The sequence below is a fragment of the Neopsephotus bourkii genome, unplaced genomic scaffold, assembly GCF_033783945.1.
Source record: "Neopsephotus bourkii isolate Nb327-2 ecotype Australia unplaced genomic scaffold, CSIRO-AGI_Nbou_v1 NB_1346, whole genome shotgun sequence".
Taxonomy (NCBI): domain Eukaryota; kingdom Metazoa; phylum Chordata; class Aves; order Psittaciformes; family Psittacidae; genus Neopsephotus; species Neopsephotus bourkii.
Genome location: NW_026901826.1, coordinates 941,666 through 1,518,381, shown reverse-complemented (window position 1 = coordinate 1,518,381; position 576,716 = coordinate 941,666). Strand labels below are relative to the sequence as shown.

Here is a 576,716-nt window from a genome sequence, read left to right as displayed (position 1 = left end):
CAATAAGATTAAATCCTATCAGAAAGAGAAGTTTAATAGTATTTGTATTTGGGAATGAGAATGTTCCCATAGGAGGAGTATTTTTGTTTGTTTGCTTATTTGGTTTTAGGATTTGTATTTTAAAGTCATGCCCTGTCTTTAAATGAATGAACTAAGAGCAGACCCTTACTGGTAGCAATGGCAGCTGTCCAGTAACATCCTTGAAGCTGGAACTGCTGCTAGGAAGCAGCTTGTGAAAAGCATTGCTTCTTTTTCTATGCCTTATGGAATTTTCTGGCACACAGTCTGTCTCTTTTTGTTATCTGCCAGCAGATCTTTGAATGCATGCCCCATACCAAAATTTACTTACAGGGTGAAAAACCTGAGTATCATTTAGTGTTAAGCTGATTAAAAAAAAAAAACAAAACCAACAAGCTAGTGCTTGGAGAGACAGAATGCTGAGTTTGAGGGTTTTTTTTTCTTTTAAAGGCTCTAATTATGTTTCACTTCATCAGCAGCATCAACTAAGAAGGTGTAAGTGCAGGAATTAATATTTACAGAAAAAAATGTCAGATTTCTAGAATAATTCAAACAATTTGGTTGTGATAATTAACCATTAAAGAGAAATATTAGCAGCACCACATAATAGTAGGACCATAAATATTCATAATTTAAAGCCTTCTAAAACAGTTTATCGTGTAGAAAACTAATTCAAATCTAACCTCATTTTTTAAATCAGCATATTCAGTCAGGCTTAAAAATGAATATGTATAAACTATTTATTAGATGCTGGATGTGCAGAATGAAGTGACATGTGTTTAGCCTACTGGTATGAGGTTTTCATAGTAGTCCAAGAGGTCTTACTGCAAGAGGAAGTTTTGCATGTCACTTGAAGCAGCTCCTTAGCCAAATCTGTCCCTATGAAAAGCATAAACCCCACGGAGCTGTAAGAAATTCACCGAACTGGGGCTTTTCCAAGAAGCAGGCGTGGCTCTGAGATTTGTGCATCACCCAAGCTTGGCTTTGTGTCCCCATCCACATGTTACTGTATCCTAGCTGAAGCCTTGCCCTGGGGCTCTGACACCCTGTCTGATATCCTAACACCAAAGCAGAAAGGAGCAAAGAAGTAGCAACCAAGGATTTAGGGAGGAAGACAATCGCCCAGCTGGCTGTCAGAATGACAAAACCTGTCAAAACTTTAAATCAAAGCTTAAACTCCAGGTACCTGTATAATGCAGACAGAGCAGTGCCAATGTCTTCCTGCTTGGAGTAACAGCCAGGAGAGCGTCTCTGCTCTAGTAGCATAGTTTTCCCATTTTCGTCATTGTCTATATTCAACAACTTAACATCACCTAAGAGAACCTCTATGAGGGGTCATCTGGCCCTGTAGGTGAAGGTGACTTTCTGTCTACTTCTTCATGTCTTTACTATGTAGAACAGATCTGAAAGGGTAATAACATGGCCTTCTATATGCCATTTATCTTTTATATGTTATAGGACTGATACTGTTCAGCAGTTGATCACAGGGAAATATTGATTGTGGATTGCTAGGGCATCAGGAGACCTTAATGGTTGTATCAAAACATATTCATTGTTAGCCCACTGATAGAGGTTTTATTGTTTTAATAAATCCACAGAAAACACAACCTGGAGATCCTTGTAGCTCAGCTATGCTCAGAATTGTTGAAAATTTTCTCTAAAAGTTAAGTCACATGAATCTGCACAATTACAGCCCTGGACAGGTCTGAAAATGTAGGTGTTAGATTAAAGCACTACAGGAATTACTGATCCTCCTGGCCCTGTGTCCCATTGGACCTTTAGTGAACTGTGGCAGCAGAAATGTTTCATGGCAGTTATTGTAGAGGATACAGTGGCCAGACACGGTGGAGGCTTTTCAGAGAGATTTATTGCAGTTATATTTATAGGATTAAAAGAGAGGAAAAGCCCTGCAGAGATTAGTCATGCGGATCTCCAGGAGAAACCCCTCAGGCTGTGAGGTTCCCACCTTCCCCTGCCCACCTTCGTCTTGACAGGCAGTGCTATCTCAAGCCAAATGTTGTCTCCCTCTCCCTGAGAGAACAGCTGACTTTGGGACATTACCTCTGGCTGAAGTGACACACGAACCGGTGAGTGTTTCCCTTCCCAATGCAGTGGTTTTGCCTCATGATCGCAGCTCCTTAGCTGGAGAGGAAGCCTCTGTGAGTGCAGTTAATGGATGGGGAGAGTCAAGGGAACAGCCCGGAAGGCGATACTTTGCAATCAGTAGAACAATCTAGTGCTATTGATCCTGGCTCTGCTCTTGAGCTTAATTTGGAGATTCTGAAGGCATAAAACCCCATTCTGGTACACTAATCTGATTTCCTGTACATCACAGGGTATACAACTTTGTGCATTAAATCAATTCTGAACTAAACACTTTTATTTAGCTGGAAGTACAGCAGGCAGGAGCTCATTCTTGGCTAAAAGAGTAATTTTCAAAGCAGAAATCTGGGGCTGGAATGTTGGTACAGCATCCCTTTTTTACAGTCCAAGCAGTTCTTCACAAGTCTTACTTGTCCGGTTTTACCAAAAAAGACACAGTGTCTTGATCTTAAACCAGTGCCAAAGTAGCTCTCTTTCTATCGAGTTTTTTACTGAAAACATGTGCTGGTCCCAGATTAGCAATATTGCATTGTTATCTATGTTACATTGTTATCTATTTGTCGCAAAGTTATTTTTAAAGATACTATGCAACACAGGAAATATGTGTATTATTTAAATTATAATTGGTTATTATAAAAATCTATTTTATTTTAGATAACAAATGCTAGAGCTTGCTTCATGACATCACCTCTGGAACAGAAGAGAGCACCATTAATTAACTCCTTGAAGAGAAATCAGAACATCAAATTGCCTCATGTGTACACAAATATTTCTTGTGACGTAGGCAACACCTCTGCACGAGGAATCTTTACACAGGGATTACGAGACATCGTAAAGGAGATTACTGTCGCAGAAGCAGCTGTCCATAAATCCTTCTTGATGCCAGTATGTGTAATCTGTTCCCCAGGTCTCTAGTAATGTATGTCTGGTCTTCAGGCAAAATGTGGCAGGGAGCCATTTTCCCTTAATTTCTGCAGAAGAAAAAAAGGTACTACTCTGGGTATAGTAAAAATGACATTTTTTCTGAATTCATGAAAACCATTTAAATCTATAAACCCAGCAACATGAGAACTTGTACCCAAATTAGTCTAACAAGCATAGATCTTGGCTGGTTTGGGTGAGTGTGTTTGTCTGTACTGACCTTGAAAACTTCCTTCTTCAGGAGAGCGCAGGTTATGGCTCTGAATGATCTGTTATTTTGGCTGTAGTTTGGCCTGTTCTCTGCATCTTAAGGACTGAAGAATCAGAAGAGCCAGAGATGGAAGAGTTAAGAAGAAAATGCACAGCTGATTGGGTCTCATCCCTCCTTCCTAACAGCTGTCATCTGCAAAGCTGGTAAAAATGGTATGTAGTCCAGAACTCAAGGGAGTTTTCTAAGTCTCCCACTATGACTTACCATGCAAAAGAGACTGCGTTTATGCCTGTCTTTACTCCCAGTGATTCTTCCAGGTATCACTGGGGGCAAACTCACTGAAACTGGTGGGCCTAGCAATCACACTGGCAGCAACAGCAGCTGTCCAAGGAAACAGTGAAATGACAGTCTGTTTAGTAAGGCACGAACAGATGCTGGAGCATGAATGCCAAAGAGTCTGATGTATCAAATCCATGTTATAGTTCTGCCTGTTGGAAATCATTGGTATAAATAGGAGGAAATGCTCAGCAAGCAGAAGTGGGGATGTAGTGAAAACAAGTTACATAGTCCAACAGACTGAGAGAAAAATTCATGGATTAAATGCTAGGTGACAAACTGTAATCAAGGACATTCAAGTCAGAAACAGGAATCCCTTAAGGGTGCTTTGACCAGCTTCTTGTGAAGGGAGAGACCTCTCCCACCTAACTGGAAGGATCATTGCCAGAAAGTAAGTTAAAACTTTCCCTCTGCATTCTCAGCAGAAGCAGAGACTAGTTTGAGAAGGATTTTACTAATATGTATGTATCAGCCAGATATGTTCAAGTCCCACAGAGCTGTCACAGTACAGATTTTCCCATGATTAAACTGCACAGCATAATGTAGTGACAAAGCATAATTTGCAGTTCTGTCATAAGGAGCATTTTTCTGGTGACTACTTAAAACATGTTCATTCATATGTATACCCACAGAGCAAAATGTTCATAAAAAATGTTCAGTCACTTAGTGTGTCTTATTCTACAACCTTGAATTAGATACACATGAAAAGGTTGAAGTTTTTCTCAAAACCAGGATAACATGCAAAATAGTTATACGTCATTCTCAGAGGATCCTCAAATTTGGACAAACCTCTAACTTTCCAATCTGCCATATGTTTTCTTTCTAAATTTTTCTTTTATTTTTTTTTAATGTGGTGATAAATTGCATAAAGAACCAAATTTCTAAGATATGAAAAGTCTCCTGAAAGACCTAATTAATCTACAGTATCCTGTAATGTACAGTATCTTGAATCACTTCAGAAACAGACTTTGGCAAATCACTTGCGGCAGTATGCTATGGGTACATGTGACACTTTGCCAGATTCAGCTCCCCTCAAGTGCCCTTCTTATTTGACAGAAGATTCCAGGAGTGCCAGAGGCTCATAAAATAAAAGCAGTGTGGCCTAGAATAATATTCAGATGTACCGCATCTACACCAGTTTTTACTTTACTGGTATTCTCTGCATAATAGTTTATGTCTTCTTTGGGTTCATGCTACGAAGTCAGCAGTGGAGGTGATTCATCTAACTCTAGACTGCCTTGACAAGAGGCTGACTCTTTGCTTTGTTTGTTTTGTGAAAAGAGGGTATTCCCACAGATGATCTAACACTGCAGCTCAGCTCTTACACCACTTGCAGCATTTGTCATTTGTCATGAGATACATCTGAGGAGTATTAGCAGCCTACTGACTCCAGCAAATTATTTTTTATCCTATTACCATGACCTCATTCCCATAGAGACCCCTGTTTCTCATTACGAGGGTTCTCCCCCTTGTTTTCATGCTGTTACATGATCACTATAGAGTCCTTTCAGCCTGTCTAGTATTTAATGAGGGAGGTCTGATTCTAAAATGACTAGTCAACAATGAAAGCTCTATCTTGAAAGCCAGCAATGTAAGGAGAAAGTGAATAACTGCCAAAAAATCCCTTTGAATTAGCTCTTGCAAAGAAAATTAAGCAAACAAAATTTTAGACAGGCAATTAAAAGTAGCAGAAATTTAGAATAAAATAAGTTACTATTCAGCATGAGGCACAAATGGAAAGTAGCTTTGTTACTGTAAGCAGAGGAACATCACATTTGTTCATTCACCATCTTGCTTAGAGCTGAAGCCTACTCCTGCGTGGAGGAAGAGATACATGGCATCCAGCTAACACAGTTGGTGCATGAGCACTGAATTGAGAAGAGATATAACACAGCAGTGTTGCACATCCTCGTATGTTGGATAAGACCAGCGCCAGTAAAGTTCTAGAAAAACTTTACTCAAAAAAACCCGAAACACAGAAATCCAAAAATAATCTGTTCCCCTATCTAGGAGAGAGTGTCAGAAGCACACTTGCATACATTAGGTGCTTAAGCAAGAAGACAGCAAAGTACATCTTATCGGAGAATCCATAAATAATGGAAATGGATGCTAGTGCTCAAAGTGCATTCCTTTAGTTTAGCTAAACTTCCTTCTAGAACTGTGAAATAATTACCAGAATAAAGACTGCTGATTCATGAGCAAAGGTTGCAAATAAAACCGAGGAGGGGAGAACCAAAATGAAGTGGGGAGGGGGAGGGTAGATGGAAACACAAAAATTGTTCCTAAATTTCTGTAATAAAACCATCTGCAAAACCACAGTCCATTAGTCTTACCCCAATTCTAAGTGAGGATTTGGAAAAAATGTGAAATCTGTAATGTGAATGGGAAATGAAAAACAGGGCACAATGGGTCTGACAATGTTCATTTGTGCCAGATTAATCTTTATATAATAAATGCTGTTATGGGCTATTCCATCATAGGGCTTAGATGAAATGTTTGATATGATAACCAAAAGAATATTGCATGTTTTACTGGAAAAGATGGAGGGGTTTTTTAACAAGTCTTGAAACTGTCATGGAACTTATGAAGACAGATTCAATACATTATTCTAACAAGACACTTGTTGAGCTGAAGCCAGTTTATCAGTCGAGTTCCTAGAGGATGACGCTTGGAAGAGTCAACTGCTTCCTTAATGGCTTTGGCAGAAGATGCTAGTGAAATGAATGGAATAATAACATCAGGAAACATCTTGTTAATACAAAAGATAACTGGCATATCATTTAACGAGAAGTAAACTAAAATTCTCAGAGTGATAATGGCTCAATACTGAAATAATAACATAAAATACAGGATTTGGACCTCAGAATTAAGTGTCATGAATAAAGAACTTGTCAGTTAAGAGCAATGGGAAGGGGGAAAAGAACTGTGTGCACCTGTTGGTCACAGGATGAATATGACCATTAGTGAGATGTGGCAATGAACAGGATAAATTAAATCCTAGGGTACAGTGGGAAAACATTTGCAGTGCAGATAGGGAATGATGAATAGTGCCATATAACTCGTAGTGAGATGTAATCTAGGAAACAATGTGAAATTCTGGTTATCATTGCTGAGGACATATTAATTAAGACAGAAACAAATGTCAGGAGGAACAGGGACAACATGAGGACAAGAGCAAATATATGCCCTTATATTAATTTAGCCTGAACACCAAAGGTGTGTTCAGTGTACAGAGCTAACACAAGTGGTGGCCAGGTAATGAGCATGGTTTCATGATTAGACTCTGTGACAGTCTCCCGAAGTGCCAGAAGAAAAAAATTGGTATTTCATAAGACCTACCATATTCCAAATCTGAATATTTGCTCTGGTCTTCTGTTGCCTTGTTAAATTCATTTATTATGGTAAAAAGGGAAAATAAAATACAACAGTTCTTACTCATGGGGAATTGATAGCTCAAGTTCTCAGCAAATTTTCTCTGAAACTTCACAGAAAATATCAGCCTACAGCCATTTTAATGAGCTCCTTCTATCCTTGTATTTCTAAATATAGGAAAGAGATCTCTACTAATTGCAAGTCTTTTTCTCTAAGGACTTTGGTTCAATGAAATTATTTCAAAATCTGAAAGTGGAATCATATGCTAAGAATATCCAGTAATATTTATACAGTAACTACTACATTCTGATTATGCCATAATAACAGTAATACTCAGGATTTTCACTTGTGTATGGGAGAGTGATAATAATTAAGATGATTGAAATTTTATTCTTTCATTAAATAGCTAAACTTTCAAAATTTTCAGTTACTGTCTTTTTTGTGCCTTCATCCAGCTCTATTTTACCCATTATCATTTCACCAGTGACATTTTCAGTAATGTCATACAGAGTATGTCTTTCTGTCATAAGAAAGGAAACATAAATCCACTCAGCATGGCTGCTGTTGTTTTTTACTTCAGCTGCAGGGGTACTTAGGCTATCAAACAGGGATCAATACCCATTTCAGTGCACTAGACCCTCCATGGACAGCAGCAGAAAAGCAGCTCCTTTCCTGAGAGCTCACCTTATGATATGCAGGGTGAATAAACATGCAAAGTAAGGAATAGAGGACAGATAACAATAGAGGCATGTACTTACAATATTATTTTAATAATTCACTGCATTATTTCAGCATGCTTCATCAAATCTTTTAATCTTTTTTTATATTGCTAGCGATGATAGTTATGTATTAACAGTTCATGTTGCCCCTGAAAGAATAAGGAAATTATATGAAAGTTCAGCTTCTACTGCTGACAATTTAGTGCAGACCTGGGAAATATGCTAAAACCCGTAAGGCAAAAGTAGCCAGTATATGATGTGAGAATGTGCCTGAAGGCATATATTTTCGCAAGAAAAAAGAAAACTCACCGAAATTTATTAATAAATATTATCAAATTAGTTGAACCACTCAAACAGAAGACACTACTCCCACAGCAGCAACCACATTTACCTCATGGCTTTTCTGCAGTATCTTTATGCTCAAATATACTGGCAAGCTCCTCTCCATTGCTGTTCCTCAGGTTAGGTACAGGCACATAACAGAGGCAGAGGGCTGACTGGGAGGTTTGCTCTCTTTCAGCATAGCAAAGTCATGAAAACTGTCAGACTTTGAAAATCACCTACAAACACTGAGAGAACCGGGGATATTTTTCCTCAGAAAGAAAAGAGAAAAAAAAGGAGAGAGAGAAGGCACAATAAAACATAAAAGGCTGCCGCAAAGGTAAAAGGAATAATCTGTGCTCCACATCCATGATGAATAGGGCAAGAAATAGAAGAACTGAATATCTACTCTGTATCCTTTCCCTCTTGCTGCCTCCCTCCCAACCATCAGGTCCCTGTGATCTCCCCTAGGATTTGAGTCTTGCTTGATTTACCAAATAAGGTTGAATGGGGGACAAATTCACCCTCTTAATGCACACAGCCAAAGCTGCCACTGTTACATGAAGGGTGAGAGCTGGAGAAGTGAAATCTGCACTGACCCTCAGGCTACAAACTGAATGCTGCATTACTGAGTATCAGCTGGGCCTCTAGGATGGCTGTATCAGATGAAACATAAACAGCAATATCCAATGTGACAGATCAGAAATTAAAAACTGAATCTGTCTGAGCAATTACAGAGGTGGGTGGTTTTATCCCAGCTTTTGCTTTCAGACAAGAAAAACCTTCACTGCATGAAATTATCTGGTGAGTCTGAGCACAGTCCTGGACTTTCATGAATATAACAACAGGTATTTTTTGACAGTAATTTTAGGGTGTATGGATGCTTTGGGGGCTTTCTATTTATTTATTTATTTATTTATTTATTTATTTATTTATTTATTTATTCAAGCAGTACTGCCATTGTTTGTGCTTCATTTGAAGACAGGAAAAGAAGATGCACTCATTTTTCATGGCTTTCATACCTTATTATCCTACACATAGTTTCTTGTAGCATGGTCATCACATTATCACTGGAGTCTCTTCAAACAGTGAATTGAGCAGCTTGAGTGGCAGCTGTCTGCTTTGTCTTCTTTCATATATTTCCTGATAGATGTTTCTTGAGTGAAGGTATTCGGCTTCATATTTCAATAGCTTTACATAAATGCTTCCTGTAAGTAAGCATACATTGCTTTATGATCAGTACAGGCAACTCGTACAGGAATGACGTGGTAGGTGCTAGTAATCCTTTGGGAGTCATTTCTTAGCCTCTGGGACTGCAGTGGGAGTCAATCCTCTGCCTTTCTAGATTGGCCTCACCCGAAGAAAGGTTCATTAGGAAAAATTAGTGGTCGTCACTATCTTTTTCCTCAAACTTTGGGTGATCATTTATATTAATTGAGTGCTTTCTGTGGAGCACTATGACAAAGAAAATGACTGAAATAGTGACAATTTTCATGCCAAGCATAGTAATTTGAAAATATCACAGTATTTAGGATATTAATATTGCAAGGAACACACAGACCTTGAAGTGCTTTAAAAGTAGTATGGTTGGTATCCCACTTACTCCCCAGTTTTATTCATGTCATTCTGAGATTAATTTTAAGGTTCAGAGAGCCAATTTCTGGCAGTGGTCCAAGATTTTATCTATGTCAATGTCAGCAAGATGCCCAGCACAAAAGAAGTGCATCAGTAGTAGCCATTAGTGCTGAGCATCCCCTATCCACTCTACATGCATGGAGGATACAGGAGGTGGAGGGTTGACCCCAGCCAGCAGCCAAGCACCTACACAGCTGCTTGCTCATTTTCCACTCCCAGTGGGACAGCGGAGAGAACAGGAAGAGCAAAAGCAATTAAACTACTGATTCAAGACAAAAACAGCTTAGTAAAAGGAAGAAAAGAAGTGATGCAAAAGCAATCGCTCATCACCTCACACAGGCAGACCGATGCCCAGAGAGTCTCCAAGCTATGGCCAGCCTGGAAGCTAAAAACCACTTTTGCTTTTCCACTATTTCAGTTTTTATCATTGAGCATGATGTTAAATGATACGGAATATCCTTTTGGCCAGTTCAGATCTGCTGCCCTAGTTGTGTCCCCTCCCACCCTCCCTGTTGCCCACCCCCAACATATTTGACTGAGTTACAGAGTGAAACAAGTAAGCCTTGACCTTCTGTTCAGCAACTCTTTAGCAAGACCCAAAATACTGATGTGTTAACAACAGTTAAGGCACAAATCCAGAAAGCAGCACCATATGGTCTACTATGAAGAAAGTTAGCTCCATCCCAGTTTGACCTAGTATGGGGATGGAGGTGTTAGAGTAGCTGTTATCTCACATAAGTAGTGACATGATGATGTATATTATCAGCTGGAGCATCTTCTGAGTACAGTTTTGTAGAGAACATCTTCCAGCTCAGTTTCATCTGAAAAACCCCAGTTTGTGCACTCCTGAACTCTACAATCTGAACCACAGCCTGGTAAATGTTTCAAAAGAGCACAGGTCACCTGAGCTGCAAGACTAACATGGAAAGCATGGAGCATGTTCCCAGTTGTTAAACAGCCTTCTGTCACAAATTCATACCTCCTGGGAGTAGCTGTACAGTGGCCACAGTTTGTGGGCCACGTATTAGCCATCATGCAAAAGAGCTAAATAAGAGTGTGAGCTTAGAATCATAGAGTAATAGAATAGTTAGGGTTGAAAAGGACATTAAGATCACATAGTTCCAACCCCCCTGCCATGGGCAGGGACACCTCACACTAAACCATCTCACCCAAGCCTCTGTCCAACCTGGCCTTGAACACTGCCAGGGATGAAGCATTCACAACCTCCCCGGGCAACCCATTCCAGTGCCTCACCACCCTCACAGTAAAGAACTTCTTCCTTGTATCTCATCTAAACTTCCCCTGTTTAACTTTTAACCTCTTACCCCTTGTCCTACCACTACAGTCTCCAATGAAGAGTCCTATCCCAGCATCCCTATAGGCCCCCTTCAGATACTGGAAGGCTGCTATGAGGTCTGCACGCAGCCTTCTCTTCTCCAGGCTGAACAGCCCCAACTTTCTCAGCCTGTCTTCATACAGGAGGTGCTCCAGTACCCTGATCATCCTCGTGTCCCTCCTCTCAACTTGTTCCAACAGTTCTGGTGTCTTTTTGATCCTGCAGACACCAGAACTGCACACAGTACTCCAAGTGAGGTCTCACAAGAGCAGAATAGAGGGGCAGGATCACCTCCTTCAACCTGCTGGTCACACTCCTTTTGATGCAGCCCAGGATACGGTTGGCTTTCTGGGCTGCAAGCGCACACTGAAGCTGTCTCATGTTAAGTTTCTCATTGAAGCTGTCTCATTTAAGTTTCTCATCAACCAACACCCCCAAGTCCTTCTCTGCAGGGCTGCTCTGAATCTCTTCTCTGCCCAGCCTGTAGCTGTGCCTGGGATTGATCCAACCCAGGTGTAGGAACTTGCACTTGCCATGGTTAAACTTCATGAGGTTGGCATCAGCCAACCTCACAAGCGTGTCAAGGTCCCTCTGGATGGCATTCCTTCCCTCCAGCGTATCAACCGAACCACACAGCTTGGTGTCATCGGCAAACTTGCTGAGGGTGCACTCAATCCCACTGTCCATGTCAGTGATGAAGATGTTAAACAAGACCGGTCCCAACACTGGTCCCTGAGGGACACCATTCGTTCCTGGTCTCCAGCTGGACATTGAGCCATTGATCACAACTCTTTGTGTGCGGCCATCCAGCCAGTTCTTTATCCACCGAGTGGTCCACCTGTCAAATTGATGTCTCTCCAATTTAGAGACAAGGATGTCGTGTGGGACAGTGTTGAATGCTTTGCACAAGTCCAGGTAGATGACATCAACTGCTTTACCACTGTCCATCAGTTCTGTAGCCCCATCATAGAAGGCCACCAAATTGGTCAGGCAGGATTTCCCTTTAGTGAAGCCATGCTGGCTGTCACCAAGCACCTGGTTGTTTTTCATGTGCCTTAGCATGCCTTCCAGGAGAATCTGCTCCAAGATTTTGCCAGGCACAGAGGTGAGACTGACTGGTCTGTAATTCCCCAGGTCATCCATTTTCCCCTTCTTGAAAATGGGGGTTATATTTACCTTTTTCCAGTCATCGGGAACTTCACCTGACTGCCATGATTTTTCAAATATGATGGACAGTGGCTTAGCAACTTCATTTGCCAGATCCTTTAGGACTTGTGGATGGATTTCATCAGGTCCCATGGGCTTGTGCGCGTTCAGGTTCTTAAGATGGTCTCAGACCAGGTCCTCTCCTACAGTGGGCCCAAGGTCTTCATTCTCACAGTCCCTGTGTCTGCCTTCCAAGACTTGGGTGGTGTGGTGAGAGCCTTTGCCAGTGAAGACCGAGGCAAAGAAGTCATTCAGAACCTCAGCCTTCTCCAAACCCAGCTGTAGCCAGCTCTCCTGACAGCTTCCAGAGAGGGCCCACATTGTCCCTCGTCTGTCTTTTAGTGCCTACATACATATAGAATTCCTTCCTGTTATATTTCACATCCATTTCTAAGTTTAATTCTAATGGGGCTTTAGCTTTCCTAACCTGGTCCCTAGCTTCCCAGATAACATCCCTGTAAACCTTTAACTTTTCTGCTGTCCATGAGAGATAAGTTGGGATCACCAGCAGTGAGGCAGGTTTAACAGCTAGAAACAGTGTCCAAAAAAAAGCATTACAGATGAAAAAATTAAATCCTTTCAGTAGACTAGAAGGTGAGAGGAAATACCTCCAGTACAAACTATGACCTAGAAAACAAGGCTTTCTCTGGACTTGCTTCATTATGACTTTTTGTTTTGTTTCTGATTTTTTATAAATCAGGCAAATTGAGAAGGGTTGCATGAACCCAACTGACTGTAAAAGAGGCAACTAAACAGTGTTATTAACACAGGGACTTCTCAAGAGGTGGCTGAGAGTGTCTGTATGCATTTCTCTGGGAGACTGAAAAGCATCCAGAGTATATCCAAGAACACAGTGAATACTGCCTGCGTGTCATATGCATAATTAGGTTGAGCTTTCACTTACAGAGGAAAAAACAAGAAGATGTTGATCCTTTCTGATACTTTGTCTCAAAACATAAGGCCTCTCTGAGAAAGAGGCTTTGTTTTATTCTCTGTAAGAGGTTTCTGATAGATTCTTCTGGGGAAGACAAACCAGCTCCTTAACTGCTATTGCTTATTGCGGTCACTCACTGTTGTCCTCAGAGGCTTACCTTGCTGTTTCAGCAGTGTTGACAACTCGCCAGCCAACTCAAAAAATGGGGCTGGGTGCCAGGTGGGCTCCCAAGGCAGGGCAACGCAGTCAGGGGAAAGTTGATGTTCAGGGTGGAAAGATCTGCTTGCTGCATTACACACAACCACGTTGCCAGAGAGCTGCCAAGTGTTTTGTTCTGTTTTTCCTGTGGGTATATATGAAGAGAGATTTCTGTTACAATATAGATTCTTTATGAGAAATAATTAGGCACAGAAAGGGCCTGAGGGAAGCCAGGGGGGGAATATCCAACACAGGGATATCCCATTGCAATTAGAAATTTACAGAGATAGTGTATATGCTAATGAACATCTTCTCAGTTGCCATTTCACTTCTTATATACCCAATGCCTTAACCAGGGAAAAATGTCTTCACGCTTTTCTACCTAAAAAGAACCGTACTTTAGAGTATAAAAGGACAAAAAGGAGAAGGATGGCAGTGCAATTTCAAAAGAAAAATGTGGCCCCTAAAATTCCCTAATATAAGCCGGTGTGCAAAGGTGTAAGGGAGGGGGAAAAGGAAAGGAAAGGAAAGGAAAGGAAAGGAAAGGAAAGGAAAGGAAAGGAAAGGAAAGGAAAGGAAAGGAAAGGAAAGGAAAGGAAAGGAAAGGAAAGGAAAGGAAAGGAAAGGAAAGGAAAGGAAAGGAAAGGAAAGGAAAGGAAAGGAAAGGAAGGAAGAAAAAGAAAGAAAGAAAGGAAAAAGAAAAGAAAAAGAAAAAGAAAGAAAAAAAAGAAAGAAAAGAAAAGAAAAGAAAAGAAAAGAAAAGAAAAGAAAAGAAAAGAAAAGAAAAGAAAAGAAAAGAAAAGAAAAGAAAAGAAAAGAAAAGAAAAGAAAAGAAAAGAAAAGAAAAGAAAAGAAAAGAAAAGAAAAGAAAAGAAAAGAAAAGTAGTGTTGCTCAGTTATTGTTGTTGGGCAGGATTCTTACTTCTTTAATCCTACTATTATTGGGGGGGGTTGTTTGACATAGTGTCTCACTAATCCTCTAGAAAATGCCAAGGTATCCCACATCTTTTCCTATTACACCAGAGGGAGAGGCTGAATCACAGGGAAAGATGTTTCTTGCCTCGTTAGGAGATGAGACTCTCAGAGAAAGAGACATGAGTTGGTACAAATAACCAGCCAGGATACCTGTGAAGCATTTCTCATTACTGAAGCACACCCAGCTAGCTACAGAATATAACGGGGGAGAGGGGGGCGGGGAACATTAGGGGATAAAAAATAGCTATACCACTACTGAGGTAATTTCTTTTTGTTATATATCAATAAATAGAGAAAAAAGAACATAAATAGAATGCTATTATATATTAACCTCTTCTGAAGCAGGATCATCTTTCAGGTATCCTTAAGGTGGTTTTGGAATGCCCCTTTGCATTTTATAGTAACAGAAAGCACTTGGGACCGGATTTCAAGCTGATTCCTACAGACAGAAAGACCACTGTTGTCACTGTCTGGCAGGTTAGATGTAGATTCAGTGAGTGACCCTTATGATGCTTTGTGTCCACGTAGATCAGCCACCATAATTTTGTTTTCTTTCCTAAAGATATAATTAAAAAGGAAGCATGGATCTTACGGGTGTCACTTTCTCTTAAATAATAAAACTATCTCTACAAGTTAAGGAAAAAAAAAAAAAAACCAAACAAACCCAATACAGAAAGAACAGAACAGTTAACAGCATAAGTGAAGGGATAAAAGCCTTTTTTGACTAGCTAACGCAAATCCTGCACTCACACTGCCGATGATATTGGTAGAGATGCCACCTGTCAGGCTGGAGAGGCAATAAAGTACAAAGAGAGATATTAAGGATGTCAGAAGAGTGTTTACAGCTACCAGCCATGTACGCTCATCTGCACAAAAGCAAGAGTAGCAGCTCAGTTTTGATGAAACCAATACCGATAGGAAAACAGCTTCCACTACTCAAGAGGAGACAAGAGAACAGGAAGGAGACAGTTTTAAATGAAGCCTCAAAAAAGCCTTTCAAGTGATGCAGGCAATTAAGACTTCACACGATGATACCTAGGAAATGCTCTGGTTATACTGCACCTGCCTTCTTTATGCCCTGAAACAGAATGCATTGCAAAAAACACAACTGTAAATCTGCCTCTAAATATCCTCTTTACTGTTTTCCTGGTTAAAAATAATGGTGTGTGTACTTCACACTACTTTTGGTATAGAATATATCATAGTGGTGTTTTACAGCCCAGTTGCTCCTCTGTTGAGAGCAAAAAATACGTTTGTTTGGGGGTTTTTGCCATGTTATTAGGGCTGGAAGGAAGAGCTAGTAGTCAGGGATTTCTTGCAGTATGTGATATGTAGGGGATTGAATCACCTTTAGGGAATTGTTTTCACCTTGCAAAATACCTCTCTTCCAACTTTTCTATCCCTCTTGTGCTTTTCGCTCTTCATGCACAAGGGTAACAAGAAGGAAACATCCTGACACACAGCCAGGTAAATAATGCCACTAATCATACCAATGTTCAAAGTCAAACTGAACTGCTCTTATTCCACTCCTCCCTCCTCCCCCTGATTTTTCCAGATTGCACCATTTCTTTTGAGGCTTGGGTCAGCACCACCTTCTGCTGCCAGCCGTTCCCAAAGCCACCCCAGCTCCCAAGATACTGATGTTATTCCCTGAGAAAGCTGAGGAAGGGAGGAGAGCAAATATATTCAATGGCAAGGAAAGGTCCATATATTTCTTTTTCTCTGGGAACCCTGATACTGTGGGATATTCTACCATGCTGGCAAGATGGTTCTTCCTTTTGCCAGTGATAAGCGCTGTTCACCTAATGGGGGAGCAGGGAGGCTGGCTCCTTCAGCACTGTGTGTGCATGTTTTGGACTGGGCATCTTTGTGTCTGGGCATTTTTATGAGTGGGCACTGTGGCAACAGCTGTGATTATGAAAAGGGCCACACTCATTTTTCCTCTCCTTAAGGCCAGGAAATTACTCACCTTTCTGTTTTTTAACTCTGGTCTGACAGATGTCTTTTTTAAGATGTTCCTAGTCAAATAACCAGGAATGATATGAATCTCCCACTTTGCCTGCTACAAGCTGCACAGCCACAGCTGTCTCATGCTCTGCCTCACCACCCCTTGGGAATTTCCCTCCTGAGTCCTTCCATCAATGTTTGCAATGGATGGGAACAGCTTTCCTTTGCTTCTCCCTTTTCTTCCTTCTTGCTCACTCATGGAGCACACTGCTCCTCAGCTTTAACCTCTCCCACTGTTCCATCCAGTGACACTTACGAAGACACTGTATAACACATCAGGGAGCCCCAAATTAGGCAAGGATTACTGAAAGTCTTGAGTTTCCTTCTCTCCCGCTCTATCTTCATATTTTTGTCTGAACTCCCCTAGCTGTACCTCTAAACTCACTGATCCTATCTTCTGTTGGGCAATGTTTTATACAGAAGTAGTTCCAGAAAATCTTACTCATGAATAATAGATCCCTTAAATAATTCACACAGGCATTTCCACTCTCTCTTCCCTGGCTGGGGTCAAGATGTCAGGCTAAACAGAGCAATGACTTGGGGTAACATACTCAGTGTGCCTTTTATCATGCTTCTGTTTGGTTTTGGTTTTCTCCCCAGTCTTTGTCTTGAAAGTAAACATGATTATGTTTGGAGCCCAAATAAAATTGACAAAGCACAACATAGATGCTTTTTTTGTTGCCATTTTCTCCAATTTATTTATATTTCTAAAGATTGTCATAACAGTTTGATAACCCCCTGGTGATTATCTTGACAAGGACTTTAGTTGTTAATTAGGTATTGCTTACAGATTATAAATATTATAGACTTTTCACTCAATTATATGACGGCATCAAATATATATAGAATTAAATCCAAGCAATTTGGATTTATGAGCATGGCAGGTAATAACTGGAGGTTTTATCAGAGATCAAATGCTAGCTTCTGAGCTGGGGAAATGAAAGTAATTACAATTCTGATGTTTTAAGAAGAGGAACACAGACACTTTCTCTCAGACCCTCTTTCTTGGGCACTGGCTGTAAACAGATCTCTTTGACTTCTGAACCTCCACTTACAGATAATTGAAACAATTCAGAGCACACATACTTCAAACAGCAGTCTTTTCCAAGGGTGGTGGAAATACAAGGATGCTTACAGTGTGGGACAAGGATTACGTTGAAGGCATTGAAGAAAACTGATTCGATCACATAATTATTTTTCTTTTAAGTATATATTTCAGTTCTTTGAAATAAGCTAAAAGGTCCACCATCAGAATTTGCTAGCAGGCATTATTTTGAAAGCTGGTTGGAGGCTGAAGGAAAGGAATATGTTTCTACTTTGCTGGGGTATGAAATAAATAGCAGAAAACAAAACAAAACACACACACACACACACAAAATCAACCGAACAAAAAAGACCACCAGAAAACCCAAGAAAACTATAAAACACCCAGGACAATTTGCTTCCATTCATGTCAGAAGAACAGCAAGAGCTGATTACAGATGAATTGCTGCAAACATTGTTTTCACTTTATGGAAGAAGGAGGCATGCATGCCTTTCCCAGTTCAATTTGAAATAGCATATCATCCTGACAAGCTAAAGTAGAGAGACAGTATTATTTATAATGGTCCCTGTTTCTTTTCCCCAAATTTCCTTTAACTGTCAAATGTTCATTCTTTTTCTGAATGTCTCTAGAAATATAATACTCCTTTATGTCTTTTCAAATTTACTAAGAGTTCATACCCTTTTCCAGAGCAAATCTGCAAAAAGCTTTCATAATATACATACAGATATGATATGAATACTGAGATGAGATTGGGGAGATAGCTCTTCAATGAAACATCACCTTGTTACCTTAGCAACCTGCCGTCATAAGCCTGGATTTTTTAATATTTCCAAAGAGCTACAATTCTGTGAGGGGACATAGAAAATAAACAAAGGGTCAATAAACAAAAAAGTACTGTAAGTAGTCTTTTCATACTGTATGTTGGTGTCAGTATCTCACCCTCTTTTTATACTAAGCAAAACATTTCACCTGCCATATGGCCCACTCCTCCAGCTGAAGGGTACTTCATAGCTACTGGTGAAGAAGCCACAGCCAGTAGCACACCCCCTGTGCTTTGTGCTTTGCTGGTGGTATTTACTGCCCACTCTTTCAGACACCTGAAAAAGGACTCAGTGACTTCAGGGAGTTGCACTTGCACAATAAAATGCAAATCACACATGTTTAGGAGCCACCCAGATCCTGTACTGGAAGCTAATAATTGTGATCTAGGCCATTGGTAACAATTCCTATATTTATCCATGTAAGGCTTCTTGTTGCGATTTTCATTCACCTGTAAATCTGACAGGTCTTAATCACTGAGGCTATATTCTTGTGCTTAAAAACTGCCTGGAAAGGATTTATCGATAATTCTGTGGGCTCTCTTAGGAACATTTCTGTGGCAATTTTTTTGTTTGCAAAAATCCAAGATTTAGAAGTTCCTTAGAGAACAAGGGTGCCTTAAAGAGCACATATTTTTTTCTTGAGGAGTAACGGAGGTGAAGAGATGGAAGTGCTTCAACCTTTCTCTAATATGTTTCCCCTAAGTGGATTCACATGGTACATTAAACTAAATGGTATTGACTTGATATTCGGTCTAGACCTTTGAAGTATACTGGATGCTGTTCAATATTAAGCATTTATGCTGAATCAGATGCTTTGTCTTGCTGCACCTCTGAGTTGGGCAATGTGCCATGAGCAATAAAGAAATGCACCTACCAAAAATAATTGTGTAGAAGTTCCTGAGGATGAGAACCAGCCTCATTACCACAGATTTAGAATAATACTTTAACATAGTTCAGAGCTATTGTTATAAGGCCTTATAATCCTAGGAAGCACTTAGACTTCGTTCTTTCTTTTTTCAGGAAGAGCTGGTTAGAGAGCTGGCTGCAAGATGCATGGGTCTGTGTGGCAGCCCAAAGCATGCTAGAAGCTCCCACCAGCCAGTCCAGTCCTCAGCCACCTGCCTGCATGTTGTTTAAATCATCATCCTCAATCGCTTCTCATTAGGTGCATGAACACCACATCACCTCTTTCTTAACACTTTAGTCTGCTTTTCAGGCATTTTTGCCAGCCACTCACAGGACGTGCTTTCTTTCCTTTTATCATCCAGTTAAACCACCTAAAAACCTACCAATCAAGGAGCAGCAGATAAACTCCAAGTAACCAATACAGTGTTTGTCATCACATTTGTGCACATTAGTGTAGAAATGATGGTTAAAATGGGAGGGCTGAATTAGGTCCAAAATACATGACATCGGCATAAAAATTTTGCAAGTGGCTTTTTGCGCAAATAGGAAAATGCAGTAAGTATGACAGGCAATGCTCCTAATTAGCAAAACTATTTATATTACATAATGTCTGGGAGGGATGGCATGCATGAAATGTGTTTGGAATTATGCGGTACCTATAGTGCAATTTAAAAGCCATTAATAAGATTTAAATGAAGAATAATTCTATAAAAACTAGAGAAATGAACTGTATTCCTGTGTGCATCTGGTGAGTCACCACTGCAAACAGTAGCAGCCTCTAAGTGGAAACCCATGCAATGGCTTTCTAAGTGGAAATCAGCACGCACCATCCAGCATAATGAAAAAATGACTGTTACTAGAGAGCACTAGATAATCAAATGAAAAATGATGTTGCTATATAACTATCATAGGATCATCTACTTTAATTTCCATAAGAAAAAAAAAAAGAAAACAAGGAAACTAAATGTGCTAGTGAAAGAGTATCTCACAGAAGTCCCTGAAATTATTTGAACAACCAGGTGACAACTGCAGCAGCCAGTATGTAGAGTATGTATGTAACAAAAAAAAAGTTTTCTTAACACTGGCTTTTGCTACTTTTCCTGATTTCAAAATGAACTGAGTTTGTAGAAATTCTTCCAACTGTCTTACTGACTTAGTGCATTTTAAACCATATCAACTTTGATGGGTTTAACACATCTTAACTGAAGCTTAAGTTATAGATTTGGAACCACTGTCCTCATGAAACGAAAACCATTTTCCTCGATGTGTGTTTTATAATGCTGCAACTTTATATTATCTATACCATATATCCATACCACAGCTTCCATCTTTATAAAAGCACATTTGCAATATGGATAGACCACTTTTAAGGCAAGAATCACCACCACAGAACCTACCTTCTTCATAAGACTATCCCCAGTGATACTTTTGAAGTGAAATCCAGATTCACTATCCATCCTTATAATTTGCCTGCTAGAGAGCCTCTGAGACAGTTCTGGGACAATCTTAACTATGTTTTAAAAAAAGTCAGCATGGCTTGAATGGGCTAGCATGAGATTCAGCCTTGGAAGGCACCATCTCTCCTGACCCATCTGCAGTAGTACTGCATGGCCACAAGTCACTCTGAATTTGCCCACTTTCCACTTTCAGCATCTGTATCTATCCTCTTATGCACTGTTGACGGTCCTATGTGAAATTGTCAATCAGGAAACAATCACAGCTTAACTGATCATTTGCCCTGAACAGCAAGGGAACAGCAGTCTTTCACCCAAGATTCTGTTTGAATCCATGACACCAAAATGAAGAAAACTGGTTAAATAGCACAGGTCAAGAGTCTATCCCCTCCAGTCTGTAAGACCTGCCTTCTCAGGCAGTGCCTGTTTACAGTTAAATTTTGAGGCTGAACAACTGAGTATTTTTAAACTAGCTACTGTGAATACTGATTCTGCTCCTCCCTAATTTCTTAATTCAAATGTTGTTTGCTGTCATGTCAAATGTCTTTTGTAAGTCACTATATCACACTGATGTTAACACAACAAGTAATGTGCTTAAGTATATACCAAAATACTTAATGCTAAATTGATTGTCATTATAAATTGCCCTCCTTTATTACTTATTAAGGGACATATTTACCCACCACTCCACTGTTTTGTCTGAGATTTACAACTGCCTCTGCATCATATTTACTCTCTGAAATTCAGGCACAACATTAACTCATTGTTTTTCTAAGGTATTTCAAAATGAACATTAATGACTGAGGAGGGCCCCTGTAGAGCTCTTCCAATATTCTAATTTTAAGCAGAAGGTTTAACTACCTAATTAAAGAATTAGCAAGCAATAAATATTTATGAAACCAAGTTTCAGTGGCTAAGAAGGACAATGAGCAGTTCTTGATGGATAAACTTGCTTTTTTCAAACATACATTTTCAGCAAAAAAAACCCTCCCACTTCCTCCAAAATCATTTATGTTGATAGATCACAGTATCACTTTATGAGAAAGTCCAGGAGAAAGGAAAAGTAGAAGAAATACATGAAAGATTTTCCTCTGAGGTTTTTCCATAATTATTTTATGGCAAGAGGCTGTATGAGAGTGCGGTGAAGTGATGTGCTTTGGAGCTGCTTTTTGAAGCTCTCAGCAGCAAGTGACTTCCTCTCCAGCATATGTTTTAAATGTTTTGTTGGATTACAGTCCACCTGCACAGTACTGTTCTGACCTTTTTACCCTTCCAATATATGAAACATTTGACCTGCTTTCCTTCCTGCAGTTCTGCTTCCGAGAATACTCTTGAAATAATTATGTAAATGTCATCTTAATGCATTTTCACTGCCATGTGCATTTTCAGCCCCCTTATGATGTTATCTTTTCAAAATGCCAGAAAAACGTGAACCAGATGTGCTTCACACAAAATACCACAGCAGGGATTTCCCTCACAGTAATCATGATATGGAAGTTCTTAAAGGCTTGCCATGAAGTAATAGGGCTATTTTTAGCAGCAAAAATATAACACATGAAATAAATAGAGTTTGAAGTATATTAACTATATATATATGTATATATACATATACAAAAATTTACTGTGTTGAATAATACTGGTCTGCAAGCAAACTCTTCAAGGATGAAAGAAAATCCAACCTAAAATATCCTTGCCACTAGTATTATGGGTTTCTTCAATATTTACAGTTAGCTCATGTACTGCATTAATTTATAATATAAGGACAGTAAAAAGGTGAGTAACAAAGTTGAGCTCTAGACTGCTGGCATCCCATATAATTGTTTATTGATATTCATTAGTCAGTTGATTCTTGAAGTTGTGCCAACTGACTAAACACTGATTCTATATTTGATTGCTAAAGATCTTTGTTTTAGACCTCCTGGCTGAAAGCACAACCAAGCCTTTCAGTCAAAGTGTCTGTTGGTTGTGACAATTTGTTTATATGTGTTGGACTCATTCCTAAATATCATCATCTATTCACAATCCGGTTCTATAGTCAAAAGTGAGACTAGTACTGGCTCCTTTCTATCACTCTTCAGCAAAGAGTGATTTTTATTATTTTACTTGCTTATATAGTACCTAGTGCTGTAAAAGCTACACCGGAACTGAGGCCTTTAGCAAATCCTGAAGTTCAAAGGATGCATCAGGACTCTGCAGACAGTACTTTGCCATGTAACCCAGTCTTCTACATCCTAATGCTAATGGCGAGTGACCTACCCCATTTCTTCTTCTGCATTAATTCCATATCTAGGTGTAAAAACAGTAATAATATCAATGACAGCTGCAGAGTGACTATAGTTTCTACTAAAGCTGCATTATATGGAGTCTATCCTACAATTTGACGCAGGGTATTATAGGGTGAGGCAGTGCTGGTGACATCTGTGCTTCCATGTAGGTCTTTGCAGCCACTCATAATTTGTAAAGAGGTCTTTCTCATTTTTGCCACACACAGATTTTGGGTTGGTTGGTTGGTTTTTTTTTTCTTAGAAATGGTATGAATACTGTGAATACAAAGAGGACAAAAAGGTGTAAAAAGTTGTAGAGGGTTACCAACAAAACTCCTAGTTTAACTCAATGAATTAAACTCCTCAATGTATAAAGTTAAAATGAGATTTTATAGCTTTTTGCAGGTACATGGAGATCTTCTGCTCAGTGGTTTCATTCCAATTTTTTCCTTTCACTTTTAAATTATGTTTATACTGGGTCTGAGCCTTGTCCCATAAAGCCTGACACAGATTTGGATGGTTATTCTATCTTTTGACAAAATGCTGGAGCTGGCTGTGAGCTCACATGCATTTGCCATTTGACCTCTGTGAATTATAGCTGGATTAAGGTCTGCCATGTCTTATTAGCTTAATGGTAGCTGCATTAGACAAATCTACACTCTAATGCACAGATTTCTTTAGTTGTTCATGATCATTCTGTTGAAGCTTCTCAGGGTTTTTCTTAGCACCAGTTCTAAAGTTTGAATAAAACTGGTTAAGAGACCTTGAGATGGACAAGTAGGACTGTAGTACAGTGTCCTCAGACCACCGTTTTTATATCTTCAATAAGACTAAATGTTCTAAGGCACAAAGAACAACTTCAGCAAATTTTAGAAATCTGTGATAGTCGTAAAACTTGGTTTTATTTATATGACTATAATAGAGCCTAAACATTTCAGAACTGGTGCTGAATATATCTGATTTGGACTAATGTAATTTCTGTGGGTAATGCCTGTTTGTGATGGAAAGAGAAAAATCACTGCTGCGGACTGTGAAACAGTGACTAAACACTGCTGAGAGGTTTGACAGAGGTTTGACAAGGCTCTGATAGACTGGCAAGAATATTTCAGATAGACGGTGCAGGGGTGTAGTCTTGCAGTATGGGTGTAAAAGGAAGAGAAGCATGGGAATATGTCAAATTCTGATTCTCTGAAATCACTGGCAAAATTCCCACTGAATTAAGTAGGAGCAGAACTTCATCCTACATATTAATGTGTATGCTTATTGAAAAGAAAAAGTATTGAATTTACAATTCTAGATTAGAGAACTGGGCAAATTAAAAGTGAGAGTCCTGCGTAAACTTAGTTCTGTTCTTTCATCCAAACACCTTCTGACACAGGTCTTCACTAACACTGCTATGCAAGATTATTTCCATGGTATCTCTGATTCAAACTGAAGAGATTCACAGATACAGACCATAATAATAATAACAACAGGTTTTAAAACTATTTGTAATAGGAACTGTAAGTCAGCTTAAAACCTAATTATAAGGATTGCTGGATAATATATTACTCTCCAAGTCAAAAAATCATTTTTCAGCTGTCTTCAGAAAACACCTCTGAAACCAAGCCCACATTCCAACAAGTCTGGCTTGAATTCAAGCCTCAAGGCAGCACTTCTAGCTCTCTTTTCTCTAAACCCTGACTTCACAGACAAATAACCTTACAAGGGAACCTTAAACAGAAGGTGAGAGTAGGCTAAAAGGAGCATAGTCTGAGAGGGCAGACTGTGAAGAAAGGAAATGAGACATTTCTTAAGCTGGTTTCATTCCCCAAGCCCTTTTCTAGTGCCAGACTGGGAGACTGGCCATGGCATCCTCCACTCCTCTCAACAGTCTTCACCTTGTGCTGCTCAACAATCAAGACATTATGTTCTATTGGACCACTTGGGCTGGCGATAGCTTTTCGTTTTGTAAGCAAACAAACAGTGCTTGCTTTTCCTTCTTTGATTTGAAATAAATGGCATTTTAATTTTGAATACAAATAAAACTTAACATAGATAAAATTGTGCTTGCAGATGCCGAAATATGCCCCACCACTCTATTAACTTTTTTTGCACTTTCCCTGCAGAAGTTGTTTCTGTCAATTTATTTTCATTTCAGCTGAGCAAAATGGGAAGGAAGAAGCAGGTTGACACAGATGGTTGTCAGCAAAGTGATGACTGCAGCTGAGAATGGGTGTACAAAAATATACAGCTTGCTAAACTGTGTATTGTTTAGCTTCCATGTGTATCAAATGTCAAAAGAAATAAAACTTGGAGAATATATTTAGAACTCTTTTTTTAAAAGTTGTTAAAATTGTTGCTGCAAAATGGAAGGGTGGTCATATGTAAAGGAATTACAATGCAGAACACAGAAAATGGAACAAATCCTGCATCCAAAAACTTCTAAAACCAGAACAAAGAATAGCCTCTTAAATGCAAAGCTAAGCCCCTAAAAAAGTGATGTGGTTTTAGGGTTGTTTGGGTTTTTTATAATTGCTGAGCACCAGGAGTCCTAATTAGGTCACCCAGGGAGTGTTCATTGTTTGAAAATCAGACCATTAAGTCTGAATACAGATTTTTGAATCCAACCTTTAGGATTCTGCTTTTAAAAGGTTTCTTGGATCATGCAAATGATCACAACATTGTGCTTCAATAAAATAACAAAACTTACTGAGGAGAAAAATTTAAAATGAGCTAAAATAGTTTCCCTCGAGTTTTTAGAGTGCTGCCAACTTCAAGGTGAGGGCAAGCTTTGTCCACACTGGAAAGCTGCAGCATTTAAACTACATTGATCTTATTTTAACTTAGATCTGTCTTGAACTAAGGCTAAGCCTAATGTAGACACACTCAAATCGATTGTAATGTTGCCTGTGTCAATTTAGCTAATTTAAATGTACATGCATTAGCAGATTGCATCAGTTCAACTAGACTGATCTTTAAATTGCTTTGTCTAAAGTTGTGTCATTTCTAGGGAGCTAAGGATTGTGTTTGGAAGAGAAAGCTGCCAAAGCTACTTGCCTTTCTCCTACCTGTCAACTCTGCAGAGTACTACCATGATCAGTATCAGTATAACACTCATCAACTGATACTCATAAAACTGTGCTAAAATATTCCCAGAAAAAAAAAGCCATGGAGTTAGTTATACACGTCTATTGCAACTCTACCAAAATTAGTTAAATTTTACCAGGCATAAATTTGGACCATGGCAGACATAAATCATTGTCAACATATGCTTTATAGTCAGAATTTAGGTAAATAAATCAGTGATGGCTTTTGAATGTTTTATATTCTTTCTGTTCTTGAGTTGCTGGCTCTATGAGCTTCAAAGAAGACTGACAACCAAGCATAAACTCATTTTAAATTGCATGTCCTTTCCCTACCAGCTTTCAGAGCAATGTAATCTCACCTTCATTTTAGTTGCGTAAAAACCAGGTACAGAAAATAAGTGTGAGATAATGAATTTCTCTTACTTTGCCTGATCATTAATAAATGAGGTTATTTTCTCTCTTGACTCTTGGAATTAGATGCGACACAACACCTTAACACAATCAGTTTGTTCTGAAACCCTGATAATAGGAACCCATCTGCTTAGAGACATAAAGGAGAATTCATTATATACCCAGTAATTACTTTCAATGCAACATAAAGAGATTGCATGCACAGCTTCTTAGAGTTAAACACGCTGTCAGAAAGAATACCTTGATGTGTAGGAATAAGAGAAGCTCAGAAAGGTGATGGCTAATAATGACATTTAAAGATTTTTACAGGAAAAAATGTATATTGTACCTTATCGTCCCTGTCCCTAACAGCAGAGAAACCCAACATCTTTGTGTAGGATTTCTAAAAGGGCGCTTCTGAATACCTCCACTGAAGACAACTCTTTTCTGTATCTAACTACATTATGACAGATAATAACTTGTATAAAATGGATATTTTCTTATAAAATAAGGGAGGATAAAATGTCAAATTTTGAGATACAGGTTTGATGCCTAATCCTTGTGTCTTCCCCCCAAAGCTGGCAAAACCTCCAAGTGCTCTGTCAGGAGGCAAGTTTTGCACATGATTGAACATCAAGTGTTAATGCCACATAAAGTGTGGTACCTGTCAGGCTACAAAGCAAACCTTTTTTTCTTTCATTACTAGAAGAACAGGACCAAAGCCTTGAAAGATGAAATGAAATGAGCTGGGTCAAGTTGCCAGAAGAAGGTGACTGGAACTTAATCTGGGAGGAGATAGAGAGAAAATAACAATCCTTTGGTCTTTCTGACGTACTATCCAGATGGTCCTTGCTAATTACATTTCCTCTTGTGGTTTTACTTATCAAACATGTACAAATATTTACAGTGGATGAAAATACAACTTTGTTTAAATGTCACTTTTTAATTGTGTTTTATCCTTTAAACAGTACAGTCCCAACACTTTTTTGATTATATTTTCACCTTGTGAGCTGAAGTCCTCCAGTTTGCTTTTCCCACTTCCATTTCATTTATATCTTTCATTCTAATGAAACATGGCATGCTAAAGGACCATTACTTTTTTAAATTAGGCTGCATTTTAAACTGCTTAAATCTTCCTTCCAGCCAGGCATGAAGTTGCTAAGATAATTAACATGCTTGGGGTTGAAAATACACTTAAGTGGTTTGTCAGATCAGGCCTTAAATATGAGCTTGTGCCAATAAATTTAAGATGCTCTTTGTTGATTTAGCTCTTTACATCTAAGACTTTCATTCTCAGTAAAAACCAGTTTTTCTGGGTATAGTGCTGAAAGCATTTGCTGGAGGATTCTGTAGCACTTAGCTTTTCCAAAAGATAATACCTTCTAAACATTATTAAATATCACTCTCCCAGAGTATTTACTTGCTCGGCATGTGTTCAATATAATTATTTGGCCTTAACAGAACTCTTGGCCTAATGACATTTTTCCTTCTTTTTTTAATTATACGATAAAAGCTCTCACATTTGCTGTAACTAAATATCCAGTGACACTTTAAAACAATAACATTAATGATAGATTCTTGACAAAACTGCAAGTAAAATCATCTCTCCTCCAAGAGAGATGGTAAAGCTGCCACTATCTTCCTTGAGACCAGGATTTTGCTCTTATATAAAGCTATTACTTTCTGCATATATATAAAAATTCCTCCTACGTTTCAATTTTTATTGTCAAGGGGATGATCAGACTTCTACTAGGGTTGGTAGAAAGCCAATTCTGCCACAAGCAAATATATTACTTTGTCCCAGTGATTATCTAAAGACTGTGTATTTTGTACCCAGCATTTCTTGTTCATGACCAGGTCTATGAGAAGCAAGGTTTCCATGAAGTAGAGAGGGGAAAAGAATCCCCAAGATGACACATCTGGGGCAGGGGTGAGATGGAGAAAAGAACAGTTATGAGAAGGCTTTACGGGGATAGTTTGGGTTTCCACTGGTCCTACAGCTAAGTCTTAGCAGGTTCCCCAGGACAGGTGACTGGTCCAGTCACACGGGCCCCAGGGACTATGAGGGTGGTGAGTTACTGGAACAGAGAAGTTGTGGATGCCCCATGATTGGAAGTGTACAAGATGGGGCTGGTTGGGGTTTTGAGCAACCTGATCTAGTGAAAGATGTAACTCCCCACAGCAGGAGGTTGGACTAGATTATCTTCAAAGGTTCTTTCCAACATAAATCTTTCTGTGATATGATGATTCTATGACTTCTTGAAGCTTCCGAGGATCCAGCTTATCCCTTCTATGCCGGTTCTATATGCTGCTACCATCCCTGTCCCCATCTGACTGCTTTCACCCTCACTGCCGTCACAAGTCCCTCCTCCAGCAGCTCCACAGCCCATCTCCAAACATCTCTTATCTGGAGGACAAGCGCACAGAGAAGAGGTGCAGATGACTACATGCCTTCGGAGAGGAGGTGTGTTGCAGGCAGCTTGAAAAGCCCAGATCTAGCCTGCACCAGAGGGGCTGCATCTACCTTGGAGTTTAAAGGACTTGAGGATGCTGTCTGCAGTTAAACTGAAATTTTTGTTTAATATTAAATGTGTCATAAAGGGATTATTTATAACTAGTAACACTTATCTCAGCATTTTTTAAAATCCTTTAAAGGAATTCAGAAAGTTAAAAACAACTTTCTTAATTAATTGTTGCATTTTAATGCTGTTTCCTTTAAGATAAACCCTGTGAGTTTGTACACTGTCATTCTATGTAATCTGTTCTGCTGTTAAATACAATTGAAGAAAACTTATTAATAGATGAATGAGTTTCTAATATTAGCTGTTATCAACTGTCTAGTTTGTCAGTCAGGAAGAATGATGGATGGCCACAGGGGATATTGGAGATACAGGGTATGCAAACTGTACTGCCATCTACTATGATTAAGTTATATCTTACATATTTCAGCATGAAAATTTGCCTTGGTAGTTTACCTATGTCAAATTTAAAACCCTTGACATGAAACCATAAAATACTAGGGGCTACTTTTCCTCTCTTACAGAGACAGTGAAAATGTCCACCCAAACACAAAAGTTGCCTAAATCTAATAGATAAACAACAGTTCTGGTTTTGAGCAATGACTGCTAAAATAACAGTAGAAATCAAAGCAATACCTAGCAACTAGTTTTGACCATGTGTATGGATTGTTTAAATGATGCCATAATACCGGATGTTCCTCTCCCATTAAATCTCTAGTGTAACCTTTTTTGTTCTTCTGTGACTGATGTCAGTATGAATGAAAGAAGCAAAAGCAGGGCATCAAAGCTGGAAATCATTCAGGGTATTAATTACCTTTATAACACTTCCAACTAGAGAAAATTTCCAGTTCCAAAAAATGCTCATGATGCAGTGGAAAGAAAAATCCTAGGAGAACATTAGCTGTTCGTTGTCTAGGGAATTTTACCTCACAATTCAAGTAGAAGGAATCAATAATCTAAATCCATCTGTGCCATTCTGAATATTTACCTCCTGAAGTTGGCTAACAGAGATGAAAGACCATGTGCAGGTTTTCCCTTTTAAAAAGAAATAAATAAAGAGGTTTCCAACACCCAAAGGGCAAAATCCAGGCATACTTCAATAGTTTAGGAGCAGAGCCAGGTTCATACTAATATGAATGTGAGATTTCTGTGTTCTGTTTCAAAAGCCTTTCATGCCAATTTGGGAACTAAAAAAAAAAATAAATCCCAGCATAACTTTAAGAAATTAATTTGAGAATAAAATAACATTTGTGTTTGAAAGAATTTGTTCATCTAATTATTCAGGTCAAAACCATGTATATTTACTGGTTTAGAACAAATGTGAATACAATTCAGTCTGTTTCCCAGAGGTAATGAAGGAAAGTTTTTCCTGCATCTGGATTGAAGGGTTTTTTACCCTTTTCAACAAACAAATCAGATCCCTTGGGAATCCAGATCAGTGGATATGGTGTTTTATTGTAAGCTCATACAATATGAAATGTCATCTTTCATGGTGACATTTCAAAATCAAACTGTCTGCCAATGAAGAATCTGCCTTATGAAGTCGTTTTCAAATTCCCACCAACACAGTGTACATTTAGAAAATGAAAAGTCTTTCTGCTTATAAGATGTCATGAGGTCTCCATACACAGTCCTGCCAGTCCTTTTTGTGCTCAATTTTAATGTCAAGCAATTCTCCTCATTCAGGCATAGACCTGTCAGATACTTTTAGATGATCGTTATCTTCAGCTGTGACAGCAGGCCACAATGTGCATCACAGAATTAGATTTTATTTTGTCTCATGTTGCCACATAACCTGACACATCAACATGAGTTCATTTAACTTAATTTATCCTTCACTGGTTTTGGAATGAATATTAGCAGGAAGTCAATATGTATTTTCTCATTGTGGTCTTTAAACTCTCTAGTTCTGTGGTTCTGGTTCTGCAAGCCTGGCAGTATAGCACCCCGTAGCAAACATTTTTTCTTTTCAATCTTTAATTAGTTTCTAATGCCTTGTTTATCCTTGATAAATAAATCTGTAATTTTGGGTTTAAGTCTTCAAAATTTCACCAAATACTAGTTTTGAAGACTAAATTAGTTTTTGATCCTATGGAAAATGTCTCCTATACAGCTATAACGTTGCTATCACCATGTATTAGGAGCAATCTGAGAAAATCACTCTTCTTTTTATTTTTCAGTACTGCAGTTATCAAAGAAGGCAATTTTATAACACTCCATAAGATCCCATGTGATCCTTCCAAATAAACTTCCGAATGTATCCATCAGGCCAGTTATGAAATCAAACTCTTTGAGCTTGATACTGCCCTGCCTGTGGAGCTGTGCCTCTCACTTAGATTCAAGTTGCATCTATTTGCATTGGATCTGCCTCTTTCATGCTTTTCTCTTCAAAAATGGGAATATTGACAGAAGTGTCAGCATAAGTCTGTGATCTTTAATTTTCAAAGGGACCGACCCTTTTTCCACCTCTATATAGACAAATACATAAGGAGCTTTTTCAGGTACATGTTCTGTGGTCAATAGTGCTGTAAAAATCATTTTGGTATTATCCAGCTTATGAGCCTATCTGTCTGCTGATTTTATTAATTTAAATAAGGTATAGTTTAACATATCAATCAATTGCAACTTAACCCTGTGAAATTTACAGATTTTAGAGAACTATATCATAAACTATCATCAGTATCAGTGGCAGGTTTGATTTTTGGGGGGAGGGAAGGAAATACAGAAAGGTCAAAGACTAAATCATAGTGTTGCAAAGGGAGGTCAGTGGGGTCACAAGGATTTTCTGCTTTCACAAAGGACACTGCAATCAGCAATCTGCTGTCATGCCTCATGTATTGCTCTTTAAATGCATTTGACACTGATGCATGGGAAGCAATCTGAGTAGGGAGCTAAAAAGATACCACAAACATATGAAAAGCACACTGCAATTGTGATGATGTTCAAACAAAATTAAGACCAAAACCTTACAAACAACACCCAAAAAACTCCCCAAACCCAACCCAATAGACAAAAACACTATTTGCCATTATAAATGGCATGTCTTAATATACAAAGGATGGATGCTAAAGCAAAACTGGCTTAAACTATAAAATTAGTATCATTAGTACCATCACAATATGGGTAAAACATTGGAAAGGAAAACCAATGAGCAGCAGGGACCAGCATAAGACAATGTTTACCTGAATAAGCATCGACCCATTTCATCTGTCTCATCAATCTAAATAGTTTGTTTCCTACTAGGCCACATGAACCCTAACAAAATTAGATATATTTTGAGCAATGATATTTGAATAAGTAAATCGCAATCAATATGAGGGCTCAAATCTGGAGCTGATCTGTAGAACCAAAAAATGACATGAGTTTACATGATTGATTTTCAAATGGACATGGTTAGATCAGACATGAGGGCTCAAGCTGTCCCATTCCCCCAGCCTGGTGATAATTGCAGCCTTGCCATTAAAGTTTTAATTGAATGTTAATGGTGGGGTAGGAGTCAGTACTTGCGTGAGTGGCACACAGCCTGCCTTAGCCTTAGTCGCCCTTCCAAACCCTATCCAAACAAACTTTCGTCCTAACAATGCTTCTTCTTACATCACAGACATAAATACACACCTGAGCTGAATTCATCTACCCAGATGAAGCTCCTTATTTAAACACCAAGCTATCTGGACAGAAATGTGTTTATCCTACATCCTTTTCTTTTTACCTCTGTGAAATACAAAATATTTCTACAGTAGTTTGCTCAGGCTCCCCTGTTGACACATATCTCTACCATGTGTCACACCAGTATCTTGCAATGTTGATATGACTGTTGTCAGAAGTATGACATGGCATATACAGCTGAGAGGTGACAGTTGATCTGAAGAGCTGTAGATTTGCATCCTTTGAGAGGGGAGTTTGAGAGCATTCTCCTTTCAATTAGAAAAATGAAAAAAAGAATTAAAAGTGTATACCACATTCTGCACTTACGTATAAAAATATTAAGTGGTTTCCTTCAACAGAGTATTTATGGGGTTTTTTGTTCCCTTGTGAGATCAGTGATCTGACTGAAAACAGCCCAGAGCATAGGCTCAGGCTGCTCAACCTGCCCAAATGTGAGTACCTGGGAAAAGCCCTAGAGAGCTGCCCCTGAGCACGTTTCCCATGAGCAGTGCAAAGGGCTGGAGGCCTGGCCCCACAGAAATCACTGGCTTTATTAGGGCTAAGGCTTCCTCCCTGATCTGTGCAATCGAACAGCTGGGGTTCTTAATTCCTTTTCTTTTTCTTGCTGGTAGTAAATTTCCAAAATTTCCAGGTCCCTACAGCCTTTTCAGACTAGGCTGCAAGCTTCAAAATCAGTCCAGCCAGAACTCTATTTTAAGTCTTCAGAAGCAGGGATTTCTTTTTTTTTTTTTTTTAACTCAGATAATTTCATGGCTTAATGCTCCCAGTCAAAAGTGACACTGCACTCTTACAGTTGCACAAACATAAAATGAAAGAGTCAAAATCACTGCAAAGATTTAGGAGGGTGATGGTCACTCTCTCTACCTCATTGTCTCAGTAAAAAGGATATTTGTATTGATTCTGCCTCTAAGAGTAATTGAATTAAAACAATTTCACTCATCCCTGTTCTCTCTTTTGTGAGCCCTACCAGATGCTCTCAGACATTTGATGCTGAGAAATGCACTTTGCACTGTTACTCAGCAGCACTCAAAATCCCTAACAATACCACACTGTAGCTGGGTGAAATCCAAAGCTGAATGCTTCAAGGGACCATTATGACTAGTAGGCTTTTTTATCTGAAACTGTGAAATCCAATAAAAGTGGTAGAAATTTAAAGTGCAAGGAAGAGAGGCATTGAAGTCTGAGAGTATCATTAAAGAATAATGTTAGTTTTATGAGATACTTTGGTCAGGTTACAGCCCATCACAGAAAATGCACTGAGAATTTTCAAAAACATCCAACTATCTCAGAAACATAGTGTAGACTTGCAAGCTGAAATATGGCTCTAGTCTAATTTAAAGTATCTGATTAAAAGCCACTGACCCCACCCCATAGTTTTGCTGCTAAATGAAAGGAGAAAATACAAAAAAGCTGGGAACAGAATCCAGATAAGCTGCAGTATCCCTTGCAAATATTTGCTTGTCAGTACAAATATTTACCTGTCAGTACCTACATTACCACTATGCTAAGAGATTCCATCTCAGAGTATAGCCTCAGCATCCCAGACACTGCACAAACACCTACAAGGAAATAGTTCTTCTGAAGTTCTTAGACTTAGACAAACACTGGTATCTGAATGTGTATGTTTCACTTTTGAGAGCCTGGAATTTCAGATATATCATGTGCTCGTAGCCCCAATTAAAGGTACATTACTCAACACATTCGAAAACTTCATAACAAAAGGCAGAGGCACTTCAGTTCAGGGGCAAGGTTACTGAATTTTTACTATGTGAATAAGGAAATGATATATCAGTGTGAAAAAAAAAACAGCTGAAAGGCTTTTACAGCTTTACACAACTGCTACTCATGGAGCTGTTAAGAACTAATTCTATATAGAAGCTACTCTGAACCTCACTAGTATAGATGACTAAATAATACTCTTTGATAGAGCAGATTGCATATTTCAGCAATACCAAGAAAAACAACTTCTTACCTGTCATTTGTGAAAATTTGAAGTAATCCCAGGCAGAAATTCACATTACACAGCAGGAGTATGTTTATCACTACACTGTCACTGTTGCTTGGACAGTATGTGCAAAAAATATTTCCCAAGAATTCACATGCTGTATGTCATCTTGATGTCTACCTTTCTTTAAAAACAGGATGGAAAACTCTACCCTATTATTAGAACTTCTCCTTCCTGGTGCAGGCATAATTATGGGAACCAAACTTGCACTTCACAACCACTCTGTAAATGCACATCATCTTGTCATTATGAATACACATGAAATGTATCAAGTTGTATTTATATCCTTCTTTCTGCAATTTAATATACCTACAAAAACACCCTAATGTGAGCATGTGAAGAACTTGTGAAAGTACATCAATCAGACCAGTCTCAGCTGTTAAGAGCCCCATGAGACATACTGTACACCAGCACCTGGGGAAAACCTAGTAAGGGAAGAAATAATGTAATCTTCTGCAATGTTGTGAATCTCCACCATGTAATCTAGGCCTATGATTCCCCCAGTAGTCTTATCTACCCCAGGACTATTAAAAGCAGCAAGTACTTCATTTATGTAATCTTTAACCAGGAGAACTAAGTACCTTTTTGAAAAAGCCATGAAAGTGAAAGACTGTAAAGCGCGCAGGCAATCTCGTTTATGTTCTGAATGCTTTCATCCCTTTTATGTTACTTTATTCATCTGCAATAGATAACATTGGAAAGAAATTAGAAACTGTACCACGCTTAGAAATTTTAAAAAGCAACAATAGCAAGATGGTGTCTAATAACAGGGACACAGGAACATGATGTGATCACTAGGTGTAATGAAACAATCTCACAGTTTAGACAATGCCGTATCGATCATGAGGCTTTCTATTGTAATTTTGGGCTGGAAAGCAGATCTAACAATTCAGTGCCAAATACAAAAAGAGGAAAATAGCTATTGAATAAACAGCTCAAAATTTAAAAGGCAAAATAGATTTTTACATTATTTGTCACTTCTAACATTCGCATGGGTATGTTCCTAGTCACAGAGTTTCTTGGAGCTTATGTAAACACCCACTTTGCTACTAAGTCTATTATCCAAAAAAAAATCAGATCCTTGGCTTGCAAAGGTGAGAGCTAAACCATTCCTGAATCTATTTATCCTTCAGATTTTCAGATGTTCAGGTTTGTTTGTTTTCACAGGCAGTACTGCATTCGCCTTCAGTAACCTGGGGACTCAGATTGGAAAATCTGACGCAGGTTACAATAATAAATGTTAAAGAGTGATAAAATGCATCTGGTGAGTTGCAGCAGGATTGCTTTGAATAGTTCTAGGTTGTTGATGTCATTGCTCTATGATACCTCCAGCTGTATTAATATATAGTGCATAAGAATGCCTGTAGCAGACCAGCCCATGGTGTTAATTAGTCTGGTGGCCTGTCTCTGGCAGTAATTAGCAGTGAGTAATTAGGGAAAATCTACATGGCACAAGAAAAGTTGGGACAGTCAGGATGCAGCCCCTCAGCCTGCAGTAATCAATATTTAAGGGACTGCATTGGGCAAGTTATACTTAATAATTGATGCAATCTCTTCATGTGTTTGGCCTCCATGGATCCCATGGAAGAGTTGTGTGGTTTTGTTAGATTTGCTCAGAAAAAACGGTGTTTCCTTTAGTTCTGTCTCAAAAGGCATCATAACTCTTCTACGACAAAAAATGTTGTTATTAGCCGTCTTCCTGCCCTGCCATATTCCCCTTGGAGCTGCCTTTTCCCAAGCCTAGAAGTTCTTCTTCTAGGACTTCCCCATTCAGGTACAGATATGGCCTACTTCTGAGTTTGATCAAAGATTATCTACACACTTTTCTTTTACACTTACAGACATTAAATTTTATCTGTCATTTCACTGATCAGTACAATACACATGCATTTCATTGCATGCTATTATCCTTCTGTTATTCTCCGAATCACCTTTACATCTAACCAGCCCAGTATTTTGCCACTGTGCTGATACTTTTTTATAAACAGCAAACTTTATCATCTCACTGTTCAGCCCCCCTTACAGAAAACAGGAAAATATGTGGAGACAATCCCCATTCCATTTACAAGACTGACTGTTTAATTTCCAGCCAATCATGTAGTCCCCTAATTTAACTACTCTCCCACACTGCAATTTCTGGCAGTATAACTGGCATAGAAATCAAATGTGATGATCTGTAGTCATCATGTTTCCTTCTAATTATTCAGTAGGCATCCAGGAAGCTTTTCGCTTCTCTAAGGAAAGACTGCAGAAAGTCAACGTCCTTCGGTTGCCTTCTTGCAAGTGTAGGGAGCTTCTGTTTCCAGCCATATTGAGTGAGAACAGATGCTCTTTGGTAGCTAGAATATTTGATTTCACAATTAAGTTAGCTAAAGTCAGCTGTCCAAAAGTGTCAAGTCCAAAGCAGTCCTTTAAATGTCCTCTGTCATCAGGATGGAGAATGGCTTCTTCAGAAGGCAATTCATTTCACCCCTGGATGGACATCATGAGTGACCCCATGGAAGTACAGTCCCTATCCATCTTCACTGAAATAAAAGGATCCAGACAACTTGATTAGAAGATTAAACTTCAGATGGGTAGTGCAATGGATCTCATCATATATGCTTCCAGTGAAGGAAATGCAACTGGAGACAAATATAACAGCATCACCTTAAAGCAGCAGCTCTAATGCAGGTGTGTGCTACTCTGTACCCTACATGTCTTCCTCCAGTGCCCTATTAACTGCTCCACCTCACCCCTCTCTGCGCTCCTTTTTCCCTGACTGAATGAAAAGCAGGCAACACCACATCTTGTACCATGATCAATACATAGAGACTGGCCAGCCAGGACAAGCATGTTGTTAGGCAACAGGCACACAGGACAGAAATCTCTATTCCTGAGCCAAAAATTACTTCTTTCTTAATTGAAATTTGTTCTTTTTCCTCTACATCACTTCATTTTTTTATGTATATAAAATTAGTAGAAGCTTCTTGCTTCTATTTCAGATACAACTGAAGCTACATAATGGGTTTCAAAGTTACAGACACAACTGAATTAGCTTCATTTCACTGGGAAGTCAAGCTAAAATATGTGTCTCAAGCATAATAAATGATACATTTCTAGCCTTGTCTGTTATGTACTCTCCTCCCATCCTTTTCCTATAATGCTCATTTTTCAGAAAGGAGAAAAGGGTGCTTGGCTAACAAGCATGTAGAAAGCCCATGAAATAAGTCTCTAATCTGAGAAATAGCGTCATGTTTGATCTTGAGTTCTTCTGATAGAGATTGAATTATTAAAAGGCTATTGTCTGCTATAGAGTGACATTCTGTCTGAACATATTGTACTTCGCACAGTTCATAAAGAAAACCAGTGTAATATAACTTAAATAAAAATAGTAACATCTTTAAAGCTCTTCACCCTGTTCATTTCATGATATTCTACCCGTAATCCACTTCAGTACTTTCACTTGTCATGCTTTAACTCCAGCCATCAACTAAGCACCACCCAGATGCTCACTAGCTATTCCCACATTGGGATGAGGAAGAGAATTGGAAAAATTAAAAAATTCATGGGTTGAGATAAGACGGTTTAGGTAAAGCAAAAGCCATGCATGCAAGCAAAGCAGAACAAGTAATACTTGTTTCACATCATCAGGCAGGTGCTCAGCCATTCCCAGGAAAGCAGGACTGCATCACATGTAACAGTGACTTAGGAAGACAAACGCCATCAGTTGAAACATCTCCCCTTCCTACCTTCTTCTTCCCCAGCTTTATATGCTGAACATGACGCCATATGACACGGAATATCCCTTGGGTCAGCTGGGGTCAGCTGTTCTGGCTGTGTCCCCTCCCAGTGTACTCACTGGTGGGGTGAGGTGAGGACCAGAAAAGGCCTTGGCTCTGTGTAAGCACTGCTCAGCAACAACGAAAACATCCCTGTGCTATCAGCAGTATTTTCAGCACATATCCAAACCACAGCCCTATGCTAGCTACTACGAAGAAAATTAACTTTATCCCAGCCAAAACCAACGCATCACTAAACAATTAGTCAGTCAGTTCCTCAGGCTGTGTTTGTGGGTATTTCATACTGCAGTGGGGAAAAGAAATTATTAAATATAAGCTTAAAAATAAAAACGCCAATGACATTTAGTTGCAGCTAATGTAAGTTACGTTTTATAAAAACAATTAGTTTTCAAATACAAGATGTCTTAAGGTGGTTTCCTCCTTTTTATGACTTAAAAACCTTTTCAAAACACAATTAGCATTATTCTCATAATTGTAAATTACAAACATCTTAATAAACCCCTTTATTCATAGAGGTATATTGGATTTACATGTGTTACTTGTAAGATAAGTTGACTTCTCTCGGGTAATTATTTATATTCAAGGAGTTTTATCTTTGCTTTCTTAGAGTGTCTGACAATATTTTCACATACATTTAAACAGATTTCTTTGCAGGGGAAGTGAAAAGGAAGAAAATATTGTGCTGTAGAATTTTCCTGCCGTGGTTCAGTAGATGAGTTTTGTCCTTTTTTTAATCATTTAGCATATACTTTATTTTTGGCTTTATGTTTATTTATGTTTGAAAGTTTAAGTCAGTTTGGATTTCCTCAACAGAAAATAAATTATTGCTGCATTTAGCAGCATGTGTGTATATATGTATATATGTATTATGCATATATGCATACTCTTCAGATAATTTTTTTTGTTGTTACATATTAAAAATCAGGCCCAGATTATTTCTTGTCCTGAAATAATCTGTGTGCAGGAGGAATCAGACACTAAACAAATGTGTTCTTGAGTCTCAGGATGCCATGTTTACACCATTTTTAGTGTAGTTTTATAAAACTCCCCACAGATAGTGTGTAGTTATAATTTTGCTAGCATACGTGTGATGTATCAGCACAGCTGTGTTCTGTCTACGTTACACAACAAGGGAAGATCCCCTGCCTGGCACACCTTCACTAATGCTGTGCTATCCCAAAGATTTTTCCTAGACCAAATGCTGGCAAAGAGCCACTCTCACTCCCTGCATAGTTACCTGGCCTTGTACTCAGCATCTGCAAACTGCAGCCATCATTAATGGTATCTTCTGCAGAGTATGGAACTCTCTGCCCAAGGAGAAGAAATGAAGATTCAGGGATTCCTGAAGACATACTGTTGTCACAAAGACATTTTTGAAAGCCATCACTACTGAAATAGCTGCTTGACATAAAAACCACAAATCCAGCTTATAATGCTAATGAAGAAGAAGTTTCAGATGTTCTTCCCAGGGAAAAAAACAGGATCACAAGAAATTACTATATTGAATATCAATATCACAAGGCATTGACCAGAACTTAGTCTTACAGCAGTAAGGAGAAGCAGACATAGCTTCAGCCCTCAAAGTTGGTGGCAGTTCAGGAAATCAGGACCTCTACAAAAAAACATGATGAAATAAAACCTGAAAGCAGCACAAGAATTGAGGCAAACCCAGGACAGTTGGGAAGACCAGACAGAGCCTTGAATACCCAGCTTCTGGGCAGCATGGGTAACCACATCTGTAGGTACCAGCAGTTTGCACAGGAGTGTGTGAAAAGGTGAACTGCTCATCTGAACTCTGTTCATTGGAATTACAGTTTGAAAATAAAAAAGAGTACTGTGTGTCGTGGCATTCACTTAGCTTTGTTTAATTTTTAGTGCACACTGGGTATCTTTGTGTCTGGGAAGGTGCCATTTTGAGTTTCATGCCTGCTCCCAACTAGCAGAACTATTGGTTGCAGTAGGAGATTCTGTCCCAGATTAGCTTCCGTGTGTGTGTTTGAACACCCTCAGCACTCCACCAGAGACCATTGCAGCCCCCCAGCCCACCTTGCAAGCCTTCCTTTTGGACTCAGTCCAGTGACTCCCTCAGCCCTTGCTCACACATTCATGATACAAAACCTTAGAATGGAAACATGCCTGTGGAGGGACATGAGGGAAGAACGTTAAATGTGACAAATGCCACTTACAGCTTGAACGGCTACTACCTAATTGTTTTGCCTTTCTTGGACACTACAGCTTTCATGAGGTTTTATTGACTCCTTTTAAAAGCATTCCATCTTAACATACTTGGCATATTTCACAGCAGCCTTTTCAAGTATGAAGCACAGGATTTCCATGCTATTTTATTTCATTTTTATGGACACAAAACGCTGGCTGAATGCCTTTAGGAAATAAACAGGTTGCATCATATCAGTAAGTCAGAAATACAAGATATTGTCTGCCTTTAAAGTTGTGAACTCTGTGCATGTCTGGAGGGATAAAAGAAAATAGAATTTGAAGGTGGCAACATTTCAGCACAGACCTACCATTCCACCCACACTGCATGTGCAACCAGCAATGGAAGATGAGGGGAGCTGGGAGTTCTAACCCAGTACAGCCTGTGGGACTCAGGGGATATTGTCACACCATTCAAACCACGAACCCTTGGCAAGACATTGCTGGAGTGCAACACAATGCAGTGCTTCTTAGTGTCAAGAAGCACATGAGGCAGCATAAGAAAAAACAACATTCATCATCTTTATGCGATCTCAGTATGCTTAAGAATGGCAGCTTGAAATTATGGTGGAGAGAGCAGGGCTTAGACAAGAGAGAAGAAGAAATGGTAAAAAAACAATTTTCCTTGTGCTGCTGCGTCTCCGGTGTTACAGACACAGTTCCTTCCATAGGAAGTCAAAATGGTTTCTGAGAGCCCCTCTTCAAGCAGTCTTGCTCCATCTGGGTTGCTGTCCCGATATTATACTTCTAGAGCTTTCTAAAGGATAATTAGACTTAATGTTTTAAAATGATACAGTTGCAAGCTTTAATGCAGAAATCACATGTATTTTTAATAAAATGCTCCAAAGGGCAAGCATAATATCACAGGAGTTCGAAATTATAATTTCAAATTTTCTCCGTTGTCTCAGTTTTCCTTTAGCCATAATTTTGTTCTAACGTTTTCTTATGTGCAGTTCATGACTCCACCGAGCTTGAACTTTTGCTAAAAATTAGCTTCACACAGTGGAAATATATTTTCTAAAATTTTCCCTAGACATGCTCCTCATAGGCACACGACTTCAGAACTTCAGAAAACCATTTCAATGATTTTTAAGCTTCAATATTTTTACTGAGAAGCAATAGTATTTGAAACATTGCCTTTGACCTTAAAATTCATCAGAAAAACTTACATTAAGAACAAAAAAATAAAACATGCTCCATGAGGAGATACGTACATCGTATATTTAAAAGATGAAATATTTCATTAAATTATTTTTTTATATTTTTTGTAACAGAAATGTATTAAAAGCTACACAAAATATAAACAATACACATAATGTCACAGTAAACATTTAAAAATTATCTCTCTGCTGTCATGCCATTAGAAAGCATCTCTTATCTAGCAGCCATTCTGGAGCAAATGTGCTTCCAGAAGTGAAAAGGGACCTTCTTCAGTCCTCCCCTAAGTTCACTTCCACCTTTCCCATACTCTCTAGCCTGGCTCTTGAGGGTCTACATTGCAGAAGCCTCCATGGAGTCCTGTTATCACACACTTAACAAATATCTTACTCATCACTGGCTGTTCTCAGGACCCTAAAAGACCCATTTGCCAGTCTACTGGGAGGTCCTCTGTGTTTCTTTGGCATACAGTGTGCCATGCACACTGTGCAGTTATGATCTGAGGCAGACTCTGCTCAGCAATCTCTATCCTTGCCACAGAACTTTAGCACCTTCCCTTTGATCTCCCAAAAGCAACCCCTGCAGTTGTTCTGCAGATGCTCTGACATCAGTTAGAGAGTTCAATTTTTCCATCCAATTGTTCAGTCTTCATCAGTAAAGAGAAGATATCTTTTATTTTTTCCCTGAAGTTCTGTGATTTTTTAGCTCCCTTGACGCTCATTACAGCCACTTTGGAAAAAAATTGTTATTTTTCATTAAAGAGAAAAAGTTGCAAGTTCCTATAGTAGTGACCATCAGAAAGTTGGCAAATTTACCAGGGTGGTGAGCTGGACATAGTGACAAACCAGAGAAGTACCCCTTTCTCTTCATAAATTGAGTAGCCTTTTCTAAGAGCCACTGAGTATGAGATGGGCAGCACCATGGGGCAATGGAAAGGGGGAAGGCTCAACGCACGCATGGTCTTCCACAGCTTTTTGAGGACAGCAAAAGGTTGAAAATATACATGTATCTCAATGGCCCAAATGTACTAGTGTTCATACTAAAATAGCTGCTGACTGATGACTTTCAGGCAACAGCGGCCACATGCTTCTGCACAGCATGGGAGATGCTGAAGTGCTGACTCAGCAGATCTGTGGGAGTTTCGCACAGCTTCCTAAGAAATTGCCCATTGCCATTAGCCATGATGGGCTGTGCCCTGACTGAAACTGAACCCTGAAAATGGCTTTATATTCCTTTATATCCTCTTCTTCTCTATTACTGTTCTTGCAGTGGGTCTGCTGCAAAGAGATGGGAGGCGCTGATGCTATCAAAAATTGCCTGATAATGCTGTTGGCATTATTTGCTTGCAAATACATGACCCAGAAATGATGGAAACTAAATCCTGAGAACAGCCCAGATCCTGATACCATCACTGCTTTGATCTGACTCCTGCACATGCTTTCCAACGTACTGAGCACACAGAGTCAAAACCAAGCATGTAATGCTGAGGTTACTCCTGTAATACGGATGCAGTGACTGCATTACTGTACAGCAGACAAAACTATTTTCTATACCAGTGTCAGCAACTTCAGCAGAAAAGGGGCACGTGGTCCTCATCATTTTATTGAATATAACCTTTTTGTGTTCTGTTCACTTAACCCTAGAAGTTGTGACAGCAGAAGAAATATAGGGAGTACTTCCCTGGTTTAGCCATGGGCCAAGTACAGTCATAAAAAGAATAACCTCCTTCCTATCATCACTAAGCAGGGATCACTAGGCCATTTTTAATTTTCTTGGCAAAGTCAAAAGGTTGAGCCTTCTGACATTATATATCTGCCGTACTGACCAATTTACAACACCTTAACAGAAAGTGTTTGGCCAAGTCAATAAAATGTACCACTGTCAAAGATGTAAATTGTGACTTCATGTTGCTAGCACCATTGTAAAGGAAGGTACAGGATACAGGAAGTATCTGGCTGGCCTCCATTTGGTTTCCACATGCAGTGAGCTCTGCCATCAGTGTTGCCCTAGCAATAAATAACAGCGTTTGTCAATACAGATGCATAGAACTTAAAAGAAGTATGAACTTTGCAGTCATTAAGTCTTACCATGTTACTGAGAACAGCAGAGTGCATATGTTTCTGTATTTATATTTCTGTCTACAGTCAATAAATCAGACTCTGTAGTACCTGCATCATCCAAGCCATCTGCTTTACCGCATTAAAAAAATGAGTAGGTGGGAAAAAAACTCATGATAGCTTTTTTTTTCCTGTTCCTGTTGCTAGAGAAACCAATTCTTCAAAGTATTTTCTGATGTCTGAAGAGGAAGCTGTCATGTTCCCTTTGCCCCGCAAAAAGCCTGAAATGGTGCGTGTTTTATGATAATCCAATAGGTGGTGGGAGAAGGAAATCAGAAGCACTGATTTTTCCAGCTCTTCAAGCTGACTTGTTTACTGACCTTGGGCAAATTGTTACGGGCTCCTGTGAGTATAAGCTATATTAGGGAATCATAACAAGTGCAGAGCACGTTAGAGGGAATGGTGCCATTCAGAGAAGGACTGAAATTGTAAAGCAGAACATAACGGTATGTTTTTAGAGTGCCCATGCTGGCTTCAGCTGCAGGGCTGGATGGTACTACCATTAGTGGGGTTGGTTCATCTTTGTTAAAATACTTTGGCCCAAACAAAATCTAACCAATAAGTGCTGGAGAAAAAAAACCCAACACTTGCTTTCTTCCCAGCCTATGAAAGGGACAGAGAAGGTTATTCATTCCCCTCGTCTGTTTTTACACAAAGAGGGCTAATAGGTGTACTAAAGCTGCAGTGATAGAGATATCATTGGCAATATCTTTGGCTCTTTCCATAAATTTATATAATTACTAAGTGACATAATTGATAGTATTCTCCTCAGAATTTTTGTCCAGCTCCCGCATTACTTTATAATGATTTTGTATAAGATGGCAGGATGTTCATGGAGTACTGAAGACTTTGTTGCTGGTATGCACTTCAGTAGATATTCGCTGTTTAAATGAGCTGTGAAAAGTGATCACACAAAGCCAGTTAATATTTCCAACTACTGCCCTTTTTTAAACTTTTTTAAATTTCCTGACACTATTTGTGTCTCCTATAATTTCAAAGACCATTTTTCAAATCATTAATCAAATATGATCTGATTTTGGCATTAATTTAAAATATGGTTCCTAAAGGACAGGACACCAGTTTTCTGAAACCCTCTTTTTTATTATTGTCTCCTCCTCTCTTTTGAAGTTCAAATTAAAAGGGATGGGGAAAAAAAAACACCCCAAAAAAAAATAGCCAAACCAACCAATTTCAGCCTATCTTTGCACAATTTATTCACTATTCCAGGACCATATGGAGGAAAGTTTCATATTGAAGTTTGTTCTGTATTTTGGGAGACAAGATTAGAAACTGCATTGCACTAATATTACTGCCTGAATATGTGTCATTGTATAGAGAAGGGATATTCTTTTGTTAGTTTACCTGCTACACTCTTCTCAAGACTTCAGGATTTGCTGATCAAGTCTCAGAAGCATTCTTCATAAGCTTAACATGACTAGTGATTTTCCTCTGGAGATTGGTTTAGCTGGCATTGTTTTTTTCTAATCTAGCCATTTCTTTGCCATATAGTATTTTGGCAGAGGCTCTACTCGGACAAAAAATGGAAGCCAATTCATGTGATAATTCTGTTAGGATCCTTATGTAGCTGTAGCCTGACATGAACCACATACATGTGGAAGAAAACTCTAACATGACAACAAAAGAGAAGTTCCTCAGCACTGCTAAACCAGCCACACACAGTATTTTACTGCATTTTATGACAGTTCATCTTTTCCTTTTTTTATTAAGAATTTTAGGAAACATTTTGGGGACTTCATGCTAAATGTGGGATTTAGGGATATGAAAGCATGAAAATGTGGAATTCCTCCTCTTGGAGTGCTGGACAACCAGCTTGTAGCTTTGAGATGACCAGATACAATATTAATTTCACAAACGCCCAACTTCCATGAAAGCTGAGGACTGACTTCAAATAACCTGAATGGCTGCAGGGCAGTTTTCTTAAGTTTATAGGTTTCTCATGCAGCAGAAACTGGGGACTTTTATGTCCCATAAATGGGTGAAGTTGAAACCAAGGAACTTAATTGTTGATGGGAGTTCTGTTACTTGCCTACCACAGGTAGCATCCAGCCAGTTGTTAGGCTCAGAAAAAAAAAACAGCCCAGAGTAAATATGTAGTGTGTAGGCTCAGAAAAATAAGTGTATTGGCCACAGGGCAGGACCTGGTACCAGGATGCTCCTGTCAGGGCTGTCATCCACAAGGCAGCTATGATCACTGCTGATGGGATATCACACCAGGCATTTCTCCAGACCTAATGCAACCTGGGACCAGAAAGCCAATCAGTACCTTACAGACACCACGGCTTTCCTTCTGCTGGCATATATGTTATGCTGGGAAGCATCCTGTCCACTGCCTTTACTTATTTGCAGTACAACTAAGAGTAACATTTAAGCAACATTTAAAATTCTGTGTGGACATGCATTCATGTTTGTATGTTTATATGGGTATATATGGGTATGTGTATATACACCTACAGTTTCAAAAATACGCCCAGAGCTGGTGAAATGAGAGGTCAAAAGTGTCTGGGCTGCATTTCTTAAGGGTGCATTTGCAGGATCTTTCTTACACTGCAGAATTAATCTTCCCCATGTATTAGTCCTTGTGTGGAATTCCTCCCATGCTTTGTACTTTCCACATTAGCAAGCAACCTACACTAATTATACACTTTCTAAGTCATCTGCTACCTCAGCCATGAACATGAATTTCAGAAAACGATGCCACACCAAATGGCAGTTCTGAAGAATGCTAAGTTTAAATACATAGATTTTTAAATACCTGAAAGATTTAATATACACTATCCAACACATTAAAGTTCAGCAGCACGTCCAAGAACCAAGGCTGGCTTCTATGACAGAAAATCTTATTGCTTTGGGAATTAAGGATAAAAAGTTATTCTTAGTTCCCCCTGAATATACTTTGCCTCACAGTTTAAATACCTAAGGCCAAGTCTTCTTTCAATTACCCTGACACAACCCTACTGAATCCTATGAATATGAAACAGCCTAAATGGCTCCAGAATCTGGTCCTTAAGGTCTACTCAAATACCATTTATTCAGATTCCTCACTTTCACCAAGACTGTCAACATAATAAGTGAACTCTCTTACACATATCTGCATATTTCCATTATACAAAATGAAGCTTTCTCTTGCCCTTTTGCCCTACTATATGTTGGGAAAAATATATTCAACATTTCAGTGTTTGAAACTGGTGTTAATCAGAAAGAAGTTCAGTGTAGAATTGATTTTGACCAAACCTCTTAATAAGACAACAATAACGACTTCACATATTACTGCACATATTCAACCTACATAATGAATATATAAAATAACATTGTCTGTTCAATTTGCAAATTCATTGTTGCTTTCCCAAACACTTCAGTTTGTGACTCTTTAAATTAAGCTGAAGCTTTTGATTTCTATTACATTTTCTACCACACCTTACATCTGGAGGTGGCTGGCTGGTGGAGTCATGTTGAGCATAACTGACAAATCTAACCATTTTTTCCTGTTCTTAGCTAGTCCCCAAAATAAACAACGCTTCAAAAATCTATGTTTTTCACAACAAATCACTGAATAATCCATATGATATTAATTTAAGATGCTATACTGTGAAGCATATCGTGTTTATCTGCCTGCATTGCTATTGATTTATTGGTGTTAATTTATTACCGTTATTCATTATAAGATTCCCCTAGGATACCTTTTGGTTTTATTCTGCATTGAAGAGAATAACCTTTCCCTAAAGACAGTGACTGAGTGAAGAGAGACTTAAGTGAGCCATGGAGCATGGAATGGCAAAGAGGATTGACTTGCTTAAAAGAATTTTTCCCCGCTTTGCACAGGAAATGTACACACCTGCAGCTATTTTCAAGAATGCCACATTTTAAAACAGACCCTTTCCTGGCTGAGAGAGAAATTAAAGACTTATCAGTGTTTGCATTCATTATTTTTTTAATAATAGGACAACTCCAAACATTTATTACTGCCCGTATTATCCAATGTTGTATTATGGAAGCTCTTAAAGAACTAGAGGCTGGGTTCCAGGAACAAGGCTAACGTGGTGTTTGGTATTCAGGATAGGCAGGCTCAATTTCTTTGCTCACCACAAACTGCTGTGATCATGGGCAAGACAGTTATCCCACCATTCCCCCAGCTGACATCTGCTAGACAGATTTTATGACAACCAAAGTTTGTGAAGTGCTCAATAATATAATTTCAGCCCTCTGTAAATTCTTAAGACAGAAGCATAACAAGAGAGTCCCTGACACAAACAGCTCAAAAAAGTGTGCCTTCATGTATGAGAGCAATCCTGCATGTAAAGGCAATGGATGCTTCCCACTCCACCATCTGTTGAACACATTTGAATTCTGCCACAAGGGGTGATTTAGGGATACCTACGTATTTTACATTAAACTAACATTGTTATAAAACACAAGCCTTTTTTTTTTTTTTTTCCTGAAATCTGGCAAAAATACACATCATCTGGAATCTGCAAGATTTACTTTCCATTTAAAAAAATAATCATTTCATTCAGAACCAGCTCCACCTTTTTTCTTCAGTGAATCCATTTAAAATTTCTAAAGCTGCTTAATTTCTCCTTGCTTGTCATATTTGCTCCTATTTAAAAGTATAGTCCAGACTGTTAGTTCACGCTTGCTGAATAGAACTGACTTGTTCTATTAGTCATGAATTTTGTCACTTTTTGTTTATGAAATGTAAAGCTACTTGTATTATTGATACCTTGAGTGGTATTCATTTGGCCAGAAGTCAGTAGCATTAATAATAATTAATTATTAAATGTATACTAACAAAAATAAAATAACAAATTATAATAAATAATAAAATTATTATTTAATAATAAGAATATTTACATTAATAGCCACCCTATTTAAGTGGTTTACCTAAGCTCTTTCAATAGTCAATAGAGACAAGAAGATACTTTGGCAGTTCAACTTACCTCACACTAACATAGATGCTGAGCCCTAAGAAAGCTTCTTTCTCCCAGTTAACTTGAAAGAGGTACAAGGGAGATTAACTCAGATTATGACATCTATATTGCAGATATACCTGCAATACATTGCAGATATTTAATGCCTGGCGGCATAAAACCCATCCTTTAACTCTACTGAAATTTCACATTTCAGAAACCAATGATCTTGGATAGTTTCCTCCTTATTTACCTACTAAAAATCATATTTCAAACTTAAAGCATTTTGGTAATCTTGGCATAACAGTATTATCAACCAGTTACATCTATGGTGAAGAAAACAGAGGTCCTTTGTGCATACTGAGCCTTTTAATGATGCCATCAGCTGCCCAGTAAAGACCTTGAGAAGCTGAAATTTGGTCTTTGCATTTAAAATGACTACTGATGTACAAAGCAGTGCTATTTATGCTCTGCACACCTCAAAAAGTGCAAATATCTCATTCAGACCAAGACTATAAAGGCAGATTTTAAAACTTTCCAAACCTTTCTAAAATGTTGCATCCCCCCACTCTCCCCACTTTCCGAAGGTCTGACGAAAATGAAGTACAGGGGGTGCAGAAGCTCCACGAAATAGTGTGCAACATTCAAATGGTGGGATTTTGGTCCAAATTTCAATAAGTCAAAGGAAGCTAGAAACTTCAGGCACAAAAGCAGTCAGCAATCATTTTCTTCTTGTGTGCTGTCATTGACTGTGATACTCTCTTGTGTTTAATGATTTTCCCTTCCTAGTCTCACAACAGAGCTCTGATGAATGAGGCAGTTTGTTAAACAGGAAAATCAGCATGAAAAGGATTGTATTTAAGATTTATAAGGGACACCAAAATGCAAGTTTCTCCCCCTCTGCCTCCCCTCTTTGTTACTCAGTACTTACAACAGATAACAGAACTGTCAGAAATTCTTAACAAAAAATCTACCAATATCACCATTAACTTTTATTTGACACTCAAATATACCTCTTTCTGTGTTTCAAAAAAGTGGAGTTGGTTATTCAATACAAAGAATTAACAAGCAGAAATTTTTGTTCTGAAATATTTATCAGTTTTCCTCACAGAGTCACAGGAATGCCCATTTTAATTATACTTTGGAGTAACAGAATTGACCAGAAGAAAAAGTTAGCTCAATCTTACTTTCATCTTGCACAGATGCCCCAAACTTTACTTAAAGTGAGGTTTCCTTTGCTGCACTGTGAACCTGGACTCTTCTGTAGGGTTTAGGTTTAGCCCTTCCTGCCTTCCAGGCAGAAGCAGCTCTATCCTAGCTTCAGCAGCCTTTTACAGCTTTCTTTCAGGGCAGGTCAAAGAATGGGGAACATGTTAATGTCTAGCTTCCTGCACACTAATGCTAATGTGCGAGTCTGATACAGGGGAGAAATGTCTGCAGCAAACAGGAGGTAGGGAAGATAAAAATGTCTTCATACATGATCTGTTGCTTATTCTTTGAATCCAGACTTCTCTTCCTTCACCAACAAGGGAAGCAGTTTGCAAAAGCTAAAACCACCTGAACCACTTGAATTGGAAAACAATGAAACAGTAAACCTTTATTTAGCATTAAGTCGTATCAAATTACGTTAAATGAGCACCTCTGCTGGAGTACTGAATAGATTCATAGATACACAGAGTATGTCAAATCCTTGACTGTTTCTGTAGGATAAGCATAAGCACTTCACATTGCTCTATACTGTCCATAGCAGCCTTGTGGGTATGGAGCTTCAGTCTGATCAGTCTCACAGCACTTCAGCTGTGTTTGAACAGCACGTATACTTTCTCAAATAGTTTTTCTGGTAGGAAGAAACAAGAATGTAATTTTTCTGAGAAAGGGCATTTTCCCTCATGTCTGAGGCTAACAATAGCTTTAATGCTAATAACTGAGAATATATTTTGGCACATGGCAGCTGGAGAGACTGATTGGCAGTTAATGAAAAATGAAGATCCACTTCATGGAAAAAAATTATTATTGAACAACTGAACCAGTGCTCGCTACACCTTGGTTTTCCAGTCCCAATCTGAGCCAAATGTTACATCTCAGTCTGCAAAGTGTGCAGTATTTTACAGATGTCTACGGAAATAAATTGTCATGTGTATCAATTTTCATGTGACATTTACTCCTCATAGCAATTGATCTGAAACCAAATGCATGTTCCAGGAATTAAGTTGACTGAAACGATGTAGAACGATGGTGATTTCAGAGGCTCCCACTCTTCCAATTCAGGAAAAAAACAAAACGAAACTATATTGTAAGGGGGAAAATTCCAGCTTTCCAAATTCTCCTCACTGAGTATCATTGTTTTGCTTAACAGCATTGGAGGCTTCAAGATTTAATAAAAACATGAAGAAATATTTCATCTCTCTTTTAATGAACAGTCATCCCATAACTTAGGATAAGGGCAATCCTGCCAACACAGTTATTATTTGTTAACAGGAAGGGGAAGTGAAGGCAGTGGCACACAGCATTTAGTCCATGGTCAGCTGCTTGTCAGGTGAGTTGTACAGTGTGATACGCCAGGCTTCCTGTATGTTTTTTAATGTACTTTTTATCTGGTGGTGTGAGAGAAAAAGAATGCAAAACAACAGGCTAACCTTCAGTCTTCCAACTAATGCACTAAGCAAACTTGCTTCCATAGAAAATGTGTATTTATCAATAGGTACACAATTTATCTAGAGAAAAAAGACCAATACTCAGTGAAGTGTCACTGCAAGAAATGAGAGTATTTTTCCCCCTGTCCATGAACCAGGACCAAAACTTATATCCATCATTTTGTTTGCAGCACAAAAAAGGCAAATGAACTGAGGAATTGCCAAAGGGATATAGAAAGGAATGGTGTAGTCTGCATTTCTGTTTCTGCATTTAAATGTTTACATTATTATAGTATTGCCAGTTTTCCCAGCTCAACTATCTGCAGCTTTTGGCTTCAGCCCTGTAAACACTCCATTCTCGTGCTTAAATTTCTTCATGTGAGTAATCCCTACCGAAGTCACCATAACTATTCAGGTGCATAGTTATACTTGCAGAGAAATGCTTGGAGGCTTAGGGTCTTGGAAAGAAAGATTAAATGAATAAATGAAATATGAGTTTATAAGAGAAGCAGTCATGCCTACAATGATCACAGCTGAGCAACTGCTATTTTACTCATGTATAATGGATGCCGCGTTGTAAAAACACATGGTGCTCAGTCTCTGTCTTGCCATCTCTCTCAGTCTCTTTTTTTTCCCCTGAGAAATTTTAAGATGACATCAGACAACAAGAAACTATGTTCAATAGCATATCATTGTATCACTTCAATATGGCTTTAAAGAATATTGTAATCAGATGGGGACCACTTAGACAACCTACTGCATTTCTTTTTTTAGCTTCCCATCCAAAACACTGCCAAGAGTCACTTTAGCATGTCAAGCTGTATCCTCAAAAGTCCCACATGTTCCACTATCAGAAGTTAATGTATTTGACCTTTGGTACATGTGAAGGAAAGTCAGAAATTAGTTTCCTAGAATATACAAAAAAAAAAGTTATTTTGAGACTATCATTTAGTAGCAGCATCAGTGTTTTATCCAGCATTCTTTCTTTGAGTTCTATCTATCTAACTTCATTTCTTTGAAGAAAGCATCTGTGAGAAGTATGTCTTTTGTGGTGCTGGCCAGATGAACTGGATCCAGTGTCCCCAAATGCATCTTGTGAAACATAACGAATGGTTGTCAAGGCATCAGATGATCCTCACTGTGTATTTTAATTACATGTAAAAAGTCTTATTTTTATTTGACTAGCTTTGCCATTTATATTAGCTTTGCTGTTTATACCACCTAGGCATCTCAGTGGGATTCTCTGAATTTTTGTTGAAAAAGGGCAGGATTTTGCCTTGCATCCCATTTGTAGTGAGCATCACAAATCACATTATTTGTGTATAAAAAGTAAGCAATAAGAGAGCCCACCTTCAGATGGAGAATGGCAGGTTGTCAGTAAGGTGTCTATTTGAATGGTTATATGTAAAGCTTTTTTTGTAAGTGCATTTTGGAGTTTGTTTCGTATTTAACGAATAAAACTGTTTTAAATGTTGGAAAATGCAGAAGGATACAGAATTACTAGAATATATTAATAAGTCTTTCCTTTTCTAGCCAGCTCCAAGACAATAAAAATGTTTTCATTGTTCTGAAATGAGATATGTGTTTTTCAAGACTTTCTAATGATACTCATTTTCCACTGATGGCTCCTGAAATTCTAGGTCAAGCCTATTAACTTCTGTGAGGTTCTGTGTGGCTTAGAGATGGTTTTGGGGAATGCAAAATCAGTACTTCAGATTTACAATACTTTTGGAACAGAGCGGATAACTGAACAGTTACATATAAAGAAGCTGTTCTGAAATAATTTACCATGGTGTAATAAAAAAAAAGCTGGAAAGATTTCATCAAAAATCTAGTGCTGCTTAAAAAAGCTAACCATAAGTCAGTCAGTGATGAAAGGAGCTAGGAAAATGTCTTGCTAAGGGCTGACACTGGCTTTTTCCAGCAGATTTTAAAGAAAAGTTTTCATCGTTTCTATTGTGCTTGAAACTGGCACAACATCAGCTTTTATTTCCACAGGACTGCTTATCTGCTTTCACAATAAATGATAGGTTTTATTCCTTTACAGATGTTACATATGTAACACATTCATTTTCATAAATTATAATAAAATCCCAAGAGAAAATCATTGTTAGGCAAGTGTTCTACTGAAAGATTGAGTATTCATATAAGCAAGTATTCATATATGCAAGTGTATGTGTATGCACTTAGGGTTTTTTTACTACACAAGATATGCTATCCAACATTACACCAATTTTTCTATAACTTATCTAAACCAATATGATATAGTAAGAGTATATGAAAAATTATAGACCTCTTAAAATTTATTTCCCTTGAGGGAAAAAAAAAAAAAGATATAAAAAGTTTCATTTTTCTATCCTGAGTATAGAATCTTGCTTCCATTCTGGATTCCATCAAAACTAAGTCATTATGGAACAGGCATAAAGGTCGCACAGAAATTCGGATGCAGGATCAATTCTTTAATTCTCTCCTTTTCTTTAGGATAGCTAAATGATTGTCAGTTCTACTTCCACTACACATTATAGTGCTTTTCCACAAGGAACAGCATTTATAACACTAAAACCCATGGTCTGGTGTTGTCAGGAGCATTTTATTTGTTTAAGTGCAAGTATTAGCTGCATTAAAACTGGTCACAATCTATTGCAAAGGATAAAATACCAGCTGGAATGGAAAAGACATGCACCAGCTGGCATTTTATCCTATGCTCACTGGAGGCTGACTTGATTCACGTTTGATTAGGTCTCTAGAGATTCAATATTCCCCAATTTGTCATCTATTAAGTGTTCTATTTATCACCAGAGAGAATAAAATCAACCTTTCCCGCCTTGTCCTTACTACTGCTAGACAGACTCATGTATAGCATGGTAAGAAGGTAAGCAGAAGTAATGTTGGTAGTAGGGAAAGTCAGTTTTATTTACCAAGTTTTCTAGACAGGTAATTAGGTTTGTTTTGTGGGTTTTGCTATTGTTCCAAGTCAGCACATCTACATTTTTCAATGATAAGCTAAGCTTTATTTACAACTTCCATGGTTCGAAATAGATACAACTACAAGCTGTTACAAGCTTCTCACAGAAGATGGTTACTTTCACAGACACTTCCCTTGGTGACCAGCCTTCCTGTATACTGACACTGGCATTCCCATTCAACCTTACAAAGAGCGGAGGTGCTCCTTACCAAAACACTGTCTCAAAACGAGCTGTGTAGAAAAGCTCACTGAGCATAGTCTATGCTCCCATTTAAATAATGAAAAATCATTGTCTTTTTGATGTACATGAACATATGTGATTGCAGTTAAACCCAAATGCTGTGAGCACAGCCATCACTACTAAATCTGCACACATCAGTTGGTAGGGTGCAAAATTATTCTCATGTCTCCAGATGCAGCCCATGACGAGGGGCACACTGCAAAGAGTGGTGTTGGTAAACGTGACACTATTAACAGACATGGATTTTCTATTTTTCAACAAATTGGAACTATTTGATTTATACATCTATTCTTAAACCTTACAAATTGAAATTACTTCAACAGTTACTGTAAATCTAATAACCCCTTCAACAAAGGAGCTCCTTTTTACCTAGATTTTTTCAGCATTTTTAACCTCATAGGGTAATAAAGGCACTTGATATTTAATTCAAAGCTACTGGAGCTGCTACCACTCTTGCAAAGGTGTGAGAGAAAAGCATGAAAGAAAGCCTTCTTAAAGCCACTGCATATCCTGTAATAATATACCCAATAGGCCATTGCTTATCTTCTGAAAGCTGGGAATAGGCAGGCTGTCTGACCCACAGATACACTGGACCCCAAGGAGTACCACCAGACTATTCAGAGGTTTTGCTATACCCCCAGCCTGTCTAGACACAACAACTAATTCAGCTTTGGCTTTTCATTTCCATCTCCTTACTTAAGGTTGAATATGTAAAAGCGGTGTTCTGTGCACATCAGGTAACTTTTAGCTTTGCTTTAATAATCCTAGATCCACAGAAGACCAAACACTAGGAGAGCAAACAGCACAATTTGTCAGCACGATATAAGGCCTTTCTTTTTTTTTCCCCAAAGACAATTTGTGAAGTATATTTTAGGGAAGCTAATGTGGGGGAAAGGAAATTTTATGTTGCTGTGGCAACTCAAGTGAAAAAAAGAGATTCATGCTGCAACACCTATGTTCAGCACAGCTTACTTTTAAAATACCATTGATTTCCTCAGCAAAGGAAAGCAGTCAGCCAATTTTATAGATGACTTTTGCTTCCCAGTCCTGTAGTGTTAAAGGTTCAAATTAAAACAAAGCTCTTCTCCAATACAATTCCTTGAGACTTTTCAAAATGGGAACCAACAAGCACTTGGCTGATGCACACAGTCTCGGTGAGTGGAAAGTATTCAGTTCTTGGTCCAACCTGCAGCACATGAAAAATGCTGGGAAATTCCACCATTCTATACATGCTTAGGCACAGTCCAATCCTTTTTTTCCTTCCTATGGCCCAGCTGCAGCTTGTCAAAGACCTCTCCACTAAGTAAGTTGTAGCCAAATCAGTACTAAACCTAGAAATAGAGAAAAAGTCAGTTTTCTCCCCAGAGAATGGGGTTTGTAAGAAACAGCTGCAACTCGAGAAACATAGAAAACTCTCAATTACACAAGAGATCAATTAGAGGAAAGACTTTAAGGAGAAGAGATGGTGTTCCACTGATCATTATAAAGAAATGGGGCTTCATGAGAATGAAAGTCTGAAACTAAAAGTGGAAAAAGCAGATGCAGAGAGGAGCAGGGTGAAAGTACAAGGATGAAAATGTAAAGTCAGAAAGAAACAGAATTTTCAAGCACATTGAAAAAAAGATGTGCAAACCATGTTACAGAAAGCTTAGACAATGTGAAGACAGGTTTTTTAATTCAGTGAAAAAGATTGAAAAACTATGAAAGGGATTTGGTGAATTGAGAGATAAAAAGGTCAGGGCAGGAAGTACAGAGATCCTTGTCAGCACCTCTTTCATATATTGAGAGGAAGATAACTAGAAAGCAATAAGGACGTACAGAAAGGACCACAGTAATTCAGGAAGAGGTAGCAAAGACAAGAGCCTTGCATGCTTTGATGATTTCTTGTTTATAGGATCAGTATCTGCAGGCATGCTTGGTGTCTGGCTTAGAGTCCTCCAGACATGAAGAGTAATAGCCCCAGAGTGGTACAATCATGATCTGTGGCTCTCCAGGCTCCAAACCCAGTACCTCCCCTAGTGGAATGAAGCTTGGTGGGCAAAGCCCTGGACATGTTTTGGTACATTTGAAACCCTAAGCAGTATAACTGCATATTTAAACATCCTGTAAAAGATACAGATGCTCACCTACCGTAAAACACATGTAGTCTTAAGGCTGAGGATGACAGTAACAAAAATCATGCACGCACAGTCTGTGGCATAGAACAAACATGTCATTGAGAGACTCATTGTTTCACTTTCCAAGAGTGCCTAGGAGTACAGGGTTGTTTTTTGCTTTGCTTTTTTCTCTTCTGAGAAACAAAAAGGCTCTTCAGTGGAAAGAGTGAGCAGCAGGCAGGCCCTGTTCCATACTGGCACTTGAATATGCCGTTCCTGAAGCAGCAGCTGCTTTCCAGAGAGGAAATACTCCTGCAGTGCTCTTGCTTTCTCCTCTGATACACAGCAGGCTTCACGATATTTGGCCTTTTCTTTGTTTTAAAAAGTTACCTGGTAATTACAAAAATCATTTGGAATATTCTATTTCATATAGTTTTATTTCTAAATTGATGTTAATTCAAAGTTACTTACCTAAGAAAGACTCAGCATTTACTACAGGAAAAATACTTTCCTCAAGGAAGTTTCTTTTATTTCTTAGCCAGAGTACTGGCAAATAACGTGGCCTTTTCTGATGGTAATCATCTGTTTTTCGCTGAACAATAAGCCATTTCCAGTTAGCAAAGATATTGTTTGAATTTTTTCTAGTGTTTTGATGATGCTGTTGGTTGCATTTAATTATATCCCCGTGGAAACAAAGAGATAGATAACATCCTCCTTTCTCAATATATCTCTCTCACACACATGCTAGGAACCAGCTTCCTAATTACCAAGTAAGGCTACTGCTAACGACAACATAATCAAAATGTAGAAATTCATTTTTCAAATGCATGAAAAAACACCATCTGCATGAATCTTTTAAGTGAGACATTAAAAACCTGACTCCGTCTGTTCTGTGGACATTAAAAATCTGTAAAAATTAGGGCTTTCCCTGCTGTCTGTGGCCAAAATCTCTTTTACCCAAAATTGCTCAGTCTGTTCCATTCAAATTATTCATAATACTACATCTAATTTTTCTTTCTTTAATTTCATGTCATTGCTTCTCACCATATTCTTTCTCAGCACTTAACCCTTTCCAGTACAGATTGTTATGAAATTCGTTTAATCATGGTTCAGTCAAGCTTGGTACTCTCCATTCTCTTTGTTAGCTATTTTTGCTGATTTTCTCTCTTTCTCTTCCAAGCACATTCTGATAATGTATTTTTTGGTAACAAGATGCTTAGAGCTTAATGAAATAGTTTCTGTCGTGTCACACAGGGAGAGGCACTCTCACTTCTCCCTCGTACCTTCAGATAGCCTAAGGGTAGTTCTCATCTCTTTTATTGCAATACCACATAACATACGAATGAGAGGTAAAGTCATGTCTTGTTTGCTGTTCAGTGTCACCTCTAGATCCTTCTGTTACTGCCAGTTCTTTTCAAGGCAGCATCTTGGGCTTTCCCTTTATCTGAGCTTTTGCTACCTGAACTCTTTCCTTCTTCATCTATGTACTTATTCTAAGTTAAATGCTTGATTTATCTTCTCTCTGCAGATTTGCTGCTGAGGCTTTTATTTTTTATTCTTTTTTTTAATGGGAACCAGTTGTATTTAATATATTTTTCTCTCACTAGTATTTCTATTTTCTACAAATTGGTATAATCTGCAAATTACATTAATAAATTTATAAGACTGGTCTTAATTGCCTGTGCATCTGCCCTTATTCCCTGCTGATTATTTTTGTGTTACTGCCTAATGCTTTACTAAGCCCATATGAACATATCTCAGCAAATAAGCAAAGATGACTTTGGGGAAGATTTTTGCTGGATATTTAGAAGCTGCTTTGACACCCACTGAATTCAGCTGAAATATTTCAAGTAACACTGAGGGTGTCTTAAGTCAAAAGAAATGGCACAGCTGGTCTGTATGCTTCGGTACTAACGCTCTGAGCAAAATAATCAGCAGGAAGAGTCAGACCTGTGGAAGGGACTAGAGAAACATTTGGCAGAGCAGCATCTCTGAGAGGAGAGTTCCAGGCTACCCTGGAAATGAAAGGAATGCAACATAAGTATATTTTATTAACAGAAATGCCTCAAGGAATAACACTCCAGCTACCAAAACTTTGAACAGCCCTTTCAATGTTTCTCTTTGGATGAAATTGAATTTCTCTCTCATTAGAAATTTTTTCCAGCCTCTGTAGACTACAAATTGAGTTGAAGAATCACCAACAATTTTGCACAATAGACTCCTAAGAAAATTCTGTACCCAGTGATGAACATTTCATAACCAAGATGAAAAACAAATTGAGATATTTCTTTGCTCATACACAAAACCTACTTTTTTCATGCTGTACTCTGGCTTCTAACCAGCATACCAATGATTTCTGATATTCTGTGTGCTCTGTGTTTCAATTTAATTTATGAATATGTCATATCCCAGAAAAGGCAAATAGCCTAAAATTAGTTCATTTATATGTGAAGGTATTCTTATTAATAAATATACTTTTTCATAGCACCATTTAATTATTCTCATGGCAACAGGTATTTTTCCCCCTGTAAATTATAACATTTTTTAATTGTTTGGAATTGTGAGTAAGAGATTAGCAGTACTGAGCTAAAGAACTTCCTTCGGGCTGCAATTCTAGCCACAACAGAGAGCTGAAAATAGCAAGAGAAAAGAGCTACTTCTGTACATGAACTCACTGAGCCACAAGGCACAGAATCTAAGATAAATGGCAAAGCTAGTTCTTATAGAAGACCAAATCAAAATAACTGCTTTTACATCTAATGACAGTGCACAATGAGGATCACCTGGTGCTTTGACAAACATTCATTTGTTATTTTTCATTGCTCCAATTGAAGAGTAACTTTCTTTGGGTAATGTATTTACTTTGAAAAATAAGGGACAGAGAGCAAAAGGGAATATCATTATTTCTGTTTAGTTAAAAGACAGATCCTTTAGACAAACATGTCAAAAGATCGCCCAGGGGAAAAAAAAAAAAGTGAAAGAAAGAGAGAAAAAAAAGAAAAATTGTTCAGCTGTAAGCCTAACCCTGCATCTAAATATTGTTTAAGACCATTACAGAACCCAGGGTCATTTGAGGAACTTATGTCAAACCAAAATTCACAATCTGTATAGATTTTCATAGTAAGCTTGGGTAAAAGTTGTGGTAACATTTATTCCACCCATCAAAAGCAGCCACTTAAGCACTAGGAAATGTATTGAGAAGCAGTTATGAGAAACCAATGAAAGCTGCTTTCCCACAAATTTGTGTCAGGAAGCTGAGGACAAGCCTCAACTGCAGCTTCTCCTCAAGCAGTGGCATTTAGAAACCACCCTCCCAGGAGACACTAGTATTCTGTGATGCTTTATAAAAGCTCTTGCTGTAGCTTTTCTCTCAGGCAGAATGAGAGGAGCTTTTTCTACCTCCCTTCTAATAATTTGTAAGGTCTTCAGCTTTACATCTATTCTTCCTGCATGGGACCCACAGACACAGTCATATCAAACTAGCTACAGATTATTGTTTTAACCATGCTACAAGCAGCACGGAGCACAGATGTTTCATTGTGTTTTTTCTTAAGTAAATGACAGGTAGGGTAGTGGGTTGGGGTTTTTGAATGGACTGGAATATGTTTTCAGAACTTCTTTCCCCAATCCCCAAACAAATGGTAGATTAAAAGGGGGGGAAATAGAAATTAATGTCATGTTTGGTTCTGTACAGCAATCACTCAGAAGTCACTCTTTCTCTCCTATCCCACAGGCACTGGTATGTATGTAAAGTAATAAATTTCTATATATCTCCACATTAGGAGTCTGATTCTCTCTAGAGAGGGATATAATTATTTAACAGATTTTAGATTTTAGATTTTTAGATTTCACTTAAAAGACTAAGGCTTTCACTGCAAACTTCATTTGTTACTACTCTACACTGCAACGATCAACAGTGGCCTCAGACCCAGGAATGGGGGATCTCCAGTTAACAGAGGATGGAACAGTTTTTTTCATGTCTTCTTAACCAGCCCTGTGAAAAGAATGTGTCAACAGCACGCACCATAAATAAAGAATGGTTTCGCCTCTTCTACCCTCAAATCATATTCTACAAGTATGGTTTTGCAGTTAGGTTAAGCCAATCCAGAGTTGACCACCTACCAGAAGAGTTTCTCACTTTTATATACCCAGACTTTAGATTGAGCCCCTGCCCTGTGTGTCAGCACCATCATTCACCCAGTGGTGCAGGGAGCTGCAGCAACTCAGATCTGGCTGATAATCAGGACTTAACCCATTCCCCCACCAGATCATATCCTATTCTCAGCCAGATCAGATCTGAATCCTGATCTGCATCTTCATGTTCAAACAAGGAAGGGCATGGGAACCTGCAGATGAAAGCAGGGGTAGAGGGAATTATTTCATTCAGCAACACCACATAGGCTGGCTGAATTCACATTTTAATCACCCCTCACTGGAATACATTCCTATAAACCAACATAAAAACTCTCATTTGTGTGGTTTATGACCTAAGATGAGAGCTAAGTGACATTCATAACAGATATTATTATGCTGATTTCTAACTGCACCCCAACTTTTGCTTTTCTAACACTGGTATAGCATTTCCAACCATCCAGTTCCTGTGACTGAACTTCTACTTTGCACACAGCAAAGTAATTCCCAGGAACATATCCGATTCAGAAGGAGTGAGATAAGAAGAGCAGTTAATAGATTTTCTTACTAGCACACTTTTGAAGTGGCTAGTGAGAGTTTCCATTTTCCTTTGTCATCTGCCTGTAGCAGAAAAAAAAAAAAAAAAAAGAGCAAGAGAATAAGTTTCTGAGGGCTACAATTGTCCAAGCTGGATTTACAGACTAAAATAAAACTGAGAATGCCTTGGTGGTATTCAGGATCTTTTAGTTGGTTCAGAATAAGGACGTCTATTCCACAAAAAAAGGTATGCTCTCATTTTGGGATGCTGCAACCAGTTTGAGTGTTTCAGGCTAAACTAGCAAGGTTACTTGGGAGCTAAGGTGGAATAGCAGCCTGGGGCTGAAGCACATGGCTCAAATTAAAATCCACATTGCAAGAATAGCACTGTTATTCTAACCTGTGTTTAGAACATGCTTCTTTTGTTGAATTTTTGAGGAAAAAAGGGAGATATACCTATGGCAGATAGCCTTTTGTCCTAGACAAAATCATATTAGAGACTTCATCTCTGTATCTGTTACTATAATATAATCTCTGTTTAAATGATTTTCTATTTGAAAGTCTTAAATTCAGATGTCTTTTTCATCTTCATTCTTCATGTGCTATATTGACCTATTGCAATAAAGAAATTAAACACATTTGTTTACAAATTTTATTAAGTAATTGGGGGGTGGGGAGGAAGTGATGTAGACTATGCATGTATATGCTTTCTTTTATACCTGTGCCTAGGAAGCTTCTGTATCCGTCTGTAGTGCCAAGGAGTACAAGGGAGAGGTCAGGCACTCTCCTGCTTCAACTGAGGGCTCTGGTGGGCTCTGTATCTCTTAACAGGAAGGTCATGCTTCCACCTAGCTAAAACAGGCTCCTACAGTCACCAGTGGTTTTTCACCGTCAGGCTGAGAACCCTGCAACACTACCAGCACTACATAAATGTGCATATAAACCTCCAGATTTCTAACCATGCAAAACCCCTCATTTCCAGGGAACTGTTGTGTTGGCTTCTGATCATCACAAAATGCCTGCCTGCCTGTTTTCTCGCATTTCTAGGCAAAGCACTGAGCAAAACTGATCAAAAGCAAATAATAATCAACTATCTAAGACAACTCCTCTAGCTGCCTTGGTGGCAGTTAATGCAGTTATGAAACTACAAGGAATTAAGAAAACCAGAAACTTCTGATAATTTCTTTTCAGAAACCATTCACCAAGATCTCACAAAAAGGGTGGTTTTGTATGACTAAATATGGGAGTTTACAATGCCTACATCTAGGCTAAGAGATGCCGTCAATATAATCAGTCTTCATAGATTAGATGGCTTTTACCTCATTCTTGAAGTAGCCACCTACATTTGCCAGATTAGTCACTCAGTTGACCATGTTAACCGGATTTCCCCTTACTAACAGAGTTGGATACTTAGCTCAGATGCAGACATCATTATAGATGGAGTCTGGGAGATGGATATTTATTTTTTATTTTTGAACTTGACCTGCCAAAGGATTTTTTGTCTTCTTTTTTTTTTTTTTTTCTCCATTTTCTCCATTAAAGAGGACTATCTAAAATGCGCTCTCACTATTGCATTCCTAGTTCAGCATTATACTCATTTGGCCATTCATGAGAGTGAAAGGGAAAGATTACAAAGGAGCTCAGCAATTTACTCCTAATGCCAAGGTTAAACACCCCTTCAGACCAAAAGAAACTTCTATTATAGCTTTGATGAAAGCTATAAAGGGAACATGAAATGCAAAACATAGAGTTCAAAGAGAGCACAATTCGGTTCCATTACAAATTATACTATTCTTTAGATTTCTTTTCTCCTACAAAACACACTTCTTACAATCAATCTGCAATGCGTACCTCCCCTTACTGAAGCTAAAACCTACCTTCATGCTCAGTAAAATGGGCAAGGAGATGCTCCTGAAGTCTGAAGACATAAAGTCAATAATGATAGAAGGGAGAGTGGGAAAGAAACCAATCTGGACAAATAAGCAGGAATACTGTACCGGCAGGTAGCTTGAAAATGATAATCCAGAATTTGGATCAGCTGATTTTACTAAATACTTCCAGGGTTTCAAAGGTTTTAATTACTTATTATAAAATGTTCATCAGTCTTACAGTTACTTCAGAACAGAGACAATCATTTACAAACTGTGGAGCTTCTAGCACCTGGGAGCAATTAACATGAGATTTTTAACTTTCAGTTCTGCTGCAGCATACACATTAGATAATGATAGCTCAAAACATGAGATTTGGCACCCCTGGTTCTGATGCAGCTCATGGAAGAACTACAGGAATGGTCTGTGCACATGGATCATCCCTCCCACTCACCGGTTTGGTTCTTAGGGTGAGTCTATTAAACAACACGTGATAGCCCATTAAGTGAGTGCTCGATAATTTAACAACTCTGCTCAGCAAGGTTATTAAAAAGGCTGATTCACTTCGTATATTTTAAAGACAGATTATTTTGGTTTTATTTTCACTGGGTGGCTTGATCAAACCAGAGGGTTGCCCTTTTACTTTAAAATTTTGTCCTTGCTTGCTTTGAATGCTTCTCTGCCTATACTCTCATATTCTGGGAGAAACAATTCTGGATGATATGTTACTCTCCTGAATTAGTTTAACTTTCTGGATCATTTGTTTCTCTTAAAGCACTCATACAGTTTGACAATTGCAAGAAGATCAAGACGTTCACATGATAAATGGAGGTCAGTCCTTTGAAAATTGAGCCCTTTAATCCAATTGACAAATGGTTAAATTTAAATCAAAAGAAATGGATTCAGGATAATTTCAAACCCATTTGAAATCTGTTCAGACTACTTGCAGGCAGAGGGGTTGAGATGAAAATAAAATTGTTTGAACAGAAATTTAGCTCCTAGAATTTGAAAAAAACAAGAAAATATGAACTTTTTTATTCAAGGTAGAGCTAGAATTTACTTTACTGTTTTTCTTTTTGATTTATACTGTCTGAAACTGAATGGTTGTACATTATAAAAATAATTTCTGAAGCAATAACTTTATAGGTTCCAAATGTTGCCAGTGTCATAAACAGTGACATTTGTAAGCTGCTGAAGGGAAACCTCAAGAACAGAAAGCTCCAAATTTCCCAGACTAATCTTACTCGGACAGACCCGAAGCCAAATTCAGAATTACACTCTCAATAAATTCAGCCACTGTTTCTGAATAGCTACTGCCTACCTAATTAGGACTCTTTCAAATAAGAACGAAGCCAGAAATGAGTCTCCATTAAACGGCTCAGACTACTAATATGTTTAAAGTTAAGAGTACATGGTATATATCTGCTTTATTCTTACTACTAATATCTTGAAAATAGGCCAATTATTATTTTGCTTAACTTACAGTCTTACCACCTCTTGTCACCTTCTAAGCTCCTCAGAGAAAGGGGTTGGGGAGAGAGAGAGGGAGAGAGTGGGAGACAGACTGTTCCTTTGATTCAGAAAAAAAGATGTAAGAAGTACCTTTCATCTAATAGATGAAGCAGGAGGAATTTTCACCTAGTCAGAGCCAAAGGTTTAGGTGAGGGTTTTCCCATCTATTGCTGACAGCAAAAGCCACAGGAGAAGTATCTTTTCTCTGAAACTGGAAAAGGAACATATAGAAGAGAGAAAATGCACTGCGTTCACATATTCACAGACCCTCTCCATTTCACAGCTAAATACATCTACTTTCCAGAGTTGCCTTTTATCATAGCTTTAAAGAAACTGCACCCACCCCCACAAAGCTACATGCGTTTTGACCACATCCACTGAACAGCTAAAAGCTGCTCCACACCCTGTTAGAGTGAACATTTCTTTAAAAACAAGAATCCAATCTATCTTCATTTCTTGCCAACTTTGTCTCCCCTCGCTCTCTGCACAGGTACATTTCTTACCACCACACCTTATACAATTTGCCTTACTTTTGTAAAAAACACAAAGTCTATCTGGAAGACTGTTGGTAGCCCTCCTGCTTCAAAAACACCACCATTAATTACCTGGACCTGAGAAAGCAATGAAGTGATCAATCTGCTTCTGTGTCCTGCACCTGCCCATGGTTTCTAGCTGGAAGGAGAAAGGAAGAAGCGGAAGGCTACAAAACCCATATGGTAGCACTACTGCCACATACACCTCATGTACCAAGAGTAACTGGGTTTGGTTTGTGAAGAAAACATTAGGAGAAGACAAACCCCTGTATACATACCAACCTATAAATCTAGGCAAAGAATTTTTCACAGTTCCGGAACACATATAAATAAATGCAGCTGTACACTAAACCCTACCTACACCAGGACAGAAAAAGTTTATCCACAGAGGGGAAAACCAAAATATGTAACTCTATCTTTCCAATATAGTACCTGTTTTATACCAAGACTTCTTCAGGAATTTGTTTCTTGTACGCACCAAGGGACTGGAGTGGCTTAGCTTCTAGGAAAAGGAAAGGCAATTGCTGCTTTTCTTTCACCTACAGTCCAATTATTCTGTGGGTGAGGAAAATGTGCTTAAGAAGAGCTAAATAAAGATCCTTCTCTAGTACGGAATAGCATAAAGACAAAATAGACTATGGGCAGAAAAAGTGAAATATTATCATTCCTGCAAGATGGAATTAGTTTGGTGAACAAGAAAACAGTTCCTTTAAGATCAACTCACCAACCAGAGTGATGCTGCTTATTATTAATTTAGCCTTCAATATAACCCAATTTAAAATTTGCTTTCCTTCAGTACCAAAGCTTTGAGTTGCTTTCCTTTGTGTTTTGGGCGTTTAGGCCAAAACTATTCACTGGGGCAAAGAAAGATTTTTAAGCAATTTAACACTTTCAGTAGTTCAAAGTTTTTTTCCTAGTAAAATGTTTTGCCCAAATGCTAATCACCTGCTATTGAATGCTATTGATTATGGAGCTCATCCCTTGCACTGTGATCTATGCACATAGTAATAATATTTCTTTTGCAAATACATTATTTGCAGAGCTATATGTAACAGTACTCCCACATCATTCCTACTCAAATTCCCATAGGAATGTGATGTCGTATGAGAGGCATTAAAGTGATGCACCAGTTAGGAAGAGCAGAGTTTCAGCTTAGCAGTATCTGTCTTATTGCAGTAACACTCTGACAGTTCAATTCCCCAAAACAAAATGGCAAACGCAGAAACTACACCACAACTTGCTCTTCTGTTTGGCTTCAAAAAGACCCTTCTAAAATTATTCTGACACCATATACACAGCCACGAAAAGCAGCATTAACCTCTACAGAGCTACTGATTTGGAAGAGCTGTATCTCTCATTCTTCTTTCTGTTTGATTTTTATTAGTATAATGAGTGATAATAATACACCAGTTAAAAAAAAAAAAGTTACATCAGGGTTGATTATTCAAAAAAAATTTTGAGCCTTTTCCCTTGTCTTTTTGTTTTACATTGTATTAGTGCAGCCCATTTCCCACCTCCAATCTCTGCCCAGTTCCTTTCAGTCCACAGAGCTTGGGATAGCATCTTAAAATCAACATCTACAATGAATCTTCCAGCCCTCTATGTATGGTATGAAATTCCAACTCACAAAGCAGGGGAAAAAAAAACAAAAACCCAAAACAAACCCATCACAGAAAATAAAAGGAAAAATTAACAAGTTTCATGTAACACTTTGCTGCTTTCTATCTTGGGAAAAAATCTGACCCTTAAGCTCCCTGACTGCACCAAGAGGGCCCACTGCATCTGTTAAACTCATTGACTGCGGCTGTTGCCTTCATATGAAGCAAAATTTCACCTTTATGAGCTTTATGCGAAGCCCAGCAATAACGTCATCAGAGCCCTGTGGGTATGGCAGGGAGGACAGACAAGTATGACGCGCCGCAGACTTTATGGGACCAGGTCCAACAGGGCTACACACTCCATCTGGAACACTGCTGAGCCTCAGCACAATCCAAAATACCATTCATGTTACAATATTTTGAGCTGCCAACCACTGGTAAATTTATTGACTGTCAGGGTAAAAAAATACAGAGAAGTCAACCATTTATTTTACTATACCTTTAGATGTCCATTACAATGGTAAAATATAGTAGGAGAAAAAATACCTTCCCTCCTCTCCTGAGGGATATTTCCAGGTTATTGGAATGGCTTGAACCCTTATTTGGATAATTTTTGTGGTGTACATGGAGCCATACAGTATGTCATATATTAAAACACAGCATGGATTTATGGATTTTTGAATTGGAGGTCTGCTTCAGAAATTTCCCTTGGCCTTCACACAAAAATACAGGGAAGATAAATAAATTCTGTTGTGCTTTTACTGCCCCAAGCACAACAGATAACCAGTTAATGCATAATTACAGAACACGACTAAGAAAAAAGATCATCCTTCTGAGAGTCCAATTTTAATTATGCTCCAGCCAATGACTGTGTTCAGCACTGACGCAACTGGAGAAAGGCACATGACTTGCAGACTGTGTTACCCATACAGATTTAGGAACCAAGATCAGGCCTGGAGTGTAAAGTTCTACCCTTTATTCATCCAATTAATTCACGGCTGTGAGTACTAACCTTGAGGGGAGATTAGATAGTTCTTTCTAAGTGGTGTTTTGGTTTTTTCACTATTTCCATGAATGGAATTCCAACAATAAAAGTGATTATCACCTTAAAAATTTGTGGAGAGGATGCACTGCTTGGCACATCAAATTGTAAAATCTCTAATTATATGTTACAAGCAGCAGCCAAATGCTGCTGTAGCAACACACCACTAAACACAGTCTCCTTTTTGAAAGGTGTAAATATAAACAACAGACTTTTGCCACAGCTGTAGTGGCTTATCATAAGTAACCAGTGCTTTTTATTTTTTTTATTCTCTAAATCTATTCACCCAGAGGACACAGTTCTCCAGTGACTGACACCACTGTAATTTAACTGACTTGAACAGCTCAAGTTCCCTTATCCACAAATGAGAGCAGAATCCAACCATGAAACAGGTAAGGGTTTCTATACAGAAGAACATGTCTCTCCCTCAGCATGCAGGGAGAAGTTGCGGCAGATTTCTTTCTCCGAGAGTCTAAGTAAGCTTAATCTGCTTTATATGTATTTTTTCAGCTTGGACAGAAAACTGTCCAGCATATCAAAGCCAGTGATGTCAATCAAAACCATTGCTTTTTTGTGTGCTGGAAGCAGGAAAAAAGAATCCTGAACTTTAAAAAAAAAACCAAAAAAAAAAAAAACATACATTGAGGGAAGAATAAGTTTCATAGATGAACAAATTCACACTCTTCCTTTCATTACTTTTACCTTTCTGAAAGTCTATGTCCACTCACTTGTGTTGTGTTTTACAATATTATATTTTACTCTATTTCTTCATTGTGAAAGAGACAAGGGTAGGGAATATCTTCTTTGAAAAGTTGCTATTGTTGTCCAAGGAAAAACAAAAAGCATGTCTTCACAGTATGTAGGAAGACTAATGCAGAAGTCTGTGCTAATCAAGGGCTCTGCTTTCCTCCTGGTGGTGATTCTGGAAGATATATCTTACACACCAGAAGTGGCTGAAAGGAAAATCTGGATTTAATCTGGATTTAAGACAGCCCTTGGGAGTGGTGGAGCAGTTCGCCTGGCAGGTCTGTCTGGGAAGCATCCAGGCCCTGACCCCAGCAGCATCTGCCATGAATCCAAACAGGGTTTATAAAGAACCTACCCTACCATTCATTAAACAGAGGCAAACCTGAGGCACATTTTAGGCTCACAGAATTGCTATTTCTCAAAATAACTTCAACTAAAAAATTTCCAAGGAGTCTTACGTTTTTAGTTTTCTTCTTCATGAAGATAGTAGAAAACGCCCCCCCCATCTCGGGGTAAGCCAAAAACCTCATCTACAAGGCAGCTTTCAACATTATGATGGCTACCACAAGGCTTTTCTTTCAGGATTGGGCTACATGCAGCCACATTTCCCAAAGGTTTCTCTTTCCTTTTTGGCATCATAAGAACTGAATTTTCAGAAGAGTTTCTCAAATCATGGGTTATCCCTCTGTCTGCTGAACTTTCCAGACACAGCATTTAAAAATGCTCTTCAGAATCCCATACATAGACCTGGGCCTTTTATCTATGTTTTCTTGCATTTGGTTTTCCTCTGCTTGTTCAGTGTTCTACACAGTTTCACATTTATGACATCTGGGCTTTCCTGCGGAGCCTTTGTAATCATATCCGTACTGTGCAAATAAAAAGGTTACCTGTAAGAAAAAGAGACAGAAATATCTGTACAAATCCTGCAAGTTACCTACGGAATCTGGATAAAAAATTGGCCCCACAACTATTTTGACTGCGCTCACAGCTGCAGGTCTGTTTCCTCCTGGGGCTGAAAATCAAATTGCAAAGAGGTGCTGAATGAACTGATGATCCCTTTCCTGCAGTATGATGTTCACTAATACATGGTTCTCAGACTCAAAGACTGCCTATATATATATATCTTATAGATTAATATTTAAAATTCTGCAGATGCGTAAATGCTGACTGTTGAATTGTAAGTATATTCAAGTTTGTGGTTAAGAGACATTTTACTTTGTTTTGATCTGAATAGCTACAAGCACTATAGTAACTTAAATCTCTGCAAAATGCATGGTTGGCTGTTTTCTTTACAACAATTACATTCTTTATACTAAACTGTAAAACCTAAAGCAAGGAAAATACTGCAGACAAATGGACATATTTTGAGCTCTCAGCCTTCAGACATCCAGGTCTTGACTAGGGCTGGACAGTCATAAAGAAGTACTAAATGCATGCCTACAAATTTTATATATTTATTCCCTTGTTTAAGAAAATGTTCTAATATGGTTTTTGGATGCATTTCTGCATTTTATATGTGCTACTATGCCACTGGATTTGGTATACTTCATGCAGAATCCCTTACGATTACTTCAAATGTTTCCAGTAGGAAGGGAAAGCCGCAGTTGCAGAGCTCATGCAATATGATAAGAGGTAAGTAACAACGGAAAATGAATTACTTGACCTCTCAAAAGAGAAGGCAGAAGGAACTGCATTAGGGTCTCTGCTTCAGAACATGGTCTGAAATGTTCATCTTTGACAACAAAAATGTAATTTGGTTCTCCTAATCATTTGGTTTGGGTCATTTAGGGACAGTTCCTGACGCTATCCCTCAGAAATCTTTATTCATTTCCAAGAAACTGCAACAGAGAAAACAAACACCCTGAAATTTGTCAAGTCATTACACGTAACTGAAACTGGCTCCAAGGTGATTAGCTAAAGGACTCGCGACTCTGGAAACTCATTTCTTGTGAAGCAACTAGTATGTCCCAAAATAGTTACACATTGATGGAAAAACCGGAATTGAAATTGCTGCTTAATAAGGGAAGCCTCAAAACTTAAAGAGCACCTGTATAATGAAGCATGTCACTGCAGAGTGAAATGAATCAGCAACTACTGAACTTAACATAACTGATTTCATTAGTCTTGCTTTCCCCTTACACTTTCTCATTCCCACTCATCCCAGCTAACTCAAGCACTTCTCTCATCAGAAGAAAGAATGCTACATGCATATGAAAATCTTTAGAAGACATGCTATAATAAAATATCAGTCAGAAAGTTTGGAGGAAAAGCCTATCTCCTGAGTGAGGCAGGCACTCGTCTACCATGAACTGAAGTTGTCAAATGGGATTTTCTGCAATTACTCTGGTAAAGGATGAAAATTAAATTTTTTTCTAGAATTGAAAAGCTCAGTATCCCATTATTAAATCCTTTAGCCAGCCAACACCCCGTGAGATGGGATTATCTTGAGTTTATCAGCAAATAAATCATCACCTTTGCCTGAAACTACTAAAAGGCAAGGAATACAAAAGATCATTAATATTTAGAGCAGCAAAATCAGCAGATAAGTATCAAATATGACTGGCTTCATAGCATTTTGTTAAGGACAAAAATCTTTCTTTCTCTTTTAAAGCAAACCCCATTTGAATACACATAGCAGTTTAACTGCCTAGCAAGATTAATGATCAAAGCAAACGTGAAATAATTGCTCGTGTTTTGTGCAGCAAAATGCCTCATACAAATAAAGGCAATAATATCAATAGAAACTACTTTGGTTCAAAATGTAAGGAAATAGACCTCATGGGTGGGAATAAAAAATGTATACATTTATGTTATCAGTTCACAGTTATTTTTAAGCTTCCATTGTGAATTGACAGCACCAGCAGAAATGAGTTTTCCTGAACAGCACAAATGTGATCTGGGTAATAAGGATTTCAGACTCTGTTGGACATTCCCACAGTTATATAGATATATATATATAGTCTTACTAAAGACTTCCTGGGGAGGGCTGGGGTAGGGGGCAGACAAGAACAAACAACAAAAACAGCAAAGTTCACCTCTGGTAGTCAACATCTAAATTAAAATAAATGCAAAACTCCACTCACTTTTCTGCAAAATTCTGCTATCACGATGACAACATCTTACTGTTCAAGAGGAAGTCATGCAATAATAATCACTTTATAGTAGTTGCTCTCCTATGCCTAGAATAACAGCTTCAACATGAGATTTAATGCTTAAATGCCATTTTAGTTTTTGCACTGCTCTAAACAGTGCAAATAATTTCATAGTAATGAAAGCAAGATTTGTTTTCAAAGAGTCTGTGGTATTTTATGTATCACTGCATTATACCTTGGGAGTCCCATAGCACAGCATCTTTCTCTCTGAACTGGAGAGATAGGGATTTGATGGATGGACTGTTTGGTGGATGATTAATTGGCTGGATGGTCATATCCAGAGGGTAGTGGTGAATGATGCAGAGTCCAGACAGAGATCAGTGACAAGTGGTGTCCCTCAGGGGTCCTTATTGGGACCACTACTGTTTAATATCTCCTCAATACAGTTGGATTGACTGCACACTTGGCAAGTGTGGATCAGGTTCTTCCCTTGACCAAAATTCTTGCCCTCCAACAAGTTCCATGTAAAGAATGGTAAAAGTCAACATTACTCCCTCTAAAGCATAGGAGTGAAGGAAATCATGGTTCGTTGTCACTGAGCACTGAACATGCACAGCTTGGCTGTTATTGACCATGTACTTTTTGGTCCTCCGATACCCTATGCACAAAGAAGGATGGCAACTGACATGCTGACACTACTTGAAATGCCTGACACAGACAAAAAGAAACATAACAGATTTTTAAAAGCCTGTTTCATACCCAAAGAGAACAGTTATGTTAGCCTCGCTTCACTGAAAAGCTCACACTTGCTAGCAAATAGCCATTCTATACATGTCCACTAAAATTTATGGTATTACTAAATTCCACAATATTAATTCAACATAAGAAGGTCTAGCACTAGGGTTTAACTCTATGCACTTTCTAACGTATGAAAGACATCTTGGAGTAACTCTAATCCACATACTTCAATCTTTCAGAAACCACTTCTGGACATCTATTCTCTCCCCTCCAACCTGCCCTGCCATTCCTGAGTGAGCTTGTAGTGTAGCTAAACAAAGGCCAGCTACAACTGCATCCAACTGATGCTTAAAATGTGAACATGGAACAATCTGATATCATGCCAAAACACAGAATGTAGCCTTTTTAGCAGCACAGATGATTCTCTATCTGTGGAGGGAACACAGAAGATGGTCTCTCATCTGGGGCATATCTTTAGCATTTGACTGTGAGTTACATGGTCTTATGGAGTTTGTGAGACATTTGCTAAAAGAGATGACAGGAGCAAAAGGTAATTTACTAAAATGTTTTGAGTCTTTCTGGAGTGATTCCACCAAAACCTGATGGGGAAACCTCACTTTCATCTGGCATCTATGATTTTGGTGTACCATATGAGGTTTTCTTTACTACCTATTATATGGACTGTTTAGATGATAATAATGTAAATGCCCATAATCTGTAATGTGACAGAGAGCTATCTTTCACACACAGTCATTTCCTATTGCATAGGGTAAGGTGATGCGCTTCATGGCTGAAGCACATAGTTGAAGATAAGACTTAGCATGGAAGAAATTGCTAGTGCAAAAATCAAAGAACATTCTGAAGATTTGTTGGGGGTCTTCAATAGTCCGTTAGTGAACAAATACAGGTGAGATTCATTTGCCCTAATGCAGGGCATTTATGTTGATGTTTAAAGGATGAGAGTGTCTCCATTTATATAATCAATAGTGAAAGATTCTTACCTCCTTAGAGCAACTAATTTCATCTACAGGGCAGATAAGTCATTGTGTGGAGGTGTATATCTCTCTTCATAGATTATATTGAAAGATCCTAAATTATTAGGTCAGGGTAAGAATTATAACATTTAGATACCTATATTTAGGTAATTTGGGATTTCTCACTAATACTGACGAGTGTGGTAACTACACGCTCAGAAAAAAAACTGTTTTATCAGGTTGGCAAGAAAACCCTAGCTCTTTCTGGTGAATGAGACAACTGCAGCAACTCAGTGGTTTTCAGTTACAGCCATACACAACACTTCTCAGCATAAAACACCAGTGCCTATGGAAATCCATCTAAAACAAAGCATCTTCAACCACTTACGCAGCCACATTCACATAAAACTGTATCTCCTGTGTCTATTTTAGCTTGCCAGAATATTTGGAATCCCAGCTATCTTTATGGTCATTATGGTATGGATTCTCCAGGTTGCAGACAACCAAAAAAAAAAAAAAACAACAAAACATCGAAAGTTTCAGGATAATTATTTAATATTTGCTTCTTTGCCAAATAGAACTACCTGTAGCAGAGACACACGATTCTAGATTTGTGCCACTGGTTAAGTTTCAGCAGATCTTGCCATGAACCCACATATTTGGTAGTTTCATGTTCCTGTGAGAGAGACTGTATTGCTCACTATCCCCCTGGTCACTGGCAAGAACTACTCCCCTGTTTCCGGAGAAAAGTGCTATCTCTGTAAACATGGAAGCAATCCACTAGTTCCTGCTCCAGCTCTTGTGAAAATTACTAAGCAGAACTCTATCAGAGCCAGTGAACCACAGAAAGTAACTAATTATTTGTAAAAATAAATTTAGTAGCCGTGCTCTACAAGGAGGGCAAAGATCATTTCAGGAGATGATCTACAGTTGTGGAGTGGATTCCTAAGAAACTAAGAACATTCACATCCCTCAGCACCCCCTGAAGACGAGGCACATATCTTTGACCTTGCCCCCACTAACAGTAATGCATAGCATATGTATTAAGAAAACACCAGAAATTTTACCACAAATGTTTCTCTGTCCCACCCAGGGAGTAGATGAGTGTGTGACAGATATTAATCATGTTCTTTAAAATGCTACTAGGAAGCACATAATAAAGAGTACCGTATAAGAGCCTTATTATAACAAGTTTCATAATAATAAAGCTACTCCAATCTCAATGCACATTTTCCACAGAAAAGAGCTTTCTACTGCTTATTTGTCATGTCTTAATATGGGGGAGTAACAGTAGGAAAGGTTCTCAAAGCATTGTTGTGTTTAGGAAGCAACAGGTGAAGTAGAAGGAGCAAGGTCCTTAAAGAAAGCCAAGACCTGCATTATCCCTTAAGGCTTACTCTTAAAATACATGAATCATAAAGGCAAATAAATTATTCATTGTGTTTCAAGAAGCAGTCTATTCCTCAGATGCCCTTCTCCTCCAGAAAAGAACGAATTTCAGGTGAGAATATACAATGAGAGAACTACTAGGTTTTTCATCTCTTCCACTCTCAGACCATAAAAGGATCCAGGTTCAGAGAACAAATACAAATAAATGTAAGGCTAAGCTGAGGAACAGCATATAGAAATTATGCCATTTACAGACATCCTACCAGTACCACATGATGGTAAAAAAGTAACAGACGTAAAGTTCTAGAGCTGCTAAGAATGAATTTGAAAAAAGTAATGCTGAACCCCCCAGATTCAGAATAATAAAGAGAATATTGATACCACTTTGAAGAAGGAGTAGGACCTGGTAATCTCCAGAGACTGCTTCCAACCTGAATAATTCCATGATTTTACATGAAAAGCTACAGGAGAGTCCTAAGTAATGTGGAGGTTATGTTCTTGGTGGCAAGGGACATCTCGAAAACCACACATAAACCTGCAACTTCATTTTTGTTTTTTCAGAGCCTGAGTCTTTCAGGCATTCCTCATGCTACTATGTTTTTCCTCTTAATGAAAACTTATATTTGAGTTGCCAGGGACCTCTGTGTGCCTGTGTATGCACATTATGACAGTCTATGCTGAATCGTTCACGTTTAAAAGTCTGAATTTTTACAATGACCTGAAGCAATGCCCCAAAACACTGTGTAACCTAATGTAATGTAACATAAGATTTTGTTTTCTTTCCATCATGACAGAAACCCCACATACCAGCACTGCAGAACCCAAAGGCAGAGAGACAGTCTTTCCACCTAAAGCAATGTATCTTGAAAAGCAGGTTGCCTGTTGGTTAAAAGCTTTGTTAAGCTGACCCGTTGCACTATCATGTGTTACAGATTTGATAGCACTTATGTGTAATTTTAGAAGCATCCACTGATTTTAGGGTATTGTGCTTTTCTTCTCCACTCAATACTAGTGTAAAAATGTGCTAGCAAAGTGTCACTTTTTACATTGCCATAATGGAATTTCTTTTTTTTTTAGCACTGAGCTACTATGTCAAGGCAAGGTGCTAAAATCTTGTGAAAAATTACTGCAATAGCTTAAAAAAACCTGACATCCAAACTTCTAGTGGCAGATTCTACTGAAAAAATAAGATTTCTCTTCATCTTTGCCTCCAAGGGCTCAGAAATATTTATCTTTGAACATTCCAGCTTTAACATTAAAATTTGGACAAAGGGACTGTAGTGGTCTATAATTACTGTGACTTAGATCATTGCCTTTTCTAAGCTTTCTGCTCCAAACAACAATCTAGCCTCTTCCTGAAAGGATTTCAGCACAGCTGTGTTATGTGCACATAAATTTTCCCTGGTTGGATCTCTGTAAAAGTATTATCAGTAATAATAGACTCTTCCCTTTTTATAGGACTGATTTAAGGCACAGTTAATTTCAGATTTTTGCCATAACTTTCTTGTTTGTCTCTACTAATGAAATTGTTTCCAAACAAAGCAGGCGACAGTCTTAAAGGCATTAGTAAAAAAAAGTATTCTATGCTTTCTAAGAGTTAATGTGAGTAAAAGCAAATTCTATATGGCAATTATTTTTCAGACCCAGAGGCTTATTGATCCACAACCCAAGCCTCTAGAACATTGATTCACTGCAGAATTAGAAACCAGTCATCTTTAGCTTAAGGAGGTTTTTTGTCTCAAATCCTAAAAAGCCCCAAATCTCTGTTTTGTACGTAATCAGCACTTGCCATAGATTCAAAAATCAGCTGTATAACACATCTCCTCTTTTGCAGAATATTTATGCTGATCTAGCTTGGCCACAGACCTGTTAGTGAATCCAGCAATAAATAACTGCAGCAATAAGCCAAGGTGTTTGTATTCTGAGCCAGTACATTGAGAGCTGTCTCTATGAAGTCTGTCATCTTACACACATCCCTGCAGATTGATCAGAGAAAACCATTTTGGCCTGTAGATTTCAAAGTACTTCTAAATGTTTAAAAAAAGATAATGCTTATTGCTTTGCAACGAGCATACACATCATGGTAATACTTTGAGTCCCTTCATACTGCAATTTACAAAACTTTTCAGAAACAGGAATCCAATGCCAGCCATAATTTAGATGTTTACCTCTACTGCATATAAGCAGCAGAGTGGTTACATATCTGGACAATAGTTTGTTTTAAAAGCTTCCATTTGTTTGCAAAAATGGTTCTTTTACTCACATCCCTCTGACATGAAGCCTCTGATTATTTGGCTTTCTGTGATTTCTGGAAAGTGCTCACTGTTACGTTTTTCCCTTTCTTTGATATAGTCTTTACTTGGCTTTTAGTTTCTGCCAAAGCAGACTGGTAGCTTTTATTTCCTAATACATGAAGGTGCTTTGGCATCCCCCACGTATTTTCAGATTTGTTTTAATCAACCGTGTAGCTGGATATGTTTTTTTATCTGGAACAATTATTTTCTTAGACAGTAGTTTTAGCTTCTTTTTGATCCTCGAAGTAAAAAGTTATATTTTTCTAGTCTGCAAGTAGAGGTCTCCACACTTGTGCTACTCTGGAACATTTCAGAGGACCTAAGACAGCAGAAGGAGAAGCTCATGAATGATGCATGAACAATGCTCAGTATGGTGCATGCTGAGATAGATGTACACACGGCCTCTCTATTTCACTGCCAATCCAGTACCTGGACATTTATGTACAAACATACATCTATACATATATGTGTATGTGTGTTTGAATGTATAGATGCATATTTGCATATAATTTGTTTAAATGTTCTGGGGACAATTTTAGTACAGGAAGATCTGATTGTGAGGTATCAATTTTCAAACACATTATTAGCTGCTTAAGATAGGTGGTCATTTACAATGAAACTTCTGGCATTTAGCTGTCTTTATCCAGGCCAGTGAGGAATAGAAACGCTGTGACAGTTCTTTTTTGATCCAAAGAACACAGACAGGCTCCATGTCACCCATCACCAGTGACATCTGCTGATCACTCAGAAGCACAATAACAGAAGGGAGACATGCAACTAAACATTCTGTGCAATTGCCATCATCATCCACATCATCACAAGCAAATCTGTGCTTTCGTCTCTAATTCCTCTTTGCTCTCATGTAAATTTATTCCAGAAGCAGCTCCAATGTATTTTCCACAAAATGACACTGTAAAACTGCCAGATTTCTTCCTGCTGTCACGGTGCCTAATATAGATTTCTAGCCCTGCCATTAATGTTTAGGAGAGCTCTAGAGAAAGAGGTCATCACTGTAGAGTGCTATTTGTTTATGATTGCAATTATGGCTTTACCAGTATTTCCTCTAAACCGCCGTTTTCAGGGAGGGCAACTCAGTAGGAAATCTAAACAGGTATATGAGCTGGTTTGAGACATTTTTCTGAGCTGAAATCATGTAATTTTGACCAAATCTTTCACTATGGCTAAGGAGCGTGTAATGTGGCTCGGGATAGAGATGTGCCAAGTTTTTCTCAGTTGAATTCTGCCTAAAAAATGTTGGACCACACTTCCTACAAAAACAGCATGGGGGAGGAGCAGTTGGAGGTAATAGGATGTGCCATAGCTGGCTGCTTTGTGCTGGCCATTTGATGCAGAGTCATTTGCCCTGCAGCATAGGACTGGGCTCCATTATTATGAATGGTTTTGAAATGCTTATATGCCCCAGGAGACCAGAATGGAGTGTTTTAGTCAATAATGCATGCCTCAGCCCTGTCTGCTCTTGGAAACAGCCCCATTTCAGCAACTGGCTTTGCTGAACTGAAAGGAGGAAGACAGAAGGGGTTTCACTATACAAATGTATACAAGCAGAGGGAGTATATTTATATATTTATACGTGTTGTTCTATATATATCTACCACTTTGCTCTGTACTGTTCATTGAAACTGTGCAAGAGTTGGTTTTTTTTTTCCCACATATCTGAAGCCAAGTCTTTGCTATATTTTGTACTGCCACTGACTAGATCTTCTCTGTCATTATAAAGCATATTAAACCATCATCAGACATTTACTTAATTAGGGGCAACTGTCATGTAGAGCAGCAGTTAACTCCAATCAGCTGCAGTAGGAATGGCCACTGGAATTTTTATCAGCACTTAAAAATAAAATATTGTCAGCACCAGCCTGGACCTTTAACTACGATGGCCGGAGTAATGGGACTTTTAACCCTAAATCATGTCCATGCATAGGTCATTTGAAAACAAACGAAAAAGAGTTTGACCTTCTCTTCAAACAGATACACAACTTGAATCAAAATTTTGAAAGAGAATTGCTTATTTTGTCTTCATTTGCATTCCCATCACATCACATTTGCACCATGGCTTAAAACACAGCCATGCATTAAGGCAAGAGCTGTCACTTACAATTTCCCCAAAAGGACTAATTATTTCCCAAAGTGTGTTTAATTATTTAAACACACAGTACTTCCTCGTTCTACTGAATTCATCCACTGCCTCACAGAAATTTAGGAGCACAAATTCTGCAAATTAGCCTCCTTCAATGCTTGTCTTTTTTTTTTTCCAGACTCTTGATGGATGAACTCCAGCACTGATGACTCAACTCTGCTGCACCAACACTTCCTGCTGAGGGCATGATGATATCACAGAAAAAGACCTTGTCTTTTTTCCTATTGCATATGCTGTTCCTACAGTTAGTTTCCATCACATCACAGCAAGTCAACATGACAACACTTAAGCATTTACTTATCAGACCACATGTCAACAGTTGAAAGGAAGCATTTCTCTATGCTTGCCTATCCCCTCTCTGAACGAAACCGTGGTAGGCTGGTAGTGGATCATGCATATCTACAGAAGCAAGTAATTGAAATGATCCATGGGTCAATACCCAGGCATCTGTAATTTGAAATTGCAGTGGCTTGTGTTGCACATGTTTTATAGATCAGCTTTTTTTTTTTTCGACCTTTGCATGATAAGATTATCATCAAGATGCAACAGCAGTGTCGACATAGTTAAGGATAGCCCTGGAGCTTTTTATTTCAGATTGAAGGTAGCTTTTGCAGTTTATTAATATCTCAAGTGGAAGATAGATTGCATTTTGAAGATAACACAATGTCAGTGCTAATGTTAAGCCCCATTCTTGTCTAGTGCTATACCACTAAGTCAGACAGTCTGTGAAAGTCTGTGTGCAGGAGGGTGTTAGGAGAAATGTGAGAGAATACTCTCTCATAAAACCCTGTGCGTAGAGTGAACGAAAAAGGAAGCTGTAAGTTTAGATAGGTGAATGCAACAACTGAACTCTAGTCAAGATAACTTTCCTTCCTTAATTCGGAAAACCTTCTGCTTCTGCTGTTACAAGAAATAACAAAAGAACCCTTCACCTCTATTCATTTTGTTCATAACTCCACTGGGGAGCAACAACTCTGTAAATAATACTCATACAAGAGGAAAATCTTGTGTCTTGTTTTTTTTCCCCTGACTGTATTGTCTCATTTAGGAGGAGGGAGCCAAGAGGAGTACAGTCGTCTATGTTACTCATATTTCCAAGTATGTGCATACATTTGCTTTACACTTTTGGAGAATTCCAGAAAAGTGTAAATTTTGGCCATAAGCCTGCAAGCAAATCCTAGCATTTTTCCCGCTCCCCCTGCTGTCACTGAAATTCTTGCAGACGTGCTTTAACCTAATTTTAAATTAAATCCTTTCATTATTCTTTTTTAGTCAAGACAGAGATGACATTTTTGTTGCTCTTCTATTCACCCAGTTTCACAGATGGATTTGCAGCCCAAGATACATCTCACAGAAAAGCAGTAATAGCATTTGCCCAGCTTACTGGGAAAGGACCACTGTAGAAAGAAAATCATTAGAGGACTTTCCCATGCATTAAGCCATAGCACGGTATTCTATCTGTGATTTGTAAGTCACATAAAGTCAATCAGGAAAACCCATCTTGTTTGCAGTTCTCTTCCATGAACACACTTGCCCAGGTTGCCTTTGGGAAAAAAATGGCAATCTCTTCCACAGCATCTTATAGTTTTCTCCCATCATACTTTCACTTACAGTCTTTCTCTGATCCCAAGGAAAAGATTAGCAAAGAAAAACCTCAATTCACTCTTCTCCTGAGAACTTGCATGCTGAGAGCATTTCCTCACAAGAGCCTCACAGCCAGGTACAACCCATCTTGTGCCAACTAACCTTTTCTGCAGTCTCTCTAAGGGACTTGTGACAATTTGTTGTGATTTGGTTGTTATATCATTAATTATTTCCCATTGTATATCTGTGATTTAATTTCATCCTCCTAAATAGAGCATTGGAGGCATTTCCTTATCAAATTCCATTGCAATGATTTGGGCCATCCCTCCTATTTTCCAAACATGGTCTGATTTCTGCTCTTTCCTTTAAACTTACGATATACCCTAAGAAGCTTCCATATTTTAAATTAGTGAATTGTTCCAGCCTGCATGCTATTAACAAACTTTGATTTAAAAGAACATAGTCCAGAGCACACTCTGGCAAGACCTCATTTGAAGCTTTGTTTCATATTTGTAGAGATGTTGATAACCCTGCTGCAGTAAGGAATTTCTAGACTTGGCTGTCTCCTCAAGATAAAATTTCATGAAATCACTTACAAAAAATTCAAGCTGGATAGTACCAATAGTCTTGCTGAAGACATGAACCAACAGACCTATCAAAGAACAAAACCAGAAGCAACAGACATGTTCAGAATAGTGTCTTGAATATGCTAATAAACAGTCCTCTCTGTGAGGACATGCCCTTCCAAAAGCAGTAATCTTTACCTTTCCTCAGTTCCCTGCCTCATTCATAACACACTAGCTAATACTTGCAACAAATCAGGCACCAGCACAACAGCCAAAAATGTCCTTCAGCTCCTCCACACTCTTGTTCATGTCTCAGTCTCTTCTCCTCTCACTGCTCCTTATGCCTCTGTCTTCATGACAGGTTATGTGGGTATCCTTACCTGACTGCAGAACGTAAGTTGTCTGTAATAGCAAGTAGTAGGATGATGCCAAAAGGTTGGTTCATTGATCCTATCAGGGCTAAAGGGAAGCAGTTTTTCTTTTTTTCTAATTCATTCAGTTTTAGTTGTTGCCAAAGTCTGGTGCTTACACTGAATGGATCATTAATCTATCTAATACTGCACAGGGGATCTGTTGTTTCCCAGCTGTCTTTAGCTATGCCCATTGCTCCACTGTGTTCTTACAAATAAATGAACAGCACTAAGAAAGACAAGAACTAGCACTGCAAGCCCTGTATTCATATACTGAAATGAGAATATGTTAAAATATGAAGCTAAATAAAGTACTGACAACTACAATGGAAATTGCTTATGCTAGACCCAAACCAGTAAAAAACTTTGTGGAGAGTGTGGCAGAAAAATACCCAAGTTGCTTTACTGCAGGGTGATGTGCAAATTGAAGTATTGGTTTACATGAACTCCCACTTACAAATGATGTTTGCTTTGTAAGAACGTAAGACAAATATAGACCCCACATGCATGCACATAAACACATACACGTACAGGTCTTCTTATGTCTTTCTGAAGACTGAAAAGTCAACAGTTAAAAAAAGAAAGATAAATACACAGAAAGAAGTTAGCCCAAATATATACATAATGTATTTGCTATACTCTGAGGGGAAAAACCTTCCCAAATCAGTTTTGAAAGCCAAGTCTAAACAATATGAAAGCCTCCAGCAGAGGCACTCATCCAAAATCAATCAAATCAAAACAAACTCAGTTAAAAAAAGTAAGTTAAGAGTTCGTCTATCCTGAGATTATCTTATTGTGTGGTTCCTTAAAGAAAACTCATCGTTAAATCCATCAAAAGAATGCTTAAGATTTCATTGTGTTTCCCTGTCTCCACACATTTCCTTGTTACAACGCAAACTCCTTCTCAGAACAAAATCTCCAAGGTACAAAGCAACCCCACAACTCAATTTCCAGATGAGTCAGTTCAGACAGAAACAGACTCTAAGTTAAAAACAAACAATCCAACACGCGGGGGGGGGGGGGGGGGGAAGAGAACCAAACAAAAAAAAAAAAAAACAAACAAACAAAAAACCAAAACAAAAATAGTGTTGGGACTTAAGACTCTCCTGCTGCTGGAACAGATTTTTTTTTTTTCCCAAAGCAATAAACAGTCTCAGCTCAAAGAAACTATTAATTCACAGAGCTATTTAAGGCTCTCCAGTGTCAGAAGATTAATCAGTCTCTTTGCACTCTTATTCTGAAGCCAGTCTCCAAGTTTGAATACCCTCCAAAAACAGTCCTTTACTTAAGCTGTGCTTTGCAATAAGCATTTCCCCTTCCAGTGTGAACTTTCAACAGATTACTAGGAAATAATCACTGATGTCATCCCAGCAGCTTTACTATAGTGGAGACCAAATGGACCTTGGATAAATCTGTCAGTTCACTGGTGTGAAGCCCTAGGGTAATTCAGAAGGAGCGCAATTATCCCTGCATAGTGTATGAGGTTAGTGGTAAACTGCTGTAGCTCAAATTCCTGCACAGAATAAGCATGGACATGTTGCTGCCAGGTCAGCAAAGCCTTTGTAAGAGCTGATCAGAATGGTGTTGTCTATGCAGATGAAGACCAGCTCCTTGTTTAGAAAATATTTCATATCTTCTGAGACTTTTTAATTGATCCTTGATCTAGGAGCTACCTCTGTGTCAATGGATAAATGATAAATATTTTAAGTAACCTTTCTTTTTCTTTCCTATATTAAACATTTCTGTGTACTAGAAGAACTCCACCCCATCCATACTCTCGGCATGAGAGTTTTGCACACACCTTGTAAGACTAAAATAAGACAAAATTGCTGTCTCTTACAGTTGGCATGAGTATACCTTTTCTAAAATATATAATAAAGACACACACAAAAACAGAGCTTCAACAGTTAAAATTCTAAGCAGACTAGCTAGCCAGCTGGCAAATTGTTAATGATTCTGTCCATTTGCAAACATCTTTATGCTGTGACGAGGTGATGTGAAATTGTAGCCAGTATGTGTTTGTCAGGAGGAACCATATCAGATTAAATTAATGAATTTCCTTTAGACCAAAAATAGATGTGTCCCCTCTTCCTCCTCTCTCAGTAATTGATTTTCACTCATTTAGTGGTGTGATGGAAACCAAATGAGTACTTAGATGAATTTCAGTGGAATTATAAAGCAAGGGGACTAATTCCTGCATTGAAATCTTCACACCAGGAATCACGTTTATAGGGATGGATCCTGAAGGGACTGTGAGGGATTTCATGGGTCAGAGCAGACAGACTCCTCTTTGCTAACCACACAGCATATTGTTATATCATTATTTATAAAGGCTTTTCCTAAGACAGCACATGCAATGACCACAGCTCCACGCAGCTAGGATAATCACGGGAAACTCACTGGCAAGTGTCAGCTCACATTTCCTCCATCACACAAAATCATCCAGCTCTGCCACAGCACAGGAACATGGATTGTACAGCTCAGGACGTAGCATTTCCAGATCAGATGATTATTTCTAAAAATACCTCAAGCAGCAGTCAAAACATTTCAAGGAATTCCGTCATGATATTTCATGTAATACTCCTTTTCCCTTGAGTAATTCTGAGTATTTGTATACCAAAAAAACATTCAATGAGCAATACTCCAGTGAGCAAATAGTCAAAAATCTTGAATTTGAATTCTCACAATAAATGTGTTGCAAAGAAATAAATGTTCTTATCCTTGTTAGGTTATAGGTATCCTTCAGAATGCTTCAATATTGTGAAGTTTTCAGTCTTGGGAAAAGTAAAATGGGCTTGTTTTCCTAAACCATTTCCCACAAGTGTACATAGGCTCACTGCAGAATAAAGCATCTGCAGGTCCAGCATTCAAAGTCCAGGTCCAGATCTTAATTTTAACCTTCTGTCTCCAGAGCCTAAATTTTTTAGGTGGTGTTTAAAGAAAAGGTAGGGTTACATTTTTTAATCTATGGCAGAATTATTAAAAGAAGAAAGAATGCTATATAAACTGGAATTTTCTTGAGCTATATTACAAGCAGCAGCAAAAAACCCTGAATGCACATCTGTCTGACCTGTGTTGGTAAATCTACCTATTTATTCTTACCAGTCTCTGACATACTGCCACTTCCTGAGGGCAAGTCCAGTACTGCACAAGCAAGAGTAAACAAGAATATATTGAAGACATAACAACTAAACAGAACAACTAAATAAACAAGAAGAAAAAGGAAAAACAATTTTTGGATTCACAAAATCGACCCACACCTGATAGCCAAAACCATCCCCAAGTCAGCACGTAGGAAAGACAATGCAGATGCTCCACCATCCTGCAGCAAAATACAGCAACAAAATTGGAAATAGTCACCTGTTCAGTTTGTCATAATCTATAGGTCACTGTGGAAAACACTCCTTTATTTTGAAATTTGCCTAATTTTGAAAGAATGTAAATGATAACAGTTAATAAACCCTTCAAAATTATGCCATGTATGAACTGGTTGTGCATTTCAGACACTGTACGCTTGTCTAATAGAACATTTTCAAAAATCCACAACAATTCCTAACATAATGCACTTTAACTAAAAGGTAATGACAGAGGATATTATAATATTTAGGGTTTTTTGTCAGTTTTAAATATTTTTCTTATCCTGCTTTGAAGACATTGTTGGTGAGTCTTCCTGATGTCTCTTTAATCCCAGATACATACTTATTTTTCACTACCCAGGAAATGTGCATGCACATCTTCATGCGTGTTTGGTCCTTTAGCTCAGAAATGAAAGGCAGCACATTCTTCAGGTTGCACTAAGTCCTCCAGCCTGTACAACTGGCAGAGCTGACATGCATGAATGCATAGGATCTCCACTTCCTCTAAACCCCTGGGAAAACAGCCATAGCAGTGAAGCTAAAGAAAATGAAGAAACAATTCCATGGTATGTTTGCAGGGTTTCCACACATGGTGCTAAATGCTCGGCTGGTACAAACTCTTTTAAGACAGAACTACAGACTCCTGCACATTGGAGGTTGTCTGGTGCAAGCCCCCGCTCCCAGCTAAGACGCTTAGGATAGCTGATCCAGCCCCCCATTTACTTGGTCGCCCTTCACTGGACTTACTCCCAGTATGTCAGTATTTCTTCTACTGTCAAGCCCAAACCAGGACACAGTTGTCCAAGTACAGCTTCACAAGAGCTGAACAGAGGGCAAAAAGTCACTTGACCTGCTGGCTAAGCACCTTCAGCCCAAGGAGGGGTTGGTCACCTTTGCTGTAAGGTCACACTGTAGACTCATGCTCAACTTGTCATCCACCAGGACCACCAGGTCTTTTATTGCAAAGCTGCTTTCCAGCCAGCCAGTCCCCATCCAGTACTGATGCATGCAAGTACCCTATCCTGGATGCAAGATTTTCCACTTGGCTTTGTTAAAATTCATTCACTTCCTCTCAGACCACTTCCCCAGCTTGCCAAGGTCTCTCTGGATGGCATCCCCCACCCTTCAATGCACCACATGCTCTGCCCAGTTCAGAATCATCTGCAAACCAGTTCAGATCATGCAGATCACTAATAAAGACATGAAACAACAGCTGTGCCAGCACTGATGGCTGTGAGATACCAGTGAGAACCGACAGCCAGCTGGACTTCATATCACTACCTGTACCCTTTGCACCTGAGAGTATAACCAATCTTCTACCCACCTTCTTGTCCACTTAGCCATCTCACCTTTCACCCGCCTGGCTAGGGGAATGCTATGACTGACCACACCACAGGCTTTGTTAAAGTCAAAGTTCATATTTATTCAGTTGGTTTTGGATTACTATTTTTTTTTAAGAAATGAATTTGTTTTGGCAGGGCAGTGATGAGTCAAATGTCTTTTGCCTTCCCTGGGTCAGAATAAAGCTTAATGTACACAGAGCTGTGATCTAAATTAAATGTGCTTATTCTCCACAGTTCTGCAGACTCCTAACTGTCCAGGAAACAACCTCATGTATTATTGTGAATAAATGGAGGAGGCAACAGTTCAGACAGAAAAATGCTTGACCATGAAAATGTAAAATCTATTTACTCACCTTTTTCCTTATAATAAGATGGGTTTCATATTTTAATAAGAGAACAAATATATTCTGGCAATTTATGTAATTAAAAAGTGATAAGAGGGCCAGTACAGAACGGAAACCTGCAGGTAAAATAACGATGTTAGAAAGCATTTTTACTCCATCATAGGTTGAAAAGGAGAATTCTATGCAGAAGGAAAGCAAACCCAAAACAATGAAAAGTGAAGAACAGTAAGTTTTCATACTTATGTTACAGCCATCAAGCTATCAGCTATTCCAGCTGCTTTTATTATTATCAGCTAACCATCCTGCAAAAAAATAAACCAGTATTTTCATTAAAACCAGTGGATTTCCAGGAAACAGCATTACTGGACAAAACATAATTCCCCATTGATATTTTATTCTTTGGCGATTATTTAAAGTCCTGGGTATCATGATATTCTGGAAACATTTTTTCTGTAGGCTACAGCCTTAGCATTCTGAGTGCCACAGGATCCCAGTCTTATAGTGACTGGGTTAAACCTGACACGTCAAATCTGTCTTTAACATAACGTAGCCTTTAAAGACTTCTGCAAAATTGAATGGGTCTGAGGTCAGAAATCCCATATATGTCTTCATATTTGCTTCAATTATTTTTCTTCTCCCTTGATAAACAAGCGAAGAATTTGCAGCATAATTTAGATCTTATTTCATTGACAGCAACACACAAAACCCTTTCTTAACACCAGACTCACCCACATTGCTTTGTGACATGATTTGACACACTGGCAGATACTTTGGGATCTCATTTTTTCTTCGGTTTTCTTTTACTGTGGCATGTCTAAATCTATTTCAGTAGGTTTTCTCACTTACAGATTTTTTCCATTTGCAACAGAGCACATTACTCATCTTTTTTCACTTGTTTGTTTGGGGTTTTTTCATTCTTTGGGCTCCATGGACACTATTTTTATTCAGTTTTACAGTTAATTTTACTTTGTATCTTGGCCTTTAAAATGAAAAGGGAGAGACAGACACAAAATCTCTCTTTTTCAGTTGTCATGCCCTAGAAACCAGTTTTCCAGACTGCCAGTAGCACTAACATCATAAAAATGTTTCATTTTTTTACTTGTAATTTATCATATTCTGCCTTGAGAGAATCCAAAAATTCACTAAGTCAGAGTTCAGTGAGCTTGTTCCTAAAACTTCTGGCCAGATAAAAATGTTTACTGCAATTATATGACTGTAATGTGTTAAAAGTCTGCATAAAGTCGCACAAAGCCTTAAATGTATTAACATCTTTACACTAAGACCTTAACATCATAAGTTGACATATTGCTTTGTGTCAAAAGATGGAAAGTTTACAAAGTCTCAGACTTTACTCTAGGTTCTGCAGCAGGGTCTTGTGGATCTTGTGTAAGTGCCACTCAAAAAAATGTCACCAAAAAAAACCATTCTGTTTCTAGAACTGGACTGGATAGCCCACTACAGAGTAAGAGTAATGACAGTGCATTTCTAGTTGGATTTTCATATGTGTTTTCCTAATGTAGACATGCAAGTAGTTTGTTTTGATCTATTTTTCTGTCTTTCTAACAGATGAGTATACCTCTATCACTCACTCTTCAGGCAGGTGAGGAAATGCTTTGAAAGCATCACTGCTGAGGAGGACCACACTACAAATCCCACAGCTTGCTATTGCATGTCGGGATTTTATAACAAAAACGGCTGTCTTCGACCCTCTGCGCTCGCCTTCCCTTCGTCTTCCAGGCTGTCTGGGGTTTTTTTCAGCAGCAGGCCTGCAGACAGAGCTGGCTCTGTGGTGGGGATGACCTCATCCACATGCCACACAGCTGCAGAGGCAAGCTGTGCACTCTGTGCTCCAAACAGCAGACTTCTGGGGAATTTATTTATTCACACATGAACAGTAAATCAGCATTCAACACTTCTAAGTTGCAGAGGTTTTTTGTTTTGTGGGAAATGCCTAAGTATGAGGTTTGTATTTCACTGTTAGGAATGAGAAATAAAATGCACAATCCATCTAACAAAGATACGTTAGAAACAACTTAGAGAAACACAGAAAATCCTGGAATATAAACAGCTCTGCCTGGAGAGTCAGATACTTTGCACAGAGGATCATCTGCCAGACCTACATATTACAGTTAAAAGGCCAAATTTCAGTTCACATAAATAAATTTAACTTAAATGCCTAAATAAGCCATTATAAATTAAAACCCTTCTGAGATTTGCTATTTTCTCTTTCTATTTGCTAGTACAAGCCGAGCACTAAATCCTACAGGAGACAACCGCATCTGCCCACCTGCGTGCTTTCCATCATGTAACTGAGGCCACCATGAGTCCCTGAGCTCCCCAACCCTGCCCAGGGCCCAGGACCACGTGTTAGCCCCAGAGGCCAACAGCTCCTGCCTCAGACAGCAGCAGGGCTGGTCTCCAGCTGCCCACAGCCCTGCCCTGCCGGGCCTGCCCACAGGCCCACGTCCCAGCCATAGTCTGTGCCCAGTGCCCAGGGCTGAGGCTGCCCCGGTGCCTCCTGGCTGATCTGATCCTGGCTGGAGTGGGACGGGACCTGGCTGCCAGGCCCTGTACTCACCCACCATAGGTAGCCCCCCAAACTCCTGCATTGTGTACCTTGATGGGTTTGTGATAGAGACACATTTGGGCAGGTTCATGCTACATTCTGGATGTGTGACTGAAGGCTGTACACATGGATGTGAAGTGACTTGCCAGTAAAGAGAGCTCAGCTTTGGGTAGGTGTCTGATGCTAAAATTCTCACTAGGATTAAAGGCAGCTGCACGTTTCACAGGCTGTGTAGGCCTCCCATCCATCTTAGAGATCAGTCACTCAGGTTGTCACAGCACTTTGGGCTTTGAGATGGGTGCCAGAGTTGATCATGGGGACAGGTCCCCAGTGGGAACTACCACAGACCCCTTCTGGTCTTACAAGGTGGCTTCAGACTGCCCAAGCAGCACGAGCCAGCTTCAAAAAATACTTTTTCTGAATAAATTTCCAAACACAGCAGGACTGACACAGCCATTTCTTGGTTCTCTGCATAGGAGACATGTCTGAGAGGACAAAGCTGTTGTAAACTGGTTTGGCGTGTATCAGTGTAAAAATCCAATTTTCTGACTCAGGGAATGGCCCCACATCAGAACTGCAGTGCCTAACAGTGGACAAACTACAGCCATACCCCCCCATCCACAGCCTGTCCATGCTCCTGCTGCATGTTAGCCCTTACACAGTGATTTATCAGCCTTTCTTCTATGTCATTGAAATTTGTTCTCATTGGAGTGTGAGGTTTGGAATCTAGACTGCCTCTTCAAGTTTCTGTTAGTGATGGAATTCCAGAGAGGTGAAAATAAGCTGTACAGGGTACTTACAACAGACCTACACTCACTGACAAGCCAGTTAGCTGCAATATTTATACCTGCTGTGTGGAAAACAGCCAGGCTTCCACCACCTCCAGCCTCTGCCACTGCTTTTCATCCCTGTAACAGCTCTTCACAAGCCCCACACAGAGGGACAGAAAGGAGCAGGCAAGTGGTCTTTGAGCTATGAAAAGCTTCCTGTGTTTCAAGCACTGACTGGAAAGGGACCTCTAATATAGTGGAAGTAACACAGTTCACAGTGGGCACTAGCTAAAATCTAAAGCCTCAGAAAGGCACAGAAAAACCTAAACAGGTGGAAATAAGTTTCCCTCACAGTTTTCTCCAACTCTTCGTCACTTGATGTAAGGTATAGAGAAAAGATACCTTAGTGTGATGGAGGTAACACAGATGACTGACAATTGTGAAAATTTCAAAAATCAATGTTCAAGAAGTGTGGGATAGCTGTGGAAGTGGCACAGTGCAAAGGGAAACATCTGTGAAGTAGTCAGGCACAGACATACAAATATGATGGATATTTATAGTTGATGGCAATTCTAAAAAATCGGCGGCAGGAGGAGAAGGGAATGAAGACAGAAAAAGCAGTTGCTGCTGAACTGAAAATCCTGTCAGTGTTGCACGCATCATTTCAATTTTGAGCTTTTTTCATTTATTTTTTTTTTCATGAAAGCAGAGTTCTAGGCAGGAAAACCATTTGAAACAAAAAATTTAGTTTCATTTTGAAAGTCAAGGCAAAATATTCAGATTATTTTGGCATGTGTTGGATTTTCTTTAACATGAAATTCAACAAAGTCTCGCAAGTCCATAAACTATTTTCATGCCACTGAATCTGCATCTTTCCATAGAAAACATTTCGGTTTTAAATATTTATCCAAACCTCATCAGTAGCAGAGATGTTTTGTCATGACAGGAATCACAGTAGAAAATGTTTAGTATTCTTAGCGTCCACCCTTCACAGCATATTTTGCATAATGCGCATTTTCTTCTGCTATAGACGAGTACTGTGTGTCTTCACAATAATGTAACAGATTTCAAAATAAAGATTACTTGCTGTATACAACACAGCATTATATTATTTTTAACATCCTGTGTGAATATTAAGTATTTTACAGCCTTTTAAAATAAATAACCTTTTACTTTTAAATAAACGAACAGATTCCCTATGGAGATGCATGCAACTCCAACCGCATTCCAATCACAACACTGCATTTTTAAACAAAGGCAAATATTAACTCATTTTATTTTAACCACGTACCTCCTAACTGCATACTGTGGCAGCAATTAATAAATATGTTCTATATTTAACAATATATAAAGCAGCAATGTGAATACAGCTAAATTTCACTGAAATTGTAATGGATTTTTCCAGCTTCACCTGCTCTAAATGAACACTATTTCTTACAGGGATACAATGCAACCAGAGCAGCTTAGTGAGAGGTCTTTGTCCTTGTTGCTCACAAAGACCAAGGACAGGAAAAAACTGTTACACTCTGCCATCAAAAACTGACATTCCAATGTGCCCTGGGATTACCTAGGTGCCTAGCAAGCTGTTCGATACAAAAGAATTATAGCCTGCCCTTTGACACTCTGAAACATGGTTCTGGAACCAGCAACACAGGTTACGGGCTGCCTCAGATCTAAGTCAAGACACAGGAAGCATTACAAAAAGATTCCTGTCTAGCCACGGCCTCATGCAGGCACCCAACAAAATTAATAGCGCATCATTACTGTTAGCAATGTTCCCTACACAACACCCACCTGCACCTTTCTACACATATATAGATATTCCACTGCAAATCAAGGTGAAAGTGGATAGAGAGGTAGAACAAAGGGAAACCTGCCTCTAATGAAAAGTCTCATATTGAGGAACACAGCTCAAATCATGCATGTGTGTGCACGCACACACACACACATATACAGACACACATTCTTGGTTCCTTCAGCCTTCCTAAAAGTCAAGCTCCTGGGCCTGCTTAGGGCTGAACCTCTTGAAAGGGTCCAAAGGTGATTGACGACGGGTCTTTCCAAAAGACTTCCTGCCAAATTTAATGAACAATCATCTTGGTCCCCCCAAGATTCCCAACCCAAAAGGAAAGAAGTGAGAATCTGGCAGGTGGATACACCTCTAGACACACATGCACTCCCACACACACACATGCATTTATTAAGGAGGGCATTCTTTGGAAGTCTTTCTAAGGAAGTTTTTCCTGCAGCAAAAAAGTGGGGTGAAATAGAGGTAGGGGATTTTTAACTCTTATTCTCAACCATCTTCTTCCTTCAGCTTGCATTTGATATGCAGGTTGAAAATGCTAATCCACTGACATTACATGCCTGTGCCAGGCTTCTTCCTTGCAGTTGTGCTGACGGCATAGGCATACTGCCAGCCTTGACTACTGTAGTAATTAAAAAGCCTGCATCAGTCTACATCAGCCACCCTGCCACCACCAGTGACACAGCAACAACAGTACTGGCAAAACCATGAAGTTCAGTCAGGCAAGGCAAGGCAAAGCAAGAGCACAGGCATAATCCTTATCTTCATTGCCTCTTACTAATGATTTTAACATGTTGCTATACAGATGCTGAACTGCCCAACATTCAACTCTGCTAAGCCCAGTGATTCAGACAATGTAGCAAAATTAATTGATCATCTTCTACCAATTGCAGCTGTCACCCAACTTGCAAGACAAAGTACATAGCAGGAACCAGCAACTGGAGATCTCCACTACAGCCCACAGCACCTCTAAGACTGGAGGGGAAATTGCTGTCTGCTAAATATGACAGGGGCCACTGCCACCACAGCCACCACCTGGACGATGACCCTCTAAACATGTGGATGCAGGATTATCAGGAGACAGTAATGATGAGGATGAGGGCTGACTCCTGCCAGCACAAGAGCAGCACAATGTGTTGTTCTACTTCCACCTCTGCTCACTTATGCCTCCCCTTTATGGGCAGCTCCTGAGATCTGTAAGTGGAAACAATATGTAACTTATCTTGTCTCTGAGCTGTACAAGCTTTGTAGAAAATGAGGTAACTACTCCTGTGTTCTCTCTCAAAACCAGCCTTGCATCATGCTGAGTGCTGGATCACTACAGGAAAAAATTCCCCCTGTGAACTTAACCTCAGGCATACTAAGCATAAAGAAGAAAAAACATAGTGTCATTCAAAATACTGCTTTTTTACAAGCATAACAAATCCTCTGTGGAGTAAAATTACCAAATTGGTTGATTATGTCACAATTACGTATACAGAAATGTAAAAAATGTGTGTGTGCGCTTTTCCTGCATTCTTTTTTCAAAGCTGCTCATTGGTCGTGTGTGTGTAAATAAAGCTTTCACATTCATAATCAATCACCTCCTCTTTCTTCCTCCGCTCCTGCCTTATTCTTTTCATATTGCTTCAGTCCTTTGTTAGTAGGAGTACTCACACAATGAGATTTGCGGAGAAATTTCAGGAGAATCAAAATGAAAAAAAAGAAAAAAACCCACAGAAAAAAAAAATCTTTTCTTCACATTTTCATGTAAGTATAACATTATAGGCTCTTCTTCCCCTATGACTGAACACAAATTCACACTTCCAAAAAATATACCTATAGAAATTTTGGGCAAAGGAAATTGAAATTTTTTTCCCCAGCAATGTGAAAATAATAGTGCTACTGCAAAGACCAGGCTGTAAAAACTTCCAGAAGAGACGGCATAGCAATGAAACACTTCCTTTTGCTCTCATAAAGATGTAGGCAATGAACAACCGGAATACAGAAAATACTCAGTGTCAATTATTTTAAAATATGCATATTTGTTCAACCCTCTCATGCTTTCTTTTTTCTCAGGAAAAGTGATGTGAGAATGGAAAGAGTCTCCAGACCACACATTTCTCAGCTGGTGGAGTTCATTGCAGAAATGACTTGACTCTGTTCTTTCCCCTCATCTGTTCATCCTCCATCTACTCCTACTGTATTGTACCCACTAATACTACAGAAAGTAACTCAGTAACTTGGATATTCTTCTCCTGCTCTTGGTTCAGGTCAGAGAGGAAGAAAAATATACTTCCTCTTACATAAAAGTTTTGGGGCTTTTTTTCACTTTTGGTGAAGGAAAATAGAAATGGGAAACAGGAAAAGAAAATACGAAGGGGAAGGGAGAAAGAAAGAAAAAATGGAAGAAAGACAGAAAACGAAGAGTTCCTTTTCTGATTCAGTGATTCAAGCTTTTGCAATGCTTTTCAAGCTCTAAATCATACTGCCATCCTTACCACCCACAGTAATTTATGCTCATAATGTTACCAGGTGATCATGAGATACGTCACTTTAGCCTAGCTTAAAACTTGACGAACTGCAAGTATATAATTGTTCTTTAGTTACCCACTAAAGCCAATGTTGAAAAGACAATTTTTTAGGTTAACCTAATCTGTTTTCACAGGCTGGCTACTAAACCTTGAGTTAAACTGTGGCATGTAATACATTAAGAATTCTGAGACCTAGAAAATTTTCTTACATATAATCAATGTACCAGTTAAAAGCCATTCAGCTTGATTTGAAGGCTAAAACCAAGAGTAACATGGCATTTTTAAATAAAAATGGTATATTTAGAAGTTAGAAGCCATTCAGCTTGATTTGAAGGCTAAAACCAAGAGTAAGATGGCATTTTTAAATAAAAATGGTATATTTTCTCCCAAATCATACTAAACTATTTAGATTCATCAATCCCAAATTCACAAGGAATTCTAGAAACAATGGTTTGGGAAAAAATATAGTAGCATTCAATGCTGACTAGTGAAGGATAATGTGAATTAAAAGAAGCAGTTTAAGGTGCTCAGAACCATGACTGGATTACATGCTAATTATAACACACACAAAAAATCAAGGTGTCCTTGACCTGCACAACTAATCACCAACAGTTCCACACAGCTGAAATACGTCTGCGAAGTTTTCCCGGTAGAATAATTTGTTTGTGTTTATGACTATAACAGCTTGTCATAATTTTCTGTTAGGTTTTTTTATCTGTGTATTTTCTAAAATGCTTTATAACGTTAAAAAAAAATCAAAAATAAGCCTTTTCCTCGTAATGCTTTCATAACTATTGGAAGATTCATACGGTACCTTAAACTGAAAGTGCAACAGATGGACTACCAGCAGGAAACCAAGAAAATTGTCAGGAAGACACAGTAAGAAAAGGAAAAAACGCAAAAACTGCAAGAGTTCCTATATATAGTCTGTGTTTGATCTACTCTACTACTCTTCTGTCAGCCTTGTGAATGCTTATTCTCCTGGAAAAGCATATTCTTATCCTAGCAGGAAAGTACAACAGCCCATAGGGCTTCCCACATTATAAATAAGGGACCTGAAGCAATGCACTGATTGTCATGTGCACTGATTTTTATTATAGTGTATTCATGTTAACCAAGATCCATCATTATGACCATAGTAAAAGACAAACAAGGTAATATTTTTTAAGTTGTTTGTATTTTTTTAATTTCCTATTTTTCCATCTTTAGGTATGTAGGAAAATGTCTGCATGTGCCATGGCATAAGAATTTAGCCTTTTTCCCTAAGTATATCCAAAGGCTTTTGAGACCCAGATTTATTCTTTTTATACAACTTAGCTAAATCATTTAGCTGAGGGTTCTTTTTCTCTGGAAAACAACATACTGGCTATTTTTTTAAGAAAAACCCTTTCTGCCTATGCTGTTATAAAAAAGTAAGAAGTTATTATTCTTACCAAGGATCAAATCAAGGTATGTAGAACACCATTCATTAAGAAAAAGCCCAGATGTATAGGGAGACCATATAAGGTAACAGTGAGTAGCTGAATCATTTAAAAAAAAAAAAAAAGGGAAAAGCCCACAAGAGAGAGCTAACAGGAAGAGGAATTTACAGAAAGGCTACTTTTTAAGAGATTATATTCACAGGTGGAGACACAGAATTTATTCTTAATTACTAGAAATGTAAGGGGATTATTTCTTTTTTAAGAGAAGGAATTGTTTACATGTTTAATACTGAATGCAAAATGGTTTTGAGCACAGTAAAAATCTCTTAACCATTTTGGAGACCTGGTGTTCCCGTCAGCAATACTATAGGCTTATACATCAGGTTCTAAACAGCTTCTCCCCTGGCATTAAACATTTGGATGTTTCACAGGTATAAAAACATGTAGTGCACATGACAGCAGCTACTACAATCAGACAATCTGGGCAAAATCACCTCCAGGACTCCTCACCCTCCCTGGCCACATTCAGGAGGGAAGCTGAGGTAGAGCAGAGACCCAGGAGACAGAAGAAAGGTCGGAAGCTCACAGACACCATGATGGTGCCAAATGAAAGCAGAACAAGTTGCAAAAAGTCAGGGCTGATGTGCACTGGCAGAGCCTCCTGACTGTGACAGGAGTTGCCAGAGAAAGCTGCAAGCCTGCACAGTGCTTTATGAAACACGCAAATGACAAAATCTCTGTTCCAAAAAGGGCTCGATCACCTCAGTTCCACAGAGCCAGCCAACCCCAACTCCTGAAGCCAGATCAGACACCACCCCTCATCTCACTGCACCACCTTGGTATGCCGTTTTCCAAGAGGTAATCTATTTGCCAACTTCTATTTTTGTCAGATCAACCTGTTCCCTGAAGCATAATGAAAACTCCTTGCCAGATCAATTTGTTTCTGAAGTTTCCTGATTGCCAGCTCCACTCTGAATTATTTCATTTTGTTGCATGTCAGAACCATTAAGCTGGCAACTGCTTAAATCATTTGTTACTGTCACAGGTAGGGGGGAATGGATGCTGGATAATCACAAAGCGAGGCAAAATGTCTCCCCTGCAGAGACAGCACTCCAAGTGATGTGGAAGCAAAAGAAAGTACTAGCAGTGGGTGCTGCTGGCACAGACATACTGCCAGCCTTGACTACTGTAGTAGGAGTAGGAGGAGAGGTGAAGGGGGTTTTAGCTTTTATGTGTAGCTGTGTAGGTGGCACAATGCCACAGGAAGCAGGACTGAGCTTTTAGCACTGGCTGAAGCACCCTTCCGCAAGCAGCCCTCTTGCAGGGCCCTGGGAGACACGGCCAGGAGGTGCCAGCTCCTGGTGCGGCTGAAACCTGCTGCTCAGTTGGAGCTGCAATTAGATGAGTAATCCTACAACATTAATGTTCATGAATGGAATTTTTTTATTATTTTTGGAGCCAGTGGGCTATTTTGTACTGTCAGGAAGTGAGTGGCAAAGGCCACTGTCCAAGAAGAGATGAATCAGGTAATGTGGGCAGACAAAGGAAGCAGATCCTCACAAGAAATGCAAGGCTATTGGCATGTTAGAGAGAGGCACGGGGGTTTTATGAAAGGTGGTGCTGAGTCATGAATGACAGCAGGGAGCCAAAGGGAGATTGAACGTGAAACAGAGTATACACAGAGAGGATTACCAGGAAAAACCCTGCATTTCATATTATCCCTTCCATTCTTTAATGCTTCACAGGAAATTATGTGCCTTGGTTTTTGAAAACTGTGTTGCAGCAGCTCTGTGTGCTCTGCTCTTGGTTCACTGCATGCTTTGCTGTGAACTAGGACAGTGCTGATTAGAGTTAGACAGCTCATAACCCTATTCAGGATTTTCCCCCTTAGGAGAAAACAAAAACCAAAAAATCGAAAAAGAGCTGATGTAATTCCCGAAGGCTCCTTCTTTGGCTTTGCTATTGCGTAGCTGCACAGTCTCCCAGAGCAATTGTCTTGAACAACATCCCAGCCCCCCTCTAGACTGAGGGACCTCTGGCTGCTTCTCCTTGCCCATGTTTTATGGTTTTGTAGGAAATGAAACAGGGAGAGTGAAATCAGAAGAATAAAAAAGGTGATGAAATTTTCAGTTCAGATACAGAAGGTACATTCAGTACTGGATGTCAGGGGGAAATCTGAGAAAGTATCTTTTGCATTCCCAACTGACTTCACTGATGGGGTGAAATTGAAGTGGGAGGAGGAGAGTAACAGGCTACTGATCCTCTGCAGCAGAGACCCTTTCCAAACGGTATCAGACATGCAGACACACTGCTCAGATCCTCTGCCTCCCTTCCCAGCACACTATGCCATCATTTAATTGATTCTGAAAACCAGCTGCTTGATCACACCCACAGGCCTCATAAATGGGCTACGGTTAAATTCATCTTGGCCTGAAGGTTGAAGGATTACACATATATCTGAGCCCTTGCCTGAACCCCCCAAAATAGGAATCCAGAAAAACAACAAATCTGCTTTCAAATAAGCAGGAAAAAACAGACATGCTGAAGACTTGTTTTAAAGGAGCAAATGCTGCATTCCCCTTAATCTGTGACCACTCACTTTAAAAAGCAACATCTGAAGAATCAGAAGTGACACTCAGGATTTGGAAGGCCAGTCATATTTGAATGTAAATAATGTTTATATACTTGTGGAGGGAAATCATTTTACAGTACATTACAAAACAGCTTGCTGCCTCTGTGTTTCTTTTTTCCACCTGAAAAAGTAGGTCAACAATCCTTAAGGCTCTGAAAAGAAGAAATGAGGAATGCCTGAAAACAAGCAGGATGTAATTTCCGTTGTAAACAGAAAGAAATATTAGGTTTACCTTTCATATGTGATATTTCAGCTTATGGTCAGAAGCCAGACTCCACTGCATATGTGCATGTTCACACCAAGAGCCAGCTGCACCCCAACTCTTCCATACCCTGCTTGAGTGCCAATACAAGTGGATGAGTTGCAATATATAGCCTGTGGTGACATAAAATCAGAATCTCTCTCTTGCGGCATAAGGGGGGGGGAGAGATGGGCTAGGACAGCCTAAAAACAAAGAGCTATTTGGGAAAAGTAACCTTGATGGCAAGGTGGCCAAAGGTTCTGATGATTCAGCATACCCCACTGTAACTACCTATATAATACTACTACTACCGTAACATTACAGAATGGGATCTTACTATTTATGGATGTTCACATCATCACAACAAAACCGAAAGGGAAAATAATAATAATCACATTTCTTGCCTTCCCTTGGAATAAACATCCACCAAGGGCACTATGGATTTCATGGTCCCAACCCCAGCAAATATAAGAGAACTTGTATTTCCCCTGGGACAAAAACATTTCCCATTTAACAGGATTAGCAATTGATATGTTTTTAAAAGCAGTGATCAGCTATTGGGAAGGCTTCTGTTTGCTGCTATCAGTCAACTTCCAGTACCAAATGTGACAGAACTAAGTATCTAGACACATACACCAGTACACATACACACACAGGCAAATGCCATCATCAGTCTATAACCATGACTGATGCAGTTGCATATTTTTAAGTTTTCCTCATAGCCTACTGAGAGCACTTTATTTTACTTAAACAAGAAGAGAATGCCTAGAACCCTGTGGTTCTGGCTGCCCCACTTCATTCCATCACACAGTAACCGCTCAGAAAAAATCCTGGGCAAAGACTGAATCTTATTGATATTCTAGCTTAGATAAACAAAACTGCATATTCATCCATGAGGCAAACTGCATCATAAAATCCCAAACAATGCAGGATGGAATATTTGTATTCTGTTAGCATGAATTTTCAATACAATGACTTTTCAATAGCCCTTTAAATAAAAAAGTATTTTATGACTTTGTTTGAGATTGCAAGCACTGGTGGTGTCTGTAATGTGTCCAGTAATTCTGGTGTATCCTTGTCAAATTGCAGGAGGCTTTCCATTTGGATTTTATCCATCACTAGGTCTTATTTTCCTGTCAGTTTGCCCATTTTGTCATGAGATTCTTTCAGACAACAGACTGGGCAACATACCTCCAGCAGCAAAAGAAATCAAACAGTCTATAAAAATAAAAATATGCTTTAATAATAATTTCCACAGAGGATGGTTTATCAGAATGTATAATATGAATGCTAGACTCATGACTGATAGACATTTCAGTGTTCCCAAGCATACACAAAAGCTTTGCTTTTCCTTATTTTCTTCTTTAAAAGAATCGATACACTAGAATTATATTTAGGACTCTTGAAATGTGTTAAAACAGCTCAACAAAAACTAACCTGCCAAATTCAGCTGTGATGCAAGTTGGGGTTTTAAGCTGCATAGCAAGTTTAAATTGGTAAGAAAAGGGGTGGTTTTCCACCAGTGCCACCCTAACACTTGAAGTTCATTGCAAAAGCTTTTAAATCACACTGGTAACTTGTCATGGGTTGAACTAACCCTATGTTAATTACAGACACGATCACTGTTTTAAGTATCAGTTTACACCAAACCTAAACTTGAGAGTCCCCTTGCTTTTGCTCAAATACTGCTCTCATCGTTCCAGGATCAGAGTCACTTCTTCTGTTAATCAGTGCAATTTTCTGAGATTACTGGAATGGCATTAGATTAGGTCAGCAGAGAAATTGGCCCTCTGTGTGTATCCTAATTTTACATCCCCATGAAATACCACATCACTCACATCAGTCTTTTACCCTTGGAATGAGCTTTACAGCGCACTCTTGCAGAGAAGCTTCATACCATCGACTTCACTGAATAATCTGTCCCAGGGTCTCTGGAGAGACCTCTTTGAATCCGTTCACTCCAGACAGCATTTGACAGACTTCAGCTTTTTGCTTTTTTTTTTTTTTTTCAGTGTAGTGAACATTTACAAAAAACATTCAGGAAAGCCAGGAGGTGATGCATTGCTATCACAAAGAAATTATATCCCTTTTACTGTTTTGGCTGAGGTTTCAGAGGACACTGAAACTCTGTCATTCCCAGTAGGTCCAGTGATGACAGGTAGCTCTGCACACTGTTTCTTCTGCCAGATCCTTCTGGGCTGACACAGAAGACCAGGGTGCAGACAAGCTAGAGTGGGGTTCACAGATTTTGGTACTGCAGAGGACAACCGGTGTAAGAAAAGTGAGATCGCTATGTGTCAGAGGAGTCACCTCAGAGTCCCTGCCATGACCTGGTGAGGGAAAGAGGGGAACTCACTGAATCCAAATGTTTTTAAGCCCCCTCTGCTTAAAATCCCAACATAATTCAGGTAAAGCCATCTGTGACATATTTTCCCTGTCGTCAGTGCACAAGGGCAGCATCTATGTGCTGTCACCATCCAGACCGGAGGGGCATTCATAGGTTGCCTCCCACGTGTTAATGTTTCTAAAGCACCTTTCCTTTTTCTCACTTTTTCATTCTTCTCAAAGTTCAAGGAAATACTTTTAATAAGCAGCATTTTCTGAACATAAATGTGACCTGCTGAATGCATAGCTTTCTCAGCTAAACACATACTTTGCACCATTTTGCAGCACCCGCAGTGCAAGCAGCAAGTTACTGTCTAGCAAGGAAAGCTTCTAGGTGCAGAAACACACTTATCTTGTCTTTTGGCTTGGTTTTGACCCGAAGTAAGGAGACCTACAGTGATGGCCATCCCAAGTTGGGACACCATATTGAGCAACCTGTTTAGTGTGAGGTGTCCCTGCCCATGGCAGGGGGCTGGAATGGGATGATCTTAAGGTCCTTTCCAGTCCAAACCATTCTATGCTTCTATGCTCTGTTACGCCAACTACCCGTCCATGTGAGTGCTCTGAACATTCCACAGGACAACCTGAACGACGCCTTGACCGGCAACCGGGAAGCCCGGCACAGGGAGAAAAAGGGCTTTGGCAACGAGGGAGCTCCAGGGCGCCCGGCCTTGAATTACCCCAGGACCGCCCTTCCTTCCATGTTCTCCATTATTTTGGTAAACCTCCCCTACAGCCAGAGCAGCCCTGCTCCTTGCAGCGAGAGCTGCTGGAGCTGCAAGAAAGCCCCGTGGCGGGAGGGTAAAATGGCGGCCGCCCCCTTCCGGGTGCCTCAGCCCCAGGGGGCTGCTGTTCCCTTAGGTGGCGGTGTCTTTCCTCCGCCACCGGGCGGCCCGTACCCAGCTTCCCGACAACGGATTTTAACACCGGCTTCCAGAGGAAACTGTAAATTTAAACAGTCTGGTTGAGAAAAAAACAAACCCACAAAACACCCTATTTCGCCTCAGGACGAGAGAGGTCGGGGCGGCCCCTCCCCCGCCCCGCGGCCGGGCGCTCGCCCTTCCCCCGCCCGTAGGAGTGGGGGATGGGCGGTGGAGCAGAGCCTGCTCTTCGCAGCGAGGTCAGCGCCGGCGCCCGCCGCGCAGGCCGGGACCGACAACCCTCGAAGAGAAGCGCACTCCCCACCCGGACCGGGCCTGCGGCGGTTTCGACAGCCCGGCTGGTGAGCGGGGGTCCCCGGCTTGTGCGTGCTGACCCGAGGGGCAGAACGGTGCACGGGCCTGGGCGAGTGTGGCCCCCGCCCGGGCTGCCCTTCACACTGCTCGGGCCAGCCTGAGGAGGCGCGGGGCACTGCCTGTGGAAGAACCATCCCCCACACGGCTGCTTGTATTAGCAAATAGTGCTGCACCCTGTGGGTTCGCTTAGTGCTTGGGAGCACCCCCAGCCACATCGGCTGCCGTATAGTCCTTGCGTTTCGTTCACCAGCGCCTGGGACGGTGCGTGCTGGGCACACGGGCACAGCGGGTCCGGCCTCACCAGAGAGGCCGGTATGCGAAGCGTCTAGCGCGAAGAGCAACAAGCCCCTGGTGTGGGCAGGGACAGCCGCCTCTTGCCCCTGCAGGGGTGGACGCCCCTTCAGACCAGCCTTCCCCCTCGACCTCAGGGGTTTGCGGCTTCACCGACAGCTAAACCTGAGGGTGCTTCAAAATAAAGAGGGCAGGATGGTTTCTGGCTTCTGTAGGGAAATACAAACACGATGAAATCCCCTCACAGGCCTTTCCTGTCCTCTGCCTCCTGGAGAGCAGCATGGAGTCAGACGTAATTTCTCGAAGCATTGCTAAGATTTGACCCACTGAAAGTAGCAGAGAAAAAGTGCTATTATATCAGCATGGATACACAAAGCGCCCTAATCCCCATCGCTTTCTTTGCCTGCAGGAAAACTTCTTCGATTTTCCTCTCCTTTCCAGGCTAAATGATCAATTAAATAAATACCAGCTTCAAATCACCTTTCCTACACTTCTATTCCCCTCCCTCCCCCAGCCCTTGCGTTGCAGACATCTGTTTCTGGCTGCCTGGGTTAAACTCTTCCCTTTGAGCCTCGGTGTGCTGGGGGCCGGGGCAGGGAGAGGCTGGGGGCGGGGAGCCTGGTTCTTGCCCTTTGACCTCTGTTGGGATAAGAAAAGCGGGTTAAAAGGTCAAGGAAAACAATTGCAAGGCTCCTTTTGCGTGAATAGCATGCCAAATAAACTTATCCCGGGGATTTGGAATGATCCTTTTATGGGAATTTCTACCTCCCCAGGGATTGTGCATGCTGACTTTATGGGAGCTGAGGCCATGCTCAATTATTTTGGGGGAAGGGAGCGGCAGTGCTTGAGCTCTTCTCAGCACCCTTGTTTGAGGACACAGAAATACAGGGGGAGAGAAGGAGGAGGGCTTTGAAGCCTAGTTTAACTCTGGTGAGCTTCCCTGAAATTTGTCATCTAATACGTCCACTCCTTCATTTTTTAATCATTCCTAATCTGTAACATCAATGCTTAAGGACAAAAAATATGGGCCTGGCTCATTTTCTAAGAAGGTGCGCCACTCTGTCTGCATTTACAAAGATACTACTGTATATGAGAGCAAACGTTTCCCTAACTCTATGTAAGAGTTTTTTATTATCAATAGCTGCCTGGTAGTCATAGGTGCTAAGAGCTTTCTTTGCAAAGCTTCTCTAGAAGTACATTTTGGTGGTCCTACGCTGTTCAAATCTCAGCTGTGTAAACGGGCAAGCCAGAACCTTCCTCATGGCTTAAAATCCCTTCTGGGGAAAAAAAAAAAAAAAAATCCACTAAATATTTCTCATGCTTGGGTTGTATTTTTTTCTTTTTTTTTTTTTTTTTTTAGAATTATGAAACAAAGGGCATTTAAAAAAAATCTGAAGGCAAAAAATCATTTATTTACAGTCAGGTTTTCATCTAAATCCTTATTCTTTTTTCTTTGTTGGTAAGAAATTCCAGACAAACCCCTATGCGTCTTGAAGGAAAGGAAAAGGAAAGAAAAACTGAGGAAACCGCTCAGCATGGTTGGTTGGTTCCAGCTGGCACCACCAGCCTTTGATGTGGACCTTTCCCGCCAGGGATGCCAGCCGGAACAGCAGGGGGAGTGCTGGTGAAAGGGAAACCCCCAGAGTACAGACTCTCCTATTGCTTTGCCCTCTCCTTTGCTGTTGGGTCAGGGCCTGATCTACCAGTTGTACCGGTTAGCATAATGGAAAAAAAAACACAACAGCCTATGTGGGCAAGACTTTGTGTAGGCATAGTTCTAGCCTGTTGTCAAAATAGGCGCATACATGCCAGTCTGGCACACCAAATGTAATGTGCACACACTGGGACCATCAATTTCCTGCATTTGTGCATGTAAGAATTCATACTGGGGTTGTGAGTACAGTTCCGCCATGCTGGTAACCAGAATAAAAAAAGTCCGTTTGATGCAGGGAATTGATTAGAAGTATTGGATGAGGGAAGAACTGCAAAAACTGATATATCAAGTAAGCAGGAACTGCTTAGTTAATTAAAAAGTGAATAAAACCAATGATCTTTTTGGATAACAGTGAAGATTAAGTAAAAAATATTTCATGATGTTAAAACACTGAAGACACCTCTATTGCCTGAATGTAGACACAGTGCATAGAGATCATGTAAATTGTAATATATAGATCTATATTTTCAGTAAATTTTCATCCTAAGAAAAGAGTAATTTGTTTACATGTACTGGGAGAGGCCGGTATTCTGAAACACTTTGTTGAAGTATGGACACATGAATTACTGGATCTGGGTTTTTTAGTGTTACAACACGCTTGTGTTAGAATCATAGAATCATAGAATAGTTAGGGTTGGAAAGGACCTTGAGATCACCTAGTTCTGTGCCCCCTGCCATGGGCAGGGACACCTCACACTAGACCGTGCCACCCAAGGCTCTGTCCAACCTGGCCTTGAACACTGCCAGGGATGGAGCATTCACAGCCTTCCTGGGCAGCCCATTCCAGTGCCTCACCACCCTCATGGTAAAGAACTTCCTCCTTATATCCAATCTAAACGTCCCCTGTCTAAATTTTAACCCATTACCCCTTGTTCTATCACTACAGTGCCTAATGAAGAGTCCCTCCCCAGCATCCCTATATGCCCCCTTCAGATACTGGAAGGCTGCTATGAGGTTTCCACGCAGCCTTCTCTTCTCCAGGCTGAACAGCCCCAATTTTCTCAGCCTATCTTCATATGGGAGGTTTTCTAGTCCCCTGATCATCCTCATGGCCCTCCTCTGGACTTGTTCCAACAGATCCATGTCCTTTTTATGTTGAGGACACCAGAACTGCACACAATACTCCAAGTGAGGTCTCACAAGAGCAGAGGGGCAGGATCACCTCCTTTGACCTTCTGGTCATGCTCCTTTTGATGCAGCCCAGGATATGGTTGGCTTTCTGGGCTGCAAGCGCACACTGAAGCTGGCTCATGTTGATTTTCTCATCAACCAACACCCCCAAGTCCTTCTCCACAGGGCTGAAAAAATATATTTATTTTTTTTTTCCGAGGGACAGCTCATGTTGGGGACCCACGGGGATGACACACTCCAACACCCACGTGTCCCGGGGGGGGGGGGGGGGAAGACCCACTTGGGGGCAGGGATGGTGCAGAAGTTGGCATAGAGCAGAGAGGGAATGGGCCAAGGGTCCCATGGTGGGTATTTAGGACCTTTGGGGGTGTTTGAGGTCCCAGGTGGCAATTGGGGTCCCGGAAGAGGGGTTTAGGACACCATGGGGGGGGGAAATGGGGTTTCCCAGGCAGGGCTGAGGTCGTCCGAGGTGGTTTCAAGGGGGCTCCAGGGGTGCTCCATGGAGTTGTTCCGGGATGGCCCGCTCCTAGCACAAGTCCTCGAGCACAAAGAGGCCCATGGTGCACTGCAGCACCGAGTCTTGTTGAGGTCGTAGGGGTGCTCCTTGCAGGAGATCTCGACCACAGCGGGCAGCAGCTGGCGGTGAGCCTTCACGGCCTGCCAGATGAGGTCAGCCAAGCCCTGGTTGATCAGGATGAGGCCGATGTCCTCCCAGCTCAGGAAGCTCCGGAACACCTCCTTGAACTCAGCCATGCTCGTCTCCCTCCCCACCACCAGGAAGTTGGGCTTGCAGTGCTTGTCCACCTTGCCGATGCCACCCAGCAGGAACCCAGTCACCATGTCCACTGTGTTAGAAGGTGTTCTTACACTCATGCATAAAAGTCTGTTGTAAATAAAACTTCCACAATACCCAGAGAAGTGTGTTAACCTCAGGACTGTTAACTCAGTTCTGCTAATCGCAGAATGGTTCTGCGATTAGCCATTGCATTCCTGAAGGCAACCACAAAGGACTGGGTAAACTTGTCTTAAACTAGGGAGGTCTGAGTAGGATATTTCACTTAACCTGGTAGCCTGGCCCATTGTTTCTGTATGAAAGAGAAAGTCCAAGCACTGGGTATCTTCTGAGCAAGTCACACAATACTGACCAGCACCAATGAGGGGGCTGTAGGATACCCCAGAGTCCCTGAAGAGACACAAAGCCCCTTGGGAATATACCAGTGGCAGGGAGCAACAGTGGGGCTCTCAGGCAGGTGGACCCCACCTGCTTAGGTGCAGATTTGAGGGAGCTTCTATGAGAAAGTGGTCATCAAGCCTCATTGCTGGCCTTATTTGCAGTATAGGGTGTGCATGTGTGCAGGATGTTGTTTTATCATTCTTGTTCCTGAGGATAAAAAGAGGTCCTTTGTCCTCTTTAGAAGGAAAATAATATAATAGTAATTTTAATAGAAATGGCAGTCATCTCTTTGGAGGAGGGGGAAGGCAGTAAAATATTCTCCCTCTGTGTGAAATTGCAAAACAGAGGAGATCTGCTCGGCACAGGAAGGGCCAGTCTACCACAATTGTGTGGTGTTGCCATTCACCCGGGGCTAAGAGAAAAAATAGTCCCATCTCCCTGCTGTTGCTATGGGAACTTTTTTGGAGTTCTTGCAACTCTTCTTTCAGGGCTGTTGGAACAATGAAGAATATTGAGCAAAGAGTATCAACCGTTACCCAAAGCATTTTAACAAATACCAAGTTTTATTTAAAATTGCAGCACCCTCAGTTCTTGCCAGCTCTTGTCTAATTACTGTTGCAGCAAATACGGTGGTTTTCCAAGAGCTCCACAGCAGCTCCCCACAGCTCTGTGGCTCATCCGTTTGGGTCATCTACCAAGTTACACTCTGCCTTGTGGTAAAGCAAATTCCATGTGTGTTTCCTCATGATGGTGCAATTAATTTATTTACTCAAGCAATTCACTGAAACATTAGATTAGGAAGGCATATGGTGTGGACTAGTTGAGCAAGTCAGAGTCAATTTGTTACTTTCAGCACTGGTAACTTACTATATTTGATACCTCTCAATTGATTCACTTTTGTGCCCAGCTCTGATCTTTAATGCATTAACCTTAAAAAATTTGGACTTTAAGTATGCATATCTATTCGGTAACAGTGCAATTTATTTCTTGGTACAGTTAATTTCTTTACCTTAATTCTTTATACTATGTGGGCCACATTTTCAACAGCCTACATCCAGGAAGCTACTGCAGCATGAAAGTCATGACATTCCTGTGGACGAAAGTTGCTTATTTCCCAGATATGAATCAGTCACAGGCTTATATCAGGGCTTTTTTTTTGGTTTTCACTTAAGGGGAAATTCAGATTTTTTAATTGTTTTTCCAGGATCCACCCTGTGGATAGCCTGTGACTTTTTTATAACTGTTTATTCTGAAGCTTAGAATTAGTAATATATCTCTAACTTTATGCAACATCATGAGCATGCCTAGTGACATCATCACAGTACTGACCTCTTGCACTAAACCAGAACAAATTTTCAATGTTAGATTTGGAGAGTAAGAAAGAGGAAGGGAGTTTTTTGATACTAATTTAACCTCTCCTTGAGAATTATTTCATCTCTTAGGAAAAGCAGAAAAAAGGACTAATTTGTGGTATAGATGGTAAAAAGAAACAGTAAGATAGGAGGACTGAATGTGAAACCGTGCTGTTGTTAGCTGCAGTTTCAGAGGTGCGAAAAACAAACAAAAAAAGTCACGTAACCAGAATAAAATTGTTATTCTTCTTTTAAAAATGAGTAAAAATGGAAAGCTCTGTATTAGTACCATTTCTGTGAGTGAGCTTAAATGTAAAGAGTGTGGTTTTGTGCCAGTGAGTATTTGAGAATGAGCTGTTAACCAGCTGCTGGGCTGAAGTCTCCTAGGGTTGCGTGAAGGGTTGCTGTGAAGATTAAATATTACAACCCTCTGCTGCAGTTTGCATAGGTGTGCATACCGTGCTATTTCTTGGCTTTCTGCCATTCTTAAATTTGGGCAGAGAATGAAAAACATAAGACATCCATCTCATCATTTGGGAGGAAAAGAGCCCTTACCCTCTCCATGTCTGTCTGCTCTGGACCAGGGAGCTGCACGTCTGCTTTCATGGTGGTGGCAAATCCTGCTCAGAGGGAAATCAGAACTGAAATTCACTAGATCTGCTGGAGATGAATGGACCAAGGGCTGCTGCATGGAGAGAAAGGCTGGATGTCACTGAGCTTCAGAGAGCTCCCGCAATCTGGGAGCAGAATGTCTATTGCCACAACTGTTCAGGGGGGCCGAGTTACTCCCGTGCCACCCCATGCAGCGGATGCACATTTCAGTCAAGATCTTGTACAGTGTACACTAGCATAATCAAGGATTTCACTCAGCACGCCTCATCTGTGGCACCCCCCGCATTGTTTTCCCACATTGAGGGGTGTGCTGAGTGGTAATTATACATGGGGATGGAATGAGGTGACCTGTCTCGTTGCACTTGGTTTAGGACTGTAGGGTTTGGTGGGAAAGTCAAAATCCTAATAGTGCACATTCCCACCAAAAAAAAAAAAAGAAAGAAAAGTTACATGGTCGTAAACCTGCCCACATCTCTGCTAGCATGCCTCCTTCAACAGACCACCTATCCTCCCTTCCACTGGAACACCAGATGTCTCATGTATCTGGGAAGCAGCTGGGTTTACCCAGGAGCTGCATCTCTGCTGGACCACCACATGGCTAAAGCAAGGAGAAAGCAGAGACTGCCTGGCACCCTGAGGGCATGGGGTCAGGTCAGAACTAGCTTGGAGGGGCAAAGCAAAGAGAAAATGAAGCTCAGTTCACAGTTTCAGCTCAGCTGCACACATTTTATGCTGTCAAAGATGAACAACTCTCTTCCGGTCCAGAGCCTCAGCTTGACAGGCTCTGCTCACAGGATTTAGCTGAAATAAAGTTAAATGCATCTGCTGGAGGGGCAGAGAGAGAATGACCCGTGAGGCCAAGTTCTAAACCAAAACCCCACTCTTGTATCAGCATGGTTGCTGCTGCAGGGTCACACAGCAAAGGAACGTTTTCCATCCTGAAGTCTTTATTGTAAAGATGATACAGATATTTCCCAGGATCAAGGAGCAGAAGAGGCAGGAGTGATTTCAGGGCGGTGTTTTCGGAAGCGTGGTTTCAGCTGACCTCACCAGCAAAAGTCCCATCCACTGCACCAGAAAGTAAATTAAACCAGTGCTGAATGCCTTTGAAATTGCCACTTAGGCTGGCATTTAATTTCTATCAGTGTTGATAGCAGCTGCTTGTGTACTTATTTTTTACTGCAAATTTGTCCTTTGTTTTTTTTCATACTGTTTGGGGCTTTTTTACTGTAAGTTAGATCTCCCTATCCCATTTAATCCTGTTCCTCACCCTTTCTAACTTTCATAGCAATGAATTCTTAGAGATTTTTAAGGGTTTGTCTATATTTATTGTTACTGGACTTTTTCAGTTCTGTTAAAACAGAATTTTGGAATATATTCAAAATGTAATTGGCAAATATGTCGGGTACACTCTTAGAATGGCATTTAAAAATGCAGTAACTAATGTTTCTGTAAATTATGGGAAGATGAAAAAATATGGATTTTCCATGAATTTCATACTAGCCAGCTGAACACAAGTCTAACATCCCTACATGCAATTATTTTTCATACTGTAATTCTGTTTTCAGCAGTAGTGAACAACAAATTCAAAGTTCACATTTTTTCCAAGCGGGGTGGAACTTTGGAGTCTCAGAATAGCTCAAAATGTGCTTCTTTTGCTTCTTTCTGTTAGTACTTCGAGTCAGCAAAGCAGGAAATGTCAAGAGATTGTTGAGGTATGCTCCAGTTATAATAAACGGGTAAAACCAAATTCTCATCTGTTCTGTGTATCAAGAAATCTCTGGTGGATTCAGGATACACTGTTAAAACTGAAGGACAGTTCAGGTATTCTCCAGATGAAAGAGAGATTACCGTTCAGAGAGCAAACTAATTCAAGGGCAGACAGATGTGGTCGAAAAGTAAAATGCACAGAAAATCCTCCCTCAACTACCAGACTATGCATTAGCCAGACTTAGGTTTGCAAAGAGCGGTTTGTTATAATGATCTAAATGCACAAAAGATGACCAGGCAAAGTAACTTTTCCAGGTGAATCTGTACTTAGGGTTTACAGGGTACTGTAGATCTCACAGAAAAGAGTTTAAGTTATTTTGGCTCAGATTCCCTCATATAGTTATCCAAAAATTAAGATGAAGTCTGTCTCCCAGAGTCAAATAAAGCAGACTTAAACTGGACCGAGATCATAGTTTGTCTTGTGGTCTCCTGTTTAGACTAGTCCTGAGGTTTGGTTTGAGTAAGAACTGAAAAATTACTAAGGAGAGGAAAAAACATGATCAACAATGACAACAACTGTAATAACAATAATAATTACCGCATTTTCAGGAAACAGTGATTTACAATGTCCGCAATCCTGGAGTTTTACTGACAGAGTTATATTTGTCTGCATGTGAGTAAGATCTAACAAAAAAATAAATAGTATCCGCGCTGCTCTATCAATCAGTCATCTGAGCTATGGATCAGCCATCCATAGTCTGATACCATTTCTTAAGTATTTTTGTATTTCAGGAAATAGAAGTATCTCAGCTAGGCCAAAAGCAAATCTCTAAAGTTCTGAACTTTTAGACATTATTAAAAATGCATAAAACCCAAAGTTCATTTTAATGTTTTCATTTACAAGTAAACATTTACTTAATATTTGATGGTCACTTCAAGTGCAGTTGAAGATCCACCTTTGTTAAAAACCTTTAATTTATGTTACGTGAATTTGGTACTATCATCACTTTTGATCTGGTCAGCACTCACTGCTAGAGATGTCTTCTCTTTTCCAGATGTTCTCTTACAGCCATAAAATCAATCACTGACAGTTCTGAAGTTGCTATAGGTACATTATCCTATTGCTTTTTTCCTGTTTTCTGTTTAGGAGCCTCCAGAAACAGATGGCATCTCTAAGGAGCTGAGGGCAAGGTAGCCATTCCTGTACTACAGAGCAACAGTTCTGTATTCCCATGGCCATCCATTAGGTCACCATCCTCAGTGAGCAAAGGTAAAGCTTTCACAGGTTAGTTAAGATGCTTCTCTGCATTCACACAGATTCAAGGAATTCCTCTGCCACTCATTGCCTGTGAGAGTTTTAAAGGATTTAAGCTCAGCTGCCAGAATTCATTACACATTTACTCGTTACACTCATTACTACATTTCATTTGTTTCATGTGTTAAAATAGAAGAATGGGATAGAAATTCCTTCCCAAAGGGACATTGAGACACCAAAGCACAGGCTGTGAATGCTAATGCTATACTGGCACCTAACTCAAGATGTATACAGTGATGCCTAAACTTGGAGAGAGGCAGGACTTCAGTATGTCTGTTCGACACCTACCATGTTGCCTGGTTGACTCACTCCCAGGCCCTTAGCCATTCTTCAATACTCTGAATTTTTGGCTTTTTATTCATATTCTAGGTCACCTGAGAATCATCATGATTAAGCCCCTTTGAGAACCAAGTTGAAGCATCTCTAGGAAGCTTCTAAACTCTAGAGCAGATACATGCCATATGCTATGACCCAAAATCCTGCCCTGTAAGGCATCCAGACCAGTGAATATATTACAGTACTCCACAGCTGTCTCTCCAACCAAACACTCAGGGTTTTTTCCATTGGATATCTGACTGGGGGAAGGGAGAATAATGCATTCAAGTCTTATGGCAATATGCTTTTGGGAGGCATCTGAATGTGAAAACTGAGAAGCTATTCTAGGTATTTAGATATGCATCCTATTTCTGTTCTTTATCACTGAAATGAAGAAAACAGCAACTTTCAGTGTGTTCAAACAAATTTATTGGTTTTGTGACATGAGAATAATTCCAATGAATATTACAAGGGATTCAGGTGCTATGAGCTTGGCCTCTGTGGCTTACCATCGAGTGTCATATCGAGCTTTAACAGCTTAAATGTGAATTGGATGGCCTCTTGTCCTGCTTTTTACCACCTGCCTGATGTAATATAAAGGCATCACAGACCCCTGGAGAGAACCATATGTAAAGGCAAAGGAAAGACCCATAAATCCAGATGTTTCTTTGAGATCTTATATCTAGTTCTTGGGAAGTTACTCTAGCTGATGTTTTTTTTTTCTAGTATTCATGTATGGCATTTAGCACAGGAGGGAAGAGACATCCTCACATTGGTGGGATTGCATCTTTGTCCATCATTATATCTTTTGACTCAGATTTACTTTCAAGCTATTGTCCACTCCAGGGTCAGGAGGGTCTGCACCCCAGGTTAGGCCCATGGGATCCCACTGCTAGTGTCAGCTGTGGCTTGGTCCCAAGAACCAAGTCAGTCTATAAAGGTACATCTAAACTGCACCACTGGTATTTTCTTCTGTGTATCTGCAGTCCCAGATTATGCCATCTGGAGAGCCTGCTGGAGCAATGCACAAATGATTTTAAACACAGAAGGGGAGAACTGGGAAGTGGAATAGAATAGCGAGCATGCTGATCTCTTTCAGTATGCACAAGGGATGCAGCTGGAAGATGCTCACATACCTGAGTAGTTGGCATGGTTTTGAGTTCCGTAGATCAGTTGTAGCTAAATGTCTCAAAATAGGAGGGTTATTTGTCAAGGCCTTCAGTCTGATATTCTTGGTCCTTCTCCTGTATGTTGGTATCTTGTCTGAAGTCGTAAAGGCCAATAAAAAGCTGCAGAGGACATATGTGAGGCAACGAAGGACCACACATCACTAGAAGTGCTCACTGTCTCGGTCTCACCTTTGATCCCTCTTGTGTGGGATTGAGAGTTCCTAGCACAAGCATAGAGAAATGCAACCAAAGCAGTGAAATTCACTCATCTATTTGGGGCAATTTCGCCCAGAATGACAGTTTTAAATATACTTATTCAAAAGGCTGTCATTTGAAGACCTAGAAAGTTAAACGTTCACTTGCTTCTTCAAAACATCTGTATTTGCAGCAGGTTTCTTCAAGCAGCTCAGATCAGTCGGATTGTCTTTACTCCATCTCAACAAAATGCCACAGGTTGATTGCAACATTTCTTAAGGAAAGAAAGGGCAGTCATTCCCCAGAATATCTACCTTAATTACATGATTTCTGAGCTGCAACAATATGGCTTATAGTTCAGTGGCTGCATGAACTCCCCACTGAGAGATCCATGCGATATTTAATTAGCCTGGTCCTGCTGTGTGATACTCCAAACACCCTGTTTACCCAATTAAGACAAAGGTTGTGTGATCTTACAGTTAATACGTGTCTCTAAATACTAAGCCTTGCAGCTGCAAACTGGAAATGTTAAACTCTCTTTGTAACTCTTAATTGTGCTACATCTAAATAACACAAAGGAGATACAGATTAGGAGAGTAAGGAATCCTTTTCAAAACACCTGGTTAAAACATCTAGATGATGTATAGGAGGCTCAGCTAGGAATAGGCTTCAGATCCATGGTGTGTTCTTTCACTATAAAATAAGACTAAGGATATTTCAGATGAGTTTAGATCTCTCAAGATATGCCCATGAGATGGATCTTGAAAATAAAAACATTCTCTACCACAATCATAGAATCACAGAATGGTTTGGGTTGAAAGGGACCTTACAGATCACGCAGTTCCAACCCCCTGCCATGGGCAGGGGCACCTCCCACCAGACCAGGTTGCTCAAAGCTCCATCCGACCTGGCCTTGAACACTTCCATGGATGGGGCAGCCACAGCTTTTCTGGGCAACCTGTGCCAGTGCCTCAGCACCCTCATAGTAAAAGAATTCTTCCTAATATCTAACCTAAATCTCCCTTCTTTCAGCTTAAAGCCATTCCCCCTTGTCCTGTCACAACATGCCCTCGCAAAAAGTCCCTCTTCAGATTTTTTGTAGTCCCTGGAAGTAGTACTGGAAGCTGCTCTAAGGTTTCCCCTAAGCCTAGGCTGAACAAGCCCAGCACTCTCAGCCTGTCTTCATAGGAGAGGTGCTCCAGCCCTCTGATCACCTTCATAGCCCTCCTCTGGATTCACTCTAGGAGCAACATGTTCTTCTGAACATGAAAGCTAAGTGAAATTTACCTGAGATGGATGCACATTGTACTAGGAGATGGAAAGGAAGGAAGAAACTGCTTAGGGTTCATATAACTGTTCTCTACTTGTTCCAGGAAAATGTTTTTGTCCTGAGTTGAATAAAAATAGAATATTCAGATAACATGATGCAGCTTTTGCAAAACCTTTTGTTTTATTAATGGTGAAATAATTGTCTCACTTAGCCACAAGAGAGTCTTGAAAATGTCTCTCTCACCTCGTAGTTCTTCCCATCCAGAAGACTGCCTTCCTGACTCTAGCAAAATCTACTGCAGGTTACATTCTTATTGCCAAGGGAGGATTTTAGCTTCAACCTCCATTTTGATACTATTACTCCAACTGTGAGCTCCTGATTCCCTCACAAAAATCTAATAGTAATCTTCTCTGTTGTTTTAAAATAGGAGATCTTTAAGGCCTGCTTCAGTGTTTAACAATATGATTAGAATCTTAATTTTCTTGAAAAATGCTCTGAAAAAAAGTTGAAAATGGAAAATTTGGGGGAATAATAGAAAATTTGGGTCCACTGGATTTTCCAAAGAAAAATCAAATTTAAAAGATCACCAAAATATAAAATTCTACTTTACATCAAAAAGCTATTTCCAAGCAACTCTAATAGCAACATACACACCAGAAATCAAGAGTGTGAGCTTTTCTTCAGCTCACACAGAATTATGCTGCATCAACATTTAGGTGGAAAATCTCAAAGGAAAATCCCAGTCCTTTCAATAAAATCCAAGAGATTTTATCCCTGCATGTTCAAAAGATGTTTTCGAAATAACATTACAACTACAGAATATTTCAAAACCTGTGCAATTTACTTTTTACTTATTTACCCCAGAAGGTATCTATTCTATTAGTCTTTACTTTCCAAGAGTTTTCTTAATGTAAGTATGAATTGTTGATTTTGTTTCATCCTAGAAGCCACTCTTTTCCAGTGGTGGGGTACGGATAGGTTCTCGTGTGTGTGTACGTGTATGTGAGTAGCATCATCCACTGCCCTGTCACACTAGTTGAAGTTAAATGTGGTAGGTGGCAAGACAGCTAAAATTTAGTTGTTGCCATGGCCATAAGCAACACACACGTATTGATCTAGTCCTTCCTACATTATGCAAGTTTTTTTGAACATAACAATGTTTATAGAGTTACTCGTGTGCGAAGCCAGAAGCAGTTTGGCAGCATTTGAAAAGGTTGGGAGAAACAGCTGAGGCGTGGAAGGGGGCTCATTGTCACCGGCATTTTTAGTCTGTGAAAATTGTTTGGCTAATACATTTTTGTGAGAGACACTCAAAACTGTCTCTACTAGGTGGGTGTAAACACTAGTGATGTGTGTTAAGGGTTGATGACTAACTCTAGGAGGATGCAGTAATCCCTAATTTTCAGCAAGTCCCTGAAGTGAAGAAGAGCTAACCAGATCATAAAACCTTATCCCTTCTGAGAATCCAAATGTAAGTACTTTTTAAAGATTTTTTAGGCCTTGCTTTCTGTAATTACATATCTAGCACTTAATTGGCTAATAAATAAGGAGAAAAATGCATTAAAAAGATGATTGAAAGATAGCCACTGATGTTAGAGGCAAATTGATCATCTCTCAGAGAGTAGAAGGCAAAACCAGGTAAATCACGCTGGCAATAACTTTTACAACCTCAAGCAAAAACTTATCAAAAAAATTTGTAGGATTGATATCCACTGCTCAGCCATACAGAGCTAAATTCAAGAAGTGCTGTTTCTGGTTCCCCTTTTAGACACCTAGGGTGGTGAGGTACTGGAATAGGTTGCCCAGGGAGGTTGTGAATGCTCCATCCCTGGCAGTGTTCAAGACCAGGTTGAATGAGGCCTTGGGTGATATGGTTTAGTATGAGGTGTCCCTGCCCATGGCAGGGGGGTTGGAACTTGATGATCTAAAGGTCCTTTCCAACCCTAACTATTCTATGATTCTATAATAGAATAATATAATAGATAACAGTTAAAAAACTGCAGGCTCAGATGCTGTCTAAATCACCTTCACATACTGCTATATCCATACTAATAACTAACTGTGCAAGGGAAGGTTCCCAGGCACTGGCACTCAAATATTCTCTGAAATGGTCAGAGTGTTCTCTGACTCATGGGTCTGGATCCACCATTGCCATCCCAAACTTTTCCCTAGTTTAGTTCAGGATTTATCACAAACAAGACTATCTTCACATGACAGCATTGGTGGGGATACCCTCCTTGGAGGCTAAAATAGCTTAATGAAATAGATTTGGGTATGGGAGTGTGACCAGCAGGTCAAAGGAGGTGATCCTGCCCCTTTATTCTGGTCTCATGAGACCTCACTTGGAGTATTGTGTACAGTTCTGGTGTCCTCAACATAAAAAGGACATGGATCTGTTGGAACAAGTCCAGAGGAGGGCCACGAGGATGATCAGGGGACTGGAGCACCTCCCATATGAAGGTCGGCTGAGAAAGTTGGGGTTGTTCAGCCTGGAGAACAGAAGGTTGCTTGGAGACCTCATAGCAGCCTTCCAGTATCTGAAGGGGGCATATAGGGATGCTGGGGAGGGACTCTTCATTAGGCACTGTAGTGATAGAACAAGGGGTAATGGGTTAAAACTTAAACAGGGGAAGTTTAGATTGGATATAAGGAGGAAGTTCTTTACCGTGAGGGTGGTGAGGCACTGGAATAGGTTACCCAAGGAGGTTGTGAATGCTCCACCCCTGGCAGCGTTCAAGTCCAGGTTGGATGAGGCCTTGGGTGATATGGTTTAGAGCGAGGTGTCCCTGGCCATGGCAGGGGGGTTGGAACTTGATGATCTTAAGGTCCTTTCCAACCCTAACCATTCTATGATTCTACGATTCTATGGTTCAAGGAACATTTAACTTGCTTTTACAGACACGACCTAGCTGTATGGGAGAGAAATGCCATTGGTTTCTGCTTTCAGGTATGCATAAATTTGCACCCAGTTCCTGGACATGTTCAGAAAGTGGTGGATTAATCTTGTGAAGAGAAGCATCCCCCAAACCTAGATCAAATATTTTTCCAGGAAGGGAAGAGGCTTGAATCTTCATGCCCTGTAATGCACATACCTCGTTCCAACCAGCCATCTCAAAGAACTGCTTGTTAGTTGAAGGGACATCAGGTCTCAGACTAGGTGGTTTATTAGCACAGCGCAAAGCATGGAAGTGAAAATTAAGACCTGAATATATGTTTTCAATTAAATTTCCCTTCCAAACTCAAAATTTACATTAAAACCTTTTGATACTCAAAAATAACTTTTGCTCTGTTATTATTATGGTATGTATAGTCAAGGCAAAAGAAAGACATCTTTCAGGCAGCTCAGAGGATCCATGCATACAGAGCATTTATTTTCTTTTTAAAAAGTGGTCTTTTGCCTGCAATTTGGCATTTAGTTACAAAAATAAATAGTCTTCCTTTCAAAAATGTTGAGTGCTCTTGAATCCTACCACAGTCATGTTCCCACATATTAAAAACGCTAGGCTGGAAGAATTTCTAAGTACTGTTTAGTAGACAAAAGCCTAGAGGTTTTGTTTATAGGCTCTTCACAGAAGAATAATCAAACTCTGTAGAGAGCTGCTACTCTACTTTCTTGCTAGCCTTATTTTGACAGCCTTTGCTAGTCTGCCCTACTTCGAAGAGGGTGGGTTCATGTGGAAGCCAAAAAAGTGAAATCATATTTACTGTCAAAAAAATACGTGCGTTTTAAGCTTTTATCTGCCACTAGCAAGTAATCAAAGATGGCAGTGGTAGCAGCCCTTGTAGTTAACCCAGTGCATGTTCATTAAACAGCAGGGGGTACCCAGAGTGTTTATTTCAGTAAAAACAATTAAGCATATATTATTTTTTTCAGTGTTAATGATTCCCTCTTGACAGAGCTGAAAAGGGAGTGCTTCTTGAGTTTCCGAGTGATTATTAAAGAGAAATAACTGTCAGTCTCCTAGTTTGGGTGAATGCCAAGCAGACCAAAGGTGACAAAAAAGGGGGAAAAAGAAAAGAAAGAATATTCAGGGCTCATTATCAGCACACTCCATCGTTGTTTTGTTGGTTTTTTTTAACTTAGTCACAAATGAGCTTCACAGCTTTCCCTTCCTTACCAAACCACCAGCTGTAATGCAGTCCATTTTCCATTATACCACAGTGTTGTTCCATGTAAGCCTGAGATGATTTCTGCTTCCTAATTCCTTTCTTGGAATCATTCATCATTTTCTTTATAAAATATTACTTCTCATACTGCTGTTTCTCAGACTTGTCCCCCATCTGTGGAGGATTTTGCTTGCACTCCAGCGAGCTGTTTCAGTAAAAAAAAAGATGGGAATTTTCAGGCTTTCCAAGGCTGTAGAGAAAAAAAAAAAAAATGCACCAAACTGTCATGGTGCCAGCACACCATATTTTGTGGAAACTGTGGTTGTTAGGACCCAGACAAGGAACTGGGTGCGCAAAAGATGAGCAGAAAGAGGCCATGCTCTTAGTGTTGTTTTATAAAGTAAAAAATATGTGAATGAAGAAATTCGTAGCCCTACAAAGGAGAGGTGCACTTACAGTTTGGCTCATCCTGTTATTCAGAGTTAGTAAATGCTCATACGCTGAGCCTTTCATATTGCTGCAGACTAAGTTCTGCTGGCTCATCATGATTGTTATCTCTACTGGAAAGCAAGCAAACCTCTCATCTGTATGAGATTTGATGTGACATTCTGCATTTTAGCTGATTCCAGCTGACGGCTCCAAAAAGTCAGGCAATGTTTCATAGGTACCACAGCTATTTCTCTTTCTTCAATCCCCTGAAGCAGTAGCTGTGGGGCTATACTTTAAGCTGTGAGGTAAGGAACCATAAATTCATATTCTATTATATATAGATTTCTTTACCACCTCTTTTGCCAGCTTTGTAGTAATCCAGCTGTAGCAGATGATGTGGCTAAATGACTCCTTCTCTCTCTCTCATCTCTTGACAATCTCTCCTCTTTGATACATCCCTGACTGTATTGTATGTATTTCTCTGGGCTTCATAATCAGTTTAGAGCCTAAATTACAAATCCCAGCCATACAAACACCATTCCTCTCTCTCTTGCTCATTCCTACCTTAAAACAAACTTAAAGAAAGTTTTCATACGATCACTTTAGGCAAAAATGGGGAGGCAATTCAGAGTAAATATTCCACTAGCATAAGTGTCAACTGCAGTCTGTTTATTTCAGTAGAATTACGGCTGACGATCAGCTTCCTGGTAGATCATGTTCATTCAGGCTTTCAAGCAGATGTGTAAGACGTGTCTTACATGATCACCCCATCATGGAGTGACTATATTATAGCATTTAGTAGAAGCCAAAATAGACTCAGGAATATACTCTGCATTGACCCCTGTCAACAACAAAAGGTTATGTAAGTTTGAAGACATGGACATAAGCAGCTATCATGTGAAGGGGTAGTATCAAACCAGATTGTTTCTATAGTTTGGTTACATGCAGTCATTGGGTAAAACCAAGAAGATTTAGGATTTGAAATGAGGTACTAGCTTTTTTAATGGTAGATGAAAACTTCTGACTGGTGTGTAACATTGTGTCTGTAACTTTAAAAAGTTGGTTTATTTAATTTGTACAGTATAATGTGTTTTATGATGTGAAATGTTCTAACCTATATATTAAATTGCTTTCCTAGTTCACAGAAATTATTCCAGTTCTTGCCATTGCCAGACATTTTCTCTCTTGGTGGTAGTGCTGGCAAATTAGTTCAATGGATATGTTTTGCTCATATCAGTATGTGTGAGATCATGTGGAAATGGGGACTGCCCTTGTCTTTCAAAACACACGGTTTTATAAGACAGTCCTAGCTGAGAATTCGGCAGTTATCTGAGTCAAAAGGTTCAGTTTGACTTTTTTCGGACCAGAAGGGACACACTCAGCTGTTACACAGCTGTTCTTCACCAAGGACCATCAAAACAAATAATTCCGCCTCACTTTGTCCTCTGGAAGAGCAAGTAGGCCACAGCAAGGTTGCTGCAGCAGTCACTTGGGGCAGTGCAAACAGGTATGACAGGTGTCCAGGGATGTTTCTTCATCCCCATTTCCTGGCATTCCCCTTGCTACCTGGTGTACCTCCTCTTAAGCAAAAGCACGTCACCATATGGTTTTGTTTTGCCGAAAGGAAATCCGTCATCCTACCCACCTTAAGATAATAATTTCCTCACCACTAGTCATCACCTCAAGGCTGACACAACAGAGATGTAGAAAGTCTGTTGGTGAAAACAGACTCATTGTGTGGAAATCCCCAGCCCAGTTGCAATTGAGCTATAAAAATGTGAGAGTTGTTCTGTGACCTGACTGAGAAAAGAACCTGCTACTGCCTGGAATCACATTAATAAGGTTTTTAGTGTCCTAATACGGTTATAATTCATCCCAATCTTTCCAGTCTGGAAATTAGAATCTGGGATTTTACAACCATCAGTTCTTTGTATCGATTCTTTGCATGCTCATGTTATACAATAAAGCTCCACACATTTACACATTGGGCCAAATCCCAGTGCCACACCTATGTAGGTTCATAGTAAATCTATTTATGTCAGTAGTGACTACAGAGTTCAGGAGCTTTATTGTAGCTTCTGGATTCTGTAATGATATTTTGATTTTAAAAAGCTATTTCTGTGACAAAGTCATAAATATATGGTCAAAGTAAATATAGCATAGAACTTAAGTAAAATGTAAAACATATTTTGTTTAACTGTGAAATGTACTGGGTAAAATAGAAGCTAATTCATTCTCATTTAAGAAACAAAACCAAACAGAACTAACTCTCACTCTTCCTTTTAAATTTTAATTTAACTTTCTGCATGCAGTGAAAAGTCCTAATAATACTTACTTCAAAGTGTTTCCTTGCAAAACAGTAGTTACATATGAACAGATTCCATACCTTTATATTTTATCTGCTGTACTGCCTTTTTAATATACTTTACAAATGCACTAACTACATTTAGGGAGTAATGCGCTAGTAAAAAAATAATTACTAACAAAGAATGGCCTTTAGCTAAAGCTGGAATTCTTTGCACTGGTGGAATAAGATATATTAAATGCTGTAAATGAGGCAGGCTTAGTTTTTATTATTGTTATTTACTTAGGACTTGGAATAAAGTTCCATATACCCTGAAGACAATAGGAGGTTTGCTTTTCTATTTGATAACGCTAATACTGGGTATTTGATTTCCAATTTAGGGTATGGGTTGTTATTCATATATCATGATTCAGCTTTTTGATTAATGAATAAAATTCTGTCTTCTGTGCTTTACACTTTCCTGAGCTGCTCTGCTCTACTATATAAAGCAGGTTCACATGACACAGCTTTGGGCCAGTCTGCATTACAGGAAAATATCAGCAGTGTTCACCTTGCACAATGGGCTTGGGCTCCAATTATACAGTACATCTGTGCTTTTGTAGGGAAACCCTCTTTATTTATTCCAGATTTTCCTTAGACCTTGTTCACATGTTATCAGACTACATGCAGTGCAAAATAATGGTAAAGGGAGTCTCTGTTACTAAGAAATGAAGAAGATTTTGAATTTTTGCATTTTTTTTCACATCCTTCTCAGAGAGTCACAGCTGAGAGAGAGGCATCTGCAGGGATATAATCACATTAATTAAATTATTATTGTGGTAAACTTTTGGAACAATAGTTTATACTGGCTGTGATTTTTAGCATTCTAGCTCTATATTTTTATGGAAAGTAATGCTTTCTGATGTTGCACAGGCCCTGCAATTAGGATTGATTTTAAGATGATTATTTCTTAGCTCCCAGGTAGGCCAAGGCATGTGGTTATTAGAAAAAGAACTCTCTCTAGATACTGCTATTCTGGTCTAAGACACAACTTTGCACCATTCCTTTAAAGCACCTAGGTTACTCAGTTTGGTTTACTAAGTCTCATGCTTTTCTAAGATTTCAGTTTTTTTCCCTTTCATTGTCTGGGCCTTTATTCTTTGATATGGTGTCAATCACAGCAGAGTGCCAGAACCTGACCTGAGGATTAAACAGAGAAACTTCAGTACATACTGAGTCTGTCTGTGGAGCCTCTCCTATGCGGGGCTATGCTGCAGCAAGGAAATTCTTCAAAGTGTGTTCTGTTTTCACTCTCCTCTAGTGCTGAGTGTTCTTTTCTTTTTCCTTTTTTTTTTTTTTTTTTGCTTTCCTTGTACTGTATTATTAGTGCTGACTCTGATCCATGAGGAGAGCAAATTTCCTGCTTCGGCATGCAACACACTTGAAAACCTTTTTACTAGAGCCAGTAAGAATGCTCTTGCATTAAAGAGAAAAGCAAAACAGTATATGAGTGCTATTTGTCTTTACACAGTACTTTCACATACAAAATGCAGCAAGACAAAGCAGTGTACATACCAGTGAGTGTCACAGCAAGCAAATCCCACCGTTTATCTCCACAGCTAACAGCTCAAAGTTGAGCACTGTGCAGAACCAAATACTAAAATCCTGATGCTCTATGTGAACTGGTCTTGAAAGCCGGTCCCTCTGAAGTCAGGTCATATACGATGACAATGTAAAGGACAGTTTGTTTATTTTCTCTCTGTTGAGAAATATTGTTGATTTCACACGAAGAAGAGTGATACTGACATTGCAGATGTGCCCTTTGATTTCAGGATGTAACTCTTTTCATGCTTCAGCATTTTGGGGCTCTTATGAAGTGCATCCATGACATTTGAATGCTCAAAGATTGTAGCTGACTTCTGTTGCACAGTGGTGCCTTAGCATGGTTTCATGATTCCTGTGTGTTTGCAGAGAATAAAAGTCATCTTCCAGTTTGAACTGCTGTATTGTACATGGAAGGTGGAGTCTACCTCTTTTCACTTTAGATGTCTACATCTGAGCTAGTCACCATAAGCTTTCTTCAACGTCAATGAAAAAAGAGGCAGCTCTAGACTGTAATGTTGATATCTACAGTAGGTTGAGATGAGTCACACTCTAGAAATTATAATCTTTCTCACTGACCATAAAAGAAATTCATACAGCAGCTCAGTTATAAATACCTTCATTTGGTCATATAAATCTCACCCACAGTGTCCTGTTTCTGTACTGCATAATGTTCATACAGAAACAATTTATGGTTGAAAAACAGTTCTTTGTTCTTAAGGACTCATGACATCAGGAGTCACGGAGTGTGAGTTCAGGCAGAGAGACGTGCTTCTGTGACAGTTGTGCTTCTGCCACTGAAACCTAGTCTGAGCTATCTGAACTACCTATATAGCACTGCACTGTGCACCACCAGCATCCCTTTTATTGCAGAACATACATAGAAGTAAGTCATCTTTTCATGTGTTGCACTTCCATTCTGTGGAGGAGTGACTTAAAATTGGGTCATAGAGATGGGCCTGGGATATCTCTAATTACTCCAACAAAAATCTTGATCCAGCTTGGCTGTGGGAGAATTCACAGACCTTCACTGTAGAATATGTGTATTACCAAGGAGTGTAGCGTTAAGTACCTTCCCAGCAACACATGGGTTTTTTTCGCTTTCAACAGCTACTACCACTATTGTGATGCTTAATGTTGAAACTAAGAGTTGTCTCTTGTGCTTATCATACCTTTGTGTTTCTGGCAATGAACTCAGTGGAGGAGGGTGGTAACTGATTAAATGCAGAGGGTGAGAAACACAGATAGTTAAGAACAAAGACGATGTGAGGCAAGAAGAAAAAACTCTGAGGAGGCACCAAGAGCAGAAATAGGCAGATAACAAATATTTACAGAAGTAAATTGGGTATTTAACAGAAGGATAGATAGCTGGACGCACAAACCAGGTCAAAAAATAAAAGTAAAAAAATAATAAAAAGAGAAAAATGAAGGGCAAGTGCATGTAATAGGCTGAGGCAGTAGGCTGAAGAGAAAGAAGGGGTGCAGGGGCTAAGGAGAAGAGAGAGAAGTATCTTATATTTCTAGAGCCAAAGAACCTGGGCATGTCTGTGGCCACCAAGCATAAACACAGTCCTAATATTTTTCTAAGGGATGATTCAGGTCTGTAATAAGACCACATCAATAAATATCATTTATTTAAACTTGGTTGTCTGAGGTCAACATTTCAATCTCAAGTTATTTGTGACTATGCACTTCCCATGTAAATCTTCTTCCTCAGATTTTATTTTCCTGGTGGGTTATTTGATAGAGGGGAATGCAGTGACCAAAACAAGCAAATGGGGGCTTGTCTGTGCGCATGAAACCATAGGAGTGAGACAAATTTCCATACACTAGGTAGACAAGTGGTGTGGAAACATGCAGATGGGAACTGAAATTACCCTAAAAATGTTAACATACAGTTTATCTTCTATATTAAGGAGAAATAGAATTACATTAGTTTTATCTTTCATTCTTCTTGTAATGTTCCAGTGCAGCCATTCACGAGTCTGTCGTGGTTTAACCCCAGCCAGACAGCTTTTCACTCACTCCCCCCCTTCTTGCCCTCCCCCTATTCCTGGAGGAACAGAGAGGAGAATCAAAAAGAATGCAACTCCGACGGGTTGACATAAGAACAGTTTAGTAACTTAAGTTATAACACAAATCACTACTGCTACCACCAACAATAGTAACGATAAAGGAAATAACAAGGGAAGAGAATACAACACCCCATCACCAGGTGACCGATAACTCGCCCCCCCAGCCCAACCAAGCACCGACCGATACCTCCTCCAACCCTGCCGTCCCCTAGCCCTTCCAGGTCCCTCTCCGTTACCTCCTGGGCATGACGTGCTGTGGTATGGAATACTTCTTTGGTCAGTTTGGGTCAGGTGTCCTGTCTCTGCTTCCTTCCAGCTTCCCCTCCTCCCTGGCAGAGCATGAGGCTCACAAAGTCCTTGGCCAAACCAAAACATCATTTTTATCAGATCTGTTCCCAGCCTGAAAGTCAAAACACAGCACTGCACCAGCTACCAAGAAAGAGAAAAATGACTGCTACTGCTGAACCCAGGCCAAAGTCTCACATGAATATTGCATTCAAGTGAAAGCAAATTCAGCTTCACTTCACATGGCTATGGTATCTTTGAAAACTGTCTCAATCTTTCCATCCTAAGAGTACACCATCAACAGAGCCAAACTCAATAATATATTACATGACTCCAGATAAAGCATATATCTTTTACCAAAAAAAAAAAAGAAAAAAGAAAAAAGAAAAAAAAATTATAATGGCACCGGGTGAGCTCTAAACTCAGATATAGAAAATAACGCTTTCTTTCTTCTTGTGCAGTTTAATATTATCCTGAATGTTTCCTTGTTTTGATACAGCTTCTTTCTTCCATTCACTGGAATAAAATGTGAGAAAAAAAGCAACCTGCACTTCTCCTTTTCTCCATCATTCAAACAAAAACGCTACAAAGCTCTCCTCTTACTCAGATGAAAGCTTAGTCACCTACTTTAGCACCTATATTTCCATTTCCTTCTCCCACTGTAAAAGACACCCTTCTTGCTTTCTTCATTTATACACTTTGCAGCTGAGCTGTAAATAAGCTCCAGATGCATGAGCTCAGTAACCTATTTTTCCTAACCTGAAGGTGTCCTATGAAAAATGGATTATGTGTCCCAACTGAGAACTGCTGTGGCCATTGTCTGGAGAGTTTCCTGTTGCTAGAAAAACTGCTATAGAGCCACTCTGTTTTTACAGAAATCTGCTTGTAAGAAAAGAGTGTCTTGCTGGCTTGCACACCACCTTCACGAGTACAGCCTGCAGACACTCCTCGGAGCCTGGAAACATGTAAATAATATAGTACAGAACAGAAGACATGGAACTTCAGCAATGTCTAGAGAAACCATGTGCAGTCTGGATCCAGACTGGTCTTTCCTAATTTAAGTGTAGCCATATGATTGCATGCCCTAGGTAATAGCATTGATGCTGAGCAGTCCACAATAGCATCTGTATTTTGAAATTTGTTGCTAGAGAGATGACAGGAGTATAATTTAGTAGGCCATTCTTCTACTTAAGGTACTACCAGTCTTCAGGCCAATTCCTCTGTTGGCTGACATGCAGGGACTGTTAAATGTGTCCACATTTCAGAGTTAATATCATTGAATTAAGAGTTAAGAATATCTTTGAATTAGTGTCTTTCCTCTTGAAAGTGCCAAGTGTGGAAATGATCCTGCTACCATGTAAACTAATGGCAGTATTATAGATCAGACTGTCATGGGACATGGTCTTTTGTGTGCAACTTCATGGTGCTGAGCAGTGGGATGCCTTGGGATGCTCATGTGTGGGGCTGAGACATGATCTCTTTGAAATGGAGGCTGGGGCTGGGGGGGGTGGTACCAGTGCAGAGAGCATTTACTGATCACTCTCATGCCTGCCTGCCCACCAGGGCCACCTACTGCTGCCTGTCTGTGTCTCAGCCACCCGGAAACCCCACAACCTGCAGTGTCAGCCCATGGAGGGTGCCCAGGAAGTTGTACACAGGAAAAGGTTTCCATCTGGCATCTGTGGGGGAAACATCCATTAACAGAGGGGTGAGAAGGAGGCTCAAAGAGGGAGAAACAGGTCTTTAAATGTTCGGTATTCATTTTCCTTTGTTCCCTTTTCCTTCCCAAGTGTTTGAGCTCTCTGCTTTTAAAGGGGAATTTATTGCACAAATGTATCATTTAGTCATGGTCCTTCTCAGGTTGCCAATGCGGGAGAGAGAAACACCACAAGTTGTCCATGTTATTCATGGAATAAATCCCAACTAAAAATTCACATCTATCACTGGTATTTGTAAATTAGGTAAATTTACATTCAGTAATAAAAATGAAAGCATGTCTACTTTGGTCTGCATGTGCTCACCTTGGGGAGTAAAATAGCTTTCAATTAAAGGAGTAGTATGCAAATCAACTGAATTTTTGAGCAAAGTTTAATGGGTCTGAGAAGGTGAAGGTAGGACATGTTCAGCCTATTAACCTGCCCTCTGTCCTTCAGCACGACTTAGAGGTGACCTTTCTCTCAGCAGATGAACCAAGAAAACCAATGTATAGCCAGACACACACGCATTCCCACTTTAAATTCTTAAAGCTTGCAGCTTCTTCTGCTTCCCTTGGAAGTTTTTGATTGTTCTTAATAATCACAGAGGTGGCAAAAGCTCCTATGACTGATATATATTAAGGGAAATATATTCAGTCCCAGTTCACCTCCACAAGTCTTTATTTATTATCATTCTGTTTCCAAGCTAATAAGTCTTATAAACTAAATTTTATTTTTTAAAATAACCTATGAGTTTTAAGATTCAATTGGAAGCTTTTGAAGCTTTACGAGCTGATCTCTTATTCTTTATTCTTTAACCTACAGGTCAAGCAATTGTTACCTTTTGTCTCTTACTCTAATTTGGCGCCAGTCTATTTTAGCTTGCTGGCTGTCGTGTTGGTGAATTGAGCTTTTCTGTAGCTCTGCATAATATGTTTCTAGTCCAAAGAGTGAAACATTTTTAAATTAAAATGCATAATTTGCTAAGAAAATGGTTAATATGAATACCAACTAAATATAACAAAGCTATAGTCCATTCTGATGCTGGCTTCCACCATTCTGACTAGACCTAAAATTAAAAACACTTGTTTCTGTTGGCTTTAAAACAAAGATCCAAAACTTAAATCCTTTTTCTCTGAAATCAGGTTCCAAATTTTTTTTTTTCAGCACCAGAATAAATCATTATCTTTTCCTGGTTAAGTTATGTGACATTTGTAAATGTGGTCACTTGCATCAAAACATTTGATTTGTTATGTCTGGCAGTTAAAGAAGTAGGCCTCCATGGTAAAGCTGCATGGACTTTCAGTAGGGGAAGGACTGGATTAATGGGTAAATTATGTTTATTGTTTTGTAATCAGCTTTTGTTGCCTGACTTTTTATGTCAACACTGGGTAAGGAAGTGCTAAAAAGTAGCTGGTGAAGGTTGTCTTATCTGCTCTTGCTGTGTTACACCTATCTGCTTTTACCCATCGGGTGCTTGGTTGTGCTGGATGTATGCCTTGGGTGCTATGCACTGAAACACAGTAGATAGCTGTGTCTCTTTGTGCCAGGTGCCTGACCGGTCTGGCTTCCAACTTTTTTATTTTGCACCTTCCATCCTTTCCTTGTTGTGTGTATGTGTGCTCACACACATCTGTCTTTAGATACACACACATATATGTATATATAAAACACGCATGTGTACACTGAATTTCTGTACGCTTGGAAAGCAGTATTGTAAATCACAAGAGCAGAACAGAGGATGAAATGCTCATGCCTGAGACACCTTTTTACTGTGACCAGTATTAGAAAAGTAGCCTTACAGTGGGAGACCCTCTGCTATGCACAGTAGAAAGATTAACAAAAATAAATGGGCTACTGGTGACAAGAAAAGCAAGATGATATAATCTCCAAGTAGGAAAAAAAGGCAGCATGGTATTATTTTTTATCTTGGTCTCATTTATACTGATCTCTAAATTACACAGTGCCTGAAGGTATGCTGAGTACTCTGTAGACACTTTCCAGAGAGAGTATACAAAATATATATAGACATTGCATAACTGATAGGATTTGCACTGAAGGAATGGTGAAGTAAAAATAGTAACAGCAAGACCATGAGCATACTTAGGCTTCTTGTGACCATGGGTTAAGCTTTCTGCTTGAGGCAAGATCTCTTCATGACCAGTGCATGAAATAGGGATGTTGAAGAGACAAAAGCATGTAAAGAGGAAGTGGGGTAGAAGTAAGGAATGAACAAAAGCGTCAAGGGCATAGAAAATCCAGATGGTGATAATGGGAAGACAGGCACCTGGAATTACATGAAAACATATTCAACAAATTGTGGTGAAATCCAAACTGGCAAAGAGAAAATTTTGTAACCATCCTAGTGGCAAACAGAGTGCTGCTGGGTGGGCCGCGTGGCAGAGGACCTCTGTCATAGTGGGACTATGCAGTTTCCCACATGAGTTACTACACTGACTTAAAGGACTGCCTGACTTTTCATGGAGCTGTATTATTTTTAAGACAAAGGAGAACATGGTGGCTGATTAAATATTAGAAAAAGATTCTTCACTGTGAGGGTGCTGAGGCACCAGCGCAGCTTACCCAGAGAAGCTGTGGCTGCCCCATCCCTGCCAGTGTTCAAGGCCAGGTTGGACGGGGCTTGGAGCAACCTGGTCTGGTGGAAGGTGCTGCTGCCCATGGCAGGAGATTGGAACTAGACGAACTTTAATGTCCCTTCCAATCCGAACCACTCTATGATTGAGAAGTGAACAAAAGGCAGGAAACAAGTTGCTAAAATTAGGAGATCAGCAGGAAGTAATTTTAAGTGGTGAAACAGGCACTATATGGTCAAAAGGGAAGTATATGGGAGGTTTAAAACAATTTAAAGACTTCACTGAAGAGATTTTTTTTATTTGTACTATAAGTGCGTGCAGTGGGACAAAGAAAAGAGGATAAATAAAAATATATGAATCCAGAGAGGATCTGAACATCACATCACATCTGATCAGATTTGACCAAACCATGCTGAAGTAAAAAATTTAGCAGCTAAATGTGAAGACTAATACTTTCAAAGAGACAGAAGTAGATGGTAGGGGGGGAGGGAGAAATGAACTTACTTATTAAGTGAGTTATTTATTTTTTTTTTATATCTCCATGGTACAAATCATGCTCAGACTGTTTTAAAATACATTAACCAGTTGCATATGGAATTTCACACTTTTTACATTGTCCCTGCTATACAAAAAGATAAGGCAGACAGATTATCTAACAGATTTCCCATCCTAGCGAGGACACCATTTACACAAAGCTAGTTATCCCATACTCGGTAGCCTGTTGGAGATGAAGTATGCACATGGTATATGATCTGCTCCCAAGCACCTGATTATCCCCCAGGGACTATTCCAACCCAGGTGCAAGTTAGAGCCTCTGAAAAACGGGAGAGTCCCAGAAGAGCAGGTGGTCTTTTTGTGTCCAAAAGGGCAAAGAAGGCTGTTAAAATAACACATCTGTGTTTCTGTCAAGTAGAAGACAATGAGGAAAGCCTTAATCCATCTTTCAAAGGCAGTCAGAATCAAGGCTTGGTAGAAGATCTAAGCAACTCCAGACATTCAAGTACAGAAAGTAAACAGAGAAAGACGATATTTATCTGATGATTTGGAGGAAATAAAGCTGAAGATAATGATGAGAGGTATTCAGTTTTAGGCAGTTTTTCCTTCCACTTGAATTACTGGGAGAGTTTTATTGCCTGAAAGGGAATTTAGAATATTAAAAACCAGCGGTTAGATCATGAAGACATAAAAGTCACTGGCACAGCTTTTTAAACATAACATGAAATGTTAATGCTGGGGATTCAGAAGTTTCTCTGACTTTGGTTCCAAAAAGCTGTTGGGGAGCCAATCCTGAAGTTTAATTTATGCAAAAAAACTTTATTTTCTAATTTTTCTGTAGTCATCAAAGTCATCAATCTCCTCAGAACTGAAGTAAGTCTTTTGCTAGAGCTTCCAGGACAGTTCTTAGATCTTTGTATCTGCCAGATCTCAACCATGCTTTCTAAAACCACATAGCAAGTTTTTCTGGCCTTTTTTTTGGTATGTAAGCTCTTTTCAGTTCCAGTTCAACAGAAACATAAGCTAGATGCTATTTCCAATATTGTAGTGCAAAACCATCAGCTCAAGTGTATAATACTTGTGTAACAGAAGATAAAACTTGAATAAATTCAACCACATTTGGAAATGTTGTAGCCTCAGATTTTGTTATTGCACTACTTCTTGGGGGTAAGCAAGGGCAACTGTTCTCTACCTATTCCTTTTACCTAATCTGCTCGGAGTACTGTCTGATAGCTGCGTAATATTACAAAGTCCTTGAAAAAAGATGAATGTTAAGTATTGTTAGAGGAAACAACTAACTGTTGTATTTAGCTTTGGCAGAAACACAAATGCATTTTTAATATCTTTTTGTTTCATCTAAACCCATTACGGCAGCTTTTCCTTTTTTGCCTGTTAAAAGAAGAGACTGCATTTTGCATCGTGATAACACAAATTCCACAGAAACTTTACAATTACTGTAGCTTAACATTGCAAAATCCTACAGGAGCTGACAATTCTGTTGCTTTGTGTTGATCGATAGCTCAGCAATTCAAAACAGTACGGCTTTTAAATCCAAAAATGAAATATGCAATCAACATAAAACAAGGTCAATGCCTTCAAATATAATGTAGCCAAACCTTTAGCATTTTCCTTGACTTTTTCCTTGCTTTTGTGATGTAGCAAGGAACTGCCACCTGGCAGAAGCAGGCTGTAGAAGTCCCCATTCTCACTTCACATTCCAGGTGCACAGGCTGCAGAAAGGTCTCTTTGTTCCTTCCTCAAATGTGAATTAACAGTAGCAGCTTTTATAGCTCTGACATGGAGTGTGAGCCATAACAAGAGAAAACATGAAATGCCAGTGTACTGCGAGGCAAAATCATTCCTTGCAAGGAGATAAACATTTTAAAAATATAGATGTAATTTCCAAACAAAGCAGGGAGATTTAAGTTAAAAAAAATAAAAAATCAAAATGCCTGTAAACTCATGTTTGCCAGCTAAAGGGGAAGATGTTTACAGATTGGGAAAGAGTGAAGACAAGAGGGGATTAAAAAAATAAAGAAATCCTCTCTTTTTAAACCAAATCAGACAGATACATTTTCTGCAGTCTTTTAAGATGCTCAGCTTCTCAATTCAGATGATCACCAGCTCCTATCTCATAGTCTAAACCAATTACACACATAAAAAATGCAAGGCCAAATCCCATGCTCTGCTTGCTGGCACTGCTCTCTTGGCTTCAGTGGCACTGGGCCAACACCACCATCTGAAGATCTCACTGAGAGGCAGAGTGCAAGTGCATCAGCTTGAAGTTGGCACCATGCTAATGCAGCTACATGGCTTCTCTCCCCCTCAGAGCCAGTACCAGGAAAGAGCGAGAGCACCTTGGTCTGCAAAAGAGGATGTAAATCAGAGATGGGGAATCACTAGCCGCAGTTTTCTTACACTCTTTGTTCACCACCACAAGTTTTTGGGTGCATGCAGTTGTTACGGATGCTGGATAATAGTGAAGTATGTATGTTTATATATGTATATGTATGTGCGTATGTATGTATATGTGCGTATTGAGGTCTGTTTATCTCTTATTGAATAGTTTCCCCACACTTGCCAATGTGCTCTAAAGGAGACACCGAATCATACAGCAATGCCTATTTTCTGCTTTCACCAATATGAGTTTTAGTAAGTTCTATGGCTATGTTGACCAAGTGTAAAAAAGCAAGTATAAAAAAAAAAACCATCACATGCCAAGGACTCCACAGCTGAGCCTTCCCTTCAGATTGCTGCAGGTTTACATAACCATTGAATAGGCAATAGGACTTCTGATGCAAAGCAAAATGGGACCTCTTTTTTAAAAACTAAACTCAGTAGGCATGTCAAATAGACAAAAGGTGTAAGTGTGGCTGACAAAAATAAGGATCAGGCAGGACCGTTGGTTCTCCTTCCTCACTTGGAGCAGACCATGACCACTTTAGCTCTCACACACCTCTCTGCCTGAGTTACTATCAGAGCTTTCAGGAGTCTGAAGAGTTACAGAACTGATTCATCACAGACTTGATAATGAACTCATCCAAAGCTGGAAGCTAGAAACATCATCCATGACCTGGATTGTTTGTCAAGTGTTGCTCTCATGATCACTTTTTTTAACCACCAACTGACACCCATGCAGTCCTTCCTTAGGAACTAGGAGTCATCTACAGGGATGGCACTGCTCTGCTGGTTTTCACTAATGGATCTCTATGTGAATCTAACACAGTAGTCATGGACTTGCCCACAGACTAAGGCACCCATGCAAAGAATTCTTTTTTTATAAATTTCATTTTTTTAAGTGGCACATGTATGTTCCTGATTTCTCTTTCTGAGCTTCAAAGCTTTTTGCATTCTTCCCTTCCCTTTTCCATACCCTGATTCTCTATACTGACCCAAATATCCCTTTGCAATTACAGAACCACCTCTGACTTCTGTTCCTGGAGTAGATTATATTTCATCGCTGAGATTTTTCAAGAAACATTGAAGCATTTCTTTCTTAAATTTGACTTTTTGTTTGCAGTATGAATTGTAGTGAATGTTTGCAATCTTTTTGTTGTTTGTTTTTTGTTTTCCTTTCTTTCATCTTTCTTTTTTCAGTTTTTTTTTTTTTTAATTATCTCTTTTCTTGCAATCAGAAGCCAAACAAACAAGCGACAATGCAGAACTACACTGAAAGGAGGATCGGGGGAGAGGGAGAGAAGATGAAAAAACTTTAGGAAAAAAGTGAATGTACTCTCCACAGTTTGAATCTGACAAAGAGTTTCTTGTAATTTTAATTCCAGCCCAATCTGATTCAAATTATGTGCTTTTTCGTTATATGACTGCCTCACAGTGTTTATCTTTGTACCCACGTGTATTTTGTATACATACTGAAGATGAAGCTTTATTCCATGCTTAGCCATTAGTGAATTAAGAGCTGGGGGAAGGAAGGGTGAAGATGGTTGCACTCAGTGTGTTTTGATGACTCATTTTACACTGAAAAGTTGCCAGATATGCATCATTTCCATTTGCTGGGAAATGCTGTTTCAGTCAACTGAAATTGGTTTTGATCTAAGGTGGGGGTCTTCAACCTACAAGCAAATGGAGACCACATGGTAATTATCCTCATGTTGATGCCAAAGCCAAAAATGCTGCTGTTTTAAAAAACAGCAGAACCAAAAGAAGAGAAGCTGTGCAGCTAGAATCTGTTTACATCTGGAGTATAATGAAAGAGATGCCGAAGACCACAGAGGAGATGGGATGAATCAAGAAAATTAACGTGTATCTTCCTCAAGTGATCAAAACCAAAGTCAATGACAACGCAGCACCTGAGTATCAGTACTGTCTTAAGTACAGTAAAACTAAACAAAGCTTTGCAAAGGTAATCTGAGTAGCTGAGAAACCAGAGTGCTTTCTGGTTTGGAAGGAATACACAGGTTTTTCATAACCTCTGTTCTTTGCACTGTCTTAAAGATGAAGCTTAGATACATGTCAGAGATCTGATTTCAAAGAATTTCTGAGGCATTTTTATCGCACTACTTTTGAAAGAGGTGGAGCTGCTAGTGGTTTTATAATGGAAACATTTGCTATTTACAGGCTTTAATTTAATTGCTTAATTGCTGCTTCAGAATGCAAAGGACTGGAACTGCAGCCAAGAGTAATTTTTCTCAAAGAAAATATTTATTAAAAATAAAAGCAAACGTTAACCATATCATGGAAATCGAAGCAGGGCTGGTTAGGGAAACCAAGTCAACTGCTGAGCCACACTGGAGCAAGAAAAGAAGAAGATGCTTCTTTGAATTCCCCCACCCCACCCCCCCACAACAGCCCATCCTTAATTTTAGTGACTTTGTGGGAAGAAACCTCAACTGTTTTCTACCTCTTCAGGAATGTCAGACTTCAAGTTCCTTAGGGAAAATACACTTTCTCTTAATGGTTAAGAACAGGTCAGGGGAAGGATTTACAGTGTTGCCTAAGGTACATACATGCTTAGTGAAATTCAGAAAGAAATCTAAATGGGTGCAGTGGCTAACTTCTTTTGACCATATTATCTTACTAGGTACCTTGCCTATCAAAAAAGCACACCTAAATGCATATGTAAATTCAGCATGTGATTGGAGTAATATTCTGCTGGTCATCAGCTAACAAAAAAACCCCCAACATATGAATCAGGTTTTCAATTCAGGGTAATAATTTCTAAGGCACGAACAGTATTGTCTAAAAAAAAGTCTTCTCTGTTCAGCTTACAGCTTACAGCTGCCTCTACATGTTAGAGATAACAGGAGGAAAAAATAGATGTATGGAAATCAGACACGTTATAGAGATAGAGCTATCTTATTTCACAGGGGTACCTCACTAGATGATCTTTTCTTGGCTCCCATCTTGTATGACACACATGCATGTGAACATCCAGCCGTAATGGACTTGATTTTTATTTACTCACATCCTCAGCTGGCATTGAGCCGAAGAGTACAGGTGATTCCAAATAGGTTGTTCATTGCTTTTCTTCTTTGGAGAGCTTGATTTTCATAAACTTACAGAGGTTTTATCTGCAAGCATGGGAAGCAAGGTGGTGTGCCCCCTGGTTATGAAAGAAGTATTTAACACACCAGCACAAAGTGTTCCAACGATATATTAAGGACTATCCTGTATATATTTGCTACAACAGATTCTGGGAATGAACAGATTGACATTTGAAGAGCCTAGTGGGTCATCTAACCCATCCATGGAATATGCAGAATTAATAACTATGGGTCCTTGGATATTATCCTGAGAATAAGATCAGGAACAGTAAACAATTTATAGTCCATTTGTAGTTCCAAGTCTTTCATTCTTATAGATACACTTGGAACAAGAGCAGAATTTAATAGTGCAAGAAGCTCAGTAAGAACAGCGGCAAAAAGCTCCTCTTCAGTGTTATCTTTGGACACAACTGTCTCTGCTGAGCTCTGCATAGCTCAGCCAATTCTCACTCTTGCACATTCAGGCATGAAATTTAAATTCTCAATAGGCTATTATAAGCTCCCACTGAAGTTGGTGTAAATCCAGAGTAGCTCCAATGATGTCAGTGATTAAAGTTGCTCTGAATTTATTGCTGTGTAACTGGGAGTGGATTCTGATCTCATCCATTAATTCTTTTTATAAATTATGCCAAATCCTGATGGTCTCACATAGGCAAAAACTCCTGTTTGCCATCAGCAGAAATTCTGACTGAGCAAACAGTCCTAGCTTGCCCTTTAATCCCTTTTTACTTTCATAGCTTAGACATTCACTTCTAACAACTCCCAGTATCAGCTAGTCACCCTTTTTGGAAACTGTGGCAACAAGGACTGAGGATGTAGATACTGGACATCATTAAAGTCATTTTCAATCTGTGTTTCCACTGAAAGAGCAGAGGTGCTTGATAGTCCAGTGCTTGCTATGTCACCATCCCACACCTTCCCTAAAAAGAGGGGAAAATTTCTGTTTCCCATCAGGTCTGTCCCCACCTCAGGAAAACTTACCCTTCATTTCTTCTCCACTATTCTTTATCCCTCAAAATGTCACCCAGGTGCACTACATTACTACTGCTGTGGCTGAGCAATGCAGATTGGCAACCTAAAACTCATTTTTTACAACAGAGCTTATCTGCAGCAAGCTGTCAGGCTGCTGAACTCCAGCATGCAACCTGACACCCTGGCATCAGTGAGTAACTTGTCCCCTAACTGCATCCTTCAAAAACCTTTCCCTCTTGCAAGCAAGCTCTAAACTGCATCTGAAATGAAATAGTAAACTCTTTGGGCTTGTACTCTGAAGTGCTATTACAAGCGTAGGGGCTGCAAAATAGATGTTTTATACAGCAAAATAATTCTTTTCATGAGAGTTTTATGTTAATTTCTTCCACTTCATTGCTATCTACAGGAGGACCTCATTTCATTAATTTTGTAACAATAGCCATATCACTTCATGTTTCTATTAGATCTAAAACTGGTATAAAATGAAAGATGCTCACAGTTTCACCATACAGAAAATGGAAGAAAGACTTGAATACAAAGAAGTTATGTGAAACCTAGCTAATTACTATCCATAAAACATGTAGGTTTGCAACAAGAAAGTAGTGCAGGAAATAGTGAATCATAGAGGGGGAGAATAGCTAGATATAATACCCTACATGCAGCATTGGAACTATCTAAAAACCAGACAAAAGAAGAACACTAAAAGCTTGACACAATGATGTGTCTTTCTAATGCACTGAAACCTGAATTTTACTTAAAAAAGTAGAAAGTTCTTCCTAAAAATAGGCCTGCAGCTCTGTTCAGATTCTCACAGTTTGCTTAAATGAATTTTCTGTCTATAACCCAAACCCCTTCAAACTGGTGGTTTAGGGAACATGGCACAGTCCCTCTTTTTCCTTGCCTAAGTTGTGCTAATTTGGTGTTGAAAAAATGCCTCTCACTGTGCCTTGAAGTCCATAGCTGTAATGATTGATGACTACAAAACTGTCGATTGCAACATCTTGAAGGGTTTAATAGGTTTAGCTTTAAATGTTTCTGAACCAAAGGGCAAAAGAAAGTTTTCTATCATCTCACGTGCTCAAGTCTTAGATCTGTTGTAAGATGGTCCCAAACTCCTACACAAAGGAACTTGCACAATGCTGAAGAAGACAGGCAGACTGGAGTGGTAATCACACATGTCAGGGTGCATCCAGGCTGTTGGGAGCATGAGGCATTTGCCAGTGGTACTGTCACCAAAATGTTTGAAGTGATGCCATTCCTGTATAGACGTCTATGATTCTCCCAGGATCAAGTGGAGCTCATAAATTTGTACACGGGGTGGGTTACAGCATGACTGTGGCCACCCCTATTCATTTTCAGCTGTATCTGGGGGTATAGCATTTTGATGCTGGCTGGATTTTGCCATTCCCTCTTGAGCAAGAAAAGTGCCAGCAGCCAGCGCCTGCAGCCAGAACTGCCTGATGAGACCCCAGAGCATCACAGTTCATAACAAGGACAAATGCACCCTCTGGAATCCCACTGATGTTACTGAAACATTGCTTAATCAAATAAGTTAAAATATATTTTGCCAGTTTTTCATTGCTCTTGAAGCTTCAGCTGGAGATGATTTTGTTCAACTATCTTCATCAGTTAGTCAGTGATACAGAGGGCAAATCAGGCTAGAACAGACGTGCTGAATTCTTTCTTTGTCTTCCTACTGAGGAAAACCCATGAAGGATTGCTGCGCTAATTTAGACTGTTTTGCAATGCCAGGCCTAAGCTGGTATCAACAGCAGACGAAAACAGCCATGCCCAAAACCTCTTGTATTTCCTTTACAAAGTCTTCACTTCTGGAAAAAGATTTAAGATTTGCAGTTCAACTACAATGTTACTTAATCTGGCTAAGTGACTTAGCTGAAGTCAGAGGTGCTGCATTGACAGCTGCAGCTCTGAAACAATTGGGTTTTGCAAAGCAGAGATAAAGAAGCTGATGCTTGTCTAGAAGTTTGAGATATTTTTTATTATTTTGCTCATGAATGTAATAATTTTTTATTAACTCTGGATGACAGAAAAGATATAGCTGGCTTTTTAATACCAACACTAGAAGAATATACTTGCAGGATGACTGTCTAATTTTATTTCTTGACATGCATTTTATTTAGGGAATGATATATATCTAGCCCACTCAGCACCTGCTGTCTTCAGACATACCATCCGTTTGTGTCAATTATTTAGGGTACCCCTTTAGGCTCTGAAGAGCAGTTCTTCCACTTCAGAATCCCCTTCTGCCCTCATTCAGTTTTTATCAGATTCTCATCTAAAACTTCTACTGCTGCTGGTTGTGCTGGAGAGGCCAAGAAATAAGGAACAGACTGCTTCCTGTGTGAGTGAGGTACCCCAAGGAGTTCCAGCTCTGGAATTCAGGCTCTGGAAATGCATCATTCCTTTCATTTCATCACATATTCCTGTTTGTTTAATGAAGGGTTCAAAATTGTGTTGCACCAGCACACCAATTGCTTTGCCACAGTGTAATCTTTGTGAAGATCTACATGGACCTGCAACAAAGACTTCCGAAGTCACGTAAAACTACTTATGACAAGCATCTTGAAAACAAAACAAGGACCAGACCTTTTCTTTTATGGATTTTTAGGAGGAAATTCTTCCAATTTTAAACTAAAAATTACTTTACACAAAATGTTTCAACACACCGATGCACATTCATAGCAGCTACAATTTAAGTGAGAATAGTTTTTGCAAAGGACTCAGGTGACACTCGTCTATTCATTGAGAGCTGCAGGACTTGAGAATGTTTCCTGCTCTTCTGCCTTGGTGCTACCAGCTCTCAGCTCTACAAACCAGCTGTGTGCTGACTGTGTGCCGGACCACAGCTATGGGTTTGTTTTACGTAATCTTCCTGTGGGCTCGTACTTCAGATGTGCAATTTAGGGGGTGAGTCTTCATGGTGGCTCAGGTTCTGGTTTTGCTTAGAGGGTCTCTAGTTGTAGCCTCAGTGATACAAGTCAGTGGACAACAGCAGCATATACTCATGGTTAGGGGCAGAGATTGTTACTCTGAAACAAGGTAATAACACAAATCATTCGTGGTGTGACTGCATGTAACTTAACAACATCTTTTCAGACTTTTCACAGAGCAGTAAATACTGGTAACTGCTTCTAAAATAAATCCTAAAAGATGTAAATAATTTCTCTGAAAATGGTCTCTATATTATTCTACTTGTAGAAAGAAAGGCTGTTATCTGCATCAGAGAAGTGCTAAGGGCAGATCTGCATTAACTCACTCCAACTGTTGTGCTCAGCAGCCATTTACAGCTCTTGGTCCTCAACCAGCTCTGCGTCCTTCTAGCATATTTTTGGATGAGCAGGATGCATAACTTTAGAAAGAAAACATTTGCCAGACCACACATCATTTCATTTTTGCAGCCCTTATTTTTAATAAACTATTACTTCTTTTACAACACTGTAATATTTTCCACAACACTTCACTTTTCCAGAGCATTGTCCAAACCTCCTCTGGGCTCTGCAGCAGCCAGTACTGAAATTCTCACATGATTTATTTTCCCAGGCACCTTTAGTGCTCTCACGGATATTAAAAGAGTAAGAGGTTTAAATGAACACATATTCAAAAAAGAAAATATTTTTTGACAATTACATAAAAGGCCTATTTTCTTACATGATTCACCTTCTTTATTTTAGTATGAACCTGACTTAATATCCTGTGTTTGCTCATGCAAGAATGTGTCCTGTTTTGCTTTTGATTTCCTACTTAATCCATTCTACAGGTTGGGGGGGGGAGGGGTGTTAAACAATGATGATACAATGAACCTGATCTTGGAAGATCTGCCCATCAAAGAATGATCACATTGCATGGTTGTTCTAATCTAAGTATAAGGTCATACAAGGCAAAAATGGAAATACAGATGCTGAAAGTACTACACTGTGCCAGCTATTGAGATTGCAAAAATTAATTGTAAATGTTTTCACAGCTCTATTTATAGGCAGGAAAAGTTAGTTCTTGTTTGCAACAAGACATTAAAAATAAATTTGATAAGAAAAACCTTAAAACAGTGTCAAGTATGGCATTTCACGGTAAAGTTTTCTATAATTTTAATGTCCAGAATTAGACACATTAATGACTTTTTTAAAATCTCTGTTTTCCAAGTTCATAAAACCCTGTATCCACCACCATTCATTTCAGGTATGTCTGAAATTTTCCATGACTCTATGAGTAAGTTCTCCATAAGTGTGGAAGAAACTGCCAACATTTTGTCACCAAAGTTTGAATTATCTTTCTTGGGAATGTCATGTGAGGTACCAAATATGTAAGACTAACTTTTACTCATGGAGGTTATAAGCAACAAATAAACCCCACTTCAGCGACTGTACTCAGATTTAGTGTGGCCTGAGAATATATGTGTATTAGGTAATACTGAGCAAGCAAACTCCCAGATGCACAAAAACATTGGTTGGAAGGGATCTCTGGGGGCTGTCAAGTCCTCCTTCCCGGTCAGAGCCAGCAAGGTGCTTCTTTATCGATGGCCATGTTTGCCGAATGTAATATGGCAGTTCCCCTCAAAAAAGACATAAATTGGAGCATCTGAAATTTTGGTCAGGTTGCTTCTCCACATCATGGGATGAGGTCAGCTCCTTGATGTGAGCTCAGCAACACATCACAAACCAGGATATGAGATGAGGTTCTGCCAAGCTAGACTGGGAGAATACACTGATTGCAAACACTAGCCACTGTCCGTATGTTTGTCAGTATTATTTCAAAGAATTATTTTGGACATTTTTAAGTCCAGATCATCCCATAGAAATATCAGACTCTCCCCATAAATTCTTACCATAAGCTCATAATCCTGAGCTAAGATAGTGTATATTGTAGAGAACTCTGTATATCCTGATTAGAGATGTCAGGTTCTGCAGACTCAGCTACACCTTATTAAGTAGTTTCAGTGGTTAATTAACCTCACTACACAAACCATGTCTGTTATTTTTATTCTAAATTCTTCTGGCTCTACCTCTCTGACACTGTGTTTGCCAAAGCAATTCACCTTTAGAATTTCATGTTTCTGCCCTGATAGTACCAGATAGCAAGATAGCTTTTTACATGCCTTATCTTATGGTCACAGCCTTATTTAAAGCAAGGATTTGTCTGACTGTGGTTTGTTAGATAAATGCCCCTCTATCAGAAATGTTAACACACAAGTCCCCTGCCGTCGTGCACGCACACACATGCATGTGCATACATTTCACACACACACAGGTATTTATGTTCTTTTTACCCCTCCCCACCGAGCTAAATTAATCTACTTATTTATCACTTTCAAGAACAGATTTTTTTATGTATTTTACTATGTCCTGATTCATACTTTATCACTAAAAAAAATGCAGACTATCAAACCACAATAACAGTGCACACAGCAATCACACAGGAGTACTTTTATTTGAAAAACTGGCTTTTCTCTTTTTTGTCCCTATGCGCTATTATGGAACAGTTGTGGTGGGTGACGGTGCTGACTCAAGTAATGTTCATCTTAGAAGTCAGGTTAATACCCAAATAACTTGAATTAGTATTTTGCTAGAGGAAGAGTCAACCAACTTGTCCAAGTCTCACTGAAGATGCTCAGAGGAGATGTTAATTTCGAAACCAGTAATTTTATGTCAATGTGGATCTTATCTCCCCCCTCAGGATAAGATACAGTAGGGGAGCTGGGTGACAAATGCAGAGGTAACCCACCTCCTGGCATCACCAGTATGGCCTACCCTCTTCCTTATTATTCCTAAATCTGCTTCCTCCAGCAGCTTAGCTCCCAGCAGTAAATGAAAGACCACACTGGCTTCATACCTTTTATCTAAATAAACTGACTGTAGATGAGTAAATTAAATAGTGACATACATACTAACAACACACTAACTAGTATCTATCCTATCAGCTCAACCTTTTTGTAATGATCACTCTGCTAAAAGGGTAAATGGCAGGTGGGTCATACCTTATAAAGGAATTCTCAATACACCTCCACAAAAGTTCTATTACAAAGATCAATCCATTTTTAATGTATTTCTAGGGAGGGTTTGGGATTTCTTTTTAGGAATTTTGACCCATCTAAACCCAAGATCTATTTCAACAGCATGAAACAAAGACTCCTAACAATGTGGAAAGTTTTGCCTTCAGTAGTGCATTTGGTGTTTTGTGAAAGTCTTTCTATTTCCTTAAAATGTAAAAGAAACAGATTTACCAGCCTAGGTAAAAAAAAAAAAAAAACAAAAAAAAAACAGTGGACATGATAAACTTGGCATTCTGAAGTAAACAGTTGATAGATTCATTTGAGGTGTGAAATATGCTCTAACAAAAAGAAAGACAAAATACATACACACAATTAATGTGATTAGACATTTCTGTTCATTAAATGAATATGTTAGTTTAGATGAGTAATGAATTTGTAATATAATATTATTGTAGACTTCATTTATGCTTACTTTTAGGGTTTTTTAAATTATTTAAGTGTAATGGTTTGATTACTGCAATTGTGTTATCCTTTGCATTAACTGCTTGCCATGATCATTAACATAAAAGCAACAAGTACATAAAGACCAAGATGGTTTAAATAATACAGAGGTTATTCTTACCTATTTTTCTGGGCTTTTTTGTCTTTGTTTAATCAGAACATGTAGATTTTCTTCCATAAATTAAAGTCAAATTTGAAATTGTGGCTGGACATAAATTTCTCACCATTTCTTGAGGAGCAAAAACATGGTGGCAGAATGGAGAATCCGGTAGAAAGATGATACCAGAAGTTAATCATCTTAATTACATCTTATTCTGAGGTTCCATTTCCCAAACTCCACTTCCCAGCGATTAGATTTTATTATGCCTTTATGGAAAGGTCAGAAAGCTCACAGCACCAAATAGCTGTTCAGTGTTTAAATGTCTATCCGTAGTAATCTCTTCTGAGCTTGTAAGGTTAATTCCTTGCATATAATGAGATTTGCTTTGTAGTTTTTATTCCATTTTATTATATTTTCATCTTTTCTCAAATTTCCAATCTGCTCCTGAAATGCAACTATCCCGCTAGGACATTTTATACTCAGCATTACATGTATGGGCACAGCCACTTCTCTACTCTGTTTTGTTTCTCCAAGATATCCAGATATGCCTGTGAGACATTTGCCTTCTTGTCCATGGAGTTCTTCTGAGCATTCCCCTTGAGGCAATTACCACAGGACTAAATACGTGTGACTGTTTTCCAAGACAGTCTCCCATCCTCAAACAAGAAATTGCAATTTTGCTCCATGTGTATTTATTTTCTATTTCATTCTATTGAAATACATTGTGTTCATTGTGACAACCTAGTAAAGCCATTCAGCTTGCACAGCACAGGTAACTTATTTTCCTTATTTACTACCCTGCCAGTTTCTGTCACCTGCACACATTGTTAAGCACAGATGCAATGTCAATGCCTACAAAGATCTTTCATCAGATGGAGCCACTCCCTAGAGAGCCCACTACAAAGGCCAGGCTTTTTTTATATGTTCCTAATAATTCCATTTTGTATCTATAAGTGACCTGGGTTTCAATCCTTTCCATATTAATTCCATGTAGTACAAGCTTTTTAATTAAATCATGATGTAATTGTAAGTTAGTATTGCAATCTCAGATAAAACCCTGTCTTCTGGGAAATAAGCTTTTCTATAAATGCTGCATAGGTGAAGACTAATGGAGATTGATGCTACCTTATTCAGCTTCTTCCTCCATTCCATGTTAGGGAGGTCCAAGAGCAGTGTCCTGTGTTGAGCCAGTATCCTGGCTCAACAGTGAGTCAGCAGTTTGGCATATTCGGTCTTTCATGCCACAGTATGTGTGCCTTGTCTGCAGGGGCCAGCCTGAGAATTAATAAATTCAGAGGGTTGTCCATATCTCCTTCCTTACTTGTTCTGTTCTGGTAGAGTTCAGGATGGTTTAAGATGTGGCTAGAAGTTTCCTATGTGCACACAGGTATTACATTATTTGAGTGGTGAAAGCTGATAAACACTGCAGCTGCAGAGCTAGGCTTAAGCATGCTAGGTGTCAATTAGTCCTGGTCCAAAGGGACTTACACAGCCTCAAAGCCTAGGTATGTGCCCTTTTGTTCCACATGTGCTTTCTAGTACTCTCACCTCTTCATAATATTTCTCATTAGTTATTTTTCACTTCAGTGCAGCAAGGTCATTACCTGTGGAACTATCAAGCAAAATGCAAGACATGAACTTTATATAAGATGAAAATGAAGGGTCTGGTCTTCTACAGTGCAAAACATGCTCTGGTCAATTCTGAAAGCTTTGAGGCTACATTGTTTCGAGTGTCAACTCAGGATTTTCAGCATCTTTAAAGAAGTACTCGAACCCTGCCAGGTGGGGTTCAATAAATGGAAAAAGCAGTGTATTAATAAAACCCTGAGAGTGTGAAAGTCTTGGCACAATGTGAGCAAAAAAGAGCCAAATGCTCACCTAAGGTAAATGGCTATATTCCCATCAAACATAGGTGTGCCAATTTATACCATTTCCTGAATGTATGCACTTTCCGCTGCACTTTAAAAGCAGCCCATAGTTTATACATACTTATATTCACACTTTTCAAAAGACTGCATTTAACTTCATTGAGTATCTTTTCCTGTTTCCATTACACATATGAGTAAACTGCAGCCAAAGCAAGAAACGCCAACAGCCACTGAAAGGATGTCTGCAAATCAAAACTGTCCTAGAAAATTCTGCCAACTATAGTCTCCCAGCCTCCTCATAATTATTGTTTTACCTGTGACACATCCCATTTACCTTCCCTGCAATTTTTTGTCAGCTTGCTTTTGGAGAGAGCCATTATGTTCTATACCTTGTCTTAATTTTCAAGTCATTCATACTCTGGCTACAGACCTGACTCCTGTCTCTTCATGTACCTTAAAACATCCTGATTTGAAAGCTAGCCATGTTGAGCCTTCTGCTTATGTCTGTTTTCTCTGGCCTTTTTCTCTTTCCTTCCTCTACTCCTAGGCAAGTGCTTCCAAAAAACCAGGTACAAAAGACACACTGGAAATCCTGAGCTTTATATTACTTGTTTTTCATACAAAGTAAGTCTTCATTGTGGTCATCCCTGGCCTCTTTCTGATACACTTACTCTACGGTGATTTTAGGCCAAACCAAAGGAACTTCAGTAAATATTTTAAAGGCCTTTATAACAGTCATGTTAGAGGTTTCCAACCTTTTGCTCCAAAATTGCCCTACGTTTGTTAGCCTGAAGTTAAATTTCTATTTCTTATTTAAATGGGCAATGTACACAAAGTGCCTGCCATGGAAACATAAAGATGTATCTACCCTGAGCAGTGCAGAGTCAAAGATGTCAAAGGCAGTTTGACTGTTGGTAGCAGCAGACGGCACACCCCGCTCTGCAGCAGTGGCTATCTCTAGACCTGTGAGAGGTTCTGCAGGGCATCCCGTGGTGGCATGCAGGCACATGACTGTTAGCTGTTTTCAGGTATATTACTGTGATTTCCAAGAGTTTTCAGGCAGATTTGAGAAACAGAGAAATAGGCTTTAAATGGCCACTCGTAATATTTTTTCTGAATCATGTAAAGTGGGGGGAGTTATGCTGTCCTTAAAATAGCCAGAAGGTCTGACAACTGTATAGAAACAGTCCAGCTGAATTCCCTGAGTACTGCCTTCTTCTTGGTCCAGTATGGCTATAAATACTTAATATTCTTGGTGTGACAAAGATCTGAATAAAAATATTTGGCTGACAGTCTTGAATGTCAAGAGCTTTTCCTGAGGACCTTATCTCCCTAAATGCAGTCAAACCTCAAAGAGTAATTGGGAAAAAATATGGCGGAGCAGGTAGGGTTATCTTAAAGCAACACCAGAGCAAGGAAATTAGAGATTTATGCTAGCTGTTACGTCTGGCTTGGAGCCCAGATTTGGTGACCCAAGCTACTAGAGCATATATCAAAGATTACTGTCAAGTGATCTTTTAAAGTACACACCTATACTCTCAAATAAAGGAATGTTTCATGTTGTGGTTAATATGGCTCAGCACTGTAGCTAAGAAGGGGATACTGACACCTTTAGAATTGTGCTGCTCTCTTGCCCTTTTAAGATAGTTTTACACTCGCTGCTCGTGCAGTAGAGGTGGCATGGGTATGGACCTCAAAGTCAGCAGAGTCTACTCCAAGGGCTAATGAGGCTGGTGGAGAATCCAGGCTTTGGGTTGCCAGTTTAGAAATGTAGCAAGTATAAGGTAATGTAAGGGCTTTGGGGGGTAGGGGAAATATGATCTGAGATTAATTTAACCCTCATTTACCTTGTTGAATCAAGGTCCTCTCTCAGTGTGGGCTATAATCAGTCCTGCCATCTGTGGTTCTTTGTTAAACCAGAGCTGACTGTGTTTAGTCAGATGTGAAAAGGGACTGAGAAAATAGTTTCTCTAGTGCAAGGTATTAATGTCAGTCTCCCACACACATCCACTTAGAAACAGAACCAAATTTCCTTTTAGAGGCTGTTCAACTTAAAGGTGAACAATCTGAATCACCGTTCCACCCAGCGTAGGTGTAATTTCTTTTTACATGGCAGCAACCAAACTCAGCTATCACTAATATCGCCTTTCCCTTCTTTTTTTATCCAAGTTTTAAAGTTTTATGTATGCTTTGCTGTAAGACTGAAGCATGAAGCTGATCTATGAAAGCTTTTTGTTAGTGTACTTCAACCGATACAGCTAGCAAAATCCAAATATATAGATCATATATACGTATATATAGATTATATGTAGAATCATAGAATGGTTAGGGTTGGAAATAACCTTAAGATCATCTAGTTCCAACCCCCAATATAGATGCCGTTGTTCAAGCAAAATGCATGCCTTTTATCAACACATTTGGTTTGGAGAGCTAATACATGATTTAAGTACACTGGAAATAGAGCCCTTTCTGTGGCATAAGGAACACTACCAGCAGCAGGGGTTTTGCCATTTTAATTTCACAGGCATGTCCCTTCAGCTATAGGCTAGGTTCAAGTAGCTATTAAGGTTTAATAATGAAAATAATAAACCCTAAATACTGAATAAATCCAGAGCATTCAAACTTTCTTGGAGGATGTCAATGTAAGCAGCAATTAAATGTTATTAAAAAGAAAAATCATTTTATTATGTTTCCAAAGACAGCTAAAAAGGGAAAAGCAGTGCTATAGATAGACAAAGACAAAAGTTTAAAAGGTCAAGGTTTCCACCACTGTAAGTACATAGCTCCACAAACCACAGGGGATTCATAACAACACACACTTGTTGAAAAGCTGGCCTTATTTCAATAGGTACATCATTGGAGAGCCAAGGTGCAGTGGTGTACAGGATGAGTCAAAAGATGTATCTTTTTTCCTCTATTTCTGACCTACCTTAGACCCTTTGACTCCTCACAAGAGAGGGTTATGTTGTTGTTTTTACAACTAAAAGAGATCTTTTTTCTTCCTATACCCTATAAGAGGCAAATCTTTTTTGGTTTTATCCTAAAATACTTGGATAAAATCTCTCTTGTCGTAGAGTTCATTGCTGGCCTCGCTAAGGTACACTGTAGTAAAAACTATTTAATGCTTCTGGGCTTTTAGAGCAGGATAGTAATGCATACTGATTCCTCTCCTTTAAAACAGACATCTTTTAGGTAGTAAAGACATACCACAGTCTGTGTCCCAGCTGACAGCAAATCCCACAGCAAATGGGACCATTTGTTATGGCTTGTGGAAATGTATAGCACTCCCTAATGTGGGAAAAAAGTAATAAAAAGGTGGATGAATGCCATCCGATTCTCTATTTGTTAAAAAAAAAAGAAGAAAAGAAAATAAAAATAGATAAGAATGTTTTAAAAGACAAACTGTTAATTGGCATGTTTCTCATGTTCCTCGATAATTTATGAAGAAGGTGAAATGCATGATAAAATGTGCATGAGGAAGGGCTTTTCTTTTTGTTTTTTCACCTTTAAGCTACTAGGAAGGCTAATTCTCTCATAACTTTGCTCAAGGAGTCATCAGAGACCTCACATGTTCGCTTTGAACTTTTTCTACCCTGAAGAAAGACAGGGAGATAAATTTTCTCCTGTGTTTTTCAGTAATTGAGTTAAAAGTCAAAACCAAACAGTGTGAATAAAACTCTCCTTCCCTCTAATTACCCAGGATTTATTTGCATAGATTTTTCTGCTGTCATAATTTCCTCCTCTTCTTCTTTGTCCAGAAGTTGGGAGACTCCGAGGAGTCACCAAGGAAAGGGTGATAAGAGATGAATTGCTACCATGACACACACATATAGATCCAGAGATATATATGTCATCTGATCTTTATACTTAAAGAAAAGGAAAAAGAACATAAGCTTGACCTTTCCTTCCTCCTTTCATAATCCATTATTGGTAACAGTACCTTTTTCTGTAGAGTTCTCACATGTGTCCTTCATTATTCTGAAAGAATAGTGTAAGATTAGCTTGATTTATCATTGACATTGCTCCCCAACCTTAAAAAAATGCTCTCTTTTAATCCACCCCACAGAAAAAAAATGCTGAATGAATTTCTCCAAGGTGGGTGAAATAGTTGCCATAGCCTCGAGGCAGCAACAATGGAAATGCTAACGAGTTATTCTGGTTTTACATGTCTATTCACCTCTATATAGATTCTACCACCTCTGCATGTGTTAATGCTCGAGAAGTTCTTTTGGGCCCTATAAACAGTCCCGTAATATACTTGAATGTAAACTGAAATAGTTGCCTCTAATTCTCTGTTGCCTATTTAAAAAGCATATTCTTGCTCTGCACATTTACCCAGCACCCAGGTTTGCCAGCCATACACAGTCTCCCGTTTTATAACCTTCATTTTTTTTAAATCCAGCACAATAGCTTTGATTCAGAGAAAGTAAAAAATGCAATATCCTTCTGCAAGACCAGCCCACATCTTGAATCCATATGTTTTGAGAGGTAGGAAAACTGGATCTGATGCCCCCACCATGAGCAAATTAAAGCAGGAAAGGGTGACAATAGTGATGGGAAGAGCAAGTAGTGATCCAGCCTGTAACTGTACCCTTAAGAGTGGCTGAAGAGTGGCTAAGAGCCCTCAGGGAAAAGATGCTGTGTTTTATTATGACCCGCTGTATAGCACATTCCCCTCTTTCCCAAGTCAGGAATTTCAAGTCAGAATATCCTTACTTAGGGCTGACAAATAGATTTACATCCCAGGCCAAGTGCTTCACAACCTATTGGAGGACAAAACCTCCCAGAAGTAAGAAAACCTTTCTGTGAGCTGAGTTACATTTTCACCACAGCCTATGCAGACACAGAATGGCTCTTATCAAAGTCAAAGCAGTAACATCCACTGGTGCCAGCAGTCAAACCTTTCACCCAGAGGTGAGAAGTCCTGTACCAGCTGCTCACCACAGCTGAACCCCCTGTGTGCCCAACATCAGGGCACCCCGAGGGCTTCCCCACAAGACACCCAGTGCTCAGCAGGGTCCTGGCATCCGGAGCACCTGTGACAGTGTTACTGACTCTTTTACCTACAGCATAACCTAAGAACTCCAAGTGATTTCAGGAACAATATGACATGGTGCTTTATTCTTAGTGGGGACATGCTGGTACAATTTAGGGAGTAAATCCACAAATGTCAATGCACCTTAGGAGGACCACGGGAGCAGAAAATGCTGTATTAGCTGTAGCAGAAAGAAATAAGAAGGAAAAGGCAAGCTGGAGAATGGGTTGGAAAGGGTAAGTAGGCAGCAGAGCTCATATCACACCCAATAAATTTCCTTTAACAGATAGCATATAAAACTCAGTGAAAAAAAAAATCCAGAATTAAAAGAGAAATATTTTCCACACTTGTTTCTTTGGTGACTAAGTAACAAGCAGGCTACAAATTCAGCTGATGTGAAGGGTTGCACAGATCAGCAGCTGCACACCAAAACCAGGGTCTCACTGCCAATCGTGGTAGGTGTCTCCAAACTACCAGAGGTTCTGAGCTGCTGCGGCTTGCACACAGATAAGCACAGGCTGGAAAAGGGACACTGACAAGTTTAACCAAATAACGTATTTGTGCAGACAGCTGTGGCTGTGCTAGACCCAAATACCTCTTCAGGCACCCACCTGTTAATGATCCCGTACTCTATTTGAGCATGGGAAGGGGCAGATTGCAGTTAGAAACATTGAACCTGCTCTTGATCTCTCTTACGCAAAGCACATGAGCAGTTACAGGGCTGTAAATGTTTGAGAAGGGGGAGTTGGCAGTGGGAGAGGGGTGGCAAGTCTCAACCCGGGTTTCACAGGCACAGGAATGAAAAATAACAAGGGAAAGAACAGGTTTCACATTGACAGAGCAGCTGGAATTTGAGCCTGAAACATTTCAGGCTTTCCCCCCCCCCCCCCGTTTATATAAAATTTATACTGCAAATACAAGTGTATTTTTGTACACCGTGCCTCTCAGCTCTATTTATAATTTGACCATCATTTTCAAACCTGGCTGATTAAAATTAGGCCCTTAAAATCATGCTCAGATTTCTAAACAAACATTCTTTTTTATTGTTGTTAGAATTGTTGAACTCCTGCCTTTCCCTATGGCATGTGTAGGATGGTTTTGCCTTTCAGCAGACTCTTAGAGTGAAGTAAAACACTTTCCCATCATTAAGAGTCTCAGATGTTAGGCTCCTGGGGATATCCTGTTGTAACATCCCATTCCCTGTGCTCCAGCACGGTCAGCCTGTGGGCTTGGAATCACACACTCACACAAATTTGGGTGGAAAGGGTATCATCTATCCCAGCCTCTGTCCAGCATGGGGGCCAAAGCAAAGCTGAGATGCTACTTTCTCCCTCCTCTCCCAATGGGTATTTGCAGGAGTGACAGGGTGTCCCCTTCTACAGGCCAAGCTACTGCCATGCTGCCATCCTCTCCTTGAAGGTGGTGGTCTCCAGACCCCTGGGCACCTCTGTGGGTCTGCTCCACTCTGCCCTTGACTTTGTCCTGCCCCAGTTTCTGCTGCAGTGGCTTAATCAAGCCCTGGGACACGGCTGTGCTGTTGCCTCCCTTGAACTTCACATTGTTGCAGCCTGCCCAGGTGCCCTGAGCAGCAGCTCTGCCTGCCGGCATATTGACCATCACCCCTGTCATACCCATTTCATCCCATACCGGTTCAATTTCTTTGCCTGTTTCACATGCAGGTAGATAGGAAGTGCCACTAAAATCCAAATAACCTTTGCTGAGGTATAAAAGCTCATCCACATGAGTGAGCTAAGTCTATACCTCTCTGACTTGTTCCCAAATGGTTGTTCATGCCATCTGCATCCACAGTAGCTGCTTACAGGTTCACACCACATGTACCCTGCTTTAAACTTAATGATTCACCATCAAAATGTCCTGCCCAAGATTGCATTGTTTTAACTATGGTAAAAAAACCTACTGCTTTATGAATTTGCCACTTTCTCTGTAAGATAAAACCCTCACCTTATTTCACAGAGGATCAGGAGGATAAATGCATTATTGATATGGAAAGCATTCAGATTTGGGGGGAGTGAAAAGCACTAGCACTTATGAATGATCTTATAAATACAATATAAATAATTCAGGAACTGTACATCCTTCTCACAAAGGAGACCAAAGGTTTTGGTACTACTGAGCTTACAGTTCCTAACTGGGGGGGAGAGGAAGGGGAGGAATCCTAAGCCATAAATGCAAACAAAACAAAAAATATATATACAAATGAAAATACTTTTAAATACCTCATTGGCAAAGTTTGCCCACATGTCACATTTTACTTTAATAGTGACATTGGCCACTATGACAGGATAAAAAGCGCTCATTTCTAATGATGTACCTAGTTTTACTTTCATCTCCTAAGCTTTTTTTGTTTTGTCTATTGATGTTTTTGGTGGAAGGAAATCTCATACATTCCCTAACATGCTAACTTTCATTAATTAATGAAAACCCCACCAAACAACCAAACAAAAACCAAAACACTGTTAAGATTGAAGTGCATTGCTATGCCTGCAGTAATTTTACCATGAATCTTAATAAAGCCAGAGCTCCACCCCTAAACTTTCAGAAGCCAGGGGAATGTCTATAGAACCCCCTGGATTTTACATTGGTGTTCTTTTTGAGCTCATGCTCTTTCACAATTGTAGAGGCTTGTGGTTTAAAACAGAAAGGCAGCTGCTGTAAGGTGAGGTCTTTTGAACTTGGAATAGAAAATCATTGATTATTTTTCCTTTCCAAATCCTACACAAAGTATAGGAAGAAAAAATCCTAAACCATTTATTTCCAATTTACTTTGTTAGCTGCAATCTCTCCTACTCCTGGGTGTATTTGGCAAGGAAATCGCTCTGCCAGCTACAAGTAAAGCCTACTGAAAGCACTTAGCTGATCTGTTGATGGGTCATGTAAATACACTCTCTTTAAAGGGGTACTAATTTTTAGAGATAATTACAAGCATTCTATGTGCCTGTATTTTTCTTGACAGCATTTCTGGAGTATCAGCAACCCATTTTGGGAATGACAAAATCATGCCAGTGAGATGCTTACATTCACTGCAAAAAGAAAAAAAAAGAAAAAAAGAAGAAATTGCAAAATTCAGTTGGGGGGGGGGGGGAAGCAAATTAGGTATCAGCTACAAGATGTCCTTTTTTCTCTTGGTCATTCTTTTGTACTCTGGGACCATCCCTACGTAGTACATCAAGCCTGCAACCAGCCCACTACTTCCTAATAAGTATCTGAGATCTGCTTTGCAGAAAGAAATCAGGGGCAAGCCCCTTGGCTGTTGTAAATGGAAATAACTCCATTGGCTTTAATCGAGCTCTGCTGCACTGCACTACTTCTGAACACCCTCCCTGCATTTTGAAACATTTCTGATGCAGAGGAAAAGGGAGGGGGAATTTCCCAGTAGCTGGAGAAGAGGGCCTGGGACACCATTTGGATACCTGTTCTCTTTGCCGCCTCTAAGCAGTCACTTCAGATTGAGCCACGTTAGAAAAAATATACTGCTTTAATTACATTCATCAGGAATGTGATATTTTTTATATATTTTTATGCCATCATAAATCATTGTTCCTTACCTAATATAGTTTATTTTGCCCTCTTGTTGAGGGAAAGACATACGGCTGCAATTACCTCTACACAGTGGAAGTTTCACTTAAAATTATATTTAATAATAAAACTAAACCTGTAGCCATTCCAGTATAGGCAAGCCCCTTGTTTGTCTTTGCTTCAGCATGCCTTTGAGGGATGAGTAAGGTAGTATTTCATCTGGGAGTCATGTATTGCTGTTGCATGAACAAGGCTGCAATTCCTGTTCACTAGTACCTGCGTGGGGGACCTTAACCTGACCGAGTGGGGCATGGATGGGGCATGGATGGCAGCACAACTTTCCACACCAGTGACCCAGGCCTTCAGGAGACTTGCCCTGTTGTCCTTACTCACTGCAGCACCAAGCGGGAAGGTTCATTCTACCATTTGATCCTCCATGAGACGATCCTTGTGGCAACACACCTTTCTTTCAGGCAAATAAATGTGTGTTGTCATCTCTGCACACACATGCGCACCATCCCCTCCATGGTCTTCTCTGTGTTCAGCAACAAATGGTACGATCAACAATGCTAATGTACAGATTGGAGTGGGTAGCTACATTTCAAGTTTGTTTTAGTAAGCTGCTGGGCTTTTTACATAAAGAAGTAAGCTGTTGATGTTTTGAGTTTTTTGTTTGGGTTTTTTTTTTTTAGTTTTAGAAATAAGAAGGGGAAATTGCTTCTCTACAATTCTGTTACTACAGCATCTTCTGAGATAAAAAGAAATCTCAAGCTAAAATTTATTTGCTACCCTCAAAAAGAAGGAAAAGCAGAAAGAAATGATTGTTGCTCCGTTCCTGGATTTGGGTAGATCAGGGACTGAACACAGATTAATCCCAAGTTTCAAGCTGTGACGACTCTTGAGAAGTAAGGAGCATGTGGCCATAATTGGATGGATGTTATTAAGGGTCCTAGTATAACGCTACACAACAGAAGCAACTGGAATAACAAAGCCTTCTCTTTGAACCAATAGGATACAGTAAAGGACTGTTGGCATGTTGATCCCATTGACTTCAGCTGGACTCTTTATGAGGCAAAGGCTTAGCTGATGGGTCCAAAGTGTGGGTTTTTAAATGAAGCATGGTTTGTGTATCTTGTGATGTATGCAAATATATACATAAATATGCATTTATGGTTGCAAGCCCGCAAATAATACTGTAAAATAAGTAATTTCACAGCATTTTTTGGTTGATAAATAAGATGACTGCTTTTCTGGTTTACAGCAGTTTGTAGACTTAGTAAAAGAAATAACAACCAACGCTAACATACATCCTATGAAAAACACAGGCAATCCGTGCCTCTGCAAGCAACTGGGAAGCTTCCATGGAAGCTCACCCTTACGGCAGTCAACCTGGTTAGCTTCTCCTGGCACTGGGCAAAGGACAGAGTGAAAAGTAATTATGTTCTATTTAGTGACCACACTCCAGTTGCAAATGCTCACATGACTCTAGCTTGCAGATAAATGTTTCTGGCTGGGCTACTCATTACTCTTACAGTAGTAAATATAAACGTTGATGAGTACAACTGTAGACTGTTACGGAAATAGTGTGATATCTGAAAATCTTGCAGCTGCTCTTACTCCCAGTTAAGTCCACATTCATCTGGAGGGACTGGGGTTTGTAGAACTGAGAGTCCGTAAAAAAAACCAAACAAAACAGTCTTTTATCTACCTGGAAAGTTACAGAGCAATCAGCTGGAGCGACAGCGCGGTCTCACCCTAATCTTGAAGCTGATTCTGTGAACACTTAATGCTGAAATGAGACACCATTTTAGTTGCTATCTTTTTAACCTCATAGTATCCCAGTGTTGCAAAAAATCCTCTGTATATTGCATATTGGTTTAAGTATTTTTGCCTCAGGGTAATTTCAGTATCAGGCTCCTTCAAGATCTAATAGGGAAGCAAGTGAATAAATGAACAAGTATGCCATGGCAAATATGTAAAGACAGTGCCTCTTATCACAGAGGGCTTGATCTAGATTTGTTAACATATGGAAATGGAAAACATTGTAATTAGTGTTACACTAGAATGCTTATAAAAACGTTGATTTTCCATCTAATCTTACTTTTAAAATAATTTTATTTTTGAAAATTTATATGATGGTGATTTTCAATACAATTTTATTTTTTTATTTTATTTTTGTTTTAAAAGAGACGTGGTAAGTTTAATCATTATATACCCAAGGGTACTTTCAGTTCCACTTTTGGTATATTTATGAAAATTCTGGGCTTACCTTGTATATATCAGTGATGTTTTCTCCAATCTTTCATGGTTGACAAAATTGTAACTTAGACAAGTTAGTTAGCATGAAGAAGGGAAGGGAAGGGAAGGGAAGGGAAGGGAAGGGAAGGGAAGGGAAGGGAAGGGAAGGGAAGGGAAGGGAAGGGAAGGGAAGGGAAGGGAAGGAAAAGGGGGAAGGGGAAATGAGAAAGGGGGAAGGGGGAAGGGGGAAAGGGAGGGGGGAGAAAGGAAGGGAAGAGGAGGGCAGGGGGGAGGGCGGGAAAGGGGAAAGGGAAACGAGGAACAGGGAAAGGGGAAAGGGAAAGGGGAAAGGAAAGGAAAAGAAAGGAAAGGAAAGGATAGGAAAGGAAAGGAAGGGAAAGGAAAGAGAGAAGAGTATTTTAATTCTATTCTAAGTAAAGAAATCATTTTAAATAAAGAAATAATTTTTAAATGAGGAATTTTATGTAAATAATTCAAAATATTTCAAATTGACTCACACTTGCATCCTTCATGATGCAAAAATTTTAATTTCACTTAAATTTAATCTTTAAAGTCTTGAAAAGAACAGAAGTTTGTACAGAAAACACAAACCAATGTAATCTGTTATGATGTCATCTTAATATTTCTCCTCTTTATCAACAAAAACAAAACCAAACAAACAAAAAAACAGCCAGGAGCCTACACAGACGGATCATAAGCAACAGCAGCTTGTGAAAATGTTGGCAACCACAAGTTTCCCATGACACAATGCAGAGGAAGCTATAGTTTGAAGCCCAAGCTCTCAAGTCTTATGTTGGAAGTCTCAAAATGCATAGTTAAACATAGTTACATTGCGAAGATGTTGAAGGGAGACAGTGAAGTGGCATACAGCAACTACCTCATTCCTATTACCTTTCCTAACTTGTGCTTCTAATACCAACATTAAAGGATATGCTGAATTTAGTGAGAAAAAATCAGCACTGTAGAATTCAATGAAAAGGAGGAACCACAGCATCTGTGGTGTGTGGGGCTGCAGCAAACATGGGCTACCTGGGGAGCTAATGCAATGAGATTTATGCTGTAACTTGGAAGGAGGCAGGCAGGAAGGCAGGAAGGAAGGAACTTTTCACTTAGTATGGACAGATGAAGTAGGAATACATGATTTGAGAGTAAGGACAGTAAAGTATTTAGGAATCATTTTGGTTGTAATGGAGATTTGTACTCATTAATTGAAACTGTTTCTCCATTGCTGCTCAGTCTTTCAAATTACTTTGTTATTTAGGAACTGCAATAGTACAAAAAGATTATTTATTAGAGGTGCATTCATTCCTATTGTAGGCACTATTTTTCCAGTAGTTGTAAGCATTGAAAATGAAGGGCCTTATACTCCCACTGAAGTAGTGGCAAGACCACTGCTGATTTCAAGAGGAACAAGACTGAGACTAAAAATAGATTTGGTACCTGAATGTATTCATTTAAATACACAGTTTTAAATACAGCTGGGTAAATTGTGTAATTATGAAGCATATTTTGAATTTTTAAATATTAATTTTAACTGCATTTTGAATACTATAATGCTGTCTTTAAAACTTTACTAGCACTGTGTTTTAAATAAAATCATAGAAAATAAGCAGATTTTCTTTTCCCTCTACCTTCCTTCTCCCATTCATTTTTATTCATGTTCGTGTAGAACACTGGACCCTATGAGTAGAGGCTGTAAATTTACAAACATGGAAATTAGGACTGAAAAAGCAGGTCTGACTCGTTACCCTTGTAATAATTTGTCTTGCTGACAAAGTGAAGGCTTTGAATATTGCACTTTCCTTTGTTTCTTCTCTTTCTTGGATAAGGTCCTGAAGAAAACTTTTGGAATACGAAAAAAAAACCAAACCTCCCAAATGTGAAACTGTTTGTTTTATACAAAGCCATTACTGCTAAAAATAGGGCAGTCACTTTGCACATACCTGTAGAAATAATGTGAGTGCAAACTGGGAAGTCAAAATAATATCTGTCATCAGGATATCAATAAGAGTTTTGCCAGAAATTTGTATTAAATATACTGACAGATAAATAGTTAGGCAGCCATACTCCTGCTTCTCCACAATGTCACTTCTCACAGGGCTGCGTCTGAAAATGTTAAGGCTACAAAGCACCACTGTGATAGCTTGCTGTAAGCGTGTATGGTCAGTCACAACATGGGCCATAGGACTTCTTTCTTCTTTCTGCCTTTTGAGACTCAGTAGCCATGACGGAGCTAAGATTCCACTTAGAGAATATTCACACCAGCTCTTTCAATGGTTAATTTTCTGTCCTTAAAAACCTGCTACTTTGTAAGTCTGAGCTGTAGATCTCCCTAGGTTTGTGTGACAGATTGAAGAGTCCTCTGCTAGCTCTTTCCCCACACTCTGATTCTTCCAGGGGCTTGAGTTACTTCATTGACAAATTAAACAGATCACTATCTTTACAAGTAAGCCATTTTCCAATTCTTTCATCATTATCAGAACTCTTCTCTATAGTTCCTCTAATTTATCATCATCCTTCTTGAAGTGCAGATAATTGAATGGGACTACTTTAGTAGTAGTCACACCAGCATTACCAAGCAGAGAGAGAGTATAATGTCTGTTCTCTTTCCTCACATGTCCCTTTCTGTGTACCCAGTGATCACAGCAGCTCTTCTGGCCATGGCACCACATGAGGTGCTCACAGTCAGGTTAGTTTCCTGCCAGCATTAGGATCATTTTCAGAATCCTTCAGCCCTCTATTCATTGCTCCCCAAAATGGCAGCTCACATCTAGAAATGATACAGCATACAGTGTGCGCTTCAGTAGCCATAGAGATTGTGTAAAGAAAAGCCATTTTAGAACTCTTGAACAAAAACTTTTGCATTTGGCAAGGGAAACAATCCATATGTCTTACATTTTACAACAGTGAATCATGCTTTAAATCCTGAGTAATCCCACTGAATTAAGGGGAAACTTTTAAGCTGTAAAATATTATACAATCCAATGTCAATATAAACAGGGAACTATCCCAGACTGCACCTACACCACTCAATCTAAATCAGGAGTGCACTTCTGAAATTGATCTCCTTACTCTCCCTCTATGCTGTGCTTTGCTACACAGAGCAGAGAGGCTTCTGAGCATTAGAACTGCTTTACCTTTGGGTGAAACTAACCCAGCTGGCACACTTCTAATGAAGTGTGTGTCCAAGGCACTCGGGATGACCACTGTCAGGCAGTCTGTGGGACCAGCCTGGGGCTAGACACCTGGATGCTGTTGTTGGTGCCACGCAGATGTCTGGTCCTTAGAATCACTGTTTCATCTTACCCATCTGTGCCAAGCTACTTGCTTATCTAGACATAGACACATCTTGTTCCATGAAACTCTTGTTTACTTGCTCTTCTGTGTGCTTTCTACTCATGAGAGGGCCTTGGCTCTCCCTGATGCTCTCCTGACAAAGTGTTGTGGTTTAAGCCCAGCTGGTAACTCAGAGCCATGCAGCTGCTCACTCACTCCCTGGCAGTCCCAGGTGGGATGGAGAAGAGAATCAAAAGAATGTAAACCCCATAGGTTGAGATAAGAACAGTCCAGTAACTAAAGTACAATATACTACTGCTAATGATAATAATAGTAATGATAAGGGAAATAAGGAAAAAAAATAAAACCAAAAAGAAAAAGGGAAAAAACAATAATAAACACACTGTGATGCACAATACAATTGCTCACCACCCACTGGCTGATACCCAGCCTGACCCAAGCAGTGATCTGGGCTTCTGGGTGACTTCCCCCACAGCTTAGATAGTGGGCATGTCGTGCTGTGGTATGGAATACCCCTTTGGTTAGTTTGGGTCAGGTGTCCTGTCTCTGCTTCCTCCCAGCTTCTTGTGCCCCTCCCGACTGGCAGAGCGTGAGACTGAGAAGTCCCTGATCAGGGTAAGCGCTGCTTAGCAACAACTAAAATATCAGTGTGTTATCAGCGTTGTTCTCAGACTAAAGCCAAAACACAGCACTGTACCAGCTACTAGGAAGGAAAAAACCCAGCCACAACCAGGACACAAAATCTCTACTGGACTCTTTCTGTGATCTGCATTAACAAGAACTCTTTGGGAAGATGAGGCTTCTTGAGGGGTAGACTGCCAATTCCCATCTCACTTTAGGCACTTTGAGAAGTATGTTAGCAGGGATGCCCCTGCTGCTGGCCTCAGAGGGTAAGATTATGCTCCCAGGACAAGAGGAGACATCTGACAGCACTGTCACAACCTTCTTGACTTATGTATCTCCGGAATACCTGAGCAACTAAAGGAGATGACACATACCTAACACCTCTCAGGACCATAGCACAACCTCTGCATAAGTCTGGCTTCTCTGCAGCAAATCTGATCATGTTAGTTCTCTAGGTGTTTCACTCTCCGCAGACAGCTTCTAGGTAGAACTACTTTCTCTTCTGAAATCTTTCATAGGATAAAAAATGGCTTGAAATCACAAGCTGTCCCAGGCATTAATTCTGCACAGCTGGGGCCATGCAACACTGCATGGATCAGGAAAGACAAGGAAAGAGATGATCACCTCCCTGTTCTTTCTATCCCAGACTGGCAGGAGGCCAAACTGTCTCTAACAGTAAATTAGAGCAACATAAAAAAAATCTCTGTTCCATCTGAGGATCCTAAGGGACCAATATAGCTAGCTCAGCCCTTTGTGTCAGCCCACTAAATAGATCAGAAAAGTGTAGATTACATACATCAAAGTTTCTGATTTATTTTACCTTAACTAATAACAATTACACATGTTCCACGCACTAAACAATACCTTCCATATAGCAGATAGGAGTGTTGCTCTAACTTATTCAGATTTTTCCAACTGCACTTTAGAAGCATTGCCAAATACAGTCTTATCACCTTACATAAAGAAGCAAAAATACACTTGGCATAACGTTTATCTGGTATACAGTGTTCCTGCGCAGCAGCAGATGTGTATTTATTGTATAATGGCACGGGGAAGAACCTATGAATAGTACATCCTGGTTTGCAATCTCTGCAACAGCGTAATAGCATCAAAATTATTATCAGAAACAATTAGATTTCTATTAGATAAACTGAACTCCTGTTAGAGCCCAAGGAATTTAGTTCTTCACATTGCAGAAAGGTGGATGAAAAAATACCAGCAGAAAGTGCAGATGATGAAAAAATACCAGTAGAAAGTGCAGATATTACAAGCCACATGAAGCAGACCATGGGGAGAAAAAGCACAGAGAAGATAGACAAAGGATTAGACCATGCTTGCTTTGCAAAATCAAAACATTTTTGACAGTTTCACCTTCAAAAACCTTTGAAACAAGATCTCCCACTTTGCTTTTTCATTTCTGATAGCCTTGTTTTACTCAAGAGATCTGCTTGCACAAGTGCTTGTGAATTAAGCAAAGGCTTTCAGTCTAGTCCAAAGATGCTAGTGAAGTAATATGCAAAGAGAAAAAAATACCAGCAATGGTCTCAATTCCTGAAAATATTTTAGTCAATCAGAATGTCCCTTAAAATTGAAACTCTTGGTATTAACAAGTGGCTAAAAGAAAAACTTTTTTCGTAATGCAGAGCAGTTGCTTATGAGTGACTCTGTAAGAACATTTATCTGAAAAACATCAAATACTGTAACGATGCTCACAGAAGAGAAAGCAAAACTTGCCACCACAGATGTGCTAAATAATAACTATAATTAATAATAATAACAACAATAACAATAATACTATTTCTATTACTACTAATAATAATAATGTGATAAAAGTCTTTACTTTCCTATCACGAATTGTCTGGCAGGACAACTCATAATACAAAAGCTAGGCCTTAATGTTTAACATTTCTAAGTGTTGCAGAAATAGTGGCTACCATGTCATGTTTCAGTTTATAGAATATCTACGTATTGCAACATAAGAATTGCATACTTCACCTGTATCCAAATAGTTTTGAGGCATCTATCCAAGTTAAAACACCAGTTCAGTTTTCACCATCATATCAAAAGTTTGTGTATTAATTCTCTTAAAAACTTAATTAGCAGATTGGCAGATCCACATTTTTTAAGGTTCACAACAGGAATAAACAATCCATACAACAGACTTTTGGGGAGGAGAATTCTTTAACTACAGCTATGTAAAAGTAGAACTAACTATTTCTTTTTGAATGGTTCGTTTATTCAAGAGGACTTACTTTAATGTGCATAGTCAGAGAACAGAAAAACATGGGGGGTGTGTGGAAACAGAAATAGTTACCAACACAATACACAGCAATGAAGCACTAGAAAAAGTAACAAAATAACAATGGCTTTCATCTTTTAAAATGCAAAATATTTTGTCTCATGATCTCATTATCTCCCCAGTAGGCCAACCCTGCTAGCCCTTGACTTTGATTGTTTCAGGTTTGCGTTTCCATTTTAATGAGGGTAAGAAACCACAGCTCCGGCTTGCTTCGCTTGGAGCTGCAGGGCCGCAGCACTGCCACTGATCACCGTCCCTGTGTCACAGGTTATGAAACCGAAAAAACAAGGCTCTTAAAAACCTGTGGTTACTTTTACACGTGATTGCTTTGGGGTCTCCTGTTATACAAAGACCAAAATTATTGTAATGGCCAGAGCAGCGATTCACTCTTCTTTTACTCTACCACCACTTTATAGTTGTTTTGGAGGTCTTTTTGCCATTTTAAGTGAAAAATAACACAAGTCTTTCTCATGGGTTCTGTGCTGCTCCCCTTAGCCAAGCATTGCTTGAAAAAAAAGTGCCTTCCTTGATAGGCTTCATTTTAAGTTCTCAGCAAGCATTGCATCAATATTTAACCTCATCTCCCTGGGGGCTAGCTGAAGCCTGCCTGGCTTCCCGGTGTAGCTGAGCCCATGCCTGCCACTGCTGAGATACTGCTAGGTACAGGCGATTCGATAGGAACCGGTTCAGAAAGTTGAGGAGAGGCAGGCAGGCACAGCCCTTTCTTTGGACTTTCCCTCCTCTGCTTGTCCTGCTTGCCATGCTGGTTAACAGGCAGCAGTTGTGCCCAGCTGGTAAAGAGCAGAAGTCACTTCACTGAGCCTGTATGAGGGCACAGTTTGATCTCCCTGCTGTGACAGTACCTTCAGTGCCCCACCACCCTGCCTGTCCTTATCCACCCCGGCCTCCCCACCCGCTCAGCAGAGGAGTGCATGTGACTGGGCTCTGGCCACTTGGGGCAAGCTGTCCTGATGGCTTCTGAGCTGGAGTTTTGGCTGCTGTGGTAGGCACATGGCCAGAGCATCCCAGCAGCTCCTCAGCAGTGAAGAACCAAACACACAGCTTGATTACAAGGAAGACTTGTAATGCTTCCTCCCCCTCAGCAGAGGCTGCTGCTTGGGATGTCCTGGTGGCCCTCACCTCCCTCTTGTGCTGCTGCTGTACCACTAATTGTGCTTAACTGGTCTAGCCAGGCTGAGCAGTGAGAAGTGGGCCTGGCGGAGGGGTGAGAGCTTCACTGCTCCCTGCAGAATGCAGAAGGACTGGGAGTGGGCCCAGCCTCCTTGCTGGGCAATCAAGCTTCCAAAGCTACCCAAGGCTTGACCTAGGACCATTTTGTGACGAGGTTGCCTCGTCTGTAAGCCCACCAGACTGTAAAAGCAACTAAACAGACAAACAAAAGCTGGGCTGCATCAAAAGGAATGTGATCAGGAGGTTGAGGGAAGTGATTCTCCTGCTCTGCTGTTCTGAGACTACACCTGGAGTCCTGTGTCCAGCTCTGGGGCTCCCAACATGAGAAAGACAAGGAGCTGTTGGAGTGAGTCCAGAGGAGGGCCATGAAGATGATAGGAGGGCTGTATAACCTCTATACAACATCTCTGGGCACAGGCTGCCCAGAGAAGCTGTGGCTGCTCCATCCCTGGCAATGTTCAAGGCCAGGTTGGATGGGGCTTGGAGCAACCTAGTCTTGGGGAAGGTGTTCCTGCCCATGGCAGGGAGTTGGAACCAGATAATCTTTAAGGTCCCTTCTAACCCAAACCATTCTGTGATTCTGTGATTCTATGAAATAGCACAGGAACTAGAAACTGAATGCCACCACACCATACATCTGGAGGAGTTTTTTGTTTGTTTACATTGCTGAGTAACAAAAATATAATGTAGGTTTTGCTTTTGGAAAAAAACAAAAACAAAAACACCAACCAACCAAACAAAAAACAAACAAAAAAAGCCAGTCCAATGGGAGCTTGTTTAAAAGAGGAGACATTTGTATGGATGCTTGCTGAAGTGCTGATGGCCTCGCACTGCAATTGCTGGGCTTGGAATCTGAAAATGAATCACATCAGCCGTAACAACATTTTCCAGTATTTCGAGAGTTCTCATTTCAACACATACATGAACGTATGTAGCAACGATCTTTGTTATGCTGCCTTGGATGACATCATGTTTTTCCATCAGAACTCTTGGGTGACAGCAAATAGGTAGGCTTTGGGCTAAATGTATAATGAGCATGAAATTCCCCTTAATGATAAGATGAAAAAGGAGAAAGTGGAAAGGACATTGGGAAGAAACAAATAAACAAAACAAAGCAATAATAAATCTCACTTTCAGGGTCAAGTGAGGCTTGCAGTCACCAGGATCATAGAATGGCTTAGGTTGGAAGGGACCTTAAAGATTTCGCTTCAGCCCCCTGCCATGGGAAGGGACACCTTCCACTAGATGAGGTTGCTCCAAGCCCCATCCAGCCTGGCCTCGGGTGAGCCCACCGGGGCAGACACCCAGAAAAACACTGATAATCTTATTATTTCCATAACACTAGCCATGAGGCCGGAGGGACCGAGGGTCACAAAAAATCTCGGTAGCCCCTTGTGACCGACGGGACCCCATTCCGGCTTTGGGAGCCTAGATGGGCCGAGCCGGGTGCGGGATGGTGCACAGGATCCGTTCGCTCCGCGGCCCTGGTTTTGGGGTGCGCAGCTACTCGTCGCGGCACGGTAGCGGCTTGTCGCGGCGGGGCACTGCGGAGCGCGGTAATGATGTCAACTTGTTATTTACTTTCCAACCCCGAATGACTGAGCAGGGCGAAAGGAGAATCAATCAGCCGCCGGGTGACCCGCCAGGCGGAAAAAACACGGGAGCACGGCGCCGGCCGCGGAGGGGGAGGGGAAGCACATGGACCCGGGGCGCGTTGCATCATCCGTCCCGGGGGGGGGAAGGGACACGCGGGACTGGGGCACGCGTGGGGCAGCACAGGCAGGATGGAGACCCAACAGCAGCAGCGTTTCTGCCCCAGTGGTGCTGCCTTTCCGGCCATAAGCAACAATGTCTGTTTTTGCTGATTCATCGCCGTGGAGGCCGCGCCCACCGCCCCCTTGCACCCCGGTGATGGGGGGGAGCGGTGATGGAGCAGAGCCCCCCGTAGGGCCGCCCCGGTGTGCCTCGGCGCCGGGCTCCGGTGGAGCGGAGCGTGGGTCAGCGCAGGCTGCCCTCGTCGGTGTGCGAGGCGGAACGCCAGTGGAGCTAATAGCAATGTGCTGGGCTTGCTTCACCACCGAGGGCTCGGGCTATGCGCCCCCGCGCCCCCTCCCCCCCCAGCCTGGAAGTTGGTAGTGACGATAGCAACAATAATAATAACGATGATAGTAACGATGGCACCAACCATGGGGGGGAGGGGGGGGCGCAGGGGGGAGCGTACGTGCGCTGGTGGGCAGAGCGTGTCCCCGGCCGCTCGAGGTGGCTCCGCTGCTGGGCTCACGCAAGGTTAACAGGGGGGAGGGGGAGGGCGGAGGCGGCCCCCGCTCGCGTTGCTGGGTGGGCTCGTGGTTTCTCGTGGGGTTAGGGGTGGTTGGGGGACACGTTAACGCACGACACCACCGGCTGTAACGCGTGAAAGCGAGCGACGCCCGTCACCTGCGCGCTGCAACACCCCCTCCATACCCACGTACACGAGGGGCGTTGGCGGCGTGGGGCACCCCCGTGCGGGACACAGGTTGGGGAGGGCGCGGCAGGTTTGCCCCGCACCCCGGCCCTGCTCGCCCCCTTGTGTCTGCCTCCCTTCCTCCCTCCCTCTCCCGGCGGCGGCGGCAGTGTTTGGTGGTGGTGGTGGCGGCGGCGGGCCTCGGTCGCGGCCGGCTCCCCTCAGCGCCGCTCCCGCCGCCGCCGCGCACCCGCACGGTCCCATCCAGCCAACCGCTCGGCCGCCCGCCGGCTGTAAAGCCGCGCGGAGCGGCAGCACCTCCCGACCCGCCATTCCGCCCCAAAACTTTCCGTTTTCCCCTTCCCACTCTCCGGGACTTCCTTGTGCCGCCTGTGCGCGCGGAGGGGGAGGAGGAGGCGTGTGCGGCGGCGGCGGCGGCGAGGGGGGATTTACAGTCTCCTCGCAGGCTGGCCGGGACCCCGGGGGAAGAGGAGTTGCACCATGCGCGGCAAGTGAGGGGAAAGTCTCTGCCAGCGCCGCCCGCAGAAGTTGAGGCTTTCCCCCGCCGCCCGCGGGAGCTGTGCCTTTAACGCCCGCTGAGCGAGGTGAGTTTCCGAGGCGGATTATTCATCCCGGGGACCCTTTTTTCCCCCCCTTCTCCCTTTTTTTCCCCCCTTCTCTCACTCACGCCGAGGTGACAAACGTCCTTCCCCGGCAGTCCCCCGAGCTGAGCCCAGCCCGGGGCCGGGTCCCGCTGCCCCGTCCCCCCCGCCGCAGCCCGCCCTGGCCTGGGGGGGGATGGGGTGGGACGGGAGGGGGGTCGCTTAGCTGTTACGAGGAAGTTTTTTGGACCTGAGCGTTTTGGGGTGTGTTGGTTGTTGGTTTATTTTTCTGGGGGGGGTGGGGAGCCTTGGGCTGAGGCGATGTGTGTGGGGCTGTCGTCTCGGCGGCTGGTGTGCTTTCATCTGCCCCCGAGCACACCGAGTCCCCCACCCCCCGTGGGGGGGGGGCAGTTGCTGGAGCGGTTCCCTACTTCTGAGATAGGATTTAAAATGTATTTTTTCTTAACACACACACACACACACACAAAAAGGAGAACTGGTGGGGGTGGGAAATGCGAGGTATTCACGCTCAAGTGTGGAGTTTGCAGAGCACGGGTGGGGGAGGGGATTCCATTCATCGCCAGGGCTTGAATCAGCAGCGGGCGGAGGGGCCGGTCGCTCCGTACATCGAAGTTTACTTCCAAGTAGGTAAACAAGTTACACCCCCCTTGGCCCCCGCCTCCTGCCAGCACCCCCACCTCCCCCGGTGCAGTGTGCTGCTGCCCACCCGGGTACCGGCGCTGCTGGCTACCGGAGGGGCGGCGGTGCGGCCGGGGGAGCCCCGGGGCGGGGGGGGGGACACACGGGGACTGGACGCTATAGGCTGCAGACCTGTTGCACACCCGTTGCACGGCCGTTTGCTCGCTCCAGGCCGGAGTGGCCAGCGTCGGTGCGGTCTCCGCAGGGGAGGGGGAAAGGCGGTGGGTGCAGTCACCCGCCGGGCGGGAAGCTGGTGGACACCTTTCTCGCTGCTGCTGTCATCCGGCAGAGCCTGTTCCCCATTTTGTGGTGCTGGTTTAATCTCGGCGGTTGGTCCGATATTTCGGTGCGGTGCGCGGCTCAGCACTGGTGTGGTGTGATGTAAAGCGAATGACCCTTGACCTATTTAATTATATGTTGTTGGGTGCTCGAGGAGACATCCTGCACAGCACAAAAAGGGGAAAAAACACAAAGCCACACCCTAGAAGTTAGGCTTGCATATTAATTTCTCAAACTCGGTGTGTAGGCTGAATAAAGGCTTTCCTTTATGTTGTCTTAACATGTCTGTTGCTCTTCTCCACAAGGATTTGTACAGCGTTTTTCCTTTCTTGACGCACAAGACTTAAAGTGTAGATGTGTGTGTGTTGGTGGGGGAGGGGAAGTGGTCTGTCTGGTGGAGCTCATTGAGTTTCACGGAAAAGGAAAATATTGCAGCATAATGTTGCAGAAAACTAAACTACTCTGTTGAAAAGGGTGCTCCTCAAGCGATGATTTGAATAAAATGGAGTGTAAAATTAAAATTTCAAGACTGGTATTTTAAGCTAATAGCATAAAAATAAATATATTGTGCCAGAGGGAGATCTGATTGTAGGTAATAAATACAAGGTCTTTACTTGTGACAAATATGTTGTCACATCTTTCTTCCTTAGCCCATTTATTTGTGATCCTTTAACTGAGACTGTTGGAGTGGCACATACAAGATTTAACATAATATTGCTTACCATGTGACTGCACATGCTGAATTTGGGCCTCTTCCTGTCCCATGGTTAGCGTACTGTCACATACAAGCTCACTGGGCAGGTTTTGAAGTAAATATATTCATTCTGTAGTAGCAGATGTTGGCAAGAGAATGGGATTGTCCTGGTGTGTTTCACTGTTGGTTTGTTTTTTGTAGTTGGTTAAAAATATGTTACACCTTTCTTGGGCTGCACGGTGGACATATGAGCAGAACTGCTGTAGTCCTCTCAGTTTAGCACCTTCAGTGAGCTAAGCAACAGCCAAGGTAAATTTCCTCCTCAAGAGATGAAGAAATGCATTTGAGAAGCAAAAAGGGTTAAAAAATACAGATTCATGTAAACACTGGCAACCGCATGACTGTCCAAGTCTCACAAGACCAAACAAAACCCTTTGCAGATAAGTTTTCATCAGAATACATCCCCTGCCCTTCCCTGCCCAATGAAGTAAGATAACTCCAATGTCCTCTGCCATGCTGCTGCGCCGAGTTGTGTGGTGAGTTGTTCTTTTCAGCAGGTGGCAGGTATTCTCCACAGTAAGCGTATTGGAGGAGCAAAAATACATTAAATCCTTCATGGGGAAGGGGGATGTGTCTGCGCCGGAATTGTCAGGCTTCGGCTTTGCCAGTTTGCCCAGTTTTAGTCCTGTCATTGGTTTGCAGATGGGTTTTCCCATTTCCATGAGGACAGGGTCAGAAGTAGATGTGTTCTCCACTTGGTGTGCCGAACTAATTGCGCTATGCCTCCTGGAAGAGCTTCCTGAACGGAGACTTCCGGCAGTAGCAGTCGTTAAAGGCCTATGTCCCTGAGCTTGGAAGGAGCTGAAAATGTCCTTCATCGCAGATGGGTCATTGTTTCATGGTAGCTAAGTCAGCAGTGCGATATGCTTAGGATTTAGCGCTATGCTGAATTTGGCTCATTGTGGAGATGAGGCTGGAAAACCCATCCCAGGGCTTCAGCCTGGTAATTGCTGTTGATAGAGTGTGGGTGTGTGTCTTGGTGCCTTTAGCTCTGGCTGTTTTCTGTTGGCTACTGTTGGAGTCCAGTGTTAGAATTCATGGTGTAGTTGGTGTTGAACTGCTGTTGTTTATATTTTAGTAGTGCCAAGGGGCCCCTTTGCAAATCAGGGATATTTGGGGGATGTTGTGGACAACGGTTCTTGCCCTGGTAAGGTGGTAATGCAGGTAAGTGAGGGAGACAAAAAGCCAGGAGAGTAAATGGTGGAAAAAACTGACTCAGGGGAACAGCAGCTGATAGTAGTGCCTTGTCTGCTGGACAACAGTGTGACCTCAGCTGGTAGGAGAGATGAGAGTTGTTAACACCTGGCAGGGCTGCTGCCGGTAAATTGCTGCTCTGTGTAAAGAGGGTGCTGGCATCCCTTTGCCTTCATGATGTGCGATGTGTATGCTGGGTCCTCTCTACTACTCCTCTTTTAATTCTTATCATTATTTCAGATTATGTGTACAAGCCTGCCTACAAAACAATCAAGGTTTTGTAACTCTTGAGGGCAGATTCTATTTTTTATTTTTATTTTTTCCATAATCTTCAGTATGAGTTAAGATGGAAGTAATTTTGTAAACTCTTTCTCAGCTGCTAAATTAAACTCCATTCCCTCTTCCCCTCCCTCATCTTGCCTATTTTTAGTTAGGAGGAAATAGTTGACCTCTTTACAGCAAGAACCCAGACCCCCTGGGTGCCATTTATAGGTTTCTATCAAATGGCCTACTTGGACAAGTTGGTTGAAATTAAACAAAAACATTGGAACTACAGCTCTACGTGGAATAGCAGCCTTGCTGTCAGTACAAAATCTGTCATTTTAATGGTACTGAAACAAACATCCAAAGGTGAAAAATGGGCTTTAGGTTTTCTTTGGTAGACAAGAGAATACTTTAAAGGCTGCTTTTTGTGACAGTCTGGTCATTAACATAATGGAATTTCTTTAAGAATGACTAACAGTGTTTTGTTTTACAAACACAAGAAGTTCTCCGAAGTTAGGGCTGTGTAAAAGCTAGGGGGAAATCAAAGAAGGTTGCTCAGTCTTGTAAGAAAAGGTCATAATTTCTTACCCATTTTCCTTTTGTGTAGAGATCGTATCCTAGATGGAGATATATAAATTACAGTTACTAATGTTTAGTAATTCTATGGAAACTCAAAATTTCTTCTGCTAGCTTAACTAAAAGCAAGATAAACTGTGGGTACATTACTTTTCAAAGGTGAAGGAGCATGGGCATCCTGCATCACTCTTCTTGTGCTTATTTGCATTTAGTTTTAGTGGTATTGATGCCTTAAAAATATTCGACCCCAGCAGCCGATACTGAATTTCCTCATTTGTTGAGTGTATGGGTGTGCATGCAATCTGTGTATTGCCTCTGTAATCCTCTGTCTAGATCCCAGCCACCAGTCCCTTTCTTTATTCTATGTTACTAGTATGCCTTCAGGAGGAAAAGAGGCTTCGGTTAGGCATATCTAATGATTTGGCTTCCATTTTTATAATTTTTCTTATAATCTTGTTGACTTTACGCAATAAAAAGGGCGTCACAGTGTTTAACCCCATTTCTCAACCTTCTCTGTTTGTAGCATAGACAATCAATGCATGTCTGCTTGTCCTGTTTAAATTAGAGTGCATGTAAAGATACATAATTTTATATGAAGTTACAACATGATTTTATGCCAAGAATCTTGTAGTACCCATGCAGTATGGAATCATGACAATAGTACTGTAGTAAGAAGAAGCAGTTATTTTGAGATTTTAGCTAAGCACATTGCCTAAATGCCGTCTGGCTTGGGTGTTGGATCTTACTCATTTGCTGTGAGAAGTTACTCAGTGTGTTAAACACGTGGACAAAACACTGCTTCTTGATGCTTAGGTGACACGACTTGTGGCCTGTTTATGAACTGACGAGTAGCACTAATAATGTGTAATAACCGTGTATATATATACTCATCAAAATACTTCTGTCTAATTAAGTGCTGAGTTTTATTGACTTTGCCATTGGAGGGTGAAACAAGGCTTTTTAAAAAGCAGTGTTCTCCATTAATATGTAACGGTTGCTCTATACATCACTCTGCCATTCAAAACATGATTGCATTTACTGACCTAAATTTCATTTAAGCTCCTAATTCTTAGTTACAGTTTAACCTCTTACTACTATATAGTGGGTTTAGAATGTGCTTTGTTACATAAAGCCATAATTTCGTAAGGTGGAAAGATGTGGTAACATCAAATGTGATTTTATTTTATCCTGTTGAAACACAACTCTCCCATAACTCCAGTAAGTTAGAGATAAAGAAGCAATGTTTTTTGCTTAGGCATTAAAAATACTTAGAAAATATCCTTTGACATTATGTTCAAGAAAACAAAGGGGATATTTTTTGGTGGGTAGATTCAGTTTGTCATTCTGCAGAATAATACGTTTGTTGTGCTCCTTTTTGAAGGCAGCAAGCTGCACTGGATATGCAACTTTTTCTTCCGCTATATTATGCTGTTTAGCGCTATCAGCTCTTCATTAATCCTCTACCATTAAATGAAAACTCTGCAGAATATTCTCTGTAGTTCAAGAGAGAAGCCAACTATTTATGATTTATATTTTTGAACAGAATAATTATGTTACAGTAGCACCGCTGAAAGGAAGGTGTTGCACTGTTAGGATTAGCATGTATACAGCTGTTATTGTGTTTTGTGCTTAGAAATATCCACTGATGAGTTTGTGCTGATTTCAACACAACTCTGTAGCCTACAGCAAAATCATCGTAAGAATGTTCTTCCAAAAGAATTGACCTTCACAGCATACAGTTAATATATACATGAGATTTTCACACGGTAAAGTAAAAATACGGATTTTTTTTATTTTTCCCTGAAGTCCATGTATGTTGGTAATTTATGTTGGAATTGCTACAACCATATGATTACTTGAGTGCCATTTAGCAGCTAGGAGTTGCTCGTTGTCTATGCCAGTAGGTTTAGTCTAGTTGCTGCTGGCAGAGGGTATGTGTGTATCCAGAGACCCATTAGTATTAAGACTTTTGTTAGCACATAGTCTCAGGTGGGATTGTTAACCAGCAATTAATTTCACAAATACTAATTGTTTAAAATGAGCTATACAAATTGCCCTATCTGTGTACATGTGCATGTATGTATATATACATAGACAGCCTTAAGGTCGTCTGATGAGTAGCTTTGCAGTGGATAGGCTCTGAAACCCTGAACTGGGATATGTTCAGGCTTCAAGTTCTAGTCAGCAACACCTGAGGTCGTGCAGAGCCAGTGAAATGGATGTAGGACTGGGCCAGGCCGGATGTCAGGTTTTGGGAGAAGGTGAGGTGCAGCACCCTTTAATTATGTGCTTGCTGAAACGAGGCAGTCAGGAGTGGATACTATGCATCTGACTGAGCAGGAGGTGACAGCTGGGGTACCATTTGTAGCTCAGGGATGCATTCAAACTTCAGAGTTGTGATATCTTCAATTTTTTAATATCTTTTCTGTTTTTTTTTTTGTTTGTTTGTTTTTCCTTTTTTATATTATTCTGTTTGGTTTTTTAGTTGCTCTTAGAGGTAAAATCTCAACGCTGTTCTCAACAGAATGAGGCAATATTACCTCTTCCCTACCATTCTCCACAGAAAGGGTAGATATTTGCTGACAGGGTAAGATAGAACCCAAGCACAGTGCCTGTTTGTATTGTGGGGGATTAGTTTCCAACGATACCTATCTGGTGCTTTTTACAGTCACAGAACAAACTTAACTCTTCTCATGCCCATTTACATGCACGCATGAGTTAGACTTCTAGGAATAAATTTGGTTACAGAATTGATTGAAACATATCAAAACTTTTCTGATTTTTTTTTTCACGAGTTATTGTTAATGCTTCCAGTTGTATGTGTTCAGCTGTCTTTCATTGTAGCTTAACTTTGCTAGGTTTTTTTACTTTTTTGATTGAGGTTTGTCCTTTTAATGTAAGAGCTCTTGTAGTTCTATGTAGTTAATATAGTTTACTTTTTAATTTACTGACTTTAAAGTAATGTAATCTGGAAGGCACAGGTAAAAGGCAGGTTTGAGGATTATTCTGAGGAACAGTTCTTGCTTCCTATTAAAGTTCTCAAAAATGAAAGTAAAGAACAGGAGCATGTGTATCTTTAATAGCATTTTATGGTGTTCACAAGGCAGATTTTGTATCATTCTGTGAAAGTTACTCAAGGTTTCTTCATTTCCATTTTCACTATTTACTGCTTTTTGTGTTGATGGTCTTATAAATTAGCATTGTTAATAAGTTGTATTTGTATCAGTCTGGTTTGATATTTAAAAACCCCAAACACTTGGCTCTGATACTTTTGCTTGTCTCCATAAGTATCTTACGTAACCAGTTAATTTAAATGAGCCAATTTGTTTAAAACTAGTGCATGACAGTGTATCGTAAAAATTCATCCAGCTTCTTTCTCTCAGGATTTTATGTGCTTGGAAAAAAACGTAAGTTGAAAGGATGCCCCTAAATATGATATTAGAGTGGAAGGAAAGAACCTATTTATTACACACAGCACAAATTTACTAACGCATTACCATAATGGTTGCTTTTTCTGCTGATGAATGAAATCAACTTTTAGGGGATCACCATCGTGTTTTTACTACTTAGTCTGGTAATGCTGGGCAGAGGTTAGGGAAAAAACAGAAATCAGCTGTTCCTGATGGGCAGTTTACAAGGAGGAGGAAGAAGAGTGGGAGTAAGTTATCTCAGAAGTTTTATCCTGCAGACCATCAAGTAGCCAATGAAATTTTTTTAGGAATTTTCTGAACTTATATTTTTGTCTTGGCTAAAATGACATGCCTTCAAAACACTGATTCCTGTGCATTTCTTCAGTATCATGATGGTAGTGTATGTGGTATGTGGGTATTTCCTAATATGTTAGTGGTGTTTCGTGTTTACAACAATGGCATTTTGTGTCTCTTTCTTTTCTAATTTTTTTAATGTTTGTATGCATATGTACTCACTGCTGGATTGAATGTTGTATTTTAACTTTTTCTTTAGGCCAACAAATTCTTCATTGTGTCTTTTACATTATCAGCAGCATATATTTTGCTTTAAAAATACACTTGAAACATGGAAGGGTTCTGTGTTCTCTAATGGCAACATGTTAAATGCAATTATACATTGTCAATTTGATCATACTCGGTGAATGGTGGCTTTGTAAATAAGGTCTGTTGTGCATAGCAGATGTTTGTGTATATGGAGTCCAGTGTGAAAGAGATTTAAATACCTCTTACCAAAAATATAGTGACCTGTATCCTGTACGTATTTAAAAAAGTGTTCAGATAATTACAGTCAATACTTTTGTAGTTGTTTGTTCCTATATTTATATTGCCATAAGATTATTTTGAAGTAAAACAGTTTTCCTTTGAATTTTTTAATATATATCTATTAAAAGAAAAAAAAAATCTGTTCCTTAGCATGTTTACAAGGCAATTGATAGGGCACTCCTTTCCACAGCCAGATAAATCATTTACGTTCTGCTTATAGTGAAATGTAAATGATTTATCTGCATACCATCCTACAGAACTACTATGAAGATTTTATTAATGACTAGTTTTGAAGAATTTAAAAGGCAGAAGCACATTCTCAATTTATTTTGTTGCTAGTTCATTAAAAAGCATGAATGTAAAATTCTGTTTATTCAAGTCTAATTCCATTTTCTATAAAATTATAAATTAGGATAGCAAAGTATCAAAAGCAAATTAAGAAATAAAGTTTGGAGTTAGAAATAATTATTGTTTTAGTTTGTTAATCTTCTGTTAATCTGTACATTAATTGCTTGGCTATCAGTTTGGTATAGGGTATTAGATTGGCTCTGAAGAAGCCTCTGTTGGGGTTTACCAAGCTTTTTGTAGTTGCTTTTAAAATGTTTAAACTCTTCTTTCCTCCCCACCTTTAGTCCCAGAAAACCTATTGAAGTTTCCAGTGGAGTTTAAGAGATTTCATTTTAACAGATATTTTCTGTGTTTTGTAGCTGTTCTTTGTCAGTAACATGATAAAATGGGCAGCACCAGCAAGGACAGAATTGATGATGCGTTTATGTTCTGAACATTCAACAAATCCCGTTACAGCTATGGCCTGATACTGGGAAAACATGCTTGGCGTGTGCAGAAGACTTCTAGGATCAGGCCTTGTATGATGGCACCACAGATTCTTGACTGATTAAGTAAATGTTTCTGAGCCTTTTTTTATAGTAGCGCATGACATGGGATTTTAGCTTTTATCATAACAGTCAATGTTCTTGTAATGAAACAGAGATTGTGGTGTCCCTTTCCTTTCCTGAAGCCCACATAAGTAGTCTTTTTTGTATGGCATAACTTACACAGTCTATTTGGAATGCCATTCTTATCTGAATCCTCACAAGGTTCTTTGAAGTTTGTGTAGCTGATAAACATGAAGTTGAGATTTAGAGCTCAGTTTCTTTAAAATGTGCAGGAGCTACACTGTGTATGTTGAAATTGACTTAGGCTTAGTATTTTCCAGTATAAGAGGTAGCAATTTGAGGTTGCAAACGCATACATTGAAAAGAGACCAGCTTAGATGGATGCTTGGAAGCTATGACTTTTTTTTCAGTCAACTGCCCCTTAGTTTTTCAGGCCAGCCACATCAAAAGGGCTAAATAGCCAGTAGCAGCCGGATCCAAAGCAGCTGGCAAGCAGTGGTAGCACGCTCTCATCATAGCCAGTCTAGATTATGTATAGTCTCAAAATTATGTTGCCAGCTGTGACCTACCATGTAAGAAGCCCAACATGTCAAGTCTAGCACCTGATCCTTGCATTTTGTGTAAGGGTGACGAGTACCAATACACTTCATTGAGACCACGTGCCAGCCTTCCCACACAGCGATAGATATACCCTGTGAGTTTCATGTTGGCTGGAAGCCAGAGCTGTGCTTTCTCTAATCCCTTCTGAGATGAGTCTCGGCAGTCTGGCTCTCACTGCTTTGTACACAGAACTGTGCCTACCTCAGCTGGGCAAAGCCCCTGGAGATGAGAGTCCTGTGGCTAGCTTGGCTGACACCAGGGAGGCTCAGTTGGAAGGCAGAAGTGTGACATTGTGTATCACAGTGCTTCATCCTTCATATTAGATGCTGGCTATAGAAAGAAATAGGAAGGTTTTTGCTCCTTAATGCCAAAAAAAACCAACCCACCATAAAAAAAACACAGCGTAGAATGAATATGTTTGTATATTGGTGATGTGTGTTTTTTACACATTTACTTTTTTCTTTTTTTTTCCTTTGGGGTGGTTGCTCTGTGTTTGTCAACAGTGGATAAGAAAAATTACACAGAAGGGACATTGTTTGCTTTTCTAACCTTAAAAAATAAATTTTTTGACTCAAACATTTCTCATTTAATGACTCAAACATTCTACAAATAGTTGTTTTGCATAAATATATAATTATTTATGCTGTTAGTGTTGTCTTAATTGTTATTTTTGTCTTTGGAAATATGTATGGTTATTTCTCTGGTGTCTCAAGTGGAGTGAATATCTTGCCAACCTATTTAACGTGCTAACGCATGTGAGAAAGTATGCCCTGTGGCCTGAAACATCATTTATGTATTTGCCAATTGCCTCAGTCTTTTAATTTTTGCTTGTATTTGGTTAGGTTAAATTTATTATTGATTGCAACTTTTTGCAAGTATTCTACTGACAGACCGTTTGGTTGTGTCTTCTTTGAGCCAGCATTTTGCCTCAGTTTATGGACGTGTTCTTTTGAATGTTAGCCAAATGCATTCATAAAACCAGTAAGATTAAAAGAAAGGAGAAGTAGGAGAGCTGTGTGACCTATTGTTTGTAAACAGTGTTATGAAACTGCCTTTCAGGGTTTGACTCTCCTATTTTTTTTTCAAGTTTTCCTCTTTTATTCTGCCCATTTCTCTGAGCTTCCCATCATACACAGCCGTTTGCTCAGATGTTCTCATTTTCTAATTGCTGTTGTTTTTTTTTTCTTGTACATTCTTGTTTAGTTTGTTTTTGAAGACTAAAGCTACTAGGTAAATAACAGCAGTTCTTTAATTCTGTAGTTTCAAACTGTGGCCTGCAAGCTGCTAGGGAACACATGGACTAGTTTTTGAGAGATCTTGGGAGGGGGAAGGAAGGAAGTCCATTGTAATTCTGTTCAAATTCTCTGTACAAGGTATCTTTATAGGTCCACAAATTTAAATAGATTAAACCCCACTGATCTAATTATATTCTAAACTTCTTGAGGATGTGATGATATCTGTTTTTATGACTTAGCGCTTTGTGGGTGTATATATCATTATGCAAGTAATAGTCTTTGTTTTCACAGAAGGTAATTTATACCAACATTAAATTTTGGCATCGGTTTTGTTACATTGTATAGATTTTTACGAAAACATCCCTCCGCTTTTGTACGTGTGTGATCAGTGTTCTCTGATAGAACGCAGATCTGGCTGATCTTCATTTGCACAAAGAATAGTCTAGAGAAAAGCATTTGGATTCTCTTAGTTTGTGTTTATCAGGTCTGTCATACAGCAAGCCCACTCTTTTCATTTCGGGGTGAGGGGTTTATGCAGTACTGGTTTTGTTTTTAGATTCCAGCCATTTATGTATGGAACCACTGCATTTTAGTAAATCCAAATTTTTGTATGGTGAAATGTCAGGAACTTTGTTATTTGATGTTACTATGTATCTGTTCTCTCCTCTGCTTGAGAGCAGCACTCCTTGCTAACGTTAGGAGGGGTTAGGAGAGGAGGTGTGTATGGTGAGAGTGGGGGTGGGAAGTAAAACAGGCTCTGGCTGTTTACACATTCCAGGCAACCATAGATCTCTCTTTGAGGACCGAAATATTTTCCTTTTCACTATCAGTCTTGCAGATCTGGGGTATTTGGGCACATTGCCAATAAAAATAAATAGTTATGTGTTAATCTCTTAGATTGAAATGTAATAAACTGTATTTTACCTTTTTGTGTGTGTGTTTAATGATTTACAGCACTTTGAAATTAGAGTGACATTTTTAGAAATACAGAAAACTGTGATTATTGCTATACTTTCTTCAAGAATTGCCTATAAAAGGACAGAATAAGTTTGACTCCTTCCTCCTTGCTAGTTTATTCCAAAGGGAAAGTCACATAATCAAAATATTTTTGCTAACTAGATTTTCTGTTTTCAGCATGATAACCTTTGGCTAAAGGAGCTGATGACGAGTTCCTCTTTCTCATTTCCATGTACTGTGTGTATGTACATGCATTTCTTTCATTTATTTTGAGGTGGCTTTAGTCTGCTTTGTGGACTTCCATTTGATTGTTCTGGTTTCCAGCACTTGTGTTTCAGAGTTCTGATGAAATCAGATACACAAAGCCATCCACCTGCATGTCTTTTTTTTTTTTTTTTTTGTAAATATTGGAAATAATTTCCTGCAGCCTTCACTAACAGACTGAGCAGACAGGCAGATGAATAACGATTTCTTCCAAGTTCTGCATAATGTAATGAACAGACCTTCTGTTTATTATTATTTATTATCGATGTTTGTATACATGTGATTTCTTTCCCTGAAGCTTGTTTTCCTGGGTTTCTTAAAGCTGTATGCTCTGTGCCATTATCATTTTTTCCCCAAGTGATGCAGTAATGCCAGTGTCACTCCAGCAGCTTGCTTTGTTGCTGAGACTTAACATGGCTCAACTTTTTATCGTTTCTGCTTTCTAGATAAAATTTGTTGCCCTCCAGAAATATTTCCTTGTAATTATGACACACACAAAAAAGAAAGTGCCATGGAGATAACAGCTGTTACCTTCAGTCTTAAGACCACTAGCACATGCAGTGCAAAAAGTATTTCAGACTGTACAGCCTTTTTCCCTAAGACAGTTAATTCCTGAAAACATCCTTGCATAGCTGTGACTGTCATCTAATTGGTGTTTAGTGGCACTAAACTGCTTTGGAAAAGCTCTAGGCTATTGCAGCTAGACCACCAGCAACTTGGATAAACACATGGTAATATCTCTCTCTTGACTGTTTTCAGGAACAAAGTAGTGCTCTTGTCGTGTAGACCTGGATCTAAAGCCAGAGGTTGTTTGGGGTCGCTGTCAGGCAAGATCAGACTGTTGAGTTTAACCTAAATAGAAGTAAACACATAAGGTTACATGCACTTCATTATTTCTGTGCTTTTATGACGCACTCAAGACTGTTTGTACACTGGCTATGGCTCATGCTGATTACGTTCTCAGTAACTTGTGTCTCTAGCATATGTGCTAGGTGGATGCTTTAAGAGGCCAACGTTTCTGAATATAGATATCTAAAAAAGTGGCTTGGTTTTCAGAAGCTTTTGGTAGGTACAGTTCCAATTGAAATGGGAGGAATTAGTGGCTGCTTAGTGCCTGGATAAGTAATCAGTCTTAATAGAGGGGTGCATTGTAAAATTCTGACAACACACGATCACCTCCCTCTTTTTCACCCATGTTAAAGTAGTATTTTAAAAAGTGTTTTAAAGAAGATACTACCAAGTGAGTAATGCCAATCTGTATATAGATTTCATTTTATTTTTTCAATCTTCATTTTTTTCTTCAAAGGGCAAAATTTGGTTTTGACACTCAGAAGCAGCTCCTCACATATAAAATATGGGTGACTATCAAGGCAGTGTATAGTTTGTATTGAACTTAGAGGGTCTTTACTGTAAATTGGTAAAAAGTTTGTTTCCCATGTGTTTAGTTCTATTTAACAGATATAGTGGGAACATGTATTATTATTGTAGTGATGGTTTGATTTAGTATTATTGCAAATATTTCCTTCCTTAAAAAACATGAAAAAATGTTTTGTGGTTGGAATAGTAGGAATTGGGAACCTTGTCCTTTTTTGAGCAAATAAAAGCCCTAAAGAAACAAGAATATGAGGTACAGTGACCTCATGCAAATAACCTCCAAATGCTTCTGAAAATTAAACAGATTTACATATCAGTTATGTGTATAAATATCTAGAAATGAGTAGTATCAGAGTATGAAATGTACTATATAGGAATTATATGCAAATTGCACAGGCTTGGTGGTTGGGGGTATTTTTTCTTCTTTTTTTTCTTTTTTTTCTTTTTTTCGCAGTAGCTTAGAAATATCAGCAAGATGTTTGAGGAGAATTTAGTAAAAGATATTCATTAAAAGGAATCTGATGTGATGAGCGGTTCTTGTCCACAGACAATTGAGGACCTGTAAAATAGCTCAGGCTTCCTTCTAATTTCTTTTTCTTGTTTATGTTGAGAATGTGGGCTTGTATGAAGCGTATTCTAGGCTGCGTATATATCGACAATTAATTTTAAGCCACAGAAAATATGATTATTATTATTGGGGTTTTTTAGATACACATTTAAAGTTTTTATTATCATCTTTTTGGCTAATAACAACAGTCTTTGACAGCTGATTATAATGTAACAAGTTTTCTTTGTTGACCTAGCAAAACAGCCTGGGATTGTTCAACACTACAGATACTACTTACTTTCTTTACAATTGTTAATTAGTACTTACTCTTTTTGTTTCACAAAATTTCCTAGGAATCTTATTTGTGAATCTGATGCAGTAAAAAAATAAGTGGACAGTGGGGCCCTGTTATGGGAGCATGCAGGTTGTGGTGGAAAGGGGCCGTTACCATACTTTGTTTTCTTTCCTCAACCCCAGCTGATCAATGAGTAATAGGTGCGTTTACATAGTTGTACCAGCATTTAACTCTATATCGTTATGGGTTCAAATTAGGAAGGAACCCCACCTTCCCCATAAATGTGAACAGTCTGTGGTGTGTCAGCAAGGTATAGTTTCAATAGACCTTTCATAGTTAAATAATAAGCTTAAGAAAAGGACTACAGCGCAGTCCTTCAGGAGGAGCATGTTGCCCAACCAATGGTTCTTTTGTTTTTGGTGTTGCTTTTTGTTTTTTTTTCTGTTTTTTGTTTTTTGTCTTTTGCAACTGCTGTTTCAGAAAGATTTCTCTCATTATTGGTTTCATGATTTTTGAATGTGATAGTTTCAAAGCCTATTCTAGGCTAGCCTGCTTCCTGTGAAGAGTGATATTTAGTGAGGTGCTCGTATATTCTACATTGTGCTGGTGAGAAATAAATTGTGTTTTGATCCTGCAGGCCTTGCTTCACTTATTGAGTTTTGTGTTCCTGGGGGTAGAGAGGGTGAGAGAGAGAAGCAAACAGTGCTGTTTCAAAGTGGTTTTATTGGAGAGAGAGGCATGCATGCCACCTTTCCCCCAGGTTCTTATCAGTGGTAGGTCTGGCTAAGACTGGTAGCAAAACAGTAGCTTGGAGAGACTGTGATCTCTTGGAAGCTAAGCATTTACACAGCACTGGTTTTCAACCTTTAATTGGGAAGTGGCCTTTCTGAAAGAGGAAATTGGTTCTGCAAGTGTTAAGAAATTGCTACAAATTGTCATGTTCATGTTGCTTTAAAAAAGACACAAACAAGCAGAAGTAAACCAAAGCAAAAAAAAAAAAAAAAAAAAAAATCCCAAAACCCAAACCCTCAATATCCCTCACCAAACCAAAATTAAACAGATAACAGACTTGTTAACTGAGCACTGAGGGTTGCCTTAGGATGTAGGTGCTTGCATTTTGAATTGATTCTCAGTTGTCAACTTGACGTGTGTGGGAGGTAAAGTGAACTTTTCATGAAAAACATTCTCACAAGAACAGTTGCTATTCATCGTTCTTCTGGTACACTAAGGTGACTGGGAGAAGGGAAATGGCAGTGTTTTCAAGTCTTCTAAATCAAAGAATTGCCTCACTTTTTTGAAGCAGTGATCTTTAGATCATCTCTAGTTCTTTAGCTGCTGGAAAGATACACTGAATTTTCCAGTAAAGACAGTTTTCTTATTTTACAAATCTGTAATTTTGTCATTATAATTGCAAGTATTTTAATTGAAACGCTGATGATAAAAAGAGTATTTATGTAAAGGAGTTGATTATGCCTGATGATACAAGATCAAAATTAGGCCAAAATTTGGATGTTCTCCATCATGCTTCCTTACATAGACATGTACGCCTTTATTTTAGTTGTCTCTAATAATTTGCAGAGCATTTCGGGTGTTGTATGATTGCCAGTACTGTGCAGGTTGACACTAATCTAAAAAGCAGCTGTGCTTAGAGCTGAGAAATGATCTTTTTGCCAGTTACAAATATGTCTCTTTCCTCCTTGAACTGTGCTCAGTGTAGAAGTAAACTTCATAAAGCTGTTTCTGCCCTAATATTCCAGTTCTTAAACATCAAAATCAAAGTGCTGTTAGCTGCATTTTGATCAGTATGTTGAAGTTGAATCTTTAAGAAGTTTGACTTGAAAGAAAAAAAAATCATGAGACTTCACTTCCAAATGTATTTATACGCTTAAATATTTTTTGTGAGTGTGTCTATTGTAGGCCAGACGTTTCTTTCATGTAAGATATGACCATAGGTATTTAATAATTATGCCTTTGCTTAATGCATATGCAGTAGTTTTACCAAGTACACAGCAGTACTTGTATGCAGCAAGTTCAGTGTGTGCATATATGAGTGTATGTTTAGGACATGGCCTCAATTGCTAGTGTATAATCTCTAAGAATTTCCTGTCTATCTTCTACTTTGTAGATTTTTAATTCAGTGCCCAGTAGCTGAAAACTTTCAATGGACACTGAACAACTAGTTGCTGGGCCTTCTGGTTTATCTTTGTGGTTTGTGTTTTATCTTTATCCGTGCACTTCAGTGCCCTCTCAGTGAAAACTGGGTAAAGGGATGTTTGGCTGCCACCTGCAAGGCTCTTAAGGAAGAATGTCTGTGAGGCTTCTATGTGAATAACATGGCATTTAGTAATGGGAAAGTTGGCAACTCTGTTAATTGCTCATGATGCATACCTATGTAGAATTGTGCTTTGAAAGTTTCTTTCAAGTAATCTCTCTATCTTGAGGCTGAATTTTTATATCCAGTAGCAATACAGCCTCATTCTGCAACTGAAAGCAAAAAAATGCATATTCCAAACATTGTCTAGTCACAGTTACTTCCTCCTGTTACAGTCCTTAGAGAAGCTAATGCTCTGCTTTAGAGATGGAGGCCTGTCACCAAAGGAATGAAATAAATTGTAGTGGTATTCAAAGGATAAAATGAAAAAACAGGTGTGGAGATCACAGATGAAACTTTAGTCAGATGAAGGAAACAGTTGTAAATATGCAGTTTAGTTCATCATGTAGGACAAAGGGAATTTGTGTACTTCCCAGGCAGTGTATAAGTGGAGTTTTGAGTGTTTTATAAATATCCGGGGTACTTTATCCCTTTTGCATTGAACACAGGCTTTTTCAAAGGCTTTCTGCCTGAGTTGGGCACTAGACTTCATTTACCAAGCTGCTTTGAGGAACAATATAGATGTTTCTGATATTGTTAAAATACAGTGTTTACAGTATTTTCCGAAATTGCTCTGAAATCACTTTGCTGGGCTCTGTCTTTCCTGTGTTCCTCATAGCAGGGTGGACAGAAGCCATATTCATAAGCTGCTGGGCCTTGCAGGCCACCTGCTAGTGTCACAGCTGGCTCCTCGCTGCTTAGGCATGTTGGTGTGCACAGGTCTCCTCTGACTTGGCTAAAGGATCTCCTGGCACAGTGTAATGTGTTCGATGGACCCTTTGTGCCCCTCCCCAACGACTGAGGAAGAAAACTGTGCAATGGATGTGTAATGTGGCAAAATGCATCTATTGGGAGGTGTTTGGGGAAGTCAGGGAGGGGGTTAACAGCAACAGTATGAGGCAGCAAGGCCAAATTTGCATGGCATAGCCATATGGCTGTTGAAACACAACTGTCAAATTGCTTCCTGTTGGTGGGTAAAGAGGGCTGGGGTGCACCCTGTGGGAGGTGTCACGCTTTTTGTGTGGGGACCACCCTTCTTTGTGGAGTAGGGACTGCGTGAGGTGCCCTTCTCATTTCCTACTCACCAGCAAGGGCTGTCAGTCGGCTGTGGCTATTGTTTGATGCAATTAGTTTTTATTGACTAAGATGACCGTAATAGGTTCCATTTATGTACCTTGGTTTTACTGTAATTTAGCCCTCTAAATACTCAGGAGGCTCTTAAAATAACAAAGATAATATTAATTAGAAGCTAAAAGGAACCTAAGGCTTTAAAACAATATTTCATTTTCTTTGCTCATTTTTTAATACATGTACGCATTTAAAACTGCACCTTCAATCTTGGAGTTGTACAAGAGCTAAAATGTTTAGACAAATGATAGTTGAGGTTACTATAAAAAGTAAATCTATGTAAATATCTCTCAGGTGTTGTTTTTGTTTTTTTTTTTTCCCTTCCCTTTTTATTTTCATATTTGAGACACTTGTCACAGTCAGTTTCATTGAGGCCACCAGGGTTGCTGTTTTTCCCATCCAGTCTGTTGGATGCTTTATCCAATAGTAAAGTTATTTTTTAAATATTAAGAATAACCGGAAATTATTTTCAAATCCATAAAAGCAAACATAAGGATTAGGATGCTTTACCCTCTGAAACTGTTCTACCCCATTTGTTTAAAATTGAGCAGATTTCACACTGACAGTATCTCTGAAAATGAAGGAAAAGGGAAAGAGAAGAAATAGCAATAGCTAAACGAAAGGGCTTACAGCTAAAGGCCTAATGTGCAGTAGAATATTTTTCTGCCATTTTTGCATTCAGCAACAAAAGAATAAAGGCAGTACATTGAACTAGAGGCTAAACTCTTCTGGTTTGAGATGAAAATTTATCTGGTTTACTCTACTATTAAGAATATGTTGTTTTTGTTTCTGCTAATGAATGCATGCCAGATCATTGTTTACCAGTTATTGTTATAAATCTACTGTCCAAATGGCTGTTGAATTTGGCGGAACATAAAGGAAATTTCAAGGCAGCTAAATATCTTTGTCCAGAGCTTCATTTACCCTATATTTTTATAACTTCAAAATGACAACAGATTGAGGAATAGGCATGTTATGGTCACTAGCCCAGTATGGTATTCAGTTCAAATAACTTGTATTTTTATGGATTCATCCTATTTAAGCATTAATTGAAATCTCAGTTTACTACCTTTAAAATTAAAAATCCAATTGTCTATTAAAAATAGAGTGCCTTTAGAGTAAGATACTAGTACAACTTCTCTGAGACTTGTTTCTTGCCCATTGGTTTGAATTCACTGTTTTTCTGCGCAGCCTGTATGTAGTTAACTAGTAGTAGAAACCGAATAGCTGAAAATGAAGTCTTGCGGACAGTAACCATTTTTTGCCCCTCAGTGAGCGAGTACACATAAAGCGCCGTGTGCTTTTCCCTCATGAAATGCCCTGACTGTCCATGGTGATATGAACTGGTACATTATTTAGATATTTTGTTCAGCCATTTCACTGGGTGTTATCTCGGACTGCCTGAATGTAAAAGTATGAAAAGGTTTAGAGGAAAAAGAAACCGAAATCATCAGTTTGTGTGCCCTGGGGACATTGATGGTTAGGGCTACAGTGACTTCTGCTGGATTTCAGCACTTACCGGGAGAGCTTGAGTTTGTGTGGTGAAAACTAAATGGTAGGTCAGTCCATAAACTTTCCTGGTGCAGTACTAATGAGCTTGGGGACCTTGAATTGGTATGCATCACTTGTCTAAGTGTTACAGAGGTTTCCGCAAGAAACACACTTTGTGTGGATTGCATTCACTGAGTACCTCAAGTTAGAAGGAACCTATATAGATCAAGTCCAACAACCTGCTCCTTGCAGAACCACCTACAAGTAAACCATAAGGACTGAGTGTCATTCAGATGCTCCTTAAGCTCTGGGAGGCTTGGTTCTGTGACCACTTGCCTTGGGAGCTTGTTCGAGTGACCAGCCACCCTCTCAGTGAAGAACCTTTTCCTAATGTCCAATCTAGCATTGTCTGTCTCTGTCCACCGCTCCCATAATAGAACACAATGCTCTAGTAAGAAACATCAGCCATGTTCAGCAGTGTTAGTATGTTCAAAGATGGGGGATTCCTACAGATGTTGTGAGAAGTAGTGGTTGAGGTGATGGAGACCAAAGTCATACCATTCCCTCATAAGATGAGAAAAGCACAGCTCTTGGTTCGTTCTGTGGGGCAACCACCAATTTGGCAGGCGACTATGTGTGTACTGACTAGTCAGGCAGTATGTGGCATAACTGCCTGGTTATAGTGGAAGTTTGTGGGGCTCTTCAGCAGACATGGAATATGAAAGTGTAAAAAAGCAGATTCCTTCAGTTCTGCTGCTTATAGAACAACATATTTATTCATTGTGTGGGCTGCAGTCTGGTATGAACTTAATTCAAAGGCTGTTGCAAGTGCCTATTTGCAGAAGGGATATGAACTTACTCTGTTTAAAATACGTTTTCGACTGTAATTGTGAAATGCAGATAAAGTTATAAATCCATCATTGAACTGACTATTTTAAGCCCATCTAGTCATTTCTCCAGAGATTAGATTTTAACAAATGAGATATTTTTGGAGGGATTAAATGAGGATATACCACATGCCAGAGGTATGAAGCAGCTTTGTAAGTTTTAAGTTTAAAGCCTTGTGTTTACAATCTGAGGTTTGAAATCTGATGGTTTACAGAATTTGTCATGTAGCGTACCATTATAGAAATGTAACAAAGCTCTAAATGTCTGTAAAAATGTTGTACTGAAGTGAATAATCATTAGATATATTTATTGTTTACTAAGCAAACAAAATATATAATGATAATTAAGACATCTTACATAGGCAGTTACTCTTAACTCTTGCACAAGGACTTTCTTTTGTTAAGCTATATGCAAAAGCATCTATAAATTCCATTGAGAAGTCAGTGTGTAATGTGCAACACATAGACTTCCTGGTTTTTAGATGGTATTTTCACCCTAACTCTCAATAGGTATGTGGATTTTTTTTTTTTTTTTTTTTTTTTTGCTTGGTTTCTATTATGGCCCAGATGGCATTTGAAAATACAACTTGCACATAGCAAAATGTCTATTTCTGTCAGTATGTACATTTTTTGAAATTAATTGTGATATGGCTTTTGTCCAGGCTGGTCCAAATATGGTAAACCGCACCCTGGTGCACATCCAACACAGCATCACTAGCTTGCCAAAAGAGGTGATTAGCTCGCTGCATTCAGTGTTCGTGCAGCCTCGCCTTGAACACTGTGTGTAGTTCTGGGCCCCACAATTTGAGAATAATATTAAAGGTCCTTGAATGTGTCCAGAGGAGGGCAACAAAGCTGGTAAAAGGGTTGGGAGGAATGTCCTGTGAGGAGCAGCTGAGGACTTTGGGCTTGTCTAGGTTGGAGAGGAGGTGGCTGAGGGGCAACCTCATTGGTCTCTACAGCTTCCTGAGGAAGGGAAGTGGAGAGGGAGGTGCTGAACTCTTCTCCCTGGAATCCAGTGATAGGACATGCGGGAATGACTCAAAGCTGCTTCAGGGCAGGTTTATACTGGACATGAGGAAGCATTTCTTTGCCAAGATGGTGGTAATTGAACAGGGGATCAAGCTTCCTGGAGACGTGGTCAATGCCCCAAGCCTGTCAGTGTTTAAGAGGCATTTGGACAATGCGCTCAATAACATTCTTTAACTTTTGGTCAGCTCTGAATTGGCCAGGCAGTTGGACTAGATGATCATTTCAGGTCCCTTCCCAGTGAAACAGTCTGTTCTCTCCTTTGGCATTCTTTAGTTGTGGAGCTGCTATTAATTTTGTTACTAGACCTGTAGAGCTTGGATCTCATAGATGAGGCTGAACATAACATCCTATAAACCCACAAAGCACAATAAAAAAACACGCATGCATCCCTGTAGACTGGGTCTTGATAGAAAGGTTGCTTTGAATGTGGGGACGTGACAGTTCAAGCATTTTGGAACATTCATTCTTGGCAGTCAAGTCAAAGAATTTGTTACAGTCTGTTCTCAATATTGTTTTCCAGGCATAAGAAGCTTTATGCTCTAGTAATGATGACAATCTAAAAACCAGTGTGATAGCCTGTTCTGCAAGAGGTGCTGTTGTGTGTGATTTTGATTTTAGTTAAGTTGTAATCTGTTTAAACTTGGTCCGTTTACCTGTCCCCTTGCTTTTAAGCCAGCAAGTATCAAGTGGTTTGATTAATGTTATACTGGATTATACAACACCTCTCTAGTAATGAGGTGCTTATTCTTAGCAGTGATTCCATAAAGAAAATGTAATAGATGTAAATATATGACTGTACTCAGAGCTGGGAGGGAGAAAGGTTTTGTGAAAGGGCAATATAGTGGACGATTCAGCAGCTATTTTTGTTCCATTTCAAGTATAATAAGCAGTGTGTTATGAAAGCATGCAGATCTTCCTGCAAAAAATTGCCAGACTTTTATTCTGGAGACAAGGGATTATGTTGGTAACTGGAAGAGAAAAATTGGTTGTCCAGGATTAAGCTTGTCATCTGTTATCATGATCTTCCCTCCACTGACACATCCAGGGTGTGACTAGTACTTGCTTTTGTTTCCTCATTGTGCTCAGCGTTAATTACCTGTATTTAGAATGAAATTCCTTGAAACTGAAAAGTGATTTACATTACTTTGTACCCATTTTGAAGTGCTACACCCACAGCAAGTTATTTCCCTCTTGTTAGGTACAGCAGTGAAGAAAGGTGCTTTAAGTGACTGCACTGTGTGGTTGGATGGGATGTGATCCATGGATGCAATGGTTAAAACTTAAAAGCCTCCCTTCACCTGCTTTTGCTCTCTATCTGTTCCTCTGAGGAATTATTAACAGGTGCTAAAGGCACAAGTGCTGCATGGCCCCGAACTTTCAGTGCACAAAGAAAAGATCAAACATACTCTTTCCTTTTAATAAAAGGAGACCACTGGAGTTAGAATTGGTTGTGACTTGAGGACTAATCTGACAGTACTTGCTAGGTTTTAAGTGAGAGTGAAATATAGCTGTTAACAGTCACATCAGCTCTTGTTTTTCTGTTTTTCATCTTCTACGACAGGTAGGACACTAGCAGAATGAGGAGGGATCACAAAACTATTTTAATAAAACGTTAAGCACTGTTGAGAGAGGTATGACTGGGGGTGCTGCACTCAGAGATGCAGACACTCTTCTAAAATAAGTAAGATTATTTTTCCCCTCCTTTTTTCCTTCGTAGTATCCCATCCTCCACATCGTGTTTGTTAGGCTGAAGATTTTGAAAAGATAACATTTGCTTTCTCTCCATATCAAGATCTCGGTCCCATCTGCGTTGACATTTTAACTTTATGAGGGACAATGCATTATGTAGAGTTCCTATTATCCTGCAGAATATTAAGTTTTGAAAACGTGGTGTTTTTTGTGAGTGAAGCAGAGCAAGCCACAGAGATGGTTTGTGCTTGTCAAAATTAGTTTGCTGTTTTTCTGAAAGTTGGACTTCAGAACTTAGCCCACCACTTGCTTTCCTTCCCTTCTCTCTATCTTTGTTCAGAAAATATAATACTCTGAACAAAGGCGAAGTTCTTAATAGCACAAGTGAAAGTATAACTATAATTTGTAGTTGGGAATACTGTGAGTAGCATATGTGGCCGTACATTCCTTTGGCAAGATGTTATTCACATTCTCCTTGAACATATAATTATGTATCATTGCTTAATAAGGAGAGAACTTCTTCGTCAAACATTTCTCTGTAGTGTTAAGCTTTCAAACTCTATATTGTAGTAGAACATTTTGGAAGGTATCAGAAGATTCAACTGCTGCATTTTTTTTCCCCTGATATGGGAAGTAACATTGCTACAACATTAATTGTAGTCTAAAATAGGTAAAAGTGTAATATGTAGTAGTGTATTTGTGCATAAATAGTACAGGAATATAAATGAAATCTGTCTTGACATGCACTCATGATAACATTTTTCCAGCTTGTTTACAAAATGAAAGACTATCTGTCTCTGGTAGAAAATTCTGTTTAAAGCAGTCTCCCACTATCCTTTGAAGTGTTAAATCCTCCTAGGTTTCATTTTTTTTGGCACAAGAGTAGTGGATGTTTAAGAAGCCAACAACATTAGCTTGCACAGGAGCATTCCTGTCTTATTTTTGTTTCTAGGTCTGTTTCCTGTGTTGGGGGAAGGGGAATGAGAGCACAGCTGCTCCCAAAGTTCAAGATGAAGCTGCTTCTTTAGTGTGTTTTAAGTCTTGGTCACAGTTTCTTAATGGAAGTCTTTAAATGAGCTTTAGTCTGATCTTCAATTGCTCTTTTACAGGCATGAAATCTCCCTCTTCTCTCTTCTTTTACCCTCCATCCCAGTTCCCAGCAACTAAACCCAGTCACTAATAAAACAAAACTCCTAATGATCTGCACAATAGAGATCTAAGAGAACCCTCAGGAGCAGAGCATTTTGACATACACATTTCTGAGACCGAGTAGTTAATTGGCTCAGCATCAGCTTGACGAAATTGATCAATATTTGTTTTGAGATTACTTCCCCCCCCCTCATTTTTAAAATGTTGATGCTTGCCAGCACAGAAGATTGGCTCCTTTGGATGTCAAAGTTGATCCACCTGAACTTTCATTTCTCAGATAAGCTGAACATCACATAAAAGGAAAGATAAATTTTTTGCCCCTTTTTCTATGATACCTCCAGTAATTCAGATGGAGAGGTAACAGCCTAGTCCTCTCTTGCATTTCCTTATATGTATTTTAAACAGTTTTCTATCTCTATTCTGGTATACATACTTAACGATCAGAAACTCTGCTGGGTTGTTTGGTTTGTTTGTGGTTTCTTTTTTTATAGTTTTACAAACAAACTAAAGCATCTCCTTCTGTTTGTCCAGTTAACATTTCTATTGGCCTGTTTTGTGATCGTATGTGTATAAAAGAAATGAATGAAGCCTGCAAGGAGAAGAATATCAGTGTTGCAAGTTTTAATTTCATGCACTAGTAGGACTTTCTGTTAAAGTAGCTTTGGTTATATAGACTAAAGTGTTTGGGTGAGAAGGAAAAGCACATGTTGTTAGTTATATATTTTCCTACTTGAGAGCAGTTTGGTGGTTGGTACAAGAAAGGTGTGTTTTGTTTAAAATGTATAATAATGGGAAATAAAACTGTTGTTGCCTCCCAGAGGCATACAGCATGGAAAATTGGGTACATGGATAGAAGTCCAGTTCGCAGTGTGGCTTTGTTTTTATTTTTGGTTTGTTCTTTTTTGTCCTGAAGCTGAATGTAGTTTAATCTCCAAAAAGCTGACAAAGAAGTTAATGCTGGACCCTCACTGTAGATTTACTAAAGTCTGGGCACTGCAGAAAGGTAGTAGAAACCATTGTAGACCAGGTGATTGATGTAGTTATAGCCCAGATACTGATCCAGGTAGAATGATGAGATAACTGGTGTAGGACTTGGTTAATACCGGACAAAGGAGAATCCCATGAGGTCACTAATACTTGTCATCATGCATTTATTAAAAATAGGTCTTGTTACACTGCTACCATTGCCATATTGTCAAGGTGCTTATACTTCAAGCTGTTGACACAGGGTGGTGTAAAAATACACATTTAGACTTACATGAGGCCAATCCCTTGACACTATTTGGTGTTTTCATGAAGAAACAAGAACGGTGCACAGCGAGAAGGACGCATGTTAGCTGAATCAGGCCTAAAAGAAGATTAATACAGTTATTTCTGAGTTCCTTGAGTATCTGTATATACTAGTGGGTTGCCAGTCCTCCACACTTGAACTTTTTTTCACCTGTGCCCTGGTAAAAATAATCACAGGTTATAGATGATTCAAAGATTAAGAAAATAATAACAAATAGAGCAAGTTGCTGGGTGACTGCTTGTCAAACTGGGCAAAGTGAGATTGTTGCTTTAATATAGCAAATGTAACATTGTGCTCTGAGCGACAAAGACATAGGAGTTCTTTTTAGAGCAAGAGACTCCATTCTGCATGAAACATCGGCAGCCAGAGGGCTGACATGATCTCTGGGTGCATAAGGTAGAAGGTTTGGGAATGAGAAGGCAGATGGTACTCTGGTGCTGAGAGGAGTAAGGCTTTATTGTTTTCTTTAGTTCTGGTGTCCATAAGTAAAGAAGAAAATAGATGAAGGTTCAAAGAAAAGTCACAAGAATGATTAAAGGGTAGAAACAAGCCTTAAGTAAAAAGATTCTTTGAGTTTAAGGTACTGAGCTTAACAGAAAGCTAAAAGGTATTCTCTTTGAACCTTCATAATGTATAAATCTCTGAACTTCTGGTGTTTAATTCTAACTGGGAGAATAATGGAGCCCCTCTATTCTGATTCTAGTTCTGTCATGTCTTGACAGTTTTAAAAGCTTCACAGATTTTATATATAATAAGGTCTTAAGAGTATTCAGCTAAGTAGTTAAATATAATTACCTGATTTTATAGATGGAGAAACTGGGATAAAGTCACATGCTTTAGTTCTGCCTCTGGATTTTTTTATAGAGTACATTTGCAGAAATCTCAGGGTAAGGGTATTGTTTAATTGTGTTGCCCATTGAAATGGTTCTATGAATTTTCCAAATCCTGGGTAATGAAGTGTTCTGGGGCTTGCGTAAAGAAAATTTATATTTGTTATGTGAGCTGTGGTCATGAGGGATTGTATTAGTACCTGTGATCCTAAAACTGAAATTCAGAGGAAATTAAGATGGAAGTGAAAGCAAGGGGGTTTGATAATTATCTGACAACAACAAAAAGTGAGCAGTAGCATACATAATAAAAATATTTTAACTTTATTTAATAATCCAATGGCATACCCACGTATAGCTTATTTGGAAAAAAATCAACCAGGTAACTATGTGGGCTATGGCAGATTATAGAGGAAGCTGAACACAGGACAACTGTGAAGTCAAGAAATGTGTGGTCAGAGTGAAATACATGGGGAATACACTCAAGGAAGAACAAATAGTTCAGCTCTTAACTTTTAAAAATGTCTCGTCTTATTTATAATGCAATCAGTATATCACCCACTGTGCATATATATATGTATATATAAATATATATGCTAGTTCTGTGGAAATAAAAATATTTCTTTTTTATGTATGAAGTGCCATATGCTGATGTTGGAAGAAAGTTTTATTGCTGTTTCTTAACCATTAAAATATATATTGCAGAAAAAGTAATACAACTCCTAAATTATCATTGTAGATTTTACACAAATGTTCATTTTGCACTGTCTTTTCCTATATAAGTAGCAGGAGGCAAATACTGATCTAAATAATTAATGCAGTATACTATATGGTGTTTTCAAGCAAAGTGCTTATGGTTACATAAACCGGGAAAATATAAGTGAAACCCAGAAGCAGGGAGGGGGGAGGAAGACTGGAAACAAAGGAACAAGGCATGGAAAGAAGACCTGAAAGTTTGTATATAAGAAATTTTCATATTGGTACATAAATATATATGCATTTTATCTAAACAGAGTTTGACTAATCCTTTTCAATTTGAATTTTCTCAAGGATATCTGAGTACTTGCTATCCTATGTCAACTGAATTATTTTTCAGGTATAAACTTGTCAGCAGATGTTCCAAGGATCCATTCTGCTTCCACCCTCATGATATGATGGGGTGTGGTGCTTCAAAACTTGGCTACTCTATAGCTGGGAAGAGTGAATCAGCTTTAATTAGGTCAGTCTTTTAATGTCAAAACCCTCAAGCCTTCCACTGTCCCTACAGATGCATGACAAGAAATTAAACCCATTAATCCCAATGCTGTGAGCATATACATAAACTCCTGAAACTTCAGTGTTGCTAGAGCTGTAAAACCAGATTTGTTTAGAATACCACCCAACAAATAACACCAAGTCCTGCCTTCAGCCTCTTCTGAACTCCAACAACCAAGCAAAAAAAGTTCCAGGCAAACTGTGAATGGTAATAGTCTTTCAAATGATAAGAATATTGAGATCACATGTTTATGAAAGTGTTTGGCAGATAATCCAGTTCAGTGCTGAAGTTTGTGGGTTCAGCCCTGCAGCCTGACATACAAGTTGTGGCTGATTAAACCTGTACTAACTTAGCTACTGTGTCAGAATTATGTCCTTGCTCAGAGCTTTTCTAACTCTATCCAGGTGAAACAGGGCTCCCTTTTTCCTTTTCTCAATGTTGTTACTTTAAAAACCAGATGTTTAATATAAACTGTACAGTAATGTTGCTGTCTGCTATGATCAACAGGGAACATTTTCTCACTCGTACTCGTGTATAGATGGTGGTGATTGGGTGTGTAGAAGTTTTTTAGAACTTGAGTGAATTTTACTCTGAGTGGTGTGTATGCTGTGTACTTGTCACAAAAGTCACTGTTCATTAGTGTAAGAAGTAATAGAGGTGGAACATGTGAATACATTTATTGCTGTGGTTGCACAAGTCTTTTCTAAAATGCCTTATTCTGTTGTGTAATACTTCTGAGTAAATATGGCGTGCTTTTTTTCCCCCCTACCCAAGAGTATGTTTTTTTAACATGTGAACAATACAAGCAAAAAGTCACAGTTTTTTAGATGGAGTGATTTATGGAACCAGGGAGGTGCCATAGAGTCTGTATCATTATTTGAAGATGGGGGGGAGGGACAGAATCCGGAAAGGAATCTGCTTGTTTCCCCCCCCCTTTTTATGTTCTCAGACCACTGCAGAGTTTGATGTAAATAATTAGATGTTGTGCCTATTTTGAAACTAAACTTCTCAGGTGCAGGTATATTTTAATGCTGACAGTTAGCTTCTATCTACTTCTGTTCAGCACTAACCTGTCTCATTTGGTCTGCATCCTTCTGTGATGTGTACCTGGGGGAAGGGAGGGTGAGATGCCTTCTCAACTGTCCTGTGATTTATAACAGTATATGAAGAAAATGGCAGGACCCAATGATACCACATTGTATACAGTTGTTGCCATCTTTCCTCTTGGTATACTTTCTCTTCCATTTTTCATCTTGGTTTTCTGGGTCAAAACTTAAGTGTTAACCTGATTGTCCCCCTGACAGCTGGCTATCCTCACAGATGAAACAAATCCCATTTTTAGCCATATGATTTTCTTGAAGACATCTATCCTACATTTCAAGGTTCTTGGAGATTAAATCATTATTTAGTACATAGAAAGTTATCTAGTGACATCCTTACCACCCTTACGTTTTTAGAGGAGCAGGGGATGGGTACAGGGTCAGGAATGCCCTTCCTCCCAGCCCTTATTGTAAAATTCAGTTGTTTGGTTTTGTTTGTTTGGTTTTCCCCCCAAACAAATTCTGTCAGACTGACCATGGGGGGAAGGCTAGCGTTTTCTTTTGGGGGCTTTGTTTTCTATTATTATGAATTGAAATGTAAAGCTGGTATTTTAAAATTCAACAGTAAAAATGAGCCAACCAAAATGCTTCATTTTCATTCAAGTTATCAGTCTCGGTTGTCGTGTTCTTTACTTCGGTTGGGCCATTTCTACAATATGAAGCATGCATAATATTAAGGTAAATTATTAAAAATACAATATGTTTTGTAATACATATATGTCAAATCAATGCAGTATTGTAATCCATCAATACATAAGAAAATAAATGGTTGTTATTTATTAACGGGAAGTGTTCTTCTGTCAAAATTTCTAACCAGGTGTACTTACAAGCGTTTTACCAGAAAAATGATTTTTAATTTTATGGGTGTTGAATAACTACTTTGCATTTATACCAGAAATAATAATGAAAAAAAATATTCCTGACAGCAAAAGGTATCACATACCGTCCTTCTTTCTACCTTTTCCTAAAACCTGTCTGCTTCCATTATGGACTGAAATACCATGGAGCCTCTTGGTATGTTTGAGTGCTGTAGACAAGTATTCTCAAGGAAGTAAAGCTGTCTTGTGATTTCTGTGTGTCCCTCATATTAAAATGCATTACAGAGAAAAATGGATTGTTTAATATTACGTGCTTAGTTTTCGCACAGCTGTGGATGTTAATTGCTGTAGGCAGCACTAAAAAAAAAAAAAAAAAGAAAATCTGACTTTTAATTTTGTCTGTCTAGTCTCTTGCACACTATTATCTGTGCCCAGTAGATTGAACAGTGAACCGTATTAATTCTGGAAGCAGCTTTAGGCTATTCATCCTTGCTGGCTATATAGGTACAGTTCAGTTATCAGGAATCGCTAGTAAAATTATTCCTGCTGGTTCAGAGATTTGTCAGCTCCTTCTAGCAGGTGGTTCCCTTAAAGCACAGAAAGCTAATACAACAGGAGAACTTACTAAAATATAACACAGTGTGGCAATGGCAAAGTGTTGTAAACTTCTGCTTGCTACAGTTTCATTTATTTCCCTAGTCCAAAATGAAGTCTCAGATGCACCCTTATTCCAGAATCCACCAGTGATGTACAACTGAATATAAAGTCAGGTCGTAGTGTACTGGCTATTGCTTTAAAAGGTCATTTGAATTAATATAATAAAAATCTATATGATCATAGCAATGTATAAAATTTCCATAGTTATGACATGCAAAGCTCATTTTTAAATTTGAAAGCATTATTAAGTGTTACATAACACAGGTCATCAGAGCCTGGCTGTTACTGAAGCCTAAAGCTTCCTATACTCTAGATTCATTAATCCCAAAATGGAGAATAACATTTCATACATTCATCCTTGCATAGTAACAGTAATAAAGGCTGAAGTGAAGTACTGCACTTTCAGCACTATGGCATTTCTGAGTGCTGAACTGTCACTGGCAGAACAAGTTTAAGTGCTCATGAAGAACTTGATCTTTCAATCTTTCTATTTACCTGTAAAATGGCTACTATATGTGGTTGTGTGCAGCTGTCTGGGGAATCATTTTGTGATCTATTTTGCAGTCTTTTCACAAATGGATTTTTTGAGTGAAGACATACTACCACACCAGAAAAAAGTACGCATATATCAAGTTGTTTTCAATCTATGAACGCAGAAATAAATTGAGTAAAATGCTAATAAGCACACTAAAATGTCATGCATGGAAATCGGTCTTAACCTTCTTGGCGAATTATCCAGTGTTGCTTCTTTGCAGAAGCCAGCAGTATTACCATGATACAAGATGCTCCAGGCTTCCTGTGAATTTCAGCTGTCCTACAGATGGAGGGTGAACGTGCCTGTGATTTAGCTATTATGTCCCATTTGTTCATTGACTAGAGGGAGAACCGTCAATCTAAGCTATTTGGGAAAATGGAGTTCTTCCTCTTTTTCTCTCTTCTGAAAAATAAGTACCTTCATTTCTGCTACATTTTCCTCTAACAATCTGATCCTTACCTCAGGCATAGGAGGGTAGATAAACAAGCCTGGGACCTTTGTTATGCCTCACCTCCATCTTGCACATCTAGAAAGGAGGAGAAGTTGACCTCATTTCATCTGTCCTTGATGTGAAAAAAAGGGGATTGAATAGGCTTTGCCACAGGAGGAGGGACAGAAATCATTTAAGAGGCAAGAGATGCATGTGGGTGCAGTTAGCTGCTGATCTGAGCTGCAAGGAAATGCAGTGTTGGCAAAACAGATACCTAGTGAGAAATTCAGGGAATAACAGGGATCTCTGCTGCACTGCTGCATAGCCAGAGAGCTGCAGCGGGGAACAAGGTTACTGCGCTGTGTAAAATGGCAGCCCTGTAACTGCTGTGTGTGTTACAGACACGCAGGAGTAGTTCAGAAGTCAGAGGGGGTTAGGAGAAAACTGAAGCGTGTTCATACAAAAAAGGAGGCTATTTTTTTTTTAAGTCAGGTATTTCTGATTTTTTAATAGAGTTAACAATGCAAGGGGAAGACTTACGCACATGCTTAATGGTAAACACGTCTTTCAGCATGCTACCTCATTTGTTGTTTTTTTTTACATATGGTTGGTTTGTTCACTGCTGATGAGAATTGCATTTCACTTTGGTTAAAATAGAAAAGAAACCTGATCTGCTCCTTCTACCTTTAGAATGATCAGTCGGTTACTTTCTAGATTGATAGGTATGATTCAGAGTTACAGTGGGGTTTTCAGCTCCAGCCAAATCAAGATAGAAACATATATGACTTCAGAAATACCTGGGAAATCCTGCAAATAGTGTTTGTGTCAGTTATCTTTTGTGGATGGTTGTGGTGTGGTGTTTGTCGTTGTTTAGTTACTGGTATGTTGTTTTTGTTTTGTGGGTTTTTTGTTTTAAGAAGAAAAGACTTTCAGAAGCAGGGTACTTAGAAATAGCTGTACCTTTTCTGAAATCAGCACTCTGTGTAGCAGTGCTACCTAAAATTTTTAGGCATTTTGGTCTGTATTGACTGTTTTAGACAAATACATTTAAATTCACACAAGCTGCTGAAATTTATAAAATCTGTCAGTCTGACAGAAATTCCTCATTTATCTTATCCATTGGACTAAAGCTAAGATCATTCAGTAAAACAAATATCTTGTTTCTCGTCCAACCTGATCTTACAAAACTTTGAGCCCCCACATCTTCTCCTCCCAGTTAGTAGTTCTCTGTGAAAGATAAATATTTTGTGAGGGAGCATATGTGTGAAACTCGATTGAAAAAGGAAGTATTTAGGGCCTATGAAAACTTGCATAGTGATGGAAAGGATTTTCACAGCAGTGGGAATGCAGCAGGAACATATTAATACGTGTCAAGATAATGTTCACAATTCAACTTCTTAATAAAATTCCTGTATTAGAATAAGTTTTGTAACTGCTGGTGCTGTTCTGCAGTCTTAACAGTTATGCAAATACTGGTGTGAAAAACAAAACCAAAAATTACCACAGATTTTTTGTTCCCCAAGTAAAATCAGTAAGACTTACACTTAATTAGTCCTGCTTGGGAGCACTCTACTGTCTATGGCTCTAGCTCTGGGGTTTGTAATGCATGCCTTTGTGCTGCCTGAGACAGTGGTGTGGAGAGAGGTGTGTTGCCAGAGACCAGGCTGGTACAACATGTGCTGTGACTTCACACAGGCTGTGAGGTGGCCACGGGATACACTGTCATGTGTGTACTGGATGGCAGGAGCCACTACGGTGACTTTGGAAGTTGCAGGCTTTGTTAGGATATTCTACAGTCTGTTTTGTAAATCCTATTTAAAACTCTACAGAAGTGAGTCTGCAAAGTTGTATGGCACAATGTTACCACAACTAAATGAGAAATAACTATCTTTAAAAAAAAATCCAACAGCCCAAACAACATTGCCGCTGTAAAGGCAGCAGCCCTGGAAATCCAAAAACCTCCAACAATTTCTGATGAGTCTGGAGCTGTGTTTCATTAGGTAGGCAATAGTGAGCTTCCCAGCTCCAGTGAAAATGGAGGCAACACACCTTCCCCTCTGTAGAAAAGCTATGGATCATGTTTTGATAAAAAAAATGGGATGATTCACATAAACTGTTTTCCTGCATCCTTGGGAGGTCGTTTGTTGATGCTGAGCTCTAGTTATGTGCCATTTGTGCAACCTGTTTACCTCTGTTTTCCTTTTTTTGGTGGACAATTTAACAACAGGCTATCTCAGTGAAAGTAGGACACAAAAAAAAAAAAAAAAAGAAAAAAGAAAGAAAATCTGAGTGAAAACAGGAATGGAGATACTTCCCAAATATTACAGTGGTCTCCACTATTTGTTAAGACTACAAAGGGGTTTTTTTGAACACCCACCTTCAATAGGAAATGCTCTGTGAGACCAGGCAGTGTCTCTCAACTGGTAATGCAGTTTTGTTTCAGAGCCCTACTCGTTCTGTAAGGTTTTTCTCATGCAGTTAATAGAACAGATTTGCAGGCTGGAGGAGTATGTGGAAAGTACAGTTGTATTCCTTTGCTACTCTAAAATCCAATGTCGCATTTCCATAGTTAAGAACTTTTTATTCAGAAAAAAATGCTGCATCAGCTTTCTGAAAGATAAAATAAAAATAAGCTCAATTGCAGCTTTCTGCTTTAAAGGGAATCCAAGAAAGATTCTCATACAAGTCGTTAACGACAATGTTGTAGAGGAATTTGGGAATAATACTTGTATTGACCAATGATGAATTCCAGAGGAGACCTCCCATAGCAGAATTTGCCTGATCAAACTCAAGCAGTTAATTGATCTACACCTAATATAAACAATTAATTACATTTTGATATGATTTTGTCAAGGGATATCAAATTGGTGATCAAAGATCTGCAAGTGACTTTTAAAAATTAAATTATTAGCACCCCCCATTATTTTTTATCCTCAGAGATAAAACTTCAGAATATAATTTAGTCACTTGGACTGTTCTATTCCAATTATAAGGTTAATTACAGCATTTATTTCTATCGAGATAACATGGTCAGCTCCCTTCCCTTGTAGGTGGCACATCGTCTAAAAATTTGCTTATCCCTCACAAATATGCTCAACGTAACTCATGTACATGGCAAGGCTGTTTTTTGCTGCTTCAGAGAAGCATTAAATGTCTCCAAAGAGTGATCCATGAAGAGCTCACATACTGCAGAAGAGGCCGCAGAGGACCAGGCAGTAGGAGTCACTGGACCACATAGAGTTTGATCTCTGGTCTTGGGTGAAGGGTGCACTAGTCTCCCCAGCCCTATCAGTGCAAATTTAGGCAAGCCTTGTAAGTTCAGGCAGAATTTGTAGACCGAAGGGGAAGATATGCATGAGATGAAGTAGTTTGAATTCAGGTAATCTAGACTGCTTTCTTGCGGTTCAGGTTTGGGTAACTGTAATCCAGTTTAATCCTATTTTACATGCCACTGTGGGTCTTCTGTGCACTTAAGGAGAGAAGGAAACCTAATCCCGGCTACATGAGGACTGGGGTAGTGAATGGAGAAAACACAGATAGTGATCACGGTGCCTTCCTCCCTCCTGCCCTGCCCTTTTTTCTGCGTCACTCAAGACTTGCAGGCTTTGAGGTGCTAGCAAGTTTTAGAAATAAGACTGGTTACTCTAAAAGGCTGGGAAGTTGTGTGCAAGTGCCTCCCTCCTTTTGGTTGGGACTGTGAGGGAATTGCCAGGAACTTTCCAGGTCAGAAGGGGAATAATATGTCCATTTTGCAGTTGCTAATTCCCAGTTAGCTCTATAGTCCTTAGAAATTTGACTTGGCTGTAGAAGACGGATGGGAGGTGGTGTGTTCTTGGTTTGTGTTTTCATGTTACCTGCTGCTGCTGTAGGCTGGTACCAAAAGGGACATCCTTGTAGCTATCTTCTTGATGACTTTAACACACAAGCCCTAGTGATGATGCAGCATGACAGAGTCTGATTAGAAGAGTTGTCACAAAAGAAAGTTATTTGGGATGTGTGTGTGAAGGAGTCTTTTTCTGTTAGACTGATTGATCTGCCTTGTACTTCCCCCCCAACTCCTGCACTGCAGCCATGGGATCATGTACTCTCCAGTGTATTTCCCAGTGTTTCAACCTGAGTTGTTTTAGGTTGTCAGCCTTCCTCTTCTGCTCCTCAGCCTTCATCTCCATCCTATACTGTGGATTTTCCCAGGGAACTGTAGTGTGGTGGTGTAAGTGTCTGTCCATAGCTCTCTGGATGACCTTGCAGGCAGGTCCATGGCTGGCTCCCTCCGTGTATGTTTTTCTCCTGCTGAAATCCATGAGAGGAAATGATGGAAAGGCTCAGTCAGCCTCCACCTGAGCTCCTAAGGCAAAAGACTGTGCTATGTGTCTAATACCTCTAACTGAAAATGATGCTTCAGATCCATTATTTATTGGTGTACTGTGTTAGCCTGAATTTTGTCTGATATAGAAGTTCTGTAGTTTTGCCCTATGTGCTGGACATATTTAAATTTTGGGGGTTTTCCTTTTGCCTTTTTAGTTTCGTTAGGGAGAGTGGAAAGACACAAGCTCAAACTTCTGTATGGTGTTTTTGATCAGCTTTTATTTCTCTTGTTCTTTGAAGTATGTATCTGTGAGAGTGGAAGGTACTTTAATTTTTCTGCAAGCTATTTTAAATGATTAAATAGTGGCATTTTCTGTATACACATGCAAACTTGCATATATGTGCAGGAGCATATTATGTGCATGCATGCATACACATATAAACAAACACGTTTAAGCACCTTAAACCAAACTTTTTAAGAAATTGATTTTCCTCTGTATTCTTTTCCTGCCTCACTTTCTAAAAAGTAGTAGCCTGGAAGGTTTTAGTCCATTTTCTACATCGTCATCAATTACAGTATTTCCCTAAGTGTTAAGGTGTCACCTGCTCTATTTCCTCTTGACACCTACAGCAATTCTCTATTTTTCATACCAGAAATATTTGCGTTAGTCTTAAACTTTGCCAGTTCACTGCTGTCCCATGTTTCTATAATGCTTTATTTACAGTATGATTCTCCCTTTTGATATAAAAAGTCAACATGTTAGCTCAATAGGTTAATTTAAGTGATGTCATGACTTTCTCCAAGTAAAGAAACACTAGGCTGTCAGCTGAGAATATGATTTAACATAATCCTTACCTGTTATGATTATGCTGGAAGTAAACTTGTAATGAAAACAGGATGCTGAACTGAATTAAAGTTTATCTCTGGTGCAGGGAGGAATCTCTCCACACAAAAAACTTAGCATGTGGTGGATTTTTTTCTTTCAGACTGAATTAAATATTATAATAATCAGAAGGCTGTTGTTTCCAGTAATAAGTTGAAATAGTTGAGGAGGAGTGCATTAACACTGGCACATTCGTTTTTCAGTATATGCACTAATGCTATTGCAGTTTTTGGCCTTTTAAACCTTTTTGATAATTAATACTGATGTTCAGTGCTGCTTTACATCACCTGATCATACTGCAGCGAGTGGTGTGCAGAGAAACTCCTAAATGGGTACTCCACATAAAGGTTAGTTGAAGAAAGTGTCCAGTGTAGAGGTACCTGTTTTGGTCTGGCAAATTGGACAGATTACATAGTGAGGTCTTAATTAGTCCCTCTGGTATGCTGAAATGCTGAGCTTGTAATAATACCTCATTGCTTGTGACAAAACTGGTGTTTACAAGGAAGTAGAAAATGCTGAATGTATAATCAGATGTATCAACATAAACATCTAGCTTTTCACTCTTTTTTTGCATGCATTGATGGTTTTCACATTTTGCTGAATAACTGTTAGTGGGCCTTTCTTAAATTCCCCTTATCTCCCTTGATCATTAGACCGTATTGAGATAAACTATTTTAGGTGTTTACTCTTTTATGTCTTGACCTTAAGCATTACAGGGTGTTATTCAATGACGATGTAAGACAGTAAATGTGGTAGCCACTGTATTCTATACCTTGTGATGGTTAAGCATACTACAAGACAGACCTTTTTGCATGTGTAATTTGTTGGTAACTTCCTGTGTTAATTTTTGGTCTTACGTTCTCTGAGTCATACAGAAATAGTTTTATGTCATGTGTGAAAGGGAGCGAGGATGGGCTGATGTGTGCACTACCGTCTGTGCAGGCTCAGTGGGAAAAGGGGTGGTTGGAGGATGGTTCATTTTGATGGTTTTCAGACAATGGAAAAACACCTCTTGGGCAACCACTAGCAGCAGCAACTGTCTCACCTTGATGCTCTCCCAAGAAGAAATCAAGTGCAAGAGGCTCACAAATAGTTTCATTAACAATTAATTTGTGTATTACTTCTTACTTGCTTAGTACTTCTGACACATCAAATACTACCCCTATTTGACAGGGCAGGAGTACCTTATTTTGAGCTACAGGAAGCTATACTGCCATCCCTTGTTTTTGTTTGCAGCAAGTACTGCATTTGTTTATCAGACATTATGTAAGGTCTCCTTTGAACTTGATATGTGTGATATTTCACAGGAGCATTGGAATATTGTTATTTTTCAGAAGGCACTGTCAGACAATGCAAATAATATCAGTTCTCAAAATCCCAGTTTATAGGAACATAGTATTTTCTTAAATATGCTATTTTAAAATGGTGATGTAGTAGTGACACAAATCAATAAAGCTAGGGGATTTTCAGAGAGGAGACACGTTCAAAACATAACTCCTTCAGTCTTCCTGTTGTGCGCTGGTACTAGCTGCTGCTCAAGCTTTAGTTTTAGTGTCGGTTCTAATTCTTTTGAACTTATCTGACAGGTTTATCTCTTTCAACCACAGGATTTGTATGCCATCTCATACTTTAGTTTCTGATGTCTGTACTTAAGTGATTGGTTTCCTATCTGCCTAGTCCATCTTTTCATTTTTGGTAAAATGGATTTATCTTGTTTTTGTGATTCAATGGAAGGAGTTGCTAAGGAATCAGATCTGGATCCTTTATGACATTTTAGCATTGTTCCTTGAAAATATGATTATATTTTGCAAATTACAGTAACATCTCGAAGGTAATAAATCCTGCATAGCTTGTTAAATATTCATTTTTTTACTTCTAGCTTCTTACTGAAGCAGAATGGTGTTATCCCAAAGTTTGCTGGGTGTGAAGTGTTCTGCTGTTGCTCTGGATGTTTGCTAAGCATTTGCCATACTAGGACAGAACTATTTTGTCTCAGAGACGTTACATTCAGAGTATGATTTCATAACTGTTAGGTAAATAATGGCTTTTTATTAATGGTATTTAAATTATTGCCTCAAAAGTTGTGCAAAAGCAAGGGAAATGCTTTTCTAGACAAATTCCAAATAATTTCTATTTAATCTGTTTATCTTCCATTTTCAGCTACATAGCTGATACCCGTTTTTTGTTATATGATGGGCTATAAAATACACTTGTGTGTCTCATGCATTGAAAATATGTAGCGTATGCATATTTCTTGTTACTGCTGATAACCAAATTAGAGTTTTACCAGTAATAATTGCTTCTGAGAGTATAAGGTATAGATCCATTTGCATTTATGAAATAATTTTAGTAGGTGTTTCTCACTGGGAACTGTTCAGAATATATGTGTGTATTTTCTCCTGCTGTTCTGGCTTCTGAATACCTTACAGATTTACTCATGTAGGCAGCCTTCATTAATGAAGAATTGACAGTCTCCACTCTGAGATGTTTCTTGACATTTCTCAGTATTTTTTTCCAGTGAAGCTCTTGTTGCTACTGACAATGACACACTGAAATGGAGAAAATGGAGACAGTGCGGAAAGCTTATTGACCTAGTATCAAATGCCTTTGGCCACAATACATTTTCAGTCATCCTAAATTAAGACCTTGAAAATAAATGTCAGGGTTTTTTTTGTTCTGTTTGTTGTGGGTTGTTTGTTTTTCTTAACATCACTCCCATTTCAGATTTTGGCTTTTTATCATCGGTAATGATGTAGCTGCTTAGTTTAGGAGAGTAAATATATGATGTGGTCGCCTCTGAGAGATTGAACTCAGTGACTGAACTGTTTCTTCAGCAAATCAAATGTGATTACTTGAAACTTACGCTTTTGATGGAAGCTAGAGGCACTGGGCAGGAATTATCATTCCATTTGGCAAGGAACAGGAAATCAAAGTGATGAACTGAAAGATATGATTAGGAAGTTAGACCTAAAAAAAAAAAAAGAAGTGTATTTAGGGAGGAAACGGGAGTGGAAACAAGTAAACAGAGCACACAGGCATGCACTGTAAAGGGAAAAAAATCCTGCAGTAAGACAGTGGACCCAGGAGTATTTCCAAGCCATGAGGTGGTAGCCAGGTTCATATACCACCTACCTCCTGACCTGTATTAGATGGGAACTAAGCAGTCACAAGCTCTTTCATCTTGATTTCCACAGCAAGGAAACACTGAAAAATGAAAGTGCTGCATCTTTTGTGGGCACAGTTGGCCACTGGTGTTGGTGACATATGGCCAAGCACCTTTTGCTCACTGACAGAAGTATGGGAGTACTTAATGTCTTCTTCTGGAGCTGTAGAGAGATTGTGAGGTAGGGCAGGCTTTGGCACAGCAATTGTTGTTTAGATGCTTGTGGTCACTATGGGTTGTTGGCCCGAAGGGGAGTTACTTCTGATATAGAAACAGTACTGTCACCCCAGAATAAACAGAACATCCGTATGCTGGGCCAGCAATTGTAAAGTGAAAATCATAGAAGTACAAAGAAGCAAGTAAATGATGAATTATTTTTGCTTCACTGAGGGATCTATAAAAGACTGCCCTCTGTACACGAACAAGCTTCCAATAGTTACTGAAAACATATTTCACAGCAGCATTTTTTACAATTAAATTAGAACTTCCCAGTGTCATGTAATGAAACTGGAGATGAAAGTTGGGACATGCTATTTCTTCACTTCTTGAATTTCCTAAAAAAGAAAAAATGTGGCTTTATTTCCTTTATTTTTTAATTTATATTTTAGCAATTTGAATACATATTTTCAAATTGATAGTAGTTCATAATGAGCATCGTTCTTTTAAGTATTTTTCTTGTCTCTAATCTCCCCTTTAAAATGAGTGTGACTGACATAAGACACTTCCCTGCTGATGAGGCATACCCAACAGGAGCAGCAAATATACTGTGTGAAGGGTAAGGGTTCCAGGCAGCAAACTCCTCTTGTGCAATTTCTTTAGTAATTGTAACTAACAGCAGCCTAAGGTTTACTCTAATTTATACCCCTAAGGTATGTTTTTTAGCGCAACATGGTGAAAGACTGGTGGCCTGGGGGATCTCTGGCCCAGCTTCTACGTATTCCTGTCCCGACTGCCAGGGAATAGGGGGGTTGGAAAAGTCTGCCTTGTCACTTTTGTTTAAGGTGAGCATTCACAGGCTATAGCAGGGTCATCTTGCAGATAGAAGAGTTTTCAGCTGCCTACTTGCCTTAGAAATCTGTCCATTATCTGTTAATTGAACTCCAGGTTAGGATCGGGGTCTTGCTGCCCTAGCAGGCTAGCAATTTCAGTGTCCCTGCATCCCTAGTGTATTATGTGTTTATATTGTAGGCTCTCACTGTTCTGAAATTGTGTGCTCTTGGTCCATCAAGAGTTGCTAATTAGGGAAGACAGGTGGAAAAACCTCATGTGTGTTTCAGTTTCCAAAAATTCCCTGAACCCTTGGCCCATAATTCATTACCAAAAGAACTGAGAGCTTTCACTCAAAAAGATGGGATACTATTATGCTGCCCTTTTTAAGGCTTGTATTGGGAATGGAGAGGAAGAAAAGAAAAAAAAAAAAAGGATTAAATGACTGGAAGAGTAAAACTTACCTCTTTCCCTTCACCACGGCTTGTTTTGGTTTGCTTTTATGTTAAGGTCAAGACAATTACTCATTTACAGGCAGTACCTAGCCGTGTCACCTAGCTGCTGCTTTTAATCTGTAGTGCATGGGATGACTAAATATAGGAATGCACATGCAACATTTATGTTGCTGTGAGACAAAGATATGCTCTTAACTTGGCCTGATCTGAAAAGCTTTTGTGTCAGGAGAGCTCTTTTGGTCAAAATCGCTATTGCTTTTTCAAAGTCCCTAATCATTATGCTGCAGCCCCTAGTATTAACAGTGTTTACAAGTACCTCCCTTTCCATTAGGGATTAAACATATAAGCACACACTGTGTCTTGATGAACAATGGTGCTGGAATACGATTCTTAATTCATGACCAAGTCTGCATTTTCTCTTCGCTTACTCTTCATGGCTGTACTTCTGTTGCTGTGAAGAGCTAGTAAGTAATTAACATCAAAACAGTGGCTTGCAGAGTTTAACCACCTGCTCTCAGAGTAGGTCACTGCAGAAACTGTGGCCCTTTGCAAGAGAAAAAGGTGAAACTTGAAGTCAGTGGAGTTCTGCAGCAGCTCTGGAGAGGGCTATAGCTGACGTGATGCAATTCTGATGAAAATCTGGGGAAAGCTGAGCATCAGATCATGGGGAATTCTCCATTTCTACATGCCCAGGAACATCTTAATCCCAATAACATGCACTCTTTGAGATGAAGAAGATACCCTTGTTATTTTGAAACTGATTATAGTTGCAACCATAATGTCACGTGGTAATGTTATCAGTTTAATAAGGGCGTTTCTTTCTTCAGTTTGCTTTTTGCATTATAGTTAGGGTCTCTGCTTGTGTATTGCACACATGTCAACTCATTCTTTCCTTCAAACTGGATAGGGTCAACATGACTGTGAGGCTGCAAATATTTTGATAAGGGCTATTCTGAGAACATGCAAAAATAGTTCTTGCAAAGGATAAAACAGGTGAAGAGAAAAAAAAAAAGAGAAAAAGAATCCAATTTCCTTGGGACTTCATAGGATAGAAAATTTAAACCCGTGATTAAATTTGTCTTACTCTGTTTTTAAGCATTTCACTTACTTCCTCTTTTATTTGTGTCTTTGAGAGGAGGAAACTTAGAAGATGGGAATCCAAAGGTGGAAAAAAAAAAAAATCTGTTAAAAGTAATGCACTAAAAATATATAAAGGTTTTAAAAGAAGTAATTTTAATGGCAAAAAATAAACCCTGATCCCAAACCACCAAACCAAAAAATCATCATATGGTTGGTAATTGCTTTTACTTCAGTATGTTTCCCTTGAAAAATTTCAGCGTTCTCTGTATGTTGAATTGAGTGTGTGGGTATCCTGCAGTGAAGTAATTTGGAGTGGAGTTTTTCTGCTTTCTTTTTCACATTTGCCTTTCTGAATCTCAACAGGATTTACCTGAAAACAATATATTGACTTGGGTTTTTTCTGTCTTTTGCTACTACTTTAGTATTCTAACATTGACTTATTATCTGAGATCAGGCGGAATTAACTCTGAGCAGTGTCTAGGTAGAAGTCACTAGTGCGGGTGAAATTGGAAATCTCTCCTTTAGAAAGCCCTTCTGTGTGTATCTTAAGTTATTTACCAATATTTTCAGTGAACTTAATACGTGCAAGAGATACTCTGGTGTTAATTGAACTGGATCATAGCTCTTTCAGACGGCATGGGTTGATTGATTGTTATGATGATATTTAGGATAATTGTGATGTAGACTGCCATTAGCATGCTTGGTCATCAGGATGATGTAGATGTCCTGAAGTAAATAATTGGTACACTACATTCTTCTGTTCCTCTAGCAAGGTAACGTATCTGGCCAGTATGCTTTTTAACAGATATTTGACCCATGTATCAGGTAACCGCAAACTAAAAACCTAATCCTGCAAACACCAAAGCATACATAAAACTTGCTCAGATAAGCATTTTTACTGACATAGAGATTGCTGAGGTGATTTTGCATCTAGTAAGAAATCCGTAAGTGGAATTGTTGGCTCTTAGAATTAAAGGTGTCTGGAAATTATGTTTTAAAATATGTTTTATCTTTATATAAAGTATTACTTTGGGGGAAAGCACTCCTATGTGCCTTATCAAGAAGCATAAGAATTCTCGAAAGTGTTACTTTTCAAAGCCTTTCAGGAGTCTTACTATGCAGAGTATACCTCTTCTTGTGTCTAGACTGATTTTCCAGAGGTCTTGACTGGGCTGTTTAGTCTGATACGCACCACAGGAGTCTATTAAATAAAATATACATAGATTAAAATTCCTATGAAATTACCTTTTTTTTAATATATTTTATTTCTTCATCAGTAGGTCCTACATGAATAATATGAAACTGTATTTTTTAAACATTTTTTCTTCCTCATTGGTACTTTCTGCTTTTCATTAAATTAACCTAGTTTAATAGCCTGGCTCTTACACAGTAACGAAAAAGTACCGCATGATTTGGCTGGAGCTGTATCAGCAGGTATTTAGGTCCAGCCAATTCATAGTAGGAGTTATTCAGTTTCTAAGTAATGCAAGTATTTCTACTGATCTTTCAACAAAGCTGTAACTTTGTATCTCAACATCCAACTTTGTGTGTTAAATATCAGGTACTCTGTTCAGTGGCAACTTGCATATACTTTCAATGTATTTCACTATACTCTAATGTGTTCCTTGGAGGCTAGGTCTGCGTGATGTGGAGGTTCAGCATGGTTTAGTCTCATACTCTGAATGTGGACAACCTTGCCAAATGTCACCTGTGATATTAATTTATTTGGTAATACTGAATATTTTTGCTGGCATGTTATAAACAGTCTAAAAAAGGTTGGAGACCTAGTTTATAGTCCACTGCTCAGTGTCTGAGTGGCCAGCTGGTTACTCCGTATGGAGAGCTTCAGTGAATATGTGTGGCATGAGTAGTTTTAAGAAATCTTAATTGCCTGTGTTGTTGCTTTGATGCAAAATGCAAGACAGTAAACCTAAGGAAGTAATTTTGGTCTTGTGTGTTTTGCTTTTGATCCTCTGAACAAATTTAAATTTACTATAAATTGATCAAAGTTAGGAAACTTAAGCCAAAAATGTCACTGAAGTTATGCCCCTAGCAAACCTGGTAAAATACTAGTAAAATTTTAGAGTGCTCCTCCTGTAGTTTCTTGCTTCCTTTTTATGGCTGTTAACTACACTGTATTGTTTTCTGGTTTGGAGGTTACTATCCCACCTAACATTTGCATATGCTGGGCCCTTAGCTTGTGTCATACCTGTACTTTTGTCTTACTTGATACAAGTAAATGCGTGCTGCATTCACAAAATACATTAATCACACGATACTTCTCATTGTCCATGAGAAAGCAGTGTGCTGTAGATAAACATAAATTTAGAGGCTTTAGTGTGCTGTAGATAAACATAAATTTAGAGGCTTTAGCTTCCCAGATTTTAAAGGGGGTTAGGCTCTTTATCGTAGTCACAGTGTCTCTGTTGGGCCTATGCTTAACGTTTTTTCTTACTCTGATAGTTTTGATATATAAGATTCTAAAGATAAAAAGTTAAAGTGGTAAGGTCAGTCAGAAGGGATGAGTGGGACTTAGTGACTAGAGATGGAGCAATGATGATAATTGAATCTGTTCAAGTGTGTTGTGATTTTAAAAACCTGTTTCTTTCATGCTAACATCAAAACCAAACAGTGCTTAGATATAGATAATTCAATATTTTGAGATCAAGCACCATAAGGCAGCAACGCAAACTTCTTTAATTTAGTCTCATAACTGTTTATCAGCCCTGGCCAGTACAGGTAATTTACTGTAAATCACTTTAATTCTTGTCCTTCCTGATAACACCGAACCACATTGTCAATTTGAAACACTGCCTGCTCATTTTTGCTTGCAAACTGCAGTGTTTCTTTTACCATGTATACCTATGAAGATTTCAGTATATGTTTGCATGCAACCTGTATGCCTTGTTTGCAAATGTATCTTGGCATATGTGTTTTCCAACTAGGAATCTAAGTGAATTTTGCTGGTAGGACCTTACAAGAGGTACATGCATTTGTATTTAAATAAAAGTAATTTCTGAAGTCTTCTTGAAATCGTGCTGGTTTTCTCAACAGAGATTCCATATTGGAAATAAAAAATACACTTCTGTTTTACCAGATTTATGAACTCTGAAATTTTAATGTATAAATAGTATTTATATAGATCCAAACTGCAGACATCAGGAGATAGTTATCCTGGTTTTCAGATTACTGAACTGAATTTTACTGGGCAAGTCAAGCATGCACTCAGCCAAAAGAGTGTGTATTTCATATGCTGTGTGTCATAGACTAAGAACCAGAATTATGCCTGATACTCATCTACGATTTCAGTAAAGCATAACCTTTTCCATTATCAAAAACCAAAAGGGCCGAATTGATACATTCACATCTTGCCACTGAGTGCACATGGCACAGAGGACAGAAAATCATCTTTACAGCCTTGGGCAAATTGTGCTACTGCAGATTAATAAAATGCAGGGTGTTACTGCAGCTTCACATGAGATAGGTCATCATCAGGCTTGGCATCACTGGCTGTGTGATGGCTTTTTCATGTCTTCAGTTGCAAAGAAGAAGACGTGCTTAAACCACCTTGGAGTTATTTTTTCCCCACTGCTGGGCAGTTAGCTAACTGTGAAGAATATCTACTGCTTGTTGTAACTGACTCAGCTCAGCTGAACCAGCTAGGTCATGTCAATTCAGTTGTTCGTGGTCCATACCTTCTTTCAGTGATGCATGAAAGTGCTCTGGAAACATAAATATCTAGAAGGTATTTATATTTCATCTGTAGAAGTGATGTAGTGGGTTATATGAGTCTACAATTTCTGTAAGGTAATGCTTGAGGCTTTTCACAGCTACACTCTCATTTTAGTGCAGCAATGTTACTGACTTTTACACCGCAAGGCCCTAGCAGTAGTCATCCCATCTGCCTTAGGTATTCGTAAGCTTTTTCATTTACCAATAAGTTCATTCTGCGACAAATCTAAATGGGAAATGGTTAAGGTAAACGTGGTAACGGGCAAAAAAGAGAAACAAAGTTCAGGTATAACTAGGATATTAATTTCTGAGAAGCAGCAGTGTATTGCTTGACTAAAACACTTGTTTTATTTACAGAAAAAGACTCATGACTTAGCTCAGGGGATAGTTCTGGCTCTGCTAGCTGTTGGAAGAAAAAGCTTTTTTTTTTTTGGAATGTGACTACAGAACATGCATGGAATTTCATGCAAGCAAGAGATCCCGATCTTTATGGGAAAATAATTCATGTTCTGTCTAGTTCAAGTAATGTTTATGTTCTGGGTAATCTTTTCACAAAGATAGGTTTTTATTAATACCATTAGAAGTATTATGACTGTGAAATTAACACTATGATGTGAGTAGCTACAACACACTACCTTGTGTAGGAACTGCCAAGCTATTTGCTTGGTAACAGTCAGCTCCTTTGTCCATCATTATTTGAATTTGTGCTCTTGAAATTTTAGACATTTTCTTTTTGTCTCTTTGTTGTAAGGTGTCACTTTCAGTGTGATCCGAACTTTATAACAAGAAGAGCCTTCAAAATATATTTAGAATCCTGAAATGTTTTCCAGGAAACGCAAGCTTTCGTAGAAGTGGTTATAACTGAGCAGCTTTTGCTGTGGCAGGTAAGAGCAAATATGTGCAAGAGGGGGTGGCCTAGCACCTGGAAGCTTATTTAGGTGGGATCATAGCAAGAAAGATAATTTCATTGTCAGCTGAGGACACGAAGATGAAAGCTGGCAGTAGGGAGGCAACCTCTCTGTCAAGGTAGGTGGAGGTTTGGCCTTTCTGTGTATCTTCAGTGTGACTTCTCAGCAGGCTAATGCAGTTGCATGGTACAGGGGAGCCTTGGCCATCTATAACCATCCATTTAGAAATAGGCACAGGCATGGAGTAACAGGAGTACCCTTGTTACTGTACACTGTGTAGTTCGTCTGTTTGCTGCTAGTGTTTGGAGGTGCATATTTAGGATGAAGAACAAGAAAGTCTCAGTTGCTAATTCAGCTCTGCAAGACCCCAGTGTTTGGTCTCAGACAGGTCACGTTAGTCTTTATCTTGATATGCAAATATTTAAAATGAGAAGAACATCTGTGGACATCATAGGATGTTGTACAGATAATTTAATGGTTTTAGTGGTCTGAATTAGTAAAGTGCTCTGATAATGCCACTATGATGGCTCTAAACCACCAGTATGATGTAGCTGTGAAAAGCTAATGTGCTTCTATGATGCATTAGACATGATATTTTTGTAGAGAGAGGGAGAAATGCTAATAACATTTCAGAGAGCCTTCTTGAGACCTTAATTGGAATATTGTGTCCGACACTCTTCCCTTGCAGGGAACAGAAAGATGGATTTAAATTGGAGCAGGTGCAAAGACAGACTACAAGGCTGATCAGAGTTAGAGAGTATTTATCTTTCAAAGAGCAAATTAGAAAGCTTTTGTCATTCTTAGTATACTCAAATGTGGAGAAGTGATAAAGTTATTCTTTGTAAATAAATTTATGGGTACACATTGACGATAAATGTTTCAGCTAAAGTATAACCAATTTTTCTGGTATTGATATTATAAATTCATCCTAAGTGAATGTAGATAGGAAATTATAAGAACTTTTCTCCCCATTTCTTTCAGATATGACAGTGGGGCAAAGAACCTGAACAGTTTTAGGCCTGAGTCCCATAAGCTGCACAGGGAATTTTATTCTAGAATGACTATAGAAAGTTAAGTGGATGAATCTTTGGATTTGAAGCATTGAGTTCTCCAAGGGGTCTAAAGGGAAACTGAAACCATTCATTTTCATTAATTTGGCACTAGCAACATGCTTCAGCATTTCCAGTGGTTGCTTGTGGATAAGAAGTATGTTTTTGCTGCACTTCTCCCAGAGCCTTTAATTACAAGTTATCTTACTTGTTTTCTGTTCTACTGCCCATCTTCTCACATTTGCCATGGAACCGATTGCAAGATCTGGGATCAGGAATGAATGGCTCCTCCTTGGGAAATAGGATAAAATAGGTATATTTATCCGTTTTTGATGTGTGATCCACTTCCTGTGATTGTTTAGAAGAAGTTGTTACTTGGCAATTGTTAAAAAAAATATGGAGCTATTGCAAAGACATATGTATTTCAATCTCTTCCTCTATGGTACTCTGTAATTATAGCCTCTCCTATAGCTATTTTGCCTATTTTAGGACATTGAGAAGCATTTTGTGGTGTTTAGGGTGCATGGAAGCAGGTATCTCATGCAAACTTCAGAACTGAACATTATGAATCACACGGTTGCCTGTAGTTGCGCATCCATCCCGAGGGGCCCATCCTATATCTCTGAACTGTACTGAGGCACACAGTGAAATGTCGTGCTGGTGATCCAGACAATGTTTGCATTCTTCCTGCTGCTCAAACTTTGCTGTTCGGTGCGGATAAGTTTTCCTGTCCTGTTGCCTGAAGAATATATGTATTTGCCTCTTGCACCTCAGAAGGGTTGTTCTCAGTGAGTGATGTCTTGCAGTTTGGTTATCCCTCTGCCTTTTCAATGGCAGGATTGCTGTGAGAAAGTGGACTTCCAGGGAAATCAGCACTTCATCATGACCTCAGGTTGAAAGGGGAAGTACAGAAGGAAAATGAGATGTGAAATTCTTTCACAGGGTCTAACTTTCTTAATGTATTAAGTACCCAGAATGTGGGCAGGAAGTAGAGGATGGTAAAGAGCAGCGCTTCCATTAGGTCGTCTTGTTTTTCAGAAAGCCGTGCAGCTTGAGAGATGCATAGTGTTTGTAACACATTCATGGCATAGCTGCTTCCTGGTAAGTGTGCAACAGAAAGAAGTGTTGTTCCTAAATTAGTAAGTGAAAAAGCAGCTGGTAAGGCATGGGCTACAGCTTTCTAGAATCTATTCTGGAGAGGAATTAAAGAGAACGTTTCTTTTTAGCGTTTCATTGGAAGCTCAGATGAAAAAGTAAAATCTGTCTTTTTTGAGGTTTTAGGCACAAGGCAAATCATGCCACCAAACATTCAGTTAACTGTGAAAGGAGCCCTGTGCTTTAGGTGACTATTGTCATAATAAAGAACTGATTCTGATAGGGAAATTACTACAAACCTACATATTTATAAAATATATTGTCAGGCAGTGGAGAACCCTTAAGAAAGTGAGCTAGTGAAGTAAGATATTCCTGCTTCTACCAATAATTTGCTGTGTAGTTTTACACGTGTTATTTGAAAAGGAGAGAAATGATTTTGAGTAGCTCATTTGGGGCCAGTTGAACATCACTTCTGTTTTTTTTCCCATAAACTGCAGCTCTCATTTAGGATGAATTCTGAGTTCAGCAGAGTGTACTTGCTGGCCAAATTTAATAGTCAGCCGTTTGAAAATGTTAGCCATAATATTTATAGAAAAGTAGACCATTTAAAAACAAAGGGATTTATAATTTACTTTGAGGTCAAACACACAAAAAAAACCCAAACATGCTAGGGAATGCATTTTATTGGAAGGGACTTACACTGTGGTAAATTGCTTTCCTGTTCAACACCTTACAGATTGTCAAGCTGGGGGCAGAAAAAATGTACTGAGACCTTAATCTTTCATGGACAACTCTGTGACAGCAACAGCGCTGTTTATATTTAAACCACTGGATTCTCTCTACTCCTTTCGGATGGTCTGAAGCAAACTTCTAGTAGTGCCCTTCATGATGAGTTCCTATAATTAATGGTTCCTGAAAGTACCAGGCCTCCAGCACCTCCTCTCTCCCACAGCCCTCTGAAGTCTGAAGCTCATGGATGAAAGAAATGTTAAGTGTATTGCCTTTAGGCTATACAAAGCATAAACCCTGATCAGTTGTTTGCTGGGAAGTTCTGGAACTTGTCTGTGTGAGCAAGTTAAACTAGCATCAGCCAGACTATAATAGCAGTAGTGATTGTGCTAGGATCCTTATTCTAGTAAGAAAGACATTCTGAGGTGAGCTGGATGAAGATTGTTAAGCCAAAAGCTGATTTATTACCACAAAACCTCCGCCGACTCCTTCATGGAAGAATTAAACTAGTGCAGTATTTGATTCTGTCACCATTATACTGGCAAATTCTACATGTGGGGAAACCATTAGATGGTAAGAACAGTTCTTTTCCTTCAGCCTTGAGGGCTTTGGGGAGGCACAGGCACTTGTTAATGTGATGAGGTGTGGATGGGGCAATTCTTGGCTTCATATGGGTAATTTCTGGGGGAAAATGGGAGACCTTCATTTGTAGATTATTCTCTTAACCTTTCTGGCAAGGAGGTATGTGTGGGTGAACCAAGTGTCTTTTTCATGTCACTGGTCTATTAGTAATAGTTACAGATATTTATGTTACTGTTACCCTAATTGGCAAACAAAGGCAAACACACTGAATAGGAGAGATTCAGAGTGCCAACTTTTGAGAAATGTCTGGGATCACCAGTGGTAACAGGCTTCTGTGTGAGTTACAGCCATTGGATTATTTAGGTTTTGAAGCCTAGTTCGAGGGCATGACTCATATTGACAGGCCTGCTTCCCCCACGGGATGTGACAGCGGTGGATTTTTAGGGTCAGGCCAAATTGGTGGTGGGAAGCAGGGTAACTGAATCTCGTTCTACCTCAGGCAGTAGATGAATTTGAATAACAAAAAACAGTACAAAACTAATACACTCATGTGGCAGTTTGAGACCATTTCAGAAGAAATAAATACCATCTTACATTATCCTGACACACACCTGAGTGCTTATCAGCAAGATCTAAGTGTTTTGAACATTTTTATTTCCCTGTCGCATTTGGGGTCAAATAAAGATAATTAGCTACCACTTTCAGCATTAAAGTGTACTTAACGCAGTGTGGCTCAACAGAAGAATTGAGTGATTTATTTGTAAATACTGTGTTCATTAATAATATAAAAATTAGGTATAAATTCAATATATTGGGCACACAAAAGTGTTGTTGAAAGGCTGCCTTGTTGTAGTCTGTACTATCTGTCATTTGTTATTTAAATATAAAAAATATGTCAGATAAATAATACAGTATCTGAAAGGTGGGTTTTTTTGGTTGGTTGGTTGTTTTTTTTTCTTTTTAGTTTCAGTATTGGAAGAATCAAGATGTACGAGAAATGCCACTTTAGCAGACACCTTCTAGCACTAAATCATTCATTTATACTCAGTAAATCAAGTATACCGTTACTAAATAGCCCCTCAGTAGTAGTGTCTCATCATAGGAGGGGTAATGTGCTTCCTTCACTGGCTCTACATCATTTCAGCAGAGGTTGAAATTTTTAAATCAAGAAGATTCAGTTGCACAGCTTTTATTGCAGGCTGTGAGGATCCTGAGGCTTAAACCTAGTATGCAAATATTTCACTCTGAGGAGAGGCTGCCTCCTTTTCCCTCTCAGACGGGCATTCGCTCCTGTTCTCTTACATGCGCTTGCAAACACGTGCACACACTGGTCAGCCTCCTGACTTTCAGCACATTGGAGGATTCAGGAACAGACCCCATTAGTTGTTTAGGAGGAGTCAGTCATGAGCAGCAGCAGGGCATAAGGGTAGACAAGAAAGAACTGAGATTGCTGTGGTCACCCTGAAGGAATGAGTTTCCATTTGATGGAAGAGAAGTCTGGATCTCCTGCTCTGCTAGAGAAAAGGAGTGATGTGACTGAAGGTGGTTTTATTATCATGAGAAGGGAAAGTATAGTGGCTAAGAAAAAAAAAATGAAAAGCTATGTAACAATTTGCATAACTAATAGTGCAGATGAGAAAGAAATACAATGCTTAAGCACGGGGAGTTTATCACACATGAAGCAAAATGGCATGTAAAGTGTGCCATAAAAGTGTCACGTGTATTTGAATGAGGTGGGGCTGGAAGAGGGAATAATAGTGAGATTAAGCTCAGGATAACAATCAACAACAGCTCTGGTTTTAAATCCAGTGTGACCGTTCTAGATGTTTAATTTTCCAGAACTGTTGTCTCTGGGCAAACAATGTACAAGTTATGTCAAACAAGTTTATAAATCTCAAAATTGCAAAGATAATGTGAAAGATTAAATTAAAGCTTTCACTTACACTGATTTAGTATTTTGCTTTACATTGAGCAATACTGGACTGTATTGAAGCTAAGGAAAAGCTCCTGAAGCATTTGCAGAACATGTGGGTTATGCAAAGTACTGATTATGCTGTGCAGAAAGACAACTGCATTCTTCATGATTTGAAAGTTGGGTTGTGTTTCAGTGAGGAAATTATGGGGAAAAGGAGGAAACAAACACAGGGAGATGAATGAAAGAGGAGGAGTTGTGTGAGACAGGAGAATGTATAAAATATGGGAAAAGAAGAAATAAAGTAGAAGGGCAGATAAATAGGAGAGCTGACAGGTTTAGACAGGTTTAGGATACTGATATGCAAATCCATGTGAAGAATAATCCTATGGCTAGCTGTTAGTTTTCATTGATACCAAGTAGCTGATACCACCTGACCTATACTAATCTATATTAAGGTTTATATGATCTTTTTGAAAGATGACTGTTACAAATAAGGCTAAAGTCATGAGGTAATCAAAAGAACTGTTTTTGTATATTCAAAGATTGGAAGAATGTTCCTAACTTAATTCTCAACATACTTGAATTTATTATATGCTTCTTATTTCTGTTTGTTGATTTCATTCATAGTCTGTTACCAGCTCGTACTGGTAACAAACCCTATTGTTACCAATTCTAATATTGAAACTATTCTAAAAATAGGACTTATTCAACAATAAAATGTCCTTTAATTTGCCTGCCCCTTGCAGCTTGTTTGCTGATGATACCAAACCGAGTAGGGAAGTGGACACTTTAGAAGGGAGAGCCACCCTGCAGGATGATCTAGCTAGGCTGGAATAGTGGGCTAACAAGAACATTATGAAGTTCAATAAGGAAAAGTATAAGGTCTTGCACCTGGGAATACGGAGTCTCAGAGTGCAGCAGAGGCTGGGATCTACCCAGATGGACATCAGCTCTGTGGAAAGGGACCTGGCTGTCCAGGGAGGCAGCAAGCTGGTATGAGTGAAGAGTGTGCTGCTGCAGCAAAAAGAGGCCAACAGGATGCTGGGTTGCATCAACAAGGGCATCACCAGCACAGGCAAAGATGTCATTATCCCAGTCAGTGCTTGTCAAGGCCACACCTGGAATTATGTGTTCTGTTCAGTTTTGGTTCTCACTACACAAAAAAGATGTGGACAGGCTGGAGAAGGTCCAGAGAAAGGCCACAAAGATGATCAAAGGACTGAGAAGCCTGACTTATGAGGAAAGGCTGAGAAGTTTGTTCAGCCTTGAGAAAAGGCAAGACCTTGGCACCATGTTCCAGTATTTAAAGGGTCGCGTTAAAGAAGATGGAGACTCCCCTTCTAAGAGGAGTCACGTGGAAAGATGAGGGTTAATGGGCACAAATTATTCCTGGGAAGGTTCCGGTTGGACACAAGAGGGAAGTTTTTACAATAAGAACAGCCATCCCCAGGGAGGTGGTGGATTCCCCAGTGTTGGACACTTTTAAGATTTGCCTGAACAGGGTGTTGGGCCATCTTGCCTACGTCATCCTTTGGCTAGAAAGGTTAGATCAAGTGATCCTTGAGGTCCCTTCCAACCTGGTATTCTGTGATTGTATAAAATAATTTTAAATTCAGTCTTAACACCCTCAGGCTCCCTCCCCTTCCCTCTGCACTCCTTCTTCCCACCAAAGAGAAGAAAAAAAAAAAAAAAAGAAGTGGGGAGGATGCTTGAGAAAAGACAGGAAAATATCTTTGGTTGGTTCATACTTTCTGGGGAAAATAGGTAAGGGAATGCTATCATCTGCTTTTGTCCAGTGGAATGAAGATAAGCAAACTTACCCTTGGTAAACGGTGCCAAGAAAACCATGTTCTTAATTAAAAAAGCATTTCTCTCCCCTCCCCCAATACTTAATATATTTGACTTCACAAAGAATGGCTTAAAGAAGTAATGGTAACTGTGTTAACTGAAATGTAGAATGAGTTTGGTTTGAGATGTAGGGTGTAACTTTTTTTGGGGTTCTTGCAGAAAGATTAAAAAAAAATATTTGAAAGAGTAGATGGTGTTACTCTAACATCAAGACTGATGTCTCTGCAGTCCACCAAGCCTTCATGCAGCTGCCTTGACATCTAAATACGTAGGTTTCTGGTTTTCGATAGTGAGGGATTTAAGTGCCTGTAATTCTACTTCTGCACAGACAGCTCCAATGGTTTGGCTTGTCTTCTGACCAAGTCCTTCTGGGATCCTGAAATTAAGTGTTTCTGCTCATTAGCCCTTGTACAAATCTCTTTAACACTCATCATTAGAAGGGAGCTCAGCACAAAGCGTAGCAGCCATAGCAGGATTGGCAATGATACAGCTTGGATGAGGAGGAGAGGTGGCCAAGTTTTGAGGGAGACTCTGAGTATCTGTATTGAACAAGATGGAGCTTCTCCTTTTCAACAGTTACTGTCTTCAAAAGAGCTGGAAATTAATCCAAGCTCAGAAAGCTGTCTTGAATGACGTTGTTAGAGTTACAGAGATCAAGCGCTGAAGAGCTGTGAAAATAAAGAAATATGGTTGTCTAGAGTATGTGAACTGAGCTCCCTTGGACATATGCATTGTGTTATAGTTAAAGTTACGCAATCTTAGAATTGTACTGTCTTTTCACTGGACCAGAAGTTTATGAAGACTATGAGGAAAAGGAGACAGATCTTTGAAAACTTGTTTTGATTTGCTATAAAAACATGGAGACAGATAGTTTAGGGGGTAAAGTGCTACAAGAAAGGAGAGATGTGTAGCTTAGTTAAGGCAGATTAATACAACTTCCCTAGATAATTAAAGTATTATATAAGGCTAGGTACTCTGATAAATAACTTTTAGGAATCTCTGGTTGAACATTGAAGTTTGTAATGTTCCTAATTCAAAAGTTTTGCTCTTTTAAGTTCTCAGATCATATGGGGATCATATGACGTACTTTGCAGAGACTGTAATGCAATCTGTAGTTATCCTGAGAGCACCAGAGAAGCACTCTGTGTGAGAATGAGCATTCCTGTCTTCAGAGTGCTGCTCTGAGAAAGCACAGAATAACCTGGAGTAGATAACGTGTAGAGGTGTGCTGTGACTATATGTAATTCAGTTAATGTGTAGATTTTCAGTACTCACTTCTAGCCACTGAATGAGGTTGGGGCCCTCGAAAAAAATTGTGTCGTCTCCTAATAAAAAGACAGTCAGTCTAGATGTGAAAAAGGAGGCCCAATTAACTCCAAATCCTTAACAAATAAAAACAAAAATTGGGACTTACGAAGTGCTTGCCTCAAAAATTTGTTAGCTTCTGCCTCGTCAGACTCCTTTCTTATTTTAACCGTTTTAGGGTTGTTGAGGGGGTTGATGTTTGTATGTAGCTTGTTGAGTGTGGGTTTTTGTTTGGGGTTTTTTTGATTGTTTTGTTTGCATTTGTTTTGTTTGTTTTTGTGGGTGGTGGTGTTTGGGGTTTTGGGGATTTTTGGGTGTTTTTTTCCCTTTTTTCTGTTAAATGGTATGCTTTCCGTATATTTATCCTGGGAATGCAGTATGTAAAGAAAACTTGAAAACCAGGAAGCATAGTTAAGAGTCAGTTTTTTAATTTCCATTGACTTCTGGTAGAATCTTCCTTGAAAAAATGTACCTTGCTTACTTTTCCAGTTACATATTTACTTGCGTGACGAAGATGACAAATAATTTTCCTTTGATCTGATGTAATTGTATTTTAGGGGAACTAATTCCATCTTGTCTGGTCATGTTCTGGACATGGTCAAAGCAACTGCTGCTTAAAGAGACTAGTCTCAATGGTTGTGTTATATGAAATGCAATGCTTCTCTACTCTGTTATTGTTAGATGGGGTGCTCTAAATTAGATGGTCTAATTCTGGAAAATTTGAATATGTGCAGGTGGACTTTTGTGTCAGCAAAGCCACGCTTATTTAATTGGAGCTCCATATGTCTGCAAAAATTGATTCCATATGGTTAAATAGCACATTTTGAAAATGTTTCTTTAATTCATACTAGTGCCAGGAGAAAGTAGAATAACCTTATTCTTTGAGCTCCTCCTTAACTGACAAGTGCACCTGTACACAATCCTGCTTTCAATTTCTGAAGTGGTAATTGGGTATGTAGGATTTTCTTGTCACACATTAACAGTTCTAAGGTAGCTTAAACCTGTTGCTAATAAAGTCTTAACTGCGTTGCTCCCTGTTTTATACTCCTAAAAATAAGTGATGAAATATATGCGAATCATGCAATCTTACCTTCTACTAGGTGGAATTTACATGAGGTTTCTCACAGAAAACTTTCATTTAAGGTTAAGCTATGTCTAATAGATAGAGATACATATATATATATATATACACACATGCATATATATGTAGAACGGGTCAAATGAAACCCAGTCTTTTTGCAGGGGTAAAAAAGCTTTGTTTCCGGTTAAGCAAATTGATGGGAAATGATCCTATTAGAGATGTGAATTTTGAAATTACTGAGAACCGTGGGCTATAAGAGTTGATATAATCAAGAGATGAACTTATGAGGAGGTACATAAATTGTCTTTTTTTTTTCTTTTTTATTGTACACAGGTACCTAAGGATAAAACTGGCCTGAAGGGAAATCTCTGGGAAACTGGGGAGCTTGACTGTTCTTGCACCTGAGTAAGTGAATGCTTAGCTGCAAATCAGCTTTACAGAATGCTAAAACTGTTGAATATTTTTCAGCACCTACGTGCCTAATTGTAATCTGTAACTTGAGACAATACCTTGGCTTTTGAATGAAGAAAGACTAGAAGTACTAAGGCTAGGTAAAGGGAGGGAATGTTGTATAGAGCCTTCAGGGCTCTTTATTGCTACCCTTAAAGCCTCCATATAATTAAACATATGCAGGATTTCTTGGTGTTTTGGTGGTTTGTCTTTTCAGTTCTTTATCTTGAGACTAATTTCTGAGTTTGAGCAACCTCTCTTATTCTTAAAAGTTAAAGCATGATCTTGCTGGTTTGTGATCATAACACACTGAGATGCAGCAGGATTGAAGTCATAGGAAGGCGCCGTGTCATGTATGAGGTCATCAGGGGAGGAAGGCTGATCAGACAACCTTTGGAGGCCTAATATGGTTGTCGTGTAAAGGGGGAACGCTAATTTCGCATTGTTTGAGACAAGTTTGGTTGGGTTTGCACCCATTGAAATAGTCGGATGAGCTTCCATTGAAATAGGACAGAGACAGCTTTTCTTCCATCAGTTTTGACAGGGCATGTGGCAGACATTGTTGGGTGTCTGGAGGTCTGAAGTGCCAAACCCAGCCTACACAGGTTTCTAAAAAGGCAGGAAGAATGTTTTTCAGTTACTCACCTAGCTTCCTTTCCTGGCAATCTAAGCACTATTCTGGTTACAATAAATTACATGTAGAAAAGATACTTTGTTGTTTTATTTAATGTATTTATTTATTCGTACATATTCATATATTAAATGCATGCAATATGAATGAGCAGATTAGTACTGCAGAAAACATCTTTCTACTGGTAACAAATTTTTAATAATGGGCAAGTTAATTGAGTTTTCTGAAAGAGTTACCAGAGCTGGAGTCTTTCTTCCTGCATTTATCATGCTAAAAGAATTATGTTTAGTTTTGGAAGGCTTCAGTTTGTTGAATATCCTTACTGGTGTCTACATTATATTTTACAAACTCTACTTATCAGCTGGGAGTCTCTTGATTTAATCTGGTCTAAACTTGTTATCAGTGCATTTTACTCTTAAGTCTGTGCTGTGGTTTAATCATATTCTTGTACTGAATGCATGAACTCATAAATTGCTATCTGTCACGTCGCTGTGTAAAAAAGTACATTTCATTTTGCCATGGTATTTACCATGTTTATCTCTTTGCGATAAAGTAGTGGACAAAAAAGTCTCTCATTGCTTTTAATATTAGAGAGAATTAAATATGTAAGTTAGAACTGTGCCAGGCTTTGTGAGCCACACACACATAAGACTTCTAATTCATTCAGAAATGCATCATGGAAGCTTTTAGCATTATCATTCTCTGATTTGTAAGTTACATAGTGAATCAAAAATAGTGCCCCAGTCTGTATTATAAGTAACTGATTGTTTTCCCATGCAATTGTAGTTCTCACTGAAGTTTTGGTTCCTGCAAATACTGTGCCTTGTCATACTTAAGGTTTTAGGAGCTGGGGTCTGTGTACTCGTGAACAGGTGTAAGGTTTATTAAAGGAGAGAAGTTCAGTATTCTTAAATGATAATGACATGTTTTGAAATCAAAATTGGCTCAACAGCTCTGTTTTAAATCCAGCAGGGACCTTTGAGAGAGGCTTTTGTCTTGTTTCTTTTAAATTCTGTACTAACATGCAGCAAATGTTTTCATTTATTTCCTGTGTTATCAGTCCTACTCTGCATATTTTAGTCTATTGCTTTTGACAGTGATGAAAGACAGGTATTTCCTGACCGTTTGTATTTTGGGTGCTACATAAGCTCAGCTGTTCGTTTCAGGAATATTTTCTTCTCCTGTCTTGTTCCCATTTCCTCATTTGGAAAGCAGCACTAGAAATTCCAGGTGCAGTTGCAGTCTTTTCAGAGTTATAAATTTTGTGCTGTGTACATGAGCTTGCCTATACAAAGAAAATGTGATCATTCTGCTGGGCTTGAGGATTTGTATGTGTGGTGGCTTCTGCCTTGACAAAGATACCATGTCAGTGTTAACTTACTTTTTGCTTGAAAATTGTGCTTGGTTGTTGCTTGCAGAAGTCAAGAACCATTCAACTCAGAGATGGGGATATCCGAATTAAATTGTGTAGGCTATTCCTTTATGAATATAGGATTGACCTCTAATTTAGCTGTTTTACCCAGTTCGTTATTTGCCAGTTGTTGTAGTTACTGCATCACCTACAGATACTCTAATTCGGATTTGAAATTTAGTGCCCTGGGGCAAGATTCTCAAGTTAAGCATGGAAATGAACTGGCCTTGTTTTTGAGAGTACCCTGCATGTAGCACTTTTGTGCCTGGTGTTCTGGAAAGATCAACGGGTTTGTGCAAATCTACATCTGGGTTCGAAGCAAGATAAAACATATCTGTGACGCAACCCTCTGTGTGCTGCATTGTTCTTTTTTGGTGATTGGTAGGTAATAGTCCATACCATATTTAGAGGCTGAAGTGAAGCCAACTGGTGTTCTTGCTATACAGCCTGTTGGTACTGCAGGGTGGAGCTCTTCAATTTCATTTAGGAGTTAATTTCAGGGAGATTGTGATTATTTTTGTAAAGCGTAGTGTATAGTTTCTGAGATTTTAAAGATACCATACACTTTGCTGTTTGTAGATTAGAAGTCGCTGAGGGTTTAAAACCCTTTCTCCTCAGTCTCTCTCACAGAGATCTATTAAGTTTCTAATCAGAATCATAGAATCATATAATCATTAGAGTTGTATCAATTTAATATTCACTGAAATCCCAAAAAAGTTGATATTTGATAATTCCAGGTTTTTTAATCTGATGAGAATTTTTGTTTGAGGATTTTTTTTTTAATATATTTTTGAGAAGGATTCTTCGTTGTTTGGATAGTGGTGCCTGAGAAATGGAAAGCTTTAAGTAGCTGCATTTTTAATAAAAAGGAACCAAGCATTTATTCAGAAAATTTTATTTATTAAAATAGCTTGTTTTCAGACAGCTAACAGAACTGTAGTTACAGCCCTCCCCCACACTTTCTGTTTGTGAAAGACAGCTTATTTTGATCAGACCTAAAATGTTGATGAAATTATATCTCCTTGTTTTGCCTGGAGCCAAGTGTCACAGCCTTTCATTGGTGTTTGGAAAGCTGTATATCACTAAATTTGAAAGGTACCAGAGTTCTGTGGCTGGCCTCAGCATTAAAATATATAGACATTTCTGCTTTATGAAGCTGTAACCAGATAATTCATCACTAGTGGGTATCTGGACGTAGACATGAGCTTTTAAAGAACAGTATGTTATACTGCGAATTCCTTAGGAGGGGAAGTGTTTGTTTTTAGAGATTCCTGGAGAGTGGAAGCCTATTATGGTGGTATTGTGCATGTAATAATTGTGTTCTTTGCCTAGGTTGTTGTTGGGGTTTGGTTAGTTGTTTTTTTGGGGGTTTGTTTTTTTCTTTGGTTTGGTTTTTTTTTTTTTCTTAAAGGTCTAAGACCATTCAAAAATTCCATCATAATAAAAATAAACAAGTTGTGTCCTCTCTAAAAACATAGAGGAGGGTGGAAAACATGCCTTTTTTTTTTTTTTTTTAAGTGTTCTACTCTCAGTACCTATGCAGATAAATGGTAGTGTGTCACACAATTCACGTGAACAGCAATGCAGCTGTATTTCTGTTGTCTGCTAAAATAGCAAGGAGTGAGAAGGAAAGAGAGGATGACAAGGGGGATATGTATCGGAGATTGGCGTTGCGTTGTGGTATGAATGAAGTGATGCTGTGGTTTTATTGGGGGCGGGGGACTCATTACAGAAGGTTTCATCTGTTTGCTGCTCTTCAGTATTTAGAAAGCCTCTTTAGTGATCCTTTCTGCAAACCAGCTCATGCAGTAACTGGCAAAACAGAAGCAATTAGTGGTGTAATCTCAAAGGGGATCTCAAGCTTCACTTTAAGTGCAGTGATTAAATCCACTAAAATGATAACCATTGCTGCCAAGAACTCCTGTAATTGGTCACTAATGTATTTTATTTTAGCAGTTGATAAGTACTGGATTTCATGCATGTAATTAGTAATGCATACACGTTTGGTCAGTAAAATTGAAAACCCCAATAACCCGGGGTGGAGGGGGTGGGAAGGAACACAGAACTGGAGAACTGAAACAGTGCTCTGTTGATAGTACCTAACTAGAACTGTGTGCTTCAATAAAACAAGTGTCCTACTGTGCTGGAATACAAATGGGCTGTCTGTGGCAGGATATAGCAAAGACGTTTGGCAGAGAGGGATTTGAAAGCTTCTGGCATAATGTAATTGAATTGGCCATTTCTTTAAAGATAGAGCAAATTGTTTGCTGTGGCATTCATCATCATAAGGAAGGTCAGACAGCTTGCCAAACATACGATATTCATAATAAAAAGTAAAATGGTGATGCTTATATTTAAACACAAGTCATGTTATCATATTTGTAAAAGCTGGGGAAATGAATGGGAATATTTTTGGTGGTGCTGAGGCATTAGTAATCTAAGTAAGATGGTAATTTAAGAGGGGGAAAGCATATAGTCAGGGAAAAGACCCCCAAGGGAATGCAGTGAGTGAGCAACATATGATCCCCCCTGACTTGAAATGATAGTAGGTGTCTTGGCAGGAGTGTTGCTGACTCTTTCTTCTGATCACTTAAGGGAAGATAAGCTTGTGTGATCCTATTTTTTCCCTTTTAGGAAAATAAAGGGAAGAATAACAAAGGAGGACTTAAAGAAGCCTTTAAAAGAGACAAAATCTGAGTGTTGCTGGGTTTTGTTAGTTACACTGTGACAGGACAAGATGGAGCAACAACCTGTAGCATATCTGAAATGTTATATGAAATGCTTGGTATTGGTACACTGGGAAACCCCTCTCGAGTCACACCCAGAACACTGAACATAAATTGCATGATGACAGGAGCTTTAGGCCACACAGTGATGCCTCTGCAGATGAGTAGCTGTTAGCTTTCAGGTTCCAACACATTCGGGAGACTGGCATTTTGATTTCTTGCACCACTACACCACTGATAGGGTTGGAAATGGGAATCAAAATAATTGGATTGGATATATAGATCCCAGCAAGTCAGCCAAGAAAGCGGCTGGGCTGAGGAGGGCTGCTCTGAATTCTAAAATGTGCCAGTGCTTTTTTATGAGAGGGTGAGGATGGAAGGAGTAAACCAGAGTGCAGGTGCCTGCCATTTGTATTCAGCACATGTAATAAAATAATTGAATATATGCTTCCTCCTATTAAAGTCTGTTAAAATCAGGAATAAAGCACATTAACATTATATTAAAAAGGCAGCACAATTTTTCAGCTAATGTATCTTACTTACAGTATGCACAGTGTATGGACAGGCAGACTGGGAAGTAGTCTTTTACATTTCAAGGCACTCCTCGTTGCTGGTACAAGACTCTTCCCATCAGTGCATTTTCTGTTACTGTGTCCAGCAATAGCTTTCCAGCGTTCACACTGGTAGTTTTTTTCACATGCCAACAGTTATTCCCCTCCAGAAAGAATTTCCTGCTAGTCACTCAATATTTTCCATTTAAAAAATCCCCACCAATGTTTCCATTTACTCTTCCTTGAGCTTACATATCAGATAGAAAATGTCTTCCTTCTTCTGCTCTGCAGATTCCTCCTCTAGATATTTGTAAACTCTTACCCCACTTTCTCTTTGCGCCCCTTTGCCATTTTTCACCTGTACAAATTTATCCGTCTTCCCTCAAAAGTCAGTTCTTCAGGCTTGCTTTTTAGAGATACCTTCCCTCCCCCTTCATTTAGCCAGGGGATATATTATGAAGGATATATGTTTTTTCTGTTAGCATAATTTCTGATGCTTTTCTTTAAAAAAAAAAATAAAATTCTACTATGCAGCTTGCCTGCCTATAGTATTTCCTGCTTGAGGTATGGTGCAGTGCACTTTTTCCCTTCCTTCCTTTGCTTCCTTATTATGTTTTGCTTTGTTTTGTTTTGTTGTGGGGTTTTTTGTTTGGTTTTTTGTGTTTGTTTTTGTTGGTTTTGTTTGGGTTTTTTTTTGGACCAAACTTGTATCTTGCATTTTCCTAAGTAGTGTATCTTTGTTACTTTCCATTTGTATTTCTGTGTTTTCTTTACATTGCATTAAATCCCAGTTCCTGTCTCCAACTTCTCCTAGTCAATGTTAAGCATCAGTGCAAAATAGCCTAGTGGTTTATGTGCACATCTGCACTGAGGAAAGCAGTGGCTGCAGTACCTCCTGTGCTTTGAAGCCAGATGGGCAAGGCTGTGTCTGTGCTAATACTATATGATGAGAACACATGCTTAAGTATTTCTCTACTTTTGCAGTAGCCTGTCCTGTGTCCTGTCCCTAAAACACAAGGCTGAATTTGTAAGCAAATCCAGCAGTTATTGGCTCCAGTTGTAGTCACTGGAAAAAGCTACGTTGAACTCTTTCTGAACATCCTCGTTCTGAACTGAATACAAGCATTTGCCTTCTGCTTCCCCATTCCCAATTTCCACGCAATTTGAGACACTAGTTTTCATATTGTGCTTTCAGTTCATTATTTCATGTTATCCTGCTCACTTGTAAAGATGGTGTAAAGGTGATCTCTTTCTGTTTTCATCTGTGCAAGCCAATATTACCTAAAGCTCCTTCAGAAGCTGTCATTTGCATATCTTGAGGTATGCTGTAGCCATATTATACGTAAATCTACCATTCAGTCATACGGTGTTTTGATGTAGGATTGCAAGACTAACAGATAAAAAGTGTATTTACTATCCATATGGAATGGATGCTATTTAACTAGTATGGTGGTGCTGTGGAGGTGCAGTGTGGAGAAGCAGTATTGAAACTTGGAGCTCAAAGTGTTTGGATGTATTGCGAAGAAAGTTTGGGAGCTCATCTTTCTGTTAGGAAACTGATAACATCCAATGCATTTTGTCAGATAGACTGAAATTATGAGTTGGTTATCATGTGGTAATAAGTGTGTGCAGATTTATCATATGAGGAGGCTCTTTTGTTTGGAAATTATAGATATAAAAAGATGCACTGGAAGTAAACTAAAGGTAGAAGAAGTTAAACAGGAAACAGAGTTTGTTATTCCCTCCATGTTGATAGCTATTTTAAACCTGGAAAATAACTGAAATTGAGATGAGAAATTGTCCATTAGCTGAAATTTTTACATCCTGTTCAGATTTCTGTCTATGTTTCAAAAGTCACATGTAATACAGGAATTCCATGTTTGAGTTTCAGAACTTGTGCAGTTGAGGAGCCCAGTTAGATAATTCACTGGTGACCTCTTTTTGCCTTTGTTCTTATGAAGGTTACCAGTCAAGATTAGCACTTTCATACAAGCAAGATTTTTTTAGCCAAGATGATGGTCGTGTTTCTGGAAGACAGTTGCAACGCAGTAGTTACTGTGCAAGAAACTGAAGAAATAGTTCACGAATTTGTGCTGCTCCAAAAGTTACCTCTATGACACCGTGGCCTTTTTCAAGGTGTCCTTTATTGGACAGTGCAATTGGCTGTCAGTATCACAGAAATATTTTATTTATAGTAATAATTCTATAGAAGAAGAAATGGGTTTGGGAGAAAAGGAGAAAGGAAAGAATCTTAGCTTTTTTATGTTAATAACTTCCTGAATGTGGATGAAATCAAACGTTGCGGATTTGAACAAAGAGATCAAATTAAATACCTTGCGCAGGTTCCATAAACTCTTAAGGGAACTGTGACACTTGATCCTACATATTCTGACTACTTTCATTTGGTCAACAGCATAGCACTGTATTTTACACAGGCTCTATAAACAAGGCAGTGGGTTACACGGGTAGTATTTTCTGTACCTGTTAGCAGGTTAAATGCTATTAAATGTTTCCCATTCCAATGCATAAACAACCTTCCATGATTTGAATTCCAGGTAATGGAAGCACCTTATGTATTTCAGGACATATTTCAGGATAGCATTTGTTTTGTTTAGGAGACCTGCAGATTTTTGGTCTTAAAATCATGATATAAACAGCAGCATGTGCCACATAGCTAGCTTGACTGTGCTCAGGTAAGCTCAGAACCAGTTGAGCTGTTTCTTCCTTCTCAGGAAGTCTTTTCTCTGCTTTTTGGTGTCTTATCCTTGGTTACTGAAACCACGCTTATGTTCCACTTCCCCAGTCTTCAGAACTAGTTATGTTCAGTGAGTATCTTACCCCTTGCAGTTTTTCCTATTGCACATTATACAGGATGAGTTATTTTGCTGTACAACTAATGAACTCAGCTCTTTATTATGGCATGTTGACTGACGTTGCTTTTGAAGGGCATCAGGAAAAGGTAGAATAATATTAAAATTATTTTGCTTTTTCTGTTCTTTTACACCAACACTTAGAAACATGGTGAGTAGTCTCCTCTTCTGAGATTGTATACAGTCAAGGAAATGTTTAGATGGTGGAGACCTTTCACTTACATGCAAACTGAGCTGTAAAGAGATGCATATAGTTAGTTATTGGGAAAAAAAAAAAAGTATTGTGGCTGTGTAGGACTGAATTTAACCATAGGATATGGAAAATGTTTTTGTGGTTTTGAAACTAACCCCATTATTTTTATGTGATCTTAGGGAATGTGTTTTTGAAACTTCCTTTGTTACTGTAGCAGGTTTTTTAGCCTTTCAAACCATTAGTTCTTAAATTAATAATGCCCTTCTGCTAGCCATGTATTGTTTGGAAAAATGAGGCTTGTTTAGGAAATGATAAGTGACAGCACTGATATCCTAGCTCCCTACCTTGGGAAGTGCTTCCCTTATTTTCCTTTTCTGTGCCCCTCTCCAGGAACAAAGGCAATACAAAAATGCAGATGTTGAAAGGCATGAAAATATGTTTAAAGTATTTTCCTTCTGTCTTGGAACAATGGTTGCTGACAGCAGAAGGCTGGCTTGCTTGTTAAAATTAGATTTGAATCATCAGTGTAATAGCGGTAGGAAATTGTAAGATGGAAGGGTGCCAGGAAGCCTATCTATATCTGCCCTTCCAGTACATGTAAAGTGGACCCTGAATGACTTTAGCTGGGTCCTCAGTTGAGCAAGCTTGCCCTGTGTGACAAGTACTGGTTTGAGCATCCTTGAAACAAAATACTTTGTGCCTGGGCAAAAGCCATTGAGGTGGGATACCAAGCACAGACACAAGCACAACAATGCAAGATGGCTGTTACAGGTTAGGCTTCCGAAGTGTGTGTTTCTTGTTCAGGGTTCCTTACATCACACTGAATTGGGCCCAAGCTCATTACCTCTCAACATTTTCCTGGACTAGGATAAAAAAAAAAAAAAAATAAAAGCTGTGTTTTGAAGGCTTGGCTTATTGGATTTTATGGTTGTAAAAATACTAGGAAGTTTTCATGAGCTAGCTGTGAGTAAATTAGAGGGCAGTGCCTGCTCTGAAGCTGTGTCATAGCATCATTCTGGCTCACTCTGTTCAGGATGTTTTAAGGCAGGCCAGCACCCAGTTGATTCTTTGCTATAGCTATTACACCTTGGCTTTGCAGTAACCCCATATATGGAAGACAGTGACCTCTCCATGCACCTTAAAACTGTTCACAGAAATGGCTGTAATTCTGCTGATGCAGAATGCAGCTGCCCGTTTTGTTACAGAAGGGCTGGTTATGTCTGTGCTGTGTACTGGCTTCTGCTTCATTTCTAGTGCGGTTTTTACACTACTTCCATAAGCAGCTTAGTTCCTGATGACTTCAGGGAGTGCTTTGCATGATATAATGGTAATTGATATCAGCTGAAGTGCTAAAGCTACCAGTCCCCTAATTTAAATTAGCGCCAGTCAGATATGGGAGAGCCAAAAGCAGGACTGTGCATGGGAGAGGGCTTCCCTCTTGGAAATGATTTAGTTTGCTCTCAGAACAGAGTAAGAATTTTCTGACCTTGAGGTCATGTGATTATTCTTGTCCTGGGTGGCAAAGTGGAATCAAAGTGGTTGTGAAGGGACGATCAAGGAGGAATTTTAGTTTAAGTGTTTAATGATGTTTAGTGCGTTACTGTTCTTTTCATCAGTGCTATGAATGCAATCAGACATATTTTAAAATAAATCTACATAAATAACTGCCTTATAATAATCCAGCATTCGTTTATATCTTTTTATATCATTTGTTTATATCTGCTCCATTTAACACTCTATTGTATGTATGTATGTATGTATCCATCTATCTGTATATATCTGGAGTTTATATATATAATGTTTATTTATTTTATGGAGACATAAGCAGTTCTCCAGCTGGACTGTATTGTGTATAGATATTATTTAATTGTTGGCAAATATTTGGAAGGTACAGGACCACCATAGTTTCATAAGACTCCAATAGCAAACTTGATTGTACTCAAGAGAAGACAGAAAGCATAGCATGAGAGGCCACCTTGAGTTGACCTGCTTGAGTGTTCAATTTATAGACTACAATCTGTAATCTGCATGTGTGCCAACTGGAAGAACAGTGGGTTATTTGAAAGATTTTGCTGAAAGTTACTGATGTATTTGTGTTTGAAAAAAATGGATGGGGATTGATCTAGGGTGTTTTTTCCCAGGAGTCCTTACAGGGCTGGTAGAATGATGGAGCTGTCAGGTAGGCTTTAGGTTGCCCAGATGATGGTGGTTTGCACAGCTCCACTAGCTCCACTGGTAGCTGTTCTACTTTCTAAGATGTTTCCAGAAATGTGACTCATGTTTTCTTTTATGTACAATGAGTCCATTATTTATTGTTATATCTTTGCTGATTAATTTAATTGCTTGTCCTGTTGGTGATATCCTATGTCATATTTGTAGACAGTTGCTTCCCGTGTTTCTCAAGACAAGGTCAAGATCCATTCCCTTAAACAGCCCAGATACTTCTGTTATGTAGAGCCTTTTCTTAAGTGTTCTTCAATTTGTCTTGTAGTTGTCTATAAATATGTAAGTCTAACCTAGAATAATAAGGTTTTTACAGCCTTACTACTTACATTCTAGTTCAACTTGGTGCCACGTGATATTGCACATACTCTTAATCATAATGTTATCCAGTTTCATTTTTTAACATGTTCCCTGTCTCCTGGGTGTCCACCTACCATCTGTTACTTCATCCCATTACATTTCCACTGGGTTTCCCATTTTGTCTCCAGCATACTGTGCAGAAAAAGCCCTCCGTATAGTTTCGCTTATTGATTTCACAGTTTAATTACACAGCTAATCAGATTATGGTGACTTTTTTCTCCCTGTGCTTTCCATTGTGACTAAAAGCATATATCGGGAGCTGATTCTCTTAATTCTGCACTCAGGTATTTATGTGCATGCAGGACAAGCATACAGGATTCTTCTAAACACTGTTTTCTGTTCCATTCACTTCACATAGTGCGCATAAAGACATAGTCAAGGGCCCATTTCTTCACAACTTCAGCAGCCTCTCATGTTCTGCTTCCTACTGTGACTCTTCGCAGTTGACCTGAGTTGATTCAAATGCAGTGGCTCCAAAAGGGCCTGTCCTGGCCTCCCTTCCCTCCTCCTTGACCTGTGCTCCCTGGGTGCTGTTGGCTCTGTTGTGCTGAAAAATGGCTATATTTGTGAGGTGAACTTCCAGTCAGATCAACAGTCTGATCCATCCTCTGTCCCTGGCACATGGCAACAGCAGGGTCTGAAATAAGCTTTGTTCGGCTGTTAATACACAATGCTGAGTCACTGCTGAAATGCTTTACTTTGTCATGCACCTTTTGAAAATAAACTACTGCCAGATCTGGTCTACATAGAACAGGATATGTATCACCATCCTGGGCCATGCAATGGCAAGCAACTCAGCTGTTTGTGCAGAGAGGTGTGAGGTAGGGATGCATGAAGAATTACCTCAGCGGGTGTCTGCAGCCACCCTGCCTGTGCTTGAGCTTCATCCGCCAAATAAAAACCCGGGGAAGTGCTCTTCAGGCAGAGAAAGTGGCTTTCTGTCTTCTTTAAAACCTGTGAGAAATCTAGTATTCTGGGAACATGGGTGGGAGTTATTTACAAACACTGTCAGTCTTCTCAGCAGATGACTGATGTCAGTAAACTGTCATAATGATGATGATGATGATGATGATATAGAAATAACCCCAGCAGGCTGGAGCTTGGACCTGGTGACAGAGCATCTTTACTGTTATCTGACATTAACTGACATTCCTGCACCGGGGACCGTTATTTTATAGGGCAGGAAGAGGCTCGTTCATTTACTGCTCATTTTTTGCACTGCTGGACAGAAGCTTGTCTGATAAATCTGCAATGTTTCATGCTAATGAACTCAGCCAGTCCTTGGTTTCTGGCCATGTACTACAGGAGTTAAACCGTATGGAATATTACTGTGAAAAATTTAGGTTCATTTATAAATACAAAGGTCCATGTGTACAAATTGGCTTCAGTCTTAACTGATTTAGAATACTTGATTAGACAACACAGCTGAGCCAACGTAACTCTCGCTGCTGCTGAGAGAGGTGGTTCGGCCCTCACTTTTGTCTTCCCTCCCTTCTGGCCATATGGTGCTTGTCTGACTCCTTGCTCCACTGCTGAGCTCCTTCCTTCCTGGAAGAGATCAAGCCATTTTGTCTGGTTTGATGGTATGAAACAGGTGTGAGGAACTGAGTTTCAGCACGAGGGTTACAGGTCTGGTGAGAAAACCTCTAGTGCCAAGAGGTATGTGCTAGATCAGCATGGGGTTATTTCTGCTTACTGTTTTATCAAGAGTAGTCTGGTTTTACATATCTCTTCTGTGATATATTTTTAGAGGTTACACCTGCACATGATGTAATAGTCCTGTGGCAAAAAAAAAAAAGAAAAAAAGAATGGCATTTCTAGCACAGATGGCATGATTGATAGAGCTGTGGTTTTACATACTTTGAATTTTAGTGGGGTGAGAAGACTTTCTACTCTTACACTATACTGCATTCCAAAATAAAATATTAAAAAATGCCTGGTGCATGTATACTTGGCAGAAATACAAGACTCGCTACTTTATCCAGTAAAAATCAGTGGTCACAGAACAAACGTGTTCTTCACCAGCTAATCATGTAGAACATGGCTACGTTTCAGGTTTTTTGGTACTGATGAGAGCATCACACATTTTAAGTGTTGGTGCTCTGCTTGCATTCATTTGGGCTTTCTGTCCTATCGGGGGGTTCTGCAAAACTAGTAAGAGTTGCCTCTGGAGTTCTGCCATCCTTTACAGTTTCCCCATTGCAGAGCATCATGTAAGGTAATGCAGTAACTCTGGGAAACGGTTACGGAGTTGTCCGCATTAAGGATGGTGGCTAGGTACCATCTTGATCCTTAGCAAGCACATGTGAAAGTGCAAATGCAAAAGTTGCAGGGGCAAACTTAATGTTTGCGCTTAAAAGCTGGAGCAAGCACTAGGGCAAGAAATGTCCTTGTTAGCGTTGCTTGAGTTCAGCTACTGCTGTTTGCCCAGTGTGGGAGCAGCGGCGGGTGGTGTCAGGAGCTGCCCATAACCCCGGGAGGTGGTAGGAAGGGGGGAGGTCAGAACAAGATTGTGCCTTTGGCTGGAGGAAGCAAGGGAGAGGAGGTGCCTTAGGTTTTGACAGCTTGGGTATGCTTTTTCTCATATTTAGGGTCACCACAGTCTTAATAGCATTTTCGTTCATGTATCATCTCCTTGGCTGTTTCACTGTTTTCTGTAGTGGAAGGAAACTTACTAGGTGTAGTGATAAAAACATCCAGAATGACAGCAGTCTCAGTCTGGGGATTCCCAGCCATTGGCACTGTTTGACAAAATCTCTGAAAGCTGACCTAAATGAGTGCATTAGGTAGCAGGATTGTACTGCTATCTCTTGTGGACCAGACACTGGAAAAAGATGTCTGAGTTGGATATAATGAACTAAACATGCCTGTGCACCAGAAGAACCAAGCCAGGCAGGTCTGCCAGAGCCTCCAGTGTATCAAACTGAGCCTGGGCGTGGGGACTTGAGTGGCTTCAGGGAATCGCCTTCCATTTGTGCATCTTCTGGGTGAAGGAGCCCAGCACAGCACATTGACTCCAGCCAAGCAGAAGCCATCCCCAGGTGGCCAAATGGGGATATGTATCCATCCCCCCGGACCTCCCCAATTGGGCTTCCTTCATAGCCGGGTGAGCTGGCAAAGCTGCCTGCTGGCTGGATCCTGACTTTGTGCTGAGACCAAGATCCAGGGCTGGACGGTAGCATGTGTGGGGTAGTGGGAGACTTTAGCAGCTGGCTTTCGGTAGTCTCTGCTGACAAAACCTAAGTGTGATGTTGGGTGTTTTTTTCTGCAGCAGCTTTGAGCATAGCTAAGTGAACACATTTTGAATGGGACTGGGCTTCTCGTTGCCGGTTTTAGAACTCTGCTGCAAATTAGGGAGTTTTAGGAAGATTACGAGAAAGAGGATGGTAATAGGAAACAGAAGTAAACACAAGTATAGGTGTGATGGCTTCTTGCTTTACATATAGAGACAGACATTTATATTCTCAAGTGATAAGTGATTTTGAATTTCCGGCTTTGTACACTGTCAGGGGTTGGGGTGCTTGCTGGTTTTGAGAGTCTGGTTCCCTAACAGTTTATTTGAGAGCGGTTACTTATGTGTGAGAAATGTTGCTTACAGCTATGTTGCTTATGAAAGTTGTGTGCATATAGGTGCATGTGTGTCTGCCAGTTGCACATTAAAATCCCTTGCTTCCTGTACTGGCTCCAAGGTTGGGGGCATTTTTCATACCTGCACAAGGCAGTACCTTAGACCCACAGGTTCTGCAAAAGCAAAGTATTTTCATACAGAGGCTGTTATTTTTTGGGAGCACAGAGCTGTGAGGAAGCAGTACTATTTTGTGGGTCCATGAGGCTTTGCAGGGATGAACTGAAGGATCAGCAGCTGGGGCAGGGCAGGGCAGGCACTTGCCATGCATATTGATGTGTTTGCATCCAGGCCTCCCCGTCCCTCCCCTCTGCCGGCCCCATCTGTGCGGCTGTGCCCTGACTCATAGCAGGCAAGTACAGAAATGGCTGTGGTTGTACCTGTTTGTGGGTGATGGGTTGTTTTTCCCCTCGATAGCTGCAGGCACGGAAGAGAACAGCAGCTTATCAAGCACTTCAATCTGGTTTGCTGAGTGTAACAGCTTATGAGAAAATGGCTGCCTTGTTTTCCAGAGCTGTCCCAGGGATGACCATGCAAGAGAAAATGAGGATCTGAGCATGAGAAGTCTCTCAGCAGTTTCCCGGGCCATTTAGCATTTATAAATACACTATGAAGGATCCCTTTTCTTTACAGGTAGCTGCCTGACTTCAGTCCTTGCAGATTTGCCATACAGCACTGTCAGTTTGGATGGTGTGCTTCAAGGGAAGCTGCTCCTGAGGAGGGGGTGGAAGAAGCCATTCCAAACCCTCATTAGGGCTCCTTGGGAACCCTTCAGAGATGGGGATGTGCAAGATAGGGGTGCATGCGTGTCTGTCTCTCTATATGCATATATATACAGGGTGAGAATGAGGGTTGAAATTTGTCTCCTAAAGGGCTGGTACTGTAATCACTCACTTTTTACTGATTATGTTAATGAAATGTTGCTTTCTAAAGCATTTAGTGCTTCTAAAAATGACTTTCTTCATTTTCTCACCTTTTGAGTGACATAGCATTGCATTTTAAGCAGACATTATGTGATGTGAGATAGAAATGCATATAACCGTTACATTGAAGTTATCTCTAGGCCAAGAAGGTTTTAATATTAATGCAGAAATGATCTGCACAAAACAATTCACTCTGAATAACCCACTACAAAATTGTCTGGTATTCAAGTGCATTATCCCATTATTAAGTAGCATAATAAAAACAATTTCTAGCAAATTGTACTAGGTTTTGTAGCAGTTTCCTTCCATTCTTCAAATGGTATCAATGCTTTGATGAATTCCTTCTCTCAGTAGCCAGTTGGAAAAGGCAGAAATTGCATAAGGAACTCTAGGAGAGCAAGAAAATAACTTATTTTGAGTATCATGGGAAGTCTTTCAAAAAGAGTGATTAGCTCCTTTGGCATTTGGACCTTTAATGTAAACAGCTGTCTCATAAACTCTGGGAGATTTAGCTGTGGTGGTTTAAGATGTGACAATTATCTGTTGTACTCATCTGCTGGGCTTAATCCTTCATCGACTGCTCAAGCAAGTGCAAGGTAGCCTGCGAGCTCCTGTGGAAGCATGTGGCTCTGGGTTTGTGTAACCCCTTCTGTGTGGTAGGTTGTGCATGGGGGCTCTCTGGTCTGGAACTACCAGAGCTCTTTAACAGCCAGGCTCCTAATCATCTGCATCTGTTTATAGTGATAAGGGAGAAAAAAGGAAAAAAACAAAACTAAAAACACAAACAAAAACCACAGATATGTTGCATTTAGCTGTGGGCTTTCCTACCAACTTCCAAAATGTGTTGTTTTCAAATAACTACCAGCAATAGTAGTATTGTGGCTCTGATGTACGTTGTGTTTCTGAGGTCTCATTTACTCCTGTGAATAGGCTTTTCCTCTTCCTCCCAGTTATCTCTTTAACACGGTAGTGCAATAAGCCTTTTCTGCAGTACCAGTGTTGTTTTTGAGCATAATCGCAACCTGTGCAGTCCAAATCAGGTGAAGGCAAAAGGTAGTGTACTCCATTTTGTAATTAAGAGATGTTTTGGCTTCTTTTCTCAGTTAAACATAGTCCTGTAAAACCTGTGCTAGAACACCTCCAATTCTGTGAATGCTACGTTGCACATCATTTGGAAACATAAGTGTCCATGTAGCTGATTCCCTCTTCCAGAGGTCAGCTGTGCTACTTCAGTGTCACAGCAAGCCCAGGGAGAATGCTTCAGAGATCACGTTAGCTGTACTGATAGCAAACAGAAGATGTGTTCTTGTCAGTCAAACCCTCACTGTGTTTCCTTTGTATTTTCTAGAGCCGTCCAGATAACCTTTTTTTTTTTTTTTTTTTGTACTCAGGGAAAAAAGGGCTTTTTCAGGGAACTCCCCATTCAAATTGTGTGTGTGTGTGTCAAAGGAAAAGGAGGGATGTGATTTGTAGGTGTTACAGTTTGCTTCACGTTTATTCTTCTGCCACTCATTTCTTTTTTTAACAACTGGAGCAGAGGACTCTGAAAATGGAACTGGAAGGAAAACTGCAGGTTTTGTTTTGAAAAGCCCTTTGGAAAGAATACCTGTTTCATATCACTGTGCCAGCATGGAAGCTGGCAGAGCTGCTCCTTCCCTCTGAGCAGGAGGGGAGCTGGCTCCACTGCCGTGCTTTTTTGGAGCAGGCTTGTTACCCACCCAGCTGCCTGCTTTCATTATACCCCATTTTTTGGATGGGTCCCACAGGGTCTGTGACAACATGAATTTGGGCAGAGTGTGACATCCAGATCAGGTGACTCCAAGAGGCAGCCACTTTAAAACAAAGAACAAATTATGGCGTTGAAAATGCTGAGCAATGTTTGTTTACTGGTACTGCACAGTGTGGGGTTTTGTACGGAAGCCCAAGTTAGCATGGTCAGTAAAACAGTGCGGCATCTTGAGGGCAGTGCTTTACCTGGGACTGTTACACTTTACTGTAGAAAAAAATTAAATAACATGGAACACAGTGTGTCTTGAGTACTCAAGCTAGTATGAGTATGTCTGTTGCAATGTGGCCTGGAGACACATGCATTGTTTCGTTAATACTTCTCATCTACCCGAATATATCCATCCCATATCTCTGCTTTTATTCTTAAGTTACAACTTCTGTGGATAAGGATTATCTTGTCTTTATTTTATTTTTATAATAAAATAAAAATATTTTTATTTGAATTTTCTGGATTTTAGTATCATCTTGCATATAAGACTCATGGTCAGGATTTCTAGGCAGCAGCTTAATACAAATAATGATATATTATTATTGATCAAGGCTTCTTGTCTTCTATTGTATCCTGGAAACAGCTGGCTGGATTGTATGCTTCTGAACTGCTTTATACTGATATCCACTGGCTCGTAATTCTGAAGAGAGAAGAATAAATAATTCAGATGAGGCTAGGAGTTTTTATTTATCTTCTAAAAGAATGTTGCAACAAAGTGGTTTGAGCATTAGGCCCATCTGATGTAATTCCAAAGATTTTAAAAATAGAAAACTTATGAGATAATGTTATTGATGTTCTGTCTTGCCAAATAAATATTTCAATGGACTAATAATGTGGAGCTGCTTTGGAGAGATCTCTGCTGGCATTTTTGCGACGCAACGTGAATGCTAGGCTTCCAGTGTTAGATCCTGAACCTGACCTACTGTGAAATGTTTACAGTTTTGTGTTCTCTGTGTTCTAAAAATGGAGCAGCTTTCACAGTCTTTTATTCTCATATAATTTCTCCCTTTCCACACAGTCGAACCTAGGAATCAGCTGCTTGCTTTGCAGGGCTGACATGCACGTTGCTTTATTTTTCAATTTCATCAGTAGTAGGTTTTTCCCTGATTGTAATGGTGTTCCATTGACATAATGATGTTACTCCTTATTCTTCTGTAGAAGTCTCTCTACAGATTCCACAGTCTTTACAGTGGGATTATAGAAATGAACAAAATTATTCAGATTAATAGCTTTTATCGCTTGGCACGTTATTTTAGGTTTTACTGAAATGAGTATCTGTTTACAATATTACTTTAGGATGTAGTGAATCTCCCTGTCCAATACATCTATCCCCTCTGGCTTCTATGTTAGCTGGTTTTTGAGGTGATAGTATGCTGTACATGTTACAGTACTGGGGAAGAGAAAAGTAAGGCTCTCTTCAGGACTGAACCCTCTTCAAGTCTGTATCTTCAGTAATGCTGAAAGTCAGGATGGCCTTGCATGCCCACCTGAATACAAAACAAATGCATTTAAATAGCAATGATTGTTGAAAAATAGCTTGTGAGCACAATGCTGAAGCCCTTCACATAGAAGGGAATTTCACCGTCCTCTCTCCTGCATTTGGCGCCACTTCTGGGGTGTTTAAATGAGGGAGTCTAAACTGTACTTGGACCAAAAGTCACAAGGATGTCAACAGCTCTGACACACAACAGAATTTGTCTTAAATAATATTCTCACACAAATGGGTGTTCTCACTAACATTACCAAGTAAATTCTGTATCAGTGCTCATGTGTGCACAGGGCTATGTGTGGCTTAAGAAGGCTGTAAATGGATTTTCTTTTGTTTCAGATAGTGGTTCTAGATTAGGGAACCCAAGGGACAGAGCTTGCTTTCAAGTTTGAACTCTAATCTCTTTAAACTAATAGAGAAAAACCTTAAAGTGCATGTAGTTTGGTTTGCTTTTCTCTCATTTTTTGTTTATGGGCTTTTCTGTTGCTCTTCATTTTGTGTGCCTGCATGTTGCGTTCTTCAGCCTAGCTTTCGAGATTCACGGCACAATCCGGCGTTGTGTTGCTGCCTTGTTCTGCAGTTCAATTTGCTGTCCCCTGAAAGTACAGCTGCCCATTCTGGCTTGGTCTACACCATGGGGTTTTGCTGATGAGGAATGGACAGGAAAAGGAGAAAGGGCCCTTCTCGGGCCCAGAAGAAATGTTGGCAGAAGCCCTATGTGCCAAACTGTGGGTGCTTCTATTGTTGTATGTCATGTCATTTGGGAAGATGGTGTCCTTGATGGTGAAGAAGTACTTTCTGGTCTCATGCGTGGCATCGCTGCTAGGCCCGAAGAGGCTCTCTAGTGGAGACATGTCCTCAGATCATAGAATCATAGAATCACAGAATGGTTTGGGTTGGAAGGGACCTTGAAGATCATCCAGTTCCACCCCTCCTGCCATAGGCAGGGACACCTCCCGCTAGACCAGGTTGCTGCAAGCCCCATCCACACTGGCCTTGAATGCTGCCAGGGATGGGGCATCCACAGCTTCTGTGGGCAGGTCTGAAGGTCAGATCTACTTTAGAAAGTATGGCCACCAGTTAAGCTAAAGTGGGTATGTTATTGCTACTTGTCTGTTTTGTTGGTGAAGTACCGTCTGGCTGATAGCAGTCCAAGGCTAAAGGTTATTAACACCTTTTGGCCCCAGCAGCATATCCACGTTAGCATTGTGCTATTAGCAGCACATAACTGAAGGCTTTTTAATTTGTATGGCTGTGGTTTCAGACAGGATTAGGTTTTATTATATTGTTTGTGTACAAGTACAAAGAGATTTATTTCAAAAGGCAGCATAAATCTAAGTAAAAAGAGGCCATTTTTATTGTCATGGAGCTACTCAGATTGCTTTATTGATGCCTACACATGGGAGAGGTTTTGTTTGTTTGTTGGTACTTCTGTTAGCCCTGAACCTATGAGGAAATAAAACTGAATTGTATTTTTTCTGGAGCACAGATTTTGAAACTGAGGACACATATGCAAGTTACCGTGGGCTAACAAGTAATTTCATGATGAGGAAAGAATACTAAGTTTACATACACTACTCTTTATGTGCGATGGGCTTAGAATATCTGCATAGACACACCTCTCTATTCCTATGAGTAGTAAGTTACAGGATGTCTACAGGACCTAAGTTACTAAGCATTAAAATGCAGTTCTGTCTTGGGATCCAGCTTATGGAGTCATACTGCAGTCATTGATAATCACAACCGTACACATTCACAAACAGTAAGGAATATACAATTTCCCAGTGGTAACTGGGAGCAGAATGAAATATATTATCAAGGATGTTCTAAGGTGAGGAAGGATACTTACCTGAGTTTCTGACAGAGTCAGCAGTTAGTTGTTCTTACTAGTAAATTGGACAAATCTGATCTGGAAGTAGCAGAACACAGAAAGTGTGGAGCACAATAATGTTGTCACTAGAACTAGTTTTCACTTTAAGATTCCCAGACCTGGATTTGGAACTCAGATTCACCAATGAAAATCTGGAATAGCTTAATCTGTGATTCCTTTGATTTTCTCCAGACACCTTTTGCTGGAACTGAGTGCAGTCACAGCCAGCCCACTTCAGGATAAATTGTTCACCTGTTTATTTACCTATGCATGCATTCATCTCCTCACTCACTGACACAGTTCCTAAGAAGCCAAAAGACAGGGGCACATTTTATAAAAGCATGGAAATCTTGAAATTCATAACTTTGGAGAGCCATGGCAAATGAACCATATCAATTACCAGTCCCCAGAGTTATTGAGTATCCTTTCTTTATGTAATTTCTTACAATAATTTTATTTTTAAAATTAGTCTTCTTTTCACTTGTTAGTTATTCATAGCATTTAATTTACTACTTGGCTTTTATTTTCATCAATGTCTTGGATATTTAACACAGTAAGTCCTCTTGGTTTGTTTCCTTGCTGTAGATGTTTTTGTGCCTTTTTTTCAGCATGTGTTTTCCACTTTTATCATCTGGAAATATTATTAAAGATATTATATACCTTTTCCTCATGCAAAGACATGATGCATCTGTTGGCCTCCAGGGCATATTGCTGGGGCCATCTGGTTTTCAGGGGAAGTGGGGGTTGGTGAGGAATGGGAAAGGATTTAAGGCAGAAGGAGATACTAAGTTATTTAGTATTTGATTAAGCTTTTGTTTTGTCAGAGGATAAGACTAATGGGTACTTTGTTACAGTGTTTGACTTTCTGTAGTCTTTGTTTTTTCTTAGTTTGTTTTGTTATTTTGAAGTTGTGTTGGACTAGGACAGCTCTCTCTGTACATGTGCTCAAGTGTATCCAAATGAACAAATCAGCGTGGCCCCAGACTGCAAGTATTACCAGTGCTGCTGTTGTAGTCTGTTAGTACCAGGATTAGAAGACATTGGTTTAGATACTGTTCCTAAACTGTGTTCATCTCTCAGTTGCAGAAAATGTTACTGGCCAGTGAGAAATGAGCAGGACAAGGTACCAACCCCATTTGAACTAAGGAAAATTTGTATCTAGAACGTGTTTATGTTCTGGAAAAACACTTTCCCCAAGTTTTTCTGAAAGAACCTGACAGTCTTTGGGTTTTTTTTCTAGTGAATTCTTAGCACATGGATAGGAGACATCTCATCGTTTCTGCTCTTATCTTTCCAAAATAAAGGAATCTGGCATATGTCTGTGGGTCTCACTGGGGGCTGGAGGCAAAGCAGGAAAAAAGGAATGTCCTCGACCTTTGCTCTTCCCCATTTCCAGTACAGCCACGGTGTTCAGTGATTTTGATGGGTGGTTTAACATTAAAACCTTAACTTTCTTTTCTCTTTTTTCTAGTGCCATTAAGAAAACATTAGCTGGCAATACAGGATATAAATTGTTAATTTTTCTTCTGTTTTTCTGTGTATGTGATACATCACATTATGAATTACACTGCAGTGCAGAAAAAGCTTTGATTTTCATATGCTAAGAGCTGTTAGAATTCAGTTAACCAAAGTCTCACACATGAACTAAAACCATGGCACATGTTTAGAAGAGAAAGAAAAGTTCTTTTAAGTAAATCTACAGGATAAAGTATTTGTTTCAGCTGAAAGCAAAACATGACTTTGTTGTAAGGGAAAAGTTTAAACTCTCATATTAGAAATAATCTTCCCGAAGTTAACAAATAACTAATTAAAATTAAAGCAGAACTTCCCACATCAAATTAGTGTGTTTTCATAGGTGTAAGTTCTGAGTGATCTGTTTAAAAAACAGAACAATTGTCCCAGGAGGTGGGAGGGGGGTCTGCGGGATGGTGTGTTTATAGAGGTAATTGTAAGGAAAGTTTTCATTCCAGTGCTTCTTCTCACTGTATAGCCTCCCATACCTGACCTCACAGTAAAACAAAATCTGCCCTCAGTGCAGCCGCTCCTTTCCGCATGCACATTTTCTGGTAGCCTTTAGCAAACTGCATATCTGGGTTACAATTATGAAAATCCCACATGAAGACAGGCTGAGGAGAAGAGAAGGCTGCGTGGAGACCTCATAGCAGCCTTCCAGTATCTGAAGCGGGGCTATAGGAATGCTGGAGAGGAACTCTCCCTGACTTCTGTGAGGAAAGAGAAAACTAAGTAGCCACGCCACAGTAGTGTCTTTCCAATCTTGTTCCTATGCCTTTTCTCTGGTTTCTTTTAAATAAGCTGTAAATTTGACAATGAGTTTTTGGAAGTGTGGTGCATATGTTAAAAACTTGCTTTGATGTTTTCCGTGTAACCTAATAAAAGCATTCAGAGGTTTACCTAGATCCTCTCTGACTCTGACCTGTCTTGCTACTTTTCTTTGGAGTGTTTAACGAAACTTGATTTTGTTAGCTATTGTGGAACAGCAGAGAACAAAAAGTTAACAGGCTGTTGTCTTTGCCTGGGGATTTCTGATGTCCGTAATGAAAAGGCTTTCTCACAAGGCCATACATAGGTTTGCAGAAATTTCACCTAGGGCTCAGGGCTGCCCAAGTTAGAGTTACCAAGACTGCGTAACTTTTCTTAGGAAAACGTTAAAATGTAAAACATCTGTCAGAAGAGCTCTTTGTTTGGAAACGTCTTGAAGCACAACTTGGAATTTCCTTCCTGTAGTGAGTTTGTGCAGTAAACATGAAATAACCAGGAGTGGTGTCACCTGGATTCAGCATCTGAGGGGGATGTGAGGGTGTTTGAGAGACTGGGCTTTCAAAGGATTTCACTGTGCCATAAAGCATTGCCTGAATACTCTCTGATATAATTACAGGGTTTGCTTTTTTTAGCAACATACAGTAGAATCACACACAGTAGTGAACACAAACAAGCAAGAAATCGTGTTGTGCTCAGGAGCATACAGTACAAAAAGTTTAACGCTTAACATTTTCTTTTGCAAAGATGAAGGCCTGTACCCTGATTTGTCGTTTATTCTGTGGCTCAGATACTCATAGTCTTTGTATTTTAATATGCTGAGTTCCTGTTTACTGCTCTTTTGCTCAAGCAAAAATGCTTATGGAAATGTAAATTAGATTTTATTTTCTGGCTCAGACATCAACTAGATAGTTAACTAAATTCTGGGTGTGGAGCCAAACCTTATCCTGGCTGCCTCTGTAATGTTAATGGAATTAAAACAGGTGGGGTAGCAAAAAAATTTTACATGGAAAATCTTGGTTGCTTTGGTTAGCCATAACAGAGAAAGTTTGTTTGACTTTCAAGTCCAGAATGAGTTTTCAGGATGCAAATCTGGAATAACACTGGTAGGCTGAACAGATCTAGTGACAAGTCACTGGAGTCCCTTAATGGTAGCCGTTCTTCCTATGCATTTTTGAAGGCACATGTGAATGAATAAAATGGCTTAAGGTTCTACTTGAATTTAAGAAGTGTTTGTTTTTCTCATTAGAATAACACATTTTGGTTTTCTTACCAGAGCAACATTCTTCATAGAAAATGTTCATCTTTTCTAAAGTTCTGAAGAATATAAAGGACCTTAGTGCAGTAGTTTGATGTATGTCAGCATCCCAATAAAAGGGGTGATAGGAAAAGAAACATGAAGATTACCATTTGAAAATGTAGTAAGTAGACAAGGGCACTAATACACACATAAGGTAAAGGAGTTTAGAAAGGGACTATGCAAGTCCTTAAAAAAAAAAAAGATGTTGATAGTACTTAACAAAAGTAGTGGTGTAGCAAGAAGGGCTGTAGAGCGAGGGAAGAAAGAACATAGAGTATTCAATATCATTCTGGAGTTGACAGCCAAAAGTCTTGATCACATCAGAAATGGGTAAGGACTTTGGTCTTCAGGGATAAAAAGGAAAGTCTGGAGCACAGTATATATGCATAAGTGATAATTAAAATCACTTTTGAATGAGATTCACTTGTGAGTGGAGAATAAGGGAGTCAAGGACAGAGCTCTGTGAAATCCCCAAATAAAGTATAAAATACAATTAAGTATAAATAGGAACATTTAAAGCAAAAAGTAGTTCTGTACACTTTAAGAAATGTAAGAAATAAGCAGTTTCTTTTTTTTTTTCAGTTGAAGCCATGGATACATGCAACATCCATTTTTCAATTAATGTTTTGATTGGGTTTTTTTTTTGTACAGTACAATCATATTTAAAAAGTAGAAAAAATAGGGGAGTATGTGGAGAAATGCTAAAAGTTGGAGTAAATGTCCTGCCATCTTCTGATACACATTTTATATGTGCATTTATGTTGATTGCAAAGGAAAAAGCTGTCGTTTTACCATTTATTGAGTTAAATGAGAGACTGAATTGAATTAAATCTCCATTAAACAGGAAACAATTTTGAGCAAACCAGTATATTTACATGAGAAGTTTGATTAAACCCTATAGATACTAACAGTGAGTAAAATAAACTGTATAAACATAGAAGCAGTAATTTTTATTTTCAGGGTGATGCTGCCTTTCTCGTTTTGCCTGAGAAAAAGATACACACACATACGTGAGGAAGACTCTATTTCTAGTCTCTTAGTTGTATCCCTGTTACTTATTAACGTAGGGGCTTTCTGGTGGGATCGTCTCACCTAACTTCTTGGCTTACTTGGATGTCAGGTAACAGAACAGAGGTGTGTCTCCCTTGGAGCCATCCCTGAATGAAGCTTAGGTGCTCCCAGCACACAGCCTCTCTCCTTCTGTGCAGTCTCACCTGTCAGGTGTATTGAGCTCCAGAAGTGCCTGTAACCTGACTTTTAGAGGAAATGCTACCTGTCAAAGAGGCGTCACCTCTGCTATTAACTTCTTCTCCTTCTCACCCAAATATTTGACTCCTTATTGTCCCTTAAATACTTGGTTTAAAATACAGTGGAGATTGCATTCATTTTGTATGTGTTTTTTAATCAGCTATGCCTACTAGCCAAGGTTTTTATTTGTTGTATTTGGTATCTGATGTTATGATCTTTCTGAAATAAAACTTCTATGAGATACTTGCTAAGAGAAGAAAACTAATGTAATTTTTAAGGCAGAGAGAGGTCACTAAAGTAAGAGTACGGGTTCACTATCAAAGAGACCCCAAAGGAAGTATTACTGAAAGGGTATTGAGCAAGGTCAGCAGGGAGGAGCTGAGTCGCTCTAGGCATGTTTAAAACTAATTTTTGTAATAATACAAGTGAAGCTTACATTATAAATAGCCATATGTTCATTAAATAACTAAGGAAGGAAAATCTGGGAAAAGTTTGTCCAGACATTTATAACTTTTTTTAAAGGGCAGTTGATTTTTTCCATATGATTTTCAGACTAAGAAACTATTTTCATCTCTTTAGGCTGCTCATTGTTATTGAGAGCTGCAGTAAAAGTAAAGAGCAAAGCTATCATCCAACCTGAAATGCAAAACATGAAACATTTGGGATTTAAGCTGGTTGCTTGACATACCTTTTACATTATAGCAGAAGTCTGTAGCAAAGCTACACTGAAAATTTAATTGAGATTTTTTTCCCCCAAGTTCACAGTGGTAGTTGAATGCCTGAACAGTGAAGAATGTGCATTCTGCTTGCCAAACTGAAGAGTTGTTCAATACATATTATGCAATTCATCCTCATCAGAAAGAATGTGTGGTTTTTTATTCAAAATTTCATATTGAACCATAGTATAGACCTATACAGAAAAGGATTAGCTGTGTATGAGCAGTATACAATAGAAGTGAATTCAAAAGTAAGAGCAAGAGTAGTACGCAGTGAAGAAAACTAGAGTAGATAGAGATTACTTTGCAGGCATTATTGTAAATGTCAAGTGGAGTTTGACAGCTGGTAGGTTTGAGACATAATTACAAAAAAATTCCATACATGTACAGACTGCCTTTTAGCATGAAGAATTGGCACACAGTGAAATAAGAAGGTGAGTGGCATATGGGGGATTAAGGCAGCTGAGTTCTGATGGAAACTGGCGGCAGACAAATAGGCCTTCAAGACAAAGACAACTATAGTGATAGCACTGGTGGCGTGTATTCATGTTGATTCATGGCATAGCAATCCATGGCGGGTTTCCCTTGTGCAGTTTCCTATCCAGCCAAAACCTCTGTACTACAGAAAGAGAGAAAGGTGTCAGAGGAAAACTCTGGAGGAGGAGCGAAGATGCCCATTTAACAGAGTGGTCTGTGTGACAGTATGTTTTGGTCGAAAGGAGAAATAAGGCCTTCGTACACTGAGCTTAATTGTTTAGCCATAATGGTTAGTGGGTTAAATAAAAGCTTTTGGGGTGGATCCAATTTTAAGCAAGATTTATTAATTCTGTGAAACTTTTTTTTTTTAAACTACATTTAGACATTTCTTAATGTATTCATAGAAAATCAATGTTTGAGGGTAGAATACTTGTGCTCTTTAAATATTATTTCTGTATATATTTATTTTTGGCTTCAGTTTAGATTACAAATACAGTGACACTTGGCTGTGACCCTGCAGAAGGAGAGATTAGTTTGGTAATGTAAACTATTTCAGGAACTGAGCTGTGCATTTTGCATTTATTTCTTTGTCTTTAGTCTCTTGCTTGGATTTCTCTGGATGTTTTCATTATAGCTGTACTTACCACTTCCATTTTTAAAGATGTGCTTTTTTTAATCAGTGTTCTGCAAATCTAGCTGTATTGCCTGACATGCAGTTTCCAGTCCAGACAGTTGCTGCATCATGAGATTCTGCTGAATCACAAGTCAATTCCAATTTCTTGAAAATAAAATATTCTAATTTTGACTAGAAATGGAACAGATTTTGTTTGCGATTTAGTGTGAAATTCAGAATCATGACCTGCAAGTCCTATCAAGTCCTTGGCAAAATTTGGACCTGTTAAATCCTGAATTTATTATTCTAATTGATCTAATGAAAATTATAATCAGACGGTATTTGCTGCTGGAGAAAGCTGTCAGTTCCTTTGTGAGAAGACTCTTAACTATGCTCTTGGACCTGGCCAAGGTAGTAAAACCACATCTGGTAACTGTAGCCTTTCAGCAAATGAAGGGCTTTTTTTCGTTTCTGCTTATCAATTTAGTGAATAGCCTAAAGATGAGAAACTGCTATGGAGATTACTTGGCAGGAAAGCCCCTACTTTCTCCCAGTTAGTAATTTCATTAGAAAACCAAGAAAGACAGGCTGAGATCTGTTGGGTTTAAAATCTTGGAGGACATAGGGACCAGAAAATACTCAGTTGCTTTTGCTATGTATAGATAGTTCCTTTTGTATGTGTTCTAAACATTGTTTAAAAAGGTGTTACTATATTTGAAAGATGAGTTTGTTTTTTCTTACATTTTAATTGAAGTTTAATTTCCTTTTTTTTTTTTTTAATATCACCTTGTGTATTAGGAGTCAGTCATTCATTTCTTTTTAGCTAAATGGTGTGTAAAACTAGGAAATACATGTTAGCACAAGTTATTTCATAGGTGTGTATGTAGCATAGCTTCATGTTGCAGCATTGAGTCAGTGTAAAGATTGTATTTCATTATATATTAACCAGCATAGAATCATAGAATAGTTAGGGTTGGAAAGGACCTTAAGATCATCAAGTTCCAACCCCCCTGCCATGGGCAGGGACACCTCACCCTAAACCATATTAGCATGTACTAAGAAATTCTGAAAAAACAAGTAACGACAATATTGGTGTTATAAATGGTTGTCCAGCACCAGAATCTCTTTGGCCAAGATCCACAAAACATGTAGGATGTTGGCTGAAGTGAAGTGGGCAAGCTCTGGGAAGGTGAGATAACAGCAGCAAGGCACCGTTTACACCCCTTCCAAAGGAGGTGGGACTGGGCATACAGCTAAAGCTCAAGGCACACAGCGAAATGCCATGGCTGCTCTTGCCCTGGCCACCCCTTCTACCTTGCCTTCTTTCGCGCCATTCCTCCCGCTGGTGCCTTCCCCAGCTGATTCAGCAGTGTAGATCTGGTGCACCACCATTGCTTCTCCAGCTAGGGAACCAGAAGCTGGCCAGTCTTCCTTGAGGCTGAGCAGTGCCAGGGAAGGAACTGAAGAAGCTAAAGAAAGGCCCAGGTTTGTCTGAAGTTTTCTGTGATTCATGAGTGTAGACTTCGTGCTGAATGAAATATGTTTTTCCTGGATCATTTTGAGGGAAGTGCTAGGTGAAGCACAATTCCTAGAGCTTGGTGAGACAAAGAAGTTGGAATAAGTTATAAATTAGACAATGAACATACAGGTTCTGTTTGTGTTACCAGTAGAACTTGGGGGGGGGGAATACTGTTCTAGCTTCTTCAAAATTGAATTTCAGCTAAATGCATCAGAAAGTATAATATCAAGACTAACCAGTTACTTAGTGTTTTCCTTTTGAAATGCTGTCTATTCCTCATTACTCAGTTGTTACTTTTACAGTGTGCATGGGTTGAAGTTGAATTACTGTGTTTTATAAATGACAGGTCTTTAAATGTGAAAGAGAAGAGACCACCCAGAACAGAGGAGTGTAAAGAGTACGTGGAGTCTTCCACCTTTACGTCACTGGCTTGGTGGTGTCATCATCACTGTTAGTTTATTTATTTAGCCACTAGAAATTGTTGCTATTTGACTTGCAAGTTCATTTCTCGGCCTGGTACCAAGTTTAAAGTGTTTCTCGATTCAATGCTGGAGGAGAGGAAGAGTTCTTGAAGAGACTTGGGAGCCACGTCTCATTTTCTCAGGGTAGATCTGAGTGTAAGCATGGTGGCAGGGCAGCTTGGGGAAAAGTTACACCCCATCAGGTGAATCTTTCATTTCTTGGGACTCTCAGCCCAGGATTGCTCTTAGTATACTGTTGATTCATTGCAGGAAAATAACAGAATGTGAAAATACATAACTTGTGGACAGTTTAGGAATTCTAGAAAAATCCTCAAATTATTGAAAACATCGATTTTCCTAAATGTTTTGCACTGAGTAGAATTCAGTTAATGTTTATTAAACGTATCTGTCTTTCCTTTTTGCAGTCACGTGGTTAAAGTTTCAGAACTGGTTTAATGCAGTCTAATTTTCCTTGTAAACTGAGTAAGTGTGTTGGTGCTGAGTGTTTCTTTGATCCCTGAAGCATGTGAAAATGGGGAATTTAGGAAAGAATGGAAGAAGATGTGACTCTTGGTTGCTGTTACAGTGTAAAAACATCTCTGAGGTTGATTTGGATTCCCTTGTCCATCTGTGTATGTATTGTGTGTTATCAACTCTGTGTGCACATTTGGTAGGGCATGTTGCAAAATACAGAAAATTAGTCTTATGTTAGAGAAGATCTTTTTCTGTTTTGCCTTATCTATTCTGCCTTGTGCAACAGTTGCCTAAGCTTAATCCCCTTTTATGTGATATTGATTAACAGCCATTCTGAGTCTAGGACTGTCAGAAGGACTAAAGAGTATTTAATTATTCAGCTAGAATAAAGTAGAGGACAGTGCAGCAGCTGTAACATAAGGCGTTGACACTTAATTTCCAAAATACAATTGTTTAGTAGCAACCCAGCAATTCTGTCCCCCTGATCTGAAGGAAATTCATAGAAGTCTGAAGACTGAATGTTTGGAGAATGTGAGCGATGGGCTTATCCTCACGATCACTGCATACTTTGGGTATGTTCTTAGGCACAGTGCCATGTGATTACACTCGCATGAAAAGAGCACCATTTTACCAGAGGCACAATATTCTTGATGTCAGAGTTTTGAAAGGGAAGAAATGTGCAAGAGTGTTTCTCTCATTAACCTTTTGACAGATCTGTCACCTCTACAAAGGGTACTTCTATACAGGCACGTGAAGATCTCACATTTGTCTAATAAATGTTTGTGAAAATTCCCAGATATCATGCATAGCTTTGGTGTATAAATTTATTGTAAAAATATTTGCATGTTTGTCTAGTTTTGGATTAGGGATGAGTTCAAAAGAAGGAATTGAATGCTAGAATCTTTTTCATACTTGGAGCAAGAAATACAAAACTTAAGTACAGAGTTGTTCAATTAATAGTGTTCGGATAACTAAAATCACAGTTTGTTATCTTGTCCCATAACATTACAATGATACCTGCCACAAATCTACAGCCGGATTTATTTTTCTGTGGTCATAAATGGCAAGGCGTATGCATTAATGTTTCACTAAAACACATCCTGGTGCATCTTGGTACTGGAACCACCAGGAGGTCCAGAGCTGCAGGTTGTTGGGGGTTGGGAGAGTACCACTATCTCCTTGCTTTGTTCAGACATTCTTCATTAGATACCTACTTTTGCCATGGTTAAAAAAGACATACTGGCTAAAGTGAATGTTTGACTTGATGTAGTAAGTCTGTTTTTATGGTCTTTTAAATTTGTATTTAAAATAATCTTAAATACTGTTTATATTATGCAAAATTGTGTTTTGTGGAAAATACCTCTAAAAGGTTAAAATGCTTGAAAAAATGAGTTATGTAAATTGAAACACAAGTGCACTTGAAGTATAAGAAACATCTTTGTAGAATACGATTTCTTAAATCAGAAAATAATAGTCATCTTTGTATATTTGCTGGCATGTTTTAGTTCAGCATTAGGAGAAGTGGCAGCCTCACCCAGAGCTGTGTGTTTCTGGGTTTTATGATCAAAAGCTTGGATGTGGTGATACCGTTCATTTACTAATGAACATAGAAAATGCTGGTGTGCTGATACATAAAGGGATTTTGTTTTATTTACGTGTGTTCACATTGTTCTCAAGTACAGATGTTTTGTTTTTTCACCTGTCTGGGGAGACTAGGGTTGAAGAGACAGGAAAAGAGAATCCAGTAGCTTAGTTCTCAGGGGTTGATTATTATTACCTTGATATTTTAAAATAGCCCTCCTGTAAGGACTCATCAGAGCAGAATGAAGACGACAGAATAAACAGGTGCTGTGCTGTCTTGTAGAACAGTTTACTGCCCAGACTTTCCACCTCACGAGTAGATCTTCGCATATTTTATTTTCAGTTGTGTTACTTTTCTGGGCCTTTTAGGAGAATGGATGGAAGGCAGCCCTCTGCACCAGGGTTAAACCAGATCAGACCGTGTAGTTACAAAGCAGAGAAGAAAGAGAGCGATTTTATAGGGAAAATCAATTATTGGTATGCCGAGTACAAATTAAAGCCAGCTTGTCACACTGTTTATTTAAGAGGTGAACTTTTCTGTGATGTGCGAATAGATCACAAGCCTAAACAATGTCATTGTTTTCCTCATTAAAGCTGGAGCAATGAAGTAAACAAAAAGTTCCAGTAGCACAGCCACATGTCTCTGTGCATGGTCTTGTCAGGGTGAGATGAGGTAGAGCTGTTAGAAAAAATAAATTACTGTAAATTAATCTTTGTTGATGCCACAACTAGACCTTAATTAATTGGTATGTGATCAGAATAGCACAGGCCAGTTGCTAAATCTCTAGAGTAGCTGGTATCTGTCCTGTCCTGCGCTGCTCAGTCCTTTGTATTAATACATGTTTGCATGGATTTTTTTTTTTTAAGCTGATACTGGACCTACAGTCCGGTGGGTAATAAGTTCTGTCATTTCACAAGGGGTGTCTGGTCATAGGCCAGCGTATGTAAGCCTCTACTATTAATTTGGTTGGATAGCTTTTTCAGAATAGTGGTTGAAAAAGTTTCTCAACAATGCCATTTATTTAGTAAGAGTTGCTAAATGCAGAGAAGCACTTGGGTCTCCGTATAAATTCCTTATCATGATAGAAATAAGTCTCAGTGCTGTGCATTTCTGTTCGATTATTATTGTGTTTATTGAGTGCTTAAAGTTACTCAGCCTTTGGCCTTGAGCTGTTGTAGCATGCCTCAGGTGGTAAGTAAATTGCCTACAAATGTGCTGCTTGTCATGTATTATTGCTTAATTTATTCTTTGGAATAAATTTTAGTCTCATAATAGCCAGGCACATCACAAAGAAAAAAAGGCATTAGACAGGGACAAAATATTAGCCTTGTAAAGCTCTTCCCAGCATTAAGTCACTTATTTTTTCATAGAAAGTAATAAATATCAAAATTAATGGCATGCTTCTGCTTTAAAGAATTTTGCAGAATGTTTGCATCTGTCAGCAGATTCCTAATGAAGTGCCCCTTCACTAGCCCTGTGACGGGTCTGCATTGCCACTGGGTGGTAATATTTGAGCCCCGTCTTCATGAGCAAGAAATGTGTTGGTGGAAAGAGGCCTGACTGTACCTGAAAAATAACTGGTGAATTAGAACATATTCATACTTTCTAGTGGTAACAACAGTCTAGAGTGCATTTTTAGAGTCACAGAGTCAATACAAAACAATTTTTATGCTGGTTTATTTTTAACATGATAGTTCCGAAAAGTCACACCAGGTGCCTCTTTTGGAACAAAGGTACATTTCCCTCTGAAAACACTTGTCAGTTATGTAACTTGGAATAGCTCAGCAGCTCACAAAAAAATAAAGGAGAAACCATATGATCATTTAACTTTTGCATAATGAACTTTGTTCTTCCAGAGTATACATTGCAATGCAGATAACAGAGATACAACTTAGATGCCAACCATGATTTATGTTACTACTTAATAATAGGTACCTTAACACACTGCTTTTCTTACCTTGTTTTTTGATTATGTTACAGTCGATCTTACTATTCTTCAGTGCATGGCTTTTTTTTAGGATGGCACAAAATTATTTATCGGTTGACTCTTTAATGAGATTATATGCTATTATAACTTGCTATGTTCAATAAAATCAAAATGTATTTGCATATATCTCTGGCAATTTATATGGATGATGAATTCAATGTTATTAAACACTTGATCTCTTTAATCATTCTTTAATACTTATGCCTAGAATGACAAGTGTAGTACTTAATATCTTTTGGTGCCCAAGCCTGGACTACTGAAAATGGCAGGCTAAATAAGTAAAACAATCTGAAGACCCTTGAAAGTTCATAGAAAATCTTTAAATTCAGTGATGAACTGGAACACATAAAATTTCTGAATTCAGCATGCTTTTTGGTAGTCATTTCATAGCATCAAATCTTAGATGAATTTTTATCCTGTAAAATGCAAGTCAGTAGGGCCCAAACCCAAATGATGTTTTGAATTAATTTCCAAATTCAAAAGGTGGCAAATATAATAGACTACTTCATTTGTTCCATTTGCAGTATTTTTTCACAAGTCTCTCTTGTCTGCCTTTTGCACAAACAAGCATATTCAGGTTAGCCTGTTTGAGAATAAGTGAAGAGATTTGTCACTGGCAGTTCTTTTTGTTTGAGATTCACAGTGTGTTTTAAGGAGATCCATTTGCTGTATGTGGAACACTAGCTTTCATATGGAGGATTTTCCATATTGTGACCATTAGCAACCACAGATAAATTTAATCATACCACTCAATACAGAAAGCTTTACAGAATACTAATAAAGTGAATCATTAATTTTTAAGCTCTCAGAGGAGGCTCTAAAATAAAATGATTAATCACTGTGTCATAACAAGGTAACACCTTGAAATAGACTTTTACTTGGGTGAACAGTGTAAGAGAGGTTTAGTATCAATACTGGAAGACAGTAGTCTCCATCTGGCTCAGTAACAGGTTTGCTGTTACGTTAATCACTTTAGGACCACTTTGGATTCCTCTTATGTTCATTTTCTGCTTAACTTGGTGCACATGCATGTGTGTGTGCAGTCAGTGCCTGAAACCCTGTGTTGAATTTGATGGAGTTTATGTAAAGTCACTCATCTGTGGCAAGAAAATTAAACCTGCTTTAGCTGTTTAGTAAGCAAAATTGTTGTTGAGACATTTCTTCAGACTTTTCCAGTTTTCTTTCTGTGTAGGGTGAGAAAGTAGTATTCCCACACTTTGATACGAAAGGTAAAGTTGTTCGAGTTCATTCTAGTATACTGCAGTACTGAGAACCAATGCATGTGCCTGCAGAAATCTTGGTGCTGCGGCCAGTGGGCCCAGAGACATGAGCACAGTTTTGCACTGCAGCTTCTGACATGAAAACTACTCTCTCACTGAAATCCTGAGCCATCTTGCTGTGGAAAAATTGGTAATTTATTCGTTTTGATGTGTTTTATTCCTCTCTTTCTTACACCCTGTCTCCGCAAAAAAAAAAATAAGTGGTAAGGAAAATGGTGGCAAAGCAATTGGTAGTTCCCTATGAAAAAGTGGCGTAGAAACAGCAGTATGCACAAGCAGCATGCCTACTAGAACTGCAGTAAAAAGCCCATTGCCTATGAGCCCAATATTAGGGCTCCAAAATAGGTTGACATCATAAGTGGTAATAAACATATTTAAAGACGTAAAAGATAAATGTAAAATAAATGTTGTGGTGCCTTAGTCAAAATTAGATTTTGCAGAGTATAATAAGTTAGAATTGTGAATTCTGAAAGATTGATTCCATTTGCTGTTAATGTTCAGCCCTCATGTGCTGGATTTTCTGCCCTGAAAGAAAAATATGAGTTCTCTAGAATAATCCAGCTTTTCATTTTATTTTGCAGCCTTGTCTAAGCAGATGAATCTGATAATTCCTTAAATGGGAAATTTGCCAGCTGAGAGAAACCTCGAGGGCAACAAATGGGCAGTGATGACAGAATGTCTTGAATGCTGAGAATGTTGTTTTGATTCCAAACTGTTTAAAAATAATTTGTCTCGGGGAAGGTAAAACGTTACACAGATAACACAGGAGATTTCCTACGCATTACACATGCATGCAAGCACAGTATCTGGGTTTTTTTTGTTTCCCCTGTAGGCTTAACCCAGGTAAATTAAATTGCAAAAGCTCTTTATAGAGCTTAAAAAAAAAAAAAATAGAGGGGAAAATAAAAAAATGGCAGGACACAAAGCAATGAAATCAAAGCAACTCTGCCTTAAGGCTGCAGAGATTTCCTTATCTTATCCTGCTGTTTCTAGGTATTGCAAAACATATGGCTCACCTTTAGGGGCAGTCCCCAAACAGTGGGAGATGTTGCATCCCATCTGTGCTGCAGCAACTGGAGGTGCAATAACAAGGTGAATTGAGGACGCCAAGATGACTGTGTTTAAACTCATTGCTGGTTTACTGAAGGGGGTGTTGGGAGGGGAGAGGACGTTTAGTGGAGGTGAGGTTTTTTAGCTGCCATATCAGTGTGCCTAGACGTATGAACACAAGTACTGCTGGAGAGGTAATTACTTTGAGGAAACCTGGCAGCCTGAATCAGCAATAAGAATTTTAGGATTTTAGATATTAAGAAAAGAAAAGAAAGCAACAAAACCTAAGAATGAGGGCAGTTCTCTGTCTCCCACATTTGTTCTGGCAGCAGCTGAATTGGATGAATAGGCTGCTGTCCCCCGCTGTTAACTGTTCGGCATTGCTCCCACGAGATTTACTTGATCATGGAGTCACTCCCTAACCTGATTTGTTCACTATAATCTAGGTTAGCTTAAATGCTTTTTAACACCAACTCTATGAACTCTTTTAATCAGAATCATTTTGACATAAGCAGTTATTCTGTAGATACTGAGGGGCAGCAATGTTCAGCAGGAAGGGAAGAGTGATTACAGGAAGCCAGGGAACAAGGCTACACCAGGGAAAACTTCACTCAGAACAAGAAGCACTCAGAACAAGACTGCAGCCTGAAATTGCACACTACAGTGAATAGAATGGAGAATATGTCCAGACTTACTGCTACCCTGATGAGATTTAACTTTTCAATACCTGGCTTTCAAAATTTCTAAGCAGACCTTCTATGCCTCTGCGCCCCTGCCTCAGAATTTTCCTAAATAATGTTAAAGGCTGGGGCTAAAAAATTGGCAGTAACAACTTGCATCTCACTGAAGCATTTAGATGTAAAGTAAATAAAGTCTGCAAATAGAGATGCAAGAAGGCCCTTAATGATCCTTTTTTTGGATCAGCTGCTCTCATTATAATAATTCTTCTTTGACTTCAGTGAATCTTTTGCTCTTATGTCCTTTTCTTGCTAATGTAATACAAGAAAGCCACTCATGGTAATGAAGACTGAATATTCATACAACCCAGCTTTAGGCATCAGCATCCATATACATACATTGAAATTAAAGTTAAATGGCATGAACACCCCAGACATGTTCTGTCATGAAATAAAAACGTTCTGTTTCATTTAATACAGCACAATAAAAGCAGATACCTTTCTGTGCAAACACTTGCTCTCACTTTTCATAGTTTTCTCAATTTGCAAAAGGAGAGTTCAGTTTCCAAGATGAAAAGACTGACGTAGTTTTAAGAATTGCAGGCTGCTTCCCTTCTGTTTTGAAGTCAGTGGTAATTGCACTTCTGAGACCCTGGGAAAAAAATCATCTTTTAATGCTGACTGAAACTAACATCACATACTGGCTACATAAAATTCAGTGCTATAAAATGTTCAGTGCTACAAAAGTGTAGTGTTATGTTAGGACATACATCTGTGTGTGTGCAGATCTATATATGCACACACATATATATATATTAAAAAAATAATTTAAGCAGTCTGCACTGTGATTCAGATAATTGTCCTGATCTGCATCACTTTCAGATGTTCTTAATTTCTTACTTTAGCATTTGAAAAACAAACCTGATATTTATGGCACGGAGCTAGAAGAATTTATTAAATAAAATAGATGCACTGGTAAGTATTAAGCACTGCAAGACACTTCACAGTGCTGGAAGTAATAGAAGCATTTCCCCTTTTCCATTCTTTATCTCTTTCATCCTTGCAAGCTTTCGAGAAATTATGTTTGAAGCAACAGCATCCGGACCTTTGGGCTTTCATGCTGGGATAGCAAGGCTATAACTTCAGGAAAAAGGAAAGCAACTAAACTTCTTCATTCTCCACGTTTCAAAACTCCTTCTCCCTCCTCAACAAGTTTAACTAATTAGTTGAATCTTCAGTCTTTGGTGTGGTTTTGCATTTGGTTTGTTGGTCTTTTTTTAAGTTCAGTTTCAACACTTTATTAAGATTTTTGGTAACAGCTTTGTAACATAGTTCATGAGCTTGTCTGAACATACCATGAGATAAAGAATATAAACCATGTATTGGATGAATAATTTGTATAACTGTTTACTAAGATCTTGATTATCCTTTCTTGGTGTCCCTTTTGTAGAATACAGACTAGAGAGTCATAAAAAATTGTGAGCTTTATTAGCTAACATACCTCTTAAAGTAGGTGGAAAAATGAAATGAACCAAACCAACAATGGGTAGATCATACTATTTATGGTATCAGAATTGCATTAAAGCACAGAACAGCCTATGTGTTGAGAGAGAATACTTTATTGATATTCATTAAAGGAAGTTATGCTAATTTTGTTATACAGACAAACTTTTCTCATATATACTGGTCAAAATTCTCATTTACGCTGGTCAAAAGAGGTGAATTTTGTTTCAGTGTAGAAGTAAAATACCTAACTACACCTGTAAGGCATAGGATGATGAGACAGTATCAGCCACCGGCCTAATCAGATGAACTAATCAACTGGACCAAAATTTAGAGATTATTTCCAGTAACATGGAAATGATATTTTTGAATTTATATTTTTCTGGAATTTCTCTTCTGCTGCTGACTTTTATTTTATTAAAAACTTCGAATGTGGTGAAATGATGAGGTTACTGGCGAGCGCAAAGATTGGGTTCCTCAGACCAAGAAGGTGCCAGGCCAGTGCTCTTTACCACAGTGTCTATGTGACAGCTGTAGGAGGAGGATTATTTTTAGTCTTCGTGTTTTGAAATGCTTAGATTTTTCACAGCCCTGTTTTCTGCAGATAAATTCATGTTCCTTCTCTTATCACTTAGTGTATTTCTCTAGCCAATATTCTCGGCTACATTTTTCATAATCCAGACAGCATAACCTATTACTGCCTATCATGCATTTTAATTGGGGGAAGATTACAATTCACATGGTTAAACTGTAATTTAATATAAATAGTTTTTATTCCTATAGCTCTACAAGTGAGTTAAGTAAAAGGAAAAGGTAATGTTGGAAGGTAATCTGCAGTGTAACAAAAATAGTCTTAGTCTTTAGTCATTAGTCTTCAGCTTTCTAGTATTTGCTTAACCAGCATAAATTTCCTGTGATCAGAAAGAATATCTCGTGTTTGATTCCTTTAAAACTTTGTCTGGATTCAGTATGCAAGTTTGCGCTCTTATGTTTATTTCCTTACTTTCTATGTAAATAGCACAGCAAGCATATGTAATTTAACATGGAGAGAGTATTATTGTAGGATCATAAAATTAATTCAGGTTGGAAGGGACTTAAGGAGATCTCTACTCCAGCACCTGGCTGAAAGCACTCCCAGCTCTGGGGTTAGACTGAGCTGTTCTGAGTTTGGTCCAATCAGGACTCTATAAAGACGGACACTTGCGCAGAAGGTGTCTTGCAAGAAAGTTCAGTACCTTTATAATACTGAAGCTAAAAATCTAATTTTCAGCTAGATACTACAGACAAGTATTCTGTTTGCAGATCAGTGAGTTAGGTCACTTCTGCCATGATTTTTTAGAACAGAGATTTATTTGCACTTGTAAAATCGTCTGCATTTTTGCAGTATCTAACTGCTTAGCATGCCAAGTCCTACCATATGAAATACGGTAGTGAGGGGAGTGTGAATCCAGCTGTAAGTGTTATTCTTCAGTGATTCTTCTCTTCTCCTCAGACTTCTTTTTCTGCTTCTATTAAAAAACCCAAGGTATTTAGTGCACCTATTTGAATATAAGCCACTGTATATTTGCCCCTGGCGTAAAATAAAGGGACAAATCTGTTTATGTGATAATTTTGGAAGCGCTTTAAAGAGATATTATTTACCTGAAGAATGAAAGAATTCTCTCAAATAAGAAATAATACTCAGGAAATTCGGCTTTTTTGTAAAGCATACAAACGAAGGTAAGGTTACATTCTCTGCCTGGCAAAGATGGTTTCTTTCTTAGAAAAATTCATCACCATGATCTGTTTTATTAAAAACGGCTAAAAGCAGGAGATTTTGCAACTTTTTTTACTTCAGAATGTTCTTTTGATTAGATCTGGTGTTTGTTCCGCTCAGTATCCCTGCCTTTGAAAGGAGTCTGTGAAAACAGGAGTGTGAAATTCTGCATTTCATGTGAAAATCTGACTGACAAGTGTTGAGGTTCATATGGTTCGGGGCAGCCCTTGCTCAGGATAGTATCTGCTCTTTTGTAGAAGTAGAAAATACACTAAACAGGGGAGATGAAGCTGGGAAGGAAGAGGCTGGCTTTGAATGACAGGGAAGTTGGCTGGCTGATGTGCAAGTGTCGGTGTCTCTGGGATGAGTTTTCCAGTTTCAGGCCGGAGGGAAGGAGTGGGTGGAGAGTGCATGTGAAACTGAGATTTCTGCCCTGGGTTCACATGAAGAAATCTCAAACAGCTCAGCATTTAATAACCTGCTAGGAAAAACTTTACTGGGGAGTGTAAGTACCTGGGATTGTGTTTTCAAAAATCTAGTCTGGTAATATCCAAGTAGCTGCTGTTCCTTGACCTTGTTCTGAGATGTATGGTTGGGCTTGATCCTGAGAAGTACTGGCTGTACTTCATCCTGCTGTTGCTTGATTCACAAGCTATATCAGTTTATAATCACTGAATGTATTTTACTTACCTCTTTCATTGTTAAATATTTTAAGTATAGCTTTTGTAGTCACTCTTTGGAATTTATTTCATACTGATAGCTTCCTTTCCAGATAAAAGGATGAGGCCATGGGATAACTGTAATTTGTAGTACTATTTTTAAGAGAATTTGAGCGTTGACTTTACAAGAAGCGTATTAGTGAGGTTCACATAGGAGTACCACGAGTCATTTCTTCATGATCTGTGGTTTTGTGACATCAAGATTTTCTGTGTTTGTGGTAAGAACATCCAGGGGTAATAACCAGGTGGAGCAACACTACCACTCTAGCTGGGTCTCGGTGAATCCAAGCCAGAGAATATGGATTGTTAACTGCAATATAATGTATCCAAAAGAAGGGCACCTTTTACCCCCTTCTTTTTCTACATCTTCTTATTGCCCATCACCAGCTTTGTCCTTTATTTCCTGTCCCATAACTTATTAGAAAGAAAGCATAAGAGTATAACATCCTAGATTTTCTGTGTTTTTTTTTTTTTTAATTATTTAAAAGAATTTGGTGAGGATTTAGCATTTTTACAGTGACTTCATTTCAACAGTGTGGCACATCTGGGAGGACCTTGTCTGCAATGCCCAAAATTTCAGCCCCTGCAGAGGTCCACTTATTGGAACGTGTCTGGTAATAAAAGCCACAGGGATACGACAATAAAATAGTTTTTATTACATCAGGAAACTGTTCCCAAGAAATCAATTTTTTTTTGTACTTTTATGAGAATTCTCTAGCAGTTTGCAAAGTGCACAGTTATGTGGCAGCTTGGTGTTCACTTCATGTCTGTTTGCATTTAATTCAACGAACTCCAAAATCTCTTTTGTCACCTATTGTTCAGAAGGATGTACAAGAAGTAAGTAGTATGGAGAAGTTTCTGCTTGGCGTCTATAGTCAGGCCATCTTCAGGCAGGATACTCTGAAAACTATCCTTGTATCCAGACTTCTGGAAACTTTCGAAGTGTGTGTGTGTTTCCCTATTATTTTTGGCATTGTACAATTCCATAATGTATACATTTCATTTCCATTTTCTACTTGACAGCTCTAGCATTTTATACTCAGTGGGCTAATCAAACAAAACATTGCTCAGTACTGGGAAGAGATGAATGTGCTGTATTCTTCTGGTCTCTCTCCCTACGTGAAATAATGCACCCTTTTTCTTTGTAGAAGATGTACCAGATAAAGAACAAATCAAAATGTTGGCTTGAGAAGTATTATTAGTAGAATGTGTCCATAGTACCAGTGATTCAGTCATCTGTCAGCCTGATAAATGGATTAGTGTAAGAGGTGTTCCAGTGGGGAAATGCAGCCCATAGGGCTTCCAGCTAATTATATTTAAGTTGTTTAGTACTGCTGGGAAGCAGCATCCAGGCAATTACTGAAAGCTTTGATGCAGTGTGCACTATTAGAGTGTGTGTTCAGAAACTCATTACCCTTTCGTGCCTGTGTTGGTTGGATTCTAGGAAGCTGACATGAAACAGAGCAGGAATCAATAACTAGAAAGGCATTTTAGTTAGCTTCTGATCCATTTCCTGATTCAGCAGCTTCTAGCCTAGGGTGTTTCATACAATTACTGTAATGTAAGAGTAAAATGTGACTTAAATACATTAATTACATATATGCACATCTGGTTACTGTGATGTGTAGCTGAAGGTCCACCCAAGGTAAAGTTAAAAACATCTTTTGGGGACAAGCCGCTCCCCAAATCCCCTGTGGCATGTCCAGAGTGCCTTCCATCTCTGTTCCTAGTAAGTCGATTGTAGTCATTTCTCCTAAAACCTGACCTTGCAAGGGCAGTTTATGCCTCCACAATATCAAGATTATATTGCCATGGTGCCTATTGTATCCCACCTTCAAAATTTGTTGGAAACTATGCCTAATCCAAAATGAAGCTGATGATGCTGGCTACACATATTAAATCTCGTTTAAGAAAATCGTACCAGCTTTATCTTTGTCACGGGCTGCAATTCACATTACTGATTCACCTTGAGAAAACTGTACACGCTTTGCATTGTCCAAATGTGGGAAACCACAAATCTTTTCATGTACTGCTCTGCAGTTGGGTGTTTCCAAAATGTGCATGCTGAAAGTGATGCAGTATTTGCACAAGGGAGGGTGGGGGGGGGGGAGACTTCAGAGTTCATTTGTTAGATTAGAGTGACAGATCTACTCAGAGCAAAAGTTGCATGGATTAATCTAAATCATGTGGTTTTCTTTTTCAGCTTGCGCTTACTTTTAAATCAGTTAATGGTGACTATTAGGGCAATGCAAAGGAGACTACATTTCTTCTTTTCTGTTTGTTCTTCTATGCTTTTGCCTGAGGTAGAGCTAAATAGACAAATGAGAGGATTACAGTTCAGTGCTTCTGAAAGGGATAATTCTTTCCCACCTACCTGCAGTATCACAGATTTAATAATTAACCACTTTTGTTTATGCATTCATCACAACAGTCCTAGACATGTTTTTTTCTTTCATGTATTAAAAAGTTCAGCAGAAATCTCATGAGTTACTGTCAAGAGAGAAATATTTTTTTTTTTAATCTGGACTTGTTAATTAGAAAAATAACATTTGGTTTGCCTGAGGGTTGGTAAGATAAATGTTGTGCTATTTGATACATGTTCTGTCTTCCCGATAAAAAAATTAATCGGAATTGCTGTGCTGTAGGCCACAGCACCATGAATCCATGTACTGTAGAAGATCCTCTTACAATACCAGGCAGTTTCAGTATTGGTACCTGCCGTGGTTACCGACAGCTAGCTCTCCATTAATTCATTATTATTGCTGAAAGTACCGGCCCATCAAATAATTGCAGATAAGCTCATCTGTCTCCTGTCTCCAAAACTATTGCGTGTGATAGAAAGGATAACTACATTGAAGTGCACAGCTGAAGCAGAAAAAAACTAAAGCTGTTGAAGCATCTGTGCAGGCAGCGTGTTGACTGTGGTAAATGATTTTGAGAGTCGATGTTGTAACTGTGCTTTCCAGTCTGGCTCTAAGACTGGTTGTATTGAGTTAGCGGTCGGGATGCTAAGAGTAGAGGAGCCTACATGAAAGGGGTGTCAGAATATATCCAAATTAACAAGGTGGTTCCTGTGAAGTCCTTAATTTCACTATGTCCACTAGCTTTGAGAGTTAGTGAAGATGAAACATGAAAAGAGTTTCCAGTTGGGCTATTGTGATTCCTCAAGGCACTTGCTTCAGAGTGTCAGCCCAGGCTCTATGAGCTCTACCTGAACGACTGACATGTTCTGGGGAGAAGCTCTCAAGTCTAAGTAGTTTAAGTTTTTTTTTTTTTCTGGGAAGACAGGAGTTATTTCTGAGAAGTTTTTGTTGCTTTGGCTCAGATTTTACTATGGGAAAACTTCTTGCACCAGTACTATAATGAATAATTATTTCAAAGTTGACTCTCAGATTTTTTACTTACCCATGAATTTCTTTCATTAAATCTGAACGTTTGTCAGTGGTAGATGACACCTCTCTTGACTTCCTTTAGAGGAGGCAGCTATGATGGAAGGAGAGATATGTAAGTGTCTAGAGAATAAATTTTTGATCATAAAATAGTATTCATTTACTCTGTAAGACCTTAGGGCAAATACATTAATAGGTAGGCATTGTGTGGGTTTTTCTGGACAGAGATTGCAGTTCCAGTGCATAGGTATTCTGTGAAAACCCATCACACTGTGTTGTGTTCTTCTGGTTTTGGCTCCACGTGACTGCAGTGTTATCCATGATACCTTTTACAGACTAATTGCTGGTCATACCCCAGGGGTAGCCACAGCTATGGGTATACCACTGTGATTGTATTTATATATAATGTTAATCCGTAAAGAAACTAAAACCCAAAAGTTCTGCAAAAGTTGGAATGTTCTTTTCAGTAACCTGTGCACTTTTTAGGAAGCACTTTAGAAAATACACTGTAGGTTATTTTTTTTTTTCAGTAGGGTGACATAATTATTGATGCCCTATTGGAATCTTCCATGTCATTCTGGTTTACTATGAGTATAATCCCCCCAGGGGTTGTTTGAAAATATTAAAGCTGTTTATCAATTTCAAAGAAAGCAAAATATTCATGTTGTGGACTAGGTATCCTGCAATTCTTTCCCAGAGATACAGTGAAATTTCTTAAAAATGCTTTTTTTAGTTCAGTGTCTATTGAAGATGGCCTATTTATTATCATCTAAACTCTCCCATGCCTCTAAAGGCCAGAAAGAAAAGGGATAGTACTTTTATTACCCAATGAATCGTTTGGTGTTTTATTTGTTGTGGAACAGCATTAAGAGAACAGAACAGTAATGTTATTAGTTTGGTTTCTCCTTGTCTATATTGTTTAGTAAAAATAAATGAAATTATTTAGTCGAAACTGCATGAAAGTATTTAAATGCAAATAAGATTGGAAAAATATTTATATCTATATAGAAGAATTTAGTTGGAGTTACAAAAACATCTTCCTAAATGATGTGACTAATTATTCTGAGCTTAAATGAAGAGGAAATCTACTATAGTATTTAGGTGCTCTTTCCTCTGGCCACCTGCAGAGCTGGGAATTTCAAGTGCCGCCTATAAATCTTGGCCCCAGTTTCAGTTTCCTAAAGTTATGCAGATGCCTGCAAAAGGAAATCTACATATGAAGGAGAGATAGATGCAGTATTTCGTCTGTGGCCTACTAAGGGCAGCACCAAATTCGGGCCTCTCTTACAAGAATGTCACTTTATTGACTTCTCAAATGGTGCTGTGCAGCTTTGGCACTGACTGTAGGCTTGTACTCTGCCATGTCCTGGCAGGCAGCTTCTTTCCAACTGGCACTGCAGGGATGGGGGTGAAGGGCAGTGTTAGTGCTCTTCAGTTAAATTTGCACTTCTGATATAAGCAGGGGGTTTTGTACTGACTGTAAATTGGAGTCAGGGTTTTCCACGGTTTTGCTTCACAGAGGTTGTGCCCGATGTTGCAGCTGAGAGAAGTTCGATGGATGTATTTGCACTGTCTGGCCAACTTCTCTGTTTCAAAAGTAGTGCAACATCCAGAGTCAAACTGCGTGTCCCAGATTTACAATTAGTGAAAATGAATGAAATTTCTGACCTATTATTTTCAGTTGGTGTTTAAACATGGTTAAATATCGTGGCAGCTTAGCAGCCCAAGGCATGACAAGAGCACTAACATGAGCTAAATTGACACTTTTGAGTCTCTTTCCTTATCTTTGCTTAAGGGTTGGAATTTTTAAGGTTGCTAATTATGAGACCACTTCAGTGTAACATTTAGGCCGTTTCTTGTTCTTATTTTTTTTTCTTCTCCCATTCCCCCTTTTGTGAGAAGCCTGTGTTACATCTGTACTCTGAGGAAGGCTGCTGTTGCAGGGAGACAACTGGAAACATGGTGCTGTGGGGCTGCGGCAGCACCTGGATTTTACCAGGGGCAGTGAACTGCTTGCCTGACCCACTGAAATAACCCTGGAAGAAAGCTTTTTCTGCCCGGAAAGCTTACAGCCCACAGGGACAAGACTGGCGAGTGGTTAAAAACACAAAGTACTGTTATTCATTGCTCTGTGCCTGTGGAGTGGAGACAGCATCAGAAGACAGTATTCATATTGCCTGCCTTCAGTCATCTCACTGGTGCCCTAAATGACCCTTGTGAAGAGAGCTCCAGCTACTACTTTCCTGTGACTCAGTCCTTTCAGATCATGAAGGAGAGAATAGGCTTCCTAAATTAGAAGGCAGAATATTATTTGCAGCAGAATTTAGTCCACCTGTCTCTGTGAGGATGGTTGTAGCTCTCTGGCTTTGCATATGGCCTGAGCACACATTCACTCTTTCACTGTATATGTGCATATATATGTCAGTATATGCTAGCACCAGCAGCTCAGCATGCACAGTGCTCAGCACCATTCAGTGCTTTAGTTACAAAGCTAGAGAATTGTTTTGGATCATAATATATACTCAGTTTATGACCAGGAGGGGATGGCTACATCACCTGTACTCCTCCATATTACAAACATTGCCTATCTATATATGACTACTGGATAACTTGTGTTTTCACAAAAATTCCTCTCCTAGAAAAGTCCCACAGAGCCTTGATATCAACAGATGGAGCATCTCTGCATTCTCCTTTTGATAGCTACACTAATGGTTAGTCACAGGTGATGAAAAGCATGGGCTTTACTTCTCATCTGCATTTGGTGTTGGCTTCCAGATGCTGATTTATTTAGTGTATACCCTTCTTTGCTAGATTAGCGTGCTAGTTGCTACTTAGACTTTTCTCCCCATGAAAATACTTAGGTGCTATAATCAGGTCATCTGGGTTTGTTGTGGTGGTGTTTTTTTTAATAAACTATATATGTTTATTTCTCCAAATACTTTATATTAAAGTATTTTCTACAGTACTCTAATCACTTTTGCAGCTGTATTCTGTGATCTCTGGTTGGTTTGCAGTTTTTTTTCCAGTCTCTTTCTAAATTGTAGTTTAGTAGTTTATAGTTTAAACTATAGTCATAGTTTATAATATTAGTATTACCAATGAAAGTTTAAAAAGCATTTTTTGTCTTTGTGTACTGTTGATTTCAAAGCTTATATTAACACTGATTTCTGCATGAAATTTAGATTTTAAGAAACTTTTATTGTTGAATAAAGCCTTATGGGTAGGAACATCTGCTACCACAACAAATTATTACAGCCATCCGCATGTGTGCTCTCACCCAGTCATAAGGGAAATCTATGTAATTTTCAAATGTCACTGACACGGGTAATGACATAATAATAAATCATATGTTTTAATCTCTAATTTGTCTCTTTCCCCTTGTTTCATTCTTGAAAATAATTTAGTTACTTCTCTCTAGTCTTCACACAGAAACACTTTTCTGGTAGAGAAACAGTATGAACGTTTTCACCGAAAAGTTGCCTAGCAAGGTAACCAAATCCTATTACAGGATTCGATTAGCTCTGCCAGCCTGTGTTCCCAGTGCTGCCTGTACTGATACCTTCTCCCTGCTCTGTAGCACATGGGAAGATGAATGACCTTTAAGTGATCCTGTCACTGATAAAAGGTGCCAGTGAGCCTGTATATAGGATTTGTAAACAGGGCAAATGAAAACATGGCTCGACCAATTTAAGAGTATAATTATGACAGAAAGAATTAAAACCATTTCTTCAGTAACAGTGCTTCCATCTACAGTGCTACAATATGAATAGCTGGTATTCTACAGTGTCCTTTAAACCCGGTGAGTCTTGCCAAAGCCTTCAGCACAGGTGAGCCAGTTGTTTTCCTGCTGTTTGTCATCAGAGCAGCACCAGGATACATTAGCTACTGTTGCACAGCATAATGTCAGCGTGTTCAATAGCGATGATTTTAAGATAATACTCTCAACAGTTTTCCCATAAGACATGGAGAAGTTGTAACAGAAAAAAAAACTTTAATTATTGTTTGCATTTTCAGATTTTACATTTACACAGTTACGCTTCTTGGGTATGTTGTATTTTGCATAAACATAACATGCTCCGTGGAATGATGAAATGGGAGACAATTTGAAAATAAGAAGAAAAGATGACAATGGTCATCTCAGAATGCCATGTGAGAATGAGATAGGTAATTATATAGGCAGTCAGGTAGGTGGAGGTTCCTAGCGTTTAGCAGGCAAACTCAGAAAAACCACAGACCTGTAGCTGATGAATTGTTAATACATTGTTTTGCTTAAATAGTCATTTCTTGTCATCTCCAGTTAAAATAGGTATAACTCTCAGGTGAGCAGTTGTGTTTGGTTAAATGGTGTGCTTATCTTATGATGATGTAAGTGAGAGCATGTTGTAGTACTGCAGACAGAATTAGAACTGGCTTTTATGAAAGGCTCTCTTGATGATGTGTTTAAGTATGTTATTTATTAAATTGATTATATTGCAAAATGTTCCTTAATGTATAGGTTTAAAAGCTGCTAGACATTTGTGTGGAAGAGTGTAATTAATTTAAAAACTCTCCAGTGAATATCTTATTTCACTAACATCATTTAATTCTTAGATTATATAAATAAAAACTGAGCAGAAGACTTAAGGTTTGAAATGCACAAGCATGAAACTACTCTAGATACATCGCAGTCAAATGGTAGAGAACATACAACATGGCAGGCATGGAGAAGTCTGCACATAAGTTTATTACTGCAGAAGAATGCTAGGCTGTCTTTCATGTCTGATTTTCATAAATGCTTTCCTTTAGACTTCCCCCCCAAACATAGAGGAACGTAATTTCTTTGGCCTGCTTACTTCCTTTTGCACAGAAGTGATGCTCAATCAATACCCACTGGAGGCTTTCTCCGGGAGCACTTTGTGTGTCCCCCCACTGTTCTGAGGCAACGTGCTGGCATTTCAGTCCCGCGCTCAGCAGTGGTTCTGGATGAATTGCTTGCTGATGTTACACTTGACCAAAGATGCTGAAAATTGTTGAACCAAGCTCAGGGTGTATTAGGACTCTTCCAGGTTCCTGAAAAAGTGCAAGGCTTTGCAAAGCGCTCAAATGCTGTGAGTCGCTGGGGCTTGCCCTCGCCTTTCTAATTCTCTCTGTGATGGTTTGGGTTTTTTTTCCTTTACGGTTCTGCCAAAGCTCCTGACTGGGGAGCTTGTACCTTGGTAAACACCAGAAACAAAAAGATGTTCGTGTTTTGATGAGGTGATGAAAACAGGCTTGACGGGTACCTCTGTCTGTCATTGCAGCCCCCTCAGCTGTCAGATGCGGTGATCTCCATGGTAACTCAAACCCCCAGACTCTTGACAGCAGCCTGCGAGGAGCAGCATTCAGCAGCTCAAGGGTCTCACGACCAGGTAAGCCAAAATTAATTGCCAACCAAGAGCTTACCTCAGGTACACAGTTTCCTATCCAACTGCCTGTCAGGTTTTCCCTGGTGAGCAGTTCCTTTGCATACATGTGATGATGCACTTCTAACTGTGCTGTCGTTTGAGGCAACAGCAGTCCAGCTCTCTCAGAGATGTTTGGCAAAAAGTCTACATTTATTCAGAGTTGGCTTATAAGCTACAGATTGAAGAACCATAAAGTAGCAAAACAAAGAAGTATTGTACGATTCTTCAGGTGACTTTGGTGTTAAGTAATTGCTATGGTAGGAAATAAGCCCAAAACACATCAGTGGTCAAGATCTGTCTTACCACTGTGCCTACACCACAGTCAGTACTGCCTAGTCCTAACATTAGGCCTGATCTCTTTTACCCTACTGGAATGGACCAGAGACTGTTTCTGTGTTTATGTTACATTCATTGGTACTCTGCAGCCTTTTCAAATTGCTGCTGTGCTCTTTTTACACAACTTTCTAAATTCCTTGCTATGCTAATAACAGCATGTGGAGCATTCTGGTTAACATCTTAAGGAGGTACAAAATTCTTCCCCCCCCCTTTTTTTTTTTTTTGAGAGTTATGGAGAAAACAAGATAAAACAAGATCTTTGGAATCTTGGGAAAACGATGTTGGGGCTACACAACTGTATTCAGTAATGCTGTGAACAAAAGTAGTATCTCTGGTCTTATGCACTTACATGTGTGTGTGGGTTTTATTACTCCTTTTTCTCGTAAAGGTTTCACTGGCATTTGTATTGAATCATTTCTGTACTATGAAGATTGCATTTATTTTGTTAGCCCTTAGTTTCCATGCATCGTTTTCTTGATTTTCTTCTCCTTTTTTCGCCTTCCTTTTTTTTTTTTTTTCCTTCCCTTTTTTCTCATCTCTTCTTTCTTCGTAAGTCCACTTGGCTGTAATGCAGAGTCCCTCTGCTACCTTTATTAGCCAATCTGACATTTCTTGTACCATAACTGCTATTTACTTTTGTATCATTGTTTGTACTCTTAGGTTATGTTGAGCTAGTACTGAATGATTTTATTGGAGAAATGTAGAGCACTTCTTCAATTATTATGTCCTGCTAATAGGTGCTGTCCTATATCCTAATCACATTTGATGATACGGATAATAATTTCTCACTTGGAATGTTGTGGGGCTGTATACACGTTTCATTACGGAGTAGCTTCTATTGACCACAGTTTATAACATCTGATAATAATCAGGTGATTAAATCAAACTTTCAGTCTTACTGACCAAATTTCTATAAAATCTTGTTGATTGTTGACTGGCATCAGTTTTATTCGTGTCATTTCCCAGTGAATTTATCCGTTTGCTGGTGATTTTCCCTGAGATTAATAGAGCTCTATAATTACAGAGATCATGCCGCTTACCATCTTCAAATATTGGCAGAAAATGCTAGCAGTCTTACTAAATTTCTCTGGTGTTTAAAAATGTATTGAAAATTAGCATCATTGAAATGATACTCTTGCAAACACTTTTAGGATAGTAAGGCACAAATTATCTGGGTGTGCTAATTTAAAGTTGTCTCTTAACATTCATTTTGGTTACTAATGGCCTCCTTATCTGTAAAAACGCTTTTTTTCTACTTACAGAGAAGAAAATATATGTTGGTTGTTTGGAGTTTTTTTTTCTGCATAGCGTGTTTGTATTCCTTTAAAACATGAATCAGAAGTTGTAGATCGTCTGCTTTCTTGTCTTCTTCATTTTGCCCAGAATGCCCTATTTGAATTAATTCCTAGCAGAGGTTTATTTTGGTTGGGCTTTGGGGTTTTTTTATTTTTTAACATGAAATTTATATTTCAGTCTAATTATGCCCTTAACCCAGAATCCGTGTGGCCCAGTTTGCCTTTTTTGGACTATGTAACAGTGGCAATGGAGTAGGGAGAGTACTTCCACATGTTCATCTCTGTACTTTCTCCCAAGTGCAGAATTTTCATCTGGTTTACTGGGCCAGTGAACTTCCACACTAACTAAACTTTACATATTGAATGTGCAGGCCCAAAATACGATTATCCTTTTGGTGTTTAAAAAAGTATTCTAGGAATAAAATTATTACCCTTCTTGCCATAGATGTGAGTTGCTGTTCCGAAGGCCAGAACGTCCCAACTTTTCACCAGATACATAGCCAATAAGTGATTATCAGTCTTTATTTTTTTCTGTCACTCTGAAGATCAGGCAGATCTCCAGGTTATCTGTTACATTTTCCTTCTGAAACATGTAGCTGGTCTTACATTAGCCAGAGATTTTTTAATGGGGAGTGACAGTATATGGTTTATCACTTTTCCATCTCATAGTAACACTGGGACTTTTCTCCCCATGAGGGAGAGTGCCCCTAACCAGTCTAGGGCAAGGACAGAGGTCAGGTAGAAAATGTTAATCTGTGCCTGTAGAAAATGTACAGGTTTCGAAGAAAAGCTCTAGGAAAATTTCACCTAACATCCTGGCATTGAATGTTGTCGAAGCTCCTTGTTGGATTTTGGAGAATTGTTAGTAGCAGCAGTGCAAATCTGCTCAGGCAGTTGTATAACAATCGCTTATCTGAACCAGTCAGAGGAAATGCAGAAGCAGAGAAAAACATTAGGATTTTGCAAAGTTAATTATCATTTTTGGCAGATCTTCCGTTGTGTCTGGGAAGGGACCCCAGAAATTCCTTCAGTCCTGTGTTTTACTAGTTTAGTAGTCCGAGCTAGGGCAACGGTTTTTACATGATGAGTATTAGACCACTTTAGGAATTTCTACTAGGTAGACACCAAAATTATTTCCCCAAGTTAGTAGTGGCTTTTGAAAATCATGGCCAAAGTCACTATCAAGACTAATGAAAATAAGTTTTAACAAACTACGGTCATGTAGATTTTGTTCCATGCATTCTTAGGGTTATCATTGCTTATTATTGATAGGAGAGGGGTGACAAGAGGCTGATTCTATCAACATAATGTGTGATATGTTGTATGCATAGGGTGTTATAGTACGTTGACTAGAAAATCTTACAGTGTAAAAAAGCAAGATCAAAGAGAGATGTGGGTGAAGAGTTGGGCAGAGTTCAGTTAGAAACAGAGCACGTATGTGATACATACCTAGGAAGAAACTGATTATCTAAGAATGAAATTGATAGGGTGTAAGAGATTTCAAACATATCACCTCATCTGCTGAACAGGTTTCTGTTGTTCAAGGAGTTTGGAATAGGTGCAGTGGGAATGCCACAAAGGAAATGCGATAGTGCAAGTTCAGCTAATCAGTTAATTTCAGAAGAATCTTCAGGTAGCCTGTGAACATTTTGACATGGCATTTTACTGTCTAATCTTCACTCTGAATGCTGCAAGTGAAAGAAATACAATTATTGTTTCTCAAAAGTTTACTTAATGGTAATGAGAGTTACAGTGTAGATCTTTGGTGTGAACTGGTGAGATTTCAGATATAATTAATCAAAATGGAATCAAAATGGAAGCATGTTGTCACTTATACTACATTTTTACTTATACAGCAAGGTCACAGGTTCGCACTTGTCTTTGTAATGGAGTACCTTGGCACAAGCTTTTCTTTCATGAATGTGATTACACTGACTTAGTAAAGTCATAATGGTATAGTTAGAGAGTGAACAATTACCACAGAGAAAGCTGTGGTGATTTAAGCTATTACAGAGCCCACTCCTCAACTAAAAGAGCAGCATGCTTTAGTACTGTCCCTGATTGTTTGTGCAAAGTCCCTTTCCAGCCAGCTCTTGCTGAAGTCTCTTAAAACATACTAGGATGTTCTAGCTTTAAGGAATGCAAGGAAAGATCAGTCAGACTTTTGCTCTACTTCAGCTGTGAGGGACAGTGAACTCAGTTAAAGAGCAGAGGTAAACAGCTGCAGCACACCCAGTTTTCCATGGGTGCAATCATACGTGCAGTATGTCTCAAAACAGCCTTTATATTGACTTGAGGAAAGCCCATTCCCTTTGAATAATCCATATTGCCTTCAGACCTTCAAGTGTGAGATGACTTCCCAGGGTTCTTATCTTGGTGCTCTATCTTCTCATAAATGGTTCAGGAGATTGGGTTAATGTGGCTGTTGCCTACTCAGAAAATACATGAGGAACAGGGAAGACACCCTTCCAAATAATACATCAGTTGTAATAAAACAAAGTGGGTTTGTAGTTTTTGTTACATGTTAGACGGATAACATTGGGGGGGGTGGTTATTGGTTATTCTGTGAACTACAGTATAAATTAGCAAGCATCCCAAATATCTATAATATGAATTGTTTTTATCATCTACTTAAATCAGCTTAAATAAGCTTAGTTCAACCGGTGCATGCACAAGTTAATTTCTCTTTTATCTAGCCTGCTTCTAGTTCTAATAAACAGAATAATCAGTCATAGGAGTCTTCTTCACAATTGTATATATCTGATCAAGGAAATGTAAAATAATTTCTCATTCCTACTTAGTTCCATCCCCCCATAATCAATGTCTCTGGATATAATCATTCAACTTAATAATTTATATATTACTTGATAGAAAATAGAGAAAAAAGATGTTTTAGTTTGTATATTTAAAGGATGATTGCATCAGCATTGTAAAACCAGATTTCAAAGCATACGATATTTTTGATTCTCCACAACACAGGAAAGATGTCAGTCTGACTTGGAGAGTTCTTCTACACAAGAAGGCAATGATGTCATGTTTTGAAGAGTTTATACTTTAGTAATCTGTACTCATCCTTATGAGTAATACAGCTGGTTTGAGGCCACTGGCACCTTTCTTACTGATTGTAGTGAGTCCAAGACTCTGGCTAGGCATTTTCTGTCTTCACTGACATGTAAAGTGCCAACCAGAGCCTGAGATAGCTTCATGGAAGATACCATGCGAAAAGAAAAGAAAAAAAACCCAAAACCACCACAAACCAAAACACACACGCATACACCAAAAAAACCCAAACTTTTGGGGGGCCCCTTCCACCCCTCAAAGCAAAACAGAAAAATACAATTAAAGCTTCCCTTTAGGTTACTGTTTGAGAGCCTCCTTAACAGGTTAGACACATCAAAGCTTTGTTCCCACACAGAATTGGAACTGACCTGCAAATGAAATAATATGATTCTGAACTATATATTTACATTCTATATTAATTATCTATGATAGTTATATATATAAAACCTTATATAGTTAATAACTTTTGTCTAGATAACTATATAATAACTGTCTAGATAGTAAGTAATTATAATAACTATTAACCCATTTAATAACTTTTGCCTAGATAGGTAATTATGAAAAATGTATATGTGAAAGAATAACTTGCAATTTGTTTACAGTAGTATTTTACAGCCACTTAGTGTACTTTTGCCTTTGCCAACCAGTCTTCCTTTTGTGATTGCAAAAGGCATTAAGGCAGACTTGCATCCTAGCACATGTTCAGAATATGTCTCATAAAATACAGTTGACAAGATTAGAAAAACAACCATCTGTTTTAAAAAGTATTCCTACCATACTAGTTAATAGCAGTTTCTGGACTTTTAGTTCAGAAGTACTCTTCCACATCATGATTCAGCAAGGAGTGTCTTCAGAATGGTGCATAAATACATCCTGAGCACTCAAATGCTGCTTCTTATATTTTAGCTTAAGGATGAGGCTGCCTTTTCTACTGAGCACTGATATCAAAACAAAATAGTTTGGAGAAATCTCAGTCTCATTCAGATGTTGCTGATGGCTTTTATACAGCAATTGAATCATACAGCTCATATAACTAAACTAGGCTTTAAACATTAATCATAGAATCATGGAATGGTTAGTGTTGGAAAGGACCTTAAGATCATCTGGTTCCAACCCCCTGCCATGGACAGGATGGAGCATTCGCAACTTCCTTGGGCAACCCATTCCAGTGCCTCACCACCCTCACAGTAAACAACTTCTTCCTTGTATCTAACCTGAACTTCCTGTGTTTAAGTTTGAACCCGTTACTCCTTGTCCTGTCACTATGGTCCCTAATGAAAAGTCCCTCTTTGGCATCCTTGTAGGCCCCCTTCAGATACTGGAAGGCTGCTATGAGGTCTCCATGCAGCCTTCTCTTCTCCAGGCTGAACAGTCCCAAGTCCAGGTAGATGACATCAACTGCTTTGCCCCTATCCATCAGTTCTGTAGCCCCATCACAGAAGGCCACCAAATTGGTCAGGCAGGATTTCCCCTTAGTGAAGCCATGCTGGCTGTCACCAGCCACCTGGTTGTTTTTCATGTGCCTTAGCATGCCTTCCAGGAGAATCTGCTCCAAGATTTTACGAGGCACAGAGGTGAGACTGACTGGTCTGTAATTGCCCTGGTCATCCATTTTCCCCTTCTTGAAAATGGGAGTTATATTTCCCTTTTTTCCAGTCATCAGGAGCTTCATCTGACTGATTTTTCAAATACGATGGCCAGTGGCTTAGCAACTTCATTCGCCAGCTCCTTCAGGACCCACAGATGTATTTCATCAGGTCCCATGGACTTGTGCACATTCAGGTTCTTAAGATGATCTCAGACCTTATCCTCCCCTACAGTGGACATAAGGTCTTCATTCTCATCATTTGCCTTCCAAGACTTGAGCGTTGTGGCTGGAGCACTTGCCAGTGAAGACTGAGGCAAAGAAGTCATTGAGAATCAGTGATCATCTTGCCTTATTGTTAAGTTCAGTGTTGAAGACTTGCTTAGTATTAGAGAAACTTTATACGTCTGTAGAGAAATGAAATGCAGAAAATATGCTTATTTGTCCTCCGAGCTTTCAAGTTATGAACTTTGTTCCAAAAAAAAGATTTGACATTAATATGTTTTGACATCAAGATGAGTCTTTTCCTCTATATTAGAAATTGAGCATTAACATACAAAAACAATAATCCTTTTACTGGCACAAAAGAAGGGTGTAGTGCACCTTTTTGAATAAACACTGTAATTTGACCTTAAACAAAACCATGTCTCCTTGTTACTTACGTGATTCCATTCTGTGAATACAGATATCAGGTATCTTCAGTCATTTGGGGCTTAATAACTTGCTTCAAAATTTGACCTCAAATGTAAATTAATCCCATGTTTTAAAAATATGTTACTTGAGGTTTTAGTGCAGTAACCTCATTTTACACTGCCAGCGTAATGACTTTTTTGCAAATTCTGTATTTTTTTGAGCCAAAAGTTCAGCTGTGATAAAATATGACTAAGGCTGGTTTTGGTATCTGATCTGCTAGGAGGTCTGTCCAGCTATGTTTTCCTAAAGCACTACTTCAAACCTCTCCAGATCATATAATAGCATTCCAATATTTTTGTTCATTTCCTTCTTTTAAGCAATTCTAGCTTTATGTCAAAATCATAATAGGATGATTTTGTTTTAAACAATTTCAGCTGATAAATCTCTATTTAGTAGTAAGCTGGAGAAACTGTTTTCCCTTTTTATGTATGCATTCTATTTCTCTCTAAGATACTGACAGATCTTTGCAAATTATCTGCTTAAGGGTAAGACCAAATGTTTTGAACTCACTGTAATTAGATAATGTTTTGGGACTCTATTAATATATGTAGCCTTTACAAACTGAAAGACTGAAAATTCACCATGTAAGTAGATGTCTAAAATTATGCAAAGGTCATTAAAAAATAAAAATGTAACAAATATGCCATCAGTTTTAAATACAGTAAAAAAAAAAAAAACAAAAAAAAACAAAAAAAAAACAACAAACAAACAAGGCCAGAGCAGTAAAAGTCAAGGAAGCAAAGCTGTTGAAGTGGATCGATCTCGAGGCTGTGCTCCAGGGGATGAGAAAGGGGATCAGTATAAACAGGTGGGTCAGGGAGGTTGAGTGGAAGAGAGGAAAGAATGGTCTGGCAACCCCAGCTGGGAGGGTGGAGCATAGGGATGCTCTCAGATTTTCTACTCCATAGGTACTTGATCAGCTAGTGCAGCCAAAATAAAAAAAGAGGGAAAATTCGGTATCTACCTGTGGTAGATTAAGCCTGTTGTTATTTCCTATTACCAGCTTTGCAGTAGGTCTAAATACAAATTTGCAAACTGTTCGCTTGGTTTTGGTTTGGGGTTTGTTTTTTTTCCCCTTATAAATTGACCATCTTTGTTTTCTTTATATTAACTTTTCTATCAATGTCAATGTTTCCAGAATTTCCACAGTCTCCTTACACAGAATCTTCATTCCTCTTGTGGTGCATATTTCAGTCATTCTCCCAAGCTTTCGTGGTGCCATGTCTCTCAGAGCTTGCTCTTCTTCCTATGATCACCCATCCTGTAATTGGTGTCCGCTCTTACCGTGCATACAGTGGTAAGAGTAAAGACTGTCTTAACTTTGCTGGAGGTTTTTGTAATCTAGCCTCTTTGCATATGTTTTTCTGTTGACTCTTTTAAGTTGATTTTGGTTTAAGATTTCACAGGAGAGAGAACATTAGGAATGCATTGCTAGGTAATGGTCTGCATCATTTAGGTCTGCAGTGGTTTTGCATTCCTAAAATTTTGACACAAATATATTGGAGACAAATGAGATTGTATTTGTATTGATTTAAACCATTGTTGCTATGCAGTGGAAGAACTGTATATCCTTTTGAAAGAGAGAGCAAATTAGGAGTATCCTTGTTTTTACAGGGATTGAGAAAATAGTATTTCTGGTATGGTGTCGTGTCTGTTACTCCTGGAATTGTTGTGTTGATGAAATCTTTTAGGTATATGGGTTTTGCTGTGGCTTTGTCCCAGTTGCTGTACTTGGCCACTAACCTCACCCCCAGGACTTGTTTATATAATTTAAATTATGCTTTCAGTAGATTTAGAGAGCAATTTCACGGCAGTGGTTTTTTACTGTTCTAGAAACTTGCATCATTCTCCTTATTGTAATTGATTGTCTTGAGAAGATACCAGAAGCTTGAAATGGGAGATGTAGTTAAAAGCTTAGCAAAGACAGCAGATCTCAGCCTCTCTCCTATGAAGGTGTTACCATGGAAAGCAGACGCTGAGCTGTTTACCACAGTCAGACGTGATCTCTCTGTTCTAAATTAAATCTACCTATGATGTTTAGCATGGAGCTAATCAAATAACTTGTACCATTTGATCTGGTCCCATTGCCCTTTATTATCAAACCTCATTTAAACTGCTTTAAAATAGAACTGAACTGATAAAACAGATAAATTAATGCATCTGTAATCACATTTTGCTGTTGTTGTGTTTTATATTATCTGAGTGTAAAGACTGGGCATAAAACCCCCTAAAACTAATGACAATTTATTTTATGCTATGTTTTCTCATCTGAATAGTTCTATTAATTTAGCCATTCTTGTTTTGAACAATGCAGAAACAACGCAGAATAGCTTTTCATTAGCCTGTAGAGTTCTTAACGGATATATCACATAAAAATTAATATTCCTTCTGGATCATAGACGATACATAAAAAGTTGTTTGGTCATTGCTTTAAAAGTACAGTTTTTTTTCTTCTAGTAATTTTTATTTAACAGTTGAAAACAGCAGTGATTTCTTTCTGGATGGTGTGCAGTCTCACATAATTAACAGGCTTCTCAGTCCAGGATTGGAATAAACCCAGTCGATGTTAGGCTTTCCCCACCCCCATTTGTTTTGCACCTGCTCAGTACAGTAAATGTTAAGTAAACTAACCTGGAAGCAAAAAGGAATTGGGCTATCAGTAGAATTCTTATAAACCTCTTATTTCCTATGCATTTTATAAAAGCTCTAATTACTAGTTTGAGTTTGCTCATCAACAGCATATGATCCTCTGTAATCCTCAAGTTTGAATTCTGTTGGTTGTGTCTGTGCTGTCTTCTGTACCTTTGATTTGGCAGCTAAGGAAGTTATCCCATTGAAGGTGAAATAGCCGCTGGGACTTGATTCCTGATTGGTTTTACAGGCATTTTTAATGCTTTACTGTCTAGTTAGTAAACCGCTACTGAAATGAGGCCCACCTAAGCCGAAATGGAGGTAAAAAGGATGTGGTCAAGACTTAAAATCAAGATGTGGTTACATACTGCATGCAGTTCAGATGTGACTGGATTTTGCAGAACCCTAGGGCTTGGGGAAGGGGTGACAGGATGCATCTTCTTTCCAAGTCATTTGAATCAACAACTAAAATTATTTAGCTCTTGGCGCTGGCAGAACTGTTGAAGTATTTCCAAATACTTAAAAATTTGGGAGGGGGAAGCAACAGAATGAGTTTCTGTGTTCTGTGCTTAATGGTGCACCATCTTTCAAAATGTTCGAAATAAGTGTTGAACCCACTGAAATAAACTGTTACCTCCTTAAAGGGTATTTGATTATGCTAAAGGCTAAATTATGCCTTCTAATTTCCATGCAGATTCTGGAAAGTAACAGTATAACTTGTAGCTCAGATATCTTTCAGATACCTTTGCCAAATACTGAGAACTGGTGCTGTTGCACATGGTACCAAATGAGTGTTTACTGCATTTTTGACTATTAGCCAGAGTCCATAGTGATGAGTGACAGTCAGATGTAGCTTGCCCTCGCTGTGCAACAGTCAAATGGTTGAATAAGTTTTGTTCAGATACAGCTGTACATATCTATCTACGGCAACAAGACTGAAAAAAGGGGGCCCTAAAGATCAGAGCTAATTTTGCTTTTGAGATGTCTTCTTATTAGCAGTAATGCACAAGAAAAAAAAAAAGAGAAAGAAAAGATCTTCAAGGTTGGCTTTCATTTTCCCAAAGTCTATTTTATTCCCATAGACTATAGGAGTAATATAATGAAAAGCAACATGAAATCCAAATTCTGTAATGCCATTTGTTTAAATGCTTTCCAGGCCATACGGTAAGAAGTGGAAAACCTTGTCAGAGAGCCATGGTGCCATATTACATCTGCCCAACCATAGCTGAGCTCCCCAGGGTGGAGTGCTCCCACTCCTAAGTGGTCTGTAGCCTCCTAGGGCCTTCAGCCATCAGGTGTTCATAGGAGTTTCAGTAAGGGCCAAATTGCAGGGCATGTAAATACATTTATTGTATCCTTTGACTTGATGATCTCTAAAAGTTCTTTTTCAACCTAAATAGTTCTATGTACTACTTTCAACTCTAGCCCTTCTACTGCCTACATAACCTGGCACAAATAAGTTTGATTTTTTGTATACATTTTTATAAATATTTATACATATTTATATGTGTATTTCTATGCTACAGATATTTCCAGATATAACCATTCACTCTTTTAATGGTAGCAGTAATAAGTGACTGATACCAAAACAAGGCAGATGACAGTGATCACTTTTTTTTTTTTTTTTAGCCATTTATCTAATTAATGCTGCTTGGTACAGAGGAAGTCAGGTGTTGATTTCAACAGATACTGTAAAGTTGCCAAGTGTAGTCAACTGTGTCTTGGAAATAGAAAACGGCAAAGTTTCAGCCATCCTAGCATAAAGATAACCTTCATTCTGAATACCCCAAGTCCTGAGGGTAAATAGGGAAATTCTAAGAGCATAACAAAGAAATGATAAAAGACAGAAATAATTGTGGGAGATGATGTAAGAAAGAGCGAGCCGAGAAAGCAGAGAAATCCATCTTTTGTGCACTTACATGTACAGCCTTGCATCCCTCCTTCTCTTTCTTATAAACTGTGTCTTCTTTAGACCGGCAAGCGATGAGGTTCTGTAAGTACTGCAGGATCACTATCATGACCCTGCTTCACTTGAGAGCCATGAAGTCTTACCCTTAACTCCTGTGAGTTTAGTCAAGAGCTTTAACTGCAAGTTCTTTTGGAAAGAGGCTTTGCCTTTGCATGTCCTGTCGGAGGGACTTGCCATATATGTGCAGCAGTAAAAAAATAACTGCTAATACCAGTGATGAAAACAAGGGGAGTAAAAAGGCAAGGATGTGTGTTTCTGCAGTTGCTGAAGAATTGGTTATATGTTTAGCACTTCATTCTGTTCCATTAAGGAAGCACTTTTGCTTTTGTTTATTTTGCTTTTCAGTTGTAAAGGGAGTTTTTAGTTGTCTAAGTACAAGCACAAATTAGATTTCCCCTCCCCTGCTTCTTCTGGCTATCTGCCAATTAATAATTTGAATTAACAGGAAGCTGGAAGGTTGGAAGTGTGATGAAATTCAGTCAACCTTGAATTCAAAGTCAGCGTTGTGGGGTTTTTCCTTTATTAATTGTGACAATGACATACCTTGAAGGGAATTTTGAAAGTGAAGGTATGTGGTGACTTATAGCCTTTGATAAGGTTTGCATTGTCATCTTGGGTTTTGTTCCAGTTTTTCCTCTTGTCCACCTGATTACTAACAACACCACCTGGTGAGGTGGAGGAATCCTGAGTGAAGTGTTATAAAGCACTTTACAGTGGGCTGCAAGTAAAAAGATTAAGTGGAATTTCCCAAGGTTGCAGAGCTGGAATTGAGAATCAAATGTAATCTTTAGGAATCAGTCTTCAGCCTGAACTGCTTCATTTCTCTTGTTATTTTGAATTATAAAACCTACTGCATTATGACAATATGGAGCAAGCTTAAAATATTTTCTCTTAATTTCAATGTTCAGATCATGGTTTTATTCACAAAGCATCTTGTGGTTCCACATAAATGTAGTAATTTTCAGTACTACAGACATTTTTCTTTCTCTGGCACAAAAATGGTTCAGGGATTATCCAAGATAAAATATAGGACTTCATAGCAAAAATTTTATCTCTGGATAATACTGTTTTTCTCTGTGGGTGCAGGTGGCTGTTACTAAATTTTGGGATAGTTCTGAGCTTTTAAAGCAAGGGGGATTGTGTAGGATGTGAAAACAAATATGTATCTTTTTAACACATGTTTTTAAGCTAATGTAAACAGGCTAACAATTTGTAATTAATCACTGGATTTACCATGAGCTCCATTTGCCATCCAACTCACTTGTCAGGGTGGTCAGACTACGTTATTTAAGCTCATAGCTAAAGAGAGGTTGTAAAACAGTAGTGAAATTCTTTCTACAAAGGGATTTTTCTGAAAGTAATTTACTATCTACATCTGCCTCTTAATATATCACACAATTTTTTTGCTTTAATTGTAGGGTATGAGTTACACCTGCATTGTGGCCTCTGCACCATATTCGCAGCTGAGCAGAGACATTTTTGGTGGCAGGACCAGTGCAGTAATCTAGAGTGCTATGGCAGGAGTCATGATACATCCATTTCATCATTCACCTACCAAAATCACCTTACCTCTTGCTGACTGCAGCTGATAGAACACACCCTTTCAGGTGTAAGTGAAGGTCACAAAACAAATCTGCTATAGAGCCAGACATCCTGATTTTTATCCTTTTTTTATCCTTGCTGCTGTTCATATTAAGGTAGCATCTAATGTAGCGCTCAGACTTACCAACTGAGGGGTGACACCAGGGGCCCTGGGGTGCAGATCTCCTGCCAGTATGGACTGGAGGCTTGTCACAGTACCTTGTCCTGAGTGCAGGGCAGCTGCAGCTCTGGAGGGTGGCCCATGTCTCCTTCCACCTAGATTGCATAACTGGGAACTTCATTCTACCTGTAGCCCTGTAGCTAAGCCAACCAAATAAAAATGTGTCTACAGTTCCAATAACAGTCTGTTGCTATTTTTACAAGCACAATTCAGCTGACCAAGAGTGGCATTTCTTTTAGCTTGTTCAGGGCCATTTATTTTCCGTAGTTTTGAGGTTAGGGAGATTAATGTGTGACTGTATCAAGTACCTGGCTTCCTTTTAAAACTGTAGAGAGTTCTGAACACAAGGAAGGAAAATGTCATTTCTCTGTGAAAGTATGGGCCAAGGAGTTTAATACTGGAAAGTGTAATTTGAACTTCAGACACACAGAGCAATTTTCCCTAGAGTCCCTAATGGACAGAGAAAACAAAGCTCCTTGGTGAATTTTGCTATAACACTGTATGAAATTATAAAGTAGTTCCAAATGAGAGGAGAAAGGCACATTTTATCTCTTCTGTTGTGTGTCCTGTGGCAGTACGTGTACTCTTTCATTATATTTGGAGCGCCACAAAATGTTTCTCATCTTCTATATATAAACCTATTTGAAATTAACGTGTCATTCATCATCATAATCAACAACTTTTTGTAAGTTGTTCTAAGTTGATGTAGTGCCCAGAACTGGAACAGAATATGAAAACCAGTCTAGCAAGTGCCAGGAATATCTGTCATACAGAAGTTGTTAGCTGTTTTAGTTACAAATCCCAGGTCCGCAAGCCTTTTCTGTCACGTGTCAGTGCCCCTTGTTGATGTGCATTTGGGTTTCAGTTATGGTCTGGAGCTACACAGTAATGAGCCAAAAAGGGCAGTTGAAACACCAGGGACACTTTTCAGATTCCTCCCCTGAAACTAATATTCTTGGGCAGATGAACAGTTCTCTTTACTTTTGTACAGTGGGCTCCACCTTCTCTGTGGTCTCCCAGACTACACTTATATTTGCTTTAGGGTCTCAGCAGTGTGAAAAGAGCCTTCAGAGACTGTGAGTATCCTGAAAGAGGCTAAATCATTGGGTTATTGCATGGAGTAACACCATTTATGTCCATTTACATGAATTGCTGTACAGGTGGTAAATTACCCACTTTGTTAAGCAGCAGTCTCTATGAATAACTGGTTATCCTCAGAAAGGGATGTAATTTGTGACATAGTTGCTGTTGGGTTTCTCGGAGGTAGCTGGTTGTTATGTTTCAATCATGTAGTTTTAATAATGACGAGGTCAAAATATTTAAATCTGGACTTTTTTCTTACTATTTCCAAGACAATGTGAAGACAGCCTCAAGGGAATCTTTTGGAAGAGTTTATTCAGCAATGCTGAATCTCAGTAGTACCATCAGTATCATTTCAGAAACAGGTAATATTCCTCTGTGTTTGCCGTCAGAATATGGAGCTGGGGTCAAAAGTACCATCTGACTCTTAAAAGCAAGTGGCTTGTCACATTCCCCTTTGGAAGCAGCAGATAACTAGAATGAACCAAATCTGGAGACACAATATTTTTTATGACACACATTGAATTCTTGCCAATGACAAATGCCAACGTACATTATGAAAACAAAATAATAAAGTGCTAGTTAAAATGCCTGACATAACTGTGAATAGAGCTACCCATGTGCAAGACGCAGCTCCTACCTTTCTTTGCTTGGCGAGAACAGTTTCACATGTACCAAGGTCGCCAGAGTAGTTGTATCCAGCGAAGCTCATGTCATGCATGAAAGTACATAAAGACCATCTGGGAAATATAAAAATAGTCTGTCCTGACTAGATGATTTGTGTGGTGGCCAAGGACTGATATGCTTATTCAGGAAATGGTAAGACAATGTCAAGCTTGTTGGGAAATAACCAGCCTCCGTTTCATCCTTGGGAATGGCCTGGTGTCTCGTGGAACAAAATCCATAAGGAGACTTTGGACCACACGGTTTCTGAATGCCCGTGTGAACTGATGTGGTTCAGTGCAGGCAGTGGAAATGTTAAGAATCTTCTTAATATTTTAAGATTTTAGGTTTGGCAATTTTTCAAACGGATTGAAAGTGATAGTAATCATCTTCACATCTGTTCACATGGTTTTTAAATAAAGTTATAACAAATTTGTCATACAAGTTACTACATTCTGCCACATGCCAGGCAGCTTTATTCAGCAATCTTTCAAATGGTTTCTGCTATGGTCCCATGTGAAGATAGTTAATAAGGCAAGACCCATCTTTTTTAATTGACACACAGGAGTGCAGGACATACGACTTAAATCTAGGAAATATTGGCCAGGTTCTTGGCTTCTTTTTTTTTAAAGCTCAGTCTAGGGAGAACGATTCTAAACAAACAGAAACAGCCCTAAGCAGTGAAACTCAATTGCAGCCTTTCCATGCAGAAGAAAAGAGAAATAATAATGACTGGTTTTCTGACAAGCATTTCTGTCTCACAAGTGACACTATAACAGCTTTGAGCCCAATTTTAATGAGGTGTCATACCTAAATGACTTCTGTTGAAGTCCTTAACCTGAACACTGTAACCTGTGACAAGTCTGTCTCCCAGTTTTATTGTTCATGGATATGCTAGATAAAGCTATTGAGCTTCTCCAGCTACATCTGGGAGTTCAGGCACTACTTTAGATGCTTTCAGGAAGCCTAAGAGATACCATTACAAGATAGTTGTGATCCACCTTCCTGATCTGGTTTAACAATGAACATCTAATTAACACCGAACATCTAATTAACACCAAACATTTGTGACTTCAAAACTGCCGTTTTATAGTCAAGAGAAAATATTAGTGTGGAGGACCTGGGTACTATTTTATTAGTTTGTGAGTCCTTTAGTGGCTCATTCTGTCTTCTACTTATATTACCTGCTAAAGAGTGGTGTGTATAGTTAAGAAACTCCAATGTGAAATGTTAATAAGAGTAAAAACTATGTCCCTGTTATCTTTCACACTGTGGTGTCCGCAGTGCCTGCAGTAGCAAACTTTGTCTGTAAGCTGTTCCCTGCCATTAACCATTGTCATGGTTTAACACCAGCTGGCAACTAAGCACCACCCAGCTGCTCACTCACCCCCCTCACCCCCCCATGGGATGGGTGGGAGAATTGGGAGGGTGAAAGTGGGAACTCATAGATTGAGATAAAGGCAGTTTAATAGGCAAAGCAAAAGCCACACATACAAGCAAAGGAAAACAGGGAATTCGTTCTACTTCCCATGGGCAGGCAGGTGTTCAGCCAATTCCAGGAAAGCAGGGCTTCATCATACATAATGGTTACTTGGGATGACAAATGACATCACATCCCCCTTTCCTTCCTCTCCTGGCTTTATATGAGGATGACATCATATGGTATGGAATATCCCTTGGGTCAGCTGGGGTCAGCTCTTTTGGCTGTCTCCTCCCAACTCCTTGTGCACCCCCAGCCTTCTCACTGGTGTGGTGAGCTGAGGAGCAGACAAGGCCTTGGCTCTGTGTAAGCACTGCTCAGCAATAATGGAAACATCCCTGTGCTATCAGCACTGTTTCCAGTGCAAATCCAAAACAGCATGATACTGGATACTGCAAAGAAAATTAACTTTATCCCAGACAAAATAGCAGAGCCACCTGAGTTGGTCAGCCAGTTATCTTACCCGAGATTCAGTTGAAAACTTAAGCTGATGTATGGGAAGCAGGAACAGCTGGGGAATTCATACCTTGGAGGGAGTTTGATTTCTGAATTAATGCAAGATTAGAGATGCATATGCAGCACTTTGGTCTCCTGTGTGGTTTTTGATATTATAATAGTATAAAGAGGAATGATGTGCTTCTTTCAAATGTGGAAGAACACAGGAGGTGCTTACTCAGTACCATGAGGAACTTTTTTCCTAATTATCCAGAGGTGTAAGAGTATTTAGTATGCAAGACTGTGTTCTTTCTTTGTGCAAATAGTTTGATCTTATATCTTAATGAAGACAAAGCCTTCAGAGTAATGTATTCACATCAAATATTAGTAATATTTCAGATGTTGTCTTGGGAATATTTGCTTACAATATAGTTTTTCATTCTTCTGTGTGTAATCCCTTACTTGTGAAAGTGGCATGAATGAGTACTCTGCTTATATGTAAAGAATATGAATGATTTCTTGACATGACAAAAATGACATTTTACATTAAAGGTATAGTTACAGGCATCAATTCCGCCAGTATGGACCCATTTATTCCACTTGCTGAATACAAGTCTTTTTTCAGGTGTGATCTTGGTGGAAGGGGGAAATTAAGGTTGGGTTTTTTTCTAGGTTTTTTTGAACACCACTGAGTTATTTCAGCAAGGGAATGTGTTGTGAGTGTTTCAAGAGTTGTGAAATCTTTGGAATACTGACTTGAGGCAGAAGCAGTTGTGTTGCTTTACTGTTTTATAGCCTCACCTGTAATCAAAGTAAATGGTGTTTTCTAGATGCCATTATAGGGCTAAATTAAACAGCAGGGATTAAATAGGAAGCCATTTATTTGCTCTAAGAATGGAGCTGGCGCTCTCACGTGCCACAGCTTTCACTAAGCTGCTTCCCACAACTTGGCAGCCTCATCTTTCTACAGTGTGTGTGCATCATTGCCCTTTCTTTGAAGCTTTTCTTGTATGCCCACAGATACATGTGTGCAGTCCTACCCTGTCGGCTCTCTCACTGTGCAATCTGCCATCAGTCCCCTGAATTTAAGCCCCACAGTTTAAACTCTGCTCATACCTTGCTGTATGTGAAAGTTCATGATGCCTCTTCTGTGGCTACGGGGGCTGGTACCAGAGAGAACCTTGGGAAATGGGTTTGCCTTCGCAGAAGGTCACTGCTCCAGCAACTGGTAGCAGGAGAGGCCATATCAGTTAGTAGCCTTTGCAACTTTAAATGTTAATAGTCACCTATTGTAAGGTGACTTCATGAGGCGCTACACCACTGTGGTAATGTGTGTTACATGGTTCCATGTCCTATCGATTAGTGACTATAGACATCAAGTGTAAACAGTTTACCCCTTTAGCTTCACCTCATAGGCATTCTAGCAACTTGGTTTTAAATTACTTCATGTGAGCACAACATTTAAATTAGAGTGTCCTTATAAGCAAAAAGGAACCTTATAAAAATTTAAATGGAAGTTGTACATTTCACTTTAGATAAACCAATGGCCCCAGTTTAAAAACAAAGCTGCTGCAACCAAGTATTTGTTTGGAAAAATGATTAGAAGACTTGATGTACTGAGACTTGCTATTATTCTCTCGTTGCTTAGCTCACATGAAGTAAAACAATTTTAAGGGTTTCATTTAATATTAATAGATATCCATTACATCTTAGCAGCTTTATACGTCTTATAGAGTATTTTACAAATGTAATAATATAACGAACTGGACCATATTTAATGATGAAGTTACAACACTGTACGTGCATTCACAGGGCTGTTTGGATTCATTAGAATTATTTTTAAGTTGGTGATTTATTCATTATTTACTTCTACCACACTGTTTGAAATTTATTTGACTTCTTGTCCCCAGGCTTCTCTTTCCTCCACCTCTCCTTCATTTTTATAGTCAAAGTATGCAACTCAGGTGAGAGCTCAGTCACCTGGAGATGATCTAGCACTAGAATCTTCACCCAGAGCATGTCAGCCACCCCCTGCCCTAATTAAGAGGATCTTTGTGGGAGTTTAGTGGTAAGAATGGATGCAGGTCTCCTGGTTGTTGCTGCTGTAATGGCAGACAGAATCAGTAGGGTCCGAAAGCAAGGTTAAAGCAGGACTGGGGGGAAGTGAGCAGCTGGCACATGGGTGATGTTTCTGATCTTTGTTTAATACATTGTGCAAAAGGTTTACTCAAAGTCTCTTAAGAGCCATTCTTACATAGTCACATTATTGGTAGGTTATGATAAAACAAGGTGGAACTAAAAAGGCTGTGATTAGCTTTACTTTTTGAGAAACAGTAGAAATTATTTTGTGCTTGTTGCTAACAGTTGAAATAGTCAGAGAGGTTAGAGAAGTGAATTTGCAGAGCATGTGCTTTACATTTATGTTTGTCACAGATGCACTGTGGTCCATCACTTTGGAATAGAATGGATGTAGTGACTTAGAAACAACGGTTAAACCCTTGCTGACATTCTCTTGAGAGCTTGAGAAGCTCTGTGTAACACCAAAACCTACACAGAAACATCTAAGATGTATTAGTAATGTTTTAAGAGCACTTTGAAAACACAGAGCAATAAAAAGTCATTAATGGTGACACTGTTAACTCTTGAGGTAGGATATCCATCTCTTTATGTGAGAACTGCCATTTCTGTGTGCATAAACTATGCTTTTCTTAGACTATTGCTATCATTATTGATTGTATAAAACACCCCATATTGTGCTTTTATTTGTTTTCCTGCTTTTTATGTTGTAATGCTTCCAAAAGGAATGCAGGTATTAATAAGAATAACTGGTTTTCTTTGTCAGTGCGGTGGGCCTAAATTATTACCCCCCCAAAAAAAGAAGTCTCAAGTTGCTTGATCTGGGTGTATGATAGGTGCAGTATAGGTGTGCCCATGTCAGGTCTTACAATAAGGAAGCTGTTAAAAAAAGAAGAGTCATGCTGGTACCCTCTTACTGGTTAGCTCACTTCATAGTAAACAGTGTTAAGTGGTTAATTTAACAGAAATAGATTGCCATTGCATTTTAGTGACTACATGGCTTACATAGTATATTCAGGTTTTAATAATTCTAGAAGCCTTGCACATAGGTCTGGATTTAAAGCATCAGCAGGTAAAAAGTAAAATTTCTTTACAAAATATCCTTGGTAGTATTTCTGTTTTCCTTAAAGAAAACAAAAGCTATTACCATATCAGGTGATAGTGATGTATTGGAATGAAATGTGGAATTGGTGAAACCTTCTCTCTGGCATTCTTTCACAATATATTTGATTGGAAGGATCATCTGTGTCATTGTATTTGGTGAGGATAAAATGTCTTTTGGACCTGGCAGGTTATGAGCATTCTTAAGCATTAGGTTAAATTATTAATAAAGGAGAGAAAGGAATTTATTTTTTTTTCCTTTCTTTTGCATCATTGCAAAAGCTTTATGAGTAGGTCTTTACTTCCTTTGCAAATTTAGAATATCCCTTTTCTCAAGCTCCAGATCAGCTCTGTACAAATTGGCAGTGAATAAAAATACAAATGTTGTCTTTTCACTGATACATTTTATTTGATTGCCTTTTGTCTAGTTTATAGTACCAAAATATTGCTCAGTGGCACATGAAAAGCCTTTAAAATGTCCCTTCTTAAACCCCAGCATTTTAGAAGTGGCACTACGAGAAGTTATATTGCTTTTCTGTCTTTGAATCCAGTCCCTGAGAATGAGCATGCACGGAACAGTGTGTGTTTGGGTGCATTTCTGATGTTTGAAGGAGTTTACTAAATATTTGCAGTTTAACAGCTAAAAATTATTGCAATTTTCAGATTAAACTTGACCACAGTAAAATACAGGTGCTTATAAGTGAATAGCTATTTAAGCCTGTTCTTACCTGAGAGAAAAAGAAAACAAATGGGAGAGGAAAAAAATATGAGTTTCTGTTGAGAAAAAAAAAGTTTTATTTTTTGTTTTTATAATTTCCTAAACTAGTTATATGTCATAATTGCATGCTTAGGAGGGAAATCCTTAACTCATAAAACTAAGAAAAGTAAGATGTTAATAAATATAGCTACAAAGCATTAAAGACTGCACAGTCTGAATGTGCTGAAATAAACTACTGATAAAAATTAGCATGAAGCAGAGAAATTTCCAAATCTGTGTTACATTTTGGCTATAATAATTTTTCCCCTCAAATAGTTGTTGGGAAGAAAGAGTATTGTCTGTTGTCTGGAGAGAGATGAGACACCTGGGGTTACCCAGTGGTCTGTTAGCCTATAGCCATGATGCCTTTCTCTTTTTCCAGTCCCTGTCACCCTTTCTTATGCATCAGCGTGTGTCAGCTTTCCTTATGTAAAAAGATTCTGTGTTCCCATCACTTTAGAAGGAAGCAAAGTTAATGCAAGGAAGATGTTTTGAGAATTCAGTTACAGGCCTCTAACAAACCTGCGCAGGGCAGATACATGCAATATTTTCAGGAGGTTTTATTTTAGTCAAATTTGTGTGGATTTTCACTGTGATGGAAAAGGCACTTTGCCATGAGAACAGCCTCTCTGCCAAACGTCAAGTCCCTGTTCCGAAGTGTGGAAGCACTAGAGATTCTCGCTGAAACAGCTGTATAAATATCGGCAAAGCTGGGTTTTCCCCGCCTTCACTGAAATGACTGAACTATTTTTGCTTAGACCTTCCAGAAAAAAATTGCCTGAGGCAAACATTCACAATGGAGCTTCACAGTCGAAATAGATAAATTGGAGTCAAATTATAAGCAATGATACAAGCTTATGATGTGTCTTACTTAAATATAGGTATTGATGTCTGCTCCTTGCATAATGCTACAAAGACTCTTTTCTGTAGAAATAAGGAGAACAAATTTTTTTTTCTTGATAAGGAAATTGAAAACTTATGTAAAAAATAGTGGTGAAGAGGGGAAAAAAAAAAGAAACATCATCTTTGAGTAAAAAATGCACTAATGCTCATATTTACTATGCATGTTTTTCACTGATACTGAAAAAATTAAGAAGATTATGGTTCATGATTCAGCTGCAAGATACCTGCAGTAAACAAGGGATCATTAAGAGGAGTTACAGATCTCTTGTTCTTTCCCCATCCTTCTGGCTTGTGAGTCTCACATTCTTTGCTCTACAGTTTTCACTTCAGCAGCCTGCAGCCAGGTGTGAAGTGTGTTCTCCTGAGAGCTAGGAAATGCAAGTTTGAACCTGTTGATTCTTAAGTGAATACTTTAATCTTCAGCCTCTTAAAGCTCTACAACTTCTACTGCCACCTTTCTCCTGTTTTTTTGAGTTTTTGGTGTGTGATTTTTGGGGTTTGGGGTTGTTTTGTTGGGGGTTGGGTTTGTTGGTTTTTTTTCCTTCTCCAAATAAAAATACCAAGTCAGTTTTCTACAGCCAAAAATACAAATTGGAGCCTAGATTTGGAGGGGGAATCTTAAGCAATGAATCCCAGTCTCAGACAACTGTCTAATCCGTAGCTACAGAAAAACACATGAATCTTTGAAACAGCCACATAACTTTCCCCATCCCTTGTAAAGGGATTTTCATCACTAGCTAGCCTTTGAGAAATATGTTCCAGGAACTGACTAAATCCTGACTTGGTTATAGTATCCTTAGAAGATCCAGTAGGCATAACAGTGTGGAGAGTTATTCCATCTACCTTCTTGTATGTTTTATTTTCCAAATAAAGTTAGTAAAGAGGACAATGAGTGACACCGTTCCAATCTGGGAAAATTGCAGCTTGGAAAAGGGATGGCCTCAGTTGTACCTAGCAGGCCCCCAACACCTTCAAGGGATCACTGAGGAAACAGAGTTGGGCTCCTCACAGTGGTGCAGGGCGGAAGGGAGCAAGACAAGACCTACAAGTTGTAACGGGTTCAGAAGAAACTTTTTCCTATGTGTTCCCATGGAGAGTGAGGCAGTGGAGCAGGTCAGCCTGGGAGGCTGTGCCATCTTTGTCCCTGAAGGGTTTGAAGCACTGACTGGCCTAAGCCCTGGGCAGCCTGGTCTGACCCCAGAGCTGGCTCTGCTTTGGGTAGGAGGGTGGACTAGTAGCCTTCTGAGGTCCTGTCCTGCCTGTGACTCTCAGGCTTTTAGGCACGCAAAATCCCAATGTTCAGTGCCTTTTATAATATTTTTGCATAGCAAACATGTTGTTGACATTTACTGCAACCCCTCTGATCACCTCTGTCTTCCCTGGAGTCCTTCTTGGGGGGAAGGTCAACATTTAGAATCTTTTTATTCTCTAACAAAAACTCTTGTCCAGGGATTAAAACTGTCAAAAGCTTTCCAAACTATTTCCAAATATATGGATTTAAGGTTTCAGTTCTCCATATCTTGTTGTGTTGGTTTTTTTTTAAAGCAAGGGAGTGCTTTTTTAATGTAATCTGAGCTAGCTAATAACTGTGTCATAATATATTAAAATCCTTCCTAAGAAGTAATTCAGCTGATTCTTTTTTTTAATGAAAAACTTAGATTATGTCATGTCTGTCTCTGACTCCCCAAGGATTTTTGAGTTCATCTTGGTTTCTAGGCTGTTTAACTTTTTAAAAAAGTAGGTTAAAAAGCTTTCCTCTTAGTGTTGCCTTTTAATCTATAGACTTTGCTATTTTTTTCGGGCTGTGTAGGACTTCATGGTGCTGCTGCCAGAAATACGATTCTTGATCTTTCTGTCTTGTGCGTTCTTCACCCATCTACAAATGGAAAAAAAAACAAGCCACAGCCTAGTGAGGAGTGGCAAGTCATTCCTAAAATACTATGTGAATACACAAACCTTTCACAGTGCTATCCCTAGGCTGGAGGAAGCAGCAAAACACTGTCTTGAAATGTACCAAAAGGTGATAGAAGATTGGAAGTGGGAAAATCTTTTTTACATTTGACACCTCCACACATGGCTGGTCATAGTATGATTTGTGAAAATGGTCAAACACTCTCCAGGTAATGAGGAGCACAAAGTATTTCATTGCCCTTACCAGTGAGAAAGCCAGGAAAGCTTAAAATGACAGAGAGACTGCTACACCCCTGATGGCCAATTACAGCATGCAAAAGAAGGAGAATGGATGAAAAGGCAGATACTATATGTGATGGTGTTGTACAACTTGGATTGTACTGGCTATGCTGGGATTTTTTCTTTGCTATTTGCAATCTGGATATAGATCATACAGAGGAAAAGTTCAAAGAAATAAAAAAAAAACAGTATCTGAATTCGGTGCTTGAGGTGGTTTTCATAAGATAGAGATTTCTCAGTCTTAATTCTTTGTATTGATTTTTAATGGGAAGTTTCTCTATGAAATATTTAGCAATGTGAATGCAGAAAAGTGACTTAGGAATAAGCTTTTACTTCAGTGGTTGCTTTGAGGTTTCTGCAGGCATCCTTGGAAAGCAGATTATGTCTCTCCATTCTTCTTCCTTCCTTCTCCTCCTTCCAGCAAGGAAAGTAGTATCACGTGTGCCATAAAAATGCAGGCATTTAGTGACCCTTCTCCTGAGCACAAACCAATATAATTCAGGAGTAAACCCCAATGGAGCTTGTGGCTGGGGAAAAGAAAAAAAAAAAAAAACAAACAAAAAACCCCACAACAGATTTCCACGAGGAGTTAAATGTTGAAGGTAGAAATAGAAATACACAGCAGTTAAATATCCTGAATTCATGTATTTCTTTTCCTGTTGTTCTGTTGCACTGTCCTATAGAATCTTTGTCCTTACAGCATTTAACATTCTCTTAGGATTATTCAAGAGAAAACATAAAGTATTTATAGCCATAGTTAATATCTTTATTAATAGTTTATATTAGGATCTGCCATAATAAAAGTTTGAAATAGTTTCCATTATAATCCTTTATTTTCATGTATTCTCAAATTTAAAAAATACTTGTTTGGAGGGTGAAATTTTCCATGTTGTGAGTTGGAAAAATATATTTTTCCTCATTAATTCTCATGGGAGAATATACTCAATGGGGAAAATACTTTTTCCCTTTGTAGGATAATAATAATAAAGAAAATCCCCACTACACTTTTAACAGTACTACAGGGAAAACAAGTTAAGGTTGAATTATGTGGTAAGATCTACTGCCTTTGCTCACTCTGAGGGGAAAAATAAAGAAAAAAATGTTGCAAGCAATGGAAAAATAACATCCAACTGTTCCCAGTAACATCTGCTAAACTTATTAGCAGCAACTAATAAAAACCCACCCCTTTAATGACTTTGCTGCACATTCCCTTTGCCTGAGGCCATCCACAAGTGAGCTAGCCAGGTTGCTGCAGCTCCCGGCTGGTCTGTAGACCTTCGCAGATCCTTAGCATGGCTCTTGCTCACTGGGAAGCCACGTGGCCCCAGCTTGTGAGGGGTCAGGGTTATGCCTCTCCTCTCCCCACGTGTGATCAACAGTGCTGCTGCTCCTCCTGTCCACCACTTCCAGGGCCCTGCATCCTCGTGGAGCCAGCCTCCATGGAAAAAAAATACAGGTTTGTTAGCCCAGCATAGACTCCTGTTGTTTTTTATCATCTTCTAAGTAGAGCTTTGCTAAGTCCAAGGGTAGGTTTTGCCACGCAAGTTACAGGTGTTGTCGTGAGACAGCAGCACCAGAATGGCTTTCACATTTAGTCTTTCTTAACTAAAATAGCATCAAATTCATAGGTACATTTAACTGAAAAGGAAGTTTTACTGGGTATCTGGGTCTTGTGGGAGAGAAGTAACACACAAACCTACAGGTACTTGGAGAAACAGGCCCTTCTGCATGGTGTCATGTTGCTGACCCGTGCTTGGAGAGTATTTCCTGCACCCCACAGCTCTTGGACAAAGGAGCAAGATAGGGGACCAAGTTTACAGGTATGAAAAGATCTCTAAACCCTTAACACGTACATCACTGCATGTCACCTCCCTGGTCTTGCAGTGCTTAGGCAACATGCCTTTCCATAAGCTGTTGAGTAGTTGGAGGTACCTACCACTGTAGAGAGCACTAATACTATTGCAGCCTGTAAGGTCAATGAAGACTTACCCTCAGGATGGTATAGGAAGCAGTTTACATAAGGAACTTGGTAAAAGCCACAGTTGGATGTTTATCCTTACCTTGCTCTTCAGATATGAAGTGCAAGACACAGCCTGATTCTGCAGCCTAGTTAAGTGCACAGTTGTGTTTGTTAAAATCAGAATTTTGGTCCCTGCTACTGGAGTTGCACCAGTTTAAACAAGAAGGTTTTAAGATAAAAATCAGAAATAATCAAAAAAGCCTTATTCAGATATTGTCTTTTAGGCAAGGCCTTCAGGCTGTCTGACATTTATCCTTCCAGGCCCACCACTCTTGTGGTCTTTGCTATGGCATTGCCTCATTTAAAATGGGCATCACGACTGCTAGTCCCTACTGCCCATGCAGCAGGATGCTTGGGTTCTTGTGGAGGTGTCTAGAAGCTTCTTTTCTGTCCCAGCTGCATGGTGTCACCTCAAAGGCAAATGTTTTCTCTACTGGACCATGGCCTGTCTCATCACAGTTGGGTGTCTGTGTCCATACTTACAGGCCAGCCTGGGACTCAGATATCTCACATTGAAATTTTAGTGAATCTTTACTGTGAGGTGTCAGAGAAATTGTCAATAAACTGTGCTTTATTCTAAATATTTGGGGGGTATTCATTCTAAAAGTTCAGGTGTGTTGTTTTACTGACATCTGCGGCAAAGAAAGAAAACACATGCAACCAGTTCTGATAGGAACTCATTCCATCATATTCCTTTCACCTCCGTGAAAGTAGTCTGTGAATGTGAAGCACAGATGAAGAACATAAGTACTGAGGTTTGCTCCTTTTGGTTTTGTTGAGGTTTTAGTAAATATCCAGGTATATCAAGTGAAAAGTTAAATTTGAGATAGCATTAATGCATTGTTCCTCTTGATAAAATTCAAGAAAAGCAAATATCGATAGGGCAATTGTGCCATCTTTTTAAAGTTGCAGTCTTCCTTAACTTTTTTAAGCGTGTAGCACTACTCATAAGATTCAAAGTACATTTCTTATCGTATTGCATGCATGGAAATGCATGTGCATACAGGCGAGGAACTGCACAATCAAGGAATCATGTGTTTTGGCCTAATCGGTTTGAAATGAGTGGACACATACCATTGTCCCCTGATTTGTCCTAATTGCCATTTTGTGCTCATGTAAGGAAGAAAATCCTGGTTCTGTTCAGTGGCATCATTCCCAATTGACTTCATTTGTTCCAAGAGTGATGAGGTATCTTGATTCTCAAAATAAATCCAGTAATGTGTTTTGATTTCTCAAGCCTCTGTAATTCCTTTTTTTTTTTTTTTTAAAAAACCATTCATTTCATTTGCAAGCTCTAAGAATACTCTCAACCTTTACTCTTCCATAAGTCTTACTTTTGGCTTCCCAGAGCTTTCCATACAAAAATAGTGCAAACAAGATTTCTGTTTAGTAAAAAAAAAAAATAAAAAATATAAAAGATTGGAAGTTGCCTCTTCTTAGAACTAAGCTATGAAAGAGGTATAGCACAATTGTGCTAATTAAGAAGAGTGGTTGATTTTGGTTGGGTTTTTGTTTCTTTTTTTCCCCCTTAGCAAAGAGCCAAAAAGGAAAGATCAATACAGGAAAACCCATTTAACTCCGCAGCAAAGGGAATTGGAAAAGATTCACTTGAATTCTTATAACTGAAATGCTGAAGGCTGATGTAATTAAGTAAACCAGCTAAGAACTGAAAAAATAATTTGATCAAACTAAGAGATTGTGAGTATGAAAGACTTGATGCACGATTCTGCATCCTTTGATAGAGGAAATAGAGTTTGCTGGGAATTTGGTGATGACAGGCTTGTCTTTTGCTGACAATTAGTTATTCTGTGCTGAAAATTGTTGATTAATTGAAAAATGTTTGAATAGCACTTAGAAATTGCTGGAATATCTCTTGTTGCCCCCTTTTTTTAATTTATATTTTTTTAATAAATAGATGTGGCCTTGGTTCCAAATGGCACTTCAGTTTGAAATGTAATTTCTTATTTAAAGAAAAGTGGTATTCATGTGGAAATAAAACTTTCTGTCCGCCAAAGTGTTTAACTGGTTGTTATTTTTATTAGTATTTTTGTGTTTGGTTTGATTTTTTTTTTAATGTTTTGATATTTTACTGGATGACATCTTATTTTGTTAACGTTTTTTACAGGACAGGACAACCATTTTGATAATTTATTGCAGATTTTTAAAAGATAAATACAGTTAATGCTTTTGTAAAGAAGAGCTAAATCTCTGCAAAAGCACGTCTTTATAGGTATTACACAGTAAACCAGCCTTCTCCCTGAATAACATTTTTATTTTATTTAAACTGAAAGCCCATTTTTGTCAGTTTGCCCACGCAGCATTTGTTTCATCAAGAGTGACCTCTTCAAAGACAGAATTGCAGGTTCATTGATCACTGCCACATGTCTATAGTTGTCATTTCTTCTACCTCCTCTTTCTTTGATTGGGACCAGATTTTGAGTGCTGATATGGTTGACTTCACAGATTAATTGTATGAGATACCCTAACATGTCAGGATCCAAGCTAGACTTTTTCTATCCATGCCATTTTTCCTGAGCTCTCGAATATAGTTACGTGTTTCCATCAGTGTGGTCTTACAGGCAGCAGTGAGAAGGGGATTAGCTGGAGCTCCCTGGGTTTGTTTTGGTTGAGTGTGGCCTATTTAAAAATCAGCAGAAGGTCAGTATAAATAAATAGACTTAAAAACAAAACCAAAGGAAGTGCCAGCTTTAACATTTGGCAGTACAGTTTTCTGACAAGCCTATTGCCTTCTTTTTTTTTTGAGGTCCCTGTCCTTACTGAACTGCTATAAACGTCAGTGACAGATCTCTTAAGTGAGACAGCACATACTGTACAGTACAATAATCGTTCTTGAAGGAGATTATCTTGTTCTGCAGAATTGCAGCTTTTGTCTTCCCCAAAACAACAAATTTGTTATGGTCTTGTGAAGAAAACCTGAAAATATTAACAGTGTAAGGGATGCAGAGGCATTTGTGATCATCTGTAAAGACCCTAGGACAATACCTCTGAGAGGTTTGAATTCCCTCTTTTTTGTCATTAAATAGTTTGGATAACCTATGGTGATCATTTGCAGAATGAGGATAGTTAACTATTTTCCTCCTCATTAAGAAAGGCCAGGGAGATATGATGCAGGTCTTACTGTGAGCACATCTTGCTTGGCTTTAAGTTCATGATCTCTAAAAGGAGCAACTGTTTATAATATAAGTTCAGTTCTTTTAAAGCAAGGTGTCAAGTTCAAGCTTATAAGGAGTAGTCTGCAAGCCATGCATGCAGAAGCTGCATTTTGAACAGGGCTCACTGTTATTTTGGTGGTTCTTTGGCATAGGTGGAGTTTGGAAAGAACCATCCTGCATGCTCCATACCTTCTAATCAGGAGGAAGGCAATGTCTCACTTCCTTGTCAGGATGCTTTTAAAGAAACATGCTTCTCTCTGTAGCTTCATGAAATGGCAGGAGAAGCTGTGAGATGAGAGGGAGCCAAGTGTGCTCTTTTCAGAAGTTCGGGTTTGGCATTTTGGGAAAGAAGCATACTGGAGTTCTTCCTCAAAAAGAGGCAGCTGCGATAAAAGCCAAGTCTCAAGAATGCAGTGGTGTGGGCCAAGCAGAGGTCCTTAGCCTTTGGGAAGAGCTGCTGGCTGCTGATTCTGTTCTGGCTCTATAGTAAGGCACATCCTAGAAATGCAGATGCGTAGGGCTCATTGAAATTTTCTGATGAAGGCATTTTTCAACAGAAAAAGCTGAGATTGCCTAAGTGACTCGTTTTGTGAGAAGTGGCTTCTGGCTTTGGGAGATGTTGTTTTTCGTTAAACTACAGAGCATATGCAAAACAGTAACACATTGATTTAGTTGTGCTGTCATGGTGCCTTCCTGGAGTCTATTTTAGTTATCATGTTCACATTCTCTTCTCTGAGATGGGAAGTCTGTAGAGGGTCCTGAGAGACACGTCTTGATGCATGGAGCCATCTTGCACAAGAAAATGCAATCACAAGTACATAAACTCCAGTTCCCAGGCAGCAGGGCATCTATTTGACATTAAATAATTAAACTGACTGGAATGTTTTCGCTTTCAGGAAACCTCTCAGTTTTGCCTCCCTTTTTTTTTCTTTTTACCCAAAGCAAATACACAATTTCTCTTCACCCCCCATAATTTTAATGACAGTGTTGCTTTCATTAAAATGTTGCTTGGAAAAAAAGGCATTTCAGCACAGCCTTGTCAAAGAGGTAGATAAATTGTGCAGCCCTTCCAGGAGATAAATAAAAAATTTTGGGGTTTTGCTTGGGATTTTGCTTGGTTTTTTCTTTGAGAAGATGAGGTTTATTTAACAATAATGACCCGAAAAAAGTCCTTCAAGGAGGTGATGACTGCCCAGCACTCAGTGAAAGCACACTGGAGCTTACAGGTTTCTTTAGGGAACAAGACAAGGGCCAGACTACCAGCCTGATGAACTTCTGTTGACCAGGCTGGATGTAGAAATGGGAAGTGCCCATCTTCCTATTTAAATTTCAGGTTTAGGTTTTAGTGAGGTGTTTTTCCCTAGATGTCTGACCTGTTTCTTCCCGAGAGAAAAATTGACTGGTAACTGCCAGTCCCTGTGGATGGCAATGCTGCTTCAAGTAGCAGATGTAAATGCCTTTCCTGAAACAGGCTTGGCCGCCCCCTGCCCCAGGCTTAGCTTGGAGTGGAAGGCACGGCACTGGGGGACGCTGGGAACGTCATTTAGAAAAGAGGCAGAAGATTTGTGTCTTTAGAGGCTATTTCAAAGTTGAAGAAGTTATTTTCCCTAGATTCTTCAGCCAAATCTCACCTATGGCAACAATGCTACAAAGTAACGGACAAAGGAAAGCAATGGTTGAGTAAGGTGATGGGATGTAAATAAACTATTAGTTGACCTGGCTAGTGCTGTGCTGAACTTTAGCTGTATGCAGGGCTGCGTTCTCCAGAGCCACTTGCATGCCCCATTAGCAAGATTCCTAATGTTCCAGGAAGGTTTAATTTGAGAACAGTGGTATGTCAACACACAGAGCCAAATCAGGTATGGTGGGGTACTCCAGGAAATAAGCTGCCCTGGTTGCCCAGAGCTCAGGGGAGTGTGCTGCAGAGTTGGCTTCACTGGAGCTGCTCAACTCCACCTGAACCACTTAGTTCAGCAGAAACCCAACAGCCCTAAGTGCACAATGGGATTGTATCTGAGCTAATAACCCAGCTTTCTACCTCTGTATGGCAAGCATTTCTGCAAGCCTATCCTATGCAGAACTAAGAGTTCGGTATTTATTCAAAATAAGCAAAATTTCATTTTGCATGAACTTGATAACCCATCCATGAATAAGGTTTGAGTTTTTGGGATCCATTATACTTTGGGATGTCTTCATGAACTCAGCTCATGTGTTTGGACACTCTCAAATACCTACAGGATCACAACCCAAATTGTTAAGGTGAGACTGAAGTAAAGAGAACTTTCCATTATGTGTAATTGGGTGCAGGAGAAGTGTTTCAAGTAAAGTTCAGGCAGAAATTTGAATGCTTTTTGTAAATCTTCTTGACATTGTGAAGAATCAAGATGATATTTCTGATTTAAATATGAATTGTCTCCAAAGGCATATTAGTATTTTTTATAAGCTGTAATACATCTCTTTTAAAAAACTGTTAATCTGCGTAATATCAGTCTCCAGTAACAAAAGGAGACCATCAATTAACAGAAATAAATCTATCACAGTGATAACTAAAGGTTTTTGCAGTTTTCTACATAAGTTTGTATTTCTACGTTACAAATAAGTGTATTGACGGGGAGGCTTGTTGGTTTTGTCTTGAGTCAGACTTGGAGATACACAAAAGATGAGTACATTCCTCTTCTCACTGTGTCTTCTGGAGCCTCTTTTATTTGGGGTGTTTATTCGTGGAGAAGAAGGAAATTAAAATGAGCGCTAATGAAATTGAGTATGGTCTTTCATTGCTCAGCCAAATTTCTAATGAATAGGTTTCTCTGGGTCAGTGCCAAGATCTGCGTATTGCTTTGGACAGGTAAAAGCTTTACGGTTGTGTATCTTAGTGCTGCACTGGCATCTGTGGAGAGAAGAAACCTTAAATGTATGAGTGGCGATCATCTGGTTATTTGTGGCTCTATAACAATGTGTGTAAAGATATGATCAGACACACATGTCAGAGGAATTCCTGTTGAGTGATTTCAGGGAAAATGCATTGTAGATCCAACTACTTGGTGTGCTCAGGATTCTGATACAAAGGTAGCTGCTGTGGAGGTTTTTCTGAGGCTATCAGACTATTTATTTTGCAGTCACGCTGATTTTCTCTGGTTTTAATTCATTTAAGAAAAGTCATCTTTGGAAAAACAAACAAAAATTAGCACCCCTCCTTTCCCTTCCCTTTCCCAAAGCAACTGTCTGTATGTGGGAAATAGCATGTTAATGTCTTAAAATTAGCAGGATGCATCCAGAAACAACATTTGTTAGTTTCTTGATTGATTTTTTTTTTTTTAATAAAGTTCAGTTTACCACAAAGTACGTCATTGCTGAAACTGAATTTTTGTAAGAGGTTTCATCTTTACCAACTTTCCTACCGCCAAGTTCTGAAACTGCTATTTTAAAAATGCTTTTAAAAGTGTTATGTCGGGGGGTTTTTTAAACCCACAGCTATCAGAGTTTCTTGATTTATTGTTGTCATGGCCACAGCAGCAATACAGATGTATTTTGAGTACTCAGACAGGGATGAAAATGGCCTTTACTGTTGCCATGAATGTCTGTGTTGTTCTTCATTGTATGGTGATGATTATGCAAAAAGAAGCACAGGGATTTATTAATTATTCAGAAGCAAGTCTGTTTATTCAGAAGAAGTATGTATAAAGTTCTACTGAAAGTAGTGCTTTCACTGCCTGCAGTCTCTAACCTTGGTAACTAAAGCCCTCACAGCTACCAGTGCTTCCAGTCTCCTGATCCATGGCAGAGAAATTTGAGCCCATTTTACAGATGAGGGGTTGAGGCAAAAAGAGACTGAATGGCTTCCCAGGGTGATATGTGGCATGTGTGACAGGACTGGGTGCTGGATACAGCTAATGTTGCCCTCGGCCAGAATCTTAGCAGAAAATAATCATCCTTTCCAAAGTAGATGATTTTTTTTCTCACCAAGATTGCATGATTTTCAGTAATTTGTTTCTTCGCATTCTTTGTGAAGTACAAACTGTTATAACAAAGACTAGAATACTTGAGGAAGATGTCTCCCAAATTAGCAAGCGATGGTTTCTTATGGAAGACCAGCATCCATGCCATTGATGAAATATAGCAGCCCAGGAGAATAAAAGGCTTACCAGGATACGAAAGACCTCCATTTACATAAATATGCAGAGACATCTGTTACAGTCATGAGTGACCTGCTGGTTTAAATCATCAGGAGGGGAAACTTGTAGTTGTTCAGCATTGCCTGCAGTAGCAGGTGCTACTTTAGGCAACAGGAATTACTGAAGAGGTTTTCGATGAACAAAGGCCTTTCTGCTTGCCAAGAGGAGGCATACGGGAAATTGAAACAAACAGCACACGCCTACAGTCTTTCATTTGTCATATGCAAGGGGAGCGCAGTGTGTGCTTCCTCATCCAGATCTTTACATGATTAGTTACAGCTATGGAGTGGCTGACAAAGTTGCAAAGTTTATGTCTGAGAAGTACTTACGGCTTTTAAAACCAAACTACTTAAGTCAGATTCCCAAACAGAAATGAATCATCAAGATTTAATGGAAAATGTTCAAAACAAATTTATCATCTAAAACCAATGTTTTTATTATCAGCGTATGGTCCCAAAATAGTAATGTAAAACTGTCATCCTAAAGGTTACAAATCCTGAAGTGAATAATTGAAGTTTAATTCTTGCTCACCATTAATCAGCAGAGACACTGTAACTTTATATAATGCCAGGATATTTGTATTCCTTGTTGGCACAAGGTATATGGCATTCTTTCTCTTTTTCTCTCTTCCCCCTCCTGCCTCATAAACTTTCTAATCTCATCTTAAATTTAGATTTATTTCTATTTTAGGGGAACTTTTTAAGTTCACTGCATAGCAGGATTTAGTAAGGAAATAATCCGTCTGTTCAGTGGATGAACTCTGCACAGAAAATTAGAATACAGATTTGGGGCTGCAAAAAAGTTATGATTTGGCATGTTATACATGATCGTAATTGCCAGCAGTTCTGAAAAGAAAACGCTTACACAGTAATAAGGAGTGTCTTAAGAACCTGTAGTAAAGCCACAGAAGCAAAAGAGTTAACATTTGCAAAGGCTTCCAAGATTGAAAATGCCCCCTCTGACTCTCTCATATATGTTAAATACTGCTCTTTAATTAATGTACCCTGAAAGGAACAGTACAGCTTGAGTACTTGATTCACAATATTTAACTTGTGCCTCACACTAGGATATAGCAGCTCTAATAACTATAAGAGATCTTTAAATAACTTAACAAATAACAAATTTCATAGTAAATCAAGATAAAACAAACCCTGTTCTTTTCTTTCTCTTTGAACAGAGCGTGGATCACACTTCTCGTAAACCTCATCATATTGAGGTTGGGCTAAGATGAGCATAACCAGTGACGAAGTGAATTTCTTGGTGTATCGCTATCTCCAGGAATCGGGTAAATTTCTTGTCTTTCCTCCTCACAACTGCAGGTCATAGAAGAAATGGGAAGATTGGCTTTTTTGCATGGTGTTGCCTTAGGAATGTTGTATTGAGTGTTTCAGACTGATAGACTAAATATTTCTTGTGCAAACTTATGTTTTTTTGAAATCATGCTCTTGAACATAATAAAGGTGCAATCATACATAGGTACAAAGTAAACATTGCAGTTAAGCAAAACAGGAAAATAAATAACATTATGTTAACAAATGTTTTTGTAGAATCGCATCTTCTCAGCCAAAATAATTTTTGGCAGCGCAGGCACAATGTGCATTTATTTTGTATCTTTTTTTCTAAGCTGCTTGAAACAGTTCTCTCAGATATTTATGAAGTAAAGAGGGATTGTCTAAATTTGTTTTAAATTGGCTGTAAATGGAAATTTGGGTGCAGGCATCTGATGTTTTAGAATTTCATTACAGTACTTATGTATATAAACAGAGCTGCAATGTCAGTGTGGCTCTGCCTTAGTATCACTTCCAGGTCTAGCTGTTTTCGTATCAGAAAGTATTTTTACAGGGCTTTTCCTTTTAGAAGGAAAGCTTCATCTTTTCTTCAAAAAATTGGAAGTGTAAATTTAGGGTTTCTTTTGTTTTCATAGTCTTGATTCCATTCTTTGACTGCAAGAAGTTCTCCTCACTAGCAGAAAATGTTCTGTTAGTGCAGAGGTGATGGGGAAATGGGATACGCTGACAAAGGATATGTAGCCAATATCCCAGTTCACTTGGGCTTGACCCTATGTTCTGGGCTGGTAAAAGTAGAATCGACTAAAAATATTTGGTGTTTCTTATGCTGAAACAAATGAACAAACAAAATCTGTGAAGAATACATGTCTTCCTGTCAGAAGACTTGAAGCCAGTGTTAGTATAAGCCCTCCAGTCTTGAGAGAAGTCTTGGACAGGACACCAAAATCCCGGCAGGTAGAAGATACTGGATTAACCTGCTTCTGTTGGTCATTGTAGCTAGCATTCATTAGATACATTATTTTGATTTGTTTATTTTACTTCCAAGACTATTTCAATCCCAGGAACCCAAATCCCTATTTAAAGACTCATTACTGAAATTGAGAATATTTAGAATACTTTTTCAGGATTAAAATAGTTCTTTGAGAGTCCAGTTATGGCCTGTGGAAGTAGCTGTTTTCTCATATTGAATTCTCCTCTTCAATAATGGAATTTATAAGAAAATATTCTAGTTGTGGCATACAATTAGATGAAAGAAAGGCAGGAACTAAAAAAACTATAAATTCATCCAAAGTTTATTTTTAAAAATAAGCTATTGGGTACCACATTGGAAGGGGCTTTGAACATTAAAGCAGTGCACTGATGGTCATAATGGAAGGCTAAAGAATCCTGAAATTGGTTATGTGTTATATTTGTACTGTAGGAGATTCTACACAACAGACAATACAGTCACTTTTCCTGATGTGAAAAAAGAAAATCAGCCTCTTTTATTCCTCTTGATACATCATTAGATGGGTTAGTGTTATATAGTGATTCACGATGGATGCTTTTCAAAGTCAGTCAAGAATGGTGGTATCGGCCAAAAGTCAGGAAAAAGTTCTTCTAGGTAACCCGTCTCCCAAAAGCAAGCGATCACTTTTACCATTTTAGGGAGTGGTAAAAAGTACAAATTTTTATATTAAATGTAAGTTGTACTGCTCTTCTTCACTAAAGGGGCAAATGTTTTTCTTATGTAATACACACATACTAAAAGCATTTACAAAAGCATTATATTTGCACTGTTTTATTGTATTTTACCCATATAAGAGAGTAGAAGTTGAGGTTAAATATTTGAAGAAATATTCAAATATATTTGAAACAGAGCATATTGAAATCTAGATGCTACGTATTGATTTAGTAGGTATACTTGACAGTTTGATAGTAACTCTATTCAGCAAGTAAGAGCTATAACCAATGATGAATCCACTAATCTGTTTTATAAGCTTCTTAAATTTATTTTGACTCTTCTTTCATATTGTCATTGTTTTTTTCCAAATAATTTTTTATATCTCTATTTTCAGATAAAGTAGGGTAATAAGACAGAAATTGTTATACAGCATCTTGCCTTTCCACCTGCTAGTATAAATGCCAAAAGATGCAACAGTAGATGAAAGATGTTTAATCAATAGCTTCCGAAATAATGCATGGCAATTTTATAGGGCTAATGTTAAAGCCAGTTTAAATTCAAACCCCTGCAGTTTAAGGAGTTTGCCAAAACAAGGTTAATATATTTCCTAACATTAGCTGAACCCAAAGCTTCTAAGAATTGTATCGAATGTAGCCATAAAGGTTGCCTAGAGGACCATACAAAGGTTTGTTGGGTTTTTTTCAGGTATCTGTTCTTTAATCTTATCCTATAAAAGTTAAAGGCTTTCCCATAAAATGTAGGCAAGTAGTGGAAGAGAGAAACAACAAAAGGAAATACATATGGTGGAAAAACTATATAAAAAGCAAACTGTCCCTATAACATTTCAAGCATTTTGTGGCTGCCAAGCAGAGAAACACTTGAGATTATTTGAAACATTATAGCAAAGGTATTGATGGGTGCTTTCCACTTCATTATGAAAATGCTGGCAGGTCATTCTAGTAGGAGCTCAGCCCTTCTAAATTTGAAGTGAAATTCAATAATTATGTTTCCTCCTTAATTCTCTGTCAGTCTAGAAAGCTTTCACAGGAGTGTATTAATGGAGGTGAACTGTCTAACCCATTATTGTTGCTTTTTAACAAATCTTGGCATACCAAGGGGAGTTCCAGTGAACTGGAAAAAGTAAATGTTGTGCCAGATTTTTTAAAGGTCAAACAAGATGATCCAGGTAACTGTAGGTCAAGTAAAATCATTGGAAGGTTGAAACTAGATACTTCCAACAAAAAAAATGGAGAGATGACATCATGCCTAATGCCAGCCAGCAAGTTTTTATGGATAATAGGTCATGTCAAACAAACTTGATACTGCGTTTTCCAAGATCACAGATGAAGTTGAAGAGACAGCTGTGGTGACAATAATTACATTTAAACTACTTTATGACATTTACTTAGTCTTGTTGACACTGTTTAAAAACAAAATTAAGTGACACTATGTAAAATCAGTGTAATCCAGGGTTACCAAATGGATTTAAAATGGGCTAACAGAAGCATCTTGAAAAGTGATTAGAGTTGAGGAATATTCATCTCAAAGGTTGCTTCTAATGGGAACTCAGAGGAATCTGTTCTTGGCGTAATAGTGTTCAATAGCTTTATCAGTTACCTGGAAGGAAATATAAAATGATTCTCAAGTACATTTGCAGATGGAATTAAATTGTAAGTTGTGGCACTTGAGTTATACCGACTGATCATGTGGTTTAACAGAAAAAAGTAGAGCCAGGGAGACTGCTTTGAGTTGCCTGCTGCTGGGAAGTCAGGCTGGATAAGATGCCTGGTCCAGAGGCAAATGCAGTCAAATCCCTCCAGTGCAAGACAGGACTTGGACAAGTTAAGGCTCTAACTGCTTAGCTGTGTTAAAATAAGCAGCTAAATAGTTGCCTCTTCACATAGGTGACTGTCTCAAGGCTTATTTTTTTCCAGAAAAACGAAGCAGTCAGGTCAGGCATAACTTCCATTTAAGTTTCATGGATTGATGGCATAGGAATTCCACCACTAAGGTGGCTAGGTGTTGTCATTTCCACTGTAGGACCATGAATGTCCCCCTTCTTGAGGTAGAAAGAAATTGAGTCTTTTAATTTCCGGTTAAGATTGTTACTTCCTATCCAAAAGTCAACTGCTGCAATGTTTAGTTTGTATCTTTTTTAATATGAGCTTTTTGGTACGCAGTTTTAAATATCCCAGTTACTAAAAGTGCTGGGTACTTCCAGGCATTGTTCATCTCAGGACTCAACTTTTAAGTATCAGGTTTATTTATTTGGAGATATCTTTATTCAGAGACTGCTTTTAGGTGAAAGTGGTGGCCTCAGTAGAGATAAGAGCACACAAAGTACTCCTGTGGTGGACATAGTTTTACCAACAAATCAGGTGCAGTGACAAAAGTGAAAGAAGCCATACCAAGGAAGCCACAGTTCTGGCATCCAGATTATGTTGATTCAGCTTTGCACCTCTTCAAACTCCTGAGAAGCACACTTTTGCTTGCACCATCATCACTGCTGACACAGTCATTCTGTCAGTTTTCTTCAGAGTGAAGAGCTGTGTTTAAAAAAAAAAAAACATATAGAATTCAGCATATAGAGTTTTCCCATGTTTTGTCTGTTCAAAAGAGAAAGAGATAATTATTTGTCTTTGAAATGAAGGTCAGAGCAGTACAATGAAATGGGAGTAATAAGGATTCCAAGAAAAATTGAAGAGGTTGGTGGCAAAACCAAGGGAAATCAAGTGTCTCACATATACTTTAATCTAAAATATACCGCTGTGTGTTGTGACAAATCCTGTCGTACGCCCTAATATCACAATAGATTATCTTCCATGCCCAGGCCAACAGGTCAATTAGGTTATTAATGCTTTTTCAGATTTGGTATTTTTGATGCGTTGATCAATTTAATTATGTTCCTTTTCCAGCTATGCATGTTGCAGGATAGAATCCTTATCTGAAAATCAGCTCCCAGCTGTCTGTAGTTTATGCGCTCTGTAATAGGGCTTTTATTGTAGTGGATGTCTGGCAGCGACTTGTTACAGTTAAGGTTGTGTAACAGTTTCCATTTTCTGCTTGTACTTTTACTGTTCAGTTTGAATTTTTCCACGTTTTATGACATACACTTGATAAACTGTTCCTCAGTGTACAATCTGTACCATGTCCAAGACAATAAAATCACTAGCTAGATGATTTTGCTAAAAAGATGTCAATAATGACATTTTTAGCTGCTGACTTGGGACAATTTACCATTATATTTTAGAATTGTATGTTGTTTCCTTCTCAACCATAAAAATTAAGGCAGCTAATGACGTCATTTTCCTCCTGTAGATTCAGGATGGTGGCAGCACGTTAGTCTGTTTGGTTCATGGTGACAGATTTTCCTTATTTTCCTAAAAGATAAGATTTTCTCTCAGTTTTTAAGCCATAGGCTCAGTGGCATATAGAGTATGAAAGTGTTTCTGTGAACCCCGCACTAAATTCCATGTGGAGTTATAGAATCGTAGAATAATTAGGGTTGGAAAGGACCTTAAGATTCTAGTTCCAACCCCCCTGCCATAGGCAGAGTTAGGCATGTGCAATTAGGCATACGTCTTTCCTTTTAACCACATCCAGGGCATCTTATTCTGCCTCTGGAAATCACAAGATCCAAAATATGGATATTCTGAAGCTTCTGGGATTTCATTGTTGTGATGTTGTCCAACTAGTAGTAGGAACAGTACTAATTTACGATTTTTTTTTTAAGGAAGCAACAAAATTTGAAGGAAAATACCTTCTTTATGTCTCATTTTCTTTTTTAACAAATGGGTTTTATACAAAATGTAGATACCGCCAAGTCCTCAGGCAGTAGGGTATGACTGAAGATCAGTATTCTGTTCCTTTGAATTTGTGCCTTATACAACAGTCTTTACTTACATAAGCCTATGTAGTTCTTCTATGAAGTCTATACTTTTTCTACATGTGAGGTATGTTTAAAGTATTTTGAACAAATGTGTAAGGCACAGAGTTCCTGAGTCACAGATGACAGAAGTGCATGTTGAAAATAATTTAGATTAAGCATAGCATAAAATATTGGCATATATAGGTCAGCTAAATTTGCTTCAAAGCTGCTTCCTTTGTGTAGGAAGGTTGCTGCTGGGTAGAAGGGGAATGTACGCTGCATGGGTTTTGCTTAAATTATTAAAATCTGTACCTTGAAGAATGATTCATTAGAAGAATGAATCATCAATGAAGGTATTTGTCCAGTGTGACAGTAAAAACCATAGCGTGCACTGATGGTAGAATCAGTGAATAACAGTTTTCATTTTGCCTTTTTTAGGATATTTTCCAATTTGGCTTATTAGAGTCATAGGAGAGCTTAGGCTGGATAGCATCTCAGGAGAGGACAGAATCAGAGAATAGTTCAGGTTGGCAGGGACTTTTGGAGATCACATAGTGCAGCCATGGGGCTTACAACAGGTTGCTCAGGGCTATGTCCAGTCTGATTTTGAGTATCTCCTAGAGATGGAGAGTCCACACCCTCCCTGGGCAGCCTGTTCCAATACTCGATCACCCTCACAGTAAAAAAGTGTTTCATTGGGATTTCATGGGTGTTTCAATTTGTGCTCGTTGCCTCTTGTCCTGTCACTGGGCACCACTGAGAAGAGCCTAGCTCTTGCACCCGCCTCAGGTATTTACGTACATGGATGAGGTCCCCTGCTGGCCTTTGCTTCTCCAGGCTGAGCAGTCCCAACACTCTCAGCCTCTTCTATGCCAGATGCTCCAGTCTACTGGCCATCTTAGTGATCTTTTCACTGAGACTTCCTCCAGTATGCCACTGTCTATCCCACACTGGGAGGCCCAGAACTGGACATAGTACTCCAGGCTTGTCTCACCAGGGTTGAGTAGAGGGCAAGGATTCCCTTCATTGACCTGTTGCAGCACCTCACAGCACAGCTCAAGATGTTGTTGGCTGTCCTTGCTGCAAGGGCACATTGCTGGCTCACATTCAGCTGATCTGCTCAGCACTGGAGAGCCTCAAAGATCTTTTGAAGAACCTATACATAAAGGTGCTGTTAAACAAGACAGTCACTGGAATGCTCTTGAAGCTCTATACATAGTCATGCTCAAATGGTAAGGATGGAGACCTCTTTGTTTGATGAAGGGAAAAAATATGTCCTTTAAATGACATCCTGCCAACCAGAGATAAAGCACACATTTTAGTGTTGTTTCAGTAACAATCTATGGCTGCATTATTTGTGTCTACATAAGTCTTATCACTGGCTCTTGGTCCTCCTGTATTCTACCTGCAGTATAGAGTAACTGTAGTTCATAGACCAGACTCGGCTGCACTGATGTAAAGGTGCTTGTGTGTTTGCTTAGTTTCATTTTGCACAGGTACTTTGGTGATAGTGTAACTCAGTGTTGAACAGGTATTCCTTAGTAAATAAATACATTTTTTAAGGAAATGTGTAGAAACTGGGTGTTTACAACTGGTTTTAAAGTTGTGCCTTAATTTTCCTGTTTGAAAGCAAAATTAATACTATGCTAAAAGGTTATAATGCTAATATGTATTGAAATCCTCTAAGGAGAGACTATTACAGGTGTGCTGGGACGATATTCGACATTGTTTTTTTTCTTATATCAAAGTACTGTTTATGAATTTATAGGTGAATATGCATCTCTGAATGCACTACAAATGAGATTGCTAACTTGATTATTCAGGAACTGTTGTTAATTGGTGTTAAGACAGAAGGCAGGGATTCTTGCACCTTTCCAGCTGAATGATGGTGAGGCTTTGGAGCAGTAGAGACTCCATTTTTAATTCTCATGGCTTAGCACAGATCTGATTTGTGGGCATGCAGCCCTATTTGTGTTATTTAGGGCCAACCTACTCAATTAAAGTCAGCCTACTCTTTAAGTCCAGCTTACTCATTAAAATAAAATTACTTAAGCTTATGTTCCATATCTATGATACACTGAAAGTTCTATATAGAACCAACATTTGTGACCTTTCATTAAGGTCATCATAAAGCCATGATGTTGTTCTAGGAGTGAAATATGTGTTAAAGTGATTCTTTGATAAAAACGCTTGAGAAATTTGACAAATCAACATTTTGTTTTAAATCAAAGCGTCTCCTAAAAGTCGCCGCAGAATGAACATACTTATCTAATGAAGAAACCATCTGTAGCTATATATACTGCATGTAATGTAACCTCATATATATAGCCCCCAGCATAATATGTATGTAGTGAAAATAGTGCACTATCGAAAGGGTGTATAGGGATTTTAATAAACTGCTGCTTTTTTTTTTTAATGCCTCCCCAATTTTCTGTATTTCTTGTAAATGAGGGAGGAAGTGACTGTATGATCCCAGAAACCGGGTGACTGACTCTGAATTTGAAATTATACTCTGTAGTTGGAGGATGGATGACTGCTGAAAAGACAAATACATTTCCCAGAGAATGTATTATTATGCATAGTTTCTGTCTCTGCTAGTAATCATTTATTCCTCTGACAATTACTAAGTACATTTTAAGAAAATCAGGGTCAGCATTAGACAACAACCAGCTTTATTAGGCTGCAGTTCCAAAAACGGTGGAGAGGAGTGGAGGGGGAGGTGGGGAATTTATCAAAGCTATAGATCTTGGGAAGGAGGAAGCTGGTCAGTTAAAGGGAAATACTTTCCCCACCTTCCTTTAAAGGTAAGAAAGTTGGTTCTAAGCTGACAGCACCTGTGTGAGTCGAAACCACGTTGTGCACTTTTTTTTATAGAGCAGTCAATATGCTCTACCAGTATTTGATGGTTGGCTTCCCCAAATACAAATTCCACAGTGGAGGGGAAAACGTATTTGTACAGCTAAGGAAGTTACTTGGATTTGTCAGATTTTGTTCTGTCTGTGTTTTCAAAAGGATGTCATAAGCTGCATGAGAGCCATTTTTGTGTGTGTATATATGGACAGAAGTAGAGTTTTGTGACTAGATACCTACTTTGTATACATATGTATAAATTATAGTTTCAGATATGTCATGTTGTAGTTCAAGATTTCCTTTTGAAAACTTCTTTCTCTGTGCATTTTGCCCCTGTTGCATAACAGCAGCAATATAAATGCTGTGTAAGAAAAGCAGTGCTTGGTGCAGCATTTTATAAGTTCCTGTGAAGGAAAAAAACACACTGCATACCTTATTCCTTTGCCATTTGCAAACCCTTCGTATTTCATTCTAGGTCTTTTTCCACAGTTTTCTAAACTTGGCTATTTTAATTTTATTTTGGCCTGAAAGTTACCCTGCGGTGTTGGATCTCAGACACTGAGCAAACACAGTGATTTTTAAGTTACGCAAACATAAACAATTACACCTTTGCAAATTTATTCCATAGCACGGATTTTGGTTCTGACCACTTCATGTCCTGGTTTTTAAAGCTTGCAGAAATGCAGTATTATAGAGGTGTTAAAAAAATAGGATGTTGGGTTGAGGCAAATGCCTATATGTGAAGATGGCCTTTCTAGTAAAAACAAGTGGCAGACATTCGGGAGTTTCCTGGTTTTCCTTGTGATTCTCCAGGCCCAGCGAAAGAAGCTCTATCTTGCAGCTTTGCAAGTTTTGCTAATAAAACCTGCACACTGTGGACTTCCTGCCTGTACAGCTAAAGCAGTTACAAATCACCCCTGGTCACACCTAACAAGCATCAGCATCATTAGGTCTCTCTAGTTGCCATCAGAAGAAACAATCCTGGTGCTGGAGTTCCTGAATACCCACTGAGTGTCAGCTGTGCTGTCCTTCTTGCCACCGCTTGCAGGTGTAGGTTACAACTGATAGATGAACATAGTTTACAGAAATAAGTTGTGAAGATTGTATGACTGTGGTAGTCTCTGCTATAAATATGATCCTTAAAACAGTGCATGTCTCTCTGGATGTTTGCTTGCCCAGGCAGGGCTAAAAGATAACAGCATTCCATTAATTTAGAAGGAAAATATGATTTTTTTCTTGCCATGGCCTTTGTAAGTTATTTCAAACCTTGCCTGTAGTTGCATTAAATTGCTAGATCTGTGTTGGTATTTATTCACTCTCATTTACACAGAGTGAGTGAAAAGGAGGATTCTTTCAGACCTTGTTTTCAAAAGATTTAAGTTCCTCTTTCCATTGCTCATGTTCTGTTTTCTGTCTGTATCTTATTTCTTTTTGTTAATTTGTGGCCCTCAGAAAGGCTTAAACAGTGAGTGCCAAGTACTGCTCATCAAAAGATCATTTCCAACTTGTATTAATCTTTTCCAACATATTTTCCTGAATAAAAAAAAAACCAAAACAACAGAAAAAAAAAAAAAAAAAAAAAAAAACACCACAGAGACCCTGCCAGATACATTCTTTGGCATATAATAAAATAATTTTGGGTATCAGACAGGTACTCTGAATTCTTGGCAGAATATGAACAGGTCAGATACCCCAAAAAAAAGGGTGTAGCATTAGTATTAGTGAATAATTGCTTCTACAAAACTTGGGCTAACCAGGCACACTGTGATTTTAGCAGCTGACACAGGCTAACCCTGGGACTGTGAAAGAGCCTGTAATACAGGACACATTTCTCAGGGTTCTGGAAATAATTTAATCGTTCAGCAATCCTAATCTTGAAACAAATGTACAAGCCCTATTGTTCAGCTGATTTTTCTAAAAATATACTTCAACTGCAGTTCTCTATTTTAAATTGCTAATGTATGTCCTTGTTAAGCCCTTTATGTAATTGTGAAGGTAAGTCTTCAAAAATAAGCAGACACTGCCAAAACCAGAGAGGCACTCTAGGATGTATTACCAAGAAAGAAAAACCTCAGCTTGGAGAAGAATCTCAGTCTGCTGTGAATAATAAGCAAGATGTGGTGTAGGATTTTTGCCCACCATTTTTTTTAACTGTTTGTGGAATTGTTTGAGTGGCTCAAGGCACCAGACTTAACTAACTGCAACCAAACGTATTTCAGAGAAACTGCTGTCCTTTTTGTGAAGCCTCTGCATGTGTACACTAGGGTTTTATGGCCATATTTTTGTGGATGCATAATGACATTTAGACAGAAATCTAAGGAGAAGCAGGATAGGGATCCTTGCTACATTCTCAGTTCTCATTCAGTGCATCACACAGAAGGTGAAATGCTAGACTCTAAAATGGCAGCTGCAGTCAAGTACAGTGAAGAGCATCATTGTATTCGCTTGAGCAATGGCAAGAAATTATGTCATTTACCTCAGGAATTCGATTACCATGTGTTAGGCCCAGGATTAAGAAAGTACAGTTGCTCTAAGTTAAACTGTTAGCTTCTGGTTTTGCAGCCAGAAATTGCATTCAGTTACGACCTTAGTGATATGTGGCCCTCACTTCTCTACACTGGTAAATCTAGGCTTACAAAAGTCTTCATTTAGCGTTAACTATGCTGTTTGTACATCATTAGTATTTGGAGGAAATGATTTTGCTAATGGTCATATTTCACTCTTTTTTAGTGGAAATGTCTTAAACTGCAGTGGTGGGGCTTTAATTCATTTCAGGCCACCACATTACACCACTGTTCCGTTCTTGCCTTCCTTTCATAGATGGCACTCCCAAGACCCAGACGTCAAACTTGGGAACATGTTTTTCCACTGGTTGCATCTGGTTTCTTTGGTAAACAGTTGTGCTGGCAGCTTTGGAGTTACTCCGGCTTGGTAACATAGTAAAGCAGCTGATGGGACCGCATGAGGACATCTTTTCCTCCTGCATGTGATTTTCTTTTGACTCATGATGATGCGGAATGCTTCTACATGATGGTTCTCCCAGTATTTTTGCTGATACATCCATTTATGGTCATAAAGATGACTCCCCTTTACCCCCTCACAGCCATGCTTTTTTCCCTCCAGCGTGTACAGCTGTAGTCAGCTCTTATGTGCCTTCCACTCATGAATGAGTTTTACATCAGTCAGCATCTCAGCAGTAGTGCCAGGTACAAGACTACCTTAAGAAAGCAGACCCTCAGAAAACTTGAGATTGCCACTGGATCCCATTACATCAGTTGCAAATTGATTCTACTCAGACAGTACTTTTAATCATTTCTAAAACCTTGCTCATGTACTCATCCAGTACCTGCCAAATAGTTAAAGAGAACAGTGTGTTACTTCAGAGATGAGGATTGGAAGACCTGGTAATGGGAATTTCCAAAAAGAAAGACAACACAATGTCAGAGATACCAATGAAATAAAATGTGTTGATTATTTCCACCAGGAGATGGTTAACTTTTTACAGAACAGGGATGGGTTGTCAGATAGTTTATGCCTCCTCCTTCTCATTTAATGATTTCCAGAAACTGAACCTAAGATCTCTGGATTTCAAAACCTCATTCTGGACTGCTTGAGTTAAAGAAACAAAAAACTGTATCAAAGGACATGACACAGACTTCCATGTGAAATCTCACTGGTTTCCAGGATAGAGAGCCACACTGGGCATTAGTTATACAAAGATTTGTAGGAACAGGTTGTTACTTGCACTCAGTGTTGGGATAGAGGCTGTTCATCATAAAGATATGCCAGAGATGTCTGTGAAAAGCAATATGATGTTCATAATCCTTTATTCTCTGTTTCATTCTACGGTAGCAAATGTTTCAGTTAAGACTCTTACAGTATGCATAATTAAACTGAGTAATTTGCAAATAGCTTAAACACATCTGTTTTTTTTAAAAACTATTTGAACAGTATGCTAGTTAGATTTATCAGACAAAGGTAAGTCCAGCGAGTTCACAAACAGAAAACATTCACAGCATTCAACAGATCGCTTAGCTGTTGCTGATCAGGGCATCCCCAAGGTAACTCTGAGTAAGCGGGCAGGGCTGAAACACTACAGAAGTCATTGCTTCCACAGACCCCTCTTTGTCATTCCCCTCACCTGTACAAACGCAGCAGTAGGTGCTGTAGCTGTTACAATTTAAGACTGCAATTTAAACAAGACTGCTTTTTACAGTGCTAAAGGGATCAGAAAATGAAAGGAGCACTTAGTGAATGTCAGTTAGCTGGATCTGTGATTGCCAGATGAACTAGCACAGGGAATACTCAGCAGCACCCCAGTTGTGTGCCTAAAAGGAAGAATCCTTCACTCCCAAAAGACGTGAGACTCATCTCTGGAGAAGACACAAGGTATTCCCCGGGCTGCCTGGCTGCCAAGCTGGCTGCCAAGCACCCTTTCCTCTGCCTGTATTCAACAGGCATTTATGCTCTAAGCCAAGTATACTACAAACAATTAAAACCACATAGCCTGCAGATCAAACAGGCACACAAAGAGCAGCATTACATTCATTAAATAAAACCTAGTCATTTTATGATCAATGACAAATCTTGTTTTAAGGGGAGGGCATTTTTAACTGAAAAAGGAGCAGCCAAAGGGAAAAAAATCTCAATCATCTCCATTTTGCAGTTACAGCAAAGTCTATCAGTGAAATTTTGCAAAACACAGCCCTATGTATGCATTTTTTGGCACTGCCTAGGGCAAGAATTCCTAAGTGACTGTGTATGTACCACTGAGAGTATATATACAGACATCTCAGTGTGGGAGAAGATAACAGCACAAAACCAGGACCTGTTACCACTGTCAGTAGTATATTATCCACAGAAAAGTACCTCTTAATGCAGAATTTCACTCAGTTTTCAAGTCAAAAACACTTGTGTAACAATTTTGGGGTTTGGGATGGTGTCTTTTCAGTGTTGTTTTTTTTTATGTTCATTATTTCTTATATGCATTTATGCTCAGCAAAATCTTTCAGGAGCACCTATTCCACAGTTGATAAGTCACCTCTGTTTAAGGTGATCAGATCAAGATCTGCACTGTTCATTTGGGTTTTATTTTTCATGTATGATAATGTCTTTACAGATTATACGTAGTTTGATGGTTTATGTTTCCCCATCTTTTTTGAAGTAGGAAAACCTGCAAGCCATTCTTTCAAGTCTGCTGAGAGGTGTTATTTAGGGCATGTCATGTCATGTCACGGCACAAATGGCTGTCTGGTTTAATGGTACAAAACCAGTTCAGTGTGGCCATGCTCTCTCCCTTTAGTCCCTTTGTGTTCATGTCTTTAACCGTAAAAAGCTCCTAGTGTCATTGCATGTATCCTCCAAGGGTTTATTCCATTAAGATTTCATTTATTGGTGCTATTTGAACAGAAATTACTGTTTCATAGAATTATTATTACAGTCACCAAAATGACAGAATTTATTAGAAATAATGCATATGGACACAGATTTGAAACTTGCATTCATTTTGCATCTACTACATCATTTTGAGTTCAGATCTATTGTAATTTCATGTCATTCCTAACCCATCCTTTCTTCAGATCCCCATTTGCAGAGTACCTTCTGTCTCTGTTCTTGTTCCCCAACTGCGTTGACAGCCTGCACAGTGTCACTGAGGGAAGGGGAATGCTTGTGTCTTGGCTTCATGTTCCCCAATGTGGTTTCATGAACTTAGAAGGAGGGCCAAGTTAACATTTGTAACAAGCTAACATTTAAAAGAAAATTGCCTTTGTTTAATAGAAATCACCTTTCTGTAAGACTCACCTACAGATCTGCAGGATTGCTATATGGTTCAGTGTATTCACATGCAGGGTCCTGAAAAGAACTGATGACATCTGGTAACTATAAAAGCAAAGCTCAAGTGATTCTTAGTGTTATCAGAAACCTGACGAGGGTACAGCTTCATTCAGGGCTTTGTTAACTGTGTGTGTTACTTTTACAACCAGTGTACTTTCATGACCCTTATATAAATGCTATGGAAGCACAAGAAACCAGGGGGTAATTAGCTGTCGGTTGGTGGGCTGGTTGACTTATTTCTGTTATGTTTGTTCTTCTTTTAATTACAGTTGTATGGGAGGATTTTTCCCAGAGGGGTGAGGAAGACAGTGTCCAGCAGCACCCACTTAAGCAGTTTTGCTTCATTGATTTTCAGTGTTTGGATCTTACCAGATAAGATTTTAGGAAAGTTTCTCACAGCTGCTAGAGATGTGTGCGTGAGATTGCTCTTCAGTGACACTGTAGCTAGGAGATTGGTGTTTCCTCATCTGACAGGTGCTTTGGTAATACTTTCTTAGCAACGAGAGAAACAGTGAAATAACAAAGATTCATTGCAATAACACAGCTAATTTTTTTGCTGAGAAGTTCCTTCTGTCATATGCAGTGAGGTGAGATGTGTTGATCTTTGGGGATGTGGCAACTACTGGGCAAAGAGGATACCCAGCAGACAGATGACTGAGGCAAAGATGGGGCTTGATATGTGCCAGCAGCCAACTAAAAAGTCTGCAAGATACCAAGTGCAGTAATGAGAGGTACAAAGCCATAGTTAAAATTTAAGTCTATTGTAGATCCACAGTAATAATTTTCCACTTTTCTATCAATGTTTGTTGGTTGCTATTTTTATGCCATCCATCTCTCCATTAAATTGAAGACATGTTTCTGTTTCCTGACCTGCCAAGTCACAAACGAGCTCCTGGCTTTTTTAGCAGTCAACTTAAGCTTTTGGACAACAACTTGATTTTCCCTTTCTTCCCTGTTCTTAAGAAGATTTGCTGAGTTATCTGTCATGCATTTTTAAGTCCATTCCTTTTCAAGAAGATATTGTTATTGTTGTTGTTCATTAATTTAAATACACATAAATTTAAATTAGATGGGATCTGATTTTCTAATTCTGGTTAGTTACATGCCATGTATTTATATATACACAGAGATTTCAGTGTTCGGTGATCAAGCCCTAAATCACCCCGACACAGGCTGTGTATGCTCAGTGCTTGATTTGATCGTCATTGTGGTGCCCAGTAATGTACTTAGATGTCCTACAGAACTAATAACAAGGGAAAAATACTGCCTTGCAGATCTCACAGTCTATTCTGGATGCAGTAGGAGGTCCAGCAGCTCATAAACTAGACCAGGACATAAAGAGCAATACAGGATAAGAATTGGACCAGGGATTAGATGAATGATACTGCAGTTTTTCAGGTGTTTTTTTTCCTGTGCTTTATTTTTATGCCCGTAAACCCATGTAATTCTGCTCACAGGTGGACCTGCCACTTCCTAAAAGTGTCCCCCAAAACTGGAGGAGTATGAGGAAGGGAAGTTAGGGTCAGGAAGGGAGAGAATAAAGGCTCTTACCAGGAAAAGGAGAAAAACAGTGGCAAAATAAAATGGGGGGGGGGGGGAGGAGGGGGAGAGGTACAGAGAAATACAGACGTTGGGTTCAAATATAGGAGACATTCTGTTTCTCAGCTTGTTTTTGCTATCTACTTATGATGATAATTGATCTAGCTGCAAAAAGGATCTTGTAAACAATTTGAGTGAGAAAGAGAAGGCATTAGTGTGGAGTAAGCCCAAAATCCCAGCCTCCAGCCCACACACACTTGGACATTGCAGTGATATGGGGGAAATCCCTTAACGGACAAAACTATAAATGAAACTCCTGTTGACAAGGGGAAGAGGCGCAGCTATATTTAACGGAAGTATTTTCATTTGAGAGCTGCTTTCTTTTTCTCTCTTTTTTTTCTTTCTTGTCTAGTCAGTGGAGACTGCAAGGGCTCTTCCTGTTTGAGACAGTGCATGGGTGGTTTCCCCAAGGCTTTTAATGTTAGATTAATGCTCTGGAGGCAGTGTGGTGATAAATGGGTTCCTACAGTTATATCTACATCCTGTTTCCCCTCCCCCCTCCCGCATCTGCCCCTGCATACATACAGTCACTCTGCAGTGCTCACTTTCATAGCCAGCAACAGTTCTGAGCAGCTTCAGACATCATTTAAGGCACCTCTCTTCAAAATTGTGCACCAACGTTCTTTATTTTTCAGTGCTGTCACCTTCATTGCCCCTTACGTCTCAGACAATGACAAAAATGAAAAGGGGAAGAGAAAGACTTCTGGTTAAAGGCCGGGCCACCGCACTGGCTTGTCGTCTGCTGCTTGGCAGATCTCAATTAATTACTTTTGCTATTAGTGTTCACTTTCAGAAAATAGGTTTGCAGGAGTGGCCTTTCTGTTGTTTCATATTTTAATGGCAATGCTCTGCACATCATGTTGTACTCAGCAGTAAATGAGCAGAGGGTTTGAAATCTCTTCCCTGGTATAAGGGAATGGCTCCCCTGTGTCAGCTGCATCTATGCCTTGATTTTATACAACTTGTGTGCCGGTAAGGGTTTAAGTAGTTAGCTTCATCAAACACCAGCTCTGAAATACAGTGAGGGAAATGAGGATTTGAGGCACTGTGTTTTAGCTGGACTTGCCCTTGTGGCAATCCCTGTTATTTTCTGTGTTTGGTTTTGTTTTCAGGTAGCGCAGTTCCCTCGTTATTTTTTGCTGCATGCATTTCCACTTCTATACAGCTTCCCCTATACGTGCAGCGTTGCAGGGGAGGGGGATGGGTGGTGGCAGGGTGGTCAGGATGGCTCTGCTTAACCTCCCTGACTCTGCAGCCAGCCTGCGTCCTTCTGCTTACATGGCAGCGTCTCTCAGATCTCAAAGCAGGATTATTTTTAGACTGTGGAGGTGTATCTGGCTGGTGCATTTAGATTTCGTGTCATGGCTTCCTTTTCCTGCTCTCAGGTTTCTCCCACTCGGCCTTCACCTTCGGTATTGAGAGCCACATCAGCCAGTCCAACATCAACGGAACACTAGTGCCACCTGCCGCACTCATCTCCATCCTCCAGAAGGGGCTCCAGTATGTGGAGGCTGAGATCAGCATCAACGAAGTAAGTACCCCCCACCACCACCATCACTGACCGGCACCCTGGTGCTTGCAAAGCGATGTGGCCCAACAGCCCAGAGACACAAGCCACCACTCCGTGGTTTCTCTTCATCTGGTTCAGTTTTGTTCTTCATACTTTGCCCTAGCAGAGGGCTGAAAAGCTCTGAGATAGATACATATTTTACTTCTTAGCTATGGCATTGAGGCCTTCTTTGCTTAAATAGATATTAATGGTGCTTCCATTTGACTGGTTCCCCAGTCAAAAATCCAGAGTGCACAGATTCTTGACGCAAACAGGAAAATGCATCTGTGTTTACAGTCTTGCGTTTTCAAGGTCACAGCAGAATTTGGCAGGAAAAGCCTGCAGCGTAGGTTAAAACTTCACTCCCTGACATCTGCTAGTAGACAGCACGGCTTTGCAAGCCATGAGAAGCCTGATCAAAAAATCCACAGAGGTCACTGGAGAGATTCTGTCTGATTTCAGTGACTTTGGCTCAGATCATATAAGAACAGGCATCGTCCTCTCATGTACGTGGCAAAACGGTTGTGTGTAAATTGTGACCCTACCTGGGCACTGGTTCTCTGTGGGGATTGTACGAGCAGCCACAGAGTGTCTCTGCTTTCTTTGAACTGCCAGTGGAAACAAAGAAGTGATGTAGGAAAAGCCAGCATTTTTGCCCTGACATTCTAAAAAGCATGATGCTTCAAGAGGGACTGGAGCATGACAGATAAGCAAGTGCTACATTACAAAACATTTACCATAGATAACGCATAATTGACAGAGATCTGAAATAAATATTCATACAAAAAAAGCGATTGCTTTTTCCTCTATAGCTGAATGTAGCATGTTAACAGCATGGGTGAGAACAAAGGAATGTAAAGTAGAGAAAAGGTTGTGTTGTTTGCAATGTGTTTGGAAACTCATTTGTTTTTATCACTTAACATTCTTTGTTGTTTTCGTTTTATGACTTGATACCATGTTTTAGAGTTGTGTATGTGTTATTTTTTAATTGGGGCAGTGACATTTGACATTCATGCCAAGCTGCACTTTGATGCAGTTGTAATAACAAACCAGCATAAGGAATCTTTCCCAATTTGCTGCTACTTAACATTTTGCCCTGTGCCTGAAATTGAAGCTACACAGTTAGAAACTTTCAGCCATGAACAGCACCTATCTTCAGGTTGTATGACAGCTATAGGGTTCTGCTCCTGTGTATCTAGCTTCAGAATCAGCCTCATTTGAGAGAATAACCTAAAAACATGTATGTTGTCACCATTAAGAGTTATGTTGCTCTCATGGTTTGAATCTGGTCAAGTACATACCGTTAATTATATTAGAGCAAACCAATGGCATTCTTGCTGCATCTGAACGCCACTAAGGGCTGTGTATATTCTTCTGTATGTGTATTACTTAAAGGCAGCAAGTAATCAGTGAGACTGTAAACTACCATGTATAAAATCTAAGTATTGTTTGTGGTCTTTTGAAGGGCAGTCAAGGTAATAGCCCAGTGAGCAGTTTTACAGTTAAAAATGTAAGGCACCAAAATCCGTTGGCAAATATTTATTCCATTGTGCAGCAGGGATTTGAGCCAGGTTACAAATAAAAGTTGGTAGAGACATTTACATAAAAAATGTGGAGGAGAAAGAGAGCTTATGTTTTTCTTCTCTAATGACTCCTTCCTCCCTTTTCTTCCCCATGAGGAAACAAATATGTGTTATCTTAATATTGTAATTGTAAGGGGTAATTCAATGACTCATCCAGCAGAAGCATACCAGCTAGCCAGTTATTTTTCTTCATTACTTATTGTTACCTATTGAAAATTATATTGTTTCCCAGCTACTTCATCTGTCCATATCCTAATCTTACGTGCTATTCATCAAACACAAATCTTTCACTGCTGGGTGTTGGTTATTTCAAAGAATTAAAAGGAGTTTGCAGAAGATAAGTAAAATGGTACTTTACAAGGCTACTAAAACATTTTTCCTCCCTTTAAGACGATAGGAAAGTGAAGCAAAGCTAAGCAGATCTAGCAGTTGTTGACCTGTCTCTATTAAGTCTTATAAAACAGCCCTTAAAGGTTACCTCAGTTGGTTGTTAAGCCTGACGCCTACTTTACAGAAATCAAAATGAAAGCCATAATTCACTATTGTGAATAAAACTAGTGGAATAAAAGAAAAACAATGGCAAAGTAGTCCTGTACAGTCAGCTACAAGTGGTAGTGCTGAGCTGATGAGCACCGTGTAAGAAATCACTTTTTGTGCATACATCTTGTTTTGGCTGAGCTTCATTCTTCATCAGCTGCGTCCGTTCCTATGCCCTTGCAAGTGCAGGAAGACAGTTCAGCCAAAGTCTGTTTGCCTTTGTCATGGCTTTAGCCATGACTCTTTTTTTCCAAATACAAATCAAAGAGACTTTCTGTCATCAGTCAGACTTTCAAACCCCCCCGCCCAGCATGAAATTTTTCATGAAATTCCAAAAAATAACTTATTCACCAGAGATTTCTAAGTGGAACATGAGCATCACCATCACAGATCAGTGAGAGAGAGACAGTCCATAGTAATGTGGCACTAGTAGTTAAGTCAAAGTGTAGTACCTTCACACAACCTAATTTTGTTTCTTTATATCACTGCATCTTTGCCGACCTCAGTGGTGAAGATCCTAAACTTGCAGTTTCTCTTCTGCTCGTTTTCCCTGCAGGATGGTACAGTATTTGACGGCAGGCCAATAGAATCCCTGTCTCTGATAGATGCAGTGATGCCTGATGTTGTTCAGACCCGGCAGCAAGCATTCAGAGAGAAACTAGCTCAGCAACAAGCCAGTGCAGCGGCAGCAGCAGCAGCAACGGCAGCAACAGCGGGAGCAACGACGACTGCTGTTTCCCAGCAGAACACACCAAAGAACGGAGAAGCCACTGTGAACGGAGAGGAGAATGGGGCACATGCAATAAGTAAGCAAACCCATGTGGCTGCTTGCCATTACTGGGCACTTTGAGTTTAAGTTATGTTCTTGTCTTGTACTTAGTTGGTGTTGGCAAGGCTGTAGAACTAAGGGGAATCATTTCAGGCAGGTGGGGTATTTCTGTGGCTGCTGAGTAAAAATCGTGTTTCACATCACAGTGCTATGTTGAACATTGCCAAGCACAAGACAGGGAGTTGTATGTGCCAAGGACCATTCCCAGCAGCCAGCTTGGAAGCAGACAACCTGTCTTGAAGGTACAGAAGAAAGAGTTCCCCACCTTTTTTATTTAATAGCACATGCTTAGTCATACAGTCCACTGCAGGTTTCTAACTGAAGGTCCTACCTTCCTGAGATTCCCTTAGTCTGTGGGAACAGTCAGTTCTCAAGAGCTCTGAATTCACCTTTGTTTATTGGTGTTGGCAGGAGACTGTGCTCATACCTTAGACATCTGAAGTCAGGCATATAAAGCAAGGAGTGGACATACCTGCTTGTGTATCTAGGTCTTGCCAACTGTGCTAACACTGTGGGGCAGATATGATTAATGGTTCTTGTTTCTGTGTGCAAGCCATATTAGGGCACTGGCTGACTTCTGAAATGAGGCCTTAATTACTGATTGCCTTCTGAGGAAATTCTAGAGGAACATGCATGGCAGGTTTTTCAGGAAGACCCAACAACTCTTTGGCTTAGAGGTAACAGGTCAGGACTGTAGTAATGTAACAGATTTTATTTGTTCCGCAGTGTAGATACCTTTATCAGGCTCCATCTTCTCTTTGATCTGAATAGATTCTTCTGTGGGTCAGTGAGAAAAATGCTTTCAAACCTTTTTTTTTTCTTCAGAGGATTCCAGTCAGATGGGATATTTTCTCCCAATAAAACTGCAATTATTTGAATTAAGTTTTTAATTTAAGAAAGTAATTATAAAAAAGTTCTGAAAAAATTGAAAATACTGATTTGTTTTTAGACTATGGACTTCTTATGGTTTACTTCCAATCAATGCTTTGTTTTGAAATTGAACTTATTTTATATGTGAAGGTGTGCAAACAGAAATGAAAGCACTTTTACATGTATCATATGCTGACATTTTGTGTGTTGACACTTTCCTTCAGCTGGTTTGTGGAATTCTGGGGGAACATCTTCCTGTGTCTGGACAAAAAAAAAAAACACTGAAATTCTTAAGGTAGAGAATTGGGTTTTGTTTCATCACTAATACAGAACCCCCCAGACTTATTTTCTTCTGATCCGAAGAAAAACACATGCAGTTGTATTAAAAAAATAGCCCTTCAGATCAGTTCAGATGTATGATCACACCCTAAGCCTTGATCTCTCAAATCTGCTATTTTAGCGTTAAAAAATAACGGCAATTTATAGAAGGATTTTCGCAAACAGTTGCAGAGGTTTCTTAGAGTGTTGAGGAGGAGTGTGACAATATCATCCAATAGCTCTGTCTGGAGCAGTTTGCAAGAACATAGTGCCGTGTTGTCCAGTAAAATTTCATGGAGGTAAGATACATGTCCATGTCCACCAGTGAGATATGCTACCAGACAGAAAGTTTCAAAGCACTGCTGTGGTTACTGAGCATCCTGCCACACAGACAGGTTAACAGAGCAATGGAAATGGGGAGACAGAAAGTCCTTGAGGAAGAGCTGGCCAGCTGGCATGTGTTGTTAGCAGTTGGTGTTTGTGACACTTGGTCATCCTGGATGAAGAGGTGAGCTCAGCAATTCAAGGATGTAGAGGCTTTGGAGAAAAGCTGCTGAGAAGTCCAGCGACAGCCAGCTCTGTGGTGTATGCCTCCCTCACCTTGTGAAGACTATAGCCTTTCTGTCTAAGGCATTCAGAGGGTATCAGCAAGGTGGTGTAAGCACAACTGCAGAGGAGGGTTGTACATGGGAGATGCACACAGAACTGCAAAACTGGTATTCAACACCCTTGAACAGGCCTGTGTAAATATATTGCAAGAGATCTGCCTCCATAATTATCAGAAACCATTAGAAGTAAAGACTAACAAATCTAGCTGGCAATTCACTGCATGGGTCTGATTCATACTCTTATAATTGTATTTCCCTCTCTTATGGTAATGTTAATGTTAATGAAATAACAAAGGGGTCATATCCTTCCTTTTCATTGCTTATGCAGGGCAAACTATATCCTGCCTTACCTTTTCCCTTATCACCATGTTCAGAGAGTCTGTTTAGGTTAGGAAAGACTAAGACAAAATATCTGTCAAGAGCTTAGCATAGAGCAAAAGGTTTAGGGTAGGATGTAAAATGGCTCAGATAAGGACAAAAGTTTTAGGATGAGTAGGACAGAAGTTTTAAGATATGGTGTAATACGTGTAAGGTGAAAGCTAGGAGACCTATTGGATAGAAAAGACTATTAGTATGCAAGATGAGAAGCTTACCAGACCTTCATTTTCACTGTTGTTGGATTCCACACAACTGGCATATACTAGGATGGGTTTGAACAGTGTGCTGATCCTTAGTCATAACCTGGAAGTCACCAATATATCAGCATGTCATAAAAAGGTGGGATGCAGGGAGCAGGTGAAGATGTCTTTGGGAAGCATTTATTCTGACACTATAAGTCTTCCCAAGAAAGTATTAATATATTTAATATGGTATGATATATTGTATGTGGTGTTATCGATATAATATGGTAGGGTGATTTGATTTAAGAAAGGGAAGAGACAGAAAAGAAATCTAACAGTTTGAGGTGCAGATTCAAATGCTAAATAACTAAAATTTCTGCCTTCTCTTGCTGCTTCCTGAGTAATGTTTTCAGCTTTGAGTCACTTCAGAAATTAGCAGAAAAGATAAAAAATGGCATGTAGAAGGGGAGCCAAGCTTTGAATTGTTTTCCAACTCAAATATTTTTAGTGGTTTGTTTCGTTATATTTGCAAGAATTGGCTTGGGTTTAAGAAAAATAAACCTCTGGAAAAAGACTGAGCCCAGTTCCTTTATTGTAACTACAGGCATAAAAAACAACTTCAGTGAAAGGCTCATCAAAGATTTAAGTAAAAAAACCCTGCATTTCCTGAGAAAAGACAGAGTTAGCACTGGTAAGATATTAAAAATATATCTTTTAATTTGAAGGAAATAGTTAATATTACTTATTGATGTATATAAGAATTATATTTCAAAAAAAAAACCAAACTTTGTCCTAATAGTTTTGGGGGATATGACTTCTAATTTCCAGTGACATGGGATTTTGAATATGTTTGAGGAAAAAAGTTAGAATAATATAGTGTAGATTTAACCAAAGATCCTGTGGCATTTAGAAAGTGGTCTGTGTTAACCTTTGGGCAGAGCCCTCCACTGTGTGTCCTGCAGACTTGGCTTTTCACCTATGAGGGACTGTTGCATGTGGTAGAATTACCTTCTCTTTCAGAGTCCCCTCAGAGGCATTCTCTGTGCAGATGAGGTCTTAACCGAGTGCTTTCACTCTGAAGAGACTTTATTTTTTAAAGAAGCCTATTCTTGATACACATCTTTTTATTCTCATTCCCCATGCATATGTTTTAGCTGCATCCATAGCGAAGCCAAGTTTTCAGATGCAACCAGGGCTTGCAAGGAGCTCGTGCTGTGTAAGGAGCTCAGCAGTCTTCAGATGGTGCCATCTTGTGCTCAGGGGTTTCTGCAGTTTGTTGTTTCCATAATCAGATCCATTTTATATTGCTAGTGTCTGTCTGAGTTTGAGAAGAGCCTGAAGCATTATCACAGAAGCATGAACACGTCCTGTTTGTTCAATGGGGCATTTTAAGTTTTGTGCTTATCAGTAATACTCTAAATATGAACGCTCCTGACTACTGATGAAAATACGAAGAGAACACATGTAATGTGAACACCTGTGAGCAATTTTTTAAAGAGTCCTCATTTTTCCCTCTTTTTTCTCCTGAACAACCAAAGCTGTAGTGTCAAAGTCATTACTGGAAGACAATAGAAAATAATCCTGCAGATATTTTATTGCTCTCAAAGGCTGATCAGTCTTACATATACTAATGCAGGTAGCAGTCAATCAAGATTTCTGCAGCATGACAATTTGTGGGGGCTTTTTCACAGCAGTTAATAGCATTTGAAGTGTGTTCCTCCATCTGGCCATGTACAAAAAGTGTTTCTGCATGTCAGATGGCCTTGCTCTGATAGGACATCATGACTTTGGGACCTTGGAGTAATGCTGCTTCCAAACTGTTACTTGGTTTTATTCAAGAGTGAAAAGCAGCTCTGCCTTTAGAGCCAGGCAGGTAACAGTAGGATCATATATGGTGAGAGTAGTATCTCATTTAAATTTTTCAGCTTGCAACATTTCAGAGGTCTTGATTTACTCACACTGCGGACAGGACACAGATGAATGCACAGTCATTACTGTGCTGCTGTTTTTCTCATGAAAATATGTTTTAAGCCTGGCAGTTCTGTGCTGTGCTGAGAAATAGAAGATTGCGAGTTCTGGACTCTGTCTTCTGGTGGGTTTTAATAGTGTTTTGCTCTTCATTGTCCTGATTGCTCAAAATATCATATCAGAGTTCCCAGCTGCTAATGTCGGCCTAAATCTCAAGTAATGGTGTATCTTGACGGTATTAATTTTAGTGATTATGTGGACAAAGAAAATTATCTAGGACAATGCCTAACACACGGAGACATTTGTAATATCTTTAGTTTTATGCAACAATCCATAGGTAATAAGTATAGTTAAAAATACAGACATTTTGAATTAGAAATGTGAGCTGTGAAGCTACTGTTAGTTGTTTTCTGATTTTGATACTCAGTGCTATGCCACTCATTGAATTGTGTGTGAATTCCATTCCATCTGTGGTGTAGGTATGGCACAGACATAGTTAATAGGGTACCTAACCAAATAGGCAATGAGAAGTGCTGTTTGTGTGACTCGGCATAGGTTAGGCAGAGCTAAGCACTGTATTTGAATGCCTGAGTAATGGTAGAAATCTGGAGAGGCTCCTTCCGATGGCAGCCATCACACTCTGTTCTGCCAGTCGATGGGCAGTAGCTCAGCAGAGTTTGAGTATCAGAACAGATGGCTGATTTTAAAAGCCATAAATATGTGGCAGTAAAGGAGCATAATTATTGCACTTGCAAACCTATGGATCTCCATATGTGATTAAAGAATGACTAACCAGAAGAACCCAGAAAGAGAACTTGCATTTTGATCAGAGAAGATCAGCTGGCCAAGGCATCGATTAGATAAAAGGAGGCTGCCTTTCCCCTAGCCTGGCTGCTATCCACTCTTGAATGTGCTTTCTGCAAAACGGGCCACACTTCTGTCTCTAACATCTGCTGTCTGCTGTTTCAGCGTGGTACCTGTCCTTGGTTGTGTCTTGTTCGTCGAGGATAATAATCTTGCGTTGTTGCCAGGAAGTGTAGTTTGAGCTGAATGAAGAAGATATATACTGAAGCAATGAAAATCTGGAGTGAAAACGCTCATGATGCAAATGGAAATGAATTGCTGCCTCTAAGAGAAATTCATCATTGTAAATTCACTTTTTCTCCTTAAGGAAATAAAAGAGCTTTATAAAAACAAAGTTAGTTTACACTGCAGTCTAAAGAACCCCAGCATTACAGCATGCAGTGTGCCTCAGTTGGTACTTTGCATAAATTATGGTACCCTTGGTGAGCTGATCACTCACTGTTTCCCTGCCATGCTCAGGCAATGAGACCCTTACGTGATATATTTTTCATGTTAGTAGCACACATACTACTTTCAGGACACTGACAGAAAATATATGTGCTGTATGTTACTTTATTAAAAGAACAGCATAAAGCTTTACTCAAATCTGGCAGTCTGCTATTTTAATAAATATTTAAGTCATTTTTAATGAAGCCAGCTTAAAAAAAAAAATATATATATACCGAAATAAATGCTAACTATTTTTTGGAAGAAAAGCTACATGCATTTATACAAAATATTTTGGCAATCTCTACATTTTGAGGAAATAGCATAAATCTGAATCATCATAGGGAAGAATATAGATTAATATAGTCAGTGACACAGCAAAGAATATTATTTATAGTTTATATGTTACTGTAAGCTTTAGGCCATGGGTAGCAAGCTTATTTTTAAAGCAGACCTAGCAGCATCTTGCAAACTGCTTATTCTGGTATATCTCCTTACAGATAATCATTCAAAGCCAATGGAAATTGATGGGGATGTTGAAATTCCTCCTAACAAAGCAACAGTCCTTCGGGGCCATGAATCAGAGGTGTTCATCTGTGCCTGGAACCCTGTCAGTGACCTGCTAGCATCTGGGTAAGACCATGACGGAAACCAGCTGCTGCAATTAGAGTGTATTTTAGGGATGCAAGAACTTGTGAATGTATACTGGAGATGAATGAGTATTCTCTTTACTGTTTTTTCAGCCTGCAACTGTGTTTTTCAGCAGTACTGTACCTATGTTGCAGTTAACTAAGTATAAGGTGACGCAGAATATGAAACATTTACACATTTAAGGTGTGCACTCTGGGGCCCTAAATACACAAATTTTTTAAAAGGCTTTTTAAAATAACTATGGATAATTCCCAGAGTGTTTGAATTTCATGTATTTGAAGTTCATGAAATCTGCTACTCCTACTGCTCCTAGTTAATGGGTCACATTAGAAAGTCTTTATCATCAATGTTTTCTTTTTAAAAGTATGGAGACTTGTAAACCAGAGTTTTCTTCTGCTACATATACATTACATGGTGCACAAACAGGAATAGACCTGTAGAGCAGAACTGTTGTCAGGACCTTATGTCACCTGTTGGTATGTGATGGGGAGATTTCAGTCTGGACCTAGTTTTGTCCAATGAGATGAGCATTATCGAGTCATTTGAGGGCATGTGTTGAAAGGGCTGCCCAGCAATGACAACCAAAGCATGGTAAGTGGGACAATCAGGAAATTGACATACAAAAAGCACTTTTGATTTGAACAAAAATACTAATGTAAACATACCCTGAGAGCTGTATATACGGACATTGTTGGAATCTGTGTTTGTTCATGCTTAAAGTTAAAACTTAAAATGAAGTTTAAATTTCAGAAGTTTAGCTGGGAATGTGGAGGAAAGCTGCTATAAGTTAGAGGAGATAAATGGGTCTTCATCACTTACGGTTGCTTAGCAGCATGAGAACACATTTCTTAGAAGAAAGAGGAGAATCCTTATTCTATTTCCAACTTCTGGCAAGATGATCAGAATGGTCATCTTGTCTTTGTTAGCCTAATACATGAAAGAAAATGGGAAAGAATAAACAGGAAAAATAAATACCAGGTTCTATAAACAGCACAAGATCTCACTGAGAGTGAAAACAGAAGTTTCCAAAGAAGAATTTCAAACAAGGAGAGAGAATCCTGCTGAATATGCTTCATTTCTGGAATGTCCAAGTCTGATAGCACTTTCAGCATCTGTTGCATTAAATGTCTTCATTTAGTAATGTTAAATGTCTATAGCAGTGAAATTTGGAAAAACTCCATGTAGGGGTTTTGGATGAAAAACTTAGCCTCAGTGGGTCTTCTGGTTTGTGATAGGGTCCCTGGGTGATGCAGTGATACAGGCAAGAGCAATAATAGCAGCCACGCTCCTATGCCATGCATTTGCTCTGTTTTCTACTAACCGTAAGCATCTGCCCGCTTGGTTTTCTAGTGTCTCGGGCAACATTACTTTTCCCTAGCAAATGATTGTTATTAAGAAGGGAAGTCCTGATCATTAAGGTCAGTCTGCAGTTAAAATAGGCAAGTATAAAAGTTATTTCAAAGATTGTACTCTTCCCAGCGTGCAGTTGAGTGAACCATAGAAAGAGAATTATTTGATGTATAAATAAATAAAAATTAGGATTGACAGATGTGAAAGAACTGTAGCATATGGTATTCCTTAATATTCCCAGCCCAAATCTGAGAGGATGTTTTAAAATTAAAATAAGTGAATCAAGGGAAGGCAAAAAATCTGTGATGTACAGGAAATGCTCCTGCTTACATAATGATCTATAAATCAACACCAAGTGATCCCAAATGAGCACACTCCTGTACTGCTACTCTAACTTTTCAATGTACACCTGAATGTTTTGACTACCCATAGATGTTAATCGTGGTGTAATGGTGAAGAAAACCCAAAAAACTAAGAAGAATTTAGTTAACCTCATTAAATTGTTTTCATGGTTGTTTCTTACTAAAGATGAAAATCTAGAAAAGGTTTCATACAATCTGAAAGATCTTTCCCATAGTGGGGACAAAATTAGAATTGCATGGGCTGTCTTGAGATCCATAGCTCTCATATTTAGGATCATTCAAATTAAGAGTCTGTATTTGTTGGTACAGTAGATCTCATGCAGTCACAGAATCATCATTTAGGTTGGCAAAGACCTTTAAGATCATCAAGCCCAATCTCCTTTAGCCCTGTCATCCTAAACAATACAGTTTTTATCAGAAAACTTATCCATTATGGTATTTATTTGAATTCTCTGGAGAAGAGTCTGCAAGTGATGAGTTAGCACACCCACATTATTATGTAAAGGAAAATCAGTGGGGAGAAAGGATACAATATAGAATTATTCTTTAGGGACACCTCGTGGCACCTGAGATGAAGTGAAGATGCTGCTTTATTCTAGAGCATATCTGAACAGCTGAAATTAGACATCCTTTCAACTGCTTGGTCCTTCTGCAGGTGCCTACATCTCTCAAAATGTCTAAAAAGTGAGCATTTAATAAACCAATAAATTACTGCAGTGACTGAGGAACCAGTTGGTGTTGACCTGTGCTGCAGGGTGCTAAGCACTAGTAGGTAGATCCCTGGGATAGTGACAGCTCTTACACCACTTCAGGTAAACCTGGAGGATGACAATCAGAACTGTTAGTCAGATGTCTGAGATAGAGGAGTAACCTCTCACTATCCCTTCAACTGAGCTTTACCCCTCAGTGTAATAGGTCTCAATAAGTTTTGATACTGATTTTGGAAGTACATAAATACATGCATGGTTAGAAATACAGTCAGGTGCTGTGTCTTATACAGACCAATGGCACTGTAATGAAAATACAAATAATTAGATCCATAATGATCTTAATCAGATTTTAGCCTGCTTATAAAAAACAAAGCATGTGAAGCAGTTAACCTTCAGGTAATGTAGCAGTGAGTGCCTAATGAAGCTTACATGACTGAAATGGCATAGAATGCCCAGAATAAAATTAAACCAAAGGAGGAGAACTGTAACTGATGATGCCACTGCACAGGGAAGAATTTGAGCTGTCTGGTATAATAATAGTACAAGCTAGCATTTACAGGTAAGCTATGTGTTGTGGCTCCAATTAAATGAGAGAAGCTCCTTGAGATGTGCAGTACGCTGCAGTTCTTTTTGTCCTTTACAAAGTAATGCTTTGAAAAAGAAAACCACAGTTAGTCTGATGCGTGAACACTGAATTTTTAGATTCTCTAATAGCCATATTGTGCTGCCCAGTCTGCAGTTTTCTTCTGGTTTTCCATCTGCCTGGTTGTACCCATCTGTTGTCTTCTTAAAAAATACATCTAAAAACCTAGCTATTAAATAAAGGAAACAACACATTTCTTCTGTTTATACAGTGCCTAGCACAACCAAATCTCAATTCATGGCAAAGTATTTTCTTCAAGTTTTGTTATACAAGCAATAGATTTTTCTAACAATTCGCAGCAGTTTATACAGCAAGGTAATGTAATCTTCAAAGCACTAAAAGAATAATGCAGGTTCACAACCTAATCTGAAGCAATCTGTGTCAGGGATTTCTTTGTAGAATGAATTGCCAAGAACTGGAGCATTGATCTCCAGATTTAGTGAGCATCCCACTAATAGAAAGGGATTTTGGTATTTGATGTCCCATCTACTCAATTGATTTGACTTTTTAGGGTGTAGAGGAATATATGTATGGTCTCTGGACTTTGCAAGGGCTATTAAAAAAAAAAAAAACAAAAAAAAAACAACAGTGGAGACAGGAGTTTCTCTTACCAAATAGAAAAGGTATATTCTACAGCTGGCCTTCCTCCTCCACCTCACCCATAACCCCTAAAATCCCTTAAAGTGGAGGATGGAGGAGATACCAGTAAAGTATTAGAGCTACCAGTAAAGGCTGCCAAAGGCATGACTGTCACCAGATGCTTATGGGAAGAACGCTTAAATGTTATGAATAGAAGCATTATAATAATACAGTAAAGTGCATACGTACAGCCATGTAAGAGGATTAGTTACCCTTTATGAAGGAAATCGGCATTCCAAAGCAAATAATTGCATGTAGTGTTTCGGACAGGTGGAAAAAAAAGGGAAAAGAAAAAGTAGGTGCTTGGCTAAATCACAAGATTTGGCCATTCCCAGCCATAATTCCAGTTTTGCTTTTAAAAGACGGTTGTCCTCTTCAAAGAATTATTTCTTCCATGAGATACCTTTCAATATCTAAGTTTCAATTTTATGACACATATGAATTGTTACAGATGGTTATGATCCCTTGGTAGTGCAGAAACCCCTTACAGCTACATCCACATTAGTAATCTAACCATGCCTGGGAATTTTCCTAGGCACTGAGGCCAACTGGCACAGAATGGCCGATGTCTGTGCTAGCAAACTGTCCTGGCTGCCAGACAAACTGCACATTGGGAATCATCTCTGGACATTGTAACCACCAAGACATGCCCAGGAGTTATTCAGAGAGAATGTCAGGGCCCCAGGCAAGAGTACTAATTAAAACAGGCCAGGGAATAGTCTATGAGTTTGCCAGCATAGGTCATTGTGGTCTGGTGACCCAGAGTGTTCCTGACCATGCTTAAATTTCCCAGTATGGAAGTGGATGGATTGTGAATGTCAAGGCTGCTAGGGCCTTGAACTCTGAAAGTTTTTCCAGTTGAATTAGGATGCTTCTGTCAGCATGTTCAACTGCTGCTTCCAGTTCTGTTACATCCAGCCATGCCCTTCAAGCAACTGTCGTAGCCGTGAAGCAGAGGGACCTGGCCTCATTCTCAAAACCCAACAGTAGGTTTCTTTGCTGATCTATACAAGCCTCTTTCACATAGGGGTACTTCGTCTCTTATAGAGTGCTTTGTGCACCTTCGCTGTCCTAGTCAGCAAAATAATTAGCCATAAAAGCTATTGTCCAAGGTCTTTCGGTTGTGACTGTTTCTCAGAAGCAAAAAAGGATGTCTGAGGCCATCTCCGGGTTTTACATGATACTTCCTCATGTCAATAGTTTAGGATTCACTATGTATTACCTTTCTGAATAATCCTTTTGGATTATCAGGTTGAGGGGATTGATTTCACACACCACCACCCTAGTCAGCACCAGCTGTTAATTCTGCTAAATGTAAGTGCTTATTCATTAGCAAGTGACTTTACTGGGTGCAGTTTCCTTATTACATCAAATCCATTAATGCAAAGAGGTCAGCTATTAGGGGAGGTCTACTTGAATAACCTGTTGCAGGGAGCAGTGCTGTAGAATCAGTGGGACAGAAGTCTTCCTCTGGATACCTCTGAGGCACTTCCCTCTACTGACTGCCTAGGAAACATAAGCACTTACTTTAAGAGACCTGCTTCATTAAGGAAGAGTTAGGTATGTAAATTGTGAGGAGTTTCCTTCCCTTTATGTTTTTAATAATCTCTTTCAAAATAAAATAATTAAAAGTCTAACCTGTTTGAGCCAGAAGTATTAAATACACATTAGCAATATTGCATATCAAAATAATAGTGATTATAAGACTTGCAGGTAAAGATTATAATTACTAAGGTTCAACATCCATCTCTCAAATTTCTTTACCCAGCTGCAGCTGTTTCAGCCTCTGTGCTGACAGTGGCGGAATGCAGAATTCAGGTGGCACAAATAAAATCCTGTATACATTTGTCTGCCTTGATTCATGATAATACCAGGGCTGGAGAGCATGAAATAAAATGCTTTCAGAACTAGCCTTCCTAAAATTTGGTAGTACTCTACCATAGGGTGGAGCAGTATACCTATTGCTCAAGTGTTCATGACTTGCATGTTGGAATGAGCTGCTTTATCATGCAGATAAGAATGCTTCTGTGGGCTAAGGAGATTAAATATCTTTCTGAATTGTGCTTGAACTATGGTCTGCTAATAAGGCAGGGTTCACTGAATCATTCAACAGAAATCAGAATACTTTCCAGAGCAGAGAATACTCTATTTTCCCCAGCAACAAAAGGGAAGACACACAAATACTCCTGCCACATACTGATAGACTTATAAAGCCTCTCTGCAGGGGCACATAATAGCTTATGTAGCCTTAGGAAGAAGAAAATGGAAAAACAAAATTAAAATACTGGAAAGTAATATTGCCCAAGCATTGCCAGAAAACTGACTGAATAAAACTGTTGAAAAACAAAACATAACCCTTTTAGGACTAGCAAATAGGATATTGTGTTTGATAGCCAAGTGACGGAGTACTTTATTCACAGGGTCCATCAACAAACTGGATTATTACAATGAGGGCAGGGCTGGCCTGCAGCCTTACATAGCAGAGAAGCCAGCACCGAAAGAATTTCCTATTTAGGATGTTAACCAGTAACCCAAGCCTATGAAAGACTTATGTTCCCATTATTGTGAATTATCACAACTAAAAAGTTCCTTCCCTTCTGAGCCTCATGATTAACTTTGTTGATTTTCTAGCCAACATGTACAAAATTGTTTTTCCATTTTCCAGACCTCTGAAGAAATAAGGAGTTAAATTATAGTCACAGCCCTGTATGGTGGTAAAAATTACCCTGACTCAAATTATTTCTTAATCACTAACGTGAAAGATATGTGCCAAAAGTTAAAGAATGGCTGTATGGCAGTATCTTGTGGTTTAGGCTGGCAAAGCCCTGGCCAGCCATCACATCTCAGCTTGACAGAAAAGGCTCAAAGGAGATAGGATCACATTCCCCAGGCGTGTGATGACCCAGCAGAACTCAGAGCCACTGATACAGGCAAAAAGCCATAAAAGCTTATAAAAGCTTTTTGCTTTGTGTGAAATTTAGCTAAATGAGTGGTAAATTAATAACACAAAGATCAATCAAGTTCAGTACATGATTGGTCAATACTTGTGCTCGAAGACATGTCAAGTGTTCAAAATTTGGTCTGTACTTTTGGTATAAATAATTACAATATTTTTTAGTAGTCCAGAAGAAAATGTAATATTGTCATGTGAGGAATTTCCTTTTGAATATAACACAGCGTACCAAAGCAAAAATGGATCTCAGGTTTTCAGTCTTTGAAGAAAGTTTTTTTCTCCTTGGTAATGTATAGCAAAAGAAGTTTTAGTCATTACTTTAAAAAAAAAGAAAAAAAAGAAGAGCTAACATGTCAGCAATGAAATTTCATCTAGACTCTGAATTTTTGGAAATCTAAGAAGGATCTTAATTCAGCTCTGAGATTCCAAGATTATTGCATGTAAATGGAAATTACCCTCTGAACAAATCCAGCAGTCCAGGTTTCTTGATTGGTTTGGTTGCTGTTGTTATTGATTGCTTTTAAAAAAGGGGAGGAGGAGCAGCAGGAGGCAAATGCCAATAAACTAGAAAGTATAATATCTGGGGGGTTATAATATCTCCCCCCCCCCCTTGCAAATTTATTTCTGGCATCAAGGACATTTTCCATTGGAAGAAGAATTTATGCAAAGTAAAACCAAAACTGTTACTTATGAGCAGATTTTGGTAAACTCTTCAGTTTCACCTCACAAGCTTTTCTAGGCAAAGTCAAGATTTCAGTTTGCAGTAAAAACATCTCCCTAGAAAATAGTCTGTAAAATAGATTAAAAACCTGATGTGATCTCTGTCTTGCTCTGTCATGTCAGTAGTTATTTTGCCACTTTTTCAATCAACATGAGCTAAGCAGCCAAGCTACAGACAGCAAAGAACCCTGTAGACATGAATTTAAAAAAATAATTAAAGATTAATTTTAAAAATTGATTTAAATTACCTTTCTACTTTCTTTATCTTTAGATTCTGTAGCTTAATTTAGTGCTGAGAGGTCTGTCCTGAACAGAAGTGCCTTATGAAAGGGCCGTGGCCAAAGTAAGAGGAGTCTTAAGTTCACCTCCTGCTCCTGCAGGAGCAGAGAGGTGGCACCACAGCACCTTTGTCACACTGCCGCCAGGGTGATACTCTGCACATCTGCAGGCCTGGCCCTGCAGGTCCTGTGCCAGAGCCTACTGCAGTTCCTGGGGAGCACCAGAGACGTGATGAGTCCTTAGGAGCTAGTAGGACTGCATGCTTCTTATGGTAGCCACATGGGCATAGCCTCGGTGTTTCTGGCTTTATTGAAATCTCCACAGTGTTACGTTTGTAATGTTGAGTCCCTCCAGACTATCTCAGTTGTAGTGATACCAGCTTTAGGCATGAAGTGCAAAATGTAGAGGGCAAGCAATTGCATTTTAAGTGAAACTTTTCTGAGTCAAGCAAATGGTGATGTGGATTCAGATGATGTGTGTGATTTAGTGTGTGTTAGCATTTTTTAAAAGGTATATGGAGTGCAGGAAAATGGATGGGCAGAAAAAAGTTTTAAAGGCTGTGATGTTCTCTAATGAAAACAGAAATAGGGGACTTCACATTGCTGCATCAACAGCAAAAGTAGTTTTCATCTCTACACAATTGCTTTTATAGATCCGGAGACTCAACAGCCAGAATATGGAATCTCAATGAAAACAGCAACAGTGGTTCCACTCAACTAGTTTTGAGGCACTGCATAAGAGAAGGAGGACACGATGTCCCCAGCAATAAGGATGTGACTTCACTGGACTGGAATGTAAGCTAACTTCTAAGGCTGTGCATGGTTTTTCACTGTCTAAATTTAATTCAGAGGCAATTACAGCTGCTGCTCCATATCTTTTATATCTGAGGTGACCAGAACTTCTGTCCTAACCTACTGACCTCTTGTTTTAAATACTCATAACAGACTGAACTTTCCCCTATATGCTATGATTTTCCAGTACTGTTGCCATCTTCAAGCTCAATAATGATGTATTTATATCTCTATTTTAGAAGCATGGGCAAAAATAAACCTAGCTAACTTTAAGAATGAAGATTAAACAGGCAATCTACAAGGAATGAAGCCTGATTAATAATGCATTTGCATCTCATGGTTACTTTATTTTGGCATGTAAAGAGATACAAGCACCAGCAAAGCTTTTTTTTGAAAGTTGGACTGTCAAGATCCTCTCTCATTTGAATTATGCTGTGCATGGCAAAACATGTTCACATTATAGTCTTTATCTTGGTGGGAGCATGTGTAGCCATTCTCTCTTTACCTACAACCTCTGGGTGGAACTGTCTTTCCTGATCCCTTTTTTATTTTCATTTTGCAAAACCTGCTGTCTTAGCGTGGTCCTGCCTAGAGAAGATTCAAGTAAGCAGAGAGACAGTTATTGCTAAGAATTCCCAATGTTGGACCAGGATCTTTGGCAGCTTTAAGGCTGCTTCACATCTCCTTTCTACCACCAAACACTGTGAAAAGAACTTGCAAGACCTTGCAGGAACTTTTATTAATTTTGAGATCACTTGGTTTCTGTCTTTTTTGCTGGTATTAGTAAAGATAGAGTGTTCACATTCGTCTTGGTTCTGTAGGAAAACAGATTTAAAATTACTGGAAAGGATTCTCAGCAGTTACATACAGTCTCAGTTGCTGGCCAGAGACCAAGATTCAGTTAATCTTTACTGCAATATTACTTTCCTTCAGGTGAGCTAGGTGCTTCACAAAAGATAAGGCCACTGCACAAATCAACTTCCCCTATATATTTTGTATTTGACACAATGAAAGAAGTTGGTGAGTAGCACAGAAAGCAGAGGTAGATTAACAAAGCAAATAAAGATGAAACCCAGGAATCTTCATTACTTGTTTCCTGTAGATATCATGGTGAATAAAAATAGTTGGGAAAAACTGAACTGAGGAGTAGAAAAAGACTAATTGAAAGAGGAAGACATGCAAAGGTGCAGAACAATTATGAGAAACATCGAAAACATATAGGGCATCCCTTAGTATTTCCTGTAGTAGTTCCTTACCTTTCCATAGGTCATTGATCAGATACTTCACTTGCATTGTTCTAGTACTTAACGTAAGGAAATGTTCCTACTTTAAAGACTTAGAGTGCTTACAACTCACTTTGAGTTTTCCGAACAATGTGAATTGCCACCACCGAATTTGGATGAACTGTACATCTAGTCCCTGAGCTTTCTTTCCCTTTTCTGTTTTTGCTTGTATCACTTTTGTTCTCATCAGTGGTCCCAATAAGAGTATATCATAGTGAAGTTGGCTTAGGTTTTGGTATTTTCCCACTACATCGTTATATATTTCAGTAAAATCTACAACTACTCCGACTTCACTGTTTTTGGAGGGTTGGATGGACATATGCTTGAGAGAACTATTTTACGCTTTTTTCCTCGTTTTTATGATACTAGAAATGCCATCTGGCTTTATTATTTATTTAGAACCACAATATCATCGTATTTCACCATGAAATTTTAACACTGGTGATATTAAATCTGTTCTTCTCCAGTTTCTGTGATTTATGTTATAACAAGAAAGGTTATTTCTAGAGGCTGCATTCAGATTGTCCTTTGGAACAGAGGGTAGAAATCATCTCACTTAGATTTAACCATCTAAACTAGTCATCTAGACTCCTCCTAAGACAGCAAAAATAGAAACGTGCCTTCATCCTGGCAGAATCTAGTGCAAATAGGATTGTGAATTACATGCCAGTGATGCTGTTAATTATAGAGGGAGACTAGGTTACTCTCTTTAATGCCTAATTTCTGGGTGTCTGGAGATAAATGGTGTGAATCTCACTTCTAAGCCAGGTGCTGGAATGTTTAAAGAAAATCCCAGCTCCACTAGTAGTACCTGTCTCACCAGATTGCAGAGTCAAGTTCCTTTTTAGTTATTCTCATTCTGGCCCAGTAACTCCAGTATCACTGGCTGCACAAGAGGTGCCCTTCAGTGAAGGACTCCCTCCAGCAGAATACATGTAATTTACTGATTACAATTCCTGGGCTTTTGTTTTTCTCCTATTGGGACCCATGAATACAGCTTTTCTCAAGATACTTGTCATGGTATTGGGCCTCTGAGCATGTGTGAGAGTCTGTGTTCACACAGCTAGGAAGCAACTTCTCGGTGGTAGACAGCATTCAAGGTGTTAACCATGAGTTTTGGTGGCTTAGGTGTTTAGGTACTTCTTTCAGGTAGTATAGGTGCCTGAGTTTTAGTGAACTGGGATTTAGTCAGGGTTTAGATGATCTGCTGATGTTTTCCAGGCTGTTAATATCTAAGGCATATCTGTTATTTGGATGAATCCCCTAGAATTTGTTTTATCTTGTTTTCTTTTCTTAATCCTTTTGATTCAATTAGTCTTATCTGATGGTTTAGCCCAGTATTTCACAGTATGTTAGAGGGGTGTATTTCCCCTTTGATGTCTGCAGTAATAACCTATAGTTTCGATCATGGTATAATCTGTCTGAATGTGCGGGCTCAGATTTCCCTTAAATCACAATGCACAAACCTTAAAAAAGAGAGCAAATCAAAAAGGTTGGTTGAAACAGATTTCATCTTGTATTGACCTTTGCCATTTATATATATCCCAACAGAGTGATGGAACACTATTGGCTACAGGCTCATATGATGGTTTTGCAAGAATATGGACAGAAGATGGTAAGTCAAACAACTTTTATTGTTCATAAGCATCAAACAGCAATGAACTTTAATTTGGCTTCTTTGTAAACAAATAGTAATAACTTTTTCTTTATTCCAGGTAACCTTGCAAGCACCTTAGGTCAACATAAAGGTCCAATATTTGCCCTGAAATGGAACAAAAAGGGGAATTACATTTTAAGTGCTGGTGTTGATAAAGTGAGTTTTAAAAATCCATTATTCTAACATACGAATGTGCTTATTCAGTGAGCTTGTGCTGCTGAACTCCACAAGATTATTTTCTTCTCCTCCAGGCATCCTGGAGAGTTTAATATGTTTTAGTGGTGTGGATTACATTTTTGAGACTGGATAAATGTGTACTATTTTTATGTAAAAGATTTTACTTTAATGAAAAAAAAACAAACCACTCAATTTTCTCCCTGCCTAAAATTGCATCTTAAATGAGTCTCAGTTAAGGGAAAAACTACTTTCCAGTACTTATGCTTGTAGTTCTATCAACTAAGTATTTCCAGGAAGGAAGTGATCTTAAAGATACTGCACCTTTTTAGCTCATTTAATTATTGAAACAGTTTTATGTGAATAAATTATATATGGCTTCCTATGCAAATATGCAAAAATAAAAAGGCTTCCTATGCAAATAGGAACTCAAAAGCAAGCAAAACATAGTTACAGCTAAGTGCATATTAAGAGATTAAAATTAATAGATGACTGATGATGATGAGCACAAATCTATTAAAACTGAAAGTGGAAAGTATACAGCACTCATCTTGCCTAACTTTCAATGTCTAAAACTTAGATGTGTATGTCATCCTTGGCCTCCTGTATAAAATTTGGAGGGAAAAAGAGCATGGTCGCATGGCCTGTGTTACAGTGCACTAACAGGGCTTCTCTCCAGCAGCTGACAGAGAAGGTCTAGGGAAACTAGCTGAGGCTTGTACATCTGATTTGTAAACTAGATGAATCCATACATATATTTTCACATACTTTTGAAAATGAAAACTTAGTTTTATTCCTTTTGATACAGCTTTATATTCAGATACAATTGTCTCCCAGTGGTAGTTCCATTATTCTGGCCAATTTAGATTCCCAGCAGTGATTCTTTCGGTCATTCATTATCAGCAAGATGAGGCATCCTTAGTTTATTTTCTGGAAGCATACATTCCCAATAAATTGACAATTCACTCAGAAGGTATTACTGAACTCTACACGGAAGTTGCTTGTGTGTGCTGTGAGTATGGATTAAACCTGTAGTAAGCAAATTACACCTTAGTCTGTCCCATAAGAGTGACAAGAAGCTATATGTACTCTGCTGGTAGATAAACATTTCACTTGGTGTTTTAATTATTAGAGATGTAGTATCATGTTTTTTAGAATAGAATTCAACTTGCATCTTTGAAAAGGGTAAAAAGTTTTCTTTGAAGAAGTTAAAAGAAGAAGCTGTAACAAAATGCTTATTAAAATGTGTAGTGCTGTCTTCTAGCGTAATTCAGAGAGAATATGCCAGTCTTAGTAGTTATTTTACTTCCTCTGTAGGCATGATGCTTATTTATCAACACTTAGATTATTATTCTGTAGTATCTGGAAGTGATGTCTGTTTTTTCAGCTGTTCAGCACACAAGGCTCTCTGCAGTCATTTTTATCAGTCCATTTTTTAGAATTGTTCCACAGTGAGAGTGCTCTTTGTTTGTTTTCTCTGAGCTGAACAATCACTCGTCTTTTTTTTGCCCTTCCTTCGGATGCAGACGACAATAATTTGGGATGCTCATACAGGAGAAGCTAAACAGCAGTTTCCTTTCCATTCAGGTAATTTCTGCATAACTCTTATTAGTAAAATGAAATGCATTTTTTAATATCATCAATATAATTTCTACTTTTGTAAAACACCTGTCTGCCAGAGATAAGTTTGAACTGAGTTTTCTGTGCTTTAACTGTCCTGAGGATTGTGGCTCGTGGGTTTATTCTTTTTTTAGAAAGATGGGGTTCTGTGGCAATCAGCTTTGAAAGTCAAACTGATTCTAGGAGAGGATTTTTACAGCACTCATGTCTGTCTAGCTGAATGATTCTGTCATTATCTATGTGCTTGAATAGTACCAAGTGGTGATTTATGAAGAGGCACTTAGAAGGAAGCATCTAGGATCTCTTCCACACTTTGTGCTCTTGTTACACTGAAGCTGACTTAAGACAGAAGCAGGTGGATCATGCAACTTGCATTCATCACTGTAAGAAAAGGTCCTCAGGAATTTCTTAGCTTTTAATTTTGACTTGAAGTTCTTCAGTATTTGCGTTTTCCACTCATCAAAAGTCAGTTGCCACTTTCAATTTCAAAACCTTGCTAAACCAAAACCTTACTTGGGTGGTCATTTGTACGTCTGGTCTGCTTCAAGAAAACAGGAGGTGCCTCAGATATTAAATAATTTTGAATAGGCAATCGCTTACATAAATTCACCTGAGACTAGACTTGTAAAATGAGAGCTGAATACATGATCCAGACTGGGTTAAGTTGTCATAGTGAAGAATTTTTAAGGGGCATAGTCAGAGTTTAAAACCACCAAAACATTTCAGATTCTGATGCTAGAAATGTTCATCTTCCTGTGTGTTCAGTGTAACTAATCCACTTCTAAATATAGCAGGCTTTCACAAGGTGCTTAATGGCTTAGAAAGGTGTATTTTACTACTAGTTTTAAAACACTAATTTGAGCATGCTGTTCAGCTCAATTTCTAGCTGTTCTCATTCTCACTTTTTCACAGATGTTACTAATATTCAGTAGCAATTGAAATGGTTATTCAACAGAAGACAGAGTATGTCCATGCTTATAGTGGTTCCATACTCTGCATTTTTATCACTCATCTTCTCTCTTATTAATGCAACTGTCAGTTTGGAGGAGTCATTGTCTGCTGACAGATTTTTCTCACTGTGGCATTTATTCATATTTTCTCACTTTGGCTTTTATTTATCTATCAATCATAACTGTTCCACAAAAGCAAACTTTGCACTCCGTAGTAATGTAGTTAATGAGACTGTTAAGCCTTCTGATCCCTAACTATTGATTTAAGTAGTTGCAGACTCAGGACTTGGATGCCCCTTCAAAATCATGTTCACTGACGTGTAGCTGTCTTAGCAGTGAAGTGCATCAAGGACACATCATTCCATTCCCCTTTTAGAAGCTGGATAGTTCATCTTCCAATGCAATATGCCAATGTCCGATTGCATTAATAAACTTTGATAAAAATTCTTATTATGCTATTTGTCATTGGACCATAAGACACCTCTGAAGAGGAGATGTGGAGGGCATAATTTTTGTTCTGGTTTGGGTTTTTTGTTTTTTTTTTTTTTGTTTTGTTTTTTGCATTTCAAATCTGTTTTCATAGGGAAGTAAAGCAGTTAGTTGTTAAGGAAATTGCTGATATGCATATGTCCTACAAAAAGCCCCTTAAAATCAGCTGAAGTCATTGAGCTTACATAAGTCTGAAGCCACAAAGACCTCACCTTGTCGTCTTTGCATCGGTTATTCACTGGAACAAACAGCAAATTCCTTTCCATATCTAGAATCTGAAAACCTTTTCTACACAAGGACTAAAGCTGGCATTTTAACAATTAAAAGTCTAGTCTAGGCAGAGTGCATTTCCTTTAACACATTCTTGTGTGGTGTACTTTGCATACTTCAAAGAAGTCTGGAGATAGTTGGCCTGGGAATAACATAATTTTTTTACTCTCAGCTGCTTTAGAACAACTTACTTAGTTTATACCTGTATGGACAAAATTGTCATCTTAAAATACATGAGGAAGTCTCCTTTGTCTAGGTCTTGAAAGGCCTCTGTATCATTGATGTTCCCATGTAACTTTAAGGTTTTATGGTCAAAATACTTAACTATGTGGAAAAGTACCTTCTAGGGTTTCGTTATTTTTTGCAAAACTATTAGCTATTATAGGGCATTTAACCAATATACATATTCACAAAGCTTATTTATTTAAAATGGAGTGAAATAACCTGATTTTCACATATAGTGATAGATGTGGACTGATGTCTATTCATGCAGGAACAAATTGGTTAAGTGATACCATAAGGTATTTGAGTGATCCAGTTTTAGACATGTAATTCAAGTCACTCTCTGCAGTCACTTAACTCTTTCCCCTTCCGAGCCTCCAATTCTGTTTGCTCAGAAAAAGCTTAAATTAAGTGATAGTTATTGTAACACTCCTATTGTTGATATTTAACTGCATTTTTTAAGGATTTGTTGCTGCTTTTATTAGATGACATTCTAATTGGTTTTATGCAATTTACTAGTATACTGTGGGTTTGGAGACACTTTGGCAGTTCGATTACTTGCATCAAACAACACTTTTGGTTGACATTTTATGTAGTTACTTATCCAGTAATCTTATGATTAAATATACCTGTAAATGAATCAGTATTAATTATCAATACTCCGTGATTCAAATTATGCTGCAATGCAAATCCATTGCTTTACATGCCAACAGCTCTCAGAAAATTACCTTTTAACACATGGATATCATACTAGATATTAGCCCTGAAGGCATATTGCTATAAATAAAGATAGACTTCTGTTTGCTCTGAAACTGTAATACAAAGCTCACAGCATAAAAAGAAAGACAAGCAGGCAATTACAGGAACTTTACTATTTCCTGACCCCCATTCATGTTCATTGGAAAATTCAGAAGTAATCTGCCTTCCTCACACAAAGTTCCTTTATGTTTCTTCAGTGTCGAAATTCCTTACATATCACAAAGAATTACTGAGCATTTTCATTAATATTCTGAAAAATGCTTGTATATGAGAGAATTTTAGTCCTTCATTCTCATCTAGGGAGCTACCTGATGGTTCAGAAGATGGTGTGATCAATCTCATTTTGCAGTTCATAAAAATCACAATTAAAAAAAAACCATATTTAAGTATACTAGGCTTGACAGAACAGATATCTTTTCACCCCATATTACAGAAGTATTTTTCTGAATGTATTTGAGTATGGCATTTCTTAGTTTCATTTTGAAGTTAAACTTGCCAGAAAGAGATTCAGATTTGCTTCATACATACTGGTCTCATTCTGGCACACTTGCTTCTTGCAGGAGTGTGCTAAGAATGAAGGTTTCTGTATTTTAGCAAATCTTATGTCATCCTCTGGAGGGCAGCTAAACTCTGAGCAAAAAAAACTAGCAGCAGTCGTAGAAACAGAATGAAGCTGTATGTCAGGAGTTCTCTCCTCCACCAGAACATGCTTTCAGCCTAAAGTGACATGCTGTAAAAGTTTGTTGGGGTTCTTCTTCAATCTTCTTGTAATGCATGTGTTACACACAGGCCCTAGTTAAATGTTCATGTGCTAACTATGTGTACGGTTTCATCAGTTCAGTCCTGGTTAATGCCAAACCTTCTAGAGAAGCTCCTCCTCTCATTTCAGATTGGCTTGATCAATGTACCTATCATAAATCAATCCCCAGCCAAATTAAACTCTATTATTAATCCAAATGTCTGCACAGAATGATAGGTTTGTATCGGTAGTTGCATAAAGCTAGTGGAAAGGAAGATGGCCACGTGCTCCTTTGCTTCCCCATGTATTGTGTCTGGCATTCACAGGAATGTTTTTTCAAACACAGCTGAAATTATCCATGAGGGCTTTGTTGGGGTTTTTTTGATTAGTTTTCTTCCAGGTTCTTCACTGAACTGTTTTACAAAGGAATGAATGATATAGAGTGGCCCAAGAACTGTGTGGCTGGGAGCAGGGAGGGTAGGGGTAGATTGTTTTGCCCCCTTGTATGTTACTTAACCCTAAAGATTCTCATGAACACATGCCATGCAAAACATACAGGTTGCCACCCACTGCAACAATAACAATAATTTGTGCCCTTCAAACAGTTCCTATCATCCCTGTAATTAGTTCTAGGTGACAGGCCAAGAGCTAGCTTTTAGTCTGATCCATGTAACAGGATTAATTGGGATAGCTATTTCGTTGCTGGGTTCCCTGATGTTCCTTCCATTGTTTGTACTTCATAGCTCCTGCTCTGGATGTAGACTGGCAGAACAACACTACTTTTGCCTCCTGCAGCACTGACATGTGCATTCACGTATGCAGACTTGGCTGTGATCGCCCCGTTAAAACCTTTCAAGGACACACAGTAAGTTTAAGAAGTCAAAAATGTTAGCAATGAAGTTGCAGCAGCATGTTGCAGCAGATGATGTGTTAGCGGGGTGTGTTCTAGCACCAAAGGTGTTACATCCCATTGCTTCCTTAAAACCATATTCCTTGGGAGTGATTCACTGCCTGTGAGAAGGGATAAACTGTTCTAAACCACCATAGGAAGACAAAAACTGCAGCTTAAACAGTGAGACTTTTTATACGTGGCATGAGCCACAGACTAAGGGCACATTAATAAATACGATTTTGTTTTCCTCTGGCTAATTTCCTGTAGTAAATGAGAACTATGAATAAGAAGAGAACAATTTATCTCCAGCCATTATTCAAGATTTAGAATCAATTTAATCTAATAAGTCTTATTTAAGATGTGTTTCCCTGCTCTTTTCCTGTGGTATTTAATGACTGTCAAAAGCTAGTTTTTCTGGCTTACGTTCATGAGAAAACTGCTACCATATTCTGACCTCCAATTTAGAAATTAACTTCCAGGACTTGCTATCACCCCAGTGATGTAAAGTTGTCCATTTGAAGACCTTTATCTGGTCTATGAACTGATGTTTCATGACAGGTAGTACATTCCTAGCAAGTGTATTCCTATATTCCTAGTATATGAAATGCACCATTTTGCACATGATCCAAATTTTTATTTTGAATAAATAAATAATTGCCTTTAATTATGCCTGAAACATGTCAAATGGATGAAGCAAAATCTATATACTTTCCAGAATTGTTTTCCCTGGGAACCTGAGCCAATTTATGTTTTTGAAAAACAGTATTTCTCTTTATTAAGTGCTTTTTTTCTCCATATATATGACCCTCAAAAAGCATGGAAAACTTACTGACTACCTACTAGGTAGTCAACTAAGCTTAGTTAATTACAAAGTGCTAGAAAGGTTGATAGATAAAGCATCATAAACTATTCAGCGTTCAGTCCCAGATTTTTCATTTGCACATACACCTCCCTTTAGAGAGACCATCACTGTTGTAGAGCTGCAATACTAAGAATTATAAACTCCACAGAACTTTACATCCCACTGGTATTTTCTATCTAAAATTTGTATCTCCAAGCTCTATGGAATATTAACCAAAGAAAATATAATTTAATGTTGTATCTTCAATCTGTGTGGTTTGAAGGTTTATTTAAATCTTAGCATATGAAGAATGGGTATGAGAGACTTTGCGCTAAAACACATATCAAAAGACTGATTGTGTATATTGTTCACAAGCACAAAATGGTTACCATTTCTAAATGACGCTTAAATAGCCTGTTACAGAAGCAGCGCTACTTTTCTTCACTCATAAAGCAACCAGGACTCTAATTCGTGGTTGAACTTGTTGCATGCGCAAACCTTGAGTGCCCTCTGCTGCGTTCCCAGTACATTGCAGTTACCCGGAATATTTGCATATTAATAAAAACACTCTTTATTTCAGAACGAGGTTAATGCAATCAAATGGGACCCTTCTGGCATGCTACTAGCATCTTGCTCCGATGACATGACATTAAAGGTAATATAATTTCCATTTGTGCTGTTCAAAAAGTAAAGAGAAAAATTATAGCCATTTTTTACTCTTCTTCAGAAGTACTGTGTCACTTAAAGCTGTGCATGAACGATAGTTCATTTTGTCCCGCGGTTCTTAAAGCCAGTCTAAAAGATTGAATGCAGAGAAGCAGCCAGTGGGAAAACTGAGACATCGTATCCAAATAAGTACATGATTGATGTCACTGTAACAGAAGAGTCCTAGTTTTGATACACACGTACATACACCTGCTTGCCTGTCAAGAGAGGCATAATCCCTATTCTATATTGGTTATACTTTGAAAAGAAAATAAAAGAATTTTCTTTCTGTTCAGTCTTTTTTCTGAAAATAATTTCATTGGAGCCGTTTGATTTTATTTTTTTAAACAGCCTTGGATTAAGCAATGGAACACCACATGTATATTCAGAGCCCACCAAAAATTTGAACTGGCCATGTAACAACACTGCATAAATAGCTGATTGGCTTGCGTCATCTATGCTGTTAAAAACAAATGGAGTTCAGGAGGATAGGGAAAATTCTACTGGCATAAGAGAAAATTACTATGTTGTAAGCAGTTATTGAAACTTTCTTTTCTTTCTTTAAAATGACTGCCGTTACAACGTGGGATGAAGTTAAACTTTTCTAAATAGAGTAATTTAAGTTTCTATATTGAAACTAGAGTTACCGGCTGTGGGCAGTGCAGCAACTATTTAGTTCTTCTTATCTATTAAATAAATATTATTAAATGTTTAGCTCATTCCCCTAATGGGGTTAGTCTAATGTGTGTGCCAAACCGTTGCATTAATAAATTATGCATGTGGGTCAAGGTCTTGAACAAATGGTAAGAATAACAGAATTGAAATAATTCAGCTGAGTTCATGTTAGTAATGCTGCCATTTTCCCTTTCTTAATTATTCTGACTTAGATTTGGAGTATGAAGCAAGATACTTGTGTACATGATCTTCAGGCTCACAGCAAAGAGATTTATACTATCAAATGGAGCCCTACAGGACCAGGCACCAGCAACCCAAACTCTAACATCATGTTAGCAAGGTAAAAAATACACCTCTTTCTGTTGCTGCCAGGAAGAAGGATCTTTCTGACATATAAGCCTACTGTCATATTGCCATCAACCTTCCTCCAGACAATTCCAGTAACAAGTACCTGTAAAGTACCTGTATCCACCCATAAACCAAAGGGAAAGGAGTCATACTTGAAAAAGGAAGAAGAAAAAGAAGGAACGTCGAGTCGCATGATACTTAACTTTCCATCTGCCTTGATAAAAGGATTCTAAACTTGGCATTGCACCTTCACATCTGGCATCCGGTTTTTATGAACAAAAGTACTTCCTGAGGCAGCTGGCAGCCCAGTCAGCCAGTCAGAATGTGTTCTAACTACGGTCATGAACTCTCTTGGGTAGAGACTTGACAACTCTTATAGCCTTGTTAACTAACAGAGAAAAGCTGAGATACTCTTTAAAATTCCGCTTGAAAAATGTTCAGAATACATTGAGTTTAGGTAGTTCATTTACTTGTAGAATGCCAAATGATGGCAGTACCATGGGATGATCAAATTAGTTCATGGTTTGTGCAGTTTGGGGAGGAGTTTTACTCCTTAGACTAGGAGTAGACAGGGAAGAACTTCACTTTCTCAGAGTTGTTCTTTTATTATCATTTTTAATACCAATTATTTCCTTTGCCTTTCTCTAAGCCCACAGTTTGGGATTTAGATGGAGTGTAGCAAAACCCAGCACTGAAACAAAGTGAAAAGAACCACTGTGCTAGGGAATTACAGAATGCTAATTCATTAAATAATGCAAATCCATTAGGAATAAGATCTCTCTGGAACCATTTATCCTATTAATGACAATATATATTTGATCTTCCTGAATAATAGCAGGTAGAATCTCAAAAGGAGGGAGCTTGGACCTCTAAGGGCTAGTGATCTGATCCTATATACAGCACACCGATGTAGATTCAAAGGGTCCTTATACAAGAATTCAGTTCTGTAGGTACAGTTCTTGTCATAAAAACTGTAAAGGCTGTAGTACCTATTGGCTTTTCTGTTTGAAATGATTTTTATTGCTTAGCCAAGGAAAAACAAAACAAAACAAACAACTGTGTACTCTGAAGTTTACAGTATCAAACTACAAACTGATAAACATCCAAATTGAGACATGTTTGTGTTTGAATGCTTCTTGCAGTGCTTCGTTTGATTCCACTGTCCGGCTGTGGGACGTTGACCGAGGAGTCTGCATCCATACGTTAACAAAACATCAAGAGCCGGTCTACAGTGTAGCTTTTAGTCCTGATGGAAAATATCTAGCCAGTGGGTCCTTTGACAAATGTGTCCATATATGGAATACTCAGGTATTGTTTTGCTTCATGTGAAGCACTTCTGGTTCAAATGACACATGAATAACAAAAGCTTAAATGGAAAATATGTGTGCCTTTGTAGCACATGGCCTGCCAGCCAAGGCGAACCTGATCATATTGACTGATACAAATCACATCAATAACAGTTGAGTCACTCAGGTGGAGTGAGGTGACTGCCCGGAACATTTCTGCTCAGGCTTCTTTGTGTACTAAAACACCTGGCATACAGTAAAATAGGTGCATTTGATGTGCCATCAGCTATATGAAGCAAAGACATGGATAGATTCTTAGACGTAAGGGATACTTCTATTCAATAACAAGCTCAAGCTGAGTTCAGGTGTGAGTCTGATGCACCTGGCTTATATTTTGTGATGAGAAGGTGGTAGATACAAAGAGTGTACAGGCTGGGGACTGGGGATATTCTGGGGAAATGTAGGACATCATAATTCCACAGATTTAATTCTCTATACTGATGCTTCACAGCCAGAATTAACAATAAACTTTAGAGAAGATCACCTCAGCCTAACTCCCCAAGCCTTTACTGTTACAGAGTTGACAAAAAACAGAAATCTGACAATCCTGTAAATTGCTTTCTGGAAAAGCCTGTTTCTTTTCATTATCAGCAACCAGTTTCCTAATGTAGTCACCTTAGGGAGATGACCCTAACTGGATGATGTGATAGCTTCCTCTTGCCACCACTATCTTCTTTTAATGTAGTGCCACACAACAGGGAAGAAGAGGTGAACTTCCATATCAAATGTTTGCATACTGTTTTGCTTTGTAGAGTGGAACTCTAGTACATAGCTACCGAGGCACCGGGGGCATCTTTGAAGTCTGCTGGAATGCTAGAGGAGATAAAGTGGGAGCAAGCGCATCAGACGGATCGGTAAGGAGCTTTACACATTGTAGATGCTGGATGGAGATCACTCTTCTAGAAAAGATCAACAAAAAACACACATGCCGTGTTAAGTCCTGTGGACAGAGCTGAAGGTATAGGCAGCTCAAGACATAAATAAGTACCTCTCTGTGGTATACTAAAAATGCTCCTATTCTGAAAGGTTTGGCATACACTAGCAGGTGGTGGTCCTGTTGGAAATGAAGAATGTTTGTGGAATAGGTAAATGTTGCTGAAGATGGGAGTGACTTTTAAATACATATTTAATAAGAACATCAGTAGTGTTGTTTCTGTTATTATTTATCTCAGCTGTTAATTTTTAATGAAGCTGAAATCACAGCAGTCCACTCTCTAATAAACAGTTATCTTGGGGCTTTCAGAGTTTTATCCCACAGAAGTTTACCCTTGAATAGTACCAAAAGGAGGACTTTTTCAGCTTGATGCCTAAAGATTTCATTGCATGGTAAAGGAAAACTATTGCCATGGAGATAGATACTGATTATTCATTACTATTTTTCTTGTTAATGTTACTTGTAAAAAATTTCAGTTGAAGCATGATCAGCTTGTGGATCATAGGCTCATAAAATGGTCTAGGTTGGAAGGGACGTTAAATAGCATCTAGGTCCAATCCCCCTGCCACAGGCAGAGATACCTTCCACTAGAGCAGGTTGCTCCAAGTTCTACCCAACCTTGCCTTGAACACTGCCAGGGATGGGGCAGCCACAGCTTCTCTGGGCAATGCACAGATGTTACATATACTCTACAGCCTTTTAAAATAACTCTTCTACATGGCTGGCTGGCATAACTATTTAAAGCAGTACTTTTCATCTGTTTTTAACAAAGGGGACACCTATGATATGATTCAGTTACTTGAGCTTAGTTGTGTCATCTGAGATGGTGTCTTGCCTGGCTTCCAACAGCTGCTCCAAAGGATCGCGTGTCCACTCCCAGTCCTGTAAAGCCTGCCAGGCCTGCATCTACTTTGAATATATTTCAGAAATGGAAGTGGATGCTGTATTTTGGCAACCAAAAAGAGCCCATAGTCTTATCTGGGATATGCCGCCAAAATGTTTGCTTGTAATCCAGTGAAAGCCCAGCTAAATGTCAAATGTATGGTTTTCACTTGGGTTTTCTCCCGTGTTGTTTTGTTCCCGTACTTGTGTGCATGCAGACAGGTACCCAATACAGGCTAATTTGAGGCTGGTGAGTGTAACATACTGATCAGCTCTGTACAGTGCTGTATATGAATGGGACTTCCATGTCACCTTCAGAAATGGTTCTTAATGCTGAGTCTTTTCTCTCCAGGTTTGTGTTCTAGATCTGCGGAAGTAAAAGTGAAATGTTTTAGAAGAAATTTCAAATGGACCAGCAGTGAATGTGTGGGGAGAAGCACTCTTCAAAACTATTCTTAACAGCTCCAGAACTGTACGAACTTGAACAAAGTTAGAGTGTGCCGTGAAACCAACTCTCCCTGGCCACAGGTGTCTAGTATTTTGTCCGTAACCTTCATCGAGGAGTAAAAACGCAGTCACTTCAGAGGGGGAGGGAATAGTTTTCACCTGGAACATTGAGCCTTGGAAGCATGAAGCCACCAGCTGGGCATTGCACTGTTTGGTTTGCATCTGAGAACTTGCTCTGATGGCTGGGGAAAAAAAAAAAAAAAATGCTGTGCCAAAAAAATTAATAAAAGAAAAGGAAAAAAAAAAAAAAAAGAAAAATGCTGTGATAAACCAAAAGGGAAAAAAAAATCCTCCTCCATGCGGTGTTGTATTTTTTCCTTCCAATTTGGACACTACAGTTGCTCTCCCAAAGGACGTTCAAAGACCAGTTTGTACTGATGAAATGCTCAACTTTGTAATCACAACACTTTCTATTTTCTAGACTACTTTTTTTGTTCAGTGGTTTTTTCTATCAGCTGGAATATTACAGCCTGGAGGATCCCAGGCTTAGGATGAACCTTTTGTTTTCCTTTATTTCTCCGTTCCAACCCCAGCTTCTCCTTCCTTTTTTTCTCCTCTTTCTTCTTACCCTTTTGTTGGTTTTTTGTTCTTTTTTCCCTGTATGCCCGTAGTAGATGCAGCCAGGTGGACATGACAATGAAAATTTTTGACAGACTGCTTCTCCTCTCTTCTCTCTTCCTTTCCCTCTCTTTCTCTCCATTTAAAAGGAAAAAAAAATCCTCCATGCTTCAGATCTTAGCGTCTCAAGGGCACTTTCAGCAAATTGTGTAATAAGTGCTTTATATAAGAATGCAGTGCTGGGGAAGATTTTTACAGGAGAAAGATGACTTTTAACAGAAAGAACCCAGTGTATTTTTGGAAAAAAAATATTTTTTATGTTAAACAGTTTTAAAAGCCTAAAATGGCCACCAAATGTAGACCAGTTGTGTAATTCAAGCAAAAAGAACGACACAGTCCAAGGAACATGAAAGGTGCAGTATCCTTTTTCTCTTGTCTCTCAGAAAGTGCTCTAAGAAAAAATGCCATTTGATACAATAAATGCCAGTCATTTACCAAGAGTCCTCTTCCAGCAGCCAGCCATTTATATACAGTCTCGTTTCATTTTTGTGACTGTTTGATGATGTACACTTATTAAAAGGGATAAATAAGTCTGAGACTATAAATACAGCATTCATTTTCTTGAGTCCATGCTTTCATTTATCCTCAGTAACCAGGGGAAAATGTCTGTGTATCTTGTTTCTGTTAGAAGTAGTTCAAATTTCATACAGAACATGGGACTGGCTGCCCATGGCCTTGCTGAGCAGTGCTGTCCTCCACTACTCATCCTACTCAGCTTTTTCTATTCCAGTGAGTCAGTGGGATTTTACCACTGACTTCAAGAGACCAGTTGAACCAAGATACATTCACTGCATCTGTCACAGCTGAAAAATGGACTCTTGCCAAGCTCCTCTCCATCCATGGTCAGCACAGACCTAGAAGCAGGCTTGTGCACTGCATCTGGCAGTATGTGGTGCTGCCCTCACCCTCAGCTGATGTGTACTCTGCACTACAAGGAAACCTCTGGATCTGCGCTTTTCTCACTTTTCTGCTCACTGCCCAGACAGGTTCAGCCTTGAGGGTGTCCTCAGTGTGGTGCTCAGAAGACAACATAGGACTCTCCATTAGGTGGGGCCATGATAAAGGATATCTAAATTCTATCTCAACATATATACCACTTAAAGTTGTGGGTGAAATGAGTGGAATGGCAAGAAAGATTTCCGAAGCACCAACCTATTCAGAGATTTCCTTACTGCAAGCTGGACGTGGCAGCGATGCCTGCTGAAGACTGCATTACTCTAAGAGCTAACACTGGATGCCAAGAAGGATGCACAGGCAGAGTGTACAGAAAATGCTGTAAGCTATGAAGCAACTTTGGGGGGGTGGCAGACAAATCCTCAAAACTGGCCAAGTGAAGGAAGAGTATTCTCTATGCCCCAGACTAGGCTAGGATTTGTGGGAGAGAAAAAAACAAGAAAGCAGAGAATGGCCTTAACATCATGTAGTGCCTTCCTGCCTGGAGTCACTGTTTCCCTAACACAGGATCTTCCCTTTGATCTGGCCACAGCTGTTGGAAGTGGTGATGTGATCTGAACAACAAACGCAAAACCAGAGCCCTCGGACTGAACTGGTGGCGTAAGACCTGCCAAGAACCACGGCATCATTGTGGCATCATGGAATCTGTATGGCATTTCTTCTCCTGCGTTTTCCTTTCTTTATGCTTTTATCTATACAGTGTCTTAGTCCTTCCAGTAGAACTAGCCACTACCAGCTTTGGCTGCATTTCTTAGAGACGTATTTGGAAAGGAGACAAGAATGAAAAGAAATAACTGTTAGAAAGGTTACTCAATCCTGAGGTGAAAACAGTTATGCGGGATTTTGGTTATTAATGACAGGCTTGTTTGTAATTTATATCAAAGAACTGGACCCTGAAAGACATCAGGGATTATTTTTGCTGTTTGTATTGGTTTTAATTTTCTGCTCCAAGAACATGGTCTGTAGATAACCACATGGCAGTTTTATACTGGTTTATAACCATGTGTACCTACTGATTTAAAGTCACTACTCGGAAAAAAAGACTCCTTGTTCAAAGAGATACTTGAATTTTAATACAAAGGTTTAATGTGGTTTTATAAAGCATGGTTGGGTCAATGGTTTGGTTATAGTCATTGTGTGTACACGGTTAACTTCCTACACTGCTTTTGGTGGCATTTCTGAGAGTAACACACAGAAGCTCCTGGGCTGCAGCAGCGGGGGGCAGTGCGGATGGGCCATGGGCTTGCCTCTGTCCCTTGAGCAATGACTGAATAGGCCAGACCTCAGGATTTTAAGAGATGAGGTTGCTCAGTTCGAGTTCAATGACACCGTACTGCTGGCTGGCTGCAGGGACCATGTCTCATGGTTGTTCCTGGGATAGCTACTGCAAATAACTCGTCAGTGTCTGTGATGCCCTTTTCTTTTTCATTTTTCCATGTTTCTTTTCCTCTGCCTGCCTACATGGAAGTAAGAAGCCAAGAGAAACAAGAATTTGAAATTCAGTTGGTTTGCAAAGCCCATGTGTGAGAGGCTGCTGGTCCACAGAGTTTTCTCTGCAGACCATCAGATTAGAAAGCAGCATATGTGAGAAGCTGAGGAAGTTCACCTTTCTCCCCCTCCCCAAGACCCTAAAGACATAATCTTCAGAGATGCTGTAGTAGAGAGTTTCCATCTGAAGTGAGGGCATCTGTTGAGGAATGCTGAAGATGTAGCTGTGAAAGTTAATCCTAGCCTAAGGAGTTGGTTTCTTTAGGAGGTGGGCAATGGGAGAGAAGCTTTTCCAGGCTGTACTTCGATGTGGATATCTAAGCCTATGCCCACAGAACTGCTCTTGTGGCAGCTCTCACTTTCCTCCACTGGGCATCCCCTGGCTTCCCCATGGCCGAACCGCAGGAAGCACCAGGCTGGTGGACATCGTCTTTTTCATGCAATATTTTGGACTATTTTTTTCTAGTTCTTTGTAACAGAAGAGAAATGGAGAAACTGAAGTGACCAAACAGGATTCTGAAGCCATCCAAGGATTTTCTGGGTGTTTGTCGTTGCTGGCTGTCTGGAACTGGCCTGGAAGTGAAAAAATGGGTCTGAAAAACTACACAACTTCTGTGGGCTAGAAGGATACTGAATCTTTTATGTAGAAAACACTGGGTCCCTTATGGGGCACTAAAGGGCCTGACTTACAGGGTTATACACACATTAACCCCATGCTACATCTTAGAAATTTCCTTTTAATTTGTTTAAAAAAAAAAAGAAAAAAAAGAAAAAAATAGCTAATTTTAGAGCCAAGTGAAGTGCACTTTGTCAAATGTAAGGGTCTGCTTTGTTTTGGGGTTTCTTTTTCTTTCCCCTTTTTAATTTTTCCTCCTTTTTTTTCCTCTTTTTGCCTTTTTAAAAGATGTGGTTCTTTGTCAATTGCAGAAATGTTCTTTCAGCCACTCACTGAAATTCTGAATTCTGGCTTCTGCAGTTTTTATTGTCTGTGTCAGACTTGCAGCCAGACTTGGTTCTCATTTCAGCATTTCCCAGGTTCTGTTGAAACAACATCCATCCTTATTTTGTTTCTCCCCACCCACACTTTCTTCAAATTCACCTTGTGTATTGTAGCTCATTTGTTTTAAGGAGAGAATCAACAGATCATATTCAGTGTCTTGAATAAATTGCTATATTTTGATATTAGAGAATTCTGTGCGTGTTGTTCCTTATTCTTTTCTGGCTATTTTGCATCCTGTGCTTAAGAGCTGGGGTTGAGTGACTAATTTATAACGTGGTATCATGATTCCCAGGGTTGCCTGGCCCACAGGCAAGATTATGGCCGTGGGTTCATAGGGTTTGGTAATACACAAGGGCATTGAGGCTTTATCCTCTGAATTTTCTTTATTACAGATGACCACAAATACCACCAGTAGCAGGTATACCTATGGTCAAGAAAGCAACTGCATATATATGTATAGCAAGTTATTATAAAGTAGAATCTGCAAGTGATAGTAGAGCAACAATCTATAATATAGGAGCAGTTAATTATAGCAACAGTGGATTATAGCAGCCCCCAATAATAGCTGTGAAGTGTGTGTATGCACACGTATATATGTATATATTACAGGTTATAACAAAGTTGCTGCTAGTAAAACAAACCAATAATGTAGCAGCAGATACAATGGATTATCTCATGTGCTTAGATGCACCAAGCCCATTCCTCAGATCTGGAAAGGGCGCCAACCATCCCAGAGATGGGATTACAAAGCAAATAGGCCCCAGACGTGGGCTCCATGAGGGAACAAGGGAACAACAGGTAGAGTCACAGAGACATAAGAGGGTGTAGGACGCCACTGTTTTGAGCAGCCTGTAGATGCTTTTAGCTTCTGGGTTTCACCTGGGACAGCCAGCAGATGATGATTTCTGTTCTCTCAGACCAGTGTTTGTTTTTCAGGACTTTTCCTGTTCTTGCAGTTAGAAGAGCCAATGGCAGTTACCAACTCTTGCTTTCTCAGGGTGTTTTCCCCTTTTTCCAGCCTCCTTGCTTTTGTGCTCATCGAGGGTGTCTCAGGATGTCTCTGGTTTCTAGGTACCCAGCTGTACTTCAAAGATGCTTGCTGTGTTTCTCAAGGATGCTTCTGGGTCCCAGGCTCTCAACACCCAGGCTGGCAGGCAATTTCTCTCTCAGTATTTCAGCTGACATCTTCTGTTCAGTACTTTTTCCCTTCAACCAGGTCACCTGTATGGCTGCTCACATCACATGCTGCTTGTTCAGTTTTATTCTCCCACCACCAATGATGCATTTACTGGAAATTTGTACAGCTTGGTAAGGAACCAATTGAGTTGAACTAAGTCAAAGTACTTTCAAAAAGATTCCTTCAAAAAGTTTCCTCAAAAGGAGGTTTCTCTACATAAAAAAGTATTGGACTGTAGCGCTGATCAAAATAAATTAATTTTTCTTTAAGCTAGGAAGGTTTAAATTCACCCCTGTTTGAGCAGATGAAGGTTTTTGAAGCACTTCAGGGTATTCCAGCTGATGCAGTGGAGTCACAGTCATCCCCTCTGGCAGGAGCTCCCATGTGAACCATCTCAGAGCTCTTTCTGCTTGAGGCTCGTGTCACTGGCACCTCAAAGGACTCGGGGGGGGGGGGGGTTAGCTTTATTTTGGGTGGGTTTTAACTGGGTTTTATTCTACTAACTGGTACCCATGGTATTCAGTGGGGAATTAAACATGAAACATGGGGGTTTTGCTTTGGGACAATGTAATGTAACATGCTGGCCATTCACCTAAGCTAAGTCTGAAAGATTGTGAAAGCCCTTCCAAAGGAATTGCCACTCAGATCAAACAGTCTTTTCTGTCACATCATCTCATTGTTAGGTGTTTAAGGACCTAGAGCATTAAATCAGGATTGATGTACAAAATTCGGGAAGACTCAGATGCTAGAGAAACTGATATGCTGATGATGAGCGCCTTACCATGTCATTAAGTACTCAAAAAGAGAAAGTAATGCCCTTCCATGCCACTTGTTTCAGTTCATGCTCTGAAGTTTGCCCAGCATGAATGCACAATTAATTCCCTGTAACTGTACGAGCAGTAGGACAAACACGTTTGTTCAGCTCCCACAAGACCAAGAACCACAGCGGTCTTCATAGTAAAATAAAGAACATGAGATCTAAGGAGGCAGCCACAGGGGACTACAGCTTTAATCGGTAGCCTGTCTAACAGCTTTCACTGTACCTGCTTCTTAAACACTATTTTCAGTCATGTCATTTCCAGGCACGTTTCAAGAAAATGTGTGGCTGTCAAACAAAATTGTAGTTTAGATTTCTTTTATTTATCCTACAAATATTTACTTAGCCCATAAACTATCTGATAGCTGCATTGAGCAATCCTAAACACTTGCTTCTCACTTCCGTCAGCCCGCAATACACTAAACAGGTATTTGTTAGCTCTGTTCTGGGAAGATGTAATATTGCAGCATCTCACTCAAAATCCCTTAGTTCCCTGCCATCTTTTTGTATGTCAATACCCATCAAGGGGCAGATCAGCTTCATCCACTAAGAGCCTATTCAATTTCATAGCTAACCTCCGTGGTACAAAAAGTAATTTTTAAAGCTTTGAAGTCTCTTAAGTGAAGAAATGACTCACTTGGCAAGGAATTTATCATCCCTGCTGACTCCCTTCCCAACAGGAAGGAAGATCTTCGCTTCCTTAGAGATGATAGGGTTTTTTCTATTTCCTTTCAAATATAGTCACAAAACCAAGAGAAATATAGTCACAAAACCTAACCACAGGAAAGCAGCTATATCCTCTTTTCTTGCTTCAAGGTCTGACATCTTCTACTTACACAGAAGCAGCCTTGGCTTCGCTGTGTAAATCGTTCAATATATATCTCAATAAGCTCAAGAAAACATTATGCTCACCCCTTTCCAAGTCTTTTTCATTAAGTACGGGACAAAGTTGGCACGCTTGTCCTTCACTGGAATAATTCAGCACAGTAAGAAATGCACCACAAACAAGAATGGGTTTAGGTGTGAAGCACTGCCACCTTGCACTTCCAAAATGGAAATGTGTCCCTCTGGGCTCCTGGAAAGCTGCACTGTCAAGGGAGCATCACGTCCCTGCATGCTGTGCTACAGTTCCTGAAAACTGATTGTTTCCTTCAAGGGAAAGACAGGAAGGCCAAAACCTTGAAGGGTTTTTGAGACTTTCTGCAATCCTTTCAGCTACCGTGTCCTGCCCACTGGACTGAAAGAGCTGTCGAGAGACCTGCAGAGAGCACCCTCACTTAGTGTGCACAGAATCACAGACTCCTGAGAGTAACAGAAACCTGATGGGGAATATCCACAGCATGGTGCTGCCGTTTTAAGTCCTGGACAACAGCTGCTGGTCAGATTCATTCCCAGAGGCTACTTTGGGGATAATAGTGAGAAATTCCTGTGCAATCAACTGACCATATCTGATCATTCCACCCGGGCATCTTCCTCTATGAAGAATGACACAGGCACAGAGCCTGTGGTGCAGTCAGCCCACACAGACACCCCTTGTGGGTTTTTTCTTACCCACATTAAAGGCCCAGGACTCATGACTTGATCAAAGACTACAGATCAAAGCAATTAAAAAATTATCAAACCTTTCTAATAGCCAACTTTTAGAACAGGATTCCTGCCCGAGCCTGCTCAGTGCAGAGACATTGCTGAAGGCTGGAGTAACATCTACAGAAATCTTTTCACAGGCAAGAAACATCAGCTTCTTTTTTATCAGAATATCCTAGATCTGGGTAGAGAGGTTCAAAAATATGTCAATAAAGGAAAAAATAAACAAATGAAGATGCTCTGGACTCTGTGCCAGAATCTGCCAAAGATTGACAAGATTCCAGTGTATTTCTCCAGGTTTGAAACTTCAGTTTCCAGTTTGGAAATTGAAGGTGTTGGTATGGGAAAAGTCAGCATTTTTCATCATTGCAGGAGCTCTACCAGCCCTCCTGAGACTGGGGAAGACAATAGAAGATTTACTGCTCGCATCATTGAAGACCCCTTCCCAACAAAACCTCCCATTCCTACCAATACAAACTAGCACATCTCTGCCTGTTCTCTGTTTCTGCAGTGTCAGATGAACAAGCAGAAATTATCAGCGCTCAGGTGAGGTGAAAGGGCATAGTCTGCACACAGCTGTAAGCTGAGAACATGTCCCACAGCTTTCCCTGCCAAACCTTACCTAAATTTACTTGCAGAAAAAACACCAAAGCCCTGATCCATTTCTTAATCCAAATCTGTGCCCGTGTCATACAACTACAGAATCAACTAGGTTGGAAAAGACCTTTAAGGTCATCAGGTCCAATCGTTACCCCAGGACTGCCAAGACCACCATTGAACCATGTCACTAAGGGCTTCATCTACACGGGTTTTGAACCCTTCCAGGGATGGTGCCTCCACCACTTCCCTGGGCAGTCTGTCCCAATGCCTGACCTCCTTTTCGGTGAAAATGTTTCTCCTAACATCCACTCCGAGCCTCCTCTGGTGCACCTTGAGGCTGTTACCTCTTGTCCTGTTGCTTGTAACTTGGGAGAAGGACCTGAGCCCGCAGCAGCACCTCCAGCAGGAAAGAAAACAAACATAATTGTGTTACATACTGCCACTTGGGCACTGCCTTCCACAGGGACAGCAGCAGCAGCGACACGGCCACCTGCATGTCCCATCAACCTGCTCCCTCTGGGAGGACAAATGTGCTTAAAAGAGAGGAAAAAGTCTCAGACCCTTGTGGCTGCCTGTGAGTCTTCAACTCACACACTTGTGCTTTTCACGGGTCTCCAGTTATTCTGCATCAGCCTCATTACCACTGAAGTCATGGAGCTCACTAGCATCAGACCCCAGCAATCAAAGGAGAAAGGCCTCTATTGCATTTAAAGATATTTACTTAAAAGTCTTTAGTCTTTGGGGAAAAAAGTGTTTTCTTAATGTAGATGTGATTTATTATTTTATTTTAAATTAATTCAGACATTACATTGAAGGAATCTAGGTATACCAGCTTTCAGACTATAAAATCCCAAGAATTTAGGAAAAAGCCTCCTTATCTAGCCTGTGCCATATTGTTCTGGGTGTAATTGCATTCCTAGGAGATGGCTGACCACCTGACATGAGGCATTAGCAGAGCTGGATTGTTACCCAGAGTACTAAGCATGGCTGGGGGAATGCCTCTCATCCTTGGCAAGTCCTGTCTGGTGCCTTGAGGACAGAGCTGGTATGAAGAATGCTGTGCTCCCTGTCACCCTGTCACATGGAAGCACATGACATGGGGCATGGTGGGAGAACATCCTTTCATTGACACATAAAATGTGGTGCTCCCTCAAGTGCTTTAGCCTAAAGAGAAAAATGTGGTGATGCTTTTCTTCCTTTTCCTCAAGGAAATCCATTCAAGATCTGCTGTAGCACGCAAAACAGAAGCAGATGCTATCATGTGGCTACAGCTGCAATGAATGGCTGCCAGTGTTTTCATGCTGTCTTGAGCCTTGGTGCCCTCTAAAGGGAGAGGACTCTGCAAGGAGAACCCAGCTAACACAACAGGTGCCTCACATTGCACAAGAAACCCTGCTGCCATGTTTTAACCCCTGACTTTAAAACCTACCTCTTTTAATAAGCGTGATAAAAGAGGTCACATTTGATTTTACATATTTTCAAGACTTCTAGAGGCTTACAGATGCATAAACGGGTGGTTATCTCAACAAAGGCAGCCAGAGACCAGGTATCCAAGGCCTCCATTTACCCTCTGAGTCTCTCTTGGCTGTGCTGTGTGAAAGCATTCAGTAGGTCATGGGTGGCAGAGGAAAGCTGGTGAAAAACTAGGGCAGGACAAAGCTTCATTGACACAGGTTGTCTTTGTTAATGGATGTGCCATCACCCTGCTTTCCAAAGGGAGGAACCCCTTACAGAGAAATCCTTCACTATGAGGGTGGTGAGGCACTGGAACAGGTTGCCCAGGGAAGTTATGGATGCCCCATCCCTGGCAGTGTTCAAGACCAGGTTGGAAGGTCCCTTCCAACACTAACTATTCTGTGTTTCTATGATGTCAATCTGTCACAGCCCTTCTCCAACCCATAAGACTGTTTCCTTCCCACAGAAGTGAGGAAGGCTGCTTGAATCAAGGCTGCTTGAATCTCATCCCAGTACAACACCAGCACACAAAAAGAGACCCATGATCTCCTCAGGAACCACCACTCATGATAGGACACAGCCACAGGCAGTAGTGAGCTGCCTCATTGCCAGCCTCCCCTGCTCAAGGTGCTGGATTTGCAAAGAGACAAATGTCCCCTGCGGACATTTCACTATGAAAGTAACACAGACATGAAAGTAACTCGCCTATGTTACTTCCACCACACCGTGCGGCTTTGGGCTTGTACACAGCCAAACTCTAGCTCTGACTCCATGGATTGGTTTTATATTAGTCCAACTTCCCAGATACGTTATAGCTTTTTCTAAAACTAAGGGTGTTATAGTAATTTGGGCATAAAAGGAACCTACTGTAATGCAGCTGAATAGCAGATAACTTTTTCTATTAGTTCTTTAACAGTGTTGCATTTTCACCTCTCATTCTGCTTGTAAAAGGTACTTGAAAGACAAAAATGAGAAAAATGTAGGCTCAGCCACACCATCCTGTAGAAGCAAATAGAGCTAAGAACAAATGAGGGTCTATGGCATTATAAGTGGTCACGTTAACAAATGCTACAATAAATACAATTGGCCTGGACCTGTCTTATCCTATACTAACTTGTTCAAACATACATGATGTATGAGGCATTGAAGGAGCCCATCAGCTTTACTTTTCTGCTATCAGCTAATCGCTTCACAAAATAATCACTCCTGCAAGACACTGAGAAGCCTGAACTAATTTACAGGGCTCTAAGAGCTCCCTAATCCTGGAGGCATTCAAACTGAGATTTAGAGCTAAGCTTTCTACCCCTGAGACATGTTTCTGTATTAGTCAGAAACACAGGGTTTTCTGTGTGTGGCTGCCACCTTTGGGTCTCACAGGTGTTTCCATTGCATAGTGTCTGACCCAATTCAGAGAGCCCTGTTGGCTCTGGCGGGCCCCACCAAGGTGACCCAGCCCCTCACCCTTCCAACCCTCACTCTAACGATACCTTTAACAGCAGAACATCTTGTCAGGGCTTTCAGTTACACAGCACACACAAAAACGTACTTGTGCCTGCTGGTCCTTTCTGCAGATTGAGTCATGCAGGTTCACAGCCCAGCAGATCCTCACTGCACAGGTTTAAACATACAGAGAAGCTGTAAGGGTAGGCTAGCTGGGAGCGCACAGCAAACCATCACCATGGGGCTGCCAAAGGTCTAGGGATGGCTATAATCCTTCTCTCTTTCAGTATGATGGTCTGATTTCTTCTCTAGGGCTCTTTAAATCCTGTATAGTGTGAGAACACAGAGGTTGGAGAGAGCTAAAAAGGCACCCAGCCTTGTGAGAGGTGTGGAAGAAAGTGCTTTAGTTCACTTTGGAGTTTCGTTTTGGTGTAAACTCAAATGCTATTCAGAGAATTTTCTCAGCCTTTTGAAACTTTTACCTACAAATGCTCCAATGAGTTTAGCTCTCTGAATTCAGCCTTTCAAAAGCCCTGAATGCTTAAGAGTTTGCTTAGAGAGATGCAGAGGGAGATCCAACTTTCCGTACAGTTCACAGTGTATCCGAGGGAATATGAAAACCCCAGGAAAACAGATTCAGATGCATCCCTGGATTTGGCTGTGTTCTCTATTTTTCTCTCAGTAAGACTGCATCTTCTTCAGCTGCCAACTTCAGTGTCCCTATAGATGCATGTCTGCTCTTTAAATGATGAGTGAGCCAGCCATCATCCGGCTTGTTTCAAAATTACATTAACTACCATGTGGTTCAGTGATTTCCATTGGGGATTACTGTAAATCTGAGGAATCTGTGAAAATTAAGAAAATGTTAGAAGGTCAGATCATATTCTGTAATGAATATGCAAGGACAACTTCTGAATTACAAGTCCTGTTATACAGGGAGGAGGGGATACAGCATTTAGCATTGCACTTTCTGGCTTTGCCCATGTCTTTGGTCTACAAGACCAGAGGAAGGGCTTTGGTGAGAGGTGGAGTTAGGATTTTGGTATTCAGCCATATGGAGGACCTCATAAATGCAGAGCTTTGGTATGCAAGAAGTCTGCCTATTGAAGTGGTCTGTTATGCTTCTGGTTTGCAATTAGCCTGAACATCTGGCCAAATAAAATGGTAATTAAATGTATGAGGCTGGCAGGTCAAACCCAGTTCCATATGCCCTCTTCCAGCAACAGAGGACAGCTAGGAGTGTATAAGAAAGTATCTCAGGATATGAGAAGATGCTTACCCTCGAAGTTTTCATTTTATCTTTGAGGGCTTAAAAGTGAGTGTTGGGGAATACAGAGAACACTTACAGTGTGGACGGATTTGATAAGCTGGCTGGGAGGAATGGAGGGCGTTAAACAGAAGCGATTCTGCTGCACTGCACTGCCCTGTATGCATAGATGACCTCTTTATGAGGTTCCTGTACAGCAGTTTTATTTCACTGTGTGAATTCAGCCACTTTTTTACATTTACTTCTTTTTTTTTTTAACTTTCAGTGAATTCAGAAAGGCTTTGTTGTGCTCTCACATGACCCAGACACAAGAAGGTAAACTGATGATTTTTGTACTGTCAAAAACAGCGCTTTAGCCACATGTACTTTATTGATTAGGCAATATCTGACCTCATCCCCTGTTTAGTTCTTTGAGTCACACCTTGCTATTCCACAGAAACAGCCGCATTCCTGCTCATGAGCTGACGAGCTGTGTGACTGTGGAAGGGAACCCTTCCCATAGACAGTAAAATGAAGACCATAGATTCTGACTACATCTATGAACTTCAGTATTGACAGGATCTCTCCCTTGTTAACCCAAGCCATGTTTGAAACGCACCTTAGAAAGTGAGTATTCATGCCAGATACAAGCACTTCCCACATTTACCAGAGCGGAGGCCAGCACACTCCTAGAAACAGGTGTATTTGAAGTGATCATAGGCTGCAAATCCAGATGCTGGAATTGACACACTATGAGGGCTATGCAGACACAAATTGTCATGAGAATGAAAACATGGATGTTTGTCTGTGTGCTGATAAGAGCACAGTTCCTCTCTGTGGTGAGTGGATGACAAACTTCATAGGACAGTGTTTAGGTCAGTGTTACAGAAGAGACATGGGGCAGTCATGAGGTGCGAGGCAAGATCATGAGGGGACAGGAGGGGCATCCATGAAAGCTGAGGGGAGATTGTGAGGTGAGGGCAGGGGCAGCACTGAAGGGAGAGCACAGGCAGCGATGACAGAAGATCATGAGGGGAGAGAAGGGGCAGTCATGAAGGAAGATCATGAGGGGAGATCAGGGGCTGCCATGAGGGGTGAGAAGGGGCAGTGATGAGGGAAGATCATGAAGGGAGAGCAGGGGCAGCCATGAGGGGAGATTATGGGGGCAGAGGTGGTGCAGTCGTGTCATGAGGGGACAGGAAAGGCAGCTGTGAGGGATGAGGGTAGATCATGATGGGACAGGACGGACAGCCAAGAGAGTTCAGGGGAGATTGTGAGGTGAGAGCAGGGGCAGCCATGGGCTGTGAGGGGTGGCCATGAGGGGTAGGGGCATCATCTGTATTGTGTGGGGCCACTATGAAAGGGGAGACGAGCTGTGTTTGTGGCTGGAGATCATCGGCAGTCATGAGGGGAGATCAGTTTGCCCTTAATGACATGGTTTAGAGGTGGGCTTGACAGTCCTATCGTAACAGTTGGGCTTTTTCCCAAGCTGTTTGGTTTGATGATTCTACAGTGCACCCTTGCTCGTGCTTGGAGTGCACCCTTAATTTCCCCCAGAAATGAAGGTGGCTGCAGGAGCCCAAGGCTGCCCCATGTGCAAGCAGCAAGCACAGGCAACAGGGGCAATGGGGAGATGCACCTCAACAGCACACTAATGACGCAAGAGATGGGCAACCCTGGCAGCTCTTGGAGAGGGCAGTGCTTTGCATGAACTGTTAAACGGTGAGGTAAGAACAAGGTCTGTGAAGGGTGAAATTAAATGTGGTCATGGTTACACATGAACAGAACCAGTTATCATCCCATTTTAAGCTGTGGAGGAATGCCTCGTGTATCCACCAGAGACTGGGAACAGCAAGTAAGGAAACTCCTCACGCCTACTTCTAAGTTAAAAACCACTGTTGGTTTGCCCTGCAATGTCCCATATCACTTTCTCAGTGTGTCAGAATTAGGTCAGTTGTCTTTCTTAAGCTCTTGAGTCCTGATTTGTCCTGATGACATCCCAATGGACTACTAATACACAGACACACCACTCACATCCCAAGGACAACTTTGAAGGAACAAGAACAAGAAAAGCAAGGGAGCAAAGTGGGGCCCTTGCAAGAGACTCTCCCAGCCACAAGAGTGCTCCAGTACCAGCAGCCATCAGGCATCTCTCAGGGCCTGCTCCTGGCCCTGGGGCTGGGGCTGAGGCACCATGTCTGTCCCTGTCCCATGTGTGCCCCGGAGCAGCAAAAGGAAGCCAGGATTAGTTGCTGAGCCATCACAGGGCCTCTTGCTTGTCACCTCCCAAGTGCTTTTGTGCCACATGATTGTTCCTGTGAAGCCAGAGCCTGTTCATTTGGGTTTAGGGTTTTGTAGCTTGGCCCACACCCTAGCATCTGAAAAGGTTTACCAACAATTCCATCTCCGCCCTTTTCCTGCTCTTTTGAACTCAGTTGTGATGAGTATTGCACTGAAAATGTGGTCTCTGTTTCAAAAGGATGGATACAATCTGCTCCCAAGGCCCTGTGCTTTCTCTACATACTTAGCTAGGAAACAAATGACTGTGATGAAAGGAAAGAATCTGGTGATCTGCCAGTATTTCTGACAACTACAACAGCAATATAAAGCCATAAAACCACAAAGGTTTCTACTGCTTTGTAATGATCTGCCTAAATAATTATCTGATCATTTTTTGTTGTATCAAAAGATCAGTTTAAAGAGTAATTTATATAAAATAGCAAGTCAATATATATTCTGTATAGTTTCTGCTGATCTTGCATCTCAAACCATCCTGGGAGTCCCCTCAGTAACAGAGCAGCTTAAACTTCACGTATTATTGCACTAATCTTCCAGCTGTCTTTAACAAGATGTTTATTTAACAATAGCTGGGACTGAACTGGGTTGGAAAAGAAAGGTGTGGACAGCCAGTGAAGTTCAGCCAAAGGGGATGTGAACAGGGTTTTAAAAATAGGGTTTGTTTTATGCCCAACCCTGGCTGCATGTTAAAGGAAAGGAGAGAGGCTACCTGGGCTCAAGGGGCTTCCACCATGCCATCAGTCAAACTGTATTGTAAGCAACTTAAATGGTACTAATTTTACTTCTGACATGAAAGCTACAAGCCTGTGGTAGACATGGTCATCATTTTTTTCTTAACTTTCAAGCTACCTGGGGAATTGTTTGTATACAGGTACTTAGGGCATTGCACCATAAAAGGGTGAAATCCTCTGAAAAGATGAGGAGAATGGATGTAGTATCTCTTCGTTCAGGAGATGAAAGCAAAATAGAGCACACCTCAGAGAAAGGACTATTGATTCTACTTACTCTGGTTTTTGATGAGCACTCAGATCATCTAGCGGTTTTTTGCAAATGTTATCTCTTAATACAGCTGCCCTTAACAGTCATAGTCCTGGTAGACACGTATATATAAGGATCAAATTGAATCCACATTACAGTCAGTTTGAAGGGTTATTTTTGCTTGACCCAGGAGTGAACTGGAACCGTTATTCTGGTGTGTTTATGGAGTCTAGTCTGGGCCTGATTTTATCTTTTTTTAAGCTGTTAGCTCCCTAGACAAAACCAAACTGAAAATTCATACACACAAGCTAAATTAAGACTACGTAAGTGATATTCTCCACAAACAGGAAATACTTGTGCTTATATCAAAGGCTGGTGTCACTAATGTTTCACCGGAGAGTCAAGGCTGGAAATATTGTCTCAGAAACCTCAGAACTGTAATTTTTGGTGAGGAATTTAATGCTAAGCAAAGCAAGCAAGGCAAGAAATTTAAATCTCAGCATATTAATAGTCTATTTATTTAAACAAAAGACTCTTCTACCACATGGAAGTTACATGACAGATTAAAACAAAATGGATGAAAATCAATCATAAGTAACATTGATCTTTGCAGAGATGATACACTGATGAAAAAGGATCAAGCCTTTATACCTGTTAACACATATCCTGTAAGGCAATTGAAAATATAAACCATAATACCTTGGCCTCACATGCTCCCTCTTTCTCTCACACACAAGTTATAGGAAATGACATCAAGCCATTGGGCACAAACCTAGTTCCAGAGCATGCAACAGTTTCACACAATGATGTGGGAATGTCAGAAGTGGGATCCAGCTCTGTGCTTATAAACTACCAGCCCTGGTAGATGGGAGAGCTCCTAGTTAATCTGTCATCACTGCTAGTGTTACCTTCAGACATCATGCTTATAGCCTCATCGGTCTGTTGGCTGTCAGTTGCTGCTATCTTCTTTGAATCATGGATGTTGTTCTGGTAGTTCACTGGTGAGGGATAGGTATTTTCACCCACAGTGGATGAGGACATTGATTCCCAGGGTATTTCTCTTTTTCGCCATTTTAGGTCCACCTTCCATCCTGTCCAGCCATAGAATGCTAACGTGAAGAGGAAGCCTTGCATTGGATTAAGAACCCCCTAGCAAAGAGAAGTTTGACAGGAGTTACACCAGCAAGGCTCCATTTTCAACGCCAGCAAAATACCATGACCTGTTGTTCTGATACACTGAGGCCACCACAGAGAACAATAAGCACCAAATGGATTTCTAGCATTAATTTTAGCTGGTCAATCCCCTGGTGTGTTTTTAACTTTCCCCACAAGCTCTGGACATTTTTTATTCACAAAAGCAAATATTACATTTTTTAGTAGAAGCCAAGTCAAATACACGAAAGTAGACACTGGCATACTCAGTCATGTTTTTTAAAGCAGCAGGAATTGATCTGTCTGGAATTGCTGCAGACTCCTGAACCAGTGAAAATGTCCATCAAAGTGGGACAGAAAAACAGGGAGAGACACTGAAAAAGAAAATCCCAAGTGATTTCCCCCAAAATTGTCTCTGTTCTCAGTGCACTGGGATGCTTGGCAAGTAAATGGCTTGAGCTGTTACCATTTTTCTCACGAGAAAAGAGCAAATTATTTTTACAGCCAATTTAAAAAATAGCTCAGTTCACAGACCTGACCTCTTGCTCTCCAGGTGAGCAAGAGCAAGGACCCTGTCATATTGATGTGTTCTCTCCTTGTCAAAAGAGGAGGTTGTATCAAATCTGTTGCACTGCTTAACCCTTTAGGACAAAACTGCTCAGGGACTTAACTGCACAAAGCATGTTCAGGCTTTGCAGGTATTCAATAGCTTCAGAATAAGCTCTTTTGGAAAAGGAACCTGCAATATTGCGTCTCAAAAATCCCTTGTCAAATTTTCCAGTTGTAAAAGAGAGGGTAGGGTAGAGTAAGAGGCTATCTTAACAGCTGTTTTTTGGTTCACTGCTTCCAATGCTTTTTATGTATTTGTCCCTAAATATTCAAACGTCAAGATACAAGAAGCAATTATTCTTTATAATAACAAAAACTCTGGTTACAAATGGATAATTACCAGAAAATGACTGTTTTACTGGAGAACCTTCAGGAATTGTGAGCAAAAAATTTTACAGCTTGTGTTATGCAAAGTTAAACTAGAAATCATTGTAATGTGTCTTAAAATGGGCAAGAATCACTCACAGAGAAAATGCAAGCTCTAGTAAATGGGAGAAAAAGTTGGCTTTTGGTACATTTCTGGCAAAGTTTATATGTGAAAAGCGCCCACAGTGACTGCTCCTTCCTCTCTCATACTCTCTGCCTTTCTTCCTTGATTTTCAGGGTATTTATATCCCCCAGAATCATGAATCATCTGCTAGGCGGGTGCTGTTCCACCAGTCTTAAAAAAGTGATTTCTAAAACTAAGCAATGTCACAGCTGACCTACCATAATAATCCACGTGATCAGTGCAGCACTTCTGATGTTTTTCAGGGGATTTTCATTGATATCTGGCTGCATTTCAAGATAGAACAAAAGGCTCTCATTGATGATATTGGATGACCAGCTATTGCAGGAGTAAAGAACAAGAGAGTTATATATATATATTTGTATATGTAAAACATGTTTTAACTTCAAATTATAAAAATTAGGGTCACTAATAAGGAGAGTGAGATTTTTTTAATATTAAGACTCAGTCTGAAGGGGCTAGTTGGTCTCTGAGATCATGATGAAAAACCAGACAGTTACCTACTAGCCCAAGCATAGACAAACCAATATAGTAACCAAACCCAACAAAAATAATAACTGAACCTGATCATTTGATCTTGCTGCAGAACAGTAAATTGTAGGATAAAATTGAGATGATAAACAAGTGTGATCAATAATGGGAACATCATGCATGCTGACTTCTTTTGCTTGTGTCTTGAAAGGGAAGTGTTCAAAGATAAGGAAACCAAATACATGCATACTTGTTGTAAAAAGCTGCAGGAACTCTAGCTGGAGTTAGAATTTCAGGGCTAGAATACTACAAATTTTAAAAATGTCTGTAAAAAATCTACGCAGCAAAACAAAAGCTGACTTTAAAACCCTTGAAAATACCATCACATTTTTGATAATTTGTATTCTAAGGAAGGATGAGCACAATCAAGCCTCACCCTGTGAAAGAAACTGAGGATATTCTACACTAAATAAAGGTTATAGCAAATATCTGTAATTTCTTATGACTTCTAAACCAGCATTTCTTTATAGTTCTACTGAAGCTTCAGAAAGTAAACCATCAGCATCCATGTTATACTTTCTGAAGGGGTTTATACATGTCCTTCCTGCAATTATGTTTTTATCACAGTGTAAAACCTCCTGTTCTCCCCTCCTAAATCTGCAGGCATGTCTTGTACCCCTGTTGCCCTAACCTGCTGTCTTTGACTAACTTATCTCATATTGACTTCTTGGATGGAAGGGCATCTTAGGTTCTGGCATGGGACTGCCTCTGTCTTAACTTACAGTAAGCTTTGAGAGAGTTTTTACACTCTAAAGCTTACGCTTTACTGGGAGAACAAAATCCAAAACTAGAACTGTGACTATTTTTTTCCATAGGAAAACCCAGAACGAGACATTATGGAAATAAACAAATGTCCCCACTGTGTCCTTGGGGAACTGATCTTTTCTTTCATGTTTGCTCCAAGACCAGCAAGCTGGCCACCGTTCCTTAGGTTGCAACACACTTCTGTGGTGCCCTTAGGCACTTTCTTGCCACAGCCCTGAAAGCCTAGTTAAATCTGTGCTCCTTGTTATTTCAGCAATTTCCAGAAAGCCATGCTGCAGGACCCTTTGCTGCTGTCTCCCTCCCTTTCTGGTTATCCCACACTTTGCACTAGAAACCTCTCTTCCAAGCCGAGCAGACTCTGATCTTCCCCAAGAAAAGTCAGTCATTTCTCTCCAGAGCTCTCCAGTATACAGCAGCCAGGAGAAGTCTAAAAGGCAGTCTTTCTCCCTATTCATCCTTTTAGAGCAGTGTAACATGCATTAATGTCCCTGTGTATAAAGAAAGTTAAGTAGTTGTAGAGACTGTTCAGTTTGGCCAAGTTGTTTCACTACTCCAGGACCATATCATTCCTCCCCCTGTTGCTTGTGATACCCACATAGGCAGTAAACACTTCACAGCAGCGACTGCTTCTTCCTAGATCATTGCACAGACCTTCGTAGAGTAAACCACCACTCCTTCTGGTGCATCTATCTCTGTGAGATTGCAGTAAAAAACGTTTTCACAGTTTTGCTGTGTGCATCTAGAGCCTCCAGTTCCAGTTACTACTCCAGAATCTTTCACACTGGATGGTGCTGTTGAAGTAGAGGAGTGGTGGCTATGGGAGTGAAGCTGCACCCTCCCTCTTTCCCCAGTTCCCTTGTTCCCTTACCTCCTCTCCTCCCTTTTTCCTGTCCTACCCCAAAGCACTATTTTCATGAAGGAAGATAGAATATTAAAAAAAAAGAAAGCAACAAACCCAAACAAACAAACAAAACAAAAAAAAATTAAACCGCATTAAATTATCAGAAATTTCACACACAATCATATGGAGATTTCTTTTCCGGCATATGACCTTGTGTTTCCAGTCAATATTCATTCTTTTTTTTCACACACTTGGGATCTGCAGACCATATAGGTGACAGCACTATATAATCATAGTCAGGGCCATGAAGCCAGTCTTGCAAGCTTATTTACTGTAGGTTTTCAGTGATGTGTTTGGTGACCAGAAGCTCTGAGAAATCTTGAGTACAGAAAGCTGTCAATCAGCCCACAATGCTTGGTAGCTGCTGTTCCAGGCAGCTTTAGTCTATGCCCAGCCTTTTTTTGGCTATTGTTTCTTGGGGTTATTATCTTCCTGTTGGTTAAACATTTTTATCATTTCCGCGCAGCCTTCTGGTGCTACATGAGTGATTCAGCTACTTTGTGAACTAGATTAGAGCTACTTTTTCCAGAGACACCTTCCCTTCCAGGCAGAAAGAAAAACAAATGAAGAAACCCATCAGACTATTCTTATCCCTGATCCATTCTAGCTGGACATAATGCACCTCTTACCAAATAACGAATACCAGCATAATTTTGAAGAAGCGGATCTGGATCTCTGTCCCCAGACGTCTTTCATTCTCTGTGTAAATCCCTTGTCTCCCTTTCAGTAAGGAGGCAACTGGAAAGTATACAATCACGTTCATTAATACACATGTATCTTGTTAGTTATAGGCACAAGGATCCAGAAGATAGATGTCTATAAAGAGGAAACAAAGGAATGGATGGATTTGTCTCTAGCAGCAGCTCAGAAGCTGGGAGGACCATCATCAAGGAATCTCAAAAGTACATCCATTATGGATTCCTAAAATGAGCAATATACCACTAGGTCACTAGATGGTTTTCCTTTTCTCAATCCCACTGAAAACAGAAAATAGTATGGTCAGCACACTTTCATTTTATAACAGAAGGCAGTGCTTACAACTTCGATATAATGTGTGATATATTTATTATGTGATGTTTAGAGTAAAATAAAATATATTCTATCCTATTATACACATTACATTTCATTGAGTAATTGATATAGCATTGGCTATACCTCTAAAACTTCAAGGAGTAATGTCAGCAAAATAGACAGTTAAGTTACATGTTGTTCAGATATCACGAGGAATATATATACACACAAACACAAATATTCTCAGTGTGCATTTTCCCATAAAAGAGCAATTTTTATAGAAACAACTTTTCAAAGGAACAAGTGTTCCTTTGAAAGTTAGTATTCCTGAGGGACACAGGATGCATGGGACGAAGACCGAACTGAGAACACAAGGTCTTCTGTTGCTGTTCTTACGTATTCAATGCATAGATAAGTATGAATTCAGGTACTGCAAACATCTAACACGGGTCATATTACATGCAAAGAATGCACTGAATCTGTGGCTCTTTTCAGTCTAATTTCTTCAAAGCACTGGATAATGAATTAAATGGGAACTTCAAGATTCCATCTGAGTTGTGTACAATTCCCATTTGTTTCATCATCTCAGAATCAGAAGTGATAAAATTCTGATCATATTTTATTTATTTATTTTTAGCTCCAGGGCTGCTAAGAAGTAGAATTTAAGCATCCACTATACACTGCTTCAAATACTTTAAATCAAGAGTAATTTCATAACATAAAAACACCTTTGACAATCTGCAGTAAAGATTTTTAACAGCATAGCTTAAGTATGTCATCAGAGCGTCTCTAGGGCAAATTTTCCATCAAGATGGTATCTTCATTTCAATAAGCAACTCCCTCCCACCCTTTGCTGTATCTTTATGAGTTAATGAGGAGCTATCCCACATCACTGAATACACACGTATGACTTTTTACAGTACTGTTATGTTGCTAAGTAACACATTCTGATTGATGCTGGCCATTAGGAACATACCTGCTGATACTGTCCTCCTGAACAGGATTGGGTTGACCACCAGCACTAGCAGGAGTGGGGCGTAGGTTGTGATGTAGTGTGGGATTGCATGCTCCAAGCCATTTTCACAGCTGAGAAGAAATTATTAACACCTTCTGAGTATTTTTTCCCCACAGCTGACAGTTCTGGCTATTTTATGTTACCTTTAACTTAAAAAAAAAAATAAAAGGAATGAAGCAAACAGGTGCTAAGCTTTTAAATCAGAGACCTTTACCACCAGTTCACATGCAACCCAAAGCTGATTTTTAACATGCACTATCTGTGCATTTTTCTCAAACTTAAAGGAACAAATGCAAAGCTAAAACCAGGACTGGGAGAAGAGTGGCTCTTAGCAGAAGGTGTATCACAGCCCTGTAGCATGCCCAAGTGCCTATATTGCCTGGCATATACCCCAAAACTCAGGCAGGTATTTCTAGAATACTCACAGGCTCAGTGGAACATTTTTCAAAGATCAAAAAAGCCCAACATTTAGACATATGTCTCTAAAGATGACCAAAAGACAGTCAGATGACCAGTGAGTGCTATGATTTTGCAGTCTGTTCCCAGAGCCCTGCTTACCTGGAGAGAGAAGGGTAGTAAAGCAGTGTAATTCCCTCCACACAGAGCATCACCGCAAGGCCCCATGTCATCATGTGGTACAGCACAATTGTACTGCAGGCAGCAAATAGGACAGGCACAATTAAAGATACCAAACCTTACACTTTCCACATGGCAACATAAAAATAGTACACTCACTGAAACAGAGCTTTACAGCTGTGAAAGGGTGCAGGATGACATTAGCAGTACATTAAACTGAGAAAAGCGGGTGGGGCTGTGGGTCCCTTCAGCAACAGGATAAGCCAAAGTGGTTGTTCAGGCTTGCACACAGAAGCCCCACATTCCCCAACCCTTATCCCCAAATCTCCATAAGGAACCCCTGCATCCTTTGTTTCTCCTGCAGAGAGCAAAGTAGGGGATTAAAACTGAGGAGTGGAGCTAAAAAGTCAAATAAACCACTCTTCTGTAATCTGCAGAGAATTATGTTCAACTTTCCAAGTTAGATATTGTCCCATTTTAGGGAGATTCAGATCTGTGTGTTAGAAAGTTTTTCTTTGTTTACTCTGATCACAGAATTGTGATAATGGCTCGGGCTGGAAGGGTCCTTAAAGAGTGTCTAGTTCTAAACCCCCTGCCACAGGCAGGGTCACCTTTCAGTAGTCCAGGTTGCTCAAAGCCCCGTCCAATCAGGCCTTGAACACAATCAAGCCCAAATACAGATGAGGTTTTGGTTAACAGGTGTGGGGGAAGAAGGTATGTCCTAGCTGTTTCAGACTAGAACTGTGTGACTTCACAAAATCAGGTTTATTCTCCACAGGCTGAAGTTAATTCAAAAATCCCCATTTTGATAACATCTGCCAGAAAAACCATGTCTCCAACACCTGATTGCTCAGTACTATCCAAGAACAGAGTCATGTAATTCCATGTTTAGCAGTAGCAACTGAAGGTCATTTTGCCCTTCTAACAGCCAGCTTAGAAACACCTCGTATTTCCTGTCCAGCATGGTACTTTCCAAAGGGTTTAGGTTCTTCTGTTACAAGCATTGCAGAAAAATAAATAATAAATATGTAAAATTCTTCTTAAAAACTTTACAAATGTGACCAGAAGTGTAATAATGACGGTATTGAGAAAGAGATAAGATAGAAAATTGGAGGAATGAACTGTATGAAATCCAACACCTCCCTACACACACTTTTATTTTCAGGTTAACACTTCTTTATTTTTCCTTGCAAGAACCAGTTTTAAGTACAGAGTAGGAACAGAAGTAGCTATCTTGCTGCAATAAAGTTTATAGAGTCCAATCTGCTCCCTGTTTTTCCAAAGGTCGAATGAACTCAGCTACATTTAAATTCTAGTTAGACGTAAACGAATCAGTATCTGAGCATTGCCTTGGCAATTTCAGCATTTAGCACACCCCTCATCCATTTCTTTACCTGGTAACCATATGAACATCAGATAATTGTACAAGCTTCACTTACTTAGATAACTGCAGACAAACATGGATATACATTGCTGGAAGGAAATCAACAAATTCAGAGCTTTAACACTGGTACCTCAGTCCTGCTGATCTTCTTACCACCAGATAAGAATCAACGGCATAGCAAAACAACCACCAGAAGCCAGCACTATATAATAGCTGGATCCACATCTGCAGGGGAAAAAAGTGCCAAATGTCACAGCTGCTTCTCAAGGACCACTTGGGACAGGGGAGGGACTCGAACCTTTAGCCTGGAGATTTGTTCTTTAAACATGCATTTTCCAGCTAAAATTATAAAGTATGAAATCTTACTCAAAATCACAGGAACAGCATGGCTACAGCCAACAGGTCAAGTCACAGGCTAATTGAAAAACATTTGCTGTCAAGAGCTTTTTCTGTTGTTTAGAAGACCTGTTATTTACCTCTCCAGTGCTAACCTTCACTGTTGTGAGTGAAGCCCAAAGAAATTTATAGTGAGGAAGTTGTAATTTTAGGTTAAAATTTTAGTAGTTTCTCAGTAACTGAAGCATAAGAAGACCACTGAGGTCAGTCATCACCACAGTGTGCGTATGTATTGTGAGTTCTGCATGTGATGGGCATATTCCTCAGGTACAAGATACCAATTCAGGGAATAGTTATTAAGAAAAAAAAGGTCATTAACAAAAATATCATTCACCTTCTGGAGAAATTACCCATACTGAACTCCCTGACTGATTTCTTCAATAAAAATCCAAAAGGTACAGATTCAAGTCAAGTTAAATTCCACAGTAGTCATAAGCTGACCCTAGGTATTTTTCCCATGAGTCTATATAAGGGACCTTGCTTTGCCACTGTTTATCAATGCCAAACTTCTTCCCATAAGAGCTGGCTCTTTGTAATAGTTTGGAACTATTTTAATATTCAGGTTACCTTCCCTCCAAGCCCTCTTTCAGTTCTTATCTGGACATCCTTTAGCATGGCTCCATAGTAGGATTATTTTACAGCTCGAAACCAGCATACTTGTTACTGAGCCAAACCACAATGAATATAGATCTACCATTCCTTCCTCCGAAGACTAATCAAGCTGGGAAATATTTCCTTTCACCATGGGTGTAGACCCTTCCTCTAGACATTTGCAGCACAAATCAGTCAGTATTTAATTCAAACACCATGGTATATTCCTCTTTCTTTCTAATGGACTTTACCCATAGCACTCAGCATGTAACTTCCCTTGCATGTATTTGCTGCAGTTGAAAAATGCACAATTTACTATACACTCACACACAAAAATAAACTGTGGGGTCTTTCCACCCATAAAATCCAACATAGACAAGAATGTCTCCAAAAATAATATAAACCAGATGCACTAACCCCCCCAGATCTTCATACGCTAGCTGACTTTTTAGCAAGATGACACATTTTGCTACAGTGCCTGAGAGGATACCCCTCTGCAAACCAGAGGATGTTATTCAAAGGAGATGCCTAAAGGCCCCCTTATTTGGAGTTTGTATTGGCTTATGGTTAAGTGAAATAAAACAATAGTACTAAAAGAAAAATAAAACAGAAACAGAAACATTTTACTAACTCACAAGAGAATATATATGGGGAAGTGCGTGGAAGGAGGGTTATTTTTCATTCCAATATAATTAAATCTAAGTTTAGCAAATGACCAAATTACAGAACTTTGCTGGAACCCAAGGAAAGGGAAATAAAAGCTGTGTTAGTCTGCTGTGCTGCTCACCATATACCCTGAGATCAAAATGACAAGCGAATAGTCTGCATGCAGTATCTTTACCAGTATTTAAAAATACTACTTTTTGTGTTAAGGGACAGAAACTGAAATTTAAGACATACGCAAACATGGGTTTTCAATAGGATATTCTTGTTACAAGGTGTTGATGATGTCGGTTTTCTCTTTCTCAAAAGAAAAAAAATCCATTTGTATCTAGTAAGCAAAACTTAAACATGTATGACGGAGCTGAGAATGATAGATACATACAGCTGATATTTAATTCTATGGAACAACACTATGATGTCTAAATTGTCATTATATAGGCATATAAGGTACAGTCAATTCAATTTGGCACATACGGTTTTATTTTAAAACTACTGGGACAAAACAATTTTGTTTACATGGAGCATATCATCTTCTATATTGTAATCTTTGGATTGTAAAGCTGATACTGCTTATGCATTAATTCATTGGGCACCGTAAATTCCAATTGATTTTGGGTAAAGTGATAACCTGTCTTAATTGTCATTCTCCACATTTTGGTATAACATGGTGTCCTGGGTTTAGCAGTAGCAGTCATTTTTCTCCTTCTTGGTAGCTGGTGCAGTGCTGTGTTTTGACTTTTGGTCTGGGAACAGAGCTGATAACGAAGTTTTGGGTTGGCCAAGGACTTTGTGAGCCTCATGCTCTGCCAGGGAGGAGGGGAAGCCGGGAGGAAGCAGAGACAGGACACCTGACCCAAACTGACCAAGGAGGTATTCCATACCACAGCACGTCATGCCCTGGATGTAACTGGGAGTGACCCGGAAGGGGCTAGAGTGGACTGCAGGGTTGGAGGAGGTATCGGTCAGTGCTTGGTCAGGCTGGGGGGGGGGGGCGAGTTATCGATCAGCTGGTGATGAGGTGTTGTATTCTCTTCCCTTGTTATTTTCTTTATAATTATTATTATTGGTGGTAGCAGCAGTGATTTGTGTTATACCTTAGTTACTAAACTGTTTCTCTCTCAACCCGTGGGAGTTGCATTCTTTCTGATTCTCCTCTCCATCCCTTCAGGAGTAGGGGGAAGGCAAGAAGGGGGGGGGAGTGGTTGAACAAGCTGTCTGGCTGGGGTTAAACCACAACACATGGCCTTTTTCTTGTACAGTAAACTCAAATTATATGTCTTCAACTGTACTGCGACTGCAATACTTGAAATTGAGTTTCAATCTGCACTTTAGGTGATTTACATTTTCTTATTCCTGTGTTTTAATCCAGAAGATAGTTAATTAGACTTGGCCAGATGTGGTCGATGAATGTCCATATTAGCAGCAATCTGAACTGTAAGGCTACATGGCAGGGGCAGACCTTCTGCCAGCAACTTTGCAACTTTGGTATATTTATCCTGCAGTCCCTCTGTCTAAAACAGATACTCCTGCTGCAAAAGCTAATTTGAGCTACCCAAGTTGCTGGCTTCAGTTGGTCCCTGCTGCCACCAGGCAGGCTATAATTTCTACTGGAGGAGGCGGGCAGATAGATGCCCTCATGCTACATACCTTCTGGGACATAGGTGATGCTTCTCTCTAAATTGGAGAGACAACAATTTGATGAATGGACCACTCGGTGGATAAAGAACTGGCTGGAGGGCTGCACGCAAAGAGTTATGGTCAATGGCTCAATGTCCAGCTGGAGACCAGAAATGAGTGGTGTCCCTCGGGGATCTGTGTTGGGACCAGTCTTGTTTAACATCTTCGTCACTGACATGGACAGTGCGATTGAGTGCGCCCTCAGCAACTTTGCCAATGACACCAAGCTGTGTGGTTCGGTTGATACGCTGGAGGGAAGGAATGCCATCCAGAGGGACCTTGACATGCTTGTGAGGTGGGCTGATGCCAACCTCATGAAGTTTAACCATGGCAAGTGCAAGATCCTACACCTGGGTTGGAGCAATCCCAGGCACAGCTACAGGTTGGGCAGAGAAGAGATTCAGAGCAGGCCTGCAGAGAAGGACTTGGGGGTGTTGGTCGATGAGAAAATGAACATGAGCCGGCTTCAGTGTGCGCTTGCAGCCCAGAAAGCCAACCGTATCCTGGGCTGCCTCAAAAGGAGTGTGATCAGCAGGTCGAAGGAGGTGATCCTGCCCCTCTATTCTGCTCTCGTGAGACCTCACTTGGAGTATTGTGTGCAGTTCTGGTGTCCTCAACATGGAAAGGACATGGAACTGTTGGAACAAGTCCAGAGGAGGGCCACGAGGATGATCAGGGGACTGGAGCACCTCCTGTATGAAGACAGGCTGAGAAAGTTGGGGCTGTTCAGCCTGGAGAAGAGAAGGCTGCGTGCAGACCTCATAGCAGCCTTCCAGTATCTGAAGGGGGCCTAGAGGGATGCTGGGGAGGGACTCTTCCCTACGGACTGTACTGATAGGACAAGGCGTAATGGGTTAAAACTTAAACAGGGGAAGTTTAGATTGGATATAAGGAGGAAATTCTTTCCTGTTAGGGTGGTGAGGCACTGGAATAGGTTGCCCAGGGAAGTTGTGAATGCTCCATCCCTGGCAGTGTTCAAGGCCAGGTTGGACGAGGCCTTGGGTGATATGGTTTAGAGCGAGGTGTCCCTGCCCATGGCAGGGGGGTTGGAACTTGATGATCTTTAGGTCCTTTCCAACCCTAACTATTCTATGATTCTATGCTGTGCCAGCACAAACCAAACCAGTGGCTTCACAGCCCATTTGGGAATGACCATACCCTATGCCTCCATAGCCCTGACTTTGGTACAGGTGTGTTCTCCACCATCCTAGTATTCCTGTGACGAGTACTACAAAAAGCTTGGGACTGGTGTGACTGATGCTGCCCTGTGTCCTCACATGCACTGTGTGGCATCTAGCACCCTGCCCGCCCTGATCCAGGCTTTTGAAAGGAGGCATGACCACACTTGCAGGGGTGTGGCAAAGGCTGAAACTATCATATCCAGGCTCTGACTCACAGCCAAATTTCCTTGCATATGCAGTGGTTTGCCTTTCAGACTTCCCACGTAGAGGAACTGTCAACCTGGAACAGGAGGAAGGGGAGACGATCTCTTTACCTACCGCGCTCCCCACGCAGAAAACTGAAGGCCACACGCTGGTCCCGTTCACCACAGAAATGTTAGCTATGAAACCTGGGAAGCCTAGCCATACACTTGATCTGAAGATCATACCTGAAGAAAAAAATGTATTAATGCTTTGAGTCTGCTGGCATGATTTCGGTCACATGCTTCTCCCCTGCCACATATTTCACATCACAGCCCAGATTTTATGTGTCCACAGGAAGGCTATGGCTGCAAAGGGACACAGCAGGAACAACTGCACTATTTAAACACTGGTGTAATTGCTCAGGGAAAGTAGACCCAAGAGTCTGAAGCTGATGGGACTTGAAATGTTATGTAGATTAAAAACCCACTTACAGATACTGTCACACACTTCCCTAAAATAAATTGGGTGTCATTTAACTGCTTGACATACAGCAGAAGCTAACTAAAATTTTACCAGCATAGTCATACACTAATGTTTATTTTTCTATAAGTCCTCATTGCAGAAAAGAGTTATTGACCATTTTTCACTGTCTTCACTTGTACAATCAGCTTTCTTCCTCTCTGTCACAGGTCTGAATAAAGAGGGCATTGGTACTGCATGGGAACAATACACTTTTTTTTTTTTTAAACAAACTTAAGAGTTTTTTAGTGATATTTTCTGGGTTTGCTTGAAATAGGCATTGAAGCACCAACATATAGCAGAACAAAGCCACCAAGCTTCCCACTAGGAGGGAACGGTTTCTGATCCACCAAAATGAGTTTAATTCAAACACAATGATGGACAAATGGCTTGTCAGTGAAAGAGAAAGGGAGAAAATAACTATCTGTTGCCATTCTCATCTAACTGAAAGGACCTTTTCCAGGTGAATGCACATGTTTTTCCCATATCTTCCTTTCTTTATTTCCCCCTTTATGATTTGTTTTAATATTAGTACTTACTATGTACCATGAGAGAATCTGGCTAGGTATAAAAGGGGAAAAGACATGAAATTCCAGTCCTTTCCCAGGCAGCAAGAGAGACTTACAAAACAGCACTACTTCTCTTACCTAATGTAAGGGGGGGGGGGGGGGGGGGGGAGAAATGTTATTGTAGAAACAAACTCATCCTGTCTTTTCATAGCATGTGTCATGGTAATTTATACCTAATTTGGCAGTAAATGCCATAGACTGACAGGACAGATTTAGACACATTAGTTCCATTTTGACTCATTAATTTTGTTTTATTCTCTGTTGTTTTATTCCTCCAGCCTATCAGCTACAGGACTGACAGCAGGCTGTCCTTGATAAGGGAGCTCTGCTTGCATTTCAAAAGCCTGTGTCCAGCATGATCTGTGTATGGCTGCAATTCAAACTCATTTGCTGTCAATGTGATGTGCCCAGAGAAGTGGCTGGCATGTGAACGAGATGGCAAACTCTTTCTGAGACGATTTAAAGACATATAAGAAGTGTTCTTCAAATGTAGTCCTACAGATTGGATAAGTGTTTAATGTCAGCTTTAGTTCTGAATGTGCTGCCTTGCCTCTACTTTTATGCCTTACTCTGAGAACCTTCCATTGTTTTAAATTTTAGTATGTTTTAAAGCAGATTTTGGTGTAAATTTGTCAAGAGCTTTTACCTCTAAAATATAGCTACCAAACAAGACCTTTCTCCCCCAGAGGCCAATCACCTACTGCTCTCACTTGGCCCAAATCTGCCTGTGAATACATGCAGCATGTTTCCCTCAGAAATCTCTATTGTTCACTCACCATCTTCATTTGGCTGTGGTACCTCAGAGCAACAAGAGCCTGCTACAGAAAGGGTAAGGGACATCAAGCTGGCACTTACCTAAGCTACCAAGGATGTCACAAATGGAGATAAGGAGAAGGATGGTGGAAGAGGAGGAGGCTTTGGGCATCTTCCGTGGGCTCTGTCCCTTCTTCGGCAGAAGCTGCAGGATGGTCAGTAGCAGACTGATGGAGGAGCTGCCAATGCAAACTCCGCAGAAGACTTCCGGCTGGAAGTTCATCACTAGCTGTGTAGCTGCATCCTGGTTCGGGCAGCAGTAGGTTTCTAACCTGGGAGAAGCCATGAAGCATTCGGCTGGTGGAGGGGCCCCACGAGCAGAAGAAAATGCTGTTGCTTCCCCAAAGCAGCATTCACTTTTTCTTCACCCTCCCCATTAGTCCTTGGTGGTGAGAATCACGCGATTGACGGATCATGTGCTGCTGCTGCTGGAAGTAAATCCCCTAGAGCAACCTTTCTCAGCCTCTCCTAGCAAGGAGATCAGATCCAAACAAGAAAACACAGTGTAATCTGAATCATGCCCCATGCTTGCTCAGAGTCATTGGCAGCAGTTCACTCACATATTTCTGCTTGCATAGTATGTGATACAGGAACTTAAACTCTTCAGTGCATTGAAGGTAGTTTAAAATAAATAAGGATGCCAGATACCAAAGGAGAAGCATTACATTTTAATTCTGTTTCTCTTTATCCCCATCCCACACAGCACCCTGTAATTACTGAAAATTAATTGAAAAGGTGAGTCCAGACACAAGCAGTCCCAGCCAGGAAGGAGCAGGGCTGTACTTCCACACCCTAAACCCAAAACTCAGTTTTAGTGATCCAACCCACCCATCATTTTTAATTAAAATTAGAAACATGATATCCTGTCACTGTAGAAAGAGATTACATTTAAGAAGATAATATTAACCTCATCTTATTTAAACTACAAACACAAAAATTCTTCTCTTTAGTCTGCACTGTCTGCATTGGATCATCTTGACACAGAAAATACCAGAACGTTTGACTTCTCTAAAATTTATTTATTTTTACATTTGGTAAGAGTTTAATATGAAAACAGGACCTGTAATACTTGATTTTACTTTATAAGCTAAACAATATCTTGTAAGTCAGGGATCTTACTAGACATAGTAGCAAATACAATCATAAATACAAAAAGGAACTCTTCCAGTCTCAGCTGCATTTCAAACTCCCTGTGTCAGCTGTCACCCCTCCAAAAAGCTTGTTTGTAGCAACATGGCCAGGAAATACAGGAGGGAGCACTGCCAAAGAACTACAGTGAACTGGATGTTAAATAACAGTCATGGATTTTATAATTTTCCTTGTAGGAATAAACAACCAAACCTTTTATTTTTATTTTTTTTTAACTCCAAATGGCCCAGAATAATTTAGCAGAATCATAAAGCTGTGGTGAATGATAGTGGGATGTTTTGCATGCAGGCGCTATAAAACAGGGTCTTCAGACAGTATGTTTGCCCATAGTAGAGAAAACATCCACCAGTCCTGAGTAAAATGGTACCTGACAAGTTTTTCACTATACAAGATACCTTATACTTGATCCCAGAACAAGAACAAACCCACCAAGCTCACCAGCCTGCTGACTGCTGGTAGCGGCCATGCAGCCTCCTCATGCAGGACAGCGGTGTCAGGGCTTGGGTGGCAGGTGGAGCCCAGGCTGCCAGGCACATTGTGCATCCACCCAGCCTGAGGGACTCCCCAGTGCTCTGGCCAGGCTACATCACCTCAAAAGCAGGATGTTAACTTGCAGATTCAGACCCCTACACGCAGGTGTCCATACATCAGCAAGGTGTCTGCACTCCCATTGTAGTCAATCAAGATCTTCAGCAGATAAGCTTAGAGTCTAGATCTAAGTCTAGAGAGCTGTTCAGCTCTTCCTAAATTAAATGCACATGGTGAGCTGAGTGGGCTCCAGTAACTATAATGGGAACTGAGGCATAGGCGTCATCAAAGACTCTGAAGTCCAGGCAGCTGAGTTTGAAGCTGAATGGTTTTGCTGGATGTTTTTGCTGCTTTTCAGCATAAAAAGATTTTCCGGCTCCATGGATGAGGACAGGCGAGTGACCTGGATGTTGCAATCCTATGTTTTGTTACTGGCACGTATGCAAAACTATACTGGGGACAGCAAGGTTAAACAGTAGATTGGCCTGCTCCAGAAACACAAACTTATTGAGGTAAAGGAGAGTACCTATGCTCTGTAGTCAGTAAAGGGCTCCGTTGTCAGTACAAGGTTGGGACTCCTCAGGATTTACTCCACCTCCACTACAGCAGCAGTGCACAGAGTTGCCATCTCTTTGACAAGATACTGCATTGCAATCTACCTGGCTACTAAAGAGCAATTAAAAGAATTCTATAAAGACAGAATATTATTAAAATAAAGCCATCATACACCACATATGCAATGCAAATACATATAAATTAAATTATGTTTTCTCTCATTTGAAAGCAAACTTATATTGCCCTATTTACAATTAGAACAGCAAAACTTGCATTATTTCAGAAACTGCTGAATAGAAGCCTTTAATTTCCAGTATCAGGTTTTAAAATTGTCCTCCTCACTATTTCTGCTGCCACTTTCCTTCCTTCAAAAATCAGAAAAGCATGTCAAGCTGTTACCCTGATGGTTTGTTCTGGCTGACAGATGGGAATGTTCTGTGTATTTTGCTTTTTCTGCTTATCATTTGTTTCCATTGATCCTGACTCGGATCTTCTAGTTTTCCCCTCTGGATTTACCATTTTATTATTTTAACTGTTTTCCACCATTTTGAAACTACTTTCATTTCTCAATTTGCAGTCTTACACTCTGGAAATTTTTCTTTCTCTCTCCACAGTTTCACCAGCTGTTTTGCCACCTATTTTTATTGCTTTACTTCTCTGAAGGGAAGAGTGCTCCTCTGGGTCCGTTTCCTCCTACTCTCTCAGGATTTGATTATGCAGTTACTTACAGATGGAGTAAGTGATTCTTATTGGAAGCAAAGCATATGACCTGTGGCATACCTAATACAAAAAGAAAATAAAGTGAGTCATGAGTGGATACCTGGCATGATATGAGTAGATGTGTCTTTACATGTGGGCATCTGAGGCTGAATGGGAGATGGATCTGTCTAACTAATGAGCCACCCAGTATCTCATCTGATAAGATCTAGCTAGTCTCTGGCCCTTGTTGCTGAGCTAGAAGTCTAAACAGTCAGAACAGTCAAAGAAATTCAAAGCTGGTTTGGTAGTCTTATACCCAAGATTAATTTGGCTTCTCATGATTATGAAAATAAGAGGATAAAAGCTGGGGACAAAGGCAAAGAAAACAGAAAACTAATGAAAGTAAGAGAAAAGTTATTTTGCCTTGCTAAGAAACATTACTCAGTATTCAATAAAACTTACACTGCTCTACAGGTCCTCATTCCCTTGCCTCTGAAATTACTGACACAGTTCCCACTGCTGTCCAGTGGTACAAAAGACACCCAGAAATACAGAATGTCTCATTTCTGTATCAAAGCAGGATCTTGATTAAGCAAGTGGTGTAGCTTGCAGACTACCATTAGCACACATACAAGCAACATTAAAAAAACAAACAAACAAAAAAAAACAACCCCAAAACCCTGGCATTGCAAATACCTATCAATCAAGCTCACAGCGTGAGTACCACATTGTGCAACGCTGAAAATTCCAGTCCTGGTTTTGTACATTGGCAACAGGAAAAATACTGCGCTCCTTGCAATAAGAATAAGCGTGTACTCCGTACACACAGCTTTTAGAAATACCTGCTCATGCTCTCCTTGGACCTGGGACATAATGTTTCAGTCCAGTCCATGGGCTTGCCTGCTCCTAAGGGAAAGCAACAGGTTTGCAAAAATGTGACAGGCATGCATTTCTGCTGTCAAGGAGTGTGCTTGAGCATGCAGGTACAGATACTTTAATCACTGTTTCAATTAAATCTGGGACTACAGCAGTTGTTTAAAAAGAAGAAGGGAATTTATGGATATAGAGACAGAGGAGAATTTATTTCTGTTTGTGTTTACAGTCCAGTCCATCACTGACTGAATTTACAGCTCCCAATGAAGGTCTTAGATACCTTACAAATGTAAAAAACTGTATTTTGTCAATGATTCACGATCTTATGGTCTTTTTACATATTACCTGACATAACAGACCCCAAACTGATGAAAGTTGAGTCTGTCTTCAAGCTAAATGGATGCAATAAACCAGTTATGATCTCCCCAACAGATCCTACAATATGTTTTTAAAGACCTTAACATACAAATCTTCTATATGCTTAGCATCATTCTCCATTTTATCCACAAAGACTTTCTACAATTAGATTTAGTTTGGAAGAAAAGAGAAGATGTGTCCTCCCATAATTATCAGTACTAATTTTTCAAGCTAATTTTAGACTGGCATTAACACTTCATGCCTAACTGAAGTGAATGGGGGAAATTCACACCCCATTATTTTGATTTCAAGTTTTCTGTAAATTAGGTAGGGATATTGGAACAAAAGTGATATTCAAAGTGTAACATCTGCCATAACAGCTACAGACTCCATTAAAAATAACTGGAAGAAAAACAGAGGTATTGCTTCCCTTCCCCCAGAGATTTTAATATAATTACAGAGTTGTAAATTATTCATTTACATTTAAGTGTGCTGAACATTAATTTAAAAGGATGAGAATGAATGTGTCTCCTTTGCATAAAAACAATAATGTTTGAGTTCTTTTGTTTTGTTTAAGAATGAAAACATAAGTATGTACAATGACTGTGCCTCTGAACAGCTCAGTAATTCTGTATATTTCATGCAATTGTGTTACACGTATTTTACAGATTTTTTATACACCTTCTGTGGGGAAATGTTACCCTACCTCACTTTTGTGAAGAAATGTACATAAATTAAGTATTGAAACTGTGCCTATTATGCATTTAAATTAGGAAATGAGGTTTATAGGGATGAAGTACAAAATGACTGCGTAGAAAAATGCATCTGTAAATTAGAGAAAATAGTTTTTGCTTAGGGATTGGAAGAACAAAATCCCGAATTCTCTATGCCAATGCTAAGAATATTACAGTCTTTGAAGCCACATTAAGACAGATTTTGTGGCCACATTTCTGGACAAATTCCACCATTAACCATTAATTCACATAACAAAAAGATATCTCCCTTTCAGCATACATGTAGTAAAGAGACCTTGTCCCACACCTACACAGACTACATGAGACACAGTTTGTATAGGAACTAAAAATTGGATCTTAATGTTTGTAAGCATGTAGAGGGTACCCTACAAGATGTTGAACGTCTATCCTATCTGCAGTATTTTTCAAAAGTATCATAGGCCTAGCTACTTCTGCACTCTCTTTTATAGGTTACTTTAGTTGGTTCCCTCAGGAGAAATCAGGTGGGATACTCTTATATCCTTGTTATGATCGTTAGACTGTGGGATCTTGCTAGATTATATCTTCCACCACCCAGAAATATGTTTTCAAAGCCCATTAGCAGTAGAAAATCATCTCATAAAATCTCTGTTCCCAAGCCAGTCTGTGTAACCAAATCAAAATACATTACAACACTAATTTCATGTCTCTTACAATGGAAGAACTCTCCAAGGCTCTTAATTAAATTGCTAAAAATGTCAGTATATCATGGCCAGTTAGATGGTCTTTTTGAACACAGAAACCAAGTACTGAAGGGAATTCTGACAAAGTGTGCAGTCCCAGTCCAGCCCACAGAGACCAGACAGTGCACCCCTTTGAAGTCCCATGAGCATCACTTTCCATGAGTTTCTTTCCATTCCAGTGGCCACACGGCCAGCAGTCAACCCTGCTGGACCCATTGGACTCTGTGAAGGAAATCTGCAACTGTCTGCTCCACAAATTGCTGTCTGGCAGTTTATGAAATGAGCAGAAAGCTCAAAAGCATGGCTTAGCTGGCTTAGGTAATCAAGAGGAAAGGCAGTAATAGCCGCAGAAACATTATCATGCAGAAAGCACTTAAGATCCACTCTTTTGATTCTTCTGTTCTTCAGGACTGAAGATCATGACTTGTCAAAGGTGGACTTCACAGTTCAGGGTGGACAAAGTAATGAGACTAACCCCTAAATATCCAAAGTAGTTTACATTCAGGTTAGCAATACAGTTACATTATACATTTATATTATAGCTTGGCTAATTCAGCCACTCCCATTAGCAACCTTCCTGGGAATATGACTTCAAGATATTGGTTGGTCCTAAAACAGCTTCAGAAAATGCAGTGTTCCAAAAGAAATCTTCTGTGTACCCTTAATACTCCATAATTCAGACTTTGAAAAGACATTAAACTTTGGGTTTGTAATAGGACCTATATTATCACAGAAGATGAGCAATACTCCCTCCTTTCCATGCCCCAGGCATCTGTTTCCTCAGGATGTTACTCACTATGCCCCACTTACATGAGCACGCTTTACACAAAATTCAGGCTAACAAAGCTGTACCTCTGACAATATTATCCTTTTTAAGTCAAACAGAAGCCAGGAAAAGCTAATCTGGCACTTTTTCTCATTGTAAGACAGTTGGCTTCCTTCAAACGTCCCATAAACTGCTAACTGTTCTGCCTTGAGAGGAGACCGCATCTATAACTTTAGTATAAAGGGGCACAGCAGTCTATGGAGAGGTGACACAGAAAGAACTTCTGCCTTCTGGACTTCTGGGCATGATCAAACCAGCCACATATCAGCCCTAAAATCACCAAATTCATGTAGCATCACAGATCTGGCACTGCTGGACCATAGCCTCTTGTGTATACCTGATACTTTGGGGCAAACTGCCTTAGCAGTGCAAAAAAACCCCAACCAACATTTATTTTATGCTGTACACATGCATAGATGGACTCCGACAATATGCCACATCCTATGACCTCCATCTGAACGCAGTTTGTGTTCTGTGTAACCAAGTTGAGAGTAGAAAGGTCATTTGTAATAAATGAATTGTGTTTCTTTATCGAATGCACTGAGAGATTTATTTAGACATTGCTGACTGATAGAAAAAGGAAGGTTTGCTGAGGGTTAGCTAGAAAATGAAGACAAAGTCCAAGTGAAAAATACCAGATTACAAGGCTTTTGTCTGCTTTCATGCATACTCTGGCCTCTTGCTGTCTATCTACCTTTTTAAAAGTCTTCAAAGCGTTCTCTGCAAAAAGAACATTTGAAACCCTCCCTTTGGCATTTTTCCTGACCACCCCTACTCCAGTAATCATCAAGTACAGAATTTAGACGTAACATGCAGTGATATCAGAGTTTAAATGCATTAAAGACTTCTTGTAAGCCTCTAAGGCTATGTCACTCATGTAATTAAAATGGGCCAGTACCTGTTTTTTGACACATAAGGGCAAGTGGCATAGCAGAGTTTGTATAGTGAATGTTACCACATGGCGTGTGTTATCAAAGAAGATGGACAATGAGAAACACTCTCTAATGTACCATGACCAGAAATTCAGCAGGAAGAATAAATATTACAAGTGACGCTTCACTGAAATAACAGAAATTCATGAAGCAAAAAATACCCAGGTTAATGAAGTTGTCACACAGATACATACGAACAAATACAGCTATACAGTATGCGTGTGTATACATATATATATATGTATAAATATGCAGTGGAATTCTCTTTCCCAAATAAAAAAGGGGAATTTCACCCATACTATCTCATACTAACAGTCACTGTCCCGTGTTATTTCCCAAACTCTGTCCAGGCATTGTTTCGTTAGTCTGCTAACAATGAAACAGTACAGGATGTTATGTACCAGTGCTTCAGCCTGTGTGCTCTCACTCTGCTTTTTCATTTATTTGAAAAGTGGTAGTCTGAGATGCTGTAATATAATTTAACAAAGGACCCTAATGGAAAACTGGAAAAAGAACAGGTATACAGATACCAGAGGGACTATGGTCCAAGGCATGGCTTTACTTGTGCCTGAATTTGACCACCAGCTGAAAACCCCATCCCTAGGAAAAGCTGGTTACCTATTCACCTCCTCAGTGTTGCATTCTGACTCTACAATCACGAGGAGTTGCTATTACCCTTTTCTTTGAACTTCAATCTTGTTATTATGCAAAATCATGAAATTTATAAATCCTGAAGTAGGCCATGGATTACAGGAATCTGCTGGACTCATCTCCTTCTTCTCTGGCTACAGGTCTAACAGGTCTCAAACCCAAGAATCGTTAGCAAATCTTGATCTTTTTTTTCCTGGTTGCTCATAGCTGCTGTTTGTTCTGCGGTGCATGCTCTCACCCTCAAAAAATTGCTCTGAGGTATAAAGCATATATGTAATACAATATATAAAAATATATCTATATATTTATATTTAATATTTATTACAATAATATAAAATATTATAACATATTTACTTCATCAAATGTATTTTTATATAAATATATAAAGCAATATGTAATGTTGTGAGGATAAATAAGAACTGAACAAATTTTGAATTAAAAATTCCATGGGGTTAGAAACACCACAGTATAATAGGAAATGCTATTCTTTCACAAATATAAGCCTTAGAAAATTCCTAGATAGTGAATACACAAGGTTGGGATTGAGGGGGTTTTGGTCCTAAAGAACTGAGGAATTCAACATATATTTATCTGAAAGGTCAAGAACTTCTGAAGGTTTTTCAGCCAAAATTATTTGTTGCTGAAGCCCTATTTGCAATGCAGGAGAAGCAAGACACACTTGGGAAAGGTTTTATAAGTGCTTGAATCATATAGGAGACATCCTGCTGGAGTTTTTCAACATTGTATTTTTCATTCTGGAAAATGGATAATTTGTTGAAATGAAAGTGTTTTGCGGAAGAGCATGATTATGCTGAATACATCAGTAGAAACATGGCAGATTTCCAAAGGAAACCCTCCTAATTCCCAGCTATGCCAGGATGTCTGTCTCTGGGCTGCTGCTACCCAACCTGTTTCTCCGGGTTCTCAGGACTTTCAGACTCCACAATAAACTGTCAGCAGCTTGCCAAACCTTGAGTTACTGGATCAAAAAATCCATCCAGTAAGGAACTTATCACTATTTCAATTGTTTTGGTCTTTGTGATGGTTATTTTCAAAGACACTGGAGTTTCAAAGAGGGAGGAGCAGGAAGGCGTTGTACAGGTGGGAAGCCATGATCTAATAGCTACTGCTGAAATGTGGTGGGATGAATTGCATGACTGGAGGGCTGCATTTGATGGCTAATACTATTTAGAAGGGCTAGGCAATGAAGGAGGGGCTTGCCCTTTCTGTAAAAAATATGTAAATAATAGATTGACGGCATGGAGCTGTCTTAGAAAAGCAGCAGTGGACAGGTTAAGAGCCTATGGGTAAAAATTGGTAACCAAACCAACAAAGAAAACCTCAGGGTTGGTGCTTACTACATGCTGCCTGATCAAAAGTAGCCTGTTTATGAAGCAGTTACCTCAACTACAGGAAGCATCATGCCCCCAGGCTCTGATCCTGCCAGGAAACTTCACCCTGACATGCCCTACAGATTTCAACAGATTGCTGTGCCAGTGGAATTGAGGTCGGTAAAGGGCTCTCTGGGAATAAGATATGCAACTCCACAACTCCTATCCTGTAACCCATTTTTCTTTGAGTTCTGACAGTATTCTCACTGGAACCATAGTATTCGCACAAAACTTCAGAAAATAGTTTTCTGAATCTTTTTGTCTTCACTGTGTACAGAACACACTGTACATATATTTTTATCTATAAAGATGTCTTCCACCGCTGGTGACTACCATAGTATTTCTTCAGCAACTATGGCAGCTGATTACATATAAGAAGCTGCATTGGTACAATTATCAAATAGCTAGGTTATTTTGGCCAGTGCCACTGCTGATACGTACAAGTCTGCTTTGCATCTTTGCTGGAGGTTGCAATCCCTGTAACTGAGCTGATAGAGTAGAACATGTGCCATGGATCAGCTGCTCCATTTTATAGCTCAGCATCTTAGCTCAAATTGTCAATGAGCTATGCACACCCCAGGGCATGAATTTTTAATTTCAAATGGCTGAGGCAGAGGCACTTTGTCTTTCCACCAAACTGTGATGTTTGGTGGTTAGCTCCAGGAAAGGAGTGGTAACAAACATAGTCTTTACTCTGTGACCATGAGTCAGAAGCTTCTCCTTTCAAATTCTCAGCTGCTGGAGGGGGAAAAAACCCTGCTGGGATTCAGGGTCCAGCATAACGAATGCTCTCGAGACTGAGGGTAAAACATCCTGTTCTAGAGTCATCCTGCAGGTATCCTGCACAGTTCAATGCAGGGTATCTTAAGGAAAAGACGTGTCTAGCCACAAAGGTGAAACAGGCTGTGCCTTAAGAGCAAACTATGCATGGTACTGTTTGAAGAAAATCCTGCTATAGAGGCATTTATTCAGAGTTTTGGTAATCTCAGTGACTAAATAGGGAACAGCTATGTGACCTGTGCAACAGAAAGAATAAAGGCTGAGTCAATTCTGTAGAAAAAAAAAATTCACTTTAAATTGTTAATGAATCTTCAAGTACCAAGGTAGGGAAGCAGGTGAAACTCTGTAGAAGGGGCCTGGTTCACTGCAGAAAGCTTATGTTGCTACAGAGCAGTGCCTTGCAAACTGGGTTTGTGGGAGCTATGCCTTCATAAAGTCTGACAGCTCCTTTTGCATGGCAGGAAGAGGCATTTGGGCAACTTTTCTGTATCATTGCAGAGTATCTTTGATAATGTTAATGGCACATGTTATTACAGAAAGGTATCCTTCTTACACCACATTGGTCATACCTGTCATTCTCAGTTCTTCATGTGAAAAAGTCTGTTACTTCCTTCTTCAGGGTGCATTTATGGCACCCTGATGTATTTCTACCTCCCATTGCTAACTTCTGTATACTCAGACAACATTTGACAGGTGTAAGATGTAAAGGATTTTGTCATTGAGGCTTTTGCTAGACAAATAGAGTCACCATTGGTTTTCTTATCACAGAAATTAAAAGTAGTATTTTAGAATACATTTACTAAATCCTTTGTTCTTTATCTGAAACCATATGAATACTGGCAGAAGCTGCAGAAATTCAAGTAATAAAATTATCACAATATTTTAAGAAGAGCACGAGTCTCCAGCCGGGTTCTGAACAAGATTCAAATCCCACAGAGAAGGAGAATATAAAAGATGTGAAATTTGTCCAATCTGACAAAAGAAAATTCCTGTCTTGCTTTGGCTTGTCAAATTTACATGTATGAGGACCTTTATATAGCGATCTATTAGTTTCCCATTGGTAACATTAAAGGAGGAAAGGCAACAGAAAGGTGTCATTCAAAATACAGAAATGTGATTTCTGAACTGTCAGCCACCCTAGGGCAGCAGCGAAGGCGGGCGCAGCGCCCCCGAGGCCGGAGCCTCGCCTCAGCTCAGCTCAGCCGGCCTCGGCCCCGGCTGCCGCTAGAGGGTCTCGGAGGGACAGCGAAGAAGGCTGGCTGGGCACGGCCCCTCCCGCCCCACAGGTGGTGGAGACAGTACGGGGCGGGGGCAGCGGCCGGGCGGAAGTGCCTCCCTCGGCTCCCGCTGCGGCTGCCCCCTGACCTGCCCTCCCTCCATGCTGCCCGGCTTCCTCCCGCCCGGCGCCCCCAACACTTTTAACCCTTCCCCTGCCGGCGGCCCTCTCCGAGAACCGCGGAGAGTCCGGATGGGCCGTCCCTTCGCTCTCCTCTCCTCTCCTCTCCTCCACTCCCCGGCCGGCACGGCGCGGCCCGCTGCCGCCTGGCACCGCGAGGGCGGGGCGTCTCTGGCCGGGGGCAGGCCCCAGCAGCCGGCTGCCCTTACTCCCCCGAGCCCCCCACCTCCCCCCAGTACCCGTAGGACTGGAGCCGGTTGGCCGCCCTCCACCTGCTCCCCGCTTTTGTTTGGGGACGGGGCGTGAAGGAGAAGTGCGGCCGCCCCTTGCGTGTGGCGGGGCCGGGCGGCACGGTCCCGGCGTGACTCGGGGCTTGCGGACCCTCTCGCCGCCGCTTTTGTCTGGCGGCTGGCCCGGTGCTGCTCTCCTCTCCCCCTCCTCTAACTCGCTCTGCGGAGCTCCCCGCTTTTGGGGAGGGGCCAGAGGCTCCCCCGCTGGGGAAGGAGGGTTTTGCCCTCTTTTCGGGACGAGAGAGAAGGAAGGAAGGAAGGAGAAAGTCGAGGGTTCTTTGCCTCGCTGCGCTCCGCCCGGTGTCCGGCGTTGCTCGGCGGCGTTTGTCCCGCCGCCAAGTTGCCACAGGTTGGAGCTGCTCACCCGCCACTGCCGCCACCGGGTTCTGGTTTCGGCGTGAGACAATACCGCGGGCTGCGGAGAAGGAGGAGGAGGAGAGGGGCGGGAGCGGCCCTCTGACTGCCGATGGGGCTGGGCTGGACGGTACGGCGGGGCGGGTAGGTGTCTCCGCGGGCTGCCGCCGGCTGGCGCTCACCGGGAAGTGGCTGGCAGAGGCGGGCGAGCCCCGGGCACGACGGGCGCCGCTGGCGGCGCGGGTGCTCCATGGAGGACGTGGGGCTGCGGAGCGGACGGGAGCGGCTGGCTGGCGGCGACCCGCGGCTCGGCGCCGTGCTGGTGGAACCGGGGCCGGTGGTGGTGATGGTGGAGCAGCGGGCAGCGGAGGGCTACAAGCTGGTGGAGGTGCAGCTGACCGGCGGGGCTCCCTGGGGCTTCACCCTGAAGGGCGGACGGGAGCACGGGGAGCCTCTCATCATCACCAAGGTGAGAGGCGCCGGGGGGGCGGGGCGGTGGGTCCGGCCGGCTCCATTTTGGCGGTGACAGCCCAGCGGTTACAGCGGGCCCGGCCCGGCCACGCTGCCTGCCCGCAACCCGGGACGCACCGCAGGGCGGGGAGCGGCTGCCTCGATGCCGCCGGCCCCAGCGCAGGTGCCGCCTGGCCGGCTGCCTCACGGCGGCTCTCCGAGGGGCCAAGGCGGCCGTTAGCGCCCGGGGAGACGGGACCTGAGGGTGCTGCCGCGCTCGCCGCCCGGCCCGGGGCGCATCCGAACAGGTCTGAGGCTAACAGGTTGTTAGGCACAGTCAGCCTCCCTCCCCGACCTGTTGCCTCTGGTCGCTCATGTTCCCCGCTAAGAACCTAGTGCAGGCGCTGTGGACGCTGTAGGGGATCCCACTGTTGCCAGCGCAGCCCGTAACCCGGTGCTGAGCCCTTCACTCCTCACAGTGCTCCTGGCGCTCCAGGGTATGGAGGTTAGAACTCCCGGGTCTGAGGCCGAGTTTTGCCCGCTGCCGCTGCACTTGCAAATTCACAATAATTAGGGTGACCTTTTGTATCTCCCTCTTTCTTTGAACAAAAGGTGGTGTGGATAGTGGCTGAATCCATGCTCCGAAGAGAGAGCAGGAGGAGGAGGCTCATGGGTACACGGGCACTTTTTGGTTGCTTTGTATTTTTTTTTCTCATTACCTGTTTTTTATGTCCGTGCATACTCACAACTTTAAACTCAGTGTATCCGGCAGTAGTTAAAGACATACATCACGTTTTCTAGAAAATGGTTTTCATCTGGGTTTGTTTTGACTTAAGAACCAGTAGTTGTTGGGTTTTGCTGTTAAGACAGCTTTCTTCTTCTGCAGTGAAAACACTTTAAAATAGATTCATATGTAGTTGGGGAAAGAAAAATCCACATTGGTAAAGCACACTTTGCTCAAGATCTGTAGGAAAGATGTATGCTTTTGTCTACATGCCCTGTGGGTTCTGCCTGTTCCCATTTTATAAGTGCACAGAAAGTGTCAGAGATCAACAAGTCCTGTTTAGTCCATGGCAGAAATTCTTCAAATCTTACTTTTTAGTTGTCTCATTGCGAGTTGTCTGGTTGGTTCCCTTCTCCCACCCTTGAAACATCTGTATTATGGACTTACCAAGTTAGGCCTTCTGAAACCGTCTTCTTCCTAGATCTCTTGCCTGCTTTTCAAGAAACAGCGGTCACTGTCAGATGATGTACATACTGAAAAATGACTACCTGCCTGTTGGCTTCTTACTGGTACCCTGAATTACATAGTATCAAACCTGGGAGCATTTGAGGAAAGGAGTAAGGAGCTACATACTATGCATATACTAGATATACTAGCCAGATCAAATAATTCCCCCTTTCTAGAAATGGCAAAGAAGTGCTACATCTAAAGACTGATCAGTGATACGTATTCATAATGTTACCTAGGTATTAAGCAACAAGCTGAAGTATTATTTAAGGACTGTAGTGATAGGACAAGGGGTAACTGGTTAAAACTTGAACAGGGGAAGTTTAGACTGGATATAAGGAGGAAATTCTTTCCTCTAATGGTGGTGAGGCACTGGAATGGGTTGCCCAGGGAAGCTGTGGATACTCCATTCCTGACGGTGTTCAAGGCCAGGTTGGACAGAGCCTTGGGTGGCATGGTTTAGTGTGAGGTGTCCCTGCCCATGGCAGGGGGGTTGGAACTAGATGATCTTAAGGTCCTTTCCAACCCTAACTATTCTATGATTTGTGGCATGAGGATGTGGCTGTGGTACGTGGAGACAAGTGTCTGGGGATGGGAACCTTGTAAATTAGGTTTGTTGCAAAGGAATAGTTAAGTGGAACCATACATAGCCTTGATACCTCCTGAAACTGTGCTGCTGTGTGGAAGAGAAACCCAGATACATTGGTTCTGACAACCTGGATCCTTGGGTCTAAATTTTGGGGTGTTTTCATTTGCTGTTGTTGGATGCAAGTGTACAGAAGTAGTTTTGAAACAGGGACTGCAGCTCATGTCCCCCATGTCTCCAGGGCTGCAATTCTTCAGCTGCAAAACCTTCCTTTTGATTTGACCCACTCACGTTAGTTTTGGATTTTGTGTTCTTCTGTACCACTTACAGCAGTGGAAAGCTACTGGGATGAATAATTTAATATTGGGGGTTAAAATGGCCCCTCCTTGCAGTGTCTCTTCTTGGCTGAACTTGAGTTACCCCCTTCCTGCGTGCATGTGGGGGATTGCCAGGCTGCCATAGATGAGAAGATAGATGCTGCTTCACCTGCACTTCTCTCTCTGTGGTGTGTGCCATTCCTTCTCAAGTAGGCTGGTGGCTGGTCAGTGAGGGGGATCCAGGAAGACCTCGTTGCCCAAATCCTTCAGGATACCTTTGGGAAAACCGGTTTTGTGGGTCCAAACTGTGCTTACGTGTGAGCAGGCTATGAAGCTCTGTCTCACTCTGGTCCAGGGTGGCTCTGGGGAAATGAGGATGGATGACACCAACTGCTGCTTTTTAAGGAGAGGAATGTGACAAGGTGTGAATGGAGTCTCAGCTAGGGGCTGCGTATGGGGATTTTCTAGAATTCTGCCTGTCTCCTGTCTCAAAAGCAAGATCAACCTTTGAAGAAAATTGCACCTTTATGTAAATGCTGGGAAGCGTCTGGTGTAAATATATCCTGCTTTCCTAAGCATATGTAGCACAACTGTTATAACTGTCAGAAAAGTAGCACCAGAAAATACTGTAATTTTAAAAACAATGAGCAAGTGTACATTCATTTTGCAGCACTTTCTGTGTATCGTACCATGTGGGTGGTGGTAGTTTTCCTGGTTGTGTGGCTATTTCACTTGCTGACAGGAAGGGAATATTTTTATTACCAATATCATAGTGAGAGTCTAGGGCAAGAAGAGCTGCAAACACTGTTTGGGCATTTATTAGCTGGCTATCTAGCTAATTAAAACAGAGTATTCTTTGATCTACCAAACTACCAATGATAAGGGAGGGGAAAGCAATGTTACAGAGGAGAAAAAATGTGTCCAGCCTTAGCAGGGGCATGAGCATGTGGTCAGCCACTGGAAGTCTGTCCCTGTGCGTTGCAGGAGGATTGGGCTAGATAACCTTTAAAGGTCCCTTCCAATCCGAACTATTCTATGGTTAATGTCAGTAGGGAAAGCGCTTTGCCCCGAGAGAGAGGTCAGCCACAGTCTTGCTGCTAGTGCCTGGTAATGGGCCCTGCCCTTGCTGAGTGGGAAAGCTTCTCTGATTCATTATAGCATTTTGTTTTATGATAGAAATGTAGTATTATTCTATGTATACAATAATATTTCTCTTTGGAGAAACAGTCCTGAACCAAGTAAGCAGAATATTGAGTTCACCTGCCAGGTGCAATGCTTCTGGTTTGGGTTTGGAGTGTTTTTTGGTATTTTGTTGGAGTTTTTTTCCTTACCCTTTTTGGTGTTGCTGCAGTAGGTGCAGAGAAAAATGGTGCGTGATACAGCTTGCTCGATCTTTAAATGTAGCTGGTCTTCTGAAACTCGCCCCACCACGTGCATGTGGTGTTGCTAATATTTAAGGAAAAAAGTATTTTAGCATTGTTGTTGCTTGCTATGACTTTTATAATGTCCCTTTAAAAAAAATGCTTGACATTTTTTCTGATCTCTGCATGTGTATATGATAACATTCAAAAAAATTGCCTACAGGCAGCTTGTTATTGCCTAATTTGACATCTTGAAAGGACTCTTTTTTTATAGCAACATGTGTATTTCAACAGAAGGTGAAATAACAGTTTCAAGAACTTTAATGAGAAGTCACACAAGCCTCTGTTGTGTTGGGGTGGGTTTTTTTTACCTCTTAAAGAAACTCTTAAGAGGGGAGATCTTACTGGAAATAATGAAAAGTCGAGGTGCTCAAGTGTGAATCTTGTGAAAATCTGCCATAGCTGCATTATCTTGATTACTTTTACTTTAAAATGACTCTTATCTGAAATGCCCAGCTTGTAGTATCAGTCACAGCACTGGTTGGGGGTGGTGGATGGAAAGTCATTTCACGTCCTGTATTAACAATATCCTTCAGACTATGAAGTTGTTCTGCGGCCAACATTATCCTTAATACAGTAAATATTAAAACACTATAGTTTATGCATTGCAAGAAAAGTTGATGTATCATTTAAATAAATTCCTCTTTAGTATCAGCTTTACAGTCATACCTCCTCAAGCTATGATCTCATTGCAGGCTAATCAAGGCTGGGCTTGGCTGGTATTTCGGCAAGATTTCCAAGTGAAACCGGGACTGTTGCAAGAAGTTATGTTGTTGATTTGGTAGATAGAGTTCTTGTCTCCTGAATCAGTCCTGAATTCGTGCCCCAGGTGGAGGTGCTGTCTTTCAAGAAGCAGCAGTATCAGACTCCAAAGATTTGTTTATTTCTCTTTATTCCATTGCGCTCTCCTAATGTGCTTCTGTCTATGGTTAGGTGTGAATTGTAACTTGTATCACATAATAATTTTTGAAATCATATAATGGACTGCTTTTGTAGTACTTGTCTGCAGGACTTCTTCATGGGTTTGTATCACTATTGTTTCAGTAGTAGGTGAAGTGATGATTGTTTTAAGTAATTCTTTATCCTTTAAAGCCCTGAACATATAAGTAAAAGCAATTATTTGGAATTCTATGCTGCAACAATATTTAGAGGGAAGGGAAACAGCTTTAATGGTGCTGTATATGAATGAATTAAAAAAAAAAAAACATTTTCAAACATAAACACCAGTTGCTTCCCTCAAGTTAGGTGTTTGAGGTGAGCTGCAATGCTTGTAGACATTAAGAATTATTAAACTTGGCAAATTGCTGACCACTTCAACATAAATACAGTAATTTGTGTAAACAGCTGAGTTTCAGGTTATTAGAAGCTGTTGTACAGTGTCAGAGAAAGCATTCTAATGTAGTTCTCCATATGATGATGAATTTTATTCACTTCAGTGCTAGATAGTACAGGAAGGACTATTCATTCTGTTTTATTTTCTATCCATATTCTTTTGGTCATCAGAAACAACCAAAATTACTGAGTATAAGCCATCATTTGAACACATAATCAGCAATTTTAAAAGAATGTGGCAAATCACATTCTATATTTCCTTTGAAGTGCTTATTCAGCTTCTTAATTTACAAGAGGGATTTATTCTTTCTGAAAGGTTGATCGGAGTTAGACCTTTGTGCTGTTTAATTTGATAGCTGAGAATTTTAAGAAATACTTACATATTTGAATGAATATTTTAGGATTAAAAAGTATCATGTAGCTATTTATCTTTTTTCTTTGTCAAATATGTTAAAAGTTAGGTTTTTTCAGTGCTATAGAAACTGTTTTGAGTGCTGTTTGGCTTTGTGTGTGGTTTCTGGATCCAAGGTCTCTATTACAGGAAGAAAGGAGTTGGTTTGCTTTGATGCAAGAAGATGTTACTGCTTTTTACTTTGGTAAGCTGAATGTTGAAGGAATGCTCTCAATTTTAGCACTTCTAATGGACGTTAAGTGAGTTCTTTATTATGACTGATAATTTACTGGCAGAATGGAACCAGTATAAACGGTTGTGAATGGTGTAAATGTTCTGGCTGTGGAAGTCTGAGGTTTGAGAGGTTGTTTTTGGGTTGTTTTGGGTTTTGTTTTTCTTTTTCCCTGGCAAGAACATTAACAGTTGAAATGGCACCAGTACTGGAAATTCCATTTTAAAGCTATATTGGATGTTGTTACCCGTGATCTACAAATTGTGTAGGGAGTTGAAATGAAAGGATGAATTAGAAGACTTGTGACTTGAGAAGTTTCAAGTCAGTTGAGTTACATGCTTAGAAGTCAACAGTGTGAGGGTATGATTTGAGAAATTGGGGTGTGTGCACTTGCAGTCCTGAAACTGGAGTTTTCTTTGTGCATTTCACACTGCATTTCAGGACAAAAATCCTCTGGAGGAATTAGAATGCTGTGTTTAAAACCAGAACTAAGAAACTTCCTCACAACAGCCTAAATTCTGACTTTAGGAAACGCTGTCTACTGCCAATTTGCTTGGTTTTCTGTCCTCTGCATTTTCCCTTCCACCTATTCAGCAAAAACTGTCAAATCTTCATGATTTTATAGTTTAAAACAAAACGCAAACGAAAACATTCATGCGTGCAGTCTGGTGGAAGAATTGAGGTGTGTTGTGGGGATAGTTACTACAATAGGAGTTAGACTGTGAGATTGCATGTTTGAATATTTATTAATTTAGTCTATATAAAGGAAAATTTAAACTTCTCATTGTTAGTTGCTACTTTTCAGTATGAATTTTGAATGCTACCACAGGCATTAACATAGAAGACCAGCAAGAGACCTTTAACTATTGCTTGCTGTTGCCAGAAGATTGCCAGTAACACCATTTATTACCTAGTTATCTGTCATGCTTATGTTGTTGTGGTTTTTTTTTTTTGTTTTGTTTGTTTGTTGTTGTTTTTTTAAGAGGAAAAACTGTGTGGGCTTGTGTGGTGTTTTTGCATATGCTACATATGCTTTACTCAACAGACTGCGCATTAGACTGTATATATTTTTTTCCTGCCAAACTTTATTCGTTGTGTGTTCTCACACTTAATGAATATTTAAAGTATGGGAGTGTGGAAAGAGCAAGGTAAATGGGAAATGAAACCTGGTCACGAATAGATTAGAGAAAACAAGAGTGTGGTAGTAACCAAGCCAATATTACATCACATGTCAGCTTTTTCTCCTTGAGGAAAGCTATTTGTCTTCCTATGCACTTGCAATCTATACAGAGAATACCTAATATGTGTCTAGTTTTGTGCATCACTTTATTAGAGAAGTTTGAAATGAGTCCCAGCCATTAAGCAGAATTTTTTACTTGCTGTACATTTAAGAGATATAGTGTGTGAACCATTTCCCTGAGAGGTAAAGTGAAAATTGACACTGTTGAGATTTCACCTGTTTCATCTATGCAGGTTTGCTTTCTATTGTCTGTATTTTGAGCCTACTTGGTATAATGTTAATCAAAGTTTGGTTTGGTTTTTGGTTTTGTTTGTTTGTTTTTTTTAATATACATACATATGTATGAAGAAAAATACTAAAGTATCTCTGTAAAACTTAATGAATGTCCTTCTGGGGTTTGGGTTTTGTGGGTTTGGAGTTTTTTTTGGTGGCTGTGTGTTCTTTTTCCTTGTATTTTTGCTTATCTTTAAGATGATAAACAAATTTGGAAGCTTTCTTATTCCTCTTAAAACAGAGTTTTCAGTTTCTTAAAGGTGCTATTCCCATCCTCTCCCCCACCAAGAATATTATTGCCACTGTGGTGGTGAATTTTAAGGAGTTCATATTTTTTGCCTACTTGTAACTTCACGGATACAGTGTTATACAAGCAACATGGAATGTAAGGTTTATGGCATGGATAACTGAATGCTTTTTGTTTAAGTGCATTCATTCAGTGATAGGAAACATCTACAACATGTTGACTGTAACCTGTTTTGGATGCACTTGTAGAATGTCTTTTGCATTCTTCATACAAACTTTGCCAAGCAGCAGAGTTTTGGTGGTGTTCACACAGACTTAAGCTAGATGTTAATAGATGATTTTGGAAAGGGATTTGGAGTGTTTTAATTAGACATGACTTGAGTACTCTGAATTGCTTTCTGAAGGTGCCTGCAATGTGCCATCAACTCTGTGAGAAGCTGAGGAAACCCATGGTTCCTCTTCACCTACTTAGGTGCCTGTGTAGGTATCTCTAGTAAGATGAAATATACTCGATCAAGATTGTTTATTTTCAACATGTTTGACTATACCTAAAACTGTTGGAGATTTCTTCTCTGTTTCTGCTTTGTTTCTGAGCATCACAAGAGCGTCACTTTTCAGTTTGATTATTTGAGCTAATAAGGGGATAATTATAAGCTACCAAGGAGGACAGTGTGAAGTTAGAGAACTTTCTTCTCCCTGTGAATTAATACAGTATTACTCTTAAGTCTCTAATTAATTCATGGCATTCTTAGTAAGCACAGGTCAGGTCATAAAGTTACGAGAATGGCTTCTGCAAGTTATTGGGGCATCTTTTTAGTGACCTTTGTGCGTACCTGAGGCCCACTGTGGAGTGCTGAACTCCCCAAGACAGAGCTGACTGGTAAATGTTGGAAATGCATCAAATTGTTACTTTGAGAAACAAAATAGCTTTTGTCAGGTACACAATTCTTGGATTGGCTCTTAAAGTAGAAACAGATGGAGTAAAGTGTATGATGATAGAAGAGGTGGTTATTTCAGGGTTCTGAACCCTGATGAAACCATAAAATGAACCAAAAGCTTTAAACTATTCAGGCAAAGGCAGAGTAGCATTGGCACTGAGGAGAAGGCTTCACTTCCTATGTTCTTACACTTCTCTTGCCTAACCCCACATATAAAGGGAGCTTCCCCTTCTGCTGCCTGCCTTGCTCTCAAACCTTTTAAATCTCTCTTAATTTCCACGTTACTAGATTCTCTGGAATATTTGAATTCTTCTACTTATTTATTCACATTCTTCAACTCTGAGAAATTAGGAAATACCTTGTCATGTTTTTCAAATACTGAGTTTCTAAAGAATTGTAGTTACTAAGGAGGTTTCTGAAGGATGTGGAGTGGCTTGTTGGCCGAGGGTGCTACAAAGAACAAAGAATACTTTCAGTGACTGAAATTTGGAAATAGGGAATATATTGGACCTCTGCTGCAGTGCTTGAGAGGCTGTATCCCTTTGGATAATAATAGTGCAATTTCATCTGTTCTTGTGGTCTTTCTTCTAGCTGAATGACCTTTTAGAAGGAAGATGTATCATGGTTGAGACCGCTCTTCTTACTGTGATTGAAGATGGCCTTACTGGATGCTTTCTTTGCTCCAGGTTTTTAGCTGCTCAGTCATGGTTCTGAGATCTAGACCATATCTGTACTCACAGTAGTATAGTTCTTTGCTGTGTGCTTGTCATTTACAACAGGGCATTTAATGTTCTGTTAATAACGGTTATTTGTAAACAGTTTGTCAGAGATTGTAATAATGCTCTTGCTGACGTGAAGTTTGGTGGTGTTGTAGCATAACCTGATGTAACTAATTCAGAGCTTTTTTTAAATGGAAAAGCATGAACTTCATTCTCAGTTGGGCTTTTTCTCTTAAATGGAAAAAGACCCCAGTGTTAGTGAAACATACAGAATCTAGAACCTTTTAACATGGCCAGACACTTTAATTTTAGAATAACAAGTTCTTCATCCTCAGTCTTTTTATTACATTCTTTCTGAATACTTGCCATCACGTCTGTATAGCTGAAGTAGGAAGAGATCTGGGAGCCATGAGAGTACAATAAATTTGTTCAAAAGTACAGGTACCTACACTGTACTCAGAATTGCAGTGTTCAGTACTGTTCCTCTTCAGTATAATAGATGATTGTTCTCAAAATCCCTCCACAAATCTATAAAATTATTTTGGATTTTTTCTGTCTCTTGAGATAAAACATACTTTGTTGTACACTTGCTTTGAAAGCTTCCAACATAAACTATGAAACAAAGCGGTATCTCCCAGTTTCCCAAATACACATAAACTGTTCATCATTCTTTAGGAAATAAATCTGTGATTGTGTGTTGAATACTATATAAAAATACTGTTGGGAGGTAACAATACTTTATTTGAAAGGTATATTTTTTTTAAGTATAATTCTATAATACTTTAGGATATCATCATAGAAACATGATTTCATGGTAGAGGAACTGAAATGCTTCCTACACAGTATCGGTTAGTCATCACTGTGTTAATTTTCTTAAACAAATTAGATGCAAAAATGAGTTTGTGGGTGGCTAGCTGGCCAATATCTGATATAATGAATTCTTCAACTCTTGGTGAGTGTTTGATTCTGGATAATGGTATCATTACAGTATTGTAAATTGCTTTATTTCCTCCACAAATACATACGTTGTTGATGCAGAAGAAAGGAGAATGTTAGATATTCATTAGAGGCATTTGCAGTTGTTCTTTTTATGGAATAGCAAAGTGCCGTTTCCCAGCCATTTAAATAAAAGAATGATGCTAACATACTGTGTTGACATAAGGTAGTGAGTTTTTTTGGTGTTTATAAGTGGAAAGATTATAACAGGGAACACTTGAAGCTTTATGGATTTGTGTTAAATATAACTAATGTTTAGAATTGTCAAGTCAAGATGTAAGAAAAATGTAAACTTTCAAAACCATAGAATAGTTTGGTTTGGAAAGGACCTTAAGATTATCTAGTTCCAGCCCCTCTGCCATGGGCAGGGATGCCTCACTCTAGACCATGTTGCCCAAGGCTCTGTCCACCCTAGCCTTGAAAAATCAGCTTTTATAAACAATCTGTAATCTGTTTCTTACATGACTATTTTGGTGAAATGCCTTTATTTCTAAATATAAGGACTTCTGTAAAATCAAAAAGCAGCGTCTTCTTCTAAGCCTGGAAGGTGTTATATAATACTGGATGCTCTTAAATGCAGGTCTAATGCCATAATGTTTTTTCTAGTTTCCAAAAAATTGGTAGGGCAGAACTTTAAGGTATTTTTTTTCCTCCTTTTAAACTATGTATTCTTAGTATGTGCAATAATATTTTTATTTCCTATTCTTTTTCCTTTCCCCCGTTTTGTAAAAGGTAAACCCCAACAATTTGCTCCCCTACTTATAAAACTTAAGCTACAGTGATCTGTTAGCAAAATAAACTTCTTTTCTGCAGTCTTTACCTTCTGAGAACTTGATGTTTTTCCTGACTGCTGGGGGAGATTGCTATCAAGAGCAGGGAGGAGGGCTGTGCCTTTCCTGACACCTTGGAGACCTGAAGAGTTTCTGTAATTGCACAATCTGATTTTAGGGAGGAGTGTAAGGCAAGTCTTTTGTTGCTTAACTGAATTTCTTCTGGCTGATTAAGGGAATTGTCATCTTAAAAAATATTGTAGCTGTGACCTCTTATGTCAGAAGTGGAGGTGGTTAAAACATGAGAGGGGAGAGGCATGTGGCACTTAAGTGGTTTGGTTCCATGAAATGAGTGTTGAGTCGAAGTTTACAAAGCTTCGACACAGAATCCTGTGAGAAGCAGGGAACTGGAAATGTTGGGAAATTGAAAATTAGGAGATTTATTAATTGCCTCTTTTGCCACAAGTCTCTTGTTGCACTGAGTTGTATGGCATCTTTGCCTCGGTGTCTGCTGTTGAATAGGACTAAGAATATTTCCCTACTTCACAGACGCCTGTTTCTTATGAAACAGACCTGACATGGAAGTGCTGAAACATTATAAACTTTATGGTCTTTCTAGTAAAACCCAGAACCCAAAAATATATGGAAAACCTATGAGTACAAGTAGTTGTGTGATTCTCTTGGCAGAAAACTCTTTTTTACACAGGCACAAAGCGTTGTTTTCCAGTGTCTCCAGTGTTTGTTATGAATGGTGTACCAAAGTATACATTAGTGTACAATTATTGTAAACTTGTCATTTAATTAGAAAATTAACCCCCCTACCTACCTAAAATGAGCAGTTTCTCTTAATGGCTCAGGGAAGTAGAAGAGATGAAAGGAGCGAGACAAGCTGTCAGCACCTGAGTAGGGATGCTGACGTAATGTAGGCTTATATGAAAGGTCAAGCAGACGTTTGTGAGATTTGGAACATTTGTTAGCAATAAAGCTTCATAAGGAAATGGCCAAAGCACACATCGGTGCTGACTAGTTGAATTCCCCTCAGTTTCTGATGGCTATGACATTCTTGCAGCTCCTTCAAAGATAGACACTGTCAGTGAAGAATGATGAACTTAGGGTTCATCATTGTCTAAGGTAATAGCATAGAACACAAGTTTCAGCAGAATGAAGGCAGCACATACATGTTTTAATGTAATTGCAGACAGACCTAAAAACTCACTTTCATCTGCACATCTCCAGCAATAACTGAGGCTACTGTTTGCTCCAATGTGTTGTATCAATGACTGGTACATTCACCCCACATTTCGACCTAAGGGTATTGGGCTAGCGTAAGACTCTCTATCCTTAATCTGGTGCTGCAGACACTGGTTTGCAGTGATCTAGTTTATTTTGCTGAAAGCTGACTGGGGAGATGTTGCATGAGCAATTTAATTAGCTGATTAGAGGGAGTAGAAATGAGCAGCAGGGAGTGGCAACATCATGGTAATACAGTCACACGTCCCATGGTGAATTACAGGCTGTAGTCTGCCTGACTTTCAGTGAGAATCAATTTGAAGTATGGAGATCATCTTAGAAAATAGGAGATCAGTATTTATGACTTCTGAATTTTCATTACTGAACAGTTTGAATCCAGACCTGTACTGTTTCTTCATCTTGTGATGTTGAAAAAATGCATCCATCTCACCTTTGAGGACAAAACGGACATAACTTATTAAGATCAGAGTAAAAAGAAAACAGTTTTACTTGTTTTATTGTTTTGATACCAAATAAATACTTCATACTTGAATATCTAGGAGAGCATGTTCACTAAATCAACACTTCAGTTCAGTCATGGCATCTCACAACTAGGTCTGCATCTGTTGTGGCTACATCTTTTTCTAAAGGTTTGGAATTTTCTGGCATATTTGATTGATGTTAGCTGCAGTTTGTTATGGCCAGGTTTTCATTTCTTCTGTGAAGACTTTTTATGTGTAGTTTGTTTTGATGTGAAATAAAAAATCAGTTGTATACCTTATAATAACATACTGCTAGGGATTATTACTCTTTTAAAATGAGTTTGAACTTTGGACTGAAAAGTTTTCATCTATATTTCTAAATTTTTTTTGTAATGGTTCCGGTTCTGATTAAACGACTTCTTGGTCACTGGAAAGTTGCATTTAGATCTACATTGTTACAAAATGTCTAAAGGAAAATTCATCATGGATGTGTTTGACCCTGTTAATAACAAGACCGGCTTCTACCTTCTAAAACACAGTTGGCAGTTCTTGTCCTGAAAAGTAGCCCCCCAGTCAAACTTTAGTCAGTGAACAGTAGCTCATTTGCAGTAAATCCCTGAGAGGAAGGAGAAATCATACTATTTGGCCATAAAATTTGGCATGTTATCATATATTGTTGTAAGGAATGTGGGCTAGGGTTGTATATATAACTTTGAATTACAGAAGTCTTAAATCATTCTAGAGAGTTATTTGCTCTGTAAATTTTATATTGTTTATTTTTGTAATTGGTTTCATGTTTGTTTGCTTTTACTTTTTTTAGAGAAGACAAAGGAAATCTGGCATCTTAGACTATCAGGAGCAACAGTAGGTGGTTGTTTCTTGTGGGGGTCAACACTAGGAGGTGGTTGGGGTACCTTGCCCACCAGGTTTAGGATTGCTGCTGCCAGAGATATGTTTGGATTTGAGAACTTTGTCTCCAGGTTCTGGAGAAAGTGTATTTTAGTTGCCTTTTCTTTCCAGTACTTGGTACCAGTCTGTTCTGAATTTCCTTTAATCTGATTCAGTTTTACTTCTTTCTTACCTTCAAGTCTTTATTCTGTATAATTTTCCTCATCTGAGTGGTTCCAGATGCAATTCAAGAGACAAAAATCTTTCTTTACCGGTTTCTCTTAGTCTGCTGTTTCTATCCCTAGCTCCAAATCTTGTTTTGCCTTTTTTTTTTTTGTTACATGCAGTTTTGCTTATATGGCCTCCTTCCCTTTTCTTTAGCACCTCTTTGCTTAGCCCCAAGCCTATGTTTAGGATGAAGGATTTCCACACAGGACTTGTAGTTGATAGAGGCTTCTAATAGCTGGACGCTTTCAAGGGTGTTTAACTCAATCAACTGAAGGCATATATGTATGTAGACAACCATATGCGCATCCTGGATTCTGTCAGATTGCTCCTTTTACTGAAGAGGGTGTCATTAGAGTGTTTCAAGTTACAGTCTTGCTTTTCAATGTATTTATTTCCTCCTTTTATTTCTTCATTTGTTTCTTGGAACTGGATGAACCATCTCGGTTTAAATTAAGGAAAACTGAAGGTTTGAGGCTGGCATGCACAGTCGAAAGTTTCTGCTGAACTAATTGAAGTGTGGCAAATTCATCAACCACTGAAAGGAAATCTATCTTATGATGGGGAAGCGTCAGTAAACTTTGAGTAGGGAAGTGGCCGATACCACCTGTGATTAATTACCAAAATGGATCTTAGAGTAAGATGAGGGCATAAGCTGATTTTTGTTTAACCATGGCTTAGGCGCTACTTTATTAGAAAGGTATAATATGGAAATGAGAGCAACGAAAAGATGTCTGCACTTGTTTGTATTGAAATTTATGATACAATGAAGAGAAAATTGGGAGCTTGTAGAAGGACAGTGATTTTTGTCTTTTGTAGTTGTATTTGAAGGTAACCAGTCTGCTTTTTGAATTCAAAGCCAGAATACTTGTTACAGACTGTGACCTGAAGAAGTATCTTGCAAATAGTGGTGTGGAACAGAGCACATTGTTTTCTCCCTGCCTATGTGACTCATGCAGCTAAGATGTCTCATCCAGAATTAGTTTTTGAAGAGTGTCTAGCAGGGTTAGTGGATATTTTGTGGTGGTTGATGATAGCTGTCCAGGTGATCACTGAATTGTAGCAAAGTATCAGAATAACGTGTCTTCTTTCTGTGATATTCTGAGAGGTGTTTCCCTTTCCGATTAGCTGTGAGTTGAGGCATAAGGAGAATGATGTAGTAGTTAATACATTCTAAAAAGCAGAGCTAGATTTAATATACAGTGACAGAAAAGGAATTTTCCATTCTTGGTCATGTATTATTCAAAGCTTGCAATTTTGGGAGGAAAGCAGGAACACCTTATGACCTTCAGCACATTCCAGTCTTATTTTTGATCGTTTTTCTGGTTGGCTTTTTTCTTTTTTTTTTTTTTTCTTTTTGTTGTTGTTGTTGTTGTTGTTTTAAGACATACACCCCCCCCAATAAAAAAAGGTGACAGTTTCAAATGCATTTTGTTCTTATCTGATTTACATTCACAGATTGATTTCCTTAGCTGACCAAAATGCTGGTGATGGATTCCAGTTTATTCTGGAGTTTCAAGGCCTACCATTAAAGCTTATGAACTTAAAGATTTAATTTTAGTTACTGAATGCTAGATCTCAGTCTCAAAGGACTCGAGTTAAAAACTCTGTAAGATGTATCTCTGTGGAAGCACTTCTTATGGTAACGCAGTTAGTTGTGCACATGGGACGGGGACACTCTTAGAAGAGGAGTTTTAAGATTTTGGATAGGCAACCGTGTGGAGTTTAAGATGCAGTGGCATTACAAAAAAGGCAGAGTGTGGGGTCTTGGGTGCTAAAGGCAGGGGTGTAGTTACCGTGAATAGGTGGGGTTTTAATCTGGTGCACAACAATTTATGCAGGCTTCCAGTTTATTAAGGAGCTGTTGAAAATCCGGTAAAGTGCTGGGAAGTGACACTTAAAAGGTGACAAAATGTATTTTACTTGAGGAAATTGAAGCACAGGACAAAATTCAATAGGTATTTAGTTTTAACAAGCATGAAGACTTGCCATGTTTGAAATAAGAGTAATAGTTTCTAACCTTAAGAGTAAAGTTCCGAGACACTGCTTAATGTTTTCTGTTGCTTTCTGGTATTTTGGTTTTGTGTTTCTTTTTTTGAAAGATACTTGCTTAATGTAAAGCAAGTTATTTGGCTCAATATCAATGTACCTGGAGGAAAGCAGATCAGAAATAAAGTCAGATTGTGAACTGTTAGACTCTTTTAGTATTTTGGCCATTCACAAGTATTTAGTTACCAAAGAAACAGAAATGGACATGGGGATTCCATACCAAAAAGCTTTTGAGCTACATGATGGCAGAGTAAATGCTAGCAAATTGTAGGATATGTAGTCTATAAAGCTGTTAATTAGTCCCAGAGGAACTGAACAGTGAAACTTTTGACTGATATCATTCAGGTTAAGTACAGGAAGAAATGGAGTTTGTTTTCTATTGCATTGTGTTTGCAGGATACTCAAATGAAAATATGTGGCTTTGTTGGTAGTTAAACACAGCTTTGAATCCCTGTTTTTCCATGATCATAAGATTGTTTATATAAGATATGAGATCAGGTGTTTCTCTGAAATAGTACAGTATTTTCCTTTATCAGTTAAACTCTAGATGACTTTTGAGAATAGAGTGGGTTGTGTTGGAATTTCTTCAGTCAGTCCTTATATTTTATCCCTGCTTTCTCCTTTTAAAGGACAACAATTTCTTCAGTAGTTTGTTGTTGTTTTTTTTTAAATCACTGGGATTACTTAGATATAAGTTATTGTTAAATGATTCTACTTAATGTCATATCTCTAATGTTTCTAGGTCTTGTATTATTTCCTGCTCTTGTCAGTGATTCCTAACTTTATGTTTAGTGGCATATTAGTGTTTGGAGGTAAAGATACTCTCCACGTAAATGGAGGCCTGTAGTTTTGTGGAATTCTGTTGGTGCACATACACTTGTTCATATATATCACACATTTTATTTCTGCTTTTGAATTCAGATTATTTCCAGACCCTAAAAAATTAGTTATGCAATAAGAATGATAAATTCCCTTTGAACAAAAGATAATAAGAAGATGGTGACTTGGTTGGTTGGTTTTGGGGGGCTTTTTTTGCTGGATGTTGAGCCAAACGAAATCTCCCTTTGTCTGTCTGAAAAATCAGGGTTTTTCCTGGGCCACTGTTATAGATTTATCTGCTTGTGTTGTTCCTTGGAAAAAAAAATTGAAATAGCATTGCATATGGAAAACAAAACAACAGTGTGCGTAGGAATGAGCTTGTACAGGTTGTATTGCCACCAGCATTTTTTTCACCTGTAGAGCAGCTTCATCTCATTCCTTGGAGCATGTTGGCAGGCAGTTCAAGTAAGATATTGCAAGTGGTGACATGGCAGTAGAAAAAAGTATTTGAATCGGACTGTATCAATGCAGTAACGTAGTGGATATTGCTTAAAGGTAAGATGAGGAAATGCTGCTTAGGGGATCGTAGAGAACCAACAGACCATCTTGGCTTTTTTTGAAAACTAGATCTAGTTCTTCTGGTTCATGAGCACTTAATGACAAATATTGCCTGTCTTTGTTGCCAGCAGCATATATTCTGAATGGAAAATACCTCTAGAGCCAACTACTTCTTAATATTTATGAACAGAGTCATCACTTTTGTAAGACTTGATGGCTATCACTTAAGCAAAATGAGCAGAAATGTGTGGAAGCAATCTGTGAAGTAACACTCATTAGTCTGCAAGTGTTGATCCACCTTTGAGAGCTGCATTGAAGATGATAATGGTGTGTCAGACTTGATTACGGATTTGAACCCTTGTGCAATGACTTACAGCATTTTGCAGCTAGTGACTATATCTGCTAGTGGTGGCTCCCTGTTTTCCCATTAAATACCAAGCACACAAGTTAACCATGCAGCATAATGCATGAAGTTCTGAAAGATGGCAGTCTAGCTAGAAAATGTGTGGACACATCATGTGTTCTCTGGTGTTGTGAAATTTACTTCTGTTTAGCAGAGCAGGATGTAGCCCTTCCACTTTTATGGATAGCCCATGTGGATCATAGAAAGCCACAGAAGGATTAAAGCATAAGGTTGTCTCTGTAGTCTGTAGTCTTCACATTGAAAATTAAACAAGAAATGCTTTAAGTGCTTTGTTCCCTTAGCAAGTTTTGAAGGTGGAAGTGTAAATTTCTTCAGTTTGAGTCTTAGGTGTACCACTGCCACTGGTGACAAGAAAACTTCAGTTCTGCTCTCCTTTCAGATTCCTCTTTAAGAGGAATCTGCTTGTCTGCCAGACCAACAATATGCTGGAAGCTACCTGAAGAATACATTAACAAACTCAGTGAAATTCTACAAATAAGGAATTTCTTGAAGGTGAAAGCTTGTGCTTTCCTTTTGGAAATGATCAGCACACAGCTGTGGCATTTGTGTGCCACACTTTAAGACAATCCCATGATTTGTTTGGGGGTGGAGACCTGAGAGGTGTGCAGTAGCACTAGTGGTAATTACACAACACAATAGCAGCAACTTGTGGTTATCTCTCTGGCTGTATCAGTTTTGTGCTTGTAATTCTCACAAGGAAAACTTCCTAAGGGAGCCTGTGTCATACTGATGTACTGTTGCTCTGTCATAACCTGGCTGGAGTCAGCTTTATGACTCCTTGAGTGTGGGAGATATATCAAGTTTCTGGTTGCTTTGTAGTTTCAGAAGGAAAGGCCTGTGGGAAATAAATGTGGCTAATGCATTTGCAAACATAAGTTCTTAACATGAAGGTCGTGAACTGTAATGTTATATTGGGCATCCCCACTGATGAGGAAAACATCTTGGTCTTGCCAAAGATTTCCATCAATGGCTAGATACATCTTTCCTGATTTGCTGCAGTTTCTGTTTAATGGCAGGAACATTTCTGTGTATTCTCAGAGAGCAGCCTTCTAATTTGTGTCACATTTTAGATTTCATACATTTATGGAGAACTGGTATTCTCAGTGCTAAGAGAACATATCCTGCTGGTTTACAGAGGAAAAAAGTAGCTACAGGGTAGCTCTGGAAAACTTAGGAGACCAGTAATTTCAATTGAAGTTATGTTGCCTTGAAAGATGACTGTTTATTTTATTTAAGTGTATATTTATGGAGTCACTGCAAGGAAGAAGAAAACTTAACTTCAGATATTTCTATTTAGTTGTAAGTTCATGTGACTGGACTAGTTTTGTTTCGTCACAACTTGGCCTTGGTATTTTGAGCCTTTATAAAAACTGAGTATTTGTCAGCTTTATTTAGGGATTGGAATTGCCATTTCCTCATGAAGCTTGAAAATTCTCAGCTGAAGACCTTTTCTTTCATAAACAGTAACTGTTGGCACTGGTGAATCTATACATGATGAGCCTGTTAGTATGCACTGACAGAATAGTGATTCATCTCATCTACTGTCCAGACCAAACCAGAGAGCCTGATAAGATAGCTGTGCTTTCCAGTCTGTAGCATTTTCTTTTCTACAAATCTAATAAATGGCAACACAGATTTGTATCAGTTCACTGCATTTTTCAAAAGGTTCTGTTTGATATTTAAGTATGCTTAAAATAGTCTAATTCCTCCACATGAAATGTTGCCATGAATCCTATATACTGAATCATACTGTACAGTGTAAGGATTTTTGTAGAATAAATATATTGGCTTTAGTTATTTTCCTTTGTTATTTGATGCATTTGTCCCTGTTTTCAGAGTCAGAGCTCTGCTTTTTGTGGCTTTTACATTTGAGATAGCCAACCTATGTCAGTTTTATGGATGCAGTCTTCCAGTGCTGTTCTCAAAAACCTGTTTACTCTTGCAAACAACATCTGCTACTCCTGACTGTAGCATTACTTAGAGACATTGTGACCTTGCACCTCTTTCTGAAAGTGCCTTACCTGTAATTGTTGACAGTATTGTTACTTTAAAACCAAACAGTAAATTGTTTTTTGTTAGTCTGGACTTGCTAACTTCATACATTTTATGATAGCTGCTGTATAACCAGTTTAATGTGCTATTTGTGTTATGGATTGATTTCCTTCCCCCCCCCCCCCCCCTTCCTCCTCAGCATCATGAGACAGGGATATTGTCTGAACAGTCACATATGCTGTTCCTAGGAACAGGAGGACAGCCCTAGTGAGTAGGGACAAAGTCTACCTAATCTCATTTCCTGGTTTTGGAAGTAGCTGGGAGTTAATAATTGAGGAATGGTTCTAAGAAGCAGAAGTGTAGTGTTGCTTTAGTTTTGTGTGTGTGTTTTTTTCAATTATTATTTCTCCTCTTTACATTATTTTTGATACAGTCCTTTAATAGTCAGCAGATTAGGGCTGTCTGAGTCATTTGTGTTTAAAAGTCAATTGGCAAATTCATGGCAGGACCGATTTTAAACTTTTGCCTTCCCCAGCGTCTACTAACAGTGTTTCGTACCTGCTTTTAAGAAAAAGGAGCCATATTACATAGCTGTCAAACTGGCTTTATTATATTTGTGAAGCATAACTGGCAATCTCCATTTGGTGTATTTGTGATAGTTTGTGATACAGATTCAGGTATTTCAGGCTAATATATAATACTATATAATAGTTCTTTTTGTCACATCTTTTCTAAGCTCAAGTCTGTTCTGATTAAGTTCTCCTCATATCAACAACAGTATCTCTGACCAGCCTGTTCTTCTCCCTTACTCTCATAAAGTCTGCAGATTGATTCTTGTTTGGGTGGGATGGCAAGAACTACATGAAACTTTCACTTTATGGTAACACAGGGGGACTGACTGACTCTACCACCATGTGTGAGAGAGAAGGGAAAGATGTTCCCTTTCTAATAATCCTCTGCTATTGACCACTGAACTGCTGTTTTCAGAGCACGGCCTAACATGATGCACATGAAGATCTCTGGAAGACTTCCCAGTGCTTGCCTGTAGGTCTGCGTTTACTGCTTGGGGGTGTCGGGGGGAGCGTGGGGTGTGTGTGTGTGTGTGAGTGGAGTGTGTGTGTTGTCTTACTTAGAGTGATTCTAAGCAATGCAGTCTTTATTGTGTGGCTCTGTGCAGCCAGTGCAGCTTTGACTAATCCAAGTAGTCTTGCATCATCAGTAAACTTTGTTCATCCTCATGCAGATAGCTTATTTAAAAACAAAACAAAAACAAACCACCAAAAAGGCCCAACATAAACAAAACCCCAACCAACCCCCTCCAAAGAAACAAAACAACCATACTGAACAGCACAGGCTGTGGTGTAGGTGCCAGTGAGATGGTTTTGGTATCCCCTCTATATTGCGAAACTAGCCTTTTTATTTCTATCCTTTGTGTCTTCCTAACTGGGTTTTCCAAGAGGAATTATTTTTTTAATCCTATGACAGTTTTGATAAATGCTGTTAAAAAAATGTAAGAAACACTCTTTTTCCTTTTTGGTGGATGGGGATGTGCGAAGGGAAGAGAGTAAAAATATATGGTGTATTGCTTGGATAATTCTTTGTGTTGAGTCATTCTAAGTATTTCAACTCAAGGACAAGACAAACTTCGAGAAATCACACTGCTGTTAATGCTGTCTCTTCCCTAGGGTGTAATCTGGTAGAAACTGTTACACATGTACTTACCTGAATTTGTCAGGACTGTTGTGGGGCCACTGTAGAGGTTACTTCCGTATATTGCTTTAATTTTGTGAGGTAGCAGGATTGTGTTAAGTGAGAGGTTATACTCTGAAGTATGAGTTGCTTTAAAACATAGTGAGGTCTTAATTTGTTGAAGGTTGTTGTGATTGTGTTTTTTTTCCTCCCTTTTGCTGATGCTTTGTTTTGTGACTGTTCTACTGATTCTTTTGTAAGAAAGTACTCTGATATATAGGTATTTTTAGTATTTTCTCTGAAACTTATGTTTCTTGAAAATTTTACAGAATGCTTTGCTGAATTGTTAGTGGCAATGCAACATCTTGCTGTGTACAAGTGAATTACACGCAGATCTTTACTCGGGATCTATAGAGTTCATGACTGCAGCCCCAATTTATTGGTTTTGGCTTCCCAGATCAAATACTAAGGCTCTTTTCTTGATCTCCAAGAGTTTCTAGTTTACTTCTTGGCATTTGTTAGAATAGCAGCATTGTGATTTTTAAGCGAGCAGGAAAGGCTTTATACAAAATAAAGTTGTATAGTCCTGTTGCTCTTTAGAGGAAGATTTGAAATAAAACCTCAGTTGCAGTTCGGGTGATGTGCTTGATCTCATAGACACCCGGTGAAGAGCAGTTTTAACAAGCAGCTGTATTTTTCGTTCTGTAAATGCACGTTTACTTTGTTTATAAGACAAGAACCTGATCCCTATTTATGGTAAGGGTTAACCAGCAAAATTTGAACATGCTTTACTTTGTGGCATTTTTTTGTTTGGTTGGTTTGTTTTTTTTTTTTTTTTTGTTTTTGGTTGGCTTTTTTTTTGTTTGTTTGTGTTGTTTTTTTTAGGTTGTATTCTTGCATAGTAACAGTCCATAGCCTCGTTATTTTATATACATAATAAAAATTCTTTACCTTATTGCTTAATCAAATAACTGGCCTTGTCTTCATTCTAGGAGGAAGCTGTTTCTCAGTAAGACAGTCCTATTTGCTGGAATCCTGTCCAGCGAGTCCTGTCTTGGATTTGTTGGACAGTCCTGACTCACAGATCTTAAAAGCTTTTTTGCCCAGATCTTCTGACTCCAAGGCTTGACATTTGAGGATGGCTGGGCCCAAACCCACTTGGATACACTAATAATGCTTTCTGTATTTTTTCAGTATGTTCTTTTTCTCTCTGTGATGTAGCATTGCCTAGCTGTATTTGTTTTTTTCCATTTCTCTAAGTGCTTAGAAAACATAATTCTCCTATCCAGCATTGTCTACCTGCAGACATAATTTGTTTTCCTCAGGCTCTAGGAAGCTCTGCAGCTTTTGTTCTGCATTAAACCTGTAGTTATAATATTACTTCCCTGATTTCAAGAAAAGTTCTGAGCTGTGAGTGATCTTCTTGAAATGCCACATATTGGATAACTGTGGGTTTTTTTTTAAGGTAACTTGTGTGAAAATGAGATTATTGGAAAATAAGGGCATGTAAGGTTATGTTGTGAGCTAGGTCAAGGGCCTGGATCCAGCCTCAGTGTTTGTTGAAAGAAAACACTTCTCTCTGGGAATCTCATTTTGGCCAAAGAAACTTCAGTGTAAGATTCCGTCTTCCTTTGTAATCTCCTTTTTCTGTTGTTTTGTCACACCCTTGTTCAGTTACATCTGTATGAACTCAAGTATGGTTTACTTAGGAAAAAATGTCATTGCTCCCAGTGTACTGTGTGGGCTGATTGGAAAATACAGCAGGCTGACTTCTTAGCTGACCTGTGGGTTGGGTTTATTGTAAATGGGCTAATTAACCAGAAGATGCCATACTGCTCATGTTTGTGTGCAAGGCAGCACGCTTAGGTTTCACCTCAGTTGCTTACGTTTCTATTTTTGTCCATTGTTTTGTTGCAGTTATATACAAAACTTGAAATGTACAGAAATAGGCAACACATAAGCTATTTTATGAGCTGCTGAGTTTGTGCTCAGCAGTTTTAGATCTTTCTCTAGTATAGAACTGGCTCAGATTTTTTTGTATTTTGTTAAACAGCTGAAGAGATTTGTGCTTACAGTTGTTCTGGAGAGTCTTAATAAAGACCAGTTGATGAAGGATCTCTGCTTTCTAACCTTTTCACTCAGAGAAACTTAGCAATCTTTCCAGTGCTTTCAAGGAAAGAATAGAGTGGTAGTCTGTTATTACTAAGACTGAAGTCAATCAGGCTATTTTAAGGGTGCCGTTCTAAAAACAGTATCTTTTGTTGGTTGTTTGTTGTTTTTTGGGGGTTTTTTTTGTATTTGGATGAAAAAAAGAAACTTTTCAAGAAATTTGTAATTGCTGGACCCACTTTCTTCTCTAACTGAGATAAGCAGTAAAATTCTCATACTAGAAAAATTCGAATATCCATCTGTTCAGTAAGTCCTGCTGCCTTATCACTGTACTGTTTTGTACCATCTGTAGGCAATTAAAAAAACAAGGTAAGGAAATACGGTTTGCTTTTTACTCTATATAAATAAACGAAAGTGAGCATAATAGCAGCCAAACGAAACATTCCTCTATGATTGCAGCAGGGTTTGTCCAAAATAATAGACCCTGTATTTTGTAGACATTTGGTTTGCCTCTGATGTTTAACATTTTAGGCTCTTTAATGTATTTGGGTGCATACCAGGCTAAGCGTGAAATTTCAAAATCCATTGGTGGAAGTCTTCTAAGACAGGACCACCTGCTGTGTTTGCTCTACTGTTTCGATTGTTCTATTATAGTTTCTTCTGTTGCAAGTTGAGGAAGATGGAAGAGGCCACTCAGTTAAAGTATTGCTCGGCATTAAGTGTTTATGCTGGTCACCACTTTCCTGGTTTGGGAACAAAACATTTTATACAAATAACTTGTAAGTCTTCTGAATCCACAGATCGATGGGTCCATCTTAATATGACTCCAGCCCAGCTTGATTGGATCCATAGAAAGCTGTAACAAGGCTGAACTGCTGCTGCTTCCAGTGGAGTGATGAGGAGACCAAGACTGTTGTTTCCTGTGCATGGCAGCAACTGGTCTCAGGTTTTAACACTGAAGTAGCTGTTGAGGCTGGGTATGAAGCTCTGTCACTTGGGTCATATCATTACTGCTGGTTGATGAACAGATTATTAAGAATAATACATTCTGCAGGCTTTAGAAGTGTCTTCATGTAAGTATTCTTACAGAAATAACAAGTACTTTGGTGTGAGACTTTAAATAAACCATGCAGAACTGTATGGTAGACTAATAATTTTGGTCAAGTGTCTGAGTCAGCACAGAAGATAGTCTGAAACATTCCTTCGTCTTGTGCAAAAAAAAAAAAAAAATAAATAGAATAGGGGCTTTCTTTGTACCAAGAAGATAATAGTGGTCAACATACCTCTAGTTTTACAAACAGCCTTCTGTACCTGTGGAAGAAAATCCTGATTTGTGAATGTAATCCAAATGACAGCATTGTCTCTGTACCTTCTGGTGTGTCTGTCACTGTCAACTTAAGTAAAAGTACAGTCAGATGAGAACCTTCAGAGTTTGTAAGCAAAATTAGGTCTTTAGTCCAGTCTTTACAGTCATTAGTCTAGTCCTTCTCTGTAGAAGAAGGACCATCAAACATTTGTAAGCACTGACAGAATCAGGGAATCATAGAAACATTCCGATTGGAAAAGATCTCTAAGATCATAGAGTTAAACCATTAATGTAACGCTGCCAAGTCCACCACTAATCTGTGTCCCTAAGCACCATATCTACACATCTTTTTAAATACCTGTAGGGGTGGTGACTCAGCCACTTCCCTGGGCAGCCTGTTCTAGTGCTTGACAACCCTTCCGGTGAAGAATTTTTTCTTAACATCCAATCTAAAACCTCCTCTGGCACAACTTGTGACCATTTCCTCTTGTCCTTGTTACTTGGGAGAAGAGACCAACTTGCCAATCCTAGAGCCATTAAAATAGCTCTATCAGCATTTCAGTTAAAAGCTGCCTTGAGGAACTGTTCATTTGGGTTAGGTGGTGCTGGTGTGGGAAACCTTGAAATCATGCTACAGAAACTGCTGCACACCCTCTTCTTAGCCACAGTTAATGCTGGGCAAATACTGTCAAGTGGTTAAATTTGTGCCCTACAAGATGTAATGAGGAAATCATGTTTTAATGCAACTTAAAGTATTAAGATAAATCACAGGCAATTTAATGCCATTTTAGAAGCAACTCCAAATATGTTCTGCCACCTGGGTTTGCCATGTAGTAATATCCTGGTAACAAAGACAAATTTTACTCTCTGGTCTGTGCTGTTTTAAGCACTTAGAAATGTAAACAGGTACGGTAATGGAAAAGCAGTGGGTAGGGTAGTGTAAAACCTCTACATGAGAAACCACATGAATGCTGCCTGTTAAGAATATTTTTAGATTTAAAGATCTTATTTTGTCCAACTCTGAGTTGGGTTTATATAGGAATGATGTTATGAGTAAATCCATCTTGTATCAAGAAAATTCAAGGATCTAAATAAAGGACATCTTCAGTGTCTACAAAGAAAGCATCTGTAACTTATATTTTTTTCTACACTGAAAATACTGCTGCCTAATAGACTGGATTTCATTTGCAACATTATTCTGTAAATACTCTAAATAATGGCTAATGATGTGGGTCAGTGCTAGGGTGGGTGACTTAGAAGCCATTAACCATTGCATACTTGGTTGTCTTTTGATGACCTTTGTCACTACTAATCTTTAAAAATTTATCTGAAAATGAGTTACAAACCTTTTTGAGGTGATGTTGTCCTTACCTTTTGAGGTTTCCATGGGAGGAGTGGAGATGATAGTCTTTCACAGGGATAATATTTGATTTGCTGTGTGTGTGGGTTTTTCTGCTTTTTATTCTGTCTATGTGATTTTACTCTCCAGCTCTCAGTTGTGGTCAGTCCATGTCCTTTCTACCCCAGCCCCCAGCTCTAACACTGGAACAGCTCAAGGTCAAGAATTTGGCTGTTAAAGGGAACTGTTTGCTTTTGCATTAAGATTAATGGGGCTTTAAACAAACCAGGAGAGAAGAATTGTTCTGCTGAAATTGTTAATCCCATCCACTTTTTCAGCAGATGAAGTTTTGTTCTCAGCAGTACTGGAAATTATTTTTAACAGATTGTACAAGCAGTAAGATACTCAGTGCAAGTGTGTAATTTCATAATGAGCGGTCAGATATGTGTGAAAGTGGCAAACCTGATTAACTTAAGTAAACCCCAGTCCATAGTATTGCTCAGTAAGGGATCTTTCAATTAGAAATAACCTAAAATAATAGTCTTACACCTTTGTCTGTGTGTATGCTTTATGTTAGATTATTGGACAATGAGATACACTAACTTTTCCAGGTGATTTGATGGAGTTGTGGAGAGAGAATACAAGGAGCAGCCTCTGAGCTCTCCTTGTCTATTCAAAAGACATAATGGTTCCCACCTTTTGCTCTAAGCACGTTCAGGAGTCCTTTTGGGAGCAATACGGCAGCTGTTCAAGTAATTTTGGGACAGAGAAATCTCAAAGTAAAAATCAAACAAAGGTGTTCTGTCAGTAGCATATTTTTCAAATGTGTTAACTTCTGGTGTTCTTTTCCTCCCCACTGTGTTCCAGACGCACTTTGCTAGGCATTCTGCATGGCTTGTGCAAGCATTGACAAGCATGATCTGCAACATGGCTCATGCTTTCTCTGTTTCATGCCATGTGTTGGAGATATGGTACTGGAAGCAAAATAAGTATTGCCACTCGGTTCTGGCTCAGTCCAGTATAATTTTGGCTGGCTATAAGCGGGTGATAACTTGCTAGTCTTTCTGATGAGTAGGAGTTCGCTGCATGTGTGCTGACCGCAAAAGCCTACACTGTCATTTTTCACCAAGAGGTTGTGCAGTCCAGAGATGAAATGTTAATGTTTCCTTTCAGCCATACACTTCCAAATTCTTGAGGCTTTTTTTATCCAGTTCCCTTGCATTTATTACTGGCTGAAGTATTAACGTATTCTGCTGTGCAGTACTTCAGAAGTATAGTTACTATTTTTATTTTCTCCCTGTAAGACAGGTGATGACCCTAGGGGGTATAAGGCAAAGACCATCAACTGGGGGGTTTCTCCTGCAGCTGGAGTTTTCTAAAGAAAATAAATCAAATCTGAATTTGTACAGGAATGTTTGCCTTGCATTCCACACACTGAGTCAATTTATCTCAGGGGCTCTCTTTTTCCTCCTTCCCACCCTCTTTAAAGGCTTGGTGACTGGAAAAAAAAAAAAAAAAAGGAGTGTATGGTAGATTGTAGAAAGGGATTTTGTAGCCACTGGTGCCAGGAATCATCAAGGAATGCTTAAGTAGTGCCTCTTGTGACAGCATCCAGTCTATTGGAAAAGCAGCATATGCCATCTGGCTTTGATTTTGACTTAATTAAATGCATGAAGCCGTTTTTAGCAACTCGGCTAACATTCAGCTGTCTTGCCATTTTGTAAAGAGCTAGAGTTAGGATTTTGTTGGTGGAGCTACAATAGTCACCTGATTTATGTTGTTCAGTTTCCTTTCAGTGTGGCCTGTGCAGCTTGCTGATATTTGAGTGACAATTCTCTTGAAATAAACTCTTTAAGACATGCTGTCTCTTGCAGGCTTAATTCAGTAGGGTTTTTCCACATTAGATTCTGGGATTTTTCTTAGAACTGCAGTTATTGTGGAATTTTTTAATAGCAAAAGAAGATTCTTAAGTTCAGCCAAGTTATTTGTCTGGGAAAAAGGCAAGCTTCTTTGTTGAAGAAGTCAGATTTACTCCACCCAGAGACTCCATATCAATGGGATTTCAGCTCTGAGTGGGGAGGCAGGAAGGGGAAGCATGATAAAAGGAGAATACTTTCTTTGCTATTAGCCAGAGTTCTCTTTAAAGCAGAGAATAGCAAGGAACTAGTTTTGATGGCCAAGCAAACCATCTTGTACTCATGGCAGCCTGTCCTTTTAGTTCACTTATCTGTTGTTTCATTTTGCATCTTTATTCTAATAGTAGCTTACCTGTGTGGACGAAGGATGTTAAAAAGAATCTCTGCAAACAGCTCCTACCCATGCAATTGTAATTAAAAAGTACTCTCCTGTTCTTTTGAGTTCTTGGTATCTTGATTTTTGAGGCTTTATAACTTTGATTGTTGAAATTTTCCAAAAAATTCAAGGGAAGACAAATTCACACAAAAAATATTGTTTTTTATTTGATATCTAGGTGAGATGAACAAAGACTCATTCAAATTGCCTTTTTTACTCTTAAGTAGAGTTTTATCAAGTTCACTAGTGATAATGGTGAAGTATTAATGTAAAATAAGAACTCCCAAATGATCAGTTTTTCTCTTTCATCCATCTATTACTTGATCTGTTCTCATTTTTATCATTGGAAGGATATATTCTTGGAATACCCTTGCTGAAGAGGGAGTAGTTTTATAGTTGTATGTGCAGGATTATCTGGCCCTTTTCTAGCTCAATATTGCATACATGGTTTTGCTTTTTAATCTTTCTAGATCTCTTATTTTTAACAAGTTGTCCTTGGCCCATTGCCACCCATTGTATGCATGGAATTCTACAGCTCTCATGAACATCAATTTGCTTAGGCCTCTTTAGCTGATTCAGTAAGTACAATATCCAGATCCCTCCTGCTGTGTCTGAACAGCTGTGCTGCAGGCTTGGGTTAGAGTTAACATTTCATTTACATCCTTTTTACCCTCCTTCTCCTCCCAAAACCAAAGAAACCCCCTAACCTATAATAGACACTCTGCCCTGCTCATTCACAAAAGAAACTTTAGGTGCTGTGTAGCATGCCTTCACATCTCTGTTTCTCTTTACCCATTTGCATTTGAAATCACGTTTTATAAAACAGAAAAATGCTGTTTTGGCAGTTTCAGTGATTTTTCCACTACCTATAGTAGAAAAATAGCATGAAGAGATAGCTGTCAGACTTTCTCATGTCTTAAGCCTGGCCTTGAGAGCCCTGTTCCCAAGGGTGAGGGACTGCTGGATCTGTGCTTTCACATGTATTGAATTCTTGTCTTCTGCATTCAAACTGCTTAAAACGGTTGCAAATAATGTTTCCTGCAAAGGAGACACTTATGAGCAATAACCAAGAGCATCTTCTTTTTAATATTAATCTGATTACTATAGGACTAATTGACTTGAAGCAGTTGAGAATTGAGAAGCTTTAATTTCTTGTTGTCTCCTTGTACATGTAACCATCAGGATAAGAAGAGAATAGGTATTTTGAACAGGTCAAGTTGTTTGGAGTGATTGCCTCAATCACAGTGCTAGTATGCACTGCATGTGCATTGTTGGATTTATTTTCTGCAAAGTTAAATATTTGAATTGAGAACCCCCCTAAAAGTCCTGGGTTTTTTTGATTATGATTGGGTATTGGGCTTAGATTTGTTTTGCTTGTGTTTATCCCAGATTGTTTTACTGGGAATGCTGCATAGGTTCTCTAGGCTTCAGGGTAGCACTATTGTAGTGGTAGACGTGCCCTTCTATAATTTTAAGAAAGCATTTGTCTACTTTTATCTGATTTTTGGAGACATGCCAGTGAAATAAATGAGCAACATTCACAGTTCTACTTACCATGAAACAGGTAAGTAGGGCAGTGGAAGCTGGGATGTTGGAAATAAATTTCCTTTCAGGGTAAGCCGTCTAATTGTTCTGCCTGTTTTCTTTCTGCCCACATATTTATTTGCTTGAAGGAGACTGTAGCACAGAAACTTGAGCCAGGATTATGCTGGATAATGATTCAAGCTAGCAACTCAGTTGGATTGAAGCTGGCCACAAGTTCATTTGGCACCTGCTGTGATTTGGGATTGAGGAATAGCACTTCGAGAGACCCAGGAGACTGCAAACTAGGGAAATGCCTGAAATTGTACCCAGGTTATGCTATAAGTCCCTGATCTCAGGATCAGAGCAGGAGTGTAATTTCTTACCCTAATTGTGTATGTGAATTCATTCTTGGGAGCCCTTTCTGTGCTGATAGTGTAGCAGAGGAAGCTTTGGGAGTTGACTGTACAGAAGGTGTTAAGAGTTGAACCTGCTGGTTAGTATCTCAGCTGTAGACTTACTCCAAGTCAAGAAGGGTGTAAAACAAAAGCCATCACTGCTTTGAGTAAGATTACCTCTCAATATTTCTTCTTGTATGTTTCTCTTGTATGAAAATGATAGTGAGTCTCTCTTCTCAGTCTGTTACTGTGCTGAATTCTTGATCCACAGTTTTAATTTCAGTTTCATGCTTATTCAAGGGTTTATCAAACATATTTGTTTGCTTTGTACTTGCCTTGTAGTAGATGCTTCTTGTGTTCTGATGAATCACAGTGCATTTTCTTGTCTACTTCCACTGTAAGTTCTCTGGGTGAAGAAACAATGTCCTTGAACTATACTATTGCAGTGTAGACAGGCCTTGGTGCTTGAGTGTGGCTCTAGAAGACCATGATGGTGCAAGCTTTTTATTGTTTGTACAGTTAAAGTGTGGACAATTGACTTACTGTTTAGTTTGCTACATTTGCAGTATATACAAGTGCATGAATGTACATGCATACAGTATAAAATGAGGGAGAAGGGCCCCTCAGGTGAAGATTATCTGTATGTGATTATCTTCATCACCCCTTCATATTTCTAATTGTGAAACAAGCTGTTACTTAGAGAATGGAGTTCCAGCCAAATAAGTAAAGAATGTAAAACTATGAGGTGTCAAAGTCCAAGAGTCTGACTCCTTCAAAAACTAAGCAAGAAAGAGCTATGTACCTGACTTTTCTAGGATTATTGATCTACTTTCATGCAATGTAATGCTTGTCACATGAGGATTCAAAAGGCTTTATACTCACTACAGTTGAAATTTTATTCAGAGAACGAGCTTTGTGGCTTCTATTTAAACATCTGTACATTGCACTAAGGGGGGAAAAAAACCCATAGGGTGTGTGGCATGAATTTACTTGGTTATCATAACAGGAATTGTTAGTTGTGATTTTTGAAAGAATGCGCAGGATTGGAAGGCACAGGATAGTTACTGAAAATTAAAAAACTGACTTGGAGTTTGAAAGCAGAAAAGCGAAAGGAATTTTCCTCTCTCTTCATGACCTTTTCATTTGACTACTGGAAGAGAGAGAGGGTCAGTGCTTTAAGGAACAGCAAAGGAAGGATTTTTGAGCAAGTTCTCTTAAGACCTTTTATTTTCAAAGAATGCTTGCTTTAATGCATATTTCCAAGTACAGTATTTTGACCACCTTCAGTGTTACGCTTTCACAATTGTTGAGTTTTTTTAATGAAAGGAAGAACATAAATTTCAAATAATTAGGTGTTTGTGCATTAATTATGATATATAGTCTTTTCTCTGCCAATAGAAGGGCATATCTAGCAGCAAGCATCCTAATAAATCTTGAGCAAAAAGTTCAGGGTGTTTTTGTTGTTGTTTTTATTTGTGTGGATGTGTGACAAAGGGAACTTTTAATAAGAAGAATATCTGTGGGAGAAGAGAGAAATTAAAGCAGACCAGTCTCATTTATTTTTAAATGTTTGAAGGTTTAGACCTAGGACGAGACTAAGTCTTCTGTCCATTGTGGATAGGCCTTGGATTTTATGGATTTTGTTGGCCCAGAAAGCCAACCCTATACTGGGCTTCACCAAAAGGAGCATGATCAGCAGGTCAAAGGAGGGGATCTTGCCTCTTTACTCTGCTCTCGTGAGACCTCACTTGGAGAACTATGTACAGTTCTGGTGTCCTCAACATAAAAAGGACATGTATCTGTTGGAACAAATCCAGAGGAGGGCCACGAGGATGATCAGGGGACTGGAGCACCTCCTGTATAAAGGTAGGCTGAGAAAGTTGGGGCTGTTCAGCCTGGAGAAGAGAAAACTGTGTGGAGACCTCAGAGCAGCCCTTCCGGTATCTGGAGAGGGCCTGTTATGATGCTGGGGAGGGACTCTTCGCTAGGGACTGTAGTGATAGGACAAGGGGTAATGGGTTAAAACTTAAACAGGGGAAGTTTAGGTTAGATATAAAGAGGAAGTTCTTTACTGTAAGGGGTGATGAGGCACTGGAACAGGTTTCCCAAAGAAGTGATAAATGCTCCATCCCTGGCAGCGTTCAAGGCCAGGCTGGACAGACCCTTGAGTGACATGGTCTAAAGTGGGTGTCCCTGCCCATGGCAGGGGGTTGGAACTTGATCTTAAGATCCTTTCCAGCCTTAACCATTCTATGATTAAAACCTGCTCTTTGACATGACTTGTTTCATGGGCAAAAGAGAAAGTGAACCATGTATCTCTGTAATATAAGTATGTTCCTCCTGAGCCGGCAAGTCCTGAACGATTAAGGCATTCCTTACAGCACTAAGTGATACTTCAGCCCCTGTACCTTTACAGGCTTTAATACAGATAACTACAGTGTACAAAACAGGTTTGTATTTATAAGTTTATGAGCACTATGGAAAGTACAGTTGCATCTGAAGCCATCTAGCCTTATCCGTGTTTTGTAAGTGGGGGTCTGGGCTGCAGTAAACTGCTTAAGTTACATAGCTCAGATGAGAAAGCAAAATATTAATTGTACACTGACAATAGTTGAGCGTGCTTATAGTATATAGATCCCTTTTAAAATATGGGAGGGCTATGACCTCACATTCCAGAGGAGATTAAGTAGAAAGCATCAGTAAAAACCATCTGTAATCAGATTCTCTGCACAGTTTTTCTTTTAGTGCTTTTGATCTGAGATGAAGTCAATGAGTGATGTGAAAGTCGCCTTAGCGGAGCATGAAACTTCCTAACTTCTTGCATTTGGCACATATTCAAATGGCTCTGTGTGGGGTCAGTTGTACTTTAACCTTGCGCTTTAGGCATGTTGCTAGAGAGTCCAGGCACTTTTATTTGTCCTCTTCTTTCCTTGGTTAATATTTTCTATCTTAAAAGTGAAAATATTTAACAGAATGACTTTTTTGTTGTTTTTTTCCTGCAATTCACATGTAAAATGTCACGATCCAGATAATTTTTTTTTTTTTTTAACCACTTCCAAATTCAAACTACTCTGTTAAACCATTTCAGTTTGGGTGCTGGCCAAAATTAGCTGAGGAGTTTCTTATCTAGCCTAGTCATTCTGCAAGCATTCCCTCAAAATTCTCCTTGAGGTCAGAGAAATGAACTGGTGAAGTCTTGCTGTGTCTCAGTTCTTCCTGCCCAGCATCTCTCCAAACTATGAATTTAATGGGAATGTGTTCTAACATTAGGTACTTTGGGTAGTGATCCTATTTTGCGCTTGCTCAATGCAAAGAAATAGCAAGTATGTCATAATACTGCTTTCATGCCAATTAAAGCAATAGGTGTTGGATGTTTGTGGGTATTCCATACTGTGGGACAGAGCTTGGTACAGTTTTGTGTAGCAGTATTGTATTTGTTTATCTGTCTTGTGCAATCTGTAAAACTTCCTTAAAAAAAAAACCAACAATGTGTGTCATGTAGCAGTTTCTGTGAGGCTGAAAGAAAGCTTGTTAAATGTCAACATGTTTAGACATTACCCAAAAATAATTCCTTAATGCTCTTAAATGTTGCCAGTGTGTCCACAACGAGGCGTTTTGTCTCTTCAGCCATAGAACAGCTGCTGAAGAATATACCTCACTTGGAGTTACTTTGCTTTGTTTCCTTCTCTACACTTAATTGATTTGGATCACTTTTCGTCTTGGCACACTGCTTAAGTCAAATTGGTGTACAGTAAGATTCATACTTTGCTACATGCCTTCTCATGCTACAAAAAATGTTAGCTGCTTTTTTTTCCTACAGAGCTCCTTAAAATGCCCTTTTACACTTTTGTTCCATTGACCGAGCAGACAGGCAGATTTTGAAGGCGTATTTCATCTCTTCCATCTATTGGTTTGTGTAGCCTCTGGGTTGTGATCATTTGCAAACAATACCAGCCATTGTAAATGTGTCAGCCACAAAATGAGAGAAACCTTAACTGAGATTTTGTGAGTTGTAACTTTTTTCCCAAAGACAAACTGCATATTTGGTAAACTTTGACAGATCTGTAAATATTTCAACCTTATTAATATTGCAGTAGTGTAAATATTTCAATGGAATTTATACTTGAGATAGTTGTATATAGGTACACTGGAGGATAATGCTCCAGCGTAAAATTATTATGCTTGAAAGCAAAGGGAAAGGTCTTTATTTTAGGGTGAAAGGGCAAATTTCCTACTTAAAATGTTTTTCTGTGCTGTAATTTGCTGGAATTAGAGCCCAAGTGTTTCACAATGGATATGGATGGGGTGGGATGGTTGTGAGAGTGCCTTCAAGGAGGCACAAGGCCATGTTTGGGACCTTCTGTACAGCACTATGTTTGCACAAATAGGAGCACAGCTTACAAAAGCATTGCATGGATCTTTCTGCACCCATGTGCCTGTGGAATCCCAGGGACAGTTGGAGCCAGTTCTCCTCCCAGTGCCCTTGGGCTTGTGGGCAGGAGCTCTGGGAGAGAAGGCGGGTGTGCAACGATGACAGCAAAGGCCTTCTCACAAGGACCAGTTCGGCTTTGGTGTCTGGTCCTGTGCCAGGAGGTTGCTTTGAAGAGTTGTACACCAGCTGATGGAATTACCCTTGTTTTCCCCCCTTCAGTAACAGGGCAGCATAAAAGCAGACCCGTCACAAATGAATTTCTGTAAGGGCATTTTTAACTTAGTTTGTGTTATTTTTCCCATTTCCCTCCCTGTTTTTTTGTTTGTTTTTTTTTTTGTTTTGTTTTGGTGTTGTTTTTTTTTCTTGGTTAACTGAGGAAATAGCTGTTGCTTTTGAAAAACCTGGTTAGCCTTATAGGTTAAGGACAATGATGTTCTGAAAGGAGGCTAACTTCTTCCACTGTGTTATTAAAATAATGTTTTATGTTGCAAAATGTGGTTGCTTTAAAGGTGCTCCTGAATGTATCATGCACTGTTCTGAAAATATTCGGGAAGTGGATTAAAATGTCACTTTTTGTGTTATTTTTCTTCTGCTCAGGATTTGCATATGTGCTGATAAATCTTACGTAGGAGTTTTTTAATCAGTAAATGAGCTGCACTTTTCTGCTTGTCATCTTGCGATTGAAGACTCAGTTTTCTAAATGAGTATTTCTTTTGTGCTGCTTATGTTTTTTAAACCCTCTTGACAAACAGAGCAACTGTTGTGCTCCTTGTGGATATGTATAATTAACAAGAAGCTTGTATTGCCTCCTAATCTAGACTATCATTCTGGAGAAAAAAAATGTTTTCCTTTCACAAAGAGAAGAATGAAAGGCAGAGGTGTAACTTAATGCCAGCCCAGAGGAACAGCATTACCAATTAATAATACTATCAGGAGAAGGAGGCTTGTGTTCCTTATCGCAAGGCCATTTTTTTTAAGTTGCACAATTCTTAAAGTCCCCCAGTTTTTCCTTGTTTGCATTTGACAGGCTGGTTCTAAGAATCCTGAAAATGCACATTTGGTTTAGTGTAAAGTAGGCAATGTTTTTATTAAGCTTTGAACTCTAAATTTCCTGCTTTTAGGAGACTTTTTAAAATTCCATTTTTACAGCTTTAAGCTCTTGTAGTGAGTAAATCGTTGCATCATTAAGTATACCAACTTACCAGTTTGTTCGCTGTCTTGTGCTAACTTCTTGAAAAATTGATACTGAGATAGGCAGCTATAGTTCTGATGTTAGATGATATTGCTGGCTCTGTGGCAGTAGACTGTCTGGTCCTGTATCTTTAGAAGATCATTGTAGAGAACTTTGCATGTGTAATAGAGTTTATGCTGCCTCTGGTCCTCTGGAGATTTGTTTACAGTGAAGTAATGAATGGGGAAAACTAGTAGCCTTTAATACAATCCACACTGTAATGGCTATGTCAAGTAGGATTGAGAGGGTGAACTTTTGAAGCAGAACAAATACTCTTTGTAGGTATTCTCTCTTTTTTTTATTATTCCTAGTAAGTTACTATACAAACATAGCTGTGTATTGGACCCCAGAAGTGCTTCAATCACTGGTATTAATAATGAAAGCAATTGAGAGGCCTGTACTTTTGCATTTTGTGCCTCACTGATAAACAGGTAATATGGTACTCCCAATATGAAATGAAGTACAGCAGTATTCCAGAAACAGTATATGGATATTTCTCTGAATCACAGCCTTTAAACTTCATGGAAGAACCACTGTACAAAAGTAGTTCTAAAATGTAAACAGGAAAACAGTGAAGAATTCAAAGGGCACATACTAAAAAGATAATGCTTTCGGAATGTTAATTCAAATTTTGAGAGTCTTGAAATACAAGTAATGACTACAGTAGGTAACTGGTAAAGGAAGGAGAAGAGAGGAATTGGTATTTGTAATGAGAAAACTATGAATAGACGGCAAAAACTTGTGGTTTGGATCACCACTTGAAAAGTGCAGTCAGATTTTATTTGTAAACTTAAACTGGATGATGGCCAGACAAGGAAAAACATATGACTGATAACTGTTACAGATCTGTTGTAGCTCTGAAATCCTCTATGTAGCCAGCCAGGCTCTGTGCTTCATGTAAATAGCTAATATTTCAGAGTACGACAATTTCTGCTTTTTCTGTACAGAAGCATTAAACTACTGGCTTAGAAAATAAAGGAAGTAGGAGGTACTGTCTAGTAGATATGCTATACTTGCTTTAACTGGTAATGTCCATACACTTGAGAAAGCTTCATGAAATTTTTTGTCTTGGAGTTACCTCATACAGCTCGGAAAATAAAGTATGTGAACACAGCAGGAGTCCCTGCAGCTTTCCTCAAATAATGAAATGGGGATTTTAGGTCTTTTATTGCACAGTTATCTAACTTCCTGCACTTCAGTCTTACTCATGCTGTGGAAACCCCCCAGTTTAAAAAAGCTGCAGTTCTTCCCTCAGAGTGGCTCAAACAGAGGCATCGACCTCAGCCCACATTGGCACAACACTGCTAATATCTCCGGTGTGGTACTGATCCAGACCAACTTGAATGGACTTTTGCTAGCCTTTCTCTCTGTATCTTGAACAGGACAAATGTGTTTTTTCTCGATTGTTCACTACAAGTGAGGAGTATTGCTCAGCTTACTGGGAGGAAGCTGAGAGTTTTGGGATGTACTCTCAGAAGGCACGTCTGCACCTCTAGAGACAAGAAGAAAACCCAAGATCACCAGTACAACTGTCCTCCAAATTCACATAGCCGCATGCCTTTCTGGTGTGTCTGTGTGACATTTTTCTCTTGCCAAGGTGCATTTGGAGGTACAGACCCATGTTTCTGAAACATTAGATGTACATAAACAGGAGGAACTAAGACATCTGAACTGAGACATCTCATAGTCCTTAGCTATTCTTGTGGTAGAGAAACTGACAACACAGGAAGCACAGGGATAACTGTCCAATAAAAAAACAGTGGGTTTGTACTGGTGTTGTTAGCAAGAGGCTTGCAGTCATTCTTATTTTCAATAGCCTTCAACTTTGATCTGTAGTAATAGCGCACCCTTTTAATATTAAACAAGCAAAAGCTCCCAATCTACTTTTTAGGTATACCATTTGCTTTACTTGTTCAAAGGAGAATTACAGTTCTTGGCAAAAGTAGCAAGGTTCATCTTCAAGAGCTAAGATGACACATATTTAAAAAATGAATTAACCAGTCTTTGGGTGCATAGCTGGGCCAGACAAAAAACTCTGGAGGCTTACACATTGGTCATCGCAGTGTCTGATGTTTAGCTCTCAAAGTCCATGTACAGTTTGTAGTAATTAAGTGCTTGACATAGGTAATCCAGAAACCTCCCTGTTAAGAGAGGTTAAGCAAGAAACTACTTAAAGAAGTATCCCAACATGAATATCTGAACAGAGAAATAACCTGAATTCTCCCCTGTTCATTCAAAGAGGAGAGTCAGGACTGCAGTAGCAAAGCAGATTTGCAAACCACAAGCTTAGGGTGAACTCTTGTTTGTTCCCTCCCCACCCCTTTGTTTTTTCCTTAATGTTTCTGAGTTGGAGATTACTAATTACTCTCTTTTTAAAACAAAGGCAAACTAGGCAGCAGCAGAAGTGGTGCTTGCTCGTCTTTTATGTTCTATCCAAATGTTGGGATGGTTGTCTAGAAAATACACAATGTTTCTTCCTCTGCTTGGGTGTAGTTTGAACTCACACCTCCTACAGCTGGGAGACTGCCCTAACCACTAGTTCATAATGTCCCAGCACCCAATTATTCTCCTCAACTGCAGTGCAGAAGCACCCTAGACTGGTAGGGTTGGATGGAGAATACAAAGAGAATGTGGTACCTTCCTTCTCCTCCTTTTTTTTTTTTTTTTTTCTTTGCAGACCATGACTAGGATGGTTTTTGGTTGAGTGGGCAGTCTGAGGTACAGATTTCAGCTCCTGGTGTTTCTGTCTATAATGGGAAGCATAAAAACTTAGGGAAGCAGAGAGAAATCTGCAATTACACTTCTCTATGAATATGCCACATCTGTCAAATGTTTGGCTACAGCAATATCCTTTCCAAAGCCCCTTCCTAGTAAGCTGAGATCAAAATCTGTTTCCATTAGCATTTAAAGAATGGGAGATACTCCATTGCCTAAAACCCCAATCTATTCAGCTGCAGGCTACTCCTCAGCATAACTACTGAGAGACAGAGCCATGCGGTGATTGTCACTCTTTTTCAGCATCTTAAAGTGCACCCACTTATTCTTCATGCAATTATGAGGAATTCCAGGAAGGATTTACTGGTTGGTAAAAATGAATTCATTCAGACAAATTTTGAGAAACAGACTTTTGTATTAAAAGGCATTGATCTGCGTTGTTGGAAAGATTGTATAGACTAATGCACAGCCTGAGCTAAGCTTAGGCTATAGGTTTTAAGATTCAGCTGGGAAATTACAGACAACCAGCTGGATGATGTATTTACCTAAGAATGCAAGATGTTCCCCAAGTTTCTGGAAGTGGCATGGTATAGCCCTGCAGGCAGCTGTGTACCAGTGAAGTCTTAAGCCTGCAGTCGGTGATCAAGAATGATGGCAGGCATGAAGCAAAGGTGGAAGGCATCTTCAGAAACAAAAGTGTTACTGGAATTACATGCCTCTAAATGCAGCTTTTATTAAAAAAAAAAAAAAAAATTCATCCTCATGTCCCTGCTCATTGCAGGGAGGTTGGACTAGACAACCCTTGAAGGTCCCTTCCAACCCAAACTATTGTATTCTTTGATTCTCTGAGTTTGTGATGCAACTAATGTAATGATGATCATAGTCTTAGATCTGTAACAGAATTTTCATCAGATATTATGGTTTCCTGAATCACAAAAAGTCAAATTACACCATAGAAGACTATTCAGCCCCTCTCCCCAAAATAAATGATGCAGAAACATGTTGCCCATTTCATTTGGAAAGCATAAGGCTTTCTAGTTGCAAGTTTAGTCAAACCTTCAACTTTTTTTTACGATCGTAAATAAAATCTTAATAAAAGGTTTCCCTAAAATTTAGAATATAAAAATTACTCAATTTAGAGAGCATTTAAATACAGTACAAACAAAACTTTGCAGCATGTAGCTATTGTAATGTAGTATGCAGTTTAAATATCTGAATATCATTCCGAAGAATAAATTGTTTCTTTGTCATTTTTAGTGATTTTGGAGGTTCTTGTTGAACTCGCCATGTAGCTAAGTCCTGTTATACTTTGTGACCTTACGATCTTTGCAGGAGGAGTTTAAGATTTGCTTTGAAATTTCAACCTCCAAGTTGGTGTTTCCAAAAATATTCCTCCTTTGTGACTGAATCTCAGCCTATATGCGTTGATCTTACACATAAAATAAAATTCAGGCTTTTTGTCTAGGTAATCCTTTGCATTTCCCTTCTCCATCTGAAGAATCAGGTCTTTGCTCAGAATATGCTTTTGAGGGAAGGCAGGTTGTGGTGACAGGCCTGAGAATGAAAGGCAGGTTTTGAATGTAAGTACTGCCTACAGCAGGTAGGCTCTCCAAAAGACCAGATTGCTTTTCTCTGAAGTTGGTCATAGGAATATGCCTGTGGGAAATTGTCAGGACTATCAAACAGTGGGCTAAAATACTGCTTTGCTCCCAGCTCTTGCATACTTCAACATTAGCCTTTTAGGACCTGTCTTGTCTCAAAGGAAAACAGCTGCTTCATGGTGTTCATAAATAATACAGACAGTAATTCTTGTGGGTTCCACAGAATACTCAGTTTCCTTAACTGTGCTACAGATTAATTTCAGAATTTCAGTACAAGCAGTCTTTAATGGTCTTTCAGTTATCAAGATGTGCAAGTTCAGAACCTCCTATGCAGTACAGTATTCAGAACAGTCAACCTCCTGGCAACGCTGACATCCTAAACTGATGTGCTAAGACATGAATTTTTCATTAGTGTGGTTGCATACTGCTGGAGTACATGCTTCTGACAAGTGTTCGTGTTCACCAGCATGGGCAGCAGTGGGAGACATAAGCCATACGTATGTTGACCTGCGGAACAGGGCAGTGGTCTCTCCACCAATGTGGGAAAATATAAATAATATTACAAATTTTCTCCTGTTGTGCAAGAATTATTGTGCAAACATTCTTCCCTGAAATTCCACTCATAACTTGAGCAAGTGCTGCCTAGTGGAGTTGTGACTTGTGCTGCCTGAACAGGATATGTCTTTTTAGTAAGTGCATCTGCACATATGACACTTCTGCCAAACAAACACAGATGTTTGTCAAACTGAGTAGTTTTGTCATAATTAAATATTGCTTTCTTAGTCAGGAAAGCAGTTAATTGTGTGTGTAATATTTTCATATTTCTTTAAAACTTTTGTTTTAAGCCTTTGGAGTAATGTGCCTGCTCTTAGAGCTAATTATGTCTGCAACATGTGTTATACAATGAAGCTTTTGAAAATGAGCTACCAATGGAAAGCCAATTTGGAAAATGTCCATTTAGAGTAGTCAGATCACTCTAATTTCAGGGTATAAGAATTCTCCTGTGCTACGTCACCATTTACTGCTAAATCTATGCAGCTTTTTGAAGCTCCTATGTTTTGTGTGAATTTCTATTATTTTAATCCAGGCGATTTTAGTGCATTAGTTGCTAAGTCACAGCACAGTTCTGTCATTTCTTAAGAAAAAGGTAACCTTTGTCATGTGAGTATGAATTACATGACCCAGTATAATTATCTTATTACTTAATTATCTTTCATCAATCCTAGGAAGGATTAGACATTTAAAGTAGAGAAAAGGCGGCAAGCCACATAGATGCCAAAAATGCTTGCATATCTAATTCCTATGGTAAATTTTTCATGAGGAAGGGAATTCTTCTAATGTGGTGCGATGACATTAAGTAATGGAGTTGTAAGGAACAGCATATAGAACAACTGCACAATATGAAGGACCTGAAATTTTGAAAACCCAGATCTGCTTAGAAAAAAGGAATTTTTAATTTTATTTTTTTTAATAAAACTTTATTTATTTATGTTTAATCTGAATTATTAAGCAGGGGCAACAGAGTACTGACAGTTACGGGGTAAAGGGCAAGGTACCATAATGTGAATGATGCCTAGGGCTATAAATAGCTATAGACTAGACCCTCTCCACAGAATTGGAATTTGCTCTTTTCAAGTTTATTACTCAGAACAGGCTTAAGATGGTGGTGCTTAATTCTAACTGCACAAGTGTTTCATGCGCTGCTCAATGAGTATGTGTCTGGGGAAGGTAGATGAGTACTAGTTAATCTTGTCAATAAACTGCATCAAAAACATTCAGTAGACTTTTTATTGACATACTTTTATTACATTGTATTAGCAGTCTGTCTCTGGAAGGGTGATCCCTGATGTCTGACCAAACCAGTCGGCTCAGGTCCTGCAAGCTGACAAGGTAGAACAGTTTGGGCAGAAACTGCCATGCAGTCAGTCCTTTCTGCAGCTTGCTTTGTGAACCTTGTTTGATAATTTTAGAAGCAAATGTATTGCAGTTCCTGCCCTAGAAAAATATATTTAATGCTGTATTTAGCATTTGCTTTCTTCATTCTTTTAAATTCTGGGAGAAAGTGGAGTGGGTGAAACTGTCTTCCTTTACTGGGACACTAATAAGCAAGAACAGAGGAGAAACTAAGGGCAAGGTTATCCAGACCTTGGTTTTTGTAACAATAAGCATTTTTGTTTTCTTGAGGGTAATCTCTCTAGCTTCCGAGTTTTTATTTCTTTAAGAAAGGAGAACTGAAATTGCACACAGAGTGTACAGCAGAAACATGGGTTTGCTAGAGTGGTGACAGATACCTGCATCTATTCAGTGTGAAGTACTACATACTTACAGTAAAAGGGGGTTATATAATTTATATAATGATGAATTAAAACAGCTTTAGGGTTTGTTGCCTATTTTATCACTGGGGTGGGGAAGGAGAGGAGTCTTGTTTGAACTTTGCTTTAAATATTGAGTTGCTGAGGAAGGTGGTGGCAAAGGCAGGCTTCAGTCTGTAATTTGGATGCTTTGTGGGTCTGAATATCAATTCTGAACAGGGAGCAAAAGTTAATGGGAAGAACTAAGTCTGATGTCAAATTTTAAGCCACTCAAATTTTAGGAGGAGCCTGACCCCTCTTTGGAAGTGGGGGGGAGGGTGTGTGTGTGTGTGTGTGTTTGGGTGGTGTGTTGTGTTTTTTTCCTTTTCTTTTTTTTCTCCCAGAGGAATGGATAAGGGAATGAACAAATAAGATGTGTTTTAAAATTCAGCACCTTAGTGATACTTTTCTCTTTAAAGTTGAGTAATACTGCAAAGGGAAATCTTGTTGAAGAAATTGCCATCCATTATTATGAGAGCAGGTCATTCATTAATGCTAGGTCTGCTGGATTGTTGCTCAGACATGTAATGTTATGTTCTACTTGCTCGACTATGTAGCAGTGAGTTCTTGAATACTGCAGCAGTAACTGTTTATAATTACTTTTATTTTTGTGTTAAAATCAAGTTTTCAGGAGTTGATAAGGATATTCTTACAGGAATTATTGGGGAATATTATATTTTCTTACCGCCTGAAAACAAGCATCTCTGCTATGACAGAAATGGAAGGTCCCAAATAGCAGTCTTGACTATAACTCAGTGATGGTATGAGTTTGTCGTATCATGTTAAAGATGGACTGTTCAAGGGAAAGTATTTCAAATGGAAGCCTGATGCCATTTCTAAAATTCCTGTGGCTTTTGGCAGACCCATCACAGTGTTTTTTGAAATTAACAGGCAATGAAGCTCCTGTTCCTGGGTCTTAAATCAGTGCTACCTGTGTCTGGAAGTGTTTCTTTTATTCTGGGAGCCTCAGCAGTCTATAGACGTAGGCATAGATGACTGACTGAATAAAATAGGTGAAATTTATTTTCAGTAAGTTTTCTATTGCTATCTACTCAGTCTTTCAGTGTCTGTTTTGGAGGCATGACAGAATTCTTTACAAACTGTAAGTTGATGAAACTTGACTTTTGCTTTGTAATTAATGCACAGCTGTATCTACATGACAGACATGCTCCTGTAATTTTTTTTTCTTTGTCAGTAAGTCCTACCCTTTCCCTAGTGGAGCAGAGCTTTTACAGGCTGTTGGATTGCATTCAGTATGTTATTGTCAAGGGCACATTGGCAAACTGTGACATTATTTTCCTGGGATGGACAGGAAGGCAGAAAGCTAAGCCAGCCTTGTTGAAAGTGTAAGATAGTTGCAAAGTAAAAAGCCTTGAACCTTATGATCATAAAGATTACATTGTCAGGTCATGTTTTTCCTCTTGGAAGTCTATTCCTGTTATCAGTTTGAAAAGATAAAATATGAGTTGTTTCTATGCATAACCATTCTTATCATTGTTCATAGTAGTTGGAAGTACAAAAATGTAGACCTATAAAAAATGCTTAATGTTAACCACATAGATTACATATATAAACCTCCTGTATCTATAATCATCCATAAGTAAACTTGCACAAGCAAACATGGATAAGCCAACCCTTTCAACAAACTTCTCTGGTAGGAGGTGTGTTAAAATAAGTAAACTGCACATAGAGAAAGAAGTTCTCTTTTGGCCTTCTGGCTGTGTTTGATTTCTTTTTCGCAGCACAGGTATCTGCTACTTTCATATACAGGTTATTTTGTCATTTTGGAAAAAAGATAGGAAGGCTTGTTTAAAAGCGGTGCAAGATGGGTTTCTCTGGGTTTGAATGCTATTAGCTGCTGTGAAATGCAAAACCAGACTCTTGGGTAAAAGTAAATGGGAGTTATTTCTCAGTAATTCTTGAGTAAGATATGTGCAGCTTGTCTGGAGGAATGCTATACTAAGCAGCAGCAGTGGGAAAATACCTAGATATTGATGAGGTGCTAGGAAAAAAATCAAAACTTGAGCTATGCTTTGAATATGTTGCACTGGTGTGAGGGAGGGACTGGGGTTCCCCAGGATCAAGACCACAACAGCTGGCTTCTTCCACTGCGTCTGCTTACAATGACTCCCTCTTCCACTCTTGTCTTGGCCTTACTCTTAACTCCAGGGTCCATTTTTGTTTTGCTCTTGCCTGGATGCCAGCCTAGGGTCGTCAGGACTGTAAGGGCTAGGAAGCTTCTGTGACTCACTTGTGCTGCCCTGAAGGGGTATTGCATAGCAAGAGCCCCAAAGACTACAGTTTGTAGCTGTTTAGTTACACTATGGAGGTGATCAGCAGGCCCAGAGGCCTGCTGATGCAGGTTATACAGGGTGAAAAGCTCTGGATATGCTTCTAAATGCTATTGTGGTAAATCGGACAGTGTTGGAAAAATCAAATTTTATTTAGAAGCTGTAAAATGTTCTGTCAAAGCTTAGGTGCTAATAGCAAAAACCCATCCCTGACACTAAGTAGCACCACCTTCCTTTTCCTGATGCATTACATCTATGCTTTCAAAGCATCGAGGTGGTGTGTTTGGGGTTTTTTTGGTGGTCGTTTTTTGTTGTTTGTTGCTGGTTTTTAATTCTAGTACAAGTGTTCAGTGGGGATGAAATATTTCCAGCTTCTGTAGCTGAAACAATGGATTCACTTTGAAAAACAACTTAAAACAGAGTGACAGATGTTTATTTTTTAAAAACCTACAAATCTACATGAAGTCTCTCTTCCTGGTACTTTTCATCTGGAAATTATCATTGGTTTCTGGGGGAGAAGATTTGTTAAGTTTTTAACTTTAAATCCTTCAATTGGTCCTGAATTTGCTGACCTCATAATGGCCCTGTGATATAGTCTAAGATACAACAACAGTATCCTCTTAGAAATAGTAACTGATTTATGATCAGAAAGGTCTACTCACAGGTGAATAGTAGGCACTGTTTTGAATGTAGGTTGAAATAAAGTATTAATCAGTTTATGTATATGTATTAATTTTTAAAAAGGAAAATGATGGGTGTTTTGCCATACTTAATAAGCACTTTGGTTTGAGGAACTCTGCAGTTAACTTTCAGCCTCAAGTGAAATTTTTACAGCTGAAATAAATCCTCCACAAAAATGGTCTAGTGGAAGTGACTGCAAGCCTTTAGTCGAAACACTAGAATGGACACAATTATAAAAATTGAATAAATACTTGAAGGACTGTAGCAAGAGGTACCTTTCCAAATATGATGATTTCTTTAGAACAAAACCCCAAAACAACAACAAAAACATTGCTAGTCATGCATCCAAACGTTTAAATACAACAAATAAAGAGCAATTAGAAGGGGCCATGATAGACTCCATCTTACTTCTAAACTCTACCCTTTAAAAGATTGATTTTTAAGAACTAGCTGTTGACAGAAGGCAGGGCTCCTGCCAGCCTGACAGCTCGCCGTTGGCACAGCATGATGGGGGACATTTCAAAAGGGCAGGTGTCCAAGGTGGCTTTCTTGCCTGTTCAGAGTTTCTGTGGCTTGTATGTTGGTTCCTCAAAGTTATGCAAATGCCAGGCTTGAAGTGTAAAGGTATTTTTCCTGTGCTTTAAATTGATTGTGCAAATCAAAATAATTAACACTTCCTGCATTTTACTTGTTCTCAGGATCTCAGATTGCTAGTGTTTTGAATACATTTGTAATAGGTGCTCATAAGACAAACAGCCAGAATTATTTTTTGGCTGTACAAGAAGTGAATTATGATAAAATAGTTTCATGGCTGATAACAGAATGCTGATAAATGGCGCTGTTTTTTCCTGTGTTTGTCTCCCAAAGCTGTCCAAAGAGAGCAGGGACAAGAAACTGTCTTCATTGTAAACAAAACTAGATCTCTCCTGTGACAGGGCATTTCCCCAACCTGTCTCCTGCTTGTTTATACAGGTGCCTATAGAGGAATGTGGGTATTTTAAGTAAAGTGTCAGACCTGATAAACACAAGAGTGAAGGGGTCACATTCTAGAAATGGTGCTCACCATCAACACTGCAGTATTTTAAAGCTGCAGGTATAGGCCATTATTTTCCTTTCCTTGTGTATTGCCAGCACTGGGCATACAGACTTGTAAGCATTCTTTGAATGTGTTTGTGTATTTAGCTGCTGGGCTTTTCTTCATGGTTCAGTTCTTCCTCCATTTCAAAGTTCTCTCATTTTCACAGGAAGAATTTCACATACCAGGGTTACATATGTGTTGTTTTTAAAATCACATACTTTTTCATTCTGTTATCTACATCTGCATCTTGTGTCTCTTCCTGTTTTGTGGATATGATATTTTATAAGCAAAAAAAAATTTTGGAAGACATGACAATTAACGTAGATACCATTGTGGCGGCAGAAGTCTGCGGCTCCAATCCTCTCTGATATAAGAATCCCAAAGTTTGCCTTTGCTCTTGGCCATGGGGGGTCATCAGGGACAGCAGGGTGAGAGCTGGAGACTGTCTGAACAGATGCTTTTCGTCAACAAACATCCTTTTCATCTCCTTTTGAAAGCACATTTTCTTGGTAGCAATATCAACATCCCTGCTAAGGGTAGGAAGTCATGGTGTTTACTCTCATAGTAAAAGGGGTATGATTTTTTTAATACATGTTGGAATCATGGTTTGAGGGCATTTTGAGAACTCTTTGCTTATCCATGGTAGGCAGCGTTAAGTATACCTGTATTTTGAAAAGCTTATGTCCGCCATTTATAAGAAAATGTGGCATTGATAGTTTTTATTTTATGTGCCGATTCCTGCTATTGCTATATAAAAATGTTAAGATGTATACTTTATGGACATTCAGTTCCTGCAAGTACTACAGACTGATCCAGAGGGGTTGTTCAGGGTTATGTCCAGTCACACTGGCCTGCTGACAGCAACTGAAGCAGATCTCTTCTTACTGACTGTTCTTGAAAGACTTCGTCTTAAAATGACCGTCTCCATTTTCAAGGCTTCATTTTCAGCTATTTATCTAGTTTTTAAGGGCACCTGAAACTCAGAAAGAAATGCCTGCTATTTATGTAAATAATATAGGCTTAAAACTAGGGTTTAAATCCTGAGCACAGCATAGCTGACTCTGTGGATGGGTGTGTGAAATACATTTTTGGTTGAAATGTGTAAAATTGTTGTGAAATTTTCAAGTGTATTTGCTAGTTCTAAAATATTTATGGGTTTTGGTGTTTTGTTTTTTTCCTTCCAATGGAGGTCTGATGAGATGGCAAGTTTCTTAAGGGGTGAATAAATAACAACAATAAATGATAAAACTAGTAAACAGGAAAGAGAAAACCTGAGAGAGAAGCTGGAACAGACTGTCCAAGTTTGAGCAGAGGAAGCGTGTTTTTGAAGAGGTCTTTTCTTAGTGGATTTTTTGGCTGTATTTCTTACATGTGTGCAAAGCCTAGTGCCTTTTTTCAGTCATGACGTAAGTACTTCTTGTGTAACTGAAGAAATTGTATTTTTCCTGTCTAGCTAAACTTTCCCATTTCCACTTAAACATGCACTGCCAAGTGGAATCACGTTCATACAGCCATTCTGGGATCTGAGTACAAAAGATTTATGTTTAGGTTTATTCAGCTCAGGGAGACTTTTACTGTGAATAGATGTGTAGTTTTTATTCTCCTTGGCTGCAGATGATATGGAGGCAAGGTGTTAAAGAAAGCCACTTGAGTTTAATGAGAACAGCTTCAGCTTTATGCTTAGGTTTTGATTTTGTAAACATTTTTTTCTTTTTTTCTTTTTAATGTTGCTTTGGACAGCCAGAGTCTTTTGGAAAACTTGCACTGTGTGGAATGTGTAGTCTCCCTGCTGAAATTAAAACTCAGAGGGGGTAACGGAATACTCCCTGCTGTCAGTGCATTGCCAGCCTGAAGAAAAAAACAAACATGCTTACTGAGAACAATGAACATTCCTTGAAACCCTAGGAGACTGGTTTGGGTTTTTTTTAAGACAAAAAAAAAAAAAAGATACTGGTTTTGTCTTCAGGCCTAGGTCGTAGGGCATAGGGGCTTCTCACCCTTTATTATTAAGTTGGTGCCTTGCCTGGAGTGTAAGTGCCACAACTGGTTGGCATCTATGTTTTGGAGTGTAAAATGTGTCCTCCTAAAATACTCGTACCCCTCTACCCCATTTGACCTCATGCCTACAGTTCTGGTGATTCAGCTGTGATTTTCATTAATGTTTTTGCACTGCTTTTCTAACCTATTGGGCTTCAGACCTCCAAACAGTATACTAAATAGTAGCCCAGAAATGCATCTGAACACTTAAAAGACGTGCGATAGTTTGTTAGGAAGCTTGAGATGAATGAGCCTCAGGTTGCCTGTTTCCTTTTTCAACTCTGACTTAAAAGTTGCTTGAATGGCAGCCGCTCTTGACATCCCTGAATTGAAATCTTTCCTTGCATATAAGCCATTTCCAATGCTGCTCCCATGTTTTCAACTTCACTGAAGATTGGCAGCAATAATTCGGTATTCTCATAAATTCTTGATGTTCAGATGGTATGCAAGCAGGTCAGAGGGCAGGTCATAGCTTGAGAACTAGATACATAATGATGTAGAAACTTGCTCTGTCTTTAATTATCTGTGTTTTTATTAAGATAAGTTCTAGAAATAAAGTTGCCTGATTAGTATTAATAATGAACTTTTTAGAATGGGATATAAGACTAAGCATTTTTCATATTATTCTTTTTGGCTTAGATTTACAGGCCTGAAGATTTTTAAGAACATTTATCCTGAACTTGCATAAAGAGAGCTCTTATCTGCTTGCAGTGAGATTGCTGTGGTGTATGAGATCATCCTAATGTACTCTCATCAAGAAATACTGCTTTTTCTATTAGGTTATTTGAGTTATACTTCTGTTCCTGGGGTGTTCCTAAAACTTGTACTGTGAGCTTCAGAATTTGTGCAGTTAAGTTTCCTCTGGATTTATCTTGTTGTTGATAGACTTTGGTGCCTCAAAAGATGGCAGTTCTTAGTGCCTGACGGAAATAACTTTATTTTCTAGACCAGCTTGTTAAGAAGAATTTGGGGGCTTCATTGCATGCCAAATTTCTGGAGTTGGCAGTCTATATGGTTAATACTATTGGTTACCTTCTCTAGAGAACCAGATTTTAAGATGCCTGCCCAAAACTCTGTTTGCGAGCATGATTACCTGTACAATATTGACCACATCTCGAGATCACAGATGCTTTTGATTCCTAAATTTCCATCAAGTTTTCTTGCTTTCTCAGGACACTTTCTCCTTTCAATTTCTTTCCTGTTCTAATTGTGTCTGTATCATTACTCTTTCCTTACACCATTTTTGAATCATAGAATCATGGACAGGGTTAGGCTTGGAAGGGACCTTAAAGAGCATCTAGTTCCAATCCCCCCCGCCAGGACCAGGTTGCTCAAAGCCCTGTCCAACCTGGCCTTGAACACTGCCAGGGATGAAGCAGCCACAGCTTCTCTGGGCAACCAGTGCAGGTGTCTCACAACCCTCATAGTGAAGAATCTAATCTAAATCTTCCCTCTTTCAGCTTGAACCCATTCCCCCATGTTCTGGTCCTACATGCTCTTGTAAAAAGTCTTTCTCCAGATTTCTTGTAGGCTGCCTTTAGATACTGGAAGACTGTTATAAGGTGTCCCCTGAGCCTTCTTTGTAAATTACTTTTAAGCAGTTAATTATTGTATTACATACTGTGTGAAACCAATACTGAAAGTTCGTTAACTTATTTTAAAGGTGGCACTATGCAACCTCAATAATTCTGCCGTTTGATATGCTTTTTCTTCAGATTGAAGATGGGAGCAAAGCTGCAGCTGTAGACAAGTTACTGGCTGGGGATGAAATTGTTGGCATCAATGATGTGGGCCTCTCTGGCTTCCGACAAGAAGCGATCTGTCTGGTGAAAGGTTCACACAAGACGCTGAAGCTTGTAGTAAAAAGGTAAGATTGTGTTGTTCATCTGGAAATATGTTCTGGGCTATAAGCTACTGGGCAACTAAATTTGCCAAGGCTTGGCACGATAATGACTTTCATTCAGTGCTACTAATGTGCATATTGTATGGTGTTACCTCCTCCTCAAAACACAGACCTTTTATGGAAGAAGACGTGGGGAGAGGTAGCCTGTTAATCAGCGCAAAAACTGAGGCAGCGTATTCTGTGAATACTGTTGCAATGTGGTGAGTTGGGACTGTTCCTTTCTGTCCTCCTGAAGTGCAGTGCCTGAAACGGGCTGTCCAGCCCTCCCTGCTTCCCTGCCTTTGGTTTGCAGATATGGACAATGCTTTTTAATGTGTTTTCTGTGCAGGCCAGTTGTGTTGTGAGGAGTGGGTTACATGGGAAGCATTTGAAAAAGCATTTTCCCCACTTAGTGAAAATATTAGAGGTTTGAAGTATTTCTTACGTGGCTTCAGTAAAGACTGCTTTCAGTCAGTTACTAGTAAAGGGGAAAAACTGAAACAGTTTATCAAAACAGAACACATTTCTGTCATGGAAACTTTTTGTTTTGTCGTTTTGACTTACGACTTCTAGGTTCACACTTTTTTTACTAGCTTGAATTAAGTATAAGTTTCATAAAATAATTTTGACAAAAGTGAATAAATGTTAAAGGAGGTTAAATCTTGTAACTTCTAAGAAAACCCTCAAACCAGGAAATTTGAACAAGAAATTTTTTGCATTAATTTTCTACTCTGATAAATCAGAACCTTCTAATGAATTTCTTTTATCAAGTTACACCAACCAGTCTTTCATGTGAGGATTTTGGGTGTCTCTTTTAGAATACTTAAAAGTAAATTAAAAAAAAAGTCACAGAACAGAAATGCTGAGAATTGGGGTTTGACAGGTATGATGATCCAGTCTATAAATATAACCACTGTTTGAGGATGTCTTAATGAGGACTGTCACAAAAGCATGCTTTTCACCTTTGGTTTAAGAAGGGCATTTTTGACAGAAGGAATTATGGGAACCTGAATCTCTTTCACAGGTGACAGTTTATATCCTCAATAGCTACCAACAGCTACTTACAGAAGCTCTCCCAAAATTCTTATAGCACTAAAGCTAATAAAATGCATTCACAACTATTATAAATCATGATGTTCAGCAGTTTCAACTTGCGCTGGATGTTCTAGTAAAAGCACTTTTGTTAGCAGAGGTTACATCAGCTGTTTCTGTCACAGAAAGGGAGAACTTCAGGGTTGAGAAGTTTTATAGACGTTGAAGAATCTGCCAAGACAGCTAGTCTTAATTACGATGAAAAACTTCAGACCAAGTGGGAAGAGTCCCTCTTTCTTCGTGCTTTTCAGTTTCATGGTGGTAACTTGCTCAGAATCTGTGAATTCTTATCCATCTTTGCAAACGACAGAATATTTGATGCTGAAATATCCTCAAGAGAGACACAGCTATGCCATGCTTGTCATCCATGAGCACTTCACACATGTGATTTTAGAGAACTTTCATACAGCTCATCAAGCACCGATTTTCTGCTGGGGATTTGTAGCCATTCTCTGTAGGCAACAGAGCCCCATTGCTATGCATGCCTGTGTGCGGTTTGGTGCAGAGCTGATAGATTTTCATCAGTCCTTTCTCATCTCTCCTCTTTTTCCTTCCCTAGCACATGCGCAGTGGGCAAAAGCAACATAGCTCTTCTAGCCAAGAGGCTGAAATAGTGGCTGTTGTTAGGGAAAAAAAAAAATAATTGTCTTGAGTTCATAAAGACTTCCATAGCTCCCAGAATGGGCAGAATTGTTTTGGGTCATTGACAACCCTGAATATTAGATAAAGTTTCCTAAAACTTACTGAATGAAATTAGCCAGGGTTTTTGTCTATGGTTTTTCAACTTTGCTCTTTGTCTTGGAAAGTTGCCTTAGGACATCAGTCCTTTGACGGTCAGAAACCTTTTAACACCCAGTTTCATTTTATTCTTGGCCAGCTTGTTCTCATGCACTGATGTCTGTGTGCTGAAATAGCTTTTCTTTTCCTGTTGGAAATTCAAATGATGCAGGTTTTTATAAAAGCCTTGTTGCATGCTTGCTTTCAGAAGTTATGGTTTGAACAACAGTATTGTTTTGTGTTGTTTGCCCTAAATCTTAGGCTGAATTTTTATGAGTGCTTTAAACAGTCCTGTCTTCAAGCAAACTAGTTGTTTAGTCTTTATATAAGCACTCCTGCAGGTCTGGATTGAATTGGATCAGGGAACTGCTCTGACTGCAAAATTACTTGGGGAACTAGGTTTTCAGCTGAATAGGACCACCACTTTTCAGAGGCAGTCTGCACTTTAATTAATTACAGCAATCTTGAAATGGCTGCCTTAAAATTTTTAGACTATTTCAGTCTTATTTAGATCCACTCTTACTGTTCTCTGGGGAGACTGAGGATAGTCCCACAATTCCCTTTTACTGAGTGACATACAAGGTGCAAGTACTGAGCTGCAAGTCACTGTAGCAGCTTTTTGTCGGCTTGCCCTGTGTCCTTTGTCTAACACTGGTGCTTCTCTGTAGCATTGGCTTGACATTTTATTCCTTGTGGGTGTCAGTGTGATAATCCGACGCACAAAATAGACAAATAGTTTGAAGTTCAACAACTCAGTCCTGAAGATTAAAAGAAACTTCGCTTTAATCCTTGCTATCTGTGAGAGTTAGCTTTTGAAGCCAAGATCTAGGTTTTTTGTTGGAATTTTGTTTCCCCTAGGGTTGTTTTTCTCGAGTCATCTTGAAGTGAAAAGCAAACTTCTTTTAAAACTATCATGATGTGGAAAAACTGTTTTATAACAAAATTATTCTGAAAATTAGAGGAGTTCCTTCCTATTAATGTCAGTAGCGTTAATCTAGAAAAATCAGGTTTTACTTGTCACTGCTGAGAAGAGCGTCCATGTAGAATTCCTCCATTTGGGTCACTCCTTCATGTAGTAATGCCACATCCTGGTCTAATATTGATCTGACTGTACCTGGGAAGCAGTAAGGCATACTGTTTTTAGTTGAGAAGTCTAATGTATCTACAGCCAAGATCCCATTAAAAAGTTCTGCTATAGTGAGTAACAATTCATTCACAATAATTACCATTGTGCCTGTGGCAAAGGTTTCTCAAGGGGCTGGTGTTCAGCAGTGGTAGATGGCTTCCACAAAATCATTTTTACCCACTGTTTTTTAAAGAACCTGATGGTTGACTTGCATAGGGAAAATAACATTGGTCTCTACATAAAAGTGCTTGCAGTGCTAAATACTCAGCATAAATGTGCTGGCTGTCAGCATGCATGGTTTGCTGAATTTTTTGGAAATGTTGCACAGTTGTGGTCTAAACCAAATCAGGACTGTGCGACTGGCTCAACAACAAACCATGATATTTAAGGAGCTTGCATATACTGACGGTTGAACAAGTGCGGTGTGCTTTTGGTTTTAGATTAAGAGGACTTGGAAGGCTTAGTGTTGTTTTCTCAAGTGGATTTGTCAAAACAACACATCTAAATTACATGCTAATTCTTCAGCGTAGTTCTCAGTTGTTTCTTGAGTAGATCCTTTCTTAGGAAAAGGGAAAGGAAAATGCTTATGGTATTTCTTACAGGAATTGTATGTGAATGTCTTGGTTTTGAAAAGATGTGTGCATGTTTGTATACACACATGTAGAATTGCTGTACGTATTGATACTGAGGTGGTTACAGTATTCTGTATGATTTAGCTGTTCTGCATACACTTCTAACTTAAATTCCCTTTTCATTATTAAATATAATCTCTCCTCATTTGCACAGGTTAGACATAAGTGTATTCCACAAATCCATGAAAGTTTGGAATAATTTTTCACTCTGAATTCATGAGACACGTTAAACTGTTAAATACTGACACATAGGTGACACCGTTTGTGGTTTATGAATGTTAAAGGGAGGGTGGGATTATATGGCCTTTGGGAGCCACCCTAAGAAGTTATACGGGGTTGTCCTGTTGGCTGATTGAATCATCTGTTAGTGGCAGTGGAAGCAGATGAACAAGAGAGGGAGTAGCCGTGGACGACTTTACCCTCAGGGTCTGCTGATGACAGGAAGCTGGACTGTCAGTTTAACTTGACCAAATCTGAATGTACTGCCAGTGCGTGACAACCAGCCTTAAAGCTCTGGAGTTGTTCTGGCCGTGTCATGTATGCATGGGAGTGGATGTGTTTTCCTTCCCATAGCATTTCATTTTGGTGCCTTTATGTGGTGGAAGTGCAAGCTGGTTTTGCAGTGCTGAGGTATCCCAAGGGACTGAGGAGGGAGAGAGGGAAAGCAAACACTTCCCATCAGAAGCATCATTTGAATGCTGAAATTTACTGTGCAAGATCTTAATAAGGGAAGTGAACATTGTGATACCTGAACTACAAACACCTGGACATGGAAAGTTAGGGTAATTTTTATTTGCATGGCACTTCATGAAGACAGCCAGCCATTTAACTGAAGCACTGTAGAACAAGAGTGTTTAATGAACGTCACAAGGGCTCCAAAGATGTTCAGTATTGCTTCAGAGACCTAAGACCTGAGCAGAAATCTGGGAATAAAGATCTGACAGTCAGTTACAGTGTTCAGATGGGAGATTACTGAATTTTTGCTATGTTCTGAGTGGAAACATGCTCAAGACCGCTAGTGACCTTTCTGCAGCAGATACTGTGTAACTCACCAAGGCGATCCAGTCTTAACCCATCTGTGACTTGTGGAGCAGCTAGCTGTGCTCTTTGTAGCTCCTTGTGGCTGGAGTACTCTGTGAAAGTTGGCAATATCAATTTGTGAGATGACTTGGGAAGATCAGGAATTTATGTTTCCTGTATAGTTAAAATACACCAATGGAAGACCACAAGTTCTGCCTCTTGCTTGTGTCTGGTCACTTGATAGTTCTAGTTTTATGGGTACTGAAATAGTATAGGAAGCAAGTAGAAAAATGCATGTAGTTTTGCAGATTTTAAGCAAGTATTCTACATATTTAATCCACTGATATGGTTAAATATTGCTCAATAAACCAATGCATTTGTGGAGTACCACTGTTGAGTAGGATTAAAATCTATTTTGCTGATAAACTTGATTTCATTGCTTCTGGAACTAGTGTTTGCTACAGCAGAATGAATATAAGTGATTTCTCTTTTGCTGCCCAGTAGCCGTAATTCTTCCTTTCTAAAGATTGGCCTTGTCCTTAACTGACCAAGAACAGTTTTTTGTTGTTTTTTTCCTAGTGCCTGTATTTTCAGCCAGACTTTAGAAATGGGCAGGGAACTGCAGTAGGGCTTTCCAGGGCTGTATCTGCTTGCACATTCCATTGCTGTAAGAAGAAGGCAGGTTTGATAGCCCCTCGCTACCCTTTTTTCTTGGAATTAACAGGAACAGCATGTACCTCTGCAGATCTTCAGGATACACACTTTGGGAGTGGATATTTGTTAACAGATGCACACAGCTTTAAAGTTGAAGGCTTGAACATTTCTGTGTGAGTGCAGTCAGTGGAAGGGCTGGGCTGTTGAATTCCCATTTTGCAAATTAACTTGAGAACTGCGTCAGTGTGCTGCTGTAGGCCCACTCTTCTGCTCTGAACAGGATGGCTGGTTTTAAATATGTGCCAGATAGAATGGCCTGCCAGCCCCTGCTGCCAGCCAGGTCTTGTGATGAAGAGAGGAGCAAGCCATGTGTGTCAGGATATGTGACAGGGCATCACCAGGCTGCGGTCTCTGTCTCTCCTTTGGTGCTGCTGGTGAGCTATCATGGCTCACAACAGGATGGCAGGAACCAGATAAGCAGAAGCATAACACATTGTGTGAATTCCCCAGCACCTGCAGGCCTGGTTCAGGAGCCCTTGGGGTGGATAACCTGTGTTCTAAGGAGTGCCTAGCAATCCCAGCAGGATCTATCTGTGAAGGAGTGTTTAGTAGAACAACGGCCAAATAAGCCGTTCTGTACGTGCATGCTCAGTGGGGTTCCACAGGGGAGGCCAGCTGGCATGGAGCTCCCCTCCCTTCAGGCATGCCACCAAACCCGGCGCTGGCCAAGCTTCCACGGTGCTCCTTCTCCTTCAGTTATGTGATCCTGCGCTACTTACGGAAGGAATGGATGTGATAAAAGGAGAAGCACACAATTGCATCTTATATTTTTACCAAATTATACCTTTGAAGAGCCCTGACAAGGACTGTTTTCCCTGGTTGCCCAACTGTTGGTGCAGTCACTTAACTAATAGCAGTGTGAATCTGCGTTCCCTTCACCATGACTCTAGCAGTATCACCCAGCTGTTTGGATGTTTCCCATGCCAGCTGTCTTTTTGGTGGGGTGTACATCTAGAAAGCACTTTGATTTCTTAATTTTCTGCTCAGCTCACCTGTTTCATAGTTGCCTTATTGTGATTTGTTTCATGCTGTTAGTGAGACACTAAAAGACACTCGAGTATTCAGATCTTCCAATTGGTGCTGTGTTGTCCCTGGTTTCAAAGAGAAAATTGTTGTCTCGTGGTTTTAGATGTTTGTCTTGTACAACTGTCAGGACTTCCTCAATACACATTTTGTGACTGACTTGGTTTTTTCTTATAGCAGCTTTAATAATTTATTTCTTCACAAATCTAAAAAATGTAGCCTGTAAAGCCTGAATAATGGAAAGTCAAAAATACAACAGGTGTCACCATGTTTTGTCAAGTCAACTCTGTTATGGCAATGTTTGGAGTATAGGAAGGGCATAGATGTTTCCTCGTAGGTAAAAGAAATCCTCTATAATTTGAGTATGTCTATTTAGAAGGTTACTTGTGGCAATGCTATTCAGTTTTGTGAAGTAATTACCAAAATTGGGCAATGTTGCTTTTTTGTGGAATGGAATATGTATCAGATGGTAACAACCTGTGGGTCATGACTGGGTTTTAGGGTTGTTTTTTTTTGCATCAGTCCTGCATGACTTGTCGAAATGGTTAATTTTGAGCATGACTGGTCTCATCGAATTTAGTGAGAGCACTCACATGACTGAAGATGAAAAAGCATACAAGTGCTTACAGGATTTAACCACAGCTTTTTACCAGGTGGTACATTGGATTTATTCTTAGAACTGCTTTTCACTGGTAAATGTCAGTGTAGGTGGTAGAAACTGTGATATATATCCCCTTGTGTGAGAGGGGGAAACTGATGATCCTTCTGAAATGTGGGGGTCTGAAGACTTACCCATTTCACATAGTGCTTTCACATGCACACGCAGAGGAGATTGTGTATAATAATACTGTAAATCTCTGCAGACTCCTGACTGAAACAGAATTGTAACCATTAAAATACATTAAAGACCAAATAAATAATGTTTTTATGTCAGAAATCTTTGCATTTGGAAAATGCTTTTGTATATGTTGGATATGTTTTGAAACATTGAATTGTTTGGGGTTGCTTTTAAGCACTTAAGAGCAATGGGGTTTTTAGGCACTAGCAAGAACTTCGACATGTGCATGTGCAACTTCAGTAGTAATAATACTCCTGTTTCAGTGTGCTGCAGTTCTTAATGTGGTATTTTTATTTCAGGCTACATATTTCACCTCTTGAAGATTAAATGACTGACAAGATTAAGAACTTGACTGCTTCTTAAATGTTTCAGTGTCAAGTAGCCTACCTTATTGAGTGTAGAGATTTTATGCTCTACTTGGTCAAGTAACTACATGTAACAGCTTCCAAATTGAAGAGATTAAAAGAAGGTTTTCAAACAGTTTATGAATCCAACCCTTAACTTCAGAAACAGGACCACTTAAAAGAAGGCCAGGAATGCAAGAGTGTTGCAGCTTTAGTTACTGAATAACTGGACAAATTTGCATTTTATCTTTTACACAAGCAGCCCATTATTTTATGGTCATTGCTGCCCAATCTGCATAATACTGGATCACCTGGTGAAACAAAGTCGGGCACAGAGACACAGCTACCACACTGATGAGTTTTACCGCCCTTGATGCGTTTAGTTCAGCTTCAGGCTGACTGCAGAGGAAGGACAGTGACAAAGCCAGTGTTTGGGGAAATTTCTGCAGGGTTGCAGTTGAAATCAGACTCAGTTCTTTGGTCTGATTCACAGAGCAGCATTGCTGGCTGGTGGGCAGCTGAACCAGGGGTGGCAACTGATGGAAAGAAAGTGCTCCAGGGAATGGTAATGTCTTAAAAATCTGATCTGGCATAGGACTTGTCAGAGCAAAATAGATTTCCCAAATAAAACCTGAAGCATCTCAGCTTGTGGCGTTGTTCTTTGTGGAGGCTCAGTAATTTGCATCATGTGGTTATAGTGTTTTAACCAGGAATGAGACGAGCTAAGGCTGGGCTGTCTCCTGAAATGCCCTGGGACTGGAGGAACTGTCTTTCCTCACTCGAGTTTTTGGGTCACCTTGGACGTGGTTAGGTAAATCACAGCTGAAATAGGTGTGGGAATGCACCACACCTCCGTGGAAACGCTAGTATTTGGAATGTGGTTTCTGAGGAAACTCAGCTGGTTTGGGACAGCTATGGAAGGTTAAGCTCATTGTGGTAAGCCGCTGGGAGGCAAAACACACCCATTGTTTCTGGCCACAAGCAACACAAGGGTTTCCATGGCCGTGTGCTCCAAGGGCATGGCAAGTTCCTTCTTGCTGAAGGCAGCATGTTGGGCTGGTGTAGGCAGCTGTGTGCTACTGTGCTTGCTAACTCTGTCCTGGGCAAAGGCAGTGTGTCCAAAGTCTGCTCTGCTTCCTGTTCCTTGCTCCGGATCCTTCACCTCAGTCGTCATGAGACGGCCTAACCCCCCATCCCCCCTGTGTATTTTGACTCCTGCTGCTGCTGTTATTGTTTTCCATGTCAGAGTTTGCATTTTAATTCACTGTTACTACTGAATGAAGCCTTTTTTTGTATTTACGTTAAAGATTAATTTATTTAGCACTGTACTTACATAGCATGATAATTTCCAAGGAATTTGAAAGTAAACCCTGCTGGAACCACTGTTTATAGCTGTTTTTTTCAGTATGTGAAGCATTTTAGGTGCTTCAAGATGATACTCATTAAAAAACCCAAAACTTTTATTATCCACTAGAGGGATTCTGATACATCATGGCAAAAACTGAGCTAAGAGAATGGCATCAGTAGTTTAATGCTGTCTAACCGTGAAAAGGTAGCAGAATATGCATAAAATAAGGATGGGGGAAAAAGTGTTTATGTATCTTACATAATGAACCACAAATCCCAAGATAAGTACTTCTGTCTCATACATCCAGATGTGCCTCTCTAGTTCCCCAAGGCAGAGCAAGGAAAAACAGTTCTAGAATAGGAAAGCTTTATCATGGTAGTCTATTGTGAATTTAGCAGGCAGAAAGATTGATGGTGTCATACTTTGTACAGCTTAATACCTCATTGTCAACAGTGCATATCTTATTTATAAATTAAATTGCTGTTCTATCCTGCTCAAGCCTGTACAGTTGGGCTGAAGTACAAGGAAAACTGGAGCAAACTGTGATGGTGAAATCCTGATTTGCTCAAGTTAATGACTGAAGGCTTTAAGGGCAGAAAGATGCAATAATTTATTTGCATTTATTTGTTTTCACAGACGGAAGCAGAGCATTTTGCAGGTCATTTTTGTTTGTTTTATGTAAAATTTAACTTAAAATGTTGGCAGATAGGAAAAGAGCTAATCTGCTGTGCTGCGACAAGGTAATACTATACTATACTCCTTCCAGCATGGCTTCTTTTAAAAGAGGCACTGGTGACTGTGGTGCAGAACTGCTGTTTGCTCCCTTTTCAAACACAGGGCGACTGGCAGATGGGAGGTCAGACCAACTGGTTACATGGGAGGAGAAAGCAAAGAGCAACGCTACACACTTGCCATGGTTGAGGGCAAGGTAAAAGGCAATTGCGTAGATCTCTGTGAGAATGTTGGCGGGTGAGAATAGGCATTTAAGGTAGGATATGCTAAAATTCTAGTGATTTGGACAGATAACTATGTCATAGAACATTGTCAGTAGCTTGTCTGTCAAAATAGTGGTTCAATTTGCCATTTTAAGGCATCTGAATACTAATAGGTTGCTTTTATTACTTTGTCTTTTAGAGCCCCTCCTTCCCCTTAGAAATCCCTAAGTTAAGCACATGGTTATCTTTAAGTTAAACACATGCTTATATTTTTATTTTTTTGTTTTCAAGTTCTAGGTCAGGTTTTTTTATGGATACTTTTTGGGAGTCACTTGTTTTATGGTAAGATACTAGAAACTGAAAATGTAAAACCAGGAACTCCTGCTGGTTTTTTGTGGGGAAAAAAATGCTGCAGTTCCATTTGCTGCTTCCAGAAAAATAGGTTTTGTTGTTGTTGTTGTTGTTATTAGAATTTGTCAGCACTTTTCTTGAAAAGGTAAATGAGAACGGAGTACAAGGCATTCAGAGAATGCAAGGAGACCAAAACCAAACAGCAAAGCCACAAACACAGTTTTGATGTTTTAGCTCATTGAATGGAGTTTTAGTGAGTTACAAATGTTCAGAAACCCCCAAGTGCTATTGGAAAACAACCTGTTAATTTCAGTTGTCTCATTTGGAGTGAGTCATTTTAAAGGTGCCTAAAATCCAAAACCTGCTGAGTAATCTCCCTTTGAAAACAAAGGAACGTGTCTCAAAGTCCCTGCACAAAACCAGAGACACCCAGAATCTCTCCTGGCTTCTGAAGATCACAGCTATAGCAATTAAATGTCTGAGGCTTTCTTTTAAATGTGCAAATAAGACTGCCTCACCACAATAGACGTATTTTATTTTTTTTTATTCAGAGTAGGTTCAAGTCTCCCGGTTCCCCATGGTTGAATCCTTTGCTGGGAGCGCTCTCTTGTGGCTATTGTTTTCATTAAACGAGTTAAAAGGGGTTTCAAAAATATGTGTATAATTCAGAGATTTCTGCCCTACAACACTCACAGTGTGTTTTGGATAAGCATTCCTGAATTAAATGTTGTAGCATGTATTTTAATGATGCAGGAACGTCAGCCTAGGCAAAAGCATCCCAGATGTGCTTCCCAGGAGATCTCAAACGGAGCATGCATATGATTTTAACTGGTTTTCATCTTTGTATTTTTGGCAAAGAGCCTTATGCCTGAGGAAGGACAGGTGAGAGGCTTGGAGGGGAGTGAAGTCCATGTTGGCAACCAGAATCAGGTGGATAAGAGACTGGGATGGGCACCTTTGGCTTGATTGCAGATGCTACTTTTCCTGTGGCGCTGCTGTCCGTGATGAGTGAGTTACTCCCCACAGCTTTGGTTATTAAAACCTTTCCCAGTGAAACTAATGTGTGTATTCCCAGTAAAAGCTTTTCACCAAGTTGCTCTTTTCTGATTCCAAGGATGGGAGAGAAGGGGGCCAGGGAGGAGTAACTCCTGACCTGTTCTGGTTTTGAGCTGTGAAGCTCTTAGGTGGTGTATTATTTTAAAGTAAGGAGGTAGAACCTTCTGGAAGCTCAGATTAAGGAATGCAGGGATTTCCTTTGAACTAGGAACTTGCAGTTTTCTCTTAAGAAAAGAGCTGTTTTTAATGAAAGTTTTTTTTGGTAGTTCATAGACTTGATACCATCGTGATTACAAATCCAGCGGCATAGCTTTGTAAGCATGTCTGCGCTAATGCCAAGCGTGTGAAGTTGGCTGTAACTTCCTTTTCCTTCTGTGCTGCGATCCAACAGCAACTAGAGTAATGATCCTAGATTATTTACTTGTACTCCCTCAGAGAGAGGCAGGTTTACACTTGAGATAAGGCCTTGGCTGAGAGGGGTCTTTGCCCTCAAAATACTTGACTGAAAAGTCTCTGTTCTTTGACAGGACAGAATCTTTATGCATGGCATTTATCTGGTCACTCACCTTCTCTGATCTTTGGATCCCACGTGTAAAATAGGTGCGGTAATAATCCCAGTCCTTTCAGGGTATTTTTAATATTTTAACTAGTCTTTTATAAATGCTTTCATAGCAATTATGTGGCAGCTGTTCTCCAGCAAATGTAATGCCATGCCCAACAGTCCCTGTAGTGAAGGTAAGATGAGCTTGCTTTGTCTGTTTGCTGTTCTGGCTGCAGTCTAGGAGGACAGCTCATTAGTATCCAATTGCAGATTAAGACAGAAAAAGAAAAGGTTTTTAAAGACCAATTATAAATCCTATTAGTCAACCATATTTTGAGGTTCAAGTTTTCTTTTCTTTGAAAATCAAGAAGACCACTGCTTCTTAACTTGTTCTTCCACTGTACCGATGTAATTCTAATAGTTTTTCAGACAGTGGATTCAGTAGTACTCTATGGAGTTTATTCTTCTGTTATTTGGAGTGAAGATGGACTTGCTGTTGAAAGTTCAGGAAGAGAGTTCTGTTTTCCACTTGATTTTACTTTTCTGTTCTGCCACGTAACTCACCAAGTATAGGATACTGTTTGTCAGCTGGACTGTGCATCTTCATTCACACAATAACTGCATAGCTTTTAGACTTCAGAAACTGTGTTAGGAAAGTGCCAATCAAATGAAAATTTGCCCTCTGGTCTCAGTGTGCATGTGTGTTAGTGTGGATAAGAAAGGGATCATACTAGCTTACCTCTCTTCAGACTACTTTCAAAAATCTCTCATTATATCAGCTTGAACATCTGTGAGAAGTCAATACTCTCACTTTTATATCAAGTGCAGTCATTTTTTTGATAAATATTGTAATCTGGCTGGGAAAGTTTTAGCCATACAGCACCTAACTTCCATCAAGTTCACACAGTGGAGCTATTGGATTTGTGTAATTGTGTAATTCTGCCATATGCTGCCTTAACTAGATTTCTTACTGCAATCCAAATATGCCTGCGTAAGTCTACTTCTTGCCCTTTTGCCAACCTCCCCCTCCCCCCCCCCAAATCAGAGGATTTCTGTAAATCCGTGGTACTTCCAGCATTTCTTTTGCAACTGTAAGCACATATTCCTTTAATCTGTGGAAAGCCATTGGTATTTCATACGCAGAATGTGAGTTTAGGCAGTTGGTGACGATGCTGTGGTGCAGCTAGCACAGAACAAAAAAAACAGATAGTCACTGTGTGTTTAGTGTAATGGGTCAGTGAATGTAAGGAAAACCTGATCTCAGCATATAGGCCAGTACATAAGTTTCTCCTGCTCATTCTCCGGGGCTGATCCTTAAGGATACATCAGAAGTAATCTTTTTTATTTTCCCCAAATAATCTCTGTGCAGACTCTTACTGTATCCTTTACGTCTTCAGCTATGGGTGATAGTCAGCAACTATAGTAAGCTTATAAATGCAGGTCTGGCCAGCAGCAGGGGATTAATAGTGTGACAGTGGAATAAAGCTTATTTTTTTCAAAAGATTATTAAAATAAATACTCCTTTGAAAGAAGTCCCCAGAATCTGTAATATTAGTTTCCCTGGGGGTGGAAGGACGTACCTGCCACTTTTCTCCATAGGTGATGATTTCCAATGCTTTTCTGCGTACTGAAGTTATTTATTTCTAGGGCTATCACAGGCTGCCACTCTTAGTGGGGGGAAATGCCGCCTCCCCAGAAAAGTGGCTGGTTGGTTTTAATGTATAGGAGAAACATCTGTAACTCAAAAACGTTACTGACAGACCATCCAATTTTAAGAGGCCCAGAGTGTTGTATCATATCATAGAATTCTGGAATGGTTAGGGTTGGAAGGAACCTTAAAAAACATCTAGTTCTAACCCCCTACCATGGGTAGGGGACACTACCCACTAGACCATGTTGCTCAAAGCCCCTTCCAACCTAGCCTTGCATACTGCCAGGGATGGGGCAGCCAACCTGTGCCAGTACCTCACAACCCTTTTCTTTTAGCTTTGTACCTTGAACAGATTTGCCATCTCACAGGTGACATTAACTTCCTCACAAGGCAGTGCCCAAGACAGGTCTATTCACCCACATATTTGCTTAGAAAATTGCAAGATAAAGGATGGAACAGCTGAAAAAAGTTTCAGCAGCATAGGCTCGGTGCATTTTCCACTTGCCATGTCAAACATCACTTCAAATGAAAAGTAAGAATCCCTCCTCCACCTCCAGGAGCACTGCTCTGGTGTCATCTTTGGGGCTTTGCTGAGTTCCACAGGCAGCGTTTACCGCAGCAGATTGGTGGAGTCACCCATATGAGTAATCAAAACTGCTGCGGCCTCTTAGCAGGGAGCACTAACAAGGCTCCTTTGTGAGTCTAATTATATCCCCTAAGCTGGCACAGCAGCACAGATTAGCACAGGAGGAGGACATTCGGTCGCAGAGAGCCACAGAGTCCCATGCTCTGCTCCAGCAGCATCGCCTGCTGCCCATGCGGGTGCTGTCTGCACCCCACGCGTGCTGCCGTGGCCCGCTGCTGAGGCCCCATCGCATGTCCCTTGGCCTGTTCCCACTCCCTGATGTGGAGGCTTACCCACCAGCCGGGAGACATTCCTGGTTCCTGAGCAAGGAGTCTGGGAAGGAGGCACTGCCTGGGTAGGTACCAAGGGCTGCGTGCCTGTGGGGAGAGGCTCCTGCCACACTGTCCAGGAGGCAGGGCAGCTGGTCAGCTCCAGCAGCTCCTCACCTCTGTGGCCCATCATTGGGATAAGGAAGTGCTTGGGTTGCCTTTTTGTTGACTTTTTTGTCTTACTAACTTTCCTGTGGGAGGGATGAGGCTGGGGAAGCTATGCAGGGTTGTCTCAAATATGTCTGATTAAAATTTCATAATAGGATTGCTGAAGTGGAGCCGGGAGCTGTGGAAGAGGGGAGGTAACTCGAGAAGAGTGTTTTGTGGTTTGCTTGACAATTTGCGTCCTGTTTGTCACACAGAACTGGATTCACAGAGCCACAGAATCACAGAATTCAGTGTGCTTTGTGTTGCTATGCAGACCTGGATACAGTGTGCTTTGTGTTGCTAACCAGCAGCACTCTTCTCCCAGCGAGGCCATGCACTGGGGTGGTTTGCAGTTACTACATTCTCAAGAAGTATACAGCTAATTTTCTTGGGCTGGTCTCTCCATCCCAGTAAAATCATTAGGACAAATGGAGTAGCAGTGTCAGTCTGTTGGTGTTGAGGCCTGAGTGTTTTTTGAGGCTTGAGGTTTTATTGGTGTGAAAAGAAAACTCGGTGGAAAAAGTTTCCCAGGCTGTGAGCAGTTTGCGAACATTCACAGAGGTTACACAAGGATGCAAGGGGATTTTTACGGAACAGTGCAAGAGGAAGCTAGTATGCTGATAAACATGTGAGACCAAAATTGTTTGTTCCTCCCTGTAAATCTAAAGAAGGGATCGTGGGATTTCTCTTTGGGAAAGAGTGGAACATGCAGTAGTGACCAAATCTGGAAAACAAAACAAAATAAAACTTTTAAATACATTTGTTTTATGCAGTTTTGGAAAAGGGAAGGGGGGGATAGTGTTAAATGATAAATTGGCAGAGTAGGATCTTTTTTCTCAATGCCAGGCAGTCACTTCTTCCTGCTCTTCAAGAACAGATGCTGTGAAGGTGGGGAGCCGGAGCAGTGTGGGCTCAGGATGTGTTTCTGTCTGTCTCTGCTTAGTGGTGACCAGACGGAACAGCCAGCTCCATTAGAGAAATCCTTAATCTAGTGAGACTAATGGAGCTTCCCTCCAGCGCGAGCTGCTCAGATAGGAGCTGCCTAGTATTTGTGAGACAGGATCCCAGAAGAGTTATGGTCAACTTCTGAGGGTTACTGTTGGTTTTTAATAGAGCATAATAATACATAGCAGAGCGTTGGCACATAAAACACATCTCACATTTCTGCTGACCTCGCTGAACTTTGAGTAAAGCTATAAAATATATACTTTCATTAATCACTTGGAGCTGATAGGTAGTATTTGATGTCCTTCTTTCGCAGATTTCTTCAGTGATCTTTTTTTAAATATGAAAGACATCTTTTATATCCTTTGAGGCTATTTAAACTTCCCAGGGGAGTTCTATACCACCGTAACACCAGTGTTACAACTTGCATGTAAATATAATATTGTTATTTGTTGTGAGACTGTTCATAGATACCTAGCATCAGGATCCATACCTGGGTTTATGTGAAAGAGTGCACAGACAAGTGGAGTTACTAAACTAAGTCCCTTCAGTGGGATTCTGGTAACCCCTGCAGCTTCTTACACACAAACTTTAGGAGCTGGAGTTAACTATTTATGAGTATTAGCTACATCTTTTTTCCCTGTATTTTGTCATCCATTGTAACTGATCTGCCCTTGGAAAATCATGGAGGTAGTTTCCAATTTGATTTCTTTGTATCCAAGCACATGTTTCAACTTGTGGGTTTTTATTTTTGCCAGATTGACTTGCTTGTAAAACTTATTCTTGGTGATAATTAGGGTGCCTGAAGATTGAGATCTGAAGGAGTGCTGTGAGGTGGACTGGAAGAGAAATAATCTACTGAAGATTTGTGTTGTTATTGCTGTGAAGGGATTCTGTTTTCAATCTTGCTTAGAAAATAGCTTTTATTTTACTGTAAAGTGACTGAACCCAGCTTTCAAGTCTAATGATGTTAAATAGGGTGCGTATCTTGGCATGTTCACTTTCTGCAAAATAAGCCTCAAAGGCTGCAAGAACATTATCCATTAAGCAAAATCAGTTCTCTTCTGGGAAAGCCAGAAATCGGAGTTGTCTGGTCACTTTTAAACTTCCAGCTCTAAGTAGTTTTGTATGTTTTAAGGCTGTCATGTATCTGCTCAGAGTAAGGCCTGCATGTGTTCCCAGAGTATACAAATGAGGGGAAGCATTGTTGCAATTACAAGGCTAAGTAGAGGGGTTGGGTTTTGGTTTGTTTGTGGGTTTTTCACCTGGACCAGTGGCTTGGGCCAGCAGCGCTGGGGGCTGCTGCCTTGAGGCCAGTGGCACAGGGGACAGCCACTTGTCCATGTCTACTACTGTTTCGGGGGGGAGGGTATTAGGTGGCTGCTTTGGGTGAATCTTTGACAGAGGTGCCGCCAGTTTGATACCATTGCATTCACTGCATTTATTTTTTGTGACCTGTCAGTTGTGGCTGGTGTCTGTGTTTCTGAAGGGTCTCGTGTTATGGAGAGGAGTGAAGAAATTAAGCCCTCTGTTTTCAGGATTCAGACATACCCTTCTGTTTCTGTGTGTGTGATGGAGGGAGGAAGGTTTGGACAGGGGTGGAGACGCAGACAGGTCTGTGTATCCTGTAGGTACAGTATTATGTACAGAGAACAAGGGGACCCGTATTTTCCAGGCATAGCTGCTAATCCCTTCGCAATAAGAAGACGTGTATCACTGTCTCTGGATGACCCAGATACCTGTAACAGAGCTGATGCAGGAGAAGAACGTTTGTTCTCATCCATTCTTGCTTCTGTGGCCATCAGCTGGATCTTAGTCTTGCTTAACCACTGTGTCCTTGTCAGCAGGTTTTGGTTTTGGAGAATTGAAGTTGGGGTCGCGCTCTGTTTCTGAGAGAACAAAATGTCAGGAGATACGAAGCAGGCTGAAGAGCCAGCCTCAGAAGGGGAGCCAGCTGCTTTCACTTGGCTCACTACACCACCTCTCTCTCTAGGGATGAATGGAAAGGCCCTGCCTTTCCCAGGGTAAGGTGCAGATCTGCAGCCCTGCAGGCTGGTAGGAGCTCTTGTTAACAGTGGTACAGCACTCACAGCATTTCACCTGGCCATGCAGATAACACCTACTTAGGTGAAGAGTCTACACAGAATGTTGGAGAGACTGGGCCCAAATTAACACAGGCATAGGAGGAGAGGAGCTCATGCTCCAAGAAGTTGCAGGAAAATATCTGCCCTTTCTAGTGGAGAAATTGTATGTGGATGTGTGTTACAAATTGTACTGCTTCTTGTTACAATGCTGTTACAGCTGCAGTCTTCAGTTGGAGATTAAGAAGGGGATATAACTTGGAATTGAACAGTTAGCTTCTCCACCTGAAACTTGAGCAGCCCCTGGGAGGTGAGGAGGGAGAAGTTGCCTCAGAAAATGATTGTGCAACTATAACCACCTTATGCCTTGGGCCTCTAACACGTCAAGGCAGCTGAGATTTCATGCCCAAATTGTGAGTTCTGTAATGTGCCAAAACTCTAATGTCTGTTTTAATCTGAAATGAGTTGTTATGACAATAAAAATCCTTTTAAAAACAGTGCCTTATATCACAGTGTGATTTACAGTTGCACAGCTATCTCCAAATGTCACATTCAGTGGAAGCACTATAAATACTTGTACGTGTAGTTCAGAAGGGGCTGCTCCAGAAGAGGAGGTTTGCTCCAGAAGAGGAGGTTTTGTTCCACACCCTCCTCCCTGCTCCCCAAATACTTTACCTTTTCTTATGGAGCAGTTTTTTCTTTCAGATCTCTGCTGTCTTTCTGAGACTGAGATGCCTCAAGGGAAAGTTTCTGCATAAAACCCTTATTCAGTTCTTTGTTAATGTGGAAGATACTGTAATTTTATTCTACAGTATTGCACTCGTCTTTTGTCTCAGTTATGGCTAAGCTGGAATAAATGGGTCCTAGATGCTGTGTGAGGTGACCAGTATTTATTTGGAAGATTACTTGAGAATCCCAAGTGTTTTGAGAATAAGCTGAAAATAGGCTGAGAGGCAGTACGTGAATACCTAACAAGTGCAAGCTCTTACACAGATGAGCAAAAAGACTTCATGTGGGCCTGCTGAGTTGATTCCACTTCTTATTCCAATGTTTTTTCTGGCTAAAAGGAACTGTGTTGTTGGTAATGGAGATCTGCATTATTGTTCTAAAAATTTATTTCATTAAATACCATTCCTGCAGTTTGTTTGCTTTAGTTACTCTTTTTTGTGAACAACTTTGCCAATAATGTATTATTGACATAGCATTATCCTCTGCATTTCTACGCCACGACTATCAGCACGGTTCCACAGTGGTGTAGAAATGGCTTTTGGGTAAGGAAGTCTAAATTAGGCCACAGGTTTGTCATTCTGAATGAATTTCCTTCCTGATCCTGTTGACTGGTGGTATTTTTCAGTGGTGGTATCTTGATGAACCCAAGCCACTTCTGAAGGCAGTTTATCTAAACCATAAAATAATTCTTACCAGCCACTGATAGAGCTCTTAAATCTCGTATAATTAACTAGCCTGCTATGCTGGATTTGGTACGTATTCAATTTTTTCCTACATGTTCTAGCTTTATCATTAAGTGACGACAGCATCATCTTCTGTCATTGCAACTTTCCTTCGGAAACCACAGTAGGTTTACAAAAAAGCCTGTCTGACTGCCAGCATAAAGACACATGGGAAATGACTGTGTATGAACTGGCCTGCAGAAAGTGAGAGCTTGCCTTGTTCTTGAGAGGGGAAAGTGGGAATAGCCAACCCCAAAGAGATACAGGAATGGGGCTGGGGAGAGGAAAGTGTATAAAGACAGTAGCCATGCAGGTGCTCCAGGGGAAATCACGCTGGTGGCTCTGTCCAGGGAGATGGTTGAGCTGTGTGAATTGCTGCTGGTGCAGAAGGTGAGGATACAAAAATATGTTGCAAGGAGTGGACTGCTGTTAGACCAGGGCTTTTCAGTTTTAACAGCTTTCCTTAATTAAGACACAATTTTCTTCAACTATGACGTGTTTTCAGTACACTTTAACCAGAAAGGATAATAGTTTATTTTTTGATAAGTAAGAGGGATTCTGAAGTTGTTTGGGAGCCCAATTTTCATTTAGTTTTTTTTCTGCTCATCAAAATAACTTCAATTTTGAACAGTGTTCTCAGTTAGGGTGGCCATAGATTTGTCTTTGGCTAACATGGCTACTGATTATTTTTTCTTGTATGAAAATTTTGTTCTTTATTTTTGACTTTATATATGAGTGGTGCTGGAGACTACCAAATTTTCTCAATAACTGATCATCTTCTGCAGTTTATGTGTGTGCGCACATTATGTGCACAATCCTGGATGTCTGGGGTTTTTGCCTGTGGCTGTCACACGATAAGGGGATGTAGGCAGTACGGCTCAGCTGTCTGAGGTCAGAGAAGAGGCTTTTTTCATATACTGAGCTGATTAATTTTCATCATTGGTTCATCCCATTCCAGTGAAGTATGTCAAAGGGGATTTCCAGAAAGAATAGCTGCTAATAAGCAAGGAACAGTGTTTCTGGCAAGCAGATGGGGTTCGTTCTGCTGGTAATAGAGAAGCAGTCTTGGAACAAAAACTCTGATATGGCTTGAGTGTTGCCAGTAGTAATAAGAACTTATATATGTCATCCATCCTGTGTTTATTTTGGAAAATGGTGTGCACAGTTTGCAACTAACAGTCATGTTGTTGTTGATGATTTCTGATATTGAGCTTCACCTTTAAATTCCCTTTCCTAGGCTGTTGAGCTGGTGTACTAGAGGTTTTTTAGCTCATCTAAGCAGCATTTGACAATTATGATGTGAAAGCATTTCCATTTAATCTTCAGCAGATACCTCATATATAAGAACCTTCAACAAATCTTCATCTCAATTAAAGTTCCATTCAGGCATTTTTTGTATTTGGGGAGTGAGTGTGAAATAGAGGAGATGGTGTGTGTTGTTTTTAAAAAGCTCATTATAGATCCAAAAGGCATGTAAAGGCAGATCTAAAAGGCATTGCCTTAGAATACTTTCTGTGATTATAGTTACCAGTACTTTTTCAGGTTTGTTACTCACCATGAACAGGCATTTTACACATTTTAAGCTCAAGCTCTATAAAGTAAGGGTGTGATGTCTACACAGTTAACCTAAAATTTCAAGTCCTGATATTTCTGCCTCAGCTATGGAGGCCCCCTGTTTCCTGGCTTTTGAGAGAAGGGTTTTATGCAGCCACTGTGTAGCTCACCCAGACAAAGCCTGAATTTACCTGTCCTGGAAAAGATGTGTAAGGATCTCCTGGATAAGTGGTGTGAATGCTGGCATACTGTGTACTTTAGGAAAAGCATTTGAATGGCTGCTGCCTAGCCCCAGGACAGCAGGAAGCTGAGGCTTCCAAGGCTGAATCTGGGTGAAAGGAAGTAGGACAACCTTAAAAAAGGGGAGCGAAGCCGTTCAGGCTGTCATGCTCCAGAAAGAAGCAGGGAAACAATTCAAAAGTGGACTGTAAGTCAGGTTTTAGCAAGGCTTTGGTATATTGGGAAGACAAAAACCAGTGGTTGAAGTGCAAAACCATCAACCTGGACAGAGGAGTTGTGGACGTATTTTGAATTTTGAAAAGCCTTGGAAGTGATTTTGCATATACGTGTGTCTGTTATATATATGTACATGTCATATGTATATATATGTATGTGTATGTATATAACTTTTTGAATAATTGGTTATTCAGAAGTGAAGGTTTACTTCGAAATATATTGTGAGAGTTTTTAATTTGAGGGGGATCCTTTAATATGGAACTGTTGCATGAAAAATGTTGGGGACTTTATGTGGTTTTCTTCTTTCTCATATACTTTCACACCACTCCCCCTCTCCATTTTCAAGGAAAATAAAGTAGGAGAATAACCGTGTTCAGGAAACTGTTCAACCTCAAGTTTTGGATGCTTTGTCCTCCTTTTAATGTCACTTTTACCCATTGCTTGGTTTCCTTTACATCCAAAGATACTGACATGTCAGGAAGCAGGACAACACTGAAGATAGCACGTGGAAAGGAGAGGATTGGATTTCACTTAACCTAAAGCTTTTTTTTAGTGGAATTGATAACAACCGTTTCAGCCCTGATTAGAAGAAATCATGGATGTATTGAATTACTGAGCATGACACAAGAAGCTGTTCACATTCCTTATATAGTTTTATTTTAGATACTTCATTCCTATATTATCTTGGCAGATAGATGTGCAAGTGGCAACTAGCATAACATAAAGTAATTTGAATTCTGTTAATAGAGTTGCCTGAGAGAGAGAACAGCTAATGTCTTTGTGGAAGGCAGTGACTCCTGCAGTTCTAAGTGGTCTTTCAAAAAATATTTGATTTGTTCAGATAGCAATTTTATCTTTTCTTTTTAGAAAAAGATGATCCTGTTCTAATCTTGAGCTCCCAGGTTTGGCAGTTGGGTGAGGTTTTCACAATCTGCAGGGAAAAAGACATTAAACTATTTTTTTTTTTAATAAAAAATAGTGACATTGTTAATTTCTTATTACTTGAGGCCCCTATGGCCCTGAGGCCACTGCAGCTTCATGGTGGTTTTTATCCTCTTTTCTATTTCACCAAGGATTCAGAAGACTAGAAAAATCTAAAAAATGCTTTCTGTAAATTGAATGAATGATTCAGTTTATTTACAGTGGCTTTTGCGTATCCATTTAATTACATTTTATGCTGGTCTTCTCATGTATTTTAATCCATTGAGCACAGGTTGGTGAATTGAAGAAAAATATAATTTAAAAAAATGTCTTGGAAGGAGTTTTTTACCCTGTACTTACAGGTTTACAGAAAATTGATTAATGAAGTGTTGGTTTAAAGGAGGTAAGGTGAGAAGGCTGGGAACTATGAATCCATGCGGGAATTATAAGGGGACAAGAAAGGGTACCTGTGCTGTCACTACAAATTCTTGGCATTTTCTCTGCGTGGGCTAAAAACAGTGAGTGAGTGGCTTACTGAGGAGATCCCAAGGACTGAACTGCTCATAGTTAACTTGCGTAGCTGATGTTGGGCAACACAGTTTGTAACCAGCGTCTTAATGACGTATGAGAGGAAATTTTCTGTAGGACAAACAACTGCAGCATGATTTGGTTTATTTGGTTTCGAAACAATCCGAGGGCACCTTGTGAGATGTGTGCCATTTGGTGCATGCATTGTCCGAGCATGCTTCTTGCTTGAGAATGCCGATGAACTGTGCATTTGACCTCTAAGCACGTGTAAGTTTCCATTTTTATCTCTGTGCTGCAGCCTTTCTGCATTTCCCTATTATTGCATCCTTGGCATGCAGGCAGGGCAGTCTTGCAGCCATTTACCTGCTACTGGAATCAGGACACATTCCTGGTTGTGCAAGGCTTAAAATGACTGCAAGTAGTTTGGACCTCCTGCTGCAACTGTGAAGATGTGAACTTGGGTCATTTTAAAAACAAAGCGCTGGAGAGAGGCTTTGCTTCGCTGCTGAAAAGTCTTGAATTGCATCTTGGTGCATGGGGAAGGAGGAGGATTACATCTGGAAAGCTGTAGTTCAGCTTAACTACATTGTCTGGTTCCCACATTCTGCAGCTTGCAAGGAAGCTGTATCCTGAAACACATGGACTATGCTGTGAAACAGTAGTCTGCAGCTTTGTGAACAAAAATGTTCTTTCTGTAGAAACTGAAGTGAGTGAAAACTGTAATTTTCAAAACAGTATTTAATACAAATCATCAGTACAAGAGTTTTAACTGAAAATTAGTGCTGGCATTGTGTAACAGTTCGGTTCTCACAGAGACCGCTGACCTGTCCTTCCCTTTAAATTGTAGAATCATAGAATCACAGAATCATGGAAGGCTTGGGTTGGAAGGGACCTTAAAGGTCATCTAGTTCCAACCCCTTGCCATGGGCACGGACAAATTATAAAACTCGTGAATTCTTGTCTGAATTTTGGTTTTATTTCCTGGTGCAGCTGATAAATCTGAACAGCAGGAAGCGTTGCACTTGCAAGGACTGGCACTGAATGCCCACTGGGGTTAGGTGTGCCATGGGAACCCTGATTATGGTTGCTGACTGCCGATTTAAAGCGGTGCCGTGCGTTCTGAAGTCTGAGCGGAAAATACGCACTACCCACGGGACTTTTCGGGTTCGCAGAACGGGGTGGCACGCTAATGTCCTGAGGAAGGGTTCGTTGGCATGAGAGATGCTGACGGTAGGAGACAGTAAGCGGGCCGGAGCGCTAAGGGAGGGAGCTCTCAGAGGCGACAGAGCCCGCCTTCGGGGGGGGGCGCGGTGCCTCCTGTATGCGACAGGGGGCGCCGCAGTGCCGTTCCAGTTGCGGTCCCGTGCGCCTGCTGTTAGCCGCCGGCAGCTGCGCCGCGCCGTGCACGGGGAGGGGTTAAAACCTCCTTGTGGTGACATCCAGCGGTGTGGGCTCTCCTGATTCCCTCCTTTCCCCAGCCTAGCTCAGCCTTTTTGAACAGTTGATTAGGTTCACAGTGAAAAGCAGACATACGGGTCGGTGAATTTCAGGTGCTCTAAGGACCTGAAGTAACATCAGATAGCCTTTGAAAGGGGAGGTGGCTGAGCAGGCCTGGTTAAAATGCCCCATTAGTATGACTCTTGTTCATTTTCACATTTCCAAAGTCTTACCTGAAAACTCCCCATAGGAACTGTTCATTACCGTGTTCTTGAGATGGGCCAGAGCGTCCTTGTGTGGATATGTCACCCCTGCTGTTCTTAAAACCACTCCTTTGAGCTAAAGGGCCCAGTGACGAGACAAACAAGATATGAAGAGCCAGGTTTCCATTTTAGAAACAACGCACAAGCCTCTGCCATGTGTAGCTGCTGCTGCTCACAGTGAAGGAAGATCTCCAGCCTTACCCGTCTTGTGGGAGCCAGCAGTCAGGCTGTTCAGCAGAGGGCTGGAACCAAATGTCCACAGACAAGTAAATCCTAGAAATGGCTTCCCACATGGACACAGGTCCCTGGAACTGCCTGTCCTTTTCCTGTGAGAGTCCAGCTGCAAGAGGGTTACCACAAGGGTGCTCTTTGGTCGATAATAAAGCAAATTTGGTTGGGGAGGGGGAATGCATGCCTCTGCTGTATCTGCTGGCTTCTTATCTGAACCTTTACTAAAGGAATTCAGAATGTGTCTGAAAACAGAGGAAATGGCTCGTATTCATTAATATTGGGTGCTGAGGTAGTTCAGTTTATTCAATAAATTGAAAATAAAGATTTGGTAAACTGCAACTTTATCCAGTTTCCTGTCTGCTTTTCATTTTTAAGGTACTTTTCTGACTTTTGTTGTTAACAGATAAACCTGCTTGTCCAGTTTAGTTGTTTTTTTCTCTTGGTCAAGGAAGTACATTTTTCTCTACTCCCTTCCCCCCCCATCCAGTCAACCTCCTCAGTACGGCTGCAGCAATCTAAACGGGTATGTCTGAACTCTATAGCCTCTGAAATCCGTAATGTCATTTTCAATGAGTTCCAAGCAGTAAATAGAAAAAGCCAAATTTATTCTGAAAAACTGGATTGGAAAGGCTGTCTTATTGCTAGAGAATTTGCACACACACGTCATTGGGACCACTATCTAAAGGATTGCTTATAGTCAGTAGATAAGGGGGGGGGATATGTCCCTTTCTATCATATCTTCAAAGCTTGCCAGCATTTTCCTTCCAGAAGCTTTTGTAAAAACACTGGTAGAAAGACACTCTCAGGGAAATGCTTTTATTTAATGCATTCCATTTATGCAAGAGGTTTTCTGGGTTGTAGGTTCGGATGATCTCATTCTGTCACTCAGAATTAATACAGAGCTATTACGTTAGAATATAAATGCTCAGCTTCCAGCATCTTCAGTTGCCTGCAAAATATGCCTGGTTTGAGTCTTTTAATCTTTTCTCTCCAGTCCTTCTACACATTTGTGCTGAGTTGTGGAATCAATGTTCATGCTGTACTCCACTTATCAGGAAGAAAAATATTTCTTGAAGTGCAGGACACAGTAAATGTAATTAAATTTGGCAATTTAAATTCTGCTGGTGAGAATCCAGCAGAAAGCACTGTTGACTATGCACAGTAAATTAATTTTTATTCATGTTGTCAATATCGACAAAAGCAGGTATCTATGTGATTCCACCTTCTAGGTATCCCACCAGTGTGTTCAGGCTGTTCAGACTATTACATCTTAAAAAAAAACCAACCAAACAACAACAACAAAAAAAAAAACCCACAAAAGGTCTCAAAATAGACATGTGTTCACAAATATTAAAAAAAAAAACCAAAAACCAAAAAAAGAGAAAAAAAGAAACAGAACTTATAAGTTCTTGTCCACTTGACTTGCCTCACGTCACAACTCAGTCCGGTCTGTTCCTCCCCTTGCTTGGCTGTTCAGGAAGATGGGAGTGGTGGTGGATATTGTAGCACAGAATATGCCGTCTGAAAATGATGTTCTCATAGCAAGGAACTATCTTATGAAGATCTTGAGAAGTTCCATGAGGTACAGTACTGACTTAACTGCATCCCTTCTGTTCCTTCCCGCTGTTTGGATTCCTTCTAGCATTTGCCAAGCTTATAGCAAACCATCACAGAAGCCCTCTTCCCAGCCTTTCCTTGTTCTTCATTGTTTTGTGTTAGTTTTTAGTCTTGTGCTTCCTTAGTAGTGCATTATAGAAAAGTAATTGTTTCATAAAAGATAAACTTTTTTGCTGAATTGATGCCAGGAGGTCTGTTGAATGTGTCTAAATAGGCATTTGTGGTTTGCCAACCTGGTATCAATACCATTAGAGGTGAGCTGTGGAATGTTTTTGGTTTTTTTCCATACCTAAACACAGGCTTGGAGCCCTTGGGGTATTCAGGGACTGTCTGGAGCCCAGCATCACATGGCTGAGCAGAATCTTTTGCACTTGCTTGAACTGAAGGTGTTTGGGGTTCTCCATTCCTACCAAGAAAGAACAATGTAGTGATGCTCTGCTTAGCTGTTTCATCTTTTGTCATGTTGAGAAGAGTAGGCTTTTGTTTATGGAAACAATTACTTCTTTTTTCAGTGACAGTAATGATGCTACTGTTAGTGAAATTACAGTTTCCCTGTGGAAACATTATTCTCCTTTTTTAGTCCTGCATGCAGTTTGGAAAGGCAGTCCATCACTGAATTCATCAGATCTTCCTGAATGTACTGCAAAAAGCCATGTACTCGTATTTGACCTGTTCTGAAGATACTGAGTTTATAATGAGCTTTAGCTTTGTTCTGTAAATCCAGTGTCTGGCTGATAGCTCAAGTTTATAAAATGGGGGGAATCGGTGAAAAAATGTAGAAGTGCCTTTAGAGTTCAAGTTGAAGATAGGGAACACTGTCAGCTTAGCAGACTACTTTTGTAACTTAGACAAGTTACTTAACCTTGCAGTAATCAACTTCATAAATATGTAAGTGGAAGAGCTGAGTGGATAAAAAAAATCCTTGAGAGCTAAGGTCCTATAAAGTGTTTGTTTCATACTGTGACTTGGAAGGATGGGATTTGTCTCATCTCATACCTTGTCTAAATTCTGAACTACACTTTCTCCAGGATGGGCTGAAGAGAAGGGAAGGGATGAATTACCTTGAAGAAGTTCCTGCTTCATTCCTGGGTGACTGAAAGGGTCTAGACAAATGGCCTGTGCTCAGCATCTGCTTATGGAAACAGAAGTTGCTGAATTCCACCCAGAAGGATTATGTAATGTGAAGGGGAAAGGAATGCACTTATTTCATGAGTGCTGAGAGGTGTTACAAACAGGAAATCCTTGGAAGGAAGTGCAAGCTGTTGTTACTAACTCCTGAACGAACAGGAGGAAGGGGCAGAGGAGTGTAGAGCAGTTTTGCAGAAAGGTTTGCAAGGTACAGAGCTCTAACAACTTATATCCTATTTCTTAAAAGGGATCCCTTCAGTTACACGAGCATGTATGTTTGGAGGTGATATCCAGGTAGATGTTTGGGGACGTAGATGAATTGCTGAACTATTTTAGAGATGTATTCTTAAAAAAATCCTGCGTATCTGGTGAGCCAAACAGTTTAGGAGCTGAAGCAGAACTTGGCTGGAGTTAAAGTTATTAGTTATGTCACTCTTACTAACTTGTTTGAAACAATGAACATGGCTTTATTCCTTCATGTCATTAATTTTTTCCCCTCCTCCCATAAGCACCTACCTACTACAATAAAACCTCGCCAAAGTGCTACTGTACTGTTGTCATGTTGCAAAAGAGTCATAATTCTTCAGTATTAGCTTTAACTGTTAAAGCTCTAGGTACATGTAAGGTACTTGTTTGCCTGTCTCTGCCCCGCATAAAAACCACTTCACCCCCAAAATAAATAAACCCAAAGCAAAACAAAAAAATCCCACAACACCCAAGCACAGGCCTTGGAGAGTATTGGCATTTGGCATTTCACTGCATCTCTAGCATTTTAAAGGAATTCTTTTGTCTTTTCAAAACTGGCATGCATGTAGAAGGTCGCCTCATTTGCTGTATAAAAAAGTCATTATTCCTCTGTCCTACCTGTGTAACGTTTGACTACTGCCCTGGTAGATTTTTTGCTGCGTATCACCTTACTGAACTGCTTGCACTAAACCAGTACACTGTACCTTTCTCATTTGCAGGAGAAATGACCTAGCCTGCAGGCCTCACTCCTGGCATGCAACCAAATTTACAGAAAGTCAACCCGAGACAGCCACGTCACACCTTTCCTCCTCCAATGCCTGCGCTTCCTGGCACTTGCGCTACCATGCAAGGTGAGTCTCTGCTGAAGTTACACACAGTAAGCTTCCATGACGAGACTGTAAGAACGTAGATCATGTTGTTGAGTATTTTCTCAATACAAGTGCAGAATCGTTCTATTATATGTCTTTAGTGTTGCCTGTCCTTCCAGTGCTTGAAGGGGGACCATGGGAAGTTTGACATATGGATGAGTGGATTTCAGAACAGTATGTGATATGTCCATGTGACTGAAAGGTAAGACACTAGCTTTAACGGCAGTCAAAAGGTTATGTTTCTTGCTCTGCATTTACTTTCAGTGTCCACTAGTAAAATCGTAAGCCTTTGTGAGCAAAAAGAAACCATCAAATTGAACCTTCTGAAAGTGAAATAGTAAGGAGAGAAGAAACTGAAAATACTGTTTCAGACTACTAAAAAGCCTTTTACTAAAGGGAGGGTGCATAATGTTTCACTGTTGGATTTGAAGGTGTTACTGGTTTTATTAGCTGAACTGACTTTCTGTAATCTGATCTGCTCTACAGCTGTGTTCTTGCTCATGTAGAGAGGTGATAAGACCAGTGATTTTCAGTCCCTGTTTAAAGCACCTTGGTATTTGTTAAGTCTCATTCAGCACTAGAGGAGAAGGGCTGGCACCCATACAGTTTTAGTTGTGAAATGTTAAGCTTTCAGGCAATGCCTGTTTGTGTCTGGTGACAGGTTCTTGCTTGTTTCCTGCTCGTAGGTGACATTCTTCAGCATTTTCATGAGGGATTTGTGTGGTTTGGTTTACTTTTTCTTTTTTGTTGCTTTTTTTCTTCACTGACCTTAAAGAAAGTAAGTCTGGTGCACAATCCCAGTTTGGAAAGCAGGCTTACATTTCCTGTACTGACTGCTCTATGTTCTCCATCATTATTTCTTGGTGTTAATTTATCGTAATAGTTAGAAAAACATTAATACTTTAAGATTTTATTTTACTTTGAAAAATACTTTTAGTTTGTAAAATGATTTTTACAATTTTTACATTTACAATTGTAAAATTTTTACAATAATTTTACATCATTTGTTTTCTTTAGAACCTCTCTACTATTTTTAAAAGAACTTGCTATCTGCTCTTGAATAAAGTGTGAGTGTGTTAACATCTACACAGAAAAGGTTTAAAGATTTTTTTAATGAAGTAAAATTTCTTGTACCTAGGAACAAAATTCCGAAATTTGTAAGACCTTTACAGCACTATCATCAGGAGCTCTCAGATACTTTTGCTTTCAGACTGCTGAGTCTTCTAACTGAGCTGTAAATCAGTATATGCTTCCTGCTCTTCCTTATAGTTGTCCTTGTATCTAGTGAAACACTACAAGACACATCTCAAAGCATGATCTTATAGGAGCTGGGCTAATCACGATATTTAAAAAAGTATTAATTTGGTTCAAGTCCAGTTTGAAATTTAATTTTGGGCAGGAAATTGTGGGTGTAGAAGAAAAGGGGGAGGCGAATAGGGCAATCCTCTTCTCCCACATATCAGAAATAGCAGCAACTGCTGGTAGACGTCAGTATTAATAAAAAGAGCAAATTCTTTCTCAAATGCTGCTGAAATATTTAGTAGCTTTAGCACAGTCTAACACCAGGGTTGCCAGGGCACTGCCGTGCTGAACACCTTGCCTACCTGTGCTGCCCACTTGAAAGGTGATGTATTTGAGAGATCTGTCAGTCCTGGTGTCTGTTGCCCAAGACAGTTTTCAGTGGCAGAGCTGACTTCATACTGGGCTGCTGGAGGCCTAGCATTCCCAGAGTGCCAGGCCAAAGACTTGGATATCTGAGAATCCCAGTTGCAGAGAGGGATTCTGCAAAAAGAAAAGGTGAGCAGCTTCAGAGATTCCCTGTTTTCAAAGTACAATTCATAAAACCAGGAAGCACAGTGCACTTCTAAGTGAAGCACTAAGCTGAACCAGAGACACAGCAGTCAGTAGATGAAAGCAGCAGTATGCAAGAAGATAATGGAAATAGAGTGAGGAGGGAATATTTCTAGCCCAAGGATCCCATCCTCCAGCTATTTCTGGAATTTCTTGTTCTTCCTTGAGCTAAGCATCTGAGATTAGTAGTCACAGCCTAAAATCCCCTGAATGTGCCCGCCTTCATTCTCTCTCTGAGTGTGGAAACTAAATCACTTGTAAAACCAGAGTTCAGAGAGGAGAAAGAGATGTTTTTGCACTCTTCCAAGAAAGGATTTATCTGGATATTGTGTGTTGTGGGGTGGGGCATAGCTGAACAAAACAACCCTCTGAAAATTGTCCTTACTACCTAGGTTGATACTAGATTAAGCTACAGGCAAATTAGGACAGGGGGAGGGGGGGATGTTTTGGGTTTTTTTGCCAGCCTACTGAATTTGGACTCTCAAGAAGGTGAATGAAACCATAGGAAAACAGACCATAAGGGACTCGATCTACACTGATACATAGGGTAGGAGAAAGGGTAGTTCTGGCAGGTGTAAGTGCCTCTCATGCAAGGCTAGAGCATTAGACCTTGTAAGCTTTTGGTGCTTTAATTTCCCTCTGTGAGTCTTACGGTCTCTTTTTTCCAGAAGTTATACCTTAACAACATGGATGCAGGCTTTCCTAGCCCAGCCTAGACTAACGCTGAGTGCACTTTTCTGGGAGTTGTGGAAATGAGCTGTCTTGAATTACAAAAAATTCATACCCTGCATTTTCTTCCACTAGGATATAATATAATAGAGGACCTTACGGTTTCTTTTTTTCATGCCCCTGGGTGTGCAATTGAAACTAATAACCTCTTCAGCTTTGTTCTGGTGTGGGTATGCTTTGGTAAGGCTGCTTAAACTGAGGTTTTGGGGCAGTTAGGGCCAGGTACCTCTGGTCTGTAATCCCATGTTGTCTGATTTGCTGAGATGATGTCATTTCTGGGAGGGCACAAAAGCAGAAGCTCATGCCCCAGGGTTTGGCAGGGGAAGTGTGTTTATTAGCCAAAATAGTCAAGGTTGGTGTTTGTAGATTATTCCTCAACTTTGCTTGCCAGACATTGACCTGCAGTGTAGGTGCTTTTGTGAATCCACTCTAAACAAAAACATTGAGAAAAGGATATCCTGAGGTGCCAGGCTCTGGCAGAGAAATGGCTTTTGTACTCTTTTCCATGTAAGGGTTCATGGGGTGATCGCCCTGTGGTTAAGGACTTTGCAGTAGCACACCACCAGAAACTTTCCTGTTCTGTCTTTGAAGCTTTTGCTGCATCTGCTGGGTTTCTGTTAGGCATTTTCTACCAGAGCTTTCACCTCTTAGGCTGATAATATCTGCTGCTCATTTGATACCAGCATATCTGCATTGAGGCTTTTCTGCACAAGTGTCACCTTTATTTTAATCAGTGCCAAAATATCTTCGTGCTGAAGGGAGAAATAACAGCAATTCATAGCAATATATGCCCTACATTCTTCACTAACAAGGGAGATTCTGTTAGTGACCCAAGTATTAGTGAACCACAGTATCCGCCCAAGATGACAATTAAGATCCTTTTAAGTATTCAGCATGGTGTTTTAGATTTCTGAAAATAAAAGAATGAAAGAATAAAAAAACCCACAAGATGAGGTCAGTCTTAGTGCGTATTGTTAATAAAATGCTTTTAGAAAATAAGCACAAGTATATCTTCGCTTATTTCACATAAATTGCTTCAGACCATGTTGTGTAAAAATGTTACAAAAGCTACAGTAATAGATGGGGGAGTAAAACAATTACTGTGTTAATGCTGAATTCCAGAGAACTGTTGAGTTGAACTTTGCAATATTTTTGACAGAAAAAAAATCTATATATCACTCTTTGTGTATTTTATGTGGACTAATCTAATCTCATTACTAGCTTTCACAGGTTTCTTTACTGCACAAGATTTGATAGATGTTTCATTTAATTATAGCTACGGGGAAGTGGAATAATTCTGGGATTTCTACCAAGGGGCTTTGCATGCAAGGGCAAGAATTTGAATTTGGTACATAAAAACAGGAGGAGCTGCCAGTAAAGTTCAAACAGGGAGATGTGATGAGAATAATTGGAAAGACTGTTGTCCCAGTATCAGTGTGTTGAATTGACAGGAGGTGAGTGCTGTGAAAGACAGGAAGGAAAGAAAACAGAACAAAACTGATTAGGTAGGAAAACAACAGAAGCAGCAAGATTTTGAAATAGGGTCCTAGGCAAATTATCTAGAGAAAGCACAGTATCAAAGATGATGTTTCTATAGAGGAAAGGTGGCGAGGGGAACTGGTGTCAGGAAGGATTCTTGAAGGAAAGTCAGAAGTTTAGTTTTGGCCATTCAAAGCTTACATTGCTCCGGCATCTTCTCCTGTCATTTTCCTGTCAGTGTTGCGGAACTGAATTGTTGTAAAGGTGTCAACCTGCGAGTGGTTTGAAACCGCACTGGTAAGGTGCATGTGGTGGCTCAGAACTGTAAATGGTGGCATTTGAGGCAAATGTTTTTAGTGAACCCCATTTAGAAACCATGTAGAAATTAAAATATTAAATGAATGGGCAGATTTGGATAAGCAGGACAAGGCAATATCTTTATGGGCTGAAGAAGTTTATAGTAAGTTCACAAAAGATGAACAGGGAAGTACGTGAGTTTTGATCACTGTAAGAGTCAGGGTGCCTGGAAAATAAGCTAAAATATAAATTGGTTTGTCCTGGGAAAGAGAGAGCTAATGGAGCCCAAACTTAATTTGTCTAAAAGCAGAACCAGAAAAAACAACTTGCAGAGGGAGAGGGGAGCCTTCAAAGTGATAAAAATCTATTACTTATTGGTAAACTTAGAAGGGGAAGTTGAGTTAGTCAAATTTCAAGCTTTGAATCAGTGGCAGAGTATAAAGCCCTGACTTTGTGTTCAAACTTCCAATTTTAATAGATTGTCTTGAGTAGCTACTATGCAGATAGATCTTAACCACTGTTAGTAAAATTGGTGTCTGTATATTTATAATAATGTTGTGGCATTTTTTGACTGGCATATTTATGCTGAGGCTTTTTGTTTGTTTCCAGCCATAGTTGTTCTTCCCATGACCTGTCAAACTCGTGGGATCAGTCAAGCCTTCATCGTACTTCTGACCAGTTCAGCTCCTTGGGAAGTATGGACAGCTGGGACCACACTCCACAAGTAGCCCAGTACGGAAGACTTTCTTCTGCAAGGTCTAATAGTAGCATTGATCATCTAGGGAGCCAGAGTAAGCGGGATTCAGCCTACGGGTCTTTCTCCACAAGTTCTAGCACCCCTGACCACACTCTGTCCAACACAGACACTTCTTCAGCAGAGAACATGCTATACAAAGTAGGCCACTGGGAGACTTCTAAGCATGGAAGCAAGTCAGGCCAGTTCTTGAATGACAGCAGTGGAATAGAGGAAAAACCCGGATATATGCCAGCTCCCATCCAGTATGAGAACAATAAAAGTCCTAGAATAGAGGAGCACCCCGATGCCAAGCTCACCAGCTCTGGGAGATCCAGTTTTGGACCTGTGTGGTATGTTCCTGATAAGAACAAGTCTTCATCTCCTCCCCCACCACCTCCACCACTTCGTAGTGACAGCTTTGCTGCTACCAAAGGCCATGAGAAAGCCCATGGCCCTGTGTACTCAGAGGGTGCCAGCATGCAGCACTTCACAGCTCTGAACCGATCTCAGCCGAGGAATGACTGGAGCTTGGAAACTGTGGAGCAGCAGCGGCAGCCCTCCAGGGCATCTGACAGGAGGGTCGGCAGCTCAAATTATAAATCTGATCTCAGTTCAGAACACACTTTTTGTTCAGCTGGTGAAAGGTACAACAGTAATGCAGGAACTGTGAACAAACTGCAGTCATCCTTGTCCAGCACTGATGTTCGGTTTGCACAGCCTATTTACAGTTACCACCACCAGCACCAGTACAGTGATGAAAGCACTTTTTTTCACAATGCAAGAATCTTAGCTGCGCCTAAAGATCAGCAACATTATCTGTCCTATAGTGGCATTCAGGAGTCACCCACACATCATTTTCATGGCTACAGTCCAAACCAAGCGGGGCTCCCCAACACTTGCTCTCCTTTGAACAGTGCTGCTGAACAGAAGGTGGACAACACTGGACAGAGTCGCTATTACTGTGTGACAGTAAAACAGCCTGCTCAGGGAAGCTCAAAGCCACTACAACTCAAGGATGAGAGCTGGAAACCTGGAGTGGGGACTGATCCACCTCTCGGATCTCAAGAAAATCTTGCAGTTGTCACAGTGGTTCAAAAACCAAAATACTATCTACCTCAACAATCTGTTGAATCTTCACTGAAAGGGTGTGAGAACAGCAGTCATCACCCTTTTGATGGGGATGCTAGGTGTGCTGTAGTAGAAGAAGCTAGAAAACCCAATCACACTGAAAAGTCTGTACAAAAGAAAAACTTTGAGAGCAACTCTGAGGAAAATGAAACCAGGTATGGTCAACAGGAGTATGTAAAGGGCTGTGGTCTTACCACCGAAAAAAGATCTGCTCAGAAAGATTTTAGGTGGGGGAAAGATGAGAGTAGCAAGATTTCTCCTCAGAAGACCCCAATGTTGCACTCCTTAACTCAGGAAGGGAAAAACAACAGCTCAGAAGTGGTAACAGAGCGACAGGTCCCATTTGACACTCACTTGTCTAAACAGGCACGAAGAAGTGATCGTTTTGCAACAACCCTGAGAAATGAGATCCAAATGAGAAGAGCAAAGCTGCAGAAAAGTAGAAGCACTGCTACATTAGTAGGGTCATCTGAAACGGAGGAGTGTAGCGAGACCTGGAAGCCAGATTCAGCAGAAAATGTCACTGTCTCCGCAGACACTAACTTTACCACCACCTACAAAGATCACCTCAAGGAGGCCCAGGCCAGGGTTCTGAGAGCAACGTCCTTCAAACGGCGGGACTTGGAGCCTAGCCCCACTGAACATGTACCCAGGTCACCTGAGCAGAAAACTGGTAGTTACAACTGTTCATTATTGGCTTTGGTTTCTGAAGATGTGTCTGGATTCCTTGAGGCTACACAAGCTAAACCAAACCCCACAGGGAGTGGCACTCATCACGTTTCTCGCATCGGAGCCAGGAAGAGGTTCACAGCAGAGCAAAAAATGAAGTCTTACTCTGAACCAGAGAAGATGAATGAGGTGGGAATGACAGAGGATGAGTGCCGTGCTCATTGCTGTCCAAATCCATCTGAAGAAGCCCTGGGCTCATTTGCAGACAGGTGGAAATTTTTTGAAGAAACAAGTAAGCCTGCACAAAGGAGAGCACCACAGAAGCCATCTCCCTCCAGTCTAGCTGAGGGACAGCCTGAGAGGCCAGATAGGAAAGTTCACAGTGGACAGGAGGGAGAGGAGTCATGGTATGAGAGAAGAGGTCGGGCAGCCTCTCTTGGACTAGAAACTGTACATGCTGCAAAAGATAACGTCCACCATAGTAGCAGCAGTAAGGCTGCTGATAGGATTGTGAAATCTGAGCAGCCACAGCGCCTGGGAACCTTTGCAGAGTATGAGGCGTCATGGAAGGAGCAGCGGAAGCCGATAGAGCCACGGAACTCAGGGAGGTACCGTTCAGCTGATAATATTCTTGATGCAGGCCATGAACAACATGAGAAAGCACAGTTCACCCATGAGAGGTCTAGATCATCTCCTTCTGCTGATTTCTACAAACAGGTACAAGTGTTTTTTGCTTTTATCCTTTCAGTTGCCCAGGTGGGGGGACAGGAGAGTGGTGGAAGAGGATTTTTATGAAGATTTTCATTTTAGGAACACAATGTAGTATGGTATTTGCCTTTTGTCAGTAAGGGAATGCTTGTTATAGCTAGTTTCCATAAGTAAAAGGAAGCTGATCAAAGTTTGCATTGCACAGCAATTAAGCGTGGAAAAGAACAAGTGAATAAAGTAATCTCTTGTGTGTTGTAGCCAAATATTGATTTGATAATATCCTCTTTTTACAGTAAAGGTATAGGAGGAGGATCAAAGCAATCTTCACCCATAGTTTTCTTCATTGGTGTGGCTGCCTTCCCCATTTTAACATTTTCTGTTCTCTGAAATTATGAATAAAAATATTCCAAGGGTAAATAATGCCTGCTTTTGCCCAGTCTTGTTAATGGTCTAATCATTTTCCATGGATTTCCTCTTTTCTTATGAGCTGGCTTGATGCAAAAGCTGCATAGGACAAAACTTCTGCCTGATAAAAGTTAGAGATTAAAAACATGCCTGTTAAAGCTACACTTCAGCAACAAGTGAAACTGCTTAGTGTTTTATGGCAGATTGCTTGATTTAAGATGTATAAATTTATTCCTTAGAGAGATGCCAAATGTCTGTTCAACTTGCATGTAAATTTTAAGTTAATTTTTAACTGAGCACTGCCAGGGAATGGTTGGCAGGTGGCAGGGGAAGTAAACAGAGAAACCAAGTCTCTTAAGTTCTCTGTTAAAAAGATGTTGTTCAAGCTGCTCCAAGGTTGCCTCATTGTATAGAGTCATAGTATGTTCAATCTGTGCTGAACGTCACCTTATGCAAGAAAAGAACTGGAGCAATGCAGTTGTATGTTATTTTTTTACTCTCTTGGTAATAACATTGCATGCATACATACATGCACACACATCCACATGGCACCTGTATGTGTGTGTAGACCAGGATTAGAATAAGAATAGCTCAAAAAGAAACATATACGTTGATCTCTAAGAATTGTGGATTCTTTTTCTTCTATTTTTTTGTGTGTCTTTAAGTTTGGCAGAAGTTATTTTTGAACTCTTACGTGCAGACTTAACTATGTGAGTAATTTATTAGGGTAGAGATTCCAAGCACTGGAAATACTCATATGGAAGTTATTTTGAAAACTAAATTAACTAAATTATTTAATAATTGCCTACCCAGCAGAAAAATCATATCATCTATTCCATGTATGCATTTCTGGTTTATTAGTCAGTGCCTTCAAGTTCAGTATAGGCCTCCTGGGGCAAAAAGCAGACACCTGCTTAGGCACCTGGAAAATATGGTGATAAGCACATTGAAGATGCTTACAACATGCTCGAGTAAGTGAAGATGTTTTCTCATATGTGATTCAGACGATTCCAGTGCTAATGCGCAATTAAGTTTCCTGTAGGTTCAGTGTTTGTAATGCAAAGCTGTGCTTTGGGTGTGGTCTTTTGAAGATAGTGAGATAATAAAACCCTGGAACAGGGATGTTGTGTGTTTTGCTGAGAAACTGAAGTATGTGCTCAGGGATTCAAAAGCTGGTGCGTACGTGCATCTTCTAAAATGGGAGCAGCTCTCCTCTAACTTCTTTGCCACATGTTTCTTTTGTCTTTGCCAGGTGAAAGTTGCAAACGCTGATATAAATGTTAAGCTCTTCTGTAGATCAACAAAGTAGAGCAGTAAGTTGAGCACAGCTGGGTCAGTAGTGCTGTGCAAGAGGTCACATAGCATACTGTACCACTTAAAACCAAACAAGCTTGAGACATACTGTGCTGTTGACTTCATGTATATTCAAACAGAGCAAACCCACAAATAAGAGGTTCCATAATCACAGATTTTTTTGGGAGTCTGAAACATGATGACTTGGTGTCTTACTTCTGCTGTAAACCACTTTTAGGAAGTCTCAGTTGAAGTAAGGAGGCAAGCAGAGGATTTAAAGGAAGATGGGGAGCGTATTTTCTCTAAAGTTAACAATCTGGATGAAAGGAATGAACTTACCTGCACTATAAAGTAAGTATTTCTTAATTTCTTGCTTTAAGAGATTCCTTATGACAACTCTGATCTGATCTTTTCCTGACCCAGATTGGACGTTTTGCTGATGATTTCAGAGTTTTCACAACACAGTTTTCCCTTGTTTCCCTCCTTCTTCCCACATATTTCAACCTGCATGATGTAATTATTGTTAGGACTGAAATTTACAGGGAGTCTAGGGTAAGCTTGAAGAAATTCTTAAGTGTTGAGTGTATTACAGTTTGTTCAGAGCTGGATGATTATGATTTGTGTGCATGAAATGATTCAGGTATTTTTCATATTTATCAGTTACAGGTTTTTGGTGGAGGGGGTTAAGCAAGGTTGAGGGAATGCTTGAGGTTTCCCAAAAGAGTTTTCCAATATTATCCTTGTAAAAGACAGCATGCTACTGGAACACAGTAGTGCTGTAAATTGGACTTTACTTTTGCCTTTACCGAATGCAGTACATGAACAGAAGCCACCAAAAGTTATTTTCAGGTTTGATAAGCTCCACTTTTCTTTGATAATTTGTGTTTTAATGAAACTATATGATATTTTCAGACCCTTTTCAAATGTATGACTGTATACACAATGCAGGTGAAGTTCTTAAATGTGTTACATGCAGGGGGGTATCCTCCTCCTCCTTCTGGACCACTGTTTGCAGGAGCAGTTGTAATGTAAGCACTGATTTCAGGGATTGCTGATACTGCAGCTGCTGAAGTGGTGTGTGGCAGCTGAGCTGAGATTGTGCACACACTGCTATCATCAGGCTTGACAGCTCTGGGTTTCCTAGCAAAAGAAACACATGTATAGGGAAAGTAACTTCTATGGGTTTTCCTCAGCTCTGGAAGTGGTATTAATCTCTCAAGGGGAAAGAAAATGATGAACTGTAGCATATGTGTACTGTAGTCATAACTGTAAAAGCTTGTCAAAAATTAGTATTTATTTGTGGTTTTCTCTGTTTGTATTTTGCATTGCTTATGGCCCCACTGAAGAGGTCATTTGCTATCTAATTCCTTATGGCCCTTTGTACTTACCATAGTGATTTCAAAATGAATAGCCCATGAGGGTGTCAACCTGTGTGCGCATGTGCATGGAGGGGAGATTGGGCTGGAGGAGAGGGAGAGGGGGAGGCAGCAGCGCAATCAGCTGGGAGCAGATGAGCTTCTGTAGGCAGACAGCATCTCTGGACAAGTAAAATGATTTCCATCCAGCAGTGCTGAACCCTAATCGCAAAAGAGTGTGAATGGTACTCCTACGCCAGCATTTTAGCAGTGTTTGTGCAGCACAATTCTCGCTTTATAATCAGGGAATCCATGAAAATCACATGGCTGGGCACCAGCTGCAGTAACTTCTTTTTTTTAAGCCAAAGCTTATTTTGACATACTATTTCAGAGTATTTGGCCATTTCACTGCATTACAGAAGGTTTTGTTAAATGGTCACTTTTGCAATCTTTCCCTCAGCATTTGTGTCATGCAGAGGACTTGTATGTCTTCTGTATTAAAAAAAAAATAAATAAACAAAAGTTCTTATTTTTGCATTTAATTCCTGTATTGTGAACATGCATTATGATGCATAGCTGTCCTCTGGGAAAGAATATGTATTTCCATGTGCTCTTTTTTTAACAAGGCATTCTTGTGCACAAAAGGAACTGGACACATCATGACATGAAATGATTTTACTATTTCTGAGCTGCCCTATAGGCATTTAGTTTCCCTACTTTTAAAAACTAGCACTCTGCAAATGGCTAGCAGATCTCCCTAATCCATGGTATATTCTTGAACACTAATATTAACCAAAACTTGTGGTCATATTTAAAATTTTATTTGAAAACTTAGGTTTAGATTATATTGCTGATGGCCCTTATTTTGTACTGCTGAGGCCTGTCTTCTGCAGCTGCTTTTGTGCTACCAAAGGCACCGTGGCTGTGCTGTTCACAGGGGCCGCCCATCAGCATTTATGTGGGCTAGATGTGCGGGGGCCCAAGCTGAGGGCCAGCTGTGGCATCCGTGGGTGCCTTCGTTAGGTTAGAGACTGTCCTAACGATACAAGGTGCCTGTGGCCTCCTTCCCCTACTGTTGTTTTGGAAAAATAAAAAAAAAAAAAGCAAACAAAAAAGTGAATAATTTGGCTTTTTAATAAGCCTTGAATGTTTCCCATCACAGCTTCCCTCATTATTTTCAGGTGAAATATAAGGTCTTCTTAATGCCCTGAATCTAGAGTGAAAAGGGGTTGGAGTATTGTAACATCAAATGGTTAAAAAAAGAAAGTGCAGGCTAAGCAATTTTTTTCTCCTGGGCTTTTTGTTGCTGGCTCATTTTGCTATAGTATTTTTTTGGTGCTGCTCTTTTTTTAGCACACAGTTGTAAAAACTAAATTAACATTTCTTCTAAAAGTTGGGGATTTTTTAAGCTGATGAAGATAGTTTGTGAACTCCTTTCATCTATGGGCTGTATTTTTCCCATCTGAGATTACTGAGTGCTTCCAGTGAATTTAGGTTGTTTCATCTCCCTTTTTAGCAAAGCTACATGTTCTTCTGAACTGCAATATTTAATAGCTTGGAGTATTATTTCTATAGGAAGGAAAAGTAGTGGTCCATAGTAGCCATTACCATCTGTCATGCAGGAACCAAACCACTCTTGTCATGAACTTACAGGCATGCAAGCAATCATCTAAGATGAGCTGATATTTTTACACTGAGGCTTGATGCGATTCTAAGTATGTTCTTAACTTTAGGTCTGCTTAAAGGTGTTGCACAAGTTTAATGATCTGTAAAACAAAAATCTTATTTTGGTGATGCTACTCCTATTTCAGATTAGTTACTAACACTTAGCTTTTCACAGATGCAAAGTCTATCCTTTAAATGCGTCTGTCTCTATTTGTCAAATAGCATACGCCGGTTATATAATTAACTTCCCTATAGAAGTCTTCACTATTTCTAAACCAACATAGCCCTTCAGAAGCTTAAAGACGGAAATGTGTGCTCCAACCTGTAGTCTGCGTGGCTTCCTGCTGGATGACACAACACACATAAACGTCAATCCATATCAAAAGAATAGTGCTCTGTGATCTAATTCTTGAGATTGCCATCTACTAAAGATGTTGACAGCCATTGCTTTTCTTTACTTTCTAAGAACATTTGACTTGTGCCTCTATTAATTTGCTTCTGCAATATCTATGAAAATTACATAACTTCAAAAAGTGAAAAAGGATTTATGAGATCACAAGTCACAGAAAACCTTTCAACATTTAGTAAGTGTCAAGTACATGTGCATGTCAAGCATAGAACCACAGCATGACTCTAAACACTGTAAGATGTTTCATTTAGTTCTTCCATGCCTTAGTAGTTGTTCCTGTCTGAGCTGTTGAGGACAAAGGAACAGCCTTTGCCATACAAGACCAAAGTAAAAACCATTACTTGATGCCTAAATTGACCTAAATGCGCAAGTTCAATGTTCTAAAAAATCTCTGACAAGCCAGAAACAGGAGCCTATAGAGAGGTTCCCAAGTTCAAGGAAACTGATTTTTTTGAATGAGTGATACTCCATTTGTATATGTGTTTACATATCTCAAGTATATATGAATGTCTGTGTATATATGTATACACGTATAAAACATACATGCATGTTTTGGTAGTCATTTCTTTGAGCTTGCTTTGGTTTGTGACCGTTATAGGGGTTGGGGCTATATGTCTATAAGGACTAGCTGGCAGAGGGGGAAAAAACCCACATTACACATCTGAAGTAATGAGTTTCTCATGTAATCTCATGCTGACAGTGATAAATGGTGTAAAATATATACTAGAGGATAGATTAGACTTTGGAAATATTCTTAGGAACTACCCTTTTTTTTATAACTTCAGTAATTTTAAGTTATACATTTTGGGGTTTTTACTATTCTGTCGAAAGGTGTATTATAGTAGCAGTATGCAATGGTAATATCTGCTTATGTTGAGAACTGAGTTGCAGTGCAAGCCTTCAAGGGGTTTTCTGCTTGATTGGTTTGTGGGGTTTCAGGTTTTTTATATGTAGCAAAAGGGCCATTTGCTTAAATACTTAAGCAGAGCTCTGCTTACAGGCATTGCATTGTATATGAATTTTGTTCTTTATGTACTGTGTATACATTTTCAGAGTCAAATTGAGAAGATTTTCCTGAGTGAATATTTCAAGGTGAGTGTGTCTCAGTCATTAGTCTCAGCAGGACATATCAAGACACCACCAGAGCTATGTAAGCAAAACGTTCTCATCGTCTTTCTTTTCTTCTTGAGGAAGAAATAGTATGATCTTGAGCAACTGCTTGCTTACAGATCAGTGAAAAATTACTTGGGCAAACATTTCATGCATGTATTAACAAACTTCAATATTTTACGGTGCAAAAGAAGTCTGAGTTCTCTGTTTTACACTTCACCTACAGGTCTTGTGATTTTTCACTTAAATTCTTCTAAAGGGAAGAACTATTTCCTATCAGTTTGCTAACCTAACAAGTACTGTTTTGTAGAAAATAAATTACGAATGATTGTGGTTTTTTTTATCTGATGTGCAGTGTACTATTTCTACATTCATTTTATTCAAGAGCTTAGAAAGTGAAGTGTTCTCTTTTGAAATCAATGTAAGTATAGTAAGGACTAATATAAAGGTTTAAGTGTTCTTTTTTGAGGAAGATTAATTATTCTGTTAAAGGGAAAAGAAAACATAACTTTTCATGCAGCCAGAATATACCAGTTTGGTTGAAGTAATGCTTTGGAGATTCCTACCAGTAATAAATTCAGAAGGTACATGCAAATGCCTTCTTACATGAATCATAGAATAGTTAGGGTTGGAAAAGGCCTTAAGATCATCTGGTTCCAATCCCCCTGCCGTGGGCAGGAACGACTCACACTAAACCATGCCATCCAAGGCTCTGTCCAACCTGGCCTTGAACACCGACAGGGATGGAGCATTCACAACTTCCCTGGGCAACCCATTTCAGTGCCTCACCACCCTTACAGTAATGAACTTCTTCCTTGTATCCAGTCTAAACTTCCCCTGTTTAAGCTTTAACCCATTACTCCTTGTCCTATCAGTACAGTCCGTAGGGAAGAGTCCCGCTCATAGGCCCCCTTCAGACACTGGAAGGCTGCTATGAGGTCTCCACGCAGCCTTCTCTTCTCCAGGCTGAACAGCCCCCACTTTCTCACTCTTGTCTTCATACAGGAGGTGCTCCAGCCCCCTGAATATCCTCGTGGCCCTCCTCTGGACTTGTTCCAACAGATCCATGTCCTTTTTATGTTGAGGACACCAGAACTGTGCACAGTACTCCAAGTGAGGTCTCAGGAGAGCAGAGTAGAGGGGCAGGATCACCTCCTTCGACCTGCTGGTCACACTCCTTTTGAAGTTAGAAGTTAAAAAAAGGACAAATAATAATAAAATAAAAAAAATAAATAAGGCAGTTTTCCCTTTCCAGGAAGTTGTGTGCAGCTCTTTGCTATTCATCTGGAGGAAGTGCAGAAGAACAGAAGTGCATCATCACAGGCTGTTAGCTGTTAACAAAGATTTTCAAGTATGTGAGCTGCTGAAGCCCTTCCTTTCTATTTACATAAGTATTTCTTTATCATGCGATAAGGATTCTTCAGGCATCAGACCACTATTTCTTGCCGTTGAAGTCATTGTATGTATCATATGGACTAGTGGATGATGTAACAGTCTTGGGCTGTTACAAAGTTTGTATTTTGTCCAAAACTGGGAAAACAGTTCTGTGTCTCTTCCCATACAGATAGAGGCAACAAGGAAGACAGAGTTCAGCAGCATCTGTTCATGTGTTAGGAGTCCCTTGCCACCTTCTGTCTTCCTTAGATTTCTCTAAATACTTGCAGTTAGTACATGTTTCATTGCCATGAACCACTGTATCTTTCTAGTGTGCTAGTGTATGTGACTGATTAACGACAGCTAATTAAAGGTCATGCTTCATACAGGGAAAGCGTTGCTGATACATACAGGAAGTTGATACTTAAAAACACAGGCCAAAGGTCTACCTAAGCAGGTTTCCTTTCCCTTGACTGAACAGTAGCAGATGCTCAGAGAAAATAAAACCAAGGCAGACAGGGAGCCATGCTGCAGGGTATCCTTGCAGGCCTAAGGATTTGTGGTTAACAGCCCTTGACACATTTTTCTTTCAGAAAAGTGACTAACTCGTTTTGGACTCACACTGACTTCTGAGATCCATAGCTTTTTTGTCCTGATGTGTTGTGAGGAAGAGCACTTCTTTTGCAGGTGGTGGCTAGGGTGTCTCCTCTGTGAAAGCTGTTGTATGGCTTTGCCCATCTTTACTTTCTTCTTCCGTGACTTTCCACATTCTCATGTGTTCCTTTTGGCACAGTGAAAGAACTGCAACAACATTAGAGTGCACTATGAATTTATAAAAAAACAAAACGTTTTCTTTCTTTTGCCTGGGGTTTTGTTTGTTTGCTTTTTTGCTGTGGAGTAGAGAGATGATATGTTCATAGAATGGTGTGTGAAATCCAACTTTTCCTTCTTGCATAGGAGTAATTTCAGTTATACAACATTGTATATGTTGCTGAGGTATAGAAATAGCTGTCCTGAGGATTACTTTGCATTTATTAAATCTCAGTTTCATCTGTTGTCTTATGCCCATTTGCTCAATGGTAAGAAATCTTTGGCTTGTGTCTTTATTACTCAGTATAATTTCCTCATAGCAGCAACTGTTGCCAGCTTTTTGTTCACCCTTTGTAAATCATTCAGAGCTAATCAGTTCTGTTACGTGGTGTTGTGAGGACTTTGTTCCATAGCAATCAAGTTTTTAAAAGGCTCTGGTGCAGGTGGTTGGGTTTTTTTTAATTTTTTTTTATTTTGGAACCTTCTAAAAGTCAAGAAGTCTGTGTTGTCCACGTGTGTAGTGAATATATTCTCAGTGTCTTTCTGAGAATAATAATGCATCCAAGACACATCTTTTCTGCAAAAGCCCAAATGACCATTTGTCATTTTAACAGGCTGGTTAATGCAGCTGCTAAATCTCTTCATATAATCTGCACCTCTTGGCTTAATTTAGATGTTAATTTCATGGCTCTGAAGCTCTTCGTATTCATAATGAGTATTTTGGTTTACTTTTTCTCTCTTTCTCTCATTCTCTGTTTTCAACACCCGTGTGCCTTCCCTTCCCAAACATTGCATGTGTCACTTTGCTCAAGCAGTTGCCCAGGTACCAGAGGAATGTATGGTTGTGCATCACAGATACTATTTCAGCAATTTCTTGTGGGAGTTTCAGGTGATTATCACGTAGTCCAGGTGACTCATGACTACCCAGTAAATGGTGGTCCTTGTAATTACTGTTTAATCCAGCCTTTGGAGAGGACAGAGAAAGGGGAAGAAAAAGGGTGGTCTGGGGTTTTTGGTAGGTGTTACACATTTTCTCTGAGTTTCATATGTTGTATCTTTCGTCTCATGTTATCTCTTAGCGTTATACCATCTGGCATGTTCCTTTTAAAAATATTCCCCTTGTGTTTGTAAATGCCCTTTTCAAAATAAAATACCACAGTGTGGATTCCTGGTCTTTCAGGAAAGATTAGTCTAAATACATATGGCCACTGGCACAGGGTGGCTCTTCAAGTGGTCAAGTTTTGAACCAAATTCTTCTGATGCCTCAGGATCAAGGCAGGAGTTGCATGATAAATTGTCCCACTTGTAGTCTTTTTCTTCCTTCTGTTGTCTGTTTTAAAACTACCAGGCTGCTTGAGCTGAGAGGTGAGGTGCGCGGTTCTTCAAGAGCATCCCAAATGCATTATTTTGGGATCTAGGATTTATTGTGGCTACGCAAGAGTGCTAAACCTTGCAGGCACTTACATTGCCTTCTCATTCCTCATTCTCCTAGGGTGTTCAGCCAAGCAGATGTCAGCTGCGTGTCCTGCAGGTCAGTGGGATGCTCTGCTCTGGCTCACCAACAGCTGCTGGATCTCATTAAATGGGTGCTAGACTGTCTCCAAAGCCTGTGCTTGGTTTACAGTATGCTACAGTAATGCAGCCCTGTTTCTCCCCTGTCCAATTTGCTCATTTCCCACACCCTTGAAAGTGGCTTCTCCATCTACCTTTGTTAGGTCAATTTTGAATCCCTCTTTCTAACCCCTCCTCACATACTCAGTTTTCTACATCCAGCTTCTTAATTGAGTGAAGTTCTTTTTGCTTAATTTCTGCTTACACATCTGTTCTCCACTGTGCATGCAGTGACAGCCAGGGGTATGCGAGAACACTGTGGTCTGATAAAAGTGTTTTTTTGTTGGAGGGTAGTTTCTTCTAATGGAAAGTTTCTTCCCCTGCTCCCAAATGTGTTACTAAGCGTGAGGAGCTGGGAGAAGTCCAAGAGGTAGTTCTGAAGGTACTGAAATAGGAGGTAAGCAAAAGAAACACACAAAAAAGTTTGTGGAGAGAGAAACAGAGATAATTTTTGTAGGCATTGATCAATTTTTGTGTTCTGATTTGTTTTTACTGCTTTCCCTGGAAAGAGGATTAGAATGAAAACTATCTAGAGGCTTAAGTTTTTGTTGGATCACTTGAAATCCAGCTATCTTCTTGTGGCTATTCTGATGATAACAGTTGAGTAGGGAGATGAGCGATAATGTCAGATCTAGTCTCCAGTGGTTACACTCATAAAAGCATCATATGCTGATGTATTGTAGGTTTTATTTTCCCCTAAGTTACTTCATGAAAAGCATCTTTGGAAATAGGTGACTGATTTGTCTCCTCAGTGCAGCAGCTATTCATGTATTCTTACATATGGAGTGGCTTTATGGTGTTCTGGTACTAAAAGCTAGCCTGTCATATGTTCACCTTCTGCTATAAGCCCTTAGGCAACATGGATTATGATTTGCTGTCATAGAGGGGACTGTTTATGCCAGTAAATTTGAGTAAAGTTTTGTGATAAAAAGTAACATCACAGCTATAACTTCCATTCCTCTGTGTGGGCCAGTCACACTTATATCCCATTATGTAAATGGTAAGTTTTCTTGAAGTCATTTTCTCTTGTATCTTGACATCAAGTAGAAAGCTTTGGTAGGTATAAAAATTTTAGTCACGATAGGTAGAATAATTTTAGAGGGGGGTTATTAACTGGGTGTCAGTGCTGTCTGTGATTTTGCTTGCAGTTTAATTAACACTGTCGTCTTAAAGTGGTTATATTTTAAAATGATCTTTTAATACATATTAGAGCCTCATTCACAGTTTATCTATTAAGCCCTTAATGCGTTCTTGTAGAAGAACTGAAAGGAGCTTGAGCTTTGCTCTTGTGAAGGCCATGATGCCTTTGGTTTCTAAAGATGGAGTGTGGGGGTGGCAATTTGCACATGCAGCATGAAAGCATTTAGTTCTTCCCTTGCAGAATCTCCTGCAAGAGAGAGCGCCTGTGCACACAGCACATGCAAAAATATTCAAGCTGGAGGGCTGTTGATGAAGACTCTCCTCTAACATTAAAGACTTGGTTATTTGAATGCTGCTCAGAAAGGAGCCTAGTAACACACTGATCTTTTTTGATCATTTTAAATATTTAAAACTTGCAGAGCTGTCATTTCTGAAATGTGGATCATGATTTTCACAAATGGAAAAAAAAAAAACCCTTAAAAAATTAAAGGACTTTTTAAATAACCAAATCCAGGGGCTGGGGGTGGGAGAAAGGAAAAGCTTTGAAGTCTCTGAGATCTTTTCCCTGAGGGTCAGAAGTTTCTAATGATGTAACACACAATACAGACCAAGCCTTCACTTATCAAGGTTAAAGTTGACGGAGCTTGTATGAACTTGTCAATCATAGGAAGCAAGCAAAAACAAGCCAGCTGTTGTGAGGCATGGCTTTGAAAATCCTCTGTGTTACAGTAAATGAGACACAGAGGTTGAGACAGATTCAGTTCTGCAAGGCTTTCAAACTGGCTGGCATATTTGTAAGGATGCAAGGCTCATATATCTAGTGAATATGGGTAAACAGCTGTAAATCCTGGTAAGATTGTCTTGTCTTTCTTGTTAAAGCGTGAGAGAAACAGAGGCACGTGCCTTAATTACCTTTTTCTGTCAGCTCTGAACAGAAATTTGCAGTATTAATTCATACAGCATTTCTTTTGTTCTCCAGGTCTTTTGAGTACAGGCTGTGTCTTCTGTCCCTATCAGCAGAAGCTACAGTTGCAAAGAAAGAACGATGCAATACTTGGTACAGAATTCTATTTTGCTTAGCGTAATCGACTGCTCTATTCACTGATGGGCTGGGAGAACAGGGGGAAAACGTGTGTTAATTCCAGCTAAGATGCTGTGTGTGCCTAAGCTTGCACACACACGCTGTTTTTAGTGGGTTTTGTTTTCACAGTTGGCATTATGCATGCTGGAATAAGGCGGCAGTGCCTTTCAAAAATACTTGTTTTCTGGAGCGAGGGCTGCAGTGCCGTTGTTGTTGTGGCTCGGGGTGCCAGGCTCAGGGTTCCTCTGGGCTAGGGGTGGTGCGAGAGCTTTTCATCTTGTTATTTTCCTGGCAAGCCTGGGAGTGCAGGCTCACACGGAGACCTTTACAACGGCAGCAGGAGATATTAGCTGGGAGTGTAAGAGAATTGGATGTGACTATTGGAAGCAAGCGGTGAGTGTGGCTCTGGGTGAAAAGATGGCTATTTAAATGTGTGCACATGCATGCTAATTAATTTAAATAACTGGTTTAGGACCTTTTTTTCTTTTCCTTTAGAGATGAGCTACATGTTCATTTTGGTGCCTGCCTGAGAAACCCAGGTGACCTAGCTATTATTCACAAAGTGTTTCATTTTATAGCTTCTGTTGTGTTACGAATTTGTTTAGCTGCAAGCAGCTGGTTTCAGTAGTAATAGCAACAAGAAAATAGCAATAGCATAAAAGAAAAAAAAGGTGTAGATGTAAAAAAAATAAATCAAAGGAGTGGCAACTGGAATGTAGGGGATTTTTTTAGTGCATTGACAAAACAATCATTTTTCTTTGAGCTTTTTAAAATGTGACTGTGATTTCCTTGTTAGCAGTGTTGGAAAGTATTGTCTTTTGTCTCTGCAGTGGTTGCCATTTGTGTAATATGATGGCTTGTTATACTGCTGGGATATTCTGAGGATTGAATTCAGTGTATAAGTACTGAACACATTAACTGGTTGACTTCAGTGAGCAAAAGTCGTTTTAATTCCATGCTGGCAATCAGTCCCCTGTGTTCTAGAACAGGCATGTCGTAGATAAAGCAAGAAAGAATACAGGCAGAAAAATTGCCTTTTATCATTGATTTTTTGATGTGCAGCAAAATGGAGGAGGGGCTTTTATTTTCTGAACTAAGGAAAGAAAAACATCCCTTCCTCTGCCTTTTCCCACAAGATTCTCCCCTTCTGCATAAAGGACCCTATGCTGTTACAAGAAATTTAATTTTAATCAGATTTGATTTTTACTGTGGGCCTATGCATTGTGCTGTTACCCTTGACTGATTGGCCTACATTTCATCCATCAGCATGTCTTTGCTGCAGAATTAGAGTGGGTCAGTTGAATTTATTTCTGATGTTTATGGGGAGGAAGGTAACATTTTTAGAAAGAGGAAGACTTTTTTTTTAAACCCCATTGCTGCGTATTTTGCCATGCAATCAGGACAGGAGAGATTCTGGTGGGATCAATGGACTCCCAAGTAGTGTATGTTATCATATATGTGATAAAGCCAGGTGATAATGCAAGGGTTGTTAAGCTAAAGTGACATTTTGCTATGAGTGCAACAACTAAGCTGTATTTATTGTGATTCATTAAACAGATAGCTGCCATCAAGGCACAGATAATTTTAAGAGGCATTCAGAGACAGAATTGGAAAACCAAGACTTGCATCATGATGAATGGGTTGTAGTGTAACCTTGATGTGCCATGGGGTATACTTCACAAAATACCTTGCTGGATTTGTACCTTTGGTTGTATTCTGAAGTGTATCAGTGAATCTTTTTGGTTTTGGTTTTTTTTTTTTTTTAGAGAGAGAGGAAGAGCATTCTCTCATCATTCAGCATTCATTATTGTTTTCATCCTGACACATGCTTTGGTATTAGGACTATTTGCTTAATTTCAGTAGGGCGTCTGGGATACTAGTTGCCATTATCTGTCATTTCAGATCAAGTCAGGGAACAGCCCTACTTCTTTGTAGTGATTTATGTGCTGTGCCTCTTCCTTGAGTAACCATTACAGTACAGCCATCATGATGATTAAGTGATCTGAGTTTTTTGAGGATCCTTTGTTCTACACTTTTGTCTTTAAAGATTTCGGAGTGGCTTTGTAGTCCAAGTTTTCATTTGGTATCTTTGGAATATGCTTCATGTGTCACTGTGTGGTGGATAGTGTGTGCTGTGCTGATTTAGTAGTGATATGGTGCTCATCGGAAAAATGGACCACTATTAATATAATTGCACTCGGATGGCCACACTGTGGTATTCTGGTGTCGGTGTCTCCTTGGCATTGCAATAGGAAGACCAATTTGAGGGTTTCAGAACATTTGAGGTGCTGGAGCCTCTGAAAGAAAAGGCATAACGGGGCTCAGGTGAGGATTCAGACACATGCAGACATCTTACATCAGGTGACTGAAGTGCTGGCTGAAGTTATAATCCATAGAGATCTTGGACTCGATCCAGTTGGCTAGATAAAAGTGCCTAGTGAGACCTGAGACATCCCAGCGTATCCCACTTGGCTTCCAGCGGCCACCTTTTAGGGGAACTGATGCTTTTGGATCTTTAAAGATTTCAAAATGGTAGAACACACCCATGTCTGGGAAACTAAATCGATCGTGTAGACAGTGAAACCAATGTATGATTTGCTTGTAGAGACTAATTTTGAGTGAGCTGAATCTGTTAGATTACACTGACAGTATCAACATGGATTAAAATGTGTATTAGAACTCGAACTTTTTCCTAAATTTTGAACAGTTCTGCCCTGTGCATCCCATTCCACCTCTGTAGCATCCTGTTGTGGTCTCAAGCAGAACCGTGCTGGTTAGAAGGAACTACTCTACTTGCAGACTGTTGAAGAGGTGCTTTTGGATCCCACTGTGCCAAGTGCCAGGCAGATACACAATGAAAACATAGATTCAGCACATAAAGTTCACAACTGAAAATGTAGTGTATCAGCAAGGGCCCTGGCTATATAGTTTTGGCATAAGAAAAGACAGTGTTTCATGATTGCTTTAAGCTACAAAATTGCCTGTTTTGAGCCACGTCAGTTCTTTGATCCGATTTTGGGGCTGTACAATTCCCACTGCTAATACAGTGGAAAGAGCAGGAAGACAAAATAAGAGTGGGCTAAGAAGGAGACTGCCTCTGGCAAAATATCTGCATTCAGATCAGTTTAAAGGGGCTACAAAACTGTGGCCTTGAATATGAGAAGTTTGCTGTTGTTGAAAGGTGAGGACTTTTATGGAGGAGTTTTACTCAGGTATGAAGGCCTTTTTCCAGTGTAGATTGTACTGTTTGAGAAGGAACTTAACTTAAATCAAAGCCAGGCGCCCCATTTGCTCTCTTCTGCAAGTAAGTGCAGGGCATGTTGTTGCTTACATAATCATGCTTAAGTTTTATGGTGAAACTTTTGCACAGGGGTCAGGTTTTAAAAAAATGATATATTTTTCAAATGTTGGCTAATACATTTTTGCAATGCTTATGTAGTCTGGGATTTTAAAGTTGGATTGTCCTGTGGCTCTGTTTGTCTTGGCCTGAAGTGTTCTCAAGAAACTATAAATCAGACAGATAAAAATCAGAAACATTGAGTTGATCAAAGTGACTTCCGTTTATTGAGATATGACATTCAATCAGATCATTCTACTTCTCCGTCCGCCTTTAACCAGATCCTGAGTATGGGGCAAATGAAGGCAGTGTTTTGGTGGTGTTTTTTATGGCAACCAAAAATGTTACCCTTCTGATAGGGTACATAATGATTCATTTTCGTAATTGCTCACTGACTCCAGTGGCAGGCTCCTGTTAACGTGTGTATGCGTATATATAGCTCTCCATGGCTTAACTTGCATGTAATAGCTTATGTTACTGATACCCGTCTCAGGTTTGTTAGAGTAGCTGTTGATTTATTGCTGGAGGGACCTGGGAGTGTCCAGACTGGGGAGGAGACTTGGTTGATTTCCCCAGCTTAGTGTTACTTGGCCTTTACATTTCAGTCCTGAGCGTGTATGCCACAAACTAAGAGAGCCAGAAGGAAACTGAGAGATGGCGTGTATGCCACAAGCTAAGAGAGCCAGAAGGAAACTGAGAGATGTACTTCTCCATCTGGTTAGGAAATACTTGTTACGCATTTCCACCTCTATGGTGGTAAGTGGTGGTGGTAGTTTTGGTGGCTATGGCCCATTATGTGGTATGTGAAAGCCACAGAGCAGAGCTCCTGTTGAGCTCACCTAACTGACAAGTTGTGCAGCCTCTTATCTCTCCACATAGACCTCCTCTGGAAAACCTGAGTTCAGTGGAGGACTGGTTTTCGTGATTAAGCAATTCCTTCTTTTCAGTTAGAAGCAATTATGGGTTTCTGCCTCCCACCATATAGATATGAAGGCTGCTATACCCAAATACCAAAAGCAGGCATAGTAGAAGAAGCATGTTAGCCTCCTCTAATAGACTCATTCTTGCTGAATACCGCTTTGTATCAACAGCATAAGTCTGTTGATGACACTTCCTTTGCAGTTCATGTTAAGTGAGTGGTCTGAGAGTCAAAGCTGTCAAGCCATCACATGGCAGGGATGGGGAATGTGGTGTGAGCTTTCTTGATTCTGTTCCATCAGGAAGGCTCTTGTGTTTGGACGTTTGTGGCATTGTATCGTGGGGGTAGTGGGGGGAGCTTTGAGTTTGAGAATAACTTAGAATTTAATGGTTTTGATGATGACTGATTTGTTATCTAGAATAAAAGTGGTAGTTAAGTGAATTATCATGTTTTCAGGTTATTTTTAAATGCTCTGTCTCACTTTGCAATGTTTGATTATAAATCATGAGTTCTTTTCAGTCATATGTTATCCTTACATAATGCTATGGGCCTCATTTCTGAAACAGCTGTATACTGGGCATATCACTGCATGAAGCACCAACAGATTTAAAGTAGCTTGGTGGACTTCTTGGTATTCATAATAATGTAACACCTTTGCAGGTTCTTGCCACTGTGTTCCCCTGGGGCTTGAAGCTTGCTTTCTTTTCATCCTTTCTGAACAGTAAGCTCAAATCTCGCCAAAATAATATAATAAGCATGTCTTGCATGAGGACCCACTCACACTGAATGCAAACTAGCCTCAGTGTTGAATGCCTCAGACCCATTTTCTGTAGCACTGCAAAATGTTTGATTAATTTTGTGGAAGCTGTATGAAGGCACGTATGTAATCTCAGAATTTCATCTCCACGTTTGCAAATGTAGCATCTCTAAATTTCTCTGTGCTATAGTTCTTTATTTCCTTTTACTCTGTTTTGGAAGGGGACAGGACTACTAAAGCTTTTATTGGTTCTGAGCCAGGGTAATATTAGATACATTTGATTACATGCTTTGGATATGTAAACATGTCAGATTGGTGGTATCCTCTGTCCTGTTTGCTTCCAGCAGCACACCCATTCCTGATGTGCCTGCAAAGTTCAGTGTATACTTTGCAAATGGGCTGAGGTAATGCATGTAATTTACGTCTTTATGACATTTTGTACCATGCCCTTGATTCACCCATGCACCTAAGTGCAGCTATTACACTGTCTTACGTTGTGGCTTATGTATGTGAAGAATAGAGAGGCCCAAATTGTTTTTTGGCACAGGTTAACTAGGGGTCACTAACTCTACATGGGTTATCTGGACAGTCAAAAATGTTGATTTAAACACAGTATTTCAAACTTAAGGCCTGCAGTCTTCATTTGGTAAACATTTCCATTAAAAGTAGTGGAACTATTTACAGGCCTGGTTCTGCTTACATTGGATTCACTGGGGAAAACCAGCTGACTCTACAGATGCCATGTAACCAGATCTAAGTAGCGTTGGTCTTTCTGGCCTAAATCATTTTACTTAACAAAACTTGTCCTTTGTCTACTGTTAAAATAGGAGTCAATAAATACTGTTTTGTAAAACAGAATTGACATTGAATTTGTCAGATGACTTGGAGTTGAATGAACTGACTGCTATTAGTTAAGAGCACTATGAAGAGATCCGAGTTTAAATAATACTCAGATTTTCATTCATTCTAAATCCAAAATTACCCATTGAAATTTAATTTTAAAAATTAACACTTCACAGGAGAGAGAGATACTTGTGTATGTGACTGTTCAGGAATCAAACTGGGAAAAAGCCATCTCGGAAGTACAATACTATTTTATTTCTGACGTGTAAAAATCAGTGTGAAGTGCAGTTATTAAAATTTCTATACATCAGGCAGTTTAGTGACAATGCCAAGATTTTTTTAGAACTTCTTTCTGTAAGTGCTGAAGCATTACAGATCCAAGGACTGAAAAATAATAATTTTGAGAGTAATTTGATTGTACAGGTGTGGAAGTAGAATCTACATCTAATCAGTTATCTTCCCACAATACTTTATCTTAAGGATCTGTTTTAATTTAATTAACTATTGCAGTTAATTAAATAGTAAATATAGTGTAATGCAGTGTAATTGCTCCGATTTTTTTCCTTCTTGAATTTATAATGGACTTTAACCCATTATTTATTTTATGTGCTGTATCTCAGATTTCATTTTCATACACATTGATTTTAACCACCTGTGGACCTATTCTCCAAACTGCTGCAGTAATGTTAATAACCTGTTTAGGCTGAAAATTCAAGTTAGCCATGCTTTACAAATAGGCTGGGAAAGATGCCCATTTCAGTCCCCACAAAAGAAAGCTGTGCATGTCTGCAGGGTTAGTATTTCACAATACAGAGACCAGCGCTGTCAGTAACATAAATTATATTATCAGCCCTCTGAAACCTTTTACTTTTCTGTTGCAGCTTCTTTTCTAAGTTCACAGTGTCTCTTCAGCTTCCTCTAAGCAGAGAACAAACCTGTCTCCTCTCAGGGCTCCAGAGGTACTTTCTTTTTTCCCTGCCTTCTGTTTCTATCCCAATTTGTGTTTATCTGGCGAGCACAAATCAACTACCTGTGTTATGGCAAAGCCAAGCCTGGAGCTGCAAAAGCCTGTTTTCTGAGTAGAGAAATAGAGAATGTAAAATTGGAATAAGCCCAAAAAATATTTCTGTTTAAGATAAGGCCTTTCTGACCATTGTTTGTCATTTGTCTGACAGGGCAAAAGAAGTTCAAGTTTAAAATAAGCTTGACTGGAAAATCCTTTCTGAATTTCCTTTTCTGCAGTTTTTCTGAAGATATTAATTTTTCCTCTGTTTTTTTTTTTTTTTTTAGCTTCAGCAAACATTTCCTTTGCACTCATTTCATTTTTTGCCAGTTATGCAAGAATTCAACCTCCGGATTCATAAAGTTCACCATACTCAATTCACATTTAAAATGACACTGAAGTATTAATTATGCACATAGAGAAGAAATTTCTTTTCCACACTTGGTTACTACCTCTGAAGCGAAAAGAGAATTAAATTTGAGTGTTAGAATTCCTCTTATCAAGACCATTTCTACCAATATTTGCATGTTTGACAGTGTCATGCATATCAGGGCTGGAGGTGTGCTGTGCATTTAACTATGCGCTCCATACCTTAATTTAGCCTGATTTTATGGTTTGACTCATCGCATTAGATTAGGTATGCTGTGTGTGCCCATACGTGAGAGAATTTTTTGTGCCATACACTTACTGTAGATCAGAGGAGTTCATGTTAAATGTTCTATGTGATCTTGGTGTTCAAGCTTCCTGGATTGGTGCAGTGGCCTGCACCGAAGGAAATAAATCAGCACACTAATGACATGTTCTTCTCTCTAGGCAAGCTGACACAGGGCCTGTGAGGGAAAACCCACGGGAGAAGAGGGATCAGCTGGACCAGAATTTAGGCTACAAGTGGAAGGCATCTGTCAGACCTCTGCATGCGCAAGAGCCTGCAGTTCTGCCTCACGAGAGTCGGGGGAGGTCTGGGACGTTGCCTAGTGATTACCGATACTCTCAGGAAAACGTGAATGAGAAGAGCAAGGATCATAGTCTGCCTCATCTCCCCTGCTCTGAGCCACAGACCTTGAATGAGAACCACTCCTCTCTGTCCCGGGACAGAGGAGACGAAAGCCATAGTGTAGAGCCAGTGCTGCTGAACAAGAAGCGTGGACCTGCTCCTCAGAGACCACCACCACCTAAAATAGATAAATACAGGCGACCAGATAATCCTGCACTGTCACTCGGCACATCTTCTGAATCTCTGCGGGCAGTGCCCAGCCAGCCCTTTGCATCCTCGTCCCCCAGCTCTGCCGAAGTATTTGCCAGTCACTCCTCTCTCTGTCAGAGTCCCGCAACTTTCAATGGAAAATTGAAGAGTGCTAATCCACAGCAGCTCTGGCAAGCATCATCCACAGAGAATGTTTGTCAGCACTTAGAAGAAAAAACGCACCTTAGGTCTGAGTCTGTATTATCTTCCAAGTATCAGTATCTTCAAAAACCTGGCATGGAGACATCAAGGTCCCCTTCTCCTCAGTTTGCACCACAGAAGCTCACTGATAAACCTCCTGTGTCTCTACAGGATGAGAACCCAGCCAGGTACTAGATGTAACTTCTTTACTAATCTATTAACACTTTTTGCCCAATTAGATCTTATTAATGGCTGACTGTTAATTTTCTTTACTAAAAGCACATCCTTTGCGTTCATTAAGCATGAGCCATGACAGCATGTCATAGAGACCTAAGACTTGTGTGAAATTCCAGTTGGTACCATTGAAGTCCTTCAACTGGTCTGTGGTTTCTTTTAGTTGACTGATGCTGCTCAGGTGTTAACAGCTAGTAGTTAGAAGAAAATGAAAGGGATGGATTCAAATGGATTTTCCTCTAGAAGTCTGGGTGAAATCAGAAGATTCTCTGTCATCATTTCCTCCACCCAAGCCTATATATGAGTATGAATTGTTGCAGGGACAAAGCAGGTGTGAGAAGGGAAGCTGTATGTGCTTCGTGAGAGCATCTGTTTTGAAGTGCACGCAGTAAGGTGCACTGCCAAATCATGACTGTTTTCATGGTGCCTTTACAATTAAATGTGGCACTCCAGGTAGTCTGCTGGGGGTCCACAGCACTGTTTGTGTTGAGATGGGCTGAAGATTCAGCAGGAGAAACTGAGTCCTTTCCCAGTGTAGATAAACTTAGAATTAGGCAAACCGACTGAAATTGATTTCTGTGTCTGTCATAATGCTGCTAATATACTATATCATATCATTATTCTCCCGTAAGATAGCAAACTCTTCCAGGAAGCTCAGGAATCTTAATTTTCATAAATCTTCTGGCACAATAATTCATAGTTAAAGAATGAAAATAAAACCTCCAAGCTGAATGAGCGCAGAGGTTGTTTCTCTGGGCAAGAGTAGCTAGAAACTTTTTTCTACAGTAATGTAAATAGTTTGAATAGACTCAATCATGCTGTTTCCCAGTGTGCCTTATGACATAGAAAACATGAATTACTTTTTTTTCCTAAACAGGCCATGGCAGGAGTGTTTGAACTAGATGATCTTAAGGTCCTTTCCAACCCAAACCATTCTATGACGCTATGATTCTATGTTTTTCCTCTTGTAACCAGAGGAGAAACATGACATTTCATCCTGCAGTGTTTTTAACATGAAGGAATAATACACTTTACTATGAAAAGTGCTACTTGTCATGTGAACCCTAGCATCTCTGTGCAAAGGTAGATGACAGTAATGACTTCCTTAATGTATTGCTTTATGAATAGATGCTAAGGTTGCATAGAAGGCTATTTGTATTTCTCCTTCCTTTTTACTAGGCTTTAATGTTGGAGTGAACACTATGGTGTTCCTAATTATATGCCAGTATCTGAATGATAACATATCTGAATGATACAGTTACCCTCCAAATTTAAAATTCTTAAGCCCAGATAGCTCTTGCTTGTGCACAAGGTATTGTCCTCAGCTAATAATTACATTACTCAGTAGAACAGGTAAGGCAAAAATGGAGAGACATGTGGGCCATACCGCTGAACCTTCTATATGGTATTTATTTCATATGATAGAAATATGTCCAGTAGACTTACCTTAACATGCAGTTAATTAGATTTGGCTTATTGCTTCTATTGACTCCTTGCATGTGAGCTTTTGGACATGCCAGTTTACATGCTGTGGGCAGCTAATGTTTGATGATGTCAGCATGTAGCTATTTACTTTTCTTTATGAAGGTGTCTGGTTCATCAGCAGGATAAAGTGAGTGAGTAGGAAGGGTTTTCTGCAGCGTTTTAAGTAGAATAATGCAGCATAAGGAAATACTAGTGGTGCGCAGAACCCAGCTATTTCCCAAGATGACTGTTTAGCAGTAATAAAAGAGTGCATCAGTAGACGTGCATCAATAGATTTGCAGTAAACCTACAGTCAGGTGAAGGAGTGACTGTGCGTGTGGTTGAAGTAAAGCTTTGTAGTGGCAACAAGCAGAACTGCCGCAAGTCAAAATTTCATGCCACAGTTCCACAAGTGGAAAACCTTCAGAAATCTGAAGGGTAGCAACTGTAGAAACAGGATTTCTGAAGCAGCTGGTGTTGAACTGTCTTTGCTCTGACTGCAGTCAGTTGACTTGATGATGCCTTAAGTATCTGGAAAATCTTTTACTATGCTGAAAGGAATGTACTCGCATTTCAAACCAGATGCCAGGCATTTTAGGTAAAAAATTATGCTCAGCTCATTTCTTCACTTCCAGTTGCCCCCTACAGACTTAGTATGCATGCATTTCCCTCAAATTCAAAAATGTGTTCCTCCATAGAGTCTGATGGAGTCCAAAAGGTGTGGGCTGTACTTAAAAACAAGGTGTGGAATGTACTTAAAAACAAGCAAGAGAAAGGGTCAGGGCATAGGCAGCAGGCAGGAGGAGAGCCCATGTCTGCAGGCAGGGAGCTGGGGCTGAGCAGTAGACACAGGAGCGAGCTCTTTAAAATGCCAGATGCCTTGACTGAAAACACCCAACCAAATGGGAGTGGTGGCATTCAGCATGGGCTGGAAAACCTGCCCCAAAAGTTGGAGCAGTATCAAAGCATGTCTGCAAAGCACTGGTGGAAAGTAAATACCTATTGGGAGGTTGCACATTTATTTGCAAGCAAATGTATCTTTAAACGTAAGATACAACTCCTGAAAAATATGAAGTCAAACAGATTTTGCTATTCCCAATAAAAGAAAAAAACAGCGCAATAAACTGTAAGTTTAAGTAAAGTGACACACCCACGCTTAGAGGAAAAGGGCCAGGAGGGTATGTCTTGGTCACTTATCTGAACAGCAACAAGCTACACAGCCAGATGGAACCAGATACTTTAGCTAGTAGGCAGTGTTCATTCACTTGCTGTGGAGTTTCCAAACCCGCAGTATGACAATAATTTTAAACTTTCTGCAAACTCAGAACCACCAAACCAGACTTTAGTTTATTACATGGTTTACGTGCAGTGCAGATGTTTCAGTAATGTTAACATGTTACTGTCCAATTTAAAAATCTAAGTTATCTTCCTCTTTAAATAGCTTTCCTGACTGTATGTCCAAGTTGGACCTTTGTGCTATGCAGTACAGTATTTGTGCTATAAGGTTTCCATAAAAGGAGTATCCACAATTGTGTGTTACACTCTTCAGAGGCTGTTTTTAGTTCTTTAAGTAGAAAACCAGGACACTGTGGTGGGATCTATTAAACTGCTGTATCTTGTGTGCAATTTTACAAATACAGATTTAGGGGGGGGGGAGGGGGTTAATCATATAATTAAGTTTTGAATTATTTCCAGATTTTCCATGAGTGATTTACTTGCTATTCTTGTAGCTCAGCAAAGGCCCTAGCCTGCAGGATGCTTCTATCTGTTCTGTTGTCACTTTCCTTGGAAGACTTGGGAATTAAAGTGAGAGCATCACAAACTCCCCAGGCAACTAAGCTGCCTGTTAGGCCAAAAGCAGAAGCCATTGTTGGATCTGCATGAGGCAGTGAGGTTTGAGCTTGAGGAATGTTTTCCTATGTATGTGTGGCCACAGAGGAGTAAAACACAGTTCAGCGGTACTTTCTTAAATCTGGGTCCTGGCTGCTAAGATTAGACCCTCATGTTCATGGAAACAAACAGAAGTGCAGTATAACATGTGTGGGCAGAAAACATGTAGATTTAGGGTTTGAGATACACAGATTCCACTACCTAGATCTTGTATCTTCCTTTTTTCATATTTGGGCTTCCCTTCTGATTAGAGGTGATAGGAATTGGGATGTAAGGTTCTTCCATTTCAAAAGGTGAGTTTTCCTTCTTTTCCAGAATTGAAAGGGTTATAGACAACAATACTACGGTGAAAATGGTTCCCATCAAGATTGTTCATTCTGAGAGCAGTGCAGAAAAGGAAAGTCGGCAGTGTCTTGTCAGTACTATGGAGCCTCCTGCTTTACCCAGTGGTTTGGAAAAGGACCAAATTAAAACACTCAGCACTTCTGAGCAATCCTATTCACGATTCTGTGCTTACACCAGGCAAGGTGTAGAGCCAGAGCTGGAAGCCAGAACCAAACCAGCTGCCCCTCAACCAGCTGAAGAACCTGGGAGCAACTTGAAAGACAGCAGTGCTGCCACACCAGCAGTCAGCTATGTAAAGGCCAAAGAGAAGACTTTTGAAGACTGGAAGTCAGAGGAGCTAGCCAGAGAGATTGTGGGAAGAGATAAATCTCTAGCAGACATCCTAGATCCTAATGTGAAAATAAAAACAACAATGGATCTGATGGTTGGTATATTCCCTAAAGATGAACACCTCCTGGAGGAAGCTCAACAGCGCAGGAAGCTCCTGCCTAAAGTTCCTTCTCCAAAAATTTCAGAGGAAAAGTGAGTATTACTTTCTGCACTCCTTGTAAGCTGCTGTCCAAAGGGTGTCAGTTTTCCTAGGGGGATTGAAGGCTAGGATCTTCGTGCTGTTGAGGTTTGGGGCTTTTCTGATACTTTTTCTGTCAGAATTGCGGTCAAGCATAATGCTGCTAAGTATACCCTTAATAACAGAAAAAGAACAATGTTGCACAATATGACAAGTTTCCTTTTAAGATCTCGTTGAAAACGTATTTGTGTGAGAACTTAAGGAATAACCATCTTCTATTTCATAGTGATTAGATACTTTACCAAGATCGTCTGGTAAGAGTCTGATAACTGGATAGCGAAGGAAAAATATTTTACCCTTGTTTATGTGATGAAAATTTAAAAAGACAGCTTGAAATGGGCATGAGACATTTCCTGGAAGTGAATGAGAACAAAGAAAAGATTGAGTTCCATTAAATTCCATCTATATGTTGATGTTCTATGGGTCTTCAGTTTTCTTGAGATGAGTAATCAAATTAAGTTGTAGCCTTCTCATGAAGTTCATATGTAATTCCATAATCAAAAAGATAAATACTTAGGTTGCAATATCCTGCATTTGGAAGTCTGAAAGGATATTTTCTATGACGCTGAGGTCTTTGTGCTACTTGGAAAAATGTAACTACATTTTGTTTCCAGCTGAGGGATCTTGGGTCCATTTCACTCATTGTAATGATGAAAGGTCTTCAGTTTTAGCTTTTGATGGGCATGTGCTGAGTTCAAATTTTCTTCACAACCAGATTTTATTTACCCTATTTACTTAGGTAATGGCTTTCTGTTGAACCCCTGCTTGCTTGTTGAAATGATGGCTCTAAAAGATTGTCCTTTCTTTGCAGCGATTAGGGTGTCAAGGCAGCTAATAAAAGTTTTGGCTTTTTACCAGGAAAGAGGACCAGAGCGCACCGTCTGCCATCTCCCTCACAACCAATTCTACTTACTACAGCACATCTGCACCAAAGGCAGAGCTGCTGATTAAAATGAAGGACATGCAGGAGCAGCAGCAGCAGCAGCAGAGTGAAGAAGATTCTGAAGATGAGCTGGATCATGACTTGTCGGAAAAGAAGGTAAAAGACATTTCAAAAGTGTAATGCATTTCATTAACTGTGAATTTGCTAAGTAAACACCCTTAAATAAAAGGCTTTTTAGGTAGGACAAGGGGTAATGGGTACAAACTGGAACACAAGAGGTTCCACTTAAACTTGAGAAGAAACTTCTTCTCAGTGAGGGTGACAGAACACTGGCACAGGCTGCCCAGGGAGGTTGTGGAGTCTCCTTCTCTGGAGACATTCAAAACCCGCCTGGACACGTTCCTGTGTAACCTTATCTAGGTGTTCCTGCTCCGGCAGGGGGATTGGACTAGATGATCTTTTGAGGTCCCTTGCAATCTGTAGCATACTGTGATACTGTGTGATACTGTGATACTAAAGATCATTTGAAAAATCAGCCTGGATTGGTTGAGGGGAGAAATGGGAGGGGAGTGGACAGGGAAAGGTGTTATGTGCCCAACTATGATTTTGGTTTTTTGCAGCTTGATGCATGTTGTGGAAGGTCCCAAGGGGAGAAGTTTTGGGGAGGTTACTTTCAAATAATATTTTGCATTTGAGTTTCTCATATATTTCTCTCACTTGCTATGTATAAAGAAACAGGAGTGCTTATGTATCCCACTGTAACTGGTGGTGGTTATAGTTCCGTGTTTTTGAAATGCAGAATTTAGGTCCAGGGTTTGTCATGAGAGAGAAGGAACATACATGGCTATACAGCTGCTTGTTTGATTTTTTTTTTCTTCATTCGGTTTGTCACTCGTGAAAATACTTTGCTCCCTTTTTCTACCACCCAAATTAATAAATGTAGTTGTGAGAGATAGCTAATGAGCTTGGTTTATTCAGTGGAAAATGCCCTTTGCAAGGGAAGCTGTCTTCTCAACTCTCTCCATTTCTCCCTTTCCCTGTTCTCTCTCCATTCTCTCCCAGCTTATTCTTCCCTTTTTCTCCTTTCTCTCTGCTTTTTCTCTCTCCTTTCTCTGACCTTTATCTCTCCTTTGTCTCTCCTTTTGCACTCTTCTTCTCTTTCCTGTCTTTCTTCTCTCTCCTCTTTCTTCTCTCTCTTCTCTCTTTCTTCTTCCTTTTTTCTTCTCTCTTCTCCCTTTCTTTCACCTTTCAGCTTTCCCTCATCTTTCCCTGAACTTTCCATTATCTTTCCAGATCCTTTCCCTTGCCTGTATTGTCTTTCCGTTGACTTTCCATTATCTTTTCATCTCCTTTTCCTCTCATTTCGCTTGCTTTTCTTTCATCTTTTCCTCATCTTTCAGTTATTGTCCCTCACTTTTCCCTCACCTTTCCCTCACCTTTCCATTTTCTTCCTCTTGCCTTCCCCTCGTGTTTGTGTTACCTTTTCTTCACCCGTCCTTCTCCTTTCACATGTCCCTCACCTTTTCTTCATCATTCTGTTATCTTTCCCTCATCTTTACGTTCTCTTTCCTTTGCCTTTCCCTAACCTGTCTCTTGTCTTTCCCACGTCATTCTGTTACCTATCCCTTGTCTTTTGCTTGGCTGTTTCTTGCCTTTCTCTCATCTTTCATTCATCATTCCATTGTCTTTCCCTCGCCTTTCCCTCACCTTTCCATTGTCTTTCCCTCACCATTCTTTCTCCTGTCCCTCACCTGTCCCTTGCCTCATCTTTACTCTGTCTTTCCATTATCTTTCCCCCTCCTTTCCCTTGTCTTTCCCTTGCCTGTGCCTCGCTTTTCCCTATTCTGTCCCTCACATTTACTTCTCATTTCCCTCTTCTTTCTCTTGTCTTTCCATTATCTTTTCCTTGCCTTTCCCTCTCATTCATCCCCATCCTTTGGTGTTTTATTTCTGATACAAGGTTAACATAGTCCCCATGGAACCAGGGGAACTTCTTCATGAAGTTCAACGGGGCCAAGTGCAAGATCCTGCACATGGGATGGGCAATCCCAAGCACAAATACAGGCTGTGCAGAGGATGGACTGCGAGCAGCCCTAAGAAGGGCTTGGGGATGTTAGTTAACATTAGCCAGCAGTGTGTGGTTGCAGCCCAGAAAGCCAACCATGTGCTGGGCTGCATCAAAAGGAGCGTGGCCAGCAAGTCGAGGGAGGTGATTCTCCCTCTCTACTCTGATCTCTTATAAGACTTCACCCGCAGTACTGTTTTTTTCTCTCTTCTTCTTTCTCTCTCCCTTCTTCCTTCCTTCTTCCTTTCTTCTTCTCTCTTCTCCTTCTTTCTTCTTTCTTTTCTATCTCCTCTCTTCCCTCTTTTTCATTGTCTCCCTTTCTTCTCTGTACTCTCTTCTTTTTATTCTTCTCTCTTTCTTCTCCTTCTTTCTTCTCTTTTTTCATCTCTTTCTTCTCTCTTCCCTTTTTCTTTCTTCTTTCTTCTGTTTATTCTTTTCTTGTCACTTTCTTCTTTCTTCTCTTTGTTCTCTCCTTTCTTCGTTTCTTCTTCCTGTCCTTTTTTTCCTCTTTCTTCTTGTCTTCATTCTTTCTTTCATTTCTTCTTTTTTCTCCCTTCTCCTTTTTTCCCCTCTTCTTTCTTCTCTCCTCTGCCTTCTGTTTCTTCTCGCTTCTCTGCCTTCCCTCTTCTCTCTTTCTCTGTTCTCTCTCCATTCCTTCTCTGCTTGTTCTCTCTTCTTTCTCCTTTCTCTGCTTTTTCTCCCTCCTTTCTCTGACCTTTATCTCTCCTTTCTCTCTCCTTTTGCATTCTTATTTCAGTCTTTATTGTGAACATGCAGACCCATTTTCTTATATCTTCTCTTTTTTTTCTCTGCCTTCTTTCTATCCTATTTCTGCTTTCTTCTGTCTTCTCTCTTCCCCCTTCCCTATTTCTTCTTTCTCCCTTCTTTCTCCCTTCTTTCTCCCTTCTTTCTCCCTTATTTCTCCTTTACTTCTCCCTTACTTCTTTCTTCTCGCTTTCTTCTGTCTTCCCTCTTTTATCTTCTCCCTTTCTTCTCCCTTTCTTCTCTGTTTCATCTTCCTCTCAGCTTTCCCTTGTCTTTCCTGCCTCTTTCCCTCCTCTTTTTCTAGTCTTTCCCTCGTATTACCCTCATCATACCCTTGTCATTCTTTCCTTTTTCCCTTGTTCTAACCCTAACCATCACCTGTGCCTCACCTTTCTCTGTGCTGTCCTTCATCTTTCCCTCACCTTTCCCTCACCTGTCCCTTGTCTTTCTGCTATCCTGTCTCTCTCCTCTACCTCTCCTTTCCCTCGTTGTTCCATTATCTTTCCCTTGCCTTTCCCTAACCAGTCTCTCACCTTTCCCTCATCTTTCCCTAATCTTTCCATTATCACCTCACTTTTCCCTTGCCTTTCTATTGCTTTTCCTTATACTGTCCCTCATCTTCCTGTTATCGCTCCCCCTTCTTTCCCTTGTCTTTACTTGTCCTCTCATTGACCTTTCCCTCTTTTCCATCACATTTCTCTCACCTTTCCCTATATTGTCCCTCTCTTTAATCTTGTCTTTCTTTCATCTTTCCCTCATCGTTCCATTGTCTTTCCTTCTCCTTTCCCTCTCCGTTTCCTCACTTGTCCCTCACATGTCCCTCACCTTTTCTTCATCATTCTGTTATCTTTCTGTCATCTTTCCCTATCCTGTTCCTTGCCTTTCCCTCATCTTTCCATTCTCTCTCCCCCCACTTTCTTTAAACTGTCTCTCACTAGTCTCTGACCTTTCCCATGTCTTTCCATTACCTTTCCCTTGTCTTTTGGTTGGCTGTCTCTCTCCTTTCTCTCATCCTTGTCTCGTCATTCCATTATCTTTGCCTCTCCTTTCCGTCTTCTTTCCCTCACCTTTCCTTATCTTTACCTCCCCTTTCCTGTCCTGTCCCTAGCCTTTCCCTTGTCTTTCCTTCAACTTTCTATTATATTTCCCTCTCTTTCACCTGTCCCTTGCCTTTTGCTCATATTTTCTTCATCTTTCAGTTACCTTTCCCTTTTCTTTCCCTTATCTGTCCCTCACCTTTCCCTTGCCTTTTCCTCATCTTTCTCTTGCCTTTCTCTCAGTTTTCCCTTGCCTTTCTTTTGCCTTTCTCTTGTATTTTCCTCACCTTTCCTTCTTATTTCTGTTATTTCCCTCTCCTTTCCCTGTCCTGTCCCTCACCTGTCCCACGCATGTCCTTCTCCTTTCCCTCTCTGTTCCCTCGCTTGTCCCTCCTGTTTCCCTCACATGTCCGTCGCCTTTCCCTCGTGTTTCCATTATCTTTCCCTCCCCTTTCCCTATCCTGTTCCTCGCCTTTCTCATCCTTCCCTTCTCTTTCTGTTACCTTTCCCTCATCTTTCTACTGTCCCTCACATTTCTGTATACTTTCTCTCTTCTTTCCCTCACCTTTCGCTCATGTTTCCGTACCTTTCCCTCACCTTTCCCTATCTTATCCCTAGCCTTTTCCTTACCTTTATATTTTCTTTGCCTTTCTTTCTCCTGTCCCTCTCCTGTACCTTGCCTTTCCCTTGTGTTTCATTTGTCTTTCTGTTATCTTTCCCTTTCCTATCCATCTCCTTTCCCTCTCCTTTCCTTTGCCTGTCCTTCTTCTTTGCATTATCTTTCCCTCTCCTTTTCCTATCCTGTACCTCTCCCTTCCCTCACCTTTCCTTATCTTTCTTTTGCCTATGCTGTACTATCTCTCCCCAATCCCTTACATTTCCCTTTCTTGTCCCTCGCCTTCCCTTCGTTTATTCCTCATTTTTCCATTATCTTTTTCTCTCCTTTCCTTCACCTTTCCCTATCCTTTCCCTCATCTTTCCATCTATTTCCATCATCTTTCCCTCCCCTGTCCCTTGCCTTTCCTTTGTCTTTCCATTATCTTTCCCTCTCCTATCTGTCTCCTTTCCCTTGCTTGTTCATTGCCTTTTGCCTCTTCTTTCCATTATCTTACCCTTATCTTTCCCTCAGCTGTGCCTCGCCTTTCTCTATCCTGTCCCTTCCATTTACCTCTCCTTCCTGTCTCCTTTCCCTCACATCCCCCATCTTTTGCTATCCTGTCCCTCTCCTTTCCCTCATATTTTCCTTTTTCTTGCCTTTTTCCTTCTTTCCATTATCGTTCCATTGCCTTTCCCTATCCTGTGGCACTCCTTTCCCTCACCTTTCGCTCACCTTTCCCTTAACCTATCTAACCCTTAACTTTTCTCTTGTCTTTCCCTTGTCCTCCCCTCGTCTCTTCGTTTTCTTTTCCTTGCCATTTCCTCACTTTTCCATGTGTTCTCCCTTTCTTTTCCCTGTGTTCTCCCCTGTCTTTCCGTTGTCTTTCCCTTGTCTTACTCTCATTTTTCCTTATTTTTCACTCACCTCTCCCTGTCCCATCCGTAGCCTTCCCCTCATCTTTCCCTTGTCCTTCACTCGTCATTCCATTTTCTTTTCCTTGCTGTTCCCTCGCTATTCCCTGTGTTCTCCCCTGCCTTTCCCTCGTCTTTCCCTCATCTTAAGCTCATCTTCCCTTGTCTCTCTCACCTTTCCCTATCCTGTTTGTAGCCTTCCCCTCATTTTTCCCTTGTCTTTCCATTAGATTTCACTCCCCTTTCTTTCTCCTTTCCCTCATCTTTCCATTACCTTTCACTTGGCTTTGCCTTGCCTCTGCCTTGCCTTTCTCTTGTCTTTCCCTCATCTTTCCATTATCGTTCCCTCTCCATTACATCTCCTTCCCCTTTCCTTTCCTTTGCCTTTCCTTATTCTTTCCATTATCTTTCTCTTGCCTTTCCTTATTCTTTCCATTACCTTTCCCTTGCCTTTCCCTATCCTGTCCATCTCCTTTCCCTTGCCTTTCCTTGTCTTTCCTTTGCCTTTTCCTGTACTATTCCTCACCTTTCCCGTGTCGTTCCTTATCTTTCCTTTGTCTTTCTCTATCCTTTCCATCAGCTTTCCCTCGCCTTTCCCTTGACCTTCCCTCACCTTTCCTTTTTTCTTTTCCTTGACATTCCCTCACTTTTCCCTGTGTTCTCCCACTTCTTTTCATCATTCTCTCATCTTTCCTTCATCTTTCCCTCATCTTGCCATTCTCTTTCCCTCTCCTTTACATCTCCTTCCCCTCTCCTTTCCTTTGCCTTTCATTATTCTTTCCATTATCTTTCCTTCACCTTTCCCTATCCTGTCCCTCTCCTTTCCCTTGCCTTTATCTCTCACGTGCCTTTCCCTGTACTATCACTTGCCTTCCCCTCATCTGCCCTTATCTTTCCTTCGCCTTTCCCTGTCCTTTCCCTCACCTTTCCCTTATCCTTCCCTCACCTTTCTATTTTCTTTTCCTTGCTATTCCCTTGCTTTTCCCTGTGTTCTCCCCCTTTTTTTCCTCATAATTCCCTCATCTTTCTCTCATCTTTTCCTCATCATTCCTTCATCTTTGCCTCATCTTTCATGTTCTTTCCCTCACCTTTCCCTATCCTGTCCCTGGCCTTTCTCTTGTCTTTCCATTATCTTTCTCCTTTTCATCTCCTCTCCCTCTCCTTTTCCTTCCCTTTCCTCCTTTTATTATCTTTCCCTCACCTTTCCCTATCCTGTCCGTCTCTTTTCCCTCGTCTTTCCCACATCTTTCCTTATCTTTCCTTCACTTTCCCCTATCTTTTCCCTTGTCTTTCTCTCATCTTATTATTTGCTTCACCTTTCCCTCTCCTGTCCCTTGTCTTTCCCTCCTCTGTCCATCATTTTCTGTTCTTCCCCTCATCTGTCCTTCACCTGGCCCTCACTTTTCCCTTTCATGTCGCTAGCCTTTCCCTTGTCTTTTCTTCATCTTTCCATTATATTTAACTCACCTTTCTTTCTCCTGTCCCTCTCCTTTCCCTCGCTTGTCACTTCGCTTTTCCCTCATCTGTCCAACATCTTTCCATTATCTTTCTGTCTTGTTTTCCTCCCCTTTAACTCTCTTGCCTTTCCTTCTCCTTTCCCTCAACTTTCCCTATCCTCTCCCTCGCCTTTTCCTAACCATTCTCTCATGTGTCCATTGTTTTTACATTATCTTTTTCTCCCGTCTCTTTACTGTCCCTCTCCTTTTCCTTCCCTTTCCCTCAGATTTCCCTTGCCTGTCCCTCAACTTTCTCTCTCCTTTACCTTGCCTTTCCAGCACCTTTTATTTGCCTGTGCCTCTTTTCCTTCCCCTTTCCTTCTCCTTTACCTTCCATTTACTTCGCCTGTCCCTCGCCTTTCCCTCTTTTTTCCCTCGCCTGTCCCTTGCCTTTAACCCGCCTGTCCCACGCCTTTCACTCTCCTATCACTCACCTTTCCCTGTCCTTTCCCTTGTCTTTCACTCACCTTTCTCTCTTGTTTCTCTCTCCTTTCCACTGCCTGTCCCTCACCTTTCTCCCATATTTCTCTCATCTTACCCTTTTCTGTTCCTCTGCTTTCCCTTGTCTTTCTCTTGGCGTTCCCTCGCCTTTTCCTCTCCTTTCCATCTCCTTTCCTTTGTCTTTCCCTCTGATTTCCTTCATCTGTCCCTCACTGGTGCCTTGCCTGTCCCTTGCCTGTCCCTTGCCTTTCCTTCTCCCTTGCCCTTCCGTGTCCTTTCCCTCTCTTTTCACTGGCCTTTCCCTCTCCTTTCCTTGCTTTTCACTTGCCTTTTCTTCTCTCTCTCGTCTGTCCCTCACCTTTCTTCCACCTTTCTCTCATCTCTCCCTCTTCTGTCCTTCTGCTTTCCCTTGTCTTTCCCTCACATTTCTCTCACCTGTCCTTCTTTCCGTTTCCTTTCCTTTTCCTTTCCCTCTCATTTTCCTCAATTGTCCCTCCCCTGTGCCTTTCCTGTCCCCATCCCTTCCCTCTCTTTTCACTCACCATTCCCTCTCCTGGCCCTCACTTTTCCCTCACCTTTCCTTCACCTTCCCTCACCTGTCATTTGTCTTTCCCTTTCCCATCTCCCTTCTCTTCTTTCATTCTCCTTTCCCTTGCCTTTCCCTCTCTTTTCCCACGTCTGTCCCTCTTCTTTCCCTCACCTGTCCTCTCCTGTCTCTCTCCTTTCCCTTGCCCTTCCCTCATTTTCCTTTTTCTACGTAAATAAATCAAAACCCCAAAACAAACCAAAAAGCCAAATACACCCTTCAAAAAAACCTAACCCCCCAAAACAACCACAACAAACCACCAAAAAAAACCAACAAAACAAACCCAAACCACAAAGCCCCAAACCAGAATAAAAATTAATGAACACCCCCAAAGCAGTCTTTCCAAAACTGTTTATCTCCTGCGTGTCTTTGCCCTCTGGGCCAGCTCTGCCCTGTGGCTTAGTGTCCCCTCCATCCCCTGTGTCCCGGGCCCTTGTGTTGCCAAGTGTGGCATTACAACATCAGGTAACTGCAGCCCCGCCCACTGCCCCTCCACCCAGCACCCTCCCAGGGTGGCCTTTGGGATGCTGGCCGCAGGCAATCCCTGCACGCAGGAATCCCAGGGGCCTGCCCCTGCCCTCTGGCCTTGCCTTGGGCATAGCTCGTGGGCATCCCTGAGTGGTGGCTGCCATTTGGCTTCTGATAACAAACCTAGGGTTGTTTCTTTTCTCTCAGTCCAGAAACCAACCCCGCAGCCCTGAGCCCATCCCCATTAGCTGGCCCCTCTCTGTGCCACGGCTAGCATTCATAAGGAAGACACAAGAAGTCTGGAGAGGGAGGGATTTATTACAAGGGCATAAAGAATAGGGCAAGGGGGAAGTGGTTTTAAACTGAAAGAGGGTAGGTTCAGATTAGATACTAGAAAGAAATTCTTCACTGTGAGGGTGCTGAGGCACTGGCACAGGTTGCCCAGAGAAGCTGTGGCTGCCCCATCCCTGGCAGTGTTCAATACCAGGTTGGAAGGGGCTTTGAGCAACCTGGTCTAGTGGAAGGTGTCCCTGCCCATGGCAGGGGGGTTGGAACTGGATAATCTTTAAGGTCCCTTCCAACCCAAACCATTCTGTGATTCTTTTGTATTAAAAAGGTGAAATAATGATATTTCTGTGGTTTGAGAAAATGTTGTGCTATGTAAAATCATCACACTCATTTCCTTAGTTATTTGGCACAAAATATTTTAATTACAGCTCCCAGTATGGATAAGCTGGAGGAGATGGTCTGTTTGATCAGTTAAAGTGATGTAGTTTAACTCTGTTCACCTAAGCCACTAGTGCAGTGGTGTGCAAATCTTTTCAGTTGAAATCAGCTCTCTGCTTAATGATGAATTGCCAGGGTGCATTCAGTAATCCAGTCCCAAAGAATTATCTCCTAAGTATGAGAGATACTGTAGGAGATTCCCACCTCTAGTTCATTGCAGGAGTGGATGCCACTGCATGTGAGGGAGCTGTAGTGTTTTCTGTTACCACTTTGCTTTTTCTTTCCCTCAGCCTTCCTTCCTTCCCTCCCTCTGCCCCCACTGCATCACACTGTTCAATATGGTGTGCAACACTGGGGGCATGGTATGGTTGCAGCACAAAAGCTGCACTTACCCTCTGCCAGACAGCCACTGCATCCAGCAGCTGTACTACTCAGACAAATTAAGGATTTCACTGCTTTTGAACAAATTGGTTTTATCTGGTGGCACACACGATTGTCACGTTTATCATTTTTGCTAGAACTAGTTTCCTTCTCATTAATTATGCAGTGTTTGTATGGGGGGGGTGTTAAACCTTTCTTGTTTGCCCAACAGACTAAAGACTTAAACTTCAAGCTTATAAAAGTGCCATTTATTTGTGTTAGTGTCTGTTAACAGGAAAATCATACTCACCCTTCATATACTCCTGCCTTTATCTCCAGTATGCACTGCTAATCATATGAGATAGGAAGTATTTAGTGAAGAGCTTTTAGCAGAGCTTCCCCGTTGTCTTCTCTGAATACACGTAGTGTAGACATACACATTGCTCCTTACTCCTCTCCCTGCTCCCCAACTTATGGTGAGATGCAAGCACTCAGTTCAGTGGGCTTTCATCTTGGATCTTGTCAGAAAACATAAAACTCGTGCTAAGTGGGTCAAGGCATCTTTATAAAACAGCCAGGATATATAGCCTGGCTCAGCTTCACATGTTTGGCTGCAGTTTAACACGGGATTGTTAAGGACTTGAACACTTTAATAGCACACTTTATGACTTCAGTTATTTTAGAGGAGGCATATATACAGAACCTGTTCCTTGATTCCTTGAAATTGGTTCCACTACAAGGGAACTTAATTGCAGTCCATCATGGAATGATTGTAATATTTGTCATTCTCTGCAAACCAGAATTGTGTGGTGGTGCTTTTTATTTTTATTATTACTATTTCTAAATAAGTATGGGAATTTCATATGGAGTCTTTAAGGGAGGGAGGGGGAGTTAGAGGGGGAGGGGTGATCCCTGTGTTCGCAACTAGAAGGAATGGAATGTGTATGTCTTAACATACTGAGTTTAATGTAGGTTTACCACAATTATAAAATAGTGAACAGATGTTAAAGACCCTAGAAGGGTGTTTTTTTAGTAATGAAAATCCATGTGTGGCTAAACAGGAAGTCCTCATGGCTTTTAGAGAGAGTTACAGCAACTCCTGAAGAGTGTAAAAATGATTGAGAAATACCGGGTTTGTTCTGCTTTAGGGCTGAATTTATGTGAAATGGTGAGCTGAGAGCAGAGTAATTTATGTAAAGCACGCCAAGCAGTGAGCCACCTTAGCAGCACTGAGCTAATTTCTGTGTTGCTAGTCAGATCAGCAAGAATTACTGGAAAAAGATGAGATTTTATTGTTTTCCTGCTTACTGGTACAGAATTCAAAGCTATGAATTATTCATCTGCCAGTTTCAAGATGTAGATTGGAGCTTTCCTGGCTCAGTAGATATTGCATGTAGTACAGGTTTTCTGCTGGTTAGCAAAAGCATGAAGTGAGCCCACAGTTGCTTCATCCGAAGACTGCTTTGTCTGAGTAGGAAGCAATCAGTGATCCTAACTCTGTAATAGATATGACAGTATTAGAGAGGCAAGTACTTACATCCTTCACACCTGCAAAAGCAATCATTTAGATGCTAGCTTCAGCTGCTTGGGGACATCTAAATAGGATGCTACTGGGAAAATGGCTGCTGAAGTGAAAAACCTAAGATAATAACAGAGCACAACAGTATCCCCTTGTGTTTCGGGTGGTGAAACAGCAGCACTGTGCATGTGTGTGTCATCTGAGGGAAATGAGAAGGTAGCACTGTGACCTACATAATCCAAATCAAAATGCATTTGCATTGAGAGATGAGGGTGGGGGGAGAAATCAAATCCTGCAGATTAATCAGTCAGTAAAGCAGGCATCTGTAGAACTGCTTACTACCTTAATCTTTTGGACACCCAGACTAACAGCCCAAATCCAGATTAACCTGGCCTTAGTATCTTAAATCAAAAGGGAGAAAACCTGCCTGGATAATCCCTGTGTTGAGTTTCTGCTTTCAAAATGGCTGTTAAATTTTCAGGGTGTAATTGCTTTCTCTTAAGATGGCAGACTTTTTTTTGTTTGTTTGGTTGGTTGGTTGGTTGTTTTTGTTCCCAAAATAAATTGGCAGTGGCTGCTCAATGGCATCTGGGAGTGGTAGCTGCAGTCAGTATGTTTCTGGGTAATCAAGCAGGCTTGTAATCAGATTTGCATTTAGAAAGCAAAGTTCCTAAAGAATGTCATGAGGAATTTTATGTGTTTTTTTTTTAAAAAGGGAAGGGGGACTGAAATAATGATTATTTTAAAGGATGTCATTTTCATTTAGAAATTGTGCTGAGGTGTATATTTAGAGAGTGCTTTGGGAATTTTTCTTACCTGAAATTAGCTGAATACTAAATAGGCATCTACATTTAAATGAGTGAGGCGTTTTTAGGGTGTGCTTCATCTCCTGTTAGAGTAGATGACTAACTGAACTGACTTCCACCCCTTGTGCACAAATGAAAGCTAATGGAGACAGAAGAAACAAGACCTCGTGTCCAAAAGCAAGGAGGTGGCCAAGCAGCACAGATGGAACACAGGTCACCAAAGGAGGAGATCTGGGCTCTTGGTCTGGCTTTGCTGGTGATGCACCCAACATGCTTTTTCTAAGCCTGGGCATGTGTATCCCATGCAGTGGGAAACCCCAGCAAACTGTAGGTGAGGTGGTATATTTGCCTGAGCTAGGACAGTGACAGCCAAAGGTGCTTGTTTGGTCCTTTGACAGAGCTATTTTGTACAGCTTCACATAGAGCTGCTTTGTATGATAAAGTAGGTTTTATTCTCTGTTTCGTGCCACAGGGATTGTGATTTTCCTACAGAAATGTAATGCGCTGTTAAAGCTAAGGTTTTCTGAAAGTGGAAGGACTGCTATTGGAGGCATGCTAACATGCAGAAAGGAAGAAAAAGCTAGATAGTGCCCTAATTTTAACTGTGTTATGTGGAAAATATAGCATTGTTTTCCTGGTACAGTCTTTCTAAGTGTAGCTTTTCAGAAAGGTATTATGGACCTGGTATTTAGAGAGAAAGGGATGCACTGTACTTTATGCTCTTCCATAGCTGGCTTTGAAACTGTTCAAAGCAGCAGCAGGAATATTTGCTGGGGGAAGGGTGGGAGTCCTTCATGTTGTGTCACAAAGATAAATTGCATTAATGCAGGTCTCAAGCTGAGCATTGTGAACCTCTGAGACCAGAGGTACAGACCTTAGGCATATACTTGTTTTTATTTGTAGTGTGGTCATTGTCAATGCCACATGGAGTTTCAATGTATTAAAATGCTAGATTTCTGACATGACTTTCAGAAGTGCGGAAGAATGCAGTAGTGCTAATAAATTCTCATCTCCTTATTTTCCACAGCAAGAACTTATTGACAGCATTAGTAGGAAGCTGCAGGTGCTGAGGGAAGCACGTGAGACACTTCTGGAAGACATCCAAGCAAACAATATACTGGGGGAGGAGGTAGAGGCCATTGTGAAAGAAGTCTGCAAACCAAATGAGTTCGACAAATTCAAGATGTTTATCGGCGACCTTGACAAAGTGGTCAACCTCCTGCTGTCACTATCGGGTCGTCTGGCCCGTGTGGAAAATGCCATTAATAACCTGGATGAAAATACCTCTGCAGAAGAACGGGTGAGAAAGGCCAATAAGAATATCACTGTGTTTAGTGAAGCTGTTGTGGGGGGATTTCTTGGTTTTGTTTATCTCAGTTGGAGTGCTCAAGATATGATGGACAGTGAATAGATAAATCTCATAAAGACATTGGCTTTGGATTTCTTAGAACTTTTCTCTTTGCCTTGCTGCCTTTGCTTGAAATATTAGAACTGCAAGTGGATTGCCAAGAAGAAGCAGTGTTTTCGGGTTCACCATGCTGGAAAACAGACTTGCAGTGAAAGCTTAAAGAAAGAAGGGAACCACTGATAGGAGCATAAAAGGGAGGAAAACAAAAATAACACTTCAAGATGGGGAAAAGAGTGTCACTTTGCTGGAATGTGGAAAGTTTCTTTATACTCAACACAGATCTTGCTAAAGGATAAAGGATACAGTCAAAAATCTGTAAGGTTGTTGGGTATTTGTCATATACTACAGCTTCCTCCACAATGCTTACTGAGGAACAAGAGCAAGAAATGACAGAAGATCAAGTCTTTTTAAAAGCTGGGGGAGCAGGAGGGAGGCATTGCAAAAAGAATGTTTCAATAGAAAGCACATGTTGCTCCAAGCAGAATAGCCCAATAGTGATGTGGAGGAATCCCAGCAGATGTAAAAATTTCAGGAGCATTCGAGGTGCTCTTACCTACTGGGTTCCACCTCTGCTGGCACCATTTTGTTTAACTCCAAATCCCATCAGGCCTTAGCTGGCAGGAGATACCTAGCAATACAGATATGCACCAAAGAAGAGATGTAGACATGTGTGAAACTTAAAGGCTAAAATAAAGGGGGGGGGGGAGTATCTGTCAAGTGAGTATAGCTTCTACAGTTAAATGAACATGAAGTGGGATTTTTGGCTTGTAGATATGGACTGAAATGCCAGCAATACACCTAAGTCCTGTAACAGAATTCTTTCAGTGGCCTGTGGATTCATGTCGTGTTTCTTCAGCATGCTCCATTCTTTCACCAGTAGGAACCAGTTAAGTGCTGGGATTAGTCTGAAGCTGTACTGCTATTTGGCCCTAGCTGCTGCCAAACATACTTATTTAATGGCTGTCCAAGGCCCCTCTCTCACTGAGGGGAGGGGAAGGTATTTGACAGCTTATTAGAGGGCAGATCAAAGCTTCTGAAACTTACAGAAATTTAATCCTTCTTCAGGCTCCTTTTTTCTAAATGTGGTTGCAGTTGCCTAATGGGCTCAAAGATGGGAGTGTGAGCTGGGGAAAGAGCTACCAGATGATATGAGCATATAGGAAACACAGTTTGAAAGCTGTGATAAAAATAGTTTATTGGCTAGGTGTGGAAAAGGAAGAAAGTAAGTAGGTGGTGTGTAGTAAGGGTAGTTAGGAATTGTCTGTGCGCTCTGCTGTAGAATTGAGACTGGCAGAAATCCAAATTCTTAACATATTTTAATCCCCATTCCTCTTGTGCACTGGTGCCAAGGTCTTGCCATAATAACATCAGAAATATATCTAGATGTGTTAGTTGGAGAATCTTCTCAGATGGATCAAGTCCCCAGGTACTTCAAGTATAAATACAATGCCTGTACGGTTGCATGTGCATGGCTTTGAATTTTGGTTGTCCTTTGGCATTTTGTAGGTCACGTGATAATGTTCGTGAACTACTGATATCCCATATATACAAAACAGGAGATTACCTCAAGTCCCTGGGGATCATATCTCAAGTGATCACTGGTTTTATTTTTACTTTTATTGAGCTGATGCTGTCTAATAAACTACTCTGATAGGTTTTCCACTTTCTAGGATCTACCGACAGCTCAGCAGCTTTCTAAACAAACACTCTGTCAGCAGGCAAATCATCATGGCTGAATTAATATTCTGACTATTAGATGCTCTGTCATAGGTCTGTCTTGCCACAAGGAAAAGTATCAGGTATTTCAACTTCAGCTTCTGAAACAGGCTTCATCTGAAATAGCTACCAGCCCCCTTCCTTCAGTGCAGTGAGAACAGCATCTTCTCATTACTATCCTTATCAATCAAAGCCAGAGTGTGCTGAGAATCCTAAAGCACTGAACCAGCAGTCCAGATATGTGACCAGGTGCCTAGGCCTACAAGACCTGCTATTGCAAGACTCGGAGCAAGTACCAGGGATAGTTTAAGAACTGGATGCTGAGAGGTCAGATATATGGAGAGAGTTCATCTTCACATGGCTGTGGTTCAAAACAAAGAAAAAACTCCTCAACAGAGAGAGCTAAAGATTGTTCCATCAGAAGAGCTTCAGGTGGCCTGTGTTTCACTGGGGCTTCAGAGCGTTGCTAACTGCAGAAAACCCTTTGCACTCTGCTTGGTTGCAGACTGACAGATGAAGCCATCTGACATTTATGCCTTTAGGCTTGCTGAGCCATTTACCCATTCGTTGCTCAAAGAGCCATCTCAGGAATGGTGTCTTGAGACTGCTACAGTGTATTTCACTTGACCCTTCAAAACAGGCTTTCTGGTGTCAGCCATCTTTGATGGAGGTAAAAGCAAATTCAAGAGGTACCATTTCTCTTAGGCATTCCCTAAGCCTCTGCAAGGGCAGAGGTACTAAGGTGTCATTCAGAGTTCATAAAAGTAATGTTTGCTTTCCTTAAATTGTCAGGTTACTTGTGTTTATCTTAGTCATGCCATAGGCTTAGTAAGAAGTAACTATACCACTTAAATCTCAGGTATTGTTATGAAGGACTAAACACCTGATTGTTCTCGCGTATGTTGACAGTAATAGCAAATGACTTGAAAACCAGAGCTATTTCATCCCAAGGTTATGCAGGTAACACTACAACTGAGCAACCAGCTGTTTGATACATGCTGTCTTGGGCTCATCAGATTTCGTTTAATTTTGCTGCTGCTGCTCAGTATTCACAACAGTGGCAGGACTGCCCTGAGGAGAGGTGTAGCCATTCTGCCAAATTTGAGCTTGGTTCCTAGTTCCTCTGGTGAACTTAGCAAGCCAGTACTTACATCTCTTGCAGCAGATAGTTCTGCTTGTAAGTTGCAATGGTTTTTTTTTTTTCCCTGGCACAAGCTTAAAGGAAGATTAAATTGTAATTTATCTAATAATGTGTGATTTCTGTGACTTGTCTTCCATACCTGTCGTGACTCCTGAGTTCATCTAGGCAGTGTATTTTAAGTACATTGAGAGCACAAGTCTGAAAGTGTTTCACCCTATGAGCTTTGTGCTGTCTTCAAAAACGAGGCAGGATATATGAGACATATATATATCTCATGAGATATATATATATATATGGTAAAAGAGAGGCAACTCTGAGCAGAGCCTATCTAACTCTGGCAAATAAGTCTCTTAAAGCTTGCTGGTCTGTATCCCTATTTGTCTCATACATCTTGAAAAGACTATTCTGCAATCTACAAAAGCATTTTTCTGTAAACCCTTTGGGTTTGTTACAGCATGTGTGATTTCACGCAAAGTTCAAATGAAAAAAGGGACACATTTATTTGAACAGACTGAGTTTTTTGAAGACATAGTTTCTCAAAGAAAATTCATTTCTGAAGCAAAGCTGAAAGTTATGGAGTGGTACCTCTTAGGGGCACTTTTTAATTAAGTTCAGAAGTCTGTTCAGGAATTCTTGATGTCAGAGTAGGCCAGCCATACTCTGTTGCTGGAAAAAGGCAGTCACTTCTAGGCAGACGTCTGACTTAGGTCAGATTAATAACATTTCTTTCCATATACTGCTAAGGGAGCATAGCTGAGTGATTCAGGTATGGCTGTTGACCGTATGGACAGGTGAAGCTGGGTGAAATGAACCTCACCTGTATTGCTCATGCATATATGTGAATGGGGTATAGCTCCTATCCTCTTCTGTTGTGAGTCTCCATTCAACGCTCCTTTTTCTTACTTTGTCTCTTGTGAAGGCACAAAGCAGAATGTTTACAGCCCTTTTGGGAAGATAATGCTTTTTTTTACTTCACTCCTGTTGTCTTGCCCCAGCTTTTGCTCATGTCTTAATACTACATGACTTCACATTTCATGGAGAAGCCATGCGGATTGCAGCAGAACAGCAAAATGCCACAGTGTGAGGAGCCGTGTAAGAAGAAACTGCTCTCTTAATTAGTCTTTCTGAGTTTTCTAAGCACAGCTGTTTCAGTGTGGAAGTTCGGTGCTGCGTACTGAAGATGTAAGACGTTGCTGAGTGAAGTCTTAATTTGGAGAACTTTGAAGTTTCTCAAAGGCAGCTATACTTTATACAACTATTTTGAGCTATTAACTAGTAAAGTAGTCTTTGAAGTTCTTGCTGTTGAGGCCAATAGAAATTCATGGTGCATCTTTTGTTGATTCACTACATGTTTTTTCTGTTTGTTAATGCATTCTATTAGAGTAAACTTCAAGGAGCAACATTATTCCACCTCTCAGGAAAGTCGTTGTCTTTGCAGATAAAACAGACTTGAGTCTTAAACACTGAAGCTGTTGTCCCCTGGTGAATTTTTAACTGTTTTTCTTTTCTCCTAAGCGGACTCTGGTAGAGAAGCAGAAGCTGCTAACCCAGCAACATGAAGATGCAAAGGAACTGAAGGAGAACCTGGATCGTCGAGAGCGCATCGTCTTTGACATTTTGGCAAACTACTTGAGCGAGGAGAACTTAGCAGACTATGAGCACTTTGTAAAAATGAAGTCCGCCCTCATCATTGAGCAGCGGGAGCTTGAGGACAAGATCAAGCTGGGGGAAGAGCAACTGAAGTGTCTGACTGATAGCCTCCAACCTGAACGGCTCAAATAAGAGGACTGAGTTTGACCAAGGATGTGAAAAATGGGAAGAAGGAAGGGATGAGGACTTTCCAAGGATACAAATGAGTATCTTGGCTTGTCTGAGTGTCCAGCAGAGAAACAAGTGCACAAGAGAATGATAGCTCTCACAACAGCAATAATGCTTTCATTTTTTGGGATGATGTATTTAATTTTTTAGAGCACATTTTTATTGCTGGTCTCTACAGCTGTTTCTCTTTGCTTAACTTACAGAAGGCTCCACAGGAAAGGATACTCTTAACCTTTCTGCTCAGTAAGCTGAAAGTCTGTGGCAGTTGTGCATGCAAACAGTAATGTTTTTAGAATAGGGTGTATACTTTCTTTATGTTCAAATGCTGTACAGACTGCTGGGAAACCCAACAGCAATTTGTGAATGCACACAAATTTAGAAGTTCTAAATTGAGTGTCTTTTTATTTTTTTTTTTTAAGACCCATTGAATAGGGGAAGTGTACATCTTATAGCTAATATATTCAGATTGCTGAAATATAGTGTCACTCTGATCCTGTGGCATCAGACACTTTTTTGTAATACTGTATATAGGATGGCACTTTCCCCTTGAAGAAAATAATTGTAAAATCAGTCTCAGTTAAACACTTTTTAAACCAGCTTGCAAATCACCTAATGGCTGCCTTGCTGCACATTTTTGTAAGCATTATTTTGCAAGACATATTTGTACACCTTATTACTGCAATGCAAGTGATTTTCTTTACCAGGTTGTAGTTGATTTAAGAAACAGGCTGGAAGTACTATGCTGATTTTGTTCAAAACATTTCTTATCTAAATTATTTAGAAGGCTTACTTGCTCTTTCTCATGTTTTTTAATGCATGTGTTTATTCTTCTTCCCCCAAACCCACCACACTTTATGAAAATAAATGTAGGCTAAGGACACTGCTTCTGTTTTTCTTCTGATTGCTGAAAATTGTGATGGTTTTACAAGACAGTTATATTGAAGTTGACCTACATAATGTTGTTTGTTCTTTCCACTTTCTCAGACTACCAAATGCAGTATAAACACTTCTGCCATGTAAATACCATGCACTACTCAGAGCAGTTCTGCTTTGTAACTGTGAACATAAGTGGGGTTTGTTATTTGTTTCCACTGCACAGTGATAAATGAGACAATGCTAGTTCCCAGTATCAGATTACTGGTTGTATTCTCTTATTACTGCCATTGACTTACAATGGATGATTTCCAGTAGCTCTAAAAAGAGGTGCTAACTCATAATTTAGCGCAGTAATAGGTTGCGCTGAGTTGCTCAGATACCTGCAGAGAAATTCTGTAGTATCTAAATGTCAAGTTCTATGTTAAGATAAAGTTTTGCAGGCAAAGAAAGTCTTGGATAAATTTGTGTACATGCCATTTCCACTGTAGAATGGAAGATGTTTCTGTCTCCACAAACAGGTTGCCCGACAGGAAGCCATTTTCAAGGCTGATGTGAATGCCAGTCTATAGCTAAGCAGGTTGAAAATACAAGTAGTTAGGTGTTGAAAAGAGAGAAAAGAACTTTCGCCGTTATTCCTGAAGTTGCACCATTCACTAAAACGTTTTCTGTATTTCTTCCCCCAGTCCTCTCTTGTGAGGAGAGAACTGGAGAGGCACTGATCAGCGGATTCCTTGTGAGTTGGGGAGCAAAAATCTTCTGGAACCTGTTCCTATACAGACAGGTGCAAATGTTAAAAGGCCTGTTGCCCCCCTTATAGTGCACTACTTTGTATACCTGGACCAAATCTTTAGTGAAATGATGTTGATGTGTACCAGTTGAGGTCAGATGGAGCTACCAGTTTATAAGGCCTGCAGCTGACCTTGGTTTCTTCCTCCTGGCTCAGAAATGTAGTCTTCTGGCATCTCACAGTTATATGCTGCTATGTTCCCAGGACAAGTGATCCTTTTGTACTTAAACTTATTCCTTAACAATAACGAACCCAAAACTAAACAATTCCCTAATAAATTATGCTTGTCTTTTAGCTTGGAGAAAAGTGTGCATTGTTTTATCTGTGGCATTTTAAAAAAAAGTTACATATTGTGGTTACTCTGAAATGTGTACGTGAAATGTGAATAATAATATAATTACCATGTGTTTGTATACAGTACTTTGATTTAGATCTTTCTCATACAAGGTAGCAATATTGTGAAAGATAGATATATATATATTATCCTTTTCACCAAACAGTTGAGTAGACACCATTCTCTTCTTTCTTTTTTAAAACTGTTGAAAATCTCTCACCCTGTGAACCTGAAGATGGTTGCCTCCCAATGTTATATGTAAATCTGTAAATAGATATACTGTTGCTTCTTGAAAAAATCTGGTGCTATGGTTTGCCTTTGACATCCTGGGGATGGCTGTTTCTTCGCCCAGTGTTGTTCTCAACTCTAGACCCCTTTGTATAGTGAAAGGTTTCCACGATGTTTCTCCAGCTGTTTGGATCCTGCAGCCCAGAGTGAAAATGTACAGTTTTCCTGCCTGACACTGAAACGCTCACCTACTGACAAATGGTATTGCTTGACTTTGAGAAAATAAACTGTATATTTCAATGCAGAGTTAGTTTCTGTGTGCAGTTTAACTATCAAAACCTACTGTTTGCCATGCGGCATTGGCCATCTTGTGGTGTCTACTAACAGTGCCTGTAGGTTTTAAAGGCCGGGCCAGTTATCTTGTGGTATGGAGTAGCTTGGTGTCTTTTCAGAAGTTACTTAACATGTTGATTAATTGATCATTCTCAGGTTCCCAGTGTAAGTAAGTGCCAGAAACATGTTCAAGTCTCTTCAGTATTTTAAGAGTCTTTTAAGTGCGTATGGGAGGGCAGAAAGGATGGTGTGTTATGAGGTGGATAAAATAAATTGGTATGTCACGACGTACAGAAGGTATACCTGGGAAGGAGTTACATTTTTCTACTCGGGCAATTGCACTGTTTTGACTTCATCCTGTGTTTAGAAGGATCCTTTATGGGCACCTATCTAAAGTCAATGGTTCTCAAGATTCTTTGCGAGAACGGATCACTCTGAAATCTCCTTCTTTAACAGACTTCCACAGAAACTGTTCAATTTCAGTTTAATGGGGAACTCAACTGCAGAGTTTTCTGCCTTATTGGGGCAGTGCTCAAGGCCAAGTTGGACAGGACCTTGGGCAACCTGGTGTAGTGGGAGGTATCCTTGCCCACAGCAGGGGTGTTGGAACTAGATGATCTTAATGCCCTTTCCAAACCAAACCATTCTGATTCTATGATTTGAAGTGTGCACAAATCTGTAGTAGAGGTGACCACAAGTGGTGTTTTATAGCTTGATAAATCATCCTGAAAATTAATTGTCCGTTAAGGTCTTTATTATAGAAACTGACAGGGAAAAGGAAGCTAGGGTAGGAAAAATACTTGGGTATTTGTAGGATTTGTCTAAACTTCTGACAGTGTTTTTCACCCCGTTCTCTCTCTCCCCATATATGTGTGGCCACTTCTTTGTGCCTGGTTTCCTGGCACTTGGTGTAATCCAAGATGGCAGCTATAGATGAATAACAGTTTAGGTTTTGTGTAAACTGTTTGAATTGGCAAAAAAAAGCTTCTCTTTAAACTGAAATTAGGTTCATTCTTTTCTGTTTTTGGGTATTTCAGACCCTGGTATTTCAAAGAAGTCACCATTTTGCGGTATTTATTTCTAATCAAGTGCTGGTGATGAATTTTGGTGCACTTAATTGTATCAGGTTTTATAGGTGAAGTAATCTGTTGGCAATCCAGTAGCTAGCAAAGGCCTTTGATGGGTGCACAATAGAATAGTAACTCTTCTTTTAATGGTGTCTAGTCACTTACTGCAGAAGTTTATAGGCTTGTTTGAATTAAGGGCTTCTTAGTCGTGGGGTGTTTTTTAGAGGATAATTGGTTTTTCTGCATACTTGAGTGGAACCTGCCCACAGAGTAGATGTTATAAAAATTAATAATGGCATCTTTGAAGTACTTACTGGATTATATGTTGTCAATTACAAGCAGTGGTAATTTGGTCATTGCGTTCACTGACTGCAGTTCCAGGCTGTAACTTAGCTAATTACAGTGATCCACAATCTGTAAGATGAGTTACCCATGTGGTTTCAGAGCTCACCTCTGGAGTCCTGGGTTTCATTCTCCCTACCGACTGTTTTTGATAATGTTTCAATGAATAAAGCTGTTCCATTTGAAGTAGGTTAACTTAATTTAATACATCTCGGGAGAAAGTCTGAATTGAAATAAATTCAGTGCATTTCAAAGCAGAAGGTAATTTCTCAGGCTACAGTAGCACACCTACAAGCAGAACAGGTACTTTCTAGACAGGCTACGTTTAGGACCTTTTCCTTGGTTGTACCCATGTGGGCAGATAGGCTGTTGTTTATTTCAGGTGAGTTTTATTTTAGTCAAAGCAGTCGAGCCTTTCCCAAGAACAAGACTGGTAAGATGTTGGTTGGGTTTTTTACTTCCTGCGTTAAACGAAAATCCTCACAACAGCTTCATTTTTAGGTGCCTTGGTATCTTTTTCTTGGAGGTAGTCTCCTAAATTTGGCAGGGGGAGATGGCCTTGTGACTAGGCCGTGCCTTCCTCTCCTCCCAAGCATGACAGCAGAGTCTGTTGCTGTAGATCTAATTCTCACTACTTCTGGGTGCAACAACCTGCTCACTGGCTAAGGTTAACAAAAGCTTACTAACTGCTTACTGCTTGCTGCTGCTTTTGAATGGCTGCTGTCACAGGTGGGATACCAAGAGCATCTGGACAACTGCTGTGGTGGTTTCTGGCATTTCTCCTGGGTGAAAGCCGGATCAGGAATTATGTGCATCTGCTGCTCACTAGGGGTGAGTCTTTAAATTAAAATACAATAGTACCACTAAAGAACAACCAGATTCCCACTGCCCATCTACTTCTGTTAAGAGTATTTTTCTTTGCTAGTTGTGATTGTCTGTCTTGACACAGGATAGATTTTAATTAAAGCAAACAAATTTGTGGCAGTGGGGCTGAAGCACAAGGTATTGAAAGATACTGAAGGATAATCATATTTTGAGTAGCATAAATCTCCGGCAAAATAGTATCTAAATGAAGCCTGCATGCTGCAAGTTACAGGTGAGGAGAACACGCCAGAATTCTAGATCTGTGTTCATACAGTTTAATGGAGTTACTGAAAGAAAGGCTTTTCTTAAGCACATCCTAAGTCGCAACTACATTAACAAGACTGCGTTCATTCCAGGCAACTTCTGTATGAGCCAGTATTAGCTGGAAAAAAGCTGTGTTCTGACTGACATGCCTTACCAAGAGTTGGTACTTTGCTGCTGTTCCTTTTGATGGCATCACTTGCTACCCTCCTAATCAAGGAACGTATTCTGTAAACCAAGTAATGGACATATAGTTACAAGAGTTTTACCAAAACATGATTTTGGTAGAGCTGTAAAGTCCAAAAGCCTGAGAGGAATTAACAAAATCCTCCCAGTGAAGATTGTTTCAAGTGTTTAGTTCCAACATCTGGTTTGCTTCCCAGCTATCTGCTCTTCAAAAGTGTTTGTTACTGGCAAATTAGGCTTCTGTCTTTTCTAAAAGCCTCAGAGAAATATAAATACAATGAGCAACTGCAAACTACATACCAAGCAATGGAAGGTAGAGATTATTCATCTCAGTAACTTAAACACAAAAGCATGAGAACTGTGGGCACCACTCACAGCCACTCCCAGGAGTTACAGCTACAGCAGCACGCACAGGCAGGTGTGGTTCCTCCAGACATAAAAAGGGAAATGAAGCTGTGATGTTCAGTGGCCAACAGTGACCCAAATGGGGTGGAGCAGTCAAGTGCTTTATTTTATAATAGGGTGATACAGGTCTCAAGGAAGTGAAAACCAAGAAAACCTGGAATAACCAGTGCCCTGAAGGAAGAAAAAATAAGGCAGTGGGAAATGCATCAGGGCAGGGAATTCCCTGCTTTTTTCTTTCTCCTGGTTCAAACCAGTTCTCTTTCCCTTCCCTGCCTCCTTTTCTTTCTCTAGAAAGACTGAAATCAAAGTGGGATTAATCCATGCCTTAGGTCCCTAACACAGCATTAATTGCAGGTCCATTTGTCAAATGCCTGCACATACTGACTCCTTTTGATTCAAATGCAGAAAAAATGTCTCTGGTGTACAAGATCTAGAGATTCTGACAAAACCCTTCAGTTACTCTGTTCTCCAAATCCTCCGTCTGTTTGTATACATTTACAGTTTGAGAAGTAAAAGAATAGCTTTTCCTCCTATTTTTTACTGCAATAAGAAGAAAAAGAACTAGGTGAGTCTTGTCACACTTGTTTTGCAAAGGTGGAGTTATTTAGACCAGCATTTTTAAGCGATGGGCACTTCCACCACACAAATAAGAGAGATGATTAGAAGAGATGCAGTGGTAACAGTCACTACATATATGGCACACAAAGGAGAGGAAAGTTGTATAGAGCAAGACTGGTATGTCTGGGTGTGTTCAAACAAATCACCATTTCATACAGTAACATGCAAAGGCAGGTGACAGCACGTGAACGAGGTGGTGGCACATAGACCAGGAAACGATGACTCTCAAAAACTGTGTGGGGTCATCGTGAATGAGCAGCTAATACGAGCTCTATGCTTTAGGAAGATGACTGAAACAGTGTATTGGAAGAGAAGGGGATCAAGGGGAAAGTAGTATCTTGCTATGCAATATTACTGAAAACTGTCTAAGCTTTCTAAAATATCACGTCTAATTGTACTATTCAGATCCAATGCAAAACTGGAAAACATGATGAAAGACTCATGTAAATTATTAGAAAGGAGAAAGAATTTCTCCCGATGACCAAACCAGAGAGCTCTCACTGATGAAAACTGGGTTTAAAAGGTTGTCATGTGTGTGCGTCCCCAGCCAGGCAAAATGGGACTCATTTAGCAGAGAAAGACCTACTGAGAACCAGTGAGCACAAGGCAGACATAAAAACAGAGGTTAGTTGCCAGTGTTTCGGGTTGGCAGCAGTACAATGCTGTTGTCATGAACAGCAGTGTGCAGTGTGAAGGTCGGGTGCTATGTCTGCAAATCAGGAAACTCAGAATGAAAATGTTATGGTCACCATAAATGCACCGTTCATGTTTGCAGTTCTTAGGTTACACGGTCACATACCAAGGTGTGACTACCTCAGTAAATATTTAGATTGCCAGCGCTTTTATAACTGGGGTCTTAAAAGAGCAGAAGTAATTATAACACATGGCTTTGGGAGGCTGTTGGGTCAGGACAATAGGTGGGAGTCTGCAAGCCCTCAACTTGCCAACTGGGCTTGAGTGCTCCAGGCAGCACATCTCAGACAATCTTTCTTCTTCTATCACAGACCCCCACAGGCACATGCACTTACAGGAGCTGCCACAAATTCTTCTCCTTTTACTGGTCTGATTAGTTCCTAAGATTGCTTTTAATTCATGTTTTCTGAGATCATGCATTGCACATGGGTGAGTCTCTCACCAGTGCTCTTGCAGTGACCAATCTCGCTGTCCATTAAAGCATTTCCCTGGGCCAACATAAAGCTGATCTCTGTTCACTGGTTCCTTCCAGGTGGTTGCCGTCACTTTCTGGAACTCCCCATGGGTGCTGGAGCACAAAGCCTCGGAGGATCGATGGCCATTCCTCTCCTGTGCTTGTAATTTGTCAGCTGGCTATGGAATGTGTGGAGGGAAAGCAAAGCAGGGGCAGGCTGACACCTCTTTCCCCAGCATCCATGCAAATGACAGCCTAGCACAAGGATAAAAGTACAACTGTCTTACCTTTGAGGTAGAGTTGCTGCAATAAAACACTTCTGAAATGCAGCTGCCCTCCACGTATTTAAGGAATCTGCCTGTCTGGAGCTCCTTACAGGACTGCTCCCCACTGGCTCCCTGTTTGCAGTGATAAGGTAGTTCCTAAGGAATCTGGTTTGCTTTCTGCAGAAATTTTATATTCTGCCTCACCAGAACATTTGTGTAGGTTTCCTACTGCAAAAATCTTAGTAGGATATCGGTCAGTTGGAAGATCACAGTCATTGTTCAGCTATGGCGATAACCAGGGAGGGGGCTAAAGGCACAGCAACCCTTGTGGAGTTGTCAGTAATGATTCTGAAGTTCTTCTTCCAGCCAAGGTCATAGCCATGATCAGGTAATGAGCAACCAGTGAGTCACATGTTTCTCCTAAAGTAGGACTTTTAGTGCTCTGTGATTTGTGCAGGGAGTTGCTTTGTAAAGCTTTAAAACTCCCATGACATGATGCCAGCTAAAGGTCTCTATTGATCTCTTGGCTTCGTTTCCTTCAATAAAAAATTACAGGAATTTGATTTTCTTGTGACTTCGAACGGCTGATAAGAACAAGCTGCTCAGGCAGTGCCAATGAAGTGAAAAAAGCCCAGTGCTGTAACACTGCTCTCGCAGTGCAGAAACCCTGCCGAGGCGGAGTGAAACCCAAGTGTAACATGCTGGTAACATCCTCCCATCAGGTGGTCTTTCCCGCCAGCTCTAACTTGTCAGCGGCTCTGAGGGAAATGTCTTTGTTAAGCCATGAATGACCTACTTTGGGTATCTGGGAATAACTAGAAGCCGACCCAAGCCACAACAGTGCATCTAATTTTAGCAGCCCTTCATTTTGTGCATGTGAGCTTTTGTGTTCTGTGTCTACAGGAAGAGAACATCAGTTTCTTGCTGAGCCAAAGACGAACTCTTTTGGTTCTAAATCAGCCCCTTGCTGGGTCACAATCACAGTGAAATCATCGCGCTTGAAACTGTCGAGTCTGTAATTGCCATCTCAAGTTTGCATCAAAACCTAATACTGAGCCCATTCCAAAGGATCTATGGTTCCTGACCTCTGGAGAAAACATCTAAACAACTCATGCCGGAGAGAATCTGGGCAGCTGTGTGTTGTGTGTTCCCATTTCTCCCTTGGATTTAGCTGACCAATAGTAAAAGGGTCAACTTCACAGGAAGTTTCTGTGAGTTTTCCAGCTGAGTTATAAGGGCAATCCATGAGAAGTTAAGGATGAAAGAAGAGTTGTTAGTGTGTCAGCAGGGAGTCTGAGGACACTACTGGTGGCACTGACTGGTGGGCAAAAGATCTCTGTCGTAGTTTGGATAGAAGAAGCACTAAACAAATATTTGACCATCAATAGGGATACTAGTGCTGAGTTTGGAAGGAAGTGTTTGGAAAGAAGCAAATCCAGACATGGGTGAAGTACAGGCTTTCTAGCTTCCAGTACCTAAATTGGACATTGAACACTGTCTCTCTTGCTAGGAGGAACAACATGTAATATCTCATAATTTAAGTCTGCTGCAGTGTTAGGCTAAAATGTGTTTAAATTTCACCCACACTGCACAGAAAAAATACGAACAGAGCTGACATGGCATTAACAGCAGCAGCACAACAAAATGATTATCAAGTTCTCTGGAGCCAGGGAACCTCCCAGCTGATGGGACTGACCACAAAAGCAAGCAGCATCTGCTGACAGCTATAAATGGGGTGAACATAGTTTGGGATTGAGTATGTGATAATGTGTAGTGTTTCCCTGTGGAGTCTGCTGAGCTTGGCAGTGCATGCCTCTCCTCAGAGGCAAGCCCTAGGCTACACAGTCCCTTCTGTAGCCAGACTTGGCAGGATGAAGAGAGCGATAACCACTCTAACAGCACAAGTTGAGCTGTTTAACAGCTAAGCCCTTTGTTGTGCCGTGACAAGAGCACCCCTGCCCCATGGTTGTGTTAGGAGCCTGCTGTGGCCATCCATCCATCCCACCACTGCTGGCCCCTCCATCTGCAGAACAGCAGGAACCCCAAAACCCCGGCCTGGAAGCTGACTTCCCCCTTCCCAGGGCATGCACAGTGGAGGCATTTTAACCCCTTCAAAAGCCCATCCTGCTTTTGAGTTTTTGTTATTTCAACAGCTGTAGAGTTTATCCATGGAGATGTCCAGTGAGCTGTTACAGGATTAGCCTCAACAGTGGGGCAACAATTGAGATGCAGTTATCGTGCACTCTGAAAACGCATCCTCATCTTTTAAGTGTCCGGCTTTTCAATGTCATTTGACATACTGTTGGCAGCATATGTGTGATCCGTGTCTGAAGAGGCATAGTCAAAATAAACACAGGCAAAATGCTGGTCTGCGAGGCACTTTGTGATGCGAGTTGTGTTGAATTTGGTCGTTTGTCTGATTTCTGAATTTCCCAGGTTTCAAAGGACACCATAAATACACACCATTAGCAAAGGTGTTTATGTCATATTTTCCTCAGACTCAAGCTGTGGTTTTTAGATGTCCATACTTTGGTTTGGGGCTGGATTTGGAGGCTGCTGATCCTCTGAGGACAAGTGGTGATGAAGAGTGAGGACACAACAACTGTCATCCCCAGTTCACCGACCACAGGTGAGCAAGCTGCATGGAGGGAGGCTGCTGTGCTTCTGTGGAGAAGTAAACTTTGTCTCACAACAAGAAGTGAGCAAGTACTTGTACCCGAGCCTCCGAGCTGTTTACGGGGCTTTGTCTGCTGCCTATTTGACACCATTTGTTGGGCAATGTATCTTGCACAGCATCTTGATTTCAAGTTGTTTTTTTAATGGGGCAAATGAAAGGAAAAATAACTTGAAACAAACATTTCCTATTCTGTGGTATTTAACAGTGAAATTGTAAACCACAGAAGGGACCAGGCCTGATTTAAAGGTCTTTGAAGTCAGCAGAACTATTCCCACTGATTTCAATGTGCTTTGGGTCAAGGCCACAGTAGGAAGAAAACAAATGTTTTCTGCCCCTCAAAAAGTATTAACCCTTGGCATTCAATGAGCAATAAAGTCTGATGTGTAAAATGGGTTCCTTTACATAAGGCAGTCAGAAACATTTCATTTCCATCTGCTTCCTAATGACTTGTCACTAATACACCAAAAAGGAACACATTTATAGAAGTCATAATCATACACTGAGAAGAAAAACACTTACTACTGTTTTTGCTTCTTATCTTGCTTTCATTCCATTTTCTGTGCATTGTATTTCTCACTTAACATAATGGTTCCTATGCTGCTGGTTATGCTATCACAGCCTAGGCACTGTAGATTTGCAGTTGAATTGAACTTCACTGCACCAATGGTGGTTGACCAATACAACATTCTTTTTTCTATACAATTTAATCTTTAAAACATCATAATGGTGTCTGGGGGTTTTTTGTGACTGAGGAGAAATATGTCAGAGATACAGAATTTGGAGGGCAAAGAAGTGTTGTTCTAGGAGCAGTGAAGGGGGTGCCACTCCTATCTCACAGTTGGGCAGATAGGCTGCATGCAGCAGCTTCATGTGTAAAATCAGCAATAGGTTTGCCTGCAAATTTTGTCTCATCCAATTATGAAATCCAAGGAAAGGAACCTATCTGCCAGCTGCCTACTGCCCAAGGGGACCCATCACCATATCAACAGGCTATACTCAAGTCTAACGCATGACAGCAAGCCCATTGGGATCTATACATGTCAGGGCTTTTTGGCACAAAACAGCAAAGCCTGAGTAGCTGAGTTTGGCTGTGCAATAAACTAACACTATCTAGCTGTGACCAGTCAGAGAGGAGATCCCAGCCTGGCGGTGAGCTGCAGTAGAAGGTAAGACTGTGTGGCCACAGCTGGGCTGTGTTGTCTGCACGTGAAAGCAGTGAACCGGTGTCATCTGGAAGATGCAGCAAGACAGGGAGGGAGCTTGGCTTAAAGGTGATAAAGAAAACAGAAGGATATGGACTAATGCCATTTTAAAGCCCTCTTTGGTGGTGGCAATGACCAGCCGTGGTGTGTGTGAGAGGTATGAAGAATTTTTCGATGAGGGCGTCCCATTTCAGGGTACTTCCATGAAATCAAGTTCCTCAATTTTCAACACCAGCTCTGGGTGTCTTCTCACTGCAGAAGCCAGGGCATCAATGGAGTTTAACATTACTAACCTAGGTTTTGAAGAGGAGAAACCAGAGCAGAGTTAAGAACTCTTAGAAGGTTTGTAAGAATCATTGTTTACATTCATGGGGAAACCACAGAGCAAGGCAAACATAACATAATTTTAAAAAAAATGTGTTGGTTTTGTTCCTTTTAAAAGGCATCGGAGGTAGAAAGCATGGTACTGTTTGTACTCATGTGTGGGTACTGCCAGCCACGGTCCAAGAAGACACCAGCTCAACTTGCGCTTGCTCTCCAGAAAACCTGCTCCTTCTCCCCTGTATTTCCTCCCACTGCAGAGCTGCACTAATCTGGGTTGCATAAACACAGGAGAAAAACTGTCAACCAAGAAGAACTCTTCATTAGGGACTGTAGTGGTAGGACAAGGGGTAATGGGTTAAAACTTAAATAGGGGAAGTTTAGATTGGATATAAGGAGGAAGTTCTTTCCTGTTAGGGTGGTGAGGCACTGGAATAGGTTGTCCAGGGAGGTTGTGAATGCTCCATCCCTGGTAGTGTTCAAGACCAGGTTGGACGAGGCCTTGGGTGCTATGGTTTAGAGCGAGGTGTCCCTGCCCATGGCAGGGGGGTTGGAACTTGATGGTCTTAAGGTCCTTTCCAACCCTAACTATTCTATGATTCTATGAAATAATTTCATTTTCTTTCAGATGAGAAATCTGTGTCCTTCAGGCCGGGACATTGTGGTGGTCTCAGGCTGGAAAATCTTGTCATCACAAAGGCTGCTTTCCTGAACGGGTGTCTTACAGGAAACTGGATTTTCCATGGGAGTTATCCCTGTACTTTGGTGAGTGTTTTAGAGCAATTACAAAAAATGGCATACGGGAAAGCTTTCATATTTTTATAATACGTTAATGATTAACTGACTTCCTACATCTTTGTTGACTTAGTGGGAGAGTGACAAGGAACTGTGAGGTACCTATTTGGTAGCGTAACAAGTCAGACAATTTGCAGGCGCGTTTCTTTCCACCTCCCTTCTGGAACTCGCTTCATGCAGCTGACACTGCTTCAAAGCCTCAGGCAACTTGCAGGCCCACAGAAGTAAGTCTCCTTTTTTTTTTCAATGTGTCTTATTTTATGAAGTGCTGATAGAGAACAGATGGGGAGAGACTGAAATATTTATTTGTTTCCTATAAAGAATGTTTGCCCAACTGGGAACTGACAAATTAAGTTTTGAAGCATTAAATCGTAAGGATATTGCTAAGAAGAGACCTTAATCACTGTGCTGTTGGGGGTTTTTTATACTCCCTTTCTGCTGCAAAACTTAGATTGAACAAAGGGTTTGGTTAGTAAACCATGTCCAGTATAGACCAATAAAGCCACATCTAAGCTGTAAAACTTTGCAAAAGACGGATTTGAATGTTAATTTCAAAATGCATGCAGTGCCTGGCAACATCCAATGCAAAAATATTTGCTTAAAACATGAAAAAAAAATAATTCCTGCTTACACGGGCTGGGAAAACAAATCTGTGTGTGTTTTACATAGGAAGAATTTATCAGGAACTTTCTCTTCAAGGTATTTACAAGTTGCAGTACAATTCCTAAAGCAAAAGCGTCAGTTAGAAGGCAGGCAGGATGCAGGCAGAGAGACTCAACTTCGCTCTTCTGCTGTTACGTTTTGTAGCATATTTTGGTGTAGCTGTGCTGTCACTTACAAAGAAACAAGTATTGTCTCCCATCCTTTTGGAAAGCTGCCCCTTCAACCACCCACCCAGTGTCCATGAAGAAAATCTCATCATCAGGTTGCAGTGTGCAGGTTGTGTGTTCTCCAATTCCCCCTTCTGTGGGCAGCTCCTTACACACAGTCACACAGTCAATGCTTATTCTTCTTCCCTGGGTGCCTGTGCAGCACATTCCGGCTGATGCTCTGGGTGCTTTGGGTGTTCTTCATTTCTCCCACAGGCACCAGGCAGCATTAGGTCCCCTTCTTTTGGCTATGGGGTGACTCCTGCAGGGGGCCATCTCATGAGGGTGTGTATTCAGTGCCTTCATCTTCCCACTCATATGAGGTCCCTGGGACCTGGATGTGGTTGCTTTAGTCACACTCCTGACCCCTTAGTGCTCTTTTCTCTGTACCAGACACGAGGGTAGGTGAGGTTTGGGGCTTCCCTCTCCTTTCTGAAGCTCAATTCATCATATGAAATGATGCATTTAAGGAGAAGTCTTGCCAGTGATTGAATGGTTGGGGGCACTCTGTTTTGCTCCCCACAAGATGGACATCATCCCCTGGCAGAGGCCCTCACCCCGTCAGGGGGTCTGAGACCCAGTAACCCCAAAAGCCCAATTATATTTAGGTGCACTCATTAAGAAAGCATGCTACCTGTTTTCACTGCATTTACCTGCAGCTTTTACAAATTTTTCTTTCTAAGGCAGGTTGAGTCTTAGAAGGCAGATCTGAAACCCAGCTGATGTGTACGGGCTGATGAATGGAATTAAAAGGGCTTTTCAGTGGACCCAGTATAAATTCCAGAAGTGAAATGTGTTTGGTGCCATTTAGGTTTCTCTGCTCTGAGAACTGATATCACAGCCCCAGCCTTTTGTCACCAGCAATTACTTGTAGGAAAAGAAGAGTTAACAAAATTTCAAGTACAGCTCCATTTCTGTTTGCTGCTGAGAACATGAGGAGGTGGGACTGTGGCAACAAAGAACAGACTGTCATCTCTTAGACCACAGCATTTCACTTCAGCCTTTTTAAAGGTAAGCCTCATGCACAGATGACCCCCAAAAACCCTCTGTGAAACACCTGGGATTTGAGAGAGCAGCTTGCTCCATTTTTTCTCCTAGAAGCAAGCCTGCAGTTGTAGGAAAGTCAGCACAGCTCCTGGGCACCCTCATCTGTTTCTTGTAGCTAAGAGGGGGAAAGTCCTGTTTCAGTCTGCTCCTGAAGAATACAGGCAATGGCTCAACGTGTTTTCCATAAACAGACTGCTCACTGTGGAATGCTTGATTTAAATAAAAATAAGCCATAAATACAAAAGGATACTTGAAGTTTCTTTAAGTGGATGAATTCACTAGCATGTATCATCTTTTACTATTAGTTTCTGTCTTCTCTCTCAACTTTCCATTGCATGCTAGCAAGTTTACAGTTTGCTTTTACTCAGGTAGGATATTTACTTAAGAAATACATTCATGGAGGAAATGAATGATGTGTTAAGAGAGAAAATGATAGCGAGGGACTATCGGGTGAGAACCCTGTAGGAGCAGCTCTTCCTTTTTTAGCTATCTGGACTTTGCAAAAGGCTGGCCCCAGAAACTGCTGGAATGCTTGTTGATTAGACTGAAATTAAATGAAAATTATGAAATCACGGGACACTGAGATGGAACTGCAGCCATACTTAACACACTCCTCTTGCTTCTTTGGGTGAAAAGTGTTTCCAGTCATGCTTTTTTGGTCCACTGGCATACACACCAACCACACTGGCCTAGCTTGTTCCTCCTGGCAAGACTGCCTTTGTAGGCTACCTCTATCCCGTGACATAGCTGGCATGCAAATATTGGATGCTGAAATCTGAGTGAGCTTCCAAGTCAAGAACCACATGCCAGCAATACCAGCTAATCATCCAGAAGACCTTCTGTAGCTGACTGAATTCATGCTGAGTTCATTTGCCTTAGGAAATTTCATACAGTGATCATGTTACATCACTGTATTATTCAAAGCACATAGGTAACCTTACTACACTAATTAAATTAGTTAAAAATACTTACATGATTACTAAAGCATGAAAACAGCCAATAGATTATGCCAGTGCACAGACCGCCGTATGATCTGGGCTTTAAGCTACATTTTATCCAGTATAGCTTGAAACATGCAGGGACTGAACGGTCACATTTTTCTCTCAGAAGGCTGGAAAGGGCATTTACCCAGGGCTCAAACGGCTTCATTAACAAAAACTTTTCTTTCCTTTTTTATGTGAGTGACAAGTTAGTGATGGATCCAGTTCTTCCTTTCTCAAAGGGGAAGCCTCTGTCTTCGAAACCTACAGGAAGGGGCCTGCTGGTGTTGGAGCAGAGTTCAGCGCCTGCATCATCTCCCATGGATGGAGGCTTGGACAGCATTTCACCTTCCTTTCTCTTCCTTTTTCTTACCCTTCCCTCTCACAGCGAGGGAGCCGACGGGAACGCTGAAATCCTGGAGGTAGACGCCCTCTGCAGCTCATTCCTGGTTTTACTTGGCATCTGCAAGCGAAACGCCTTTTTTCTTTCTTTTTTTTTCTTTTTTTTTTTCTTTCCTTTGGGAATGTTTGCACAGTGGCCCTGAAAAACGAATGTATCTCGTTGCATTTAGAGGAAACGAGCTTCCCTGGTGCTCTTTGCCCCCTGGTACCTGGTCACAATGCGTGACCATGCGGGCTGGTGCTCCGGCTGGACCACTGCAGAGGGATGCCCTCGTCCCATGGGATGCCTGAGGTGTCATGGATGCTGCAACCTCCAGCAGTGCTCAGGCTTAGGGTTTATGTCAGAAACTTGAAACTAAATATGTTCTTATCCAAACATGTTCTTATAGCTTGCTTTTGGCAAGCGATACATATTTGGTCTCATTTGATGTAAAACCCATAGTGTGCTTATTAATACTCATAATCATAGAGACTGGAATGAGTACTCCATCTTTGTTTTAGTTATGACATGTTTTCATATGATAAGCAAATTCCTGTAACTATTTTACCTTGATATTTTGTTCCTGAAGTTCTTGCTGAATCTTAACACCAAAAGGTCCCAAGTACAGGCTTCTGACTTTCCAAATGAGGCAGGTATGCTAATTGTAATTCAACTTCATCATCATTCTCAAAAGTATTTCTTTTTCACCTTGATTTTGCTCTAAGTCAGTGATACCAGGTTAGATCAAGTAGGTTCCAGGGGGCAGGGTATGGAGAAATGAGCCAAAATCAATAATTTCCTACATACGCAATGCTTTGGGTAGATATTTGGTACCTCATCTAAAGCCCATCTTTTTTAGCTGGTTATTCTCCAGTGTTTTCAGAATTTTTGTGTAAGTCTTGACTTCTTCCATTCTGTGTGTTTGCTGCTTTGGTGGATTTTGTGAATCTCACAGGGAAAAAGAATTTTCCTATTTTTTACTTTTATAATTCAGTTCTGGACACCATGCTAAGTAGCTTAGCACATGATACTTTGACAGAGGGCTCTGTAATCATGGATACAACGTCATTTAATTCTGTGAGCAGACAGGTGAGTAATCTCAATGTTTGAAGATGTATACTGGTACCATTCTCTGAGCATCTCTCAATGACACAGATTTGCCTGCTTGCCTATCTTGTATGACCTTGACAGCAGCACGTTGTTAAAATGACTACTTATGATGTATATAAAAAGTGTTACAGAAATATGGGCTCTGCACAAAATGGTACTTTAACATGGTTGAGGATTGGCCTCTTTGTGCACAACTGATTCAAACAGAAGCAGAAAGAGACAGTGCAGGCCTCCTTTGGTCACTCTTTCCTATCATCTTCCCATCACTAGACGTGTACAAACACAGTGCTGTTTTGAGGTGGAACAGAAAGAAAACCATTTCAATGCCTTATGCAACTACTAATGTGCTGTGTGGCTGGTTAAGTTAATTAGATAGGGGGATTTATAATCATTTTGTAAATAATGTAGCAGATTGAGAACGCATTTATAAATAGGTTTCGGTTTAAGTAGATAAAACACAGAAGGCTATTCCGGAGCAATTTTCTTCATGCAGGAAGGGATTAAATGTTCATTTGCAATAATGGAGATTAATATGTCCCACAGGAAATCAGTCCTATCGGAGATACACAGATGAAGTGGGAGGCCAAAATGATAAAATTGCAGAAGTCGCCGTGCTTGGCTGGCATTAAAAACCACCCCATCCTATCTTCTTGTCATTGGCATCAGCTCCAGGACTGAAGTAAGTATACAGTGGGTACTGGTATGAGATGATGGACAGTGTTTGCTTAAGGCTATATTGTTATGAAAATATTATTTTATTTAATATTTCCATAGATGGATTTTTGCAACTAGATTGTATCACCAACTGAATCTGTTAGCTTAAGTAAGTAAAAAGGTTGCTGATTTAATAACAATGTGGTTGCAGATCTACCTTCTTACTAGAGCGAGCAGTACTTCTTCAGTCTTCAATTCAATGGGACCAGGAGTTCAAGTATTTCAGATGACTCATAAAATATAAAGATCCCTAGAACCTTTCAGATCTACATCATAAGTTTAAGGCCACATCTTCTCTGATCACGGATCATTCCTATAATTGTTCAGAATGTTGTATGAAAGACATGGGAGATCAACAGATTATTTTTTAAAAGTAGAATAAACACTTAATTTGCACTTGGAATGTACAAAAAAAAACCCAAACAACCTATCTAAAATCTTTTACTAAGCTAAATGACTAAAATCTTTTCCATGGCAGTGCTAGGATGATTTGAACTGGAGAAAATGGGCAGGTTATGAATGAGTGTGATTTGCAAAAGGGAAACACTAAAGAATCATGGTTAAAGTTTGAGGGTGAGCAAGCAATGGCAGCATATCCAGGCTCCAGCCACTGCACACAGCATTATATTTCTGATTAATACAAGTGTTCCTGCTAACAAAGTCATGGTTAAATAATCTAAAAATGGTCAAAGTATTAGACTCTGTGGCCTGGATTTGCTCATGTCTCTGAACTATGGTGTTTTGTGTGCGAGCCTGGTCCCAGCAGCTCTCAAACAGGGCAGCACAAAGCAAAAGTCTGTTCAGGTCGGGCTGAAAACACAAACTGCACCGAAAACACAACTGCAAGGAGAGAGCAGCATGAAGCATGGCTTCTGCGGCTGCTCTGTGAGATCTCTTGCAACCGCCAGGATCCTGAGGATTTTGTCAGATTTAGTTTCTACTAGCCAGTAACCTGATTAATGAGGATCTTTGAACATAGTGGTTAATTACCAAGGAAGAAAATAGCTTGGAAAAAGACGTGAATTTTCCTGTTGTGAATGTAGAAAGGAGATTGTAATCGGAGCTAATCAGAGACTCATTCTTCTCCTCGTGATACAATGATATATTCAGAATAAAACATAGATGTTACTTGTCTATGACAATAAACTTCAACAATTTATTACAGTTGGGGAAAGATGAGCACCGTCCTCCCTCTGTACACATATTCACTCCTGCTTTTACTTTTTCACTATCAGGTTCACCTATTCACCCAAATAATAAGTGTCTTTGTAACCTTACACTGTTTCTTCCCAGTGCCTCTCTCACTTCACATGGCAATTGTGCCTGCAGCAGAGCAGAAGACCTCCAAAAGATGAACTCCCTGGTCAGCAGCTCACACCTCCAGCTGGCTGCCCTTGCTCTGGGTACTGTAGGCTGGATCCTGTGCACTGTTTCAATGGGAACTGTGGAATGGAGAGTGTGGCATGTGGACAACACCACCATCATCTCCTCTGGCATTGCCTGGGTGGGGATTTGGAAAGTCTGTTTCATCAGTTACCTTCAGGTCTCACCTGGCTATAAAGAACAGTTCTGCCATAAATTCAGTGGTTATGACTCCTTCATCCCAGCTGAAATCTATGCTGCTCAGGGTCTCCTGTTGATCGCCATGTTCATGGGCTTGCTGGGACTGACGGCCACAATCTTCGCTCTGAGGAATGTTTATATGGGAATCGCTCATAAAACTTTCATTACCCGTTTCTTCCTGGTGGGTGGCTGCTTCTACATATTTGCTGGTCTGTGTGTCCTGATTCCTGTGAGCTGGAATTTCTACTCTGTAGCACATAACCAGAGCATTGATTTTCCTCCATCTTACTACATGCCCTCAAGCCCAGCGGCACAGGAAGTCGGTGCTGCCATTCCTGTCGGGATTGTAGCTGTCATCCTCCTGCTGCTAAGTGGGATTTTTTCTCTCGTGTATAGATTTCCGGTGACCAGAACCGCTATCACAAAATGCTGACAAGTTAAATCCCCCCAAGCTGTTTCAGAACAAGAGCACAGTCAAGAGATAAGGAGAGCAGCACAAGTGGCTTTATAATCAAGGCACTGCAGAATTTGACTTTAGTCTATAGTAGCCACACTATTTTTATATGAACCAGCTGAACTACTATCTTAGTTGTCACATATGACCGGAGGCTCATCTTTTGAGATGACTGCTGATGAACACCTGCAGTTAAGTTTTACCAGTTGTCCTCTTTTGTATATACAAATGCCACTGATTAATTTATTTTTTGTGTAAGGTATTTACCGTGCTCAAAGAACTGACTCTGAACTAACTGTCCTGTTGGAAAGATGTGAAATAATATGTTAAATGTGAACTTGTTTCCTTGTTGGTACTAAGCTATTATGTCCATTATTTAATTACCTTTGTTGCTAAGTATCTTTTGTGACACATCAGGACTTTTAATACCAATAATATGAGTGTCATCATGGTTGTGTCAGAGTCTTCCCTGAATTGTCTTATGAAGGTGTTGCCAGTTTCTCCTCTTCCTCGAGGGCGCATAAAGAGACAAGTCTTTAATGCTTCTATTTTTCTTTCAAGCTATTTGCATTTTATGTTGCAACATGTTTGCCTGTGGGCAAGGTGCGCTTAGTTCCTCGCTTAGGCAGAGCCAAAAAGTCTGCAACTGTTTGCTTCTTCATCAGACACTTCACCAAATCCAAAGGTATTGCAAAAGATGGAAACAACTTCTACCAGTTATTACAAAACTGTGAGCAAAATCCATGCTCTCAGTAACCAGGAATATTCAGTACAACTTTCAGGGTATGATTCATCTGATGGAGACATCTATACCTAAACTGGTCACTTCAGGCTCGGTTTATCACCAATTTAAAGTCAAAGACAGTCTTTTTTCCAAAATACATGCCCAGAATGGCTGGGAGATGGCATGCTTCCTAAAAACCTTTTTCTCTTAACCTACTGTAACGGCTGTAAACAACTACAGTTGCTAACGCTGGTGTACACAAGCAAACTTCACCTAAGCTAGACAAAGCTAGGTGAAATTAATCTGTCACGTAAGTGGAATTTCATATGCCAGTGCCATTAAAAAATAATAAAAAAGGAGAAATGTCACAAATGCTGCAATAAGGGCAGTTAAAAAAAAAAAAAGAGTTTGGGAGGAGTGAATAAACACTGCTGAAAAAACGGGGATTTCTTTAAAACAGATTCCTCAAAAAGTTATGACACTTTGAAAGAAATGCGACAGGAATCTAAGTAACTTCAGTTTTACTCTTTTCATTGTCCTCCGTTTTCTAAAATACTAATGGGTTCAGAGGAAGAAGAAAAGAAAATGTAACAAAACCAAAAGAATTCTTGTACAGTGCAAGAGAAGGTAAAATGCCAGCAAACCAGGTCTGACTGCCTGTGGCTGCTACTACCTCATCTTGTCCTAGAAGTCTAAATTTCCTTCATATCTTCCAGTCTTAACTTTGCTGTACTGTACTGTCTGTTTACACAGAGTCTCTACAGCACCTTCATTTCCTCTCCCATCTTCCAGTCTCTTCCGAGACAGCAGCTTATCTCACCACTACTAATTTTTTCATCTGCTGCAAGGATTTATCTTCGGACTGTTTACAATGATCTAAAGCACTTTCAAGTGGTGTTTCAATGAAGGCAAGACATTTAATATCTTGTTTATTATATACTGTTTCTAGTTTGAGTTCTACTATACATTCTTTACAATGTTGGTAGGTTTCAGTTTTAAATGTGCAAGTCAATAGAACTGTTATCTCTTCCCACAGGGCCCACAATAATATTTGATTTTATCTTACTGTAGTTGTAAGGTGGGGGGGGGGGAAAGATGTATCCATGTGTTTATGTCAGCATTTCCCCACACTAATAAACCACCAATATTCCCTGGCAAGGAATTTAAACTTTAACAGAAAATAACTATCTTCAAATTTTTGTGTTCATATATGCACAGAAATGCCAGTACCCCCAACTGTGTTTGTTAGCTATCTTCACTAAATTATTAGGTTCAATTTGCATTTATTCTTCCTGGCTAAAAGAAAAGGGAACAAATGACATCAGACACATGCTAAGTTTCTGCATTGGTGCCACAGCTGTTTCCACCAGGGATTATGTTCATCAGTGCTGATGTGTGGCTATGAAACACTGGTGGTGTGTCAACCATAGGCTAGTGGGGAGGAAATTCCCCAGCTAAACAATGGAATAGCTTACCTAAGGAGATGTGTGGGTTTTTAAAAGAACATTTTGTTAAAATGAATTTAGGCATAGTGCCATGAAGACTGTAGGTATGAGTGAGCCTGCCTCAGGACAGGGAGGTGATCTAGATGGCTCTTTTGGCATCCTTTCCCACTGTACTTCCTAGGTCTCCAATACAGCAGCCTATTGGTAGTCATACTCCACTATATCAACACTATATGTTGGTATTTGAGAAAACATGGTCTATGGTCAAATACCAGGCCATATTAAAGCTCCCAGGCCTTCCCTGAAGAAAAGATAAGAGGAAAAAAATCTTAGCTCAAAACAAGAGAGAGGCAAAGCTTCCATTGATTTCAATGGAATTGAGCCTGTCCAACCTAGATCCCCCAAGGCTATGGGATTCATTAAATCTTGGTGAATGTTTGCATTCATCAAGGTCTTGGTACTGGAGGACAGTAAAGCTCCTGTGCTTTTACTTGACTAGCGAGGAAGCATGGCTTCTTTGTGCGTATTTTCATGACACATTGGTTTAAGAATTTGAGAAGCTAAGTTACCTTTCAGCCAGCCAGTTTGTTACCATGTCAGTTGTGCCGTACAGGTATTTTTAGGGTTGTCTGCAAAATCTGGCAGCTGAAATGATTTCGTTGAAAACGCAAAAATGCAAAACTTTTGGAAGGCTATTTTTAACCTAGACTGATTTAGGGACATATGCTGTAGCCTGGCTCCACAGTCATTTGCAGTAGCACATCTGAGGACAGGAAGCAAACTGTAATGCAGACAGGAGTGAGTGGTAGGGGCCTTGAGGTAGAGACAAGGGGCAAGAACCTCTTCAGCAAATTTCCCCACTGAAGAGATCATATCGCGAAGCTCTGTCTCCAGCTTCAGAGCATACTGAGACCTGCTGCCTACCCAGTGACAGCACCGCTCGCCTCACGGGCTCCACCCTGTCTAGGAATGTCTCCACACCACCCTCAGTCTACACATAAACCAGTCTCACTTTATTTTTTCTGAGTTGACAATAAACAAGTGTCTTGTGATTCACTCACATGTCTGAATTCAATGCTGGGGGAATGACCTGAATACCAAGACTCCCTTTGAGTTCTGCTGGGTATCTAGACACAGTGATAAGGCACCCATCTTTGACCTCCATAACATACTATTTGGCATTAGTCTTCCACATGATGCTTTTTGTTAACCTTATTTATTACGTACCATCTTCTCACTTGTTCATTCATGATCACAGACCAAAATGTGTATGAACATATTCCTCTCAATATTCCTCTCAAAAAGGGATGCTCAAATAGCAAACAAAGCTGGAAAGTGCCTAATAGTAAAACAGGCTAACAGGACGAAGTCTACCGAGATTTTCTCCCCAGGTGAATATGCAATTCTCAGCAACATCATCTCTGTCCAGGTAAAGGAAAAAGGAGGAACTGAAGACATTATACTGCAGAGCAGGTCATCAAATTAATTGGGTTAAGTCAGTAAACAAAATTCTTATTCAAGTCAGCAGTTTTACATTAAAAGAGTCTTAATTGCTGATCTAGCTGATTAAAACAGATGCTAGGCTCAGAAAGAAATGTCTTTGTTGCCACATGGCTTATGGTATATTACAATGATGAGAGGGAGGGTGTTTTTCAGGAGAGAGCTATTTTTAGACCTTGGACCATTTTTCCCTTAGAATGGAAAAACTGAAATGTCACAGACAATTTCCTGCTCTTTAGGCCATTAAAATACTTCAGGACAAAGAGTTTTTGCTTAAAAAATGTAAGTCTGGCTGGCATAGTGTTTAACAGCAAAATGTTTTCTTAAAATAGGAAACCAATGTACATTAAATTAAAGGTTCCCAGAAGAGACATGTTCTCTGTGAAAATATACTTTTCCAAAACTGAACTGGGATTCCTTTCATTCTTGCCAACATCTGCATTGTCAAATCCAGGATCCACTCATGAAAACACATTTTTAAACAGACATATTTCTCTTTCCACTACTCAAATAATTTATTTCCCTTGATTGAGAGAGGTGAGATTGTTCAATAATTAGAGCAGTGGTTTGGAGTGTATTGGCTCACGATTACTGTGTCAAAACCAAATGTATGCCAATCAAGAAAATGTAAGTGAATCTCATCTCTGAATTATAAAGCCAATAAATAGAATCATAGAATAGTTAGGGTTGGAAAGGACCTTAAGATCATCAAGTTCCAACCCCCCTGCCATGGGCAGGGACACCTTGCTCTAAACCATATCACCCAAGGCCTCGTCCAACCTGGCCTTGAACACTGCCAGGGATGGAGCATTCACAGCTTCACTGGGCAATCTATTCCAGTGCCTCACCACCCTAACAGGAAAGAATTTCCTCCTTATAGCCAATCTAAACTTCCCCTGTTTAAGTTTTAACCCATTACCCCTTGTCCTATCACTACAGTCCCTAATGAAGAGTCCCTCCCCAGCATCCCTATAGGCCCCCTTCAGATACTGGAAGGCTGCTATGAGGTCTCCATGCAGCCTTCTCTTCTCCAGGCTGAACAGCCCCAACTTTCTCAGCCTGTCTTCATATGGGAGGTGCTCCAGCCCCCTGATCATTCTCGTGGCCCTCCTCTGGACTTGTTCCAACAGTTCCATGTCCTTTTTATGTTGAGGACACCAGAACTGCACACAATACTCCAAGTGAGGTCTCACAAGAGCAGAGGAGAGGGGCAGGATCACCCCCTTCCATGTGCTGGTCACACTCCTTTTGATGCAGCCCAGGATATGGTTGGCTTTCTGGGCTGCAAGCACACACTGAAGCTGGCTCATGTTCATTTTCTCATTGACCAGCACCCCCAAGTCCTTCTCCACAGGGCTGCTCTGAATCTATTCTCTGCCCAGCTTGTAGCTGTGCCTGGGATTGCTTACTGGCTTATAACTGGGAATGGAGTACAGTATGCACTGTTAAAATCCAATTCACAGAATGTCACATCACCCTGTTTCTCTTGGGATACACCTGGAAAAGACCAAGTGCGAAGTTGATTCCCAGGATGATATTTTGAAGAAGGATATACATTTTAACTGTCCAAGAGTATTTGCAGCAGCTGAATATGCAGACCGATTATGGTAAAATTTGGGAAAGGTAAAAAAGTAGATCTTGCTTTGAATTAACATTGCCAAAATATGATCGGATACCTGAGATCAGCTTCAAAGAGAAGCCAAAATGAACTTAAGAAAAGCAGAAGAAAAACAGAGGTACATGATACACAAGGCAATCCTGCAAAAGAGCAGGGAGGGGGCCCATCATGCTCCCATCTAACCATGCCAGCTTCATCAGAGTACCACCTTCAGCTGGTCAGCATCAGGAATGCTGGGCTGGATGAAGGGTGTCAGCACCCATACAGCGCAGAGCATGGCTTACCAGTGACACTTCCACCATCTCCTCCAGCACTGCTTAAGTGGGAATGGGGAAACTTAAGCAGTCACTGTAAAGTCTCCAGGGACTTTTGCGTAAAGGTCTGTCACAGAATCAGGTTCAGTGAAGATGAGTCTGGAAACCTTGGTTGCTTTGAAGCTTCCTCTTGGCTGCTATGATTCTGGGAGCACTAGGGAAAACCTACAAGCTTTGCTTTAAGAAATATTTATGAGGGCTGTGCTGACTATCCACATAGTGGCTTTTTCTAGCTGAGAGGATATTGAAATTGTTCACTGGCATATGTTTGTCAGTCCCCATGAGCTGCAATTTCTATTCTGCAGTGTAAAGCCAGTGTCTCATTTCCCATTCTCCCCACGCCAGCCTGGGGTGCAGGAAGTCAGTGCTGCCACTCCTGCCCAGATTACAGCCCTTGTCCTGGCGCTTGTGAGTGGGACCCTTTCTCTTTAACATAAACATGCTATTGTGCTGAATGCCAAGACTTCTTCTGATAATAGAAGCTTCAGATGCCTGTGAAAAATGTGAGGCAGGGCTACAGGATAAACATAGCAACCCAGTGACTTCATCTGCTCAAGGAGCTCTCTGGGTTCAGCTGTGACTCTTCAGCGACATTCATAATCTGCTGTTTGAATTCAGTGGAACAGAAATAAACTATGAGACAAATGATTTTCACCTAAAGAATTATTTCTTATTAACTAACTCTGAAACACTGCTGTGTCTTGATCAGGTAGCTAAGTCCACTTTAGTGTTGTTAATCAGTGCTTTTTCTAGAGTGACTTTCTGTATAAGTGGACTTTGTTTTGTTTGTTTTTCAGAGGTATGTAAATTTAATGTTCATTTAACTGAATTGTGCATATTGTACTCAAACACTGTATCAGTGGTGCCTTTACCAAAAGGCATTTTAAGGATGCTTTTCTTAAAAACTTCATTTTAGAACTGACCTGTACTAGTTCGTACAGTGATCATGGTCTGCGTTATGCAGGAGGACAGACATGATACTTGCCCTAGTTAAATGTAGCTTTAAATATCATAACCTATGATAGGAATAAAATGGGATTATTGAAGTGACTGTGTTTTAAATGTAAGGATTTCAAACTAACTGGTATAATACCCCTCTGGCAGGAAGCCGCTCAGCACATGCTAGTTCATCCTATCTTTGGTGAGCCCAGGCCATGAAAGCATACCCTATGGTCCTATCAATGTGATTAGCTGCAAGAGCATTAATAGCTTATCTTCTTGCTGCTGCTTCTCAGAAATGTTTGTATCCACCAGGACATCTCTCTATAAATAGCTTCATTTCCAGTGATAATCCAGGAATTTCAAGACTTACATTTTGCAGCGGTAATAGCAAACACTGCTTGGTGTGCTAGTAGTCCAGAATTCCCAAGTGGCATTCAAAGCTGATGCAGACAGTCGCCAAAGCTGGTGGAATTCTTCAGTGCCTCCAGGGTCCTTTTAGCTGCCATGCTCACTCTGGACCTCAGAAGGTGCTGCCAGGTACTGCTCTTTCTTCCAAAAGGCTGGTCAACAATCCATTTGAAGAAATAATTATTCCTGGGGAGATTCCAACTGCAAACGAGGAAAACTTTTACTTTTCGCAATGAGAACAATCAGCCACTGGAATAATATCTCCCCAGGGAAGCAGTGGACTCCCCAGCACCAGACACTTTTAAGATTCAGCTGGACAGCATCCTGGGACATCTTGTCTAGATCATGCTTTTGCCAAGAAAGGTTGGACCCAATGATCCTTGAGATCCTTTCCAACCTTGAATTCTATGAGTCTATGATTGACATCACCATGCTCTGTCTATGTCAGGAGGAGTTTTGACCACGATTTCACAAGCTTTGACATGAACTTTTATACAACAGTCATATCAAGATTGTTGTTACCAGTCAGAAAAACGTGCTTCTGAAAAAGCATTGCTTACTTCTCAGAGGCCTAGCAGTGCTTCAGAGAATTTTTTGTTAGTGAAACTTTGTATCTGCAGCATTCTGGAGTATAGATAATCAAAACCAACCTGAATGTGAAAAGATAATTCAGGCTTTTAGCCTGAAAAGTGAGTTTTACAGGAGTCTGATCATGGAAGCCAAACGGAATTTAGGAAGATACTCAGCATCTTGTAGGGTTGCTTTCTAATTTTAGTCTAAAAAGGCTAAGCTGTGATATGCAGTGTAACTGCCTAAGGACATGCTGTCAGAACTTCTTGATTTAAAGTGAAGAAAAACTAGATAGTTTGAAGAAAACCATCAGAAGTCTATACAACCTAAATTACCCTATTACTCTGTTTGTAAATCATGTTGTTTCTAGAACATCTATCAAGGAACTCCAATTCTTTTTAAACTGCCTAAATCAAAACCATCCTTATTGCAATGGACACTTCAATGCCTTAAGAGATCTAATTTTTTTTTTGGTCTTGTCGTGTTTTCTTGTGCAAATTGGAGATCAAGAGTGCATAAAAGCAGTGAAGGGCAAACCATGGGGGGCACAGGAGGATAGCAACACCAAACAGAAGAACTATAAAAATAACAATGGTGAGAAGAAAGTTGAGTGAGTCACTGAGGACAAAACTGAGAGAGGCAGGAAAATGTGAACACAGAGAAGCAGAAAGGTAAACTGAGAGAAAGGTGATTTGGGAAGGGCAGAGGATAAAATCTGGACAAAGGTTCAGAAAATACAGGTTTCGCCTGTGTAGAATTAAGCCTGAAATATGTTTTACTCAGAAGATGGGCATGGACAGTTTTACTTTAGGGATTCAGATTCAGAAGGAAGGCAAAAGGAGTAAGTTACACAGAGAGATAGCTGGTCTATGACTTCATGGCTGACTTGAGGGCCTAACACTCAAAACTGGAGACCTTAGAGTAGGTACACCTGACAGTGAAGGATGCCAACAACTGCAGATTTATACAACGCATATAAAAAATATATTTTGCAGCATATGTGAGTCTTGGCAGATCCTGTCTTTATACTAGTATTCATCGCCTAAGCCTGTCTCAGGAGTTAACTTTTGGAGTTACAAGGATTTGCAGACTGATGGCCAACATCTTATTTGAGATGACCGACATCTTCATCCTGAGAAGGTACACCCATGTTAGAGCCACTCCCAACTAATAACTTTCTCTGTCCATTCACTCCACTCTGATGAACTATACTGCAGTAGGAAGATTTAACCCCCAAAACTGTTCAATTGTTCGCAGAAAATCTTCAAAATTGTGCTCAGTTACTGGAAAGTCAGCAGAGAAAGCCCACACGAGCACCGCCTTTTATGAGTGCTCTCTCAGATTAATTCAGTGCTGGTGAGTAAACAAAAGAGGCAAAAAGTCCCAATAAAAAGAGCTCTTTGTCTTTTAAACTAGAAACAGTTCACAACAGAGTGGACAGACTTGACAGGAGGAGCTTCTGCTTCCAAGCTTTTACAAATCACAGACTTTTTTCTATCAGCCCACTCTGGCAGAGTGGTGTTGGTGACCGAAGTCTGGATTAGGAACCACAAAAATGCTGTTACCCAGCTCCTGTGGTAAGTGATCTAATCTCTCTGCAATGCTAGATGCACAGCTGTTGGGAGAAGTATTCATGTCTGTAAAGTACTCAGAAAATTGTTTGCATTGCTCAGACTACACCTGGACGGGTGAACTAAGGATCGGTTATTTAAAACCATTAAGAGTGAGTAGTAAGCAAGTAGCTACAGATACCACAAAGTTTTAGGACAGGCTGCCCTTTTTTGCCAAATCATCGCTGGGAAAAAGATTATCAGCTGACATCATAAAATGAAACCAATTAACATTAGTTGAGAAACTGTGTCTTGTCCTATATAAAGACATACATGAAGATTAAATACACTTAATAACTCTACTAACCTTAGTTCAGCCTTCGCAAAGTAAACACCTGGCAATGGGATTATGGCAAAAAACAAACATGTAATTTGTGATGTCTGTGCTAATTATTTGAATCCTCTTTTCTGATCATTCATCAAATAATACTTTTGTTATTTTGCATGTATTCTTTTTCTTCTTTTTTTGGTCTAAACTGTACTTCCTCACACTGAAAAGCTAGAAAGTTACTGCTGAGAGAAATAACTGATTCAAGCCTGGGGACTCTTGCAGAAGGAATTTGTAAAAACTAAAAGGAGTTCATCTTGACTGAGAAACTCTCTTCTCCCATGAAAGGCATGAAAGAAAGTTTGTTTCTTATGAATTTAAGCAAAATTGTTTAAAAAAATGTTCCTCTTAAAATAATTTATCCAAGTGGTTTAGACCACAGATGCAGTAACAGTGCTGTTGACTCATAATGGCCACAGCTCCTTGACACATTCCCTTAGTGAAAATCTACCTCCTCTAACAATTTCAACATTGATTAAATAAATTAATTTAAAATTAAAATCTTAGGAGAAGTAATTTGGGGATTCTTTATAGACGCAGCCCATTAGGATGAAGTCAAGCAGTAATTCATCACTGCTACAAGGTCCTGAAACTACTCCTTTTGCTTACCTGCTGGGCTGGGATGAGAAACGAGCTGGTGACAGCTCCAGGCAGAAGCCTGGATGCTCATCCCATGTTGCCATGCCGGCCGCAGGACAACCGAGGGCAGCCCAGCCCCTCACAGCGGGTCGGGGAGGAGGGAAGGGCCCTGTGCCGCGCTGCCGGGAGGCGGCAGAGGGCGCCTGCGGGAAGCGCTGCCGGACCAGGCAGGCCGGGCACGGAGGCACTCGGAGGAGCGGTCTGTGCCCGCCGAAAGCCGGTATTTGTCGTGAACCAGAGCAATGCGGCGCGTACCCCGGGAAGAAAGGCTTTGGGAAAAGGAAGGTAGAGTTAACCGCTCGCATCTATACCCGTGACAGGCATTTTAACAGAGCGCAGAACTTGCAGCACGCACTAGGGAGAGCCTTTGTGGTGGTTGCTTTCTCCCTTTTCAGACCCGGCAGAGCAGTATAGCCCATATGGGAAGGAGAGTAGCTATTTCTTCGGACCAGCTGGAGAATGATGGCCCTGGAAGGTACATGGTCATGCTGCCAGCAGGCTGCAGGTTGTGGCTGCCGCTGGATACCAATGGACACTGCTGCGGTCATTCACACAGGTAGCTAGCTTCCCATGGAGGTCTTGTCCCAGATTTTCTTCCTTAGAAGGCTGCCTCTCTGCACTGCCTACAGACAGAAGGGGAGACCAGATTACTCTGTGGAGACAGAGGAGGGGTTTAGAGTGATTTGTATTAACCCACCACCACCGCTGATGGGGAGGGCAAGGCCTGGCAGCATGTGTATGTGTGTCGCAGGATGTGTCCAAGAGAGACTTTCAGGAATGTTTCCCAGGAGATGCGTGGCCAAGGCGCTGCAGAACTGGTTTTTATGCAGGAAAGATGTGATAAACCCCCTACGTCCCTTTAGCACTTCTCATAATTCCAGTCAATTAATACCTACCTTTATATTTTTTTCATTCCTTGTGTTGTTTCATTGAATTTTTGCAGCATATAGCGTAAAGTATATTAGTTGTATTCATTAAACAAAATATTTTCCCCCAAAATAATACACTGTTTAAGAAACTTGAGCTGTTGGGTTTCTCTTTCCATTCAGCACTGACATTTTTTACTATTGATGTTCACAGAGTGTTTCTTGAGGCCAAATTCAGAATTTACAGAAAGGGGAATAAAGATGTCCCTGCTTCCCTAACAGTTTTTTCCTGACATATCAGTACGTTTTGCCCTGTTACACTGACTTTGAAATTCTACCACTTCAGAAATTCTGACTCCAGTTATAGAGGGCTGAGGCTGTGAAGTTTGTTGAACCATGCAATATTGGCATACTGTATTGAGTTGTATCTCTCTTTAGGGTGCTTGCTCTGTTCCCACATTGCATGATGCTATTCTGGTGTGCTTAAAGGAGGTTAGTTTTACTTGGAAAAACATATGTTCCCATATTACAAAAAATGGTACTGCTATGCACGTATCACAGAGCAGAATTAAACTTACGTATAATGTTTTCAAGATTCTACTTTGTTACACTGAGAATGAAGCTTCCAGCCATGGGTCTAGCACATGAACTGCACCATACCGTAATGTTGTTTTAGTTCTGGAAACTGCAGCTGAGTCTGAACATGACAGACCACTCTTGCCTACTGCAGCCTGGGCTGAGGCAGTCACTTGCATGCTAGTTTATTGATGTAGCTACAACGGATATGTTTATTTTATAGCAACTCTTTTTTATTACTAAGTTATACTCCTGTGGCAAAATTAATTATGATTATTGTGAAGGACTTTTTTCTTTTCAGTTTTTAAGACAGAACGTTTGAAGAGCTCAGTTTCCTACCACTGGAGAGGTTTTTCTCCTTTCTCCCTAACTTTCCTTCTGCTTGACGCTAAGCTCCCCTCCACAACACTGCCACATGTCTGACAGTTCAGGAAAGCAGACAGTACAGGAAAAACGTGTCCTGAGAAAAACACTGTGTATCACATGTCACACTCTTATGAATGTTTCAGGCTGTTCACATTTTAACCTGGCCAATTAAGTCAAGCTGGAGGAGGGCTTGGCCAGTCAGTGATGAGGTGTTTGGATTTAGTTTCAAGGCAAACCATCAAAGGACATTTCTTATGCCAGTAAAACAACCAGAGAAGCCTTCTGGTAAAGACTTCCTTCCTCTGGAGAATTTATAGAAAGGAGGGGGGCAAAAAGCTTTAAAAAATAACTTCTGGTTCTCTCACAGACACAACTAGAAGGAGGCTTGACCAGGTAGGAAGCACATGATTTTTAATATCCTCTCTACTGTTAAATCTATTATTAAGGCATGTGGGTAGCACAGTATTACATCCACTTTAAACTGTATGATAACCGTTCAGGAGAATTTATATAATTAGGTATTGCAGAACTAAGATAACACAATGGTGCAGAAATCTTACAGCTATCAAAGACAGCTAATAAGTTGCCCTTTGCTCTACCATTTAAACACATGCTACTTGAGCTGGTGTCATTCCACACCGATTTAAGGAAGCTGGGAGAGGTGACTAGCTGCATAGTGCGCTTTACTCACACACTGTTTGGGCTGGGGTTTTTCAGAATATTTAAGGGTTATTGGTGCTCAACTGCTTTTGAATAGAAGCAAAAAAAGCTTTTCTTTTTCTTTGATTGGAAGTCAGTATTGGACACGTAAATCTGTAAGTCTCCTTCCGTTCCAGCTTTCAGGTTTTTAGCTATTGAAGAACTTAAAATTCAGCTGGGGTGGAGAACGGAAGCTCCTTAGCAGGTAACATTGATGGGCAATGCAAGACAGAAGGCAAAAACTAGCTATGCAAGACTTCTACTGCACCAAAAATGAATGTTGCTACACTAGTTTAACTCAGATGCTGTCATGATAGCTCTCATTTGGAGAGATTAGCCATAAATTGACTTTCTAATAAGGATCTACAGATCTGGAAAGAAATTGCAATATTGTGCAGCAAGAGGGAGTGTTTGCATGTACACAGTCATGTGTCATGCCCTGCCTAGTAGCATAAGCTTTTTCCTGGCTGAAAATTTTCAGGCTTGGTCTGGATTACAAAACAGATTGAGATGGAAAGCAGCAGCACAAAGCAGTATTAATTCTGGGAAAAGATTTTAGATCTATATAGGCAGCTTTCAGTAAATGCAGCGATATGAAAGATGACAAAACATTTAATATGAAATACTGCATTAAAACAACAGACAGAACCATGAGATAGGTAGAAATTACATTCTTTCCTTATAATCTTCAAATATGGAATGGTCACCAAAATGCATATGCCCTATGAGTGAACAGCTTTATGGATTAGAACAAGTAAAGTTCCTATTGAACAATTTGTAGGACTGTGACCAATATTGCAAACACATTTGAAAGATTGTAGTTTCTTACAACAAGTAAATAAAACCCCAAAATAAAAATAATCAATTAAATTGGTTTACTTTTACTTGGCATGTATATAATGATTATAATTAATAATGCATTGCTTTTTACTTTGGTACTACCATAACAATCTGTTTCGCCGTTTAGCTTTCCTAAAGTTTTCTGTATGTTTCCTTGTTAGACAAGCAATTTCCTCTGAAAAGACTGCTGGTTCCTCTTTTGGTTACTGTGTTGGCTTTTAACCTGCTGTACCAGGAGCAGGCAAACTGGAGGCTGTCATTTGTGAATCATACCTCTATCTCTGCTCATGGCATTGCTTGGATAGGAATATGGAAAATCTGTTTCCCTCCAAACTAGATGTGTCTGTTGAATGTAATGTAGTGTGCTGCTTTGATTTTCATGTCAATGAAATATTCTTCCCTCTAGAAATGTGTGTTCAGATTCTCATGTTCTGTGCGTGTTTTGCGGGAAGATTAGGAATATTTTTCACCTTCTCCTCATTGAAGGTATTTATGGAAATGTTTCTCAAAGACCAGTTGGAGGTGAACACTTGAGGCAGGAGGAATGTCGTTAAGCCTTTGCAGGCCTCTGCTTCTCCCTGTCTGCGAGCTGGAATTTCTATTCTGTTGTAAACAATGGAAGTATCTCCTTTCCTCCTCCTTTCCGCCTGCCCTCCATCGCAGCCAGGCAGGAAACCGGGTTTGCTCCTCCTCTAGGGACCCTGTACGGCTTCATGTTGCTCACATACAGCATCTACTCCTCTTCTGTAATTTTTTAAGTCTTCTGTTGAGGTAAATACTGTGAGTGCACCACCTCAGCTACTGATGACGGGGCACACTTGGTGCTAACAGCTGGTTGTAGAAAGTTCTTCTGCCTGCGATCCTGTATGTGTAGGTAATATTTGAGTTAGCTGAGAACAAATAAAGCTGACAGCTGGAACTCACAAAAAGAAAACTTGTTTTTGCTAACTGGCTAACATTTGCAAGGATTTGGCAATGTGATTGCCAGCTGCTACAGCTTGCAATTGAGGTGACCTTCTCTTTGTATATAAACATTAGTCATTTAGTAAAGAATGTAAAAAACAGGTGCTCAGTGTTCACTGGTAATCTGTTCTTTTAATGGGATGCTGTAAGGTAGCACCTGACATAGAACAATTCCTTGTAGGCTTGTTGTTATTAACATAAACACACTTGTACTGTTACTTATGCAGTGCCATTGGTATGCATGGTACAGAAAAGATAAACAAAATGACAGATGCCTAAGCCAGATGAAATTACAATTAACCTAATGACAGTCAAAAATAAAGGAAGTGTGTCAGGAAAATGTGAAAGAACATAAAAATCAGTGCAAGCTATGCTAGCTAACTTATTTGGTTTTTTTTTTCTTTTTAAAGAGGCAGTTCTGCATTTTGTGGCTAATATGGGAGGTAAAGGTTGAAGCTGCTCTCAGAGGGAAATGCAGCTTCCAAACATAATTCTGACAAGATTCTGAAATGCAGCAGTGCTTTTCACTCAAGATGAGAGAAGATATTGAAGACCAAGAAATTTGCATGGAAAAAGCCACAGTGACTTGTGGAAAAAGGGAATTAAGCTGTCTCCTGAAGGTGTGCCCTTTGGAAGAGCTTTAAACCTAACTTTTCTATCAGCTGTATAACATAGCAGGACTTCTCATACCGTGGCCCTGCTACACTCAATCCCACACATCTAGTTTGAATTGCCAGGCACAGGTTTCATTAGATTATTTCAAATTTATGGGTAGACAAGTCCAAAATTAAATTAAGAAAGCATTTAAATAAAATACATCTAAATAAGGATGTATTAATAAAAAGTATCAGTTCTTCTACACTAGACTTAAGATTTTTCTAGGGGTACACAGGGACATTTACATTTAGTTGCTTTGGCAAGCAAAGACTTACTAAATGGAAGTCAGGCCTCCCTGCTTTCAGTGCACAGACCCACCAAGTACCCACTGAGAATGAGATTCACCGTCTTGCTGTCACCACTGCAGTGGAGCTGTGTGGCTTTCAGCTCCCTACCTTGCCTGTGGGACACAAGACAAAGGGAATGAGGACTTTCAGCAGCAGGGAGCATCGCCTTTCTGCACTGTGTGGGTGCTTCATTCAGTGTGGCATCTCTGGAGCTGGAGGTGAGCCTATTTGCTTTGGTTAGGTTGTAACAGCTGTGTTGAGGAGTGATTTGTTCAAGTCACATGCTCATATAATGTGAAACATGCACATTGCACATATGTTGACTATACCCTAACACCAGACTGTCCATTCTCATGGTAATTGCAATGGATGACGTGATTTATGTTGCCATTGAAAAACACAGCATAGCTCTAAACTAAAGACACTGCACTTATTTTCTCCAAGATACAGGGGGATGCTAAAAATGAGAATGAAGAAACTGCTGTTGCTAATTATGCTAATTACAGACTAGCCTTTAAGAATGGTAGGATCATTTTCTGCTGAAGAAGGAGTTTGAAAAGTCAAGAAAGACATTTATAAGGCAAGTGTGATACAGTATTAGTGCAGTCTAACTGTAGTCAGACTTTGTGCAGATACCACCAAATTGTGTTTAGAGGATGAGTGGGGTAGCTATGAAGATACTGAAGCACTCCTCCTCTTGTTACACTCATATGATGCACATTCAGAAAACCGTGCTCCACACAAAAAGTAATACCAGTTTTCATTCATGTATGATAGCAGCCTTCCAGTATCTGAAGGGGGCATATAGGGATGCTGGGGAGGGACTCTTCATTAGGGACTGTAGTGATAGGACAAGGGGTAATGGGTTAAAACTTAAACAGGGGAAGTTTAGATTGGATATAAGGAGGAAATTCTTTCCTGTTAGGGTGGTGAGGCACTTGAATAGGTTGTCCAGGGAGGCTGTGAATGCTTCATCCCTGGCAGTGTTCAAGGCTAGGTTGGAGGAGGCCTTGGGTAATAAGGTTTAGGGCGAGGTGTCCCTGCCCACAGCAGGGGGGTTGGAACTTGATGATCTTAAGGTCCTTTCCAACCCTAACTATTCTATGATTCTATGATAGTCACAACTGCATTTTTAAAGTAGGAGATAGACAACTACATAAAAGTGGCTTTTTTTTTTTTTTAATATAAAGTTCTTCCAAAAGTGTGTGCAACGCTCAGCTGGGGTGAGCAATCAAGCAGTGCTCTAGCAGAGCTAAAACATTTTTTTGCACTTGTGACAGCGTCGTTTTCTTTTTGTCACAAACTGTCACAGTCTCCCAGCCAAAATTATTGGAATTTTTTCCATTGTGCATGAAGCATTTTTACACAATAATTCCATCTATTCTTAGCAAGATGTTCTTTGGTGTGAATTCTGTCTATTGTTAGAAAGTGGTTTTGAGAAAATACGATTCTAATCTTGTGGCTTTTTGCCTTCATATCAAGAGAGTTACTACCAAATATGCAGTTGTATCTTTTGTTAATAAAATCAAGTTACAGGCTCTATTAATAGAGTAGTAATAAGTAACGGTGGTATTGGGGGACGGGGAGGATTATATGTCATTTTACTTCTAGTAAAATGATACTCCCAAAGGGTAATGATATTAGGAAAATTAGCTGCCATTAACCTAGTTCATATACAGTCTGTCTCATAGAAAAAGAAATAATAAAAAGACTGCATTGGAATCCCCTTTGTGGAAGGGAAAATGGCATTTATAAGTTTTTCCAGAAGAAAGAAAAATTCTACTATTTCAGCCTTAAAGCATACCACTGACATATGCTTCAGTGGGCATATTTTGTACAGTGCCATCCTAAATCTTGATCAGAATGTTGAGAGCCAGAGCAAAGAAAGAAACCATAGTCAGGAATCTCACAACAGAAAAGAGAACCCACCTGAAATGGTCATGGCTCATTTTCTAGACTTTATTTTCACAGCAGAATGTAGAATATCCTAAATATGCTGACCAAAACTTCAGCAGAGCTAGTGGTTTTAGAAAATCTTATAATCTATGCCAGCTGGATTACAACAGGAAGATCTAATGGACTACCGTAGCTTTCATGTACACAGTTATCACATTCTGAATAGTATGGTAAATTAATGCTTTCTTCATTTGGTTTTTTTAAAGCATTTTTTTTCCTTTTGTGTGACCTCCCTATAGTTCTATCAGCTCTGATAATGAAATTAAATCAGTATAATCCATAATCTTCAATTCAGGCATAGATTAAAATTATGTCTCACCAGATTTAAAGCAAATGGCACATGCTGTGTGGTTTGGGGATTTCTGTTTGGTTTTTTTTTGCTTGGTTTGTTTTTTGTTTTCATTCAGCTCCATGACACACTTAATGACTTGCAGATTTGTTTTCTCTCAGTCATGTCAGTGATTGGCAGAAGTGATGTCTGAGACCTACAAACCAAGGAATAATTTAGCAGGCAGCTCACCTTTTTAGGACAGCCAGGCCTGGAAGCTGGGCATAGCAGCCCCCTTTCCATCTTTCAGCTGGATGTCCGCAGGATACTGGCAACTGCTAAAAGGAGAAAGCAGCAGTGCCTCAACTTTCCCCCATGGAAATTTCCCTCTGTCAATCCCAGTGTCAGAGCTTGTGAAGAAAACATATGTGGCCTTTGGACCTGCAGAGTCTAATGTCAGTGGCCCTCATCAGTGTGATGCTGGTCATCCAGAAAGGAATCTGCTGCATACTCAGGGTCACTTTAAACCTTTCAGCTTTGGTTTTGACAGAACTTTGTATATTTCACTTTTTTGTGTCCCAAAAACTGGAATTGTTTAGTGAATGAGGCAAGAAACCGTGCAAAGAGAAAGTCTAGTGATTAAATTAGCTGCCTCCCACCCCAGAGAACTAGGTTGCAGGGCTGCCTTTCCCACAAAATTCTTTATTCTTTGTGATGATGGGGAGCCATTTGTAACAGATACTACTAAAGGGTAATATCTTCATTATCCTTGAATTGCTTCAGGCAATTCAAAGTGTGTAACTTGGATATAAAAATCCAGAGCTTCCAAAGCAAGATGCCTACATTGCTGGTACAGTCAGTAGAGAGGAAAATATATACACCTTCTAAAGGGACATGGAAGAGAAGCTTGCTCTGCTTCGAGCCAGACCAAATCTTCAGCATTACTCTGGAATGACACAAAGAGTACCTCAGCACATCTTCCTAGGATCAAGCCGTTCTGTGGATACTGACCTTCACATAAAGATTTTTCTGTTCCTGGTGAGGCATTAGATCAAGTATGAAAAAAAACCCTAGATTTTTAACTTTGTGCCAGATTCCTCTGTTTGGTGACAGAAGCTGACTGCTGGATACTAATCTTAATTCAAGATAGTGAGCTCAGTGGATGCTTTTCTTTAAGCTGTATTATTGCTATACCAATTATAGCAATATAGTTTTTCAAATACTAGGCATTACAGAAACTTGCAGATTTTCCTATAGTAATAATAAAATAAAGGAAACAGCCTTGATTTTAAAGGGATGAGAGATCTTAGAATTAAATTTTTAAAGCCAATTATAACACTGGAAAAAATTCTAAGCAGCCAAAATGATCATTTAAACTTTCTAACATTATATGTGATCCACTGAGAACATTAATCCAGCTATTTTTAAAAAATAATCCCTGGGGGTCAGTTTAAATGTAAATGCTAATGTAAACTTAATGAGAACTTGAGGATATCTAAACTTTAAAAGCTCTCAGAGTACACAGAAGTCTTATGCCTAGGTAATTTGTCTAGGTAGTTTTGGCAAGACAGTGTTCTCAAAGAGATGATGGGACAGAAATTACAAAGAACAATCATCAAACTATTTTTGTGTATATTTATTTTGCTGGTTTGGACATTAGAAGTTAAAGAAATTAGAAATTCTTTGCATATATCCATCATACAGCAATGATCCATTACACCACTATAAAATATTGACTTGATATCTGAGGGTGTTTCTGGCTCCAGAACTCAACATCCATCCAGCTGGGTTGGCAGTGCTAATCCAGAATAAATTAAAAAGAAAACAAATACCCAAAACCCAACAAAAAAGAAAAAAATCCCTGAGCAAATATCCGTGACTGCTCTATAAGAGGAGCTATTCTGGTTATGAATGTAATACTCCTGTAGCATTACTACAATAGTACTATGGCTGTGTTTTTTCTGGTCTCTGTGTACTGGATAACTCTGTAAGGAATTCTCTTTTTCTGAACTGGTATTGCCTTTGGGGATTCTGAGATTCAGCACTTCCATGCACATCTGGTGCACCACAGGCCAAAATAAACCATTGAATTTTATTTTTGCCTTTATTTCAGAAAGGACAGACTAATGGGGAATATTATCCAACCTTGTTTTCTGATTTATTGGTCAGCATGGTGAATGAGGGCAAAGACCACTTCCGCCAAAGTTGAGTGAAATAAAGAGGAGATTTCTTTCTCTAAAAGGCTGGGACTATCACAAAAAATACATCATGGCCAGGATGGAGAGTGGAGGAGACCGAGAATAATGAGCTGCTTTTAGCACAACAGATAGGAGTCATCAATTGGTAATAACACGAAGGTTCAAAACAAAAGCAATACTTTTCAGACTGTATAGGTAGAGACCTTTGCCATATATATCATGGATACTAGGTCAAATGGATTAATTCCATAAAGAATATCCCTCAGGAGCTGTTGAATACAAGTATAACAGCTCTGGGCCAAAATACCCAGTTGTAATTAGTTGGAGATGGGAAGACTGTCACTATGTGATGCGTCTGTTCTGTCCTTACAGTCCTCTGGGCAACTGGTAGTGGCCACCATTAGAAAGTGCTGGGCTCACTTTGGTTGTACTTGATATTTGGCTGAACATTCTCATGTTACAGAGGTTTTATAGCACGTTTCCAGTATCCCAATCACAACATGCATTGCCAGTGTTATTCTTGTTTTACTAAACTGAAATGTGTACTTGCTGGAACATGTGTGAACTGGTATGTTTCTTTAGATAAAAAAAAAAGGGGGGTGTTGTGGAGGTTTGTTTTGTGTTGTTTCTTTCCCTAAGAGTATGCAGTATCACAGACAATATATCTTTGGATGAAAATGAAAAATGAATGGTAATAATGTGCTTTTGTAAAACAAAATTGGGCATATTCTGCACAGCAAACATCTTGTGTTTGAATAAATATCTCTCTGATGATGTCAATGTGAGAACAAGCACTACAGTGTTGTTGAAGTAATTGGGAGTCACTGCACAAATGTGCTGGGGAGTCCTGCAGAAAGCCTATATATGGTAATGTATCTAGAAAGTTCTCTATTTCTGTTTTTAAAAGCTTTATGCAGGAGAGTGAATATACTTCACTGTCTTTCAAACTGACACAAGACACATACCAGTCTTCAGGCCTTCCCTAAGGGCCCTCCCCAAGGGGTACACAGCAGGGAGGAGGTCTCCATGCTGTGGGGATGGGGTGGCACAGCACAGTGCTACCTCTAAGGCCAGGGGAAAAAAAAAAGGTTCTTTCAGGGCTGAAATGGTATGGGCTGTGGTCACCAGGTGCATAAAGGCATGTTAGCTTTGTAAAACCTAACAGGACAAACAGATCTCCCTTACTTTAAGTATAAAGGGAAATAAATTCAAGGATGTAACTTTCTTCCTCTAAGTTAAACATTTAAGAAAAAAATAGAGAATAATTCAATTATTTTTTTTTATTTTGTTTTAAAGAAATTGCCTTACAGCAGCTTGTTACAATGACAGAAATAACAAAAAATAGTTGTTGCAGTCACTGAAATTAATATACTATGGGGTAAATATAGTACAATAAGCCTTAAATTATAATCTCACACAGTTAAAATATATTCTTGTATGGCAGAGTTCACAGTTGTCTCTACTCACATCTCCACAGGTTCTCCCTAGGTTCTTGTCCTCCAGCCTTCTGGTCCTCTAGGTCAGCTCCACCTCTTCCACCATCCTGTTTAATTTTGGGCACATGACAAGTCTGAGCTCAGACTGGATCTGTTTCTCAACATTTTTATTTTTTTTAATAAAAATTAATAGCAGCATGAATAATGAGGCAAAAGGACTAATAACGTGCCAGTATGCAATCATACTGCAAACGATTTGAACCATTAAAGCGCTCCAGGTCCTCTGTGGCCAATTGCAAAGACCTGGATTGCGGAGGAAAAAAACAACTGTATTCTGCCAGGAGAAGCTGCTAAATTCCTATGAGTGAATGTGGTCCTGACTTAATTACCACTTCCAAGAGCCTATTTATAGTTGTCTGGGAAAGCACTTAAGTGAAATACGCTTAAGTTTGCAAATAGAGTAAGTGGGTGAATATTCACAGTGAAGAGAGAGATGAGAGAGGGCAGGCTGTGGAGTAACTACCCCCTACCCTTTCAAGCCCTGCAGTGGGATGTTAGAGCAGGAGTCTTCTGTTGACTGAACTAGCCTGATGACTCATTAGGTCCCTAGAGAACTAAAAAATCTAAAATTTTAAATGTTGTGCAGTCGAGGCACAGAAATGATGATGAGCTTCAGACCTGAAAGTTGACTGGGACAGAACGTACCATGGGAAGGCACATGAAAAGATTTCATGCATCTCTATGAGAAAACAAAAAAAAAAAACCAAGAAAAAAACCACCCAAAACAAACAAAAACCCCCTTTTTGTAATTATAAACATCCTGAATAATTTCATAGAAAAAAATGCTGAATCTGGGCATCTAAATGGTTGGCATCTGGGGTAGCATGAAGAATGGGATTTGTCCAAGGAGCACAGTCAGCAGGATTTCCTGAATACATGCACTTACACTATTGGAAGCAAACAGTACTGACAGTCGATAAGTAAGTTGAGTGAAATGTTGTATTAGGAATGATAACGAGAAATTCACGTTGCCTTTATCCCAGGCCTTTTAGAGACAAATGAGTAGGTATCATGAAATGGAGGATTAGAAAAGGACATGCAAACTGGCTGTAAGCAAGCCTGTACACTCAGGGGAGTTGATATATATTTAAATCTATTGCTACAGTTATTTAATGTCTAAATTCTGTTTATTTTGTATTATTACTGTTTGTAGCTAATGTAGTCTTATTAAGCTGTGAAGCCTAGAGCAGTATCATATCTTACTGTCTCTACATAATTGGGTTTATTTAAAATTTTCTGTTCAATAATTCCACCTACATACTGTGTATTATATCAGTGTCATAAATAAAGAATTTTGGCATGCCATGAAATACTGAATGTGCATTATAAAAGTACATTGTATATATATTTCAGTGTTTTATGGGCATAATGATATGAAACCAAATAGTTGTGTATACATTTCATTGCAGTGAGTATCTAAAAGCACTTAAATCACATTCATTCTAAGGCTAACCACAGCCTTAATACTTGAACTAAAAATACTTTAAAGGACCATTTTCTTCATGTGCTCAGATGTACTCTCATCTACCTCATGTGTCATTAATGCATACTATGCACTATGACAATGAAACTCCTGATGTTATTTCCCTACCAGGAAGTGAAGCACCAAACAATAGCTTGTTATTATTTATTTCCTTCCTTGGCTGTATGTGGACTACTGACCCAAAGACCATAACTACAGACCTTCCATGATCTATGTAATTGGAATTACTGTGAAGAAAAGAAGCAGGGGAAAAAGCAGTGATTACAAAAGACTTGTAGGATTACTTTTTTTTCTCAGATAGACTTGTTGCTGCAGAATAAATACATCTTCTCCTATATAAATGCCTCCTGCCTGATTTGGGATTTCCAGTCTATTTTCTAAACAGAAATACCCTGCCTCAAGAAGATTATCTTGCCAGACCTTCTCAGTGCATAAAGGCAAAGACTTCTTCCTTCAAATGTACACAGACACAGCGCACATTTCTGCTTTTCTGCCTGGCATCGTCATACCTATAGCTGAGCCAAGAGAATGATCATTGGCAGAGCTGGAGCCCTGCTCTTGGCTGCTGACAGTAAGCAAGGGTTGAGGGTTTGCTACTCTTCAGTTCTTCTGAAGTGGTTGACTGTTGATCACCTTTTCTACTACATACCATTATCTCTCTGTGTCATCTATTATGCCATCCCTGAACCCCTATGTAATCCACAGGGACTGGTGCCTTCCCACTTCCCCTTTCATACCATCTCAGTTGCTACTCTTACGGAAGGGACACTGTCCCACTTTGTTCCACATACTTAAAACCAAGTGCCAGATCTCTCCTTTGTCCGGTAACACTCTGAAAGAGCTTCAGTTTGCGGCTGCAAAATTGGGGTGGCCAGCACAGTTCCCACCATGCTGGAAGATGCTTAAATCTCTGTGTGGCAACCCAAGAAAAACCTTCCCCTGTGACAGCAGTAAAGCAATTCAGCTAGCTAATAGGTTGTCAGATGCAGTGTGCAGATTTATTTGAAGAAATGGGCCTTACCAGAGATCTTTCTGTGTGTATGTGTGTATGTATATGTGTGTACATATCTCTATGCCCCCTCTCTGGCTCTAATTTATCTTTATATTTTTGCACAGATGTGGATGTGTGGTGAACAGAAGAGACCTGAAGGAACAGAGCTTATGAGAAAATATGCCCTAGTCTCTTACAGTTTTGTTCTGTTGGATATGGGAAAAGTAGCTAAGCCCCAGCTCGCAGGATGAAATGTGATAGCAGGCCACCAGGACAATGTGATGAAGAAGCCTTTGCACTGCCATTCCAGAAGGCATCTATGATCACAGAGAAATGTCAATTTTTAGTTAGGTGTGAAGAGAGTATAAAGGTCCCACACAGGCTGGAGGATCTGAGAAATGGCAAAAAAATTGCAAGTAAGTGCTCGCAACTAGAATATAAGGATGGAGCTCTTACTATACACAGTGAGACAACTGACTGGCATTTTCCAGCAATTGTCCAGAAGAAGTGAAGTGCCAAAATGAGGTTCAGACTTTTATGCAAAATTAAGGGCTTTTCCTGTGGACAGTAGGAAAGTTGGAACTTGTTATCTACAACCTATAGTGTGAAATGTTATCTACATTGTCTATTGAAAATGTTGTGATATCAATTATGCAGCTGGATATAAAAGCATATATAAGAGATATGTGTAGATTGAACCTGTGATTATAAACACTGAAGATGGCAAGGGAGGGTACATGGAGAAAAACTGCTTATGTAATTTTGAGTTAATGGGAATAGGTGCTCCTGAGGAATGTGTGAATGTGTGAACAATGTTTGTGGGTGGAAAAAAATGGAAGGAAAAGAAAGCAGGTGAGAAATGAAGGTGTGTGAAATACATGAGAATTTGCATGTGTATCGTGTATATAGGGAGAAGATATAAGTGAAACAAGGGACTAAATTTATATTGATATACCTTTATATGAAATATGATATATTGACATTTGTGCAGATTGATTAAAATGTGCACTACAAGCATTGAATTTCCTAAGGCAGACTTCTGTCTCTTCTAAATTGAAGTCTTCCATGTTATTACCTATTCCGTTCCATGCAGGTCATTTTTGCTTGGCAGAGGGGTTCCTTTCTGTAACCCAAAATGGAGATACACTGCGTTGTACCAAGTTCTCCATCTCACTCTTTACCTTCTTGAAGCATGACAGACATTGAAGAGGCAGAAAAATAAAAGGGAGGGAGCAGCGACACAGACTTTAGAGGATTTCACATTCAGGTAAAGGATGGCACAAAATGCTTTGCAAATTAGTGTGCTGGCATGAAAACTACAGAACTTTCATGTTCTTCTCCTCTTGCCTTTTCATGTTACTCAGAAATAATCCTTGGCTGCTGAATGCTTTGTTCATTTCCTCCTAAGGAACAGGCAGAGGGATGAGGTAACTAACATCTGAAGAAGGGTACCATTCTAGCCTGAAAAATAATTGAGAGTTCCTGCCCGGCATCTTGGCATGAGCTGCAGATGGAGTTTCTATTCTCGTGAGGCAACTTCTAGCCCTACCATTCCCTACTGGTTACTATAGGCAGCTCTGTGCACGTTTGGCTGGACTTTTGGAATCAAGGTTTTCAACACCTTTATTAACCAGTGTTTTAAACTCCTAACTGAAGAAAATAATTTTTCTAGATACAGTCAGACTAAAAGTTAAATCTGAAGTTTAGGACAATTTTAGAAGTGAGGGGTTTAGGATGTTTTCCCATATTTAGCCTGCAAACTCTGCCCAGGCAGAATCTAGGGTTTTTTTGTTTGGGTTTTTTTTTTTTCACGTTTGTTCAAGATTCAGGGAAATGTAACCTGTCCACTGCAGAAACAGGCACTTGAACATCTTCAACCTATCTTTTACATAGTAGCATATGCATCCTCAACTGCCATTTATAATAAGTCCAGGAAATCCAGGCCACACTGGACATACAGCTTGTATTTTATATGGAACATGTGCGTTATAATTCTGCCTGAGAAACCACAGCCCAGCAAAGTCCTTTTCTGGCTCTAACCTGGAGCAATTTGCCAAAGTTGGGACAACAATTTAGTTGAAGGGCTATGAGCTGAACAAAACATTCCACACTCAATCCCACCATTTCCCCGCTTGCCCACTGCTGTTTTGAGCTCTCCATCCCCATTTGAAATCTTTTTGCTGCTTCCATGGTGAGTCCTACAGTTTCTGTAACCTCCATCTACAGATTCTTCACTGAAGCATGACCCTCTCTTGGGACTCTGGGGACCGATGAGGAAAAACCAGCCCATGTTAGAGGGCAGTGCTGCATGTATCCTCAGCAGGGCTAATTAGTTTTGGTGGATTATTATAGCAACTTGGCTCTACTACTTCCAAGTATTATAAGCTAGTCCAGTGTCTTGGCATGGTGCTGTACTGGGCAGACCTTGTGCTAAGGTAACTGCTGCAAGGACATTAAAAGAAATGAAGGTGTTTGGGTTTTTTTTTTCAACAAGAAAATCCAGTGACCTGAGACGTTGTTAATACAGACCTGGGCCATCTGAGGATGCCTGTCTTTGCTAAATAAAACCTCTGAAAGCCTGTGAGACATAAAATAATAGGAACTGCAACCTGGACACCTATGAGACAACCTAGTGTGTGCCAAAGCAAACTCTCTGTTGAGATGAGCTGATCTAAACATAAGCTGTCGTGATCCTGAAGACCAGATCTAAAACCTCACATTTGACAAATTTTACACCTTTACTGTACTCCTAATCTACTTCACCATTGCCCTCAGTTTTATACACTGTGTTCCTTTTTCATCACTAAACCCACATACTACTATCACACCTCATTACTCACTATAGAGTTGGTAGGAAGATTCCAGTCTACTATAATTGAAATAACTTATGAAACATAGGTACACCGTCCTATTATCTACCCTGCTTCTCCCATGCACTGCTCTATTCTTTGATAACT

The 576,716-nt window shown here is 39.9% G+C and overlaps 4 protein-coding genes and 3 long non-coding RNA genes across 16 annotated transcripts; 5 read left to right on the top strand and 2 right to left on the bottom strand.

Moving 5' to 3' along the window:
* The first annotated feature begins 166,064 nt into the window (after positions 1–166,064).
* On the top strand, positions 166,065–361,125 carry TBL1X (transducin beta like 1 X-linked). 5 transcript variants are annotated; one of them, XM_061366485.1, is made up of 18 exons: positions 166,065–166,396; positions 193,521–193,643; positions 222,671–222,742; positions 271,744–271,851; positions 306,446–306,553; positions 323,758–323,903; positions 326,598–326,847; positions 332,985–333,117; positions 341,444–341,585; positions 344,417–344,480; positions 344,581–344,678; positions 346,223–346,283; positions 350,489–350,610; positions 352,059–352,133; positions 353,071–353,198; positions 354,349–354,514; positions 355,305–355,406; positions 356,721–361,125. In XM_061366485.1, the coding sequence occupies exons 5-18, from the start codon at positions 306,496–306,498 to the stop codon at positions 356,745–356,747; spliced, it is 1,572 nt and encodes a 523-aa protein (XP_061222469.1). In that variant the 5' UTR covers positions 166,065–166,396; positions 193,521–193,643; positions 222,671–222,742; positions 271,744–271,851; positions 306,446–306,495; the 3' UTR covers positions 356,748–361,125. The 5 variants fall into 5 exon arrangements, with proteins under 5 accessions (XP_061222469.1, XP_061222467.1, XP_061222468.1 ...); XM_061366483.1 differs by lacking the exon at positions 193,521–193,643; XM_061366484.1 differs by lacking the exons at positions 193,521–193,643; positions 222,671–222,742.
* GPR143 (G protein-coupled receptor 143) lies at positions 355,330–388,884 on the bottom strand. 2 transcript variants are annotated; one of them, XM_061366489.1, is made up of 9 exons: positions 387,617–388,688; positions 385,809–385,918; positions 381,113–381,207; positions 379,581–379,673; positions 378,984–379,093; positions 377,626–377,734; positions 375,000–375,117; positions 373,439–373,679; positions 355,330–355,451 (listed from the first exon to the last, which is right to left on the bottom strand). In XM_061366489.1, the coding sequence occupies exons 1-9, from the start codon at positions 387,858–387,860 to the stop codon at positions 355,444–355,446; spliced, it is 1,128 nt and encodes a 375-aa protein (XP_061222473.1). In that variant the 5' UTR covers positions 387,861–388,688; the 3' UTR covers positions 355,330–355,443. The 2 variants fall into 2 exon arrangements, with proteins under 2 accessions (XP_061222473.1, XP_061222472.1); XM_061366488.1 differs by lacking the exon at positions 355,330–355,451 and adding an exon at positions 388,713–388,884 and having other exon boundaries at positions 373,019–373,679; positions 387,617–388,042.
* On the top strand, positions 373,716–387,157 carry LOC133219280 (uncharacterized). Of its 2 annotated transcripts, XR_009727389.1 has the most exons (3): positions 373,716–373,837; positions 377,788–377,994; positions 387,040–387,157. It is a non-coding gene; the product is annotated as an uncharacterized LOC133219280 (long non-coding RNA). The 2 variants fall into 2 exon arrangements; XR_009727388.1 differs by lacking the exon at positions 387,040–387,157 and having other exon boundaries at positions 377,788–378,106.
* Positions 388,885–399,934: 11,050 nt separating the features above from the next.
* On the top strand, positions 399,935–532,716 carry SHROOM2 (shroom family member 2). Its single transcript, XM_061366476.1, has 11 exons — positions 399,935–400,280; positions 450,407–450,558; positions 476,467–476,571; positions 478,700–478,831; positions 483,815–486,455; positions 488,383–488,495; positions 506,372–507,130; positions 510,846–511,397; positions 512,302–512,482; positions 525,132–525,404; positions 529,885–532,716. Exons 1-11 carry the CDS (start codon positions 400,062–400,064, stop codon positions 530,149–530,151), a joined length of 5,394 nt encoding a protein of 1,797 aa, XP_061222460.1. The 5' UTR covers positions 399,935–400,061; the 3' UTR covers positions 530,152–532,716.
* On the top strand, positions 498,955–505,513 carry LOC133219276 (uncharacterized). Its single transcript, XR_009727387.1, has 3 exons — positions 498,955–499,092; positions 503,616–503,676; positions 505,437–505,513. It is a non-coding gene; the product is annotated as an uncharacterized LOC133219276 (long non-coding RNA).
* Positions 532,717–542,709: 9,993 nt separating the features above from the next.
* CLDN34 (claudin 34) lies at positions 542,710–550,472 on the top strand. 4 transcript variants are annotated; one of them, XM_061366473.1, is made up of 5 exons: positions 542,710–542,866; positions 542,970–543,120; positions 544,577–545,262; positions 547,828–547,963; positions 549,292–550,472. In XM_061366473.1, exon 5 carries the CDS (start codon positions 549,350–549,352, stop codon positions 549,992–549,994), a length of 645 nt encoding a protein of 214 aa, XP_061222457.1. In that variant the 5' UTR covers positions 542,710–542,866; positions 542,970–543,120; positions 544,577–545,262; positions 547,828–547,963; positions 549,292–549,349; the 3' UTR covers positions 549,995–550,472. The 4 variants fall into 4 exon arrangements, with proteins under 4 accessions (XP_061222457.1, XP_061222456.1, XP_061222455.1 ...); XM_061366472.1 differs by lacking the exon at positions 544,577–545,262; XM_061366471.1 differs by having other exon boundaries at positions 542,970–545,262.
* Positions 546,063–560,144, bottom strand: LOC133219274 (uncharacterized). The gene is made up of 3 exons (XR_009727386.1): positions 560,084–560,144; positions 556,929–557,167; positions 546,063–546,255 (listed from the first exon to the last, which is right to left on the bottom strand). It is a non-coding gene; the product is annotated as an uncharacterized LOC133219274 (long non-coding RNA).
* Between the last annotated feature and the right edge of the window lie 16,572 nt (positions 560,145–576,716).

Coding starts and splice junctions, on each gene's coding strand:
- GPR143 (XM_061366488.1), bottom strand. CDS start 387,860: ATGGCTTCTCCCAGGTTAGAAACCTACTGCTGCCCGAACCAGGATGCA. Junction 379,674..381,112: donor AGAAGATCAGCAGGACTGAG/GTACCAGTGTTA, acceptor TGCTGCCTGCAG/TACAATTGTGCTGTACCACA. Junction 373,680..374,999: donor TGATCACGTGGATTATTATG/GTAGGTCAGCTG, acceptor TCTCTTTGCTAG/GGGGTTCTTAATCCAATGCA.
- CLDN34 (XM_061366475.1), top strand. CDS start 549,350: ATGAACTCCCTGGTCAGCAGCTCACACCTCCAGCTGGCTGCCCTTGCT.
- TBL1X (XM_061366487.1), top strand. CDS start 306,496: ATGAGCATAACCAGTGACGAAGTGAATTTCTTGGTGTATCGCTATCTC. Junction 306,554..323,757: donor TCGCTATCTCCAGGAATCGG/GTAAATTTCTTG, acceptor TCCTGCTCTCAG/GTTTCTCCCACTCGGCCTTC. Junction 353,199..354,348: donor TCTAACATCATGTTAGCAAG/GTAAAAAATACA, acceptor TGCTTCTTGCAG/TGCTTCGTTTGATTCCACTG.
- SHROOM2 (XM_061366476.1), top strand. CDS start 400,062: ATGGAGGACGTGGGGCTGCGGAGCGGACGGGAGCGGCTGGCTGGCGGC. Junction 512,483..525,131: donor ATGACTTGTCGGAAAAGAAG/GTAAAAGACATT, acceptor TATTTTCCACAG/CAAGAACTTATTGACAGCAT. Junction 525,405..529,884: donor ATACCTCTGCAGAAGAACGG/GTGAGAAAGGCC, acceptor TTTTCTCCTAAG/CGGACTCTGGTAGAGAAGCA.